This window comes from Cardiocondyla obscurior, linkage group LG03, assembly GCF_019399895.1.
Source record: "Cardiocondyla obscurior isolate alpha-2009 linkage group LG03, Cobs3.1, whole genome shotgun sequence".
Classification (NCBI taxonomy): domain Eukaryota; kingdom Metazoa; phylum Arthropoda; class Insecta; order Hymenoptera; family Formicidae; genus Cardiocondyla; species Cardiocondyla obscurior.
In genome coordinates, this window is record NC_091866.1 from 9,791,719 (window position 1) to 10,362,946 (window position 571,228).

General features: G+C 41.3%; 42 protein-coding genes and 1 long non-coding RNA gene across 103 annotated transcripts in view; 26 read left to right on the forward strand and 17 right to left on the reverse strand.

Annotated features, from left to right (window-relative positions):
- Window positions 1-4,788: 4,788 nt before the first annotated feature.
- LOC139101404 (beta-1,4-glucuronyltransferase 1) lies at window positions 4,789-34,617 on the reverse strand. The gene is made up of 4 exons (XM_070654527.1): window positions 34,307-34,617; window positions 19,661-20,631; window positions 19,068-19,248; window positions 4,789-7,044 (listed from the first exon to the last, which is right to left on the reverse strand). The coding sequence occupies exons 1-4, from the start codon at window positions 34,409-34,411 to the stop codon at window positions 6,838-6,840; spliced, it is 1,464 nt and encodes a 487-aa protein (XP_070510628.1). The 5' UTR covers window positions 34,412-34,617; the 3' UTR covers window positions 4,789-6,837.
- A 1,350-nt stretch (window positions 34,618-35,967) lies between these two features.
- Window positions 35,968-48,757, reverse strand: LOC139101312 (uncharacterized; the record flags this gene model as incomplete). Its single annotated transcript, XM_070654344.1, has 5 exons — window positions 35,968-37,068; window positions 37,193-37,261; window positions 41,027-41,116; window positions 46,297-46,685; window positions 48,322-48,757. Coding segments are annotated over 5 exons (1,308 nt in total), but the record flags the coding sequence as incomplete, so codon positions are not given.
- A 2,283-nt stretch (window positions 48,758-51,040) lies between these two features.
- LOC139101403 (dipeptidase 1) lies at window positions 51,041-56,762 on the forward strand. 3 transcript variants are annotated; one of them, XM_070654524.1, is made up of 11 exons: window positions 51,041-51,273; window positions 53,298-53,451; window positions 53,870-54,032; window positions 54,354-54,637; window positions 54,945-55,002; window positions 55,434-55,610; window positions 55,692-55,782; window positions 55,873-55,948; window positions 56,066-56,216; window positions 56,306-56,421; window positions 56,535-56,762. In XM_070654524.1, the coding sequence occupies exons 2-11, from the start codon at window positions 53,327-53,329 to the stop codon at window positions 56,632-56,634; spliced, it is 1,341 nt and encodes a 446-aa protein (XP_070510625.1). In that variant the 5' UTR covers window positions 51,041-51,273; window positions 53,298-53,326; the 3' UTR covers window positions 56,635-56,762. The 3 variants fall into 3 exon arrangements, with proteins under 3 accessions (XP_070510625.1, XP_070510624.1, XP_070510627.1); XM_070654523.1 differs by lacking the exon at window positions 51,041-51,273 and adding an exon at window positions 51,314-51,429; XM_070654526.1 differs by lacking the exon at window positions 51,041-51,273 and adding an exon at window positions 51,470-52,202.
- Window positions 56,763-58,291: 1,529 nt separating this feature from the next.
- On the forward strand, window positions 58,292-62,177 carry Pp2a-29b (Protein phosphatase PP2A regulatory subunit A). 2 transcript variants are annotated; one of them, XM_070654520.1, is made up of 10 exons: window positions 58,292-58,624; window positions 58,956-59,147; window positions 59,408-59,627; window positions 59,717-59,877; window positions 59,957-60,112; window positions 60,209-60,480; window positions 60,558-60,752; window positions 60,826-61,069; window positions 61,161-61,404; window positions 61,514-62,177. In XM_070654520.1, exons 1-10 carry the CDS (start codon window positions 58,541-58,543, stop codon window positions 61,516-61,518), a joined length of 1,773 nt encoding a protein of 590 aa, XP_070510621.1. In that variant the 5' UTR covers window positions 58,292-58,540; the 3' UTR covers window positions 61,519-62,177. The 2 variants fall into 2 exon arrangements, with proteins under 2 accessions (XP_070510621.1, XP_070510620.1); XM_070654519.1 differs by having other exon boundaries at window positions 58,293-58,624; window positions 61,519-62,177.
- LOC139101402 (uncharacterized) lies at window positions 61,955-67,870 on the reverse strand. 2 transcript variants are annotated; one of them, XM_070654521.1, is made up of 10 exons: window positions 67,534-67,870; window positions 66,837-67,025; window positions 66,534-66,773; window positions 66,213-66,452; window positions 65,994-66,089; window positions 65,668-65,918; window positions 65,497-65,595; window positions 64,628-64,898; window positions 64,300-64,544; window positions 61,955-64,224 (listed from the first exon to the last, which is right to left on the reverse strand). In XM_070654521.1, exons 2-10 carry the CDS (start codon window positions 66,975-66,977, stop codon window positions 64,134-64,136), a joined length of 1,674 nt encoding a protein of 557 aa, XP_070510622.1. In that variant the 5' UTR covers window positions 66,978-67,025; window positions 67,534-67,870; the 3' UTR covers window positions 61,955-64,133. The 2 variants fall into 2 exon arrangements, with proteins under 2 accessions (XP_070510622.1, XP_070510623.1); XM_070654522.1 differs by lacking the exon at window positions 67,534-67,870 and adding an exon at window positions 67,117-67,443.
- Window positions 67,871-68,006: 136 nt separating this feature from the next.
- Window positions 68,007-69,270, forward strand: Cype (cytochrome c oxidase subunit cyclope). The gene is made up of 3 exons (XM_070654528.1): window positions 68,007-68,329; window positions 68,825-68,982; window positions 69,088-69,270. The coding sequence occupies exons 2-3, from the start codon at window positions 68,825-68,827 to the stop codon at window positions 69,164-69,166; spliced, it is 237 nt and encodes a 78-aa protein (XP_070510629.1). The 5' UTR covers window positions 68,007-68,329; the 3' UTR covers window positions 69,167-69,270.
- A 560-nt stretch (window positions 69,271-69,830) lies between these two features.
- On the forward strand, window positions 69,831-85,642 carry LOC139101363 (serine-rich adhesin for platelets). Of its 5 annotated transcripts, none has more exons than XM_070654444.1 (11): window positions 69,831-70,043; window positions 71,824-71,962; window positions 72,474-72,602; window positions 72,712-72,878; window positions 72,993-73,209; window positions 73,295-76,078; window positions 76,373-76,753; window positions 76,957-79,512; window positions 80,280-80,400; window positions 80,579-81,003; window positions 81,334-85,642. In XM_070654444.1, the coding sequence occupies exons 3-11, from the start codon at window positions 72,476-72,478 to the stop codon at window positions 81,423-81,425; spliced, it is 6,870 nt and encodes a 2,289-aa protein (XP_070510545.1). In that variant the 5' UTR covers window positions 69,831-70,043; window positions 71,824-71,962; window positions 72,474-72,475; the 3' UTR covers window positions 81,426-85,642. The 5 variants fall into 5 exon arrangements, with proteins under 5 accessions (XP_070510545.1, XP_070510546.1, XP_070510547.1 ...); XM_070654445.1 differs by having other exon boundaries at window positions 81,353-85,642; XM_070654446.1 differs by having other exon boundaries at window positions 76,957-79,368.
- Window positions 85,643-86,171: 529 nt separating this feature from the next.
- Window positions 86,172-88,180, forward strand: L(1)g0004 (lethal (1) G0004). 2 transcript variants are annotated; one of them, XM_070654482.1, is made up of 4 exons: window positions 86,172-86,685; window positions 86,824-87,071; window positions 87,197-87,286; window positions 87,488-88,180. In XM_070654482.1, the coding sequence occupies exons 2-4, from the start codon at window positions 86,967-86,969 to the stop codon at window positions 88,016-88,018; spliced, it is 726 nt and encodes a 241-aa protein (XP_070510583.1). In that variant the 5' UTR covers window positions 86,172-86,685; window positions 86,824-86,966; the 3' UTR covers window positions 88,019-88,180. The 2 variants fall into 2 exon arrangements, with proteins under 2 accessions (XP_070510583.1, XP_070510584.1); XM_070654483.1 differs by having other exon boundaries at window positions 86,832-87,071.
- Window positions 88,181-88,200: 20 nt separating this feature from the next.
- On the reverse strand, window positions 88,201-90,235 carry LOC139101376 (EARP-interacting protein homolog). Its single transcript, XM_070654475.1, has 6 exons — window positions 89,764-90,235; window positions 89,463-89,688; window positions 89,130-89,347; window positions 88,795-88,976; window positions 88,432-88,728; window positions 88,201-88,363 (listed from the first exon to the last, which is right to left on the reverse strand). Exons 1-6 carry the CDS (start codon window positions 89,803-89,805, stop codon window positions 88,201-88,203), a joined length of 1,128 nt encoding a protein of 375 aa, XP_070510576.1. The 5' UTR covers window positions 89,806-90,235.
- A 303-nt stretch (window positions 90,236-90,538) lies between these two features.
- On the forward strand, window positions 90,539-94,010 carry LOC139101370 (uncharacterized). The gene is made up of 2 exons (XM_070654467.1): window positions 90,539-91,087; window positions 91,838-94,010. The coding sequence occupies exons 1-2, from the start codon at window positions 90,700-90,702 to the stop codon at window positions 93,235-93,237; spliced, it is 1,788 nt and encodes a 595-aa protein (XP_070510568.1). The 5' UTR covers window positions 90,539-90,699; the 3' UTR covers window positions 93,238-94,010.
- A 236-nt stretch (window positions 94,011-94,246) lies between these two features.
- On the forward strand, window positions 94,247-96,143 carry Eif3h (eukaryotic translation initiation factor 3 subunit h). The gene is made up of 2 exons (XM_070654480.1): window positions 94,247-94,623; window positions 95,319-96,143. The coding sequence occupies exons 1-2, from the start codon at window positions 94,361-94,363 to the stop codon at window positions 96,061-96,063; spliced, it is 1,008 nt and encodes a 335-aa protein (XP_070510581.1). The 5' UTR covers window positions 94,247-94,360; the 3' UTR covers window positions 96,064-96,143.
- A 96-nt stretch (window positions 96,144-96,239) lies between these two features.
- On the reverse strand, window positions 96,240-98,372 carry LOC139101377 (NAD-dependent protein deacylase Sirt4). Of its 2 annotated transcripts, none has more exons than XM_070654477.1 (4): window positions 98,137-98,372; window positions 97,099-97,369; window positions 96,735-97,017; window positions 96,240-96,647 (listed from the first exon to the last, which is right to left on the reverse strand). In XM_070654477.1, exons 1-4 carry the CDS (start codon window positions 98,360-98,362, stop codon window positions 96,306-96,308), a joined length of 1,122 nt encoding a protein of 373 aa, XP_070510578.1. In that variant the 5' UTR covers window positions 98,363-98,372; the 3' UTR covers window positions 96,240-96,305. The 2 variants fall into 2 exon arrangements, with proteins under 2 accessions (XP_070510578.1, XP_070510579.1); XM_070654478.1 differs by lacking the exon at window positions 98,137-98,372 and adding an exon at window positions 97,488-98,081.
- A 358-nt stretch (window positions 98,373-98,730) lies between these two features.
- Window positions 98,731-112,133, forward strand: LOC139101364 (eukaryotic translation initiation factor 4E transporter). 6 transcript variants are annotated; one of them, XM_070654450.1, is made up of 16 exons: window positions 98,731-99,486; window positions 101,135-101,232; window positions 101,515-101,588; window positions 101,673-101,940; window positions 102,076-102,984; window positions 103,097-103,445; window positions 103,530-103,666; window positions 103,753-103,833; window positions 103,908-104,081; window positions 104,177-104,416; window positions 104,507-104,690; window positions 104,786-104,860; window positions 105,052-105,312; window positions 106,821-106,997; window positions 107,141-107,554; window positions 108,001-112,133. In XM_070654450.1, exons 1-16 carry the CDS (start codon window positions 99,288-99,290, stop codon window positions 108,246-108,248), a joined length of 3,888 nt encoding a protein of 1,295 aa, XP_070510551.1. In that variant the 5' UTR covers window positions 98,731-99,287; the 3' UTR covers window positions 108,249-112,133. The 6 variants fall into 6 exon arrangements, with proteins under 6 accessions (XP_070510551.1, XP_070510554.1, XP_070510552.1 ...); XM_070654453.1 differs by having other exon boundaries at window positions 104,828-104,860; XM_070654451.1 differs by having other exon boundaries at window positions 103,533-103,666.
- A 454-nt stretch (window positions 112,134-112,587) lies between these two features.
- LOC139101361 (uncharacterized) lies at window positions 112,588-138,055 on the forward strand. 12 transcript variants are annotated; one of them, XM_070654431.1, is made up of 22 exons: window positions 113,088-113,424; window positions 113,514-113,599; window positions 114,897-115,128; window positions 117,805-118,007; window positions 120,759-120,954; window positions 121,223-121,289; window positions 121,617-121,687; window positions 121,886-128,832; window positions 128,952-129,073; window positions 129,159-129,312; window positions 129,389-129,846; window positions 129,924-130,041; window positions 130,128-130,258; window positions 130,342-130,485; window positions 130,757-131,935; window positions 132,034-132,455; window positions 132,585-132,818; window positions 133,147-134,028; window positions 134,146-134,275; window positions 134,587-134,878; window positions 134,967-136,050; window positions 136,125-138,055. In XM_070654431.1, exons 5-22 carry the CDS (start codon window positions 120,776-120,778, stop codon window positions 136,705-136,707), a joined length of 13,197 nt encoding a protein of 4,398 aa, XP_070510532.1. In that variant the 5' UTR covers window positions 113,088-113,424; window positions 113,514-113,599; window positions 114,897-115,128; window positions 117,805-118,007; window positions 120,759-120,775; the 3' UTR covers window positions 136,708-138,055. The 12 variants fall into 12 exon arrangements, with proteins under 12 accessions (XP_070510534.1, XP_070510541.1, XP_070510532.1 ...); XM_070654442.1 differs by having other exon boundaries at window positions 134,587-134,857; XM_070654443.1 differs by having other exon boundaries at window positions 113,089-113,424; window positions 130,922-131,935.
- A 150-nt stretch (window positions 138,056-138,205) lies between these two features.
- Window positions 138,206-141,107, reverse strand: Cct6 (chaperonin containing TCP1 subunit 6). The gene is made up of 7 exons (XM_070654468.1): window positions 140,863-141,107; window positions 139,746-140,337; window positions 139,330-139,665; window positions 139,181-139,246; window positions 138,893-139,115; window positions 138,647-138,815; window positions 138,206-138,572 (listed from the first exon to the last, which is right to left on the reverse strand). Exons 1-7 carry the CDS (start codon window positions 140,997-140,999, stop codon window positions 138,500-138,502), a joined length of 1,596 nt encoding a protein of 531 aa, XP_070510569.1. The 5' UTR covers window positions 141,000-141,107; the 3' UTR covers window positions 138,206-138,499.
- Window positions 141,108-141,234: 127 nt separating this feature from the next.
- Window positions 141,235-147,425, forward strand: Ninab (neither inactivation nor afterpotential B). Of its 3 annotated transcripts, none has more exons than XM_070654465.1 (11): window positions 141,235-141,556; window positions 141,632-141,815; window positions 142,940-143,181; window positions 143,347-143,493; window positions 143,775-143,919; window positions 143,990-144,140; window positions 144,335-144,564; window positions 144,642-144,824; window positions 144,905-145,333; window positions 145,480-145,578; window positions 145,649-147,425. In XM_070654465.1, the coding sequence occupies exons 3-11, from the start codon at window positions 143,015-143,017 to the stop codon at window positions 145,817-145,819; spliced, it is 1,722 nt and encodes a 573-aa protein (XP_070510566.1). In that variant the 5' UTR covers window positions 141,235-141,556; window positions 141,632-141,815; window positions 142,940-143,014; the 3' UTR covers window positions 145,820-147,425. The 3 variants fall into 3 exon arrangements, with proteins under 3 accessions (XP_070510566.1, XP_070510567.1, XP_070510565.1); XM_070654466.1 differs by having other exon boundaries at window positions 141,235-141,504; XM_070654464.1 differs by lacking the exons at window positions 141,235-141,556; window positions 141,632-141,815 and adding an exon at window positions 142,196-142,840.
- Clc-a (chloride channel protein 2) lies at window positions 146,957-175,056 on the reverse strand. Of its 3 annotated transcripts, XM_070654458.1 has the most exons (14): window positions 159,123-159,513; window positions 158,743-158,824; window positions 153,111-153,396; window positions 152,709-152,920; window positions 151,978-152,498; window positions 151,640-151,874; window positions 151,355-151,517; window positions 150,874-151,104; window positions 150,439-150,662; window positions 150,163-150,354; window positions 149,870-150,012; window positions 148,282-148,444; window positions 147,993-148,220; window positions 146,957-147,895 (listed from the first exon to the last, which is right to left on the reverse strand). In XM_070654458.1, the coding sequence occupies exons 1-14, from the start codon at window positions 159,269-159,271 to the stop codon at window positions 147,719-147,721; spliced, it is 3,006 nt and encodes a 1,001-aa protein (XP_070510559.1). In that variant the 5' UTR covers window positions 159,272-159,513; the 3' UTR covers window positions 146,957-147,718. The 3 variants fall into 3 exon arrangements, with proteins under 3 accessions (XP_070510559.1, XP_070510561.1, XP_070510560.1); XM_070654460.1 differs by lacking the exons at window positions 158,743-158,824; window positions 159,123-159,513 and adding an exon at window positions 173,212-175,056; XM_070654459.1 differs by lacking the exons at window positions 158,743-158,824; window positions 159,123-159,513 and adding an exon at window positions 154,535-156,167.
- LOC139101374 (uncharacterized oxidoreductase YjmC) lies at window positions 163,334-168,494 on the reverse strand. Its single transcript, XM_070654473.1, has 2 exons — window positions 166,523-168,494; window positions 163,334-165,414 (listed from the first exon to the last, which is right to left on the reverse strand). Exons 1-2 carry the CDS (start codon window positions 166,856-166,858, stop codon window positions 164,560-164,562), a joined length of 1,191 nt encoding a protein of 396 aa, XP_070510574.1. The 5' UTR covers window positions 166,859-168,494; the 3' UTR covers window positions 163,334-164,559.
- Window positions 169,027-198,565, forward strand: Nsyb (neuronal Synaptobrevin). 4 transcript variants are annotated; one of them, XM_070654487.1, is made up of 6 exons: window positions 169,037-170,256; window positions 185,381-185,592; window positions 186,477-186,556; window positions 186,654-186,705; window positions 187,618-187,676; window positions 190,572-194,600. In XM_070654487.1, exons 1-5 carry the CDS (start codon window positions 170,243-170,245, stop codon window positions 187,629-187,631), a joined length of 372 nt encoding a protein of 123 aa, XP_070510588.1. In that variant the 5' UTR covers window positions 169,037-170,242; the 3' UTR covers window positions 187,632-187,676; window positions 190,572-194,600. The 4 variants fall into 4 exon arrangements, with proteins under 4 accessions (XP_070510585.1, XP_070510587.1, XP_070510588.1 ...); XM_070654484.1 differs by lacking the exons at window positions 187,618-187,676; window positions 190,572-194,600 and adding an exon at window positions 196,284-198,565 and having other exon boundaries at window positions 169,027-170,256; XM_070654486.1 differs by lacking the exon at window positions 187,618-187,676 and having other exon boundaries at window positions 169,029-170,256.
- Window positions 176,847-179,414, reverse strand: Syb (Vesicle-associated membrane protein synaptobrevin). Of its 2 annotated transcripts, none has more exons than XM_070654491.1 (3): window positions 179,076-179,414; window positions 177,365-177,681; window positions 176,847-177,268 (listed from the first exon to the last, which is right to left on the reverse strand). In XM_070654491.1, the coding sequence occupies exons 2-3, from the start codon at window positions 177,675-177,677 to the stop codon at window positions 177,222-177,224; spliced, it is 360 nt and encodes a 119-aa protein (XP_070510592.1). In that variant the 5' UTR covers window positions 177,678-177,681; window positions 179,076-179,414; the 3' UTR covers window positions 176,847-177,221. The 2 variants fall into 2 exon arrangements, with proteins under 2 accessions (XP_070510592.1, XP_070510591.1); XM_070654490.1 differs by lacking the exon at window positions 179,076-179,414 and adding an exon at window positions 178,055-178,387.
- A 168-nt stretch (window positions 198,566-198,733) lies between the features above and the next one.
- On the forward strand, window positions 198,734-199,963 carry LOC139101384 (large ribosomal subunit protein eL22). Its single transcript, XM_070654489.1, has 4 exons — window positions 198,734-198,840; window positions 199,099-199,233; window positions 199,476-199,597; window positions 199,749-199,963. The coding sequence occupies exons 1-4, from the start codon at window positions 198,832-198,834 to the stop codon at window positions 199,894-199,896; spliced, it is 414 nt and encodes a 137-aa protein (XP_070510590.1). The 5' UTR covers window positions 198,734-198,831; the 3' UTR covers window positions 199,897-199,963.
- Window positions 199,964-200,477: 514 nt separating this feature from the next.
- Window positions 200,478-203,103, forward strand: Atg8a (Autophagy-related 8a). The gene is made up of 3 exons (XM_070654492.1): window positions 200,478-200,827; window positions 202,091-202,288; window positions 202,375-203,103. The coding sequence occupies exons 1-3, from the start codon at window positions 200,738-200,740 to the stop codon at window positions 202,438-202,440; spliced, it is 354 nt and encodes a 117-aa protein (XP_070510593.1). The 5' UTR covers window positions 200,478-200,737; the 3' UTR covers window positions 202,441-203,103.
- A 254-nt stretch (window positions 203,104-203,357) lies between these two features.
- On the forward strand, window positions 203,358-205,765 carry Amt (Ammonium transporter). Its single transcript, XM_070654493.1, has 11 exons — window positions 203,358-203,484; window positions 203,617-203,905; window positions 203,979-204,136; window positions 204,250-204,361; window positions 204,454-204,659; window positions 204,728-204,859; window positions 204,959-205,054; window positions 205,116-205,204; window positions 205,280-205,369; window positions 205,444-205,531; window positions 205,593-205,765. The coding sequence occupies exons 1-11, from the start codon at window positions 203,358-203,360 to the stop codon at window positions 205,763-205,765; spliced, it is 1,560 nt and encodes a 519-aa protein (XP_070510594.1).
- Orc4 (origin recognition complex subunit 4) lies at window positions 205,131-211,856 on the reverse strand. Of its 4 annotated transcripts, none has more exons than XM_070654472.1 (6): window positions 208,796-208,931; window positions 208,338-208,596; window positions 207,928-208,254; window positions 207,339-207,836; window positions 207,098-207,250; window positions 205,131-205,221 (listed from the first exon to the last, which is right to left on the reverse strand). In XM_070654472.1, exons 2-6 carry the CDS (start codon window positions 208,551-208,553, stop codon window positions 205,216-205,218), a joined length of 1,200 nt encoding a protein of 399 aa, XP_070510573.1. In that variant the 5' UTR covers window positions 208,554-208,596; window positions 208,796-208,931; the 3' UTR covers window positions 205,131-205,215. The 4 variants fall into 4 exon arrangements, with proteins under 4 accessions (XP_070510573.1, XP_070510572.1, XP_070510571.1 ...); XM_070654471.1 differs by lacking the exons at window positions 205,131-205,221; window positions 208,796-208,931 and adding exons at window positions 205,800-207,014; window positions 211,749-211,856; XM_070654470.1 differs by lacking the exons at window positions 205,131-205,221; window positions 208,796-208,931 and adding exons at window positions 205,800-207,014; window positions 211,637-211,773.
- Mdlc (RING finger protein mdlc) lies at window positions 208,862-210,772 on the forward strand. Its single transcript, XM_070654479.1, has 6 exons — window positions 208,862-209,090; window positions 209,218-209,291; window positions 209,398-209,604; window positions 209,706-209,922; window positions 210,011-210,203; window positions 210,281-210,772. The coding sequence occupies exons 1-6, from the start codon at window positions 208,862-208,864 to the stop codon at window positions 210,462-210,464; spliced, it is 1,104 nt and encodes a 367-aa protein (XP_070510580.1). The 3' UTR covers window positions 210,465-210,772.
- Window positions 211,857-215,334: 3,478 nt separating the features above from the next.
- LOC139101368 (synaptic vesicle glycoprotein 2B) lies at window positions 215,335-224,193 on the forward strand. Of its 2 annotated transcripts, none has more exons than XM_070654461.1 (11): window positions 215,335-215,604; window positions 216,550-216,697; window positions 217,182-217,362; window positions 217,495-217,816; window positions 217,899-218,057; window positions 218,139-218,227; window positions 218,309-218,473; window positions 218,572-218,691; window positions 218,763-218,983; window positions 219,071-219,233; window positions 219,320-224,193. In XM_070654461.1, the coding sequence occupies exons 1-11, from the start codon at window positions 215,335-215,337 to the stop codon at window positions 219,498-219,500; spliced, it is 2,019 nt and encodes a 672-aa protein (XP_070510562.1). In that variant the 3' UTR covers window positions 219,501-224,193. The 2 variants fall into 2 exon arrangements, with proteins under 2 accessions (XP_070510562.1, XP_070510563.1); XM_070654462.1 differs by lacking the exon at window positions 215,335-215,604 and adding an exon at window positions 215,606-216,249.
- A 594-nt stretch (window positions 224,194-224,787) lies between these two features.
- Window positions 224,788-226,604, forward strand: LOC139101313 (uncharacterized). Its single transcript, XM_070654346.1, has 6 exons — window positions 224,788-224,809; window positions 225,003-225,379; window positions 225,541-226,119; window positions 226,253-226,318; window positions 226,394-226,486; window positions 226,548-226,604. The coding sequence occupies exons 1-6, from the start codon at window positions 224,788-224,790 to the stop codon at window positions 226,587-226,589; spliced, it is 1,179 nt and encodes a 392-aa protein (XP_070510447.1). The 3' UTR covers window positions 226,590-226,604.
- Window positions 226,605-226,674: 70 nt separating this feature from the next.
- LOC139101380 (CD151 antigen) lies at window positions 226,675-231,384 on the reverse strand. The gene is made up of 6 exons (XM_070654481.1): window positions 230,981-231,384; window positions 230,681-230,899; window positions 229,903-230,085; window positions 229,461-229,673; window positions 228,694-228,901; window positions 226,675-228,565 (listed from the first exon to the last, which is right to left on the reverse strand). The coding sequence occupies exons 1-6, from the start codon at window positions 231,038-231,040 to the stop codon at window positions 228,507-228,509; spliced, it is 942 nt and encodes a 313-aa protein (XP_070510582.1). The 5' UTR covers window positions 231,041-231,384; the 3' UTR covers window positions 226,675-228,506.
- Window positions 231,385-231,391: 7 nt separating this feature from the next.
- Window positions 231,392-234,097, reverse strand: Elp4 (Elongator complex protein 4). Its single transcript, XM_070654474.1, has 7 exons — window positions 233,626-234,097; window positions 233,322-233,509; window positions 232,590-233,233; window positions 232,300-232,512; window positions 232,060-232,229; window positions 231,755-231,919; window positions 231,392-231,565 (listed from the first exon to the last, which is right to left on the reverse strand). The coding sequence occupies exons 2-5, from the start codon at window positions 233,497-233,499 to the stop codon at window positions 232,116-232,118; spliced, it is 1,149 nt and encodes a 382-aa protein (XP_070510575.1). The 5' UTR covers window positions 233,500-233,509; window positions 233,626-234,097; the 3' UTR covers window positions 231,392-231,565; window positions 231,755-231,919; window positions 232,060-232,115.
- A 107-nt stretch (window positions 234,098-234,204) lies between these two features.
- On the forward strand, window positions 234,205-364,343 carry Mam (neurogenic protein mastermind). 2 transcript variants are annotated; one of them, XM_070654456.1, is made up of 7 exons: window positions 234,205-236,757; window positions 324,010-325,776; window positions 356,085-356,432; window positions 358,084-358,264; window positions 359,873-360,184; window positions 360,483-360,737; window positions 360,932-364,343. In XM_070654456.1, exons 1-7 carry the CDS (start codon window positions 236,248-236,250, stop codon window positions 361,174-361,176), a joined length of 3,618 nt encoding a protein of 1,205 aa, XP_070510557.1. In that variant the 5' UTR covers window positions 234,205-236,247; the 3' UTR covers window positions 361,177-364,343. The 2 variants fall into 2 exon arrangements, with proteins under 2 accessions (XP_070510557.1, XP_070510558.1); XM_070654457.1 differs by lacking the exon at window positions 234,205-236,757 and adding an exon at window positions 302,431-306,558.
- A 6,239-nt stretch (window positions 364,344-370,582) lies between these two features.
- Pum (pumilio) lies at window positions 370,583-421,518 on the forward strand. 8 transcript variants are annotated; one of them, XM_070654507.1, is made up of 19 exons: window positions 370,583-371,118; window positions 371,821-372,042; window positions 372,307-372,441; window positions 372,578-372,712; window positions 378,601-378,745; window positions 379,259-379,370; window positions 379,450-379,549; window positions 379,644-379,774; window positions 380,945-381,299; window positions 411,439-411,828; window positions 412,692-412,932; window positions 413,765-413,929; window positions 415,310-415,429; window positions 416,088-416,159; window positions 416,562-416,856; window positions 417,099-417,339; window positions 417,595-417,985; window positions 418,132-418,300; window positions 418,418-421,518. In XM_070654507.1, exons 1-19 carry the CDS (start codon window positions 371,023-371,025, stop codon window positions 418,743-418,745), a joined length of 3,843 nt encoding a protein of 1,280 aa, XP_070510608.1. In that variant the 5' UTR covers window positions 370,583-371,022; the 3' UTR covers window positions 418,746-421,518. The 8 variants fall into 8 exon arrangements, with proteins under 8 accessions (XP_070510608.1, XP_070510609.1, XP_070510610.1 ...); XM_070654508.1 differs by lacking the exon at window positions 416,088-416,159; XM_070654509.1 differs by lacking the exon at window positions 415,310-415,429.
- A 7,094-nt stretch (window positions 421,519-428,612) lies between these two features.
- On the forward strand, window positions 428,613-430,909 carry LOC139101428 (ER membrane protein complex subunit 2). The gene is made up of 7 exons (XM_070654567.1): window positions 428,613-428,982; window positions 429,148-429,261; window positions 429,360-429,510; window positions 429,579-429,722; window positions 429,809-429,965; window positions 430,152-430,247; window positions 430,334-430,909. The coding sequence occupies exons 1-7, from the start codon at window positions 428,949-428,951 to the stop codon at window positions 430,505-430,507; spliced, it is 870 nt and encodes a 289-aa protein (XP_070510668.1). The 5' UTR covers window positions 428,613-428,948; the 3' UTR covers window positions 430,508-430,909.
- A 170-nt stretch (window positions 430,910-431,079) lies between these two features.
- Window positions 431,080-432,324, forward strand: Smb (small ribonucleoprotein particle protein SmB). The gene is made up of 3 exons (XM_070654568.1): window positions 431,080-431,228; window positions 431,395-431,929; window positions 432,025-432,324. The coding sequence occupies exons 1-3, from the start codon at window positions 431,226-431,228 to the stop codon at window positions 432,135-432,137; spliced, it is 651 nt and encodes a 216-aa protein (XP_070510669.1). The 5' UTR covers window positions 431,080-431,225; the 3' UTR covers window positions 432,138-432,324.
- A 31-nt stretch (window positions 432,325-432,355) lies between these two features.
- On the reverse strand, window positions 432,356-438,700 carry LOC139101427 (BRCA2-interacting transcriptional repressor EMSY). 3 transcript variants are annotated; one of them, XM_070654565.1, is made up of 13 exons: window positions 438,511-438,700; window positions 437,325-437,499; window positions 437,059-437,246; window positions 436,873-436,979; window positions 436,509-436,758; window positions 436,153-436,386; window positions 435,959-436,060; window positions 435,679-435,833; window positions 435,462-435,578; window positions 435,183-435,365; window positions 434,859-435,100; window positions 434,654-434,763; window positions 432,356-434,530 (listed from the first exon to the last, which is right to left on the reverse strand). In XM_070654565.1, the coding sequence occupies exons 1-13, from the start codon at window positions 438,569-438,571 to the stop codon at window positions 434,349-434,351; spliced, it is 2,106 nt and encodes a 701-aa protein (XP_070510666.1). In that variant the 5' UTR covers window positions 438,572-438,700; the 3' UTR covers window positions 432,356-434,348. The 3 variants fall into 3 exon arrangements, with proteins under 3 accessions (XP_070510666.1, XP_070510665.1, XP_070510667.1); XM_070654564.1 differs by having other exon boundaries at window positions 435,679-435,848; XM_070654566.1 differs by lacking the exon at window positions 438,511-438,700 and adding an exon at window positions 438,087-438,456 and having other exon boundaries at window positions 435,679-435,848.
- A 469-nt stretch (window positions 438,701-439,169) lies between these two features.
- On the forward strand, window positions 439,170-452,373 carry Pdzd8 (PDZ domain containing 8). 6 transcript variants are annotated; one of them, XM_070654377.1, is made up of 13 exons: window positions 439,178-439,553; window positions 439,937-440,649; window positions 440,739-440,931; window positions 441,002-441,264; window positions 441,404-442,469; window positions 442,550-442,809; window positions 443,435-443,635; window positions 445,072-445,221; window positions 446,231-446,413; window positions 446,620-450,697; window positions 451,514-451,642; window positions 451,730-452,078; window positions 452,287-452,373. In XM_070654377.1, exons 2-10 carry the CDS (start codon window positions 440,254-440,256, stop codon window positions 446,821-446,823), a joined length of 2,916 nt encoding a protein of 971 aa, XP_070510478.1. In that variant the 5' UTR covers window positions 439,178-439,553; window positions 439,937-440,253; the 3' UTR covers window positions 446,824-450,697; window positions 451,514-451,642; window positions 451,730-452,078; window positions 452,287-452,373. The 6 variants fall into 6 exon arrangements, with proteins under 6 accessions (XP_070510481.1, XP_070510482.1, XP_070510478.1 ...); XM_070654376.1 differs by having other exon boundaries at window positions 446,620-451,642; XM_070654378.1 differs by lacking the exon at window positions 439,178-439,553 and adding an exon at window positions 439,579-439,855 and having other exon boundaries at window positions 446,620-451,642.
- Window positions 452,374-452,434: 61 nt separating this feature from the next.
- Window positions 452,435-457,334, forward strand: Sclp (leucine rich repeat containing protein 20 sclp). Its single transcript, XM_070654391.1, has 4 exons — window positions 452,435-452,588; window positions 455,874-456,017; window positions 456,135-456,302; window positions 456,588-457,334. Exons 1-4 carry the CDS (start codon window positions 452,435-452,437, stop codon window positions 456,749-456,751), a joined length of 630 nt encoding a protein of 209 aa, XP_070510492.1. The 3' UTR covers window positions 456,752-457,334.
- Window positions 457,335-458,063: 729 nt separating this feature from the next.
- On the reverse strand, window positions 458,064-460,332 carry LOC139101337 (lysosome membrane protein 2). The gene is made up of 4 exons (XM_070654384.1): window positions 459,386-460,332; window positions 458,991-459,265; window positions 458,634-458,877; window positions 458,064-458,500 (listed from the first exon to the last, which is right to left on the reverse strand). Exons 1-4 carry the CDS (start codon window positions 460,049-460,051, stop codon window positions 458,156-458,158), a joined length of 1,530 nt encoding a protein of 509 aa, XP_070510485.1. The 5' UTR covers window positions 460,052-460,332; the 3' UTR covers window positions 458,064-458,155.
- Window positions 460,333-463,481: 3,149 nt separating this feature from the next.
- Window positions 463,482-466,516, reverse strand: Bor (ATPase family AAA domain containing bor). Its single transcript, XM_070654383.1, has 4 exons — window positions 466,061-466,516; window positions 465,037-465,511; window positions 463,935-464,958; window positions 463,482-463,824 (listed from the first exon to the last, which is right to left on the reverse strand). The coding sequence occupies exons 1-4, from the start codon at window positions 466,275-466,277 to the stop codon at window positions 463,696-463,698; spliced, it is 1,845 nt and encodes a 614-aa protein (XP_070510484.1). The 5' UTR covers window positions 466,278-466,516; the 3' UTR covers window positions 463,482-463,695.
- A 377-nt stretch (window positions 466,517-466,893) lies between these two features.
- Window positions 466,894-473,741, forward strand: LOC139101333 (uncharacterized). 2 transcript variants are annotated; one of them, XM_070654375.1, is made up of 6 exons: window positions 466,895-467,889; window positions 468,119-468,693; window positions 468,780-469,307; window positions 469,712-471,790; window positions 471,920-472,111; window positions 472,297-473,741. In XM_070654375.1, exons 1-6 carry the CDS (start codon window positions 467,051-467,053, stop codon window positions 472,458-472,460), a joined length of 4,377 nt encoding a protein of 1,458 aa, XP_070510476.1. In that variant the 5' UTR covers window positions 466,895-467,050; the 3' UTR covers window positions 472,461-473,741. The 2 variants fall into 2 exon arrangements, with proteins under 2 accessions (XP_070510475.1, XP_070510476.1); XM_070654374.1 differs by having other exon boundaries at window positions 466,894-467,889; window positions 469,712-472,111.
- Window positions 473,742-474,416: 675 nt separating this feature from the next.
- Window positions 474,417-485,493, forward strand: Yps (ypsilon schachtel). 4 transcript variants are annotated; one of them, XM_070654386.1, is made up of 7 exons: window positions 474,417-474,578; window positions 476,977-477,040; window positions 479,449-479,482; window positions 479,569-479,830; window positions 479,919-480,241; window positions 482,190-482,252; window positions 482,595-485,493. In XM_070654386.1, the coding sequence occupies exons 1-7, from the start codon at window positions 474,518-474,520 to the stop codon at window positions 482,637-482,639; spliced, it is 852 nt and encodes a 283-aa protein (XP_070510487.1). In that variant the 5' UTR covers window positions 474,417-474,517; the 3' UTR covers window positions 482,640-485,493. The 4 variants fall into 4 exon arrangements, with proteins under 4 accessions (XP_070510487.1, XP_070510488.1, XP_070510489.1 ...); XM_070654387.1 differs by having other exon boundaries at window positions 479,919-480,235; XM_070654388.1 differs by lacking the exon at window positions 482,190-482,252.
- A 2,188-nt stretch (window positions 485,494-487,681) lies between these two features.
- On the reverse strand, window positions 487,682-504,741 carry LOC139101338 (SET and MYND domain-containing protein 4). Its single transcript, XM_070654385.1, has 7 exons — window positions 504,612-504,741; window positions 493,641-493,762; window positions 492,703-493,140; window positions 492,173-492,374; window positions 490,609-490,824; window positions 489,151-489,524; window positions 487,682-487,977 (listed from the first exon to the last, which is right to left on the reverse strand). The coding sequence occupies exons 2-6, from the start codon at window positions 493,687-493,689 to the stop codon at window positions 489,185-489,187; spliced, it is 1,245 nt and encodes a 414-aa protein (XP_070510486.1). The 5' UTR covers window positions 493,690-493,762; window positions 504,612-504,741; the 3' UTR covers window positions 487,682-487,977; window positions 489,151-489,184.
- A 25,432-nt stretch (window positions 504,742-530,173) lies between these two features.
- The window catches only part of LOC139113585 (growth factor receptor-bound protein 14), a 232,492-nt gene continuing 191,437 nt past the window's right edge, over window positions 530,174-571,228 (forward strand). The window contains exons 1-2 of one of the 4 annotated variants that reach the window (XM_070674816.1): window positions 530,175-530,580; window positions 563,927-564,194. The gene's annotated coding sequence lies outside the window, so the exon portion shown is untranslated. Of the gene's footprint in view, window positions 530,581-563,275; window positions 564,195-571,228 lie in introns of those variants that run through there. The other 3 variants (XM_070674820.1, XM_070674817.1, XM_070674818.1) reach the window with 3 other exon arrangements.
- The window catches only part of LOC139113590 (uncharacterized), a 16,648-nt gene continuing 14,573 nt past the window's right edge, over window positions 569,154-571,228 (reverse strand). The window contains exon 2 of the long non-coding RNA XR_011547726.1: window positions 569,154-569,964. This is a non-coding gene — a long non-coding RNA (uncharacterized lncRNA). The remainder of the gene's footprint in view (window positions 569,965-571,228) is intronic.

Here is a 571,228-nt window from a genome sequence, read left to right on the forward strand (position 1 = left end):
GATAGATAAATGAACTTTTAATGGTACAACGCGGAAAGTTTCGCGAGAAGATTATATTTCACGCGCGAAAACAACTATCGCAAAAATGCGGCGCTTCCCGCGCGAGTTTTCGTCATTTCATTTAGAAATAGAGCGCGTGAAAAAAATAAAATAAAAATAAATAAATAAACGGCGGACTTTTAGAAGATCGTTAAATTTCACGTTATTCACGGTATTTTGTAAAAATCCGAGATTGATCGCGATGCCGAAGCGCGCCGCGAATCGAGGAAAAAAGTAGCAGCCGCGTTGTAACGTTAGCAATCAGGAGCAGTCGCTGGCACAAAAAACTTGCTCAAACAATGCGCCTAGTGTATGTCGAAACATCAACTTGACATTCCATTTCGATCTCGGCGGTTCCCGTTGCGAGAGGTACGTACAATTGATGAACGGCAATTTCCAAATGGACACAGCTTTTTCGCGGACTTCGCGCCATTCACGTCCATAGTTCCGACAGCGCGGCGGGCGAGAACAATGAAAATGCGCGGCGAAATTCTATTAAAGTGAGAGATTACGCGAGACCTCTCCGGCTGATCGGCGCTTAAAATTTAATCAAGGTAAGGTACGTGTCCGTAAGAAAGTTCACGCACGCGCGCATTGTAGAAAATCCTAATCCGGTTGCATAATCCAGCGATTATCTATGGGGATTGCTCCCACTGACAGATTCCCACCGGCATCCGTATCCGTAAACCTTCCTTCCGGACGAAGTTTCGGCAGACATCCGAACCCGGCGCCGGAGCTGCAAAAGGGTGGGAAGGGGGGAAGCTAAAAGGGGGGGGAGGGAGAAGAGGCGCCATCAGCAAAATGTTCCCTCTAATTGAAAACGGACCTATTCCACCGGCGCTCATACCCGGCACCGAAAGCTGCCGTTAGATTGCACGAGATTAGTTCAGATTATTCAAGATCAGACGGGATTAGAGTCGTCCCCGTATTAGGCGACGTTAGATAGGAACACCGGCTACCGGTGTTACCCGTTAGCGACCGCTCGCTTAACGTTATACGGCTATTTTGCTCGCGCCGTGTGTCGCCGGTCTTAATTACTTAAACGATAAGAAAAATAAAATTGGAACCGCGATTACAGATTCGCCGAGGTGACGCGAACGTGCTCTTCCGCGTCTCGATCATCCCGTCGAAGTTATTCCCGACATATTTTAAGCGCCCTGGAAAATTGCCGGCAAAGTAAACGCGGTGCAAACTGCTGTAACGAATTTTGAACTTCTCGAATAGAACTGGACGACTGGAATTTTATCTGCCAGCGAACGGGAATTTCCGCTTCTTCGAGATGGAACTTAGCGAATCGCGAGGAAGGTGCAATCTGCGCGTCCGGAACTTGTCCTCGGAGCCGGCAACGAAAAATTCGCGACAGTGCGGATAAGCGAATTTAACCAAGCGTCAAACATCTGACGGGGCGAAATAGAATTGAATCGCGAGAACGCTTCAAGACGAGTTCCGCTCTTTCGAGCGCGCGACGGTGTTCCGTATGTTCTCTTGGAGATTCTTTTCACTTATCTGTCATTTCCTTCGATTTCGATTTATTGCGTTTTTTCAAAGTTTATTTAATATTCGATAGGTCTACTGCTTATAACTAAAAATTAAGTAATTTTTCAAATAAAACCGTAGCACCTACGATTTCGAAATCAATTTCGTATTATCTGTTCGAGCAATAAAATCAATATTACTTATTACTTACTTAAATCAATATTACTTATATACTCGGCGTAGATGAATTGAACAGTTTTCTTTTTTTTTTTTTTTTTTTTTTTTTCTCTTTTCCTTTTTTTTTCAATGAATTAATCGGGCGTGACACAAGCAGCCAATGCGACGGAAAATCTATTTGCCCTACCACTTTGCCACCACGCCGCGAAACGGTTTAATCTCGAAACCGCTCGCCTTCTGAGCAGCAGGTCGACACGCGAATCGTTTCAAAACTCCATTTTAATATCTTCGGTAGCTTTTTCTCTCGCGCGGCGACGCATTTTGCGTACCTTTTCGAGCCGCTTTGAGGGGTCTAATAGAAAAATCCAGGCGAGGATAAGGGAAAAACGGCGGCTCGCTTCGTGGCGGAAGACGGGAAAGAAAAAAAAAAAAAAAAAAGTTACCACCCAAGTCGACTACGACAAGAAAAACGGGAGATGAGGAGTCAAGAGGGTGAATCTAATAATTTAGTCAGGTACAAGGGGTACGTAGATGTATCGCGTAATATCTTCCTACGACGTGCACCTACGTGGTATCTACGGGTACGCATACACGCCAGGATGCCGTTCCGCCTGCATCTTTCGTACCCTGCGGCGAATCTCTCGCGCGCGCATCATCCTATATCTCCTTTTTACCTCAGACTCGTGCAAACTGACGTAGAACTAGCTAAATAGCCGCCAACGTGTAGAAAATTAAGCCATTCTCGAAAACGAGTCGGCGGTATGAAAACCGTAAGGGGCTGTCGCTTCTTAAGTAAAACTATTATATAGTCTAACTAAGCTGTTATAATATAAAAAAAAAAAAAGAGAGAGAAAAAGAAACTAGCGGAGAAGAAAACATTTTAAATGCCAGACGCAAATTATTACGTAAAAATATGTACATTTATATACGTATCCACGTTAGGTTTGAAATAATAAAAAAAGTTCTCAACTTGGAGATGAAATAAACATTTGTCTCAAGACCGACATGTGTTAAGAAATTAAACAGTTCTCGAATGAAGTCGGCACCGTAAAAATTACAAGAGAATTGTCGTTGTAAATGAAACTATTATTACTCTGTTTAACTAAGCCGTTGTAGCGGACGAGGGTTCGGCCGTAAATATATAAAACAATTCTATTTAGACTAATTAAAAGTTTATTTGAATAAAATATACACGCGGGTATCGCCGTGTAGAATTAAAGTCTCGTTTCAGCAGCGTGATGCGAATAACGTAATCCAGGCGATACGCGGTATTTTCTCCTTTTTCCCGTTTCGTTTATTGCAACCGACGATATATCCCGTCTCCTCGTCAGCCGGGCTGAATATTCTCTTCAAATTCTAATCACCATGATCACCATTATGCAATTAGAGATGCGCTCCTATGTTCTTATGATTATTAATGAGCGTATACCCGTATATACGGTGTTGAATATACAACGAGAGCTTTAACATTTGCGCCGGAATATATTACACTTAAACCATAGTGCGCGACGCGTGCTCTTTCAAGAAATTCGTTCCAGGATTAACGATACACACAAGTGCCGAGGTATACGCCGGGGATATGTACGTTGATAGCGTGGCGCGTGTGGCGTAGTAGAATCTTCTTCCCTGCGTTCGACGCGCTGCGAAGTAAGTAAATCCGCAATTTTTTTTTTTCGCTTCCCTCGTTTTAAAGGACTTCCGCTCTCTCGCGCGCGCGTAATCCTTTGCAACGGCGAGAATAGCGCGTCCGTACGGTAGTCCAACAAGGAGCGATAACGACGATAACAGCGACGGCGACGACGACGTCTACGACTACGGCTATGGATTCTTCCGCGCATCCTTCCCGATCTTCCATAACGAGATACGATAGTCGTAAACAAACTTTACTAAACCAAAACGATCGTAGGGAGAGCCGGGAAAATGGTTTATACCTCGGGTTTAAACGTTAAGTTACGTCACCGAGTGCATAGACGTTTACAAGATTCACGACTACGAAACTCTTATCGTGTATTTTTTTTTTTTTTCTTTTACGCGTGGAAAAAAAAATTTCCGGGGAAAAAAAGATTTTGATACGTGATAGCTTTTCTCTCGTCAAAATAGTCTATGAATAGATTACAGAAATCGAGATAAGTTATTCTTTACAAATTTCAAATCATATGCATGTTTGTCCAAATCGGGACGTGAAAATAAATTCAGTAAGGTTTAAGTATTTATTTGCAAAAAAAAAAAAAAAAAGAAAAAACGGAGTTATAATTTTCAAGTTGAAAGATATCAGTAACGAAGAATTCTTAGAAAATAAAACTTTAACTTGCAGTGAATTTTAACTCAGGTATTTTCTCTCTCTCTCTCTTTTTTCTTCTCTTCCTTTAATATTAAAATTTTTAGAGAGACGCAATCAATATTGACTTTTCTTCGTATTTTTATTAAAAAAAGGAAAAAAAAAATCGACTCCAGATTCGAGGAATCGAAAAATCTATCCTGAAATAGATCCGCGCATTTTTACAGTTTCCTACGTATTCAATGCACGTGTTCTCGATATCTCTTCACGGCATACTCGAAAGTCTCGTGCACTCGAAGCCGACACCTATGACACGCGATGCAACCGCGGTAACACGATAAAACGTATCTACGCGCCGCAACCTGGCGCCATAGAGCCGCGTCGGAATGTGTCCTGAAACCACCGGATCGTTAGCATTTTCATCCAACACACTCGGTGAAGTTTCACCATATATAGATACTTTTTATTGTCGGCCATTGTATCCGCGATTCGAGTTAACTGCCGAACGTTCACGGGATTGTTCCAGATAACCGTGAAAAAAAAAAATAAAAAAATAAAAAAATACCGACACGCTCTAGCTCGCAAAGCGCAATAGCGCCATACTTAATCGGATTATTTGCGTAGCTCTCGGAATTTAGGGAATTGACGGGGTAGTCAAGTGTTATCTTATAGAGCAATACCGCATAATACGAGAGCGATACCATTATCTTCTGGCTATTATACATTGTTGCGTGACAAGCGAGATTTCGCATTTATCACTTTGCACGTTTTATTTTTTAATGAATCGTCCGTAAGCATTAAAAAAAAAGGAAACGATGTAGACTTTAATATTTTATTATTTTACAACACCACCTATAAGTTACATTTTATACATCTATCAGTAAAAACATTACAATATAAAGTTGACTCTGTGCCTTAAACTAAACGTTGACATTTCAACTTTTAACTGACATCGGTAGTAGTTTCATTTTGTGGTTTTTAAAATTTAGAATTAATTGAAAAAGTTTTATATTTTTAAGAACGTTATTTTATCTATATTTATATAAATTATACTTATACATGTATCCTCTTCATTACGTGTTTTTTTATTTTTCTTTCTTAAGTCTACATAATGAATTAAAATTGGATTCAAGTTCAATTAAGTTGTTATTAAAATAAATTTATATAATCGTCTAAAAGTTACGCCATGTCAGTTAAAAGAATGAATCGGTGCGTATTATCTAAGGGTCAATCGGGTGAAACGTTAACGGTGATATTTATTGAGCAATCGTTGTCGCTGTTGAGCTTACGCAACGCGCGAGCGAAAGAGAACCATCATTCGCGCATACGTGCCTGCAAATCTCGTGACGTCCCGTCCAACATAATTAATCTTGTAAGTTCGTAACGCAAAGCAAACGTTGGCGATATTAATGTAAAAACGTAACGCGCATTTGCCAAGCGAACTTGATTATATTGCTAAATGAAACGCACGCGTGTTACGCCTGAGGACTTCACGCGATTATCGTCAATGTTTTCGCTCGTAAGACGTGATCTTTTCGATGACGCAAAATTACTTTCCATTTACTCGTGCTCGCCACCCTCCACTCGATCAAACTCTATTTCGCGTTACTTATAAATTATTTAATTAGCGACTACGCGATACAACGATCACAAAAATACTTAATCTTAAATCGTATTTTAAATGAAAATTCGGTCGATGAAATTACCCTTTTAAATTTTTTATTGTCTATTTTTATCCTACCTTTTTTTTTTTTACTTTTAAGTTTTACTTATAAAGTTTTCTAAGTTGCAAAATGTCGCGAATAAAAAGACCGTTGGTGCCGTTTATTCGTTAAGAAAAAAAAGGAAAAAAAAAAAAAAAGTTAACCTGTTTATTAGTTGGACAGTTAAAGAATCCGTCGATTAAAGGAATTGCGACTCGAAGCACCTCGCGCATAAATTTCCATTCGCGTCCTCGATACAAAATCTGAGGCGATGTGCCACGGCGGCAGTTTATGCCATTTGTTTGTTTTACGTACGCCACGTCGTAGCAGCGTCAAACGGAGTATCGATTTTGGATTTAAACGCCACCCTCTTAAGCCCCCAGACAGCTAACGAGGTACGCTCACTTAAGATCCCCTGCCCTCGTTTTCCCGCTCGTCGTGCGCGAGTACGTGCCGCGAAACTCACGACGAGATATTTATTCCGCGATCCCGCATGGCGGGTCTCTGATGACTTTGGGTCGTGAGTGGAAGTAACAAGAGCTTTCGCGGTTGATTCCGACTAGCGGATTCGCTGAACCGGAAGGTTCGATAAGTAGCGCAAATCCGCCGATCGCGGTTACCCGATCTAGCATCTGTTCTCTCGAGCATACTGAAACGCCCCCGTCGTTGCACTTAATACGGTTTCGCTATTGTTCCCCGCTCCGAAAGATTAAGATCGATCATCCTTCGTCGAAGATTTCTGTCCGATCTGCGTGGACGTAGTTTTAGAATATACGAATGTATAAATATCTATCTTCACGCTGCACGCGAACGCGTAGAATATAATACGTGGTAAATATCAATGAATAAAAAAGCGCTTCCACAAGTCGGGTTTAATTAAAATTAAAGTTGAGTAAAAAAAATTATAAGAATCTATACGATTCATCTTGATTAAGAATATTAATAGGTAGATGGAGAAAAGGAAACACACGTTGTACGGGCGAATTCTTCGTTGACTCGTTCAATCATGCGAATTATTTCGATATCTATTAACTAAAATTACGCGGTGAGCACTGACGGTAGTCAGAGGCCTAATTCTAATTATGGTTTCTCGATGTTGAGCCTAAGGACGAACGTAGATGACGGAGAAGTCTCGAGTTAATGAGACCCTCGGTGAGCCTTTCGTCAGTTAGCATTTTTCATCATTTTTAACGGATCTCGCATGTAACGAGCGAACACTTCCTTTTTAAACGTCTCGAATTGCTTCCTGTTGGCACTGTTTTGACGCTCGCGCCACGCGGGCCTGGTCTTCCTGGTCTGCAGTCCCCAGTGGCCCGTAAATACCGGTGATAGCACCTTGAACTGATAACCCGTCACGTACATCTCGTAAACCTGAAAGAAAAACGAGCGGCTGGCGTTACACGAGACAAATTTACCGCCTGAAATAAAATTAACGTTGAAAATTGAAATATATCGTCCGGAACGCGGTTTAATCGATCATCCTCGTTCCCGCGTTTAAATATTAGTTGACTTAATTGAGCCACTGAGAACCAAAGTAGTAAAACTGAAATTTTTTTCCTTTTTCTCATTTGAAAAAAAAAAAGAATTATTTCCCGCTTGATTGAATGTAAAGCTTAAATTTTACAATAAACGAAAGTTTCGCTCGGTGAAATTTGCGAAAAGAAATATTAAAAAGATTCATGCTGGCTAAAGTAAACGACAGCGGGCACTTCGTACGATCCTAAGTTACACAAGCTTTGATTCACAGCGGTTTAATTTATCGGTCGTTCAGTTACAAAAGCGTCTCGGCCGAAAGCAACGTTCGGAAGCAAGAATTCGTCATGCGGCTGTAGAATTGCGAGGCGTTGCGGCGGCGGCGGTCGGGATTCGTTCGGCAATCCAGCTTCTCGCGGCACGGGAGACCCGCGCGCGTCCCGGGCGCAGCCACGCAACGCGGTGGAATTCTGCGTCGATCTGCGGTAACTGCGGGCGGACGAGACGAACGGCGGAAACGAGTGCGCCCCCGGATTCTTTACGAGCTACGCTTCGAGCTCCGGTGCCGAGGGTGTTTCTGGGGTTCGAAACTCCGACGGGCGGAGATTCCGCCGCATCGCGACGTAATAAACGCGAGCGTCTACGTAAGCCGCCGGTGCACCTGGCGCATCTGCGTGCAGCGTGCATGTGTGCGAAACGGGCGACATGCATGCCCGTCATTCCTGCGGAATACAGCCGGGTCTGAGGGAATGACGTTAGGTCGGCGCAAACGACAATCTTAATACGAGCACGTGTCGCAATGCGCCTCACCCGTGAATACGTGCGAGAATACCCGAGTGATATATCCGTATTGTCTTTTATAAGGGGTGCTCGATAATAGAAGCACGTCTGATGAACGAGGTATTATTACCTGTCAGAGACCGAGATGACTTTCCTTTATTCAAACTATCGATTCGCCGCGCGAGAAACGCAGTCGCGAATATATAAAATCGCTTTGTCTCGTGATTAAATTTACGCGAACTTAAATATCGTTCGTCGCGACTTTTGGAAAAGTCTACTATTAAAGGTTCATTAAAGTTTTCCAAAAATAAGAAAAAGATTGACGCGAGATATGTTATTAAAAGGAAATTATTTATTTCAATTATTTAATAAAGCAGTGATTTATACAATATAAAGATCGCACTGCGAATGCCGTGGCGCGCGTATAAAGTCGCAATAGAAACTTTAGCACTGGACGGATACGGTATGTCGAGACTTGTTTCGTCCAAATAGATCTTTACGACGTATCGGGCACCGGCGAACGTATTTCCGAATATGATGTCGCGAGATTTCCGGATGGGCTGCGAGCCTCGCGCCAACTTTCGTATGTGTGTCCCATTTCGGCGGAAGTGGCTTTCAGTGCCGTTGATATTCGTCCGGATGGTGACATCTTCGCGGGAAGCCCCCGTGTTTCCGACGGCATAAGCAACGCGACAGTAGAGAGAAAAGCAAACGGCGTCGTAATCTCGCCTCCTCGGTTTGCCATCCGGGACAAGCCAGACAGACCTAACGGACGAGATCCGGTCCGCCCGGTCTCCTCCGGTCTGAATGCGTCTTCTCGTGAATAATCGCACATATAACGGTGCACGGCGAACATGTCTGTGTTACGTATACGTCCGTGCGTGCGTTCGACTGAGATGCATCCTAGTCGGAAGCGATTGACCTCGTATCGAATGACCCTTCTCCGCCTCCCCATTTAACGCGCAACGACGCATCCCGCGATCGAAAGCTAGCCAAATAGGTATCACATAGCTCTTATAACGTACCTTCTTGTTTTACTTTGATATTACTACAAAGCAATAAATTGTAATTATTTAAAAAATTCTTTTTTACAAAATTTACTTTTTACTCAATAATTTTACAGTTTCTTTTTTTTTTCTTTTTTTTTTAACATATAAAGATAATGATAATAATAGAAGAAAAATATACGAAAACGTTGAACGTATCAGTCACTTATTACGAGCAAGACCATCGATCAAAATGTATCGCGTTCGAAGGGACAGAACGTAAACGCGGACTTAGCGCGTCAAATCTTCAACGCGGCGTTAACTAAATGATAGGTCAAAATTAGAACGCATCGAGCGAATGACAAATAATGATATTAATTATCGAATAAGGCGAGCGGGCGCATTGTTAGGTAATGCGACGAAGCAGTAACCCGTGTGGGAATAGCGATGCGCGCGGAATACATCGGTGGATGAAATTGATAGACAGAATCTAATCTGCCGCGTTCTAGATCTTGGGAGACGTGGCCCCGTGAATAATTATACGTAACGACGGCGCGACATGCGTGTGACAGGCGCCGCGACGCCCCGGGATTGTCTCTGCAGTACGTGTCGCAATGGATGCACACAATTCGTCACGTTGCTACAGTGCTGACACTGCCAAAACATATACGCCGCGATCGGTGGGACTACCGGGCTCTCATTTATAACCCGCATCGATTTCCTTCCTCGGGACGCGCAAGTCCGGTCCCGGGCACAATTGCCACGAGAGAACATCTGACATGATACAGCGCAAACCCGAGAAGGGTTGACCGGCCCATTCGTGTAGCGTAACGAAACCGCACGTAATGAAAATCGAAATTGTACCGTACGTAATTATCTGAAGCATTTCAAATGATTAACATTGAATGAGAAGTTTTTTATTTTTTTTTTTATTTCGACTATTACGCCGATTAATTTTTTTTATAGTTATAACGTACATGATTAAAATAACGTTTCTTTTTTTTTTTTTAAAGTAGTGCGTTTAAAGGTGGAAATATCGCCGAGATAGTATAATAATAGCGGGACGAAAGGTGTCGAATAAAAACGTAATTACGCCGTCGCGTATTAAAAACACGCGATCCGAATGAGAAATGATATAAGTCTGATCCGTGATGGTTTCAACGCGACGTGCATAACATTCCCGCATGAATTATACGACTAACAAGCTAGCGCAGCGAGCGCGGCACGGACACCGCTGCATAATTATCCGTCTTAATTGGACAGATAATAAATTCCTTTCAGTTTCGCGCGCAGATCACATTCTTGCGGAGGCGGCTAAAGTGCACATCTCGGGCGCAAGCTCGAGAGTTGCGGAGAGAGGACGGCCAACTGTTTGTCGAGGGTTTCCTGGGGAACAGATTGCATTAAACAACACGGGCGGGCTGACGTATCTTCTTAATTAACAAACCCCGCGGCCTCACATTCGTTACAGAGTCGCAGGCGTAATGATGTTTGCTGAACTTATGCGCGCGGCCCTGATACCACTCGCGAATGCACACCGCAGCGCGCCGTTGCGCGCGTTCCGCACCTTGTTTGCACGCGAAACTTTCGTCATCGCGACGATTATTGGATAATGCATGTGTACAACGGCCACCGCGCGGCATTAACGGCCGACAGTGCGCGATGCGCGACGACGTTAGCCACAATGCGAATAGCGGAGGAAACGCGTGTCCGACGTGCATTCCCGTGAAACTTGCTCTCTCCTGGAATTTCGCGAGGCCCTCCGCGCGCGCGGCATCGACGTACCGCCGCCTCCCGGTAGCCGAGCGGAAAATATTCCGCGGCCGCGCGCGATAACGCATAATACACGTCAAAGCTTCCCGCGAGGATGCGAAAACTCGGCGCGGCTCAGGCGGCGCGGTCGAAACTTTTCCGCGGCGGAATGAACAATTTACGGAACTCGACGCACGATCTCTCTTCCGGCGCGGCTCAAAGGACTCAAAGGGCGGCCGCGATGGTACCGTATGTGCGTAAAAAATAAATAGCGAGAGTACACGGGAGGCAGGGAAGAAAGTATTACGCAAGAGGCACGGAAAATGTAATCTGCATAAATCTATCTTCTGCTTTGTACGTTGCGTAATAGCCCTTTTAACAAGAAGCGTTCAAGGCTTTCTTCCGAAATATTCATTAATAATTATAAAAAAAAAAAAAGAAATTTAACAATTACTTTTTTATTGCAGTTAAAGATAAATAAAAATTTCTAGGTTTATAATAATTTTCCTTGTTAATGTAAAAAAAAAAAAAAATAACGGTGTACGCGTACAAGAGAGGGAAAGGAAAACAAGAGCGAATAGCGCACGCGAATAATAAGCCGCCAAAAAGCTACTGCTAAATGTTTGCCGATGGCAAGCATGAAAATTTTAGAAAACGAGATACATGTTCTATAACAATGGTCACAAAATAAAAGCTGTTTGGTTTTTTCTCGTCTACATATATGTATAACGTTTTAACGATACGGAGAAATTTGTATTTTTAAGACCGGAGATACATCGTTCATTTATCGCTTTAATGGAAGATAAAGCAATCTCGTATGCAACTTCGAATGATAACACGGAATATTGCAGTGGGTCACTGACGCAGCGCGGTTTGTATTTGCGTTAATCACGAGTGTGCGTTTCCGCGTATGCATCTGCATAGCACGTCAGATAATCGGACCACATAGTTGTAAGTACGTGCGATTGCATACAGAGAACACATTACCGCTATTATATTTCACAATCGCGATGAATAAAATATGAACGCTCGCATCTAAATGACACGTATGTATTTTTGAGATATTCTTATTTTAGATACATAGAAACGTTCTCATTTCGCCAGAGGGGGGAAATTCCGCACCCGGCAGAAACGTCGTTAATAGTAATAGAACAGAAAACAAGGTAAAAATACCAAATGCCGCGAATCGGGTGGGAATATATTACACACTTAATCCTTGATACCACTATCGAAGAATTGTTTAGCGCAGTTTAATTAAAAAAACGAGCGAACAAAGCGTATAGTTCAAAATTGGCGGAAACGTGAGCGCGCGGCGGTACACCTCGTCCTCTCGCAAAAATGGAATTGCATGTCGCGCGGACGACAAGCTTACGGTTCCTGGTACCTAGGGGAAATGCGCTCGGGTTAATTTCACGCTTCGGTATCGAATGGACAGTGTCACTATCATCGCTACGGACCATTACGATCCTGACATCGCACTGACAGTTCGCGCTCTTTATTTCATTCCATCGTCACGGCAGCTCCTGTTCGATTTCGCTCGAAAGGGTCGCTGCCGGGTGACGTTCTACGCAGCGTTACGTGTGTAATATCCAACATATTTGATTACCGCTATTTCTCTCTTTCTCTCAAATTCGTTAATCGAAATAGATCGCCGATATTAGACAGTTTAGGCAAGCCTCATAAAGATTGAGGTCGAATTAAATTGCTTGGAAAAAAAAAAAAAAAAAATTAGTACTACACGTTTTCACCGCGCGACACTGGGTGTCATGTCTTTCCGCGATAAGAAAGTGACGGGAGCATGTCGTATTCCCGTTCCTGTATCTTCCACGCTTCATTAAGGTCTCGTTAAGACTTCCGGAAAATACGTGACTTGATATGTAAATGGTACGTGCTGTACGTAATTCGAATGGCTCTTCGGTACGATCAAAGTATTAAGTTTGGATTAGTTTGCCTGCGCATTGCCGCGCACAATGCATTACGTGTCACAACCTACGCAACGGAATGCATACCGCGTCATGCATCTCGCAAATTAGAAGTGACGTAATTACCGTTGTTGTTATTTGACTAAAATCAGCGCCAGCGCGCGCCGCGCGACTCAATCCTCATCGTTTGCGGAAGGATCTCGTGGCATCCCGATGCTCGAAATTCAAAGACAGAGTGTCCCTTTGATATTCAAGAACCCCCGCCATAGCTCGCTGCGAATTCCTTACGTACCGACGTGTTTCGGGTGGTTCAGCGAAATCATTGCGTACCAACGGTTTGCCTTTGTTGACGCAATCTCATCGGGGCAGGTTTCTCTAGTACGCGTAAACCGCAACAGCTCTCTTCAATTTAGTCATCCGTTTGTCCGCGAGATTCCGTTCCGCGGAACAATCTTCAGTATGCCGTTTTAAAATATCTAACTTCTAAGTCCACTTCAATTAACGTGATTCGGACAACGCGCGCTTTTATTGCATCCGCGTACGTGAAATTATTTTTAACGCCGTTGAATTTTTCGTATATTTTTTTTAATAATTTAATTCCCTAAAAATTATACCGCACCGCAAATATTGGCGAACGATCAGGGGGAAAAACCGTATTCAGCGATATAAATTTAAATCCACTCAAATGGCTTATTACAGTTAATCAGATATGCCACTGTTTAATTTATAATTATTACGCTTCTTCCATAAATTCCCTTTATCGAGTCCTCTCGCTCGATTTAGATGTGACGCCAATATAATACCATGGCAACTTCGACAGCTCGACAGTCGGATATCCCATATTTCTGCGACGGTACATCCGTAGCCGCGATTCGAAATGCTGAATAATATCCGTCGCAAAATGGTAAAGCCGCGAGTGGCACTTTTCGGATAACGTCGGATCTCTCTTCGCGCCCAGAAACGTGTGTGTTTCGTTCGGGTCGGGTCCGCCGCAAAGGAGTGACACGCATTAAAATGAAGACGTGCCGGTGCATGTCGGCATAAAGCAGAGGCGGGCGGCGAGTAAACAGGGTCGTATAATTTTTCCAAATGGCATCGCCGAGTAATATGCCGGCTACGCGGCAGTAAGCCGCGAGCTAAATCTGATAATTGAGTTTTATGCCATCGCACGTCGACGTAAATTCCCGCGAATACGGCGTGCCCCGTCGACGTCGCGCGGCGCCTCCACTTATCTTCTCAGCATTAAGGGGGTCGCCGCCGGTGTGCAGCCTCGGTATAGAATTAAAACGAGAAAGGAGGCGAAAGAAAACCGCGAGCGCACCTCGCCGTTTATTTCGACACTCGAGCGGAGTCGCGAATTGAAGGCTGGTTAGAATTGAGATAAATTCGGAGAATTTCACCGCTACTTTCCCACGATAATTGAAACTGAAAATATTTTCGCGGCGTGGAAGCGCGTTGTTAAAAAGGATTAGTTGAAAATTGCGCCGTCCATTTTCAGTTTGGTATCAGGAACAACTCTCCGGGTGCACGAAGTTCGCGCGATACGGTTAAACCCCCTCGATCGATCCTCGCGGACGAGGGAGAGAACTTGCATTATCCTGCGAGACACTTAAATTGCCGCTTGTTACACGGTGCCTGCGAGAGCCGCGAGCCATTGATCTTCCACGAGAGAATTAGCCGCTAAATTACGGACACCCCTTTGGATCGAATTGGATCGTTGACTACCGACGTGCCGCGCGGAATACCCGAACGGCCTAATTGAAAATCACTTTCACCCCAATTCAATTATGATAAAATGGTTAGCGGAAAAAGATCGCGCTGCGGAGATGCGTAGAAGTAATTAAACGCATAGAGGCATTAAAATAACAGCGGCGCAGACGCATTCATATATTCGGCGGCCGAGTAAGATTTTTGTTGCTCCATTATCGAATTTGCATTATGAAATGCAACCACCGCGCTATATGGCGTTTGATATATGCGCTGATAATTTGAATTCGCAGGTTAATTTGCCCGGCACTTTGCTGGAAAATGTAAATTTAAATACGCGTAATGTGAAATAAAATAAAATTTACTTATTCAGCATCGTTTAATCCCGTATTAAATATCTATTTACGAAATGCGGCCGGATCATATCTGACGCAAAAGAGCGTTACGTCAAAAATTAGCAGCGCGCGCCATCGGGCGAATTAAGCTGAAATAAATTATGTCGAAAGCCGGATCAAGCATTAACGAATCGCATGCAAAATAATTCGTCAACGCGCGTCACATAATTCTGTAAATACGCTGATCATTTTAATCAGCGGGAAAAATCAGGCAGCGCGAGCCGGCGCGCAGAGCCAGCCGGGCGCTTGAAATAATACTCGTTCCTCTCCGCGAATCCAATTCCGTTTTGCAAAAAAATTAGATCCGATTTCGTTTTATTCGCATTTTCTTTTTTTTTTTTTTTTTTTTTTTTTTGTATTTCCCTTATTCGCACTTTTACATTCGCAGCACGCGAGTTCCGACCTATCCCGCGGCCCGATTTCCGGCGGATCGCGAACTATCGCGAGAGAGTCGCCTCGTCCACTCGCAACTGGTTCAGGCAATCGTGGATCGTTCTATTCGTGCCGGTCCGCCTTTGATTTACGACCCTGCGCCGACGGAATCGCTCAATCACCGCGGAATGACTGCTACGTTGAAACGTCTAGAACGAACTATCTCGTTTCCGACTTGATCGTAGTGATCTGCGAGATGTTCGCGTGCGCCACTTCGATGTCGCTTCCCCCGCGACGGTGACACAGCTTATCACGCTCGTATCAACGTCCCCCGCGCTGGACGTATTGCTATTACTATAAATACATTATAAATTAAACCGCCGCGCAAATGCACGATAGATTGAGAAATAAAACGTCAAGTAACAAAAGAAAATTGATGCCATATTTTATTTATAGAACGAAATAATATTATTTCACAAAACCGCACTATACGCTGGAATATTTAATATTCTTTCCTAATATAAATTGACATTCTTTTTCCTTTCATTATATTAATAATTCGATATCAATGAATGTATCCTGTACTCGCGATATAGAATATTTATAATGTCAATATTCGATATTGTAATCGATATATTATTTTACGGATACCCTTCCATCTACGAAATTATTGTTGCCAATTTTTTTCCCCCCCTTCGAAATACTGATTTTACCGCGGTAGTAATTTTTCTTTTATACATGATTTTCGAGCAAATTAAAAAAATAAAAATAATAAAAATACAGCCTAATTAGACAGCCGGAATCGAAATTCCAAATGTACGACCGTTCGAAATGCATCGCGAAGCGCGCTCGCGTTTTCCGATGACTTTTATTTCTGTTCTCTACACTTCAACGCCTTCCACGCCAGGCTTATCTCGCTTATCGCGGTACGCCAGCCCCGGGTGCCGGAATCAATCCGATAACGGCGGTCTGATGAGATATCAAGCCGGGGCGGTTCGTGCCGGCGCGATCGGCGCGCACGATAAACACGACAATAAAGAATCCCGCCAGGTCCGACTACGTTGGCGTGTCGAATCGACGATGACAGAATCGATCGCCGATGTAGAGTCGCGAACGAATCGGGTGAGCAACGCGTGCCGTACATCGTCGGGGGCCAAATCCTTTATATTGGCCACGTCGACAATCGCCGGTGCATCGACGGGTAATTGAAGGTTGTACGAGGGGAAGGAACGGAGGGGTGCGTTAAGCCCGCTCGTGGTCGGACAAAGGCTACGCGGGGGCCGGCACGGAGAATTAACGAATCGATCGGCAATTAACATGCTCATTTTACCGGGCAATCGAGGCGAGTCGGGAAACCGGCGTAATTGCGTCGTAATTATGGCGCATACCGCATTGTCCTCGCGCATTGTATACGTAAATAGCCGAAGATTAATTAACGTAAAATAAAATCGGGTCGGCGACGACGAGATCTCACGAGCGCGCATCCGTACGGCCAAGTATAATGGGCAGGAAGAGGCATCGATTTCCAGATACGATATCAAATAGAATCTGGGAGAGTTAATCACATTTTGACGGCAGGAAATATAACATTCAGAAACCGAGCTTTTCATAGGTAAATTAAATACATTTTTTAAAATCTACCCGTGTAAAGACCCCTCTTGTGTTGAAAATGAAAGAGAATAGCGGGGAACAAGGAGAATTTTAAAAGCTCGACTGAAGAATGAGGTCAGGCGCTGCGTTCTTGAAAGAACGAGGGTAAATGAGCTTGAGCATTGCGTGCGGAATTAAATCTTCGACGAAGCACTAGCTAAAGGGATAGTTAAGAAAGAGTAAACGAGCGATACCATTTTTTTTTTTTTTTTTTTTTTGTAAATATACATATAATTATCGATCTGAACAGACTAAAAAAAAGTTAAAAAATATCCTTCGCGGCGAATGACGCTAACTATTTTATCCGGAAGAAGAAAAGAATCTGCGACTCTCGTGGATCATGAAATTTCCTTGCGAAATACAGTTGTGCCGATATCATATATACGTAGATTTTACGCCTGTTTTATTGCCGTCGCGTGTACTTCGCGTGTTCGTTTTACGAATTGCAGCTGTGCACGTTCGTCGCGCTCGGATTTTTGCCGCGCGATGGAATTTCGTTATATCCGCCGTAGAGTCGGAAGCAGTCCCGCCGTACTTTCTTGTCAAAACAATGCGGGATCCGCATGCCACGAAAGAACATTTATACGTTCAGAAAAATACAATGCTCCGTATATGGACTGGAAGCGGCAAGGTCCTCGTGTTCGTTTTGTGCTTTTCGACACAAATAACATTCTAAAGATCACTGCAATTTTTAGCCAATATTTTTTTCTCTTGCACCCGTTTAAATAATTCAACTGTTTAAATAAATGAGAGAAAAAAAACTTGTGATTTGAGAAAGAATATTTCTATTAATTCGGTGCAATAAATATAACGGCGTCTTAATGATAAAGTTAGTTAAAACTTTTCAGTTGCAGGCTGTAGAATCTAATTAATTTAGATACGTCAGTTTAGTGCTATTAACAGAAAAAAAAAAAACTGTATTTTGGAATTGATGTATAATTAATGCGCAATTTACAAAGTTAGAAAAAAAATTTTTTTTAGTTACAGATATATTATTGCTAGAGGGTGAAAACTTAGTCTGAGAAAAACAGCGTGCTTCTTTATTTAATTGACGCGTTAATTTTTTATTTCCACTTTTAAATTTTAGACTCGAGAAATTGATTTCACCCGCACCGAAATATCGAAGTTCTCGCGCGTAATTTGCCACGAGAGTTACATGATGAAATTTCCAAGTTCGGCATTATCGATCTAAGAAAATTTGCGAGTCTTCGTAATTCCCGCGAAAGATGACGCGCCTGAAAAGTGCATTAGCTAACCGAATTTGCGGTATGCGCGACGCCGTGACGATATGCGAGAACGTTCGATTACACCGGCCGGAGATGCATCGAGTTTAAATTGAATAATGTCCGTTCTACGAAACGAGCCTCCGTCGTCCGATAACGCCGCGGCAATGATAATATATAATTCAATTAATGTCCCGGCGCGGTGCGCCGCGCGACGGAATACATTCATTCTAGTTTGCTGCCCTCGATCCGTTTGATGCCCTTTTCAATTTTTCCTGACTCGCATCACGATCTCGCTAATACTCCCTCGCTGGCGCGCGCGCAACTTTATGGCCGCCCGCGTCTGCATCGATGAGTTTTCCCGCGGCACGGTTTGCCGCGTCGTCGGGCTAGCGAAATATCGTAATTCGACATACGTCCCTCCCTCTCATTTGGTGAAACGAAACGTGTGTACGCCGCTTTTACCGTTAATATCCCGAAATGTATCATCTTTTAGTGTAATTTATACCGACTATTTACAGAAGCGTAGAAACGTAGTAATGGCCGGTACATAGCTGCCGGATCCATTATCGCAATTTAGCCACTAATCTCATTAATTCCTCGAAAGGTATATTAATTTTCAATGTAATACTTTTCGTCTCTTCGAGCAAACCGGGCCGCGCGTTTGATAAAATACACGTTTGTATGCGATATACACGCAATTATTGTAGATATATTTGGATCTCAGTCATTTGCGTTCTTTATGAATCATTTTCACTTTTCCATAGGCAATATTGACGGCAATGTCGCCCTGTGGGAGTATATTTTTAATTCAAACAAATTCCGCGTTATTGCCGCTAATTGATTCGACATCTCATAAATAACAACCGTGAGCGTTGTTTTTCGAGCGGTGTGCGTTCATCGCGCTTATCTTTCGAGTATTTTCACGCATTAACGAAACGAATTGCGTTTGTGCGTCATCAACCCCATCGGGTAGAACGTAAACTTTCGTATTGTATCATTTTATGATACCTCGCGCTCGGTGGTGAAATTGCATTTTCGATTCCACACCACCGCTAACGTATTCGTCACGTGGATGGCGAGCGCAAGCTACTACTAGAAAGAAAAGCCACTATCTTAGGAAATATCGCATACCTGGGTATTCCTCGTATATCCGTATCCCATAAACCTCTCATCGTGAGGCGGTACGATATCCTTTGCCACGTAAAATGGCTCGTAAAGGAATTCGAAATTCGTCACGTCGTGACTAATGTAGACCTTACCCGTCCTTACATTTTCGTGATGTACATGGTTCGGTGATACATCTTGCAGCCACCTGAAAAAAAAAAAGAACCTTTAAACATTCAAACTTCATCGTTGAAACTATTTTATATTTTTACTTAACATTTTTGACGATATACATATACATATACATGATTTATTAAAAGAAATATACTTTACATACCGCAAAGTTGTCAAATTATTATTAACAAATTTGATTAAAATCGTATGAATAATACAATTTGTTATTAAAAAAAAAAAGAAAAAAAAAGAATTATAAATTTATGAAACGAATGTCATGTTGCCACTTAATCGATTTTAATCGGGTTAATTTTATTAAATTAATTTTAAACGACCAACGAGTGAATCAATTGATATCTCTAATTAGCACGAACATATAATTTCAAGATATTTGTAAAAAGTTAATGAGGCGTTAATTAACGTGCATAATACGAAGCGCGATTTACCTTGTAAAATTCGTGGCGAATTGATTATGTATGAATACTTTCTGGTGGAAGGGTCTGGCCAGGCCTTTCCTGGCGAGCCTGATCAGCTCGGTCTTGTTTTGAGGAAACCTGACGCGCGTGTCCAACTCGTACGTAGGTATTACGTAGGCGCACTTATCACAGTTGTCGTTTCTGAGGAACTCGTCGAGCACGGCCGTCAGATTGAAGCTCGGCACGATGTCGACGTCGGTTAGAAACACATAGTCCGTCTGACAGTTTTTACGCGCCAGGTTCCGCATGTGATTCTGCGGGTAGACGTTACGTATCCGCCAATTAGTTTGCTCGCTGGGCACGCGGGCCATGAGCTCGTTGAGGGTGGCCTCCGGTTTGGCACAATCGACTACGTCCGGCGGTTCGAAGGCTCGCGGCTGCTTCTTCGGCGTTCGCGCCTTCGGCGTCGCCAGGGAAAAGATCACCCTCTCTCTGATGGACTCGTAGCACTTTCTCAAGTACACCAGATAACGCTGCAATACCTCGAATTCTTCATCGCCGGCGGCGTAGAGCGCGACGGACATCGGTCCGGTCCAGTGCAGGGCGACCTGCACCAGCGAGTGCAGCTTTTCCACGGAGCTCTGAGTGGCCAGGCACACTCGATAAGTCTGCGAAAGCTCCGTAAATCTGCTGCCGACCAGCACCGAGTCGAACATCCGGAATATCCGGCGGGCGTCCCACCTACCGAGCTTAATGTCCAGCTTGAGACCGTTAGCGTCAGGTGACGCGGGCTGATAATCCTGTGTGATGCACTCCGACTGCTGTTCGTGCTTGACGAGGGTGCCAAGATTCCATTCGGTAACAGCGCTCACCTCCGCTTCCCGCGGGATCGCTTCCGGCGTGCAGGTCTCCGATTGCAGCAGCAAAAACGTCAGCAGCATGTTCGACAGCGCCAGGATGATCACGCTCGTCAAACTGAGATTCCATGGCCGGCATCCCAGCTAGAAGAAAGAAAAGGGGGAAAAACAAAGTGAACACGGGAGATTAAGTACCGTTCGTTTTGCGTCGCATATCAGGGTAAAGAGTTCGGATCTTAAATACAAAGTAATTTTTAATTAATAGTTAAACGGCGTGATAAATCAGTAATGTCGCATAGAAGAAAATTTAACTTTAAGGATACATTTTACGCTCTTTTCGCGTGTATTAATCGCATTAATTTCGATAATACAGCAATGGCATACATGAAGAATGAGTGGTAATATATGCGACGGGTAAGCTCTACTGCGAGAGACGTAAGCTATTGTCGAATTACCATTTTCGTGCTTCGAGAAAAAAAAAAAAAAAAAAAAAAAAAATAGGGACGAAGTCGCTGAAAACACGACACAGAAAATAATCGTGAGGCGAATATCGTGTGTCCTCGTCATAACGTGTTCGCGTTAAGACCGAGGAGTAGTTTCCTTCGCCGTGGCGCGTTTTATGTTCGTCATTTATTCTTCTAGAACCACGAGGCGCAATGTGTCGCCGACTAACGTGAATAATTTCATAGGGATACGTGAGCGGAATAAAACGGACCGTGGCGAGATCAGGCCGCTATATAACGACGAATCTTGCATTAATCCCCGACGGCGGACCAGCGTCACGAAAAAGATTTAAATAAAGCGAATCCCTCACGAAAACAGTTGGCGCGCATGTAAAATGAGTTATTTGTATTTATAGCAGATAATTTGCGTATGTAAAATATGTTTCTTCGCTCAAAGCAGGGCGGTACATTCTCGCGGAATAATTTAACTAAAAACTGACTTTACGAACCCTTTTAATTAGATACAAAATAAGAGGAAGAAGAAAAAAAAAGACAATTTTACATTTCGTTACATAGTTTTATTAGCTGCGACAAATTTAAATAAATAATTTTTATATAAATTAAACTGGTATACGAGGCTAAAGTAAACGGCAGGAAAGTACACCTGGCAAAATGCAGTCAAGCGTACGTGCATTGTTCTACACCATCTCTGAACATATCAAAACGTGTAATCGGATTATACCCTTCGCGCGTATTTGCGAGGGAAGTCAAGAAAGCCAAGCAAGGTGCGTTTAAACCGAGGATATTTCGCTCTCTTCTATAAATAGGGAGATTACTGTCGCACGCATTGGGGCAATTTCACTAAAACATGGCCGAAGTACAATTTCGGTTCAAAAATACAAGAGAAAATGTGCAATGTGCATTCGTGAAAATTTTTCTTTAATTTAAAAGCATTTCGAATCCAACGCAGGATAATGACAAGACCGTAAAGAACATACATGATTCGTTTTTATTTTCAAATGACAAATACATGGTAATACGAGCGTCGCTTCATAAGCGAAATTCCGGTAAAAACTATGGGAGCTTTTTGTTCGAAATACCTTATTGCGCGACGGATGTTTTAAGCGAAAAACTTACGATAACGTTGCAACGGGTGGCGTAGTTTTTAAACAAACTCATGGAAGTGGTACGGTCATCGGCGAAAGTGCCGAACTACCGAACAACTTACCGATAACAGTCTGTTGTGACTATCGAGTGCAGAGCGGGATCGCTTTATCGTCCTAATTATCGTGAATCTGCTATCTGACAGAACCCATTGCAAAAAAGTCGGTATCAGTTACAATATAACAAGATAACGGAGGCAACAACACAGAACGCTGAAAGCAATCAGAAAAAAATAATGGACGCGAGCGAAAAATATCTATATTTTTTTCTTTATTTTTTTTTTGTTTTAACAGAAGAGTAATCAAAATTATGAAACGATGAAGGTTCGAATTTTTATTTTTACAACACAATCGCACAACGGCAAACTGAATGTAACATCTTACCCAATCAGGTAGAAAAATGCAATCACCGTGTAACTCTCGTGGAACAGACTTCGACTTTTGCTTTTTCTCAGATCAGTGAAATCCCCAATATTTCGTTTTCAATTTGTCGCGGGTAATACAATACAAAAGAAAGTCCCGTCTTTTAAAATAATCTTAAAAGAACAATATAATTTTCTCCCTTAATATTATTTTAATATAAATTAATATAAACCGTTATTCGTATTTTTTTTTTTAATTCTACTTACAAATAATTTAAATACATTTTAACAAAACCTTGTTCCGCAACTAGTAAGGATTCCCGAAGTAAAGAGCGACGCTAAGACTTCGTGCGTATCAAGTTACTTGTCCCGGGGATGTCGAACGCTTAAGTACCGGCTACGTAAAAATCGCTAAACCGCGGGCAACCGCTCGACACGGGGAATTCACCCTTAATGCGCCTTGGGGGAACACTGTGTTGCATCGCGGGCGTAAACGTCGGTCGTAAGTCCCACCGCAGCAAGTTCCGAGGGTAAAGGCTTGGCCACGGTGGTACCTACTAACTGCGAGCCCCTACCGAAAATTATATACACACCGATAAGAAGTTCGCGTAGCAACCCTTCCTCGCGCTCCCTCCACCCAACGCTCGCCCACTTTCCATCTGGATGTTCAACCGGCGGAACTAACACCAGAGGTAAGATCTTCGCGCCCGAGGGATATAAATCATTCCCTTCACCTCCGTCCCCCTCCCTTTGCCCTTTTCCGGAACCCTTACCTTCCTGCATCGACCTGCGGCCTCGCCGACGGACAAACGTCGGGTATTTGGACGTGCGGTCGTCTTTCCGTAGAGCACCCGGGTGCGGGAGGTCTCGAGTGGAAATGCATCTTCTGGAGGAGCCTTGACCGACTTGGGGGGCGAAGCGGATATCGAATGCATTAGGGCGCGAAACGAGTCGCTCGCGTAATGCACTCTCTCGCGCGACGTTACGCTCGCTGTGAGCTGCAGCTTGTATGCGGAACGCATACCTATATATATACACGTATGACGCACGTATGCATACCGCAACGCATTACGTAGTTCCTCTCGCGGGACACGCTGTACTCGATGGATATAGCAAGCGCAAATGTTTGACGATTCGAAGGCGCATCCAGCGCGGTATGTCAACCCAACGCCGGCGGGAAACCAGCGGGAGCGACAACACTCCCGCGATATTCCGCGTGTTATCTCAGCGGGCAGGCGTAGAATTGCGAGTAAGAACGAAGTTCCGCCGTTTTCCCTCAGCCCTTTTACCTCGAGATTATAAGCTTATCTCGGCCGACACGTTTACACCTGACGTGGCAATTGAGTAAAATAGTTTCAATTTCCAGGCTCTCTCTCTCTCTCTCTCTCTCCTCCCCCCTCCCCTTTCCCGCTTATCGTTCTAATTTAAAATTACACACGCCGGTGAAATTAATCAGTTATAAACACCGCAATTGCAGAACTGAGAAAACAAAATGTTAGCACGAGAATTAATTGGTTAATGCCGTTGGCTCAATACCGGCGATCAGCTGCGTGTAGTTTTATTGTACTATCAAGCTTTCCGTTTGTAACGTGCCCACAAAGCAGAAACATACACAGTTGCGTTTGCTCAGCACCGTTTACCACGCGTTTTCACGAATGATGTTTGAAAGCGACAGCATTAGGTACACGCAACCCCTAGACGGCCCCATCGCTGCCGGGGTGGGAAAAAAAAAAAAAATATGAAAAAATGCTCGATGGAATTGTTCGGCAATGACGACGGCGGACCGAACCTCGCGATTCCAGCGTACCTACCATATTTTTCTTAGTGCGCGCCGAGAAAGACTGCCATTACACACCGCGGCGGTACGTAAACCAGCCAACTTCGTCATAACTATTTTCTTATAATTTGTTCGGCAAACGCGATTTTTCCACCATCATGTTTTCGTTCCATTTCGCCGCCTGTCGCGTCATTATAGCGAAAAAAAGTGCGAACGAGCACCTCAATGGCGCAATCATCTTTGTTTTGGCGTAAGGAAAAAACGTGAAGGCGAATGCTGCAACATGCGGGGGAAAAAACCTACGGAAATGCACAATGAAGTAAAAGTAAACTTGCGCTTTTGCCGGGACAACGTAATGCCGGTTAAATCCCTCGTTGAGACGTGTGTTTCAATCACCGTCACGTAAATTAATACACGAAGAAAAATACGGGACGATATATGGAATATCCCGAGTGTAAATTAAAATAGGATTTTTCATAAAAGTACCCTGTTTATAAAAGATTATTCTAATCTAGGAACAATTTATCTCACCGCGAAAGCCCTCCTCCCCCTCCCTCCCCCGTGTAAAGTTTAACAAAAACTAAATGCGGCGAGAAATAAGTAAACGCAAATTGAATACGTTGCCCGTCACGATTACCGCATTTTTTTCAATATTCACCGTACGAAGATAACTTTATCAAGACAGGCCACTGAAAACATTTTTCGCGCGCTGTCAGGGAACTTTTCCGGGGTATTCTTCCTCGTTGCGCGGACTCTTCGCTGCGAGCGTCGCTAACGTCCGCGAAAGGACGGAGAGCGTCGCCGTTGAGAAGAAACATCAGTTGCAGGTATTTTTACAACCCAGTGCGGAAACCCCCGAGTGCATCCGTGCACGCTGGTGTAAAACGCGAGAAAATTCCTGCCGTCGTCGACGTACGCCCGAGAGAACGGCCACCGTCCTGGCGTCCTCCGTGTCCACCGGGCGGATATATTAACTCGTCGTGACGTCGCGCGCGGCTTGCGGGTAAAGAGGGCCGGGAGACGTCCTACGTCGTGTTCACCTCCGCAAGGATGTTTGCATGCTATTACTGCCGGCAAATCCCTACGTCGCGCGCAGCGGACTCTCATTACAATTGCAAGAGAGGGCCGGCACTCTCGCGCTCGTCGCCGGGTAATATCAGAATGCATTGGGATGTGCATTCGGAAGTGTCTCGATTCCACGTTCTTCGAAAGAGGAACCGATTTCCTCGCCCCTCTGATCCCCTTTTATCTCGATGGTGCGCGGCCGCCGCATAAAGGGGGAGAAATTTAATATTTTCAAGCTCGGGGGAAGGAGCGATCTCTCTTCCTCTCGAAGTCCATTAAAGATGAACCGGCGTCGGTTGAAATCATGTACATAACCGGAGCGGTACGCGGTAGGTCTCTGCAGCGATTGATACTTAAAGATTGAGGCAGGAGTTTAATTAAGCCGGCAGAGTTTGCAGAAGAATATTTCGAATCAGCGTGAGATATTTATTACGCTTTGAGTTCGAGATACGATTTGGATAGTATATTTTCTTTTCTTGTTCGAGAGATTTGAAATTCTAAAATTTGTTGAGTTTGAGTACAGATGACCCTTCTCTCTCTCTCTTTCTCTCTGATCTCATCATGCTAGGTTACAGAATCCGGTCAGCGATTGACGTCGCACAGTGACATCAAACGTTCGTCAATCGAGTCCACCACAAAGTAGCATCGTTCTCCGATAAATGCCGCGCCTTGTACGGTAAGCTCGTGTGGACGTCGCTTGCAAATACGCGGCGATTGCGGCGGTAACGGCAACTATGATCCGCGTGAAGGAGATGAAAGAGAAAGATCGATAGGGTGGATCTGCGCTTTGCGTAACCGAAGCCGATCGACGTCGGTCGGACAACACAACTGTCGAGGGCGCGCGTAGTTAGTCGATATTCATTCTCGGGGGCCGTAAACAAAAAGAGCATCTACGCAAATGTACAACAGGCTCGGAAACACCAGCGTAACTAAAAAGCGTAAAAACAAAAAAAAATCAAGAAGGTAAAATTAGGAAAAAGATTTAAAAAAAAGAAAATAGTTCTCGATTTGCAAGAAAATATGCGATGTTCAATAGGAAGTACGACGGTAATATCGAGCCCGAGTTTGTAATCTTGATCGTTCATCTTTGACGATCGCTCACGTAGCCTCTCTGCGCTCTCGCGAAAGGTTGAATGTATATCGATTACGGCCAAATAGCCAAAAGCTACTAGGACGTACGGCCACCGATACGTCGTACGAAGTTCCAACGACCTATGGTAATTCGAACACGATGGAAACTCATGTGCGCGCCCACAAGGTAGCTGCTTGCCGATGCAAGCTCTACACTCCCTACATGGTACACGGGGTGTAGATAGTAGCATAGGTACGTGAAGTACTCTAACGGAGGCGCGGCGACAGTGTCGATGTGTACGGAAGGTGGAGTCACGGCATGATTGATTATGCGAACACGTTGTTATCACTGATTCAGTCTGCAGCCTGTAGCGCGCGTGTACCGGCCAGAACCGACCGTCGAATGTGTGCACATTACACAACTAACCCATTATCAAATTGTGTACTTGGGCTGCGGTTCCCTGCTCGCGTTCTCGAATCGCGGAGCGGCTGCATCGCTCCGGGCGTAGATAAAACCTCAGATCGAACCGCGCTGCGAAAATCTCGCGACCACTTTCAAAAATTAAACGTTGAAAAATTAATACTTCCCCCCCCTCCGGACGCGTTTAAACTCTTCGATATTTTAATAGCGATCTTGGCAACGCGTAGTTCTTTATTTTCTACGAAACGTTAAAAATGCTGGTATCGTGATCTCGGTTAAACATCAGAATCTTGTTATAAAACCACAATAAAGAGCAATAAAGTATATCTCGGAGGTATATCTTGGAGCGTAAAAGTACTGGAATTGTGATTTAAGCTAAATATTAAAATCCGTTATTAAAACCGTGATAGGGAACAATAAAGTGTATCTTGAAACCGAATCTCTTGAGAACCTGAAACTTTACGTTCTCGGTTCCGCGCGAGGCGATAATGATAACCACTCCGGTTGGCCGTCAAAAATCCGCACTTATGTGCTCAATAATGTTCTGTAATGCAGTAGACGACAGGAGATTACGAGATCGCCGATTGTTTGTTTTGTATTTCGTGGCGCGTGACGGCACGCAACCTTTCGCGTATCCATGCGAAATTATTTTTGTAACGCAGCTACACGCGCAACGCGAGATCGCATTTCCGCACGCCCGACCACCGCCAGAACATTCCGGACGACTCTCGTGAATTTGTTTTTTTTTTTTTTCCTCCTCATATCCCGACATCCAGATGGCATCCGGAGGGCTTCGATAACCGACGCATGTTCTATGCATGACACGGTCCGAAAACCGCGAGCTGACGCGCGATTTCGCAGTTCTCGATAGAGAGATCCGCGGCCCCGGTATGTTAGATTGACGAGAAAATCCGGATACAATTTCTCCCGTTGTTAAAATGAAATAAAGGAATTAAAAAATCAATATATCTCTCACGCGGATGAATATTTCTGTTTAACAAAAACTAATAACTGTGTTCCCTATTCGTTCTTTAGATTTTCTTTATTATGCAGCACAAAAATAAGTGAGCGTACGCTTTCAACGTGAAAAGAAAAAAATAACAGACAAAATAAGCTTATTATTACCTTAGCATAGATTTACGCTTCTGAGATTTTTATTCTTATTCACTATTTATTTTTATAAAATATAAAAACCTTGCAGGAAATTCACGTATTTATCGTTATTTATCAAATTTTGATTTATCTAGCTTGAACAGGTTTTTTTTTTTTTTTTTATTACATTGCTTTTTTTTCGCTAGATAGTTTTCATTCGCTCTGCCTGATATCAATCTTGATTCGTTATCACGTCGTACGCTAATTCACATTCTCCAACAATGATATACTTTTTTTTAACGCACCAGTTTTTATTTCGCATTTTGCATTTCGCCGTTCTAAAAACGATAAATTTTATTCTGTATCGGAATACGCCGCTGCGAAATGGCATGAAAGAAAGGCCAAAATGCCGACGTTATAACGGGGGAAAAAGAAAGGGAGAAAGAGAGAGTGCCGGCGTTTTCGCGTGCAGATAACGGATAAAGACTAAATTCCGCCTTTCAATTTCGCCGCAGTCCCATTTTACTTCTGGTTCAGTGCCTGGATGCAGCCGGGTGCGCGCCGCGTCCCGGTGCAACGTCGGCGCGCTGCAGCGTAACTTAGCTCGAGAATAAACTGAATACCATTCATTACGGTAACCCATCTCGTGCACGGGCGCGCCAACGTCGAAGGCGCCACTGAAAAGCTGAGAATTGGAAATTCTTTGAAACTCGTCCCTCTCCCCGCGCTCTATCTCGTTCCCTTACCGCCAACCATCGGATACAGCAACTGAAAAGGGCCATTCGAGAGAGAGATGCGGTCCGCGATAATAAACGAATCCCTCCGCACATTCCTCTCGGCGGAGACGATAGGCCAACGTGCGTATTATCGAAGCTCTCGAGGGCGATATCTGTCGAAAAGCAGCGCGTTTGATATTTTATTAAATCGTTTTGTGTCCAGCGGACGCTGATAAAAAAAAAAAAAAATCGACTCCATCACTACGGTCACTCTTTCGGCGCGTTCGTTCATTTGTCTCTCTTAAAGTCCGTCTCCAGCGCTTAAGACTTCCGTTCTTGCTCATGAAAATGTATGCTGGACTTCGTTATCTGCTAATAAATTTTTACTTCATCTTCCATCGGCGAGAAATAAGTGGATTAAAAGGAAAATCGATGAAAATTTACTCTGCAGAATGAATTTCTTATCTGTGATTTCTTAAGTTAAAATTTTTATCTTTTAATTTGCCCGACTATTTTATGTACCGACCAATCGGCATCAACGTGGAAAATGCAATACTTTAAGAGGAGATACTTAAAAAATAGTAAAGTAAAGGTTGCAGCCGTACTAAGCGCGATAAAGAATTTCTTTTTAATTTGTTGCGCGGTACTTAGGAAACCCATGCGAGAGCGCTGCGACAAAATATGAAGGAAACTTTTTAATCTGTCGTCTAGAAACGTTACTCGTGTAATTACCGACTGCATATGAGTGCAAACGCTAGTTAGTCGCTTTCGATGGTAGTGCCCGGGAAAGGAAATCTTACAAAGTCGCGCAGGGGCAAAAGTGTATCACCGTTGCGGGAAGTTCTGGACGAGAATCATCCCCGTCGAGAGGCGAAACCACTGCAATTAACCAACTACCTTTTCCGTCGCGTGCTCTTCTTCGTTTTTCTTCTTTCGTCCCCTCTTCTCTCCGTTTTGCTCATAAACCTATCTTTTTTTGTGTTTTTATGCGATAATTACCGCATCTTCAATTTTCCCGCCGTTGCACGTATTGCTTTACATAACTGCCGTGATAATTAAAGAAGCTGTGATTTTATAAGACATGCCACCAGCGGCTAGAACGACTCGAAGGACAACTTGAGAACGCGAAGACGCGACGGTCAGACTTACTTCGTCTTTGAGTTTCTCACTTCTCCGACAAGTAAATCACGTCGTTTGAATAATTGTCACATCTCTTGCGCGAAATGTATCACGAAGACCAACCGGGATTGATTAAATATCGATAGATGAATATTTTGAAATTATAAATTGCGCAAGTTGTAGATACGAATTTATTTTTTCAAACACACACAGGAACATATAAGTATTTAATTTCATCACGCGCTGCCTCGAGATGTAAAAATATATGAACAAGTTTGTAAACTGATTAAAAGCGATTTACCTTCTAAAATAATTTACTAAAAATTTCCGAATAAATGCGCCTTAATTAAACAGCAAAAAGGAAAAAAAAATTCACCAAACGTGCATTTAATAAAATAGTAAATTCTGCATACTCCTCCGGGAAAAATAAATTAAATAATGCCGAATGATTCGCCCGTATTACTTTAATTCATACTCTCTGGCGTATAACAATGCGTGTACGTAGGGGAAAAATATTTCGAGAATTTTTTTGAGCGTAAAATTAAATTACTTTCTCGCATAGCTCTTATTTCAGAGCTTGTAAATATTATATTCGATAACTGGAATGCAAAAATACACGAGTTCGTTCTTTAATAAGAGCCCTTTATCAAATCCCGCACAGTACGGCAGCGCGTATTCCAAGATCGCACTTCATCATGCAGACACGGTGTACCCTGTAAAAAAGAAAAAAAAAAACCCCAGTGGGGAGATCGCCCCTTTTCCCCTCAGTATAAGCGTGCAAAACGGAAGCGCGGATGTCGAAAAAATAAAATAAAATAAAATAAAAATAAATAAATAAACAAAAAAAAATATTCCGTTCAGCGCGCCGGGGGACTTCAGACGGACGGTGTCGGTATTCGGCGTCCAGTATAATGCAACGTTTTTCGATTCGCATATCCGGCACGCATCCCGAGCCCATTGAAAACAGCCGGAAACGATAAAACAATATACCTGGTCGCGTTCTCGCGAGCCTCGCATCGAAAACACTTGGAAAATGTATTGAAAACACTCGAAAATGATTGAAATCAAACAAGTTACGAGGTTGACGAGCGGGAGAGCGAGAGATTGGATGGATGAGAGGGTGAAAAAGAGGACTCCATCGGACATCCTCGCATCCCAAATACATGGAGGGGGGGTCGATAGTTCAGATCGAACCAACGATTTCGGACGCTGCTCGCTGGCAGGAGATACTATCAACGAGAGCAGTGGCACAGAAGGGTAACTCGACCGCGAATAAATTGGTCGTTTCGAGGTCGGTATATCGTCGAGTACTCTATATTTTCGCTTCGAGCTGGCCGATCAAGCATCCGGCGGATTATACGGACGCTGATTTTCGTCAGCTCATTCGACGGTGTGACGTAACGTCAACGAAAAATCCGTTACGAAATAGTCGCTATATTTCGAGGCGCACCTGGGCACCGCGGTTCTAAATCCATTTCGTTTCGCCGGTCGCGCACTAATGACCTGTATCATTTACAACATTATAATTTCAAAGTGGCAACGTTCTTAACAATTATAATCTAACAATGAAAAATTTACATTGCCCCTAACGAAATAATTAAAATGATAAAAAATCCACTGGCGTATCGCAAATATTGATAACCTATTTTCTATTTATTTTTAAAGTTATAATTATTGTACGCGCGCATTGCCTGTTGCAATAGTTATTTATCGTAGATATACGTAAAAAGTTCCGAGATAGCTAGAGTTTTTTATTTTATTTATTTTATTATTTTTCTTTTTTTTTTAACGTACATTGGACGCAAAATTATTGTGGGAATACATAAATCGAGCTGAATGAGAAGGTGAAAAGCAGTGAGGAAAACTGCACTACATATTTTTTTTTTTTTTTTGAAATATGAAATGCAAAACTTTTTTTTTAATTGCCAAGCGTGCATTTATAATTATACGCGGAACACTAATAAATTCCGTTAATCAACGCCAGAAATGATTACGTATCCAATGAATAATAATCTTCTTTAATATTCGTGAGCGTGGCAATTATTATTATTTAACATGGCAAACTCCTATTGTTACTGTTTGCGTAAAAATCATTAGCGTGAACCATTACGAACTCAACGACTAGCTGGCCAGTAAAAAGGGCCGCGATGTTCCCGCTACAGAATAATAAACGTCCCGCAATTAAAACATAAATAATAACAGTTTACATAAATAATCGTCGGCATCGATGCGGCCGTTAATGAAACGCAGTTAATTATTAGATTTATTCGTTAATAATTGCCAAGCGGAGTGATGAGCCGAGCCGATAATTAACGGGACAACGACGGCAGAGTGGACGAATTAACGCGCGATGAATCTGCAATTAGGAAAAAAAAAACCTCGCGCCGTCGATTCTGCAGGGAGCATTCATGTAATATACAGGCTTATGGAGGCGTAAAATATGGATAAAATCATCCTGCGTGCGTTTGGGAAACCGTTTACGCATTAGGTGGACAATAATTACGTCGTTAAAAATTATTTCGGTAGGGAGTCATTAAGTGACCTGCTACCACCGTGATCTGCTTTCATATCGCGAGCCATAACGCGCGCACTAATCTTTCTATCTCGCGACAAGTCGCTCAAATTTCTACTTAAAAATATGCATTGAGATAATAAAAGACGAAACGACACTCTTAAATCGTTCTGTCGACGACACTTCGTAACGTTATATGCTTAAATTACTCGTCTTGAAAGCGTCGCAAATAGTACAATCTATTAGTTATACAATTCGGAGCAACTCTCAATTACACGCGCGGTAAAGATATTAAATCGTCGCGGAACTTCTCGAGTAACTGATATTTATTGAGACGGAGCTTATAGGTACCTTGCATAGATAAGCGGCATAATACGGAGCGCTCGCTCGATATCAATTTCTTTTGATCTATTTACTTATAATATATTCATCATTTCGACGGAAATCGAGTCACCCCGTTTCTTTGCATAATCAATACCGGCCGGATTTTCCGTCGCGACGCGGCAACTGTATATGCGAGATGAACGCGAGAGGCGACCGTGCGTCATTCCTCGTCCGCCGTCAACTCATTAAGACGGCTTTTACAGGGCGGCCAGATAACCGGCATGATTATTGCCCCGCCTAAAGCGTCCCAATCAACGGAGCGTATTCTTGTATAGACGCGCGTGTCAAGGGATGGACGGGCATAAACGGATGCCGAGGGAGAAGAGCGAACGTAGAGAAATAGAAGATAATTCTCGTTGTTCCGCGCTGGACGCCCGCGAGGCGCCTACCACTTCAAAGCCCGTGCCGCGCGCGCCCATTTCGCCTCGCCCGCTCTCCTCCACCTCGCCCGCCACCCTCTATCGAATCGTAGTTCTCTCATCGAACCCGGTGTCTGGCAGTTAATGAACTGCCCTTCGGCAGTAGCTACGTACTCGCCGTCTAGGAACTCAGCCAACCGCTGTAGAACCATTATCCATTTACATAAAGGACCGCCGCAGAACCGGAACTGATTACACAGGATTTAAACCGCACATCTCGCTCCTTCCCTCTCCCTCCCCCTGCGATCGTCGCGGATTAATAGTTGCATTGAATGCGGGCGCGATTTATTATGCCTCTGGCGCGCTGTGTGATCGCAAGAAGCTAGATATTGTTATCGGAAACATTTACTACGAGGTGACTCGCGTGCGTTAATGCTCTTCGCGCCGATCCTTATTTTCTCCCCTTCGTCCGGCGCGCATACGATTTTTATTGCCGAAATTAAAGTGACTCGTCAGTTTAATGCTGCTCAGAATTTAATTTGGTATGCACGCGATTATATTATAGGCGCACGCGGATATAGATTTATTGAGCTTTTTATTCCGTTCTACATTTATTTAATTAAAAAGTCTATTTATATATCGGAATTTTCAAGTAAAATATAGATTTAATTTCAACGTACAATATGATGACGTTATTATCGTTTATCAATACACAATTTTCTACAGTTACAGTTAAATTCCTATAAAATATCGTACCTCGATATAAAAGTTCGTAAGTGTACCGATGAGTATTTTAACTACTATCGATGACAGCGATGTAAATAATTCGCAAGCACGCATTTCTATTACGGGACAAAGTATATCCGCGCGCGCAGCGAAAACGGTATATATGTACATACATATATATCAATGTCGTAAATTATGAATAAGGGAACAGCCTATCGTAACTGACCGCGTTATTGATTCCACGAACTTGTTACATCAATTAAAAATTAGCGCGATAGACGTTTCAACGACGCGCACAACTCGCAGCCTTACGCTGCGTGGGGTAGGAAAAGGGTTAAGTATACGGAAGGAGCAAGGGCAGCCGAGGCCACCACCACGTGAGGGTGGGTTTCGTCTCAAGTGGCGACATCTCTCCCGGCTCGCTCGGTGGTCGGGGCTACAGCTGATTTTCGCCAACACAACAAAGCGAGGAGCGTACCTCCGCGGAGGGGTCAGCTCGACGTAGGCGGTGGAACCGCGACTCGCGCCCTAACGTCACACTCACGCCGAGACGCCGGCGAATCGCGCATCCCCTAGTCTTTCGGCACCGGGGTTGCCTTCCGTACTTACCTGAACCATTGATGTGTGCTGGCACGCGAGGCAGAATTCCTCCCCTCTTGGTGGCGGCAGCCTGATGGCGTAGTCGGCCGGGCCAGATCGACGTTCAGCGTGCATCCGCCGTCGCCACCAACGGCACCATCGACGCGGCACGTTCGCACGACAACGGCCGACGACGACGCACACGCGAGCTGCTGACCGCACGCACCCACGCACCCCCGGGCGCGGCCACGCCTGCGCGTCTTTTCCGTCGCGCGCGACACGTCAGAGGTTCCCGTAAGAGGATAAAAAGGGACGAACTCTCGCGCGTTTATTTACGGATCCCCAGGCCTTGGCGAGTTATCGGTCGGCAATGGCTTTCTCGCTCTCTCGCTCTCTCTGCGGGGGATGCGTGCGACTCGCGGCGTGCCGGCGGGTTAATTCCGCGCATGCGACGAGCGCGCGCGCAACCGGTGGATCGATCAACCCTTCGCCGTTGGTAACGCGCGGCTCTCTCGTTATCCTGGTAGATAGGAGATTCACCGCCGCGATAGAGGTTGAATAGAGCAGGATGAACCGTGGAGAACCACCCCAGGTAAGAATTCGAACGGCTTCGATTTTCTATTGACAGGTCAACTCGATGTTGGGCCAAATAAATGTGGTAGCATTACGTTTGGAAATTGAAAATAGATTTAGGAAGAAAAATTGATTTTTAAAAGGAAAAAGAAAAATCTATTGGAGATAAATATTTTATTTGACCATTAATTAAATTATTAAAATATATTTTTTTAGATACTATTATTTTAATTTCAATTTAATTACGTTTGGATCTATACCGTAAGCAGTTATCTATCAAATTTCATAAATAGAAAATGCAGAAATCTAAAACGAGTAATGCGAAATAAGGACGCTTTAATAAAATATTTCAGCATACAATAAATTACGGAAAAAAAAAAAAAAAAAAAAAAAAAATAACGTACACGTTTCTATGTGAAATTTGCGAACGTAATTCGAATCGCCGGCAATGAATTGTTCGGAAACGACGCTTGATTATAGGAGCGTAATAACGTATTTAACAGTGATTGTAGCGGCGAAATCATCTTCCCGGATAACAGCAGCGCGTTTACATATTCAAGAGAACAACCACAACGCGAATAGGACGAACTTTACAGTCGCTGATTTTCCAGACCTTTAAGTTTAAGTCGAGTAAAATACCGTGGATCATGGCCGATAAAAATACTCTTTCGACGCTCGTCGGCCCCAGTCATCTCGCCATTTGGCAGCGAACGTTTTCTGCACGATCCTCCGCGCTTAGATAGACAGAACTTTGAATAATTTCAAAATCGTGAAGGCAAGTTTGTAATACAATTATCCACGCCGCACACATTTATTTTTATATAAAAACGTACGTGCATATTGCAGAAAATACTAAAAAAGACCTAAATATATAAGACGTGGTTAAAATAAGAAATATTTAGTTTCCAACGATAATTAATTAAATTATTTAAAATATTTTATTCCTAATTTTACGTTTTACTAGCGTGACAACTACTAAAATTTTAATTTTTAACGACAACGAATTAGAACAGTTTTCGCATTCAAGAATATTTCGCAGCAATCGTGTATGCATTTATTCACGTCCATGTATATTACTATCGTGACTCTCATCGCGGCATCAAGGGGGTAACGATATGGCAGACGTACGAATCGCCAGATAACATTAAGTGAATTATTTATTTGGATGGAATTAAGTTTAAATATTTTATCCTCAAACTAATCTCTTGGGTACAGGTGCAATTTATTTACGGATACCTCGTCGACCCGCCAACCAAGTCTCGACAATATAAACGTCCGTGCGACGAAGTGTGAGTGAGACATCTCTTAGTGGGATCTGTTACTGGGTCAACTTGCCGAAAAACCCCGGATATCGCGACACGATCGAAAATAAGAACTGTCCATTTGTGGAAACAAATAATTGATTTAACGCCATTCCGAAATACGATGATAAAATCATTTTTTTTTAACGGAGTAATTCATCAAAATTAATCGTAAGTATTTCTGTCCAGAAAAAAAAAATCTATTACCTTGCACGTAATACACATTTAAAAAATTTGCTAAAAAAAAGGCATTTTAATAATTGTAATAGATATTCTAATATTTTTTATGATAATAATACGAAAAGGTATTTAATAAAATATCTAAAATAAAAGATTGTACGAAGTATTAAACATTTTATTAATACATGAATCGTCACACGGACTTTGATACAAAGTGGGCGTAAACAAGGCGTATGTAGGTAACAAGCGAACAAATGATAGCACGATGGAAGGCAAACCGCGATAAAATATTGATTTGTAATAATAAAAATAGATAGTTAGACAGAATGGGTGGTATATATGTCACGAACAAAACATTCTAAAATTACATTTAAAGAAACTTTACGCTGCTTTTCTTACACAAAGCGATTTCGATTAAGAGTTCAATGTTTGTCGCATCAGACGATCCGCCAATTCTTTCTCCAGCATATGACGTTGCTGTGATGCCTCTAAGTACGAATCTTCATGAGAGGCGTATGAGATGAGAGACAAGCCGGAACTCGTCGTTTTCCCGAGTGTTTCACTTACTCGGGACGGCGACACTTCGTTCGCGGTGATCTCCTCGTCTTGGCATTTGACGAGACGTTTTGAGAGATTCTTTTGCGTCACGTTATTCGTCCCGGGCATCCTCGAGCTTTCATGGTTCTGCGATAAACGAGACGATGTTATCCATCGGCGATGATCTTCGAATCGCTGTTGCTCTCATGATCTCCTTCAGCCTCTCCGCTCCATTACGGAGATACGCGAATAATTGCGCAACGTCCTCCGGCGGGAAAGCCAGCCGGAGTACGAAAAGGCGAGGTCGCAAAAGGGCTCAATTTACCTTTGATGCGGCGGCGTTCCAATCCTTCAAAGGGGCCAAGAAACATTTTTGAGCGACGGCGCGTCTCGACTGCGAACACAAAGGGGATAAGTGCTCGCGGGACGAATGGGCGAGTTGCTTTGATCGGATAAATAGGAAGAAAAGACGGAAGAATCAAATGATATTCACGGTCCGTGATTCTACATTTTGTTCCGTCATCGATAACACTCCCAAGCCTTTTTCCAACGAAAATGACGTAGATCAAACACATTTTACTTCAGAAGGAATACATATCGCGACGACCCGAGGAACACGATATCAACACCGCGCAATAAAACGAAAGATAAAGTAATATAATGTTTAGATGTTTAAAAAAAAATTATTACCCGAGTTTAAAATTCATCTATTCTGATTTTGCAGCTAGTGACTAGATAGTTTAGATACTAGCTTTTCTAGCTTGTTATTAGCCCATTAAAATTGTTTAGTATCTATACGTTTTGAGCGTTATATTTCTGACTCATTGTCAGTGCTGAACAGTTTTGTTAGACAACCGAAAGATAAATCATGGATTGCTCATTAAATAACGCTTGAGCTCAATTTCCACTCGGATTTTTTTTTATTTAATCTGAATTAACTTTTAACTTTTTATTAAATTAAACTGCGAGAAGGAAAAAAAAATCGTATAATACTTAGAAATCAAGTATTTAAAAGTGCATTAAGAAAGGCCAAGTATAAATGAAGCAACGATTTGGGTCAACGGTAGTTTAATTTTTTTTTAACCTAAAATTAAGAATAGCAGGGCGTATATTAAATTGCGATTAAAGTTGGATGAGGCTGGGTCCGAGTGTCTAAATATTGTTGCGCTCTTTGTATCACGGATGGGAGACGAAAATCGATGGGAGACGATCGAGACGAAATGAGAGATGCGTATCGTATATACATGCATTCGTGTACAGGAAACAGACAACAAATGAAATTTCTGCCGTAGTATGTGAGTCATGAGGCTACTTCTCCTTGTGAGAGGCGTAGCATGGGTTCATCCGCGCGTCTAGTACCCGCCGCCCACCCATTTCCCTCCTCCGTTCGCTTTCCATACCCTCAATTTCTGCCTACGCTCGTGGTCGTTGCGGTTCGCAGTAGTAGCTTTGTACGTATAACTGAATTTACGTGCGGATAACGGTACTTTGGCGCGGGCCACTTCTACACGGGTTGCTCATCCGTTAGCTCCGACAGCGATTCTGTCTTATATTTCGTACGCGAACCTAATCGTCGAAACACCAGAGACTCGAACAATCCGTAGACAGTTCAGCACATAATTATGCGGTAATGAAACGTGTTACGCGGGCGCCGCATGCTGCGAAAATCGGACAATGTAATATGTAAAAACGGCGCGAGAAAATCGGTGAAAAAAAAATTTTTTGCATACCGAAAACACGCACGCTTGCTTTTTTTTTTTTTTTTTTCCACCGGCCCTCTTTCTAGTTGCGCATTTTTTTATTCCGCATAATAATTCGCTGATGTTTACGATTTTATGCAAATCGCATGTAAATGTTTGCCGCAAACCTGAAAATGTAATTGAACAATTCGAAATGTATTTGCAATCGGAATCGGATTAATTTAAATTTTTTTTTTTATTCATTCTCGTCAAATATTGTTTCTAATTTAGCGCGCGATTCATTAGAGCGCGAGAAACATTCTCGTGAACAAACGCTGCAGCGTTACGTTCGTTAAGGGAGCTTCCGATGTTAAAACAATATTGCAAATCGCTTCCGCGGCGTTGATCATGTTTCGGTATTTGCATGAGGAAATTGTACGGACTCGCTCAGCGCCTATTCGCGAATCGATGTACCGTAAAATTGGCATTGTTTTTGTAATATGCGAAATTAGAGAAGGTATCTTGAAGAAACGGGCGGCGCAAACGTTTTGCGTTATCTGTTTGCGAATCAATGCGACGTGAAGTCTTTATTGCTTTTATAATTTGCAAAGTTCAGGCAAAATAGATCCTTAATGTTACGGGGGCGACGTAATGCCGCGCTTCCTTCGTGTATACACAGCAGATTCTTCCGGCATCGGGTCGGCCAAGTGGAAGCATACGTAGCAGGAACCGGCGGTGCGGCGTTCCGCGCGAATAATCGTTAAGCTCGAACCTTTGTAATCTCGCGAGATCAGGTCGTGAGCGCGTTCCCGGTTGAAATGGAATAATTGAATACAAGTTGCCAAAGTGCAATTGACTTAGCCGCGGCCGATACGAAACTAAGTTATTCCCGGAATTGTATCCCGGGAGTGGAGCGTGAATGGAGGGATTCCCGAGACCCGGCAGAATTTCATTCTACCGTTATGAATATTTTGTCCCGACGAGACTCTCCGTGGCGCGCGTTCGCGATATCTTTCATCTCGCGAATCGCAACGCGTCTTCTAACGTACCGCCCCGTTCTCTCCTCTCGATGCATAATAAATTTCATATATCAGAGTGTAGTGCTGCCGGTGCTGTTGCTGTATGAATTGAAAATATCGAGCCGTAATATAGACGAGATTGGTAAACCGGTAGAAAAAACTTCTGCGTATAAATAAAACTATTGTCGAATATTTACCTTTTATATTGCGACAGATACGCGTTTAATTTGATGGGCGTTTTGTAAAAATTCAAGCACGGCAGACACTCGATGGCACGCCTCAATTAATGAACCGTGCGATAAGGGGCAAAAATTACTCTTATTTTTAATCTACGAGTGTATAAATTATAATGCCGTTTACCTCGTGACCCAACTCTGACCTGACAAATAAATAAAATAATAGCCGTTAATATTTAATTGTTAAAACGCTATCGCGAAATTAGATGAGGAATCGATGTGACAGTGAAAGCAAATGGATAATGATGGATGAAACAAGATACGCTACCTGCCGGTCGAAAGACAGGGTGGGCAACGAAATAGAAGATAAAAGAGGAGGAAAAAAGAGAGACAGATGAGCAGAGAGAGAAAGAGAAAAAAAAAATGCGATCCGGGCATTGTTAACGCGGAGGCGGTACGTACGTAATTAATTTCGTTTATAAATCTTGCGGCCGGTCATTACGAGGCTTGACTTTCACGAGTGTGCCGGGTAAAACGAGCCAGCACCCGTCAGCAATGCCTCTTTTGCGTCCTCTAATTGGCAATTAAATATCGACCGTAACGGGACCGAATGCCATCGATGCTAATTTATCAAACACGAGCAGGGGCTCTCGGCTCGTCTATTAATTTTTACGGCGTTATATTTCGCCGGGCGGCCACAGCAACTCGATCGTGATTAGCGAACACGTGGAAATAAGACAACGCGGACACGTAATTACAGGATTCTCAGACGCCCGCGATGCGTGACGCAACCCCTCAGATCCCGTAACCGAGATCAAATGCCTCTGCTAATGAGAAATGTATCGCGAGCGCGGGATAAATTCATTTCGAGGATAAGAAATAGTAAATAATATTTTCTAAAAATTTATTTCGGCACGCCGTAGAAAATTATGTACCTGCATCTCTCTTTGTATAGATTTGCCGTGTATAATTTATACGATCAATCGATAAAACTAAAAAAAAAAAAAAAATTCTTTTAATAAGAGACGCGAAAGAAAAATTCAAAGAGAATAGATAAAGGTAAAAAAAAAAAAAAAAAAAAAAAAAAGATGTTACAGTCTTGCTACGAACGTCCTCGCGTTGGAAAACACAGTGCGCGATCAGTTGTGCATAAGCGTGACGCAGATAACGATGCAGTTTGGCGAAGGAACGGCGTAACTATTGAAGCTATTGGATTCATAGCCCCTCATGCTAAGATAAACCGCGATCGGTAATCCATCGAAACGAGCGGATCGCGTCGTCGTACCTTGAATCTTCTCGTTCGCTGCAGTATCTGCTCGCGATTGCGAGCGCTAACCGAGTCCCCGTACGATCTCCGGCGCATCAGCCATTCTCTCTGCAACAACAAACAACCCCTGAAGCTACCGCTACCGCCTCCGCTGCCACTACTAGCTTACAGCGGCTACGACTACGCTATTACCAACATCGTCAGCCCGGTCTGGCGAAACTTTCAAGCTAAACACGCCGGCGTTACGTCTGACTAAAGGCTTTATTTACTTTTTGCGAGAAGTTCAACGGCAAGGGGGCGGCCGTCCCTTCGACTCGCGCGCATACGTTCCTCATGTATGCACGCGCGAGCATACCGGCGCCCGCAAATTTGCGGACAGATGTGACTGTAGATTGCTGTTTGCCGTGAAGAGGCATACGCTGACAAAAGTGCGAGTAAACACGACGTACGGGTAATATCTTTCGGCACATAACAAAGTTGGACGTGGTATTGATATACCGTACGATATACGTAATATTATTCATATGCTAATATATCCCTGCGGCGGTGTGAAGGAGCACGTCATTATTCGTAGCGTATTTTAACAGACCAACAATCGGGAAATAAATCACCGCCAAGTGTTTGATATAATTATTAATTATTAAGTATTGCCTAAGTTTATCAAATTATTAAAAAAAGAAATTTTTTTTCTTTACCAAACGCATCGAAATCTTCGACCAGCTCGTTGTTTCGATTGATAAAATTATATGATAGCATGTTAACGAAAGATACTTCAAATTTAGAAAGTCACTTTTAGTGCTGAATAGAGTAGTGTTTCTTATCTTGGTCGCAAACCATTGCACTCGGTCTTTGCAGACGCAACGAGATCGATCGAGCGGGTCGTACCGAAAATCGCCGGCTGCCAACTCGACCCGCTCGAATCCGATACAAAGTAGATTATGCAAATGCTCATCGAACGGGGTCGATGACGGAGAAACCGACGGGCACGTTCGGGGTGGGATAGCGGAAAGAAATACAGTACGGGATGGACCGAACGGCGAACGGTAGAAAAGATAAACGTGACGATCGCGCGAGACGGATAGAAGGGAAAGGAAAGGCAGGAAGAAATTGCGACTGACAGAGGGAACGGATCAGTCACGTCGAATCGAACGACACCACCCTTAAAAAATAGATAAGTCAAATGAATAACTTTTCGTTTTCTTTTTTTTTTTTATGAAAATACGACGGGAGCATACCGCGTCTGTCTTGCCCGGCATTTAGAATACCGATAAGTCATCGCTGAATTATTGATCTCTGATTCTACTTTTGTCACTGCGCAATAATAAAATAGTACGATTATATCATAATTATATAATGTGAATATAACAATATTTGCCTTTTCTATGTACACAAAATAATGTTATTACAATATATATAACCGTATAAATACAGTCAGTTACGTGCGCAGTAGTGTGAACTTGCATTTTACATACGTGCAATCTCGTAATAACGGTAACAATATAATCTAGCGTACAGCTTATAATTAAAATAATTGTATATAAATATTTGATAATTAGCTGGCCATTTGCAGGGCCTGATTTTAACATCGAGCGATATTCCTCGATCAAATATTCAGCGGTGACATCTCCACGACGTTAACGCCGAGAGCAATTAATGCCGTACGCAATTACCGGGCGCGATATTAACGTGAAGCTTTCGGGAGTCGCCATAATTATGGACATGCCGGTCTCGCACCTTAGCCGCCGCTGTCATCCGCGGACACCTCGTCCGGCTTTACTCGTCGGCGTTTCATTTAAACTACTCTCGACAGCGATGGCGATGGCGATGCCAGTGGCGGCTTCGTCGGGAACAAATTTGCTCCCGTATATTGCTGTACTTATCTGCTCTCGTACCCGGGCGGGCCCGGTAATCCCGGATAATAGCCTGCGAGTGTACAACGAGCGCCCGCGCTTATAAGAAACACCTGGATAAAAGTCCCGCCTGGTTTTCTTTTTCTTTTTCTTTTTTTTTTATATTTTTTTTTTCTCCTCTTTCTTTTCTCCTTCTCTCTTTGTCCCTCCTTTCCTTCTTCTTTCTTTACAATGTTCACTGGTAGGGCGGAAATTTCTGTTCGTCTGTACTTGGCCGTGGTATCGGCGAAGTTCGATTGCACAATTGAAGCTTTTTACGGCTTTACGTGTCGCGATTCTCTACAGCGTCTAATTGCGGACAACGTATTGGCGTGACGTCGCCCTTCCGCGATACCTTACGTAGAATGCACTTCCCTTCTTTCGTCTGATAAGATTCTTTGATCAAGTCGAGATCAAATTTTAATCAGCGACGGTTTAATTAAACTCTCGACTCTTAATTTTATAAAAAAATCTCCCTCTAATTAAAATACAAATTTAAAACCAGTCGAGTTCAGCCTATTTCAAGCTTTCCATTTTACGTTATACTGATCTAATACTCATTTAACTTATATAAATTATTTTTTAGAAAAATTTACATATAATTATTTATAATAATAATACTATCGAACTTTCAACACTTCGCGAAAACATAAAATATAATTTTCAGTTTTTTCTTTTAATGATTCAGCGGGGGTTTTTTTTTTTACAATTAACATCGAAGTATGCAATTTTATAAAAAGGTGTTTCAAGATAATTTATGTAGCGCAGCAAATATGCGTACCCAAACAAGTTTTATCAAGCGCGTTTCCCGGTTGCTCGCGGCGCTCGGAGAAGGAAGATGACACGTGGCATCTTTGTTCTTTTTCGTCCGCGGTAAAGGCGAATCACTTTGAAACTTTTTACCGCAAGCCCGGCCGGGCGCCTCCGCCCGTGGTTCACGAGGAACGGAAGCTGGGGGGTGGGTGCTCTCGTGACGCAACAACGAAGCACTTCCGCTTATCCCGTCTGCGCGCTTAAAGAGAAAAGGGTTCCCGACGTTTCGGGAAGGGCGCGATGGCTGGCTCTGCCGCCGCGGAACCGTGTGAAATTTTAATTTCCAATCTGCTAAAATTGTTTCCGCGGAAACGGCACGACAGGGGGCACGACGGCCCACTTGGAATTCCGCTTCCTTCCAGACACACGAGCGAGCAAACACATCGATCGGGGAGCAGCCGGCTGCCGGCGCGGCGCGTACAAGAAGAATTTTCGCCGTAAACCCGTTTACTGTGCGTTTCGTCGGCCCGCGTTGGAAGCGCTCTGAAAAATTTACAAAATGCCCGCCCTCGCGAGCCGAGCCGGGCTGAGACGCGCTCAAAGACCGCGGGAATTCACTGCCGTTCCCTCCAACCATGGGGGACGACAGGTATTTCCCCGCGTCACGAATCCACCGCCGCACGCGAAAGCCGCGGAATTCTGCGACGTTACTACTGCGAGAATTGAAAAAAACATCGTCTGAAAAATGATATTACGAAATATCATCCCGCGAATCCGCTCCGTCATTAAATAGCCAGAATTTTTTTTCTCATTTATTCTATATCCGATTCATAAAATTTACTTCAGTTTGTGGAGAAAAACTAGACAAGAAGCATCTTTTCCGCAAAATGTATATATATCCGAACAGAGTTCGGTGCGGCACGTAATACTTGTGGTTATTGACGGCTCGGAGCGGGGCCCTCCGAGTATAAAAAGCATATATTAAAGCAGTAGCATATGGGAAAGCTTTGAGAATAAAGAAGCACGCGAAGGTACGGAAGGCACTGGTATTAGGGTACAAATTACGCGTCTTGAAACATCAGAACTTACGTTTCCTACTTTCTACACGTCTCGCGAAATTGACGAAAAATTATATTTTATGGAGGGATGATACACGCGAGGTGCCCAAGGAATTTGTGAAAACTCTCACGAGGAATATTTTACATGCCTTTTCGAGAGGCAATTCGGAATTTCGTTGAAACTGCAACGGCTTACACCCGGGCGATCTCGCCGCCGCTGAGAGACAGGTGGGTGTAACGTGCTCTCGGCTTTTATATCGGAGAAGTGATTATCGCAATTAACGGATTAAAGTACTTCGTGAATTGAATTTTTCGCTCCGGCGACAAACTGCGACGCGCTTCTTGCGCGTCCGCGCGTGTTCCCCGGGCTAGACGGGCGGATCTCGTTGCCTGTCTGACGCTCATTGTCACGCGCGATTGTCACGGGCTGTAATTTGTCGTACGCAGCCTCTAATTTGATATTGTATATCCACGCCGAGAGGCACCGAAGGGGATTACAAGCGAGCGGAAATAGCCCGCTCGATCTCAGAAACGAGTTGCGTGCTTATTAGATTGAAGCTACGAAGCCGTGCGCGTCGTCGGCGCAACTTCGCGAGGGAGTGTTAGGTCTTCCAATGTGAAAGAGTTAACTTGCGCCGCCGGGTCCTCGCCGAGTGCGACTCGGCGGAGTTTCTTCCGTTTCCCTTTTCCGGCGAGGGAAGCCTTTCCCCGACCGTGGCAACTTATCGACAAGGCCACCCGGAGCGAAATAAAATTGCACGCGGTAAGAGTTTCCCATTCCGTGAATCGCGAATTTTCCTACTTCGTGCGAAAACGTTCTTTATACCCATATTTCCGTATTATTTCTCCCGATATCGTTCGATTTTTCTCTCTCCGCGTGCGGTGCGGGAAGTGGGTGGGGTGCTTTGTTCTCTATTTTATTGTAAACGTTGGTTAGCGATGTTGTTTTGCATGCGTTACGACTAAGACGGTTGCCTGCAACGAGCCGCATCGGTCGATGATGAGCATCGATGATGCCGAAGAAGTAATCAAATTATCGTATTAATCGAATCACGGCGTTACGTTCCTGCGCCGTAACAGTGTAACTTCGTCGGGCCAAGAGAACGTTGTTTATTAACGTACGTACTCTCGGTGCGATCCAGTCCGTAACGTAATTACCTCACATCGAGGACACCAACGGGGAAGACGCAGCAATAAACATCTAGCGAGATAAAAGGATAAGGATAAAAGAAACGGGGCGAAAGATAAATTCTCGCGATAAAAGCACAAGAGAACTCGGCACGCCAAGTTTTAATGACGTTCCCGAGTAATATAAAATACTTTTATACTCATTATCAAGAGAGAGAGGGAGAGAGAGAAAGCAATATAGAAAACGTGAATTATCGAAGCGAGGAAACTTTCCTTGTCCCGGAAACTTTGATCGAACACGCGGACGACAGATAAGTTTTCGGAAATGAGAATTGCGTACCGCACCTCTGAATTTTGCTCCGGCAAATCTGATCTTCCCGACGAGTACGTCAAAACTAACTAAAAATGTACAATAAAGTATTTAAAAAAAAAAAAAGAGAGAAGAAAAACGAAAATGCACCTTCGTCTGTACTTCAGCTGTATCAGGGTCCAAAGATCGATCAGGTATCGGCACTATTAAACTTCTGTATTCCTCGATAGTATACGGGCGATACGTCGGTTTCTTCAACTTACTCTCCGATACGCTACGTTCGCACTGCGCTTTCCGGGAGACGGTATTCGAGAGTGTTCCTCGACGAAATATCTCGCAGGATCGTTTTGTGCACGTCACATGAGCGGCGTGACCTTCGACAAAGCGACGATAGAAGCTAAGCTCACTGGTGTCGTCCCTAGAGGTGCCCGGAAGGGATGAGCGACCCTCATCCAGGCTGAGCTCCTCGAGCCGACTGTCGCCGCAAACCGACAGGGTGGAACCCTCCGGGGACTGGATACGCGGGTACCTCGGCATATCTGAAAATAGAAAAAAAAAAAAGATTGGGCACCCTAGCTCCCTAGTTGGTGATACGAAATTAACCCTAATGACTCTGACGAGGATGAACAATTGTCGCCTGTCAACACGCGGAAACCGTACATACTAGACGCCTTAATTAGTTTAACCGCGAACTAGCATTTGGCTGAGTCAAGGGAACGAATTCCGCGCGGAAAGGAAAAGTGACGTGAAAAGTGGCGGACAACGACGTGAAAAATGACGCTGTCGACTTCTCGAAGCAGGTGGTGGTTCTTCATTGAAGAGAATAGCGCTTGAAAAGTTCACGCGTCGTAGGATGACAGGATTTTCAGAAGCAAGGAGTACGTAACGCTTTCATATTTTTTTTTAGCTATTGTCTGGAAAACATTTTCTTCTAAAAAATTGCATCGGTAAATATTCATAAGTACGATGATAAATTATCGTTACAATTTTAGCCAACAAATATTCTAATTTTCTTTAGAAAAGAATTTTAAATAACATAATTATATTTAATTAATTTTTCTGAATATAATACGCTTTATAATTATTGCGTCCTTTTGCGCGTAAAAGTTTGTAGTAATCAGGAAGCAAATCTACGCATCGCAAAAAAAAAGAAAGAAAAAAAAAGCATGTACGTAACAGCTAGAACATGCCCAGTGAAAGTTTCAGACATTTTACACGAGGCAGATGCTTAATTCTCTTTTGCAAAAATAACTTTTTTTCATTGTACAACTTTATCGCGCCGTAATATGTTAAAATTGTGGCATCTGTGCCTGCATCACGCCGTGATAAAATCTCTCGCCGCGAGTATCTCACAAAATAAAATCTTATATCGTTTAATAGTATGCCTAAATAAAACTAAACATACGATTTAATATTTCTAATCCCCGTTGGTCGAACGTGACGTGCGGCGATATACTTGCGGGTAGTCGAAATTTATATGCACCAAAAAAAAAGCTTTCTAATAAATTTACGTAAGACCCCTGTGAATTACGTAAAAAAGCTCCCCTTTTCAAAGGGTAGAAAAAGTAAGGGAGAAAAAAAAAAAAGAAGGAGGCCTCATTCACATTTATAATTCAATGTCAATAGTTCCCTCTGAGCGGGAAATTAATTTAGTTAAAAAGCTTACTTTAATTTAAAAGTTCAAGAAGGAGAAACCGACCATTTCTTACATTGTATTTTAAATGATAATTTTTAACTTTTGTATTCATGAAAATTGTGGAATCTTAAATTGGTACGCTTGTCGCTTGCTTTCCTCATAAGGGATTAAAACGAAATACGTTATACGTACGGCCTAGAGTTCCCACTAGCCTCTCGTTTTCTCAATTTAAAAATCCTGCCGTTTTAGGAAACGAAACGACTACGTCAAGCTATCCAGCGAGATTCGTCCGTCGGATTGGGAATCTCATTGTCCTTTTAGTTCAATCTTTCTCTCTCGCACACACGACGCGGAACGCACCCCGCTTCTAATCACGAAGGAAAGTAAACGTCCTCGGGGAAAATTGCATCGCTTTGCCTGACCTTTTTTTTTATCAGGACCCTGTCGACGGTGACGGGGTGCGACGAAGACGGTGACGCGTTTCGGGTATTGTTCCGCGTATGTTCTGAAGGAGGAATCTGATCTCGTTAGAGACTAACTGAATCTGCGACGGTAAAGCTCCGAATACGAGGTAGTCTTGGCTGGTCCTTTCCGTCTCCACAGCGTGAGAACGTTGCTGAGTTTTTTGTCGGCTCTCATACCATCCCCGCTGTCGCGTAGACTGCATTTTGACGAAGAATTTTGCGCCTCCGGGGAACGTTGCTTCGTCTTCGTTTTCGTCGTCGTCGCCGTCGTCGGTCCCGACGTACGACGACAACGACGGCGACTTGCGTCGCTTTCTCGCTGTTCCCCAACGTCGTTCCTCTTTCTTATGCAAAGCCACGGCTCTTCTCGAGTCGCACGGCATTCCTGTTGTCGTCGGGCGAATCCTCTTCCGCTCGTAATTATCGAATTCCTGCACCCGGTTGCGCTCCCGCACCTGTCCTCACGTACGGTGCGCTCGCCCTCCGCCGTATTGTCTAAAAAGATTGTCGACGGAATGCGTGATTAGAATGCGCCCCTTTCCGAGCCGTATTTGCATAAAAATTAAATAAGCCTCACATGACCGCGACACAGATGCTTTACCCGAACACTTTACAATCGGCGTAACGCATACCGTACGTAATTTCCGAATTAACGCGCAATTTGTGCGCGCGCTTTGCCCGAAATTCTGCGTTTACTCGTACGACTAGTCCGTGTAATTTCCGTATTTTTTAATAACCCCCCCCCCTTTTTTTCTCTCGAAGATTCTTAATTCGCTTAACATTTCCAGCATATTTTTATTCAAAACATAATACAATTTTCTCATTCCACCTTTCCCGGCTTTCTCGCTAGAATCAATAGCAGCCAAGCCCTCCTTCCCCTTTGCCATTGACGTTATCGCCCGCGCTATTTTTCCACCTAACTTTGCCCGCGTTGCTTTAATTATCCCGTAGAGTTTGCCCGCGAATAAGCTGCGGGGAATCGGTCACAGATATTACATTTTATATTACATAATTGCTGCTATCGCTAACGAGGCTAATCGATCGCCTTCGATTCTACGTTCGTTTCGCAAGTACTCGGGACTACCGTCGAACTTTCAATCGACTTCCCGACGGCCGCCGCCGCCACGTCGACGGTACTATACGCCGATCATTAATTAATTAGCGCGCGTTATCCGCCCGTTCGTCGGCGAAAGCCGCGACTTTCCGGATTACGGAGAATCGAATCGCATTACGCGGATCGTCTCCCGATGTCTTTTTATTGTTTACGTGCTACGTATGCGCGCGCTCGCGCGCAATTATCTTCCGCTAACGAGAGAAGAGAAACGAGAGCCATTTCCAATACAACGTGATATAGGAACACAGGATTTTAATCCTCCGGTATTACCTTCAATATCTTAAAAAGGTATTTATTTCAACCAAATCACACATTTTTTAATGAATATCAACTGAACAAAAGCCTCTTACCTCTGGCGGCTGTCTCTTTATTAACACACGAGATATAATTAATCTAGTAAATCTAGTTTGTTAATTATGAGGTTATCTCGTCTCGAAAATATATTAAATATTTTAATGCAAATATTTTATTGCACATTGCAATTATTATTTAATTGTTTTCTTTTAAATTTAATTTTTTTTTATTTAAGATGAAGTTAAATAATCTTTCGTATCTTTAACTGGATGTATTAATGCAGAATTCAGTTGTGCGTGAAATGAACTGTTCTTGATAGGTCTGTCAATGGATTTTAGTATTATTGGGTTAACGTTCACGTTGTTCGAAACATATTTCTTTGAGGAATCGTTTTCGGTGCTTTCCAAAGAATCTAAAGAATAATCCGACATCGCTAGGAAATCTTCATTTGGTGCAAAAGTTAATAAACATGCCATACAGCGTGTAAGGTAGCGACATTAATTTTGATGGATTTTCAGCTCTCGTGCGGCGAACTTCGCGCTTTTTTCTATCTATATTAGTTGACCCCAAAAAAATGCATAAATCGTGTGCAAAATTTGTATCAATTTCGAAAGAAACTTTTACACAGAGTATATTAAAGTGCCGAAGATCCTAATCTTCACTAATTTTATTTTTACTTTAAGTCCGAACCAAACCACTCTTTAAGAAAATTTCGAGGAATACTTATTTTACCTAATTATTGTCGTATAATCAACTCGACATTTTTTTTTTTTTTAGTAGGCTTGAAGTATATAAGTGAATAAGTGAAATCAACTGCGATTTATTAATCAAACTGAATAAAAAATTGTCTTTTAGCTCGTCAGAGGGTAGCATCTTTTAACCAACACGCTTGGTGACATCTCTAGGTTTCGTACAGAAACAAAATATCATTTAACGATAAAGTGGATAGCTTATCATACTGTTACATAATTTATAAACGTTCAGACGTCTACATTTATTTAAAGAAAAAAATCGCCGATGTCCTAACGCTAGCTAGCTTCTAATTAATTATTATATTTTTCTCTTTCGGTACACTTACACGGTACATTTTTTATTAACAAGTTACAGATCGTAATAACAAAACTGAATTTATTATAAAATTATTTTATTTACAAATAATAAGTTGAATGACAGATAAAATTAGAAATCAGTAAAAATTTCTCGACAAACATCCCGGCTTCTAGACACTGAATGCAAATAACTTTCTTATCTTATATAGTTAATAATAACGTTGCCATGACGCATCACTTTGATAGAAAAAAAACTATACATCCTGCCGAAGATTATTTCTTATCTAAAATGACCAAAGAATGACCGCAGGTTAAAGAGACGACTGCATCAGACGTCGTACATTCAGAAACGTCTGTAGACGGTCGATAGAACGCGAAGTACGCGCTCATTCTCCGCGTGTTATATAATTAGAAAATTTCAGTTTTACTGTTATCTAATAGCGTGTATCGAGAGATCATAGTGAGACGAACAAAGATAGAAAAGTAATGTGAGAGAGGGAGCTTGCCGTTTTACTGCACAAGCGACAAACGAGCTTTATCGCTCTTAGAGCGAGACATCAAACGCAGCAGGTACCTGTTATGAGCTAATGTATTATGTACCATCGTGTAGATATGTATATATGTTAGAAACACGCGTTAAACGCGTTTCAAGGCGATGCCATCTCGCAACAGTGCACAGCTTGATCTCATCACCGTCGGGGGAATTCTTCGCTACGTTCGCCATGGGTGAATCCAGTAAATCTAGTACTTATCCACATTGATCGGTAGTGTCCGATAAAACATATTTTAACAGATATAAAAATTTGGGACACGTGATAACGCTTGAAACTCCGTAAAGAACGATTTTCGCGTCATTAAAAGTTTGCCGCGTCATTGTAACTTAGCAGTTTTAATCTTGATGTAATAAAGCGATTAATTTTAATAAAATTATTATATAGATTATTATTTAGATTTGTAATCTTGGACTGTATATAACTTTTCACGTTGAAAGAAGGAATGAGGTTCGAGAGTCCCGCTTCGTCAGCGATGTTATTTCGGCTTGTTCAGTTACTTAATTAATGCGGCCGTTAAATGATCCTGCCTCTTTCATTGAAATAAAAAAAGTGTGAAAACGCGCAATGGAAATTTCTGATGCTGCAGTGTGACGAACTGACGATATGACTGATTACACCAGTATTTGTAAACTTCCTTATCTCACATTTCACTGTCAAATCGACGTATCGAAAACTCAATTAATTCACACGATTAATTTTTCACACGATTGGAGCGACGAGACTTCATTACGATACCTTCCAAATACATAAGTTTCCAAATACGTTTAATTATGATACGTTTGTTCCGACACGCTTAATTACTGATTGATAATCTAATCAATGAGTAACTAAAATGATGTATATATATATGTATATATATATAAAGTCTTAGCAGGCTTCGATTTGTCTCTCCAGTTGGACAACGTGATAACATCAGAAATACTGGAAAATTTATTTTCTTACATTGTAAGTATTTTTGCTGCAGGACATGTTTAAATTTACATATATAATGATAACGCGCGAATAATAAAAATTAATCAAATTTCTTATTAGACTTTCATTCATTATATTTTAATTGTATTGTGAAAATAATTTTTTCTTTTAATTAGTAATTTTCTTTAAATTAATTTTCTTTTAAAAAAAAATTAAATGACGATGATAAGATACATTATGATAAATAAACATCACTGATTTTGCTAAGCAATCTGTCGCAATGTTCTTATCAGTTGTATCAAAAATCACGACACGAGTGCTTCAGCAAATAATTATTAAAGTTTTGATAATTAATTTTGTTACAATGCATTCGTAATTTTTCTTTTCAATTTATATTTCCGGTATTATTTATGCCAATACACAATAATTAATTATTTATTCTTTCGTTACGTACTCTGCTGACATATTTTATAATTATCTTGTACGTAACGACTCGAGGAAATACGTAATAAACTCATATACAGCAATTAAATTATATAATCTAACGTTATCTCGAGCAATCAAAGTTACTTTTTGAATTTATATTGTTACATCAGTAATTACGAAGTGTTTTATTCTGACATATTTCAAACGATACATGTGCTTTCTCATGCATTATCAATAACATCAATAACCAACACGTATTCAACATAAGTGCTTTAAACGAGTTAAAAGCGTTTATCATTCACCCGTCGAGTGAATACCCCTACGAAGAATTATGATTGAAGATAAACTCGTCGTTATTGAAACGTATGTGTGCGCAGCTTTGAAAAGATTTTGTTACCTTTGTTTCTAATCAGTTTATCACTTAATACAAATTAAGAAAAAATTTCGGAGATTTCGCCGAGATTTCTTTGTAAGATAAAAAGCACTAGGCGCATTATTGTTATCACAAATATTTTTCGACTTATTTTTCGTCTCCCTTAATAATGTGTTATCGAGCGCATTATCGAAACTGATTCTTCTTACGAATCTCCGATTTATATTTCACATATATCAGTTATGTATTTATATCTAACGATTAATCCCTTTCGCTACTGCGAGTTTCAACGGAATTCTAACTTTTTTTTTTTTTTGCTTTTTTTTCAGGCAACATTTATAAATATTGCACGGGAAAAATGGTGTACATTAACGTCGCCGTTTGCCTGTCAGTTCTTCTGCTTGTGATCGGATTATCCGTGGGACTAAGCGTGAACACCTTTAGAGGACGAGATGCTCTCGACTCGGCGCCTCTTATCGATGGGTAATTTAATTGTATAATCGGAGAAGCGTGCCGATAAGAAAACAAATGACTTGGACGCATCTGCGTCCGAGCGATATCGTTTTGTGTTTAACATAGCGATCGATTAATTCGAATAATTCCAAAATAATTTGGATAATAATTATGCCAATCAAAAATTAAAGACTGAATTAGATAGGTCAATTTTTTACTAACGTTTAAAATGCTTCTTTTTTTCAACCTGTTTTCTTTTTCACATATTTTGTGATCTTTGTACAGTTAAGTAACGTTGACATATCGCGTTAATGTCTAAAAATAATTATTTTTCATAAAATGAGGTATTATCATGTGCAACATGGCCTCTTATCTTATTCGTACATTATGTTATTTTTTTTTTTTCTCCTCCATTCAGCTAATTTATCTGCAATCGTTATATTTACAGCCACAACGATTTGCCATACAATCTCTATGGGAAATTAAACAACCACTTATCGGATTTTAATTTTGAGAGTGATCTAAGCAACGATAGTGTCTGGGGGAAAAAAGCCTGCGACTCGTGCTTCACCGATCTGCCTCGTCTACTGAAGGGAAAAGTGGGTGGACAGGTGAGTCACGAGATCTCGCATGAGGAGCCATACGAGATTATCTAAGAACAACGCAATCTGTTTGCTGCACAATTGATAGACTAACCATTTTATCTCGAGCTGTTTTTTTTTATTTTTTATTTTTTTTCCTCTCTTCCAACATATTCCACTTTCACTGCCTTTTATTTCCCGCGCCTGTCTGCCACTTTATTTTTTCTCGCGTGCTTGCAAGAAAATCATTATCTTACCTCCGTGAAGAAGCCCCTATCACGACTTCCTGCCGAAGTGCTAATCCTATCTGCTGATTGCTGGAGATAACGTGTAGCTCACGCGATTTTTCAGTTCTGGGTGGCGTACGTATCATGCTCGTCGCAATACAAGGATTCCCTCCAACTGACAATGCGTCAGATCGACGTAATTCGGCGATTTATTCAGAAATATCCGAACAACTTGCAACTGGTCACCGAAGCGGGGGACATCGAGACCACGTGGAGAAGCGGCAAAATAGCTTCCATGATAGGCGTCGAGGGTGGTCACTCTCTCGACTCGAGCCTGGCAGTTCTGAGACTCTACTACGACCTCGGGGTTCGTTATGTTACCCTGACTCACACCTGCAACACACCGTGGTAGGTCGCACAGGTGCGACACGCAACAAACGCACAGCATCCTCTCACTTTTTACAATAATTAAATGCATTAACGGCTCGTTTTATTTAAGCGCGCGTCTTCAAAGATGTAAGTTGTGTAATTGGAAAGTCAAGCTTTATAATTTTTTTTATCTTCCCTCAAATAAATTATATATATATTTTTTTTTTTATGTAATCTACTAGCGCAGCTGTAAGCGTTTTCACGTCAGAAACATATTTTATCTCTCGTTTATTCTGAATTAAATTAAACTTTAAACTTGCGATAATATTTTTGTTCATGTCAACAGGGCCGATGCGTCAACAGTGGATGATGGATATGTGTACAACTTGACGGAATTCGGACAGGTGTGTGAGGGCTTTTTGTATTAAGTTTCGAGGCTAACACTTTGAGTCTAATTTCAACCCCGTTTAATTTTAATTAAATTCCGAAACATTTCGAATTATTACGAGTGCGCGGCGTATCTGGATAATTAACGAGATGTCGACGGTTTATTGATACGAAACGGCGTTTCAGTAGCCGCGAAGCATTTGACACGTCATCGAGATCGACGAGATACATTTAAATCCGATTAGATGGAAAACGTCAACGTTTGATTAAATAAAAATCAAATGGACATTCAAAGCTCCTTGCGTTATATAACTGCAGTTTTCGAGCAGCTGTGCAATGTTTTTTTCTTTTTTTTCTTTTCGCCTATTAACCGCGCGTCGTGTCAAAACGAATGTCCCAGTTATTGAAAATTTTAACGTCAGTAACGATGGTACTTTACGGATTGTAGGCGATGGTTTACGAGATGAATCGAATTGGAATGCTGGTTGATCTGTCTCACGTCTCTCACAACGTCATGCGGGAAGTGCTCGCGATAACAAAGGCACCCGTCATATTCTCGCATTCGTCGGCTTTCAGCGTATGCAACCACTACAGAAACGTCCCCGACGATGTCCTGCACTTAGTCGTGAGTACTGTTGACATTTTGCAAAAATTTTTTTTCCTCGAAAGAATCGCGTAAATTACAAGCGTACACGTTCCCTTTCAGAAAAAGAACAACGGTGTCGTGATGGTGAACTTCTACAGCGAGTTTGTGAACTGCAACGCCTCGAGGAACGCGACGATGGAGGATGTCATAAGTATATTGTCTTTCTAACTTTTTTATTTGCAGCAATCTTCCATGTAATATCTCCAGCTTTGATTAATCACGCATGTCGATATATTTCCAGAGCATATAAATCACATTCGAAGACTTATCGGACCGGATCACATCGGTATCGGTGGAGACTACGATGGCGTAAGCTCGTAAGTAATTTACATTTCTAAAAATGTGATTTAACAATATGATTATCGCTTGACGAGCGAAAAGAAAGAAAGAAAAAAATTAAATGCGGGCGGAATATATTTGATGAAATTAATCAGAATGCCGGTGGGATTGGAAGATGTCTCCAAGTACCCCGATCTGTTCGACCGTTTATATGAAAGCCGAGAGGGTGAACCAAGGTGGACCAAAGAGGATTTAGAAAAATTGGCCGGAAGAAATCTCATTCGAGTTTTCCAAGCCACAGAAGCGGTAGGTACAAAACTTTAATTTAAAAATATGCAAGCTTAATAATATTTTATGCTTCGATTTTATTATATATTTTTTTTTTTTTACGAAAGGTGCGTGACTCGTTGTCTTCCGAATTGCCTTATGAAGAGACTATAACAGGAAACGAATTATATATCGCACAAAGGAGAGAAGGATTCAATCCAGGCTCATGCCAAAGCGCAATTGAGTAAGCATTATCTTATTTAAACAATTATTTTATTAATTTTGTTTGTTGTATAAAAAAATACAGTTCTTTTTATAACATATAATGTTAAATTTTTTTTTTTTTTATTGTTTCAGATGGGACAACATAAATGTATCAGAAATTGAGCAGTCTAATAGCTTCAGCCATTTTACAACTAGAGCGGCATACCAAAGACTCGAGGTGAATGGTTGTTAAAACAGGAGAGACTATATAAAAACATGTGTGAAGTAATACGTGTATAAAAAAAATATTAATGAATTAATACGAACGTCGCAGTGAATTGAAGAAGCAGTGAAAAAGCTATACTATGTAAAAAAAAATAACAGTAATTTTCCCAACTTTTTAATTTAATTTTAAAAAATAATTATTTAAGGAAAAAAGTTTTACGTGAAAAATAATAATTAAGTCAAACTTGAAAACGTTTAAGCGCGAAGAGTTCTCGGACAAGTCTCGTGGAAGTTTTAACGTTTGAAATAATGAAAACTACGATTGCGGTTAAGGGGCGCAATGATTTACCTCGGACGCGCAGTCAAAACCAGTATTTAAAGCTGCCAATATCTTGATTACATTCGGATCAGGATTGCATTTAACCGCTAAAATCAATTTAGAGGAAGGTGAAAAAAGCTCAAAGTCTTCCAGGCGCGAATTTAAATCAGGCCTTCATACACGCTTTTAAAGCTGACGTATCGTAGCATGGAACGATCCTCGGGATTTTAAATATTCACTCGCGGCGTTTGTTAATAAATTCGCCAATGCCCACGATGTACAAAGCGTTTTACTGACTTCTCGTATCGATGATGGTTTTAATTACGGCTGCCCGGTGAAGCGTAATTGACTACTTATAAGCGCGCCAAGATATTGCGATAAAGATTCCTTGAATACGATCGCTGTCCACTTTGCGTTTGCTCAACGATAAGACTCATGGTAAAATATTGTTCACGATGACGTAAATTATTGTGACGTAAATTATTGTGTGATTCCTACTCGACGATCCACTGTCGTGCGAGGGAAAAATGTGTGATTGCACATGTAATGTCATACACACGTGTGCGCGTTGAAATTTTAACGGGGATAGATTTACGTTTGAGCATGGAAGCAAGAGATGCTGTTCTAGGACGAAAATGGAAAAATCCTCTACGATGGTTGTATCTCATCTTCTCGGAAACTCAATGCGTCTTCCTTTCGTCATAAAGAACGTATCTGTTTCAGCTGTTCGTTTTGTCTTTGCTTGCCAACATCTCTTACACTTTTACCGACTTTTCTCCGCTTATCCAATACGTGCGCACGATGTAATTAGTACACCAGCGAGCATAATTAACGCGTGCATTGAAATGTACGGTCTGTAGAATCGTGAGCGTTTGAATTTGAAATGCGCACTCTAATTACTAAGTCAAAGAAAATGGTACTACATGGAAATCGATTCTGAAAGTTAAATAAATTGACAAAATAATAATGGCACATAACCTATTTAATTTATTATTTAATTTAGCAATTGGAAATATTTCCAAGAGATCTTTGGTTACATCTCGAGTAATTCTACCTCGAATCAATGCAAATTTTTAGAAGCAGAATGTGATCATAAAAATTTATAATCAAAGTCACTTTATTATTACTTTGTCGGTAAGAAAAAAAACCGCGATAACGTTAAAATGGTAAGTCCGATAATATCGGAAAAGAGATAATGAATTATTGAAGCATCATTTGACGAACATTCATAATGCAATGTCCAACTAATGTTCGTCGCTTGTCCGTATGAAAATGACAGGACAAATTGCACAATGCCAGTGCGCAGCTGTTTACGCGACGCAGGCGGCCGAGAAGCGCAGGGAGTCGCCATCTGACAGCAGCGCGAGTTAATACCGCCGCCAGTGATTCATGGAGTCGCATGGAGTTTTGAGGTGAATTTCACGAGCAAGCTTATAATCACCAAATCGGCGTCCCGCAATTATGCTGTAGCTACGCGCGCGCGTGCCCGAAGAACGGTGATCCCGACACGCATCCCCGAAAACGACGACGAGCAGCATCTCCGTGAACGGATCCAACGCGGCGCAAGGGACCTCCACGCATTTACCGAATCGCCGAGTGGGTGTCCGGCAGCAAAATGGCAGCAAGCGACTGCAACACAGACGAGAGCCTCTATCCGATCGCGGTTCTGATCGACGAGCTGAAAAACGAGGACGTTCAGGTAATTCGTCACGACGACGATCGCGTCGGAACGTATCCTCCCCTGCCCTCCTTCGAAGTCCTTCCCCTCTTCTATCGTCGCCTGAGCTCTGAACACCGAGGTAGCGGTACCCGTTCAAAGTGCTTTTTTTTGTTAAATTCAAAGGAACAATTAAGATATTAATACGCATGGTAGTGTGAATTAAGAGTTAGAATATAATCGTGAGACAAAGAAGCTGGCGTTGAAGCTGCGATTCTATATTCGACGTATGTGGGATGGCACCTCTAACTTGCTATTTTTACTGTCATCGACTTATATTATAGATCGTCACATGTTATTCTTTTCTTTACAGCTACGTCTCAATTCCATCAAGAAATTATCAACGATCGCGCTTGCGCTCGGCGTTGAACGAACGAGGAGTGAGCTGATACCGTTTTTAACAGAGACAATTTATGATGAAGACGAAGTCCTTCTCGCGCTGGCCGAGCAGCTCGGAACATTTACTCCTCTCGTTGGCGGACCAGAATTCGTGCATTGTCTATTGGTAATAAAACATATTTTTAATAATAAATTAATTTATAATAAAAATTAATTTGTATGTCAAAGATTATATTTAAGATGAGATCAAGCTATGAATATTAAGAGGCACGGTAGTGCCTCGCGCCAAGTATAGGCGCAGCGCACTACCGTGCCTCTTATACGCGAGACGCCGTCTTAAAAAAATTCGTAGTGTTCGGATTGATTTTACATCAATATTCTTTGGTCTGTATAAGGAAAATAGTAATAGAAATTTTTTTTTAATAGCCACCATTGGAATCTTTGGCTACTGTGGAAGAAACTGTGGTCCGTGACAAAGCTGTGGAGTCCTTGAGGAATATTGCAAGCCAGCACAGTCCTGCAGATTTGGAGGAGCACTTTGTTCCTTTGGTACAACGCTTGGCTTCAGGCGATTGGTTCACGTCAAGAACATCGGCATGTGGTTTATTCAGCGTTTGTTATCCTAGGGTGAGCCCGGCCATTAAAGGTAATTACGTAATTTGTATTGTATTTTTCTTTTGTAATTTTTATAATTGTAATTAAAAATGTAAAATTTATTAAACTTGAATATTACAGTGGAACTGCGAAATCACTTTCGTAGCTTGTGCCAAGATGATACGCCCATGGCACGACGATCAGCGGCTTCTAAATTAGGTGAATTCGCAAAAGTTGTAGAAATCGAGTACCTTAAATCTGATTTAATACCCATGTTTGTTATACTCGCTCAGGACGAACAAGTTAGTACATTAAAACTGTAAAATTTTATTAAATACTTTATTTTGTCAGCCAAATTATCATTAATTTATAATTTTACAGGACTCAGTTCGTCTTTTAGCTGTTGAAGCTTGCGTCAGTATTGCAGCGTTGTTACAACAAGAAGATGTCGAACAATTGGTTATGCCTACGCTTCGACAATGTGCCAGTGACCAGTCTTGGCGCGTTCGTTACATGGTGGCAGATAAGTTTACAGATGTACGCATATTGTTTAAGAATTTAATAGATTACATATAAAGGTTTACCTTTTTTCCCCTTTATGTATTAATACTATTTAAACATTTTTTCTCACAGCTCCAAAAGGCTGTTGGTCCAGAAATAACGAAAACAGATCTTGTCCCCGCATTTCAAGTATTATTAAAAGATATCGAAGCAGAAGTGCGGGCTGCGGCAGCTGATAAAGTTCGCGATTTCTGCCAAAATCTTGATCAGTTTAATCAAGAGTCTATAATAATGACAAATATATTACCCATTGTTAAGGAACTTGTAGCAGATCCTAATCAACATGTCAAATCAGCTTTAGCAAGCGTAATCATGGGATTAAGTCCTATTCTCGGGAAACATAAGTAAGAAAAAAAAAAAATTTTTATATAATATTACAAAGAACAATAGTTCAATTAATAATTGTTTAATATTTTTACAGTACAATCGAGCATCTGTTACCTTTATTCCTGTCCCAGCTTAGAGATGAATGCCCTGAAGTGCGACTAAATATCATTAGTAATCTAGAATGTGTTAATGAAGTTATTGGCATACAACAGCTTTCACAATCCCTTTTACCTGCCATCGTAGAGTTAGCAGAAGACTCTAAATGGCGTGTGCGACTAGCTATTATTGAGTAATTATATTTTCTTATGTCTTTAAATTAAATTTTGAAAATCGTACACTTGTACTAATGATTTAATTTTCAGGTATATGCCATTACTAGCCGGACAGCTTGGTGTGGAATTTTTTGATGAGAAATTAAATTCTTTATGTATGACTTGGTTGGTAGATCATGTTTTCGCAATTCGGGAAGCAGCCACCTTAAACTTGAAAAAATTGGTAGAGAAGTTTGGGCCTGATTGGGCACAAAATACAGTAATACCTAAAGTTTTGGCGATGTCCAGGGATCAGAATTACCTTCATAGAATGACGTGCTTGTTTTGCATCAATGTAAGTTACATTATTATGCTTTTTAGCTTTACGAAAGAAATAGTAATAATATGTATCTCAATATATAATTTTATACAATCGTTACTTATAGGTTTTGGCTGAAGTATGTGGTCCCGAAATAACAACAAAGGTGATGCTTCCAACTGTATTGACAATGGCCACTGATAACGTTGCAAATGTAAGATTTAATGTTGCCAAGACTTTACAGCGAATTGGACCTTTCCTGGAACCTTCTGCAGTTCAGACACAAGTAAAACCTATCCTTGATAAACTTAACACTGACAGCGACGTAGATGTGAAATATTTTGCTTCAGAGGCAATTGCTGGTATTGCAGGTAAACATATCGCTATATTACTTTTTATATTTCTATCTATTATATTTCAGTATTTATAATACATTAACTTTTTTTAATTTGCTTAGTTTTAATTATGATAACGTTTCAGCGTAGGTTGAACAACTCAGTGCATTTATCACTTATCCAATAATATAAAACTTAAATTTGAAAAAAAAAGAAGTAACATGCCACAATATTTCACTTCTAAACACTTGGCAACAGGTAATATTATGCACAGTCAAGATAAGTTTTGGCGATGAGACAAAAATTCTAATTAGTAGATTATATTAAACCGTATTTTAAGTTACGTTGTATTTGTATACCTATATTTACAGTAACAAGTACAATATTCACTTTAATTGGTACCATGTATTTCTCATATTTAAGTAATTGTCTTAAAAAATAATATAACAATAATAAAAAAAAGTCTCTATTATTTCCATGAATAAAATATCCAGCTTTGAACTACCCAACCAATTTTCCAATCTTGCAATTAACCAAATAATTCACATTTAGTTGGATATATTCGTATATAGGAAATAAGGGTCAATTTTATATTATTACTTTATTAATAGCCATTCATATATGAACATTTTACATAATATTATCACAGCTTACTATTACTGTTTAATAAGATATATGTTTCGATATATATTTATTAAACTTAATACTCATTTATATACCAATATTATGAAGACATTCATGATGTAGATATTTCTACGTTTTATATGTATATATAATAACCGTATGTTATTTCTACATTACTGAATGAATTAAACAAAGCAATTATACTTATTAAATTAAGAAAATTATTTTGTTTTTTCACTTCCAATACAAAATTAAATTTAATCATACGCAAAAAATAATTGCATAAAATATTAATTTTTAAAAAATGTAATTAAATATAGTATGATAAATTAATTGTGCTGTTACGAAGTATGTAATAATACAAATTTTGTTCGTTTACTTATTGCATTAGATAAACATACTATTGCTAGATAATTGTTATAATATAGAGATATAGCTGTTACATGTATATCTACTTCTTGAGCTTTAATAAATTTTATTTTATAGTACGGTTATTATTTTCAGATGTAATTAAGATATATTGATTCATTTTTTAATAACAAAAAACTGTAATATATATGGAATCTAATTATTGGTTTACGAATACTCCCATACTTTCTAAAATCGAAAATTTGTTAAGACATTAAAGTAACTATCATGTACATACATGACATATCATGATGATTTTAGATTTATATAATATTATAATGCGTCAATATATTATTGTGTATTAATAATACATAATGTAAATTATTTTATATAAACCTAAAGAAAATAATCCTTATGACATGAAAAACTTTATAATTATATATATATATATATATATATATATATATATATATATATATATATATATATAAAAAGCGTAAAATATTTACTATTTTAAAGATACTTTTAGCAATAATATAAAATTTAACGTTCAGTAAAAAGATATACTTATCTAATTCCTATGCACTTTTATCAACTAAATTATTATAATTGTTTGAAGTATAATTTACATAATGTTATCATAGTGCCTTTTTAACTAATTTTTTTTACGATATAATTACGATAAATACGATATATTTTCTTAATACGGTAACGTTTAATATCATATTTCATTTAATTAATTATCTTCTATAATAACAAAATCTTTGTTATTATGAATTTATCAAGAAATATACAAATTTATTTCATTTACTTTTTAAAATAAAAAACATGAAAATAATAAAGTAATTAGTTAAGCAATTTGAAAAAAAAATCTTTTTCTCACTGATATTTACTGAAAAATTTATATTTTATATATATACTTATTACTAGTAAATTATCAAATTAAATTATTATAAATATTAATGGATAAGTTGCATTGCAATAAAATTATCTTACGATTATATCTATATTCAAAAACTATATGTATTTTTTATATTAACGAATTCTTATACTTACTACTGATATACTTTTCACGATCCAATTTTGATAGCAAATTTAAAATATTTGATATCCAAATTCTTACTGTTTGTACATGAATGTAAAATACAATGTATAATCAACGAAACATTTTCAACAAAATGAGATAACTAAAATTATATTATATTTCGTTTACATTTTATATTTTCTACATAAATTATATATATATATTTTTTTATATATGCAATTTTATATAAGGTACGAATATATAACGAATATAATATGAATATAATGAAAACATGAATACATGAAAACATAAATGTCATATAATGAAAATCAGTTGAAGTAAAATATGGAAGTTTGGCAACTGTTCTATAAGTCTATCGTGAAAATTTTAACACAGTATATCTCTTTTCAGTTTTTTTGTACGCGTTTTCTAAAACAACAGTATTATTATTGTTGTTTTACAAGAAGCATAAAAAATTTGACTAGAAACATACTGTATCTTAATTATCGTCGCTTTGTACATTATTGTTACATACGCTTACAAAGCGTACACATCCACATTACTTTATTACACTTATCCTATAACTTGAAAAAGTATCTCTATTTCTAAATCGTAAATATTTTATACTTTATATATATAAAATTATGAAATTTTGAATGTCGTGAGGATTATTTTCTTTAGGTTTATATAAAATAGTATGTTTTATGTATTATTAATACAGAACTACTGTATTATTACAGTACTGTATTATTAATACAATACTGTACTATTAATACAGTAAAACAGTACTACTGTTAACAATATTTAAAGATGAAATTTTGGCCCGTTGATATGCTACAACAGTATTCAAACTCAAGAATCTAGAACAAACAATTTTAATTATATAAACTGAACATACTAATATTAATTATTCTAAAACGTTAATATTTACGTACCTTATGCAGACATACATAATTAGTAATGCAGTTCCGGCAGCGAACATTCTAACGATGGGTCCTTCTACAAGTTGAATAACTATCCAAGCAGCAGCAGAAGATCCACACATAGTTGTAACAATAGCAATAGTTTGTAGACAATGGCGTGGAGTCAAACTATTTTGCCAATCCAGTCGACTAGCGTGTTCAACATTATATTTTGTATTGCAAACTTTGCAAACAAGACTGTCAGCATTTACAGAACTCTGAAAGAAGAAAGAAAAAATAATTAGGACGAAATTCGCAAGATACATTAAACTAATAATAATTGCAATAAATTTTAACTAACCTCAACTAGCCAGCGACGCAAACAATCATGATGTACAGCACTTACATCACCTCTACAATGGCATGGTTGAATCAATGGACCAGCATCTTGTCTCTCGCTATCATAACAAATCCAACAGTCTTTGCTATTAATCGAAGCTGCATCTCCAAGAAATGCTGCATCTTGAGACGCGCCTTTTTCTTGTAGCTCAATTTCCTTTATATGTTTTCCTTGATCCAAATCCAATCTTTTTAATATACGCTTTGGATTTAAAATCCATAATTGCTCTGGACTGCAAATAAAAATAATGATATAATATTAAAAAAGAATTCTATCTTAAAAAAAGACATATGAGATCAGTTGGTAGGATCATTAATGAAAATTATTAAATATAAAGCAATTTCCTTTAACGTAGACAAAGCAAAAGTATGTATTAATTTCGAGTACCGAAACTCCGAAAACGTACTTGAAGTAACCGAAGCTTAGAATGAGCAAGAAGGTAATTGAAGTCAGGGCATCGCTCCCGCCCACTGACAGCTCCATTCTTGCTCACTATGCACTTGTTATTTTTCGAACGTTTTAACCCGAGTCTCACCACTGACATTCTTTGTAGCTCAAGTGGTTTCACGTTTTCTCATTTGACTCATTTAATTTCGCAAAATAACTTGAAAAATGAATATAATTTATATCCGAATAAATATATATATTTAAATTATATTTAAAGAAACGAGAAGTGCTGAAGTGCCGTGTAAGATAAACACATCTATAATTTACTGCCGAAAATTAGTAACGTAAAACAGTTTTCTTTACGAAAAAATAAATTGTAAATAACACGCGCGCTTTATAGTATAGCGTAATTATAAAACAAAATTTATAAAACACATATATACCTCATACAGTTCCATAAAACACAAGGAAACCACAGTGCTACGCCAACTTCTATGACACGAAATACAACGTCATGCCAATTTCTGCTGTACAATGGCACTCTAGAATAAGAGTGCATTAGAAAACCCATTGTTATAATTTACAATAACTACTATTTGTTCTCGTTTCCTTACTTTGTTTTCCAAAATTCACTGAGAGTTTCACTAAATAGAAACCCAACTACTATAAACAGCATAAATGCTTGCGATAGTAATCCAAATCTTGACTGATGTAATTGAGATGTATTCACTTGCTGCATGTGCACAGGCTCCGCTGTAGATGTAGATGGGCCTGGATCGAATAACTTTGCTGTTACTTGATCAGCTACACGTTTATTTGTTGCAATCGAAGTAACATGATATTCATTCAAGAATCCACCGCGGACCTAATAAGAAAAAAATTATTTATAATTTGTATAAATGCTATAACAAAAAATATTATAATGTAAAAAAAATCATACTTTAAAAAATACTTCCACTCCGTATATCAAAAAGAAGATCACTACAATGAATAGAAGCACCGCGTAACAGCCGTTGAATACATGTGTATAAAAGCTCTAGAAAAAAAAGAATATTCTCATAAATTATTTTTTATCAAGATACATATACACGTGCACGAGTAAATTAGTAAAATATTATTTTAAAATATTATTTGATTATATATTTATCTCATCGTTTACTTGATCTACTTGTGAATAAGTCCGAGCTGTGATAAATTCCGCCAGTAGGAGAGAATATGTTATTATGTTGAAGACAACGAAAGCCAGAAAAGATTTCGACAAAAACTGTGGCTTGTCCCACCGAATGTCTCTTAGATGAACTACTTCGGCCCAGTAACAAACGATCAATGACGAGCCGCTTAAGAGCAATGGATAATACGCCGAGAGCAAACTCCTGGACCAACCCTCCTTGAAAGCAGTCTACAAAAAATTAAGAGCGTATAATTAAAACCGTAACAAATAAAAAATGTTTTTAAAGTGAATACTGGCACGTTTATTTACCGGTGAAGTGAAGTATGCTCCTCGGATGATCGACGCGAGAAAAACTACGAAGTACAACACTTTTTGATTAGTGACACGGCACGCTCTCAGAAAAGACGGTGCCTTCATTCGCTGCCACTCGGCAACGATGCACATGACGAGCTGTATCAAGCACACAAAGGCAAGTAAGAAAAAAATCGACGAAAAAGCGATATAATAACTCAGATTTGGGATATGGCATTCCGGTCCATCAAATTGGATCTGAAACGTGATAAATGAGTGTCATCGTTTTAAAATTATTTCGCTGATAAGTGAAATAATTACCTCACACAGACAAGTTCCATTATGGCATTCTCCATGGCCGGAGCAGTTATCGTTCCCGCAGCTGTTGTTCCAAGCCATCATACCGAATTTAACCAATAAGGACAACGGATTTTGTGTACTCAGTGCGATCACCTGTTCCATGATCGCCAGGTACAGAGCAATCGCTCCAGTACAGCCCTCTAGAGAACTCTGTTTTGAAATGCAAATATCTTATCAGTCAGGTATTCTTCACACCACACACTTGATTAATATGTAAATGACGTACAAAAGTTCCTAACACCTTTAATATTACGTAAACGTATGTAAGCCAGGCGGGAGAGACTTTTCGAATTCATAAATAAAAGAATGCCGAAGAGGCAATTGTTAAAATTTCAGATATAAAGCGAGAGTATAATGTACTGCGTCTGTGCGACTTAGCAATTGCCTCGGCAATTACTCATGCATAGAACAATTTAACCTGATTAAGATAATCACACTGAAAAACGGTCGCGGGTATTTCGCGTGTGCGGGGACGTGATTAGAAGAGCAAATGCTCCAGTTCCGAATTCGCGCGAGAGAACGATATCGATTCCCAGATAATCGTGTGTCTAGATTTAGCTCGGGCGAGCGACGCGCAGCCCGACAAAGGGCAATCGACTTAGCCGCGACATTTTTCAGCGAGATCACCGTCTAAAAAGATAAAGACCCGTCGACTGACCGTTTGTGAGAGCCAGTGCGTCTACGTGAGTAATGTAGGGCTCGCAGGTGCAAAGTGAGTACAGATGTACGCGAGGACGCGGGGACGCAAATTCCCGGACCGTCACATCAGTCAGCTGTCACTGTTTCACTCTTCTGCGCAACGCGACGCGACGACGCTACGCCGCCGTCGCACCGCGAGAGTACGCGTTGACCTCGATCGTCTAGGAGAACAACGAGATCCGTCCCGAGCCGCTCGCGAGAAATTATCGGCACGGCCGCATTGAGCACAACGAAGGACGTCCTCCCCTCGCTATCTCGTCGAAGAACCCTCGATGACAAATTCCCGAGAATTCCGAAACGACGTCCGATGACGCAACGCGTCGCCGCGATTCCGACGCGTCATTCTATCTGTCCGGACTCCACCAATGACGAATCAGCTGTGGTTCTCTCTTTCTTCTCGATTAAAACTTGCTTTCCAGTTGCGTCAAAGCTTGATACGTACCGCTGGAAACGTTCCTCCGTCTGTCATCGGAATTTATTAAATTAAAATTAAATTATTAAAATTAATAGTTATTAAACGCTATCCAAGCGACAAAGATAGAACGACGTGCATGAAGGAAAGCAGCGGTGGATTTAGTCGCGCTTTAAAAACGGACTTGAGGCGGAACACTTGACGTTGTTTTATCTGCATGGTATTGTGGCCGATGGTCGATATATCCGTACTCAATTTACTGTAATTTACGCAATATTCCTTGGACACGGCTGCGTGACTGCGTTTAACTCTGACAGCGTAGGCACGAACGAGATCATTCAAGGCAAGATATATCCTCTCGACAAAACTGTCTCTAGCTTGTGACCCGTAAGAAATTTCCCTCGCGAAAAACACGTCGTTAAATATAATATACTAACGAAACGTTATATAATTTATGTCTTTCTTACATCTCGAATCTCACATCGATTAAATGCTGTGAACCTGTATATTTCTGTCGCAAATTTATGACTGATACTTTATGCTTCTACGAATCTCGAAGATATTTTTATTGTTCTCAAGAATAGAGTATCGTTCCTTGCGTGTTTATATGTAAAAAAAAACGAAAGAAACGAAAAGTTTACTCGAGTAACCTATGCCGGATAATTTAATAGCAAGCTATTTCGAACAGTTTTATTGGATTTTCAGATACATTTGTTGAATTAGTTTTAGAAGAAAATAGTCAACTCAATTATTGTTTTATTTTAAAATTAAAATATAAAGATCAAAGTCAAGGAAATGTGTTGTTTCTGTATTGTAACAAAAGCTTTGTATATTTCAGATGTCTGCTCCAATAGAAAAACCACAGCTTCGTAACCTCCTTAGAACTCAAGTAAAAAAAAACATGGTTGGGATGATACTAATTAGCGTCGGCATAGCTTACGCTTTCAAAGTATTTGTTGCCGATAAGAGGAAACAAAGATATGTAGAATTTTACAGGTATATTTCAGAAATAATTAATAAATTTTGTTTTAATTCTATTGTAGCTTTATTCATTTTGATACAATTATTAAATTTTACATTTTTAACTTTGTTATTTTACAGAACGTATGATGCAGAAAAGCAGTTAAAGATAATGAACGAAGCTGGTCTCATGCAGTCCTTTGTTCCTCCACAGAAGTAGATTTAAATGTATAGAGAGGCTTAAAGAAATGTGGATAGTCTTTAGGATTGAAAATTTCATCTTTATGTATAATAAATAAATTCAAAATAATATTATTACATGTATGCTAGGTGTTGCACATTAATCTCGTTACAATCGTTAATTTTATATAATGTTATAAAGCAAGTGGCATGTACTTTTTTTTTTTTAAAGATTATCCATTATACAATTAGTGTTATATGTTGTAATTAATGAGTAATAGCGAGATTTTTGTTGTATTTTTTTTTAATATTTTTTTTCTAATTAAACAGGCGGCTTGTAGCGATACATATTCAGTATTCAAATACATCATTCAATTTAAATTGCAACTTCTCAGCAACCTTGACGGTTCAGGCATTTGTAAGCTGTGAAGAGAATGTATCGCGTGATCGACATCGCAGTTACGCGTACAAAAAGGATAATATATAGCTAAGGGCTAGGGCATCGACGACGCCTCGTGTCTTCGAAAGTGTACGAGACTTCGGGCGTCGTTATTGGGACGCGGCGTAATTCGAGGTTAGGGAAACGTGAACGCATCGTCTGGCGTAAAACGATCGGGGGAGGGCAAGATGGCGCCCTGTGTCCGGCGATTACCCAGTGTGCTTTGCGCGATTGATTTGCGCATGCCAGTTGATCGCATTGCAAATGGCGGCACCTTGTTATTGTTCATGGCGTTTTATGACTTGTCTCTTTATATTAGCGATTATGTCGAGTTTTTTCGCGATCCCTGCCGCGCGCTGTGTGCCGAGAGTGAAGTAGAGCCCGCGCGGTGTGCTTTAGGTTAAGACCAGTGCCCGGGCGGTGTGCCACCGTGCTGCGCGGACGCGTGAAATCCCGGACAGTGTCGGAAAGAAATGGGGTAACGTTGAAATTTTCCTGCGTTCATACGGGTGCTCGGGTCGGTGCTGCGCGACGGCCCGTGCGAGGCCCGCTGGCGGCGGTCGCGTCGTCGCCTCGTCGCGAGACACCCGCGGCCTACGTCGATGGACGTGGGGCCGCGCAGACCGCGTCCGACGTCCACGTCGGCCTCGTGCGGGGGGAGAGGAGGGGAAGGAACAGCGGCGGGCAGCGGGCGCGGGAGGGCGGACGGCGGGGGGCGCCCGCGCGAAGAAAAAAATAATTCCCGACTTTTGACGGTCTATCTTGAGCATGCCTCGAGCCCACTTCACGTACACCTCCCCCGACGGACAAAATGGTGGTCCTTCTCTGCGACATCCGCGACAGCCCTGGGGAGGATTCGCCCGTATCGCGGCGAAAATCATTACGGGGCGCGTCGGGACGCGCGTCCCGCGCCGCGTAGCCGCCGGATTCCCCGTCGACGCGCCCGTCCGCGCGCGTTTACGCGCCCGGTCGTAAAAAAAAATGCGCTCTATAACCTATTTCCCGACGTCGCCGCGGGCACGGTGCCCCCCCTCCCCACCCCTCACGCGGCCGCGCTCCCGTGCACCCGGGGGGATCCCGATCGCCCCCGTTGTCCTCGCGGTCGACCGCGACGACGGCACGTCCGTTCGTTCCTCTCTCCCCCCTTCTCCCCTCTTCCTCCTACCCCCGCCGCGGAGGGGGACCGTTCCCCGCGTACGCTCGCGTACGCCCGCCGCGGACGGCGGCGGCGGAGGGCCCGCCGACGCGAAGTTGACTCCCCGCGATCGGGTCTCCCGTACCTCCCGGAAATCGTAGAAATCGCACACCAATTATAACCTAGTAACGCCTGGCGGGCCTCACTTTTTGTTTATGCGCCCTCCTCGTGTACATGTGTGTGCGCGCGGCCCATATGCGTGTGTGCGCGCGTGTACGTTACGTCTCGTGCTGTGCCGTGTGTGTTTTTGTCATTTTCTCGCCGTTCTCGCGCGACCAGCCTTCTATCGATTGTACGGCGAATAACGCGGTTTTTTTTTTCCTATCGACAGCACTCTCTCGCCCCTCGTTGTCATTAAATAATGATCTCCGCGCGATCCTCGCCCGAACGGCTTTTTTTTCTTCTCGCGCGTCCGGTTCCTCGCGCGTGGCTGCAGTCGAAATACCATCAACTGCACCATTAAAAACCGTCGCGCGAACGAGCGTGTGGGTATATGTGTATGTGATGTACACACCCGCACGGGTTAGCGTACGCGATTTGCCAAGGAATATCGTGGATAACTTTTTTCCCTCTTTTCACTTCACTTCGTTGTCATTGGTATCACATGTACCGCAGTACTGATACACAGAGATTTAAAGAAATGAAACTGGAGGGGTTTCAAGTCGTTTTGAATTTACCATCCATTTTGTACTTGATCTGTATTTATTTCTATAATTTCGTTATTTCTATAATTTCTTTATTTCTGTAATTTTTCGAGACACAGGAGCGATTCTGTCACGTCTGCCTAACTGTCGATACATGTGTACTTCAATATGATATGCATATACATATATGTTGTTAGGGGGTTACTTGTCACTGTGAGACTTTCAAATATACCTTGTATACAAATTATTGCGGTACATGTTATCAATAGCGTTTTATTTAATATGCATGCATACTGTGGAAGTAATGTAAAATACTATTAACTTATATATATACCTAACTACTGTTAAGTGACTGTTAATTTAATGACATTTGCCTACTGTGCATGGTTTAATTATCCAATCTCTAATTTGTTTGACAGTAAACAAGATTAGTGGTACTGGTGTGATTTGGGGCTGTCGGTGTACAACTGACACGCGACATCTCGTCATCACACACATATTGGAGCAATACCCCGAGGCGTTCCTACACTCTCTGGGTAGTTATGTGATTTGTGGTTGGTATGTATTTTTTATTTATATAAATAAAAATATAAATGCTTGTTTAAAATCTTAAATTTCCAAAAGTTCTTCAATTTTGACACAACAATGCATTTGAATACGCGTGTGTTTTAATATACCTATTATATAGATGTCACACCTAGAGCCACGTGTGGCGGAGTGTACTGCTCGGAGTTTACAGCTAGTATTATATAAATATTGCATTTTTTAAACTTATGATTATTCTCTCTGATATTACATTAAGATAATTATCAGGATTAAATTGAGTCTTATTTTATTGAATAATTATAAAATGCATGAATGTGTGTATATTAAATGTTCAATAGTTGTCTCTGAAATATTCGAGAATGTATTTTTTTTTGTTTTTTTAATAAGATTTTTATCAGGTTCTTACTGTTATTAAAAAATTTTAACAGTTTTTTCTTTTATATAATTCTGTTTTTAGGCTTATTAAAATTAAATTTTTTGTTACTGTTAATTTATATAATAATGTTAATAATGAATTTTACAGTCATGGCGGCAGATAGTGATGGTGATCTGATCGAGACGGTGGTAACCTGTGAGGGTGACCTCGGAGATCCAGAATTTCCTCGAAAGTTTGAAATTATCGTTGACCATCTCAATACTTTGCTTTGCAAAGGTAAAACGAGTGAATTTTTTTTTACATAATATTACTTATGGTATTAAATATTTTTGTATAAATATATAATAAAATAATTTTTAATAATCAAATAATTCATAATCTACAGAAAAAGGAGATGGTCTGAGGGTAAATAAGATAGAACCATGGAATTCTGTCAGAGTAACATTTTCGATACCCAGAGAAGCTGCTTTGCGGCTTCGAGAGTTAGCAGCTCAGGGTTCTCCAACACTTACACAACTTGGCATACTCTCAGTACAAGTCGAAGGAGATCAGGTAATTTATTATCTAAATTTTTACAGACACATTATTATCTCGATAATATTATCTTTAAAAAAAATTTTGTGGAAAATAAAATAATAATGATAACATTGTTTTTTTTTTTTAAAGGTAATATCTTTGAGGATAGCCAGTCGCTTCGGTGGAGACGCGCAAGAAATTGTGCTGCATTCTGGAACTACGCAAGATGGCGGAGCAAAATCACAAGGAGATGCTACTAGTAATACAGCTACTGTCGACAGCAATCCTTCGACAGCTTTGCCTGGTCCCAGTAATGCGACCAGCATTTCGTCGACGCTACATAATGTTGCTCAGATGATAGCAGCTGGTAAGTTTCTATGGATTATAAAAAGAATTTGTTGAAATAAAAAATAACGAATTAAATTATTATATCGATTTTTCTATTGTTTTAGGAGCATCGTCAGAGAAAGCTCCTCAGTTTCGTTCTCCGAATGTAGTCGCTCCCACCGACTGTGATCCTATTCCACCGTTTCTCGCGAAATCGGCACAGTCCACGTCAGCGGGGAATGCTGGCGTTTCTGGAAATCAACAAGTAATTAATCCCAGTGCATCGCCCAGGAACAACTACAATGGTCCTTTCCCATTTGCCAGTATGACGCACGCTGCCCAAGCAATACATAGTCGCGAATCGCAATCTACAACAATCAAGAATACAATGCAGTTTAAGCACCATGCGCAACCGCCGCCACCATATCCGTCTCAAGAAAATTTGGCGACAGTTACAGCACTGACGACCGGTCACACTACAACGCAACCGGTTGTTACCGTTGGACAATTAGCAAATCAGTACAAGCCCACGACGATTGCTACAACATCTAGTCTGTCACCAAACAACAGTACTAATTTGGCAGGGAGTTCAAACAGTAGCGGAAATCAAGTCGCTCTGTCCAGTCCGTTGCTTGTAAATCTTTTACAAAACGATGCCGGTTCGCACGCGAATAACGTTATACCTGGTCAGAAGATGTTACCGCCAGCTGTTATCGATAATCCTGGACTTACAAATCGAATGAGATCTACTAAGAAACCTACGGTTAGAAGGAAAGATCTCCCGTCGCCCAGCGAATCGCCACCAAATTTAGATACCTTGAGAAACGAAGACGTGGCTGCAGGAACAGCGACAACGTCAGTTATTTCTGACTTGCCGCAGACTTCTACGCCTTCGGCGTTTGCGACTGTCAACGTTAATCAACCGTCTACACTTCCACCACAGCAACATAGCGTGGTTAATGTGACCGGTGCTGGTGCTGGGCAAAATATAATGCCATCACAAGCAGTGCCTCAAGTGCCGGCTGGTAGTCAGATTCAATCGCAACAAGCGACAGTTTTACACAACCAAGTACAAACGCAGCAAAAGTTTCCCGTTAGGCAAGATTTGGCTCATAGAACCTCACAAGTTCAATTGCAGAATCAACTCTCCGCCAGGCATCCAGTGAATGGACAGCAAATTAGAACGACGATACAACAACGGCAATTATTAATGCAACAACAACTTCTTACGCAGCCGCAACAAATAAATCAACAACAAATTGTTTCGCAAGTCCCGATGGCGCAATCGACTCTGCTCCAACAGCAAAATACTAACTCACCTTTGCAAACTGGGTCCATTGTCAATCAGTCGTTATTGCAGCAACAACAAATTCAACAACAATTGATACAATATCCGACGGTAGGCTTAAATGTCCCGCAACAACGGCTAGGTTACTTAAACAGTCAACGTCAGCAAACTCCGCCGCCTTATCCACGACAACCCGTACCGCAGCAGACGCATTTAAGTCAGCAGAATCAGTCTCTCAATGTACAACAACAGCTTCATCATAATCAGGTGAAAAATATTAATGCAGACACCAACGCGACTACTGATTTTCGTTACGGGCAAAGTCAGAATATTCTTAGCAGAAATTATCAGTCTCCTGCAACGAGCAATGCTAATGGGACCACGTGGAACGCACAAAGCAATTCTATTCCACAAGGTGCTCAAGTTAACACCACACGTCTGACAGTCTCGAATCAGGTTTCAGGTGCCTTTCCTCAATGTGGCTCTCGTATAAATAATTCTACTACTAGCATTGCTCCGTCTGTCAACAAGACGGAGACCTCCGAGTCTCCGAAACTGGAAGAGGAAGCCCCGGAGCCGGAACCGGAACCAGAATACACCTCGACCGGGAAGATACGACAGTTTCTCATAAATCCTTTGACAGGACACTTAGAGCCAATGCCCAGTGAAAGTTCAGATTCAGAGCCCGAGAGTGCAGTGGATAATCAGGACGATTTCTTTTCCTTTCCGTCTCCGTCGAACGATAGATCGAACTCGATATTCTCCGATGACGACGCGGACAGCAATTTTTCAAGAAGAAACGATACGACGACGAACACGGATCAGTCCGATTCCGAGACAACAGCGAAATCAACGGCAAGCGAAGGAAGTTTAAAACACAGCAGAATAAAGTCCAGTAGGGAAGCCGCGCATAGCCCGATGCCGGGAGAGAAAATCAAACTAAGATTGAAATTGGAAAAATCGGAGCCGGTTACACCGGCTTATAAAGTTGACGTTTCTTTCGTGAATACGCCGCCCATGCGGAAAGCCGATAAGTCCGTGAATAAAATGTTTGCTGGTGGTGTTCCAAGTACGGGAACCGGTGACGAACCGCTGCGAGTGCCTCCGTTACACATTTCTTTAAGAGGACGTAACGCTTCAGTAGTACAAAGAGAAAAAGTTAAGAAGTCTCTAAAAGAGAGCGAGGGTGATGCAATTAAGAGAAGAGGTAAATTGAAAAAGATGAAGGAATGCATCGATGGAAACAAGTTGCTGCAGAAAAAATCATTGAATATGATTATAGGCACTTCGTCTGCATCGAAATTACCTTTATCTACTTCCACAATAAATGCCATTTGTAAAGTCGGTAATAACATATTACAAACCGCTACAGCCAAATCTAATGCCTTAAAACAAGAACTACCGGTGGATGCTGTACGATTACAATCTGGTACCACTACTAAGCCAAGTTCGAGTAAAAACAGCGACATGGACGATATGCCGTTGAATAGTAGAATACCGTCTCCTTCGAAGCATAAAACTGCGATCGCGAATCAATCTTTAAATACTCCACAACCTTTAACGAAGACTCAAGTGGATCTCGATGCACAGAACCATATGCAAGAACATAAAATAGGAGGAGGTAAAATATTCTGTTTAATTTATTTAATAAATTACACAATTATTATATTTATACACGGTGTCTAAAATTAAATGTAAAATCTTAAAACCGTGAGTACGGAATTAAATCCACAGTTTTACGATTTAACATTTTATTTCGGATACCCTGTATATTAATATTTATACAGGGTGTCCAAAATAAAATGTCAAATCGTAAAATCGTGAGTACGGAATTAAATCCACAGTTTTACGATTTAACATTTTATTTCGGATACTCTATATATTAATATATTAATATATAATTATATTATTATAGGTAAAACAAAAAGAAGGGATTCTAAGAAAAAAACAGAATCGGGAGATGGTTTACATCGGGAACAAAATCTGCTATCGGGAGGTCGAATTTTAGATAATCAAGCGAAATGGAGAAAGCTTGGTTACAAGGGCGATATAACTCACACAATAAGAAAACCGGATTCACTTTTAACCGGAGGTGACTTTAGTACAATCAAGAAAGTAGGCGAGATACGAAGAACAAGCGATAGCGACATTAACAAATCGGCTATTGAAAAAAGTAATTCATTGAGCAGTGTTGCCTCCAAATTAACGGAACTTAATGGCGTGAAGAAAGATTTGATAACTCAAGAAAAGAGACGACGGTTAAGCTTGATGGATGAAAAAGATCTGCATTTAGGAGGTAAATATTAATTCTTATAATTTTATTACATTCAGATATTTATTTTAAATTATGTGTGATTAAATTTGATATCTTTAAGTAATTTTATAATACACATATACGTGAAAAAAATTGTAATAACTTTTATATTAATATTTTAATAATGTTAATTTAATTATTTTTGTAAAATCACATTCTAAAAAATTATTTTTTATTTATTACAGAATCTCCAAATACAGAAGTTACACATTTTAATAGTCAAAAGGCTTCTGAAAGTTCTGCAAATACGGTACCAAGTATAAAAGCAAACGCCAGTCTACCCTTCGAGAGTGATTCTGGATTAAAATCGACAAATTCATCGGTGCAACAGGGCGACACTCGGAATCCATCAAACAATCCTGAGACTAAAATACCTGTGCATGTGGAGACTACGACGAAAAATTCTCAGCCACCCATGGCCAGGATACTCTCTGTGAAAAGCAAATCCGATATGGAGAACTATATTGCCACTGTCAAAAGTCAAAATATAAGTCAGAAGCTAAAAAATCATATGATTGCTAAGACTGAGGCAAATTCCATTATAAACAGGCACAACAAGACAGTCGAGCAGTTGAATTTTACTCACAAGAAGATTATTCAAAATCATGTCAAGCAAGTCGACAAGCCAGTGGTGGAGAACAAACTCGACAACGCGTCGCAAAGGATCAGCCTGTTGAAAACTACGCCGAGTTCGGTAATCAGCAACTCAGTAGATCAAGTCCCCAGATCGCAGAATATTGACGTACCTGCGAACAAGCCGACCTTGCCCGTTGGCGAGATAAACGTGACCGAGGCAAAGGTTAAGCAAAAGTTGCTTGAAAATACAGCAGTGCCGATTGGGATAGGCGTCGACGCGAATATCGAGAGAGTCGGTAGCGGTGGTGGTGGCGAGGATTCGGGCATCGAGTCGATGGACGCGCTTTCGGAAAAATCACCAAACCAGGGGGAGTCTCCTTTACACAGGCCAGCATCGGCAACCGAATCAGTGACGCAAAGCGGCGCTAAGAATGTAATACAGGGGGAACCCTCTTTATCAACCACCAATAAGAACGTGCCTTCCTCAACTAGTAGTAGTGATATGTGTTCAAATTCCCATTCGGAACTTCTTAAGTCCAGTGGCCCACAAAGATTAAGTCCTGTGTCTGTAACGAATTATTTTGAGAATCAGTTAAATCGCAATATATCAAACTCCAGTGAACATGACGCGAAGAATGTGTCTAACGAGAAATCGTCGACAGTTCCAAGAACTGGTGGTGGACATAGTGATTTGATTGGTAGTTTAGACACAGCGAATAATGACAAAAATATGCCGAGTCCTTTAGTGACGGGCACAGTGACTGTTGTGACAGCGTCTATAACCAGCAGTATAAATAGTGATAATAACTTATTACAATGTGCACATCAGCAGGCAAAAGACTTCTCTGATAAAGACAGTTCTAGCATTAAATTAGAGAGTACTGTTAACCAAAATGATCAGGGTAAGACAAACTCTAAGCACGAGGAGTCGAAAGCTGTGGAAAGCGTATCCGAGGACACCACGAAAGCGGTTGTAGAAAGTAACAGTGCAATTAGATTAAGCGATGAACCTCACGGACAGAATAATAATATTAACAATAATAATAATAATAATGGTGTGCCTATAATACAAAATCACGTTGCTTATAATAAAGTTGAAACTGTAAAGCTCGATAGTGCGGTCGCGAACAATGCTAATACGGCGACAGATAATTCTTGCTCGAACGGTGAGAGTTGCAATTCAGAAATCAAAGTAGAATCTAAAATTAACGTAAAAGTGGACGATACGAGGCAAATAGATCGATTTGAAGTTTCAAAAAACAGTAATGTTCCACTCAACACAACGTCGGTTAAAGTAGAAACGTGCACTGAACAGAACCAGAAGTATAATGTACAAAGCCACCAGCCGATTATGCTCAAAGAGCCCTCTGTAAATCTTCAAAAAGTGACGGACGAGTTGGTTAAAAAAATGGTTAACGATACGAGCGATCTGAATGCGGGTATCCAGTCACCCATTGGCGAAGATCCGCAACCCGTGAGAACGACGCCAGCCTTGTACACGTATTCCAATACCGTGCTGCAGCGAGACGAAACTCCGAGTCCGGCGGCGCAGAATCCTGAAGTGGACTCCAGTGACGTAGAGCATCTAAAGCGTAAACGCAGAAGAAAGCAGGAGCTCGAGGGTCGACAAGACGTCATATGTATAGAAGATAACGACGACGGACACTTTGTGGAGAGACTTAACTCCAACAGCTCGGAAGAGTATGTTAAAAGGCCGCCGAAATCGTTGCTGGAGCAGCTGTTGATCGATATCCCGAACGACAACAACGAGAAAAGATCGCTGAGAACGAGATCGCAGAAGTTGAACAGTCCGGATATCTCCAAGACACCGAAGAGCAGCCCTCACGGTCCTAACAAGTTAGAGGAACGCCGTAGTATATCGCCCTACGCAAAAGCAAGTCCAAAACTGACAGTGTCAAAGCTGTCTCCTAATGCGACAATAAAAATAGGGAAACGGAAAAGGCAAGAGAGTGAGAGTTCCGTTGCATCGAGCACAGCCGACGATCCACAGCCGAGACCAGGTAAACGGAAATGCTCAGAGAATGCTGCAGAACTTATTAAAGCTTGCATGGGTGTAGAAGAGACTGGTTCTATAAAGAAACAAGTACCTGGCAAGGAAGATCAATCAAAGAAGGGGTTCAACATATTGGCAAAAGCTAAGAAAGGTGTTTATTTCATGCTATAATATTTCTCTGTGTGTAGTTGAGTCTTTTTTTTTTTACATTTTATATTTAATATATTTCTTTTTTATTTAATATTTTATTCTACGTATACAGGCTGTTTAGCTATTTAGCGCATCAAATATTAATAGCAGATTTTTTTTTTTTTTTTTTTTATAAATTTTAAATTGCATGAAAATTCTTTTTATAGCCAAAATTTTATGAATGACTTAATTTTCTGAAATTTTAAATATTATAACTATCTTTTTATATGTGTGTATGCATCGTATATGTGTGTGTTCTCCGATCAAAAAATATAAATGTATATCGTAATATAATTATTGTAAAGAACGATAGTCCTTCATCAAATTTTGCTAAGGAAATGCCGAAATCATTAAGGAAATTCTCATTATCAGCTAATGCGGTAGGTGGACATCCTGTATATATTATAGATTTTGTATTGTAGCAAATTTAAAAGACTGCCAAAAACAGAGCTGTAAATTACGGGACACCGAAGATTTTTTATTATCAAGAATCAATCGTAATTGCAAAAATACAAGCTTATTATAATAGCCGTTCACTGTGGAAATGTAGCAATTTAAATTACTAAAATTGCCGAAAAATAATGTAAATACTCGAATACTCACACAGGTATCTCTCAATCTCACTCTAGCGTGCCTCTAACTCTAAATTCACCTGTCTCTCACAGATTCATCTGATTTACGATATCTGAGCCAGACTTATATATGACATAAGCGTTTTTATATTTTTAGGTCCCATTGTGGTAGAAGTAGATTCGTCTGATGACGAACCATTGATTGAGTCTGTAGGAAAAGCAAGAGTACGATTGTCAGATGAAACATCCGCTGCTTCCCCAAAGCCCAAAGATCAAAAGTAAGCAACACAGAACGCATTCTTTTAACGGTGGCCAGAAAAATAAAAAGAAAAACTAATCTCAGAGATTTGAGAGTTCCGCTACGTAAGATAAGCTTTTGTTTTAAAAGTGAATTTTAAGCACAGCTGTTTCTGGCAGTCAAATTAATTCCAGTAATATATCAAATTTCAATGCCAGTAATAGAGTGCAAAGAGAGAGCCGTTTGTTAACCACCAAGCAACCGAATACGGCAACTGTGATGACATCGACGACGACGGTGACCACGACGGCGATGACGACGACTGCGACAGTAACGGCAACGGTCACGACGACGTCCACGGTAACGACGATGACAACGTTGACGACGGTGACAACAGTCACTACCGCGACGACGACCCCGGCGCCGGTGGCAACGATGGCATCTACAGCGGCGGCAGTTACTGTTGGGAAGGAGAGATTAAGAGGCACTTCCGTATCCAGCAACGAGTCTGTGGGCGAAGTAACAACAAGAAGGTCTGTACGGCAGAATACAGCTTCACCTCTAGCTACACCGGCAGGCAACACTAGGGGCGCATCCAAATCCTCGGACGACATAAACAGAAGGAAAACTCGTAGTGGTGCTGGTACGTAATTAACTTACTCTTTAGAATGCTTCGTCTAAAGGGTATACGACTGCACTTAATTTTTAAACTTACAACTATGAACTTTATTGTCGATAAGCATGTTGATTACTTCTAGTATTATTGTTAATACGTAAGGTATGTTTTTTACTCAAACTTGCAATTTCTATTCTATTGCGCCACTTTTTGTTTCTTTTTTTTTTTTTTTTTTTCCAAGTTTTTGGGCATGCCATGTCAATTATAGTGAAAGTCCACATAAGTATTAACGAGAGACATAGATGTTTTAGTGTTGTATGTTTTACATACTATTTTAATTGAGAACACCTCGTACAGCGGGAAAACATTGTTTTAGTAACGGCGGAGACGGCGGAGCAAGCGAAACGGAGGCGAATATCCCGAGAAAACAAATGACCTTCGGGAAGTGACCTTGACAGTGATTAGCTACCGCTCGTCAAGGCCTACCTGTCTGATTGTAGATCCGACATAAACGGGTATTTGATCGCCGTGTGGCTGGATCCCACCTGGTGAAACTGTATGCGTCAAACTAGCGCACAACGTTGCTGTATATGTATCGGGAGTATTGTACTAAAAAGAAGTGCTGGACGGTGCGAAAATATGTCGTGCTGTAAAATATTTGTTGGTCGATATTAAATTAGTCGTGTATAAAAAGTTATATATCCGCGGGTTTCTGTTTATTCTGTTTTTTTTTTTTTCTCTCTATCATTTGTTTTTATTTCGTCAAAGTATAGACTATTATGAGTTATATTGTTGCAAGTTTAGAAAAAAGTATCGTTCGATAAAAATTTCGTGCACCAAGTTCCATCCATTATTTGTTACAAATATCTTAAATGTTTAAAAGTCGCGTGTGTAAAAAAAAAAAAAAAAGTGAAAGCAATCTGCTTAAGCCACCTTATTCACCGTCTAGCGTTCTCATTTTATGCTGTACTCCTGTAAACAGCAAAGTTTAGTTACTCAGATATGATTTGCTCAAATGCATCGCACTACGATCTAAGTAACTGAACTATTCAAAACTGCCGAGATATTGTATGTAACTTTCTTTTACCAGTCAAATGTTCATTCTATCGACAAGTACTAAATTTCATTCTTCGATGTGCAATTTTCTAACGTTATTAGATGTAAAAAGAAAGGAAAGCTAGCTTTATAGAAATTTAAGAACGTTTATGGAAGCCCAAATTATATTTATGTTTCGGAGATCATCTTCTTTCATACAATTTCTTTCGTTCATTGTATCAGTACAAAGTAATAACGGTAAAAGAAAGTCCAAATTTTTAAGGCATTAAAAACATGAATCCGATTGTACTGCCGTAAGTAAAATACATATTTACCGTGGACAAATTTATTAACTGGTGGAGCTTAGAATGCTACTCGGACGACTTTGCTGATAGACTCTGTTTAGACAATGTCTCTGTGTATACTTGTTTATTTATTGTGTGTCATCTCTATTTGTTATAAAAGTTTTTTGTACATACATATAGGCAAAGTGCACAGTAATGGTATATGAATTTTTCGCACGAATTAGTTTTTGCCATATACTGTAAGCTCCACGCTAAGACACAAAGCAGTAACGCTTTCGTACTTATCTACGCGAAAAATGAAATGTTTTTTAGACGTTGGTCTGATACTCTGATAATTATGCCGCAATTACATCTTAAATATTGAAAATAATAAATTTATATAATAATGTATAAGAATAATGACAAAAACGTGAAAGCTGCTTTTTTCACATTTGTAATTGTATTACAGAGATGAATGTATACTTTAATCAATAATTTAGTGATTAAGTTCATAATTACATTATTGTAATAGTTTTGTTTCTCAATCTTAGCAAACATAGTCTTTCAGTAAGTGGTTCGTCTTGAGTTATATATATTGCAAAAGCCGGGATGTAGAACTTTTGAGAAAAAAAAAAAGAAAAAAAATGGGGAAAATTTATTTTATTTATAAAACATAAATACAGTGAACGTTGGAAGACATACATGAATATGTGAAGATGATAAGAATAATTATTATAAGAAAACTAATTAATACAAAAAAAATGTTAATTTGATATAGGTAATATATGAATGAATATATTTTGTAAATAATTTCTTGTAAAGATGGACAAAAGCACTACTCGTTGTACATATAGGAACTGTTTAAATTTTTATTAACTTAGTAATAATTCAAACGTGCAAGAAGTCGTAATTGTCATTATTATTAATTATTCTCTCGCGTTTATGTAATTAAGATACTAACTCTTCTTATACAAATTTAAAACCACATTGAATTATATGTGCATACGTATATACAAATGTAAATCTATGTATGTGATTTATATCGATTATTGTTTTCGTGAACAGATAATCTAGTTTTATATTGTATAAATATAACTTATATACACAGTTGAGAATCTTTAAAGTTCTCTCTTTCTCTCTCTCTCTCTTTCTCTCTCTCTAGCTAAGCCTGCAGTAGTCATCACGTAGCACCGTTCAATTTTTCATAAAAACGTGCATTTCTTATCCAGAGTATCGATAGCAAACATCTTTTTCACACGACAAATCAAATTTAGGATATCATTTAGCAAATAATATTTCATAAATTTTAAACAATTATATATACGTTAATAATTTGTCAATAATCCATTATTTATCTTAGCTATGTTCCTATAAATGTCTTAATTTTTCGCAGATGTTATATGTATGTTAAATGCTCTATAGACAACTTTCTGTGACACATCAATATAATTAAGTTTTTAGGAGATTTGTCTGTAATTGTGAATTATAATGTGTATAGACCGTTAAAAAATGTGTATTAAAATATAATTCATAATCTTGTTTTTAAACATAGATGATTTTGTATAAATCTCCGAATTCTCGTCACAGACCAAGTAAACATTTATTACACGATACAAGAAAGATTGTCGTAACGATTGTTACAAGTATAGAATGTACAAAGTACGATAAGCGCGATATGCTCAACTACATAGAGTGTGCATAACAAGAAATTTTTCCAATACATTTCCCAAAGGCTCGATGGCTACCAGGCGACTCTTTAATAGAAATGCTTTTCTCAATGCTAAGATTAGATACTGAATTTAATAATATTTAAAATAGGAAAGAATTTCACCGATCTATACCCAAATCATTAAGAGAGACAGAGACTGCTTCTTGGGTTGTAGCTTCGTTGGATTTGTTCCTATTTTCAATATCGATTTAAATTATTTAGTTAGAATATTGCTTGTTTATTAGAATTTATTTCTACTGTATTAGAAACAGAAAACATATACATGTATACACTGGGTCATATATTGTATATAATGCTTATTTTACTCGGATGGGAAATTATACAACCTGATTGTACATATAAAAATATGAAAAAAAAAAAAAATGGGTACAGGAATCGCGCGTTTGATTTCATCCGTGTCCTATGATACAAATAGGAACGAGTGTAATATACATATTAATTTAATTGCAAAATATGCAAAAATATAATTAAAGGATTGTAATTTCGATGTAAAATATATTCACTTTCGCATTAGATAGATAGGCTAGGCATTATTATGTTACAATTTTATCATTGAATATTACATTTATATATGATTGTATAGAATATAAACGAGAATAAGTCCTTTTGTGTAAATACAAATACCTTAAGTATATAAGCGGACATTTTAGCGCGCTCGCATAATTAAGGAGCTTCTAAAGTATCTCTGCCGTGTAATCGCATATGTATGCGTGTAATGTAAAATGGGAGCTGGTAAATAATGCGCCAAAGATCGAATGCCGGAGTATAACGGCGGCAAAGCAAACTGTCGGCAACAGCCGTCGACAATTTGCAAGATGCGGGTGTACATGTGAGAAGCTCAATAAATAATCGGTGTTGATATTTCTGTGGTTCGTATAAATGGTGTAAAGTCTACATTGCTACCATCACTTCACGCGCAATCTACAATAATTATTCTGATAACAAATGATCTTTATAATAATATTTATAGTCACACGCCTGGCGAGCTCCTTAATTTTGTAGGCACAACCGCAAAAAAAAAAAAAAAATTATTATATTATGTATATGGACGTGAGTTTTAAGACCATCAGATTGGGCATGTGGTTTGATGACTTTAAAACAGCTGCTATATGCAAAACATTTGTATTTTTAGTATTTGGTTATACGACATATAAATAGCAGTAAAGAAGAAGAAGTAAACGATTGATGATAATCCAAGTACATATATATATATATTATATATATACGTGAATATATATATATATATATTAACATAATATATACATTTCTCATGTATATATATATATATATATATATATATATATATATATATATATATATATGCATATATATATTATATATATACATGAAATAAAAAATTAGATACCATATTATATTTGTAGAAACGATTGAGCACGTGAGAGATATCGCGCTATGATTATATGGAGAAAATATTACAATTATATTATTACCTATTATTACACAAAGTGAATATACAACATAGTAATTTGCTAATTGTATCTTTTAATAATTATTGTAGACACATTGATGAAAAAGGTTTTTTTCTTGTTATTAATTATTAATTACCATAGACTTATAAGACAATGAAAAATGTGTTATAAAAAAAAAACACGATGCATTTGCTTGTTTTGTATTACATTTTACCCATTTTCATCGTGCGTCACATCGTATTTTAATAGTTTGATGCGAATAGAGAATTCACGTGTGATTTCACGTTTATTATTTTTATCTTACCAAGCGCATCAGATTTCTTAATGCAGCTATTTGTTTCATTGACATTTCCAGGAAAGTTCCATCGCAAGACATTTTTGTTCTTTTTTTTTGTATAAAAAATTATCGGCACAATCACGATCCACCGCTACCTTTTGCATCGTTATTTATCGTTTGTTAAAATTATATATTAATCGATATAATATAGTACAAGGACTACATGTTTACTTTTGCAACATATAAAAAAATATGTATGGATGATATAATCTTGTTCTCTAAACTTTTTCTAGACTTTTGTAACTGCGTCTCGTGTGTATTTTTTTTTTTTAATATTTTTTTTACGATTAAACAATCGAAATAGAACAATTAAGCCTGTAGACTTCCAGACAAGCCTCGTGAAAATTATTTACGCTGATGACGAACATGCAAATTCGTTGACCCTTTGGATCAGAGATTATCGAGAATCAATGAACTCAATTTCCATTTTGCAAGTCGATTAAAACGGGCAATTATTCGCATAATGCATCTATCGGCTTGGTCAAATCTGGAAGTTAGGTAACACGCGTGTTTCAAAAGTGACGATCGGAAGAAGAGAAGCTCTTCTTACGTGAATAAGTGTTACAATTAGCTCTGTTATTATTGCGTATTATTATCGATTATTGTACGACTCTACAACGAAAGTTCGTTCCTGCTGGAACTTTCAAGCATGTCAGCTGAGCGAAGATGACTTGTTTTTTTTTATAGCGGCGTAAAATGCGGACGCAATAAAACCGCGTTGCGAGGCGAGTTTTTTTAAAGAGAATAAAGCTGAAAGGGGAAAGAATAAAAGGACACCGCGTGATAACGAGGTTGTGCTATAGCTTTTATAGCTCTTATCTCGTTATCTTGTGAAAATATGCTCGATTGCGATTGGCCGATATACTTACGTTGCGGTAATTAGTTTGTGTTAATGTAAGTATATTTAAATTCGAGGCAACTTGTTTGTTATATTTCTTTTTAGTTTCAAAAGCTACAAAAAGATAATAGATAAGTTGAACTGGGATTGGAATAATCGCAGCTAAACACTTGTTCATATGCACTAACCTTTAGTATTTCAGGTTAGGAGCAGGTCAGACGAAAAAAAAAAGCCATCTCGTTGTGATTATTCGTCCACGTGTGAGCCACGAGCTTAGAAAGGACAGGTATTTCTCGTGAAATATTGTGGTATTAAAAAGAAAAAAAGGAAGTGATTAATGCAAAAAATGAGCACCGCAGATCGAGAACAGCCTCAACGGAAAAATGAAAATGAAAAAACGTCTAGTAAACGTTCAAGAGATGCCGATGACGATCGCATGGAGGTATTACCAGTGTTCTAAAACGGAATAATTGAAAAATAATTATATTTTGTAGAAGAAATCCAGTGTCTTTCATAATTTACTTTTTTATTTATTATACGAGAACTAATAAAGGTTTCCTTCTTTAGGTGGAAACAATCAATGGAATTCAGGGAAAAGTAAAGCAGCATGTAGCTAAAAAGAAAGTTAAGAATGTACAAGGTGGAGAACAAAGGAAGGTAATAACACATGGAATAATATGATATAAAAATATATGTAAACTTTTATTTAATATTTTATATTTAGTTAATTTAATTATATTTAATTATATTTAATTGTTAATAATTATTAATAAATTATTAATAAATAAAAATAATATTTAATTATATTTAATTAAATAACATATTTAATATTTTAAACGCGAATGATTTTTGTTGTAGATATCGGTGCCAGCGCATAGATATTCACCTTTAAAAGAAAATTGGTTAAAAATATTTACGCCGATTACCGAGCATTTAAAACTACAAATACGTTTTAATCTGAAGAGCCGAAATGTTGAAATTAGAACGGCACCGGAGACACCGGATATTTCGTATCTTCAAAAAGCAGCAGATTTCGTGAAGGCGTTTATTTGTGGATTCGAGATAGAAGACGCTTTGGCGCTGTTACGTCTGGACGATCTGTTTGTGGAATCTTTCGAGATACAAGACGTCAGACAGCAGATAAAAGGGGACCATCAGTCTCGGGCAATTGGAAGACTAGCAGGCAAGGGTGGAAGGACGAAATTCACTATTGAGAACGTAACGAAAACCAGAATTGTACTTGCCGACAGCAAGATACACATACTCGGCTCTTTTCAGAATATACAATTAGCTCGCAGAGCGATATGCAACTTAATTTTAGGCAGTCCGCCTTCTAAGGTTTATGGACAATTGAGGAACATAGCTAGTAAAATTACAGAACAGTTTTAACATGCAATAATTTTATTTATATCATATACACGTGTAAATATACATTCTCCCGTGAGTTACAACAGTTACTTTATACTTGGTAATATGTACACTTATGTACAATGTACGTTTTTATTGTACATAATATTTCGCGTAGGTATAAAATTAAATTTATAATGTCTTATTTCTTACCTAATATATATTTACAGAAGAATTTGATATTTATATTTACGCGGCACTTTATTCAAAACTAATCTTCCGTCGTAACTGAGAGACGCGAATGTCCAAGGATCGGCAGACGACCATTCGACTGCATAGACACTGTCTTCGTGTTCTTCATACCTTCCGACCAAACCATCCTCCAATCTAAAAAATTGTAATTGCAATTTCCTGTTTTATGTTAATTGTTTCAAACTTTTACTTGACGTACTTACTTTTTTTTCCCACAAGATTCTTCATTCTGTGAAGTCTCGTCTTCGGCTGATACCATATGTCCGAATGGTTCAGACGATATGGACGCTATACTGCATAATATTACTCTGGAATCGCTGCTGGAAGTTAAAACAAGCTGATCGTGAAAACGATTAATTCTTATGTTCCACACCCAATGTGAATGTTCCATACGCGACAACACGGGTTCTGTTGGGTGTCTAATATCCCAGAATTTCATGTATCCATCGTCACCACAAGTAGATAAAAAGTACTGACGATTTGCATTGAAATCTAAATCCCTGAGAAATAAATTACGCGAAGTGATGAATTTAACTCCATTAAAAATTAATTTATATTATTTCTACCTGATGATCTGCGAATGGGCAGGTGATATAGACCAAGCAGCATTAGTTGGATTTCTAAAATCCCACCCGCGAACGTTGTTATCATTCAAAGTAACAAATTGATTGGCACCGTTGTGCGGATTCCATTTGCCGTTCGTAAATCGTGGCTGACCTTTACCTGCTAAAGTGCCCGAAACTACAACCTGAATAGTATTAAAAAAAAAAAGAAAATTATTGAAAAGTCTTAAAAATTAAATCTTAAAAATAAAAATAAAATTAAAAAAATAAAAATTATTTAATCACAATATTCTTTAATGAAGAATTCTTGATTATACATAATACCTGAAGAATAATACCTGTGGACTTTCAGTCAGATCCCATAAAACAAAATTGTTATCAACTACTGACACAACTTTTTTGCTGTCCATGGGGTGATAGGCAATAGTTTTAAGATCCATGCCATATGGAGTTGTATCAATTTCAGCTAATTTATTGAGTTGCAAGATATCATTAGTATACTCTTTTATTTCGGGAAATCTCCAGACAGCTCCTTTCATTTGACAGGTACCTTCATCTAAAAAAATTAAGATTTCTTTGAACTATTACAGAATATTTCTTGTGCCACATAAGTATTGATAAAAACTAATAAATTTAAGATATAAAAAGAAATGTACAACAGACTTATTTACCGCTTAAGCTGTTATAACACGTGATAAATATATTAGGTTCAGTCGGCGAAGCTTGTAAGGACCAAATTTCTCCTACTGGATGTTGAAACACCTGTGTTTTTAAATTTCCAATTTCCTCATTAAGCTCCACTAAGTGCACCTGGTTATTGTTAAATTTTAAGGACTGCGTTCCTACTAAAAATCTCACGATATCTGTTTCGGCTGTTTGAGCCGACAGTGCTCTCGTCTAGAATACAAAGTAGCATTACATTAAATTTCTTAATTAATTAAAAATTAACTTATAATAGATCAAGGCTCGTACTTGAAACTCGAGTCCATATATGAGAGGAATATCATTTTCCATTTTTCAGCTTTTACCAAAAACGTATAATATTTATCAAAGCTTGCCGCAAAGTACGATTGTCAGATATAATTAAATACACGATTGTCAAAAGTGCATGGTAAACAATAGGATTGACAGCTTGATAACAGGAACGATATTCGTGCTCACGTTGAAGTTGGCGACCACACGACATGTGTTCGAATATAACATAGAAAGGAAACTACTAATAAAACCGGTATTCATGGATGCCGACCTAAGTTTCGCTCCTTTTTCTAAATAAAATTTTGTTTAATTTTTAGCAAAATTGTGATCCGACAAATGTGATTCCGCATCGATTAAAATTAATTAAAAATAAAAATTTCACTTTTCCAGCTATCTCGACGGTCAAATTTATTTGCATAAAAAGTACTGTTTAACAAATGTTGTAATTAATCTAACAACAAATGATTATGAAGTTGTCCGGCTAACTTTATTGAGGTAGCGCTGAGTGGAAGTGCGAGACATATCGCAAGATGGAACTTGGCGCTCATCGGCGACGGTCGATCGAGCTTGAAGATAAAAGGATTTATTATCCAAATGGCGATTAATTTTTTAGATGCGCGCGCACGAGATGATCCACCATCTTGGGTAGCTCACGCGTACTCGTGTGTGCGCGTATTTTGGCGGTTTACCAGTTGCACGCGGCACGCGTACCACGCGCGCGGTGGAGGCGGTGGTGGTAAAGAGGTCGCGCGTGTCAGATAGCGAGGGCGGTAGGTAGTAGTAGGTTGCCGCGAGCGACCGCATCGCGCTTCAACAGCGACGGTTACGAGAAAGTGCGCCGATTGTGTGAGAGAATCGTAGCGACTGGGGACGACTGGCGGGCGAACGGGGCGGCGAGGGTGGCCAGCACGAACGAGGGTGGCGACGCCGAGGATGGAGCTTCACACGCCGAAACGGGAGCCACGGCCGTCCGCGGAGTCACAGGTCGACCGTAGTCCGTCGATGTGCGACACGACGCTCTACCCGTGGAACTGGGGCGAGGAAGCGCGTAACGTGAATCTAAGCCCGGGGAGCTCGTGCTCGTCGCCGGAATACCGGGAGCAGCATGGTGCGGGCCTGGACACGAGTGGCGGCGGCGCGGGTGGCAGATGCTCCGGCGGCAACGGCTCCGAGAGCCACCGGCGGGGCCGACCACGCGCCGACGCTCTCTCGAATCTCATGCAGCAGGGCAGCACGTCGCCGAGCAGCATCAAGTGCACCTTTTGCAGCCGGGTGTTCCCGCGCGAGAAGAGCCTTCAGGCGCACCTGCGCACTCACACCGGTAAACAAGCCGTTTCTCTCCCGCGCTGCCGACGAGCCCACGCGACTTTTATTCATACCGTCGCGCGAGATCCTCGTGCGGAGAGGTGATCGCGCGCGAGCGCGCTTGCTCGCGTGTCGCGTGCGTCCCGCCAATCGGCCATCATGCCGCGCTTTAAATACTTAAATGGCTTGCTCCGCGTGAGCCGGCGCTACGCGTGGACTCGCCGGCACAGCCGTGTCTCGATTGCGCGCGAAATTTACGGCGACACGTGTAACGAGCGTCGAAGCGCGCCGAGTTACCGAGTGGGAATTTTAATCGTTTAGAATGGGGGGAAAGGGATGGGGTAGAAGGGCCAAACGTGTTGTGCACGCGTTCTCGGTCGGTCCGTTACGGCTCCGAAATTGCGCGGTCTTTGTTCGTGGACAACAAAAAGGACGGACGCGACAGCTTTTCGATCTTTGTGATGGGCCAGGAAAACAGAATTTATCGTAAAACTTCATGAAATAATGTTAAATTCTTTTTATTTTCAAACTAAGTAAATACAGACACTAATATTGTAATGACAGATATTTAAATGCCACGTACATAATAACGGAAAAATTAGCTGGAAATTAGTTATATCTAAATTTTTTAACAGTGACGTTTTAATACCTTTAATATAAATTATAAAACATTGGAAATAAAAGTGAGGTATTTAATAATTAATTTTTATATGTAATCGCTAATTTAATCGATGAAATATAACATATATTTGTGTTGTAATTACAGGAGAACGTCCATATCCATGTGATTATCCCGGATGCACAAAGGCTTTTACACAATCGGGACAACTAAAGACTCATCAACGATTGCATACAGGAGAGAAACCATTTTTATGTACTGAACCAGGTTGTGAAACGAGATTCACCCATGCCAACAGACATTGTCCTGATCATCCGTACGCTAATCTTACAAGATCAGATGACTTTGTACTAAAGCCAGTGTCTGAGAACACAGAATTGCCATATGATGTAAGTCGATGGTTGGAGCGTTACAAAATGTCGAGGGAACGAGAAGATCGAACACCAACTGGAAAGAACGAACGAAAAAAGAAGACGTGGAAGAGCACTGAGAATCATAAAAGGATAAAATCCAGAAAAGGCCTTATGATGGATATAGCAGGAGAGCAAGAAAATCTGGATCGTAATCCCTCGCAACGGTTGCACTGTGGAGAGAATCAAGACAGCCAGGAAGAGAGCCAGGACGAAGATCCAGCGGAAACGTGTTGCGCGATATTGCAAACTTCCGAGGATGAAGAAGCATCAAATGCCAAGCTGGCAATTTCCTCACTGAGAAGACCTTTGGACAGACTACAACCAAAGAAACGATGGCTACGATATGCTTGCCTAGAACAACAACTAGACCTAAACGAAGATGTTAGATCTAACAATGTAACAACCGCACGCAAGATAGACGAGAAACAAACTTTGAGCGGATCTGCAGAATTATCGGAAATTCAGTGGTATGCGACATTTTTGGACAATACTGTCGCAGATAATAACACATCCATAACGAATTTGGATAACAAGCTGGAAACTCAAAGTACGCAATCTCCATATACCACCTCTCAAATGTGTTGCATGATGAATTACAACGAATCCCCCAAAATATCAGAGGAAAATGTATATGTGCCTCCTCTGAATCACTCACAGTGGAATTCGCTAAGTAGCTTATCCAATAATCAGAGTATTTTTGAAACTAGTATTAACGAATCTGCTGTAAAAACTCAAAGTTCTGAATCTGCATGTTTGCATTTTGATTATATGGAACAGATCCATAGAGAAACAACGAATCAAGATATGCTAGTTACCTCTCGTATTAGCGAAAACGAAACTAGACCAACAGTTCTGATGTTGGCTGGTAGTTGCAGCAGCGGCAAAGAAATGATTCCAAAACCACCTATTATAATAGACCCTGTGAAGACGGAGACAAAAATAATTGGCGACGTTAGCGTTCAACAGGAAGACTTAAGCGTAGCTAAGTTACCGGTACAGGAAGACAATAAGAAATGGCAGGGTGCTTTAGCATTGATGGAGTTGGCTAAGACGCAAGAAGAGGCGAGGATTTTAGCACATTTTAAGCATGATGTAAGGGACGAATGTTCCGCGGCTTCAGAATTACCGTTATAGCCACATACAGACTGTGATTACAGGTTACTATAACTTTATTATTTTTATATGCAAGAAGGAAAGAAGCAAATAAAATCTCTGTTCATGTAACACAGTCCATTTATCAGCATACAAACGTAAAAGCAGTTTTGCTGTGAAACACATCTGTTTTCTTTCTTTTATTATACTTGCTGTAACTTTTATTATTTTTATGATGGATTGTAATGATATGTTTGTTTTAATTATAATGGTTTTCTGAATTTTTTTAATTTCATGTTAAATAATACTTAACAGAAGCAGGGTTTAAAAAAACTGTTTTACCGTTATAATCGGTATTCTTCCATATGGTTAAAAAAAAAGCAAATGTGTCTCATAGGATTAAAAGCGAATCTTATTACTTATGTTTATCGCATAAACGATTTTTTCACACATTAAATCGGTTTAAAAGAGTATTGTAATTAAGTTTGTTTTGTTTTGTTAGCGCAAAACCGCGGAATTGTATAACAGCATGTAAGCACGTATTTACATGTTTATTTTTTGCTCCACAGTTTATTGTTATTATATTGTAGTAGAGACTTGTGTGATACTTATTTTAAGAATAATAAATATGAGAATAAAATAAACGTGTCAACAATATTAAATTCAGTTTATAAAATATTTAAACGGAACAAAATTATAATGATTATTTATTAAGTGTAATAAAAAGTAAATTTAAATCATAAATTTAATTTCTATCTGTTTTTAACAAGTATGTAAAACTTGCAGCCTTCTGTTACATGTAATGTCTTAAGATTCATTCTTGATTATACATAAAATCTAATTTTTATTAAAAGTGATCCATTTTATCAACTATTTTTTATCCAGAACTAATCTTTTGCATTTGCAACATCACTATCTCGATAGTCTTTATTTGCTAACAAATTTAAATATTTTTGTAGTTCTAAAAAATTTCCAAAACGCGGCACTACTATCGCCGCCAGCAAACTCGATTGGTTGATAGAATTGGAGAGAGAAGGGCGTATTGTGTCGTTACGTGTAGCGTGGCGTGCCGTGCCGTGCCGTCTTTCCCGATTAACCTTCGTTGACGTTAGTTGGCCGAGTGGCTGCATGTAGATTTTTTACGAAAAGATTAAATCGGTTAAAAATGGTTTCGAGGGCGACGTCGAGAAGAATTCCCGAAGCGGAGCCGCGTATAGACTACGTGCAATGCGACGGTCTGGTAGTAATGAAAATGGTCAAGCACTGCCATGAAGAATCCAACAGTAATATGGAGGTCGCCCAGGGTGCTCTCCTGGGTTTGGTCGTACAGAACCGCTTGGAGATTACCAATTGTTTCCCGTTTCCTAAAAACGATGAAATTATGGATGAGGAGGAGTACCAGCTTGCCATGATGCGAAGGTTGAGATGGTACGTATTGGTGCAGATATTGTAGAGCAGAGCTCGGAATTAGCAGCCCAATTCGGCCGATTTTTTATCGTCTCTGCCTTTTATCCCCTTTTACGCTCGAAGCTCGACGACCGGCTGTCGATCGCCCGCGAGACGCTTTAACTTAGGAGCATTCCTATTTATATTCACGTTAGAATTATACACTGTATTAAATAATTAATAAAATTATTTTTCTTAATAATTTATATAATTACATATTACTAATTTCTTATTATTAACATTTTTATTATTTTAATAATTATTTTACTGCGTAGCCGAGTTTTAAACATATAAAATTATATATATTAAAATTCATTTTTATATGTTTGAAACTCGGCCACACAGTAATTTAATAAAAATAATAAAAATAATAAAAATAATAATAAAAAAATTAGTAATATGTACGTAATTATATGAGTTATTAATTAAGAAAAAAAATTTATTAATTATTTATTAAAATGTATAATTCCAGCGTGAATATACATAGGAACGCTTCCGAGTTAAAGCGTCTCGCGAGCGATCGGCAGCCGGCCGTCGAGTTTCGAGCGATAGTGGGGGCCGAACGCGGAGACAATCAGAAATCGGCCGAACTGGGCTTTTAATTCCGAGCGCTGTTGTTGAGTACCATAACTATGCTTTAATTCAAACATAATAATATTTTATTTTACAATACATAGGGTGAACGTAGATCATTTCCACGTCGGTTGGTATCAAAGCGCGGACGTCGGCAATTTCTTGAATTTGTCACTGTTAGAATCGCAATACCACTATCAGACTTCTATCGAAGAATCCGTTGTACTTATTTACGATACAGCAAAGTCTGCCAGAGGTTTTTTAACACTTAAAGCATACCGACTCACTCCCCAAGCAATACAGATGTATAAAGAAAATGAATTTACACCAGAAGCTTTGCGCACTTTAAAGATTGGATATGAGAGTCTCTTTGTTGAGATCCCTGTAGTCATAAAAAATAGTAATCTGACAAATATCATGATGTCAGAATTAGATGAGATGATTCCTGAAGAGCAAGGTACAAAGTACCTGGATCTTGGAACAGCTACAGTATTAGAAAATCAGCTGAGATGTTTAATGGATCGCGTAGATGAATTGAATCAGGAAGCAATGAAGTTTAACAGATATCAACAGCTGGTGGTTCGACAACAGCAAGATAAGAACAGGCTCTTGGCCAAGAGAGCTCAAGAAAATGCTGCCAGAGCTGCAAAGGATGAGCCACCATTACCTGATGATGACATTAATAAGATAAGACCTTTACCAGTTCCACCGCGATTAAATCCAATGATTGTTGCTGGACAAATTAATACATACAGTGAACACATCTCGCAATTCTGCGCTCAGAGTTTAGCAAAATTGTATATCACTCAAAGTTTACAAAACGCAAAGGAGGCAAAATCTTCCCATTGATAAAATTACTGTATTATGAATATTTACACTAATCGAAGAAATAATGACGCAAATAAAAAATAATTACAATTTTTCAAAAATTTTCACTTAATTATTTATTGCACTTTTATTTTAACTGTTATCTAATAAAAAAAAAAAACTACGATACATTATAATACATACGGTACACTATACAGATTTTTTAAATAATATTTAATACGTAAATAAATTAATTATGTGAAAATTTAAAACCCATTTTATTACTAGTTTATAAAATTATTCGATGCATTCAGCTGCCAAATCTTTGACAATACATCTCCACATCTTCCTTTAATTTTTAAATCTACCTCTTTATCAGCTCTAGTTTCGCCAATATTTACTATTGCTATTGCTTTCGCGGCATCGATTGCTTGCAATACAATTCTATATGCAGAAAAAGTACTGAGAGTCGTTCCTAGAATTAGCAAGGCATCTAAATTTTCTACATTAGCTTTCACGTTTTGCACTTTATCATGTGGTACATTGTCACCGAAAAAAACGATATCCGGTTTCAAAATCCCACCACAATTATTGCAGGCAGGAACGTTAAAGCCTTCCACTTGTTCCTGATAAATATATTTTTATTAAAATGATATATATAATGTTTAAAAACATCGCAAATACATATATATAAATGCAACTATCATATATACTTGCGATAATTCTACATCACCGTCAGGCCTTATCATCTGAGCTGTGGCAATCATAGATGGATTAAGTTTTTGAAACACTTCTTGAAGCTTATGTCTAAATATTTTGTGATCACAATGAAGACACATAACTTTAAATGCTGTTCCATGCAACTCGATCACTTTCTTGCTTCCTGCTTTCGAATGTAAATTATCTACATTCTGTGTAACAATACATCCTACTTTTCCAATATCTTCTAAGTATTTAAGTATATTGTGTGTAATATTTGGCTTAAGAGAGAAAAACCTATAAATGAAGATAATTATACAAGTGAGAATTATTTCTATTACTTTTCTTAACAATATATCAATTGCAAGAGAATGAAACCTTGGCCATCCAACATAGTTTCTAGCCCAATATCGTCTTCTGATTGCCTCACTGCTACAAAATTCTTTATAAAGAACAGGTCTGTGATTGCTCCGGGCATAAAGACCGACCTCGGCTGATCTGTAATCAGGAATACCACTTTCCGTGGATATTCCCGCTCCGGTTAACACGCACAAACGTTCGTGCTTATCAATGAATTCTTTCAATTTCATCACATCCTCTGTTGATGCTGGATTACATTTTGGAACAAATGCAAGAGTGGACAGGTATGCTACAAAATAGAATGAATGTAAAAAGGTGTTGTTTCTAATACATGAAGTTAATTACTATATTAAATTAAACTCGAAACAAATAATTCAGTTGTTTAAACGAGTATAACTAAAGCATACATTTATGATATAATCCTAGTGATGGAAGTTTTGTGTTGTAACAAATACACCTCACAATCATAATGAAATATTTTTTATTATCTCGTCATAAATATTTTTTTTTAATTTTTTAATCTGTTATTTTTAATAGAGTTTTTAATGCCAAATCATATCAATTTCTTATAAATATCTTTTTTTGGTTATGTCACTCGTGATTTGAGCAACGAGTTGGACTTCAATTCTACCTTTGCACCAGATAAACTTTTCGAAGTATCTAATGCAAAAGATTATTCTATACCGTCTCATCTCATTTAATTAATTTTTTTTTCTTGAAATCAAGTATATTCATCTGTAATTAATTTCGCCAAAAGTGCAAAAATGCACGTCACACGTGCATTTTATTTCCCTACGCTTCGCGTCATTGGTCGCGTTCGAAAGGACGCACAATTTTCAATTGGCAGAAATGACCGTCAGATATCGAAGCGCCGGAGATCGTACGTATCAAATCAATATCACGCGAATTTTCATGCGTGTCCGCGATTGGCCGATCGCGTGCCTCGCGTCGCTCCGGTCGCGCTTATGAATGGCCCGTAATCGTCGACGAATGCTAGTGGCCGTCGAACTCAGCGGTGTCGACGACAGCGCCTTTTACACATCGCCCGTCCCTTACCACCGTGGTTCCGGGAACTTCTGCTGTAAACTCCATCTTCCTGTTTCCGATCCCCCTCGGTCAGAAACGTACGGCGAGCGGTGGTTACGAGGGATTGCGCAGGCAGGAAAAACGAAAGGCCGTAGCGACGAAAAGGAAGGCGACAGCGAAGCGGTCGGTCAAGGCTCGAAGAAGAAACATCGACGGCAGAAGCGACAGGGGAAGGGGGGGAAATCGCGCCAGCCATTTTCTATTTTTGCATAGCACCGCCGTAGCCGTGAGCAGTGCGTGCGCGCGCGTGTGTATACGCAGGGCCGTTTATTTTGTTGTGTGCGCGGATACGGGATCGATGGACTGAACGGCGAGCGAAGGGCCGATGCGCTACGCGTGACACGAAATGACCGTACGGCGACACGCGACCGAAAGCGCCCGCGATCAGAAAGTGCCGCACGTTAAATCATCGGGAGTCGTTTCGCTCGCGCAGCCTCGCGCGTAAACTCTCACTCTCCGTCTCTCCCTCTCTCGTGCAATCTCGCCATCCGGTAAACACTTTCCTCTTCGTTTCTCTTTCACGCCGTTCGTCTTTATTTTTCCCCTCCTGCCCGCCGTCAAAACGCTCGGAAAAAGGTACACATCGTCCCCTCGTCGAGGCTTCGCCGATCGCCAATCGAGCCGCGACGCAACATAGAAAAAAACCAGTCTGTGATACTAAACAGTACTAAGCAATATATATATATATATATGCACATATTACATACACATATATATATATATATATAAATATATAAACATATATTTAGGAGTGTAAACTAACACGTAAAAAAGTGCGCACGCTTCCGTGTAAATTTGTGCGTGCGTGCGCGTGTAGGCGTGCGAGATAGCCGAAGCGATCGTGCGCGCGTCCCGCGTGTGCGTGTGTTCGTCCGTGCACTCGCGGCGTGAAAGCGCGCGCGCACGCGAGCAAGCGAGCGAACAAGACAGAGAAAGAGCGAGCGTGCGTATTTGTGTGTGTGGGTGTGTTACGTGCCACCGCTCGTGTATGGTGTGCAAGGGACACAGATAGAGATCGCATCTCGGAGACGATAGCACGAGTTGCAGCAAGGAGGCCCGGCATCCGTAGAAGACACCCATCTTATCTCCGAACGACGAAGACCGACGCGATCAGCGGCGCGATGTCCGTCGAGTCGGTGACAAGTGACAAGCAGCAGCCACCGCCACCGCCACCGCCGACGGCGACGACAACATCGGCGACGACCGCGGTGGCGTCGACGACGACGATAACAGCGGGGGCGACAACGGCAACGACGACGACAACGGCGACGTCAACCGCAACGACAGCAACGGCGACAACGGCGGTGAAAAAAGAAGAAGGTACATCGTCAGCTTGGTTTTCCGCTTCTTGTTTCTTAAGCGAGGGTAGACGAAAATCATCTGGAGTATCCCGGTTACCATTGACATCGATAGTGCTAGGAGATAACCTCATGACTTCACTTATTACAGGAGTAGACCTGCAATTCTTTCTTTCTCTCTCTTTTTTTTTTTTCTTTTTTTGTCGAATATCACATTCTTCACTGAGAACAGGGGATAATTGAAAATGAGAGAACAGAAAGCAAAACGAAACCAATCCCCCACGTCTATTTGTCGAGATATCGTTTAAATATATTTAATTCGCATATTGGTTATACTTTACAGAGCATCCTGAGACTTGTGGATAATTTACTGAGCCTGCAAATTGTCATAAACATGTAAATTGGAACTCGTAGGTTTAATAAGTAGACTCATTATCTGCTCATTCCACATTTGTCGTCGATTGTTTAGGTATTATACAAAATTCTTTTTTATATATACGTGAATGTCTAATAATTCCATGGGGTCTGTTTATATCATATACATGACTTTGTACTTTTGTATAGGAAATAATTTCTAGAAACGTCTTTGGATAAGGATCAGTTACACTTAAATTGTTTCCCTGTAGCCAATCAAGCGCTCACGTATCAAAGGCCTGATTGGCTTGTGAGAGGGATACCTTATCTGAAGGCGATTCGAGTCAGTCAGTCTGCATTATACTCTGCTTTCACAACGGTTTACATATATCCTGTATCGAGTTGTGCGAGTGATATATTGGCGGATACCTAGAAAGCTGATTATTTCTAACGTCGAATAATTATTCCAATAACAGAAATACGCGATTCTAAGGTTTGATATGTTTAAAAAGTCGAAAATTTAACATTTTTCTGTTTGCCAAGAGATACGAAAGAAATTGGAGTTCGTATTTTTCTTTGAGGCTGCTTCGCGCTAAAGGACAAGAAGGCAAATTGTTTCCATTGCTTTCAAGGCCAAGGGAGAAAAAAAAAAAGAGAGAGATATAGAGAAAAAGATTCCGTGATAATTAGACTTAGCTGGAATTTTTTTTGCATCGATTCTTAAAGGCCGAGAACTTTTAGGGACGAGTTTTTTTTTTTTTTTGTGGAAGAATTTTATTTTCTAATGACCTATTGAACAACGTATACGTGACGAGACCAGAGAGACTTTATTTCGGGAATTTATTGACTGTTTGCCCTTCACCTGTTTGTTTATATCGCCGAGAACGGTTGTGCGAGAAAATACGATCGGTTAGACGAGACAGAGCGCTTATTCGAGGCGAGACAAACAAGCATTACAATGAGACTTATCACTGTCGATCGGTTCGTCGGCAGCAATTGGTATCGCCGACCGCGAAAGCGACCACTAGTTGGTCCAACCGGGTCTCCTTTCTTGGACGTCCTGGTCATGCAAACTAGGGCTTGCCGGTGGTTTCGGAAAAACAAAACTGTCAATTCTATAAAGCAAGTGATCTTTCGTAAGTATAGCAGCGTTGCGCCTAAGACTTTTCAAAAACTGAACTGTTGTGAATTGTGAGAATGTGCAATTTGAACTGTTTAAATTTCCCCGTCGTCGTTTCAATGAGATTTGATTGCCCGAAAGTAACGTGCATTGTTCGTACATTGCAATTTATCTTTTTTGTTTTCTTTATTTGCAGGAGATGAAGCTATTATATCAATGTCAGTGGCTGGTGAGGTGACTGATGCTTCGATCATGGAAGTAGGCCGTTCTAGACCACAGTTTCAATATTCTCGGGTAAATATTTTACAATTATTTTATACAATATATAAATTGAAAAGAAGTATAATTGAAAATCTTGTTTCAAATGTACCACGTAGAATGCCATTATCATTTTCGTAATTATATAAAGTTTTTAATATTCAATGAAACACGATCTTTTATTTTTTAACATGAGAAAAAAAATTAAGGTGTACAGTATCACTTCGCGCGCACACTTGACGTGAGACGCTATCGTGTCTCTTGATTTAAGGTATTTAATTTATATGTATGTATATATATTTTTTATTTCTTTTTCAGGAGGATCTAATGCTCATAAAAAATTTGCCATTATCTAAACGTAGACCTACATTCCTAGATATCGCTTATAATAAGTAAGTTACAAGAATTCTTACTTTTTTATATTATCGAAATATCGATGTATTTGTCTAATCGTAAATACATTGTTTCTTTTACAGCTCGCGAGGTGTTTGGGATCCTGAACGCTGGCATTGTGATAGAAAACGTAGTGATACACCTCCTAAAGAAGAAAGAACAGGACGTGGTGATCAGATCTCTGAGAATCACAATAAGCGACGTAATAATGGCGATCCACGAGACCGGATACGTAAAGAGCAAGACGGTATTGTTTTGAGCCCTCAACGAAGAAGTTTTAATTCGGGATGTTTCGTTAACGTGAATCAGCCACCAAGTCGTCGTCCAGAGAGTCCGATTGGCAAAACAGAGGTATTCAATTAATCCACAATCAATTTTTTATTTCTAGGATATGTGCATTTCTGTTTTATCGTATTTAATTTATAAATAATGTGCATTTCTGTTTTATCATATTTAATTTATAAATAATTATAAAATATTTTATAGGTCAGTCACCGTGAGCCTGTCCGTCGAATCGGTAGTGGCAGGATTTTAACACGAGATATATGGGATTTTAGAACTGAAAATGAAAAGATCGAGTCTGAGCGTACAGATTATGGTTTTAGATCAGGCACGACTGCCGGTGGCTCTCTACGTGATCGTGATAACAGAGATAGTCGTGATGGAAAAGAACGAGACAGGGATCGCGATATGCGAGAAAGGGAACGCGATCGCGATCGCGATGGCTTGCGCGAACGGGATGACAGGTTTGAACGAAGATCATTCGGCCGTGATTATGGAGATCGTGGTGAAAGAGAGCGCGATCGTGGCGATAGAGGAGGAGGGGAGCGAAATGACCGAAGCAATCATCAGGTGGATCGTGACAAAGATCGCGGACGCGAGAAGAGATTTAGTAATGATCGTCGACGGACTTACAGTGATACTCGCGATTCGGACGAGCCAGAGTGGTTTAGCTCAGGTCCTACGTCTCAACATGATACGATTGAACTCAGAGGCTTTGAGGATATTCCGGAGGAGAAGGCTATAAACAGCAGTAATGCCAAGAGTAAGAAGCAAACTCCTGCGCAAAAGAAACGAGGTAAAAGGAATACCACGGAAAAGGATGATAAACCGAGCGAGAACTCGGCAGGTCCTAAAGGACGCAGCACTCCAACTGTTATGGATCAACCTGTAAACGCTGCGATAGTCCCACATTCTCCAATTTCTGAACAAGCTGAGCAATCTATCACTCAGAAGAAAGAAAAAAATGTCAATGAGAATACGGCTACTGAGCCGACGTCCGAATCGAGAGAGAACTCCAGTGCGAATCAAAATCAAGAAGACTCGCATCCTGATTTTAATTTGGATGAATTTCTGAAATCTGATACATTCCCTGGCGTTTCTGGACTGTTGACGGTAAGTTATGTTTAATTTGTCGTAATATTTAATACTTAAATATTTGAAATCGTCAAATTTCTTTACGATACTTAATAAATTTCTTTTTCATGTATTCATGTATATCGTGTAGAATGGTGTTGGATCGAATAGTGGTACCGGCTCGCGATTTAGTCAATGGTTTAAAAGAGAAAGTCCAGTTCAGACGGATAGTCGTAGAGCTTCCATACAAGATGAATTGCTGAATAATTTGTTGAATGATATTACTGAGCCAAATATTCAAATACCATCGGTAACGGAATCGAACACCTACTTCGCTCCAATTTCTCCGGCCAATACGACTAATAATGCTAATACGACCACAAACGGTGTAAAATTACTCGAGATGTTACATCGTGGTAATAAGCCGAATCAAAATGGTCAAGGCGATGCGAGTAATGCGGCTATACCTATGATGAAAAATTGTTCTATTAAAGATCTGGGTAAGATGGACATTATTTTGTTAAATATTACCGTTAAGTATACAAATTGCAACGAAATACGATAGGCATATATTTTTTTTCTAGAAGTTGGTGGTAAAGTTGTGCACAGTTTGGAAGAATTAGAAGCACGTATGCGGGGTGGTGCGCCTCCACCTGCAACTTCGACTGATGCTCCCCGTGTAAATAAGACTGAAGAAGATCTCTCTGCTTTTAAGAAATTGGTAATTAAAATCGATATATAATAATTTAACTTTAATTTTTCACTAATATTAAAATTTCACTAATATTAAAATAAATTTTTTTTTAGCTTGCTCAAGTAACTGGAGGACAAGCTGTGCCTGCAGCTAACGGACCTATCACGCAAAAACAACCTGTAACTTTAATGCAAGTAAGTTACGTTCAATCTTTCTTACTATATTAAAGCGCATGTACTTTACACTTACATATTTTTTTATCTTTTAGTTACTTAATTCTACTCAACTAAAAACTCAACCGTCGTCGATGCCACATCAACAGCCGCCCGTAGAACCAATTCATCCTACGACATTTAATCACGTCGGTCCTCTTGGTCCTACTCAACATCCGCATCAAGCCCAAATGCAACACGAGAATCTAATGAAAGTTCTGCAAATACAAGTACGACATATATTAATCTTTATTATTTACACATTACATTTATTATTTACAGTTAATGTACGCTGATATAACGAATTTATTATTAATATTAATAGCAACAGCAGCAACAACAACAAAAGCAGCAGCAGCAACAACAGCGACATTCCGATATGCTATCCATGATGATGGGTAATCAACGGATGTTAGGTGTTAGTCCAGTACCAACGGAAATGCAAATGATGATAAATAATGTCCCGTCAAGTCAAGAGCTTTTGCAACGACCGGAAGCTCAAGCAATTATTCAAGGTTTGCAGCAAGGAGAGATTACTAGGCAACATCTCATGCAGCAATTGCAGGTTAGTTATTTTTTATTATTTGTAATAGACTACACATATTTATTACAGAATATAATAAAGATTTTTTTAAATTAATTTCTTTATTAATAGAATCCTGCAATGCAACATCGTCATCGAGAAGTGCTGGTGAATATTTTGAAAATATATGGTGGCACCACACCTCGCACTATAAGTCCGCATCCTCACCCTGCTGCTCCTATTCCTCAGGATCATATACTTCAACAGATGCTATATCAGCAACAACAGCAAAGAATTCCATCTCCTATGAATAACGGTAAGTCGTATTTTTTATTTTGTCGTCAATATTGTAAATGTAAAATCTTCAATTTTTATGAAATTGAATGATTTTCTACTGTATTTGGAATGCAGCTTATTGCCCACCTCCAATAATACCATCACCTAATTTAACAGCTAGCCCTAGTACTTTAGCAGTTCAGCATCCAGGTAATGCAACAAATTCAATATGATAAACTCGGTTTTGTAATTTTTATATATAAAAATATTTTTTATTAAAATTACATGAAAAAAGCTATACATATACATAATATCACTTAATAAATTATTATTTTAAACGTGATATTAATAAAATTAAACAAAATACATTATGTGAATTATTTTTATTATTATTATAACAGTGATACCACATAGAGTACCGTCGCCAAGAGAGATCGTTATGCATACTCAGTCTATAATGCAAAGTGCTTTAATCAAGAAAAAATTGGAGGAACAACGTGAGAATTTCCGTAAACGGCAGGATCAACAACAGCAGCAGCAGCAGGTTCAGCAACAGCGCACGTCAAGCCCTGTTAATTCACCAGCTAAGCAAACGGCGAGTCCGCTCGCTTTCACTCCAACCTCCGTTTTACGCAAAATGACTGCTGATAAGGAACCTGACGGTGCGAATCAATTAACCCAAGTAGAAATAAATTCTTCTATCACTTCTGGCATTAATAAAAATGTTAATTCTCGCATGTCTAAAAACAGTCAAATGCATACTGCGGCTTCTAGTATTAATCTATCTAAATTTTCTGATTCTGTCAATCGGGTGCAAAATGAGACTCTTAAATTGATTTTCATACATTCTGCTATAACTAATCCTGCAAATAACAAAATTTTTGATACCGAAGAATCGGCATTAAAGACGAAATATTTGTATTTATCAGAGCAAAAAAAAGATATAGAAAATAATTCGAAAATTAGTACCTCAAAGGAAAATATTTTTCTTGATATTAATAAAGATGCAAACGACGGCGACGCTAAAACAATTACATTTGATGTAATAGATGTTAATACCACTGATAACGATACCAATAATAATGATAGTGTTTTAATTAATGAGACAGTAAGTGAACCATCTGAGTCAGAAACGTTGGTAGAAAAAAACATAATGGCATCTACGTCATCAGATGAAACAAATAACGTTGATTTGCAAAATATTACTTTAGTTGCAATTAGTGAAAACAATTAATTGTGTGCTGTTACATGGATGAGGAGTTTGATAAAGTGCACATTAATATATCAGAGGATAGTGAATTCTTAATTGTTATTCAAAGATATGTTTTTCTTTCTGTTATTATGTGTTACAATAAAAAGCAGCTAATTTGTTTCTTCTTTAATGTCAACGGTATGAGGCTTTAGAAGTTGAAAATATGTCTCGTTAATGTGACAGAAAATTTGAAACATTATTTTTATTTTATATGTGATTAAAGAAGCACTTTATAAAATAAACTCTTCATTTCTTAACATAGATTTATCACATTTTTGAATAGTGTGTTAAAAGTGTTTTTTTTTTTTTTAATAATAAAAGGCTTTATCCTATCTCTTTTGCTTTAACTTTCCTTTTTTTTTATTGGTCTGTACATATTCTCCTATGTTTAATGTTGCATTTTTTCATCTATGTAAAAAACTTCTTTTTTTTATTTTTCTGTATGCTGCGTTTCTGCTTGGTCTTTATGCTTGCTGAAATTGCATGCGTTATGCTTTACAAGAAATGAATGTAATCTAAATAAATATGTGACTAATAGCTACATTTATTATTACTCTTATGAAATTTGTACAGTTACAACCAATGATGACATATTTATAATATTATTATATTTATAATAATAATATAACAATGATCAAAAATTTGTCGATAAAAAACGAAAAAGATAAAAAAGAAAGAAATCGAAAACATTGATAAATATTTTATTTAATTGAACTACACATGCATGCATATAACAAATTATATAAATTTTGTTTTTAAATTTAATAAAAGTATTAAATTGTTGCATTGGTAGATATTAAATTTTTTTAATTAAAAAAAGGAAAGTATCGATATTTATAATTATATTATAAATGTTTAGCTTTAAAGTTATATATTGGTTTATTATTATAAAATCGTTATGTATCTAAATATATATAGGAAGCAGCAATGAGCCACCCAAATTATCTACACAAACTCAGGCTTCTCAAATGCAACAACAAATGCAGTCGACTGCAGTTCAATTACTTTCACAAGGGGCTCTTTCAAGACACACCCCATTGCGGTCACAACCTGTTCAATCGACATGGTCAAATCCGTCACTTAAACAACATCCAGGTTTTTGTCTTTTTCAATTTTTTATCAAGATTACGATTTTATAGATAATAAGATAGTAAAATTAAATTTTTTTTTAATATTCGAAAGATTTATTTGCAAATTAGCAATACAGTGTTTTAATATCGCAAAACCTTTAATTTCAGGTCGACCTATAGTAAAAGGCGGTAATAATACCAATGCGAGCGGTAATCAGTTCCAATATAATGCTGGAAATCCTACGGAGTTTCAACAGCAGCAACACAGAACGGTCCCGAATGTTTACGGCAATCCGGCACGATCTAAGCACACAATGGCAACTCCTTTGCCGCATCATAATGTTCCACAATATAATGTAACGCAAAACTCGATTATGAATCAAAGATCAAATCCTATGAATGCTCAGATAAATGTGAAAGTGCAGCAAGTTCCAACACATCTCGCTAATATGCAACAACAACAACCACCACCACCACCGCCGCCGCATGGAACCGTCAATATGCAACAACAACCGCCACAGAGGGCTGTGAATACGCCGATGCAACTTGTTATGAGCCAAAACTACAATTCTAATCGCACAGGTAATAATCCGATGAAGATCGTACGATAAATAATGTAAAATTATTTCTAATAAGTTAAACAATTTATGACTTCTACCTTTAAATGTTTTAGTTTAAAAGATTTTCTACTTATTTTATTTACATTGATTTTCAGATCCTTGTCCTCTTCTAAATCAGATTGAATGCAATGGTGTTCAGAAACCGAAAAAATAACAAGCCATTCTTAGCTCTCCTTTATTTAATCCTGTTTTGACATCATTTATTCTCCCTTGGATTAAATTAAGTAAATTAAATTAAAATGTGTTATATTAGATAATTTTGTAATAATTATATCTCGATTTGTAAAAATTTCGAGATATATATATATATATATATATATATCTCGAAAAACAATTATTGTTTTTAGTATTTTATGTAATTAATCTGCACATTTAATAATATTTGATGGGGCATTGACTTATACGCAGATGGACGAGCGATGCGATCGCAGCAATTGAACATGGCAGTCGGCCGTCAACCTTCACCGGGGCTTGGATTTGTGGGCAGTAACGGAGGTGATCTTTCGCCAACATCTAATCAACTTGCGCGATGGTTTAGCCCAGAACTTCTCGCTCAAGCTCGAGCAGGTAAGCTCCCGGAGCTTGCACAAACGAACGTCCTATCGTTGGAGGAGCTCGAGAGACTTCAACATGCATCAACTATAGTGCACAACTAAAGTGACATTGTATTCGAATTACATTTCAATTTCACAAGCACGAAATTGTATTGGTAACGCTACTACTGACCGAAGAATCGGTACTCTTCGTACATTTCCCTTTACGTCCGAAGCACCTGTAACACAATTTACGTGGATGCTGGATTCATGTCGCTAAATTACAAAATGGTGCTCGCCTACGTAGATCTTTTTATCAAGTCTTTGTATTGACAAGAGTTTTAGAGAAAAAATGCCATGAATTTTAAGAGGAGTAGAATTGAATAATCGGTTAAACAATACTTTTCTTTTGACCAATCTTTTTTCGTCAAAGAAGATTGCTGACATCGTTTGTAAAGCCATTTCCAAGTTTTGCGGAATGTTATTTAAAAACTACAAATGTACAGATTAGTTATATGATATTAAGAACGAAGCGTTAGAACGAGGAAAAGGACAGCTTTCTACAAAAAACGACGTATTGTTTATAAGACTGAAAAGTGTGAAAATTCTTATTGTTGATTATACAAGCTGTTAGCTTCATATACGTACTTTCTAAATTACAACACACGATAAGATCTATTTGCCTAAGATAGGACTGCAAGTTTCTTGTGTACTTTTGTCTCGTTAGTTAGAAAGAATTAAAAAATTATATAATTTAAACAATTAATTTCAATACGTTTTTAAAAAGTACATTTATACCAATTTCTCGAATTTTTTCTTTGGTGATTAACATATATTACAATGTACTGTGTCTATATTTTACAATAATTTTCATTTATAAGTACAAAAATATGCTTATTGTATTCCTTAAATTCGGAACAAAGTAAAGCGATATTTTTACTGCTGGTATAAGATGTACAGCAGGTATAAAGATATAGAGAGTCTATACTACGTAGGCTACACGTATACGTAGTCTACACATATATGTCTAACGTAAAAACTTAACATTATTCGAATCACTCGGCAGGAATAAGAATTAGATAGTCGATATGTTTAATCTAGTATTATTTATAGAGTACGTCACGCTTGCTTATTTATAATGGGACTTGCATAAACCCTTAGGCAAATAATACGCGGACTCCTTGAACTTGTAAATTTGCAAGCTAGCACTTGATTACAATTACTTACACAGAGTGATGGTGTTGTATTTAATATTCTATTCGTATTAATACAGACATTGCGATCTTATTAACAAGAAAAACGTACGAATTAAAACGATGAATAAGTGACATCAAGTCGTATATATACTACGAAAACAAATATATAATATATACTTTTCGTGTAGAGATCGCGTGAGAGTGCGGTGTCATTATCTTGATTGAAAGTGATATATAGACCGAATTGTATCTTAATTAAAAGAAACTTTAAAGATATATAGAAAAATCGTTCGCAGAATCAATTAGAGAAAATGAGAACATTCCACCAGCCAATAAAGGATTAAAATGAGATATCTTTGAGAATTTCGACATCAATGCTATTACTGACACGCGTTTGTTTTCAACTTAGTTGTCTAACTAAAGATTGTAATTTTTATGTAATTACACAACAAAGATATATTGAGCCCGCTTTAAAACGATAATTTTTGTTAAAAATTAATTTTACCTTGCGAAAATAGATAATGTATTGTTTAACTGTACATTAGAGTCTCATATGCAAACAATTGCATTTTTCTTCTTTCATAATTTATTACACATGCAATTATATTTTCACATTTTTAAACAAATTACAACTGAAAAAAAAAGGGAAATAATTTGTGCAGTATTTTGCATAAAAAAGAAAAAAAAAAATTAGTATTTTATTACTTAAAATATAAAATGAATTTTCTTTTACTAATTGCTTCGCCCTTATATAAAAGAGTTACCTAGTCTAATTTTTAAACACTAATTACATTTATACTTTACTTTATTGCGTGTATTAATCTATAATCGCGTACAATTATAAGAAAGTGTTTTATAAGGCACATGACGTAAATTTATATGTTTGAAATCTTAAGGGGAAAATAACGTAAAGTTACTTTTCGTTATTATTTTTTGTTTAAAGATTAAATTATAAACTCAGGTTTGTGTAATGCACACGATTGCAAAAAAATGCCCTAATAGTATTATTTTTGATACGTCATAAAAATATTTTTTGTTAGATGCAGCGTACATTATTTGCATCAGTGCCACATTAATTTATATTTATGCACATTTAATCTCATTATTGGATTTGGTTGTCTAAGCATGTTTTTACGCAAATGCAAGAGATGAATGATCTTTTGCATGCTTTGTTATCCACGTAAAAAAAATGTTCTTTTTAATGTGGTAATATTTTATACGATACAGCTGATCTTCAAAATGTGCGCGTATATTTTATTCGTAAAAAACACTTACTTACGTTCAACAATCTACTAGATTCTTAACTGATACGTTGATATGTTGAGTTATATATATGTTTTATATACTACGCACACTATACGCATATAGAAATGTATATGAAGATTTAATATAATGTAATTTAATATCATGTTTATATATAAAATATGTAAGCAACACTCACATATTTTATATATACGCTGTACTGATATAATACGAAAGAAAAAAGAATATCGAAAGTAATTTGCATGTAGACGACGAACATAATACACGTGAGCTATTTCACAATGAAACAAATTTTCGAAAAATGCAAGACAGCTTATGGGACTTTAACGTTATGCTAAGAGTGCTTGTTGCGTTTGTATGATCAATAGAAATATATAATACGAACGATATTTGTGCGTGTATGGCAAAAAGGCAGGAAGAAAATGGTCTTGTTTTGTAACATTTTCATTAATTTCTTTACTGGCGAACGTTTTAAGGGTAATATTTTAGATTGTATCTCGGACCGATTTACCTCAAGCGTCCATGAGTATATAAAGCGCATTAGAACGAAAAGTAAAGGGAATTTAAATCATTCAATCATAATATCTAAATAAAAGTATCGTCGAAAAGAAAGTGATCGAACTCTCCGATTGCTATGCTAACGTTATTTTACTACACGTAAAAAGAATCGCGAGGCGTCGAGTACATTATAAAGAAAAAAAAAAAAAAAATGTGTGTATTATGTATAAAAATTGGTTTCTCAATAGAAATACGAAGCGAGTTGAGAAAACAATTTTTAACGAGGTTTATTTACTGTTAAACGTTTTAACGTTAGAATGACCGATAACAAGACAATCGTTTCATCAAGTTTGATTAATTGATTAATATGGTATGATTCTATAATTTTAGATCACGGTCTAGACGAGTTTTTTTGTTTTATGTTCGCTTCGATTTGCAGTTTTATTTCTGTTATTTCAAAGGTGTTTCGCATTTATCTTTAAATCGTTTGAGGATAATTAAGAGACGTGTTGAAAATCGGCTATTCTAACGTTGAAATGAAAATTTGGAAAGCTTTCTCCGAAACCCCGCGTTTCTCATATAATGTTTGTCGGTTTGGTGGTAGCGATTTCTATTCTCTTGAGACAAAGAGCTGCTTTCGGATTGCTGCGTATCGCATTTATATTTCACTTGACGTCTTTTGGACGACGGCGAAGCTCGTTTACCAATATTTGGTGAAAAAAAAAAATAAATAAAAAAAATAAATAAATACAAAAGCAAAGCGAAAATCGAGATGGAACATTTGATCTTTTTATAAGACGCAGTCGCGGCGATTAAACTTCTGCTTTCATTAAATGGAAAATATTTGCGAGCGAAACACACGTCCGATACATTTGCGGACTTAAAGATTGTTCCGTGACTCGAAGACACACATTTTTTGTAAATAAATCGATTCCCGAGCAAAACGCTAAGACGTACGTTTAGTCTGTGCACTGCGGGTCGATGACTTGTAAATAAAGTTACTGAATATTATATTACGTCGAAGTCGAGAAAGAAAAATGTCACAAATAAATACAGGGATTATTATTATCCTCGTCACGTCATTTGCTTTGTCGAAGTTATCGATCGTTTTTAAATCTTTATTTAATATGCACTTGTAAGATCGATTTATTTAATTGTTAATGACAGCTTTTTTATTTGGTAACAATTTAAAATCTATTTTTTGACATTTAATGAATATAAGGCGAGAATAGAACTTTACCTGGTGTCGATTTAAATCATGTCACTAAATGAAAATTGTTTATATTTTCTAAATTTTTTTACGTCTTCTGGAATACTCTTACTATATCAAAGCGTTACAACCAGAGCGTTACAACTTCTCTCTGATTATAACTCTGTTGCATTCAAATTTTGCGGGATGCGATCTTTCTACATCGAATGTAAACCCAGCCTAATACAATTCAGCCAATCGCAGCAGTGTGACGAGTCACTTGGCTAACGCTTGATGTCGCTGCATACGCAAAAATCAGTAACCGTTCACGTCAGATAAAACCGTTGAAGCTTTTCACTTCGTAATATTTTCGTTTTTCACTCGTGATTGTGTCAGTGCGCGAACGAAATCCAATCGGTCATAAGGTTCTACAATACGTGCCCTGCGAAAAAGGTCAACTTATAACTAAAGCCGTGCTGCAAAAATTAGTCCAAAGGTTCAAATTAGTAAGTAGTCTCGTATACGTCATTCTTTTAAAAGTTTCTTGGACGGCTTATTTATTTACGAAGCCTAGAATGTTATAAAAAACCGTATCTAAAAGGGAAAGCAGATCAATGCAGCGGGACTTAAATGCGTGAGCTGCTTTAAGAAAATCATTGAAGTGACAAGTCGACGAGATCAGATATTCTATAAAGCTCAACTTTCTGGCGCATGCTATGTCTGCGAACGCGTTTATGCACGCCAGATGGCACGAGCCACCGGTGGAAGGAAATATGGCGAATCTCCTTGTCGAAGGTGCGGCTCGTCCGCACTTGATATGTCTTAATTTCTCTGCACCTGGCTGGTCCACGCCGAATTTCATCTTCACGAGATCTTTATTGACCCGAGCAAGCCCTCCCCACGCGCGAATTCACTCTGAATGTGCGGATTGTGCCGAGTTGCGTCTAAAGTGCAAAGCGACGTGTGCGTAAGACCAATTATTTCTAGCGAATGTCGGAATTGAGACGCCGGATGATCTCTTCGTCGGAACGTTCGAGGAGGCACAGATTTCGAGACCCGAACTCGCCGTTTTCTACGTTCGACGAGATCGTGCACCCGCGGAATCGAGAGATAAATGATCTTGAAGTGTGAGACGTATGACGTATTTTTACAGGCAGGTTTATTTCTACTTAAATTCACCGTGATTTCAAGTGTCCATCCTTATTCTCACGTCACCTTTCCTTTCTTTTTCATGCTATCCAGGCTATGCCATGCGTCCAAGCTATACAGTCACGTTACTCTTGAAGATTACAGAAGTTGTTTGCATAGTAATCGGAACGCAGTCCACGGTACGTGTCCTAGACGTTTGTGATGTTTCGGAATCGGTAACGTAATTCTGTTCATTTAACAATTCGCATACGAGCCAGCCGAGTCCCTTTACCGTCTTTTTCTAAGGATCAGGCGGCTGTTTTTGCCAACCAGTCTTGAGAAAAAAAAAAAATACACGTCTGCGCGCACGCTTGCAGTTTCTTGAATTATAAGTAGAATCAAATCGTGATGATTCACGTAAGTTTGTTATACTCGGGAGAGAGGGAAGAGGAAACAAACGTCGAAAACGAGCTAGCACGAAAGCAGGCGGGCGGGCAGGCCGTTCGTGTAATTAGAAAATCGATCGGTATCGTCGTGCGTTAAGAAAATTTGTGACGCGGCGTACGAGCGAGAGGTTCCTAGGCAAGATAAGAGACGGAATTTTTCCCACGACGCTATTTACGTAGACGACAACCATTGCGTCATGTCGCCCGTCCTTTGCATTTGTTACAATTAGATTGCGCACGAACGACGACTAGCGGTCACGATTATCGGCGAGCGACGTACAAAGGGAGAAAAGAGAAGCGAGGAAAAACAGACATTTTCGGGAACAGTCGCCGTGACTTGATTAGAGACAACCGGGACTTATTTGCGATCGTATCAACGCGGAGACGGGAAGAAAGGGAGATCACTTTCCGTGCGTTACATTTTTTTTTTTTTCTTTTTTTATACCGCCCGTATATACGTACAAACGCGTATGTATATGTAATAATGATGGATCGTTGACGGCACGTTTCAGTGCTCCATGCAATAGCGCTACCGGTCCTCGGTGTCGTGGCGCCTCTCTCACGCCGAAAGTGCCTATCGTAAAGTAATCATACGCGAGATAGACGCAAGGGGAACCTTCGGCGGGATCCGGGCTGGATTTCACAGGCTCGACGTGAGGCTCGAGCTCGGCGAATACCGCGACTGTCCTCGGTAGGGCAGTCCTGGTGACGTAATTCACGAATTTTCGAGAAAACGCTGTACGCGTTGCGCGTCGCAGTCGTCGCGTTAGAGAATCGCAAACCGATTAGCCTTTATACCGAACCATTTTTCTTCCGGTCCGTGGACGCGACGAGCCTCGATCGAGAATAACGCTGCGGCAAGTGAGGTGGAGCGTCGTTCGCGTTAACCCGATTCGTCCCGATTCCTTTTGCGCCCGGCATCACCGGGAGTCCGAACGCCGCGAATCGATGTCGCCTGGAACATGACGCGGACGAACGACGTGGAACAATCGCAGGCAGTGATTGTTCCAACATGGTAGTTGTCGCGCTAACTCGAACGTAACGGTCGTAGGTGAGGTGATCGAATGCTGCCGCCGTCCGAGATCGGTAGACCGAGTTCGAGGCTGCTGCGAACGATCGTACCGTGACTCATGCGGCCGCCAAGCCCCAAGGCTGCGTCAGCGATCCTCAAGATTCCACCTAGCCCGAAACGAGAGGTTACCGTCGGCGTTCCTGTAATTGTTACCTGGCAAGTTGAGGGATTATAGACTGCAAGTGATTTCTGCACTGCGATACATGTCACGGTAAATAGACACAATATTTTGTTGGGCAAAAGTGCCTGAAGCTTGACGATGCTCGTCAATTGTTTGGTAATCACGTAATCGATTGATTATCGCTGCAACAATAGTAACGTTAAAGGGGGATATTAAGCATAATTTTATCTCTTTATTTTTTTTTTTTTTTGCGAGGCTCACGATGGAATGCCAAAAATATCACTCTTGGTCATACGTGCGTATACGTATGCGTGTAACGCGCCCGCGCGCTACGTACGCGAAGCGAGCGTGTATGTACGTACATGCGTGTGCATGTGCACTTGATTTTGCGACGATCAAATACGAGAAACGGCAATATTGTTAAAGTGTCGGCGATATCGAGCGGTTAAAATAGCGAGAAAGAGTAGAGGTATTAGAATTTCGTTAGATGTGAGCAGGGACAACATTCGCAGCAATCGTTACATCAACTTCGTGATGCGAATCAATAAGAATCTACGTCGCATATGTTACTCCACTTCCGAGTTTTCTATCGTTTCTCGCCTAGGGATAAAATTAGTTGCGAACTTCGTATACGTGAGTTTGACATAAAAAAATAGGGGGAAAAAAATTCTTTATTTTCGTAAGGAGACGAGGGCACGCGAATCTTTTTTTTTTTTTCTCCCCTTGACAAGAAAAAATTACGATTCCCCTTTACGAAAGTACGCTCGGAAGAAACCCGTTTACAAAATCACACACGCGTGACCCTTTGCTTAACGGGATAGATCTATAGGATAGTAACGTGGATAGAAAGGACGATGATGCTCCTCTATACTGCAGGAATACGGGGTCTCGGTTCTTTGTCCAAAATCGTGAAGCACATGCACAAATTGCTAGATCGATTTACACCGACGGCCCGAGGTGCTCCGGCGCTAGATTAGCAACTGGACCCGTCGCTTCTCGCCTGCGACAACGCTGGAGGAACATTCGGCCACGACTGCGTAACAGCGAGATTCCGACGGGCCGCGACGAGTGCCTCTGGGCGTTGGCACGAAACGAGCTGGCGAAAACGCTGTTGCTCGTCTTCGTCGATGATCTAGTTCCACGCACCGGCGTTGCAAACGGCTAGAGAGCGCTGCGAGAAACGACGAAAGAAGGAAATTGCTTTCGCAGACCGGGAATGCCGGGAACAGTGCCGACATTGTGCGTGATGTAGCTTTTGTGTCGTTGGCACGACGCGAAGGGGGAACGCGTCGATGAAACGTTGCACGGTCCTCGCGGGGGCAGAGAGAGAGAAAGAGGGCTGGAACGCTTTGACGCAGGATCGTATCGAGAAGTAGGAGATGATCGTCGTACTATCAGCTGCCGGCCTTCCAAGGTAATGATTTATCGGGTGCGCCAAAAAAAAAAAGGGAAAAAAAATATATGAGCTGACCCCTAGTTAATTTTCTTTCGTGGCTTATCCTTTTCTTTTTCTTGTAAGTAAAGTGATCGTTGCATTTGGCATTCCGTCTCGTTCTTTCGCTTCGATTGTCGTCAGTTTATGTGCAAAGGACTCCCCTTATCTATAAATTGTACGTGATAATTTGCATAGGTGTCCATAGGTCATCGTTCCTATTGTAATCGAATTTTGTCATTTTAATGATTCTCGGACAGATTTCAGTACTATTGAATCAAAGTGTCTCTGTACGAAACGTATTTTTACGGTTTTATCTTGCATTTTCATCGGTTGATTTACGGTATCGAGATCCTCGTGTGGCGATGCGCGGTACAAATAAATGTTTCGCCATTGTTCGTTTGTAGAGTAGAAATTCTCAAATGCAGCCGCCATTGTGTCACACGACTATGACTCGTAGTTTCAACGCGAAAGGCTTATGGCGTAGCGTTCTTGTTGTAGGGAACCACGTTATCTTTTACTTGCGCTCTGTGCTTCGTGCTTTATTGTGCATCGTTGAGAAGTTTTATGTCACGTAGAAAGAAATGAAGGAGAAGTGATATTTAATTATATATGTAAAGATTTTATTAATGTTTCGCTATTGACGTGGTTTACGTAACGACTGACGTGTTGTCGACCATATAATTTTTATAATCGTAGGAAATTTCGCGATGCCGCGATAAGTATTAAAACTTAGGCTCAACGTTAAATAAACTTTGCATCTTTTTGTTAAATATTTTCTACAACGAACTGATTTGAGCAGTGAAAGGAAGAATCTGTTTTATCAACCACTATTAAACCGATGGATGAAGTTACCGGAATGACCAATAGGAAATCAGTTTCATGTGAAATAAGCTCTCTTGTTGGAGCTCCCATTAAATCGTAGCTCTCGGTAAAATAAAGCTTGGATAAATTCTCAGAAAGTAGCGAAGGAATTGAGCAGTCATAAATTAATTATTTCACTCATGATTTAAGACTAATTAATAGCGATTAGTGATTTTCTCCTTGCTTAAATCTTCCTGCTCTTCGTTAACGATACTCTTGTTCGGCGCATTTTAGATGATATCTCAGTTCGTTTGCCATTTTTGATTGTGGAATATAATTTCGTAGTGCTTGTCGTAAAATATTTTACAAGTTATTGCTATTCGAGTCGAGTTTTCGCGAATATTTTTATAATTTCGACATTTTGATATATCTACTTGAGTTAAAAAAAATTTTTAATTTATGGAGGTTACTCTGAACTTTCGGTTGCTCGGAAAATTATAATTTTTTTTAATCAAGTGGCGCCTCTATAGATATCTACCGTACGCCATCTACTGGTAGCGTTGGTCAGAAGGACTACATACGTTTGGCTTCGGCGTAGCTGCTTCGTCAAGGCGTAACACTGAGCAGTAAAGTACATAAAATCGGCCGTTGTAACTTGATAGATCTTTCACAGTGCCCACGATCAATTGGCGACGCTGATTTATATCCATAAGGATCGTAGTTCGAAATATTGGTACGTATGTGATATTTTACTTGAATAACGGGTCCGAACAAAGCGTGAACGAACACTTCGCTATTTACGCGGATCTAGTTGATATAATTCTTAACTTTTGTGGCTCGAAGATGTGTTTCAATGATCGAGACCGTTTCGATGACTAGGTTTGTCGTTTATTTTCGATCTAAATGAAAATCTATCGTCCACAATTGTTTCAATCTTTGTCAACTGTTCATAGTGTTTCCGACATCAAACATGGCGTCCGACACGATCGTTTCGTCTTGACACACGAAGCCCAGGCTTCGTGCACGCGTGTGTATCGTGCGTTGAATAGTTTTTGAGAGCAATTATCATGATTTTACGACGATTAAAAGGTTCGTGAGTTATAATGAAACTTATTATTATCTGTATGACATTAATTTTGTTAAAATTTAACTTAATAATTATTACAGATTTATTTTAAATTTGTAATAATACATTGCAATATATTTTTTATATATTAATAAATTCATGTGTTGGGTAATGTGAATTAAAAGTAAAGTGACGTGTACTTATTACAGAAGAATGTGTAAAATGATGAAAATTGTGAGTTAAACAAAATAGTGAATAAGTTAAGTTGATGAAAATATGGCATATATAACATTATTTTGTGTAATTTTCTGAATTTTAAAATTTATTTAGCAATTTTACCAGTGTGTAGTTACAATGTTACATTAAAAATTCGCTAAAGATAAAAAAAATAGAAATTTATATTTTCAAACATGTGTTTCTAGATATATATAATTTATTTCAAGCGGCATATATATTGTTAAGAAGGTCAAATAACAACGTTTTGTAAAATGGCATCGGCTATGAATACATTTGAAAAAGTTTAAATTAAAAAAAAAAGGCGTTTAGTAGTCAAATAAAAAATTGAAAATGTTGCACTTGTATAACAAAGAGACTCCAGTATTGCATGGGAAAGGGGTTGATTGAATCAATATCCATCTTCTTACACCTCTTGCACAACCATGATTAGTAGTTATAACTTTGGTGGAAACGTTTTTACCTGTATTTGAGCAAAAGCTAGGGATATCACTTATATGCTTACGTTTATTGCGACTGCGTTTGATGTTATACACGGTGTTCTCAGTATCATTGTATAATAAAATAATTTGTACAGACAATAATATTTTCTGAATATTGTATGATAAACTTTGAATCTGTAGTCGTGTAAAATGACAATGTCATACTTTGATGATAATGAAGTCAATTTCAACTTATATTTAATCGCAAAATTATGTAAAAACAATTGTTCTAAATACAACCTCGTAGTCGCCAGTCTTAAGCTTAAAATAACTTTCTAAACTGTTGCAGCGAATCGAGCTCTCGAAGAGAAAATTGTTTTTAAGAAACACGATTTGAATTTTTTAGATTTTCCTTAAAATTGTATGCAGTCGCATCATGATTCACCCTATATGCAACACGAACAACGATGGTGACAGCGTGTAGAATCGGCGGAAAATAATCGATCGACAGCGAAGTGTACGCGTGTAGTCGAAGTGTGGCATTGTCATTCGGTCCCCTTACCGAAGATTGAACGCTTGCTCGGGAACGTTTCTAGCATTTCAACTTTGTGCAAACATTGGACAGTCAAAGAAAATTTTGTTAAAGTGTAAAACGGACGTGTGTAAAAAGTGTGAAAAAACCTGGATTGCTTGGGACAAAGAACGACATTGTATCTTGCTATATCAGACGGCGACTATTTGTTATACCGCTTTAGGAAAAAGGACAGATTAAAAAAAAATAAAAGAAAGAAATACATGGAATATGAAATGTTAACGATCAGGTAACATCACGCAACATATCGTTTCAACGATGTCTACATGTCAGTCCTACGGATCTCACTATCGAAGAATGTAATCTAAGAATGTATAAGCGATAACGCATCTCCACGACATGTGCCCATCGATCGCATCTCCGGTGCGCTGATTTAATTTAAAGGCATGGTTCGCCTCTCAGAAAATGGAAATAGAATCGCGAACTGTGCTTCTCACCGTTTCAACGACGATTGTGATTGAATCGCAATTTTTCTTAATCAACCGAAAGAACGAGGCTCGTGTTTTCGTGTGCGTATTGTAGACTGAAATATTCATCGGCTCCCTGAAGAATCAGTGTAAAGAAAACGCAGAGTTTAAAATTGCTTATGAAGCATCTTTTGAAAGGAAGACTACGCAAGACGACGATTAGAGACCGTATAAAATTATGGACGAAAATATGTTATAATAAGCGTTTTCGAAAGTTTGTTAACGAAACAACGAAAGTTTTTGTGCTTAACCATGTCGCGTTATAATCGAGCTGCGGTAATCAAAATTTCGCGTGCCATTGTAACTGTAGTTGTGTCTACGTGAGTGAATTTATTAAAATTTATAGCTCACAAAAAAAATACGAAATTTATTATGAACTTTCACCCGTCGATTGAAAATTATGCACACTTACGAAAACTAATTGTTCATGCGGAATATTAGAGATAGGATAGCTGTTTTGTAACATTAATATATTTTTTCAGGACTTTTATCTTTGCATGCATATTATACTGCATTTTCAGAATATTTAAAAGTTTCTTTTGACGTGTATTTTTTTCAAATAATAGCAAAACTGATATAAAGCAAGCGATTGATTAATTTTTTATAATATACAGATTGATTAAATAAATATAATACACAGATTAATTAAAAAATATATAACTGTGAATGTTTTTAATAAGTTGCGTTTTCTGTCTGACTGCAGGTTGTTCGAGCACAGGAATGAGCAGAATGGACGAATACGAAAAGAAATTTTCAGAGATGCAAAAGTACATTCCATTTTTGGAAGCGATGATCGAGAGACTGCAAAACGTTAAAGGCAGCAAGGAAAAGGACAACCGAGAAATTCAATTGCAAAAAATGCAGAGCTTACACGGCGTTTTGTCAAATAGCAAGCGAAAGTACGTTGGGTGCAAAATCTGATTATACAGTAATTACAGGAGAAATGACGCATCGGGAGTTTTTTTTTAAATATTATAATTAAATTATTTTTAAAATATAATTAAAAAAGACATTATTTTAACTCTTATTTTTTGATCCTATTAAAATTCGATGATTTTACAAATAGTGCCATTATTTTCCAGAATTATTATATATAGAATATAAATTGATGTATTAAAGATACAATATTGTAATTGTTCGATTACTAATTATAATATAATGAAACAGGTTGAAGATCGAGACGCTACAACGATGCGAGGATGTCTTGCAAAAACTGTACAATAGAGTAGAAAAGGTAAAAATTAACAACGATCAACATCAAGAAATTGATTTGATTTATTTATCGTTTGCTGACTTATCTTTTAAACTACAATATCCTAAAAATTTTTAACTAAATTTTGCTAAATGTGTGTGTTTATATCTGACATATTATATTATACACATGTATGAGATAAACGTTTTTTTTTTTATTTTTTAAACAGTAGTCGTTTATTCAATCCTTTGTTCTTCACCCTCGTATTGCCTATCTTTTTTTCTGCTTCTTTATACTTTAGTTCATATTTTCAGGCTTTTGTAATGCATGCTTGATTGTTATATTTTAATTATTCTAATTCTACACGAGTTTCAGGGAAATACATCCAGTTTACACTCGCCGTTTAGAGATAATGACGATGTCACGTTACTACCTTCAACGTAAGTACTACATTGGTATTTTAAATTAGAATAAAATAAATTAATGAAAATATAATTGCAATATACGTATATCAAGATTAATTTTATTTGCACTATTCTTTTGTACATAAAATTAATTCGTAAGCACTAGATTTTCGAAATCTATTAGTAGATTTTTAAAACTTGTTAAGCGAAAACATAAGCGTTTATAATTTTTAGTTCATCGGAGAAATCGAAGTCAAATCAATGCAATGCATTACAACATACGAAAAAAGATAAAAGAACCGAGGAAACGCCACAGAGTCCGGATACTGTCAGATCTTCCAGTCCTGAATGCGAAATTTTACCTATAATAATTCCTACGGAGCGCAGCACGGAATTCAATAAAAGGAGACAAAAACAACGTCAAGAAAAAATACCCCTTATTACGCTTACAGATAGTGAAAAACCTGAAACTATCTCGTCTTCGACAGATTCTACTTCTGATGATGTTACGGTCGCTGAAACGTGGAATCTGTTAGAACAATCAGAAAGATATGGTTCAAGAAGAAACAGAAAAAATCGACAACTTTCAATGGGCGCTACTAGTAATGATGTAGCCACTGCTGCAAAAAAAGTTAGTAACAGTTTACCGCAAAGAGTTAGCGACAATAGAAATTATTCGTTGAATCCAGAAGATATACCAACTGTTCCGGTGCCTTCTCTCGGTGGTTCAAGACGATTATCTTCGGTTTTACAGAAAAGTAGGTTGAATTTAAACATAGCAGCCAACAATTCTTCTAGGATGGAATCACCTGTAAATATTTCTGAAGTGAGACTCGGTTCTCCTGGTCCGGAAATATTATTTACGAATTCTGTGGCATCGCCGCCCAGGTCAACGGACAGCCATAGCACAAGGATACCTTCGAAACCGTTGTCGGCACCGCTTTTGTTTTCTCCGCCTTTGCCGCATGAAAATCCATTGTCTATGGAAGATTTGGCAGAACTGTTAAATGACCAAACCGACAACGACAAACGCGATAAGGCTAACGAAAATGCAAAAAACAAGAAAGATGAAACAGATAAAACATCAAAAAATGTTTTATCATCAGAAAGAGAGAAACTTACTGTTAAAAAAAATTTGTTAAATACACCACGAGTTTCGTCCACAAAATCAAACGAGATTAAGGGGCCACCTCATCAATCGAACGATTCTCAGCGATCACAGACATCTTTTTTAGGTTCCAAGTTCCAAGAGCCACGTTACGCGGATAATTATGAAAGGCATCCGCGTCAACGTGATGCTCACGCTCATGAAACTGCAAAAGATAACACTGCGGCTAAATCGACTGAAAAAAATCCATTGTATCAGAGACGCCCTAGCGTAACGCCGGAAGCACGAAATATGACGGAAGATGTTCTGCCTTCTAGAGAAGACGAATTTGTAATAAATAACTCTGATTATTATAATATGCACGCCAATCAGATGCATTGGGGCTCTTCTACGGGTACTGGTGATAATCAGTTTGGCAATAATCAATGGGCATCTACTTATATACCACCGGTACCACCAGCGGTAATGGCAAATCCATCTCTACAACCTAATCAGCTTTCATTTCCAATTGCTCCGATGGACACACAGTTTATGCAGAATCAATTTCCGTCGACTCTGCCTGCTGGCTCTATGACGTTAATTAATCCTGCAGTGCGACCGCAGGAAATGAGTCATATGGTGAGACCAGAAAGCGTTATAGAAAATGTAACTCCTGTAATTTCTCCTGGTTTTCCACAACAAGCACCACCTTTTCCACAACAAGCACCAACTTTTCCACAACAAGCACCGACTTTTCCATCGCAATTTAGAAATTTTCAAATGGGTCAAGGATCTTACGATCCAGCTTTTTCCGTCGCTAGACTAACGGAGTATCCACTCGTGGGATCAACGTGGGATGGTTGTGGAATTCAAGTGGAAAATAATGCCACAGGAATTTCATATCCGCGACCCAATACACCTTGTCCTTGGGGCACGCGCGACAGAGGAAACAGAAATCCGGGAAGAGAAGGATATTATGATAGAAATAATAGATCGGATGTAAGGCCCGGTTTTAACCGTGATAAACGTCGAACCGATTGGCCACGAGATGGTCACACTGATCGAGAAAATCCGAATCGTTTTTCAAATCGTGATCCACGAGTTCGTACGGAACACAGCACAAGTGTAAGTCCAACCAAAGAAACCGGCACTTCTTCTGTCAGGGATCCGCGCCTTGCCAAAGATAAAAACGTGTCACCTATTAAAAGTAAGGACACTGTACACAACGAGAGGGATTCCAAGAAATGGCCGGTAACGTCTAATACGACTAAAGAAAAATCGAATTTACAGAAATCACCTGAAAAAGAGAAGTTAGAATTGCCGAAAGATAGAATGCAATCACCATTAGAAAGCCTTTACGGCGCTATTGATACGAAAGCCAGTCAAAAATCTGGTTTACAGAAGTTCAAAATTCCTAAAATTAAACGACCGGAAGTGCCGCAGTCAAACCGCGTCAGTAATGAGACGAAAAAAGCTGGAAGCGCTTCGTTAAAATCATCGCGTATAAAAAATAGCAATAATAGTAGCGGTAAAAATATTAATAAATCGAATTCCAAAAATAAGAGTAAGGACGTTGCAAGTGCTGAAGTAAGCAGTAGTAGTGACAGTAATCGTGCAACTGAGAAAAGTTCGGCTCAGCAATACAAAGGAAAAAATACAAAGGGAAAAAAGAGCAATTTGTCTCTTGAAAACTCTAAGAACGAGATAAATATCAGCGAAGCAGATTCGGTGACGAACTGCAAATACAACGACGTCGCGAAAAAAGGTAAGAAAGCTGAGACAGAAGATGACGGATCGAAATCTAAAGGAGAGATAACACAGGAATGGATTGAGGAATTCATTAAAAAGACAATAGAATCCGGTGAAAGCAGTAAAAAATTAGCCAAAGGAGCGAAAATAGTAGATCGGTTCGAAAAGCTACTAAAAGTGAAGCAGTTACAAAAGATCTTGGACTCTGACTGTGAGAGCAGCAGTTCGAACGAGGATGAAACAGTCAAAACGAAAAAGACTCAAATCAAGAAAAAGAGGCTAGCAATAGTGTCAGACAGCTCAGACGATGAATCTCTTGCAGAAAGGCTCAACAGCTTAACTACCACTAACACGAATATTGAAATAGAATCGTCAGCTCAAGATTCTACAATCTCAACACATCTTGAAAAAGAGGTAACTAAAAATATTAATGCGAAAGAAAAGAATTATTTATTAGAAACTGATGACGAGGAACACATTGAAAGAGATGATAAAGATGTGCGAAGAGAAGAAAATGATAGTACGAATGATCGATTAGGCGATAATAATAAAAATATTCAATCAGAAAACGGAAAGCAGATTAGTAATAGCAAATTAAAAGATAATAAAAAAGAAATACAAACTGTAGATAAGAACGATCAATGTATTATACAGAAATTACAGGATAATGCAGAAAATATAGAAAGTTTGGAGCAAAGTGGTATAGAAAGTTCGGATCAGGATAAAAATCAGACATTGAATTCTGTTTCTGATATTACAAATAGCCAAGAACTTTTGTGTGATAAACCAAAGGCAAAAACGAAGAGAAGAAATTCTCTAGAAATGTTGCAAGAGGATATCAGAGAAATGTTTATTAGCGAAGGTGTAGTAACAGCGACAGGTTATCGAATGTGTCGACTAAAAGAAAGTCAATCGCCCGCAACAATAAGCTCGAGCATAAATTCGACAAATTCGAAGAAGGATGAAATATTGAATACTACAGAGTTGAATAATACTGATACGAATGAATCTGTAGCGAGCAGCACCAAGCCGACAAAGAAATTAAGGTCTCGTACTATTGAAAAGTCAAATAAATCAAAAATTAAAAATAAAAAGAACACTAAACATGCTCGTAATTTACGCTTTAAAAAAACAAATATAAGTTCCGACAGTGAAGAGGATCAACCGTTGGCTCTGCGAACAGAGAAATTACAAACCAGTGCTGACAATATTAATCAAGAAGTGGATTACAATGAAGAAAGCAACGATATATTTCGAAGGTCTAAACGCTCTTTAAATAAAGATATTATGGAACCATTTGTGACTGTGGAAAGAACGGATATTGCGAAGATAGACACGTCTAAAGTAATGTTCGATAGCTCGTCTGATGAGAGTTTTAGTATAGATGTGTCTGTGTTAACTGCGGCGGTGGACAATTCTCTTCGACGGGATAAGCAATCCGATCAGGATTCGGTAGACACGGTGAGTTCGAAGCAGAAAGGCACGAAAGGCGCTAACAAACGGACTTCCAAATCAAAGAAATTTCCCGATAACAAAAGCGAAGATGGAATATCATTCACAGATGAGGAAAGCGTGATATCAAATATGTCTATGTCGAGCAGCGTAACTATTCCATTAGGATCTGGCGCAGCTAGGACGACCGCTAGAGAAGAATTATTAAGCAACATCTTAATGGGCATTGTACCAGAAAAAAATACGTTGATTGATAAAGGTGACGAAGCGGACTTTGAAGAAGATGCGAACGATCCGTTAGCTATCGAGCCAAACGTAAAAAAATCAGTAAAAAAGAAAAAAAAGAAATCTAATTGGAAAATGGGGATAGTAACTACTAAAAGGAAAAAGAAAAAAATTACTTCAGGAGCTTCCTCGAAAACAGCTCCAACAAATACCGAAGAAACGACTATTTTACCGGAAGCCGTAGAAGCTGATCAATTAATATTAAAAAATAAAGAATTTATAAAGGAGGAGAAAACCGATTATGAAAAAAATTCTGGGGATTATGATTATGACGAGGCAAATGATTCTATGGTAAATTCTATAGTAGATTCTATAGTGAAATACGAGGATATTAAACCTTTTGTTAAAATGGAGGACTTTAATTTAAGCAGTTTTAATTTATCACAGTCCACAAATATACCAGCTAAAGAAACGCTTAATGATTCGTTTGCTATTCCGGAATGTAAACCAACAATAAAAATGGAAGTAGAAGAGCCTGCAAGTACGAGCGATCCTGATCCTACTGCGGCAAATGTCGTCACTGAAAATACATTTTTCAAAGAGCCGCCGAAAATCGTTTACGATCAGGTAATGACGGAGCTTTCTCAGAGGATAGATAATAAATATTTGATGGATTATGCATGGGGCGGTCAGGACAAATACAAATGTTTGATATGCTTTTTCACTGGCAAGAACATTGTTCACCATTATAAGACGAGTCACGCCGGAAAAGAAGTACTTATTTCGCGTCTCAAATATACGGACGCTCAGGATGCGATTATGGACGTCGAACGCGCTACATCATCATCGACGACAGAGACAAGTCAGATGTGCACGTTTCGCTGCAGATTCTGTCATTCTGCTTTTCTTACAGAAGACGCGACCGATGTCGCACTCGAGGCGTTCTACGAACACTGTACGACGCACACAGGTGAATACAGATTTCACTGCAACAATTGTTCTTACCAGACAGTAGCTAAAGCATCTATGAGAACACATTATTACAAAATGTGTCGTAAAGAAAACAAAACGTTCAACGATTCTGCGTCTGAGGACATCGTACCGAGGGAAAGTGGCATCTATGGCTATCTATGTAGCAGTTGTAATTACGTACAATTAAAGCGACAAAATGTGGAGACTCACGTTACGTTCTGGCATCGAGAACAGCCGGATACCGAAATTATAAAGATTAATATGTCTGTTGCAACACCTCAACAACCTAAAAGTAACGAGCAAGTGCAGGAATCTGCTAAAACCGACGAATCTTTCGCCGTAGAAACAAAGCCGCAGGTTTCCGAAATCGCCGTTACAGATATCGCGGAACTGACAGAATCTAACGATAACATTGATAACGCCAATGAAAGTATTCCTCGCGAACCAGAAGTAGAGAAAAATGTTCAGATTAAGCAAGAAGAAAACGAAGAGAGACCGAAATTATCTCAAGGGGAACCAGAAGGATCGGTGAGCACCGGTAATCTAAGCGCATTCGTTTGCCCGCCTGAATTGGAAAATAAAGAGATCGAGATACAGCGAGAGCGACAGAAAACGATGCAAGAAATCGCTAATGACATTGGTATTTTATTAAAAAATTCTAAATCGGATTTTTCTATAATAGACAAATTGCAAGACAAGATGCGCACGGAAGTGGCTGTCAGCTCGTCTTCTGACTGTAACGATTCAATAAATGTTGCGGAAACGACAGAAAAATCTTCATTATCTTTTGCGGAATCGTCTGAAAAATGTCTGAATACTGAGGAGTTAATTATTAAAGAGCCTTCTTCAAGTCAGTCGAGCAGTCAAGAGAATCATACTTTTACGGAAGAAATGTTAGCTGATAAAGAGATAATAAATAGTGAAAATAACAAAGATAATAAGGATGATGAAAAAAATAAAGATGATAAAAATAATAAAGATGATGAAAATAATAAAGATGATAATGACGACAAGGATGACAAAAAGAACAAGCTAGACAAGGTGGACGTAAAGATTCGGGATCCTCTTGCGACCATGGATCCATGTAATGATAACGAAAGCGACGGTGAAATTAACAACGAATGTGCGGCTCCAATTTTCGACTCGGATTCTAGCAGCGAGCAATCGGACTCGGAGCAAACCGACGTCAATATGATTCTTAAAGAGACGTCGAACATAGACGCGTCTTCTTCACGGGATCCAATACTGACGACTATACAAAGGCTAGCCGCACAGCTTCAGAACGTCAAACCATTGGAACCGGTGCCTGAGCCGATGTCCGACTTGATGTCCGACCCGTTGTCCGACCCGCTGTCCGACCCGATGCTCGATCCGACGCCTGATCCGACGCTCGATCCGACGCCCGATCCGACGCTCGATCCGACGCCCGATCCGATGCTCGATATAAAAAAGGAGATAAAGACAGAGCCTGAATCATTTATTCCAAAACCACCGGATGTCGTACCGATATCCAACGTTAAGCATTTGCTAACGAAACAGCAAACCGTTAAATCTTCGGAAAAGGAAACATCATCAACGTCATGCAAAAATGCCGATTCGTCTGCAAGTTTTATCAGATTCAGGCGATTAAGCGGTGACATGCTGTCTACGTTACAGTTTGAGGATACTGGAGAAGGTCTACAAGAATGTAATACAGGTCGGTAATTAATTAATTACTTATTAATTACTAATTAATTACATGAGACTTATTAATTAATATATTTGACAAAGATATACATACTTATTATTTATTATATTAATAAGTAAAATTTGTAGATGGGGCTCAGTCGATTAGTGCGATAAACGCACGAACTGATGCAGAAGAAGAATGTTCATTTTTAAAGATTGAAAACGTCGTTAGTCTTGCACCAACATTCGATCAGAAAGAAGGCGTTACTGTACGTAATTGTATTCTAATTTTTTTTTAATTATCGGCATTTGGTTTAATCTGTTATAATTACTATTTATTTTTTTTATTTTCAGGCGAGTTCAGTTTCAGACATTAAGATAACAGAGGTAGAAGGCTCGTCTGCAAAGTTTAAAGAGATACCTCCTCTTATTCTGAGAAAACCTATTCAACCTTTAATCTTGAAAAAAAATATATCACTGTCGTTATTGACAAGTACGAATGTGCAAGGTATGCCTAAATTTGCTAATACTTATCTCAGGAAAATCCTTCGACACGCGTTTAATATTAATTTTCTTGACTATAGTTCTAAAGACGCAACCTGTGGCCACTTCGTCGAAAAACTCATCGCCGATAAGCCTATTAAATTACAGAAGAAAAAAAGTAATACATTCGACTGTTCCGATCAATTCGAAAGACGTATCACTTTCGACTGCCGCGAGCAAATTAAAATCCGCGGAAGCGTATGCGGCAATGTTAACGGAGCCAAAGCTAGTTCACTTTTTCAAATGTATGGGGCACAATTGCTCTTACACAACCGATTCTCATAAATTATACGCCCAACATTACGCTCAACACGCAAGCAGTGTCAAACAAAAAAGTACGGAACCGCATGATTACCAAAAATGCGCTTATTGCTACACATCTCTGAACGATTTTGTTAGCATGAAAGCTCACTTGTGGGAGAAACATAGTCATTGTCAGTATCAATGCGGTTACTGCTTTTATCGAGCCATTGTGCCGTCTTATGTACAACAGCATCAAGTAATAATTTTTACTTCTTGTGAAACTATGTTATTAAAAAAAAAAATAATAATGGAATAATTAATTATATTTTTTAGACGATTTATCATCCCGGCACTGTATTTTACTATCTAAAGGGCGATACGCAAAAACAACCCCAGAAAGAAGAAAACATTAATCGTAGTGCTTTTATAATACCTTTCGTTTGCAAACATGGTGTGTAATTCTAATAATTCTAATTATAATGTTTGATAATAATGATCATAATTATTAAGATAATTTTTAACATTAATTGTTTTCAGATTGTGACAGAATCTTTTACACGCGTGAAGCATTTGTTTCACATTTAAGGAATAACCATTCAGCTTTTCAACAAATGTACATATGTCATGCCTGCACCAGTACACACAGAACGATTGAAGCTCTTCTATCGGTACGTATTTTGTAATTATTGACGCTAGTACGAAAAGGAAAATTAATATTATAAATATTGTTTAACTATTTAAATGTTTACAGCATTATAAATCGCACGGATTTTGTAAATATCAATGCTCATACTGTGTACATGGTGAAGAAAATCTAAATGAGATGCACCAGCATTTGAGTGCCTTTCACTATGATCGACTGCCTCATGTTTTAGAACGTTCGCTTCCTCCAGAGGTAGTATATTTTTTTTAATCAATTAAAACAAATTGTATATTGTATTGATAATATTAAAATTATTTTTAAGCTAACGTTTAACAACTTTGAATATATTTTTGCTTATTAGCAATCATAGGATTGATCATTGGATGTTCATGTAAACTTTGTCATCCAACTTGTATAGTTAGCACAATTTTCAAAGTTTTAGACACGTTATTAAATGAGATAACTGTTTCAAAGTTAGGATGTAATAATTTGTTTAACATATCATGCAATCGCGTAATTTCAGCCATCATATGAAGTGGAAATTATACATCAGCTTATTTTGCGAACTCTCGACTATGATTTAAATACTGAAAATAAAAATAATACAGTTATAAAAGACACAACTGACGAACAAATTTCTACGGCTTCGTTAGATATTGAAAATTCTTTAAATGAAATTCTGTCTAAGGCAAGGGAAGGCGATTCCGTCGGGGGAGTCAAGAGTGATCTAAAGAAAACGAAAGCTAATCCATCCCGTATTGCAATAAAACTGTTCAAAACTGTGTGCAAGCCTGCAACTGTGTCACCTGCCAGTACCAATGAAAAAATGAGTAGCATTCTCATTAAGAAACAGCCTGTACAGAATAAATTATTATTGCTGTCAGAAACAGAAAAAGTAAACGACTATACCACAAACCAAATTCTTCAGGAACCGAAAATGGAGTTGTCAATGTCAATGAGCGATTCCGATGCAGTCGATCCGCTAGAATGCTCAAGTGAATTCAATTGCAACGACGAGTTCGTAAACACCAATCTTCTTGATAATGCCGAACTGTTAAAGAATTTCGTACCAGATGCGAGTACGTTCTTCAAATCCGTCGATAAAATTGAAGACAGTGACGTCGAAATCTTGGAGAGCGAAGATAAATTTATTTCGTGCAAAGATGTTGAGGGTGACGCAAAAAAAAAGACAGAGCCATTATTTGTCGAGGTGAAAATTATGAATAAAGAACAGGTTTCATCTAACAATGTCGGAATAAAATCCACGTCTGAAGAATCGTCATCTGATGTAACTTCTAATGCGACTGCTCAATCCGACAAACTTTTAACCTTGGATGATATTAAAGACACTGGTCTTACCAAAAACGAGTTATATAAGTGCGGTTACATAAATTGCAATTTTACGGCATCACACGCAATATTGTTAAAAACACACATCAAAGGTTGCACTTATGAAAATTTTTCGAAAGTCTTAATCTGTCCGCACTGTAAAAAACGACTTAGTAAAATTTATATGTACTTCGAACATTTAAAGCTTCATGGATTAAAGCGTTTTGGATGTTCGAAATGTAAAATGAGATATACAGTTCCGTTTCAAGCTAAAGCTCATATGAAATCGAAACATAAATGTAATAACACAAAAATAGTACCTGCCGATCCAACAAATCCATCACAGGATGGTCTGTTTATCATACAAGAAGTTGTAAGTATTTTATTAATATTTAATAGAAAAAGTTTAACAAATAATTTTTATTTCAAAAAGAATGTTACATAATTTCTGTATATGTATTTTATATATAGGCTTTTGGAGCTGGCGAACGAAAAACTAAGAAGCGTAAAGGTGCTAAGTCAGGAGTAGAACAGGAAAATGACAAAACTGCTAATAATGAAAAATTATTGTTTGGTCCCGATGAGATAGAACAATTACCACGTCAAGCAATTTACAATCGGGAAGTTCAATGTGCCGTGTGTCCATACAAAACTAAAGTTCGAACAAACATTGTTCGGCATTTGCAATTACACGCGAAAGACGAGACTGTGCCTGAGAGCGGTCCAGTCAATCCTGTTCCCTGTTTAGATAAGAAGGAAAAAATGTTTGATAAGATGGTGAATTTAGCAAGTAGCTCTCATCAAAATGGTCGTATGGGTGCGAAACCAAAAGAATCTGTTAAAGAAAGCGAGGAAATTGATGGTCTACCGAAATTTGTACCAGAAAGTGAAAGGTATATTATATTTTATTATAAATTTTTATAATATTAATAATAATTAATAATAATTATAAATTTGAGGTTATAACAAATGAAAAATAAGAGAAAAATATTGTTTTAACAATTATATCTTTTCTGCGATAGATATGTGTGTGGTGTAGCAGAATGTAATTACTTATCAATGGACGAAGCGATGTTAAGATATCACTTGAAAGCTTTACACTCAGAAGAGCCGTATTTCCATTGCCCACATTGTCCTCCGCCGCAAGCGGGTCAAGAAAGTCAAAATATAGCGATTGACAAAATGGGGATTCATTTGAAAATGCACGATGCAAGACTTTATAAATGTTCCCATTGTAATCATCATCATTATCATAGGTTTGTACACATATTAATATAATAATTTTAATTATATATACATAAGATTATGCCATTTTTATATTTTTTGATAAAATTTTATAAAAATTCTAATCTTGTATATAAATTTAATACATATTTCAAACATGTGACAAGTATAACTATTGGACTTGATTACCATAATGATCATTAATAGCAGTAATCAAGTAAAATAAAACTACTATTTTGATACAGAATATAGTGTACGTAAAAGAATGCTAAAATATCTTACTTGTCAGATGTTTTAAAATTTCTTTACTAGCAAAAGTACATCTTCTATGCTTTCTGATAGTATTAAAATGTCATCTAGGCATGTTGTGGAACGGCATCTTTCTGACAAGCATCCGGAAAAATTCACTTTCGTGAAAATTGTAAGAGAAATCGAGAATACGGAAAACGTTCAGCAGTCGTCGGTTCAAGAAGAGACCGAAGAGGAAGTACCCGATCCGGATGGCAATCATTGGAAATGTAATATTTGTGATTTTAAGTGTGTTTTAAAAGCCGATGTAGTCAATCACACCGACACAGTTCACGGCGAGAACTGCCAATACAAGTGCACTCTATGCACGTTCAAAACGAGCGGAAAAGCACCTCTTGAGCAGCATATAAATAACAAACACGCAGGTGATTCTAATGCCGATTACACCGTGATATACCAGAGGATAAAAGGCATTAATAAACGGAACACAGAAACCATAACTCAAGGCGGGCAGGACGAGCCTTTCGATACGACGCCACTTTGGCAAAGAAACATGCCACGAGTTCGGCATATCCGCGGAATTCTTTTTGAGGAGGAAATTGAAACACCCTCGACAAGCGACACATCGTCTGCATCTTCGAAACTATCTTTAAACAAACGTAAAAGTGAGACGGACATTGTGACGAAGCCGGCTAAAATTAAATGTACCGGAAAATCATCGTCTCTTGATGAAAATAACCGACAGTCTAAAGAGAAATCGAAACGATCTCTCTCGTGCGACAAGTTATCGGGAGAAGCAGATGACGAAGAGAGTGACATCTCGAAAACTGATTTATACGAACTGAATGATGTAAACGATTCTGACACAGGAAGATTTGGACCGTATGGTAAACCAGAAGAAAATATGTACGTCTGTACGCTGTGTAGTCACTTTAGAACGAAATACAAACACGATATAAGAGATCACCTTTATAGAGAATTAAAGTATCCAAGGTAATAATATATTTTATTAAAACTTATTTGCAAATGTAAAGTAGGCATTTACTTTCGTAACACAACGTAAGTTTAGGAAAAAAAAAAAAAATTAAGAAAATTCATATATCTGTTTAGATGGCATTGTAAAACTTGCGGATATTTATCGATAAATCGGAAGACATTGTTACAACATCTTTCAAAACGTCACAGCGGAGAATGTGCAGAATACGAGCCACTTTCGCCGGATAATGCGATCGAAGATTGGGTGCGTATTTATTAAAACTTGTTACCTTTCATCGTACTTTTTACTATGGAGGTAAAAATACCGGGAGGTTGCCCGGCGACTATCTTGATTATTCTCCATAATTTGTGGACTTCATTCTCCTTGCCCTTTTGACTTCACCCTCGCAACATTACGCTCCCTCCTAATATTCTAACCTCCATGCTTTTTATCGTTTAAAAAGAACAAAACTCTATAACATTATTAATAGTATTAAAATAAATATAAAGATATTTTTTTTACTGCTTTTAACTTTTGAGCTATTCTTATAAATAAATGTTATATGTAATTTGTAGGTGGAAACTTTATTGAAAAAGCAAACGAACATGATAAAAATGTTCAATAATAGCGTGAATGCTAACAAAACTTTTGCACAACCTGTTAGCTCAGATGTTAGTCCCGTAATTTCGCCTGAAAAAAAAACTGTGAATCTTGCATATACGATATCGAATCTACAAAACATTCTTGAAGACACTAATAAGAGCAGTATAGACACTGATGATGACAGTCGGGACGAGGATCTTATAATTGATATGAAGGAAGACGAGATCGATAAAATCAACGAAAGTAAGTCTGCAAATGATAAACGTAAGTACAGAACTGTCACGCTCGAAGCCATTATATTTATATGATCGATAAAACATATTGTATAATTTTTTAATGATTTTTCGCGTAGGTGATAACGAAGATCTGAAAGATCAATTGGTTTGCAAGCACTGTCAATTGACGTTCCCGCGTAAAATAGGATTCAAGAGGCACGTTCAATTTTCGCATTTAAAACGGTTTGGCTTTCTATGTCCTTATTGCGATCGCAGCACAAACTCGGAGGCAATGATGCGCACACACATCCGCTCGAAGCATCCGAACAATCCGGAAAAGATTATACACAATCCAAATGCGTGGGGAAAAGTGAGATTGACCGATGAGTTTTGGGAGAAAGAATATGGTCTCGTCAATCCAAGAAAGAACAAAAGACGAAAGTTGAACGCGGAGCACAGTGTTAGTAACAACGTGACTCCTACGACTGTTGCCTCTGCCACTGCTACTTCCACTTCCACAAATACAACCCCGTCTCCCGAAAGTCGCTTTCAGAAATGCGAATTGTGTAACTTTACAGCTGCAAACTACGCTGGTCTAAGAAGTCATATGAGAACACACACCGCTCCAAAAACTAATTTCATGTGCTTCTACTGCAAATACACCAGTTCTTCGAAAATAGAAATGGTGGAGCATTTGAAAATAAATCATTCTACAATGCAATTGAAATTCAAAGAACTAGCATTGGTAGTCAGCCCATCTTCCAACGAGACGAGCAAGTTGTCGCCTCAAAAACGAAATATTGACGCCTCAAAAAGCACAGAGAAACTCGAGGCATCGATAATTTACGGTTGTGTTTATTGTAATCTTCGCAGTATTTCGATGTCATCTCTTAAACAGCACTGGAATCTTATGCATAAAGAATTAAAGGGTTCAGAAAATACTCTCGACACGAAGTTTCCGTTTAAATTTAAAAAGATAGCTGTACCAAAATTGACATCTGTAAATTCTCCGAAGAAAGAAATCAATGAGCATAATAAACCAAAGCAGACGGAAAACCCGACGCCTGTCAATAAACGATCTGGATGGATCTGTCAATGGTGTCGTGAACTCTGTGAGACGAACAGCGATAGGATAAGGCATCAGAATATGTTCCATTCGCATCTACAACACAAATGGGAGCCGCAGCAACAAGAAATAAAAGAACCAGATTTATCGCAAGGGTAAGTCCTTTTTATTTCACATTATTGTTTCTCTCGAAAGATATCTAATCAAGCATGTGAAATAAATATTTCAGAGCATCACTGCTACTGCCCGCAAGCAATGCCGAAAATCCCACAAGCCTCGCGACGAATTCGAAATACGTTCCAGACGTTGATTTGAGAATTGATTCGATTGTGGAGAACTTGATCGTGAAGCATGTTAACCAGACCAATCTTGGTGACATAAAAATCGAGAATGACCAAAACGTCACGAGCTCGGTATTAGAACAAGAATGCGATTATGTTAATCAAGTTGCGAAAAAGTCCACCGCGAAATCGACCGTTTCGAAACCAGGCCCACGTATATTCAAAGCTGTCGCACGCAAGTCCACGAATCCGAGACCGTCTTTGTCTTTTTTAACGCGTATGTCATCGGAGCACACTATAAATATAGAAACCGAGGAGAATGAAACAAAGCACGAACCATTCTCGTATTACGGAATACCGAGTAGTCCAGTTAATCTGGCCAAATTAAACACATATATGGTGGTCGGAGGTCACAATATGAGAGTGAACTGTCGTACTCTCGCAACATTGATTAATATTGAGCCAAAAGTATTACTGGAAGACATCAGTAAAAATCCTAAATACGCTGCGAATTTTTCGAACTTGAATTAATAATCATAATAATTATTCTTTGTATTATACATAGATAAATATCATTTCCATGTCATATCAAGATTTTTTTTTTTTTTTTTTTTTTTGAGAAATGATAAGTCACTTGAGCGCAGAAGTCCCGGTCTGTTTTTCAGACTATTATGTTAACAAATTAACAAATTGTGGATTGTTTATTAATTATTTATAATTTTTATTTGAAATTTATATGTAAAAAAGGAAATTTATGCAAACGTTCAATGTATAATGTAAGTACTATACAGATTTGTATTAAAATGTGATTAAATTTCATAAAATGGATATTACTAACGATAGTATATAATAAAAAGTTATATATAATGATGATAAATAAGAGTAATGGTCTCAAAAAAAGATCGGCATAACTGTGTTCAGAGTTTTCTTTAATTATACTGTAAAAAGTACTTTTCAAGTGGAACGGCTACAAAAACCCCACTTACAATTAATTTGCAATACTTTATAGTAAAAAGAAGGCATTTTTATTAATTAGAAAATTACCATGTTAATATTTATTTTTTTTCCTATCTTGATTTTATGTCGTACATTGAGAGGTACATATGGCACTTGCCGCGGCGACGGCGGTTAGCATATGACACTCGTGATGTGCGTCGATCTTCACACAAAACCCATAATATACCGCGAAGCGCTGACCGCTAAAAACCACCGAGAACTGAGGAAGAGAACACTCACTACTTCCTTCGTCTTCTTGATCATAACCCTTTAGGCTCGACCCAAGGGAGCGGAATTTCGTGTAAGAATCGACGCACATCACGATAGTGTCATGCGCTAATCGCCGTCGCCGCGGCAAGTGCAATATCTGCTTCTCAGTGTACATGTGTATATAAATGTATTAAAAGTTACAAAGTATGATTAATCAGTCATATATTAGAAAAGAAATTCAAAAAGACTAGTAAAATATAAAGGCATATTTTAAAATGTATCGATTCAAGTATATGTTTGGTGTGACTTTTATATATCAAAAAGTTGTCTGTTAAATTCTTAAACTATTGTTAAACTTACTTTACGTCACAAATTTATTATTAACGTCGTAAGCTGCTAAGCAGTTAAGTAAAGCTATTTTTAATAATCTTTCATAAAATTCATAGATTTATTGATTTACGTGAAACAATATATAATAATTATGTTGTCGAGGATAATAGATCAAGTAATATTTATTATTTAAAAAAACGCAAAATTCAATAGAAAATAGCAAGATATTTTTTCTGTGAAAATACAAGACTGACGAGCGTCCTACTGTTACAATGTAGCTTTTAAAATGATGTAAATACATGTACTATACCATAAATAAATATTTTTGATTTTTATAAATCGACCAGTACATAAGTAATTATTTTATTTTAAACAACTTTTAAAGTTACTACTTTCCAATAGAAAAAAAAAGATGAATATATTTAATTATAATACTAAAGTATTCTTTGCATTAGCATTTTCTGCTTGAAAATGACTTTTAGCATTCACAATATTTATACACCTAAGATTTTTTTTATTTGTTCAAAAATATTTTGTACATACATTCTTCAGCTTTATTTTAGTGACATTTAAAAACTGTAAATAAATGAAATATTTTTTACGAAAACATTTTATTAAGTTTAATATGAAAATTTTCATATTATTATTAAATATTTATGTTAAAAAAAAGTCAAGCGACATGTTTAATTAACAAAGATCATGCAAAGTAAATGAGTTAATTTGATTTCGTACAAAACTGTATAATAATCCTTAAACTTTTAATTCCACAAAAGTTGCATGTTACAATTTAACCTTTCAGCGAAGATAATCCTGCTCTCATTATTTCGTCAACCAGAAGAAGGTTACTGGCGATTATTGTGCTGAAAATAAATAATTTATCCATATGAATTCTTACGAAGCATTCTAGTTTGCTAAAGATTTATCAATGTCTTACCAAGAATTGATAATTTGTTTTTTCACGTTATAATTGTCATAAACACCAGCATCTGCGGGTTTTAGAGCATCCCCTGTAGATAAATCCAACCCTACTGGTTCTCCTAACGCAGTATTTTCTTCAAATAACTTAACAATTGTGTCTTGTGCATCAAATCCACTATTAACAGCTAAAATTAAGATAAAAAATATGTTAAATACTATTATGTTACAAAATAATAAAATAAGAAATTATTATCATATTTACCGAGAATCTTCGGAATGATAAGTAAAGCCTCTGCGTACGCCTGTACTCCCAAACGTTGCTTTCCTTTTACTTGCTCTTTGTATCGTTGTAAAGCTTGGCTAGCCGCAACCTCAAAGGCTCCGGCTCCAGGAATGACCGCACGATCGTCAATAGCATTCTTTATTGCCCTAAGTCCATCACGCACAGCATCTTTGAGTTGCTCTAATGTGAATTTATTAGGTCCCTGGAATATTAATGTATTTGTAAGAATATTCGTACAGCATTTGCATAAATAATTATTTGCATTACCTTCAATAATATAGTCACAGAATTTGGCTGTTTGCATTCTTCTATGAACGTATATTTTGTTTCACCCTAAAAATAAATTAAGTTCTAATTAATATTATTTTGAATTAATTTTATTAATTATTTTGTTAATTAAAAATGTCGAAATTTACCAGAACATGTTCATACACAAGTCCAGCCCATCCCAAATGCTCTTCTTTTAGATCATCTACAGAATTCATGGCTATACCACCACACGCGAGCGCTAAACGTTCCATATTTCTGCGCTTCGCTCTGCGCAAAGCAATAATGTTCTCCTTTGCGAGCATATCGAGAGATGACGGATCAATTCCTTTCTGATTTATCACAACGAACGATTTATCTGTGTTATCACACAACTTTTTCTTCAGTTCGACAATCTTTTTCACACGATTATCAATAAATACCCGTTCGGCAGCAACTAATTTTTCACGTTCTTCCGCAGATTTGTAAAAGAATCCACTATTTACCTAGAAAACAAAAATCCATAGAACTGTATAATTTTATTAATTAAATTATACTTTTTATGTAATCTACCATTATTACATACCTCACTTTTTTCATACTCCAGGCTTACATTACAGATCAAAATATATGCATTCTCTAATCTTTTGGGCATGTCTGGATGTCTGGCTCCATGATCAGTGACTATACCACGAATCAGAGTTGTATCATCTGCTGTTCTGTGCTGCATTTCCATTAATTCAACCATATGCAAATCAATTTCTTTATCTTGCTGTCTAATTGCTAGCACAGCATCTACACAAATTTCAGTTAATTTGTCAGCCACAGTATGGTGAACTTTTGTTCTGAGGGAAGTTCTTGCAACATCTAACAGGCTCTGCTTAACAGGTTCAATTGGAATTTTCATTGAATCTAGAATTTCCAATGCCTTTGCACGAGCTAAATCAAAACCATCTGTAAGCATTCTGGGATGTAGCCCTTCTGTTATATACAAATCAGCTTGTTTCAAGAGCTCTCCAATGACCAATACAGTGCTTGTTGTACCATCCCCAGTCATATCATCCTGAGCAGTGGACGCTCTTGCTATTAGAGATGCAGTAGGGTGTTGAATTTGCATTTCATGGAGAAGCACATTGCCATCCTTGGTAATCTTTATATCTCCTGATCCCGAAACCAGCCTGATAATTCAAATAATTTGTATGTTATTTGTTATAAATGCATAAAAAAAAAAATTAATTAATAAATTTCTTAAAAAAAAAACATTAATTAATCCTTTGAGTCCTGAATACTCGCGGCCTATGCGGTTCGTACGGACGGCGCGCGGCTGGCGCCGAGCGCGAATTTGCGTCCAGTCTATTATATCGATAGATTTCGCTGAACGCATATATGCGCCCATAGCACTCAAAGAATTAAAGAAACTGACGAAATTTGCACGGCGAATAAGAAAAGAACAAAGAAAATGACATTCACGAAATATCGATGTCTTTTCTCGCCGGCAATCTACAAGACATTTCCTAATAAGGAGAATAACGCAACGCCGAAATGTCGCATTGTCCCACGACCGCGTCACGTTATCTGAAAGAATCTCAAAATGTATTCGTAGGTGAATAGAGTCGAGATCTGTGTAAGAAATTGCGAACGACGGTGACGAGTCTCGACAAAGCGACGAAATAGTCGCGGCACGTGAATGCGTGGATACATACATCTTCATGGTTCCCTTGGGCCCCAGGTTGGTCTTCATCACATCCTGGATTCCCTTCGCGGCGGAGATGTTCACCGCCAAAGCCTGCGCCGCCCGGGCAAACTCAGCCTTCGGATTCAACAAGCTAATCGCAGCCATTCTTGAAAATTATTCGAAATTGTTCTCGTTTCCTGAGAATAAACCACGCTGAGCACACCTTCGACGTTCTCGTGAATTGGGAACGTGAGTTCTATCCAGTCCGATCTCCACATGCGCGACGCATCGTGCGGGCTTGCCTTTAATACCAACTTAACGTGTGGTTGCCAATACAAGAAACGAAGGCGGGAAAATAGAAAGAGAATCGAGCGTGTGATAACGCGAATCGGGAACGATCATTTTCTGTACTCTTACGTCATTCTATTCATCGTTCTGTTTTGTTTTATTACTCGAAAAAGTGCTTCGGACGAGATAGGTTACGTCGCAGGCGGAGCGCAGGGAGCGTCCGATCTGAAATGCGCCACGTCCGGTATTTCCGACCCGTTTCACTCGCCATCTTCTTCAGCGGCATACAAGAGATTCCGGCAATCGCCATTGTCAGGATGTGGGATCAGCACCTCGTCTGTCTTCTTCGTCGCAGCTGAGATTCTCATCCCGTCTCGAACAAGTAATTTTTGAAGCACTTTTCATATTGCGACCCGTCTCATTCGTAACTTTATGTAAGTTTTTGGCGTCGTTTATTCCGCTGATAAGAATTAATAAAAAAATTAAATTGACTTTGCTTTGGATCGTAGCCAGTTTCTTCTATTGAGATCAAAAACGATTCCAGTAAAGACCCGGTGGAAATAAACGCTATGAATGTCGAAAGTGCAAATTATACTATAAATGATCGTCGCAGAAAGAAGGAAGGACGGAAGAAACGGAAGGAACGGAAAGATGGCAAAGTAACTTAATCTAACCTAAGCGGAAGATATAAACGTAAGTAAATTTTCGTCTGTAAATAACTTAATTGTAATTATTAATGGGAAGCTAAACTATATACGGCGAACTATATATATATAAATTAAGATTAAATTTTGCAATAAATTTAAGTAATTATGTAAGCAAAAACGCGAATACATCAACGCTAATTAAACATTTTGAAGAACAAATTAAATTAATGATTTATATATTTTATATAATACCGCAAATATGATTGTTACTGATTAGAACGTTTATAATGCTGCAATATTGAATTTTACAAAGTGAATAAATTAAAGTTTAATTTTTTTAAAATGTATTTTTATAAAAATGGCCATCCAACTAAATTTTCTTAAACTTAAATTTAATTTACGAGTTTTCGGAAATGCACGAGACGTAATGAGACAGTAAAAAAATAATTGGAACGACCCTAATATTTTCACGTGACTTCCACAAGCCAGGCGAATGTCGTCATGTGTAAGCAGTCGATCAAAGGCTTCAATAAACTGGTGTTGTTCATTAAATTGGATTAAATCTATATCGCAATGTCGTATTTAAAGTTAGCAGAACTGCGCATCGCGACATTATTTGTTGCCCGGAGGTCCGCCGCGAATAATGGATTTCACTCACGTTAAGGTGCACGAGATACTTTCTTCGATTTTGAAATTGTTCATGTCGGCGATCAAAGATAAAAATATTATTTCGTGCTGACGCTCGATATTCTATTTAACGTTAGAAAATTACGTGACTTAATCTAAATTATCACAGCTGTAATAAAAAGAGTTTTGAAATCAAAAAGTCGATGTTAGTGAGTATTGTAAAAATTATAAAACTGGTATTCGTTAATAATAAATATCAAGAACAGTTAATTCAGTCTAATCAGATATTAGAAAAATTAAGAAATTAAATTCTCAAAAAAAAAATACAAAATGGAATATATTAATTATTTGATAACGTCGTTGAGCGACTTATTAGGTCGGTCATCAAATGTACTAGATAATTTCGAGGACAAAAAATATGGAAAATTGAAATCTGAATTTTATGTAAGTTTTTTATGCGATTGTAGACAATAATATATTTAATATTTTACGATATAAAAAGTAATTTATTTAAAGTTAAATTGTGTTAATATTATTTTACAGGTTGATACGAATAAAAATGAAATATTGAGTGACGAAAAAAAAAATTATTATGCCAATTGTGATGCCTCAGTATGGATGAGAAGCTGCGAGAATGAAGTGATCGATCCTTTACAATCAACCGAAATAATCGGCACCATCCCCAAATGGCTAAAAGGTACTCTCTTACGGAACGGTCCGGGCAGTTTAAAAGTGGGCGAATATCGCTATCAGCATCTCTTCGATAGTTCTGCTTTATTGCACAGGTATATGTTAAAATAAATAAGCTGAATAGTGGACCGAAGTAGAATAACTCAAAAAATAAAACATACACTGTACATTGTTACACTGAAAAGCAGATATGCTTTTCATGCATAAGAAAGCATAAATTGTGAAAATTTCTTTACTGCATAAACTTTAAATTTGTGCAGATTCGGCATTGCAGATGGTGAGGTCACTTATCAGCGACGATTTGTCCGAACCGACGTATATAAAAGAAATATAGCAGCCCAGAGAATAGTTTATAATGAGTTTGGGACAAATGCGACGCCAGATCCTTGTCAAACTATATTTTATAGGTAAGCGATAATAAAAAAAAGATTAAAGCCTGACACGAAAAACATTGATTCACGTTTGATACACAATTGATACACGTACCTTCCCGGGCCTGCTCCTCTTCTCAGGTGGAACGTGTCGAGTCATCTTTCCGCGCACAAGTCACTCGCGAACACCCCAACCGTGAATTTACAATCGCGAAGACCGTCTTTGCCTGGATATATTAATTAAATATTAAAATAAAATTAAACCTCAAAATCGCCGACTTGACAGCTTCTTAATTTATTTTTCAATTATTTTTCAGAGTAGCCGCAATGTTTCAACCAAACAAAACGCTATCAGACAATTCCATGATCTCAGTGTATCCGTTTGGTGACCAGTATTATACATTCACAGAAACGCCAGTGATGCACAGAATTGATCCGAAAAGTTTAGAGACAACGGGCAAAGTAAATATTCTTTTATTTAAAACTATAAGAATTTATAATTGCAGAAATTTCTTTTATTTGTCTTTTATAGGTAAACGTGTCGAAGTATGTTAACATTGTAAATCACACTGCACATCCTCATGTTATGGCTGACGGTACGATGTATAACGTTGGATTGAGCATAACGTCAATGGGACCTCGATATAACATTGTACGCTTCTGTCCCAGTAACGTGATTGATGGTAAGATTTTTTTTACAACACAGTCGACGTGAAAATTATTTAAAAAAACAAATTTATTGCCTCGTGTCTTTACAAGTTTGAAGGTATTAAACCGGTATTTTAAATTATACAAAAAGAATTTATTGCAATTTAAAAATATCAATAAATTTATATTTAAAATAAATGAATGATAAATTCATATGTAATTATCTTAGATAATTCTGGAGAAAAAGCAGAACTTTCCATGTTCGATCAAGCAACGATCGTGGCCAGTGTGCCGAGTAGGTGGATGTTGAATCCATCATACATGCATTCCTTTGGCATCACCGACAATTTCTTTATCATAGTGGAACAACCGCTGTCAATCTCTTTTGTCAAGATGACGATGAATCACTTCAAACAAGAACCGATGATAAACTCTTTTAAATGGCATGACAACGAAAGCGTACGTATTTATTGGAAGAACTACATTTCTTAGTTAAATTATTCTTCGTCAATTATGATCGTTATTTTCATTATTAGACCCTCATCCACGTGCTCTCGAGGAAAACGGGCCAAGTGGTGAACACGTTTGTAGCGGAAACATTTTTCTACCTGCACATTATTAATCAGTTCGAGATTCGTGACGGAGATTATGTCGTGCTAGATGTATGCTGTTATCGTAATCCGAAGATGTTGGAATACATGTACATCGACGCAATGAAAGTAAGATATTGGTATGACTAGAGTGATCTTTATCAATGTGCCAACAATTAATTAATTGATGTTAATTTATATTAACGCAGAATATGCACAACAATCCTGATTTTTCGAAGTTGTTCCGCGCTAGGCCGCTTCGTTTTATACTTCCGATGAAAACACCAAACCTGAACACGCCACCGGAACGCAATCTCATCGCAATCGAAACAGTATATCATAATACGAAGGTGCCACGAAGTGTCTACGGCAAATCTGTTGGTCGAGACATTAACGGTAATACGAACGACAACGAATACGATAGTACAGTCGAGTATTGGCAAAACGAGCATAAAAGTGCTCTGCAAAAGAAGCCAACTGCTCACCGTTGTCTCGACGGTAGAATTTTTGTTAGGCCGGAGCTTCTCTGCGATACCGGTTGCGAGACTCCGCAAATAAACGGGGACCACTATCTCGGCAAAGAGTACCGGTATTTCTATGCAATTTCCTGCGATATGGATTTAAACAATCCCGGAACGGTCAGTATATTTTACGAATTTCTAAAATATACCGCGTGTATTTGATAAGGGATTACTAATTTGTGCTTTTATCATATAACTTACTGCGACAAAAGCTGAATACACCCACATATTACTCAGTATAAATAATTGAATTTTATTTGCAGCTTATCAAAGTTGACATTGCCCAAAAGACTAAGAAAATATGGCAGGAAAATGGCGTTTACCCGAGCGAACCAATTTTTGTACCAGATCCCAACGGAAAGGTATATTAATCTGTTTAATTAAAAAAAGTAAAAGAAAAATTATACTAATTTTTTTTGTTCTTTTTTCTAGAACGAAGATGACGGAGTAATTGTAAGCTCAATTGTTTGGGCGGAAAGAGAAACTCGAGTCGGTCTGTTAATTTTAGACGCTGTGACGTTTACAGAAATCGCGAGGGCTATCTTCGATACACCAGGACCAGTGCCTAAATGTTTGCATGGTTGGTTTAGCCTGGAAAAGTAACCGAATACATCGATTCTGTATTTTGGGTTTAATATAATGGAAGTAAGTATGAATATAAGTTGGAGGTTCAGTTATTTTTATGTTTTTATGATTGAATAGTTTTTTGAAAAGTTTTTTGTAATTTAAATTTGTATCCCTTAGAGGGTTAAAAAAAATACTACTACTACTATTATTTAAGAGAGTGCTAAGTTTTGATAGCAAATTCTGAGTTATAAATCGTGAAAATAATCGAACAGTCTGTTTAAGTTGATTTTTTCATTTTCTATAGTCTTTTGTTCTTATAATTGTGATAATAAATATTGCATTATCAAAGGAATATAATAAATTATTTAATGTCTTTACATGACGCGTAATGTATTTACAATTGGCGTCACCAAATAATACGCGACGTAATAAATATACAATTTAATGAGATGAGAATCTAGTCAAGTGGAATGTAAAATCTTAATGTCGTCAGAAATTTTTGCGTTCTTTTGAATAGCGGAATATTAAAATGATATGGAAACCATTCTCTAAATTACAGCGATAACAAAATAATACAAAATTCGTTATAGATAATATCGTCTCAATTGCGTTATGAGAACCTGTTGGAATAGAACTGCGATATAGTTATAATCCTACGTTTCCAGTATCCTAATTATTCACATCTAGTAGTAAATTATAAGGAAATACTTTGTAATTTTGTTACATTCGCAATGCGACTTTTGTTAGGATAATTATTCTCGCAATGAACTTTTGTCAACGGGAACTTTTAATAATAGTGAAAGTCGCACTTGATTTTCAAATAGAACTTCTAAACATATTCTATCTACATGAAAATAATCATAAGCTACAAAATAATCTTAAAAGAAACCCAATAAGCATTCGAGGCGTTCTTCTCGGCCTGCTTCTAAATTAAATATTGTGTAGAGAATTAAGTATCGTGTAGAAAATAGAAGAGAATTGTTCTTTTTTTTTGTTTTTTTTTTTTCATTTTCTTGCTAAGTTTAATCTATAACGTGACGATCTTTTGCGTACTTGAGTTAACAATAATTAACAACTATATTAATAAATAATAGTCTGGCACAACCATGGTCAGATATTTTACTAGCTAGAGGTGCGTCGACGCAGGAGTCACGAATGATCTCGTACGTAAAATTATCATTTGAATCATTTTATCACGGGATAATGCAGCGTCGCTGCTTTTGGCACTACAAATCACTTTCGCTCTGTCGAGAAATCCGTTCAGTTTCTTTTCAAAAGAATTTACCTTGTCGTTTGCAATAGTGACAATAAACTCATAATGTATTTCATAAACGCATAATCTCGGCTCGGCCAAGATTTAAAATTTATAGTCTGATCCCAGTTCAGACTTCTCTCTCGCGTGCGTTTATGCATCATGCAAACGTATTACGAAAACACATGCGTTGCTAAAACATATTTGAAAGAAGCATGCGCTTGCTTCTCGATGTTTTCCGATGAAACAATTCCTATGTATGTACAATATTTCTCGATGTGCAAATCTATTTTAGCTATCTATCTATCCAGTAAAAATAGTTCGCACGCGAACGTGACACTTAATATTGTACATTATACGTTAGAACGGAATAGAACATTTTGGAAAAGAGTTATTTTCAAGAACTTAATACTAACTTTGCACATTGGTGTCTTTTCCCAAGACTTGTTATTTCACTTAGACTTAAGTACGAGAGAAGTGTGAGAGAGAGAAAGAGAGAGAGAGAAAAGAGAGGAAGAGTTCCATTGATTTTTCAATCACGCGAATGATTAGGAAGGTAAAGGAAAAGGAGAGCAAAATTAGATAAAACACGACTCTCTCGCATTATTCGGGCTGTGTCGCGCGATAATGGCGACGCGGCTATCACAATATAAGCTTTTGGTCGTCTCGACACGGCGCTGATTTTATATTTTATCTATTTTCTCGCAGTCCACGGAGCCTATAGAGTTTATCGCGTTGATATTCTTATTGCTTTCTGTGTCGGTCTCACTTCTCGCCAGGCTCGAAATGGATTCGGCGATGTGAGAATCAGCATGCATTGGCAGGATACCAGCGTTTGCATCTTCGATGGCTTTTCTCAACTGCAAAATAAGATCGTGTTTATTCTTCGTCGAGGCATTTATGCACTGATTCTTATGAGATCTTGATTAAAGGACATAATAATATCGTGAGTCGTACTTCTTTCAACGCGACGACTCCGACTAGCCTGCCGATGGCTGTTACGTAAGCGTGATTTACGCCAACCATACTGAAGAGGCTGTGAACTTTCAGCAAGGACGTTCTCTCAACTAACTGAAAAGGAGCCGGATCGATGTGACATCTTGAGAAATCCACTTCGAGTGCCATCTCGCTCTCTTCCCACCGTTTCTGATCTTCGGGAGCCATGTCGATCACTCTCTCCCGGGGCTAATTAACACGTACCAACGTTTATACAATGTATTTACAGAAAATGACAATGTTTGCTTACCAATTGTACTTTTTTCGATACCGCCGGACTCGGGGCAAGCATAGGAGTATGGGACTGCGCGTTGATAGCGTCCTGGCTACCTCTGGTACCCAGCTCCGGATCGGGATCCACGTCCTGCAGCGTGGCGGACTTGCGGAAAATCGCCTCAAATGCCAAGCGAATCCTGTAATAAAAACATTTGTTACAATTGTAATACGTGTTATCCTCCTGTATAAAAAAAAAATTGATCTTAATAAATCTAAATCGCTTTTATTTGGATTATTATATTATTTTTGAGACCTGCCTGAATAGAAATATTATAACGACGATTTTGAAAGCTCGAAAGTGACGATTAATCTCGCGAAAAAACGCCTCGTTTTTCTGATTTGAGAGAAGACGCCTCGAGCTCGCCGAGTGCATCAAAGAAATGGAAACGGATCAACTCCGTGCAAGAAGGACAACGGTAAATTCACGATTGAACCTATTGCTGTCTCACTCTTTTTACGCGGTCGTCTCTTTCTATCCAAGGGCCGAAATCTCTAACGGTCACTTCAGTCTAGTTGCGGAGGCTCGGGCGTGAGGACGTTTCGCAATCGCTCTGCAACTACGCGTATTTTCGACCGCGGATAGGAAAGTATCGCGTACGAATAAGTGTCGACGTCGTCGACTCGGCAACGAACGATTATTCTCTGTACTTTTCTGTTATTCCACTCGACGTTCTGCGCTTCGTTTCGCGCGTCGAAGAAGCGCTTCGGTAAGGTTATGAGCGTGCGATCTGCACCTCGCTCGTCTTCTTCGTCGCGGCCGGGATTCTCAACACGTCTCGAGCAAGTGAGTCTTGGGGACTCGAGGAAGATAAAGTGCGCGGTAAACATTTCATCCGGGACGTGGTGCTCGACATATCGCGGCCGGTTTCGTTCGCCGCTTGGCACAAATTTTTGACATTGTTTCCGCCATCAATTCCGTCGACGAGAATTGATCGACGAAGCGCAAGGTGGCTCTTGCACCTCGCTTCACGCCTTGGCCACTTGTGTCGAGATCGAGGACAAGAAAATCATTAACTCTACCGAATATCGCGAGTGTAAATTTATACAACCAATGATCGTTCGTCGCGCTTCTTAATTTAAATCGTGAAAAATCGCCGGGATAACCCACCGTCATTTTTTCGGGCGTTCGTCTCTCGAGTGATAGTGTTAGTGATTATAAAACAAAAGCAGAGCAGTGTGATATAGTGTCAAGTGATTTAAAGTGTCTCAACACGTCCAGATAATCCAGAATCTGCCACTGAAGGAAGGATGGAAGGAAAGAAGGAAAGAAGGAAGGAAGGAAGGAAGGACGGACAGACAGAAGGATAGAAAATAACCTGCCCTAACCTAACCGAAAGCTACAAATGTAAGTAAACCGGCAATACGCCGTCGACTGTAAATTACTCATTTGTAATTGTTAATGTAATTAACAAATTTCCAATTCTATCGACGAGCGCGAATAGAGAACCCTTGAAAAAAAACGCCGCGCGCGTATCGTACGCACGGTTTCTTCTAGTTTATCTATTAAAAGTAATACGAATGTTCTTAAACACTCGAAAAAAGTTAAAAATACAGCGACTCGCCTGCTCTCCGCGCCTGTTACCGTCGTATAAGGCGTCACCGCCGGGCTAATTGACGGGCTGAATCCCTTAAGAGTAAACGAATTAGTCTTCTTCAGGATTGACTTCTTTGGTTGCGACCCAAAGATCGGCGAGTGATACGTGTGCTGAAACGTATAAAAATAGCGTATTAATCCAAGAATACTACATCGAATAATACATCGTAACAAGTAATATACATAAGCGGGGAATAACGCATAGAAGAACAGTCGCGATTGACGTCAAAGTCAACCGAGCGAACGCGTGCGCGAACTCACATGATCGGGACCGCTGCCGCTGTTTGGCGACATCGTTAGATCATTAACACTTTGCCGCTGCATCTTGAGAATGTCCGGTGCCGGGATGACCTCGAATCTCGAAGGCCTCCTCGCCCTCTCTTGTTCCCGTAGTTGCCGTTCTATTTCTTCCCGTGCTCTCTCCTCCGCCTCCTTGTGCCATTTTTGCGCCACCTAAAACACCCGACGATTAAAGCATACGTAACGACATAAAAAAATGAAGCCCACGAGCTTCCGAAACGTTGAACGTCTCCCTACCTGCAACCTTCGCTCGCGCCCAATGTGCTTCTCGATGAGCTTGATTAACGCAAGTCGCTGAATCGACCCGAGCAGAATCATAGAGTCCGGATTGTCCACCAACGGAAACCCGCGCAGCTTGCGATTCTCCTTTAGTATATCTTTCAGCTTTTGGTAGCTGATACCGTGCCATATGTACCTTACATCGTGTACCATGAAATCCTCCACATAAATATTATACATTCCTGCACAGTAAAGTAATACTCTTTCACCATACTTTAAACAAACGCGTGAAATCAAATGAATCTCAAAAATTGCAAGCACAAAATTACCTTTCTATTTAATTCCAGAAGAGATTCTTTGTAAAGCAATAAAAAAATTCAAACCGGCGATATAATATTTAATTCTAGTTTAGTTAAGTAGAAGGAGAATGAATAGTGTTAAGGAAGGAATTACCTGAACTAGATGGTAGCAAATCGGGCAAGTAAGGTAGCTTCTTGATGAGAATGATGCTGTCGTATATACTGGGTTGTAGAAGAGCGGCGATGGCGTTGCTGATCAGGACTGCTATCATTATAGGCACGATGTGTGTAATCTGACCGGTCATCTCAAAGATGATGACACTGACGGATATCGTGTGCGTCACCGCACCGGAGAACGCGGCCGCGCCTACCGTAGCATATCCGCCTACACGAGACAGGTCCACCAGATAAATCTGAATCTTTTTTGTTAATTTTCTTGCTTCTTTCAAGCCCGATCAAAGTCACAATGCAAAGCATTATATCGCGAATTTTATTAATTATTTTTTTTACACGTAATTTTCATCGTCCGGCACGTTTTCCGAAATATGAAAAATACTTTGTTCAATTAATTCGCAGGATAAGTTATCTTATTTTCTCGACGTAGCGTAATGTTTAGAAATAGTGATTAAAGGTACCTGGTATTATAGGCGTCATTATTCCGCCATAACGCACTCCGCTAGGAAACCAAAGAGCCATACCTTCGCCAACTGCTCTACCCAGCGCAGCGCCGATTTTAAATACAGGAATAAAAATTCCTGAAGGCACCGGCACCGTCGAACTGATGATAGAAAAGATGAACTGAAACCGAAGACCGTTTTTTTTATATTTTATTTTTTTTTATATTTTTTTTTTATTAAAAGTGTGACGATATATTAAAAAATAATTATAGTCGAGCAGTTATGCGAATATAATTTTCTTACGGTAACTAATACGAAACTAAGGAGTCCGCTAAAGACATCGGTGTATGTCGTTGACCAATGCTTCACGATATTCATTTCCTCGACACTGAGATTCTTCTTCGTCCAAGTAAAGTTTGTGAAGAGCCCGAAGACCTGATCGTGCGTGTTTAAATCGCCTGCCATGAATTGACCGAGTCCGAGGGGAAACGATACTGACGAGACCATCAAGGAAACGATGCCGGGATAGAGAAAACGACTGAAATTAACGGCAGCCTTCTCACAATCACAATTCCAAGGGAGAAATTTGCATCGAGACAATTTATCAAAAGACAATTTTGATACAGTTTCAAACGACTTACTTCTTTTGCAAAAAGCTGTTCATGCTCTTATTTTTCCGCATGAAGATGACGTATTGTCGGTGCAACCAGACGTAGAAGGCGCCGAGGAGTCCGCTGCCAACGCCGATCAGGGCGAAGACGAGGAGTTCCTGCGGATCGAAAGGAAACTCCATAGTGAAGCTGGTGGCGAACATCGCCGTGATGGTCTCCTCGCGCTGGAACCAAATCGCGAGCAGGCGAAACATCGTGGCGCCGCAAACCGCGGCGAAAAATCCGCGCCAGTAGTTCCTGACCGCGAAGTACACCGTGGTAACCTCGATGCTGAAGAGGACGCCGCCGATCGGTGCCGCGAAGCAGGAAGCGACGCCCACCGCGCAGGCCGCGGCCAGCATTTCGCAGTTCCTACTCTCGTTCTCGTAAATCCCTTGGAAGCTCGTCACCAATTTGGAAAGTAGGGTCGCGACGATGCTGGCGATGTGCACAAACGGACCTTCCTTGCCGAGCGGCAGCCCCGAGCCCAAGGTCGCCGTTAAGCCGATTACCTTTGGCATAACACGATCTTTATTGTCACCGTCTCCCCTTTCTCCCCTTTTTTTTCCGTTTCGCGACAATTCGACGTGTTTAAAAAAAAATTTTTCTCTCTCAAGTTTCGATTCAACTTTGGACTGGCGCACGCAGACGTCCCATTTTAAAATTAATTTTCTCAATCTTTTAACGAGTGGATCAAGTTGCCCCGAGTGCGATTAGCTAACCTTGGCAATTAAGGTACGGAAGGTCAAGTATTCCTTCAACGCCACACCGCGTAAAATGGTTTTCATTTCTGGAATGCCGGAGCCTATACTTTGCGGTGCTACGATATGCACAAACCCGGCGCTGAAGAGGATGAGGCACACCGGCATGGACACCCAGGCCAGATACTTGAAGGCCGGATGCGTCGTAAGATCCTGATAAAGCCATATCCTGGCTGATAAAATGAGATTATCGTTAATATGTCGTATTAAAGACTTATTAAAATATCAATAAAGCAAAAAAAGAAAAAAAAAAGAAAAGAAAAAAAAGGAAAAAAAGAAAAAAAACTCATGGCTTAAAGTTTCGTGCGCAAGAACCGAACAACAGCACAGACACATTTATTTCCGAAAGTAAAGCAAACTGACCGTTGTTGCACATGGAAATGCCACGATCCATAGCGTAACTGATGAGTGCCATAATGATGCCGAGAAGGGCAAGGAAAATCCAATCTTCTCCCAGTCGGGCACCAGTGTGTTTCCAGGTGAAGGCCAACAGAGCAAGTAGTTTCCGGCACAGTGGGCCCCGCCTGGACTTCCGCAGGTCCTCAGCCCTCGTCTTGTCATACTTCCGCCTCGCTTTCTCGTGATATTTAAGCTTACGTGCCTCTTCCTTCGCGTACTCACCCAAGTCCTTCGTATAGCGACCATACATCTGAAGCCCAGCCAAATCCATGTCATTTCGTACCCCCGGTACTAATTAATTCATTTACGCACAAACGAGAGACGACAAATTTGCTCGTTAAAATTTTAAAATTATTTTTAATCATATTATTCACGATTGAATAGATGCCAAATAGATGCCAAGACCGACAAACGTCGGTTAAATCGGGCGCGTGATACTTTCAAATAATTTCAATCTCTTTGAAAAATGAAAGAAATAATTCAACGTTCTTCTCACAGTTTAATTAATTAATATCGTTTGATTTCGAATGCTTCTTACAACGTGAAACCTGGTTTATCGATTAAATACGACTCGCGTTTTATGTACGTACCTATTGTTAATTAGCGATCTGACAAGAATATTCGGTTTTGTTAAAGCTGTTGTTAATTTGTTTGCAATTAGAAATAACCGATCGATTAAAGTACTTTCATACACTGCTAATTAATGAGAAAAAAAAAAAAAATTACAGACACGAAAGAGCGAACTCGCACTCTATTTATAATTAAAACACTAGAACGTCCGTTTCTAAACTGGACATCGTGTTTCGTAAGATACGATGTGAATATTGCTGTTTTCATCAAAATAAATTTTTATCTAATCCAAATCCGGTCGTATTTTATATCTTAACCGATTAATATTATATGATAAAATGATAAAACAATTAAGGCAGATAAAAAAAAAGAAAAAAAAAATTAAAACAATGCGACGGTTTGAAAAACGAAGTGGGTTGTGAGGATAATTTGGGAGGGTGAGTTTACAATTAACCGATTTACATTATTGTCTTTCAAACACTGTCACACTCCGTTCATTAGTCGATTTAATATAAATGTTACGTGAAAAGAGGAAAGGGTCGATGTACGTAAAAAAATTAATTATGTCGCTACATAAATATTAGTTTCATTGGACGCACGTTACAATTGTCTACGCGTTGACATTATTGTCTCCACGCGAACAGCAATAGATAACGAGCTATCAACGGCAGCTCATAAGAAACAATTGTACGAAATTGCTCATAATAGCCGCAACGCCGAGAAAACTGTACGCCCTCGCGTCGGGAACGTCTTAGCAAAGGAATAACCTACTCTGTTACGGGAAAACGGTGGGAATAAAAATGCAAGTATTCACTTACAAGGTACTCGTCGTTACAAACAAAGTAAGCCCTGTTTAAGACCAAGGCTGGCAAAGAAAACTGGGCGAGAAGCCTTACAGACTGCATCGAGGACTCGTCACTCGAATTGATCGGCTTGCGAAAGTTCGAATTCAAACTTAGAGAATCTGTTCTCGATATCTTCTCCATTTTTTCGTAAATCACAACACAGTCACATATATCTTAAAATTCCGCTGCAGTCACACATGGGTGAATCCTGTTTCTTTTCTTATTTTTTTTTCTCTCGAAAAATTAATGCCAGCTTGTAATTCATTTCCACTAAAAAGTATTTTTTTTCGACTTTTTTTATGTCATCTCATTAAGTTTATAAGTCATTAAAGAATTTATTAAAAGTTTTATATTTAGAACATTTTTAAAACTTGATGGTTTTTTTATTATACATATATATAGGTTTAATTTTTCGTTTCTTGCGCATCTTTACGCAATGGTCACTTTGGCGAGTAATACATAATTAAATAAAAATAATAAATAAGTAATTTACTAAAACGAAATAGCAGAAGAACATTGAAACTTGTTACATTTTCTTGTAATATTACTTTTCCTTGATTCGTGTAATAACTTCCCAGTATTGACGAATTTTTAAATTGTCGCCTAAGGCTTTTATAAATTTTTTAATATGTATAAAAATCTCCATTGTTTTTTCCACACCAACAAACTCTTAGATCTTCCACCACTGTACGAATCTCGTTCACGTTCTTTGTAACATTATCCAAGAAAACTTTCCACCGCTCGGTAGTCCGCTGGCAACAAATTTTTTAACTCACGTACTTTGTTTATAATTTTTCTTACGTTTCCCATGTAATACTGTTTGCATTCGTCACATTTTTTATTCATCTTGCAGTGGCTTGTAACAAACCTTGCGGTGACGTTTGAGCGAGTTTTTTTTAAAGAGTTCCTTTTATATTAAAAAGAAATTAAAAAATAATAATATTCCTGTGCATCTGTACGTGCGTGTACACGAGCGCAAACTAAACAGCACCGTCTCGTAGATGTCTGCTTTACACCTCAGTGGGGAATATTTGTTGAAGTTTGGCAACAGTCAAAATCCTTATTTTTAGTAACACCCAGCCACCGTCGGCAGGGCGAAATCCTATTGTTTATTGCCGGGTGAACTGCGACGTTTCACCTGATGCCGCGTAAATTCACCCGAGGACAATTTGGTTGTCGAAACGCACGATCCTTCATTACAAGCCCACGTTCGTACAACGTGTAACACCTCTTTCAAGAAACGAAATTTTTTTAATCTAAAGTTTTTTTTTTTATATTTTATATCGCGTCGCACGCGCACGAATACAATCGTCGAATTTATTTTGTTATACAGCGCGCGTCCCGAGATCCCGTTCGAAAATATACTTGGCACGAAATGGTATCGTCTGTTACTGGCTCTCCACCGGTTATGTGACGTTTTCACTTTTTTGGTAGATACAGCATTTCCGAAATCATTTTTATATTCGGTATATCTCGACCTTATTTACCTACTTGAAATTTATATTGTTCTCTAATCTACCGCTCACAACAATCAGTCACGCGCGTTATCGTGCAAATCCCTTTAAAGCGGAAAATAATATTGCGACGAGTACGAGCATCGATAAATACCAGCGAATTTCTTTTTTTTTTATCGCGACAGTTTCGCGAATTATTATTTTTTTTTTTTTACACGAAGAAAGAAAAAGGGAATGCGCGTAGCGTTATCTCAGAGATTACCTTGCAAGCGAGATCTAGCATTGACTCAGTTTCCCTCGCAACGTCAATGATCTCGACCGATATCGTGATTTTGGCAACATCATTGGGACTCGCTGGCATAAATATGCGTGTGACAAATGCATCACACGTCGCACGGTTTTATCGGGCGATTATACAGCGACTATTTCACGACAATTGTGCAATAAATAACAGAGCTCGGGGCAAAGTATCATTCACTTATTCGATTTAATCACGGGTTAGAAATTAATTTCGCTGTTAAATTAATTTTAATTCTCGGCATACGCCGAGCTAAAATAAGGGGGGTAAAAAAAAAAAAAAGATAATGCCGAAGAGTACGTTGAAATAAATATTATGAAAGAGAAATTATTAAAAAATTGCCTACATTATTATTATTAAATTGTGATTTTTTTTTCAAGCGCTCAATTTTCTTTTTTACCAATCTTTTGTAACCAATCGAACGTTTATTAATTATACCGCTAATAATTCTTCCAAATTACTGGCAACACCGACAAACGTTAACGCTAGTCGAAAGAGCTAAGCCAAGCGGAGCATGGATGCATCCGGAAATTGCATGATCACGAAAGTGAGATTCAACCTGCGCTACAACATGTGTGCGCGTGTTGGTGACACGAGGCTCTCTTTATGCTCGTCACGCGTGCTCGATAAGCATAACGAGTTCTTAAGGCTCATTCGCGCATAAAAGCGTTGCTTAGAAAGGCGTCGCTGCTAAGACCGCGCGTACTCCTTTGAATTTATCAAGCTCACCGCGAATTGATGCGCGGAGGTGCATACGATTATGCAAGCTCTTAATGTTTCCTGAAATTCACCTCGAACGCTTTGCATCAGTGACACATGTACACGTTAAAGTCCACCGCTAAAAGATTTATATGGGAATTAAGGTACTTAAGTGTTTGAAAAGTTGCGTAAAACTTGGGTGGTATTTGTGGCAATTCGCTCTTTTATCGATTTGATTTTAATTCAATTACGCGCGCGAGTCTCGCACTGCACGGACTTACACACGTCGCTAAAATTCTGCATCTGCACCACCGCGAGGTGCGAAATAGCCGCGATAATCGTTCGCGATTTCTTGGCAACTGATCAACCAGTTAATTGCGGTGACTAATCGAAAAAGTTACTGTGCGCAGTTAAGATGTGCTTGTCGAACGTGCATTCACGAATTATTGTACATTGTTTCGCAAAAATAACGGTAAGCTCGTTTGTCGTAATTTTCAATTTGCTGCGAGATACTGGAAAAAATAAAAGACGCCTGACGCTCGTTAACATTTCGCGGATTACCGCGATCATTTAATATTGCAGCGTTATTGTACAGAAATTGCCGATAAATCGCAAATGTCCCGTCTGTTTTAAATCTGCAGCAAATCGTAAAGTGTGATTTTTTCATTGTTTCACACAAGTGTAGATTTTTCTTTTTTTTTTTCTTTCTTTTAGAGCCTGGCGTGGAAATTAAGTTGATATTCTATAACGTAATTCCCAATAACTCGAGGTTTAATATAGTACGTACATATTTCTCATATATATTCCTCGTACAGATAATTTTTTATAATATAAATTTATGTATAGAATTTATTAGCACTAATAAGCTGATAATGCGAAATATTAAAAATATTCAAGACTTGAATATTCATATTACAGATATCTAAAAATTATATTACAATTTTCCAGAATTATTAATGAATAAAAAAAGGAAAATATACTCGTTTTCTTAATGCAGTTGTGTTTGACAACGATCTCGGTGAAGTCGTTTATTTGAAATGCACTCTCGCCCACTTGGCAATTGCCCAAAGGTCGCGCTATTAGGTTCAGTGTTGCAGGATAGTTTACGAGCCGTAGAAAATCTCGGACAAATCGTTGACTAATATAGCGGCATTGCAAATCAAAGCTAGACCAAATGAGTAATTTGATTACGAGATATTAATTTTTGGCAAGAAATGTGAAACGCATTCATAAGACATCGTAAAAGCAACTTAATATGTTTGCAGCGAATACTTTTACGGGAATCCACGGCGTTTATTGCATGCAATTTTGTGTGTAATAATAATAAAATACTTTTTTAACTTGTTAAAAAGATATCGCTGGAAACAAAAATTTTTCTCAAACGACACGCGCAATAAATGTTGACCGACCATAGATTTCTATAACAGTCAGAGTCGAATTAAAAATTGCTTCAGCAGCCATTAACGTTATTAAAAACTGAACTGGTCGCGCAATATACGATCGTAAATGTCTTTGAAACTCGGCTATAAATTTAGAAATTATCATCAACGAGATAAAACGTGCGGCTTGGAAACGTTGGAGAAAAAGAAAAAAAAAAATCTAGCAATAAAGCATCGAGTGCAACTAATAATAACTTTTAAGCTGCATGCTTACACAAGCAGCGTACTTTGCGGTTGCTTTGGAGGAGAGAAACGAAGAAACCAATTCATTATCAAAAGAAAATTGCTTACAAACGTGTTAATATAGTCGAAGGGGTCGAATTCTTGCTCGTCCGCGTTTGGCGGAGGACATGGGTAGAAAGCTTGCGACGGTCTAAAAGAAATTCCAAGTTTGAACTTTGTTACATTAAAAGTTTGATTTTTCTATTTTAGAATCAGTCATTTGCAACGTTAGAAAAAAAATAAATTATTATTTTTAATTAATTTCTATGTCTTTATTCAATTATTGCTTTTCATTTCTCTTTCTTTGAACATTTTTCTTATCACATCTAAATATAATGGACTGCCTTTTTTTTTAAATATTTTTTGTACCTCTCTGCTTTCCGTTACTGAAATAAAAAAAAATAAAAAAAAAAGAGAGAGAAGGAAAAATACGATCCGCGCAAATGTACCTGTGTGGCCGATTCCGCCGGTTTTCCTTTAATTTCGCCATTAATCTCGTGAACTCCTCCCATTCTTTATCCACTTCTTCCTCGCTACCTTCCGGATGGTGATGTAGAGTCTCCTCTAAAAGTTCTTTCTTCCCCGTTTGGCTTGCCATTTTTGCTCCGGTTGACCGAGTCAATTTCACGGATTATCCACCCGCGCGCGTATAGTCGTTCAATATTTCCTCGTGATGCATCAATGCTTTACCTCCTTTTTTTTTCTTTGCATGTTAAATATACAGCCTCATGTTCCGCAAAGAGAACGGAGGAATAGATTGACAAGTATCTCGCTTCGCCGTACCCAAAAGCGTTTTTGCGTTGAGCCGACCTTCTCGCGATACATTGAAATCGTACAATTCCCCCCTCTTGTTGGCTTCTTTCGTAAAACTCGAACCGATTCAGTGCCTGTTCCTGTTAGGCAAACTGGGAGGAATGGGATCGATGGGCACTGTGACACTGACCCCAGATACAGGGAGGAACGTTAAAAGTTCGAGATTCGCGAGCGACAACTCGTCGCACACGAAGCCAGTGAGTCACACTGACAGCGAGATGAGACGAGAGAGCCGGCGGTGCAATTCTCAGATAGAAGGCCCTATAGCCTGGTCCAATTTACGAACTCATTAGGCCGCACTGCCGTCGACGTTTTACACGCGCACACACGCACGATTTTCCCCCCACAGTCGGTCAAATTGCCCATTGTCAGCGGACACCTCGCGTACGTCGCAGTGCTGGAAGAAATGGCCACCCTCTCTTCCCCCGGTCAAACTCGACGTTTTAATTCAATTCGTCAAAGTCCAGCGGTATACAATTTTGCCGGCGAAAACGCACGTGTCTGTATTTCACACCCTTGTTTTACGTACATTTTCCTTTCACGATAATCAGAGCTTTTTAAAAGTTATTACTTAAAAAAAAATGCTGATGGTCACTGATTAATTCATAAATTATAAAATATATTTATAGCCAGTTACCGATTTGTGTTGCAAAAAAAAAAAAAAAGAAAAGAAAAGGAATTAAGAAGAATTATGAACTTGCACACAATTTGATTAGATGTATGTACGTATGTGAGAATGACAATAATTTTTTACGGATAGTAGAGCTTTGTAAAAAGTGCGCGTCACAAGTACGCGTTGCAAATGCAACTGATTTTATCGCAGCATTATCGAGAGAGGGATTTTTATTGTGTTATCGCGGCATTTCTAGTAGCGACTGTACGAAAGCTGTACACGGCAATTGGCCACTTCCCTCGACGAGAGCTCGTAGGAAGCTGCCTTCAAAGTCATGAGTTATCATTGACCAAAATTACCACGTAATTTGATGGATGGTCGTCTTAACCAGCGCCGGCTGGCCAGCTCCGATCGATGACATCTCCCGGTGTTATTTAAATAATGGATTTCTAATTTTCTGACGCGCTAAATGTCGCCTGCACTTAGACACTGATTTCGTTTACGTTTGCTTGCAACTTTACGGTACAACGACGAAATAATTTGAAATTAACGCAGCTCTAGTCACTGAGAATGTAAAATTCGGCCGATCTCGCATCGTTTAAGATTGAATTGTTATTACCTATAGGTATTTTTCATTTAGCGACGTAAGCGTAATCTTATTTATTTATTTATTTCTTTTTTTTTTTTAACAGTAAGATAATGAAGATAGAACGCTCGCGTCAACCTGTGTCGTTAAATGAAAAGCACCTGTTGGAGACGAAATATCGTTACGTACCTCATTCCACGATAGTCGAATGTCGAGTGATTTTCGAAAGCAAGGCGTGGATTATTAAACAAGTAATCCGCGCGCTTGCGTATGGAGAGAGATCTTTAATTGTTGACCGATCGGGCTGTAAAAAATCGTTTGTTTAATTCATCGTCTTATTTCTACATCGGACACCGCGGTGCAAAGAAGATAATGCCGTGTGCACGTGATGCGCTCAAAAGCACCGCCGAGCGCGCAAATTTGCACCGGCATATTAACGTTACGCGATAATGTGACTTCCGATACGCCGTTTTCGTCACGGCTTAAGAGAACCAGCCCGCGAAATGCCCCGCCTTTCTTATGCTAAAATGCGGCTGGAAATTCAAAAACCGTCACGCAAAATTTCAAGAAAAGAATCCGCAACGGATGACATTCGCGTAAGCGCATCGATTACGTTCGAACGGAGTATCGTTGCGTGTTGCGAATCACGAAGAAATCATGGAGATCGAACGTATAGACCGCATTCTTGCTGATCAAAGTCGCTGATAACGAATACCGAGCAGGAGCACTTGACAACCGCGATAATTAATCGCGACGACGATCCCTGAAAAATTTGCTCGATGCAAACTCGAGATAAACTCTGTCCGAGGACAAACTGACCTCACACTAATTTCCGAATGATTAACGCGCGTTTTGCATTCCTGAGAGAAGAAAAAAAAATTAAAAATAAATAAAAAAGAAAAACTTATCGCGAGCATCTTTGTACGGCAAACAGATAGATTAGAAACGGCTGCACGGTTTGATATCGCACATTGAAACGGTCATGGGAATGCAAGTCCCTGAACGCCACGGATGTCCCATGGGTTCCATGACCCTCTGACAATGTGTTAGATCGCAGTGAATTAGTTAATGCGAGGCACATGGAGCGGCGATGAATTATCGTGCCTGGGATGCGTCAACACTGCAGACAACTGCATTTTGGACAAGATCGTTTTGTCCAATTATTGAACCTTCCTTCCTGTTTAGCCGCGACGAAGAGATGAATCACACCGTAGCTCAGCAATCCCTGTCGCGTTTTTCCTCTTCGCTTAACAGATTACAAACGCACGCGTTTTTCAAATCACGTGGAAACGTGAAAATTTTATTTCGCCATACGAGCACAACGTGAAAGTCATTATTAAACGCAACGCAATAATTAATTTGCAGCTTAATAAGTTAATGACGTGAATTTAAATTATTTATGTGACCGCTATTTCGAGAATTACATATGCACAATACGCGCAAGTTCTAGGAAACTTTAACTATTCTTGCAAGTATTTTTATAAGATCTTTATATTGAGATTTTAATTTTTTCGAAGAATTAGATCTAAGATATATCGGTGAAGAAATATATGCTGTGATTATCGGGCATTTCGATGGAGATTCAACTAAAGAGATAAGTCTAATTAACGACTACGATGCCGACGGCGTTTTTAGTGAGTCACATAGTTCTCTCCGAGCATATATCTTACTTAGTAATCCGTCAATCGTCTGTCTAAGTCGCAGGATCATCTATACAAATTTTTCAAGAACTCAGTTATATTCTAGTCTTCGATCTTATCGCATATAATAATAATTTACATAACGATTTCGCGCAGTATATTTTTTATGTTCATTTTGTGAGCGTTCCAAATGTTTTCACTTCTTAGATCGTGCGACAAACCGCGTTATCGCGTAAAAAAAAAGTAAGATGGGAATAGCGTGTCGTTCCTGTCTTCTCGATAATGCAATGACAAACAAAGCGCGTCGATAAACCTTATGAACCTCCCGTGAATCAACTGATTTTAAGCTGAAAAATATGCAGAGCCGGGTCGGTCGTTTATCTCGCGTGGAGCAGAATATGAGTACATTCGTTTTAAAAAATTAATGTAAATTTTTGTAAAAAGGAAAATTCCGTCGCGTAGCGTCGCAGTAGACTTGAGCAGCTACAAAGAACAACATGTCTTTGAGATTCACGCTCGTGAACAATTGATTAGCGTCTGCTTCTAAAATTGCCAGTCTTCCGTAAAATCGTTTTTCATAATACCGATTCTTTTCTTCGTGCACAATCACCTACGTAGACTCCCTTTTCAGAATAAAGTCAATGGTGACAGCGTGGCCTTCGACGCGAGAAGCTCTAATTGCATCTCGCGCAGCAGGCGTTGAAGTTTAGATCTATTCACAATTATTTCATTGCCATCGCAAATTATTTTGTAAGTAAATAATACGGCAAATAACATGAATATAAAATCATATGTAAAATAAAATAATATTAAATTGTGTATATAGATTTTTAAAATTTATCTGCACGCCGGCGGAGAAAATGCAGCGTAGCGATTTTTAATTCTCACCTCGAACGCGACATACATTCGCGCCGAGGTAATCTTTTCAATCGTTCGACAGGACGGAATACCAATTTTGTCAATGAGCTCTCGAAACGAAATCTATCTTTGTAATAAATATAGCATTGATAAAATACAAGTATTTTATTAATGTTTAAAAGACTTACATATATCAGAAAATTATTAGAGAACAAACTATTAAAATTCTCGGGATCAATTAATTTATTTGCTTCGTTTGTTTCATAAACTAGCTTTTGACTCCGAGACATTAACAGCGAACATTATATCTCGTTCTCTTTTGGCAAAGACTGATAACGCGAGCTTAAATCAGACGCCGTGTCTACGCGAGTCGTTTGATAACCCTGTTTACCGCTCTCGAGCGAAAAAAGTGAGTAAAATATGAAAAGAGTTTCTTCAAATAAATCTTTTTTAAGTTCTAGACTGATTAATTACGTATATATATACATATATATGGAAATTTTTTAATTTTACATAAATGTTTCATTAAAAAAATGTACATACAATTTAAATTTTGTATAGAATATCATTAAAAAATGTATATTTGTATATAATATACATTATGTAAGTATTAAAATATATCGTTGCGCTCAGGCTCGATTACAATTGTATTAAATATATTCAATACAATTGTAATCGAGCCTGAGATATAATTCTTAATGAAAAAATGATACATTCACATTTTATGTACATTTACGAATGCAAGAAATTTCTTTAAAAACATCCTCGGTGTGCGGACCAAAAAAATTTAAATAATGCGATACTTATAAAACAATGCTCTTACATGGTTGCGTGTTTTACGATATATTTATTTCCGATAATTTGCCAAGTACGACATTATCGGTGGTACCCACTCGCAAAGACGTAACAACGGTAATCGAGAACGAGCGAGCAAGTCCAAGGTCGTCATCATCATCGACCACTGATCAAACCGCAACACTAGTTATGTCATCGTGGCGAACATTATGTGTGCTCGAATCATCGAAGCACACGTGAACGGATTCGCTTCGGCATAAACATTATCCGTACAATGTCTGAGACTGATATAATCGATCCATTAGCTTTTATCTTGCAAGTCTCACACCGATATATTGATCTTGTTAAATCTCTAGAATTCTAGACATTTGAAGAAAGCCCCGTTTTGTTTCATACAGCACACGATTATTTTAAACAAAATGCAAATTAAATTTAAAAAGAAAAGATTACATAATTGATATTTATAAATTAGTATTAAAAAAGATATATTTATCGTTAAAAGAATTAGTGCACGGTTAGTTAATAGAAATCAACACTTAATTAATTTTTAATTACTCTAGGTATTCTATATTAAAATTTATCTAAAAATTAGTGGATTTAGAAACAAGTTTCATCGGTTGCACGCCCATATGTTTGGCGAATTCTTCCGAGGCCTTCAGCTGGTTAGGATGATACGTAATCCCGCCCTCCGTGTCGACCTTTTTCATGTGCTGCCTTTCGGGATCACCGGCGACTAGAACCGGCTTTTCCCCGGATGTCGGCAAATCTCTCAGCTGTTTCAGCAAGATCGTCAATCTCTCTTTCGATCCGCTCGCGAAGGCCTCTGGATTAATAGCCATGAAGCATTGCCCGAGATTGGCGATCCTGTCGGAGGTTTTCCACGCTCGTATGTTCGGCCCAAAATTACTTCCGGTCAGAATACCACAGAGGGTCTCGACCATTAGAGCCAAACCGTAGCCCTTGTACCCGGAACTGTGTTCCGAGCCGCCGAGAGGCATTAATAAGGAAGCTTTGAATGCCTCCTCGGCGTCGCGGGTAACTTCTCCGTTAGATCCCAGTGCCCAGCCCTCGGGGATGCTCTCGTTTTTCCGAATAGCCAGCTCGATTTTGCCCAAGGCGACGGCGGTGGTCGCCATATCGAGAACGAATCCATCGTTGTCGGAGGCAGCCATGCCCATGGACAGGGGATTCGTCCCTAGGCCGGCCTTCATGCTACGCGTCGGTGCCATCAGCGGGCTCGTATTAGTGCAGGTGAAACCGATCAGCCCTTGCTCCATCGCCATCATTGTGTAATAGCCGCAGATACCGTAATGATTGGAGCCGCGCGCCGCCACCATGCCGATGCCAAATCTCTTTGCCTTTTCCATGGCAAGTTCCATGCAATACTTGCCGACCACCTGGCCTAACATATTCTTCCCGTCCACGAGGGCTATCGCCTGAAAGTCGCGATGCAAAAATCGTTCTACATGTGCGGTTAAACAATTTCCTAGGTCTGCAAGTCTGGTGGAACTTGTAATTAATTTTCTTGCGAGCTTTCCTCGCTTAAATTCCTTTTCTCGTTGAGAATAAAAATTTTCTACGTGCGAGCCCGAATGATACCGAGATTGCGTTTAATTCATTATGCATCACGTTCGACGCACTCGAGCGAAGCAGTTATTTATCATACACGCGAGCGCGGATGTTTCCGACGATCCGCACAATTGTCGCGACTAAAGATACCGCTTCGAAAAGTAATTAGAGCCGTGCTAATTAGCGCTCGCACGTTTATTACCGATCGCCAAATTACCGGCGTGTCTATTCCGATAAATTACCGCGCACGTGCTTTTGGCCATGCCAGTAATTCTCGCGATGCTGTTCTAAAAAGTAATTACAACGGTGATAATTAGCACTCGCGTTTTCCTGGCGATCGTTAAATTGTCAACTGCATTCGAAAAAAAAAAAAAAGACGCCCGTTCTATCGGCACAAATAATTCCGCATACATGGCGAATATGTTCAGTAAGTCGAGCGGCATAAAAATAAAGCGAACCGACTGACGAAACGGTTCCATTACCACGTAATTATGACCGTTTAATAATTACAGCCGATCCTAAACGCGATAAAGAAAATATACGTAAAGTACACGTGAATCGGCGACAAATGCCTTTGCAGTCGGAGAAGAAAGCAAATCCTATTAATCAGAGGAACGCGTATCTTATCGGGTCATCAGTCGTTAAGACGATACGAAGGCCGGCACGACAAGGGGAAACTTTCGGAGGAGGAGAGAAAAAGTATCATTACCGTAAAGTGCAAATACCATTTTTTTTATGGCATCATGTGTGTGTGTACAGCCTCCGCTAATTGGCTCGGCGTTCAAAAAGCATTTACGTCATTGACGATGACACTCGCGCCGCGGTCAACTGATAACGCACGCACGATTACGAAAGTTATACGAAACGAGCACGTGACGAACGAATTATACGCAACATGTATATCGAAAGGCTCGCCTTGCAAAATTTTTAAATTCCACCAGCGCCCGAGAGAAGTGTAAAAGGATCCAATCGAACCTGAAAATCGGTGAGGATTTCCGGCCGGGCGACCGGATCGGTGATTTTGACTTCGATATCCTTCACGTACATTTGCATACGGTTCATCCCGTGGCTGAAGTGGCCTCTGTAGTCCGCTGTCATTAGATGATGGCCAACGATCCGCGCGTCTTCCGGTGTGGTGCCGGCCTTACACATACACTCCTCGATGAACCTGACAACCTCATCCTTAGGGACGACTTGATCTCTGCACTCGACGGATGTCATTCTGATACCGGTGCGCGCGTGCGATAACGTGCTACTTGGCAAAAGTTCCAAGAACCGATTAAACGTTGCTCTTCGAATGAGAGTCAACATCTCGTATTGATTTTTCTTCCTCTCTTTCCCTTCCTCTCGACGGCACAATCTCGCTTTATCACTCAATTCACTTTATCAAACAAGCGTTTTATCAAATTAAATTAAATCTTGCTTATACGTTTCGTTCCACTCGCAGTTTATTTTATTTTATTCACTTACGAATCGCGGCGGGATTTGTAGAGTTTGATTTTAATTTATAAGCGTCGGTAAGCAGTCGTAAGCAGTGCCTTGAAAATCCGCAAAATATCCACGTAACTTTAGTTCTTTCTTCACACAGTGTTAACTCTCTATTTCTTATTTCCTCCGATTCCTTGTACTGTCAATCTTCTCCTTTACTTCGTTCAAATTAAGCGCCAGATTTAATCAGGAGTCACGTGCTTAGCGCTATGTGTGCCACGTTTGCGTATCGTCGATTACAGAACCAACCCAGTGAGAAATGTAATATCAAATTTATGTCAGTTTAATTCTTAAAAAAAAGTAAAAAAAAAAAAAAGACATACAGTGCACGAATAGTGGAGAAATAAATACACATTAAATCCGTAAAAAAAAAAAAAAAAAAACTATTAAAAGAATTTCTTTATATACATATGTTATATATAAAATTACGTTATTAAAAAAAAAGTTCTCATAAGCAACAGTGAAAACACTTTTGCTATTAAAATCTATTCTAATCAATTTATTAAAGCCATTTAGAATTTCTGGTCGACTCAGCCGTTGAATGAGATCCGACAATTTTATCTGCCGTCAACTCAGCGATTCGCGTCAAGAGACACGGCTGATCTCGCTTCTACACTTGATGCGAGACGTGTCTCTTGATATGCCTCTTATCACTGGGAAGCGGATTGATACTCTCCACTGACAACGATTGCCTTCCACGCACAAGTCGCACTTAGTGGATGAAAGAATCGCGAGCAACGGCAACGTCTTTTACTTCGTTAAAAAAAATAATCTTGAAAAAAAAACGTCTGTATACTTTAAAACATTATCGTCACGACGTGTACGTATCGTGTTAGTTCAGACCATCGGCATTTTAGATATAGTTCACCAGCTCAACGTGGGCTCAAAGTCGACGAAACTGCCTCTGCTGGCGGCAGCTTTGAACGTCGAGTCCATCGCGACTGATAGTATACGAAATAATATATTTTAATTCGGCAGCTGCTGCGAGCACAATTCGATTTGCAATTGTACTTGTCATTAAATTAAAATTTATTGCCAGACTTACTGCTGGAGCATTAGACTCTCGCGACAAGAAAAAAAAAAAAGAAAAAAAATTAAAAAAAAAAAAGTAATAATAATAAAATAAAGCAGAGCGATGTTACATAAACGAAGACACGTATTCTTCTCGAGATGCATGCGAGATCGACACGCTCCACTCATGTCGATCGCACACGCGGTCCGATTACGCGCAGGATCGTTTTTATGCAATCGTCTCGACAACCGGACGTAAAGAAAAGAATAAGTTCGACCGGGCCCGTCACGCGAAGACTTTGCAATCGGTTCGACGCGTTCATCTCCGCTATTCCCGGTTATCTATCTGCTAACATTCGTAGAATCCGGCTAGAAGGAAAATCCTTGAATGTGCGTATAATGCGTGTATTCACATTGAAAAGAACGTCGCTGCGTCAAGTGACGTCAATTGGAAACCGTTATACTTCGAGCGCGTCTAATTCCTCAAGAAGTCTACATCTAGATCGTTTGTGTCGTTGCGAACGCGATCGTAAGAACTAATGCCGTTTCATCGACCTTCGATGAAATCTCGGCCTTTTGCCGTTTTGTAAAATTTCACGCGCATTATTGTAAAAGGACTGCAAGCCGCAACCTTCTGAAAGATTTGCTTCAGCTTATGTTTTATTTTATTTTTATTATTTTTTCTTTTTTTTTTTTTTTTAAGAAAAATTTCACAGCTGGTTTGATTTAAAATTGATAAAAAGTTACGCGTTTCGATAATGTAGAAGTTATTTTCACACAATAGCAGTTAATCTGTATTTTTTTAAGAGCTTCTCAGGAAAATTTACATTAGAATTTTCTAATATAATTGACTCATTATTATTTTTCCGTACCCGGCTGCTTTTCATTTACGAAAACAAGACGTTACGAGAGAATATTAAAATGTGCGATCGTAGATAGTTAGTGAATTAATCCGTTGTTATGTGATCCTATCTATTAAAAAAAAATTGATGTTACACGTGAATTAGATGTTAATTATTGCCGCTTTTCCGCGATGCTGATTGATTCTCTCGCTTGGTTTGTTTCATGCCGAGCGAGAGTGAATTTCAGCTGTCAATGTTATTACGTGCGATTTTTTAAGAAATAAATTTCTATAATTATTAGATTACTTTTGGGGCTTGATCGAACGCGAGTTTTTAACTGCGACAATTTGGTAGCTCGAAAGTGAGGGTTTGGCTTGGAATAGTAAAAAAAAAAACCATGCTCGAGCGTTGAACTTGGTCAGTTTTTCTGTTTCGGTGGACGACGCCTCGAGCTCGGCAAGCGCGTAAAAAAAACGTAAACAAACCAGCTCGGCGTTGAGCTCGGTGCTTCCGAGAATTCCGTGCGAGAAGGACAACGGTCAGCTGACGATCGAACCCATCGACTGTCTCAAGTCTGTTAGTCTTTTTTTTTTTTTTTTTTTTTGCGGTTGTCTCTTTGTCGAAGGGCCGAAATTTCAGTCTAGTTGCGGAGATTCGTGCGCGAGGACGTTTTTCTAATCGCTCCGCAATTTCGCGTATTTTCGACCGCGGATAGGAAAGTATCGCACACGAATGAGTGTCGACGTCGTCGAGTCTGAAACGAACGATCAATCTCTGTACTTTTCTGTTATTCCACTCGACGGTCTGCGCTTCGTTTCGTGCGTCGAAAAAGTGCTGCGGTACGGTAAGGCTATGTAGCGGGTGGAGCGCAGGAAGCGTCCGACCTGAATTACGCCGCGCGATCGGTGTTACCAACCCGCGTCACTCGTCATCTTCAGCGACATTCAGCGGGTTCCGGCAACCGCCATTGTCGGAGCGTGGGATCGGCACCTCGCCCGTCTTCTTCGTCGCGGCCGATACCCTCATCCCGCGAGCAAGTGACTTAGAAACTTGCGGAAGATAAAGTACGCGGAGAAACATTTTACATCGCGTCCCATTACAAATGATCGTTCGTCGCGCATCTTAATTTTAATCGTAAAAAATCGCCGCGATAATCCACCGTCATTCTTTCGGTCGTTCGTCTCTCGAATGAGTGTTAGTGATTATAATAAAAAACAGAACAATGGAATATAGTGCTGAGTGATTTAAAGTGCTACAATACTTTAGGATAATCCAGAATTCGGCCACGAAAGGAAGGAAGGAAGGAAGGAAGGAAGGACGGACGGACGGGAAATAATCTACCCTAACCTAACCGATGAAGACACAAATGTAAGTAATCGGCAACACGCCGTTGGTTGTAGATAACTCAATTGTAATTATTAAAATTAATTATCTAATATCCGAATCCAATGACACGCTCGCAATGCGCGCACTGTAATTTCTAGTATTAGTAAATTGAAGCACAAAAAGGAGAGGATAGATTTTCAATACCGGGATTTTAATTAGAGATCTAATCTTAAACGATTAGATTAGTTAACGTATCAATAGTGCAACTCCTAATAATTGCGCAATTAGAGTATCATGTAATTGTGCGTCATATAATTCGTCACAAATATTGGAATAATATATTATTGAGTGAATTAATTATCAATTATCGAATTTTATTGATGCGTCGATGCGAAGAACTTAAGTGCGATTTGCATTTTCTGCGAGTGAATATCTGGAGCAGTCGGTCGTGCATCAATATTTCTCGTCAAAATCAAATCGAAGTTTCCCGGTGATTCATAAATACGCGCACCGTACATTTGCGATATTACATCATAAATATCTAATTTCACAAATGTGATTACTTACAAGTTTTTTTTTTTTTTTTTTTTTTATTGAACAGCAGCAATATAAATTGGCTCGGGTGAAACATTTCTTTATGACAGCTATTCGGAAAATTGACTTAAAAAAAAAATAGGACGAAAAAAAAGTCATAAAATCGTATATCTTTTTCAATTATTAAGAAATTATTTATCGGAAAATATTTTGCAAATTAATGCATTGTCAATCAATGGATAAATTCTACGAGTGAGAATAAATGTTTTGAGCTTAAGGATGCGCAAAAAAGATTTATAGCGCATTTTAATCGCCGATACATCCCAGTCTTCTCCGATGACGTTTTATTATAAACACACGTTTATACTTTACGATTATCGAGCTCGTTCACGTGAGTTATGAATTATAGATACCGAATTTTAATCAAATAACTTTTAATTATTCAAGTGTTGATCACGTGCAAGATAGCGTGATGGAACCACATGATTCAGAGAATATATGTTGCTCGGCAGAGTATATTAATAGTAGGCTTTTTTTTTTCTATTCCTAATTTACACAATTCAATCTTCTTTAAAGATGCAGGTTTAATATAATCTTTGCGCTAAAAAAATTTTATTTCTTGCTTTAACTGAATTCTAAATTAATATTATCTCTTGTTATTCGCGTTGATTGTCGTAATACAATTTTTTTTTAATTTATTTGTTTAACAGAGGAAATGAGAGCTAGATGTTAGAAGCGATTTACACGTTTTGAGCCTCGTACCGATAAATATATTTTAAAAATTATACCCAACGTTAGTCCGTTTCTATAAGTTAATTTTTAGGCTGGATTTAGTTAGACCGTCGATTTAATTTGTTCGATTATTCTGATTGTAATTAAAGTATTATATCACATAAACGGGGAAGCTTTTCACAGCAGTTTTAAGTCATTCGGTAGGAGAATCGCAATACTAAACTATATGCGACTATTAGCGGCACTTCATCCAAAAATAGATATAGCCTTGCGGCACGTCATTTTTGGCAGAGAGGATTACCAATCTTTTTTTCTCATCTTCTTTTTTAACAATGAAAATATTGCAACATATTTCGAGTTAATTCAGAAATAATAATGACAAGTTAGGCTTTAGCAAAAAAGAAAAAAAAATTTACTTGATTCAATTTGCGAAAGTTTATCAGTCAGAAAAGTATTCTAAACATCCTAATGGCAAGTCAAATCACAATTTTTTTTACTCTGAATATTGATTTTTCTTATCGATATTTATTTTTCGCGAAGATGAATCGTTTGGTCATAAAAAATCGAACTTTGTTGCGGTCGATAACAATAATTTACGAGCATTCAGAGATCAGAGAAACGAGTTAACGGCCGTGCTAAAAACTATGCTGGCGCTCGCAATTTCTGCAACAGTCCGAGGAGACCGTGTCCAAGATTTACGTTTTTCTTACGCATTAGCGTTATTAGAAAGCAGCAAAAAAATAAAGTAAATTAAAGAGGAAATAGAAAGAACGAGAAATGTATTTTTAAAAAGAGAGAAACAATATTCGTTGCTCTTCTCAATAACTATTTAATATTTATGTTTTTAAAAATTATACGCTTAGAGAATAAGCGTTTACCTTCGATAAATTTATTCAATTCGTAGATCGCGTAAGACGTCTCGCGATGATAACGTGTAATTCGAAATATTTAACATTTATAAAGGAAAAAAAAAACGGATCTTTGTAACGTTTCTTAGAGATTATAATGTTGAGTTATAAAGTGGACATTTTTGTAATTATTTATGATGTTTACGACGTAAACAGACTGTCTGGAGAAGTCACGTGAATTACGATTTTTATCTAAACATTATGAAACGTATTGCTTGCCTGACCAAGCCAACCAGGAAACAAAGAGATTCCAGTATTAAACTACAAAATATTAATCTATAAATAATTTATAATTATTTTCTGAAAGTAATTTTGTAATTTCTAAATCGTCTCTCGTTCGGTTCGTCTACGCATAAATATATATCATCAATATTTCATAATTTAGACTTGTTACAATGTAAAGAGACTTAATAATCACATCCGTTCTTAGAAAGAAATCTGCCTTCAATTTACTGAATCACGAGACAATGTAATTTTTATTACTTTATGTAATAAAATTATGCAACAATTAAAATTTTATTACTTCTCTTTTGCTAATCAGGTTATTATCAAGAGTCTATCAAGCGCGCAAAAATAATCCATCTTAATATTGACGTATTTAAAATTAATTACTCAGATATGCTATAAAGTTTGTTTCGCCTTTTAGTAAGAAATTTTTTTCTTTAAATTTTATTGAGTAATAAAAAAAAAATCCTTAGTGTCTTTTCGTGATTATTAAATAAAATTGTACATAAAGAATTTATTAGTAATATTTTTTCGTAACAATTTTGTAATGATCTACAAATCAATTCGCACAATTGTAAAATTTAAACGGAGTACTTACCAAAGTGTTCTGATATCCCAGTCCGTATTCTTCATCCTCACTTCGATTGGAAGATGCCATTTTGTCTTCTTATTTTACGCGTCAGAAATTAATAATTACTATTTCAAATAATTATTTGAATTATCGTGGAAAGTCTAATTTTAAGGAGAGTCGAAAAAAGTAAGAAAAAAAAAAAAATGAGTGCGGAAAAAAGAATCACAAATAAATCTTGCGTTTCCTTTTTTTTCTATCGTACACTCTTAAAGGATAGAAAAAAAAAAAAAAAAAAAAGGTGAAGCAAACTTGGTCAACGATTAACTGTTTGTCACAAATACTGGATCTTCTTTTTTTTCCTCGTTCTTTCCCTTTGATAGTAAGATCATATCGTCGACGACACTTTTCATCTCAAACGCAGGACGATCAAAGTCATTAATCGCTCAAACTCTCTCTCAAAAATATCGGCACTCCGAAAGTTTTCAGCGGAACGCCACGGTTCTTTTTTAAACGTGACGACGAAACGTACAGGAATCGAACGACGGGGTCAACGCTAAAAGCTTTTTCTTTTTATTAAAGCAAATATCAAACATAGTAAAAAGTCAAGTACCAATCAATAAAAACTGCGAAATCACCGATTGCCACGGCAATTCGTTTATACGCGTATATTTTTAATTTTCATAGGTCGCGATCTATACCATTAACTTTGCGAGTTATTTCGAGTTTATCACGCTGATAAGACGGCACTCCAGAAACGACCTTGTCACTTGCGAATATTCGTTATTAAAAAACCACGAGCACCGTCAGCGCCGAAATTCTTCGGATCCTTAACCCGTCGCACGTCAGAGTTAAGCAAAAGTCTGAATCTCGCGGAGGATTAAAATCGCGAAGGCAAGACGAGACGAGCTTTCGAAGAAAAGGCGCGAAAATCGGACACATAGACGTCGATAGCTTTCGCAACGCAAAAGCAGCCGCGAGCGAAAGATAAAGAAAAGCTGAAAATACCGTCCAGTCACTGCGCAAACACCGACCCGTACATCGCGATCGAACGTTGAATAAAAGCGGCGATAAAAAAAGAAATAGGAAGAAGAAAAAAAAAAGGAAAAAAAAACCATCAAACTTCACGATCAGATTAGCGTCTCTCGCGGGCGCCCGAAACGTTATCGTCTTCGTAACACACGAGCCGGACTTTCGAACTAATAAATATTGACGCCGAGGACGCTTTGCGAGCCAAATGCGCTCGTCACGATAGCGGCACGCGAATAACGCAACTCGGTAGCGCTGTCGGTTCCGTCGTTAGACCCGATTGACGGCGCGAAACGAGTCAGAGTTTCATAATTCAATTTCGAAGTGCCGCGAATTGTGACAAACAAAAATCGCGAGAAGGATGACACTTTTAAGCGTTGCGTGTCTTGTACGTATATCGCGAGCCGTCGAAAGAAAGTAACACTCGGAGAACGTGCTCCGGTTTGATCGAACGGGGCACACTTGGAAAAGATCCGATTAGCCGGAGGAGAGAAAAATCGTGAGATTATCTAGCGTAACGTCGGCCCGGGCGGTTTCGGACGGATCGGTATGGAAATGACGGTGTCGCGTGGCTCGGTGCGGGATGATTTGCCTTACGGGATCGGGACTTTTCAGTGAAGAATTGTGAAGAATCGCCAGAATCGTCCCGGCGCGAAATCGCTCGTGACGGCGGAACGCGACGAGCACGCGCGCTTCGCGAGCGCCTCTGACTGCCCGGCTGGACGGTCGTCAGTCGACTGATAGGTGTATGAATGAAGCGGCCGAGATTTCGCTCGCACTCCGGGTTTGTAAGAAATTCAAATTCCCACGTCGGCGACGGCGGCGGCGGCGGCGGCTGCGACGATAGTGAGGGTCGCCGCTTCTCGCGATCGATTCCTCGGATTTGCGCGATTCCCGCTGACGTAAAATCGCAAACACCCGCCGCCGCGTGACTCTTCGCCTTCTTTTCAAGCCAAACCTCGTCGCGGCTTCGCGATTTTGCGGCAAGCGCCTACGTGAGCGCACGTGTTCGCGTCGCGGATTTACTCTCGACTCCCGTCCCTCGTCGGCGAGGCACCTTCGATCAGGAAAAGAAACCTTATCTCATTTGAAATCGATACGATTGGATTGCAACATCGACTTCACTCCGTTTGCCCTTCCTTGCGGTCTCTAATATGAGAAATAATAACTCGGGAACAAAGTTACGCGAGCTATGTAAATTATTCGCATCACAAATACAGTTCCGTATTGTCGAACGTTTTTCTTTCTTTCTTCTTTTTTTTTTTTTTTTCTTTTTGATAATACGATCGACAATGTCAGCGAAAGCTAATCGAGCTTCATGACGATAAGAGTAAGCATCGACTTGATAGCAGGAAAACAAAAGGGTTGACATTTCGTAATGTAAATTCGGCGAAAGGCTCGATCTCGCATGAAATGTCACACGATAGTTTTCGATGAACCTATAAATCACGCTATAGACGAAGATCTTTTTCTTTTCTACGCGCTATCATCGTATCGCCTGCGACTTACGGCCACGTTCGTTACGCGCGAAATGATCGTAATTAACCTTGATCGTCGCAAACCTGTAGAATAATTCGCAAACGTATGTTGATCGACGAGAAAATAGTGCTAATTGATCATCAAAGAGATACGATAATTTCGTTTATTAAGTCTTTAATCGTATGAGATTGCCAACAGCTCGGTGCGAGCTTAGCTCGCAATCGGACGATCAAGATAAATAGCAAAACAATATAAATGTCCGATAATAATCGACTGCATCCTGTTTCTCTCGTCACGAAATAGTGTACTTACCTAAATTAATAAGTTCAAATTAATTATTCAATGTTAATTAAAATATGAGATTTCTCGTTGAACCGCGTGATACCATGTAAAATTAAAAAAAAAAAAGAACCGTCAAGTCTTTCCCATTTTAACGCGACGATAAACGAATTATCAATTACGTTACTAATATATTATGTACAATTTTGCATAATTTGCACTGCGATAGCAAAAATAACCGTGCGCTTCCTCGTATTCTTGCGAACTGTGCTACTTTACAATTTGTTCTTCACCGATTTTCCCTGTTGTTCCGTAGGCATGCTCGTCGTGCACCGTGTAATTTTTCTTCTCTAATTTACGATGCGACAAACGGTGTTGCATTTGATTAAACAGCTCTATAATTTTTTTCTTTTGCCAGCGCGGGAGTCTCTCTTTTTAATTAATATCGCGCAAGTGACTTTCGAACTAAATGAAATCGGCACTGATTTGAGCGCGGAGCGGAAAACCATCGAGGCATAAATATTTATGAGCGACCGACATTTTCTAGGCATGCAATATGACGTAGAGCCCGAAGGGGCACCCGCGCTTAGACGCTGTAAAAGTACGCCGGTTTACGAATCGCCGTTTCGCGGCAGCGCCTGTTTTTACGACGTTGATAGATGAGAAGTGACTCATATAACATTCTTAACGGCTCGAATACAACTCAACGTGGCACTGCTGATGAGGAAAATTATGACAATTGAATATTACACGGTGCAATTATTTTGTAAAAAAAAAAAGAAAAGATTCGCAGTTTTGTTCGGTTCACTTTCAATCACACAATATAGACAGAGGTTGAAAGAATATTAATCAAAATAATTAAAAAATTTGACCAGAAAGAGTGTACAAACATTATATATTATACATAATTTATAATAATCGTTGCTGTAACAAGATTAACATTGTAAGAATACCCCACTATTTACTTTGCTTCTTTAAAAAAAAAAAATGGAAGGCCACTCGCATTAGTACTGGCTGTTAATCTAGCAATTGTGTGCGCTTCGATATAATAATAAGTCTCAAAAATATATATATTCGTTGCTCCCAATTTTTCTGTAGACCACGTAACAGATAGACATGTAATTCCTATTTACGTTTCGCTTGGACTCGTTGCGGTACCCCTTGTACGTACTTCACCAAATGTGTGACTTAGCCTAAGAGTGAGAGGATGGTCGATCGGTGCAATACCGTGTCTTACCTTTGGTACAACGCTATCATTTAGGGTTATCAGAGTCTGAAGACGAACTTGGCACGACCGAGGCTACCATAAAAATAAAGAGAGAGAAAAGTTAGCGTAACCAAAAAATCAGAAGCAATGGCAATTGCCAGAGTTTGTAAGTTCACATTGCCCACTCACCGATAATGATGATTAAGATAATGACACATATGATACCCAAGATGAGCATCATTTTGAGATTTTTCCACCAATATTTTCGCTTCAGCTTGCCGGCGTGTTGTTCGAACTGCGTTGCGCCTTGCTGGAGAGCGTCCGCACGGTTTTCAAGCTCTGAAAGCTTTTGATCTCGCTCCAGCACCTTCTCCACGTTAACCTTCATTATGCCCACGACCTCGTTCACCGTAGCCTGCGTTTGCTGCAGCTTTTTGCTGGCACCCGCTTGCTGTGCATTGTGCGGACCGCCCGTCTCTCCCCCTGCGCTTCCACCTTCCATAATCCTGAAACGACGCAAGGTTTTCTGTTCGACTAATCTGTTTCGTGATGTGATCCGTTGGCTGCTAACGTGTTACACGCTCCTTTACGTTACATGCAACAGGTACACGCCCTTAACCTCCAAAGTCGCGCATATGCTTCCCAAACAAATTCTAACCGCTCGTCAGCCTACGAAATAATTATCCCACCGTTCTCGTCGATGAGTCAAAGAATAAAAAAAGATTTGCGAGCACGACGGGCGGTAGGAGAAGACGAAAATGTTAATAAGAGATCGATCGTGAGAGACGGCAATAGGACAAAAAATGTAACGAGAACAAGCATTGATTTTTGCATTCGAAGCAGCGATAACGATGATGGTAAACGTATTTTTTTGCTCACCTGTTAGAATGTCAAATGTACGGAATAGGTCGAAATCAATTTGTGAAATCTGCGAGGCGAGATGATATCTCGCGAATAATTTGCGATGACGGGAACCAGTTTATGACAACAGTGAATGACACGAGTCGAAGATGGCGATGATCATGACGTCATGGATATTATAAATTCAAAAGAAAAAAAAAGAAGGGAAAGAAAGAAGAGAATAGTAAAGTGCACTCGACAATTTATTCGACGGTTGTTTTTGTTATCGACTTTATATAACGCGCGTGAATAATATAATTTATTAATCGACTATAAAATCACGTGGCCCGCTGTAATTAAATGATGACAGCTTATCAAAACAAATGCCTGCCTACGCCATCTAAACGCGGTGATTGGGATTTTATCGGCTTTGCCGATAAAAACGGTAATTCACTACGTTTGCCCTATAAAACGCAAAACGCGATAGAAAAATAACGCACAGCACTCGCGTTTAGCAATCAATAATAATTAATGACGTGATAATAATAGGTACAATTATAAGAAATAAATCAATTAATTAATTGAACCACTTCCGTTGTATTTATAACGTCTAACAAAGTTAAATTAATTACAATTGATTTTCTAAAGAATGATACAAAAACTGAATGCACAATTACTACCGACGTATTTATAAAAAAAAAAAGAAATTAAATATAAAAAATATACTAAGAAATCGTATGAGAACAATAAAATATTTTTTATATTATAATTAAAAAAATCGTATAATAAATTGCAAAAAAAAAACAGAATAAACTGACCAAAATCAATAAATTAAAATACAAGAGTAATATTTAAAAAAATACATTTGAAATCAAGTTTGAAACTTTGTAGATCACAGACGTGTCTCGACAACTAATTTACGGAACAAAGTATTCGATGTCGAATATAGAATAAGAAAAAAAATGAAGAAGATAAAAAAACATTTTATGATGACCCTGACGTATTCGTATTTCGATGAAGAAGCCGAAAGATCTCGTTACTAAAACGCGTGATTACTTACCGCTACGAGCTGCCATAATCGGGCGTACGAGCAATAACGTAGAAGCATCTTCGACGCCGCACTGTCGCACACTCTGACACCGACCTGATGAATATTACGACAACGGCGTAAATAAAACATTCCGCGGACTCTGGTGCGCGTATTCGCACCGCGTCGCTGCAGGAACGTAATGCGAGGACACGAGGAAGTCACCGCGAACCGCCACCTTTAACCCCCGCATGGCACATTGTCTTGACCACTCGTTCTGCTCATATTTTTTTTTTTTTGCGACTCGTAACGCACCAGCTTTCAAGCAACCGTTGAAATTGATATTAATTAATAATTACACGAATGCAATTTTATATTATACGAGCATCAGCCCGTCTAATTGCAATGCACTCGAGCGTATTAGATCGGCAGAAAAGCACAGAATTCTCCTCGCGAATTTATCCAACGACGCACTGCGATTGTAGTCGATTCTTGAATTAATTAACGCGTAAACGGCGCGCGAGGAAGCATTGACATTTATCTTTCCATGTGAAAGAAAAAAGAAAAAATATATATGTATAATAATGATGATACACCGTGGCAATTATTCCGTGCTACGAATGCGGATTTTAATTAGTCTCGTCTCGATTGATACTTGCACGCGAAATGGAAACGAGCAAGGATCGGACCGTCAAGCGGGCAAGTTCACGTCTGTATTGGCGCGTAGAACGATTCCGGGTCCGTTTACCGGTATGACGGATGAAATATCGAAATTTGCGGAAACGCGCGTGGCACCCAATGCTCGCGGAAACATTCCTGGCCGCCGTGTAGGGTGTGTTCGCGCATGAGGATTGCAAGGCGACATCGCTACCCTTTATCGACCAAAGTAAAGCGCCAGGCGTGCGCAATCGGCAGGGTTTGCGCTCGTCCATCGACCCTACAACCTCGAGGTATCGGCATTCAATGTATCGATAACGCTTTCGAAAGCGCGTTCGCCGCACTGGCGGTTTTACGGAGTCCTCCGTAATATCCGTGATAAATCCGCCGGTTACGCGTTCCGGGGGCTGCTTCCGCGAGCGATCGCGACGTTCAGAGGCCGAATAACGCGTCGCGGCGAACGTGAGGGGTAAAAAAATGAAAACGCGATGATGGATTATCGAGATATATCGCTGGGTGGCACGCGTGCGCGCCTCCACCGACGATATCGCACGGCGGCGTGCCGCCTGGAAATTTTATCAATACCGCGGCGGCCATCTAGTCTCGTAGGCAGTCGCTCGCGAAAAGTTACGCGACAAGCCCCGAACGTCCGACCGGGAGTGCCACCGAGCGAGCTAATCGACAAATCGACGAGGATTGCCGGAACAGAAAGAGCCCGAGGCGATCGACTGCGAGCACCATGTGAGTACACGTGGTGATATAATGCGGGCTTTACGCGATCGCGGTCCGATCGAGGTGCCCGGTGGAAAAGTTCGAAGGTTCCTCGCGGTGATAAAGTCACCACCCGACCCGTGATGTCGATCGTGAAGATCTTGAGACGTCGAGGCGCAGCGAGCGAGGCTTCTTCGTGGCAGGTCCGAGATAGGGTGTCTGAAAGACGACCGCGAGATTTTATTAAACGGAATAGTCGAGGTGATGCGTATTAATTTCGCGCTGCGATCCACCGAGAGTAATTTCCGGATACGCGTTCTCGATTTATAGAGTTAACAAGTCGGGACGGCGATATACCTCCAATTTCCACATCGCGCACGGATACAAATGGCGATTATTTCGCGGGGAGGGCCGCATCGAAAGTGAATTCCTCAGGGTTCCGCCGAGTAGTCGATGGTACCGAACGTTACGTAGCTGTCTTTTCGAGCGAGCCTTTACACGGGGAACTGTGACGCATAACTAGATCAATGAGCGATTAGAGTAGAGCCGCGACTACACTCCGCGTCTGGTCGCGATTTACCCCGAGGAACGGTTTCGCCGAGGAGGTGCGGCGATCGATGAATTTTGCGGGTATGAATGCACAGAGCTGAGGAAAAATCGCGTAAGTCCGCGGTGACTTTGGCTAGGCGAACGAGAATCGCCGCGGCACGTTAGTAAGATGCGTTTTAAGACGCAATTGCCGAGGCTTGTCGTCGCCAATCGATCCTCCTCGCACGACCCGTTCGTCCGCAGCACACGGACAGAATTTCCGATAGAGTGCAACGGAGCACCGAAGCCCGGCACGTACTCGCTTTTAAGAGAAATTCATCGAAATGCGACTCGCAACATCAGGATCCCCCGAGCCATCCAAGGGATACGTGCACCATAATGCACCGACCGTATTAAACGCGAAAATTTTTTATTCGAAGGGTAAAGTGAATCGACCGTAAAATAAAAGTTCGACAAAAAAGAAAGAAAGAAAAAGAAAAAAAGAACAGGCGCGCTGTGTGAGAATCTTGTTCACCTCCGTCGATTAAGTCGATTAATTCAGAATCGTGATTAATTTTTTGCATTAACTATTTGTACAATTTGATAATTTATTTATACTTACTCATTTATTAATAGTAGCGAGACAAAATTGCACGGATGCAGTAATCGGATCGCGACGCGGCACAGTTACATTAATTAATCTCACTTACGAGTTACCGTAGCTTTTTCATTTTTTTATTTTAGAATCTTCTCGTTACAACCTTCCGCGGGCGGTTTCTGGCCCACCCAAATTACGGCGCGTTACATTTACCGTGCTGATTCAGACGACGTATTCGTAATACCGTCGTTATCCGCTCGCATGTTCCGCGATCGTGGACGATCTCGATGGAGGGATGATTCAAGTAGAACGAGCCAAACGTCATCCGTCGTTGAAACCGCCTACGCGTCGGTGGCGAATCACTCGTCGGGCTCGATCTTTCCGAAGGACGCATGATAATTCCGAGTTACTTTGCAATCGCGGAAGATTACGGGAGAGATTAAAAAAAAAAAACGATATTGGCCGCGTTATCGATCCCCCCTCCACATTCGGTAAACTCGTTTCTTCTTTGTCCGTGAGTGATCGCGATTAAAGTAATCGTGATCGGCACGCTCGTTACGCGTTCTTTGCACACTCTACGCAGCCGGCGTGGTCATCGAGAGCCTAATTGCGATCGTATACACCCTCACGCACACGCACACATATGTGCCCCAGGATCAATCGCACGAAACACGCCGCTCTGCTACTACATGTCGGCTCGCAGTTTCTATATTTAGATAATCAATGATGAGCACATTTACGGCAATGTTCTACGGAGCTTTGCTAGACGGAAAGGTGCGCGTTCGTACGTAACTGACACAGTGCACGCATTGCGACCCGACCGGCGAACAATGAACCGTTCGCTGGATTGTTCCTGCGTTCGATGAAAAACGAGAAAAGCCGCCGGTGAACCGCGATACATCATTGCACTCGATTCTTAAGAACCGTCTCTGTTGCACAGTTTCGTGGGTTTGCGCCTTTTCGTGACGAGATTTGAGAATTATCAGAAAGCTACTTCACCACCGGCTTAAAAAATTCGATGCCAAGTTAGTATGTCACGCAATTTCGTATTAGGTATGTAGATCGAGTGATTAACGTTATTTATCTTGCACCGTATTATTATTACCTACTTTGTATTAGTTGTGAAAGTAAATTTAATCTTAAACGACGCCAAATATTTTTTTTTTTTTTTAATTAACGTTAATTACTATGAATAAAAAAAAATCGGTATAAAAATACCTTTTAAGAATATTACTGTTCTAGAAGATAGTATGAAAATCTTGTAAGTATCTTATTATTCAGCGCGAGTTATACTAATCTAATAACAAGAAAGAAAAAAGGAACAGCATCCGCGATCGATGAATTAATCCCATTGCATATACGTATATCTATTTTACGTCACGGCTCGAATACTTGTATGTATTGCGATAAAAAATAGACGTTTTTATATACACTATAAAAAAGCAGCTTTTAAAATAAATAGAAAAATAGATTTGCGTCTTTGAAAACAAATTCTTTTATCCGTCGTGATGTATAAGTAACATTGAAGCAGTTACGTAACAATAAAAAAAATTTTCGATCCGCGTTGAAGATCGAATAAATTACAACATCGCGATCGAAATATTGAAAACATTCCAATGGCATAATTATGTGGCTAATTTTGTTCTAAATGCATCTGCTGTAATTGCGTCGAAATTTTTTTTCTGCGGCAAATGCCGGTGACGACAGCCGAATATTCCCGGCCGCGCCATCTCAATGAAAACGAGGTGGAGAGGCACGTATAATATAATTCTCTCTGTTTAACTATTCCCACCGACGGTATTCGAATAGTCGATCGATCGGCTGTTGCCACTCGGTCGTTCGATCGTCGTCCAAAAATAAAATCCTCAGCCCGTCGCCGACCGCTTTTTAATCTGCCGTCGCGCGTAGCGCCGACATTTTTCCGAATCGCTAACTACGAACACGTACCACTCGTAATCTTTGCGATTTACGTCACGTGTCGCCTTGTCTCTCCCTTACGATGCGACATTTATACATATAGATAGCCGGAAAGATTTTTTTTCCCCGTGGCGAGAATTAATATTCCCCGCAATACAGATCAATCGGTTTCGCCGATGTAATCGCGTCATTTTTTTTTTCTGGTCTCTAATTTTAATCGGCTAATTAATCAATACATTACGGCAATATATAGCTGTTATTCTTATCGATCATGCGGTCGACGTAAATTGCAGCTCTCGTCGGCGATCGCTTAATCGACGTAAAGAAATATATTTAATAACGAACACGAAGATTTTAGGGGTGAACCGCTGTGGGTATTACAACGTACAAACTCACGGCATTACTTGAGCATTGGCGGGCATTAGTTGGGTATTAATGGACATTGGTGTACATGATTTTAGTCAGCGATTTACCCCTAGTGGAGATTTTATGACGGAGGTTATAATGTTGTCTCGGAAAAGGAATAGGTGATCTAATTAACCCGGTATATAAGTTGTTGAGTAATTAAATCGACATCCCCCGCAGTAATACCGCGAAAGGTCTCTCTCTTCCTCTCTTTACAAAAGGTCATGCAGCTTACTGACAACCCCCTAGACAACGAATCCACTGAATGGCACTGCATATCCGGAACCTACCCAAGACATTTCTGCGTACAGTAGGTGGAGCAGATGAAAAATGGTCTCGCCATCTAATCCCGCTTAAAACAGTTTTGCACAACGAGAGATATTGCTGTACAAAAACATTTTTTTCTTTTTTTTTTTGCTACATAAATTTAAAATAAACGATGTACGAGGAAAAAGATATGTGTACCGTCTTAATCATTTAAATACGCTCCAGCACGATTAAGTAAAAGTGTCATTAATATTTCACGATAAGCAGAAAATATCCTAAGTATTTTACACAACGGTAATAATTCCTTTTCTTTTTAACTACACTTAGTATTTAAATATTTCCTAGCATCTCAGTGGCAGGCTTAGAAAACCATTGAAAGACCTCATTGAGCGATCGCGGTCATTTTTTAACTTCGAATATCCGCGTGCACGTTCACGCGTGCTTTTAATCATAATTTCCTGGGAAAAACGAGTAGCCGACATTATCAACGATCTTTTTTTTTCCGCTTATATTTATTTGTCTTTACCGTCTCGTCCTTTAACCGCGAATGCGTGGCGGCGTGAGATAAAGTGCTCGCATTGCCGTTGCATCATCGACGTTATCGTTTTAAGATGCAAGTATAGGAGAGAAGAAAAAAGAAAAAAAAAAGAAAAAAGAAAAGACTTGGCAAAGTAGTACGCGTTAAGTTTTTGCCATTAAACGGTGCGAATGGCGAAATCGTGTCACGAACTTTGCCCTTTCGCGGTGGTTTTCCCACTCCCGGCTCGATATGGGGAAAGCCTCACGCAGCATTCAGCACCATGGGGGCAACGGCGATACTACAATTCTCGGCTTCGCGCGTCCCGGGATGAGCGACACCCACCTGCTTGTTTATTTTACTTTTTAGTGCCGTCGAGTAGAGACGCGGGCGCGTAGCGAGATGCATAAATAAATCCCACGCGAGCGCGTCGCGAGATAAATGGCAAGTGTGTCGATAATAAATACGTGTATTTGATGAATATGCATTTCGACGTGGTATTGCGCGACAGATTGAGAAAGATATTCCACATGTCGACGCTTGTTCACGCTCGGCTTTCGAAAACGTATCGACACTCGAAGTACTAAGAACTTTGTCCCGTTTCACTGCGCTGGATTATTCTCCAAGGCTGATAATGACAACGATGTTGTACATTTCGTTAAGACTCGCGGAAATTGGTTCGTTTTGTGAGACGCCCACGTTTGTTGACCTACCTTTAAAATTCACGGGCTTTTTCAGGGCTACGGAGGGTGGTTTAGCGCCAGATGCAGCTGCAGGTGCAGGCACCGATGGCATCGTCGGCGGTCCCAGAACGCCCCAGCAAATTGCCTCGCAGAAACGGCTGCAGGCGACGCAAGCACAAGTCGACGAGGTCGTTGACATCATGAAGACGAATGTCGAGAAGGTCCTCGAGCGTGATCAGAAGCTCTCCGAGCTGGACGATCGAGCAGGTGAGATCGATCCCTTGAACGAAAAGATGTTTCGTGTTATAAAAAATAAAAAAAAAGACCGATAGCAATTACTTTAATCAGAATTAAAAGAAAAAAAAGAACGTGTTAATGATTTAATAATTAAAATCTGAATTAAATTCCATTCTATTAAATTATGTGTAATTTATTTTTAATTATGCATATCGCTGCGAATAAGTATCCACAGCCATATTACACTAATATATTCATTAATTATTGTACACGTCACTCCATTGTTCGCTACTTCTACGTCAGGTGCTTACTTATTCATGCCGAATATTTGTTGTACGTCAAGAGATTAATTAATGCCTTGGAAGAGCGAAAATGTATGCCGCGGCTTCTTGGTATAAGAGAATATGCAAAAACTTTTAAGAAGATATAATTGTAACATGAATTTATGTCAGAAATTATATCGCACGCCTCACGACGCAATGTTATTATTCACGGCGGTACACCGCGGTGCAAAATAAAGCGGCTGAACAGAAAATGCGAACGTGAAAAAAAAACCTCCATTCATGATATCATGGGCTGTAGAGCAGTTCGACCCTGCGCGTCTGACTACACGTTGATATCGATTACTGTGACACGCTCGAATCGATACCATATATGTTATGTAGCTGGTGAACGTCGATCTTTTCTCACGCAATTCACATATATTACTATTATTTGGTGCAAATATATATTTTTTTCTTTAATAAATTACGTTATGTTTTTATTAAACTTGTCGCAAAAATATTTTTTAAAACAATGTAACATTGCTTCCTCGATTAATTTACATTAGGCAATTTTTATTTAAAGAAATTTTTTTATGTTAAAAATATCGATAATAAATTCAATTAAACTTGCGCATAATTTGTCTTTCGCAGATGCACTCCAGCAAGGTGCATCACAGTTTGAACAACAGGCAGGAAAATTGAAGAGAAAGTTTTGGCTACAAAATCTAAAGGTGAGCGTTAAACAGCGAGCAAGTAAATGATTTCAGCAATAATTAATCGTTCTTTTTTCGGTGTGTAATAATAGTTTTGTGCTTTTTCTTTTACCAGATGATGATCATCATGGGTGTTATCGCACTTATCGTATTGGCCATCATTGTCGGTAAGTGTTTCACTGACTCATTGATGTTTAACAGCTGTCAACACTGCCAATATAATTGTTTAAATGTTTAGTGCCATATCGTTGATGTACATTTGGTCCCGATTTCGAGCGACTAATTCAGGATTACTTTTTTATTCTAACGCACGTCCATTTGGACACGGTGAAAGTATCGATTGTTTATTTAAAATAAATTTTAAAAAAAAATTAATTTCTTAAGGACTTAATGAAAAAAAAAAACGTGAATTTGTAAATTCCCATGTACAGTTCACCGGTTGGGGGGAAAAAAAAAAACATATTCGTTTGTCTTACATCTGAATCAGTCGTTCCTGTCTAATGTCTCTCTGTCGATCTATACCCTTTGTGCTAAGGAAACGTCAACGTACAGACGATTGTGTTTGCACGATGTGAAAAACGTCGCGATGTGACGAGCAAAATGTTGCCCGCGGATTTGCATAGCTTTCGAGAAAGTCTTTCGGAGAGATATCTCGAGGCTTCTCGAAGAAATGTGCCGAAACAAACTGTTAATCGTGCTTTGCCTGAAAATTACATCGACTACTTGGCCTCGATCCATCTTCACGAAATTTTGCTGAAAATATATTCGCGAGCATCTCTTTTCTCTTTTATTTTTGAAATAAGTTGGGAAGGGCGGGAAGGGTTTCTTTTTTTAATTTAATGAAGATTCTATTCTAGAAATATATTAATCTTATCGCATTACGTGAACGAAATAAGAATATATTCTTTTCTTTGCTAGAACACGTATTTATCGCGCAGGATAATGAAGTGCGCGAGAAAGTCGCCGCTATGCAGCGTAATCCGTCTAAAAAAAAAAAAAAATAGCGTCACTCTGTCTCCCCTTTGTTCATTCATCATTTAACACGTGTGAAATGTATGTATTTCTCTTTTCCCATCTAGCGAACTTCATGTAGGCGCGCTGATTGGTGGAAGAGATTTGTGTGTGAGTGAGTCTGAAGGTAGAAAGCAAACAATTGTGACATTGCGTATCGTTGTTGTTTCTCACCCTGTTTCTCTTTTTTACTTGTAGAAAATGTATATCTAAACCCATACATTTCTCCGATTACGTTCTCGTTGTTTAACGTCCGACACACAGAAAAACCTCCTCGCATTAATATTTTAAAAATTGCCTTTAATCTTAATGATGTCGTGTATCAAGCGCGTTGTCAGTTTTATAAAGAATTTTATTGCCGGGCTTTATTTTATTAGATTTAAAAATGACAAGAATTGATTTGTACGCGCGTGTACAAAGTTGTAGCTTGACAATAGCTTGCAGGTCATTAAACGCATTTTTGACAAATTACGATTAGTAATTATTACGCGATAATTGCGATTTTATTAATTATCACGTAATTTTTACAAGGGACACGCAAGTGGATCCGCGCATTTATAAAACTGACATATTTAGTCGGTGTCTGCCTGTGATAGGTACTTGCTGTATCTGTTGCTACATGTATTCTCTACATAAGATCTCTTCACCAGTGTCGTTGCACATTTATGAAACACCAGTTTAATTGGGAAGCATACCAATTAAGAATCGCCACGGCGATAACCCGCGAGCCTTCATAAATCTTCGACGACATTTGCCCTCCCCTAGTTTTTTCTTACCCACACACAGCGTGCAAGTCAACGTCAAGTGTAAACCAGACGTAAAAGCTGCCGTCGTATATCTTTCCCACTAGAAATTTTCTCAGCATATTGTCCGACATTCCACGCGTCTCTTTAAAGTCCACAAGACGGAAAAAAAGTGACGCAATAAATGGAAAACGCCTTTATAATAACTTTAACAATTTCAAGACTACATCACGATATATCTATCACAAACACGATATTGACCAAAGTTTTACTTCAGACAATTAATAATTCGTGAGATTTCTGGAAAGAAATTTATTATCTCATTAGATGCATCTATTTTATTTTTGCATTTAAGAAAAAAAAAAATCGTATAAAAAAAAAATGAAAAGATAATTCCATCTTGAAGTTCGATACGAATTACAGATCGTGTGAAGTAAACTTTGTACATACTGCGTGAGTTAATTTTGATAAACTATCGGTTTCTTTTTTTTTTTGAACGAAAACCGATGAACTTTTTCGATGAAGAATATTTTTTGAGACACGATCATACCTCACCCTTTGTGTGTGTTACAACTGTAATCGTTGTTATGTGTCTGTCTATACTTTCGGTGGTATTCTCTTTCTGAAGTTGGTCCCAGGCAGTGATTTTCTATTTTCTGGTGGTCAATTAACAAAGAAAACGAAATACAGTGTGTAAGCGCGTGAAACAGGCTGAATACACAGCTTCAAACATTGTGAATTTACATATTCTGCGGTGGCAATAAAGAAACGATACAAATTACCACCAAGAAATGAAAACATTACAACGACATCTACAACAAGCACAATATCGACAACAGTAAGAATTACTAAAAAAAAATACTACAACTACAACAAAGTTTCTGTTTAATCCTATTCTACTCTTCAGTACGGTAAGCTATGATTTTATTGCTGCATCCAATATGACTTTTCTATCTTTTTCTCTCTTTTTATGCCAAAAATGCAATTTAAATCTTCTTCAAGCACTCAGTCTCCTACATTTCTTTTATTTATTTATCATTATTTATTTTTTACGTATGGGAAAAGTTCCGCACAATCTACATTACGTTTCGTAAAACATATGTTCATTTCTTAATTATACGTAAAAATTATACATTACGTTGACACGTATATTATACCTATAATTTAAATTTTACATTTTTTATAATTGATTTAATTTATAACTTTGCACGTTATATATACGTATATGTACGAGATATTAACGTTACGATTTTTCTTTTTTTTTTTATATTAATTTTAAAAATAAACTCGTGCATATTACATCCTGCATGTCTCTCTCTTTCTCTCTCTTTCTCTTTCTCTTTCCTTACTGATTATTTTCTTTTCTCTTAAATAACATTCTTAGTACAGTGCAAAACTTATACACCGCATATATTCTCAAGATATCCATATTTTAATAATGTGCATTACTTACAATATATTAATAAAGACGAATCAAGCAAGCAAACGTTTCTGGGACGATCTTCGCGCATCGTGCTTGACCTCTAATTACGGAGCATGACCCATCGATTTAATTATTTCTTCCTTGATTGAATACCGATATTGACATAGCGTGCATGACTTAGTTATATGAAATGCGTCGCTTCTAAAGCAAGCAGCCTGCTTTTTCGAGCCGAGAATTCGATCAGAATTTCTTACCAGCTGCAACGAATGTTCGTCAAGTGATGCGTATAACGTGAGAAAAAGTAACAAGACGCACACAGGACGGAACTTCTGGGAGCGTACGCCAGCTTATCCGGCCACTAATTATTTTCGCAGGAAAAAGTTTTCTATGTCGTGTGCATCGAGTGGCTTCTGTGTACGTGCATTTACGCTTTTGTACCCTCGCATGCAACTCTCCCTTCTCCTTATGGCTAACGGATTGTTACATAGTTTTAAACCGTAAACGCCAATAATTATAGCTTCGAGCTGCCTCGTCGTGGATGTAACAAGTGTTAATGAACGAGCTATTCGTCACACTCAAAAAGTATCTTGAAACTATTGAAATAAATATAAACTTGCGTTCTTAATAGTTACAATCTTGATAAAATAAATTTGAACACTTGTCCACGACGAGCGCGATTCACCATGAGTTTTCGCATGCGAAGGATAGCGAAATAGAGATAAAAAAAAAGCGAGTAGAAAAGAAAAAAAAAGCACAGATTAGAATTTGAAAAGATGGAAAGACTAAGAGCAATACGGGGCGGATTATCGTCTCCGTCTTATCCATGGAGAAGAACAAATGTTATTATTGTTTTCAGCGAGCGTCACCGGCGGCAGCAATACGCAAAATTGAGCGTAAGAACTAAAAGTAATATAACAACTACAACAGCGTAAAGAGAGGTAGAGGGAGACGAAGAGAGAAGAAAAGGAAGAAGAGACAACGACTGAAAAGAGAGTGATTCACGAAGGGGAAAGGTTTTTATGGAAAGAGAAATAAATTTCAGCCGATGGATATATTGTGATGAGCCGTTGACGAGCTCTACCCAAGTTCTTCGCGAACGTCAGATCAATCGCGCCTGAAGATTGATCGATCGATCGGTTGATCGTCGGCCTTGGCATTAATTGTGGGAGAAGAAGGATCGCGACGAATAATCGGAAGCGGGAAGACGTTGATTTGGAACGGGAACAAGGAAGAGAGCCGTCGCGACGACCACGGAACTTTCCTGTTGCCCTACGTAGCCTGGTTTTTTTTTTCTTTTCTTTCCTTTTTTTTTCTTTTTTTTTTATCGAGAAGAGGAAGTCGAGAAGTCCACATGAGCCAACTCGGTCTTCATATCTTGCATGGACGAAGGTCGCGCACGACTCGTGTGTAAATTTTATTATTTATATTATTATTTTTAAATATCTATGTCACTTAATATAATTCATATAATTTTATTACTATCGCGATCGCTTTGTGGCGCGTTGCCGTGGAAAAATGTTAATTTATCTGCTGCGTTTCGATGGACGCGAGATAATGTTGAAAATACGCAGGTCTTGGTAGATTCAAACTTCTTAGCAGACAAACGCTGAAGCATTACATCTGATTCCATTACTATCTCATGACTGATTGATAAGAGATACGTGCATCGCGCTTTCCTTCGTCCATCTTCGTTAATTAAGATTGTCCGAAAGAAGTTAGAAAAATTGAAAAATAGAGAAACAGATGGTTATTGTAAACAAAGAAGCGAAATGTTCACGAAAAAAAAAAAAAGAATTACTGTAGCAGCGACATATAATACTTAAATATATGAGAGGTCATACATATATAGTACATATGTATATGTATGTATGTATGTATGTCAGTGCGCTTGTATGTATGTATGTACGTACGTATGCGTGTGTGCATGTGCGTGTGTATAGAAAAAAAAGAGAGATAAAAAAAACAAACAGGATGTCCGTAAAATCCACCGTGTAAAACCTCTCCGACGAAGGCAGTTAGGTATATATACTATAGTATACGTTCAACGCGAATGCATTCGCGGTGATATGTATCGAGACATTTATTTTATAGATGTAAATCATGCAAACTGTAAATAATATATCATTTGATCCGCGTGCCATTTGTCGGATTCAATCCGCTTCGATTATATCGGGAAAAGTTACACATACACACACACATGCACGCACGCACACATATACACTTTGCTCCCTTGTCTTGCATCTTGCTTTTCGCTTTTCGCGAATTTTAGATGAAAAGCAAACCAACGGATAAAGAGACGGAAGACGAGGGAAAGGAAAAAAAGATAACTAAATAGGAAACGAAAAAGATATCGGCAGTTTCCTGCCTTCGTCGAAGATAGCGACAACATTTTCGAGCAGCCTGTGTACAGAGAATATATGAAATAATAAAAAAAAGAAATAATAATAATTAAAAAGAAGAGAAAGTGAGGGGAAGTGAAAAGAAAAAGAGAGAAAAGACGAAGAAAGTTTAAAAAAAAAAAAAGGGAAAATAAAAAAAAAAAAGAAACGCCTTGTTATAGAGAGGCGCAGCAGCTACAAGTAATGTTTTAAGATTTAAAGATAAATTATCTACAAGGTGTTATGTATACATGTTAATAATAATAATGATTATAATGATGATGATAATAAGGGTAATATTAATGACAATTATAATAAATGACGACGGAAGGGGTTGATTTTACCGCTTCGCAAATGCGATCGCGGCGATAGAGAGGAATACTGTCATTTCGATTCGAGAATACCCGAGTTCAGGAAGGCTGTATCCTCGGTCGTCCTCTTATCGGTCATTCGCGAGATAAGACACAATTGACAAAAAAATACATCGCACCTGATACGCCGATTGTTCGTCGACGAGTCCGACGTTCTCACCCGGTCCTCTTCCTTCTTCCGTTCGGCCCTTATTGATTTCGATGCTGCTGCTGCTGCTGATTCAGCAATAATCTCGAGAGACGAAATGATCGTCCTTGCGACCGCGATTATTCCTCTTTTCGATCCCGTCCCGACGCGCGATATTTGTGGATATGCTTGCAGGCACCATTTCGACGCGACTTTCGGACGCGATTAAATTTATCGGAAAAAAAAAAAAAGAAAGAAAGAGAAAAAAGAACTTTTCACCGTATCGATCGGCAGAATATTCGATCGACTTTGCTTTTACTTGTATTGGATTTTATTATAGAAAAAAAATTTAGGAAGCAAGACTTGCAATTGTATAACGATGTAATTACATATTTCATTTTTTGCGATTATTAAATTTTTCTCAATTTGTTTCTGATAAAATTATTTGAATTATTCTGCAGCATTGTTCAAAGTAAATGTCGACGATTATTGCGGAACTATGTCGGGGACCACGCATTTATTAATGCGATGCGCTTTGTTGAATCTGCGAAAATCGCAGGATTGGAAAAAAAAAATAAAGTAAAGAGCCGATCGACGAATGAGAAATTCTACGAGATTGTCGCGCGAAATGGTTGCACACCTGAGTTATGATGTTTAAAAATTATCAGTCTATGTTTAAAAACTTATGAACACATAGCTATACGTCATATCTTAACCGTGTCGACGTATCTTTAATTATAAATGATGAATATGATCATGATGCTGCGCTTTAAACAATTGTACAGTATCGAATAAAAAATACACTGCGTAGTTGAACTGAAGTTATGAAGAATCAACGAAGAAAAAACTTGATTACAATTTTTTTTTTTAATTATTTCTAAGCTAAATCGCGCTTCTGCTTAGATGATATAAAACTCTTACATGTTGCCTTCTGTAAAAGCCTCAACGCTGTTAAAAATTTCGTCACTACGAACTTGAAAACTACACTTTTCAGTTCTTTTTTTTTTAATTCTTTTATTTTTAATTAAAAAAAAAATTCTTTTTGTTAGTACCCGAGCGGAAATTAATTCTCATCGTTACCTAATAATTAGCTGGCAAATTCATGGTTCATCTCGTCTAGCAAAACTGTCCAGCGCTGAACCAAAAATGTAACGCTCATTATTACACTAGATATCTAAACGTTTTTCGCCGCGTGCTAGTCTACTGTCGCGTTCTGACCTTACGCAAGGCTCGACTGCCAAATCCACCGGGCTAATCGGTTCCTGCCGCCCGCCGCGGTAGTGCGAGTACGTGCGTGTGTTGACATCTGCCCGGCACCTTGCGCTCGAAATTCGCGAAGGTGGAGGACGCGCGGGCAACGGCGAGCAAGAACCGGTTTGTCCGGCGAATTCGGCAGTCGACCGCCGCGGTAATGTTAGTACACCGAACGGCAGATATATCATTTTCTGCGGCGACAGCGGCTAGCGTACGTAATCTTAGGCGGCAGAGGCAGCGGATGAGAGGAGAACGGGGAGAAATCAGTCATCGGCAATCCGGCCGGCGCGGTATATAATACATGCGGCACATGTGAAACTCGACGCACACGACTTTGAAGTCACGTTCGCTAGCTGCCGTCGCTATATTTGCCTTTCATCTATTCAGATACGTGGTCCACGCTGGACAGGGACTTGACGACGATAGTCACATAATAAATACTTTCTTATAATTTATGGCTAGAACCAAGCTGGTCACCGAGCTAGTTAAGAAATAAATTTAATCTGCGCGATCAAACCATCAGCTGCACACTTGGATTAGCTAAATTAATTTCCACTCGGGTAACGCATGTAAAAAAAAATTAAAAGACAAACGTTATTTGATTTTGGATGGAAAAAAATTTACGGGGAAATAATTTTTAAACACCTATGGACAATCGAATATGCATTCAATGCACCTTCCAGGAAGAGGATCATTATTAGCCTAATATCTGTTAATTCCAAATTGGAGGTAAGAACAATAAAGTTGCTATTGTATGCCGATGTGTACATTTCTTACATTAAACTATTTTTTTTTTTTATTTTTATAAATTTTAATTTCTTGTGTTGTGTTCTTAATGCCTTGTAATTTCTATACAGCTCTTTTAACTAACAATTATATGATTTTAAACAGTATATTTAATATTTTACAACAATTATACTTAAATATTAAATATTCCTTTAAGAGTATACATTTAAAAAATATTTTTATATTTAACGTGATTATTTCTCCCATTTATTATTTTTCGAAGCTGGAAATTTACGGTCGATATTTTTTAATCTCTATCGATTAATAGTGCAGCAAAAAAAAAATGTTATAATATTTAACACGTCTTTCTATCTTTGAATTGCAATTTCTACGTTTCGGTTGTCTCTTATGAATTTCTTTTTCTTTTATAGTATGTGACAGTTACATCAAATATGTGCTTCCATCATTGTGTATTCTATCAGTCGATTTAATATTTCATCATTAGGGAGTTTACCATTAGGGTTTCTACCGTTAGACAGTATCGTGTATATGAATATCGCTGTGTTAATTACATAAATTATACAATAAATTTACGTTTCTTATGATCGTGATCAAACTAAAAGACACGTCAGTGTCAGATATATGTGTGTATCCAATTATAGTCACTTCGTAATTATTTCATTCGCTATCTATTCGTGCAACTGTTCCAATTTATCATTAATGTATAAATGGTAACTAGATGCGCGTGCACATATGTCGAGATTTAAATTAAAACCCGACAATACCACGTTTAAGAGAGAGAGAGAGAAAGAGAGAGAGAGAGAATGAAAGAATGAAAGAAAGTTTAGAAGAAAAAAAAATAGTATTATTGTGTGCGTATTTTTTCATTTGTTCAAATCATATGTTTCTATGTGTTAATCGTCATAAAAAGTGTGAGAATAAAAAAATATAAAATACGACATTATTTTTATGTCGTAGATAAAAAAAAAGATTCTGTAATTAGATACAGAGTATGGTTGAAAAATTACTTTATTGTTAATTTATTCTCCTATTAATAATTAAATCTTATTACTTTATATCCTTTTTTATAAAAAAGAAAAAGAAACGTTTAATTAAAACTTTACAATTTTTACAACAGGCATCTATACGATCAAACATTTCTTAAATATACTATGACTTTTTATTTTTATTTCTAAAATAAGTTTTTAAAATATACTTTTAGAATATTTTAATGAGACTTAATCCTTTTTCATGTGTATATACAATAGTAGCAGATAAATTAATTACCAAGTCAATTATACCGTTGAATATTAATGTAACAAGAAAAAAACAATTTTTTTAATTAAAAAGAGATCACTTTCGTCCGAGCTCAAGCGAATAAGCGTGAATAATTTCTTTCAACAAGTGAGAATTGTATGTTGAATTGGTTTGCATTCGTTCGCTTGGAAGTTTAAAAATACATCCTTTCGATTTAATATATAAAATTTTAATTCTCTTCTTAAAGATGTAAAACTAATATTGTTTGTCGAAAAAAAAAAAAAAAAAACTACCACGTTAAATTTAATGCGTCAATATTTCAAGTCAATGCGTCATGTTTCATGCAGACCTCCGTTATAGTTTTACGTTCTTGTTTTACATGTAAATTAAACACGCTTATACATTACCTAATTAGATATACTAATATTAATATAATGTTTATTTGAACGTTTCAGCGAAATTCTATCCGGAAACTGCGCCAGCTCCGCCCGCGTATAACTATCCACCAAACGTGATGCCGCAGATTCCAGTTCAATCAGCACCCGGTGGACCATCCGGTAATTCAGGGGCAGCGGGTCCTGCAGGGGGTGGCTCGCCGCAGGCCGCCACGTTTATCGGCAACTTGAACGCCGACAAACACAGCATCGCATAAACGGCTCCACGTGCTAGCGAGATTTCGGATGAAAGAGGGAACGAAGGGGACCGATCTTGACAACGACATTTTTATCTACGAAAATAACTAGTCGACATATTTGCTTTGGTGCTGATTCCTTCCGAATCGTCGTCCACGTTGGAACACGTTCGGATTAATAATTATGCAAGATTTGTTGAAAATTCGAGCCCCAAAAGTGACGAACTTGGTTCCTTACCACCAAACTCGCGCATCCGATTTATTCTTATTATGTCAATTATTTTACTTATTGATGTCATAGGCTTACTTTAGCATAGTTTGTTATAACAACTAGTCAGTTTTATTAGCAAATATTATGTACAGTGCAACTTTCTTCAAGCTACTTTTATGTATTTTTTTTTTATTCACCAATTTTTATTTGACTTAAATTTTCACACTTCTTTGGCCTCGTAGTTATACTTTAAATTGTTTAAGTACAAGCGATATATCGACTGGTTTTTTTCATCGTTCAAGAAGGAAAAAACGATCTTACCACATTTTAGACCGCTCCAAGAAACCAACGGATGATTTATTTTCAACGCAATTATGCGAAAGATCCTATAAATCTAACGCCCTTCTCAACTAATCGATACAGCTAATATACATATGCAACAAGCGAAGTGTTGTTGACGAATAAAATACACGGATATGCGTATCGATATGTGTACGTACATGTATATGTACATACATTATTCACGGAATATCACAATGTAAAATTAAAATCTATGTACATATATATAAATACATAAATTATTCATATGTTAAATACCGAATCAAAATATGAGAGAGATGATAATAGAAAAAAAAAAATAAAAAATTCAAATATGATAATTGGAAGGATCGATGCAGGTATATTTCGAGTCCACTTTCGACCGAGGAAAATGTAAAAATGTCAGGTGTGCACATCGTATAAGATGTCTCGTGTAAGTGATGATTTTTTATGCTTGGCTGTACATTTGTCCAAAAACTATTTTCGACAATAGGTTCTTTTGCGGCACACATAAAACGAATTTATTTCACTTATCCGCCAAATTATTTTAATCTCCTCACAATTAATGTAATTGCGATGCAGTTATGTATACTGAGCATTGTGATTGCAAAAGTTACTTATTGTAAAATGCAAAATTTAATGTAAACCTGCAGAAACGACTCTTCAAATACACCCATTGCACGATTTAATTTATTGTCAATTTTACGTTATACTATATCTCGATATAGTTGAATTAATTACTTATAAAGCAATGTTTATATTATATACTATATATATATTTCTAAATATTACCTAAGGACATTTCATATAGATTTATGAAAAAAAAAAAAAAGACAGAAATTATTCCTTTAAAACAGGCGAGAAAGTTAGCTTGTAAATGTATCATAGAAAGTAATCAATAGGATTATTGATTCCTACATTTTCAAGCATTAACACATAGTGATTGATAATAAATTTTATGTGATAAACTCAAATTTCCAAAGTTAAAAATCTCCGAAAAGATATTAGCATGTAATTTAGCATTGTTAAATATGTTAATATAATAAATGATATTATACTGTTTAAATGAAGGAAACGAGAAAGAAATTGCTGCATTTAAAATGCATGATACCATTTACTATTTTATCGTTGAAATATTCTTTATTATTCTATCATATTTTTGCTTACTTTTCAGCTAATAAATTTCCCATGTACTTAACAGAATTCAAACTAGCTGTCATTAAAAAAAAGTAAAAAAGAAAAAAAAAGGGGGATTAATACACTGGTCGTATTCTCTGTATGAAATGACACACTATGTTATTATAATTTTCAATTAATAATTACTTCAAACTCGACAAATTAAACATCGATAGTAATTAAACTGAACACTAGATTTGTAAGACTAGCTATTATAAAACGCTTTGACACTTAGGCTATTGATACGTTATTGATTACGAATATCGGAATTAAATTGCAATATTCCTTCAGCTGTATATGTCACCGAAAAGATGAGAACAGATCTATATATATTATACAATAGAAATACTATACCAAAAATATTGTATGCTAGGCTTAAATAAATAATATTGTGAGATGCAGTTTATGTGCTTTTTTAAAATGTCTTTCTTAATGTAATGCCAAAAGCATATAACATTACACTTTTATATCAAACTAGAACAGACCATGTGCACACAAGTAAAAAAAATAAGAAAGAGAAAAATTTCTCAGGTAGTATTATAGGCATTATAAGGATAAGGACTACGAGTAGCATTCAATCTTTGTAGCGCCATATAGCGGTTAGTTTTCCAAGCTCTCTCGTGAGCCTCGTGTTCTTTGCTCTTTCGTACGTCGCATACACGTGAAAATGGTTCTGGTAAGCTTGTGCTCCGGCAAAGATACAATTGTTACTCGTAATCATAGTAAAGTCTCACGAAAATAACATCATACACGGAAATAATACGCTTTACTTGTCAATCGCGACGTGTTAACTTCTTATTTTGTCTCAAGATCGCATTATTTAAGATCGATTTTTATACCACTTTAATCCCGCCTTGGACGATTTTCCACATGTTCCGCGATACAGTGAGAGTGTATCGTTAAAAATGAAATTGTTTGTCACGAATTGTTTTAGCCGGCGAAGAAAACCAAGGCCCCGATTAAGAAGCAAGTCCTTCGGGGCAAGGGACAGAAGAAAAAAGTGTCTCTGAGGTTCACGATCGACTGTACGCATCCTGTGGAGGATAATATCATGGATGTTACTAATTTTGTAAGTTATGTGAAATTATTTTAACCTGTACTCTTAAGTTTTCCCTTTTCTGGCTGTGAGAATTTCGTTTATTCGACATCTATAGTTACTCTTGATATCTTAAGCATAATGAAACTCTAACCTAATTCTCGCTGATTTTTAATTTCTACATAAAGAGGAAAGATTTATCTAAGTTTATCTAAAGTCTGTGGCGGTACTTGTTGAAATTTTAAAGACTATTTTAAGATATTGATTCTTTTCAGGAAAAATATTTACAAGAAAAAATCAAAGTCAATGGTAAAACTAACAATTTTGGTAACAATGTTGTCCTAGAACGTAACAAGATGAAGCTCTCCATCAACAGTGATGTAGATTTCTCAAAGCGGTGAGTAATGTCGTGTACCTTTTAATTATATATAATTAGGAAAAAAATATCTTGCCGATATTGAACAATACTTCGATTTATTCCTGGTTTACTATTATAACCTAAAAAAAGAGCGATATTTGCACTGATTTGGAAACATTTTTTGTCATAGGTATCTCAAGTACTTGACGAAGAAGTACTTGAAAAAGAATAAGTTGCGTGATTGGCTGCGAGTAGTTTCGAAAGACAAGGAAACGTACGAATTACGTTACTTCCAAATTAATAGCCAGGAAGATGAAGATGAAGAAGATGCAGAATAATTCTTTTTATTCTATTAAATACGCGTCTGTATACCTTTCTTTTAATAAAGAATAATAAAATGCGAAATTTTAAATTAAATTAAATTAAAAAAAATATTTTTTTAATATAAATATAAATACTATTAAAAATTATAACTTAATATTGATTCATAACGTTTTTATTATTCTTGTAAATTCATAATTAGCAATTTTTTTTTAAATTGATTTTTTTTTTTACGTTACGAGGCCACGAAACATTCGCTTTTATTCGCAAATACAATTCTGAAATATTCGTTGCATTTTCTTAGGAGACGCAAATAGAGCAGTCATTTCTGTGTCGTGATCTTACCTCGTAACGACTCCATTGAGTGCATCCAGAAACGCAATCGCTCAGTGAACTTACATCTGATTGGTAGAATAAAATTTTCAGATTTTAAAGAATGTTCCAATTAGATTACGGTTGCGCTCCTGGATGCACCCAATGGCGTCATTTATTCCATTCGGTTGAAATAGCGGACGCGGTTAAATTCCCTATCTATATCTAACATCACTAAACGCAGTGACGCAGCGCCGTCACGACGTGACGTGATCAACACAATATCGCGACTGGCCGCCGAGGGTCGTGACTTTCGACAGTCTTCAGCACTTTCAGCAGCTGAGTTTCGGCAGTTTAGCTTCTCGACAACGGTCGCGGAGAGTGATTTCAATCAAGCCTGGTAAGAAGTAGTAAACGCGCGTGCGTGAGGCTGTAAACGAAAGAGCAAGCTGAGGAAAGCCAAGTGAAGGGCCTGGAAGAGTGTCGTGATCGTCGTCGTCGTCGCACCGCGTGGTGTGCCCACCGGATAGACGAGGGACAGATATAATGAAGTTCCAGTACAAGGAGGAGCACCCTTTCGAGAAGAGGAAGGCCGAGGGCGAGAAGATCCGACGGAAATATCCGGATCGAGTGCCCGTGAGTATCCCCTTGACAGATCCCACCTTGTCTGACGGATTCGCCTCGGACGGTAGCTTCTGCTCCCCGCAGCAGGAGGGGGAGGGAGTGAGGACGTGACGGACCCCCCTGGAGTCGCGCTTTGAGCAACGCTGTCCCCTTCGGAGTGAGACCCAAGGTCGTCCTCGCGTTCTGCGTCGCACATATCGCTCCTCTACTCGCCTCGGACGAAGGCGCCTCTCTCCTTTTTTGCGCATTTACGCAGCGAAATCGCCCTGCTCCTCGCGTACGTTACGTCCTCCCTCGCACGCGTATTGATCTGTCACGCGACGTGTAATCGACGAAGGTTTCGCTCGGCGTCTTTCGAGTTTATTTACACCGACTCGCGTCGCCTCCATCTCGCCCCTGGCTGGGTAGACGGCACGTTCTCGCCGTGAGAAATCGCTCTTTGTCCCGTTAAAGCGCGAATGATACGCAGGAATTCCATCGCCAGATCAAATCCGTACCCACTTCGGACGCGAGGCGCGCTATTTATCGAGCGTCGTTTTATTTTTAAACACTTCTGTTCGATATTATGAATTTCTGTAACCCCCCCGTCCGTCTGTGGAGTCGAAATCAAATCAGTCGCGATCATTTTAATCGCGAAGTGGAAAAGAGCACCGCGCTGAAACGTTTCGTTTTTTTGCAGACTCAGCAAATGACAGCAAATGAGTCTGCAGCAAATATTTCACTAACTTACGACGTTGATTTCGAGTTACTTTATTTTCGCGTATTAATCAATTGCCGATGAATTAATTAGTCCTTTTTCTCCGGTTATTAATAAAAATATAATTTATTCCCGAGCGTGCCATAGCTCGTGACGAATCTCGGATTATTCTCACGGTCGTAATTGTAATCGTTAAAAAGAACAAAAAAAAAAGTTGCGTTTATCTTTGCCGCGCATGAATCATCGATCATATGACGGTGGTTGCACGAAGAAATATCGGTACCTCAAAATTACTTCCCGTTGAACGATATACGCGGTGCTTGCCAGGACTTGCATACGAGTCCTGTTATTCAACGATTGGACGCGTTTCAAATTCTTTAATTGAAACATTAAGTGTGCTTTTAAAATTTATTTTTCATCCAAAAGCGATAAGGCCAAAGATCGAGATTAATTTTTTTTTTCTTTGGCGGTGAATAATTAGAATATCTTTCTAAGATTTTTACTGGCATTACATTTTTGCATTTTTGTATATTTAAAAATGTGTTTGAGAAAGAAAAACACAATGAATGTTGTTATAGGTAATAGTTGAGAAGGCGCCTAAGGCAAAAATCAGTGACTTGGACAAGCAAAAGTACTTGGTACCTTCTGATTTGACCGTCGGTCAATTTTACTTTTTAATTCGTAAGAGAATTCACTTACGTCCCGAAGATGCCCTGTTCTTCTTTGTTAACAACATCATTCCGCCAACAAGCGCCACCATGGGTTCTCTTTATGCGGTAATTGAGATAAAGTTCTATTTTTATTTCTAATATTATGCAAGTAGCTTTGTTGCCCTTTATAATCTTATCCGATTTCTCAACAGGAACATCATGAAGAGGATTTCTTCCTATATATAGCATATAGCGATGAAAACGTATACGGCCACTAAACGCAGGATGAGAAAACAACAAGAAAGTCAGCAACAAAATCTATCATCTACCAACGTAGTCTTCATAGACGCTTTCGAAAAACCGAGCATACAAAATTGCATCTATCTATATACGTTGTGTAAAAGTTTATGTCTTAATGCTGTGCACTTGCTTTTTCTCTCTTCTTCCCTAAAAAAAAAAAAAACTACAGTTATATCATTGGATGATTAGACCGTTTCTTTATTTATCATTTGAAGGGAATTTTGTTTATCATGATGTAAGAATAATTAGTTTTTTACAAAATTATGTGATCGTATAATGACTAGTTTTATGTTAACTCAACAAAAAAAGAAACAAAAGAGAAAAAAAAAACAAAAAAAGTCTTTGTATTGTTAATCATTGCTAATATTTTCACACTACGTTAATGCACATTACAATCATAACAGTTTCCGAGAATAGAAACTACCGTATTACCATTATAAATTCGACGTGTGGTATAGATGGACAGAATTCTATACGTGATATCATTTTCAGCATAGATTAATGTTGTATTATACATAACTTTGACGTTATTTAATTAATTAATTAAAAAAAAAAAAAAAAAAACGCGAAATTGTTAAATATAAGAACGAAAAATTTTTCTGTATTATCTAAGATCAATAAAAAAAAAAGATAAAACATGATATGTGAGTGTAAGATAATGAATAATTTTATATTTCTTTCTTAAATATTATTTTCTTATAGTTTATTGTTAGCTCTACGAAAAGACTGCTTGATTGGTACTGACAGAAGTCGTGACGTTGCTATCAATATCGGTGCCTGTTTTGTCCGTACATTCTAAATTTTTTATTTGTTTGTTCCGACCACACTCGATGCATGTGAACGAAGACATTAGTAGTCAAACTCTTTCTATCGACGAGCCAGTAGTTTGTACATCATGGAACTGGTGAAAAATGATACAAATGTTACTATTGATAGGTATATTAGTTCATTGTACAATCTTACGCAAGAAGATAGCAACTGGATCGTTACGAGCTCCTTTATGATTTTTACAATGCAGACAGGTAACACAAAGAGTAATAATTCCTCTGAAAAATGTGAAAGTGATTCTCGTTACAGATTAAAATATAAATTATTCTTATTTTCGCGGTAAGCACATTATTATGCTCGTAATCAACGTCTCTTACAAATTATAGGTTTCGGAATGTTAGAGTCTGGCTGTGTATCTGTAAAAAACGAAGTCAATATCATGATGAAAAATGTAGTCGATATAGTTCTTGGAGGTCTAACTTATTGGATGTTCGGATTTGGATTTAGTTTTGGTTTAGACAAACAACCCAACAATCCTTTACTCGGTATGGGAGGTATATTTGTCGATCCTCCCGTCGATGATGAATATATGGGTGCCATTTGCGCTGCGTTTTTATTTCAATTGAGCTTTGCTACCACTTCTACGACTATCGTTAGTGGTGCTATGGCAGAACGGTATTTATTTTCACTTGTGCGATATATCGGTCGTAAAATTTAATTAATTATAGAATTATATTTTTATTTTTAGTTGTAACTTTAAGGCGTATTGTTTGTTCTCGTTTCTGAACACTATCGTGTACTGCGTGCCAGCCGGGTGGGTATGGGGTGACCATGGTTTTCTGAATCACATGGGGGCCGTTGATATTGCCGGCTCAGGCGTGGTGCATCTTGTTGGCGGTGTTTCAGGTGTTTTAATTTTCGCAAACACGATTAATCACGGATAAATAATCAACGATAAGTTGATGAATCTTGCGTAATAAACGTGTGATATTAATTTGCCTCTTGTTTTTTTTATACAGCTTTAGCTTGCGCTATCATGCTCGGTCCCAGAGTAGGTAGATACGACAACGGCATCGAACCTTTACCTCTTGGATGTCCAGTCAATGCTATTATGGGACTGTTTGTACTATGGTAAAAAAAATCGCAGACAACTATGATAATTAATGCAATATGTGTCGTATAGAAAGAATTAAATAGAATAGAAAGAATACTGTTAATCGTAGGTGGGGCTGGTTAGCATTTAACAGTGGTAGTACTTACGGAGTAACCGGTGATCAGTGGAAGTACGCCGCTCGAGCAGCTGTTGCTACGATGATAGCCAGTATGGGCGGAGGTCTGGTCGGCTTAGGATTCAGCTTAACTAATCCGAATGGAATTGATATTCTTAGTCAAATAAACGGTGTTCTTGGGGCACTGGTAGCAGTTACTGGTACATGCTTAATTAATAGCAAATGTAAAAAAAATTAAACCAGTTCTCAAGCGTTAATATTGCGTTAGGTGGATGTTTCCTCTATAGAGGATGGGAATCGATGATTGTCGGAATGGTAGGTGGTTTTATCACGTGTGCGGCAATGCCAGCATTAGACAAAATTCACATAGATGATCCTGTTGGAGCAGCTGCCACTCACGGTATTTTTATATTAATTTCATCGACAATCACATTTTTATTTATTTTCTTTTATCATGCCTTCCCATCGTAATAATAATCTCGTTTCCTTTGAGATATAGGCGCAAGTGGTATTTGGGGAATTGTTGCCATCGGCTTATTTGCCGATAATCCATACCCGCTTGATACTACAAGTGGCAGGAAAGGTCTATTTAAAGGTCCGTATAATGGTTTTGTGTATTCTTCCATTTTCTAAGTTATATGTTTGAATTTTTGCAGGAGGCGGCTGGTACTTGTTAGGAGTGCAAAGTTTGACTGCACTTTGTTTAACGGCTTGGAGTTTTATTAGTTCTGTTATACTGTTATGGGTATTATGACTTCATTCCTGAAAAAAAAAAAAATTATATTATATAATGTATAACTAATATATGTTTTCTTTGTAGATAATAAATAAAATAATACCTATTAGAATGTCAGTCTACGAAGAAATACTTGGAGCAGATCTTGTGGAGCATAGAATACGCCATTCACAAGTGCATATCTCGATAATTTTTTAAATATTTTTAAGCTTTTAACAGTATATTTAGCAAACTTTGTTTGTTTGCAGATAGGTGTAAGTCGTGCCATGTCAGCGCTTCGGCCGTTTTCTATGGAAAAGCAACTGAGAAACGTACCTCCCGTAGGAATGAATCCAGGCAAGATATAATTGTTTAACATATGTATTGAAATTCATATTAATGCACGTATTCGATACAGGTCACGATTCATATATTGCTCAGCATAAAAAGAAGAAAGTGGCAACTTTAACAAAAGGCGAGAAACGTCAATCATCAAAAATGCTGGTGGCGAAAAATTCTCAAATCAGAACGATCGCAGACTCTTCGGCAATGACTACGGAAGCAAAACCGCAATTTGCTTGGATAAATTAAATGTAGAAAATTAATCCAGTAAGATTTGTGCCGATATTTCGTCAGATATAAATTTATTACAAATGTATCAACATAAACACGTGCACATTCTAATTTCATCGTATTCTAATGTGTCAGAACAATGTATTTATGAGTGTGCGAAGAAACACATTTTTTTTAATAAATACTTAAAATTTAACGCATTCATACATACAGATATTGATCGCAAACATACACATACACGCACACATCATAGAGATAAATCGACATGATGATGAATGGATCACAGATAAACTGAATTTTAACGTGATACTTAGCCAGTGGCACGAATATAATTTCAGTCGAATAATTTATCTAATCATCCATGACATTCGATAAGATAATGCTTGTTATTATAGGAAATAAATTACTTCGATAAATATGCATCTTCCTTATTATGATTTATATATCGAAGATATATAATATATGTCAGACCTACTTTTCTACTTCGTTTGTATATTGGCAGGAACTGTTCCTGAAGAAGATTATGTATTTAGTATATATTCACAAAATATTCCCTTTTTTTCAAACATTGTACTGATATATGTTGAATATATTTACAATTTTATTGGTTTTTCATGATATTTCTTTCAAATTTTTGTTTTAAAAAAATGATAAATATTTGGAGAAAAAAATTTACTAAATTAAAAAAATTTAATTACGTATACATATATACGTATGAATAGCAATATTTTAGAAATGTAGGACTAGAGTATCACACGTTTTTGGAGGGCATAATATGTAGATGTAATGTCATGTGCTCTCTTTGTAATTTTCTTCATATAATATTTCGTTTTTATGGCAATAATTAAGTAAGAGTATAGAGATGAGCTCAACAATAATATTCAATATAAAAACGGACCTGAAAGAGATTAGCATATTATCGATTTCTACATTACTAAATCTATTTTTCTATTAAAGTGATATAAATGATTATATCTAAATTTTTCTATAAATACGTCGTTATTTTCTATAAATACGTTATGTGGAGGAAAACTTATTAATTATATGTAACGTGTAATTTGTAATATGGAACACAATAGGTTTAATACTTGAAACTATATTGTTATTATATGCTGCTTAACGCCCACTGCGATACTTCTGTAGGAAGACCAGAATAATTTTTCACAGCCTCAGTAACTTGCTGCGGTGTTAATGTAAATTTATAATACTGATATTCTTTTTCAAATTTTGTATTCGTGTTGCCAACTGGCAATAAGATTTCTAAATTCTACAAAACACACATATGTTATCAGTTTTTTCTTTTCTGAAAATTGAATAAAAAAATAATTTTGATGTTGAAGCATTTCTTACCTTGATATGCTCAAAAGCTTTCATGATAACCGGCTTCTGCACAGATTGAAGAGAAGAATTCTGATTTGCGAACTTCATGTAGCGATTGTATATCGCCTCAAAATTCAATGGCTCGCCATCGTAAATTTCCGTTTCATGTTTCATTGCTATTATCTGTAATACAATATCGAAATATATTTCCTTTATTAAAAAAAAGAAAAAATTAACGTTATTTTATGAGATAGTTATAAAAAAAACGTACCAAACACATCTCTAAAATGGATAATCCTTCGAGTATTAACAATTTATCATCTTCCGAAAATATTTTACTTGCTTCCACAAAATCGTTTACTTCTAATTTCTGATGTTTCTCCGATAACGTTGAAACAGCTACTGCGAGAAAATTTCTAAAGCTCCTCTCGCTCACATCAATATGATACATTCTCTTGAGTAAATTCACCATTGTGACATTCGAAATTAAACTCTTAATGTAATCATTCCACATAGAACCAAATTGCGGATCTATTGTGCAATCGTCGTATTGCTGTTCCACTTTATTTACATTCTCATCGTCGGGTAAGCTGAGAAGATCTCGAAAGAGTTCCAAGCGATCGTCAAATGCGGACATAGGCTGTTCTGAGGATGATGTATCGCCAGGAAATAAAAATATTTGACGATGAGAGAATCTCGACTTGACCCTCTTCTCGAGCAATTCCATGACGTCTAATCTACAGCTTATACCTAGCACACATATCGGCACCTGCAAAATTCCGAAAAAAATTATCGTATTACCTAAAAGCTTATATAATCTTTTTAAGCTGCTCTTCGTCTTGATACACTTAAACATTTACCTGTGCTGATTGAGCAACATCAAAAAGATTGTACAACAACGTCTGATTATGATGTCCGCAAAACAAATCAAATTCGTCAAGCACGAAAATAACTGGCTTGGAGTGGTTTTTATCACCAGATTTCAGGCAATCTAAAAGAAAAGTTAAATTTTCCGCAAAGGTACCAAATACCTTGTCGCCGACAACGTTTTCTAACTGCATCTGACGAGTTAAGTCTTTCAGCGCCAAACGATCATCAGTATGTACTAATCCATGAAGATTCACTATTAATGCATTATCCTTAAAACTTTTTAAAGCAGATAACTCCTTTAAAACACTATTCACAAGCTAAAATTACATAATTATAATTAAGTACGTATTACTAATTAAAATATAAAACGTATCGGTATTTTGTAAAAAAATGATTATACCGTTGATTTTCCGCTGCCTCTTGGTCCGACTAATAAGACAGAATTGCTCTCGCCTATTTCAATGGTACGTTTCACTAAATCCAGCACATGCAGACGTTCGTTAACGTGATGCCTGAACTTTGTTTCGGGGCACATTATTTTACGCTTCAAGTACTTTCGGGTGAGCAGTATCATGTTATCTTGGAAATCAATTGCCATGTTTTTCTTTTTACTCATCGTTATTATTGCTTTTTAAACAACTCGAGAAAAATTGGAAGACCTATAACAAGGGTATAGTTATAGTTATAGTTATAGAACAATATCGAATTAAATTCTAATAATGCCGTACTTAAAATGCTGCTCTTTATCTCTAAAACTCGATTGTTAAAAATACAGCGCATATATGACACAATCAGAAAACATAACCCGGGCGTCGCTGTACGATAAACGTGAAAAATGTATTTCTTGTATTAACTCACGCTAGTCGTTGATAGATTACTGGCCGACCTTCCGACCGCGTATCTCGACGAGAGAAACGACGATGAATGAAGGAAAAGCCAGCCCAGTTGAACGAGAATGTCGGAGAAATGGGGTTTACGCGTGTTCGGCTCCGCTTGCGTTTACGAGTGTCAGTGATGTCAGTGTTTACGCTTCGAACAAACATGGATGACGCGGTTCAGGAGCCAGAAAAGAAAAACTGCACCTTTCTATTTAAAAGACGTAAAGCACGGAGTAATGCCACGAGAAAGCGAAAGGAAGCCGACGACAGCGATGGTGAGTCGTTGTTAATAAATAAATTTACACGTATGCTATATTTACCTGTGATAAGTCTATCTTAACCGAAGTTTTAGGTTATAATAAAAAGACGCGCAGATAAATGTTTGTATTAATTCCTCTGTAGATAGCAGCGAGGACGAAACTATGGTTATTAAAAAGGAGAAAAAGCGAAATGATCACAATCCCATGATACAAAGCGTGAGTTTATCATCTCTCCTGTTAGAATTTAAATCGCGCAGTTGCGTCACAAATAATTATATTCTGAATATGTGCGAGAAATTACAAATTATTTGTCTATTTGTAGACAAGCATCAAGAAGCCTCGAGAGAAAGTTAATTATGGCCAAGGTGATAGTAGCGAGGACGATAGCGTGACCGTGTCGTATAAGAGCAATAGAACTGCTTTACCAGCTGGTCCGAGTGACCAAGGAGCAACAGCTATTCTTGAGACAGAAACAGAGAAAGATAGAGATGCACAGGCACTTTTTGAGAAAGCTCAAAAAATAAACGAGGTATATTTCCTGCAAAGAACCTGCCGAGTACATTACTGAGCTTGAGATTTTTTTTATTTAAGAAGACAAAATTAATGACACCTTTTTATCACAATTTTCAGGAATTGGAAGGGAAAGAAGATGATAAGATTTATCGCGGCTTGAATAATTACGCTCAATATTATAAAAAGAAAGATACCGCGGCGGGAAATGCATCTAGTGGAATGGTACGAAAGGGACCAATTCGAGCTCCATCTAATCTTAGAGCAACAGTGAGATGGGATTATCAACCAGACATATGCAAGGATTATAAAGAAACCGGTTTTTGCGGTTTCGGAGGTATGTGACATCGTTTTAAATAATTTTCTCGAATAAACTTATGCTGTAATCGTCTTACAATCGTAATATAAACTCTTCTATTGTACAGATAGCTGTAAATTTTTACACGATCGATCGGATTATAAGTTGGGATGGCAATTAGAAAGAGAAGCTGCTACTGGCGAATACAACAATAGTGGAGACGAAGACGATAAAAAATACGAGATCGACAGCGATGAGGATAACCTGCCGTTTAAATGTTTTATTTGCAGAGACAGCTTTACAGATCCAGTTGTTACTAAGTATGATTATTAATGTATTTTTAAACTTGTTCCACGCATTTATATATTTAATGACCATACTACGATATTCTTTTCAGATGCAAACATTATTTTTGTGAAAAATGTGCGTTGGAGCAATATAAAAAAAGCACCCGATGTTATATCTGCAATGTTCAAACTAATGGCACCTTTAATCCAGCAAAAGAACTTATAGCACGAACTAAAATGGAAGATAAGAAAGAAGATGCAGATGTAACAAACAAAGATTCTGATGAAGATTAATGAAATTAGTTTGCGAAATTATTTCTGTTTCTAAAAATTTTGTAAGAAATAATATATGAACGATTTTAATGACTTGTAAATGTTATTAATTATCATTGATAAAATATGTGGAATTTTTAGCGTAATTAGTGGTGAGTAAACAATTCAACTTTTTAAGTTGTATGTTTTTTTACACGCTCAATTTACCACATAATAAAAACATTTTTTAAATGCATTTTGTGACGAAATCAACAAATAAAAACTTTCAGTGTATATATATATGTATATGTTAAGTATATTATTAAGCAAATAAAATTTTGAGAGCATTATACCTTATTTTTAACATTTTATAGTATTATATACATAAAATATACATATATATAGAATATTTAAATTTGGCAGGTCTCTTAAAATACAGGAATCATCTCCCTAGTAATTATCGAGCTAATGATTCGCGGGGGAAACTAGTGGTTGGGGCGAAGGCGCTACCAACGATTCGTGTCGGGCGTCGCGGCGTAAATCGATACACGGCGCAGGCGGCGTGTCGACGGCAGTGTTTGCGGCAGCAGTATTGTTTCTTTCGTACTGTGAAAATGTTACCGGATCGTCCGTTTTTCTCGGGCCGCCACCGAGAACGACCAATACGTCCGCCATGCCCGCGACGCGCTATCGCGACGTAAGGATTGCGCGAGATAATTTCGCGCTTCCGACAGCAGGGTATTGCAGTTTCTTTCATTTGGGAAGGTGCGCTGCGTCCGATAACCGCGTTTTGCACGGCGCCGCCTCCCGTTCCACCGAGAATCGATCCCTGACGAAAGGACACGGCGCGCGAAACGCGATAGAACGCGGGTTCGGCATTAGTGGTCCTGGTGGTGCATCGCATCCTCCGGCAAAGAGAAACGTAAACAGGAGGATTTTCATCATATCTATACATTGCATATCTTTATAACGGGGAGATATGCGTTCGAGTGTGACGGCGATGCTCGCCTTGCGGAAGATTTAACATGGTACTAAAGATCGTAGCGGTCGCTCATTGAGGTAGGTCGAAGCTGCAACTACGAGGAGAGATACCACCATGTATTGAGAGACAGAGAGATGTAATCACTCTTCAAGGTATTCGCGGTGCTCATTTAATACCTACATATTCTTAAATGTCTGCATTATTCGTTATGTAAATATTAAAATTAAATTACTTCTCAAGAGACGGCGAAGTCGCATGGACGGATCTCATCCGTCCGTCCGCATACGGAATCACCGCTGGTATCATCGTTATGTAAAGTTATTTGCGTTCGATTGTATTCGTACTTGCGCTGCCGATGTATGCTGACGTGTTGTAAGGACGTGAGTGCAATCGACTCTCTGCGACGAACAATCGACGACGTGGTGCTAACGAAAAGATGTTCCTTGTTGCGCATCAGTGAATTAAACAGTTGGTCTCTCATTATCTTATCATCGTGACTCGGACTCCAAGTGCCAGTAACTTTTCTCGTTACATCGGTAGTAATATTCCCGATCAACGACTTTGGCGATTCAGAAAAGTTAATCGACGAGAGCTGGTGCGTCCAATTTTCTCCATCTCGGTAAATCTACAAACAACAGAAACGTTATCATTGGGAAGGTGCAGTATTTTACGGCGACTTCATATCAACCAGGTGGGTGATACATGCGATAAGAACGCCGTGATAAGCGACTCTAATGATATTAATTCACGCCTGACTGCGATGATGACATGCATGTGCGTCTATTTCTCTCAACTACGCTTTCTGTATCTCTGTCCTCTTGTTTTTATCTATCTACAAAGTCTAAATCTTAAACAAACGACGTGGTGTGCGAAGAGATATATTCTTTCGATGAGAATTAATGAGAAAATTAATAAATAATTTAATATTTATCTATTTAATTAAGAATTAATGTTACTTTATCGCTATTTAATGAAGACTTTTGTTTGCCTTAATATCGAATTTAAATCGTATAAAAAACAGTTAAATGTAAAAGCCTCGGTTAACTAATTTTTTTTTTATTCTGATCTGATTTCTTGTTTGTAAAATCGTTAATTTTAGACGAATAAAACGAATTATTAGTAACGAAATAGATATACTTTCGACAACCGGTTTCGTACGATAATCATATCCAAGAATAAACTTTTATAAATTACATATCGCACTTCTCTCCGCTCTACACGTCATTATTTGGCTCGTGTTCATCGGTTACACTTATCTATGCATATCGCGTTGGCCCCACGTGTGGCGCATATGTGTTGACAGTATTACGACCAAATACGGTCATAATGTGCATGCAATCGTACAATTCCAGACGATTGCGTCGCTGACATATACCGTGGCATCTTATATTAATTAACTATCGATATATTATCTCGCCACGCTGACATTAAAATAAATTAAGTTGTCTCAAGTATAAATTGACATGTCATTTCTTAGTGCGACAATCTCGAAATAAAAATTGCAATTTGAATATTTTCAAGGCAAACATCTACGAAAGGTGCATTCATATAATGAGTTGATAAATTATTGTCATTCGTGTATACATGTATAATTACATTTGTTCCAAACGAATTTCTGGCAAGCAAACTTGGAACCAATTTCTCCTTAACGAAAACACAGGATGACGTTCATCATTCATTGAAACTTGATCAATTTCCAATGTTGAATGTCTCAGGAAATAGATGAATCGAACAAAATTTCAGCCCGTCGCACTTAAACGTGTAGAAAAGTTAAATCAAATATCGAGCTTTGTTATTTACGCGTGTAAACTTGGTTGAAAATTTAAATGCCAAAGGAAGTATATCGCTCCGAAGCGTATTTCTCTATTTTTCACATAGTTGGTGTATGTAAAATACACTTCTGAATAAAACATATATCTCATACAAAAGGTGTTTTCTCAAGTGTAAAGCGAGTAAAGACAAAACTCTAATGTCTGTCGATGACGGCTGCCGCTGTATAGTCGCGTTTCAAAAATAACTAACGGTGAGAAAATAGAGGACTGCGAAAACGCGAGTTGTCGCGCGGCCGTGACTGTCGGCGACATTGGCGGTCGCGAGGTTGACACGTGTATATACATGCACACGGGCGATCATACACTTAACTAAGTGTACGCCTGTGTTCATGCGCTTGTATCTCTGTGTTCGGAAAATGTATACACTGGTCTACGCGCGCTACGCGACCGTATAATCGGTTTCGGATCGATAAATCATGTACGTATGCGGTCGCGCCCGCAACAAAGCGCCGACGCGTTTTGCAAAATGTAATTAATTATAAGCTACGTTTTGCAAAGATTCCTGGAAGTTATAAATCGCTGCAACGTTAAAATGTACGTGTGCGTTCGGAAGAGCCGATGTCGCCGTAGAAACGGAGAGGTACAATTTTAGCTCTTTTTTTGCAACTTTTATTGACGTAGCAGTGCATCTTTTTGTTCCTCGCAACTGGCAACCGTTGACGTAATATTGCATCTTTTCACGAGACAGATAAAAGTGATAAAACTGATAAGAATGGACATTCGTCGTTCTGCAGCTAGCAAAATGTAAACGATTTTAATTTTCCTACTGAAAACTGTATAAAGTTTAATGTAGATCGATGAAGAAGTATGTAAGGACACACGAAAGAGAGAACTTGCATGCGTTACTAACGTAGGACTTATATCAATTATGAGAATAATACTTAGCCTTGGTAGGACACACGACCTCCGCGTGTTTCAATGCGAGTTTCACAAACGTTAAATTATACCCACGAAAGTAAATGCACGCGAAACCTGTGCCTTGGCTAATTTGCGATGGCCATGCAAGAATCATCAACAGTAAAGAAAAAAAAATTATACAAGTTACCTGTGAAAAAAAAAAAAATATATTGCATAAAATTGTTTGCAAAATATATAAAATCTTTGTACAAATCGAATAGCGTCGATACGTTACCTTACACAGCCACGATTACTTTTGTCGCGATATGTAAATGCAACGGTGAGTTTCTCTTCCGCAGCTTTAAATATGTAAACGCTCATTTATCGCCGTTCTGCGACCGCGAGTATGAAGTAAAGTTAAATGTTGAATATTTCACATGTCACTATGACGAATATCGTGCACAATGAACCTTGGTCAGTGAACCGTGCTTATAGACAGAGACGTGACGCATGCCTCTTCAAGCACGTGCGCCACACGATAAACCTTATAGCTGCAATGCACAATACAAAGTATTATTGAGACATCATCTACATTCGGTGTTATAGACTTTTAACGAAGCTTGATCTAATAAGATGCTACAATTGTAATTATTATATATATTTTCCGAGGATCTCTACCATTCTTTATGCTCCATCGCTACGCAAAGTATCGTTTAATATTGTATCGATAGTGCCAGTTAAACGAAGTGTTGCGAATGCAAATAAAAAGCGGCCGCGAAAGTTCCAACGGCGCGCGATGCATATAAAATAAGCTCTCTATACCTTTGTCGAGGGAAATTAGTTCATTCCTGCAAACTGCTGGCTGCTTCTCATTTCGTTCCTCGACTCGATTTCCGGCTTTGTCTTTTTAACATCAATATTGACTCGACGTTCCCAGTTTTATCTCAGTTCGCATTTTATCTTATCTGCGTTAATATAGAGCGCACCATAACGGCAGACAACCTATCTTTCTACCATCATTGTAGACATTGCGATTTCAAGTTCAGTTCATCGAAAGTATCTAGAATTGAGGCAGAAGCATACATTACAAGAGCACAGCGGTAATCATTTGCTCGGCGACGCGAGATATAGGCGGTGCAATTATCGCGAATACCGGTAGGATACGTCAGAGGATGAGATTAACAGGGCGCGTTACCGTTTAGCCTCCCGGACTATTGTCTCATTATCCATTAATCTGGCTTCCAGATGGTTTCTGGCAGTGATGCCCTCATCGGAGGAGGAAAGCCAGTGGCTCGTTGGCAGCGGGGGCGGCCTCGCACCCTCCAGCGGCAACGCCATGAAAACGGCCGCCGGAGAACGCGGCGCGAACACTAGGTCCGGCCTTTACACCGAGGAGATGACGACGCAGCCGGCGAACGTCGCCACGGCCGGCGTCAACGCGGCCTCAGCCGATTCCGCGGAGCACGACCTCATCGACTCCACCGCGGACGCGACCCTCCTGGCGCAGTTTCACGAGGACGCCATCAAGCAGGTGACGCAGTCTATCGATTGCAAAAAAAAAATTCTTGAATAGATCCGGGTCTTTCGTTCCTAATCTGATGAGTCCTATCTACTCATCGAAACACGATTAGATTTGATCAGTTTATTATTATCGCGTCGAAGACATAACTGTCCGTCAAATTGATGAAAGACAAAGTTATTGGTTGGACTACCTACCTAATTTGTGCTCTCTTTTTACGACGACGGTTCATCTTCTCTCTCCTCGATATAATTTTACGAATGCTGATATTCGTCGTTCCCGTTTACCATGGCGGCCATGAATAATTTTGAACGCGATAGATATCAACCGTGAAATCGTCGTCGATAATTCTCGCAAATTACGCCAATGACGACCCCGGCCGGGGAAATTTTAAACTCGTGAATCGTCATTCGATCGGTCGGTCGACACGTCAAACGCGGGGTATAAAAATATGCGGGATGCTGGGCGGAACGAAAACATAACCTGGATAAAATGGCGTCGTTCCATCGCGAGACGTTCGCTCGAGGTGAATGATTCAGATTTTGCTGGCCGCTAACTTCTTCTCCCCGAAGAAAAATGGACCATGTCCTGGACGACTCGATCGTCAAGGCAAAATATATCCCACGCCAAGTACCGGGTTATTTGAAGGATTTTCCAGTAAATATTCTTTACTTGACACATCTCACGATTACATCTTGCTATAGAAAAAAAAAACAAATACACATCTTAAACAATAATTATTTAAATTACATGTGTTTATGATATCAAATTTTACATATTTTTTAATTTTTTGTATAGATATATGTATACATTTATATTTTAATCTGCTTCTCGTTTATTTGGATGTCAAAGTAGTAAAAGGAGTGCCCTATTTAATTATATATTGTGTTTATTGCAACACATAAGATTTCCACGGTGTAAAAATGGTATGTATTGACAAACGATATGATGTTGTAGGCTGGTGTTGGTTATTTCCAAATATTTGCTGCTTTCTGCACGGGTTTGAGTCTAGCAGCTGACACTGTTGAAATTTTTGTTGTACCTTATATACTGCCGAGTGCAGAGGTTGAGCTTTGCATCGAAGACAATGAGAAGGGATGGCTTGGTGAGTTACTTACTTGGGTAAAGTAATATTATAACGCCCCCACTTTAAATTTTCTTCAAATTTACAAAAATCTGTTTGTTTTAATGTCTTTTAACTTTCCTGAGAAGGAAAATCGTCGCTCAATTCTTTTTTTTTTTTTTTTAATTTTTTAACGTCGGTAAATAAAAAAAAATGACAAATTTATGACTTTAAAAATATCGCGCGTGCATTATTCTCTGCTATATGTATAAAGCAGAAAATCGTTATTTACAATAGGAAATAATAGAATAATAACGTTTCCCTACTTTATACATACACATAAAAAAATTTTTAATAAAAAAGAAGAATTGAGCGACGATTTTCCTTCTCAGGAAAGTTAAAAGACATCGAAATAAATATATTTTTCAAATTCGAAGAAAATTTAAGGTGGGGGCGTTATAATATATATTTACCTTTGCTTGTGTGCAAATGTTATTTTGTTGTACTAAATGATATAATTTTTAAGGAAACATTACTTTTGTCGGCCTTGCATTGGGTGGATTATTCTGGGGTGGTCTTGGTGACAGATTAGGAAGACGCCGGTCTCTCCTGTCAGCCATGTCAGTGCACGCTCTGTTCAGTGGAGTTGCAACATTCATGCCTACTTATGGCACTTTTATGACAGCTAGATTTTGCTCAGCTATCGGGTAATTTCTTTTACTTATTTGTTAATATTGATATGTATATTTTAGTGTACTTTTTTAAAGTAGAAAAAAAAACTAAAGCAATTGTTTAAACATTATTATAAACAATTTACGATTTATATTATTGTATTACAGAGTGGGAGGAGCTTTACCACTAGCATTCGTCTATCTCGCAGAATGTTGCCCACAGTTGAGCCGAGGTCGCTGGATAGGTATTCTCGTGGCAGCGTGTGCACTCGGCGGTGTTTACGCAGCACTCTTGGCTTGGGCAGTAGTACCTACAACAGGCGAAATGGTTGTTCTGGAGAATAAAGAACATTTCAGCGCTTGGCACCGTTTCTTGTTGTTATGTTGTCTACCGGCGTTGTGCTCTACAATCGGTCTTATCTTTCTCCCAGAAAGCCCAAGGTATCTCATAGAAGCTGGTCGGGATGTGGAAGCAATGATGGTTTATCAGGTAAAAATGTGTAATATATACGATAATTAAATTTAAATCTTAATATCTAATGTCTACATTTCTCGATAATTTTATGTTTTAGAGGATATATAAGAAAAATAATGCTCGGAAAGGTGCAACAGGTACCCAGTATCAGCTCTCTGAACTTGAACTTCCGAGTAAAAGACCTCGTGGTTTGGCACCACCGTCTCCTAGCAATCATACTAGTGTTTTGGCGGACATAATATATTCGATCGAAATGGTACGTAATTTAGAAATATATTACTATACAGATGTATTTTAATTGTTGAAATATAAAAGCTAATCTATTTTTTAATTGTAGTTCTGGAATTCCTTTTTGGAATTATTTGCAATGCCTCATTTACGTGTAACTTTGATACTGTTGGTTATCTGGACCGCTGCTTCATTTAGGTAAATTTCAAATTATTTTTTAGGTAGTTACTATTAATTAAGAATTTTATAAACTTATTCTGTTTTTTTCTACATATTCAGTCTTTACGGTCTTATGATATGGTGTCCTGAATATTTAAAACTTTTGCGAGCAATGGAATACGAAGCTCATACTAAATGTTATGATAAAGAAGAATACAATGGTACAACATTTACTGGTTCTTGGGAAAATCGACAGTACAAAAATTCTACATTTTTGAACTGCAAGTATGTTATTTTGAGATAAATTATTGAAAAAAATTAAATATTTACGTATTTTTATATAGATAATATATAATATATATATCTTTTTTTAATATTTACAGATTTACTAAAATGGTATTCAGCCACGTCGATTTTGACAATTGTACCTTTCAAGCGGTAGAATTCAGTAGCATTAAATCTAGTAAAACCCACTTTAGAGACAGTATTATTGTATATTCGAAGTATGTAACGTTGTTTGTACGATCTTAAACATTTTAATATTCATCAATATAATCGGACATACCTTTTTTAGATTTGTTGACACAGACTTATCTGCACAAGTTTTCACCAGATGTAAATTGGAGAATAATACGGAGTTAAGTTTAAGTGGATCTTGTCCAACTCTCGATCTCGATTATAACATTTATATTGAAGAAGCGTTGCATGCTCATCTTGTTGCTCAATTGGCTTTCGTGCCTGCTGCTGCGTTGACAGGTTTAGCACTTACTGTTCTCCAACGGCCAAAATTAATTGGTAAGTTAATAATGTAAAAAATTTATTACAAATAGCAAAAATATTTTAAATATAACTTTATCTAATTGAAATTTATTCTTTTATCAGGTCTCTCACTTTTTCTTTCTTCCGTTGCCGCGTTATGTTTGATATTGATTCGTCAAAACAGTTCGGCAGTTCTTGGTTTTGACGGTGGTTTTACAGCTGTTTTCGCCGTTGGATGGACATCATTAACTTTGGTGACAGTAGAGAGCTTCCCCACACACTTAAGGTAAGTGAATAAAAATGTACAAAATATTACAGGAACCAAAATTAAAAGCATTAAAAAAAACATTATGTTATTAATTAAATTTATAGGTGTACTGGTTTTGGACTCGTAACAGCAGCTATGAGAATAGCGGGTCTGTTAGGAACCACGACATATCAGACATTAGTGGGTACGCCTTTAATCGCGCCCGCATTACTGACTGCGCTGGCACTATTAATCGCTAGCATTATAACTTTTAAATTACCTCATACTCATACCGTCTTCTTGTAAATTTTTCATCGGTAGAAAAAAATATCAGCAAAGTAGATATCTAAATCTAAAATTTTAAGTTGTTGCATATAAAGCAAACTTATATAGTGCTTTATCGTCTTATAAATCAATTTTTAGAAAGAATAATCTTTAGAAAGACTAATGCCTCAAAGACACGGAGGCTGTTCTTTACTCTTTATTCTTAATAATTATTCGAAAAAACGATGTTCAAATCATGTCAATAATTTATCGATCAAAAGAAAAAAATTTTTTAGAAAATGAGACTTTGTACAAAGTGACATATCCTAAGTAATAATGAAGCACTGTTGTCTCTTTGATGGCACTTGCTATTTCAAGCGCACAGAGAACATTTACAGCAACTTTGCAAGTTAGCTTGCTAATACAGAATAATTTGGAGTTGGATAAAAGCACTCTTATATATTACTTACGGAATGTGTTAAATAATACTACATGTGATGAATGATGCTAACGTTTGACAGAGATCAAATTCAAGGAGAGAAATTTTCAATATTTCAAGCTGATACAAACACAGTTTCCGTGCGCAAGATAGTCACTCTAAAACAAACATGATCACTCCGCTGTTCTACTTTTGACGATATGAAAACATTGTGCATATATTGAGCAAAGGACACACACACACATATACTATTTTAATAAGGCTTATGCCATAAAAGTGTCAATTTTGATAGAGGATGCACCGTCATCCATAATATATATATATATCTATATTAAGAAACATTAATTAGAAAGGTATATTGGCAACGCATTTGATATCTTCATTATTATATTATTCCAGACATGCAACGCTTACAGACTTATATAGCTGTTCTTACTTTCGATTTATAGATTGAATAATATCGATGCATGATGCAGAACTTGGATATATTCCGGTATAATTTACGGAAAGTACCTATATTTGCTCAGAACATACGAGATTCTGCGTGGAATACTCACTGCAAATAGATCGATTATTATCGATATTGATACAAATAATTTTATATGTTTCTGTGCAAAGAGAAAAATGATCATTTTACTTAATGCACAAAAAAAACATACCTATAAAGGGAAAGTAATCGAGCAATATGTTCAGTACTTCCGCTTTTTACCGATTTATTAGTATGCATTAAATCTACTATTTAGATGCTAGAATCCTGCTAATTCGATAAATGAGAAAGAAAGACAAAGGTAAAAGGATATGATTCGTGTAATATAAACGCTGCCGTATAAAATCTCAATTCTTAGAAAAAGGTTTTTGAACGAGAAAAAAAAAAATAGAGAAGATTCAGCTTCGTAGCGTAAAAGCCCACGAGGTTATCATTTTTAACGTTAATCGTCTTACAATATGATCAATTATATATATATAAACATGTGTGTTTGACTTTTTAGTAACATATCTATTAAAACGTAGAACATTGTTTTCTACAAGAAACAGGATCGCAAATCTTGACGTAATTATATATGAAATGTAATATCTGTGTAGTTTACATGAAGAAACTTTGCTAAAGTTTTATCACGTCACTAACGATAGACAAGTTGGATGACATTGGCAAACTGAAAAGAATGTCAAAAAAGTTCCTTAAAAAACCGAGGCAACTTATGTTTAGGCAATAAGGATGTAAAGAAAAAAAAGAAAAAAAAAAAGAAAAAAAAACCGGGGATTGCAATGACGTCTCGCCTATCAGAATTCAGAAGATATACTTTGTGTAGTCTCCAAAGTTCATCAAGACGAGCAGAAGATTTGTTAAGATAAATGCTTACGTCCCACCATGGTTAGTGAATTTTTTCATATGAGACTGCTTACGATCGAGAGAGATTATTATTCGGATCAAGGTTTACAAATGTCTCGTCAGGAAAAACAGGAGAAGATATTGAAGATCAATGTCATTACACATTCCACTGATTGTCCTGAGGACTTCGTCTTTTTCGACGGAAATTCTAACGAAACTTGCAATTCGTCGTAAACTTGGTCGTGAAGCGAGTTGTGTCGGTGCCGAAATTGTGTCTACACAGCTTTATGTGATATTGAATTATGAGGATTACAATACATATGGGCAAGAAATTTCCATTGGACCACAAAATTTGAACATACAAAACTTATCGTCGGGACCATCGACGTTTTCATTTGCTTCGCTTCATAATTGAAAGTTAATTGAACGATGCTGACGCCGGCACATACACAACTCCACGTAATTAATTCTGCTATGATAACATGCAAGTATATCATCACACCCGTAGATATATGTATCTACTTTTCTAATTTTACTCGACATATCATATTTATGAGCAAGCACTCTAGATTTGTAGGCCTTAGTCGGATTGTTGACTAAAAACACATAAAGGGAAAAATAAGTAAAGACGGTCTCGTACGAGATGACTCTCGAATTAAGTAGACTGACCGAGTTAGAGGATCTGCCGGGGCACTATTTTCACGTTTCTTTAATTACATTCACCCGATGTATAGTATGTACATTTTTGTTTTACACGATGAGATTATCAACTGATTAAGACGCAGCAGATACAATACTCGTACGATCTGGTCAAACGTACATTGTACTAACACTAAATATGATTACTTGATTGTACTAATATTAAATGTAATTATTATTTATTGTCATCATCGAGAATATATTGTAGACATATCGCGCTTATTCGTACTGAAATTGACGATCAGTTGGTAATCATTGTGTCACAGAGAGACTGCTTTTTATTGTTAAAATTTAAAAACATTAAATTAGTTAAGACCTTTTACATATGGATTAATGACCCAAGGAACATTGTAATATATCATTTTTACTTTAGAGCATACGCTTTCGATCACACATTCGACTGATCGCATAGTTTTTAATCCTTACGATACAGGGATAGAAGCGATAATTCAAGGCGAGATTTTTACGCGAGATAAGTGATAGATGTCTTAAAAACTGTTATGAAATTCTTACATCTATTGAAATTAATTACAAAAGTTATAGAATTATTTTTAACAACCACGAAATTATACTGCAATATTTATTGTATATTACTGTGCGTCGAGGAATTATGTTAGAAACATTGCATAAGGTACATTTTATTATCGATATATTATCATTGTTTCATGTATCAATACTTCGCATAGGAATATATTAGAGAATCAATTTTGCACTTTTTTTTTTCTCTTGAAATTAAGAAAAAGAATTTATATAGTTAATTAAAATTTATTAAATTTTTTACCGTACTGCTAGAGTGTGATTGGTGGACGAATATATTTTCTAAAATCACATGGCACAAAACGAATTTTATGTAGTTGAAATTATCGTTATGTCTTTTCTGGCTTGCTATGTCGATATTGGTTTTTCAACCGAGCTGTTAAAAATGCTACAAAATATTTTATCACGATAATTAAGACATTAGAATTTTTTTAACGTTAAATAACTTTATGTTTCGAAAAATATTCAAATTTATTCTTAGGATATCTTGAAGAGAAAGAAAAATGATACAGCGCTCGACATTATGTAGGGAGACATTTAATTTATTTATATTGCTAGAGAAAGCTCGTCTTCAATGCGAGTTCTAATTACGATTATTCATTTGTACATAGTCGTTATAGCAATCGCTCTAGTATAATTTTAATGCCGATCGAATGGTATTCAGCCACTGCTAAAATGACGTGTCATTTAACGTTATTATTTTGCGCGGCGTATTCGTAAGGTCGAGCGAGAATGTGAGATTACAATAATTCTCTTCAATTAATAATTTCATTAGCGAGTCTAGCGCTCGATGACTTTTTACAAATTGTATAACTCATTCTTCTCTGAGAAAATAGACACTCTGTGCAACACTTCGAACGAGAACAATGTCGAGCACTTTGATGTATATTGTATGTCAAATATTATATTAATATGTTATATGAATTTATATATATGTATTATATATAATATTGATATATATTATATACATTAATATATATTATATATAATATTATATAATATATCAATGACGAGAGGGAGGTAGTAACGGTGCGCTTTGCTCACGATGTACACTTACCGTCAGGAATGGCGTTCGCGGTGCTGCGACAACGGCTGGCGTACGTGATCTTGGCGTGGGGTGCGTCAAAACTCACACGAAGCACGTGCGTAGATGTGTTGCGGAGCACCGGTCACAGAGGACTGAGAGGGAACGCGGCCTACTACACCTCCCCGCACTCGGCGGCCGAGAGTGGGGGAAGTCACGTACGCCAGCCGCCGTCGCCGCTCGTCGCGGCAAATGCCATATCTGCTTTTCGGTGTACATCGTGACGTACTTTTGCCGCACACATTTTTACGCTCTTAGAATCAAGTCACGTATACACGATAGTGATTATTTTGTGAATCCTGTTCTTTCAAGATCGTTCGACGGCAAGGTATCGAAAGTGAGGTAGAGGAAAGTTAGGGAAAAACGTCTTCGGAAAAGTCGGAGTTTTTTTGCAAGCGCACTTCGATGTAAAGAATAACGCAAATGAATTGTGTATCGCGTACTTGCAAACAAGTTTCGATTTTTTTTGAAGCCGAAATGACTGCGGCATCGGGCGTGGCGAACAATTTCAGAAAACCATTTGCGCATTGATCTCGTATAATTTTCGTACGGTAAAAAGTCGCATGTTAAGCGACAGTATTTAGTAATAAGACTCAGCTGCGAAAAATGTACGAATGACATTAATGAGAATTTTATTGAATCGAAAGATATGTTCTGTATCTTCCCATGCTCCGAGTAATCCTTTGCTTTAAATTCTATTCTATATTATTACAGTATACTATAATATACATATATATATTATTTTTTTTTAATGTGGCAGAATTATTAAATTAATATCACTGATTGAGAAATTAATTTTATAAAATAAATAATTGTAACATTTTTACTGATTTGTTCACCCTGGATTATTTTCAGGTGATTGCGTCAATAATTATTAATTTTATAATAATAGTATAATTTTTCTTTTTTTTGCTAAATTATTCGTTGTATCTAATTAAATATATGTAAATTGTTTCCATAACAAAGACATAGCGACACTTGTGACAAATGCATGAATGTGGATAACATATTTAATGATTCCTCTGCAATATAATAACCGATGAACTGATACTATCTCGTTGACATAGATTTCGCACAAGCTTGATGCATGTTCGTGTAATAAAATCATGATTTTTTATTGAGTTTGTCGAGCTTCATACGAGCGTCGCGTGATTCGATGTGGAATAGAAACCGTAACACGCGACACATGTTCTTTAGATAAATCACAAATGTTATATTTTGTCATATTTTATTAGCTGACATGCCGCAAATGGATGTGCATTGTACGCGCGATACATTATACGATTCGGCGATCAACGTTAACAGGATTGTGTCGGTGCTTTGTCACACTTTTAATCTCAGTTTTTTATCAGTCCGATTGCATCGAAAGGTACGCATGTGTATAACGGTGTAAAACAATTTGATGGGAAAAAGGATTAAGAAGGAAATAAAAATTGAAGTCTACGTAAAATTCAGTCGTGTTACGCGATGACGATCGTTACCTCACCAGGAACCGAAATTTCTTTTTTATCGTAATAACATCGAAATCACTGTTGAAAATGCCTTACCGAAATATTAAGTTCTTATTAACAATATACAAAGTATTGGGTTTGGTTCCGTTCAGATTAACGAATTATCAATTAAAATCAAAGAGTTATTTCAACCGCTGTTTCTGTACGACGTGGATCTTGGTCCATTGCTTTTGCGGGAGTTTAGACGTCTTGTACCTCATACTGTTTAGTGATTCTTCTGCAAAGGATCGTGAACTTTCCATCGTGCGATCTAATGCGTATTTTATCTCCTTAATACCGTTCAATTTTGTGGCAGCTTTTCACAGTGAAAGTTTCGTTAAGGTAAACGCGTCTTTGATTTTGCATATTGTTAAATGTGTATGATTACAACTTTTATTACAGTATATATAAATCAATAATTAAAAGAAAATAGTAATGCGAAAGTTGGTAAAATTTTTTAATAATGTGTAAGTTAATAAGAAACGTTCTCGCAATTATTTTAGTTGTCCTACCAACTTCTTACATACGACCAACAGGCAATAGCATTGGGCCACCAAAGAAAGGATAAACATACATTTATATATTTGTACTTTTTGTACACGTTTATAACGTTAATTTGGAAGTGTTATTACCCCATCAGAGACAATATATCGAAGGGATTGTTGGTCGAATTAATGTTGTTTCTAACAGTAGTGATTCCTTCTATCATTGGTACCTATTGCGTCTTCGTAATATGCGTGCTTCTCGATCTAGTACGCCAACGTTTTCGCCACCTAAACGAGAAAATAATCCCTCAAGTCGTACAATTATCGACAACGGGATCGAAGGGCGAGATCACGGTTTACGACGTGCGCTATTTGCACAATATACTTCTCAATTATGCCTACTCGATTAACTCGATATACGGAGTAGGCGTTTTGCTCACCTTCATATCTATATTGATGGAACTTATTTGGCATACATATTCACTTATAAAAGATTTCCAGCAGGACAATCTTGTAATAGACGATTTTGTAGAAATACTGGACTTACTGTTTCAAACCATTTATTTGTTCTCAATGTATCATTTCACGGCTTACGAGGTAAAAACTGAGAACTGTACTGCAATGTTATTTGAGAACTTTTCGCGTTCGATTATTTAATTTTTTTCTGTAAATATGTGAATAAGCACATCTAATCTAACTGTTCTCTCATGTCACATTACTATTATTCTAGGTAAATCGTGTTGAGAATCTCGTGGTAAAACACGGCTTATCTTTCTCGAATCCAAAATGCCGTATGGTAAGTTTCTCACGTATGGCACGTTTTCTTAAGCCAAATTTAAGTGTTTATTTAATAAAGGACGTTGATTTTTAGGATAAAATTGAGATGATGTTATATTTTTATCATAGGAGATATTGTTTTACAGCCGCGGAATTCTTTCCGCTGGATATGACAATATTCCTTCCGGTAAGATGATAAGTATATCGTGTATACTATTATTAAGAAGTAAATTCTCATTATGTTTCAGATTTCTACCACGGTACTTACGTACATAACTTTAATAATATAAGTCGCGTAATAAAGAAAAGTAATGTAAAAATAAAATATATAAGATAAGTTAGATTACAACAAATACCATATTATATAATGTTGGCTTAGTGAGGGCAGCAAAAAAAATTCGTTTATTATAAAACTTTAAATACAAAATCTAATATTGATAATAGATTAGAATATATATTTACACAAGTCAAACGACATAATTAATTCTTTCCTATATACGAAAAATGGAAGCATATAAGAGATAATTGATGGAAATATTAATAAACGACAAGTTTGTTCCCTTAAAAAAGACAAATGGTACTTATAATGGTTGTTAATTTAACTTTTTTATCTTAAATCTTAATAAACGATAATTGTATTAATTGGAGAACAAACAGATAATTTCTTTTAAAATTTACCACATTATGTCTGTTTCTGGATTAGCACGCGCCAAAGGATTTAAGCATAAGCTCTTGAGAACTTGTACTGGCTCCTCGCCGTCATCTTTCGCGTATAGAGTCGTTCGTTTTGCGCTTTCTCCTTTAATTGATTTCCTACCAAAAGTGTCCACCAACGAACTGACTTTAATTCCACATCTTTTAGGCATTCTCTTAAATGAATTTTTCGAGGACAGCGATCCCATTTTTGTCGTGGTAAATGACGAGCGACGTTGCTTCCTTCTAGATCTGCCGCTGCTATTAATAGCGTCCAAATACCCCGTCGATTTAATCGTCGATTTTTTGACACCGTGATTGACTTCTCTCGAATGATTAATCTCATGATTCGGCTGCGGTGCTTTCCTCTTAGGTTGCGTTCGACGTCGCACGTTTGAGATCGTTCGAGGGCCCTTGTAAATTGATCCTGCAGTTCCCGCGATTCTGCGACTGATTCGCAAAGAGTCTAAAAGTTCGTGATCGTGCCAGGAAGCCACAACAGGTAAGCCGCAAGCATTGTGCATACCCACCAACGGTACGCCGATGGTACGGTGTCCTTTTACCTCGAAGAGCGATCGATACTTGGGACTGGAAGCGCGCAAGCTACGTTGAGCGTTCTGTTCGTAAGCTGATATTTTTTGACCAACGTGACCTTCCGTTAATTGCAACGCCTCTTCTTCCTCTCCTTTAGCTTTTTTTGTATTACTCGCTGATCTTGGTTTTCCCGAAGATTCACGCGTGCATCTCGAAGTTCGATGATCGTTCGAACTAAATCTTCCGCGTGAACTCTTACGAAAATATTCATCTATGTCGGAACCATCTTGCGATCGATGGTCTTCCGTTTTGTTATAATATTGAATGTCTTTCACATACTTATTCGAATCGTTAACGCAGTAAAAACCTCGAGGATCATGCTGACTGTCGCAAAAGCAGCAAGATTTTCTTTGAGCATTATCAGCTTCCGCGGCTTGCGCGGTGACGCACGTGGTCTGTGATGCGGATCGATGATGCGAATTATAGTTGCAAGTTATAGGAATTCTTTTTCTTAACGGGACATGAACGCTTTTCTCGGGTTCAGAAACTAGAGACTCGAACTGCGACTGAGGTGCCGCGGATCGTCTTAACGTGCCAATGTTGTGCGCGATCGACGCCTGATAATCTTTGATAGGGATGCTTCTAACCGTCCCACCACCTTGCGGTCTTTTAATTTTAATCAATTTATCATCGTTGGTATTTTTACTCGTGTCGTTATGAATTATCTTTGGCACCAATGCGCACTGTCTCTTAGCAAGATTCGGAAGACAGTTATCGTTCGCAACGTCGACCGCTCGTTCCTCGTACACTTGATCACATCGCAGCAAATCTTCGGAGTACTTGGGAGGATTTCGCCATTCCTCGATGATGCTCTTCCCGCTAGTTGCTAACACGTTATGCTTAGAATTGTCGCACGTATCTCGTCTATTTGTATCCTTGACATCGCTTGCTGTCCGTTCTTCGCTGCCCTCCAGCCATCTTCATGATTTGGCACCGAACGTCGTACTGGCCGTATGCATTCTGTTCTCGATTCCTATACCTATAATTGAGGTAAATTAAAGGTAAGATTAAATAACGGATAATAATTTCGAGAATACTCAAGCTGTGACAGAATATTCTTTTCAAAGTAAGGTCAAGCATACAGAATAAGAGAAATTTAATTCTTACTGAAGTCGTGATCATTCTCAGTGAATGGGCTTAAAGTCTGAGTGGAGGTGAAAGTAGACGCTTGCGATTTGCTTCTCCTCTTTCCTCGAGAGCAAGTGAGAAGTATGCTGAGGAGCGCCATAACTTCGACGAACATGATTGCTAACACAATAGCTAACAAGATCAAAGCTTGATCTTGAATCCACTTTTCGATATATTCAAGGCAACCCTAAATATAAAACAAATATATATTGTATAAATTTTTATATGTAATATTTTTATTATTTTTCGATTAATTTATTAAAAATACAACCCCAACGTATTATTGCCAACCGCCCGCATTCTGATAAATTGCTCTCACAGTCTTGTTATGAAAGTTTCCATCGAGACAAGTCATTAATTGACGCGTGATATGTCCATCCTAGTCTTCATATACGAGGTCATGCTGGTTTTATCATAAACTTTCAAACAAAACGCGAAAATTCTAAGTGCTAAATACTGCAGAGCGCAATTGACAATTTTAAAACTAGAGTTGCATTAATTTTTTTTTAATTTTACTGTTATATGTATTAATAATTTTAATTGTATTAAATTAAAAAATTTTTCATAAAGAAAATTTATTTCTATAAAATAAAAATAGCGTCATAAAGCTTCATGTTTAAAGACGCGTTTGTTTGCATTTAACATACAGATTTCCGCATTTGTCTTTGATACGAGCCGAAAGTTTGTCTCGCACGGCACAGTACGACACGATAAAGGGATAATAACTTCCTGATTATTGCGCATACCGTAGTGTGTCGGACGTATTGATGTTCGGCTGGGTTCAGAGCTTTGCAAAGAGTGAGATTGGCAGGTTCGGGGTTGAGGAAGGAGTCCGTCTCATTGGCGTTATTCAGGGTGCAACAACTGAGAGGTACTACTAATTCTCTGCGGCTGACTTCCTGATTCCGCCACCACGACGTACCGTAATTGCTACTTCCGTTTATGCCGCAACAGGCGAACTGTAAATGGTCAGAAAAACATGCGTACATTTTCTCCTTTGGTTTTATTATATAAGATAATTGCATATATTATTCACAGGGCGTTTTTGCATCTTTTTCTTTCTTTTCCTATTTTTACTTTGCACATTTTTAAATAATAAATTATTCTTGAATACATAAATATAATTCAAAAAGTGTATATTAATATTAGTTGTGCTTTTAACTTCGATAAATATAAGTTTAAACTTACTATTGTTTGTGCGAGATCGAGGGCAGCTGTAAATTGCTCGCGTCCAGGCACAGCATAGCTGCGTTTCAAAGCGCGTATCAGACGCGCCGGTCTTACGTCGATTCCCAGTATGTGAGGCCAAAACACAGCGATAATGCACACAGTGCACTCACCGAAGAGCAACAATATTATTGTTAAGAGGTACTGGAAAGCAGAAAATTGGAAGATTGATCTCAGGATAAGTTACTCACAATTTTGCGCGTTATAACATATTTCCATTTACTATCAAAAAATTATGTGTTGCATGCAAAATTTAATAATTTTATAAACGTTTAATCATAAATACTTTGTTTTTTTATAAAAAAGATAATTAAAACTCGATATTGGTTTGCAACTGGCATTTAAATAGTGTTAAGAGTGGATAAAATGGTAGCGTTTATTTCCTTCTCAACGAACTAATTTTCATTCGTTCGAGCCAGAAGGAGATAATTAGTGTTTTTACGCGGCGCTCGAACGCGCCCTCCTTTTATTTACGCGCGTGTCTGCATACAAGCAGATCCGTTTCCGGGCAACGATGCATGACCGAACTGGAAGTAGGAAATCTGCTGTTTCAAATAAACTCGTACAGGCACTGTGAATTCACGAGAAAATATTGCCCGCGGGAACACGCGTTCAAACACATTTTGTATTCGTAATATACAATAAATATTTAAAAATAAATCTTTAAAATCTTGATAATAATAAAAAGTAAATAATTTAATAATTTTTTGATTAAAGAATAAAAAAAAGAAAAACTTACGGAGACCGTAATGCAACGATTAAAAAGGCAGGCTGCCCAGCATCCGAGAAGTCCGGTAATAGCAATGAGAAAACCTAATGCAACTATAGCAAAAGCCAAATAATAAAACAGTGGTTGTTCGGGGTGAATGTCACCAGGTCCTAACAGACGCGATAATAAAATACGTTCATTGTCGGCTAATAATAATCCTCCCAACGACATCAGCACAAAACCTGACATCTGAAAAAAATAAAAACCCAATAAATACTAAAATTCTACAAGTTTCATCGATTTGCTAAATAGATTACAATCATGGCTTACCAAGAAAATTATATTCGAGCAACAAACAAAAGCGTGCGATATATCTAATCTACTCCCCATCGTTGTGCACGAAGTTCTCGCTTTTTAATAAATAATTAACAACTTGTAGGTAAATTTCAGTCACGTAAAATTTCGACGATCGCACTTGACGCACCGCATAATAATTCGACCGGCGCGATTAAACCATTTGTCGAGTTACACCGTGTGTTACAATTCAGTATTCGAGGCGAACTCGATCGCGTATGTTCATGGACTGAAAACCCCCCGTATGCGGTGGCTGGATTTCACAACAGCATCGGGGGTCTGTAAGCGCGCTTGCGTGCCCTCATGCGCGACCGACCGGACGGAACCGGAAGGAAATAGAAAGGTGTGGATCGAAAAAGATCGGAAGGGGAAAAAGTTATACACACTTATGGACGTTTGTATCGTCGATTGGTTTGTGTAGAATTCGAGTTGGCAAAGGTTCGGCTCATCAAACGACAAAGGGAACTTCCTAATGGCTGACGACCACTGTGTCGCTCGGATTTTCGTATTACAATTTTCACTCAATTTCGTTATTAACAATCTCTCCGTGATATTGATTATCTGTAATATAAAGCTGAATTATGAAGTACGAAATAATTTATAATTATGCAAAAATACTTTTAATTTATAAAGAAATGTTATAACTAAATTATTAAATTTTAGTTTTCCTCTCACAGGTATTAATCGTGTAGTAAATGGTTATTCTAGACATTCATTACACGAATCTCACGTAAAAAATTGTATTCTTACGGTGCGAATGAACTTGTAGATAGGCAGTGAGCTTATATCCAACGTAACATAGCAAAAAGATACTTTATGTGCATTATTGTGAGTGTTCACGAAGCCTATCTCCTCTTCTCTACATTAATTCAACCGCCACACCGCGCACTTCCCGTTAAATGGGATAGGCGTGACCTAAACATACGTAAAAATTCTGTTTTATCACTTGTTTGTTAAAAGGCGAACTTGGCACAGGTGTATCTTGCATTAATGAATTATATAAGAATTTAATTTAAAATAAAAAAACTACTTTAATAGAATAAAAATTTAATTACCCCAATATAAAGTATATTGTAATTATCATATTAAATTTTGTAGAAAATTCATGAATTTAAAAGTCGAGCGCACTTTTATGAGATCCACTCATACACCCAATGCTAGATGTTATCGATTCATCTTGCTCTCGTTGCGTCGTGTCATCAAATTCAGGCGGTAAATGTAAAACCTAAAAATAAATAAATAGTGTAAAATTATATATTATTAGCAATTTAACAAAAACATTAAAATCTACTAACTTCTATAAGAAATTTTTTACGGCGTAATTTAAATACTAAATCCCTGTATTGCAAACTGCCGTGTGATAGACCGTTTAATGCACACAATTTTTTTATATGTAAAAGACCATGATAATCCTTAAATAATGGATTGATCTCCTTTGAAGATCCTGCAAATGATTCTAATCTGATTGCTATATCCGACAAATGTTCCAGTCTTTCAATAACATTATCCTAAAAAACATAATAGAAAATATAATAGATTGTAAGAAGCCTATTGTTAATAATAAGAATAAGTTCAAAATACCTACAGTATTATCGAAATTAGTAACTGGTACAGTTACCACACCAACTGCATACGATTGCCTTAAAAGTGCTCTAAAGCAGTAGAAGAACTTTACCAAATCACAATTGGAATCTTTCTCTGTGTCACTGAGCCATAATCTTGATCCTAGAGAATGAATTGCAATTCTTAAAATCTTTGTTTCTTTATCACGTGCTTCAGATATATAATGCTTTCCATCATCTAAACTTTTTGCTATGGTGCATAATAAATCAGAGTATGCAGCATTTTTAAATTTATTATTCTTATTTAACATTGTTTCTTCATTATTTTCCCACTGTTTTATATTAGCATTTTTTAAGAGATCTTGTGGCATTTGTTTTGTAAGATCATAGTAATGACCAAATGTTTGACCTCCAGTAGGGGTTGGATCCACTATTTTCAGATTTTGGTATCTCCAAGCTATTTTCATTGGTTCATCTGTATTAGTTTTAGTATATTCATTAGATTTTATACATTCTTGTGAATCATCTATAACTGCTGGTAGTCCTGACACAAGTTGAGATGGTAGAACATCTTGAGATGCAATCAATACTGGCTGAGACACTACTATTCCCTCGGCCATATAATATTTCAGTACAATTTTAGCATTAAAGCCATACTTGTCTTCTTCTGCAAGCAAGATTTAATATATAAATATATGTATATTATTTTAGAATATTATTTTAGAAACACATTTAAATAATGCATATAAACGCACCAATTAAAAATATTGAACCAATAGGTAAACCACCACCTATCGTGCTGTCTAAGGAAGGTATTCCTGTCGAAATAAGTAACTGTGAATTTCTTAGAGAAGGCCTCGTGCCTGATATTGTTGGCAATTTAGTTTTGGGTTTTGACCCACTTAAAATGGTTGTTTTTGCATCTGAAGCCATTTAATATTACCTAAAACATAATTTTCAACTAGTATTTGAAGAGTATAATATTGCAGTTTGGAACTATCCATAAAACCGTATTTTACATTGCTATATTTTATACATGGTTTAAGCTGTTTTACTTACGTAATTGTGAAAAAACAAATTAAAAATGTATGTAAAACTTCTGTAACGTGCGTATAATGACAATAAGCAAATCCATGCGACACGATTCCGCCATTGGTTACGTCGCATCAATGCTTATGGTACCGGCAGTGAGGGGTAAGAGACGGAATTTTCACGCATGCGCTAATTTTTGCGCATGTGCTTATGGTATCGGTAGTCACTGCATGGTGGAGACACGTGCAACGTAGCCGATCGTCATTTAAGAGTTTGTTGCGCCGCCACCGGAGTGCGGTCGCGTCGCGGCGGCAGTAATTACAGTTCGCTTCGTTTGAACGGGATGCACGTTCCCGTCGTTCCACCCTTCGCGCAGTTTCTGTTAATGGCACCGCACGCTTGCTAGAGGTGACACTCGAAGGTCGCTCGGCTGTGTTCTCTCGTCGCCGGATGCGATCGCGCGCGAGCATCCACGTTACGGACGAAATCAGCGGCAGAAAGGTGAAGAGGAGAGGACTCGTCGGCCCTCGCGACGCCGCAGGAGCGGACGGGGACGCGCGAGTGCGCGCGCGCGCGCGCGCGTATGTCGCAGGCGACGGTGAAAAGTGAGGTTATGCAATTGTTTGGTCGTGCGAGATCGCGGTCGCGCGCACGACGTCGACCCTCGGCGACACGTGATTCATCGCGGTTGTGCGGGATCGGGTCGTGCTCCGGAGTGTCGCCGCAGTGAATCGTCATCCGCGCGCGGATTCGCAGTTGCGCCGTCGGCCCGGCGCGGATCGCGCGTCTCAACGGTTGTTTTCACCGCGCGATCAGATGAACCGCCGAGTGTTTCTTGCGGACGTGCGCGTTCGCGGCGATTGTCGCTCCGAAGCGTTGAGAATCGGACCGTTTACGAGCGCAAGATAGTGACGCGCTCTCAGCTTTGAAGAGATTGACGCGACGCATGGGAGGAACGACCCGGCGATGGAGTGCGGAGACGCACGAGAGAGAGAAAACGGTAGAAAAGGAGAGAAGCGAACGACGGAAGAAAAAAGTAGGTGCAAATTCGTATCGTGTGTCGCGCGCGCGAGCGCGCGAGTAAGCGTTGAACTCGAGGCTGCGGATCGCGGCGAATGCGCGCAGAAGGAACTCGAACGGAGTCGAACGTTGAAGCGACTCTTCCCCCTTCTCCCACTCTAGCAGAATCTCCTTCTCGGTCTGACGGCCGTCCTCTCTCCTTGGCTCGCGCGCGCGCCTTGTGCCCCCGTGCCCCGTTCCGTTGGACGCGCGGCGTCTCCCTTCCGCGCGGCGGTGCCGTTTCACGACCTCTCGCTCCCACCCGCTCTTTTCTTATCTTTCTCCAGACGCGAGCGGCAGCACGCTGCCCTCGCTCAACTACCTGTTGTGACGTCCAGCGCGCTCGACGCACCGGGCAAATCCGCCGTAAATACCCAGCGTCGCGTCGGCGTTTACTCAGTGCGCTCCCTCCGACCAGCCGGCGATCATTCGGCCTGAAACGCGATCGATCGCTGAGACGTTACGTCGAACGCGCGATTCCCCGTCTGTCAGCTCTCGCTTCTTTTTGTCGCCGCCGAAGGGGATCCGCGGCTGAAGATCGTAGCCAGTCCCGATTGTGAAACCGCGAAAGTCTCGTGTGTCGGTCCTCCCCTCCATCCGCCCAGGCCGGGACACCGCGAGACGAACGAGAAGGAGGACAGCACGCGTCCGTAAGATGGAGAAAGAGGGAGCGCGCGAGAGAAAGGATTCGAGCGGGTTCTTATCGTCAAGTTAGTCGCGCGCGGCGAACCTTCCGTCCCACCGTCGTCGTATCTTCCGTTGCGCGCGCTGACCAAGAAGTGACAGTCGCGAACCTCGTGACCTGTGGCCAGTACTTAGAGCTTCGACGCGACACTCGTCGCTCATTGCGTATCGGGACTGAAGTGATACGTTCTCGCGTATGCAAATATCGAATTTACCGCGGACTCGCGCCGCGGAACGTAGGCGTCTGCAACAATGAATGTGACCGTTGACCATGCGGCGGCGAGCGGAGCCGCGAGTGCATTATTTTGAAAGATACGCGGGGAAAGAGTGAAAGCTCGGTGAGAGGAAGAGACAACGGTGAGAGAGGCTGCGCGACGACGCGCGCATTATCGCGCGCTCGGTCACGTGGATCGTGAAACAAAAGGCTGAGGGCAACAGCGTTCATTGACGAGTCGGTCGCGTCGATGCCGCGTGCGTCGGTGGCATCGCGTTACGTTATGCCTAAAATTGGCGCGCTTCGACGTGTGTACAAGTGCGCGGGATCGCCGTAAGTGCCCGCGAACAAGCGAGGGAAGAAAGACATCGGGTGAGGACTGGGGGCGTCTGATTCTCAAGAGGAACGTCTCGAGTAGTCGACAAACGGCGGCGTCGATCTTGACCGTGGTCAAGCCCAGTCGGCGGGCCCCCCGCGAGAGCGTTTACACGCGCGGCCAGATGCTCCCCCGCGGTCGGAAATCAGAAACGAGCGTCGACACGGCAGCGGGGTGGACGCGGAGGATGCGCGTCACGCAGACAACGGTGCAGCCGGTGGTAGTGGACGCGCGGTCGGCATCGCGCCTAACAATCGACCACCTCGGTGGCAATCATTGAGAACTGGCTTATCCTGCGGTGGATTTAGGGGGCTGTATGGAGGCCGGGGGGCTCCTGCCCCGTCAGCCCCCGCAAGGCCCCCCCGGCACGATATCCGTGTGCACGGGCCAGGGCCCGAACGGGCACGCCGGCAACGTCCTTAGCCAATCCGCGATCCACGAGTTAAACGCCGGTCAGCTGGGTTTAACCAGCCAGCAACAGTTGCACCTGCAGCAGCAGCAGCAGCAACAGCAGCAACAACAACAGCAGCAGCATCAACAGCAGCAGCAGCAGCAGCAAATGGGCCAAGCACCAGGCATGGGTGAGGTGCTTCCGCCGAAGAGGCAGGCGGTCGTTGACCGCCTGCGACGAAGAATCGAGAGCTATCGGCGCAGACAGACTGACTGCATCCCCAGGTTCGATCAGAGTTTCAACGGGTTGTGCGAGCAGAACATACAGGACACCATAGCACTGAAGCAGCGCTACCTCGAGAGCAAGGCGAAACGGCAGACCAAGAAGACGGACAAGAAGCAGAGCGATCCGATCGGCCTCTCCAACGTTCACATGGTAAGTCTTTTTTCTCTCTTTTGCTCATGCTGCCTTTCTCGTCGTCTTCTTCTTTTTTCCTCTTCTGGTTCTTCTCTTTCGCCTCCTCTTTCCACTCAGTTTCGTTGCGCCGAGCAGGCGTAGGTGTGCCTACGCCGTTGTGAGAATTCGTATTTGTTACAAAGTCGGCGTCTCTTCTTCCTTCCTTTACCGCTTGCTTTTTCCGCCCTAAAGACGGAACGACACTTCTCTCATTTTGCGGCGAATAAACGTGTCCGATGTACACGTGGTGTACTATCTACGTCCGGAAAGAATCTCATTCTCGTCCAAAATTTCGCGGCTTACTTGAACTTGCAGGCTCGACAATTAGCAAGCTCACGATACTTGCGCGATTTTATATATATATATATTTTTTTTTTTTTTTTTTTTTTCAATAAAAAAATTTGCCAGACTCGCTCGACACTTACGAAATTAAATGTGAAAAACTAAACGCGCGTGTTATCTTTTATCTTTTTGAAAGACTCACGTCATTCGAACGTGATAACGCTACGTCATCGTGTACCTGCCTCGTAAAATTGTATAGAAAAAGTTTTGATAGTATTTCCTCTTCCTGACTTTAAAAGTAAATTTAATGTTTCTCTGGCTAAATCTTCGGAAGATGCAAATCGCGACGTAATCCCAAACATATTGGAAATTGTAAGCGAATAAATTCGGCTGCCACGTCGCGAAAATAAAGTTTGATCGTACCTTTGGGAGAGGTTTTTTTTTTTCCCGTGATAAAGTCATTTTCGAAGAGTTTCATATGCGCTGTATATGTATAATTAAACAGAAACAAGTAATTAAATTAACAGCTATCGCTTGTATCAATCGACATTTAAATGGATTAGATAATATTTGTATCGATATAATCAAATAATCGATTTTTTTTTTTTTTTTTTTTATGGAATATCTGAATACTTGAGATCTCGACCGCTAAATCCCGAAGCGTCAGTCGTTTTGGTAGCAAATGATATGCTTATCAGTCGATCGGTTACAGATAAGCAGTTGTGGTTGTCTTTTTACTGCCACGTATTAATCTAAAGATCTTGTAAGGCAGTTTTTTCGCTGAAAATTGGAGAACAATTAAATTTATTTTATAGAAAATTCATAGATGTAGGATTCTCCACGTTACGCTCTAAATGTGTGCGCTATTAAAAAAAAATATGAACGTTTCTAGACATAACTTTATTTCTCTTCTTCTTTTTTTTTTATTTTTCTTTTAAACGAGACGATTGCCGTTTGGTTGTGCGAGGATAATTAAAGTTAAAAAGGGCTTGTTTATGCTTAACTAAGAATCGAATAAAAGAGGGGAGTCTTTTTACTTGATCGCGCTAATTAATTGCGCTTCTATTACGTTTCTCGAGTAAAGCGGCGAGTTTAACGGCGGCTGAAATTGAGACGGAACAGGTGGACGCGCGGATCGTTAAGGTCGTAGGTCGTGCCCGTGCTAGTTCTCCGTAGGCGTTCGATTCGAGACGTCCCTGCGTTAACCTTGGTTTTACGTCAATGCAGGGGCGTTCTTACGATCCTCGCGCGCTACGCGTAACGTCATTGTCACGAACGTCCCGCGCAAAACGTTTACGTAGAGACCTTTTGCATATCGTGCGCCCTACGCGAGTATATCTCGTTCCCTCGAATCAAATAGGATCCGCGAAATAAAATATTTCAGTCGTCCCACGTGCTGCATTGACGCACATCTCTGCGATATTACGTAATTGGCCGCAGTGCATTAATATTTCTGGAAACGCAACGGAAATCTTGTTATAATAATTTTATTTTTAATATATATATATATTTTTTTTTTATAAGTAAGATCAAAGCTAAATAAAATAATGAAACAGAACATTTAAAATAAGCGTCATTAATAATAACTATTGTTCAGGAGGAAACATTATTTTTATAATATATATAAATCAAATATTAATACGTTATATCGGTGCGCGAGGTTATCGAGAACGCGAGCGATGTGTTTACGTGATTAATTCATACGCGGCACGAATCGGCGCGCGGGATTTATTAATTTCTGACGACGCGCTGCTGCAGCTCGCCGAATCGATCACTGACAACTGGGATCGCCGTGGTCTCGCTTGATATAATTTTGCTGAAGGCAAACTACGCGTACGCGCGACGAAACGGCGCGGTTTAGCCCGCGATAATTATTACGTCGTCGGCGCGTACAGGGCGCGGGATATTAAGTAATACGTAAACGTAGAACGTCACCGGGGGCGAACTTTATAAATGTCGCATGCGGCGAAAAGATGAACGATAACAACTTCCCCGCAGCGGATGACGTCGGGTCATCGGTGTTGCCGTACGTGTGCGTGACGTATGCGCGCCCGTCCTACGAATCGCCATCAGCCATAAAGGTGATAGGTAACACACTCGCGTCACTCGAAACTGTTATCAAGTTGTTATAATTAACTCGCACGCTTAAAGAAAGGATTCGTCGTGATGTAAGAAGCGCGGACATTCGTCAACGGGCCGAATTTGATTTGAGAACTCTGAAATGCGTTCGGCGTACAATTCTTTTTTTTTTTTTTTCTTTATTTTAATAATTTAATTAGTAAAGGGAGACGATTCTGGCATCGGAGAAAAAGATCGATACTTTCGATAGAGATGTGTCTCGCTCGCATTTAGCGTTTATCTTTCTTATTGTTCTTGAAACTTTCGTAATTCTATTTTAATCAATATATTCGAGATTAATCAATGCAACGTCATCTCTTCAAGGCACACGGCCGCGCAGTCGCGCCACGCTTTCGGTACTCCGCTCGCTCTCGCGATATCATTCGATTGATAACCACGTTATCACGAATGCGAAACGGAGGGGGTGGGTGGGCACGGGATGGAGGGGAACCGACAGGAAACACTACTCGACACGATGTAATAGAATCGCCGATAATCACGCGTACTTGCGCGGGCTGCACCTTTCCGATTCCCTTCTCTCTCTTTCTCTCTTCGGTTCATTCGAGCTACCTCGCGTACGCGCACGTGTCCAGGTCGCGATGCGTGTAGCAGCATACCCCGCGTTCCGCTCATTCATAATCGCAGTGTCGGCGCGCTGCGAACAATGGGGCGCGTGAACGCCGGTCCACCGCGAACGGCGGGGGAAAGCTGTGGGAATCGCGATTTCCGCCGAGAAGCTAACCGCGCAATGAACCAGATCCCGAACGCGGCGCCGTTCCTTTCGGCAAGCCGGCTCGATCCGCGTGCTCCCGATTTGCTTTATCTATTCTTGTACAACTACTTACGCGACGTAGAGATCTCAATTATCAAGATTTCTCTTACAGGTCTAATAATAATCTGAGTTTGAGATAATATGACGGTAAAGAATAAGAAAATTTCCTTCGTTTCGAGCTAAGTAGAAAAAAAAAAAATTGCTCTTTGTTTTATAATCAAATCTGTCAAGTTTTAATATTTTTTTGTAGAATGTTGCATAAAGAAATTTATATGTAGCGTATGTTTTTTTTTATTTTTTTTTTTTGTTAATTGCTGAGTATATTACGGAAACTCGAGATATTGCTTGGACATTGGTAGGTATTACCATTTTACCCCTAGGCCTTATACGTATCTCAAACATTTGAAGTAAAATTTAATTACTTGTACAACAAACGTGCAAATTTGCACAAAATTGTTTTATCGGTCGTTCGCGTTGCTTCTTTACTTAAAAGCCGCAAACGACACGTGTCGGACATTAGAATTGCGATTCACGACAAGGATATCACTCCGGCTAGATCGTCAGTGGTGCTCAATTGGCAATGAGGTCGTATGGGGATACGATCGCGCGACCGAGTTGCATGAGAGAAACTCGAGGTTATTTGTTCGCGTTCATTCTTATCCTACCTCGAGAGTGAGTCACTTGCCGAGAGGCGAACGAGACCGACGAGATCAGTTGCAGTGGCACTCATTTTAGCGAACGAGACACCGGTTGTTTTGATCGAGCGACTTTTACCTCGTAGGTGCTCTCAATTTCAGCAATTGATTTTACAAGAAATCGTAGTAATTTTATATCCCGGAATATCATACTTTAGTTCACAGAATTTATTAAAACGAATTATAAAATTTAATTTTTAATTTCGATTTTATGAAATTAATTTTATCCCCTTTGAGCTTAATTAAACTATATTGTAATTAGTGCAGTTTGATACAAAATAATTGAAAAAAAAAAAATAATACCGGGGGGGATGTACCCATCGTCCTTCGGGCTGTTCGATACCTCCAGTCTCGACTGAGACCAAGACTAGACACTCTTTTCAAGGGCTGGGGCGTGAATCACTTTGCCAAGCCATTCGTCGTATTCGTCGAATTTAATTATTATCGAATAAAAGAAACAGCAAAAGATGACGAAGATTGCGGTATTTTAGTTATACCTTACGGTCAGACGGGACGACCGCAAGCAGTCGGATCTCGTGCGTCTAATACTGCGCGAAATGGTCGCGAAAGATCTTACCGGCCAAGTGGATAGCAATTTCTTAGGACCAAAGAATTTTTGTTGGTTCTTGATGCACGCGCGCGAGCGCGCATCCCTTTTCCATCGAGTGTTTCCCTTTCGAGCCGATCGAGCGAATTCAACATTCGTTTCAGCGTGGTCATTATGCTGGCCCGACAACTCTCATTACGACCCATTAGTCGAACGCCCACCAACAATTTAGGACACCGTATAGGTCTGAGATATTAGACGTCTCGGTTACTCGTCCCCGTGGTGTCGGCTCGTACGAATCGAATTTGTTGCACGGCGTTTCGCCGTTTTCGCTGGGACCCCGGTACGACTGCTAAAAGCTAGGCGGGTCCAACCTTTTTAGACCCGTGTTTATCGTCGCGTTTCTGCCGAAGAAATTGGCCAGGGCTAATTTCCAGACGTGATACGGTTTAATAAATGGATCTCGAGGCTCGGTCTAATAACTTCGCATTTACAATCACGTTTCAATCGAGATACTCGGATAAAATCTCCCGTGAGAACAAATATAAGTTTGATTCTTGTTTTATCAAGGATGGATTCTTGAAGGATGATCGTTCATCTACATATTATATATTATTTTATAGTGTTAATTATTTCTTTATTTTTTTTTTCTTATTTTTTTTTTTTTTTTTTTTTGCGTCTTTTAGAGAAACGTAGTCACGACAGGATGGCTGTCGAACTGGTATTTAAATGACAATATTTTCATTCACTTCTTGATCAAGTAAAACGTTATCTCGAACAATGCTATCGAGCCAGTCACAATACAAAACGCGTGAGGCACGATAGTTGAATCAATTCACTGCAATCGGTTTGAGACAAATGCAATGGAATATTCAGAGAATATTCATGTTAAAATGTTAAATAGTTCGGCTTTGCTGCCTTTACTTTTTAAACGTCATCACTGGCAAGCTCGATGAACCCTTTTTTTTTTTCTGATATGGCGAGACGAAAATTGAAGTATTCTCACCGATACAAGTTTAGACTCGTGCGTGTTCACGGCGCCATCCACGCTCATTGAAGCAAATCCGTTCATTCGTGCTCGTTCACGCTGTTTGCTTGATCCGGATCCGGCTTTGAGCTAGCGATGACGAACGAAATTTCGTGGAATGCCATTCATGATCAGGCACAAGCACCGATAACGATCGAGTGTTATCGTAACGGTCTTGGAACTCGTTCGCCGTTGCATTCCGGTGTTTGATTTTCGTATGCATGTATCATACAAGAATCTCAACGTAATCACGTTCTCCCTTTCTATTCTCTCTTTCTTTCTCTCGTTCTTTTTCACTCTCTCTTTCCCTTCGATATTATACAATAAAAGAAATTCGTGATTTTTTTTTTTTTTTTTTTTTTTATTGAAAATATTTAGGCAATTTATTAAATAATATAAAAAGTCTTCAGAATAATTGAACAAAGTAATTATATTTATGAAATTAGTCTTTATGCATTTACGAAGTAAAAAAATATTTTATTGCATTTTAATACAGTTAAATTTATGAATTATTTATGAATTACTTACGATAAACGTAGCAAATGTTACTCTTTTCTTTTTTTTTCCGTCTTTTATCACTCACTGTTGTGCAGTATCCTTAAGCATCGCAAAAATTGTACGGAGTCATTTTCGCGCAATAAATAAGTTTCATTGATAGGCGCGATAACGGGTTTCGCTCTGTAAAGTTCGATAAAATTACAACGCCATCACCAACTCGCTGAAGCGTTATCTTTGTGAAATGCAGATTGCCTTGTGTTCGATTCGCAGAATTTCAAGGCTACATCGGCCAACGTCGATGTTTTGCGCGATAATCGGAATTGTATATGCGCGCGGGGTTGTCAATAATGCTCGAGGAAGCGCTTCCAGAAGACAAAAATTATTATTGGATACACATACGCGTAAACGGGCGCAAAAAGTCTGTTTTGTCGAAGAAAGTGGTTGAAAGAAAAAAAATAAAAGAAAAAAAAACAAGTTGCCACACGCCGACAAATAAAACCGCGTTAAAGTGGCAGTACTTTGAAGCGTTATCAGTGTCATTATCGGCGTCGCGTCGAAAATACTCGGTATAAAAACGCACGTCCGCAATGTCGGCGAAATCTTGCAAATGCTTTAAAAAGTGTGTAAATACCCTTAAATCGTAATTTGCCGATAATGGCCGCTTCAATAGCTATAATGACGCAGCTGTTATTGTGTTTAAACGCTTCATATTGCTAGGGGGACAGATACCGATCCACATTTCAAATATTACTACACCGTGGATTGAAATATAATGCGCGACAAGCTCGTCGTCACGATCCGCTCATTGTCGTACTCGGTCGAAAGAGATAACGCTATCGCGACAATTAATAAGGTATTGTTGCGGTAATTTTTTTTTTTTTGCTACGCGTACATATTAAATCCTTGTATTTCGACAGTTTCTGTTAAAAGAAAAAAGAAAAAAAACGAAAAGAGAAATATTTGTAGATCAAACAGCTATTCCGAATCAAACGTTCTAAAGTGAATTGAATCAGCGTGCGAAATGGAGATGAGATTCTCAGGGTGGATGTTTCCACGATCTTCTTTGTTATTTCCTGCTTAAGAGCGGCAAAGGTGTTTCCAAGTTCATCTCGGTGCAATCCCGCGGGATTTGGGATATGCCGATGCTGCGTTACGCGGCGAGATATGTAACGGGCTTTCTTGGAACGTCGGGGGCTGGAATTCGTGGCCGTGTTCCGACCACCCAAGCGGTTCCGCCGGACATGCCGAGCGCGCCTCTCGGAACGAGTCGAACGGCGGTTTCGCCTCGGCTTGATTAAGTTTATGAGCGAATCGCGAGCACGGTCATAATCACGTACGCCGCGCGGCCGATCTTGCGAGCACATCGATTTTTTTAGGACGTGCGCTCGGCCGGCTATCTGCATGACGCGAGGGGAGGGAAAAAAAATACGTGACGAATTATTAATTATAATTACTATAAAATGAACAACGAGAGGGACAGTCTTCGAGACGATTTCGCTGGTCCGCCGTTACCCGTGGGCGTAATGCACCATAAAAAGTCTCGAAACGCGCTCGTTCCGAGAAATTCGTTCGTCTCGGAATATCCAGAATCGGACATTCGTAGATCATTGGGCGGAATCTCGAAAACGTGCGTTCGTTTAGCGCGCGCGTGCGTGGGTTTGGGTCCCACTCGTATGTATGAGTCGCGACGTCTGGGGACGAGTTCGTTCTCTCTGTCTTTCGGCTAGGTGGCCTTTCCGGCACGTAATAAACACGGGAGCAAACCTCCGGCGACGGGGCGCGGACCGGGGGAACCATAAAACGTGCCTAGGTCTCTCTCTCGGCGCTCTAAACACGGCCAGACACGCGTCGACTCGCTCGATCTCCGGCGGCACGCTGGAGCGTCGCGTCGACCGCTCGAAACCATAATGCCTTGGCTAAGACGTTTGCCCCTTTACGGCTGCACTCTGACAAGATGTAGGGTGTTACATTCCGGACGTATGACGCATACCGCCGAACGGGCTCCGGGCGATCCCTTTCTTCGCGTCCTTGAGACTTTCTAGATCTCGAGATGCCGTCTCTTCGGACATGGCTCGATTTTTGCGCCGTTCGACGCTTAACGGTTCGCTTGCGACACGCGACTTTGTTATGACGCCGTTTGCGGTATCGTTGCGTTACGTACCAGCGGTTTCTCCTATCGCCCGCGCGCCGCGAGGCGTCCTATATGTTACAAAGCGCTCTATAATATGGGGACTGCATTCGGAATGAGATTATTTTCTTTTCTACGACTTTGCGCGAGAATTTGTACGTGAACTCTGCGGTCTTCGCATACGTATTTCACCGGTATCTCTCGCGCTGGCCTCTACGAGAGCGCGTGTAATGAGCAACAGGCTTAATCTGGCCGGTCACGTACAAGTTAGATGGTCCCGCGTGCCCATGAATGCGGTATCTCTCCGGGAAAGAGCGCGAGGCTCGGTTTCTCTTACAAAATGTGATTGGCGGGCTCGCTTTATCATCGCTTCGCTTTGTCGTTCGGACTTAATCCCGATGTTCGAGGCACCGTCCGCGATTGCTCAGGAAAAGCGGATCTTTTTTTCGCGTGCACAAAATTACAATTCGCGCGAGGTTCGCTCGCTGGGAATCGTGCATGAAGAAAATAAATGCCCCGCAATAAAGGGATCTTCGCCGTGCCGCGCGCTATCGCCGCCGACGTGTAACGATTTACCGCGTCAGGTGCGCCGTGTTCTATCGCCGCGACTTTCATTATCCGCGACGTGCATTTCAGCGGCAGGGAGGGGAAAAAAAAAGCAGCGGGAGATGACGAAACGCGTTACGCGTCCAGATGAAGTTACGGATACCGGCGGTAATGCAGCGGCGTTGATGACCGCGCCGGCGTATGCGTCGCGCGAACATTTAACTCTAATTGGAAACCACCGGCTCCTCTCGACAATCGCGAAACCGGATTCGGACAGAAATACACGGGAACGTTGGTTATCCGCCGCGAATCCTTTCCTGAAAATTTGAAATGCTCGGTGCTCGAGCGCTTAGATAGGCGGATATAAAAATTTGACGGCCGACTCGAAATAAATAGAATAGATTTTCTTACTTGACACGTGTGTGCTAAAGAAAGCTCGGATTGAAAGAAGAGAGGTATCGGATGAGAGAAATGACGGAACGCATATGGGCTGCCTTATACATATGTAATGTAATCTAGTTTGGAAAGAATCACGGTCGTTGACCACAACGATTCATCCCGCAGTTTAGAAGCTATTGGTCAGGATTTCTCGACGTAACAACGTCTATTCTGCGTTGGGGAAAAAAAAAAGTCGGGCTCGCCGTTGTAGACAATGCAGCTTCAAATTCAGGTTGCTCAGCATGAGTTCTTTGTTACGCGTGTCCGTACTGGGATTCTGACGGAATCAAAAAGAGGAAGGAAGAGTATCGTCATTATAGTGGATACCATCGGAATAGTAATGCAATTGTCGTCCTGAATTTTGAATATATGCCTCACAAGCTTTCATCATTTATCGTGCCGGGTCTCACATGTGTAACTTTTGTAATGAAAATAAGAACGCGCGAGGAGCACACTTTTTTTTTTTTTTTTTCTGTATTTAATTTTCGAACTATTACAAATCGTGGGATTATTGTATTCTTATAATTATAAAATTATACTAGACGCATGTATATATATATATCTATATAATTATGAAGCGCGATGAAATATTCAATAATCATGAGAATTTAATTCGAGTTAAAATCATACGAAGTGAAAATTGTTGGTTCGTACACGAACATGATTCGCGTTTACTCGCGGCCACTCGTCAGCGATGCTAATAATTTCGTATGCAGATTGAGAAACGGGGGCTGAGCACTATGAATTACAAAGTTATCGTTTGAATGATAAATAAGGCTTACTATTTCGCGCACCGGTAACGCCCGGGTTAATTCGCAGAATATTTAGTGCATTTCGGATCGCTGTATGGATTCGTTCCTCTTATAAATTAGTCCATTAGATCGCCGGTGACGGTCGCCGGCCCTTTTTGAAAGGAAAAAAGAATCGAGGTCGCGTGTGCGAACAATGAGGGAAAAAAAAAAAAAAAAAAAATATGCACATGTCGGATAATTCGTGGCGATCCCCGTATGCGAGCTCTCGCCCGCGCACACGTGTAGGTACACACCCCCTATTGTTGTACAGAATCGAAACCAGGTTACTCGGCATAAAATTGTTATGCTTATTACTACAGCACGAAAAGTCGCCGGTTTAATAAGCGATCCCCCTATTTCGGCGCGCAGCGCGCAATTCATAATCACGGCCCCCGCGATTTCCTTTCCTTTTATAATCGGGGACTTCGGTAAAACGGATATTGCGCAACGTTTCTACGTTGCACATCCGTCGTCTTCAGCGATTCCCCCGCGTTTTTGCGTGACTCGCACGGGAAACTTTCTCCGCTCCTCTGCGGACGAACGGCGTAATAAGAATCCGTGCGCGAGAGACGCGCCGATGCAACTTTAATATTAAACTTCGTGCGCTCGTTATGAAAATATTAAAACGCCTAATCCGACCGCGCGTAGATGCGAGATCGCCATGTCGATAGTGATTCGTGATTGATAAGAAATTAAATTGAATACCAGCACGGAGAGTACGGTACGTTGTTGAAACTTTAAGGTATACGTGTTTTTTTTTTTCATAAATTATCGACGGCGATATGGAGGTGGAGTCCGGAATGTCCGAGCGATTAGATATTGCTAGGGCTCTTTGGAACAATGTGTCGATAAGAAGGAATAGCAAAGATTTTTGTAGTCGAGCCGAGATTCAGAGACTCTTCGTCGCTTCATTTCGGCTTCCTGATGCCAAGTTCTTTTTTTTTTTTTTTTTTTCTATCAAGTAAGAAAAGTCGTGCGATCCAGCCAGATGCACGACTTCGTACGCGTTCGCCAGGGACAGTTTACCAATTGCTACAGAATCGCGCATAGAGTTGTACGCGGAGGAGGGAGACTCGATTCAGCAGTGGGATACTCGTGCGTGTGCATGTCGTGCGATGCATTTCGCGCGATACGCCGATTCTCTCTCTTATTCTGTCATACTCGCTTGTTCGTTGCCTTCCCCTCTGGTTTCCTCTTGTTCTCGCGGGCAGTCTAGCGTCTTCCCTTTCTTTCTTTCCTTCCCGCGCCCCCTTCTCGCCCCGCCTAGAATATGAATATACGAATGCACGCTTGCGCGCGTGTATCTCCGTCTCTTTCTCTCGATGCGTTCGCTCTTCTCGTACTCTCTTTCTTTGTCCTTGCTCTTCCCTCCGCTTCGCTCGCTCGCTCGCTCGCTCGTTCGTTCGCTCGTTCGTTCGTTCGCTCGCGTGCGCGTGGAAGCGATGCCACCCGTCCGTCGAGCTCTGTTGCTATCGCTTCGTCCCTCTTCTCCTCAGCGAGTACCTTCAGAGCTCCAGCTGAGTGTTCAGCAGCGGTTTTCAACTGCGTCTTACGCGACAACTGCGACGAATGGAACGAAAGTTGAATATAGGCGCCGTTCCCGATGTTTTTCAGGCGCGTCGTGAAAGGGCAGAGGTTTGCCTATTTGTCGACGAGTTCTTTTTAATTGAAAGCAACGGCATCAAAAATCCATTTATTTCTAGACTTTGTAAAAAAAAAAAAAATTGCTAGTACGAGAAAAGTACGTCTCACACGGTAATAATACAGCAACACGAACGACGTAAGCACGTATCGGTGCTTTAATTAAAAATTGGCATCCTTCATTTGGTATCGGCTTGTCTACCGAATTTTTTAATTGAATGATAAATGCAGCACGTATCTAATCATTTGTCCAACTATTTCTTTTTTCGCAACGACGCGATTTTATTTTCTAAACCGATGTTTATTAAAAAAAAAAAAAAATAGATAACGTCAAACGTGAGGTTGGTTTAATTCGCGCGCAGTTACGCCGCGCTAATGTGATTGTCAGAATTTTCATTTCTTTCCGAGCCGAGCTTATCTCGAGAGCGCTGATTATTTATTCTCCGCTCGCCCGTTCTCCCCTCCCCCCTCCCCGTCGCGATTACGTCGATTGTCTACTTTCCAAGTTCTGCTCGTACAGGAACTCGGATTCAAATAAGAATCGGACACTCGCGATTTCTCATCTACATCGGCGCTTTTGCGTTACGTGCGGTTTCGTCAAACTCTCCCTCGCGGCTTCATCCACTTACTCAATTGCATAAGTCCACTCCGTTTGTCTTACGCGATCGGTGTGAGAAAACTGTCGAATAAATAATGCAGAGCGTTAAACGGAAGCTCCGCGCGCACGTTGAAGAAAACCGTCCGCGTGGCACTCGTCGCTGACACGTAACGAAAATACCTTTATTTACGATACGATAAAAAGAAAAGGAAAAAAAAGAAAAAAAAAAAACCTCGCTTATTCCAGCTAAGTGTATCATCGCGTCGGTAGCCTAAATATTTTTCCTCGCCCGCGTCTAATATTTCAAGACACGCGTATATCCCGCGATGATATTTGCGTACGTTGCGTTATGTAAAAATACGCGATTACATAATATCGATAATCTCCGTGTTGCGATATACGCGGAACTGTTACTAGGTACACCATCATGTATCACAGCTTGAAAATTATCGTTGACCCAGTTTTTCGTTTTTACGTCCCCGCCCGGGCGACGTCTCCCCCATGATAGGCGGTCTTAAAGCTGGCGAAATGAGGTTAAACCACCATACGAAAGCCGCGCTCATAACCATATGGTGTCTGCGGTAGTGTTTTACGCTCAGGTAAAGTCGGACGGCGTGTAGTTTACATGGTAGCGAATACCGCCGTCGATTTCGTGGCATCCTGCCGGTGGATAAAGTAGCGAGCGAAGGGGATGATAGAAGAAAGGAAGCGGGGCTACGCAATACCGAGAGGGGTTGCTAGCTTAGAACAGTGGTCCTCAAATCGCCGGGGTCGCTCTTTCACGGAAACGGTCACCCGATAACTTAATTCCGAAACGTACGCCGTGCACTTTGAAATATTTTATTCAGCTAATAGCAGACGCGCGGACTCGTCACACGCGAGATTATCCTACAAAGTAATGGCGCGATTGCAGCGAAACGGAAAAGAGCTGCGTACAAACGTTGATATACATACACACGCGACTTCTTGTTAGGCGATAAAAAAAAAGCCAGATTTGTTACGTAATACGATCTTTGCGTAATTAAGAAACTTGTCTATCGATTACGAGTGCTTCCTAATGCATCGCCGATGTCATAAAAAGCCTGGCGGTTTCGATTTATATGTATGTGACCACTCGATGTCGCGTCGCGAGAGTAATGCGCCACGATTGCTTAAGATAATTCGTCCACGAGGCGATTTTAACAAGGCGCAGTCGTGGCAGGGTGCAACTTTGAGAACGTGTTTATCGGAGGCCTTTATCGCGCACAGTTTTAAAATTTGATAATGACAGATGTGTCGGCCGTTTTGTTGCCTCTCGAGTTACGTTTTTTTTTTGACTGCCGTTTATTCAACAATTTGCAGAAGTGCGTAGACACTTTTCCGATACACTGCCGGTTTAAAGGTTAAGCGGTTACTGTATCGTTAGGTACTTTCGAGAGCTCGATAGCCCCCTCGAGTGTCCCAACGTGACCGGGCAGGTATTTATTGATTCGATGATAGCAGCTATAGCTGGGTTTGATGTATCTCTAGAATAGAATATAAGAACCAGGACTGTTGCCATCGTGCTAGAAACAAGGGTGATTGAGACACGAGTGTTGTCTGTTAAAAAAAATATATATATATATAAATAATCATACTTTATTTATTTTAATTAAACGTTCGTATTTTCTTATCATGACTGTCGAGTCGTGAATTGACAGTCTAAAAATAAGAAACACCAATTTTGGTATAATATTTTTATCTTCGTTTAATAGTTTGAGTATTTCCTGTACTTTTACGGAGATAATTCTTTATTTTATTTTATTTTTTTTTTAAATTTTAAAATGTGAACATTTAGGTAAACATAGAACCTGTGTTAAAGTAAAAACGCGCACAGTTGTTCGAATAATACGATTATACATCTCGTTCCGAACTATTATCAACGCGGATAAGAAAACCAAATGTTTTTACGCTTCGTGTACTTTTACGATTTTACCTCGTTACGTAATTTCTGCAATATCGCGTACGTGTAATAAATTATTGAACAAACCACTGGAGGGCATCCTGTTTTAATGGTCGCCTATGCGCGCGCTAAATCGGACTCATCGCACGTTCATTCGTGTCATATCGAGACGGAAGCAGTGAACGAAATAATCTTAGCTATTAGAAACGTTTGACAGGCGAAGCACGGAGTGACACATATTTTTCATGCCGGGTGTCACAGGCGCGAGCTTCACAAGCCTATTCTTAAGTTCCGTCAAAATCAGAAAGAAAAAAAAAAAAAACGTGTGTAATAATAAGAGGTAATTATTTTCGTTCTGTGGCTTCTTGCAAAAAAAAAAAAAAAAAAAAATAATATATACATATATTTGCATATATGCAACATGTCGTATGTACATTTCCATAACGTGTCATGTGGTATTAACGTGCGATGATTAGTGGCGTGACATTGTTCATTGATCATCGAATAAAGTCTATCTATAATGAGGGGATTTACGACTTGGACGTTGAACATGATCAGAATGCATGTTTTACAGCACCTACGCGCACTCGATGTTAATTTCAAGTGCATGTATAGCGTAACAATGTAGATTAATTGTCACGAACAATATCGTAGGCGCTTATCAATCGCCGTTTGTACTTTGACACGTGTTACGAAATTCTATTGCGTAATCCGTCGCGTCGCACCGAGATGAAATATTTGAGACGAAAACGGGAATATTTAATATCCAATCATATCGCGATACTGTCATGAGAAGTGGACACGATTGCGTGAACGGCGTTTCCTCCTTTCTATAAATACCATCTCTTAAACATTTGTCTGCTTTTTTGGCGTTTTCTAACATCGGTCAGGGGAGAGAAAACCTGTTCACGAAAGGGAGAAAACCAGGGATCCTTCGACGCGCCAGAGTCGTCCAGGGGGAATTGGATTTACTAGTTTAATTTTGTTCTCCAAGCATGCGTAATTCCAGTGCCAAATTAACTTTAGCTCGATTCGTCTGTCGAGATGGACTTCCTAAACTTGCGATTTTTTTACCCTCAGATATTAAGGCATTGCAAACTTTAATTTTTTTACTTTATTTTCCACGTATCTCGATGCATCGATATCTTATATTTTGATGTTGAACTGTCGAACAGGCGCAAATCGTTTTGAATCTATGTGACGGAAATCATATTCGCTTAATCAACTAGTTTGCATGTGACTATTTTACGGAAATCCCGTTCTAATTCGTAAACGTCTGTCGCATAATTGATTGAATTGAGCAATATATAAATACAATAGAGGTTTTACATCGGTAATGCGTTTTTTTTTGTATTGATCTAATATGTTATATGAAAATCGAGAAAGATATTTAAATAGCTGCTAAATTATTATTGGCTCGCTGAATAATTAACATGGTGGTCTTATATCGTGCGAAATTCCGTGACATGCGGACACTCGCAATGGCTTACTATCAAAACAAATTCACGCTACTTAGTCACGTAAGTGGGACATCATGATAAAGGATATTGGTAATCGTGGGTTGTCGCGAAGTGGCAAGAGGACGAAGAGAGAGATAGAAAAAGAAAGAGAGAGAAGAGGGAAGAGGAAGGGAGTCGCAAGAAGAGCGAGGAGTGCGAAAGAATACTTGTTAGAATGAGTAGATTCTATATCATACGTCTACATATTTTTTTTTTTTTTCTTCTGTACTCTTCTTTTTTACTTTTCGTATCTTTCATGACTCACACTCCTTATCTTCTGCTCGCTAGCAATAGTTTGAATACTTTTTCATTCAATAGATTTTCATAAAATTTAACAAGCTCGATGATGTACATATGTATTTTATTTTATAATTATATATGTATTTTATAATTACACTAATTACAAGATTATAAACGTTACATTTTTGTTGTATATTTCTGTTTCAGGTGAGTACTCACAATCAAATTTTACTAAGGGACACTGTTCAGCAACAGTTGGTTTTGGAAAAGGTATTTTACGAATGTATATTCTTGTATAGATTTTCTCGTTAAAGTTTTAAAATGCCCTTATTTTTAAAAAATAATCTTTTTATTTGAATCGCTTTTCTTTGTCGAAAAATGTAAATTCGATAATATTTTAATGATAATTTTTGACATACTAAGGGAAGATACTCCATAGAAAAACAAATTTTTATTTGTTTCAATGCACGTAGAAAAAAATCGGGAAAAGTTGAAATCGGTAAAACACAAACATATGGTTTTTTTTTTTTTTAAGAAAACGAGAATAATAACCTTGGAAATTGCATGGTTCTATTCAGAACAAAGATATATTTGTCTTCTCTTTGTAAACGAGCAATCTTTGTCCGGAACATTTTCATTGACGTAGGTCTCCGAGATGTTACGATATATCGTTTAAAAAGAGACATTCAGTACGTGAGATAAAACGAGGATGTGGAAAATCGTATTGCGTGATTATCGATTTGCGTTTCCTGAGCGAACAGGCGAACGTTGCAATTGTTCGAAGAATAAGCGAGACATAGGGAAAAAAAAAAAGAATTTTATAACACGCGGCTAAATACCGTTCGTAAACTTACACGTAAAAAATCAATTACTGGTTACAGGCGATGTTAGTTACATAAAAATATCCGATATTCTTTACATAAGAAGTTACATTATATAAATCTGACACAGCGAGGAAACAATTTAATTTACTTAACAAAAACGTTTCGGTTGGAGTTGAATTAATTAATACGCTGTTAAAAGTCGTGTCCAGTTCCCTCGCCGATACCACGAGACTCAGGGTTAACTCAACTCTGTTTAATATCGATTCACGTGGAGGATGAGCAATGTCGTTTATTCGTAACGATTCGAGCGTGATGCAATGTTACGCAACGCCGTCTGTCAAGAATCGCGAAACGTAGTGGAATCGAGTAGGCATTTACGCGACGAGAAGTAACGAGCGCCGAACGAAACTGACAATCGCGTGATTTGCGACAAATCTGGTTGACAACCACTGACAGGCAAGAGGCAGCTGAGCGGACAAAGAGCGAACGGTTATTGCAGGACGACAGTGCAGACTCGAAGCCGGCACACCGGCGAGCCTCTCTCTTCGTTTTTCGTTCCACTCTCCGTCTTGCTTCTCATGTCATGTATCCCTTGCATCTAAGCCTAGCTACCTGCACCTACGCCTTCCAATGTTCGACAGGATTTTTTTCCGAATTTTCGAAATACTTTCTCGGTCATCCAACTATTAGCACCCCTTCACGTAATAATTTTGCAGGCTGTTTTCTAATGATTCCTTACGGTTGCATTGTAACGGAACAAGCGAGATAACTATGCGATTTCTTTGTTCGCTGTATTTTGTATGGCATTATGAAAAAAGTTTATAAATGAGAGATATACACATGGTGAAGACGTTTTCGGTCTGAAGATAGATAAAACCCTTTTTTTTTCTTTTTTTTTCTTTTCTTAATCTTTAGCAGATCAATGCAATTTATTGTTTTACATAATAGCTATCTTTTTCTTTCTTTCACTTCTCCTTTTGCCTTTTTTTATTATTAACAATTCATGTTTGGAATTTATGGGTTTTTTCCTAAGTAGTTATTTTTTTTACTGTAGGCCATTGTAACGGCGTTTACGCTATATATATGAAAAGAAATTCATACAATGGTTAGTAAAATTTATATTTTGTACAGATGGGATTATCTTTGTCTATTTCTAAAGACGCTAATAAATTTTACCAGTAAATTTTAAAATGTGACGATTTTGGATATTTTTTTTTTTTTACTGTCGCGTTACCGAAATCGAGCGCACGTGACAAACTAATTTTTCGTATAGAGTGAAAGTAAAGGTACAAGACGAACTCAATTTCTTCGAGAGATCACGAGTAACAGAGGTTACTTTACTCCCCGACTGTTATCACCACGATCGACCCCGCTTTCTCACATGACACGATGCTTGGAAGAAAACGAAAGAAAGAAACAAGTAGAAAATTTTTTTGATACGACAGAAATTTTCAAAATTTAATATGGTTGAATCACAGATAATAACGCCAAAAAAACGTTAGTTATGTTGTATTTTATATTTTATTCTGAGAAGGTAAGAAAGAAAGTCAAGTAGAACTTGGAAAGTATTCGAGAACAGAGAAATCGCTGACACTTTTATTTTATTTCTTTTGCGATTTGTTACGACGCTTAAAAATACAATCGAATTATACATTATATTAAATAACAAGAAATTTTTTTAAATTTAATTTTTATATTCAAAATTTACCAGAATGAGGGAAATGTAACGAGATCCAACTGTAATTCTAGCCCTGCAAAATTATTTTAATTCCTCCCATTTTCTGATTTACTTTCGATTTTTTCCTCTTCTTTTTCCATCATTTTTTTTCTCGTGACTGACTAGCTGGTCTTTCTAACAATAAGACACTTAATTCAAGGTGATAGGCGATCGATAAAGACACTACTGTGTACTCGAGGTTGGGTCAAATTAGACGTTTGTCAATATTTCTTTTCTCCAACGCTTTGCAGTTTTTGCTGTAAACGTCTGTATCCTCTCGTTCATTTTTTTTTCCTTTTTTTTTTAATTTATTTTTAAAACACTGATGAGTGTTTAGTGTGCTTAAATAGAATCGATTTCATTATTAATTCTTGTGGGCGATGTATTTTGATGTTTGCGCGTAGGGTACCTGATAGAATGAGTGTGCTAACTGAGAAATGCTTTACCTGAACTCGTGCAGCGAACACCCCGAGGCAGTTCGCCGAGTGCGCGGGAGATAGCACGCACTCGACGGTGAACGCAGATAAGCCGGGCGCATTAAACTCGCAGTGGTCCGTAATAATAGATTGCACCCAACCGGAGAACGGGTTCCTAGGGCTTCTGCATAGAAATATACTTCCGATTATCGCGATCGTCGAGCGGATTTCGCGACTTTATCGCCACGGGAATTTGGAACGCGAGTCGCCGCGTTCGATCGTGACCGATATCAAATCTGAGACTCGAAGGGAACGCTCACCTTTTTGGTTGCTTCTGGTCCTGGAGCAAAACTTTTCTTCAACAAGTCGAACATATTTTTTTTTTATTTTTATTTCTTTTCCGAGAACGTTTTCAAAATGTTTGTCAAACAATGGACACCGCGTGCATAAAAGGCCTCGTTGATATTCTTAGGTAGTAACACCGATGGGAAAAGAAAGCGAAGAAAAATTCAGTATCTTTCTTTTTTTTTCTTTTTACTCTGACGAAATTTCGGGGTAGAACTAATGCGACTTTTCGTAGAAGCAGGGAAGCAACTCGACTTTTTTTTTTTTTTTATTAATTACTGTGATAGTGACATAGATCGGGCAAACGAGTTTTCCTGGCTGCCTTAATCGAAAGGGAACGTTCGCCGCTTCGTTTAATCGGCTCCCCACTTGTTACTCTTCGCGATCGGGAAGCTCGCGTGCGGTGCATTGTGATTTCAGTTCTTGTTAAGATCTAAACTTATCATTGCGTTTGCATGCAAGTAATCTCGAAAAAAAATACAATAAAAAAAAAATAAAAAAAAGAGTTAGATTACACCGTGAAAATATATCTTGTTTCCGAAAAAGAAATACATTTAAATTAACGAGCGCTTCTTCCCTCAGCGCTTGCCGCTTTAGAATTACAACGCTATCTATAAACAGTTGTAAATTTCATTGGTTTCCGTAACGGTGACTTTTTTTTTCTTCTCCGCATATAAGCTTCTCGCCGCGTCTCGATTTCGTATTCTCCCTGGATACGTGATGCTCGAACGACGAATCGCTCGCCGTTTGATGATCGGGACGCGCCCCCAGGTCGATTTTCCCGTCTTAGCTCGCGTTACCGTGGCTAACGCAATTAGATCGAGCGCAAGATTAGGCATTGCGAGCAATTAACTTAAGTGAGCTCGAATTATATTGATTGAATTATACGGGGCCGATCGAGCGAACCGCGGGTTTAATTGCGCGTGTCATGTCCCGGAGTCAAAGGTTCGCCAGGGCGTCGAAACCGAGCGTGTGTCGATCCCGTTCTAGCGCGGTAATGCCAGGCCAATTGGACGATACGCGCCGATCTCGCGACGGTGGCATCCGCGACCGCGGGCTTATCGTTGACGGCCGACGTAACATGTTTCGCGCGCCCGGCGTGGCGGCATTAATTAGCCGATCGGAGCGAAGACAACTGGCCGGCAAGGTCGCGCCGCTTTGCTCGCTCGCTCGCTCGCTCGCCGGTACACTCTGGACCCTCTTCGACGACAGCTGACAGCCGACGTGCGCGGTCCGGGTAGTACACACCTTGGTATTAATCGCATCACAAACGTTTCCTGTGCGCAGCGGTGCTCAAATCACGGCGACGCGAATCCGAAAGTCCGCTCGGTCGGATTTAATCTCGGCCGGCGAGAGACCACTCGCGGTAAAAGGAAGCGCGGAGGGAACGTATGGGATTTGTTGACAAATTTTTTTTCTTTCTTTCTTTTTTTTTTTAACCTGGAAAAATCGACCTCTTTCCCGTATCTGCATCTCGATCGACGTTTCTTTCCAACCGCGAGCCCTCGATTGTACACGAAAAGCCGCCTAGAAAGCTCGCCGTACAGTCGGAGATTAGAAACTGGCATTTTCTACTCTGCGGAGTGTGTAACAAGTAATTAACTCTTGCGTCGAGTACTCGCGAGGAAGGGGGGGAGGATATTTAAGATGCGATGAGTGGTAGGAAGAGAAGAGCGGTGAGAAGAGAACGTTATTAAGCAAATTACACGTTGGGCAGATAACATTGCATCCTATCGCAAGTGTGAACTCGCGCATTTCGATATCCGCGTGTAACGCAGTGGTCGGTTTGTCTTTCGAAACGGAAAAGCTCCGGGAAAATTTAGAAAAAGAACGGACGTTTATCGAGGAGCTAAGACGTTGTTAAACGCATTAGTAAGATTCTGTAACGAATTATTCAGAAAAAAAAAGAAACAAGAGAAAATTTTATTCGAAAGAATTAACGAAACTCTTGTTGGTGCTTTTTAAAAGCTAATATTTTTTTCAGACGTGAGGACTAAATACTAGATTAATTTTTTTTATTAATGTCTAGCATGTTAATGTTCATTTAAATTTTTTAAAATGTGTAATTTTTATTGCATTTTAATCAAAGTACAATCGAAGAGCAGTATTATTCATGACTATATTTTTTGATAGAGGCGTTCGACAGTAGTTGATAAGTCAATGATAATTTGTTGCACACTTGTTCGTAACGCGATTAGATCTCGTGCGCGGAGAAGTATTTATCAAATGAAAACGGGCTATCACGGTGAAATAATTCTCCGCGTCAATTAGTTAATTAACTTTTTGTTACGGTGTCACAGCTGTGTGTGACGGAATAGGATTAATACGACGAAAGTAACTCCCGATGTAGAGGTTGGAATTATATAACTACAGCGTAAACTGGGTCAGCTTCCAAAAGTTCTTGGCAAAACGTGTTATGCGGTTTACGCATTGAAATTACGTACGTTAAATATAATTTCATTCGCGATTTTTCTGCTCGGCCGTCGGATCTTTCTCCGGGAGGACGCGAGCGAAATCAATCGCGCGGGCCATTGATTTTCGTCGAGCAAGATGAGAAGTGGTAACTAGTCACGAAACGGGGAACGTTTCTAGCGGACGTGCTTACGTCGTAAGTTCGAGTCGTGTAGGCCTCGTAGCCCTGCGTTCTTCCTGTTTGAGAAGGGGCACGCAGGATTTGCGTCCACGAGCGGGAAGGGTCGATGCGCTACGGGATGGCGCGGAAGGGGACAGGCCGATGCAAGGGATGAGAGCCAGCAGGCCGGCCGAGAGAAAAAGATACGAAACAGCTGTGCTAGTTCTATGGAGACAAGTCGTAGTATGCCGAACCCATACAGACACGCCGTCTAACACCGTGCCGAGTTATGCACCCTTCCCGAGCAGAGATGCTCAGCCCGCTACGAATTCGAAACGAGTCGCCTGTTTTCTCTGGCGTTATCAATTCTGATTTTCTGATTTCAATCCTACAAATTCTGTATTAGTATATTGTCCGTGAATTCATATTTTATTCTCGATACGGAAAATCGGCAGCGAGTCAAAAGAAAAGAGACAAGGATCGCAAGGAAATCGAAGATATTCCACGGCGACGTGCTTCGTTGAAGCCACGCTTCTTAATTTACCGAAGTTGATCGTCTTCTCACTTTAGATACTTGAGCATCCGTGATTCGGAGAAAGTGCACACGACTTCGGACGCGCCTTTCTATCCGTCTGTTTCATTTGACATTATGTAATTTTATTTCAAGAATTTTTACCGCGTGATCGAATATATTCTTGAAGCTAAGCCGGCTATTCTTGAAGAGCTATTTTTTAGCGCTTTTCTCGCGGTGCACGCGTATTCGAGAATTACGGCGATTTCTTTATAGCTTCGTTCGCAACAGGGCTGACTTTCGCGGTGACCATTGCCGTTCTAATATTAGTCCGTGAATAATACCCTAGTTTAGCCGCCTATGCGAGCAGTCCTACGAAGAAGTACGAAAGAGGGACGTGAGGGGACAACCAGTGTGCTCGTGCGCCATATAAGTTCATCGCTCCCTATTTCGGGAACGATAATACGGCGGAAAAACATCGACTTCGAATCTCGCCTCCATGACGATATATCCTCGCGTTTATCACGGCCCGGTCGTACTTCGCCGTCGTTCCTTAGGCGTACTTCTCGCACGAAGTCGCTGAAGAATTGGAACGTATGTTAATAATCATTTACCGTTAGTTGAAACGACCGCGGAAATGGAGCGAAACCAGCTCGTCCATTTATTCGAGATTTCTTTGAATCTGCGCGGCAGCTCACCTTTAACTTGGTTTCCCTGCTTTCGTATACCTGTATTCTGCGTTTTCTTTCTTTTTTTTCTTTTTCTTTGTCGTACGTTGAAAATAAATAAATTTTAAGGTATGCTCTAATTAAAATATAATGCTTTAAAACTTTACTTTTAAATAAAAGAAAAAAAAGAATTTAGATTTTTATTACATTTTCGATAGGCTCGATCGATCGCTCCCGATCGTTTATGTATTTAATATGAGAAAGTCACGCTCGACGTTGAAGCAGTAAAAATTAAACGGCCACAAAAAAAAAAAAAAGAAAAAAAGAAAACAGTGCCCATAGTAAAATAAAAAAATTAATTTTTCGCCCGCTGTATTACACGCTCGTCGCCGGTGCATCAATCTCGCGCGACTGTAATTGGACGGTGCAAATTGCGGGTGTTTCGTAGATACTTAGTTACGCGGGCCGCGCGCGTTACCGCCCTCGGGATTAACGCGGATACGTAAACGGGGGAGTTCGGCGAACGATCGCGAGAATACGGCCGCGAGAATGCCGGTAAGCACCGTTCGCTCGTCCGTGCGAGGAGGCCTCCTTGTCGTCTTCTCGCACGCGTGATTTCTGTTCCGGGTGTGGCCGATAACTAGGATTCAGCGACGGGGCCCCTCTTGGTCCTCGCTCGGTGGCATTAACCTTGCCGATCTTCGCTCCACGAATATCCGCGCTGCCGCGAGTTAACACTGGCAGGTACTCGGCAATCACCGCGATAATAGTCGAAGCTCCACGCGACCGTTAGGTATGGCGAACTAGGCAGGATGGATACACGCGCTCGATACAGCAGCATCGCGCTGCACCTAGTTGCGCGAAGGAGACGTACGTGTTTTCCGAGTCCGCCGAGCGATTTTGACGAACTTCGGACATGTTGCAAGATAGTGCAGAAGCTACGACAGGGTTAGAAGTTTCTAAGTACCGTTACGAGCGCCGTTACGAGCAGTTGAAACACTTATACTCTGCTTTCTCCGGTGTGCGAGTATTAAAAATAAAAAAAATAATAATAATAAAAAATGCAAAACTTCTTCGCAGCCGATGAAATTATAATTAATTAAACCTCCAGTGTTTCGCGAATCGTTCACGACTTTCGATATAAAAATGCACCGTTTTATATGAATTCGTGCGGGTTATTTATTTCGAATATGATTTGACGAGTATAAAGTTTATTTTTACCCAGTACATTAAGAATAATTTAACAAGATAATTAATCGTAATAATTTTTTTCGAATACGTGGGATTAATTTCAAATGAAATTTCTTTCCGCTTGCTAAATTCTTCTTAAGTTGTAGTTAGCCGGTGGTCAGTGGTAGCGAGGGCGCGTATAGATTTGCTGTTGCCGGCGTGGCTCATTGGTTTTGCCGCGGGAGAGAATCGCACCGCAGGTTGTTGATCCTTTCTTCTCGCTCCTCGTTCGTTCTTCTTTTCTTTTTCGGCTCCTCCTTCTCTGCCGGAGTATCGTCCTTCTCCCTCTGGCCCGTAACCCATCCGCGGGGTGCGCAGCTTTACAAGATTATTACTCACAGATGACAGGTAAAAGGCGCGATCTGGTACGAGTACCGAGACCGAGAAGGTGTGGTGGCCTTGCGTTGGCGCGGAGATGATTTTATTTCGCAATCGTCGCTGATTGCGCGGACGCGAGAGGAGGATCGCGTCCTTCTCTTCCCGTGCGTGTGTCTATCTCGGCCGATGGTAGTCATCGTTTGTTTAAAATAATATAATTAAATCCTCCTGTCGATACATGTAATTAAAAAATCCAAGTACAATACTTGCTTTATTGGAATTAAAATGTTAATACTTTTTTTTTTTTTTTTAATACCGCGTTGATCTTGCGACTGAACACGACCGTAATTTTTCTTATTAAAATTAACGCGATTTGATATCGTAGTATAATCTCGTAACGCAATACGTTCTACGGCATGATTATTTGTAATGGTCGCAATTGATACGTGAGTATCATCCTCGGAATCGGCGAGAAGATCACGCCGGCCGGTCGAAGCACCAAGGTCGTGGACTTGGAAGGTTGAAGACGAACTTGAAAGGTGATGCTCTCCCGAGGGATAGGGCGCGAGAAAAGAACGATCCGAGAAAGAAAAGAGAGAGAGCGTCAAGTCTAAGATATTCTTTCACTTCCTTTCTTGCAGTCGGGCAGGACGATAATTGCGCTTTGCACTCGTTTCTATAATTGATCTCGAACGACAGTGACAATGGCGGCGGTGATATTCTCATTCCTTCGATTTGCGAAAGTTTCCTTCGCCTTGAATCGATATTGGATCTCGTAGATGCATAATTGCTGACTGTATAACGTTAACAGCGTGGACCGGTCGATAAACGTGTTTCGACTGTGCGAATCCATTTCGTGACGATACAGATTGGACTTTGCTGTTTAAAAGAGAATTGTAAGATTAATTCTATGTAAATTTAAAATAACGCTTCATTTAGTGCAAAAACATCGGTAACTTTAACACAGAATTTTATCACGGCTCACAAATTTTATCTTGACCAGACTAACGAATAATAAGCGGTAAATAACGCGACTTTACTCAATGGTATCGCATTATTCTCGTTATTAATGTATTCTACGGGAGTTAAATGAGGATAGTGGACGCTTATCGATGAGTAATATGACGCGAGCCTCACCGGATTACTCGCGCAAACGTTTAGCTATAACTGGACGCGATAATGCGTTCAGGAAACAAATAGCGCGAAGGAAAATTACTGCAGATAATCATACCGAGAGAAAAAGAACCCCTTTGTCTCGATGAATTATAATAGATAACGCTTAATGCAAGTGTCGCGCGAGTTATTACATAATTTTAACAAGACGATACGTGTATACAGTCTCTCACATTTTCACTCTTTCTCCAATCTCTTCTTTTCTTCGGCGTACATGCGTATAAAACATACCTACGTTAAACGTACAAAAAAAAAAAAGCATACGATAATTGGACACGTACGAAAACGCATTTGTCAGACTTTCCGGAAGAGTAACATTTGGTGTTGTCGTAAATTAAGAATTATACGATCGTATTCGGCGTCAGAGTGCAAATACGGGTCAAAGTGTCACGTTGCGCCGTGCGGCCGGAGGGACGCGAGACACACGGACGTTCTCGATCTTTTTGCAGTGGACAAAGAAAGCGACTGTGGGCGGGAACGGAGGTAGGGGGAAGGGGGGGAGAAAAAAAGCGCCGAGGTAAAACGACAAACTGGAGAGAAGCGCGCATAACGATGCCGATCGTAACGGTGGCTCTGACATAGAGCTGTCAGTGGCGCCCGACCGAGAGTAGGAATAATGATAATGGTAATCCGCGGTAAGGAGTAAGTGCGGCAACCTCTCGCCGCCGCTCCTCGCGCGCCGATCGTCCCTACCAGTCGCGGGGGCCACCCCCCCACCGTCGGTTGCCCCTTCGTGTTGTGATTTTCCCCTATCCCCCTCGGACTGAATCACTATTGCTCTCCCTCCACCCTTGGGCTCGGTCAGCGTGATGCCTCGCGCGCGCGATTCAACCTGTTTCCTCCCCGCCGCGTCGTACCCCACGGCGGAGCACTTCCGCCCCTCTTGTCGTCGTCTTGGCCTCCCCGCGCGGCACGGTTTCCGGACCCCACTGTCAGGATGCGGTTCCGCGCATGCGTGAGCCGCGTGCGTGACTGCATACATGCGTGAGTAAGTGCGTGCGTGCGTGCGTGCGTCCGTGCCTGCGAGCGAGCAAGCGAGCGTACGTACGTCCGTGTGCGCGCGCGTTCGTGTAATAATAATAAGAAGAGAGCAACTCTATGAGGAACCAACGGCCTCCGACCCGTTCACCCTATGCTAGGTGGAGCCAGCCTGATACTGTACCCTCGACGGTTCTCAACTCGCGGCGCACGACAGGCCTCTTACGGCTAATAAAGTAGAGTCGAGACGCGTAGCGTTACTTCACCGCGTTTTCTTGTTCCGTTAATAATATTGCATTAGCAGAATAGCAACGTATTCTGTCGGTCTACTATATTTTTTATATACAAGACACTTTTTTTTTTTCATGAAAGGTGCGGTATTTGTTGCAGGGAAGATATAGAAAATATGACTAATGATACGATCGTCTTGGTTCATTGCCCATCTGTGAAATTAATTACATTAATTATTATATTAATGATTAGGTATCTCGCGATAAAAGATTTGAAAAATATTTGACAGTGTTTTCAGAAAAGTTGGTTAGAATATTCTTCGAGCGATTAAATCGTAACGATTTGAGCCGGTGTATTATATTTTTACTATCGAGGTCAATCTGCGCGCGAGCTCCCCCCCTTTCTCCCTGTCTCGCGCCGTCATTTCTTGATCCGAGCGAAGGAATCTCTCCCGACCCTAAGCAACGTTAAGTCCGAAGACGTCTCGAGGTTGAGCTTTACTGCGGGTGTGACCGTGAACGAAGAGGCAGGAAAGCAAGACAAGCGTTGTGGAGCAGTATCTCTGTCCTCGGTCTCCTCTCGCGTCGCGACGTGCTTCCCTTCCTCCAGAGTAAGCCCCACCTCGGTGATCCCTCAGCGTGAGGTGAAGTGGACACTCGTCGGGACCGGTGGTGGGAAGCGCGATGCCTGGCATGTCGAGGGGGCGGGTTGGGAGGGAGGGGTGGGTGGTGAAGAGGGCCGGGTAAGGGAAGTTCGGGGAACGATAGCACTGTCGCACGCGCGCGCACGCGGGAGAGAAAGAACGGAGGGAACGAAGGGGAGGATGGAGTTACTCCGAGGTTAGGCTGGTTTAGGTTCGGGTTAGAGACGTGCCTCTGTGGAAGAGGAGTGGAACTCGTTCGCGGCCGTTGTAGGGGGGAACCTGTAGAGACAGGTCACTCCGGAGATTGCCGAGAGATGACACCACCGCGCCCACACGGTGCAATGTAAAGGCGGTTGCGCTTGTGCAGGTGTAACGCACCGCGCTGCATGCCGCTATCGAGGCCGCCGGCACCCCGCGCCGTTGATCCCGTGCCTCTCCCTTCGACGTCGACTCGCAGCCTCCTCTCCCTCTCCATCGCGGCTCGTTCGCCAGTCGTCCTCCATCCCGCCTCGACTATTACCTCGGTCACCAAGCTTCGCGGAGATCCCGCGCGCGGGTTTCCTACTCGTTCGGCGTATCCTACGTGTACGCGAAATGCGTTCGCGATTACGCGACATGGTCCCCCGTCGCTGCCGTTGCGCTTGCGATAACGTCGCAGGTCCTTTCTCCGAGTCTTCCTCACTCGCTCCACATGTTTTTTTTATTTGTTATTAACCCGCAATTAGCTGACCGCTATCAATTCGCACAGTGATATCGCACTGTAACGAATAATCTGCTGTCACGGTACGAGATCGGAATCTTGCTTTGGTTGAGATCGCTCAATTTTCTCTAGGTTGATTAATGCTCTTAGATGTCGCGGAATTAATAAGCGTAACATGTGGCTTAATTAAATCCATGCTCTTTTTCTTTTTTTTTTTTTTTTATATGTTGATCTACCTTTATCATCTATCTACCCATCTATTTATCTGTTTCTATTCGACATCATATTATTTTCAAAATTTGTACTTGCGTTCATCAAGAATTATACCACGTTGATTTCGAAAACGATGTACGCTTCCGTTTCACAATTAATTCGGATATTTCCATACAACCAAAATGGAAAACGCTCTATCCATCGAAGCGAGTCAAAGATCAAGAATCCGCTCGGAATTTTTTAACATTTAAATCGCGCCGCAAAAGAAAGAAAACGGCATACACAACGCATGTATAAGTATTATGATTTTATCTATCCGCTTCTAACGCCATTACCATATTCATGTTATCTTTCCCTGCTCGGCTTCGAACTGTAGATATGTAACTATAAATTTCGGTAGATCAACGACATATCTCAAACGTACATCACGAATATTTTCTCGTTTCCCCGCAGCAAGTTAAACTCGTACAAAAATTTTTCCTTCGTAATAAATATTTATAATTCATTATTCTCGTCTTATCTTCCGAGTTCTCTTCTTTCATTGCTGCGTAGGATAACATGGGCGTATTTGATAAATCTCTTTCTTTTTTCTTTTTTTTAAATCTCCCTCGAGTTTCTTTCGCAAATATCACGAATGTATGTGATATGGAGAAGGAAGGGCGGTCGCGAGGAGACGCGTTCGTCGCGCGCAAAAATGTGAATATTTTTTTTTCTTTTTTTTTTTTTTTCGAAACTCGTATGCATGATTGACGCGTCGACGCACCGTTTCCGGAGGGAGTCCTTTCTCTCCTACCGGCGGATTTCCAATATCGAGCACGACCGTATCGCGCGCCGCGACGTTACGGTATCGTCGGTTGCCGGCTTTCGCAGTCGCCCACCTCTCGCGGCTTGATATTACGGCCTGTAACGCTTTAGCATATACAAACACACGAGGACCAGCAACTGGCAGGGCGAACCGACGCGCGGGAATGAGAAGAGAGAAACGAGCCACCGTGTCGCGAAATTAGGAGGCTGAGCGCGCACCGGCGGCTGCGAGAGCCAATTGAATTTCTCTCCGTAACAATAGGACACCGGCGTGTATTTTCCTACCTCGATTTCGCCCTCCCCCTCCTCCCCAGATCATTATCGCGCGCCGATAAATGCACGTCTTTTTATCCGTGGTTCGTGAAAAACAATGAGCGGTGCCGAATGACGACGAGTAGTAAGAGCCGGACGAGACGGGCGAACGCCGCAGCTGGGAAATAAGATCCGGCTACCGAGGGATTTCACGAAGCGGCATTTTTACGACGAGGGCGACTCGTATCGATCTTGCTTCCGCAACCTCGGCGAAGTTTGATTTTACTCGGCGACGCGATGTTCCCGCGCTCTCGGGGAAAGCAAAGGGATTTTTTTTCCGGCGGAAGGTGACGTCGGAAAGATTTCGATTCGCCGCGTTTGGACGGCGGGGGTGTAACTCGACGGTGGACTCCCGGGGATATCGCGCCGGGCGAAATTAAACCGGATTTCACGGGGGATTAAATGGTATTTGACGGGCCGCGAGGACGCGCGCAGCGGCTTGCTGGACCGCGGGGCGAAGGGCGGGCCGGGGGGACACTCGCCACCCTCCGTATTTTGAATTTGGGCGTGAATGTGACAGTCAGTTTATACGATTTTCGGATTGATGGGCTCGTCGCGCGGAATGCCAGGAAATTACGAAAATAATTATTATCCGCGCGCGGGAGACACACACGCGTGCACGGTCGTCGGGCGAGCGAGGGTTGACGCGCGCGCGCGTCGATCGCGGATATTAACCGAGCATGGAATCATCGTCTCTTGGCCACCACGACCCCGCGTTGCCCGTATGATCCGGCAGAACCTGAAATCGCGTTGCAATCGATTTGCTAAACGAAAATGCTCGCCACCCGAGGCCGGCTGAGCACTCGATTTTGCGCCCGTCGTCTCGCTAACCGTCGCTTTCTCTCACGGTTTACTTTTATGGAATATAAACCGAGAATCCGGTGCACCGAGCGCTACGTCGGAATATGACTCCGTTGGGCGATGTCTTCATTTATCGAAAACCGATTAATTAAATAGAAGAAGGTTTCGAAATTTTCGCAGCTAAATTTTTTAGTATCACGGATTTGATCGCTGATCACAGAATCTTCGTTAATAACACCCTTTTTTTTTTCATCAATGCGCTGGTAATCGTTTAGAGGAGTGAAAATCCGATTGATATTTTGTTTATAGAGGTAAACACGCGCACGCGATGTGCACAAAGGTGCATATGGATGTCCGAGCGCGTTTATAGCAATACAATACCGAGGAAGCAAGAGAGAGTGAGGAAGAGAAGAAGGGAAGCAGGAAACAACAATATCGCGGCGCCGCGCCGCGTCGTACGGGTGTGCATCGCCGTGGGCAATGCATCAGCCTCGGCTGACCAATCCCGATAATTTACGATTATCGATCCGGCCGTGGTGCTCAAATTTGCTAATTACGCAATAATTATACGGGACTGGCATTAGATACCCGACCACCGCACTCCCAGCTCTCCGGGAAAACTATCGACCGCGGTAGCGCGGCGTCGTGCCGTTTCGGGCGGGCCAATAATAAGCCCTCGCTATGCGTGTCAATAGTTCATAGCCCCGTTGGAGCGCGTATGTATTGACCCAGCTCGCGGCCGTTGCAGCGAGAGAATCGGCCGTATCCGGCGCGCCTATAATTTCGCGACTCGCCGGCGAATTCTGTGCGCCGCGCGCGGAAAGTGCGCCTCTCGCCGCGTTCTCCATGCGATAGAGCACTCACCGAGAGAAAGAGAGAGAGAGAGAGAAAGAGAGGAGGGGTAACTATATCGAATCTTGGCGTAAGGTACATTATGTACGCTCTCAGGAGTCTAGGCGGGTAATAACCTTGTTATGACGGCACGGCTTTACTCAGCCTGGTTTCCGTTTACGGTGCGCGATCGCGCGAGATTTTTTTTTTTTTTTTCCCAACGAAAATTGCGTTTCGTTAACGAAATAAAGTCCGTAATGACTCATATATTAATAATAGAATTAATTAACGCGGGTGGCGATAATACGCGGAAAATGGACCGAGCCGGGCGGGTTCTGGCTTCCTGTATTTCTATCGTACGTTTTCAAGGATGGCCTCGATGGTAGCCGTACGTGCGTACGGTACCTTGCAGCATGGACGGTCGTTTCCTCGTTCTTCCCAGCCTCTTCCTCCGTCGTTCGTCTAGCGGCGGCCGTTTTTCGTCTAACGCGACGCGACGCGACGCGGCGTCTCGACGGCGCAGAGCCCGACGGTGCACGGAGAACGGAACGAAAGACGAAGAAGCGGCCGGCGAAGAGGTGAACTAACAGGATCGCAACAAGTGACCGCCTCGCCCTCCTTCTATTATTTGCTCTCCCTCTCGCGTTCTAGCGGATACCCTCTGTCGTTCCCGCCGCCGCTCGTCCATCGCGCTTATCTGGCTTCTTCCATCTTTCACAATCCTTCCGTTCGATTCTCGTATATATATATATATATATATTTTCGTCTCGCTTGGATCGCGCTGCAAGTCGGACGACGGCTTGTTTGTCCGACGAGCGGCTAAAAGGTCGCTCTTCCCGCCCGTCAACAGTATATACCGATGCATCCAGGAGTAGCTCGTAGAATTATATGCTTTCGACATTCCTCAGGAGGAACGCGTCGGATCGCACCGAGATCTCACTCGCGAGTCGAGCCCGTCCGCTTTTGCGGATCACGATCGAAGTGATATTATCACCAGTCTGTTTAAAATCATTTAAATTGAGACTCGTAGTAAAATTCAACAGATTTTTATTTAAATAACAAAGTATACGTTTTATATTTTTTTAAAAGACAAAGAGAGAGAGAAAGAGAGAGACCAGACCGTATTATCAATCATGTACTGAATGCTACCTGAAATTTTTTTTTTTTAATACCACGCGGCAATTAATCAACAAACGTGATGTAAACGCCGGGTATAAAAAAGTCTTTTTTACAAACATTGTCACAGACCTTGCGGGATATCGGGCTGCAATTTCGTAAAATGAATTTATGCGTGTGCGTTCGAAGACGCGAATCATATGACCGCGCAGAGACCAAGTCGTTACGTAACGGTGTCACGTAATAACGAACGAATCCACCTTCTCTTCCTTCGATAGGCCGATAACCACTTTGCGAAGAGAGCTCCCGGTAAGCAATTACTTTGTAGAAAGCACGAGAGCGTACCTCGAGACAATAACGCCGCGGACGTAGGTGCGTTTAAACCTCCAAGTGGGACATCTTTCCTAATATTTCCTAATGTTTACGTTACAAAGTTTGCTGCAACTGTCGCGTTCCAATTATAGATCGGTGGTGGGATACGAAGACAATCTTCGTTAAGGGCAGTATTGAGCAGTCTCTATATGGAAACCGTAGATATTAATAGCAGACGTGTTGCAATGGATATTAATAACAAACATCATAGTGAGATATTAATAACGAGCGCATCGTACAAAGCGGGCTAAAGCGCAACAAGGCCGTTTGCGTAACGACGTAGGCCGTTTCAATGTTACAACTCCACGAAATAGAGAATATATCTCTCAACGCGGTTCTAAAATGTTTTACGTGTTAATTCAACAGTTGGATGGCTCGATATTGACGGTAAGAACTTGCAGCGTGAACAAATCTTTCTTTACATTTTCAACGACAGAGTTAGAAATGTTATTATATAATTTTTTTTTCTTTTTTTTTCTGGAAAGATTATCTTTTTCGTAATTCGTATAATACTGCAATTCGTCCGTTTCGCGTGTAAAATACTAGCTGGTTTTGAAAGGAGCAAAGAAAAATCACTTTTTCTGTTTTTTAATTTTAATTAGTATCGTATAGACAGTCGAGATGACGCGAATGCAAAGACCAAGACCATACACCGGCGATTGAAACCGCGGTAGATTACGTACGTAGATACGCCCCGATGGTTTTTGTCTAGGATAGTACCGAAGTGTTTTCTCGGAGAGTAGCTCCGTGCAATAAGCGACGGTAAAGAGCGACAGGCACAGCAGCACTCTCTCAGGGCGAGACACGGGGGCCGGCAGGCAAATCGACGTGGACTGTACTCGCGGAGAAAGGATACGCGGAAAGATAGCGGTCGGCGCGTTCGAGTCCTCCGCTCCCTCGCCGCCTGGGCGCGAGGAGATCCTTCTTCCTCCTTCGCGTTCCCGCGTCTTCGCGTGAACGTACCTACGAGTTTATAGACGACGAGCCGATGTTGTTCACCGCAGGTGAGAGACGCCCGAAAGAGGGACGACGCACGGGTAGGTAGCGAGGATGACGGAGGAGTTGGGAGGACGGGGTGGCGGGCAACCTGGTGGGGGGGGGGCTGGGTGAGCTTCAGTGGGGCGCGTGGAGGGATCCGCGTAGCTTCGCGTCGGGCTGGTAGGGACACCGTGGTGCACAGGCGTTCTCGGAGGGGAAGCCGAGAACGTGTAAATGCGTGCGTAATGCCTCCGGAACGTATGTATCCTTGCGTACATGCGGCCACGCACACGCGTGCAAGCGAACGGGAGAGTCGGCTTCCTGTATCGCGAGTCGACGCGCCGCGGCGTTTCGTGCATATTGATATTTTCGGTGCGTAGCGAGAAATCAGCAAGAGGGCAGCGATCATTCTACCCGGGCATCTTCCGAACGTAACGTCTTTCATAAATCTTCCGCGGAATTTGATCAACTGTTATCGCGAAATCTACGCTGAGAGCCGTTACGACATGATATACTCGGGCGGATAGTCTATATGGTTGTAAAAGATTGAAATATCGTCGGGTGAAGATCAAATTTAGATGTCTCGTATATGAGTTGCTTCTTCTTTCTTTTTTTACCGTTGATTATTTTGTATAATATTTTAAGGAAAGTATTAAAAAAAAAAAATTTAATAATATATGAATAAATAAAAACGAAAGCTATAAATATTTTTAAAATAATGGCACCAACACTTTTTGAAATATTTCACCGAGGCTAGTCCTCGAAAATGTTTGCTTGTATCAGGAAAGAGCGTGCTTGAAAAAAAATGGCCAATGTATGAATTTAACGCAAATATCAAGCGGCGGAATATCTGGTGCGTGAAATGCGGCATGAGAATCGAGCGGCGAAGGGCGACGCGCTTTAAATCGCGCATCACTTAACAGGCTGCGCATTTCGCGTTTTATCTGACAAAAATAACATCGGGCGTGAAAAAACGAAAATAGGAAATCCGTGCGTGCGGGCGCGACGTCGTTCGAAAATCAAATTAGGATTGCACTTTACGGTAGCCGGGCCGGGTCGGTGCTCGTCCAGCCGGTATGCGGATTTCCGCGTGGCTTCGCCGCGCCGTCCCCGGCATTGAATTAATTTTCGCACAAAGAATAGAGCTTAATTATAGTTCAGTAGTCGGATATTGGGAGCGTGCCCGATAACGTTGTTTCATTGGCGCCGGATAGCGCCAATGGGCCAAAATTACGCTTTGCCAATTTTGCAAACTGTCACTTTCATATCGTTCCCGCCTATAACGCCGTGCATGATACCGCGCATTGTTTCCCCGCCATATAATATCGAATGATCGGGTTATTAATTGCGATCGGTGGTGTTTATCCGCTTTTTTGGGTTATCGACGGCGGCGGCGAGAAAAGGCAGCCGAGAAAAAGGAATCCGTACAACTGACACAAGATTATATTCCAACGAAGCGAAATATTCTTCGCTTTTAGTTTTTCTGCCGTTTCGTAACTATGGTTTCTCTCATTTCGCACGCGATACCGCATCGGAGAGCTTACGCCGCTTCGCTACGAATACGAGTGTGACGGTAGCGCGCAGCCACGAGCTGGGCAGAAATAAAAGCTACGAAAAGCGCGCTCGTCACTCTTTCCGGCTACTCTCGTCCTCCAGTCTCGCCTCGTCGTCGACCTCGCAGCCGTTATCTCTCTTTCTCTCTCTCTCTCTCTCTTTTCCTCCCGTTCTCGCTTCCTCGAACCCTGGAGGAATCGGGATTGAGTTACACGTTCCGCTTCTCGTTCAGCGTAGCACGCAGCAACCAAGATTTCCTCCGCGCTGTTGTAAAATACCGATCCTTTTCAACTTAATGGGAATAGAATATTAAGCGTAATGTCTGTCGCGTAAACGATAAGAAATCGCGATTTCTGACCGTAGGGTATTTTTTTTTTTTTTTTACGGTGGCATCGGGTCAGATGGCAAATCGTATCGAGCCCGAAGACCGAGTCGAGTCGAGTGGCAAAATATATGCGCGAGATCGCGCGCACGCTTTCGAGAACGATGTAGCAGCGATCTCGACGGCCTTGGGATCGGCCACGATTAACAGTACTCCCGCCGCGACGGCCCGTGCATACGTCGACCTTTCCACTTAACGCGGACGTTGTCGTAGGTCCTGACGGTTTTTCGTGCGATCGATAAATCATGGCTCGTCTGGGTTCGCACGCTGCGAAACGCGGCTCAAAAAACGCCAACGTCAATATAGATCGTAAGGCGGCGAACGTGGGGAATTACATCATCTCCACTGATAACGATACGTGACGTTCTATCAATTGTTCTAATAACACGTGCCAAGAGCGCCGCGGAGATTTATAATTCTACACATGTATATTTATTTTATTCGAAATAACTCGCGCCGCTTTTACGCTCCGAGCCGGAACAATTGGATTTGTTATCTTTAGAAAAGTGCAAAATCGCTTTAAAATAGCTCGGCCGCGGCATGGGTTTGTACCATTTGAAGTGCAAATACTGAGTATTCCGGAAATATAAATGTATCTAACCAAGTTTTTCGGCCAGAAAATGTTGAAAATAAAGCGAAACTCCCGTTACGTTGCACCGTTTAAAGTCGCAAGCTACGGACCCGATCCTCTTTTCGTGGCGCAGATGATATGGCCGGCAGAACCGCGCAACGTATTACGCCATTTCGCCTTCCAGACTATCTAGGTCACGAATTTCTTGCTCGCGCATACATATGTATTCGCATGTGCGCGCGCGCGCCATCATCACGGCTGCTGCATCCGACAAATATTTCCCGAGAGTGCGCGATGATGGTTTGGCAGATGGCCTGCCATTTTTCCTCGCCGATCCAGCTTGTTATCTTCGTTTTCCGAAAATGCCACGGAACTCTCAGGTTGCCGGGGAAAATTTATGGCGGCCGCCAGTCAAAGATTGCGGCTGGGTGTACCGCGACGATTAAGTACTAGGAATATTGGCTTCTGACCGGTATCGAAATAAACACGCTGGCCGCGTAGAATTTCTTCTTGGTTCTTGACAAGTCCAATATATCGTGTGATATTGTCGTACCATAGACGCGCGCGATTTAAAACAAAAGATATACTTTTTGTTTAAGAAAAAAAAAAATTAAAAAAAAATATAAAATACGAAACTGCAACTCAGATAGCGTAAGTTGAGCGTTAACGTCCGATGGTATTTTTCGCGTTTTAGCGAAAGTATTGACGAATATTCCCCGGTGTCTGCGCAATAGTGCACATTTTATAGCGGGTCGTAAGCCACCGCATCATCCACGAAATATAAGACTTGAAGGATGCATTTTCATAATGTGATCTCCGCGGCAATACACCGGAGATGCACCATCGGGTGGATATTTTATGAAGTCACTTGCGGTTTTTCAGCATCTTATTGCAAACGCTAGATCCTCGGCCGTCCCTTTAATTTGTAGGAAAAAAAAAAAAAGAAAGAAAAGAAAAAAAGAACATCTTACCGAAAATGGACGGTCTCGCTTTTCCTTCGTTGCCGTATTTTTCTACATTTCGCATGTGCATTCCAATTAGGATGGACTGAAAAACAACTTTATTTTTAACATCCGTTCGAACTAGAATTTGAATAGGTCGATTTAATTCGGTTGAATCCCTCTCGCATTTTTGAGGAAACATTTTTCACGTCATCTCTGCGAGTTCGCGCCCGAGGTGAACAGCGCGCCGTGGCTAGCGCACGAAAATACGCGTGACGAGATGTAAATTTTGCTACTTTATCTCGCGCGCGGCTGGTACTTTCGTCGCTTCTTCGATCTCGTCGCGAAAATAAATGTGACTCGGCGACTCGAGCGCGGCGACAGTTTCGGCTAGTAAATATGATTTATCCGGAGCACTCTGCGCGCAGAGGCGAGCTGCGCATAAACTGCTCGTAAAGTGCAGCGCGATCCCCGGGCAGCTGCGCGAGTAATCTGATAATGCAGGTGCTACGAACCGACGACGTGAGTGACGGTATTAACATGCTGAAATTACGGTTAACGTCGCGTATTACCGTTGATCTTAGCGCCGCTCGATATTCCGCGTTCCTCTATCGGCGCCTCTTTTCCTCCCCGAAAAGTAATCCCGAGCTGAACCTCCCGGGAAACGATTTATATTGCCGATTTCTATTTACATCTGTGTCGTTACGTGCTCACTTTTTATTATTCCACCGCCGTAATCTCCGGAAGTGGTTTGCGGTTCGAAAACACCGTCGAAACCTCGAGGTCAGGGTTCAAACATACAGAACGATACGTTGCGACGGGCTCACCTGCCGATGCACCTTAATTGCATCATTAGAACTTCTCGTTAGTACCAGCGAGAAGCCGATTTAATGTTTTAACGAACGACGCAGTTTACGATGACGATTTCACAGGGCGATCGTCCGTTCTCCCTCCGGTCATTCGGTTGATTTTTGTTCGCATTATCGCTGAAGATCCTTAACTGTATCTCGATATTTTACGTACGGGGATTTGATACGCGCGATACGATCGATGCATTGTTAAAAAAAGAAAGGGGTTCTTCCTACGGGCGTATTTACGGTATGCGAATGTCTTCGTAGAAATAAATTCCGAAATTCGAACGAGAGCCGACCGTTCCTCGCGATTCCGCAGTTTGATACGCGCGGAAGAACGACGGCGGCGAGGACGACACCGAAAATAAAAATGTTAAAGCTCGCCCAATTTCGATGCCGAATCGTTACGGAGTTCTACTGTTTGCCTCGCCAGCTCGCTGTAGCCCCACCCTCTTTCAATTTTCATTATCGCAGTTTGTTTTCGGATTTGATCTGTTGTCCAGTCAGAAGCACGTACGTCCGCGAGCTTTATTGTCCGGCGCGGAATTAATTTCTTTCTACGATTTCTGCATACTGTCGAAATTGAAATGCAGAGTCTTCCGCGAGACTCGCACTAAAGTTCCAGAGAATCAACGATATTTTCCGAACTACAGAGCTAGAACCCTTTCGATTAATTTAATCGGTGATGTAATTAAAAAATCGTACAGTCAAAAAAAAAAAAATACTTAATAAATTTTAAATAGTTTTATTATACATGATTAAGTTCGATGTCTTGGTCTTAGCGAATCGTAGTCTTTCTGCCGATTCTGTTAGTTCGATGTAGATTATTTGAAGTATCAGTTGATTGATTAATATCGAAACAACGGATGAGGATATAAACGGATCCTGTTACATCACGCCGCACTATTTTCCGCAGGACCTTCAATTTTCAATGTAGGACAGTGAAAGAACCGCTGGCACGGTATATGCTCGGCTTATATAGATCGCGCCTATGTATCTGCCGTGGCTGCAGGCGCGACGCCAACTTGAGAAGAGTAGAGGCTACGCTTATGTACATCCACTGCGTAGCGAGGTAAATGGATGGTCTTTCTCGTGTATGTAGGTGCCTACATAGTTGCAGATCGATATATACGTAGGTATATGCATCTGCCTTCTAACCTACCTACCTTCGTGAGGCCGCCGATATATAGAGCGAAAATCGTTTCGTCGAGCAAGAAAAGCCAAAAGCCAGGCTACCGCTCGCAGGATCCGCGAGAGCGTTGCGAGGCGCGCGCGCGTTTCCTTTACGCCATTACTTTATATGAAAATTTATAAGAACTGCGTCTCTAATATTTTCTCGCTCGCTCGCCCGACTCTCCTCCGCCCCGATCGCGTTTTCACGGGGATTGCTCTCACGTTACGTGAATAACGATCTTGCGCGGATCATCCACGTGGCCGAGTCCGTCGCGCCTAATTGCGAGACACGAATCGAATCGCCTTCGGGGTGAACTATCGGACTCTCGGTCAAGTTCTCCGTACCGGTAGGATCCGGCGCGCGTGTGCGCTCCTATCTCGTGCATGTGTTACCTCGGCCCAAAATGCGGATCCGGTGCGCACGTCACCTGCAATTAGGCGAGTCGTCGCCGTACCACACGCGCCACCACACGAGGCATCCACCCTGTGTTTCAGCCGCGCGCGGTTGCTTAGCTCAGCTCGGCTCGGCTCGGCCGATGGGCAATTTCGGCCTTTGTCATGGTAATTTCTCGCTTGACTAAAATAACACGACGACGATGACGATCACGGGGGATAACGATAGCGAGTATGAAATTTCTGGGCACGACCGATCCAATTTCTTTGCGGCCCCTTTGCGGTCTTCCGAAAAGGTCGATAAGAAAAATCACGGTGCTTTACGAGACGGTGTCCGCCTATGTATACTTAGCGCTTTTCGGTTTGAAAAAAAAATTTAAAATAGTACCGTCTGCGCGCCCGATGCCTGGTTGTAATAAATATTTCAAGTCCTCCGGTCCCGAACGCGAATTAATCGAATCCCGGGTCGCTCGCTCGCGCCTTCTACTAAACCGAAAGAATGGGATACCGGCAATTTTTCAGTTCGAATTCGTTCTTAAATTGTGTTTGCGTCATCGCATGTCGAAATCCGCACGTACGCGGCTCATTGTTCGTCCGTTCGATCGACGCTCCCGGATGGTATAGGTATCGAGCGAAATGCAAAATAGTGCCATCGCCGGTAGTCTCGCGCGCACGTGAGAGCGCAATGGCGGATCCGTTCCTCCTTTTTTCGCCGTGTTCGTGTTATATACCTGTATGTATCGCGCTGCGCGCGGGCCTCGCCTCGATAACACCTGGCGCGAAAATGTATTCGGCGCGGTGGCCGTCGACGTCGTTCGAAGCCTCGGCTCGATAGGATCGATAGACGCTACTAGAAACCAGAGAGAGAGAAAGAGAGAAGGACGGAAAAGGTAGAGAGACAGAGAGAGAGAGAGAACAGAGTCGACCGGCTGGCCTTTCCGCGTCCGCGCCGGGGTCGCCCGGAAACTGCCTCTGCGATTCCGCCTCTGCGAGACCGTCCCGCACACACGCACGTACACACGCCTGTACGTGCTGCTGCTAGTAGTGCATGGCAAAAGGGTAAAACGAAATTTATCCTCCGCACCGACTCCGAGCTCGCTGGATTTCCTTCCGTGCATGCGCGCAGCTTCCTCGCTTCCCCTCGCAACGCGATTTTCGAATTCCTCACAATTTTCCCTTCCTCGAAGAATTCTGAACTTGATGACGTCAAAATGATACAGCTTCAATATTTTTTATTTCTACAATTTACATTTCGTTGGATTTTTCGTAGCTTGCCTATTGCAAATTTTTACTCGTTTTTCCCCCTTTATCCTCTTTCTCATCTCCCTCCTCGATTCTTGAATAAATCATCGGACAAAAATGGAATATTTTCGACCGATTAATGTTGTAATGCCAATCACGGGGTTACCGTAATCACCCTCGGAACATTACGGTGCCTTTCAACCGGTCTATTCCAGAAATGTAATCGTCCCAGGCGATTCTACGCCTACTCGCTGTATTTCACAGAGGTACGCAACCGCGATTTGGAAACCCGAAAGGAGGTGCCGGTCCACCGTCCATGCCGGTTCGGTAATGTAATCGTTTAATCGATGCTAAGTAAGTAGGTAGAGTGGTAGAGCCGAAGAAGGAAGCTGACGAAACTCATGGAAATGAGAGACTCACCTACTTTTGGAGCAAACAATACGGTTGGTTCGCTGGCATTTACCGCAACCAAATGCCAAAAAATAAGGCCATTACCCTGCGCGTTTGTTACATACGTGGCAGTTCGAATATAAGTACGCGTACGTGAAAATAATAATTTTTTTTTAAATATAAAATATCGATAACGTAGACACATTGATTTTTATAAAATATTTGACTGCTTTGAATTATAATTGCATTATAAAAATATATGATAGCATTTTCGCGAAGCCATATTCACATTTAGCGTTTCCGAAAAAGTTACAACCTAAAATTACGACTTAAAAGGACCTTTAAATTTAGGCAAATCGAGAAGCGTTGGCATTTTTCTCTTATCAGCGCGTTTTCGGCGGCGTTTGCAGTGAATCTGCACTTTTAAAAAAAGATTCGTGGCGTAACCGGGGGGACACCGGCAGAGTCCGATTGCATGAAACACTCTGCTCACCTTTTACGTTACGTTACGTTACGTTATGTTACATTGCGTTACGTTACATTACGGTGAGCGGTAGACGGATCACGTTGCAACGGTGCTACGGGACCTCGAAGAGCGACCGCCGGTGCAACGGTGACACGTAGCGAGACCCGCGTACCACCGCTACGACGAGATCAAAAGGTGCGTACAACGGCACACGCCTCTCACTATTGCGAAAGCCGCGCGTCGCGCTGCGGCTGTTACTCCGCTGCGACTCGAACGCGACGTAGAACATGCGACTCAATAAAAAAAAAAAAATAAAAAAAAATTAAAAAAAAAGACCGCTCTCATCCCGATCCTCGAGTTAGTCACGCGAGCGCATCTCTGCATTCCCGCGATGGTTTTACGTTCACTCGCGAGCTTCGTCTCGATTAATATCTGAATTTTCATGCACTTACTTATTTTTTAACTGTTAATTTTAGAAAAAATTATATAGGATAAAATTAACATGCAAGTGTGTACGCGGAGTGTACCGAACAATATGTTCTTGAAAGGTACTGGCAGGAAATTCGAATCTCATGCTTTCAGTATTGACTCAGAAGAACACCGCGATTAATAGAACAATTACACGCCGTCGGTCTTGTTGCTTCACCGCGCGTTTACTACACTTTCACCCTCTCACCTCTCGATGCGGGTCAATGATATATTCCGCGGTTTCTTTTTTGCGTCACTTGAGGATCGACAAGTTTTTCGCTTTGCATCTCGTCGAAATGCAGGCACACTCGTAAAAATTATTCCGGTGAAAACAGTCTCGCCGAGTGTACCACGATACTTTTCGCTCCGACGTCGGGATTACGATTAGTATAATCTTCTTAGAACGCGAACGTAGCTTTCGCTAATAACTCGGTATTGAGAATAGCGCGCGGGGTTCAAAGCGAAGAGAAAAGAATGACTTTCCGCGCTCGTCCCGGGCCGCATCGTCCACGATCTTTCACTTCCGCTGCGCCGTGGAAAGAAAGCGAATATACATATAGGCACGCATTGACGTGACCGTTGTCAAAATAAGAGAACAAACAAAATAATTCTCACGAGCAGCTGCACATTATAACGCCATTTTATAGAAAATACACAAATTATTTTACTTCTTTGGTCTTCGGGAGACCACTTTGAGGTACTTTACTTAATATTTGCTGTTTAAAAAAAATAATTGAAAATGAAATCTATTTCGTATTTCCTATATCTAACTTCCGTTCGTCACTCGGTGCAACGCAGCCTTTCATTTCGCTTTCTTCCCTCGCCATAGATCCCATTCGAGCACAGCCTGCGAGAACGGTCGCGTGTTTGCCTCCACAATGCCAGACTCGCGGAGACGAGCGTGGCCGATAAGCACTTTCCAGCTCTTAAATTTAAACCGGGAAAGTCGCGCCAATATCGCCGCACACAATCGACGACGTGTAAACGAACAGGCACGCGGACTCGTTCGTTTGCCGAGACGGATGTGACGGATTACTTATGGAGGCGTCGCTGACTAGTCGCGAAGGAATTCGAGATTGGAACTTATGGTCTCGCTTCGGTGACGAAGGTGAATATCGACGTTTGTATCAGTAGCTGCACTTAATACAGTGATTTGTACCTTAGGAATTTATTGATAAACGTAAACGGTAGACATATGACTAAAATAATGGCGTGCGTTTTAATTAAAAAATGAATAATGTCGGAAAAATTAATTTTTTTAAATTTTTTTTTTATTATGTTACTCGTCGTTATAAAATCAATAAGCGTGAAAGTATGATTATTTAAGAAGTAAATAAGAGAGAAAAAGAGAGAGAGATTGATCTAGTTGCCGATTCACGAACTCGACTTGGCGTGTTCACGTGCGATCAAGTCCGCACCCTCGTGCCGTGGAATTCCACCTGGAATTCGTCCTTCTCTTATCCCGGAGAAAGTGAAACGCCCGCTCGCCACGAGACGAAATAAGAAGGCGAAAGATGCCGGCAATGACAATGGGCACTTCGTACCACTTCGTGCCAGACACGCTGCTTAAAGAGGAAGAGCGCTGGATAAATACGGACATTGCGGATCGTAGCACGGGAGAATAGTATACGAAGTGTACAAGTTATCACTTTGCACGTGTGTCCACGTGAAAGCTCTCAATCTTTTTTTTTTTAAATTTTTTTTTATTATTATTATTTCTTTTGACTTTTTTTTTTCAATATAAAATTTAAAAGTTTAATGTAAACGTGCAAATATAATGCTCTGCTTATAAAATTATCTGTCACGCCAGACTAAGTTTTGCGTAAATACTGGCAAAAGATTATAATCCCCGAGTGTTACTCGACTCGCGTAAGACTAGGTTGCGATAGATCGATCGCTGGCTATCTAAAATATTCACAGGTATATACTCACATATATAAGTATCGCGCGTGTCGCGGCAAACTCATCGCTATGATATCTGCTGCGAGATCTTTTAGTAATTTTCGCGATTGCGCGCTTCCGAGCGTTGCCTCGCGACTTATCACGTGCGCGTAAATGGTAATTATTAAACAAATCCAGCGCATAAAAAAAAAAGAAAAATTCTGCAAGTTATTCGTTTGATCAGCGATCATTTCGCAACTGCGGGACTGAACGAATCGAACGGAATTTCACGGCTCGAATTAAAGTTCGCGTGTATGCACGGCCCTTGGATTACTTACTTGCGACGTTGTGTCATGACTTTTGCACAACGTATGCGCCGATTGCGCGTGTCGCGCGCGATACACGCTCGGCAAAATTATACGTGGCATGTCCCCGTTGATTCGATAAACGCGCGCCGCGCGACTAGCATTATCAGCTATTAAACTGACCGATTGTAATCGCGTTAAGTCGCGTCTACACTTCAACTAAAATCGGTCCCTGATATATACTCGAAACGATCACGTCTACATACTATATATGTACAGATATAAGACCTGACATCGCTCTTCGCTTGATGAACGCACTTCTAACGCGACCTGAACATTTAAGTCTCGAGAGCTTATTTCTACGACGGATTGTCGGCAGATTTGCAGCCTGTTAAAAAACAATTTTTTTTTACAATAAATCTCGCGAAAGAAAGTATTCTATTTCCAACATTTACGCGAGTCGTACGCGCGCTAATGAGACTCACCCTATAGATTTTCGCCACGTCGTTGACGCAACGGTGACTGGCAGCGCGAGATATAAGCGATTTACGCAATGACAGCCGGTCAGGAGAGCGCGGATTTCAGCGCCAGGTCGACCGGGTTGTTGGCTGAGATCGCCGCTACCGAGCACCGTTGGTATAAATTACGAATCTGATCGCCATTCATGAGGAAAGACGCTTAGTAGCGTCTAACACTTGATCAACACGGAGCGACGCAGGTCGGTTTACCTGTCATTAGCTGAGATCGTGTCGTCGCGTAGGCAATGCGACAAGTCGAGATTGCGTAACAAGAGCAAGACGCTTAAGCATTCGTAAAAAAAAAAGAAAGAAAAAAAACGAGCGTCGCGGATTAGCATATGTTAAGAATGTCAGTTACACCGCGATCGCGCAAAGTGGTCGATCATTTGCGAAATAATCGTTTCCCCGGTAAAGCAAAACGTATACTTGACGCTTATTAATGTCCCGACGAGCCTGCGAGGGTCCATTAAGCGGTACAAATTATTAAAACCGTTTTTCGTGAAACAATCGCCGACTCTCCCGGTCGTATAAGGTCCGATAATTATCGAATTATTATATGAACACGACCGTCGCCCACGAGGTGCTCGAATGTAATGAGACGTTCGTCCTACGCGTGCATCCGGTATTCCGTAAACGATTATTATAAATTTGTTTTATACATGGCTCGAAACTGTCCGCACCTAATTAAACGAGTCGGCAGTAATGTTCCGAACGCAGCCATTAACTCGGGCTTCCTTGCACCGAGATATATCTATTTAATTTAAAATCTTTTCGGCGTTCATATGCGAATTTTATTGTGCGCGATGTGAAATCGGCGACGCTGCTGTCTCTCCGAGCGTTATAGCGCTTGTGCACTATGCACTCGCGATAAATAGACCGCGACATTCTAATTACTGATCTCCGATTCCCTGCACGTTATATTTTTATCGAGGCCTAAGCGCCGGGAAAGGCTCTCGCTCGAGATCTACGGCTTCATGTAAAGTCGTTATCTTCCCGAAGTTGCGCGGTGAACTCCGTTCCACTTTGTACATACATGACTAAAGTACAGGAGTGCATCTAATTCGAATTTACGTCGCGCAGTTATTAGTTGGCGGAACGGATATCTCGCGCGTAATTGTGTAGGAAAAGTACGTGAGAGGCGTGCAAAATTACTCGTGCAGTCCGTGTCGCGAGCCATTCCACCGGGGTAGACGATTCAAGTTTCGCGAGGACCTCGCGCGCCGGAAAACGATCGTTCGCCGATGCATTTCGGCGCTTTGTATGCGCGTCGCGCGCCGAAAGGGAAAGCAGCGTTATTTTCAGATGATCGGCCCCTGGTCCTCATCTGCGAAAGTTGGCGACGGGAGCCTTAAGAGACGGTCCCCTCGTAATGTTTTGTGCTTTCTCCATTCTTTCGCCCGTCTTACGTTCTTACGTCCTACTCATAAAGGCGCGCGCTTTTACAACCACTGTTTAACGTTTCGGTTTTATAGCCGCCCGGCATTTTGCGGGGCGTCACTTTATGAAGAGGAGGATTTTACGAGAAAAGAAAGAGCGAACGTTGAACGCGAAACGAAGGAAAATTAATGCCGCCGTTTAACGGAGTGTTAATCACCGGTCGCGTTAACGCGGCGGGTGTCGGTGTATTTAAATCATAAAGCTGGCAGTGGTGTTATGGTATCTCTACATTGTTAAAGTCACGGGAGGCTTCAAAAGGACACGTTATTTGGCGAGAGAGAGAGAGAGAGAAAGGGAGTTCTGTGAAACTTATAAAATTATTCGTCGATACATCTTTGTAAGGCCCAACCAAATTTTTCGGCGTGACTCCGGTAACACAATGGCGTATTGCGTATTCATGGCACGGGTACCGTACCGTTTCCAAGACGTTGTAACAAAAGGCGATGCCGATGACAATCGTGGTGTTATTGTGCATATGGATTTGGTGAATCATTTTCTTTTTTTTTTTTTTTTCGGGCCTTTCTTTTGGGCGCACAGGCGACCTCTTTGTCCCTTGCGGTACCGATGACGCGTCACCAAGGTTGACCGCGATTTCTCTTCGATTAACGTTGAAAATACTTACAATATGCGTGTACGCACGCGCCTGCAACGGCGCCGAGCGTATTTGTCGAAACATATCTGCTCGGGATTCGATTATATTCGCAAGACCGACGAATCATTTCTATCGCCGCGACGCACCGCTAAAAAGCGTCGCTTTACATCGCACGATTTCGTAAACGCGTTAATTCGCGGCGCCGAAAAAAGGTTTCACGCAGTGGAAACAAACGATTTTCAGAAGCAACCGTCTCTCGTGCGATCCCATTTGTTTGTTCGCCGTTATCGTTATTGTTAATCTCCTCTCTCAGGTTCGCAAATAAAAACGCGTGAAATTAGAGGAACGCGTAACTTCTCCAGTTCTATCCGTAGTTAAATTAAATTGGCAAGCGCTTACTTCTTTTTGGGGGATGTTTATTTTTTCCTTTTTTTTTTAATATTTTAATCGCGGTGGATATGACGATACCGGAAACCCTCGGGGAGAGATCCCTGTTGAAATAAGCCTCGCGAGAAATGAGGAGACTTTAGGATATCTCAAGTCGTTTTGCTTCACGATGTACGGCGACAGATCGGGCGATGGCACACACGCGGGTAGTGCTCGCTTGTTACGCATAATTGGACGAATATACGGACGGACGCGTAGCAGAAGTTGTAAACGCGCGGCACGGTCATGACTCGCGGACTCGTTCGCGCAAAAATACGACCGGCATTTGAGAGCGCGGTAATAGCCGCGGTAATATACAGCTCCGGTTGCAACGCGAAAGTGTCTGTGATTCGCGAAGGCCTTTTCGTGGCGGTGTCGAGTCTCGCGGACGACCCGCGGTATAAATCGACAGCGCACGCTGCGCGCAGCTCGATACGCGCGCCCAGATATGATTTACGACGCTCCGCAATCCGCGCGTCGCGCGGACGTTACCCGCGAAATGTTTTTTTCGCGACAATGCGCATCTGCCTCTCACGTGGGGGAGATCCCTCGCGCGAGGATAAGCAGTTCGTAATTACACTTTCAGATAACGCGAAGGTAAAAATATGATTTATATGGATTTATGCATTATCTGGAGGAACGATTGACTCGCGAATTGCATCGCGTCGCTCTTCACCGTTCCTTTCACTTAATGAATTTTAAGTTGATCTTTTTTTTCAGGGAGAGTTATTCGTATTTTTTACGTATCGGTACGTTTTATTATTATTATTTTTTTTTTTTTCTTTACAATATTTTTTTTATTAATTTTATCTTCTTTTTAATTTCGATTTTGTCTTTTTCTAACATAATTTTATATATCTAGTCTATATTTGAAGCTTTAAAATCTTCGTTCGGAGGAGCGCGATAATTAAATCTCCTCTCGGTTTTATGACTATTAATATTTCGCTGGGGGTTTGGGCTTCGTATTCCAAAGCAATCGGCAAATCGTAGGGAGAGCGATAGGTGGGTGATGTGATCTCTCATCAGCGAGGCAAAGCTAACAAAGCCAGCTCGAACCCTCGGTATTAGACAACGTCGTGAGAGTCGAAACGTTGGCCTGGCCCTCTCTGGCTCCTTTGCCAACGCGCGCTGCTTTTACTTCTATCAAAGCGAGAGAGCGATTCGGGGCGTCGCTTTGAGCCGTCTCGATTTCAAACTGATATACCCCCGAAGATCATTTTGCATTGACGGAACTCGCTCGTAATGAACGTTCCGCGTCACGCCGACGCATAGCGCGAATGTTTGTTCTGCGGATTGACACGGTTGTTTTCTTAGCCCTCGAGTTGCACAGTGACACGAATTTCTGTGTACTCTGGCCGTATTATATTAGTTTTAGTAGGATGTAATTAATGTGGTCGCGGTAAAGAAAACAGTAAAATTTATTTACGTATATTACTTTATACATATTGTATCCATCACAATTTTTTTTTTTTTTCCTTTTTTTTTCATCGCTGTCTCCTTATACAGCGAGCCAGTTGTCGCGCCCTTTTACTTCCGGAAAAATAAACTGAAAGTGGCAAAATACCGAAAGGAACGAGAGATTGTTGTTCTCTCGGCTGGTAATTGCATCGGCGCAACCGGCGTCGTTCTTCATTAACTGCGTAACGTCTTGGCGCGTTTGTAAATTTCCCGAGCAGAGCGGGTGGCGCGCGAATTCAATTCGATCATCTCGTCGAAGCGGATGACTCTTCGCCGTTTTCCTCCCGCGGCCCGGCCCCCTCCGCTCCGGCTCTCCGGTTTATCGCCGATCCCGCGATCCTTTAATAACGGCGGCTGTGATTTATCGACAGGAGCATATCAAGCGAGGGCGAAAGAGGATGAAAGGGAGGAAAAGAGAGTCCGATGCGGCTTCAGACTCCGCGGGCAGGTGGACCCGCCCGGAATAGGTACATACATATATACATACATACATAAGGGTGCACCGAACTATCGATTCGCCGCATTTTTCAGGCCCCTCTTTGCACGTTCGCCAGTTTCACATGTCCTTTTTCCGCTTTTCCTTTTTCTCTCCTTTTTTTTCCTTTTTTTTTTTTATTTATTTTCGTCGGTCGTTCGACGAAATCTGCCGCGTTCTGAACGCGCCCGTTTGTTACCGGGAGAATTCCTGCGCGCGAGCACGCCCGTAGGATTTTTCGATAGGCTGCAGCCTGCGTTTCATCCGCGAAAAATAGAACGCGCCCGCGTCGTACTATCGCGCAAATAGGGCGTGTACGTTGTTTCGATTACTCGATTACTCAAAATCTGTCTGTCGAATTCAAATTCTCGAACGTGGGGCCGAAGCGCACTTTCTGTTTTACAGCGGTAGGAACTAGGAGGGGAAATTCCAATATCCGCGTATTCTTCTTCTCATCTCTTTTGATTCGTTGTCACTCTTCCTTAATGTCGCGGCTCTCGGGAAAAGTGCTACCTCGTCAATAATACCGCAGTGAATATCGTTCTGAAAATGCACTCGTCGTCGGATCTATATGTCCGCCCCGCGTGTTACTGACTGCGAATATAAGATATAAAATATAATCCGTACTGCACGTTTTAAATTTTATCTATAAAAAAGAAGAAGAATATAATGCTACGCGTAAAAAATATTCGGATTATAAGATTATTTTTGGGGCTTGCTCGAACAGAGTTTAAATATCGACGGCGATCTGGAAGCTTGAAAGTTAGACAGTCTCGAAATTGCGAAAAACAAAACATGCTCGAGCGTCGAGCATTACGCCTTTTATTTTGAGAGAAGACGCCTCGAGCTCGTCGAGCGCACGAGAAAAAAACGTAAACAAACCCGGCGTCGAGCTCGGCATCGAGCTCGGCGATAAAATTCGACAATTCCACGCGGACTCTCCTTCGCGAGGACATTGTTCAATTGACGATCGAACCTTATTCATCGTCTCGCTTTCTTCGAGGTTATGTCTTTTTCGCGAAGGATCGGAGTCTCTAACGGTCACTTTAGTCTAATTGCGGAGGCTCGGGCGCGAGGACGTGTTGTCAATCGCTCCGCAATTTCGCGTATTTTCGACCGCGAATAGAATAGTCCCGCGTACGAATGAGTGTCGACGTCGTCGAGTCTGAAACGAACGATCATTTTCCGTACTCCTCTGTCATTCCACTCATCGTTCTGTGCTTCGTTTCTCGGCTCGAAAAAGTGCTTCGGAACGGTAAGGTTACGTATCGGGTGGAGCGCACGGAGCGTCGGACGTGAATTGCGCTGCGTGTTCGGCGTTACCAACTGCTTCATACGTCATCTCCTTCAGCGGCATTCAGTCAGTTCCGGCGATTGCCATTACCAGTGCGTGAGGTTTCGACAAACGGCGATTGCATCTCGCTCATCTCTTGCGTCGCGGATAAAATCGTCATCCCGTTTCGCATCAGTGATTTTTGAAGAACTTGAGGAAAATGAAGTGCGCGAGGAACATCCGAAACGTGGTGCTCAACATATCGTAGCCTGTCTCATTCGCTGCTTGGTGCCAATTCTTGACGTTCATTCTGCCGATGAGAATCGATTGAAGAATCAAAGGTGGCTCCTGGACCTCGCCTTACATCGCAGTTTCTTGTTTCGAGACCGAGGACGACTGGAGTGAGGAGAAGACCCGATGGAAGCAAGAAACGTAACGAAAATTGAAAGTGCTAATTTATCGACAGATGATCGTTCGTCGCGCTTCTTAATTTTAACCGTAAAATCGTCGCGATAATCAATCGTCATTCTCTCGGTCGTTCGTCTCTCGAGTGATAGTGATAGTGATTATAAAAAAAGCAGAGTATTGTGTTAACTGATTTGAAGTGCTTCAAAATAATTCGGAGTACTACCACAGAAGGAAGCAAGGAAGGACGGACGGACGAACGGACAGAAAGAAGGAAGGAAGGAAGGAAGGATGAAAAATAACCTAACCTAACTTAATTTCACCGAAAGATACAAAGGTAAGTGAACTGGCAATACGCCATCGATTATAAATCATTAAATTGTAATTACCCTAATCAAATTAATATAATCTCGCGTACTCTAATTTCTAATACCAATAAAATGTCAAAAAAAATAAATAAATAAAAAATAAAAAAATTGCGTTGGATAAATCTTCTCAAAACAAAAGGATTCTTTTTCTTATTAAAAAAAAACAATATTGAATGAAAAATTAATTCTATTCACGCGTACCTAAATAAAAAAAAAGTCGATGCGTGTTGAACTTTGTCGTCGCGGACAACTCTGCTATTATTATCCTCTTCATACCTATGACGTGATAACTTAAAAAACCGAAGGAAAGGAAGTGGGTGCTCGCGCGTAAGGAGATTCCTCGTGCCGACTGCGTAAGATACTTTAAGGAATAAGAAGGAATTCCTTTTCTCCTTCACCCGGAAACCGGTCGAGACCGCGGGATCGGTGCGAGCTTCTTATATCGGCGATCTCCGTGAGGAATTCTCGTTTGTCAGCCATCAGCCATGTACTCGTTTGACCGTGACGATCGCATGATGCACCCACGAAGGTAACGACCCATTGGAAATCCAAGCGTTTTGTACCCGGACTGGCTAGGAACGAGCTTATCTGTCCCTATTAATCCGCCTTGCTCTTACGCGGCGATAATAATCGCACCGCATTACCGTTATTCGCGATTTACACCGTCGATCGCAAGTTAAATTTATCACCGAAGGCCTCTGTCTTCCCCTTACTCCTCCCTCCCCTCCTTGTCTCTTCGTCCTTGGTCCTCGCGTGAGATCTTCTCTTTCGAGACGAGTTCCTTATTGCCTCATACGATGCCGCCGCACTTAGAAAGCATTCGTGAGATGGATAGCGATTAATCTATTATTTAGAGGATTCAGTTATAGCAGTGGCGCGGTGAATCGTCATAGAGTCATCCGTTTTAATATAGCGTGGGATAATAATCTCCGAGATAGACGACGTGCACGTTCGAAGGGAATCTTTCGAAAGGAACTGCGGGTTGGGCTTGCGTAAATAAAATAGATATTTAATAAATATAAATTCCTATAGCGAAAGTATTAATAAATTATTAATATTATTACTAAGGCGATGTCTAGAAATATTCGCGGCCTGACGAAGTAATTATTTTTTTTTTTTTTTTCTTTTAATTTAATCCGTCGAATTTGATCGTATTTCCGTCGGTAGGAAGAATTCCAAAAGCGTGCCGCGCGTAGAGTATCGACTCTGCGCGTGAGAGGAAGAGAGATAACCGCTCTCGTGCGTAAGTTATTCGTGCATGATGCACCCGCAGCGATCACTTCGGGCTGCGTAGGACGTAACGTAGTGCAGATTGATAATACCCGCGACGTAAACCACGTCCGATATCCACCGGTCAGCGCGCGAAGAGTAGAAAGGAAGAGAGAGAAAGACACCTCCGCTTCGTCTTAGAAGCGCGTCGCGCCGTGTACATACGGAGGTACATATTTTCATGTGGATTCCGCCGGTAGTCGATGTAGCAAGGTAGGCGATGGTGGCAAGGTAATAAGAGACGGCTTAGCCGACAGATTGCCTCCTCAGAATCTCGCTCGCGCACGTCGCGCGTAATAGCGCGGCTCCTTTTCCTAACCCGGCCTCTCGACGGCTCTCCCTTCGTGCTCCTTTCCCTTCGTAGGATCAGCCGCGACGTACGTTTCCCTTTCTTGACCTCCACTTGTCACGGATTATCTCGCGTAACCGCCAGTGGAACGGTCCTTATTTTTTTTCTCCCCTCCGTGGATCGTCCGTTAAACAATTTATAACGCGAGTCATCGTTTTACCACCGCGAGTGTTGAATTTTTTTTTTTTTTTACCCTCCCGGTTTCGATTTTATGGTCAATTTACGAATGGGCCGGTCTTGGGTCGTTTCTTCGTCGCTGTATGTATGTATGTGTGTATGTATATACGTGCGCGCGTGCTCCGCCATTCATGAAGCTCGCGATATTGTTTACTCGGTAATTTGGACAAAAGTAAGACGCGACGAGTAGACGGCTTTACCGCGAAGACTATTTCTCGTTTAATTTAAGATACAGAGATTATGCAGCACGAAAAATATTCGGAACATCTACAGAAGAGATTTCCTCTTTCCCTCTCTGTTCGGTTCCGCGTCAACACGAGGGCGGTCGCTGTCAGGACCAGAAAATGTACGGAAAATGAGATAAGTGGAAAACGCTGCCGCGACTAACGCAATGTCCGACTCCGCCGTATTTAATTCGCACGAACGGTTTCGTAATTGCGAAACAGCTACCGGCGTTGAAAACAAAAATATAAAAAAAAATAAAAAAATTAAAAAAAAAAAAGAAAGAAAGGTTACGGGTAACCACTTTGCGTCGTTACTTTATTACAATGTTTCGATTACAATGTTACGGGAGCGAAGGTGTATCGTTCCATTCAACCAGATGCAGTTCGAATCTGTAATACACGGTCATCATCCACCGTGCTGGCGGAGGGATCGATCGTAAAGTAACCGCATCGTTTGCGTCGCGGAGGTGCAAGGCGGATCACGCGCTTGCTGGCACGGACAGCTCGGGAAGGGAGGGGGGAGGGAGATGTACATCCGATGTACTCCCAGCGAATAACCGAGTCTGGGATTGCTCAAGGCAGTCCTCTCGCAACGGTTGCAAAAATTTCAAAACGAACTCGACCCGTTCTCTCGTTTCGCCTGTCCGTTGTAATCCCTGTCGCCTTGATTCCGCGCTATCTCGTCGCTCTCTCGTCTTTTGCGCGAAGAATACAGTCTATTTTATCGTAAGATATTTCTTTTTCTTTTTTTTTTCTCTTCTTCAAAAATTGTTCACAAGGCGCAGGCAAATAAATTTCCACGTTTGGTAATTTTAGAATTTATTTGAAACTTATACGTACATCGAAATCAACGGTACATTTCTCAATTGCAGTTCTACGTATAGAATTTATCGGCGGAAACGAAATATTCTCACAGAAGTAAGTGTCGATTGTTCGATGCAGTCCTCGCGTACAACAGAGACGAGTCATCGCGCACGCACGCTTTCTTATTGTTACGAAACGCAGCTGTGCGTCGTCAGGGCGGAAAGGGGGAAGGGGAGGGGGGGAAAAAGTCAGCGGGACGCTGACGTACGTGTGCGCCTACGTGGGTGTGCGCTCTCGCGTCTCTTTAATGTGTATCACAGTGATATATGCGGGTGTACATGCATAATAAATGCCCTCGCGCATCTCGCGGTCCGCCGTTGCAGTCACTGCGGCATCACGTGATCGCGCGCGGCGACGGCTCTCTCGCGCGTTGCAACGTTAGCGAAACGGCTCCTCTTCTCCCCCGTCTTTTCCTGCCTGCACGCTTCGCGGATGACACCGAGCGGCGAGATAACGGTTGAGTAGCAATCCGACGCGATTGGCGCACCGAGACGTCCGACCGGCGTTGCATTTTCAGCTCGAGCCTCGATTCGATCTCTCCTCGGCAGAAATTTCATCAGACCACTCCGCACTTTATCTCGCGAATCGAAATTCCGATAAGATCTAACAAGCACGCTTTATCCGCTCGCGTTTCCGAAGCTAAATTTACAAGAGGCTTTTTCCCTCTCTCGCTCGCTGTGATCGAAAAATTATTATTATTATTTATTTAATCTATTTTTATTATTTTTTTTTTTTTTTTTTCCAAAACTGGAAATGATGATTCAACAGCGTATTCAATTATTTACGGCGTATAAAAAACCATTTCGCAATTAATTCGCGCTTCCGACAAATTGCTCAGTCGACGCAATCTTCCGCGTAAAATAACCCGTTTGGATTTTCGACAGCAATCGGTGCAAATCGAAGGTCAAAAAGATTGAATTCGCGATAGAGCGCGTGTTTAACATGTCGCGGGACACGTGTACTCGCGTTCGCACGCATCGTTACACGCGAGCTCCCGCTAGATATGTGTGCTCGCGTATTTCACCGTTTCGGCGCTATCGCGAAATTCCGCTTCTTAACTTTTTTTGGGGGATTTTTGCAGTTATTATATTTTTCACGGCTTATTCATATCTTAAGAAGATCGTGATAACAAGATATAAGTTCTAAATTGATTCAACGTGATCTTTAATTATTCCAGAAATACATTTAACAAGCGTATCTTTCGGGATAAGTAGGGTTATCTATCGAACAGGAAGAAAAAGAGGAGTACGTCCGGTGGCGGTATCCTGTAATGATTAGTCGGGATGAAAATTACTTTTGAATTCGCATCGTTGATATTGCGCGCGATTTACGCGACCGGAGATTACTTCGAGCGGGGGGGAAAGGCCGTCCAAGTTGGCGGCTCGATAAATTCCACCATCGAATGGAATCGAAAGTGGGACGGCATAATCCAACCCGAAATCCATTCGTGGCAAGATTCATTCTTCAACCCTCTTGGCACAACAATGGCCGCTGCCGGTTCCGTTCCGTACACGATCCACTCCACTTCGCCGATCGTCTCGATAAAATGGCTGTAGAGAGATCTTTCTCGTTTTGAAGCGATTAATGACTGTGCCGTATAATACCTCGAGCTCACGCATGATCCTAGAAAATTTGGCCGGTCAGACGTAACGTCGTCGTTTCCCTACGAAATTTTAAATCGTATTAAAAAACACGCGAGAATATTGTTGTCAGTTTTTATTATATTATTCACGAAGGTTTGACACGCCACCTCTGTTTTATTAATAAATCAAACTTTATATCGAAATAGAAATCTGTTTTAAAATTGAAGAATTCTTCAAAGTGCGAACGCTGTTAACGTTTTGGCCGATCAAGTTCGACTTTGACCGTCGGCCGAGCTGAGATAAACGATCTCGCGGTATTCGACGCCCGTCGCGATTTTCGTAGGGTCGTTTCGCTCGTGCCGAAACGTATCTTCAATTAAAGGCGGGTGCTACTCAGTCGAAGTCAATTTACCTGAGTGCCGGCCGAGTCCGAGGATACGGAGGCGGTGTCGGAATCGTGCTGTATCAACACTAGAGTCGGTTGCCAACCGCCCGCGGCCGAAACCCACCGCGTGCCGATCTCTCTCTTTCTCGCCCCCTCGTACCCTCGCGCCCTCTCGCTCTCTAGGGTCGGGTGGCTCTGGGTTGCGGGTTCTTACGCCACTGGGATCGATATCCCGGGAGGCCAAACAGTAAACAGCCGGTTGGTCAGGACGGAGTCGGTGGTGGGGCTGCATAACATGGTGGTACCTCTCTTCCATCCACCTCCGGCCACCCACCCACCCATCCGCGCCACCGACAAGCAACGCGCGAGGGTACGAAAGAAGGACGCTACCGCCAGGCAGGAGGGTAAAGTTCCTGTAAAGTAGTCGCGACGTTCTGGGATTAACGAACGAACGAAGATGCGCGCCGATGCCACCCCGAGGGAGTTGTGGGGAGTGGATGCCGCGCGATGTCCCAGTTTAACTTCAGGGCAATGGAACATTTTCGGGAATACGGTTTTCAGCGGGGAAAGTACGTGCGCTAAGAAGCTCGCGTTGATTAAATGCCATTTAGACCAGACGCTACGCGATACGAACCCTCCTTCGATCGGAATATTATCGTATTGTTCCAAAATTTTTTATTTTATTTTATTTTATAATATTTTATTAGCGACTTTGTGTAAAAAAATAATTAAAAGTTTCGGCCGACTCGGCCGATATCGCGAATATACTTGAGAACGTTGAAGTAAAACGTTTACGTATATTAAATATTTTATTAAATAATTATAACTGGTAACCCCCTTTTTGTGATTATCGATTTAAGATTATCGTCTTATGGTTACGCGTCTTTACGTAGCGCGGTAGTAAGTTGGAGTAACGGAAATGCAAGTTCGTAAAACCGTTGGCGATAACTTTTAGACGACTGAATATATCGCTAGATGCTCGCGGCAAGGAAAGTAGGAAAGAAAGTATTAATCGGCGTTATACGATCGCTATGAAATTTTCGCGCAAATGAAAGGCGACTAATTTTCAGTGCAGTCACCTCAATTCCACAGTCTAATTTGACTACTTTAATCACATTTTACTTACGTCGAAAAAAAAAAAAAAAAAATTGTAAATTCGTAACTTTTATTTGAGTAATATCCAATTAATTAAACTTATCAATAATTTGTGTTACTTTTTTAATCAACATTTTGTTTAACTAGCATACGTTTGATAAAAAAAAAAAATTTTTTGAATAAAAATGAGCGGATTAATTAATGTAAATTATTTATTACGTAAATTAAGAACAGCTGTTAGGTAGGTAGGTACGCTGTAATAAATTAGGAGAACGTCTTTTCGATGGGAGCACCCAGTATTTGTAGATTTCTTGCGAAGGGAAAGACTGACGGCGATAGCTTCTCTGAAACATATTTCTTTCTTCTCCCCCGCCAGCAAGAAACAAAACCCCGCGCGAGAGGTTGACAAAGGGTTGTAGAGTATTGGTCGTTGAGTACCTCATGGCAGATCGTCGAGGGTGGTTGGCGCTCGCGAGAAAATCGACTTGACGGATGATGATAACCGGCGATAACACGCGGGGATTTAAAAAGTCGGCGTGTAAATTATTCGCGCATATAATCGCACGTTTATCACGCTTTTTTTTTTTTAATTTTTTTTTTAACGCACGAGCCAGTCTTAAATTTGAGGCTGATTGTGTTACTTAAATATTTACAGCAGGGAAATTGTTTTACATCGTAATGGCGCGACGACGAAATGGCGTAAATCTGTACGACGACGTGTAGACGCAGTCCGTGCTTTTCATGGCGCACTAAAAGCGACAAGATTTACGTTCTTAATAGACGTTGTCGATTCTGCCGGTACGTTGATACCGCAAGCGGTTACGCCATTGGCTGCATAAAGGGGAAACGCAGCACCTCGGTTGCCAGCGGTTCTCAGTCCTTTCTTCGGCGATCGTTCCCGCGCTCGATTCGCGTCGACGTTTCTGAAAATCTAAATGAGCTCCACGAGTAATTGCGCTTGTGAAATTCGCGAGCGGCCTCGCCGCCGGTGGTCATTGATGATCAAACCAAAAAAAGAGGCGCGAAATCGGGGATGCTGCTCCCGTGAACCGCGCGTTTCCGCGTATATAACTATCTAGAACGAAGTTTCTCTAATCTGCCTCGTTTTGCTGCGTCGATTTTGCGTGTAAACCATGCAGAAAAGTGTATTGCTAAGTAGACCGTACACAGCGATCGACGTCAGCGCGCCGTCCGATGTCGTTAACTTCCGGCTCAATTGCATCGGCGCGATTATATTTGTGGGGAAACGCTCGCTTATTCGGACACTGCGGATATCGTGCTCGGGGGGAAAATAAAAATCAAAATTTCCATTTGTCCCTTTCATTAAAAATGATCGCGGAGAAAAAACTGTCGTGTTGCCTCCCTTCTTATCCTCTCTCCCCCGTCTTCTTTAAAACAATTTCGTTTCTTTTCCGCGGAAAGCAGAGTGATGTAGGGTACCTACGTATCGCGTCCTTTCAGTGTAGTTTAGATAAAACATTTCGACAAGCGAGTCAAACATCTCGCTCGAACATCAGATTTCAATCTGGAGATGGAACGTATGAATTATGTTCGAGACCGCGTCGAGTGCACCTTGCCGAATCCCAGCGGCGGTTGATATCGGTAGATTACACGACGATCACCCTGGTAATCTCCTCTTTTCTCCTTCGTCCTCCCAGCCTCTCCTTTTTTTGCCGTAAGTTTTTATTACGTCTGTTCCACATTTTCTGTCGCCCTCCTTGTCCCTCCGCCTCGTCACGCCCTCGCTCTTTCGCGTATTTTTTTTCCCTTTCTTTTTTCCAGTCACCGACCTTTCTCTTCCTCTGTCTCTCTCACTCTCTCCACCATCGGTCCCTTTCTCCGCAACATTCGCCGTCTCTCTTCCGCCTCTCCGCTTTCCTCTCATCTCTCTCGCCTCTCTTTCTGCCTTTCTCCGTCCTCCCCCTCCTTCCCCTCTCTCTCTCTCTCTTTCTCTCTCTCTCTCTCCGTGCTCCACACCTCTTCGCTTAATAATACACACCAGCGAGAGCCACCCGCTACTACAACGACACACTGGCGGCACCGACAGTATGGCACACCACTTTATTGATCTTCTTTCCCCGCTTTCACAGGTTTCAACCCGAATTTTCCACCGCTTTATGCAAGCGTCACCCGCCCCGCTCGTTTACGCGCCCCTGCACCCGGATTCATCCCTTCGCCGATAAATCGAACCGGCCTCCGGGCTATCCGAGAAGATCTCTCACCGTCCGGGTGAGATACCGTCGATCTCTCGGTACCTCGCGGCATTTCGATTCCGTTTTGCGGGATAATTCGATTTTGACCTCTTCGAGCAACTGATCGCTTTTTCGACACGTTCCTCGGGTTTAAAATGTTTCGATATCCTCCCCATTATGAAACAAAATTTCCAGCACATACGAAAGTACTCGTACGATCGCCCCGGCGGTGGGCAAATACGAATTACACTCGATAAAATTTCACCAGCGTACCTTCGGACCGTTGAATCCGCAGAATGACGGTCGGGGTACGGTTCATTCGTGCATCCGTCGTGCTTTGTTTCCTCGGCACGCGTAGCCCGGCCTCTTCGTAAGATCATTTTTCTCATTCGGACCCGTAAAGGCGAGCGATCTCCGCGGGCGTAACGAAGGCACGTACGGCGCGCTCCTGTTTAGAAAAGAAAAGCGAATGCGTTGTAAGGGCGACTTATCGCACTTCGCCGAGGGAGAGAACGGGCGTGCGATAAGCGCGGACGACGTACGTGTCAGCGCGGCGGAAGGAAAAGGACCGAGGAAGCGAGATATAATTCACGGTCTGGTTTCTGGGATCACGGATGGCGTTCGCCAACCGTCGAGAGTAAACACTAGAGGCTGTTGCTCGTCTCGAATCACCCGGTTCCTCCGACTCGGTTTTCTTCTCCCTCGACTTCTCAGCGGCTTCCCCTCACTTTTGACCACTCGTGGCAATGATTCACGCGAGGCAATGAGTCGCGCTCTCCCGCCTCCGATGTATCTCGGACTTGGAGCCGTGCGAGCCGCCGCGAGAGTATATCGATCGCGATGCATTCCTAGCGTAACGCGGGCTTATCGCCTGCTGCACTCCCAGAACGCGTCAGCTCTCCAATACCAGAACGTGGGATCGGTAATTAGCTATAATTAAACGCTTCGTCAGATCGGAGACGGCGACTTATATACCGGACTGCTGGGCGGGTAAATATCGAATTATTTTTTTTTTTTCCTTTCTTAATTACGCTCGAACAATTGCGTTTGCGAAGTCTATTGTAAAGTTACATGGTTACATCATCGCTTACGGTCGTTGCGAACAGTGTTACCGTCGCAATAATGTAAATGGAGATGTTACGAGCCGCAATTTTTCACAAGATTTTAACTGATAGCATAGCGGACCCTTTGGTCGTTAAAAAAAAAAAAAAAAGAGAAAATAATAAAAAGAACAAAGTTATTGCCAGATGCTGCTTGACGCAGAAATCGCACGGACATTATCGCGAGTGATAATACGCTGGTAGATAATAAGCGCGCGGAAGACAATGACGAGCGAAATCGTTTCGCGGATTATTGTCGTGACATACTAGGAAAACGACGGTGGTTTGCGACACGCGTATATCCGACTTGCGTATCCCCGTAATTTGGTTTGCGCATACACGCAAGTAATGCACGTGGGACATTTAATACCGATATACGAGAGGGAGTATATCAGTCAAATTTTCGGCGCTTTAATAACCTGGCGTCGTTCAATTTTATTCATTTACGCTGCAAATGCGGGATGGTACCGAAGGTATCCTTTAATTACGTTACGGACTATACATTTAATAATATATGCGCGCAACTGAATTAATGTATTCTTCCGTGTTATTAATTGTGGCCTTTTTAATTTTTGTTTCAGGTAAGTCGCCGCCCGATAAATCGCGTATGTTATCCGTCTGTCTGTCGGTCCGTAATCTGCCACGCAAACGTAAGTAAGAAATTAAATTGGCTCGTGAATATTTTGTGACGTTGGCGCCGATAAGTTCTTGCGTTCCCGATCTTCTCGGTACCATCGCTTTACCGAGAACCGGAACGAGTTAGTTGATGACGACTGCGTGATCCGGTTACATAGACTCTTGTCGATAGCATGAGTCTCTAGCGCTGCAGTAATACAAACAGTTCGTCGTTCACATACGCTCGTAAGTGTCTAAATGAAAACAAGTAGGTAGTGGCCATTCCTGAGCAGCGGCTCTCATTAGCATTTGTTCCCCCACCCACCCACCCTAAGTGCGGTTAGCCTAGTAACATATTAATTTCTAACGCTAAATATAGCGCTAATTAAGTATTTAATTAAGGCTGCGCTGTTATAAATGCCGGCGCGAATTAACTCAAGGAACGATGAACTTGGGAATTTATATTTTTGTCCTACAACGAATTATATACTCGATATACTTTTCAATTTTTACTTCTCGTTATTCTATTCGTTAGGGATATAATTTTCATATTACGGTAGCTCGAAATTAAGTGGCAATAACAAGAGCCAAGAGAATCCGTTCGCTTCGCATCGCGCTGCAGACGTGTACTTTTATTTTCGACTCGTTTCCTCTCGGCCGACCTTCTTTTTCGCGCTCCGTCCTCTTCTAGTCACCATCGCGACTCTTTGTTTGCCGGAGGAATTCGCTGACGGCAGGTTTCGCTGAAATCGCGCGATTACCGCGCGCACACCTCGAGATAAATCCAGAGAGTAACGACGGGAGGTAGTGAGATGAGAGAGAAGCACTCAACACATTCGTACAGCGTGATCATGCTCGTTGTCTCGTTCGAAATAAAAAAAAAAAAAAAAAAAAAAAAAAGGAAAATTTTTTTCTCCCGCGACTTGCACTTTGTACATTTCGATTATTTGTAATAAATTCACTCAAGTCTTTGTTTTTCTTCTCGCAATATTGGAATATGTAAAATACCTATGAAAAAGTATGTTGTATTTTATAAATAGTCGTAGACTCTTCTCTCTCGGCGATCTCAGATAATGTGACTATTTATAGGCGGGCACGTGCCGCATAAAGTGCGCATAGGTAACGTGGCGGTGACGAATATAGATCATTTGTGCCGTGTTTTATCGAGCCGACGTTTTAAAGACGCGGGGACACCGAAAGATTTTTCCACCCAGGCACGTGCAACGCAAAGGCTTCGTGGGCTCGCTTACGTTCTCGGATGTGCGCGTCGCGGATCTGTCGTGCGCAGTATGCGACGTTATGCATGCAAAATTGGAATTGTTTCCTGCGATTAAATTACATGAGGCGCTGTAACGACTTAACTCGTAGTTTCTTAAACGTCACACATGACGCTCGCGTCGCAGCCGACCTATCGCGGATCACTCCGTGAAATGTATACGATATTTCCACGAGATAATCATCCCCGAGATATCCCGAATTTTAATTAACCGAACGGGAGATAAAATTACAACGTAGTATAGGACGTATATGCACATTAGTCGATCTTATATTTGGAGCTACTTATTACAATCTTGAATTTATTTGTCTTTACGGGAGAAGATTACGTTATCCAGTGTGTCGAAATTAAGAATTAAAAATATTATTCGTGCATATAAAATTGAGATAGGTCAAACATTCAGTTTTGCGATTAAGAAAAAAAAAAAAAAAAAAACCCGACAAATACGGAGAGGGAAAATCAGCGAAAAGAAGGTGGAGAGTAGAACCGGGACGAGTGAAAAGCGATCTCACAAATCAGCGAGAGGGTGGCATCGATCTCAGCCACCCACCGTCATCATTTCCTCTCTTACCCGCGACCTGTTTCTACCTTCTTCACTTCTCCAACGTGCTTTTTTTCCTCACCGTATCGCGCGAGGCAAAATGGAAGCAGAGCAAAGAGTATTTGGAGGCAAACCGGGAGACCAGCATTCTCTCCAGCTCTGTCTCTTTTTTTTTTCCCCCGGGTTTGTTGTTTTCGACCGTTGATTTCGTTGGCCGGCACCGATAGAAGGCTTTCTGCGAAAACACGCTCGATGGAGCTCACGCTGACCGGAAGTAACGCGGAGTTTGGCGCGCTATGAAAATTACATTTGTATCCCGCGGACGTTTCATCCCGCCGGCGACCGAGGCAAAAATCCAAGCCGAACTTTTGATAACGCGCTGACAGCTTTCGAAGAGAGAGAGCTCGTCGTCGGACACGAAGGAACGTGATCCAATCAACTCTTTGACGTTTTCCATTGACTTTTCCGTAGGCAAAACTGTAAAAGGGTAAACGCCGCCAGCGCGTTGCTGTTTTCATCGCAACATCACCAATGGCACTTTACCATATAAATTGCATGAGGAGCCGAGTCCGTCGTGTTTTCAGTTTGCGCCGTTGAATTTCGAGCATCCGATCGCGAGTAATTATCGTTTCGCATCGACGAATAGTTTTAGCTTCCTTCGCGCTCGCAATCTGTTTAAACGTTCTAGATCTAGACGCACCGTTTCTTCCGCGCTTTCTCAAAGAATCGTTGATCTTCTCCCGATCATCGCGTATCGCTTTCCAACTCGTGTCCATGCATATTTATTTTTTTTTTTTTTTTTTTTTTTTTACTTATCTTTATCGCAGCCGCGAATCGGTTCGTATTTTTACAGTTGGCCTTCAGCCGTTCGCGGCTCGTATATCTGTAACGTAAACGTCGATAGCCGGAGCCGCGGCGTCGTCATAAATGTTTACAATCGACCTTCGATCGTATACCTCCACGGCTCGTTTGTTTCGCTGCCGCTGTTCGGCACGTACGGAGTGCTTCGAGGAAGAAACCTCTCGGGCCAGCGTGTGGCAGTAATGGTAGATAATCGTCCCGATGCAGACTCCCGTCCGGGCATCCCCGCCTTGTCCTCGAGAATCTCGGGCGCCTTGAGATTCAACGAAAACCGATGCGACGTCATCTTTTTTTTATCACGCGAGATCATCTTACGTTAACGGGGATTGCATTACGTCGACACGCATATTCGTTCTCAGTTCGCGAGTGCGTGGAACATGATTTTTGGCGCTCGACGACGGAATTAAACAAATTGCACACGGAAATGCATTAGCTTCGACGGCTACCTGGTGAAATTCCAAAGTATTACAAGTTTTTTTTTTTTTCTTTTTTTCTTTTTGTTTCGCCGAACTTTATCGAGTATAACAGTCATCATTGCCCAATGGTTTTGATAATTGAACACATCTCGCGGTGCGTCCTTCGAATAAGGAATGAAAATGTAGAAAATTGCGTTGCCCGAACGAAATTGCGTGTCAACGCGGGATAAACGGTGGAGAATGGCCAGCGTAGGTGGCATCGTTTGTCGCGGGAGATCGCCTTCGTGGCGCCGCGTTAGACTTTTAATTAAAAGCCTAGTTCTCCGCCGCCTCGGTATTATCGTCGCGTTCCTGCGTCCATCTACCAATTTTACTTCTCATTTACGGAGTGCACCGCAGGCAGGCAGCGCTCGTAATCACGAGTAATATCCGCGTCGCAATTACCCGGTGGTCGCTCGGCGTCTCGCGTCCCGTGGCACATCTCGTCGTCTAATTATCCATCGGCGAATAATCACCGGCCCTGTCAATCGTCATTAGCGCGAAACCGCGGCGGGTGCCAGTGATCGGGCGCGCGCGTTTCCGCGATTAGATTTTTTTCCGCGGCGGTGAGGCCCGCCTCTTTTTGCGCGAGCTCTTCTCGCGCGAGCTTTTCTCGCGTCCCTTTGGAATTTTTCAAATCGCATTCTCGTCGGGCGGCACGCTGGACCCGAGCGGTGCCACGACGGCGTGGGAGAACCACTGACTAATTCACTGGCTGGCAAGCCGGCGCGGCGCGACGGTGCGTCGCGTCGCCGCTCGATCGCGTCAACGCCGGGTGATCGGATGAGCGCCACTGGGACGGATTTGTAGTAAGTGTAAGCAGAGCGGTACAGATGCGTCCGTCTCGCCGCGCCGCTCGCTCGCGCTGGCGCGCGCGCGCGCGATCTCTTCTCCCTCCCCTCCCCCCGCCCGAATCCCGGCGCACCGCGAAACCGTGATGACGCAACGGTCGAAGTGGAGGAGGTTGGATGTGTACGAGCACGACGTGTCGTGCGAATGCGCCTGTGTAAAGACTCCGGCCAGCTGCACGGGAGGCCGCCTTTAAGTCGCTCTTGCGACTACGTTTCTTCTCGCGCGCCGTTACACTTTTCCTTTTTCTTTTTCTTTTTTTTTTTTCTTTTCTTTTTTTTTTTTCTTAGACTGGCAATGCAGTTTAAAGACTTCTTAAAGATGATGTGTTAACGTCGATCCAGCGCGGTTCCTTCTCCTCTTAACATCGGTTTACCGCGATCCAGGTTTTGATAAGTAAAACGTACGTTGCTTTAGTTCGACGGGAGCAAAGAGAAACGTCGATAAAATAATTCGGTAAGTCAAACGTTGATTTTCGATTGCGCGAGATCGCGATCCGAGGGACCTTGCCCATTAGCCGTCAAAATCTCCAGAGCCGCGTAAACATCGTTGCAATTAGGTACGCGCGTGGGGAATGCTAGGAACGCTCGCGACGATAATTCGAGCGATTAAAATAGCGTTCCTGGTACACCGACTGTTTCGCAGCGTGTACTATCAGTGCAATATACACCGGTCGTACGCAATTACGGTACACCCACGGCGGTTGGGGCGGGCGGGTGGGCGGGCGGCGGGACGGTAGGTAAGGTTCGTTCTAGAAGTCGCGGAGTCGGGTGGCATCGGGCAGACGGCCGGCGGGCGCGGAGCGCGGCCTCGGGTGCAGATCGGAGCGAGCGAGGCGCGCCGGCGGAGTCGCGGTTGCGCCGGCCAAGTGCCCGAGGAGAGCGAACGGTGTCGAGTCCGGCCGAACGCAGCCGACACCGTCTACGTCGTCGGCGCGCGTGCCTCCCCGCGAGAGGAGCCGCTACTCCACCAGGCCGCCCAGAGCCACCGCGACGCACGTAGTCAGTGGCTGGCGACTTCTCGAAGCGTCAGGTTCTCCGTATCGGGGGGATGTGCCGTCGCACCGCGTCTCCTGGTGAGCCACGTGCGCAGCGGTGACAGCTCCGTGCCGCGCGACGTACCGACGCCGAGGGTCGTCCCCTTCGGTCCTCCGCGCGGAAAAGCCGCGTCGCGAGCGGGCCGTGCACCACGCGCGCGAAAACAAACGAAAAAGAAAAAAAAAAAATATTCATATGACACCTCCGCACCCGCGGCTGGGCGTCGCTTCTCTCGCTTCCGAACTAGATTCACAGTGAAATTCACGAGCGATGTCGATTTAAACGAACGATTCAGTGATCTGACTACGAATTGACCGAACTGGAGCTTCCTTGAAATTGCCTCGTGCAGTCGCGCCAATGCATCCGTCGGAATTTTGACCGTATTCTCAATCGAGAGCACGAGATACCCATCGAACACCCAACGGCCGAAGAGCTTCGCGAAGTGGTCGTCTTCTCCGAATGATCGGCGAACGCCGTACGAAGTGAGCTCTATGTTAGAGTTAGTCGACGTCACGACGTCACTGTAAATTACTTGTAATAACTCGGCTAACGCTTATCGTTTCCGAGACTTTCGTTGGCAACCGTTATCGGGCTGCTAGAATATCCTAACCGTGCGGCGTAAACATTATGCACGCCGAGATCTCCCAATCGAGCGAATCGATTTCGTATTATCATGCCGGCGCGTCGTGGTCATCTCGACGCGTCGCTGTAATCGCGTGACGCGGCACGAGCGAGACGCGCGCGGAAAACTACGAAACAATCTCCGTGCATCGCTGCGGAGTCTTCGTGAAATTAAATGTGACGGAAGTTTGCGATTTCAAGAATGAAAAGGCACGTCGGACGCGAGCTGTCCTTTCGAGAACGTCAAGAGATAAGGGACGACGTCGCTTGAGGGAGAAGAAAGCGCACGTTGGAGACGCGGAAAATCCGGAAAGCCCGCAAAACGTGAGAGCGAACGAAGACGGCGGGACCGGCGGGCAGGGGTGAAGAAAAAGGGGTGAAAAAGACGGGAAGAAAGAGTTGGCGGCGAATCGTGGATAGAGAACGGAAACGCGACGGGGGAGAAATAGAGATTTCTGGGCACGCGCACTTCACCTGCTAGCGTGTAGTGGCACGCGCCATACTCACCGCCTCCTTCCCCTCCGCCTCCACCCTCATCGTCACTCACGTCGGGCCCCCGCATCCCATCCTTCATTCTCTCCTCGTTTCTCCTTGTTCACCCCCGACTCTTTCTCTTTCGCTCTATCTTTCTCTCTCTTTCTCGCGTGCCCTCCCGGCCCTACCGCGGTATCCGTCGCCGCTGCTTCTCCTCCACCTCCTCCCTCCTCCTGTGGGAATCCCCTCCCGTGGTCCTCTCTCACGCGTGCCGCGGCTACGAAGAGATCGGGACGCGCGGGAGTCCATCGTTCGCGTTCTTCGACAGGACGAACAACCGAGCGTCTCTGCGCTTCTCACCTTTTTCCTTTTTTTTTTATCTATCCTTTTCTTCGGCGCGTTTAACCTTTTGGAAAATTCGCCAGGTCTCTGTCTCTCGATCTGTCAGACGTAACTCGGCAAGCGGACGTTTTCACTTCCTCATATTCGTACAAGGTTCCTCGTTACGATTTCGCACGTGCACCCTCCTCCCACTCTCCTCCCAGGCTGGCTAAGATAATCGAGAGAGACGAGAGATAGCGAACGACGACGTTATTCAGCCTTCGCCCCGCACGAGCCGCAAGTGGACGAGTGCGCGAGTGGTTTTGGTTTAAAGGGGCGCAGCTACTACCTGCTCGCTCGTGGGCGTCGGACGGCCAAGACGCCGCACGACGAGAGTCCGTCAGCCGATGTTTGCGTATGAAAGAACCCGGTCGCCTTCCTCCGTCTCATCCTCCTTCTGCTGCGCGTCCACTGCGTGGGGGGAGGCACGCGCGATCCCTGTACTGTAAGCCGAGCGAGCAACGGGGCAACGGGGAGGAGGACGACGAAGAGGACAACAATATCAAGATTCGTGAGCGCGACGCGCGACGACCACGAGGGTAACGCGGGCGAGACGAACGTCAGGCGCACCGAGAAGACTGCAGGAAGCGCAGAAAAAGCAGGGTTCGACCGAGTGGGAAAGAGCCGGCGCGTGCTTAAACCCGCCGTTTCTGTCATCCCGGGAACGAAAATAGTCTTTCGCGAACGCGATCGAGACATCGTCAGCGGCGGAAGGGAAGGGCGCGCGAGAAGAGCGTCTCTGATATAACAGTACGCGAAGTTTCGCGCGGCGCAGCAGGAGTGCCGACAGCTTCTGCTCCGGGGTCTGTCAGCGAAGGGGGAAAACTCCGAGGAGGCGCGATCAGTCAACCACGCGATATCGCGGTATCGCGGCCTCTAGCCTCCCGTCGCCCCCGCCGAGAGGGAGCCAAGTCTGCGATCAGCTGTTCGCCGAAGGGACACGCCGCGGAGTCGCGGCTAACTCGCCGACGACGATCGTCGCCGCGCGCGGAAATCGCGTAATCCGCGCCGCGTGCGTTCCGTGCGTTCGTTGTTTGGAAAACCACCTGTTGACGATTTACGAGGGAAAATCGAAGCGCCACTTCCCGCCGCCAGCCGTTGCGATTTTCTTCGCACGTCCGTATCCGTTCCCACGCACGACAAGCCGGGGAGGGGGAGGACCACGGGAGCCGGATCGTTTTCTGGAACGAAAGCAACGTCATGCCCGAGATCCGCGATACGAGGCGATAGCGCGAGCCGTCAATAAAGAAAACGTGCACGCGCGCGCAAGCGCGCGCTTCCTCGACGAGGCGTTTTCAAGACCGCTTCGGAGCACGAAAAAACAGCATCGCTCTTGTCGAGACCCGTCTCTGCGAAAAGTGCTTCCCGTGAACGTTGAATTTTGCGGAAAGTGGTTAATATATGTTTCTGGTAGAGCGGCGAACGTTTTCGGAACTGCGTTACCGAGACGCGTAGAGTCGCGCCGTCCCGCGATTGTTTTTCACGGCCGTAATAGCTTATCATTGATACGCATCTCTCGTCGGTTTCGTCGCTTATCGTCGCCGGCTGTGAGAACTTGGCGAGTTCAAAGGTCAGGGAATCGCTAGCGGGCAAGGCCACGTCCAAGTGCCGCGCGCTCTCTTTCCCCGAGTAAGAGAATCGGCGACTCGAGCGAGGAAGCGATAAGGCCGAAGAGGCGAGAAAGATTTTTCGACGTCGAGGCGCATCGGTCATCGACGACAACTAGTCAAATTGTTAAGATGGGCATTACATTTCACGAACGATCGATAAGAGGAAATCGACGGCGCCGCACGCCGCTACGAAATCGCGAACGAAAAGATTGAGTGACATTTAGCGCCGTCGAGAAGTGCGAATAAATTAACTAAAGACTCTCCAGTGTAGCTTTTCGCAGTCGAGAGTGGTTGGTGTTTAGTCGTAATTTGATTCCGTCGGGCGTGACGGGTGCAATTTGACGAGTATATCGAACGTTCGCGCGCATCATTTCCGGAAACGTTAAGAAACCGAGAAGCTGAACGATCGCTGCTGAAATTATACGCAAATGTAAATTAGTTTCTAGCGGGAAAGACGTGGGGGGAAAGAAAAAAAAAAGTGAGCGAGAGAATTCGAGACGGAACGTTGACGCGTTCGAACGAGCAGAGACAAAATGACATTCAAGTTCCGTTGATATTTGCAATCGTGAAAAGTGTATCGACGAGCGTGACGAAGGCGAAATCCGTCGCATTGACATAAAGACGCAACAGAACCGAAGGAACTGGAGGGGCATGGTGGGCCCCCCTTTGCCAGGGTCCCAGGCCCGGGTGGCCTCTCTGTGAAAAGAAATCTTTCTTCTGTCACGTCGTTCCTGCGACATTAGACTGCCTGGAATGATGGTACGTTTTTCATTTGCAATAATTACTTTATTTACAATTAAAAAAAAAAATTGACAGAAATGCATCTTCTCTCCGCGGCGTAAAAAAAACGGCGAAACCCTCGAATAAAAAGGTAATCGCGCGAGTTCGTTATCGCGGCTCTGCTTTAGAGTAACGTAAATTAGCTCGACGAAAGTCACGTCAGACATTTCGACTCGGGACTCAAACGTGTTGGACAAGAAACTTGCAATGAGGGAATAAAAGACCTTCGAAGATCTCGCGGTAACTTGGCCAGCTTATGGTACCCGTTTCCTGTCCGTTTCGTCTTCCTCTCGGCGGTACAAAGAAACCGGAAACTACCGGCCGTTGTAACTGTATTACGCGTCATACAAGCCCCCGCTGTTTGTATTGAAATCGCGCCTTATGTGTCTCGGAGTATAACACACAGGTGTATTCGTACCGTAAGTTTTCGTTGCAACACCGGCACGCTACTCCCTCGTGCTGAATAGTATTAAAGAAAGAAACAGAAAGACGTTTATTCGTTTACGGGACTAGGAAATTTTGCTTGAGGACTTCTGGTCGGCTGTCTTTTTTTCTTTCTTTTTTTTTTTTTATAACGCGTCGTTGCACTCAATCGCTTTTCATCGTCTCGCGTCTCCGTAATCGATGCGTAATAGCGGACAAGTGCGATATCGAGGCGAGCGAATTGGATTAAATTGGAAAATTCGCCAAGTTAGAGAAAGCGCGGACGACCGGGCGTGTGAGATCAGCCGGCGCTTCTTCGAGACGATCGAGAGAGTTGGCCGGAGTAAGTTGAAGCGAGCGGAAGTGATTCACCCTTTCAATTCCATTCACCCGCGGTTACTATAAACGCAGGCTTTATTTCTGTCGCTTCGCGCTTAGAGGGATTACTCGCGGGGGTGCGGAATAAACGTTTTCTCGATCTGCTTTTCTTCTCGACAATCGATCCCTCCTTATCAAAACGTGTCGGCTAAATTTAATCTTCTTTTGCCTCTTAACGCGCCGCGCGTAAGTCGCCGTGTCCCGTTCGCGATTTCCTACGCGGCGGGTTCGAAGACGGGACGCGATGCTCCCGCAGTCGATGCACGGAAGAATTTGGCAAATCCACGATGACGATAAATCGTATCGCGATAAATTCGTGCGAAGATGCTGAAACGTACGACGTGGCGAAAGCGACGGTGCACCGGGGCGGTGAGTTAGAGATTTTCCTCGTAGAACGCGAGCTAATTCTGTCGCCCGGTTAAACTCCCGCCTCGCTTCGCATCGCGCTCGCCTCGCGGGAACACGCCCGCGGAGCCTCGGAGCTGCATGCGCGCACGTAGGACAATAGATTGACCGCCGGTGCGTCTAACGGCATTCTGGCGGCCGAGCGACTGATAATAGGGGCATCCATCGCGCTCTCCGCGCCGGCTCGCGGACATTCCGCCGCGCTCTCTCTGTCCCTGATGCACCGGTTCCGTTGCACTAATGACCGGTTCGCGATCCGGGGCGTTAGTCAGCGGAATCGGCCACTTGCGCACGCCCGTACCGTACCGTTTTCCGCTATTTTTCGAAGTCGCCTCGCCGTAGGAAACGCCGATGTTGAATACCGGGCCCGAACATCGTTTTGTCAAAGTTGGATACTCAAGACGCGTAATATGGCCCGAGCTTACTAGATATCCAGCATGGTGTAGAAGTTTCATTGAAATTATAGGGTTTGATAAATTGCAATGCTCGAAATTAACGTTCGCTCAACGGAAAGGTTGGAATAATCTTTCGAAAATTTCTTTCGTTATTAAAATATATATAATAATATACGTATATGACGTTATTAATGCGCGGCATTGTTATAAGTTCGCTTAGCCAAGTTCGATGTGCTTCGAGCGCAAAAACGCGACGTGAAAATCTCCGGCGCGTACCGTTATCTTCAGCGTTTCACCGACGAGTCAAAATTAGTCTAGCGATATTAACGTAACTGTGCTTTCAGCGTGGCTTGCTGGGTTCTAGTTCATAGCTATTATCTGTATAAAGCTAGCTCTCTTAGTAGCCAATCTATACTGTGGCGCTCGCCGAGAGAGAGAGAGCGCCGACTTGCACCATTCCTTTAAATACCGTTTGCAATTTAGCCGAATTAAACTCGTGCGTCAAGTCGCGGCGCGTTAATTTCTCGCGCAATAACATCGCACCTACTTCTGCCACTTATGCGACTGAATTAGCGTTAATTTCGAAAATGTCTCGGAACCCTGTTCCGCGACGGAAAAAAAAAAAAAAAAGATAACGCGCGGCAATCCGGTTTGAAATTTATCGCGGGGTCTGATCGGAGTAGCGAGTCTAGTTTGGAGGATCTCTGAATTGCGGGCGCGAGTTTCCAGTTTAGTGACGCGTGCCGTGGCGCACCCCGATTTCTGGCGTGTCATAACAAGGGATTAAGCCGGTCATGCGGGCGGCGAACGGGTGGACGGAAGGACGGCGGGGCTCATGGCTGCGCGTCGGAATTATTTATACCACTTGATTACGCGCCGCGTGGCGTCAAGCCGCACCGGACCGACCAGCGGAAACGAACGACTCTCTCGGTGATGAAATGAGAAGCCGAGACGCGGCTACGTCGACGACGGTCCGGAGGTAGGCGGCCGCCTCTTCCTATCCCGTTCCTCGTCGTATCCGCGCGCGCGGATCTCGCGCTATTGGCGATCGATGCCGACGCCTGCGACCGTCGGCGTGTGCACGTATACGTATACGCCCGGCCGTTATCGGCGACGTCAGGAGCGCGATAACGAGGACAATTCGCGTCCAACGTGGAGTGACATTGAGGAAAGTCGGCGCAAATCTCTCTCTTTCTTAGTAAGAACTCTCTCTCTCTCTCTCTCTTTGATTCTTTCTCTCCTTGGACCGACTCGTCGAGTACTATTCGACGTGGAATTTTGGCTCGTCCTTGAATGTCTTCTTTTAACACCGCAGAAAACGTGAGGCACGGTATTCACGTTAAAGGCATACGTCGCGTCGATTAATAAAAATTGATACTTCGTGTGCTCGTATTTTTGGTTTATCTTCCGAGTTATCTGATAGCGATTTTTGTCGCATTATTTAAAATGTAGCGATAAATCACGGCGGTGTTCGCGGCTTGATTAAATTTCTCCGCTTAATTAGTCTGTAACTGCTGGTCGTAATAATGATATTTCGAATCGAAGGAGAGCGGTATTGGCCGTCGTTACTTTAAAGCGAAAATAGAGCATGTTGCCATACAAAACGACGGATCCGCCGGTTCACCGCGATAAATTTACTTCGGAGACGAGTAGGCGCTTCGTTGAGACCACCGAGATAGATCGCTGCGCTATCGACATTATTACGTTCACAGCGCACAGAATCACGGAAAATGATATCGCGCTGACTAAGAAAGATTACGCGTTTTTACGAATTGTCTTGTGTCGAGGCCGATTATGACATCCAATCTTTCTTTCCACCGTTTAACCGATAAGATTTCACGTCGCGATTCGTCTCGTGATTTTGAGTTCGTGCGCACGTTTTTAAGAAATAAAAAAAAAATAATAAAAAAAAAGAGAAAGAAGAAGAAGCGCAAATCGTGATTTTAGGCTACGAAAATATCTGCCCGATGACCTTGGGCGGGTTATTGGGATACACTTTAAACGGGAATCCTACGTCTCGCTCTCCGTGGCTCAGTCGATAGTCCCCCGTGTGTCCGTAAAGGATATATTTAGCCTGCACATCGTTGAAAACGGAGATGCAGCGACCGGAGAGAGAGAGAAAGAGGAGCACGGTGGAGGAGGGACAATGAGGAGACAGAAAGTCGTCCGAAATAATCGGGATTCGTGACTTGCGCGTATCAATGCTCGTCCCATACGCGGTGATACTCACGGTCGGCGTCATTCACGGGCTGCGTTTTCCTTCATCCATAACCACGAGATAGCTCGTTTTTTTTTTCCTTTTTTTTTTCTTTCGGCCTTTTCCCGTCTAGCTTTGATTTCTATAGGGGTGTTCTGTTTTTCCGTATATTATGTACTTTCCCAACGTGCACGTTTGCGTCATTATCTTTTTCTCGTTTGCCAGTGTCAATATTCGGTTTCGGGTTATGGAGCGCGCAAACTTTGACGTACAGCCACTATTTATCCGGATTTCGAACAGACGTCGCTCTTTTACTCCTCTCGTTTCCTCGTCTAGGAAACGGCAGGAGAGGAACCATTGCGCGCAATTCGCTACGCCAAAGCGCTCGCGCGCGGTTTACGATGCGATAAACCGCCGCGTTTCTCAACTAATTTCCAGCGTGACGAAAAGTCGTTCCGGCCATGAATTCTCGCGCGCCCATATCCAGAAATATCGCACGGGCGCGCGCGCGCGCGAAAGAGAGAGAATTTCTGGTTTCAGTTTTCTGGACTTTAGCCATGCCGTCCGATCTCGCTCTCGTCCGGTAACGAAGATATTTCGAGAGAAGGAACGAGAGAGGAGGTATGTAGTAGAAGGAGATGAAGTCGCGCGCCTCCTTGACGGATCTCGCGATAGCTCCCACTTTCACGAAGATCGACCGAATTCATTATTCGCGTACCGTCTCCCGCCCACCTCGCCCATACATCATCGCTGCACGCTTATTTATACAAAGCGCCACGAAATTATCGCTCCTCTGCTTTGAATTTCGGACTCTTTGACAGTGGCGGAGATTACTCTTCAACGAAAATATAATCGTACAATTGAGCGTAAGTGGAACTTTGGAAAGGCAAAAAAGGAAAATAAAAAAGGAATACGTTTTGTCAAAATCACAAAAAGGCACGATTCAAATTTAAAGAAAAATTTTCAATTTTTATTTTGATCAAATGTAGACAGTGGTCGTTAAATTGGCAATTGTTACATAATTTATTCGTTGACTTTTGATCGACTGGTAAGGTTAGACCCGCTGGTGCGCTGCCGGGTCTTATCATGAAAATAAAAACGATATTTTTGCGTGGTGGGTCGATCTTACGAAGCCGTCGGGCGGTATCTCGGTTTACGCGCGGGACGCTAAAGCGGCAGCTCGTCTTTAAATCAAATCGAGAACGGCCGCGGTGCGGTGCGCATAGCTGGCGTGGCGGTGTTGCGAAAGCGCGGAGTCGTAAAGACGCATTATTGGCTCTCTTTCTCTCCGCGCCGCTTCGTCTCTCTCTCCTCTCCCCCCCCCTTCCCCCGTCGCGAGTCCGTAGGTGACGAGGGGTGCGATAGAAACGGGTTGCGAGGGTGCGGGCTTGCGAGTACCGAGGTGGAAGAGGAGACGGAGGAGTTGCTGGCAGAGAAAGAGGAGGAGGAGGTGGACGAGAAACTCGTTCTCATGGCGAGGGTCTCGGCAGGCAGGTTCGCCTTTCCTTCTCGCCAGGACTTGGGCACCAAGAGAGAGAGAGGGTTATACGGCTGAAGAGCAAGGGGTAGAGGAGGGGAGAGAGAGAGTCAGACAGAGCGAGGGCGGGAAGAGAGGGTCGTCGAGCTTACGGAGGGTGGAGGACGCGTAAAACCTCCGGCCGCAGATCGATAGGAAGGTCGGAGGTGTGTCGTGTCTGTTAGACTTTGGCCTGAACTCGCTCGCGCGCGCTTGGCTACGTATATTGAGCCCACCGAGGCCGCATCCCGTATCGCAATGGACACACGTTGTACACTTCGCGTGGATCCACTTGACACGGCCACGACCGAGAATGGCCCCGCGACGAGTTTACGAATTCGCGGCTCCTTCCTCGAGCCATCGGTCAATTCCATACGTTTTAATAATCACGATGCGATCACCTTCGATAGATCAAGATCTCAACGATCTCCTTTATCGTGCTAATTTTATTGTTTGATTTTTAAAAAATTCTATTTCGAATAAAAATTTAAATAGCTTAATTGTTGTAAAAAGAAAAAAAAAAAATACTGCGATAAATTATTACAAATGTAGTACCTACAGATACTACGTGAACAATGGTATAGCTTCTATAGATAGAAACGATCGCAGAGAAGGAGAATGCGTTTGCGACCGCGTGTCATTTAGTGCAAGGAACGACGGATTTTAGGTTGGATAATCGAGCCTCAGACTCGGATTGTTTGCGTCATCGTAAGACAATAATAATTACGAATGCATATATAGTGCTGCTGGTCGAATTACATCCTTAGTACGGCTTCCATAATACTTAATCGATAATATCGTATCGTCAGCAATACCTTTGTATTTCTTTCTCAACTATCGCGATATGCCTTAAACGATATTCCGGACATTTCCCAACAATAAAACGAGAAGGGAGGGAAAGAGGGTGGAATTTATTCTATTTTATTTTTTTTACAAGATATTTATTTTATCAGTCGTGGCTTTATTAGCTCTCCGATGACGCAATTTTATCAGCAGTGGCACGAACTTTTCTCAAGATAACGTTTAATGATTCACGTACACAATATATGCACTGCTTTACACCGAAGTGTCAAGATTTCAATTTTACAGAAGTTTGTATAAACATACGTCGCTCAATAGTTTTTATATCCGACGCTTATTTCTTAAGATGTATCCTTCGGTAAGTCCCAAACCGTGCGAACTCGCGAGAAACGCTATTAAGGCTATAAATATCTTCGCGACGATACTTTCTGCAGCACTTTCACTCCAAACAGTGCATTGTTACGCCGTTTAAGTCTGGCCGACTGGACGAAGCCGGGAACGGAATCTTCGTGGAAAGTAATTTAATTGAAATCGCAAAGGAGACGGCCTTTGATTTTCAATCGAGGATCGCACGTGTAATCTCGTCGAGCTCAGACACGGCGCGCTGCAAACGGGAATACGAAGGATTCGTAATGAGTCGTATCGCGAACGATCGTCGGTAACGAAACGGCTGTAAATCATCCGCCGCCGTCCGTAATCTTTTGCAATTAAATCGCAGCTCGCGCGCGCTTATTTCGAACGAGGTGAAACGTATCACCCGCGAGAGAAGGCAGTTGTAAATCACGCGGAGTTAATAAAGCCCCGGGCGCTTCCTCGTTTCGCAGGGGCATCTTCTACGGTGAGCGAAGAAATTTTGACGCGAACGAATCGTGAATCATTGATCGGGACCGTCGGGATCGAAACGACGGCACGAGCGTCGTTATTCTCGGCCGTTATCTTAAAGAAATTATATAATTCGTTAAATAATACACACCCTCGGCGGCGGTTTATTTCATAGAAATTTTTAACGAAAAAAAAAATATATATATATCGTCCGCGGCCTCGTATAACGCCGATAATTGCGCTATAGGCATTCGCATGAATTTTACATGAACTAATCGGGAGAGCATCGGTTTATCATATCAGAATCATTTCGCATCAATACGCAATGTGCGTTGATATCGCGCACATTTTGCCATTTCGCTAATAACTGCAACCATCGATACCGCGACGTATCGACGCGGCGCTGGAGATAAACGCGTCGGAACCGATTAGTCCCCGCGGAGAAACGTGCGGCGGTCGATCTGCCGAGTTTCCCGGTGCATCAACCGTCTCGAAAAACTTTTTCTCCGTCGCGCGACAGAGGCCTAAAGGCAACAACTTTCTCGCCGGAAGTTGATTCTTGCGGGCGAAGTTCAACGCGGGATTGGACCGCTATGATTTTGTCTTTGTTCTTCCGAGTTCCTTCCCCTTATTTAGCGCCTGTTCTTCGCGCGTATCTTGGCAATTTTCGTGCACGGACTAACACTTGAGAAGTTGCGAATGCGAAGTCGTGGGGGAAGTTGAAGGAGGTCGAAGGGATCGATAATGTTACGGTAACGCGTGCCGAAAAGTCGATGCCCTATACTCGTTTAACTCTTTGCTCGGCATTTCGCGCGCCGGCGAATAAAGCGCAGCGAAGTTGGTGTCACAACGAATGCAGGCGGGAACGCCTTTGATTCCTCACCGTTCCGGGAAAGCGACTGACCGGCAAGGCAAAGTGTACTGAAACAAAACTATGTCATATGACACGTAAGTGATGTAAGCGACCTGTCGTTGAATTAAACATCGGCAAACTTCCGGAAAGATAGTTGGTATTTGCATGAATGTTGATAATATTGAGTCGCGAATGAGAATATCGTGCGGAATCGCGTTGGCTAAGTAGCGAGGCTTCTCCTTACCGATGTTTTAAATTAAAAAAAAAAAAAAAAATATTTACTTCGCGACGTTATATTTTACTCGCTGCGTTTCAAAGCCAGACACAAATCGGTTGAGCAGTTATAGAAGGAAATTATTGTCAAATTATTTATAACGATAACACAATTAATATTTGAATGTGCGTACGTGGTTGTGAGGCAAGTTTACTGCTTCTCTTCACCAAGAGTTTCGTAGGAAATGCCCGTCGCCGACACTGTTTTTAATCAAGCGCCTCCGCTTCGGCACGAGATAGCAAGTATGAATAAAGAATCGCCGTGAATAATTAAGCGCCCTTCTTGCCTCGCGGGTGCACGCTTATAACGCGAATCAAACGCCCCCGATGAAAAGTTTAACACTGAAAGAAAACGCTCGCCGACGAATTATCGATGAAACGGACGGCGGAAAGTTCGCGCTGACACTCGATCGGTGTTTCCAAGCGGAGAAACGATGCGCCCGGCAACGCTTCTAATATTTCGAAATAATTAGTTCGAGCGAGATATACATATATACATATATTTTTTTAACTTTTTTTTTATATCATTAACTTCATGATGCCGGTATTACATTTGCTAAGCTCTCGCATTACAATAATAACACATTGCAAATTTAACATCAAACCTCGATTAAGCTCGCTTCTTTCGCTAATAAATAACACGACGTTTGCATAGATCAATAGTTTTCTTCCGCGCATAATCTACGATTTCGGTGTCGTCGGTCTTTATAGTTTTACCGTGACTTAATCAGTTCTGAGGACAAAACGTATTGGATGCAAACGAGAACAATATAAAAGAACAATATCTCGGTCACGTTGTGTGTGATTAAGCAGTTATGATCGTCATGCATATTGCAGTTCTTTCCAAGAACGATCACGAACGTAAGTCGTTGTATCGCGCTGTTTGTTCGATAGCCAATTCGACGCCCTGGCGAGTCGCGCTAATCGGGGTGCTGGAATATTTTCCACGAACGGCGTGCGGTAGCAAAGGCGACGGCCCCCGCATATGTCGGCGCACATGAAGCTTGTACGCTTCAGAATTTATCGCTACGGTGAAAAGCGCCACGCGTTACAACCTCGAACGACGGGTTGCAGCTCCGCGATCGATCTGCTCGCTCTTCCTCTTTAGCGATTCGCCGAAAAATCGTCGCCCCGCGCCGTTCTCCACTGCGATTCACCACGGGGATTCAGAACGGGGCTAGGAGGGAGGGGGAGGAGGGTTATTTAATTAACGGTAGACAGGGCTCTAAACTTATTGTCGCGAGGCGAAATTAATCCATAGGAAGATCGGAAAGACATCTGAATGTAATTTATTTCTAAACTTTCCGTAACTCTGTATTACATTTTAAATTAAACTTTGAATTTCTGCAAACGAGAAGCGAGTTGCAAACGCGGCTTGTATGCTACGACTGGCCGAGGGCGTTAACAGCGCGGAGGTTGAAGTAAGTAATTTTCGGTGAGGTTTCTTTCCTTTTTTTTTTTTTTAATTTTTTTTAAACTTTCGATCGGCGAGCAGCGCGCGGTCGTTACGTAGGGCGCGACGGTATCGAGCGATTTTGTAAAGGGCGCCCGTATTATTCCGCTAGCATTGCAGCACCGTATCCGAGACACCGAGATAAGCAACAGCGGGGTATATTCTGAGCGTTTAATACTGTAATGTGCACGCAATGCGCCACGTGAATTACATGTAAAACTTGTAGCGTGCGTGTGGCCGAGCGTCGCAAGTGGGCACCTCCCACGCACGTGGTGAATAATTTCGCGAATTTCTCCGGCATTACGCGCATACATCGTCTGACGGCTACCATGTGCCATGTTGCACATGACGTGCACGTATGGGGGCTCCTGGTAAAATCGCGGAATAATCGGGGCGAGTAGTAGATTAAAAATAATATATATATATTTTATATATATAACACAAAGAATAGATAAAAAAAAATGTATTTCTCTCGGGGAATCGCGCGAGAAATATTTATTCTACACCTTTCGTTGATTCTATTCACGAATAGCTTGTCTTTTCGCCGGTTGTTGACAGAACGTCGTCAGCAAACGTAGTCGCGAACGTAACTTGGAGAGAAAAAGAGAGAAGCCAACACGCGCGACAGCGCAATAAATAAGCAATTACCGACAAGTACGACGACAAGATTGCGTAACGCTTCCTCTCCCTCTTTTTGTCTCTTTATCTTTGCCACCGTTTCCCCGATCATTGGCGCAGTCTTCTCGGAAGTGATACGTACGTCGACAATGCAGGCCGGTTAATACGGATGTAGAACATTCTCCGCGAAATACACGGGCTTGTCACCTTTCCCGCGTTACGTACGAAATCGACGCGGCACGTTAAAGCGAGAAGGTCGTATCTTATCTCCTCGTATTGCACGATAATAATGTCCACAAATGCACGTCTACCAAGTCGATCTGTCGGCCGACGACGGAATGTATAATCGAGTCGAACGTTTGTTGATTCAATTTACATGTGCCGCGCGTTATAATATGTCGTAAGAATCGGCAAAACGTGCCGAGGTTCCCTCGGTTGGATTAACCGGCCCCCTCGGAGGGAGTCTTCGAGCGCGGAACGAAATACTGTACGATACCGAGACGCAAATCATGATAAGATCGAGTCGACCCGAGCCAGTGGTTTCGCGTATCGCGTTTATGACACTTAGGCGCGTTACGATCACGTGATTCCGGTGTGTCTGGGTCCGTGAGATTTGTAATTATAATTACGCAAATTTACATGTCAAGGGACACGGCGTCGATGGGTACGTGCGCCATATCGTAGCGACACAACACCGCGTACGCTCGTGCCTTAACAAATCCGTCTGTAAATATTCTTTTGTCACTAACACATCTTTCAACTTGATATTTTTTTTTTTAATTTTTTTCTTTCTTTAATGAGATTTAAAAGCATTCCTTTCGAGGAAAGATACCTCGCGGCAGATACGGATATCCGAACGTAAATCGTTAGATCGCAAAAAAGTACAAAATTTTTGAAAGCATTTTAAACTTAATTGTTTCCGGATCAGTTCTGTTCGCGTTACGGAAAAAAGTATGTACAAAATTGGAAGATTATCCCCTCGGGTGTGACTGGATTATTTTTTATTTCGACTTATGGTATAGGGCTATTTATTCGGAAAAAGACTGGCAAAAGACTTTCTGTTACCGAGTCCGCTCGCCCATATTCGCGGGCGTCATTCAGCCCGTCCAAAAGTAACCGGCGCGCGCGATCGAAGCTAAATATGGCTTTGCGCGAACCGGAGAGGAGCCCTTACGCGTGCGATTGCCAGCCGAGGATCTTATCTCAATTTCGCACGGAGAAAACGCCGAAAACTCGCGCCGTACGTGATCGCTTTTCTCAGGGGAAGCCTTTCGCGCTGAATTCCCGGTGCTTTTGCAGGCCGCGCAATAAACTCCTCGCCCGAGGACGTGGCTGCGGAAAAAAGAATTAGGTCAAGAAGTTTTCTTCGACGTTTCTCGCGCGCGACGGCCTGCGGCCTTCTTTACCCTCGTTTCCGCCGTTACTCCTTCTCGGATCTCGTCGAATTCGACTACGTCCGATTTCGTTTACTTCAGCCACTGTAGTTTACGTGGTCCGGTAGCTTTTTCTCCGAGTCGAGCAACTGCAACTTAAAAACATTTTTTATTATTATTATTTTTTTTATTGCAACGATCTCCTAATTTTTTTTTTTCTTTTTAAATTATACGTTCAGTTTCTTTTTCATAGAAGCACGGAGCATCGTTCGGTGAAGAATATTATTAACGTTTGCACTTCGTCGTACAGTGTACACGTAACATTTAACAATAATCGTAATCAGGAAGAGCGGGCGGCCTCGCGGTTGGCGCGATGCACGTTCTCGCTCGCGTGGTGGATGAGCGGCTGTCTGTCGTTGGTCGGTTACATGGACGGGGCAGCTCTCGTTCGGTCGAGGCTCGGAGGATGCCCGGCGTGACAACGTATTGTCGTCTTGCCGCTCTCGCGTTGTGTAACCACGTTGCACATATTTGTGCGCAACGCGGTGCAAACATTATTGCTCTATTCCGCGCGCGCTCGGTGCCTCGCCTATACACTTTATAGAGTAGGTCGCGTCATTCTGATAATTTCGCTCCCGGCGCTACCAGCGTAAATTAATGCGTTCCAACCCGGACTCCAAGAAGATATACGTCACCGCTTTTACTCGAGGAAAAAAAAAACTTGGAGCGCGACGGAATCGAGCGGCCGCGGAATATTTTTTCGCGGTTTATCCCGTTGGATTTTCGAACCGAACACCCGCGCTGAAATGTCGACGTTCCTCTGATTCGGCTCTTCGCGCGATTGTCCCCTCCCCAGCGCAATTTATTTCCGCCCGTCAGCGCGAATATATTTTTCAAGCGGTTTCAGGCGCGATTCTACAATCCACGTTAAATTGCGCCTGATTATCGGAATGCGTGAACCGGTGGCGCGAGAATGCCGCGTAAAGTGGCTCTCGACGCCGACGCGGACCGTGATTCTTTAAAACAAGCGTGACAGTTTGAAGCCGCGCTCGCTCGGTTAACGCGCGCGCAACGGGTTGCGGCAATAACGATTATTCAAAAGCGGGCCGCGACGAGGGGGGTGGTCTCCCATTTTTCGTTCGAAAGCCGATGCGTCGAATCCTGCGCATCCGTGACCGGTAGCCACGCATTTACATTTGCACGGCCGAATATCGTAATTGCATCTGCAATCGTGTACGCGCCTCCCCTCTGTCGCGACTGTCTCTCTTTTCCCGTCTCTCGTTGGCGTTCGATAGGGGGAAAAAAAAAAAAATTGCTCTTTGCATCGACGCTGAAATATTACCGCGCCATTATACCGCGGAGTCACTTTTTGCCGCGCGAGTTTTCGGTTCGAAATTAAATCATTTCGCGAAGCGCGAGAGAGGCGCGGCTGATTAACGGCAGGTGGACGACGCGCAAAAACCAATCGGGCGCCCGAAATTTGTTACAAACATCCGTCAAAGCGTGTATGCGTCAGGGTTCTTTACGTTGTTTTTCGCTTGAGGATGCCCCGAGTTTAATCGTGAAGTCTTACGGCAGTGTCGTAAACGAGAAGACGCCGCGGTTCGTTTTTCAAGCCGGAAGTAAACGATCGCGTTGATCGCGAGACGAAAGGTGCGAATATGTCGGGACGGCAAAAACGAGGCGAGAGGGCCGCGATAAACTTCCGTCTGGAATATCTGCGTGGACAACGAAGTGGAAACGATACGCGATCGCGATTTCGCGCAAGGTGAAGAGGAGACCGAGGGGAAATGTGATCTGAATAAATTCCGCGCGATAGCTTATCCTGGAAACGGCGATTACGTAAACGCGCCGTTGCACAAGAAGCAGTAAGTGCCTATCAACCGGCAGATTACGATTCTTACGCGCCGATTCCGTTTGGTGGGACTGTAAGACGTGTATAATTCGGGACCTCACCGAAGAGGAGGAAACGTCGAGGCATTTGGAATACAAATTGTCGATTCTTTTTTTTCTTTTTTTTTTTGCAAGCTGTCACTTTTTATTATCGTAATACCTAGCGCCGTTAAGTTTCACGTTAATTAACGCCGCAGACAGCACGTGGCTCTCTTCCAGTCGAGCGTAGATAAAACGAAAAAACCGCGATATGACGCCAGGTCCAGCGGAGCCTTTCGTTATCTGCGACGGTGGATAACGTAAGGACCCGCGGCAGGCTTATCGAGGATGAAACCGCGGAAGCGATAAGACGCGTCTCGTACGCGAATAGCAGACCGTCCATGTGTCACGAAATGTCGTCGTTCTCGCCGGCTGATATTTAGGTCGTGTTAACAGTCATGTCGCGACTGGCGGGAGCGTTGTTAACGAAATGTAACGCTCAATAGACCGGTGTATCCGCCCACACTCACGTTTACTAGCGCGCACGCACGCACGTTCGTGACGCGCTTCTTATCTGAAGGCACCACCGCCGTATCGGCTTGCCAAGATTCGCCACTCGAGATGTCCGATTCGTCACCTCTGATGACGTTCTCGTGTCACGAAACAGAAAATTGAAAACAATTGCTTGTCACGTGTTATTAATTTATTCTAATTTAATAGGGAGTAAAATAAAATGAGGAACTCGCGCTCTAAATTATGTGCCTCGGGATTAGGCTCGATCTGAACGATTAATAAATCGGAAGAAGATGAAATAATCCGGAAAGAAATCGCGGAATACAATGACAATAACGTGACACGAATTTAAGACGCCAATTCCAGACGTCTGACTCATTCGCAACTTAATCAGTGGCGCAACATGCTTGCTTATTATCGTACGAAACGAATAACAGACGTTAAAAGGGGGACCTCGTCTTCCGTTTTGGATGCTGTAAACGCCGGTTTCGTGAATTAAGATGGCCTTCGCATGCCCTACGATGATTCTAGTTGTTGCGACTTATAGTAATGCGAGCATTGATCCCTCGAAAGAAAATATTCCAGAGATCACGATAGCTCGGCTACTCACGAGCTTACTTGGAGCTCGGCGGGAGGAGGGTGTACAGGAGTTAATGAGCTATCCAAGCTGCTCTTTTCGCAGAAATTTATTCGCAGCCTCAATCCCACGGTATTAGCGCAAACATGCGTCCGTGCGGCACTCCAGACGTGCGGCGGTACGGTAGATCTCGACGAGGGTTTTCTGACCCAAGCCGTTTGTCTTTCGAATTTAGAGCCGCGCGACCAATTGCGCCGCTTAGAAAACGGATTCCGTAGAACCGATCGCATCTCGCCGGGTTTAATGAGCGGTGCGGCGGATTACGACGTGGCAGCGCAAACCGTTCCGGTTCTAACGGCACAAGAGCGATTCTCCGTATCCAGGCAACGCACGAATTTGCGCACGCTGCGGATTATTGCTTCCAAACGAAGTGGCATAACTCGGGAGAGGGTGGCGACCGAGCTCGAGCGACTTGCATTCGGGCGATGTAGTCTGGTCGATTTCGCGGAGAGAAAGAGAGAGAGAGAGAGAAAGAGAGAAGTGATAAACGGTAGGGTGGATAAAATCAGTTTGCGAGGCACACGCGTCGCGGCTCGGGCAACCGTGACGCCACATGCGAAGTGCCTTCCACCCCCTTTTTCGAAAAAGTTTGTTTTCTCGCTTGAGAATTTCATGTCCCTCGATTCCCAATGATGATATTATTTCCGAAATATTCAATGAAAAAGTTTACGATGATCGGAGATATGGTAGATATTATTCAAATAATTAAAAGCAAAGTTGTTATTTTATTTTTTTTTATTTTATTTTTTTTTAATGAATCTTGGGGAGATTGTAGAATTTAAAAAGCGATTAATCCCCTGGGGGTTAGTTTTTTAATTGTATGTAGAAACAGATCTGTGTTTTTGAGATGCGTAGTTCTTTTTATTTCAACACTCATTATCTCACACGGATACAGATAAGATATATCGAGCCGTAAGATAAGACAGTTCGCGGACGCACATTATTCGCACTTGACGACCGAAGGCTTGCACCGATTAAATCTGATCAACATATACTAGATAACAAAATGAAAAGGAATAATATAATATACTGAATAATATAAATTTTTATATTACACGACGAATTTTGCGTCTCGACAGCGTCGCCAATTACGATGTGCAGAATTTATTTCACGTAATATACTTAGCGGGATGCGAAAGAGAAGACGACTCCAGTTGTCGAAAAAAAAAAAAAAAGAAAAAACCTGTATCTTTACAGTAATCGTCCTGATCGCTGGTCCTGCGATTGGCGGGAGGATGCTAGGCAGAGAGGAATGACGGAATATCGTATTACATCTGCGAAAGACGCAAGATTATTCGTGCTCTCGGATCAGGTGGGACAAGGGTGGGCGGGCGGGCGGGTAAAACTCGCGTGGAGCGCCCGATTCTCTATTAGAGGGTAATACGTATTATCGATTTTGGGATGAAACCGGGAGGGTTATCCCAGTTCAAATCATGACAAATGTATAGATACACCGACACGCGCATAACCAAGCGCTTGTGCGTCGGTGTGCGTCTGTATATGTGCGCGTTTCCAGTGGAAGCGTTTCTCGCGACCGCACCCTGGAAAAAGTTTTTCCAATCTCTCTGTCCTCCTCCTCCTCCCTCTCCCTCTTTTGCTTCTCTCAACGCCGGTGCCGTGAATTTGTTTGCCCGGTCGAAAACAGGGTCGTCGACTTGGAGATCTCGCGGAAATCCCCGCCGAGACGTGGCTCGTGGCTTCTAAGCGGATTCGTCTTTGAAATCCTACGATAATTGGTTTGAATTTTCTACCGCATGTCGATTATTCGAGAGAATCAATTGCGGTATCGAAATTTATCGACAATTTATCAGACCAATATTGCCTGCTAAATCTCGTTAATAATTTCGCGGGAAAGTATATTTATCCATTTTAATTATGAATTATTGTATAAATCAAAATTTTACCTGAATTATTAAAATGTTGTGACAATAATTGATTATTGAATGGTAATTAATGATTGAAATAACCATGCCTAAATCTTGTTATCGATAATTTTCGAAACCTTTTGTTACAAAATTATTACATTTCGATTATAATCGGTTTGATGAATTAATGTACGTTAACGTATTGAAATAACATTAATAAAGACAACGTATAATCTTTCATGTTGCGCGACTGTTATTTACTAATCAGTCTTACGGTGATGTTTACATGATTAATGAATACTTCAATTATGTCTTACTTTAGTAATTAGATATGAAAAGTATCCGTTCAACATTAATGTAATCAAATCTGAGGAGTTCTAAGTGTAGTTACGTAGTAAGCCAATATGAGGGAACGATATTTGCATGTTCGACGGTGTTAAAACGTCATTGCTTAGCGTGTGGTCGCGTGCCATCAATCTTTTTGATTCGGTAGATGATTCGCTCGGCGAGATTTACGACCCACGGCATCAGGGCTTTACGTTCCGCGCAACAAAACGGCCCTCCGCGGGCGGCCGTCGCCCGTATAAAGAGAGCGGATGAAAAAACCTCGCGAGTATTGACAAGTACGGTGAGAAACTGCCCGAGTTAATCGCAGAAAAAGCCGTGGAACCAAACTCGACGACACCAAGCGACGAGCTAAATACCTCGCGTTGCTCGGTCGACGAGCAGCAGAGCAGGAAAAAGCGGTACTCTTTTAAAACACCACTACGATTCGAGCTTGACGAACTCGAATGACGATTGATACTATTGACCGAAGTTGTATGATAAAAAAAAAAGAGAAAAAAAAAATTAAAGTACAATAAAATAAATTGATAGAATTGATAAAAAAAAATTTTTTTTTTTTTTTTTTTGTAGAGTCAAAAAACAAATGTAGTTTTTCTAAAAATTGTTTAGCCTCGGCAGATTAATTTTTATTGCTATTCTTTTCGTTTTGGTCCATTGACAATTGACAAACCTATCCTCGTTTTCGTTTCAGCAACCGAAATTCCTCAAGAGGACGACCGAGGAGTTGGAGCCAGCAGGTGGTGCCAGCGGCGATGGCGGGTTCGGGGAGCCGCCGGTTAAGCTGCAGTGCACACAAGGGCAGCATCAGCATCAGCAGGGTCCGGGTGGCGGTGGCGGCGGCGGGCCTCATCACGGCCACGGCCAGCATCAGCCAGGAAACGGCACGAACTCGACAGGCCCGGCACCCGGGGGCGGTGGTGGCGGTGGCGGTAATGATGGCAACGAGTGTCTCGCTAAGTTCCAAGTACAGATCGTACAGCAGCTGGAATTCACGACCTCGGCGGCGAATAACTCTCAAGCTCAAGCGATATCGACGAACGTTACGGTGAAAGCGCTGACGAACGCCTCGGTGAAGAGCGATCTTTTAAACGCGTCCTCATCGCCGAAGCCCGGTCCAGATGCGTCTGCATCCGCCGCGTCTAGACCGCAGCCCGGCAATGGGAACGGTCCCGGGGGTCCTAGCGCGCCCGGCGCAGGTGGTGGTGGCGCCGGTGGTCCCGCCAATAGTGGCGGAATTGGTTGCGTCGACATCGGTAACCTGGTCGAATGCAAACAAGAACCCGACAACGAATTCGTGGATCTGGAACAGTGCGCCGCGGCACTGGAAAAGGATGCCGCGGCGAACGGCACCGGTTTTCCCGGCTTCACCGAGTTCATGGGCGAGGACACCGGCGACGAGATCATTACGTCGGACGCGTTTAAGGACCTCATTTCTGAGATATCGGACTTCCATCCGGAGTTTATGAAGGACTTCGACTTTGAGGACAAGAGCGTTGACACGTTGGCGAACAACGCCGCGGCAGCGGCCGCGGCTGTGGCTGCCGCCGCCGCTGTTAATAACAATAATAACGGTGGTAATAATAATAATGGGATGCCGACAACGAATAACGGGCAGATTAAGATCGAAGATGATAAGGATGCGATCCATCAGCAGCAGCAGCAGCAGCAGCAGCAGCACGCCAACGGCACGAACAACGGCGTCAATAGTAACGTCAGCGGTAATAACGGCAACACGATGCCAGCTAATTCGAGTCCGGGCGCTCTCGGCTCTTCGCAATATTCGCCTGCCCGGCTGCCTTACTCCGGTCTGGATTTCAAATCGGAAATGAGCCCGGCGGCACAGACGCTCAAGCAGATGGCCGAGCAACATCAGCACAAGAGCCAGCAACTAGGTCTAGGTGGATTCAACCCCGCGGCGGCCGCGGCGGCCGCCGCAGCGCGAGGTCCGACGGCGAGATCTCCTTACGCCGAGTTCTCGCAATTCGGTGGCGCTTCCGATTACCTCGGCAGTCCCGGCAGCACCGGTCCGACCGGTGGCCAGAACCAAGCCACGACCGGGGGGACCGGCTCGTACCACAAGAACAATGGCACCCCGACCTTCCAGAATCAGCAGACCAACGATATGTTTGTCAGCTCGCAAACTCAATTCGCCGCGAGCCTTACGGACATGAAGAGGCCTCAGCCGACCGCGACGGGCGGCAAGCCCGGCATGCTGGGACCTAGCGGCGGTTACAAACAGCAATACTCGCCGTACGGTAGTCCGGGCTCGATGCCGAATCACGGTAGTCCGGGATATCCGCTACCGCCGAGAGGGTCGCAGGGAGGTGGACCTAATCCGGCCGGTTCGCAAGGACCCTTCAACACGACTTCCACGCCACCGAGACCTCCTTCGGGATCAGGCACCTCAACCTTGCAGATCAATCAGGCACAACAGCTTCACATCGGCAATCAGATTCAGGTAAGATTCTTATTCAAATCGTGCTTGTGCTTAATTAATATCATCGCATTCATTTTTTTAATTTTTAATTTGTTACTCTAACCTGATAAAACGACTACGCGCGAAATCTATATCATTCGTGCTTTATTCGGGCTGCATTATCCCTACGGTTTTCAATGAATAAAATTTAATAAATAGATAAACAAAAATTTAAAAAAAAAAAAAGAAAAAAAAATTATATATGTATATATTATACACATCTCGCATCTTTAGTTCATCTAGTCCAAGTAATCAAAGTCGATTTAGTACGGAATTCTCGACAACGTATGTTCTGTATCGAATTAAGTTTTAACGCGGCGACTTTTCTCAGCCGTGTGACGGGTCGCTTTGCCAATCGGTGTTATCGCGATCGAAGCGAGCGATGGAGCAGCCGAGAGAGAGCTACTCGAGGCCTCAGCCGAGTGATATCTGTTGCGCCGCGACGACGCGTCTATTTTTGTCGTCGGCATCGCGAGGCATCACTGGCGACGGCGGGTGGCGGCGGTGTCGGTCGTCGATGAAACGCGGCGGTGATACAGGGGATAGAAAGGGAGCACCGCGGCGTCACGGGGGCGCCGTGACGCGCAACAAGTAGTCTCGTACCTCCCAGTGGCGGCAGTCCTCTTTGTAAATTTTCCCTCTCGCCAGAGTCCACCACCCCCCGTTTTCGCGTCCTCCCTCTCACGTCTCTCTGCACCTCTCTCGCTCTCTCTGTCTCTTCGTCTCTCCGCGCCGACGCTTCCGAACGGGGGGGAGGGGGGGTTGGGGATGGTGGACAGCCGAGGGGTTGCGCGGTCGCGCACAGCCGGCGTCGCGACGCCACCACCGCCGTCTGCTCGATTTAACCTGCGCCTGCAATCCGCGTCAATACGCTCCGCGACGATAGTCGCGGGGCTGCGCTCGTGACAATATGCACGTGACGCCGGCGTCGCGTCGTCGATGAGGCACCCTATACGTCTGCTCGTTATACAAAAGATTTCACCTGGACGAATTGAAAAGGATTTTGCCGCACTCGTCGATACGCTTGCCGTCGCGTTGAATCGCGTACATAAGAGCGCCGATTCAATTTGCAACGTTGTCGATGAAGGGAGCTCTCTGAATAAAACTGTCAACGGAGAGATGTCCACGCGAACGTATCTCCCTGTAAACAATGACAGCCAATCGTTAGGAAAGCTGACGTGATAATCGAGCCCCGACGCTTCTCCTTTTTTCTCTTCTCCTTTTTTCTCTTCTTCTTTTTTTCCTTCTCTATTTTTTTTTTTTCGTCATTTCTCTTTACGTTACATTTATCACATTTATAATTAATGCCAGCTGACAATGCGAGTTAATTAACTTGAGGCTTATTTTTACTGTCGATTCAACGAAAACGTAGGAACGTTAATCTCACAGAATCCGCGAGAGATTCAGAGTAAACCGCAATTCGCGAATCTCCATCAGGTCACGGAAACTTGCAGGATCAGCCGCGGCCCTTTTATGTCAATCCCGCGGGGAACTTGCTGACCGAGAGAAAACGGTGGCCCTCCGGCGCCGCGTGCGAATACCTGCCGCTATAAAATCCCCTGGTCCATTGTGGCGGGTGCTCGGACAGATCTTATCTGCTCGAACGGATTTTGACTCGGAAGCGCCTCGTAGTCGCACGCTCGAGCACGCTCCTTCCTCGTAAATCACGTTAGGCGGCGCGTATTTGCATCTCAATGCGTCGAGGAGGCGAATGACGCCTCTCTCCTCTTTAGTCTGATCCGCTCGTTCTCCTTCGATCCCATCCGCAAGCATCTTCCGCTCCTCTACCCGCTCGATTCCGTCCCGGATTTTCATTCTCGCCCGGAGCTGCGGCGATTTTTCGTTTCCACTCGAGTCGACCCTCACAATCTCATTTCTGCAAATATCCCCGGATGGCACAACCGCGCGTCACCGACATCACTTTGACGTCAGTGCGATACGGAATTCCCGCGATCTGCAGAGATTTATTACGATAGTGGGATCAACGCGCGCGATATCGCGCGATTATAATTAATCATTCCGAGAGGCTTGTGCTAATAAATTTGATTATACCTTTCTTTACGCCTTTATTAACGTCAATCTTTCTATATTTCTTCGCTGATAATTTTTCACGCACACACACATACACGTCGACATGTTATTTACGCGACGGTAGCGCGGAACCGAATCGGGCTTGAGAATCCAGTGTCGTGCGATCGATTTACATACCTCGATATAACTCTCCCACGTTCTTTTCGTAAGAACCTCTTGTCGTCGGACCCTCCGAATTGACATTGTTATCAGGCCGGAAGTCCATCGAGACGGACTTCGTGTCGCTCGCTTATCGCAAACCTTCGAAATTGTCGCTCGATATCAGGTACACCTCCGAGTCACAATCGCGTCGACAAATTTCTTGGTCGTGTATTTAACATAGGCAAGTAAAACGGTAAAAAAAAAAATAAAAAAATAAAAAAAAGAATGAAAAAAAGAAGGGTGAAACTTAATTAAGAGTTCAAACTATTTTCTGCCACTTAACGGAGTTCCGTTGTATAAAGCTGTAATATCGCTCGTTTAGCGACTAATGAAATAATTTTTTATTTATGCAACGCGTCGGATACGCAACGTACAAATTCATCCGGCTACGGTGAAAAGCGACGCGAGTATCATCGACGAGTGGGTGAGGAGAATTCAAGTATCAAAATGCCGTGCAATTCAAACGTGCCGCGATGTAATTCGTAAAACTCGTACGGTAAATACAGCGCGATCGATACGATTTGCGAAGCATAACCCTTTCCCTCCTCTTTTACTCCTCATAGCCTCTCGCTCGCTTAGCCAAAGGGCTGCGCCTGTGTTTATGGACGTTAAGCGGGTTTTCGAAACATTCAACCGCGTTCGCGGCGCTCGGGACGAATATTAATTTACCGCTAATTACGAGAATCGAGAAATGGTAAACGTTGCGAACAAACGCGCGATTGCTCGGTAAGAATTTAGTGCTGCAGCTTGTTACTGATGTGTAAATCAATGACGCATTTTGATGCGCTTGTCGCTCGATTCGACAGAGCGGGAGAGAGAGAGAGAAAAGGGAAAACCGTGAACGTCGATCGTTGCCAAAGTTGCCTTTCCTGCAGAGGGAAGAATAACGCGTGGAATGGATTTTGCGGAATCTTCTTCGTATCGCGAGCAATGTCGGGAATTTCACGCAGATGAAAACGCTTCCAGTGGCGTAACTGGCGAGGGTGCGGTGCTTCGTTCGCCGTCCTCCCTCCTCTCAGTGTGCCGTGCAAGTTTGTGATGAGGTAAAAGTTGATCAAAATGTTAGCGGAAACTACTAATTAAGTAACTCTTCATTTAACTCGTATCATCTAATTTCTGTATTTCTATCTCGTGAATTCCGGAGCGGTTCCTTCGTTATCGCGTGTTACACCGTCGCAGGATTAATTCTCCGATTTGAGGACCGACAAGTTCGATCGGCATCGCGACAAATAGCGGATTGCCGCCGATGATGCTGTCGAAATAAAGCGGGTCGATTGCATGCGGTTAATAACCCCGTCCTCACCTATGTAAAACAGCGTCCGCGGCTTAATTGACGGAATATTCAAATTACCCGATTTCGAGTCGTGTTTCGGGGTGCCAAAGAGCAGTCGTGCCGTGCATTCAAATGATAATCGTTGCACGCACGCGAGTAGCGCGCCCATCTTCTCCTCTTTTTCTTTCCTATTGTCACCGCTTTCCTAACGCTGACCATTCTTCGTCCATAAAACGGCGAGGTACGCGCGATCGGCCGGGCTTTCCGACAGAAAGGGTTACCGATGCCAGCGACGTAAATCTGCATACCGTAATGAGCTCAAGAAGGATGTCGTTTCCTTCTCACGCGACCCTTTATCTTGACCCTGTACAAAGTCCGCGCTCCTGTCATAATTACCGCACAATCGACATTGTAAGTCGCCGTTTTATTAAACCTTATTTTTGCCGAGTAAAACACTTTAATCGCCGGCGGGACTTGGCTTCTGCCGCGCAAGTCGATCGGTGAAACACTTGCAGTATTCTTGTTGATTATAAAAAAAAAAAAAATAATAATAATAATAAATAAAAAATAAAATAAAAATAAAAGAAAAAACGTTGCGCCACGTATCTGATACGTATCCCTCGTATTTTCCCAGCTCGCGGGTGTATATACATACGTATATTTGTACACCGCGTGCACCAACGCGACTATAAAACGTGTGATGCTGTAAACGCGTCGCTCGACGAGCGTGTAACGTTGTTCTCAATTTGTTTCTACACCGCGCGCGTACCACTTGAAACGTGATTCGATAATGAAACAGTACTCGTCCGTCGCCGAGCCGATTTTCGCGCGTCGGAATACCTCATATTATTCGACGCACAAACGCGAAAGCGGGGCGATAGTGCCCACCCCGCTGTTAATTTGACGAAGCAGCGTGCGATTGATTTTTAAACGGGCCCGCGAGGTTTCGCCACGGCTCTTAAGCCGTCGGCTCGTTTCTGCGCGTCGTCCGCCTCTAATCGTCCCGATTAATCAGCGGTGCGCGCACCTATATCCGCGTAAACGTGTATAAACGGCGGCAGATATCGGCGGCTCGACGGAAAATCGTTTGCTGCGCGGCAACAAGCGGTTACGATAAATCGCGCGCGGCGTACATAAATTAACACCGCGCTCTTATCGAAGAAGGACGCGACGCGACGCGACGTACACCGGTCGCGTAATCGCTGCGTCGTTGCAAATTGTGACCGGCGCGTTCTCGTCACCTCGCGCAAGCTGCGCAATTCCTATCGCGCTAAACGCTTCCACAGCCGTAATCGACGAGCGCGCGTTTTTCTGCAGTGAATGGACGCGTCACACATGCGTCAAGGTACACCGTCCGGCCGTCACGATAACGCTCAAAAGACCCGCGCGATCTTACGACTGTTATCGGGTGTAATTGGAGAGAAAGAACGGACGCGTATGTTCTTTTTTTTTATTGATTTATTGCTATTAACATTATAATATTCCGAGCAAATGTCTATATTCGCAGGCGATGTCTATACTCGCCAAGCGCGAATTATTTATACCCGCTTTGGGGCCTCGGCCCCGCGAAATTACACTTCTCCACCGATTATGGTTGATACACTTTGCACGTACGTCACGTACGCGGCCTATAACGTCGCTGCGAGCAGCTTGTGATTTTGCAGACGCGCTTGTCGATTCCGCGCCTCGCGGTGCAAGCGACGGTGCAGCCGCACACCACTGCGATCTGGCATAATGTACGAGGCACATTCCACAATGCTCGTACATACCGCGTTGAAATCGATATCCACGTTCTCTGCGTTTGCAACCTACATCGCGCCGGTCCCGCACTGCGTGGTCGTGCTCGACATTTTCGTTTTAAGCGGTCGGTGATAACGCAAACAAACAGTGCGACGCAAAATGTACATTCGCAAATGACGTAGCCGTAATTTCGACGCGACACCCTGGTAGTCTCGCGAACGAAAAGTAGTTCTACGTGTTGTTTTTCTTTCTATCTTTTTTGTTTTTTTTTGTTTTTTTTTTTTCCTGAAATTGCCTCATCGATATCGATACGTTAGCTCGAACGCCGCATCGGAAATGACCGAAAATATTGTTGGAGATTCATTATTTTTATGCCATGTATATTAAAAAAAAAAAAAAAAGAATTAATCTTTGTTTTCGAATACGGTTCAATTTTGCGCGAGAAATGAAATTCGATGATAACCCCCCTCCCTCCCCCGCGGGGCATACCCCGCATTAACGAGGCGCAAATAACGTGATGCCCCAACCTCTCTTGTGTTACGATTGCATAATAATCTCGGTGCATCATTCGGTCGGATTCGCGAGCAATTTGCAGCGTGAAAAAAAAAAATAATATTGAAAATTAGCGACGTTGCGCGTAACAGTCGTATCCAAGAGTCGCGCGTCATAGAATTTATGCATTACGACTATTCGAGCAATAAATTCGAATAATAAAAGTGCACGAACGTCTCGCGAAACAAACGTTTAACGTAAAAAAAAAAAAAAAAAATTTCCGGAGCTATTACTTTTTAAATTATTCTTATTTCGCAACTCGGTCCAGTGACGGAGACGCGGCTCGTCATCCGCGGATTGACGTAACGGAAGTTTATCATCGTCGGTGGGATGGATGCTCGCAGCCCGCGGCAAGGACGAGAAAACCGCCGCGGCGTGCACACGGGACGCGGGCGCGAGTGCGATCGCCGTCATTGTTTCACCCGTTTAAGCTGGCACTCGTACGCCGAGGCGCCTCCACGCCTCTCTCGTCGCGCGACGCGCGAATCCGGTTGACTTGCTAATTTTAACTCGACCGTGACACCGCGCAAGTGCAACTATACGGCGCGATTCCGCGCGCGATTGTCTCGCGCGAGCGAACGAGTCCCCGAGGAACTAGCGATCCCGCATGCAGGAACGTGGCGTACGGCGAGCGACGTTTTTCCTTTTCTAATATCCTGTCGGGGAAACCAAGGAAGCGGCCTACCTCGCCCGCAGGATTATCGATAATTACAGGGAGATACACCTATCGAATACGGCGTGACTTGCGTGTACACGGGCACGTTTATGTATGTTAATCCGCGCACGATGACGAACTATGACTCGTGGAAATGCCGAGGATGTCAGTACGCTGTTTAGTGTACAAACGGGTGCACGTGTTCCTTGGCCAACGTTTCGCGAATGACACCGTTGTCCTATGTACCGTGTAATTTCAGGAGGATTAATCCCTCGTGCGCACGCTACCGTACGTGTGTAGCATATGAAGAGTCCGCGAATTATCCTTAAAGTTCGCGGTTTAAAAAAACAATTTTGTCGGAAGCGATTTTCTCATCTTTAATTTATTACCTCTGTAAAATTAGTTTCGATAAAAAAGATAAAGAAAAAAAAAAAAAATATCAAATCTGCCACGCGCGTAAACATATGCACATAGATCATCTTCGTATAACATCATTTTTGTTGGTTCTTTTATCGAAACTGCGAAGCGTCAGCGAGTATTTTCGTCCGGCGCGATTCCGACGTGCGGCGATATTCTGAAGTACACATCGCTCTCATATGTAACAAGGCTAACAAAGTCCGCAAGACAAACGATGTAGCCAAGCCTGCACGTGTCCAGTGGCGTCGGACGTTTGCTTCCGCTCCGAATATCTTGCGCGAGAATGATCTCTTAGCTCGCGACGCGCACTGCGCTTCGTTTACATCTGCAGCAAACCGCGTGGTTCCGCGGTATTGTACACCCAGCCCTCGTATAACGATGTTTCTCACCACGCTTTCTCACAAAGTACGGCATTCTTAATTCTGAATTTAATTTCTGGACGTAAATCTTGCGCTTTATCGTCAAGTTTTTTTTTTTTTTCCGTCATCGTTGTCGTACGACATTGGACGGGTCTCGCCACGAGGATATCGACGCCATCGCTATCCCCGGTCGTCGCTCAACTCTGGCACGTCGCCGAAGATATCGCGGCAACCGAACGAATGCGCCGACAAGTAGCTCGACCGCAGGCACGCGTATTTTTGGTGCGGCGTTCCGCGGAGCGACGGCGGCGGCGGCGGCGGCGATGGCCAATAGTGACCTCTTCGGGGAAATATCGAGTGCCTTCTGGAACTCATAACTATATATTTGATTCAGGTCAGATAAACATCTTTCAAAAATAGTAAAGCCGCTTGGCGTACAGCGATGAGGCTCATCAGTTGCGTTTCACCTTCTTCCAGAAGGTCCGTCCATCCCTATTTCGGCCCGCGCATCTTTTCGTCAAAGTCGAATTTTTCTTTTCCGCGCACATGCGGGATCGTTAACGCAACTCCCGCGCGCCCAGCGTACGCTTCGATCGCGCCGTGTCTCTTCTTTCCTCGCGCGGACCGAGATTAGCTTGCCTCTAAAGATAGGCCGCTACGTATTAATGTCGCTTGTTGCCTTTAAACGCGCGCGAGCGCGCCTTCGCAGCCTCGAGGAGCTTTGATTCACTAAATATAAGACAATCACACTTCATTGCAGCTTCCTCGCCCGTCTCCGAATACGGAGTTGTATGACCCGGATGATATCAAACTCGGCGTACTCGTTCCTAGATGTGTAACAGGACCTTTTGACAAACTTCGAGTCGACGATCGTTCAGTTAAGACGATAAGGTTTCCCGTCGGATGCTCGCCGGCTATCTCATTCGCCGATGGTTCTGGTTCCCGTCGTCTTTCGCGCAAAAAGAGGCCACGATCTCGGTGCAATCGCAACTGACTGCAAATAACTCAGACCCCGACTAACATGGAATGCCGCGCTTGTAAACGCGTTCTTTCGATCGAGCAGGCGCCTCTGCAACGGCGCACTCTCCGACGCATAAATCTACCCATAAGAATGGATAATGGAGATGCTTTTATTTCGGTTTAAATTCTCCGCGAGCGTTTCATTGATTCGTACAATAGATTTTCACGGATTCACACCGGACTGACGTTTCCCGTTGCGGATCATTTTATAGACGGGCAAAATGTGAACGTGCTATTTTTGATTTTTAATATTTTCGGCTAGCTGGAGAATGAAAAATCTCCCGATCGTGGAAACGTAAAGGTTTAAATTTTTTTTTTTTTCCATGCACTTGCGTGTTTTGTCGCAAAGTTAGTCAAAGTAACGTGTCGATGGTATACAATGCGGTCGTCAATACTCGCGTCGACGTAGAGGAGATTTCGCTATTTGGAGCCTTCTTCTCCGCGACATGGCTTCCGAGCTAGCCAGCTGTCCACGTAACCGTAACGACGATAAAATTCGTTTACGAGTCCATTAGACGCGGGAGCCACGGCTTTGTGCGATAGTCGCTTCCGTTCCACTTGTAAACCAAGAATTTAGCTCGACGTCGCTCTCCTCATTCTTCTCGGCCCGAGAGAATTATTTCGCCGCGGCACCGTGCTATTTTTAATGCGCCGCTAATGTGCGGTGGCCACTAATTTCTTCTCGATCAACTCCCACGTGTTCGACCACGTTCTGTCTCGCGATTTCGGTTCAAATAGACGTAGCGCCTTTCGGATGCGTACACACGCGCTCTCGATGCGCAACACACGCAGATATGATAATTAGGCGTGGCGAACGGCGACGAGATGCTCCCGATGATACCAGAGACTATCTTCCCGTATGGAGCATGACGTAAGCTCGATTCGATGTTGATCTCTTTGGTGGCTATCCTTGCGTGTTGTAATATTCCGTCAAATTCGCTGCGATTTCGTGAAACGGCAGTATCTTACGATTATCATTTATTTAGGTCATTCTCAGAGTGTTGAAAACGAGAAGTCTCGAAGTGATAAGATAATAAAAAAATTAAAAAAAAAATTGTTACCACCTTGATCGATCATTATTCGTAGTTTTAATGAAAAGTGCGATGATTCACGTTTGTTTCCGCCGTCATTTATCGGAATTGAGTCAAGGTAATTTCTATGTAAAGTAGAACGAATCCTCGTAGATCCGTGAGGACGCGAGGAGAGTAGAAGGGAGGGAAAAGATCATTTAAACGCGCAGGCATATGGTCCAGCGGCGGCAATAGTATACTTTTTTATCGCGGCTATTAAGACGGTATTGGTCATAATTCACTGTCACTTTGATGTTCGCGTACTGCGTCCTTGATGTTGTCGCTCACAGTTCTGCCGGCTCGTTGCAACGGTATATTAACTCATTTTTCAATTTCTGCTCTGCGTGAGACCTGCATCGCGGATTCATTTTAACGCGTTCAGACCAGTCGCGCGACGTAAAACCGTGCTCGCGATCCCCTTCGTTTTACACGAATGTTTCTTTTTTTTTTTTCTCTCCTTTAATTTTTTTTTTTAATGCGGCGACGATAAACTTTCGACGTGTGACGCGCATACGCTCGCGAGCCGCGCAAATGTGCGCGCGGGAAAACAAGACGCTCTGCGCGTTACGCGGGAGAGTTTACAGCCGATTCAATGAAGCATAAAGCGAGCCGCGGCTCTTATTCAATGTTAATTTCATTCGCGACAGACATGTGCGGACCGTCCCGTTGTGTCTCGCGCCGACGACGACGGAAATCGCGTTCCGGGCCTCGACGTGGCGCACAAGCGGGCGTGCGCGATACGTCGAAAGCAGATTAAAAATGTGTATGCCAAGAGTGTACGCCGGTGAATGCTTTTAATCGAGTAAATATGTTGGCGAGACGCGGACCGCGATAAATCGATCGACAGCGACGGTAACGTTGACCCGGTATTGGTTGTAAAATCCGGCGGGTTGGTATTTTTGGAGCTCGCCGCGAACTCCCAATCCGCGGTAGCGGCGATATTACGTCAGCACAATTATAACGAAAATAGTAATTATTCCCGTCTACGCAGAAATGTTTGAGCGGATGATTTTTTTTAATCCTTGCGCGCAACGTACGTGAAGTATACACGCTGAAAATATTTTCCTGTACCATCGTACATCGATACGTGCGTCGATCATGCGTTCTTAAATTTCCGTCTCTTGTCATCGCGCACTTATATACTTGGAAAATTTTTTTTTCGTCCCAAATATACGCCGTTTTACATTTATTCCGTTTTTCGTTTGACCGTACGATGGCTGTACTACTTGCGCTTAAGGGAGCACGTCTCGTAAATGATCTACGATACGCCGTTAAATAGTCACCGTGTGCGAGCAGGAGTAATTAAAAATTTTTGAAATGCATATTAAAATAATATTACTCGTGTTATATGAAAGCGTCTACGAAGAGTCACATACGCGCGGCTGTACTGATATATACATATACATATATATTTTTTTTTTCTTTATCATTTTTTGTGGTCGATATTTTTATTATTCACATTAAATCGCCCGATCTCTGCGGCGCTGCGATAAAATTAATTTCAATCGTAATAAATATCCCGGAAAAATGTACGCCGCTGCCGGTATGCCGTTTGCCGGGCGGCATTAGAAAGAAGGTTATTAAACCGAAAGCGGTAAAATACTACGTTCCCCTCGAATGCCTCCGCAGACTTGTGGGGACGGACGGGGATGCGACGGGGTGAATTTACCGAGGACAGTGCCGTAGCGAGTCAGAGGCAAAGCTCGGCCGAGCGAGATCGATGCGTCGCTCGGCTCATCACTTATTTACGCCTTCATTACTGTAAACAATGCATCTCCCTTTACGTCCGGTCTCTCCTGCCGTTCGTTCTCTCATGCCTGCCTACCTATCTACCCGACGCCCGTCTATCTCGTCCCGTCGTTCATCTCGCAGTCATATACTCCGCGAGAGCTATTCCATCGCGCGCAAAGCTCTTCGTTCCTCTGAAAAGCAACGCCGTCTCTCAGATGTATTTTAAAACGACTCGCCGCTCATATCCCTCCTCCGCTGTGTCTGCTCGCCCCTCGCCGTATCCCCCGGACCATTGCCCCTCCTTTGTTTTAACAAATATTTAAGTATCTAACAAAAATTTAATGTGTAATTAGCGATATGACTTTTCGTCGTGCTTATGAAAAGCGTAAATTTCTACGTCACATTTATGGGACTCGAGTGGAAAAGATAGGTAATACTCGAAGGGCAAGCGACAATAATGAATTGCAGCATAACAAAAATATATTTTATTGATCTTATTCCCGCAACTTTTCATCCGCGAGTCTTCTATACTTGTCTTCGCGTACGTCAAAAGTCACGTTTTGCAATAAAAATTTTGCGGTCGACGCTGCGGCAATCGCGGGGGAGGGTACTATAAGTCTCGCAACTTTATGAAAAGAGGCCGATGTCAACGGCTGAACAACAGCGCATAATGGCTGCGCGATAATTAAAGTCATAAGTTAGGCTTAGTCGGTGCAGCTTTCATTTCGCTAATGGCAATAGTACTGCTACGTAGGAGGTATCGTTCGATAAGTTGGCGATCGTCCCGAGGGTCGTGTGGCAAGGTTTCCGCGCCACGCGCCGACTGAGCCTCGCTTTAAGTCCTTGTAAAACAGCCTCGTGCCTCTCATTTATACGCCGCGTTTATTTCAAAAACTGTGCAATAATTAAACAACGGCGTGACGCTTTAATTCACAACATTTTATTGCTTCGCTTAAAGCTTTCTAACGCTTTTACCGATGATGCCCGTGACGATTTTGTTTTTCTTCAAACGCGTCTTTAAACGCGAGTTTTTTTTTTTTCCTAGAAAAAAAGAAAAAAGTAGGCTCAAAGTGCGAGTATCCAATAGCAGATGTAATTATGAAATCGCAATATGGCCTTGCCGTAGTATCAAACTATACTATAATGAGCCACGCGGGAAATCATGCGATGTGTAATGCCAGTCTTTTAAACATTATTAATTCTTTAAACACGATGGCATCCTTTGTTGCATTTTCGCATAATTCATCGGTTCAGCCGGAATTGAATTTATTTCCTCGGCATTTCATCCTGCACGTTTCTGCGTCTCCATATTTCATTCCGTATACGTAATTAATTGTACATCGCTTTATTACGATCTCGCGCTTGAAAGAATAGGCGTAAAATTGCCGCAAACTTGGAAGTTGTGCCAATACGAAACATTGACATAAGCTTATAAAAAGATAAACAACAGAAATGCTTGTCGCGTGAAAACAGAAAATTCTCAGTTTACTTAATAAAAGAAGGAAAAAAAAAAAAGAAAAAAGAAAAACGTATATGAAGTTCTGAAGGTATGTAAAAAGTTCAGCTTAACATTATGCAAACAGATACGGTTGAAACTTGTCGAAAATTTGCGCAAAACTGTAAATTGCGTTCTTGAGAAAGTTAAAGGAACTTTTGTGGCGACGAAACGAACCTTCGATTTCGTTCTCCAAGTCACATATTTTTATAACGTTGCGTTGCGCGAATCTTTATGTAACTCGTGTCGTAACTTCATCAGTATAGGTTTAATATTTTATCTATTTTAATCGCGAGGACCACATTGGCAAAATAAAATCGTCCCAATAAATACATTGCCAGGTAATAACGCCTTGACGCAGCGCGAAAATATTTCTGCATAATCACACGTTGAACTTGATTTATTATTAATCAAATGTGCGATGTGACCGACTCGCTAAGGTAACTGTGAGGGTACCCGGTACAAACGAGCTTTTCTTGGCAGATGCTCAAATATGCCGTTAACCAAATTTTATTTACGCCATCCCTCGAACACATGCGATACGAATCGAGAATTCGAGCGGATCGCCGAGGCTCGATAAAGCTGCCATTGTCTACCGCAATTCAGTAAATATAATTACACAAGATTTTCTGGACTGTGCGCGTCCACGAACAGCATCACACGTGCTACTTAATTTATTTTCACTCTCGCGCTTTTTCTCGTATCTTGGTTTTTTTTTTTTCTTTTTTCTTTTAACGAGTTTGACAGTTTATATCGTATTAAAAGGTACATTTTGATCGAGATATATTTGCCTAATAAAATTCCGTCTGAAAATAGAAACTATGATTTCGCGGGATTACATTGTTTCGCAAAACGAGTACGTCGCAGTTGTCATAACGTTTTAATACGTCACGGCAATTGCATATAATAGATCATGTCTTCGCGTTTGTACCAAGCGGTGGTACCAAGCGAATCTCGGAGATATTTATCGGTCGGTCGGCGTGCATTGAACTCGACATCCTTTCGTCGCCGTTCACGCACCGCTGTATCCCGAAATACTCGCACCGCGCGTATTTTCGGACATTTAATTAGGAGTTCTTACGACCTACTTGCTCGAAATATTTCGCTGTTGACGGTGGACTCCTGCATGTCGTAGCGCCGACGATGACGCCCGTCGTCTTATACCTCGTTTGTATTGCTCCACGATTTTAGTAGGTGACGATGACTCTTCCCGTAGTTAGCATAACGTAGCTAAGTAAGCTCTCTTATACAGCGGAGATTTTACGATGGCTGAAACAAATTACATCGGTATCTTGTTATAGCGCCGTATTTATTATACGCGGGGTGCTCGAAATCAAAACTGCAATTAAATTTTTCAACTATTCGAATCATAACGTGGCTCCATTTCAATCGTTTGTGATTGTGTTTGGAGAAACCCGAGAGCCCGTCGTGTATTCTGAAGGTACCGGCCATTAACAGCTTTCCCGAAAGCCACCCTGACGCGATTGCATGGCTCGCTCGTGCGATTGTTCCATATAAACCACCTCGAAGAGTTGGCACCCGAGGCACGTAGCGCTATTCTTTACTCTCTCTATCTCCCTCTCTCTTTCGTCCACTGCCATCTTCTCCATGGATGTACGATTCCCCGGATTCCAATAGCCGCCACCATAAGCAACACCGTCCTTTCACGGTAGTCTCGGCCCTCTTCGCTTATTCGAATGTAGTCACCCTTCCCGTAACCCGAGCACGATCGGTCGAGCAAACATTTATCCACGATTTGAAATTAATGTTTTGCCACTGCATCCCAAACGTTTCACCTCTCGAACGCGCGCCGAAGTAGAAGATGCAAATTTAGAAATTATTCGCGTTCGTCAAAGATTCTCGCTCTTAAAAAAAAAAAAAAAAAAGAAAGTAATTTTTTCTTTTACTCCTGTCTTTCATGAGGCTCATAGCGAATAAAAATAATACTGATTTAACAATAAATAAGTCTTATTTGTCACATTAACAAATTTTTATGTTGCAAAAAAAATATATTGATTAAATAAAAATCGAGCGAGTTTTCTCCCAAGCGAGCAGCCATTCCGCGGCGAGTCTATCATGCTGCATCAGTCTTCAGAGCGAGCTGGCAAAGAGGGATTACAAAGTAAGGAAGCGAAGAGAGAGAGAAAAAGAGAGAGTAGGGATAAAACGCGTCGAAAACTTGGAAATATCCCGGCATACCTCGCTAACATGACCTGACTCGATGCGAAAGACTCGTAGGGGATGAAAAAGACGAGCAGCCGCCGTCGCATGTCTCGCCAATCAGGAGCCGCCTAGGGAGACGCGCCGGTTATAATAGAACTGGCTGCGGCAACGTGCATAATTTTGAATATCGCATCGGTTTAATATACCCCGCGTCGTTCCCCGCCCGCGCCGGCGAAGTGGTGTCTCTAATCTAGGTCAAAGGTGATTTGCCACGAGCGTACCGTGCGCGCAATGGCCCTTCTTCGTTGCCGTACGCTGGCTGATGTAACGGCGATCAAAGTGTGCATGGCGCAGCCGCGACCCAAGTATCCGATTCCCATTACGCGGCTACTCCGCGCGATGTATAGCGGATCGCGTATCAGGTGCTGCGCGACGATTTGGAATCAAGGAAGCGTACGCGTCTCGAGTCGCGAATTAGAAAATCCCAGGAGATCGTCTCGCGGATCGTCGAAAAAAAATCGACGTGAACTTTTCTTAAATTTCTCCACCAAAATGTTTTTTGAAACTGAGCCAATCGTTCGAAATGTGTAATTTATATAATATAAAGAGTGATTACGATATATTAATAATGCATCGACTTGAAATATGAGGGATTGATTAATTTTACAGCGACCTAAGCACTTGATATTTTACCACTTTAATTAAATATTCCCGCGGGATTGGGTACGTGAATATGTAAAATGTAATTACGATAATAAGTTACAATTATTCGAAGGCATAAATTAGACACGATTACGCACGATTGTTTTAATTTTCGAATTAAGTCTCTTAATCTCAGACACGCGAAATTCTCAGCGGTGCCAATCAAAATGTGACTATAGTATATTCAGTTTCATATACCAGTTTAATAAATATTATAAAAGTAGAGTTAATTATATAATTAAAAAAAAATGCTTTAGTGAGAGGGCAATAATAAAATATTAATATTTTATTTATCGTGATCAAATTCCATAAAATCTCCGTAAAACGTCATGGATAAAACATCGATCGAAGTTATCTTCGATAACTTTTGCGGCAGAATATCTCTCCGCAATCTGAATTTCTGGCGGGCGCGAAAGCGGGATAGGAAAAAGCAGATGGCAGTTGAAAGAGCGAGGCGGAAAAGTAGGCACTCCGAAGGTGCGATCTTGGCTGAAGGTATTGACTTTCCCGAGGGTTCGTCCTCGTTCTCGCTCGGCGGTAGCGCGATGATGAGATCTCTCGGGGCGAGGACTCTGCCTACAAGCGTCATCTGCCCCCGCGCCCGTCCGCAATCCCCCGTGTGAGCGCCTCGCTATTCCTCTCCTCACGAGGGCGGGCGCGTAGGTGCGAACGGGGTGGCTGAGCGGCGTTTCAGGATGTGTGCGGAGGATGCCTTCTCCTGTGTAGGTGGACGCTCGTAGATGTAGGCACTGAAACCGGGTGGTGGTTCGACGCCGAGCCCTAGATACCACCATGCCGCTCTGGCTGACACAAATCTCCGCGGGAAAAAAATTGTCACCCCTGCCGGTTGCTACTTCCGTTCCATTCCCTTTCTCTGTGAAATTCACTGGATTAATTTTTGTGTTTTTTTCGGAGACCCTGATAAATCGATGAATTAATCAAGATTTTATTGACTTTCGAATACTTGGCGGATACGTATTTTTTTTATCCTCGACGCGGGAAGGTGCAACGTTTTATTCATTTTATTGTATCGCAGACGACGAATCGCAAAGTTACTATAAATATCTTCGAGGTGTAACCGTTCCTGAAACGACTTCTTCGGACTCGAAATAGCTAAAGTCGCTCTTGTACGAATACCGTGTAATTCGCGCAGCTCGTCGTTCACCTTCGGGCTCACTTCATCGACATGCTCTTTGCCGTCAAGTATTACGCCTTGCATGCGACGTTTCTCGTGTCGCGTGATGCCTACATACGGCCGTTTTACTTGTCAATATGAGCGAGCAGTCTGGTGCAGTCAGTGGAAGAGTCCTTCAAGACGAGTGGTTTCGCGATGATGACGACGACGATGGCGTCGGCGACGCCAACAGTGGCGGGTATCGCGCACTTTGCCATTAGCGGCGGCTGCACCGACGGTTAATGGAGACGGCGTAGAAAACGGTGTCGAAGAGGAGTACGCGAGAAAGAGACGAAGAGAGAGAGAGAGAGAGAAAGAGAATAAGGATGGACTCTTGCAGGCAATGATGGCGTGTTGGTGTATAGGGCGCAGCGCGGTGCAAAGTAACGGCGTGATCAATGCCGCAACGCTAATTAATTAACATTCCCTCGCGGAGCTCTCCGGCAGACACACCTATACACACGAGAAGCTTTCCTTTACCACCCTCACCGCACGCGTTTTCCCTCTTCAACCCCTCGCCGAGTTTCACCGTCTCTTCCTGTTTCTCTTACCTCGTCAGTTTTACTCGCGCGCGCGTCTCTCTCTCTCTCTCCTCTCCTCTTTTCTCTGTTCCGCTTCGCTCTTCCTCTCTCCCTCTTTCGTGACTTTAACGTCGACGATCGTTACCGTACCGCGATAACGACGGCGGCGATGGCGACGACTAATACCCGGCAGGAATATTCCTGAGAGGATTATTCCTCGTCGGTTAGCGAGTAGTCGAAAGTTTCGCCGCTGGTGGCAAACGCGACGGCGGAGGAAAGCTCGATCGAAAAGTCGAAAATCTCGAGATGCTTCCAGCTTCTCATCCGACGGAATCGCTGGGCGAAGCTACGGTGTCCTTAAGATTTCTTCCCGCCGACAGCCAAACGATTTCTCGACGATGATAAGTGTACTCGGGTGGGGGATTCTCTTTTGCCTCGCGCAAAGGTTTATTACTCGCGACATGACTTCTCGACCGTCCGAAGAAATTTATAGAACGTCGGATCTCCGCGCGTAGCACGTATTTCGGATCACGCAAATCTGACGGTGGGTGTCACCTCGGCATTAATATTGACCGAGCGTCGTTCGTCTTTCCTACTTTATGTTTAATTCACTCGGTACTTTCTTTCCTCCGATCGTAAGACTCGATTTACTTCTTCGGTAAAGGGACTCTCACGCTCTCCCGCAACGCTTGACTATTTTACGAGACAATTCCCTTTTCACGTGAGATGATAGAAGCGAGAACTCTTGACGGTCCAACTTTATCCTTCCTTTATCGCTCGACTCTCTTTCACTCTCTCTCTCTCTTTCTCTCTCTCTCTCTATCGCTCTCAAACTTGCCCTTTTTACTCCCGGAGGATTAAATCGCGCCTCATCCTTTGGTCGGTCGATACCCGGCCAGCGGACGTAGGAACGTTGACCAGGAGAAGCAGACGAAACTTCGCAAGGACACGGTTATCCACATGCCTGTGGTATGCGCGCGCACACACGTACATATTCACACAGGTTCGTGCGAAGTAGGACAACGTCGGATGACACCCTGTAAGCAAGGGTGCAGCATCCCGCCTTATCTCGCACGGTAAGGCGGCTTTGTCTTTATCTTCCGTACAAGTGTCGTATTACGCGAATAGATATAGAACGTAAAAAAAAAAAAAAAAGAAAAAGAAAACGATTAATTCAAGGAGGGATGTTTTAATCGCGCAAAGTTGTAACATTATTTAAAATATTACGCGACACAATTGACAAAATTAATGACGCGACGTTCGGGTTTTTTTTTTTTTTTCCCTTCCTCTTCTGTCTTTCCCTCGCACTCGAGAGAAGTTTCAAAGAATCGATCGATACACGCGTACCGTCGTGCATTGTTCCGCAAAACGGCTCAAAGCAAGACCAACGGCACGGGCTGGTTTTACTAATTGGTGCCGAACATCGATTACCGTTTCCGCCCTGTCCTTTCCTCTCGGCTTTTATCAACGCGAGTCTCGCTTAAAGCGCTCCGATACGCTTTTCGCCCAAGTAACTTGTAAATTATTTTCGATTACTGCGTTTATTTGTTATCTGCGCGGAAAAAGAGTTCGGTTTGAAAGTGCTTCGGTTGGAAAGCCACTCGATTAATTTCGCGATACCGCCGGCGGAACTTTTATACACGTCTCGATCCGAGGACACGGTGGTTCGCACGCTCGCGAGTCTGTTTCATTGTTGCGTCGCCGAGAACCGGCGGAAAGTTGAAAACTGGGACAAGTTTACTCAGCCTCAGTCGTAGAATATTCGTAAGTACGGTGTACAGCCATAACGAAGCATGGTGAGAGAGCAAACAAGGGTTGGAGGAGCCGATACTTCCGTAGCTATAATCATCAGCGTTCCGCTGGCAAGAGGGGAACGATATTACCCTTTCTCCTCGCAGCGTTGCGGAGTGCGCCGATTGGCGATTAGACGAGTGTATCGATCGGCGATTAAGTGCACAACAGCGTCGACATCGCGGAGATTTTCGCTTGTTAAACGAGGGAGGATAACCCGCGAACGAACGTCGCGGTGGCCAGAATATCGGTGGGGTAAACAAAGGCCAACCGCGAGCAATAATTAATACGCGCCTTCCTTTCAGTGCACGTGAGGGAACGGGCAAGGTCTTCTCTTCGAAGCAGAGGTTTTGATTAATGAGGAGTTTACTGGCACCTTCGCTATTGTGCGGGCTAATTACACCCCGGCCGCACGACCGCCGTGGTGAGAGCATCTTTCAATCCACGAGAAGGCAAATCCCTTCCGTGTAAATCGAGCCGCGCCCCGCCACTCCGCGATCCCTATGGATTACAAATCGAACATTTATTCTCGTTTATCAAGAAACTGAGACTGCTGTGAACCGTAGAAAGTCGGAAAAATTGAGAGAGAAAAAAAGAGAGAGAAAGAGAGAGATAATAAAAACGTAAAATTTGATTTTTGATCTCAATTTTTAATAAAAAATAATTATACGAGTTACGTTGAAATTACGATCAGAGGAATAAGAAAACTTACTCGGTTAAAACGGGAATATTCGTGTCCATCGCATATTATTTATAGAATTCGATATGGCACACCGTTAGTGCACTCGAATAATAACACATTGCGCTTCATAAAGGCACGGAAGCGACGAGATTCCATTACGACGTTTAATTGCAATTGCCGGCGGTCTTTATCATCTTGTTCTCGCTACATATATATATATATTTTTTTTTTTTTTTTTTAATTAATACCCATAAATCCCGCGAACGAATTTTGACGATTAATAATTGATCTTAATCATAATCTTAATAAAAATATTTCAGCGTATAAAATCAACTGCATAAATTCAAATAATTTTCAAAATTTTTCTCTTTTGTTATCGCTTATTTAATTTCTTATTTTATTTTTTTACCTCTGTATATATAATTTCAAACATAGCAGAAAAGTTCTCGTTCCAAGTTTATTTTATTAATTTATTTTTTTTAATTTACGCTACACAATTACCAAGTCTTCATCACCACCGTCAGTACCTTCAATCTCTCTTCGAGGTCTCTAATTGCTACGCGAAAGGGTCATTCGCCTCCGAGGTTCATCGGGAACGCATCGGCCGTTCCCTTTGCGTCACCTTGTATGCCGCTTGACTGCAATTTGCAGCGTCCGCGGCCTCTCGCCTCTCCTTCCTATCCTCCCTCGCTACCCCTCCCCCTCCTTTCCCTCGGTTCTCCGGTGCCTACCGCGTATCACGGTGTCGTGCCCATCATGGATACGTATATGCCCTGGTATCAGACACGTATGGGGACCAGACAGAATATACAGAGCACTAAATGCCGCCTATCGGAAATCGATATCGGGGAGCCACAGCCAGCAGCAGCTACTCTTCATATCTCTCTCTCTCTCTCTCTCTCTATCTCTCTCTATCTATCTCTCTCTCGTTTTCTCTTTCTCACTCTCACATTGGAAGTTTTGTTTTTCTTTCGTTCTATCCATTGATCCAAATTCTCTCCCATACTCGCTTCCTTTTACCTTATTTCTATTAGTCGTATTTTTCTCACATCTCTTTATCCCCCATATCTCAGTTTGTCAGTTTTCCCCTCCTCCTCCCTCCAATCCACCCTTACGAAGAATTTTTCAAAGGGCCAACTCCGCTCTAAAAACCGCTGCTAAATTTTTTCGCGCCGTTTTGACTCTTTCTTCTTTCGTTCAGCCGTCCGCTCCCCTTTGCGTGTCAGACAAAGCTGTCTAAAGTCTCCTCGCAACGACCTTATCGATCGGTCCTTTGATAACGACCAACGTTATCGCCGGGATTGCCGGAGAGCGCCAGCTGAGAATTGTACTTTTTAAGCATTTGTAATTGACGGTATTGTACGCGATGAGATGAGTTCATTTTTCGTTACGACAATCTCCCAAATTCATATCAAAATCGTTTAAACGTCGAGCAATGAAATTATCTAAACGTGTCTTAAAAAATAAGATAATACTTAATAATTATTATCGAGAAACAAATATAGCAGTAGAGAGGACTATTTTTGCGCAACAAAATTAACAATCTGCACAGAATTATTTATTAACATAAAGTTTTATTTTAGTGGTTAAAAGCCAACTTATTACCAGAGTATATTACGATCATTATTTCATGCACGAATTCCACCTGTTCTTTTCCTGTCGACAAATCAATCGCGCGTGGATTCAACTCTTTCCATCGGCTCTTGTCCTCTGGTTTTTCCGCTAATGCTCGATTGTATTTCCATCTGGAAGAGGCGCCGGACATCTTTCGCCAGCGTATCCGTTCCGGTTAGGTACATACGGGACTCGATTTGATCGGCTAATATCATTTCAAAGCTCACCGATTAAACTGCGCCCGACGACGGGATGATCTGCGATCCGTCTGGAATGAGTGCCCGATGCCCGCCCATCATTGCCGCTTCAATTATCGAGGTTGAAGTTTACATTTCTATCTATTAGACCTACTTTGTACCTTATCCTCGATCACCGAGCTGAAATAGATCGCCGGTTCCAGCTCGATGCTGCGGCAGTTAATTAAGGATGACGTACTTTAAAGAAATTAAGTACAAGAGCGACAGCAGAGTATTCGAAATGCTTTAACGTTTACATTTTAACATTTTATATAATTCAGCGTAGAAAAAATTGCGCGTAATACCTGTTACCGCGATTATTAAATCACAGTGATTTCAGATCTGGCCGAGATGTTCATTGCTCGGTAAACTTATGCGCGTGCACGCAGAGGCGAGCTAATGAAAATTAATCCCTTTCGCCGTCGTCGTTGACGCGCGTGCGATGAGCGCGATCACAATCCGGCAATTTCGCGCTTTGGGATCCCGCGATGATAACGGCACGTCGGCGCGCACAGACTTGTAAACGAGTCCAGTTCGGTGCGACCGATCTCTTCTTAGATACCATTTACGAGCTACGAAATTATTGTTGCCGGCGAATACACGCGTTAGTTTGTCAACGTTCGGCCGTTAGCTTACTAGATTTTCGGATACGGTACAGCGTGGGGCAAGGTGCAATAAAATAAAAACATGTCAAAAGGATAATTTTTTTTAATGGAAAAGTTGAAAGAGTTACAAAGCTTATTAGTAATATATTAGTAACAAATAATTCACGCGATACATGTTTCTTCTTTTTACGAGGATGATTCGCTTTATTGATTTGTAACTTCGACGTCGCGAGCCCAAGGAACAACGTGCGAAATAGCGCGTTTTGTCTTCGATATGGAACCCCGCGGTTCTATCTTGGTAAATCTTCAGAATAGAAATTCTGAATTAGTAATTTCGGAGGGTAAAGAGTATATATATATACGCGACAGGCGTGCACTACGGTAATATCGATCAGCAGAAGTCCCGTGCGCCGGCACACACGTGCACACGCATGTGTACATCGAGAGGTCGACGGTGCAAAATACACAGCCGGGCTCCTCCACACAAGAATATCAACGCCTGTCGACCCCCGCCTCTGTATGTTGTTGGCTGCACGCCCCGCTTAAACCGTATTCAAGCGTTTCCCTTTCACGGCGTAACCCGACCTCTCCGCTTCGCTACTTTCTTGTCCACCCTTCCAACGAGTCATTAAGCGAGCGCGTTAACTTGCACGTGGCTTCGAATCGCCGCCGTTGCCACATACGAAAATCCCATTCGTACGAACCTCGTTCAAGGCTAATCCCGCTAAAGTAATCCGTCTCTTTTGGTCCATAATAGGCCTATATTAAGGTCTTCGTAACCCCACGGATTTCGTTACAACATCGTACGGCAGGTTTGTAACGGATATCTTCATTCCGTTATTTCAGCTTATTTTCTTTTTCTTTTAAAACAACGCGTTGTTTTATTTTATTTTTTTTTTTTTAGAATATTTTTTCAGCTTTTTTTTAAGAATTTTACTTCTTTATTAATTTGTCTCTTGTAGCAAAATTAAATTTTATCTAATAAGGCTTTTTTTTCTGTTTGATTATGCGCGATAATTAGCCGGTTACTACGTGTACATTTCTTAAGAAATAATGGCGCTGTGCATGTAAAATTCTCCACAAATTTGCCCATTGTTCCTCTTTCGATACGTGAAACAGACGATGTCACGATAAGTCATCGGTGTCTCGTCGAAAGATTGAAATTGCGAAATTAAGTTCTTTTTTTTTTCACCGTTTGATAACAGTAACTGCATGGAAAAACCTACATTCGCCGGCAGCAAAATATCGTTATTTTGTAAATATTATTCGACGTAAATCCAGTTTTCTCGCTGGTCGAGTAACAGCAATTAAAGTTGCTGCAACAATAAACGCAATCGTCGTACGTCAGTGCGTGTATACTCCAGTTTTGTAGAAATATCACAAGTTTGCGCCGTGAAAAATGTGCGTTGGAAAATTCTCAAGTAAAGTTCGACATTATCGCATCGTTATGTTTTTCCCGTGCGATTAACGTTGCAGATGATATCGATCCCCTCAGCACAAACTACGAATTTTCTGAATAAATCTTCTTAAATACACGTCTGCGTGGTTATCACGCGCAAGGGACATTAAAAATTAATTAAAAAATAAAATTTTATTACCAATGAAATAGGAATTGCGATATGTTTTTATAAAACAGCGGGAGAGAGGAAAAAATCATGGAATTATACAACGGAGATGTTAGCTGGTGGCGGCGACGGTAGCGGCGGTCGCGTGCGGCCTTCAAATCCTTCACGGAAAACTCTGTCTTTCAACCCTCCTCCCTTTGCGGGCTCGTCATAGTCACGTGACCGTCGCACCCTCGCACCGCGTGGATACCTAGAGAGTATCCAGTTTTTAGAGTCCAGGTGGCTGGAATACCCACGAGGCGCTCATTATCGATCCAGGCTCCGTTTCAGAATTAACTCGGCGATGTTGTTAGGGCAGTCACCCTTCGTTTAATACCGTCTCGCGCTTTTCGGTTTTATACCCGCAGATAAGAAAAGAAATAGTAATAAGCTTTGTTTGACGTAACCGTTCTATACGCTGGGCGTTACTTGAGCGCATTTTATTAACACTTTAGACGTCGACGCGACATTAGTTTCTATAGCAAGTAAAAAAAAAAAATTAAAATAAAAAAAAATTTTTTTTTAAACTCCATTAATTACGAGAATCAACAATTTCGATAGAATATACCGTTTAAAGGGAGGTTGTCATGTCCGACGATTGTGACGGTTGTACTACTGATTCTCCGTTGCGTGAGGGTCTTCGTCGTATCAGAAGAATTTGATAGGCGAGCTATTCGCGAATTGAACCGTGACAAACGGAGCTGCGAGGGGTCGATGGGAAAAAAGAGAGGCAAAGATTGCGATAAAGATTGAGAATCCTTTGAAGAAGGGTTGCGGGACTTAATACGGAGCAAACAGACGTTACTCGGGTGTATAAATGCAAATAGCGTATTCAGCACCCTCGAAAAATTCCGCCGATGTTATCGCTGTTTTTTCAATGAAAGCGAGTTCGTTTGATAGTCGCGTCATCCGGCGATCAAGAAGTCAATTTTGCGCCGCATCGCCACGAAGCTTTCTGATTTCATAGTGGAGGATTACTTGAGATTGTGGAAAAAAAAAAAAAAAAAAAAATGTAGTGGAGCGATTGACCTCCTCGATCACATTCGACTGCGTGCTGCACGAAACTTCAAAGATAATCAAAGCGGATAATCGTCACGAGTTATCGCAAGCGACGCGTAACCAATATATTGCTAGATGAACGTAGTCGATTTTAGAGAACGGATATCACTTGTCAAATAAATAAAAAAAAAGAAAAAAGAAAAAAAACGTCAAAAGCATTCTCGCGTAACGTTACGCTATTTGCAGAAAATCGATATACTTTTAAGATGTAACGGCTGTTCCATCGCGATAAAATTTCAATTGTTTATCGGCTGGCTATTCGTGGCGGATTGTAATTTTCATGAGTTTGGGATATAATGGGAATTGATCTGCGAAAGTAATTTCGCCGCGCAACGCTCTTTTCGAGACGCGACCAGAGAATAACGGGTGGAGTCGATTTTTCATGTACTCGCAACGGTGTCTTCATTATATCAATCGCGCGTTTACTCTTGCTCGCGCGCTCGCCTAATTTGAGATGAAGCGGCTAATTCCTGTTCCCGGCAGGCCGAGCGTGAAACGAAGGGGTCGATCGCATCCCCTATCTGTTCGCACAGGTCAGGTCGACCGGCTGCGCCCACGAGCAGTCGTCGATTGATGGGTGGAGTGGCGATATCTGCGCGTCACCAAGGATGAGGAGACGCTCAGGGGTTACGATGGGTCGCCCGCTCACTCGCACCGGGAGGTGATGGAAAACGCCGGCGTTGTCACTGCCTGGTGGCGGTGGCGATGGTGACGATGGCGCGGGTGGCGTTTAGCACACACGTCGCACATGTGTACGGGAAATGCGAGGCGGTGAAGGTGAGGCAGGAGGGGGCAGAGGTCACCGGCCGCGGAGACTCGTGTGACTCGCTCCCGTGGAGCCGGTCTCCTTCTCTCCTCCTCGTTCTCTTTCTCTTTCTCCTCGCCTCTCGCCTTTCCTGCCGTTTCTTCATCGCCTCCTTCCTCCTCCCCCCTCTCTCTTCACGTTTCGTTGCCGGTGCACAATTGCATATACTCCTCTCGCTACGCAATTGCGTACCGTTCCGCGAACTAGCGGCCATCGTAATCCGCTGGATAAGTCGCGTATATACCTAAGGCATACGCTATAGAGGCCCCTGGTCTCCCCTTTCATCGCGAGAAGCGAGACCTCTCTGCTCGTCGTGAGGTGTCCATCTCAAGGTCACTCGTCAGAATGCCATTCCCGCACTGCCGTCGCCGCAACGCGGTACTCGCGAACCTCGGTGCGTTGCACCCGGTAAAACCTATCAGTGGTTCTCCAAGCTGTTACAGTTGACGTGCCCGCACTACCTCCCGTCTTTCTTTTCGTCTCCCGGTTTTTTTTTTTTTTTTCTCCGGGCTGGACTGTGAGTACGATTTATTTTACAATTAATAATAAATTAAATTTAAGAAATAAAATAAAATAAAAACATTACGGTGCTGTTCTTCAAATACTCGGCGGTATAAAATTCTAAACGATTTTACGTAATCGTATCACGTTTTCCGCTCTAGACGGCGCATTCCAGCCCGCGGCACGAAACTGCTTGACAAGTGATTTCTCCGCGCGCGCAATTTCGTTGTGCCAGAAATGAGCATCTCGGACGCGTGGGCTATGATTAGCGATTACAGCATCGCGATATTAGCCACAATGCGTAATTCGTTCTACCGTGTGTGCATCGCGACGCGACACTACGTGGACCACGTCGTCGCTAGCGATGAGCGATATATCGGCTGTTGTGACAATATGTTAATGAGAACACATGGAAAAAGAATTCTCAAACGTCTCTTTACATTTCTCGCTTCACGTTTCTTGCGCGCAAAGCACTCTGTAATCTGTTCGATCACCTTTTACGTGCGCCTTATTAATTATTGTGATCCAAAGCTATTTTAGCAATGATATAAATACTATTCTTAGCGCTGGATATCAGTTAAAATTTAATTTAACTCTAAATAGAGTCGTTAAATGTCCCAGACGGACGGCAGTATAGATACAGTTCTCTCGTTTCATGCGTGTGGAGGATGAATATTTGATTACAGGTATAACCAGTTCGCGAGATAAGCGTCTCGTGTAAAGCTTTTTTTTTTTTTTTAATGTCGAGTAACGATTGGAGCGAGAGATTCCGCCGATAAGAATAATCACACGCTCTGTCGGAAGTGCGAGACGCGAGGGAGTTAATGGATATTAATCAAGCCGCGTAAACGCGTAGACAGGCGTTGCACAATGCCGCGAAATTATCCAATTATTTGTTTAATTTGATATTACATTTAACTTGTCATAAATATGTATGTATCGTTTAAGTTCACCTGTACCGTGGCGCAGGTGAGTCATCACGGGATTAAATCAGTTCAGTGACCGTAACTAATCGATTAATAATAATTGCGTAATTGCGTATTTATTTAAAGATTTATATATTAGAAAATATTATATATTAGAAGAAAAAAATACGCAACGTATACGATGAGAAATTCATCGGATAGAGTAGAGCTCGATTTATAAGTTTCGATTTATTTGAAATTAGAAATAAGGTGACCAAGAACAAATCGATTTTATTCCCCTCTTCTTTTTTTTTTTCTTGATCACTTTACCACTGATGAAACAAAACTTAGGTTAAATAATCGGAAAATGATTGGAAAGGCTACGACGTAAAAATATTTTGTGCGAAAATAAGATTCAGAGAGAATCTAACGAAAATTATAATCCAGGGGAATGGTTATAAATGCTTAGAATTATCTCTGTGCGTACGATGGAAGAGCTGCATGTCCGTGTAATAAATCGATCGAGCCTAATCGTAAGTATTCTAGTTTATGGGCGCCTTCGGTTTATTGGTTTCCGCGAATTACTCGTTAATAGCGGTCGCGTCATTAACCGAGAGTTTAATTGCGAGGGCTCGGCAGTATCGACTGCTCCGAAAAACCACGGTGTAATTTATCGATCTTTTTAAAACGACTCGTCACATTTGCCGCGTCTCGCGCGGGTGCTTATCGGCATTCGCATTCACGCGCGATTTTGCCTCCCCGAGTTGAATCCCGGCACCGGAAGAATCCTAAACCGGAACCCACGGTCGAATACTAATCGAAAGGGAAGTCATTCTTTATCGCGAGACTTCCTCCCTGTTTGAGACTCGAGCTCCACGTCCGATTCTCCGACTCCGATATCGCGCTTTTCGCAATTTCGATCGATGAAACGCGGCGCAGGTGACAGGTCACCGTTTTATTAGAGCAAAGTCTTTAGTTTCCAAGTGTCGGCGTTCCATTAGTATGCTCGGCGAGTCGCGCTTTCGTGCCCTTCCTTCCTTCCTTCCTTCCTCCCTCCCTCCCTTCGCGACACCCATGGAGACGTGAGAGCACCTGCTAAACTGTCTCTCTCCGTGTCTTCGAGCCCTTGCGAGGTGTCGCAGACACGTGCTATGCAGATGTCGTGTCCACCCTCCTGACGGAACGCCGTGATTTAGGCTAATTACGCGAGACCAGCGGCTAGCAGGCTTCTTGCATCTTAATATCAACATATACCATCGGAGTAGCCGTATCTTTGTTTCACTACACGCTATCAAGCGCGATCGAATTCCACGATTATAAAATAAAATACTTTTTAATCGTCGATATTAAATATTTTAGCTCTTGAATCGCGAGTCAGAGTATCGACGAACAGATTGACCGGGCCTCTGAAACAGCTCGTATGTACATTGTATATTGTGCCGTACACGTAATACGGCTGTTTATCACGCGAAATACACGTGTATATGGATACGCATCGCGCGGATGCGGATAGACGTGATAATTCCCTCGTACATGCAAATGCAACCGTACATAGCGTACAACGTGCGTGCACGCGTATATATACATATGTATATACGGTATAGCGAAATTACGTCGGTTGTACTAAATACCGATCCTTGACTGCGCGTATAATTATCCTGACGTATCGGTGTGCGGCTAGCTCTTCGAAACATACAGCATCTGCGCGGGCTGCTCCAATGCCCGCGCATATACATATATGAATACGAGATTTCACGTTTGCTCGTCTCTTAATCTTAATTATTACTGCCTGTTTCCGTTTTATCTTAACTACACATATCCTATCCAAAACTGATATTTCGAATCTCCTCGCGACAGTATTAAAAAAAAAAAAAACAAAGAAAAAAAAATTATACGTCCGACGTATATATACGCCTGGACAATTTTAGCAGACCGGTTGGGTATCAGCGAGTCTACACCTGTACATTTGCATAAGTGTCTGTTATCATCAGTGTTCTACATCCTGTACTCAGAAACCGCGATTGTCCGGTGTGCCATCCTAACTTCGCGCTCAAGCGCTTCTCTTACGTTTTACAACTTGGCTGATTAACGTTGGTACGCGCAAATCTGTGAAAAAAAATCGTACAGGCTAACCTCGGTGCGACACGTAGTCTCCCGAGATTCGAATTTGTCCTAGTATCGGTATACAAAGTCGCAACTGCGTTACGGAGGTTCGAGAGTCGACGAGATCGGAGGGTCACCCACGGGACGAAGTTCGCACGCGGTAGCTTATATCCTTCGACGTTTCCTCCTTCACTTCTCTTTCACCGCGCGAAATGAAATATTGAGGAACGGCGAGCACTCTCGTATCATCGTCCTCGAGAACCGAGGGACGATAGTCACCGTTGTAGTCCGCTGTCAGCTGTCCCTTTTTTTTTTTTTTTTTTTTTTCAGAAATTCCTGCCCACCTGGGGCGATAACACCCTATCGCCTTTGAAAGGCACCTTTTTCATTATTGCGAGTCCCTTTGTGGTAGCAACGAGAACTAAAAATGCTTTAAATCCAGAGGCCTTTATTCGTCAACTTAATCTCCGAATTAAATTTCGCCCTGAAATTGGACTTTATATTCGGAAAAATCTCCGAGGAGAAGGATTTGAGAAGCTATACGTGCGTTTCGTTGCGGGAATACCGGCGGCGCGACGTAGAGAACATAAAAGAAAAAGGAGTATTGATAGCGAGATGATTACTGGGTGGCTGAGTGTGCAATTTCGTAGCGCTTTATGGCCCTCGTAACATTTTTGCCAAAGCCCGCGCGCGCGCAATTAGCGAGTTAGCTACTGTGTAATCACGCGTATCGTTAAATCGTCGAAAGAAGAAAACCGAGTTCGACATTGGCGTCAATTGTGTTCTGTTTGACAGACGAATATCATATTTAAAAGTTCCTTTAAACGGACAGCTTTTTATTAAATAACCGAGACGCGGCGCCGCGCCGTAAAAACAATCGCGCGCGAAAAACTCATCGTGTTAACCACCATTATTACATCTGCGCCGTTATGTTTGCCCGACTATACGCTCAGTATATGTATTAACCGCAATAAAATGCGCCCTGCGAGCTGCGGCGATGACGTACATTAATATCCATCTGTACCGAGTCCGTGCTCGCGGGGAACATCTCAATCCTTTAAAAGTTTTCTTTCCCGATGATCGATAGTTTCACGAGAACCGTGACGGGAAAACAAGCTGCAGCTAAATCAGCAATTGACTTTTCGTTAGTACGAGGGTGCTCGATATATCATCCCGTCGTTACTTCTGTAACTTCTAAAGCGTTTAAGTAGAATTTTTTTATCGCGCGTACCGCGGATGAACAACAATGCTAAATGTATTCCTTTTCTGGTTTCGTTGCAGGTGTCGGCGGGCCAGCACATGCAGCTTACGGGCGACCTGAAACCGGTCGTGTCTGTCGCGGCGCAGCAGGGCATGTACTTCAATCAGCAACAGACGCAGAATCAGGCTGGGCCGTCGGCTAATCAGACCGACACCTACTGCTCGGTCTCGCAGTCTCAAACCATCAATTTTACTCAGCAGAGCCTGAGGCAGCGGGCGGCGGCCGCGGCTGCTGGCGGAGTGCCGCAACCGGGTGCCGCCGGACCGGGAACGCGAGGCCATCCGCAGCAGGTGCCGCCGGGCCAGGTCGATCAGCATCAGCACGCGAAACTTCTTCAGCAACAGCAGCAATTGATGCGCGCGCAACAGGTAAGCGAACCCGATTGTCTTCGCGTCAACGACGAATTTTCCTTCGGCTGTTTTACTCACGCGGGTCTCGAGGTCGACGGAAATTCTCGTTTTTTTAACGATGAAAACGACGTGCGCCGAATGGAACGCGTGTGTCTCCGTTCGAATAATTTCGCATTGAACGCGAATGACTTTTATCCGCATTTTTATCGCGTGGAAACGGATACGTAGATTACGTTCAATTTTCGCTGACTTATTTTACGCTGTGACGATTAACATTTATCTTGATTGCGATTGTTATCGACTTTCATGTGAATTTGCACCTTGGCCGATATCGCGTTTAGGAAACTGCAATTCCGAGTCGTTACACCAATAAAAGACGTCCTGTGGAACGAAAGCTCGCGCGACGATTGTCTATGCAGGTAAGATGATCGCGAGATCGCGCGACGATGGCACATTATCCGAGACATTAAGCTCGTATCCGACAAGAGAAGAAGAGAAGGAGAAAGAGAGAGAACGTCCGTATGCAACAGGTACCGCTACTAGGTCTTTTGCAACTTCTGCCCCGTCGTGCTGAAAGAAGCGACACAAATAGGACAAATAGCGTGAGCGCGGAAGGGGACATCGGGCTTTCTCCGAGACAGAACAATAGACGAAAAAGTTCTTGCAACGCGCACCGTGGAGTTTCCTGAAGGCTTAATCCTACTACGAGTTGGAGAGTGTTGCAATTGGGGTTACGGTTACATATTGAAAATCAACCGGACAGAAGTAAAGCAGCTCTTCGATGAGATTGCAAGCTTAAATTTTTTTTTTATCGCTCAATTTGCCGGAGTTCGTAATAGTTAACAAAACTCTATTCGATCTCGCGTAATGCCATAAATGTGAATCGAGATCATACCTCGGTTTTTTTTTTTTTACTGTAGATTTATGAAATTTTCTCGTACAAGTATACAATCGTTGTCCGAAAAGAAATTAAAAAAAAAAATTGTTTTGCCTCTCGTTTAAATCTTTTAGACTCGCGAACTTTTCTCGAAGATTTACCCTCGTCTGCGAAAGCGTACTTTCTCCTTGCTTGATTAATACTCGTAATTGATGACCTATTGCACGCGGCGCATCGTTACGCGCGATTTGCCGACACCAGCGATCTCGTTGTGCAAAAGCATCCGGGATTGCGTTTCCCGCTTCCAGGTATTACGCGGCTGTGAGGAAAGTCCGCGCGCGAGGGAGACGCGCGACAATGCAGCCGATGCAGCCAAGGCGAACCCGCCCGTCGCTTTCCACGCCGCCGTCGGATACATTCACCCTTTCGCTCTCCCCTTCTCGCGGCGCTCTCTCCATCGTTCGCCTCCTCTCTCGTTCATCGTGCCGGCCGGCGTCTCTTTTCACTCTTGACCGAGCAACAACCTGCGATTAGGCGAGCAACGCCCTTCTGCTCTCTCGCTCCGCGAAAAAGCACGGGGCCGATTTTAAAGTCGCGCTAGGTACATCGAGACTTTCAACGCGATTCTCAATCTGTCGGAGACAGCCTTCGAGCTCTCGCCCAAAACGTAGCAAATAATTAAATATGTCTGGCTTTTTTTTTTTTTGACGATGCTCGGAACGTTACGCTAAGTTCTGTCACGTTATGCTCTTTTTTTTATTATTATTTTTTTAATTTTGTGCATTTCCACAGGTGATGCAGCAGCAACAGCATATGGCGGGAGGAATGGGAAGCGTAAGACCACCACCGCCCGAGTATAAGGCTGCGGCCCAAGCGCAGATGATGCACGCCAGCATCGGAATGGGTCAACAAGCTAGGTTCGCCAACGCTGGACCTATGCGTAGAGTTACGCAACAACCTATGCCGCCATCGGGTACGTTCGAAGAGAAAAATCTGTCCGCGCTTTTTCGTTTGCGTTTTAAAACTTAATATCCAAATTTCAACAAATCTCTTTTTAAACAAAAAGAAAAAAAAAACTTAGCCGATACAGCGATAAAATTTGTTCCTTGACTGTGAATCGATATTTCCCGTTCACCATTGTTTAAGATCCTTGAAGCTGGTGAACACGCTAAATATTACCGTGGAAATAATCCGACTGAGCGTAAAAGCGATGCTGACGGCTCCCGTTGGATTCGCTCCAGGTTAAAAGAAGCCGAGATAGTAAGGGGGTTAAAAAAAAGGGTAGAAAGTAAAAGAAAAAGTGTGGAAACTATCCTTATACGTGGAGGTTTTACGTTTACCCGTCTCTTGAATTTTTCGATTATCTTAATTATTCCGTTTTCTCTCAACAATTCCCTATTCAAAACAGGTCTTTCCAATCTCCTTGCGACAGTGTGAAAAAAAAAAAATTACGTCCTAGGTTACTCGGTTTCTATATATCCTGGACTCTACGAGACTCCTATCGATCGGGTCGACGCCGGTTTTCTCGAGATTCCATTCAGACCGAGGCTAGGTAAATCTGCAGACCCGCGCGCACTTTCCGCGAGAAAAAAGGAAAAAAAAAGAAAGTGTCACGTTCGCGAATTTGCAATTTAGTTTGAAGTTCCGCGTTTTCGCGCAAATTTAAATAATTCGAAAAAACTGCACGCGCTGTTACTTTCGAACATTAATTATAATAATTTCTTTATAATTATTACAATTGAATAACTTACAGCCGACGGTGTGTTGCCAGTTCACGTACATTTATATCTTCCGGTTAGGTTAGATTATTTTCCGTCCTTCCTTCCTTCCTTCCTTCCTTCCTTCCTTCCTTCCTTCTGCGGCAGTATTCTGGAATTTTGAATTATCCTGACGTGTTGTAGCACTTCAAATCACTTCACATTATATTACACTGCTCTGTTTCTTTTTTATAATCATAATTGCTATCACTAAACATTTTCAATCGTCGGAACCTTCTAAATGCCACTGAAAAAGGTAGTGAGGCACAATACGAAGCACGGAACGATGAATAGAATGACAACGAGTGCAGAAAATGATCGTTCGTTTCCTAGTTAACGATGTCGACGTTTATTTATATGCGACACTTCCTATCCGCGATCGAAAATACGCGAAATTGCGGAGTGATTAGCAACACGTCCTCGCGCCCGAGCCTCTGCAATTAGACTGAAGTGATCGTTAGAGATTTCGGCCGCGTGAGGAAAAGATACAACGCGATTCGGAGATCAACCGTTACTTTCGAGCTCCCAAATCGTCGTTGTTATAAAACTTCTTGGGGCAAGACTAAAAAATTATTTAATAATCCAAACATTTTTCTGTTTCGTAAGAATATATATTTCTTAATAAATTACGTACAGTGTCATCGGCAATTAACATTTACTCTCGCTTGGCATAAAGCAAGTCAAATAAGAGAATCAATCGGCACCGCGGAAAAGCGGCGATAATAAAAGCGATTTTATTTTTAACGCTATTTTTTTTTTTTTAAGATAAGATAGCAACGTTAAGGGACAACCCGCATTATGACGCGTGTGGATGTTTTTCGCAGGTCCGATGATGAGGCCGCAAATGGCGCAACAGCAGCAGCAGCAGGCGTTACACGCGGCCGGTGGTAATATGTACATGGGCGGCGGCGGGATGGCTGCCATCGGCGGTATGCATCAGATGCATCAGCGGCTAGGCTACCCGAGAACCAACAATCAACGACCGCCTAACGTTAGCGTCGGCCCTCCGGACGGTCTTGGGAACAGCATCGCGGGTCGCGGCGCCCAGCAGGAGTGGCGGCACGTTTTGATGCAGCAGCAGCAGCAAGGCTTTCCGGCGCAAATGCGCTCGCAATTCAACCAGCAGAGTCACCAAGGTGAGGGAGGGGGAAAAAAAAAAAAGAGTAACGTAGCAGATGGAATGAGATATTCATTGGAACGATCGCGAGTCGCTGATATCGGAACTTATTCGCGGGGCTCGTTCTCGCGAGCAAGGCTTCTGTTTCCGGGGAATTCGAACAGCCGCTTCGCACTGTTTGGATACAGGCGCATAAATGCAAATTACATTCATAGAGAGTTGAGCGCATCTCGCGAATGTCTCTGGCTATTATTCGTGAAAATTATTTGTGGAGAATTGACATGCGGAATTTTATCGGATAGCACGGTTTTTTGCAGGTACTTTCGGTATGGGCGGCACGGGTGGTGCGATGCAAATGACCGCGGCGCAGATGCAACATCAACAGTTAATCCGCTCGCAAAACGGCGGTATAGCCGGTACGGGGATGGCCAACAGCACGCAGATGCAGCAGCTGTTGACGCAGCAGCATCAACAACAGTCGCTAGCCATGCAACAGAACAACAATCAGATGTCGTTGCAGATGCAAATGTCACAGACGACGTCTGTTAATTCAGTCAACGTTACAGGGACCGGTGAGTAGTAACCCATGAGGTACCTAGAACATCTCGTCGGGAAACAAAGGCGTTTAGAGAGCGAACAACAATGATTGTGAAGATACACGTCGGACGGAATCTCTGAGATTATCTGTTTCACGTTTTATACCACTAGTATCTGTAGCAATGTTCAATTGGCACATTTAATTGGGTTTAATGAATTGTGTGTTTAGGCTCCCCCTTGCATCCGCATCAGCAGTACGGCACGGGTAGCCCGGGAGTGCGCAGTCTACCGCCACCGCAGCAGCACACTCAACCGCCACCACCGGCCACCACTACGGATCCGTCCGTGGCAACTCCTGACTTTACCCTCGAATTCCTAGAGAACCTTCCTACGGGAGACACGTCCAACTTCAGCGCCCAAGAGCTGCTTAATTCTCTCGACTCTACGGCCGGTTTTAATCTCGATATTCTGTAATGGGACCACGCCTGCCGTGTGGTCGGTTCAGATGTCGGTGTCTGGCAGTATGCCGGTTTTACTACAATGGCGGACGAGTGAGACCGACCGCCTTAAAGTATATACTTGGCGCGACGATACCGACGAGTTTTACTTCGTCCGTCCGCGTATCGACCTGCCTCTCGTCGTAGCTTCCCTCCTTGCACTACGCAGTCTCAGCATTTAAAAAAATTTTCTTTTTCGAAGAGAGCATCGACCGGAATACCTTTTTCTCGACACGAATCTTCAGTTCGCGAAATGCGGAAGAACATTGTCAATAAATGAAGCGTTTCACTCAATTAAATCTTAGAAGATTTAGAAAAGAGTAATTAACGAAAATAACAATATTGTAATAAAGAAGTTTGCTGGTTCTTTCGAAGTTAATGTTGAGGGAATAGATGCAGGTCGTATGCAGGTACTTTATTATATTTGAGGACAATTGTGAGTGACAGTTACCCACCGGTGCGACAACGTCCCACAGCCGGTCGTAGTGCATTCTCGGTCACCGCTTTCGCGGCCGCCGACTATTCTTCTAGGCAATCACACTTTAGTAAAATTTAATTTTGTAATAATAACCGCCGAAGTGCGAGAAAGTTTAACCCGTGGAGACGTGGTAGCGTGAGATATCAAGAGAAACGTGGAAAGTCGTTCTATCTCTCGTTTTCTTTGTCGGGCAACGATACCACGTTTTGAAAAAGAACAAGAAGAAAGGCGAAACGTCGAGCGAAGACCACGATTCCTATTTTCCTTTCAAGTTCGCCCACGACTGGCTAGACCGAGAACGATCGATAAAATTTCGAGTGCTCGCGTCGACGACTTCGACAAAACTGCGATGACTTCGACGGGCATTCCGCAAAACGATTCTCCTCTCTCTTGATTTTTCACGTCGAAATCCGCGCGAGTAGATAGAGATATTGATATGGAGGCCGTGATTAGAGTTTACTCGATTGAATCTATACGGCCACAAAAACTGGTTACCTTGCGCCAGCTCGTCACTGCAAAAACGTTCGAGATTTCTGGACGGGCGGGCTCGGCCAGGCGTTAATACTTTATAAGAATACTTTATAAGTATAATAATGTAACGATTATATTATTATATTATAATAACGTAATCATGAATCGTTATATTATTACATTATTATAGAAATAATAATGTAGTAAAGTAACGATTAAAAATTATCGTATTTAATTATGCCATTAACGGCGTATTTACAATTAACAGCAAGTCAATTATCAAACATTCAATTTTATGAGTTTGTGATGCGCAATGCGGATTTGCGCGCGCTAATCTGATCGGTCTGTATATCGGAGATTCTTATAATGAAAAAAAAAAAAAAGAACTTCCTCTTAAAGTACATTGTTAGCACTCATACAAGATAAAAGGATTCTTCATTGTAAATAGATATTAAAAACTAGAAGAAATTCGAAACATTAAGATCGCACAGTTTAGCCGATTATATAAGGAACCTAAAATATATAGATAAATATTATATAATGATAATAGCGATTAACGATGACGGTAATATGCAAGTGGAAACGCGTGCATGACGAAATTATGCGCGACTGAGAAGGAGTGTGTGATAAAAGACGTGAAAAACGAATGTATCGGTGACAGAGCACATTTGTTAATCGAATACATATATTTATTAAGTTTTAATACCGAATGTGCTGTGTCGCGCTATGTCGAAGCTGCACACAAATAATCACGGTGAGGTAGATTCCATTTTTCGATACCGCGGACTACTCGTATTTTCTAAGGGGGCAGTTACTCGGGAAATCGCGCGGAGTGTATCGTCGAAATAATCACCATTCTTTTCGTTTTTATGTTGATTTATTTTATTTTCTATTTTATCAAACGGTGATCTCTCGTGCTTTATTCCGAATCTTTAAGAAATGACTAATAACGAACAAAATCTCAAAGTTTTCACTTAATGTCGTTCGTATGTGAAAAAAATTATTAACGAAATACGATAAATTGCAATGTACTTCGATGCTACAAGGAAGGGAAAAGGGAGAGAAAGAAAGAAAAAGGAATCTGCGAATATTCTTCCAAATAGCGATACATTCCATAGATAACAAAAAAAGGATAGCGATCTGTGGTTCGTCTAATCAAAAGTACTGTTTTTAAAAAGAAAGATACACAACAGAAAGGAATATTAATGTTATAATATAAGAGAAGCAAATATTGAATCCCGCGCTTATATATACATTCGCAATGAGCACATCCTCGACCGTTCGCCGAAAGTGTGCACGAAGACTTCCGATCGGATTTTATTGTCGCTTGCCGCGACTTTTTGCTAGAAATTAGCGAGTCCCGCGCCAAGTGGATTAGGAGATAATAATACTAATAATAATCATTTTTTAAATTTCTCTCAATCGGGTGGGGTGACATTATCTTGTAAAATATTGGGGCCATAAAACATAATCTAAAAAAGAAAAAAAGAAAAAACAAGGACAGAGAGGAGGAGAAAGAGAAGAAGATCAGAGGTCTGATTCTCGCACGTCAATACCTTTGTAAAATCTTAGAAAATTGACGAAAAGTTTATTACGATATGATAAAAGTCTATTGGTTTGTCCGTTTTGTACGTTTCACGCGAGCGAGGGAGGGCAGGGAAGAGAGGAGAGCGAGGAGGCGGAATTGCGCATTGTTATAGGGAAGAGCATCAGGGACCAACCGAGAAAGCAAAGTGCGTGATGTCGATTGTCACAGTGGATCGTTGTCTCTCTTTTTTCGAACGAATTACAGAGAATAAAGTCAGTGCCTAACGTAACAGAAATTTGAGCCGTTTGTTGCCGATTTGTTAGAAAAATAGTGTCAATATTGTATGCTCGTAGTTAACGCAAGGGGAATCTATGCATAACATAAGCGTCTAGGTATCGCGATGCTGCGTCGTTGAGAACATTGACTTCTTCCTTTTTTTTTCTTTTTTTTTTTTTACACTGTCGACAGTCGATCGTGAAGAAGCACGATATAATCGAGGCAAAGGTTGTGACGTGTTAATTTCCCCGAGGATCGAGTTGGTTGGGACGCATATATGTCGTATTATTTATAAATATTTATAAAAGAAACATTATATAACACGGGCATTTCGTATATAGAATAAATTCCATGTTGAATTGTTATTAATAAAAGCGTTGAGTTCCTACAAGATATTCATCTCTTGACTAAAATTTTTCAACTTTTTCCAAAATCTCTGTCTCGCTGGTGACGAGCCGTCGTCGCGTTATCGGAAACCCGTGATTAGCCGTGATATCAATCCGAACCGTTTTCTGCTACGCGGAAAATCCCAGGGACGATACAAAACCATCGCCGGCTTATCGTGTATTGTATCGATCCGTCCGAAAATTAATGCGCGTTATCCGGTACGTTATCCAAGTCGGCAATAACGCAAACGTATTGCGATCGGCGGAGACTTTCCGCGCATCCCCCATTTATCTCTTTTCCGATATACCTCGTTACTGTCCCTCACGAAAATCTGTTTCAAGCCGGACATTTTTATTTGCATGTATCACATACGTCTCTTTGCGTCTTACCAGATAAAGGTGATGTCGAAGTTCCTTTTATTTTCTTTTCCCATATTCATCTCGCAGCAGTAACCGAGCGAAACAGAGATTTTGGTAGCCTCCGCGCGTTTTCATCCGCGATGCGATTCTACACTAGGTCGAATAGCGAGCCTAATGTTGCCGGTCGTGGGTGGGCCTCGTGGCAGGAGGATCAATATCACCGTGAGGGAGAGAAAACGAGCAGACTGAGAATGGGAGCAAGGGGGTAGGAGCCGCCGGCGCCGCCGCCGTCACCGCCGCTGCGATGAGGGATAAGGATTACAAGGGCGGCGGCAACGGTAACGGCGGGGAAAGGTGAAACGAAGGGTGGCGAGAACCGCGTATCGCCCCAAAAATGTCAATTCGCTGTTCCGGCTCTTCTTGAAATTAAAATCGCGATTAAGTAATTGATCCGTGCGTCGAATCTCCGCGACGTCGCGTTAAACGTGCTTCATCGTCGCAATTTTCGTCCACGCAATTATTAATCATGTTCACCTGTTCGCCCCTATTTTAATTTCGCTCTGTTAATCGCAGTTAATACACTTAAGGGAGGAATATCTCGATTCTCGATTATACTTTAACGACGCGCAAGCTGAAAAATTATCCTTCGGGGGATGTTCTCTCGGCGGAAGTCGCTTAATTCAGGCACGGCGTTCTTTAAAGAATCTCCGCGACCCGCTTCGTTTGCTCTGTTTTAAGAATCCACTGCGGGCATTTCGCACGAGCTACGTTTTCATCGATCCGCGGCGGAGCGCGAGCGGAACAACGATCCACTGGTCGACGTCGCGCTTCCACGTTTACTCGCGATAATGCTCCGAGACGATGACGGGCTTTCGCAGCCACCTGCGAAAATTCTATTACAAGAGGCGATATCAATTGCCACTGACCTTTCGCGACGTAACGGCCGCACGACCCAAAAAAAAAACGAAGGATGCCGTTTATCGGAAATGAAACATTCGAACAAACGCGTTAAATGCACGTCCCGCGATCAAAGTTCAATACTGCCGAACTGTCCGGCGGAATTGTTCGTCTTATTCTTAGAAACTCTTGTCCTCTCTCGCAATCCTCTTTACTTTTGTCGCGGGGAAATAAAGGAGAAAAAAAATCATCCTAAGACGAGAGAAGGCTGTCGCAAGACGGTCCATCGGAAAAAAAAGAAAGAAAAAATAAAAAAAAAAATAAAAAAGGAACTTAGATATCAATTAACCACCGCGAGGGACATTTAGTGGGATCAGTATTTCTACGCGAAATGGTTTTGATATACATATATATATAGAGCAAAAAGAAAGGGAGGAAGGGAACGAAACGAGTTTAGGCGGTTATCGATGAAGATACCACAACGGGTGACGCGCGACGGCTTCCGGTTTCTTTTCCCTCGTCCGCTGTAAATACGTAGACAGGCAGGAAGAGAAAGGAAAATAAATGAAACGCGTAATACGGAAGACAACGCGAAATGGACCAGCCGAACGGTTCCCTTTTCTCGGCGTCGCACTGCGACGGCCGCCGCGCGGGCTAATCTCGGATGCGTTTTTTGGGGGGCGGGAACGAAGAGGGTGGGATCGCTTTCGAAGGGCGAGACCGATCGCGGATGCATCGCACGCGCGGGGATCGAGGCACTCGCGAATGATGAAAATGACGTGTTTCGAATTCTAAAAAATTACCGTTTCCGCAAGATCCATAGCATATGTATGCACAGCTCAGAAAACCGCGAAAGACGGACGCCGATCTCGCGGGGACGCGCGACCGGAAGATCCTCTCCTTTCGCCGGGTCGCTTCCGCGGCGCGGGAGCGATGCCCCTGTTTGCGCGACGATTTGTGATACGTATATATTGTTAACGTTTGACGACAATTAAAAAAAAAAAAAATGTGAAGCACACACATCCTCGGGTAGGAGAAACATCGGTCGATTTTAACACTTTCCCGACCGCCGATCGGATCGGCCACTTTAAGTAAAGACTCGATTCCCGTTCATCGAGAACGGACAATGAGAGAAACGAACAGTTTCTCGCAATTTCCTCGGGAAAGTGTTAACAAGGTGATTCTGCGATTGCTATGCGCTCGCGATCGAGGGGGTGAATCGTCGATCGTCGAGCCAGATCCGCTTGCAGCGCGCAATTAAGCGAGGCAGCAATAAAAAGAAGAAACAAAAAAAAAAGAAAAAAAAAGAGCAGAAGAAAGAGAGAATAAAGTGAGATAGATAGAGTGCGTGCGAGCGAGCAAGAGAGAGAGAAAGAGAGAAAGCGAGTTTGTAAATAATAGTGTTACATTATTATTTATGTTGCTACCGTGAAGCGAGTAATAGTAAATTATCTTAACATACGTAATTTAAAGAAACAGATAAGAAGGAAGAGAGAAGCGGAGAGTGAGAGGATACACGCACGGAAAATATGTACATAAGTTATAAGTATATCTCTCTCCTGGTAAAGGATACTTTACGGATAGTTATTTTTATTACTATGATTATTAAGTAATATAATTATATTATTATAATATGATTATCATTATATATTATTAATTATTATTATTATTATCATTGTTATCCTTCGATCAATGATCTCAAAAGAAAATAGTAATTGCGTTCGTACGAGAATGCGGCTAAAAGTTTGCTGAGAAATTTGGAGCTTTATTTTATAAAATTTATTTCATAAAATGCGCACTAAATCGTTCGTTAACGAAAACAAGTCTACGAGTTTCAAAACTAAATTTTATTTCTGGCCTACGTACTCTCTGACGTGCTTCACGACAGAGTCGAGACATGCTCTCGGTGTTATGTTCTTATTTCTTTATTTAATTATTGAATAATTTACGCTTCTTGTGCAACGCATTCCAAAAAAAAAGGGGAAAAAAAAATTGATAAAACACGATGATTTTGTTTTTTAATTCATTGCATAAGAAATAAACGCGAGAAATTGATTTATTTTTGATCGCTGTAACATTGGATTTTTAATTTTGTTTCGAAGAAATCAATTTTTCTTAAATGTCGTTAATTCAGGCGGAGCGCAGAAGCGATGTTTCGTTTAATATTTATAACTATTACTTTAGTTATAAATATTAAATCAAACTACGCATTGCATTTGCCTGTGAGCGTATTCGAATTGTTTTTGAAATATTTATGAAGTGTATTTGTAAGACTCGCAGTCCAATGTTCTCGCTTTCAATTCGGCATCAGTTAATTAAACTGCAAATTGCAAACGACATATCGAATCGTTTTGTTTCCGGTGACAGCGATGCAACGCTAGACAATTATTCACGAACATGTTTTATCGAATGAGTCAAGACATTTTTTCATGTCTTTGTATATTTTTATGCAATGTTGTAGAATGATATTGTTTCAAATATATTATACAGATAATAATAAACAAATTTATATGCAATGTTTTAGTCAGTTTTTTATGTCTTATATGGAATTGAAATTCAAAGAAATTTAAATTTAATTTATCTATAATTTAAACGACAGAGCAAGGAATTATGTACATGATACACTCACCGTCAGGAATAGCGTTCGTGGTGCTGCGACGGCGGCTAGCGTACGTGATCCTGACGTGGTGTGCGTCGAATCTCACACGAAACGCGCTCGTAGATGTGTTGCGGAGTACCGGTCACAGAGGACTAAGAGGAAACGCAGCCTCCTACACCTCCCCGTATTCGGCGGCCGAGAGAAAAGGAAGTCACGTACGCCAGCCGCCGTCGCGGCTCGTCGCAGCAAATGCTATATCTGCTTTTCAGTGTACGTGCAAAAAAAAATCGGATGCTTACCTTGAAGCTCCTTCGTCGACGCATCACACCTTTCCGAGACATTCTTTTCCTCTTAAAATATTGAATTGGTTCATCTCACACGCAATTAATACTTGTGGAAATTGATAATCAAAATGGTGCGGTAGGTATCTTCGAAAGAAATTCACGAACCGGCTGCGGTTCGCGTATTAATGACACGCATGTTTGCTTCTTTTCAATCTAAAACAGAAAAGTTTTATTTAATTAAAATTATATTTAGCATCTTTGAAATATTCCCACTTACTCATCGCGACGAGATCGCGTCGGCTAACAATTTATAATCAGAAAGTGTAATCTTTTGGCGCGTATTAGTTCGGCAAACTGTATGCTCGATCATTGGGCATTGCAATCTGAGGTGGTACGCTCGCGTTGATCGTACCGTTAGCACCACCTGTGATCGACGGAGGAAAACTGGAGTTACAATGTAAATGGTAAAATAGAGATAAATACTATTAAAAAATACATATAGTATGTACAAGTACTGAATTGTACGAAAATTATTAAATGTATTAAATATAAAACAGTTTTCTTTTAAAAGAAAGAAATAGTATATAACGCAATGAGCTCTTTCATCTGATTGCTGCATTCTTTTAGATCTAATAATATTCACCAATCAGATGCAACAGCTCACTGAGCGATTACGCTACGGGATTTAATTATTGAGTTGTCATTAAGTATAACAATTAACATTACAACGTAACAAAGATAACTGTGTCTATGAATCAATTTTACTCTAACAAAAAATAATCTAAAATAATCCAGACCCGACTTACGGGCGCTTTCATGTAAACGTGGACGAAGAGGACGCATAGCGGTAGGTGGCGCCATATGGTGCGCCTTTGTCGCATTTCGGCATAAAAATTGAAAACTTTATTACGGCCACGCGGAAAGGGGACCTGAGCGCGCGACGCTATTTTATATGATTTATCTGATCGAGAACGATGCGTGGCGACGCGTCATCGGCGCGCAACAAACGGGACACTTGATCAAGGTAAACCGAGAGTAAAGGATTCTGAAGGGACTTCGCTTTAAAAGACCGAGAGGAGTAGGGGTGTAGAGGAGCTGGGAAATCGCGCACGATGCGCGATACGAGCACGCTATTGCGAGGTTAAAGTGAGATAGCATGACACATAGCCGCCCCATTCTTTTTTCTCGCCCTCCCCCGCCCCCGCGCTGCACCGTGTCGCCGTCTCCCACCACGGAAATCGCGCACGCAGCATCCTTGCGCGCGAAACACGCGTACGCCGGTGGACGCACGTCGCGTCGTGTGTCTGTGGCTCGCGTGGCTGTACATACCTGTGAATAGTGTATTTTAAGCCCTAGTTTTAACGGAATCGCGGAGGCGGGAGCGACCCACGAGGCGAAGAGCAACGTAAGTGCGACATCGGGACGAGAAAAGAGCGAGAAGGCAAGAGAGGAAAAGAGTGAGTGAGAGAGAGAGAGAGAAAGGGAGTGAAGGGGGAAAGGGTGGCCGCGGGCGGAGGAAAAAAAAAAAAAAGAAAGACGGTCGATCGTGGAATCGTTTATCGAAGGTGAGGGCGAACGTTCGTCGTGATCTCGAGCCTGTAAAGAAATTTTCGCCCCTTTTCCCTCCATCTTTTTATATTGCTCGCTCGCTTGTTCAGTTTCCTCAACCTTTTCTCGCGCACGGTCCGCCGTTTTCCCTCTCGCTCTCCCCCCGTCTCTTTTTTGCTGGCGTGCACACGCAGTTCTCGCTTGTTTCGTCCTTCTTTCCCCGGCCTCTCCGCGGGCATGTATCCGCTGTAGGTTGGTCGGTCAGTTAGTCGTTCGGTCGGTCACTTCGCGCGAATCGTGCACGCGCTCTCGCCGTTGCTTTAGCGAATAATCCCGCGGTCATCGGCGTTCGCGACGGTTTCCTTTGTGTTCTCTCTCTTTCTCTCTCTCTCTTTTACCTTCCCCCGACCCCCTCAGCCACCCACTCTTGCCCCTTTCCCCTCGCTACGTATCCGGCGCACAGCGGGCATTGCACAGTGTTGTCAAAAATCCGGCAGCAGCGCGCTGGAGCTGCACGCAGCTGCCATTGCTGTAACTGTCTGATTTTCGCCTGCAGCTCGGTAAATACGCATCTTCGGCCTCTCACGGGCTGACATCGGCACGCCGCCCCGTCGTCGCCGTCATCGTCGCCGCCAGCCGCCGCCGCCGTCGCTGCCGCAAGCAACAACGATCTCGGCCACCACCGCCGCCTTCGTCACCGTCACCGTCGCTGCCGTCGTCGTCATTGTCACCCTTCGTCGCAGTCGTCCTCGCTCTCTCGGGCCCTATCGTCGTCGTGGAAACAGTTGGTGAGAATGCGTCGGCGTTAACGACCGCACGGAACATGTTTGCGCGACGGCCGTAGCGAGTGGTACCCTCGACGGCACACCGCCAGACGCCGCCGGTTCCTCTCCGTGCGCGAGAAGCTAACCTTTGCAAGGGGTGCGTCCCTGGCACGTCCGGCCGTACCCGCGCGCTCGCCCGGGGGATAGCGGCGCGGCCTAGCAGCACGAGGACATGAAGTGGCTCGGCGCGAGCAGCGGGGGCGCCGGGGGCGAGCCGGCATCCTCCATGCAGCTTCATCACACCTCCGCCAACGGCCACATACCCACGGTACATACGCCGCGCCTTCGCTTCACCATTGCTTTTTTACTTCTGTTTTTCTATCTGCCTCTTTCCCGCGAGCAAATCGGCGTCTCTTAGCACGCCGACCGCGACGTTCGTGCGCGACCGCGACTATCGCGGCGCACGAGATGGGCCGCCATAACCTCCTCGACGGCCGAAAGTACGAGCGTTTGCAAATGTCAGCATGAGTGTCTAAGTGCGGTCGCTGGGGAACAACTTGAGTCTGTAAATCGCGCTAGAAGAATGTGCCGAGTACCTCGAGTACCGGGTGATCGTGTGAAAATGATGTACATGATATCGTCTTTGAAATCAAAGACACTAGAGGCAGGAGAAAAACTTTCAATTGTTTCAATATCCAGCGATTGAAAACTAGAGCAAGTTGTCGACCAATTAAGTAAATTAATTTGTCTCGGTAAAGGTACAAGTAGAAAGATAATTGGAATCTCATGTGGCTTCTACTTGAACTTAGATTTTACATGTTATCTAATATTCTAATAACAAATATTTAAAAAATTATATACGTACAAATTAACAAGATGTATAAAAGCATAAGAACAATTAAATCTTGTAGAAACAATCGCAGATATTGTAAACATAATGATATGAAATAGTATAGTCACATTTTGAGTAATTTATATATTCCATGAAATATTTTATAATATTATTAGTAATTGATGTATGGATTATTAGGATACTGAACAGTGCGGGCAAGTTATGGCTGGTGGTGATAACATTCGTATCCAGCCTGGTCAAACGCATCAGATGGGAGTGAGTAGAACTCAAGATGATGCCATGGTTGGTTATGTGTTTCAACGACCTACAGAACCAGAATTTAACACCCAATCGTCAACTTTCCAAGCTAAACAGGCTCCAAGAGCTTGGGCATTAGCGGATGACGTTATTGTTGATAACGTATGTATGACTATGCATGAAAACATTTTTTGTATATTAATATTTTCACTGCAATGACAAAGATTAAATATAAAAATATTTAGTTGTTTTATTACATTAATTAATTAAATTATTAGTGCAAGTAAATGAGATTAACAATCTATCCATTGTAAAAATAAGAAGAGTTATAAAATTAACACATTTTATAATTTTTTAGATGTAATAAAAAATATATGGCTCATGTATTGATAATAAATTAATCAATGGAAACAATTTGTTTTGTAGAATCAAGAAAAATGGAAATATTCTATGACTAAACTTGGTGTAGCTCAACAAAGTCAATCTCAACAACTGGGATTAACTATGAATAATGTACACTTGAGCAATGTACCATATGAGATACATCCTATGCAATTAAAAGTAAGTAATAAATTTTTATTTAAGTATTTTGCTTAAAATTAAATAGTATTACCTAATTTAAACTTTTAAAGAATTTTTCTTTTATATATTATATACCTCTATGCATATTAAAAATCTTTTATGTTTATCTTACAAGAGCGGTGCACCTGGGGCGGAACACTTAGTGTATCTAAATAATCAGATGACTGCCCAACAACAGGTTGCTCTCTTTCATCACCAACAGCAACAGCAGCAACAACAGCAGCAGCAGCAACAATTTAGAAATGGACAGGTAAGCTTTTCTACATAGTAAAAATTCATACTTTTTCGACATAAGACACGTATCTTGTTCGATAGAAAACAAATATAATTCGTTACTCGTACCAATATTCAATCAACTTTATTAGAAATAATACAACTTTGTAAATAGAAAGTTTAAAATATATTTGAAAAATTTTTTATTATTATTGACTTATAGAACAGCAAAATAAATAAATAAATGAAGTAAATTGAGATTTAAAGCAATTAATTTCTTATTTCGAGATTTGAGTAATATATATTTTTTTATAATAAACATCCATTTGTTTTTACTCGTGTCAAAAGAATAAATAGATTTTTAATCAACGATTTAATTTGATCCGTTAATGTTTAAGACGATTAATAAAAATGGAAAAATCTTTAGATAAATATCTTAAGAATGTTAAAAGTGATATTTATTTAAAAAATATATTGTTGCATTTATCTTGGTTAACCATAAAAGTAATCAGCATTGTGAACTCTAATGAGTTTTATATATAATTGAGATAATTATCTTTATGGTACAGTAATATTAAATCTTTCCATTAAAATTGGTTTTCTATCGAAATTCGTTCATAAGCGCATATATCGTTTTTATTTAATAGTATTATAAAAACAAGTCGGTTGACTTAAGAATAAATCCATTCCGACAATTTCTGTCACATGTTTTATACTTCATAACAAATTATATTTTTTATTCGATAAAATCTAAATTTACAGCGATAATAACATTATCATAAAAATGTCTGGAAGTTAAATGCAACTTAAAATGAAAAATAAAAGACATTGTCTTTTTACATTTCTACACATTTAGAAATTTCCGTGATTGAATTTAATGCAGTATAAAATAAATTAGTGATGGACTTTTATAGAATTTATATTGACAACAATATTTTAATGAAATATTAAAGTAATATCAGTCAATAATGATGCATGATTTCTTATGGGGATATAATATTATTTTAGAATTTTTATCAAGCGAAATTGTTTAGTTCTTAAATTTAAATTAAAATAATTTATACGCACATTATTTATTTGTGATTGAAATTTAAATTTGTTTATATATTAATGATACAATACCGCGTACATTGTAATAATAATAGCTATTATGCATTAATTAATTGTTCATCAGTGATTTATCTTTATAATTTTATTTCGTAATTTCAATGTAAAAGAAAAATAATTTAAAATGAAAGAGGAAAGTTTTAAAATTTTTTGCTGCATCTTTTTTAAACTCTGTATTTACGTTTTTTTTTTTTTTTTTTACTTTTTACAAGTGTACATACGAGAAACGTAAGCAACTTTTTTTTAACACTTTAATCTATAAATATGCTCTTGATTTACTTGAGGCGCAAGAATATATGAAACAATTCTCATTTTTATTTTTATCTTACTCGAATACACGTTGAATTTACGAGATTATAAAGAAATAAGAAATAGATTTTAAACGTTTATCCTTCATATTTTACATATGTATTTTAAAACACATACTTTATACATACGTGTATACGTGTATGTATGTGTTTTTTTTTTAACCCATTCTCAATAATCATTTTCGACCGAGACTATGCTGACTGTAACGAACGCCGCAAGCGGATCATATACATTTTGACATTTAATCGCGTGGCGATAGATAATTCGTATCTCACGTAAGATACGTCGTATTCTATCGGATTAACGTCGCCTCGTCGCGCGTTGTTTTATCCGCACCGCGGGGGGAAGAGTGCACGGTTTTGCACTCTCTGCTAGGCGAGACTGCGGCGCGTCCACCGGGGGGCGCTTCGCTCGGAAGCGTCGTTCTTTGTTTCGGTTTCGGAGCGCGCAGACCGCAGTATCCGTTCGACGGAGCGCAGGGCCCGATTGAGAATTCGCGGTGTGCGGCACAAGTCCGTGAGGAACGTAAGATTTAATCCGAAAAAAAAATTGCTCGTCGAGGATCCGCCCGGATGGATGGTACGTCCTGGAACTTCCGCACAGAAAGGAGCGCTCTCGGACGGACGACGCGACGGATTGTTTTGCCGCGAGAAAAATCGCGCTCGCTCCCTCTGTAAACAAGCACGGCGCGGCCGAGACGTTCTCGCGAGTGAGTGTGCAAAGTGCGCGAGGAACGGCGAAAGGAGAGAAGTTACGAGGGATCGTCGCTGGAGTGAAGAAAAAGGAAGTGTCGAAGTGACGAAGGGCAAGGCGCGCGTGGCACCAAGATTCCTGACACTTTTCCATCACGCTCCTTCGTCTTCGACTATCTATCATTGTTCGCTGCTGTCGCCCTTTCTAAGTGCATACGCGAGGTGCTACTGACTTTTTTTTCCTCTCTCTCTCTCTCTCTTTCTCTTTCCTTCTTTTTCCATTTCTCTCCCCCGGTGTCGCGCGCGTTTGCCCCGCAATCCCGCATTGTTTGCCCGCCGGTGGTGTAACGTTGCTCGCACGCGTGGCTCTGGTCTGTCGCGCGACGAGGACACGAAGGAAAAGAGAAAGAGAGAGAGAGAAATAAAAGAGAAACGGAAAGAATCAAGGCGGAAAGAAAAACAGAAAGGAAAGGATCAGTGACGACCGCGCGGAGGATCGAAGCGACGAGACGAGAACGCGAGACACTTCGGGGAAGGAGTGGGGTGGCCGTGCCGCCGACGTCGTCGTCCTTGTGTCCGTGCAAGCCGCTCGTCCGTGTGGCCGCTGTCGGTCGCCGCCACCGCCTCTGCCTCCTCCTTCGGCGCTGAGCGCGCCGCGACGGGGGTTGCCGACGCCGCCGTCGTATCACCATCGATTGCCGGCCGCCGATCCGCCGGGCACAACAGCATCGTGCGCGTAGCGACGACGACGTCAAGCACCGCGGCGGGGCGGTGGAGGAGGAGGAAGTGCCGCCGCGTGTCGTCCGCAAGTTTGGCTCTGTACCACGCGCCGCCGTCTGTGCTCTACCACGGGGCTAACAGCGAATCTCTCGGAGGTGACACAGCGCGCCGACGACGCCGCCGCCATCACTACCACTACCATCACCATCACCACTACCGACGCTGCCGCTATCACCACTACCGCGACCTTGGAGACGGTGGAGAGTTTTGGAGTCGGTTACGGTCAAGGAGCGGACGAGAGCATAAGCAACTGGATGAAACCGCCGGGGAATCTGTTTCTCTACCCCACGCTAGACATGAAGGACTTGACGGGATCCGTGGAGGACATGGTATTCATAACCGTTTTTTTTTTTGTGATCGCCTTGTCTTCGTTCGTTCGCGTTACGTTGTCGTATCGCGGAGCAATACCTGCGACCTGACACTTGGAAACCGCACCCGGGGCGTCGCGACGCGTCGCAGGCTTGACCTAACCTAGGCTCTGGAGTCTAGCTTAGTTCATTTTAGTTTCATTTAGTCTAGTCTGTCTCATCTTAGCTTAGTGTAACTTAGTCGAGTTTAAAAAATTTTTTTTAATTTATATTTTTTTAACCGTTTCGAGTCTCGTCGCCTACCGTTAACGTTTTTAGGTTATGTTCGTGCGATTTTCAGACTTGTATCCGCTCCTATTTTTCGCTTTTATTTTTTTTATTCCTTTCCGTTAGTTTTCCATCGATACGCATTGCGTTATTGCGGTATGTTTGATAATTATTTGCTCGTAAAAGAATATTAACTGCTTTCCGTTTATAAAATTTAGATAATTCTCACGACGCCGATCTGTCTTTCCTTAATAAACGTTGGGGAGAGACAAACTGACGTTGCAAGTGAGATTTATCCAAGTTCCAATGTAAATGGAAAGCAGCTAATATTGTGCTGATCGCGCGCGTTGATATGAATGGCAATCGGTGAGAGTATCGGCCTTCCTTTTTTCCTTTCGCGTTACACTCGGGACGTAGACTCGGTTTGGCTCTAGTTATTTATAATCGGGCGTCTATCGTCGTGCATTAAAGGCTAAATGTCAAATTTATTATTGATAACGTCTAATCAATGAATCATATGGGATGAATCACCAGAAACCGAATACTCAATTGTTCATATACACGTTTCTTTTTAGATCCTTAGAAGTACATCGAAGAAGCAGTAAATAATTTCGCGAAAAAAAAAAGAAAAAAAAAAGAAAAGCGAATAAAACATAAGCTTAATTTTTTTTACATTTGTCCTTTTTTTTAATTTTAATTTTTTAATTACCGCCATTAATATATATCAAAATTTTTAGCGCCTTCTATTTTAAGTACTTTTTAGTCTTTTATGTTGCTGATAAAAATTGTATGTATCGTAATGTAAATGTAATTAATGCTGAATGCCCTGCGTCTGCATTTTAAATCAGGCAGCTAAATTTTGATATCCCTGTCGGAGATTAAAGAGAAAATAAATCCGCGGACGAATATGAAATTAGTTAAAAGTTACAAGGAGAGATGAATGTATTTAAAGACGAACTTTCCTTGTGACGTAGCCGCTTGTTACTGACGGAGGTTGAATAGACAGTCGTTACTGATAGTTACGCAGTCAGCTGTTACGTCGCGCAAAAAGAGAAACTTGTGACTGATAAGCATTACACAAGATCAGTATTACTCCCCGATTACGTTGTTTTACAATCATTTCCTCGTTTTATCTGGAATAGTAAGCCGAGAGGAATCGTGAGTCATCGTGATTTAACGTTTACATTTCGGGTAGATAGAATTCGAACTGTGGAACGTAAGGCAGTTTACACTAATTTTTTATTTTTTCTAATCGCAAATTTTTATACAATTTATACGGTGTACCAAGATCGCTTCCGTGTGTACTTTGCGCGAAAATGTTCGTGGAATAGACGCGTGTCATTGAACTTTATGCGTAACAGTATCGGTAATCGATAGTTGGTTGTGTCGAGTGTTGGAGTCGCGAAGTTCGGCGGCAAGAGAGATGAGTCCACGTACTCATTATCAGCACGAATTCAATGCTCATAGATCTTTTTATTGACTGGCATGGACGGTAGAAAGTTCGGCGTTTCTTTATCCATAGGCAAATGACGCGTCCGGTTTATTTTCGTCGATCGAATTGCACAACTTGTATATTCTCACAATAGACATTTTTTTATCTCGACGTCGTGAGACTGGATGTTATTTTTATACGGTCTTTAGAAGCACGCTTTCAAGTCCTGAATCCTTACTGATGTCTTCCTCTCTATTGATTTAGAATGTTTCGATTGAATTTAATGTGATTAGGTATCATTGAAAGGTGCGCGCTTTCGCAGAAAAAAATTTTTGCAAATGTAACGAGACTACGCATATTTTTTGTGACGAACGGTCGATCCTGTGCGTATTGACCCATAGAACGCGAAACTTGTTCTCCAGTCGTGCGACGGATTCCCCGCGGATAGACTAGAGGACAGTGGCCGTGACCCGCGGTCGAGGGTACTGGGGAGAGGGGTCGGTGGCCCCGTGGCAGTTTAACGACGTCCACGGCGCGTCGAGGAGAACGTGGGAGTACGGCGAGGAGGAGCCCGAAGGGACTGCGGGCTGAGGGGTCGGTGAGGGCGAGGACGGCCGCGCCGGTGCGAGCTGCGGCGGGACCAACACCGGCGTAAATCCGTCTGCTCGCTGGCTAGATCGAGAGAGAAGCAGACTTCTAATACGCTGATTGTCTGGCACTCTCCTGCGTGTTTCGAAAATTGAAAGCTCCACACGTGGCCACCTTGCGAATTAACTCTTTAGCCGGCGCAATAAAATTTAAAACGTCAAATGCAGCAAAGTACTTTATTTAATCAATAGAGATACGGTTTAATATAATGTAATATTACATTGTTTGAATCAAACAAATAAATTCTAAACAGAGAAAATATTTTTTAAAAATTGTTTTCTTTGTAATGTTAATGGAATGCGATACTAATTAAACACCTAAACTTTATTTTGTGATTACGGACTTTTAAAAATTTACAACTTATTTTTGTTTCGTATTTCAGATCGCTCCCTCGACAAAAAAGCTCTGGGGTGTCGACGAAGGCGGATCCAAGGACGAAGGTGGTGTAAAAGGTGGTGGGACCCTGCTTCACCTGGGCGACCACCCGACTACCATGTGGCGAGATTCTACCTGGAGCACAACATCAGGTACGATCTGAGTGCAACAAAATATCTAATAAAAATTAATTTGTCGTTTGTTTCATAATGTCGCTGAAAATTTTATCGTCATTTTGTAGCAGGTTGAACTGGGTTAAATGAACATGTTAATTGATTATAGATCCGTGTTACTGTTGTAAAAAAAAAAGACAATACATTCGTTAAGAAACATAGGATATGAAGCAATGCCGTGTATTTTACGTCGCGCACATTTATTGATTGATGCGGCAGTAAAAGAACAACATGTAGGTACACATACGCAGTTCGCTGGCTGCTACTATCACCTTCCGTTGAAGGATGGATTAGAAGGAAGGGGAGAGAGAAAAACTGAGCTTTTTAAAAGCATATTTAATCGATTAAACAACGTCGGCCAAATTAAGAATTAATTTTTTAAGCTTGTCTCGTATAATTTTTATTTTCTTGAAAAGAAAACAGTTTGCGTTGATCGCACAATCAAGTAAAATCTGTAAACTTTATTATGTAACATACATTTATTCTTTACAGATCATGCAGTATCACAGCCAATTTCAATGGGTACGGGCAGACGTGTGGGAGTTGGAACAGGATATCATCATCAAGCATCAGAAGTTGGGACAGTGCTTAGTCCTAGAAGCAGGTTTGTATTTTTATTAATTTTTATTTTGTTATTTTGATAGCCAAAAACATAATATACTTATATACTTTTTTTCTTACAGCGAAACAGGTGGTTTGGGAGTTAAAATGGTTGAATACGTTCTTGGATCAAGTCCCACTACACCAAAAGATTTGGAACCACGAATGGTTTCTCTCAGATTGGTGAGTACTATGTAATAGCGTTGACTCTTAATAGTTAAGTTTTTGTGGTTATATGCATTTACATTGTTATTTATTTTGATTTTTTAATATATAGAATACCGATGCAGACAAAAAAGAAAAAGAGAAAGGTTCAGCAAGTCCTTTTGATAGCACAAAAGATGATGCTGGACCGCAGGGTAATGGATTAGCATCTCAAAATGGATTAGATGACGATAAAGGATTTAAGTAAGTTTTACTTTTGGCTAATTAAACTATTTAAAACTGTTCAATATTAAGTATGAATTTAGATGTTACGTATTTTTCTTTAAACGTGAACGTGGAGTTTTATCTTTTGATTCTTAGTTTAATATTGCGCCATTAATAGTACGTCGAAAGGCAGATAAGGTGTTTGATGCGGCGACGGCGTCTAACGTACGTGACTCTTCTCTCAGATTTCTTTAGGCGATCGGCGCTCCGCGGTACACTACGCCCTTCGTGTGAGATTTAACGCACATCACACTAGGGTTACATACGTTAGCCACCGAACAGCAAACAGCATATCTGCTTTTCAATTTATGCAGATAGAAGTGCAATCGAAATTGACGTGTTATAATCTATACCACACTTTGCATTTATTTATTTACACCTATATATATATATATATATATATTTTTTTTTTTTTAATTAAATTAGTTTAATTCAAATGTTAATAAATTAAAAGTTAAAAAATTTGAAGAATTTGAGGATAATTTCAAATTTTACTACTCTAAATTATAGTTATAAAAAGAAATGAAAGAGGAATTTAAGATAGTTTTTGACGATAATTTTGTTTTTGTTTTATAAAAAGGCAGAAATATTTCGTATTTAAATAAAAATTTAATTAAATTAAGTAATATATTTTATATAGGTATTTTTTTTGTACTAAAAAAAAATATGATGAACAATACGAATATTACTATGCGTGTATCTATGTGATAATTACATTAGCTTACTGTTAAAGACTATCATTGACGTTTATTAAGTGTTATACTTTCTTTTCTCATGGGATGAGTAAAACTTGCTTAATCATTTAACGTGCGGATTGCATTTTGTTACGTGCATCGTATTATGCAAAACACATTGTTACATGACATGATAAGTAATTGCATATACATTAAATTTTAAGTTTAGTTTTTTTTTTCTCTTAAATGTTCGTGAATTTATTGCAGCAGTTTTCAATTCTTAATAAAAAAAAAGATGTAAAATTAACTCTTAGAGTTATAATTTTTAAGACATGTTTCGACTGGCTTCGACATGCTATGATTAGATTTATTACAGTTGAGACGGATGTACGAAGCTATTGTTTAATCACATTTTTATATACATTTTAATTTAAGCTACGCCATATTCTTTATTTAATAAATATTTCTATTGCAGCCGTACACCTGGAAGCCGTCAGCCGTCACCAGGCGAAGAAGAATTTCAGAAGAATGCCGCCGCTACTCTAGCCGTGAGCGCCGGAGGTGGCGGCGTTGTATTGCTAAAACCTGGAATTGACGTTGTCGGTAGCGAGGAACATTTCATGGCTGCGTTCGCGCCAGCAGCACCTCACCATTTGCAGCATCACCAAGCACCACCAACTCATCATCTACAACATCCGCACTCACATGCAGCACAACTCTTCGGGACGCAAGCCCCGCCGCCACCGCAGGGTCCACCGCAACAACAACAACAGCAGCAGCAACAAGGACCCCCGCAGCCGCAAGACGCTACTACACATTTCGACGTCCAGGTAAGTCTCGTCTTATTTTTTTTACTTTTTATTTCTTTTTAGGCGCTATTAAACGGAGAGAGACTTATGCGTCCGTTGTCGCGCAAAATAAAACGCAAATAAATGTTGCCGATATTATTTGAAAGAAAATATGAGAAAGGAGTATGTTAAACAGTCGATTTTTTTTTCTGCTTTCTTCCCGTCGATGCGTAAAATTCACACGGTGTGTTTTTTACTTAGAATTACGCGCTAACATTTACTTGCTATTGAAATATGGGAAAAATATTTAGGAATTTAAAATGTTCATTAAACTATACTTGCGATTTTATTAGGTGATCAAAATACACTTTTTAATATGAATCTATAAAGTGACATTTTGGTACTCGCTCAAATATATTTTAGAAAGTCTAGATTTGTAAATGTTAAACACATCTAATGCCACGAGTGAAGACTGATTATTGGCATAGTTTATTTAATTTAATTTTTTTTTAACTATGCGATTCTTGACTCACTATTTTTATAATGTGTTGAATGTTATATGTATAAATATGTTAAACGCGTGTTGAATTCAAAGCACTTAACATATTCTAAGAGACACGCGTTGAGAATCGAAAACTGAAATTAGTTATTATTACCAGCTAATTTTTCTGCATAATTTAAAAGTAAAGTGAATGCGAAGTAAAGAGATTACCTCACAAATTTCAATTGTCAGACCGTGCGCTTCGGACCTTGAATTATACCGCTCGATAAAAAAAAAAAGAAAGAAAAAGGAGACCTTCGCGTCTTCCTGCGTCGAGATTTTCGCGACGCGCCGTCGCATGTTTTGCGTGTGCCGTGCATATAAAAATAGGACGCGTTCACACTGGGACAGAAACTGCGTTTTGACAAACGGTTCTAATGCGCCCGTCCGTGTCTTTCTTTCTAATACTGGCGTGTACGACGTAAGGGAGAATCATACGTGTCGGCGCACGAAAAGTGCACGCGTGAGCTGGTGCTCGCCCGCCTTCTGATCGTGTTATTACGCGAGCGCTCGTGCTCCTCGATGCATGAAGCGATTCCCAGACCGTCTCTTGCACCCTCGTCTCCTCTGTCGCTCCTGTTCCCTCCTCTTTTTATTCTTCTCTCTTTTCCGTTTCTCTGTCGCGTTTTTCCTCTTCCTCTTGGTGAGAGAACGAGAGGCAGGAGGAAAGAAGGGACCGTAAAGATGTGGTGTAAACGCATACGTGAACATATAGAACGAGCGAAAGAGAGGGAAGATAGAACGGGTTGTTGACTCGTTGCCCATTCAGCATAAAGTGCAATGACTTTTCTTACCAATGAAAATTCGTATCGTCGCCCGAAGGTTACAATCTTCCGGGCACATCATTTCTCCGGCATTTCCCGTCCGGGAACGGGAATTCGAAAATTCTATCTCGAAGCGTTGAACGCATCCTCCGTGGTTTCTTTCGTCGATCGTAGATTTCCCGCGTGACCCTCTTCTCGCATGTCATTTGCTCGGTGCTCGCCAATTTTTATTTGTCGCTTTGCAGTCCGTTTATTCTTTTTTTGTTTTTTTTTTTTTTTATATTCAGTATTTTAGTCTGTTCTTCAGGGAGCTCTTCAGAGAACGCATAATTCCGGTCACATCAATAAATGATTGGTTTAATTATCTATATATTTTTTAAGATTTATGAAAAAATTTATTAATGTTCAATTCTACCGCAAACAGAATAATCACGTTCTTGTTGAAACGAATTTTCATTCTGTAAGTTATCCATTTATACAATCGGTTCGGATAGAGAAATATCGTCACTTTTGCGGTAATAGTCTAGTGCGTTTTGAATTGTCTAACAACGAATACAGCCGAATAGGCCAAGTGCTTGTCACTCATCCGGCGATATTTTTGGCGTTCTTACATAACATAACTGGCTATACTTCGACTACGATCAAACTAGCTGGTTTCCTTTCCCTCGTGCCTTCGTCGTCTTTTCGCCGTTTTTCACGGTGAGTGATTCACTCTGACATAGAGTTCGCGAAGGAGAGGCACCGAGAAACGCCATCATTTCCTCATACCGTTTTCGATTGATTTATCAGCGAGTCGATATTTAATTTTCTCTCGCGAGAGAAATTGCACGCTATTCGATAGTTTTTTTTAAATATTTTTTTTAAAGTTGTAACGCAGGTGCAATTTTTAGAACGTTCTTATAATTTACTTAAACCTTTTATTATTTTTTTAATACGTAAAATGTATTAGTCTTTAAAATTAATTTATATTAATTATTATTTTAATGTTGCGCGAACACCAAATCTCTTTTCGCATTTTTTCTTTACTTATATAGAGTGCTTAGAGTAGTGTTTGTTTTTTGGCTTGCATTGACACATTCAAGAATTTCTGTCGTTGATGGATTGCATTCCTTGAGTTGTGCGCAGTAATTTTTGCTAAGTCAGACAGGCGCGTTTCTTCATTTTTCCAACATCTGCTTCGATGCGTCAGGGTCGCGGCACTTCGTCGCCGGCTTGAAAACTTACGCGTAAGTTCGCCAACGAAAGTCGACCGTGAGGTAGAACGGCCGGGTTGAAGGTCTGATTGTGAAAAGAACCTGTACGTTGCTTTTAAGATGACTCGAAAGAGATTACCTTCATGACAATTAAACGCAAAACCTTTATATCTATTCCTTTGCATTTCGTAACTCATTGTAATTTTTAATCACAATTTTCTATGAAATTTTGTTTCAATGTGTTTTTTGGATTGCTAATTACAAATTTAAAATCAGATTAAACAATTTTTTTAATGACAAACTCAGTATGACTGCTATGGAATAATAAATAAAACAAAAAGTACATAGAACTTGAAAACTTTTCAAAATCACATCAAATAGAATAGAAAAATAAAAGTGGGCAAAGAGTTACATGCAAGTTGGAAAGTGGTGGTGTAATTTTTTTTTTCCTTTCGCGAACTTTTCTATTAATAATCAAACGGGACTAGCAAACTGTATAGGCTTTATTGTGATGGTCTTTGTTGACTATATTGAGCCTCGCTACGCTTCGCAGAGGGAGACCGTTGGAGGAAACTTGGATGTTCTTGACATATGCTATTTTAGCTGCGCGCGCCATTTACTTTTTGATAATGTGTGTGCACGTATCTAAGTAAATATGTCTACATGTATTTCACAGAGCGTATGGGCGTGCAAAATCTTAGCCCTGTCATTCCTGATTTATAACAGTTTCTCATTTATAAAATAGTCCCGACATTCTTGTATCAGGACTCTCGTTTTGAAATGTCCCAAGCAATTTGTTATTAAGTAGATTCCCGGTGGTTTTAAATCACTGCATATATACTTTGTTTCATTTATAATATATCATTCGAGGAGTCTTTAAAAATGTTACTGTATATAATATAATTTTTTTTTTAAAGATACTTAAATATGTATGAGTAATAGACGATGATCGGAACGTGTTTTATAACGACGACGATTTAAGAGCTCGCGAGTGACGATTGATATCGGAATCGGGAAAAAACGCTTTTTTGGGGGGGGAAGGGATGGGTGCAAGGGGGAGACACCTCGAGCTCCGTTGAAGGCATAAAAAAGACGTAAACAAATCAACTCAGCTCGGCGTCGAGCTCGGCGCTTCCGAGAACTCCATACGAAAAGAACAACAGTCAATTGATGATCGAACCTATCGACTGTCTCACTTACTTACGCGGTTGTCTCTTTTCCTCCAAGAGCCGAAATCTTTAACTGCCATTTTAGTCTAGTTGCGGAGTCGCGGGCGCGCTGACGTGTTGTTAATCGCTCCGCAATTTCGCGCATTTTTGACCGCGGATAGGAAAGTATCGCGTACGAATGAGTGTCGACGTCCTCGACTCGGGTAGGAACGATCATTTTCGGTACTCTGTATTCCACTTATCGTTCTGTGGTTCGTTTCGTGCGTCGAAAAAGTTTTTCGAAACGGCTAGGTTACGTAGCCGGCGGAGCGCAGGGAGCGTCCGACCTGAATTGCGCCGCGCGGTCGGTGTTACCAACCCCGCGTCACTCGTCATCTTCAGCGACATTCAGCGGGTTCCGGTAACCGCCATTGTCGGAGCGTGAGATCGACACCTCGCCCGTCTTCTTCGTCGCGGCCGGTATTCTCGTTCCGTTTCGAGCCAGGGATTTTTTAGGAACTTGCGGAAGATAAAGTGCGCGGAAAACATTTTACATCGCGTCTCATTCGCCGCTCGACAATTTACAAATTTTCGGCATCGTTCAATCTACCGACGCGAACCGATCGAAATATCAAAAGTGACTTCTAGTTTCTCGTGTCGAGATCGAGGACGACTCGAGTGAAAACCCGGATAAAGTCGGCAACGCTACGAAAATCGAGAGTGCAAATTTATATAACACATGATCGTTCGTCGCGCTTTTTAATTTTAATCGTGATAAAATCGCCGCGATAATCCATCGTCATTCTTTCGATCGTTTATCTCTCGAGTAATAGTAACGGTGATGGTAATTATTAAAATGGAGCAGAGTAATATAGTGTCAAGTGATTTAAAATGCTACAACGCGTCAGGATAATCCAGAGTACTCCGCGGAAGAAAGGAAGGATGTCGAACTCCATCAGCCGTAGATCATTCAATTGTAACTATCTCAAAAAAATTAATATTATTATCTAACGTCCGAATCTAATGACGCGCCCGCTCTGTAATCTCTAGTCTAAAATAAAATGAGCAAACATTTTTATATAATATGTTAAACGGGCCGTTTTTTAAATAATTATTCGGGAATATAATCACGCTGTAAAACGTGTTCGGTGGTTCCCCGTGTCCTCATGATAGACGAAACTAACGGTTAAAGGTCAAGGTTGAATCTCATTGAAATTTATCACCTCGCTGCGGTGCCTTTTGCGCGAAAGAAAATCGACCGATGACTCATCTATTCGAATCGTTGTACACAGTTAAAAATGGGTGGTCTCCCTTGCGCATATTATTAGCCCAAGAAAATATAAGAATTAATATTATATTCCGGCACAAAGTGCTCTGTATATTTTATCAGTAAAGTTTAATTAGCGTCTCTATTCGAGACATATTTCGGGAAGCGACAGTGAAACGTTAGCGAGCGTGATAACAACTTCATTATCGTTACGCAACTCGTCATAGATCCGAGAACGTCAGCTTTCGCGCGAGTTATTAATCAAACGGGAAGGAAGTGCCATTAGTCTCGAAGGAACATAGACAACTGCGTGCGCCTGTCCCACGGTCGGATCCTAATTAAAACCTCAAATCAGCCGCGGAGTCAGATCTAGGCTGCAGACCAACTCGAGCGGTGACACTTGAGCCCTTCCTCAGTCGCGACCCCTTTTGTCCCGCCTTCGGCGGTGAGAGATGAAGAACCCGAGAATCGTGATCAAGTATCGTCGCTACTTCTTTCTCCTTTCGACACGCTGCAAAATTTCAGGCTCGCGAAGGCGCATAGCGCATACGTTATTGACTTTGCGAGCTAATCCTTCGACAGCTTCGTCGAAAATTAAAATAAAAAGCACGCGGAGTACATACAAATTAAACCTCGTTATTTACATGGTAACCAATGTTCGAATTATTATTTTTTTTTAATATTACTCATTGCTGCGCGTGTCTTAGAAAGCACAAACCAATCGGATCTTTCGTTTTAACGCTTTCTCTATAAAATAATATTAATAAAAATCTACGTATAGCTTGTCTGACGATTAGAAAACTGTCTTCCTCCTTAAAATATTTCAGTTTACGGCCTCGATGTTTGTCGTATACGGTGAAATTTGTACACGCTGTTGATACAAACGCCGTCAATGAACGAGAAAAGGGGAAAGCGACGGGCGAATATCGGTCGACTATTTTATGGCGGTCCCTTTTTCCCGAGCGCGATTAAAACTCCCGCTGCGTGTACCAGCTAAGAATGTTTATTACGCCAACGCCACGGGTGCATGTGCACAGGTAGCTAGGGTAGGTAGGTAGGTAGATAGGTGGGTAGGTAGGTAGGTGCAGTCGGGCACTTTAAGTTAAGCGCGATCGCCAAGTATATTTATATACGCGAGCCGCGCTCACGTGGAAATTTTTTATTATAATAAGCGACTCCGGAGGGTGGAGGCAATGGCGGCTGCGGGCCGTGTTTCACGCGAGGGTTGGAAGCGATATAACCGAGAGAAAGAATGTGAAAGGGAGAGGTCGACCGAGAGCTAGGGGAACGAAAGAGGGAAAAAGAGACATCTCGGGAACACGAGGGAGGGACGAGGAGCGCTCGTTTCGCTATATAACATGCGAACTAGCGTGTTGATCATCCCTTGGAACGCGGAGGTTCTCAACTCACGACGTCGCCGTTTATTCCGCTGGAATAGCTCGTCATCCATCGGCAGAAAAGACCACGATGGTTTTTCCGTTTTGAAATTCGTTTCCGAGGGAAAGCACGGACGTGTCTCGCCGCTCGATCGAAGGACTTGTCGCGAAATCGTAGTTCCACGGAGTTTAGATGTAATAAACATGCGGAGTAGTCTCGCGTCATAAATTCAAAGTAGATATTATATAAAAAAAAAAAAAAGTAATGAAGTGCAGGCTTATAGTTTTTGTTAAATAGAATTCGGTAGGTCGGCGGTGCATTTTTATCTTGCAGTCGCGTGTGCGAGCATCGGGGATAGTTTAGAATTAATGGACGCACCTCGGTCTCGAGTCCGACAAGTGCGTATTGGATGGCCGTCGTATCTCCGATGCCGCGAATGCCTTGCTTTTCAGAAATCATGAATTTAATGCTCCGTGTACGTCAGTCCCGCGCCTCTTATACGCGGCGCGCGTTTGCGATGTATTCTCGCGGGTGAACGTATTTATACGTTAATGTACCTCGTCGACAGCGCACATCGCCACAAAGTTGCCGACGTGTAAATAATACGGTATGGAGTAGTTGCGACCGATAGGGACCAGCCGCGGCGTCCCGTTTTGCTCGTCCCTTTTCTCCCTTCCTGATTTCCGTGCATCTCGCTCTCCTTTCTCATTACGTTTCATCTCGTCTCATCCCTTCGTAGTCTCTCTCTTTTTTTTTTCTTCTTCCTGCTGGCGCAGCAACGCAATACACGCTAACGATACCCCGAGTTCTTTATCGGAGTTTCCGCGAGAAAATCGGCGAGAGTTGGGGAAATTGAAAACACCGCGAAGAAAGCAGCGGGAAATTGCAAAAAAACTTCTGGAATTCCTCCCACCGAGGATATACCATTCGCCATTAAGGGCTGTTTAATATAAATAACTGTAGAAAAATGAAGTAGGCTTTCTTTGTGTCTACGTGTATCACTTTGATGTGTATTTAAATCCCTCACGTTTTTCCTTTTGGGCGGTTTAATTTTTAATAATTACGACTTTAATTAATGATGCAGGGATTTTATAGTAAAGAAATATATACAGAGAAAGTTCATTATATTTATTTATTATATACAATACAATTATATACAAATATTTTCTAACTTTACATATGTAAAACTAAAGTTTTTTCTTAATTACTTTTACAATTTCTTCTGTATTAAGACACAATTTTTTACTGTTTTGTTTCCGTTACGTTTCATTTTGCGCGTTTTTTTTTCTTTTATTTATTTCCATTTTTTTTTAGAGCACGTAGTTTTTAAAGTTTTCCATCCACCGTCTGTGAGAATCCTTTGCTTCTCTCTCATAACGTCATAGCTCTTGCCCGCTTATGGCGGCTCTGTCCACCACCTTGCAACTATATCGCTATATTAATGTATATGAGGCCGCGCGCACAAGGGAAAGGGGAGGATTTCTCCAGAGACAATAGGCCGTTGCGTATGGCTGACAAGATATATCGACAAGAGAGAGAGAGAGAGAGAGAAAGGGGTGAGGAGGTGGATGAGACCGTGCCATTACATCTCTCTCTTTTCTGCGCCCTACTGTCATTTTACATCTCTTTGTTCTTTAGGATTCTGCAAGTTTGTTACGATCGATACGTGGCATTATTGAAATTATGACCGACGAGAGAACCGTAAAATTTATGTGAGAACTTTAAAAAAAAAAAAACATGAATTTACCGTCCGTTTGATTTTGTTGATAATCCGAGGAGAAAAACCTTTCGCGAGCTAAATTTCTCTTCCATCTCGAACGATTTTTTTACAAAGTGCAAATGTTCAAGATCGCATTATGTCGTTTCTGCACGTAGCTGAAACGAGAATCGCGAAATCGCCGTTGAAGATAGAAAAGTGGAAGAGAGACGATGGTTGTAGTCGAAGGATGATCGATCGTCTTCCGTCGATTTTTTCCACGATGATGTTCGGGAATCGTTTTCACACGCGGGAAAATTATTGATTTTTTAGCGCAAAAATTACTTGCCGATATCTCCGTTACGGCGACACGAACTCCGGCGCGGAGAATGAGAAGGGGCGAGGAAAGGGTTAGCAGACTTCTTTTGAATTTTGCGAAACTCTCGCGGGTACGCGCCCCTTTGTTTTACCCTCGTAAATACAGATAGCCAGGGTGAAGCACGTACGTTTCTCAAAGGTACTTTAGGGAGGTGGTAGTTGTAAGCAGCCAAAAGAAAATGAGAACGCGTCTCGATGAAGAAGGCGAGAGAAAGGCCCCGAGGTGTCTCGAGATACGTCTATCAATATTGAAAATTACGCGGAGACGCGATACGGAACGGCACTCTCTGGAATTTTAATTATTTAGCGTAATCATGCGATGAATTTTGCTAATTAAAGGACGATGCTTCTCCACTCTTTTCGATCATTTTAAATTATTTATACTAGGGCAATTACATAGAATTATCAATTGAAGATGTATCAAGGAAAAGTATATCGTTTTCCATACTTGTACGCGAGATACGATTCGCGTTCGCGATTATTGCGGCGGCTTTGTAAGAGTGCCGAGTGCTATAATTACTCGATTGTCCTCCAACTCGTTAGCTCTCGTTGTTCATCGTTGTTCATTTTGTAGAAATATCCAATGGCACATCAATAGCGAAAATAAATTGTAGCTGTTAAGTGTTAATTAATAGATAATATTAATCATGCAAATTATCTGGTTTATATTAACATTTGCAAACACATTAGCGTCGTCTGAAATCAAAATTATAATAAATGTTCGCCAGCACTTGGATTTTTCAATCGGCGTTCTAAAAATTTTTTTTTAATATCTTTAAAAAAAATTAGTGTCTTAGGCAAGAGAAATATTTTCTAATTTAGCATTTCTTGTAAATTAATTTTATATTGAATGTATTTAAACGCGAGGAAATCGGGAGATAAAGAAAGAAATGAATGGAGAACGAAAACGTAATGGAAGATAAATACTTACAAAATTACGAGTTTCTCTTTTATATTACTTTGTCGAGAAACGGTATATCATAAATGTGCAGTTGGCAAGTAAATAGGGATCGAGGACTTTTTTTTTTTTATAATCGTTTAGACATCTTTAATGTCTAAATTTTTAATAAATTTAATTAAATGTAAAGAAGTGTATCTCTATCTCTCTGGAGACACAGCTCTTCAAAACTCAAGGTAAATTGAGTATGAATAATCTTGGTTAGGTCACGAAAAGAGGAGTCGAGAATTTGTTCTTTTTTTTTTCTTTTTCTTTTTTTTCTTTTTTCTTCTTTTTTTTTTTTATCTTCCTCCATCCTCGGTACCCTTGAAACGCGAGTTCAGGCGACATGAAAGAGCAAGAAAGCTAGCAAAATCGGACATTAGACAATGGAAGCTCTAGGCTTTGTCGTAACTGCTTGTTGAAGAGTATAGAAGTCCCAGAAGGGCAGGGGTGGCGGGAGGGGGCGTCGAGGGTGAAGAAGCTGAGACCGACAGGTTCGTACTCTCGGCGAGTTGCGCGACGAATAGTCCGTGCCTTGCGGTGTGCATACACACGAATGTACGTGCATGTGTAAACGACATATATACCATGATGCAAAGTAAGGAGGAACGGTGATGCGCGCCGGAAAACGGGACAGAGATAGCTGATGACGAGACAATAGTCTGAGTGCGTGCGAGAAAGAGGGAGGGAAAGCGGAGCGCCTGAGAAAGAGAGAGAGCGTGTACGTGTACGCGAGAGGGAAGGGGGAAAGATTGCAGAGAGGGGGCGAATAGAAGTGAGAGACTAGAGTGGAGGGAAGGCGGTGGAGTGTCAGATCGCACGCGAGAGAAAAAGAGAGAGAGGAGAGAGAGAGAGAGAGGGATGCACGCGTCACATACCGGCGTCGCGTCGCCTCGCCTCGCCTCGCGTCGTCTCGCGTCACTCAAAGCTCAGACCGCGGTAGCGAGGAAGGAGGGCCGTTGGTGGAGGCTCGTTGAGAGTGGAGGCAGTCAGTTCTCAGCTGCCTTTCTACGCGGTAACCGTTGCAAGCGCGCGCGGTCTTCACCCCGGCTCTACGTCGTCTGCTTTTTCCGCTGTCTCTCTCTCTCTCCTCCGCTCTCCCCTCCCCCTCTCTCTCTCCAGAGCGAGTGACCGGGTCGCGCCGTGCTGACCGAACACAGTGATTCGCGCGACGGGATAAGAGAGATCGCGGCGGACGACGGCTCGCGAAGGTATAACCCCGTTCGATATTATCTTCGGCTTAGCCACTCCGCTCGGATTGATGACGAGAACCGCGAAGAATTTCTGAAAGTGCCAGTGCAACGTACAGCTGCATTGGTCGCACGGGGAGGGAGACATCTTGAAAACACGTGGGGCCATTGATGTGTCAGGTTAGGACACCCCGCGAACCCTCGTCAATTATTTTCGGCGAAAGTGCGATTTTTTTTGTTCCCTCTCGATCGGAGGAGAAGTGATGGTGATAGGTGCGATTTGTAACGAGGCGCGCGACCGCGGGCAGGTTCGCGTATAGTGCGCGTTAGTTCCCGGAAGGAATCATGCGGGACGCCTAACGGTACGGCGTCGTGGATCGTGCGACACGACTTATGTGCACGAGAATACGACGAGAGAATTGTGTCGCGTGCGCAACAAATGTCAATGCACCGCGGGACGGCCGTCGTGACCGGCTGATCGGCTCCAGAGGGAGGAGGGAAATTGGGTGGCCAGGGGCGAAGATATGGTGGTGCTCGAGTTGGAGGCAGTCTATGCCCAAGCAGCCCCGCACACGAAACTGCTCAACAAGCGTTTCGTCGGGGCCCACCACTGGCTGGGACCGCTCAAAGAGGCCCTGGTTGCGCGACTCGCCGCCGACAAGGTACGATTGAACTCGCGACTCGATTTTTTCGCAACGGTACTTCACACGGACGTAGAAATAAAAATTGCCTGCTCCTTTCTTACGATATCATCTGGGTTGCTTTCGCGACATGGATTAAAATAATTCGAGACTAGCTGAACAAAGAAAGATTATATGCCTCGCTTTTATTGGTTCTCGAAGAATCAATTTTCTCTATAAATTTTTTTTTTTTTTATTAATTTTTGGTTTATAATTAGCGACTCGAGGAAACACTAAATTATTAAGTATCTCAAAAATTACGTTAGGTAGAAAAAAAAAATATCCCACGCAAAAAATTAATATTAATTTTCTTTCGGCTTAAGTGAACGCTTATCGTATTGTTAAATATTAATCGAACAGCCCGTTTAGTGCGAGCTGCTCTCTCGTGCTATTAATAATAATAGCAATGATTAATTTGTTTTAACGTACGTCAGTATCCCAACTTAGCAAGCCGCGAAGCCGAAAACAGTCGGTACTTGAACGACATAGCTGTGCTGTCGGAACAAAATATAAATAAATTATATTAAATTAATAATCGACCGAGAAGTTTATTAAAAAATTCAGAAAATAAAAAAGAAATTAAACTCTGTTTTCTCCCGGTCTTGTTCCGGAACTTTAAGCAATGATATTCTCATAAAGTGACGACATTTCCAACTGGACAATATAAAAACACGTTTTTATGAACGGTTTAACATTTTTTTTACTCCAGGCGTCCTTAACCGTACGATCGATCATTGGGCAAAAGAATTATATAACGTTACACGCATTTGGGATACAATTAGGAATACATTTAGTTTATCTTCTTGCTTCGTTGAAAAATCTTGGTCTCCGAGGTCAACGTGATGTCGGAAATGAACTAGATATTTTCTATTTAAGAAAACGTCGTCTATCAAGTTTTACATGTATAAAAATCAAGCTATCTTCGCTGTTCATATCTTTCGCCCTCAATATAAACGCATTGACACATAATTGACAAGATTTCCATATAAATTACAGTGCTAGTAGCGCGTAAAAGGTAGAGAATAGATTTGGCGATTAATTAATATTTAATGAAGTTTTGGAAATTATATAAAGCTTATTCTTGTTGTGTTTTTTTTTTCTTTTTCTTATACGATAATAACTTTTAGTGTTTAACCGCGATATAAAAAATATGGCGAGACAAGCGTTTCCTTTCTTTTTAAAAATTATGTATTAATTTGTTTGTTTGTTTGTTTTTTAATTAATTGTACGTATATACTCTCATACGATGAAAACGAAATATTTCTGTGTCAACCGACCAATTTAGCAGACGTTTTATTTGCAACTGTGAATCGTCGACAATCGCCTCACGATTCACGAATCAACGTATACCCGTAAATTGATACTTTGTCCTGTCGAATTTTTTTTTTTTATTTTTTTTTTTTGACAGATTTTTGCTTTGCCCATCAAAGAGAAATCGACTAGAGCGCCCAATTGTTTTTTTTTTTTTTATTTTTGTACGATAGCGCCTGATTTCCCCGAGTGGACCGTTATTAATTGAGCACGATGGATCGATGAAACTCGCGAGGATCCGAAACCGGGAGCAATGGGGTCGATTAAAACGTTTTAACCGAACGCGCAATAAAAACTTCTGTACTTTTGTATAAATATCAAAACTTATTTAGTGCTGACCAGCCGTTTGCTTACGTTCTTGCGTGTATCGTTCACATTTAGTCCAAAATGCCGCTTGTGCTTTTTCGTTACACCACGATGTAGATACGATCGACGGCAACTTTCCCGAATTTATTCCCGGGTAACTCGTGTTCTGATTTCGATAACGGTATGCAAATCAGCCCTTTTTTAAATCAGAGAAGGGTGCGTGGTCGGGCGTTTATTTCTCAACCTATCTTTGTTTCATATACAAGGATAAAAATTTGACTGCCCGATATATACATATACATATTCATTTTTTTTTTTACGCAACATTCTTAATTATCACGCGTTTCTATTTCTTGGGAGTACACGGTCGCTTAGTGCTGTTGCGCAGGGTTCTTTTTCTCGAATTTTCCCGTTTACTTGTTTTCAAAAGCGTATCTTTTGCGCGTATCAACGTGAATGCATTATATCCTTCGGTAAAATTCTACGAAATCACATTGAAATTCCCTCATAATCGCAATTCGACGATAACGTCGGTCGAGAATAAATATCGCGGCGGGGAACTGAACGATGGAGATTGAAAAGGTGCACGAACACGTATTCATGAGTATACGCGAAACTCGACCCAATGCTGGCTGCGAGAAACTTGGCACCCAGAACGGAACTTTTGTTTATCCTCTATATACTATTCACTCTTTTAAATTTGTCTTTTCAAGGGATTTAATAAGCGGGAACAGCCGTATATCATTATGTGGCAATAAATTAATTTTTGCTTTTTTTTTTTTTAGGTAATTTATCTTTATTTTAGCGAACAAGTTAAATTAGATTTTGATACACGTGTCATCGTTGTAGAGCACATTTTTATTTCAAATATGCATCACTTACATTATACAGTTTACTCTTTGCCTTGCGTACTTACAGAACAACTTTTAAGCAGTATAAAGTTTATTCCGACGTAGCTCTCTGTAAATGAAGAAATTACTGTAAGCGACGTCTATTTCTTCACTTTATTTTTTATTCGTTCCAATCAACATTTTTAAAAGCTGTGCCGATTTTCGTAGCCTTAAGGGCCAATCTTCGCGCTATCGATCAAAGGAAGCGAGCGTGCTACTTGTATTTACCCTTGAAAAGAAGATTGTCTATCGGATATCCGCGGACGTCTTAGTCCTCCTCCTTCTTCACCTTCCGTGAGAAGCGAGACATGAAGAAAGCGCAGACGTTGCAAGCCCCGCTAGGGAAGATCCGTGAGATTCTCGATAATTAAGCGAGAAAATGACGGAGAAAAACGAGAACACCGCGATGCGATGCGAATGTGATACACTCGTACAATAATGTCTTAAATAGAACGTAATCCCGGTTATTCAGCTCGCCAGTCGACGAAAAGAATGGCAGGTTCCTTAATAATCTTGTTACCAAGTGACCTTGCGTATCAGACTGAAAGAACTTTTTTTTTTTTTTTTTTAATAATAGCGCAACTCGATTCTTTTAGATCTTGAATATTAATCGCATTAAGAAACTACCAACCCATCTATCTCAGCTCGTGTTTGCGTTCTAGACATAGCTTAAAAAGGTCTTACGTCGCAGAAATTCGGCCCGTTGAAAAACGAGAACGCAAATAGCCGTCAAATATCACCGCGCTAATTTTTTTTTTTTTTTTTTCTCCCCCAACTTTGCATTTTTCGCGCGATATGTTGGCAGAAATTTCACGAAACGATCGACTCCTCCCATTTGCAAAATAAATATTTGATCTCTCAATTTCATATACGGCCGCTTTTATATAAGATATCGTGTTTCGCGATATAGATTTCTAGTTAAACCAACGATATCTGGTTTTAAATAAATCGCTGACAATTTAAAAGGGTAAATATAATTTTTTAGATTGATGCAGAAAATTTAGAACAACCTAACCTTTGGCGTTCTTGTTATACATCTTTTACAAATAGAATAGCAATTATTAATTGTAACTTCATTGCATGGGTTTCTCCGATGTATAAACGGACCGTTCTAATTTGACTCTAAGAGCAAGATGTACCCGATAAAATGTTGGTAATTTTCCGAGTTGACAAACTGGAGCTCAATTTGGCCAATGTCCTCTATTCCAGTGTACTGATTGCGCTTCTTTTTCCCTCTTTCTCTCACGCAATAAGATTACTATTTTACAAATACGTTTTCTTTCCTCCATGACCCAGACTATCGGCCGCCTTATTTTTCATAAGCTCACCGCGGAAGAAGCTGAGTTTATTGCCATAATAAAATTTTAAGACGCTCCGCGCGTGCGAATTATTTGGCACAGCGTGGCCCTTCGGGTCTATCTGGTCGTCCAACAGGCTCGGCCCGGCGAGCAAAACATATTCCATTAAGGCGTAAATGTTTAAGTACCCGTAGAGGTTGCACCTATTATTTATTGAGATTGCCACGCTCACACGTGCGTTCATCTTGTACCTGTTTCTTCGTCGTAACTGCATGCCGAGATGCTTACAACCGCGCCGTCGTTCTCCCGCTTTATACATATTACAATACATATTTATATATATATTTTTTTTTATAATACTTTATATGCGTATATGTTGAAACGTACGTATTATTTTTTCGCTCACGCCTTTACACAATCTTTTCTCCTCGTTTTCTCAGTACGTAGAATCTTTCGTGTACGACGTCAATTTCAATTTCCACTTTCCACGCAGAAAAATAAAGAAGCTCTAATTACGCGGACCAAAGAGTATCAAAACGTAATTAAACGTATTGGCGATGATAGCAGTTCCCTGTAAAAACTATCCGAGAAGGACAAAGGTATTATTTAATTAGAAAAATTAGCGAATTTCACTTGGAATTTATTTACGTGCGACAAGAAAATTAATGGCAAAATTATTTTGTCGTTGTCCCCGCTTCGTTTTTGTACAATTCCGATTTTGCGTCGTTTCGCTCCGAAAAGTTGCGCCGCGGAGTAATTAGAAAACTAATAATTACGCCGGTGGAGGTTACGCGTGCAGCTTCTATAGCGCGACTTTAGGCTCAGGAATTTTCAAACGCTTTGCATCTTTCGCGTAGCGAACGCGGTGAAAGGACTTGATATTAAATTTAATACGTTAAATTTATTCAGCTGAATTATTTAACTTTGTTATCTCGTTTTGAGTTAACGGCGTATCGAGTGGGAGCAGCGTCACCTTAGAAAGTGTTAAAAATAGTCGAACGAATTTAGCGAGCGTAATATTTTTAAGCAGTTTACATAAAAATTATTTCGGTTTATAGCCCAGGTTAGTGTGCTCGCACGCAAGCGAGTTTACTTGGCCGTTTAACGCACTTCGCGTTTCGTCAGCCGACTTGCACGTAAGTTCGACACACGTGAGCTTTCGCGGAACGTTCTTTCGATTTTTTTTTTTTTTTTTTCCCATGGGTATCGCGGTCGCGACGTTTCATCGTTTTTTCTACGTTGGTGAAAATTTAATTATCGCGTCAACCGAGCTTGGCCGCTCACGCGCGCACGGAGTCGACCGTGAATCGCTTGGTTTCACCAAGGATTTCTCGCTAGAGCACCGCTCGTTATTTCCATATTATGCCGACGAATGTGCCTTAAAAATAAAAGGGGGTATTACAGAGAGAAGATATATTTGTGAAGGATATTCCGAGTCCGTCTGATTTTTATTTACGCGGAACTCCTGTGAGAGTTACGTAATTGACAATTAAAAGTCCATATATATACCTTCAAGCCCATGGAGTTACAATTTCGAGTTGTCCGCGGAAGTTTGGGATACTTAGCAACGTCAATAACGCGTCGTGATGCCGGCGGTAATGCGATTCTATCATCTTTTCTCGTTGGCGATCTCTTGCGCCAGGGCAATGCCGGTTTCGCTCGGCGGTTAGGCGAGCTACTAATCGTGATTCTCGATGGAATGTTGAGAACGGTGTGAGGTTTCTCCATACCCTCTCTCGTGTACCACGATGCCGCGATACCGTTGCACCAGCTATCGCTACGCTACAATGCCGCAGATGCTTAAAATGAGAATTCGGCTGTCTGGAAACTTGGCGTCTAATTTTTTTTTAAATTAACGCGGTAACCATTCGCGTGCAATCTCTCCAACGTAAATGAGTGTCCTATTTATGCATAACCGTGGATATAAATGCAGCGACTGCCAATATCGACGCGCTCGATTGTCATGCAGGCACTTGTTGGATATACATACGGAGCCCGCCACAATTGATGCTGATACCTAGAGAAAACAAGCCGATAAAAGTGGCGGCTCGAGGCTATCGACGACAGCAATTCTCGGCGTAGTCGAGCGTCTTTTGACGTTCGACTGAAATCCGTTTCATTAAACTCACGCGTAAGATCTGGATCTTGAAAATCAAACTTGGCAACTTTCTTATAAATAAATTTTTAATTCCTTCCATTGCTAGTTAAAATGTGAAGCCGTGAAAATATTTTCTCAGTTGACAATGGCACGTAAGATTTTTCAGCGTGTGAGATATCACTTTTGACGTCGCAATGCGACACATCTCGTCGGATCAGGTGCCTTAACTTTTTATCCTTTTCCCTTGATGTTTCCAAATTCTGTCAATTTCAATATTGCAATCTGAATTTAACCCTTTGCGTGGCACATTTGCTTAATGTTAAAGCTGATGTTGGAAGAGAAAATGTAACTGAACAGTACCGCACAAAGGGTTAAAATGCGGTGAAGATTGTTCCGCTCGATGCTTCCCGTGCAGCATCTTTCCATCCTGAAAATTCTCACGGCTCGTACTTCTTCCGACGAAAGTAAAGCTCCACGTCTTCTGCATTTTGTTTGCGCGCAACAATATTAATATATGACCATTTCGTCCATAATTTACACGTCGAGCTTGCAGTCCCGCGCGACATTTCGTTGTTTAGAAGATGACGAGAGACGTCGTCGTTCACGTGGGTGAGCTTTTCTCGTGACAAACGCGCGAGACAGATTTCGTGTACAGCGTTCTCGTCGTGTGTTCAATATTATCGTCCGGCATTTCTTGTCTCGGGTTCATCAATTGATTTCTATGGCTCATTGTCGACACCGACACGCGCGGAAAATCAGCTTCAGTACGTTCCATGTTCTCTCGTCTCCCCTTGACACGTCCTTATCGCACTTTAGAGAAGACTAGTATTTAGAGCGAATTACGTGATATAAATGAGTTAAAAAGATTCAAAACTTTTAGCACTAAGACGACGTCTTTATTAATTTTATTACTTTTACACAGATTTTAAATATTCTTTCGACCATGCATGATTAATCTGACGTTTAATATATGCGTAAAATTATAGTTTATCGTTAAACTACTTTTTACAAACCAAGTAAGCATAATTCTTGCCTTCAATTTAATTTTAATTGATCGAAAAACAATTAGCTTATCATTTCAAGACGTCGCGGAAACTCTAAAAATGAAAAATACTTGTTGCGTAACATTTTTTGAACGCTTCACGAGTTTTCAACGGTCGAAAGGCAGCCACGTTCTTTTTCTCTCCGTAATTTTATGTATCTCGGTTAAATTAATTCTCGCATATTTTAATTATACAATTTACGAAAAGTACAAAAGCTGCCGTCGGAAAATTCCTAGTTGAACATAGACGAACGAAATAAGTGTGCAAACCGTGCTTTTCTATTAATGCTTTACGAAACAGCGAAATGTGCGCGGCACATTCTTTGGATATTCCGCGAGATTTTCGTCGGGGAAATTCAGGACTTCCCTCCGTCTCGGTTGATAGTAATTCACAATTCGCGCAGCAGGCCTGGCGAAGGGAGGAATCTCAATCGTTGCATTTTAACAATTTAACGTAAAGTGGAAACTGCCGCAGGAATGTCCCGGAATATACTGTTGCTCGTGTGCAATTAACGGAGTCCGTGAATAAGTTGGCGTCATCTCGGTGCCACTCTTTGTCACCAAGTTCGGATACTCTGGTCTACATTGCGACCCGATGAGCTTTGATCACGAAGCGCATCACCGTCGCGGATTCGGGAAACTCCACGGGGAGGCAAACTGGAGACGCCAACTTTTCGCTTTTCCGACACGCTGCAAAGTCAGTCGTGCCCTCGATAAATATGTCATCGTGCGCACGTAAACGTGTACCAGTTTCGCGATTTATTTCATCGCGTTTCATTTTACGTCCTCCCGCGCCTTACGTTTTTAAATTTTCCACGCGTTTACTGCAGGATTTAATTGGCAAAAGGGTTGATAGCTCCCGTTCGTGCAGCGGCCGTGTCGTTTTTTTTTTTTTCTAGGGGGATGTACTGGACGGCTAGCTGCCTTTCGCGGATTCTATTTTCGCGTGGTCGCGTCTCGCAACGTGCGGGAATGTAATAATTACCGAGACGTCTCTTATTACGCTAGAGATCTCACATTACCGCTGAGTAGTCGGTGCACAGCTATGAGATAGCACGAGCCCTCTCGTGCTGATCTCTCTTGCCTCGTATCAGCTTTTGCTCTACGCGTGGGGATGCACGGAGCGAGGGGTACGTTATCAGACACGCTTAGTTAGTCATTTAACGCATAGTCGCATGCGACGATTCTCTCTGTTGTCATATGAACGATTCGCAAATCTTGGAGAACCATCGCAGTCTAAATCATATATGTCTCGTGTAACGTAATGTTAACTAGCTGTATGAAATTAGCAGATATGAAACGTATTATTGGAAGATATCTGGAAGACTTGGTCTTTCTTTTCTCACCTTAGTGACTTTCCGATTTAATGACAATGCTTTCTGTTTTTATAATAAATTTAATTTTCTTCATACTTTGAAATAAGAAAATTAAAATTTTTTTTAAGTAAAATGATATTCTCCGCGCATTTTTTTAAATATTTTTAATAGTAGAAAAAAAAAATTGGTGAGCTAATTTTTTTTTTTTTTTTCAACACCTTCTATTTCTGCGTTAGTTTCTCAAGGACAAGACAGGTCGTTAAAATCTGCATGAAAAATTTGAGAGCCGTTATGCTGTTGTGAGCACGCGATCGAGGGTACAAGTGGATGTTAATTAACAGGAGAGCTTTCTAAATAAATGACATCCGAAACGAAATATTGGCGAAAAGACCGGGTGCAAGCAGATTTATAATCCGCTCGGACGCAACGTCGCGCTAATAGGCGAGATATATTACGCAGAAATGAGAATTAATTTAAAAAAAAAATGTATTAAGACAACTTTAAATATGGATTAAAAAGTGGGCGATAAACCACGATAAGGTTTGCTATTTAATTATACATTCGTATACACGCAGGATTATAATTCGCTATTAGTATAACGCGAAGGCTCTCCGTAATTGCTACTTCTAGCACGTGAAATTGCAAATGGAATTTTATGCCGAATTGCGCACGTCATATCTGTGCCGGGGTTTTAAATATTATTTAGCCACGCGAAGCGCGACGTGCTTCTTCGCCACGCTATAACGCGACTCCACGATTATACTTATCATGACGAATTTCCGTCCCCCCTCCCTCCCCTCGACTACCGACTTCTCTTTTTCTCCGGAAACCGCCTCTTCCGCCACTTTACGGAGAGAAGAGAGCGGAGGAGCCGAGTTGATCGCACCGACGAGCTTTTTCTTCGGGCAAGAGCTACGGTGTGCACGACAAGCGCGACTTGCATAAATAATAAATGCCAATAGCACGGCGGGGCCACGCGACCGTACGTCGCACATGACGATAAACGACAGGGCGTAAAACGGACGGAGCCTAGGGAGGAGATTGTCGAGCTGGCGCGATACCGCGTCGCATCGCAACGATTATTCATAACGATCGGCCCGAGCGAGCTCACGCGCGAACTGCAACGATAATCGCGATGTCGATGGTCGGGATTGCGGTCAAGATTCAGCGCGATTCTCTAACGGTAGTCGGAAGTGCTTTCGGAGCGAAGAGACGATTTCAATTGTACAATTCGGATAAGGAGATCACGTGAAATGATGTAAAGTAACTGTTAACGTATCAGAAAAATGGGAAGACCGCGTATATATTTTTTTTTAAATGGTCCATCGTAAAAGCAAAGGATTTTTTTACGATAAAGGACTGGACAGTACCGCGCAAAGGGTTAAGGTAGCCGCTGATCGCCACTCGCGATTTCGATGCAGCAAAATAGCGTTAACTGCCCGTTGCACGTGAAATTCGATCGCTTTTCCTGGTGTGCGTGACATCGCCGCGCACCGCACCACGCTGCTCCACATTTTGCTCAACGTCATTCTCGCGCGCGCGTTATTGTGTCAGGTAATAAGTACCAAGAGCAAGGTTCCATAATGACACAAGGTAACCACGCTCGGGATTTCATCGTTTGGACCACGCTGCTAATCTACGGACTCGTATCACTTTAATAAATAATGAGCATTTCATGTCGTATAGATTAAATGATACTTGAAGAGAAACGATTACGGCTTGAACTGAACCCTTGCGCTATTAATAACAATAATTACTATTTTAACGCACCGCGGAAAGAAAAAAATATAGTTTTAATTTTTTATAATATTTTTAATGATAATTGTAGCTGCGCTGGTGGGGGGAAAAGCTACCGGTGTTTGAAATACCGCTATGTTACATTATTATATAACATATTACATATTATATAATTAGAAAATCTCCCAAAGTCTCGGTGAGCTATTCTGGACACAGGTATCTTGGTTCGAAGGCACGGTTGCGTAGAAAATAAAAAAAGAATCGTCTCGGCGCGACGTAGAGGAGACGAGAAAAGAGCCGACTTAACGGTCGGCTAACATTTATGACTAACAAAGTACCGTTGCTTGGTGATCATCGGGTCGACATGTTCTCGGTTTGCCGCGTGCATTGCCGGATCATTTCACGCGCGATGATACAAGTCGCGTATAAGCTTACGCGCTACTGGACCTTGGTCGCAACGTAAATCGCACGAACCTTTTAAATAGTAATTAATTTCTCGCATTATGCGTATCTTCTATTACGATCGAAATTACCAACCTGTAGAATAAATTAATCCTGAAAATACATCGTTTATTTACCCCTTTTGAATCGTCTACAATATTATCTTACCTCGGGTATCTCGTAGCCGTCGATGCACTCGGGGGGGTTGAACCAGGGCTAAAATTGATCTATATCGGTGGAAACGGATGCCAGGTTGTATTTGCGGTGCAATCGAATCCGAGTCCCTTCCTCCCCCTCGCGCTAAGTTCCAAATGAATGGCAATTTCCAACCGAGGTTGGCTTCTCACGGCGGCGGCGCGTAAACTTACGTAAACGTATGTAAACGGCTAGGCTCACATTTTCATCGATCGACGGCGGTTCTCCGACAATTTGTGCCGCATCCAGCAACATGGTGGACTTAACGTCAGTGATTGTGGAACGAGTGTACATCGGGGGTTGGCACGAAAACTCCTCTCCCGCATACACGCACGCGCGCGTGTAACACATACACGCGAACACTCTTCTTCCTTCTCCCCGCGATGTGTACCGACGCCTCGAGCATGATATATGTGCGCTAGATATACAGGGTGTATCGAAAGGTAACATCAATCGCTGCGGAAAAGTGATACGGGACAAGGTGGAAAATGTAAACGATGCTTATGCGTGCTATGTAGATTCCCGTTAACGTTTCTCTTTATGTCGGCGCGCAAAGGGAAAAATGTAGTCTCGCAGTGAAAACTATAGATTCCTGAAGACACCGAATTTTTCTTTTTCTAAACGAACGACTGTATCGAGCTACGTGATAATTTCGTTTAAGAAGTAGTAAGGAATTAAAAAAAAAAAAGTTTATCTTTTAACTTATCTTGTAAAAAGAAAGTCTTCCTTTCGTTTGCGGATACTGGTAATAACTCTCATTGCTCAGGGTAATATGCCGATGTAGCTGAAAAAACAATAGCCCGTATACCGTTACGGGGGCTTACTTGGTCGACATAGCGGATACGCCAAAGTACGATTAGAATACGTTTTGCGAACGTGCCGCGATGCATTCATGTACACGTACGGTTCGTGAAGAAGTGCAATCAGGATCTACAAAGGTTGTAGCATTTTATAAAGGTCACATCCACCACGGCTCGTTCTGTCCTTTCGTAGGGAAAAGGGTATTAAAATCAACCCTCAACAGCCGCATTTAGCGCATATCGCGCCGGCTTTTTCTTTTCGTCTCTATTTCCTGGCATCAATACCTTCCGTTTATATGCATAACGGTTCATATCTCTTTCTCTTTGCTGTCGTGTCTATATTTTTATATATTTTGTGACGCGTATATAAAACTTTATTTCTTCGAGCATAAATTGGCGGATCGCGATAGGAATTCATATCAGGTGCCGCGTTAATCAATCGAACGCTGACACGTATCTGGTGCTTTTTACTTAACTAGAAATTATTTTAAAATTTGAAAACATGGAATTGTGTTCCGTTTAACTTGAAAAAAAAAAAAATTAAGGTATCATTATTTTAAGAGACTTTAAAAGGAAAGAAAAGAAAAATTTTTTTACAAGAAAAAAAAATAGATAAAAGCGAATCTTTCGCTAAACGTCTTTGTAGGTATTGATTGTAGGCAGATGTACGTGCGAATACCAACTATTTTGACCTTGTCCTTATCCATCCATCTACTGGCTAGCCATCTACATATTTCCTACCTATCGATATGCCCTTGCCGAATCGGATGATAAATCTCATATCGCCACGCGAAACAATTTCGGTATCCCCGTCGCAAAAATCGAATAACATCGCTTGGAGAACGTAGTGTGAACGGTGGCGAACAAAGAGTTTAACATCTAGATAATTAATTCTGAAGTACACAAGTGTACACTAATTTTTTTTTTTTTTTTTTTAATAGTTTCGTTTTTAATACGGGATATTAACGTGTTGTTAAGAAAATAAGATATTTCTTTCAAGAGTATTATGTGCGTAATCAATTTTTTCGTTGGTAGTTTGCTCAAGATACACCTTGTGTACATGTAGTAAAAGTTCGCAAGGACGGTATCGATTGTCTTTCCGTGCGATGAAGTGGCGATGAGGATCGTGACGGCGAACGCGAGAACGTTTGTCGTTGTACGGGTAACGGCCTAATAAAATCGACGTCATGTCGCGAAGAACGTACTCGTATAACATAACCCCATGCCATGACCCTCTCTTTCTCTTTCATTTTCTTTAATAAAATTAATTGAGCTGTTCTCCGCCTTTGCGTGTCGCTTGCGATAGCTAACTTGTTCGACGAGAATTCGGAAGAAAACGTTTTTCTTATAAAAATTCAGCACGACTCTAAAGCGCATCGTTTATTAAACTTTTCGTGATCTTTTGCGCATTCTTTTTTTTTTTTTTTTTTATTGCTAAACTTAAAAATTATAAAAATATACAATAAACTTAATAAAATAATACATTACTTTTCAGATTTATGGTTTTATAGACAGCGAAAAGTGTCCAGTGCGAATTGCACGCTTTCTCTATAGCAGTTACTATTCTTTCCTTTTTTACATTTTCTTTATTACTTAATTTCGTTCGTTGTGTTTGAAAGATTTGAACTTTCCAATTTCTTCATTTATCAATTGAATCGAAAATCGTCGGCGTTTTACAAATGAAACGCCCGACGCTGCATTTGCGCGCCGACACGCTTTCTTGCGCAATTTTCTACGCGTTTATTTTCGTTAAATGGATCCGATGAAAAGGATCTTCGGAGCGTGTTGCGCCGCTATGAGAACTTTGGGAAATTCATCGAATGTTCTCCCTCCCCCAATCCGATGGATTCTCACGAGAGTGGTCTTAATCGCCGTTTTTACGCAGCGAAATGCATTGCGCGCGTTAAGATATTTTCGTAAGAGTAATATGCCTCGGGAGTGCAATTACGGCATAAGTTTTAATATACCACGGATCGCGATGTAATCGCAATTTCCGACGCATGCAAATATAATCTCTTTTTCGACGGTTATTAGCGCGAAATATACTTATATATTTTTTAAATATTGCAATTATAATATTTAAAAGAACATTTTTTTAGCCTTATATAGAAATTCTTAATTATTAATACGCTTAAGTATAATTCGTACGGTAACGACAAATAGAGAATTTTTTTTTTTTAATGATATTAAAAATAAATTTGTCTACTCATAAATATTCAAAATTTTTTATCTCTAACTTAAAAAAAAAAAAAAAGTACTCGAGATTAATCTCAACTCTAAAATTTGCATCATTAACCTAGCTTCAAATATCTTTACAATCAATTCTAGATCGTCGACGCTGGTTAGTTGATGAATCGGTTTAATGGACTCGCGTGTACGGAGCTTTTGTCAGGTAAAGGCAGAAGAGGAGGGGACGTAGAAAGGGTGAGGCCGGGTAGCGACATGCGGAGGCGCATTAATACCAGGGGGATGACTGTATTAACTCGGCCGCACCTCTGTAAGGGCACCATCCAATAATAAAATCCGCGTCATTTGGCTAAAAGCTACCGCGAAGAAGGGTATCTAGTATCAAGGTGTGGCAGGGCGACCCTTATCACGCGACCTGCACCCACCCTTTGCGGACCACGCTTCCTAGCTATCTCTTTCTCCCTTCTTTCTCCCCTTTCCGCTACGAGATAGTGGCTGCATGCGCACGCGAGGACGGTCAGTTTATTATAATTGAATTTCGCAAACTAGGCTAGCATCTCCGTAGAACGAGGATGGTTGCGTCGATGATATAAAACAACGACAATAGCTATTGTTCTCGAAATCCCGATGTGCTCGTCACAGGGGTTGACTCGTTAAAGGAAATGTAAACGATCAGAATACCGAAAATTATGTACTGTTTAAATTTTATTTGCGAGCGAACGAATAAGCGTGCATAATTTTTTTTAATTTTTTTTGTTCATTGTTTAGCGCTTTCTTACAAAATTTTAGTAAGTGTTAAGTTAACACTGTTAACTATCGTGTCTGCTCCTGTTTGCCGATAAGCTTTCAGAGTAGTTTGTTATCAGCTGTCGATTTTTTATTACTGCTGTTCGTTAAACTTACCACCATTGAAGGTTTTTCCGGAGCGATCTGGAGTCCGGTAGAACGGTACAACTACCGTCGACCGATAGGGAGGGGGCGAGAGGGATGTTTGTGCATCGACCGTGTGCTCGGGTCAAATCGATCGGTTCGCACCGCCAAGGGAACCGGTTTTTGCCTTGGAAGCATTACCAGTTAACAGCGGTTCTCCGCCTATTGGCCGTGTGCTAACGACCGGTATTCGCGGGAAAGAAACGAGATCGGTGCAACCTGCGGTGATCTCGTCGCAACCTGTGCACTTAGAAAGTTGCCGCCGTCCCGTTGCCGCGACACGTAATCTGGAACGCGCGGTGATAGACGTTTCGCAAACCGCTCTCTGAACCGCCGCTTTTCACGGCGATATTCCCGGCATTCCGTGAAAATGACTTGTCCCTTGGGGAGCCGGTTCGCTTCGCGATAGCTTAACTTTATATAGGCTGTTCCCCTTTCGAAAGACACCAAGTCATACACAGGGGTATAGCACGTTATATTCGCAAAGACCGAGAGAAAGACGAGAGGGAAAACGAAATTGCTCGACATTAACCTGTTGCTTATGGGACTTACAATCCGACCTGACAGTCTATCATTTGCCGAGGCGAAGGTCAATGCCACGTAAAGATGACTCGCGATAGAGAGAACTGGACTGAGGCCGCGTTCCACGTGAATCAGCACTATCGACACTTAGTACCCATCAAAGAAGAAAGATATCATCGTGCCGAGTGAATGAACCCTTCAGTCGGCGCGTTAAAATTTAAAACACTCTATATTATACTGCAAGCAATAATTTAATAATTTGCTTATATTAATCATCGTTGCACGAAACTCCGAATGCGTGAATAAATCAATTTTTAACGTTAAAAAATTTTGGTTTATCTTAAAATGCGTTTGAAGGCCTCGGTCTATCACAGGGGGTGTAAAAGATACCCCCCAGCGCTCACTAAAGGGTTGACGACCTTTCCCTAACTGTTTTGGAATGACAACGGCACGACGCAAATTGCGCGACGTACAAATACGCGTTGTTGTTAAGCGGAAAAAGCGGATCTCGTACGACGAACCGTGGACCTCTTTCCTTGGCACAACACTCTGTGTATTCCGTACACGCGGCCAGGTGAGCTAACGGTGCTCCGGAGCGGTGAAGTAACGGACTCCGCCGCGGGTTTGTCGTCGCCGTACTTTTATTTTATGCGGTTACCCTAACATTTTGTAAGAATGTATAACATACCTCTCGGTCCGTTTCTCATGTGACCGAGCGATTGCCTTGGATTTATTTTCTTTTTTAACCCTTTGTTTTAACGCTGCCCGTTAATACTTTTTTTTTTTTTCTTCTCAAGTTTAACGTTTCGTAATAGCCCTTTTTTTGGAATATTGTTCGTAGATGAAATTTTTCTCGGAGTTACGAGCTCTCTTTGTAAGTCTCGCTGCGATTTTCACTGCTTGTGGAATATCCGTATTATTATTATTTTTGCGATTGTAACAATGTGACGCGATAAGACGCGCTGACGGATGCGAGATCGGCAATGATACCTATATGCACGCTGATGACCTAATTTCCGAGTGACTACGACACTTTATTATACAGAGCATAGATAAATTAATTTTCCGAATAAAATACTTTGGCATTCCCCGAAATATAAATGCGTCGCGACAGAGATGGATATTAACACGTAGTTATGAAAGGTAAACGAGAAAAAGATGGAGCGAAGAAAGGTCATCGAACTTTCGTCACTCTGAAACTCGTTTCCGCGGATGACTGGCAAGGAATTCAGCAACGGAGTATCTGTTATCTAATCGTTCTTATATCATTTGTTACAGTACGTTTTTTTTTCGCAAATCTATAAATTAACAACCGTTCGTCAACCACGTCGGTTTAACACCTCTCACGAAAAATCTTTCTTGCGTTTTACATAAACAACATTATAATAATTCTAGTGGTCAGCACTTGTGACAAGTAAAAAAAAAAAAAGGAACAAATTTAATGATAAAACCAATAAATTTTTTTCAGCGTTCTGAAGTTTATAAATATCCAATTTGCGAGATAGTATTTTAGATCGATGAACGAAAGTGTTCGATTGCCGAGCGATAATAAAACCGTCACGGAAATACGGCGTATTGCTGGATATAATGCGATTCCTTACGCTCGCCGAAAGAGAGTGAAAATAATTAAACAAAGACAATAAGTAGGCTATCGCAGATCAGTGAAAGTTTATTCGGATGCTGATGAACGTAGGAGAAAAGTCGGCACTCTATTCATTACTGCGGGACAACAATACCTTGATAAGAACAGAATTTGCCCCCCACACATTTATACTCTCGAAAAAAAAAAAAAGAGAATCGTGTAGGTGTTTTTTGTGTCACTTTTCCGCAATACCGATTGATTATCTCACCTTGCCTTTGCTTTGTACTGCGGGTAGCAAGTGTCGTGAAATTGAGACTTGATAGTTTACAATCGGCAGATTATCGTAATTAATTTTCGTTACTTCAGTGCATGATTCACTTTGATGCACGTTGGTGCACACGTATTTTTGAAATTCGGCAAAACTGTGAAATAAAAAAAGTTTCTTGTAGCATCCTCTTTATTAAAATTAATAATGCTTGCGCATTAATATTCGATGAGAGCTTTGCAACGACCGTTCGATATGTTAATCGCATTAGCCAGCTCACCGCCCGATCAATGATAAGATAATGATTTTATTAAACAAATAAAGGTGAGATTAACACAAACTTGCCACGAGATAGGATATACTATTAGCGACTTAATGAAACCGTTTCTTTTGACATCGCACAGCAGTCGAGACTTGATCAAGACCTCTCTTTGATTAACGGCTCTGCGTTCGAAAAGAATTCTTTTAAACACTGACCTCAATAAGCCGTTCGCCTCTCACACGTGTGCGCTCTACAACAATAATGTTCTTTATAATATTACTTTTTCCTTTAAAATAAAATTTATCGATATATCTAAAAAAGACAAATAAAAATCGTGCTATTAAAACGTTTTGTGTAAAATAAATAAACGTTGGATAAGCTGGAATATACCGTGTGTTGAATTTACACTTTTTTTTTTATTCTAATAAATTTAATTAAATGTAAATAAGTATTTTTCTTCGTGTAGGATATATTAATAAATTAATAACTTAATTAATTATTGTGCGATGTCCAACGAAAAGTAGATTTCTGCCGTGCAAGAAGCGGTGGTCAGGTAAAGTGGCCTTGAGTCAAGCTCGAGCCATTTCCGGAAGAGGTTAATACCCGAAACGCATCGTTGCCTCTTAGAACTCGAGCGTGTTGTAAATGGTTTAAGTTTTCTACGCTTCGTGCAAGAAATCAGCCGTTCGGTCGATGTTCCTATTCATTTCCGAGTTCTCCTTACTTCGAAGGTCGCAGGAACTCGAACCTGTGGATAATGTTATTAAATTTATCGATCGTTTGCGAACGCAAGCTCTCAGGACTCGTTTCGTAATATGGCACGAATGACTGATAGCATCGAGGGAAAAAAAAAAAAGGTTTATCCGATTATTTCTATTAGTTTATTAGTTCCAACTATAGGAGTTGCGGCGTTTTAATTTTATACTAATTTTGTTTTTCTTTTTCGGTAGAAAAAAAATGAAACTTGAAACGGTTTAATGAACGCGGACGAAGTTATAAAGAACGTCTTATTAAAAATATTTCTTGGGATTTTTTTTTAAGATTACGCGAAGAAGTGAATAGGAAAAACCTGCATGAACGATTTTATTAAGTCTGTTACTTGGCCTTGGTATTAATTATGTTCTACCTGGGTAAAGTAACAACCTTACAAGAGATGTAACAAATAGTTCACGAAGCCCTCCCAAAAATACTTTACCGGAAGAGAGAATTTATCGAATTCTGTTTGCGTTGTACTTTTGGCATTCCGCTGTACGTAATTTCGTCGCTACTCTACGTCGGTCAATTAAAAAAATCCACGATCTCATTGGTCTGGGGAACAACACAGTAGAAGAAGCGAACGCACGTCGGTGAACGTCCGCGGGGGGTCGTCGACCCAGGCCGACGATTAACTGGAGAAGGAGAAGGCGAAGGAGAAGGTGGTGGTCTCGGTCGTCTTCCACGGCTCCAACACCGACTTGTCTTTGCATCGCTTCCAGGTGGCAGCGACGATGATACCGCCTGTCCCCGTTTTTTGATTGTTGAACTAAAATTCCTAGCGGCACGATAATACGATACCGAATTCGTGGTCAAAAAGACTCGTCTCGACTGCTGACGCAATTTGCACGCTGCATGGTTCTTTTTTAACGGAACCTGTCCAATAAGAACACCTGATATTTCGTTAAACTAATTATGTAAAAAATTAATCTTTGTACAGATACTTTGCAAGGTTTTATTCGATGCAACATTTATATTTAATTGTGATAAATATTTCACATTTTTTTATATTTAGATATAAAATAAAAAAAAAATTATTTTTCTTGCGCTTAAGTTTAATTTTTTCTTTCAGCAATTGTTTCGTAGCCAGCCGCAAGGTGCGACTCCGCAGCAGCTGCAACTTCTGCAGCAGCAGCAACAACAGCAGCAACAGCAGCAGTACCTAGCGGCGTCTCAAGCGCAACAACAGCAACAACAGCAGCAGCAACAGAATTTTCCTACGGCCCCTTATACCGTAATTAGCGGGCAAGAGCCTTACGTAGGAGCGCTAATAGCTGGTGCACCACCTCCTGTGGTACCGCAGTACTATGGCGTCGGGCCCTGGGTCTATCCGGCCGGATTACTGCCACAAGCACCACCCCAAGCGGCTGCACCACCGCCACCCCGACGACCGCTTACTCCTTCCTCTGCAGCGGCCGCGGCCGCTGTTGCCCAGGACACTGCCAACAATTTGGCACAAACGGTGAGTCAACTACCAATAAATCTGATAGATTAAAATAAACAGTAAAATAAAACAAATAAATGACAACTGATTGGAAAAGCGGGCCGAAAGTGGAACCTAATCTAACATAATCTAATCGTTTTTTTTTTTTTTTTTAAGAATTTGGAAGGTAGGCGCGCGCCAATGTCGCACGAAATAAATCGTGCGCGTACAGTGCAAGCTATCACGGTGATGCATAGCCATTAAACAAAGGAACTAAATTTAAACTCGATGACTGGATAGATAGAGAATTCACGAATTAGCGCGAATTAGACGCGTTTCTAATTCCGTAAAAGCTATTTTCTCGCTCGCTCGTTTCGCGAGTGGGGCCGATGTCTGTTTTTGCTCGGCATAAGATGAGGAGCTGCGTTTGTTGTACCAATTAGAGATTGCCTCATTGTTCTCTTAGATATTTTACTAGATATTTTACTGTGACAAGTGGAGAAGAGAGACGAGGTAGAGGCGCGCGACAGTGTGATACTTTTGGCTTATAAAATTAGATATTCAATTGGAACGAGTTAAGCTTATTGCATTTATGTGCACCGATACTAAAGAACGCGACGGACTTAATTTTGATGATTTACAGAGCTCACATAAATAAATAATTTTACACTTAATTTATGTCATATATAATATTTCTTGAAAATGAAAGTCTTAATATTTGAAACAGCTCTCTTCGTACATTTTTTTCGAGACTGCAAGAAATTTATTAGAAATTTAATCTTTAATTTGAATTTCTTAGGTTATCAATTTTGTTATCGATTGACTTTTAGTGGTCGATCAGTGATATTTTTAGTATTGTACATTTATTAATGTATCGGACTTACAAAATTTTTTTTTTGCAGGTACAGGGTCAATATCAGGTGATACCAGCTTATTATGATCAGAACGGTTCCATCGTTATGGGAGGTGTACGTGGACTAAGTTCAGCGGCGACTCCAATGAGATTAGTCAGTCCTGCACCAGTTCTTGTGAACAGAGCTCCGTCTCAACCACCACCTGGTCCACCAGCACCACCGCCGCCAAACCTATATTCTCAACCGACTCCGACATCGCACAGCAACGCTACTCCCGGCGAATGTCTAGGTAAGTTAAACGGAAACCAGCTTTGCAACATTACCGTCTTTTTGTGAACATATTTGTCTTGTAAAGTTATATTTGTGTAACAATCTTGTAAAGATTTGTCCCTAGTTCTTCCTCTTATCCTATCGTGTAATACGTACATAATGCATGTCTATGTGCTACGAAACGAGATTATATGATAATCGTCTGATTATGATACGTAAATATGTGTCATCGTTAATGTCCAATGATAATATCACTTTGCCGTTCACGGGCGATTCCCGGCTGTTCCTTGTAAATACGCGTTAAATCACACCCGACCCAATATAATATAATAACATTACTCTGAAGAGAAATAAACGAAAGACAGATACCATTGACGATTGCGCGTATCGCGGGTAAGGTATACGTGACGATACGATAACGAAGGAACACGGTGCCTGCAGATTTATCAGTGCGAATACTATAAATAACAGAGAAAAGATTCGTTTTCATTACTAGTTTATCGTATTTCAGAAATCAGAATCGAAGAATCAAGTGTAATAAGTATACGTATTAAAAACAGTATTTTTTTTTTATATCAAGTTTTTCTATAATCAAAATTATTTTAAATGCTACATGACGTTTAATCAATTTAAAAATATGACGAACATCACGATCGAGACTGTTTTGCGTGTATACATTTTTTGAATATCGGCTCGTAAAACAATCACGATACGGCACGGAGTTATCGCTTTCGCTTCGATTTGCGCGACCGCGTATCTTCTCCGTAGACAATGCAAGGCTCGGTAGTGTACGCTAATCAACACTTGTGACGATTAAGAAAGCACGTGTCGGTTGCGGGCTTTTGGTGCAGGTCTGGCGGCGTGCAGCGCAGCGGCAGTGGTTGCGCAAGCCCAGGCAGTTGCGGTGCAACAGGCGCAGCAGCAAGGCTCTGGACTTGCTGCGGGTTTAGCGGCTCTAGGATACGGCGGTTCTCCGCTCGGGGCATTAGGTTCACCTGCCCAACTGCAGAACACAGGTATAACAACCGCGATCGCATTCATTCACTCTCCTCCTTCATCCCCTTTTTCTCTTTCCGGACGTCTCGTTCTCTCTATTCTCCAGGCCCTAAGTCTAAGAATCTAAGGAGATGATGCTTTCTCGATTTTTCTAATCCGAGAATTTATTTATCTCTTTTGAACAAAATAATCAATTTTATCCACGTCTTTGAAAACCCAAACGAAGCTTTACAAAGCCTTTCAGAAATTTACAATATTTATATGTATATATATGTATAACGCTCAGACTTTAAAGACTTAAGAAATGAGCCCTTCAATTTCTCTAGTTATATATATTTTATATCTTGTACATACAATCGACTTAACAACGACATAACTTTCGAAGAAAGTAAAGTAATATATTAATTGATCGAGTTAAACGTAATAGCAGGGAAGGGGGAGGGTAGATTGTTGCATTATAATTACATAATACGGTAGAAAAATACAGGCTAATTTTGTTAAATACTTTTTATTATTGTATACTACTTGTTACATACTATTTGTATATTTTATTCTTACAAAAAAAAGAAATATTCTCTGAATTGAGCTTATTGATTCGCGTGCTTTATTCCCAAAATCAGAGAAATTTCCTTTGGTTTTTTTTTATATTGGTGGTGTGTATAAATTTTCATATACAAAGTGAAAAGTTAACATAAAATATTTGCATGCTTCATACGATTCATGAAGTATAGGATACTGGATGCTTCTCAATAAAAAGACAAAGCACCAAGTATCCAGGAGGCTCGATCTTCATTTTGAAAATGTGACCAAAACTGAACTTGGTAGCTAATTCAAAATACGTACACTGACGATTTCTACGATTAAAACTTGATTTCTTGTAAATTATTTGTACATGCGATCACGAATCTACTAACACACATATTATGTATGTGAAATAGGAAATAGATACTCTGCAATGAGAGACTGGGTCACGAGGAGGCCACTCTTTGGCCAACAACAGTGATTATAATACTTTTTTTTTTTTTTCGTAGAATTGAGATTAAACATAACGGAGCAGAGTCGTGACTGATAATCATTGACCACCGTCTCTCATTGTAATGTCTCTTTAAAGTATTTTGAATTAGCAGCGAGAACCATTTTTATGTTACTTAACGCATTTTCTATGAGATTTAAACCTCCTGGGTTCTATACTTGATGACGCGATCTCATTGACTTTGTATTTTCATGTTAAATACAGCCAACTCTCTTTCAACAACGTACCTATCTCAGTAGAGCGTTTGTGTCGATTTGTTGGTAATTGCAATTTGCTTAATGTCGTGACGTTTCTTGTGTGTATATGCTCGATACCGGCTACTCTCGAGCACCTCGTGTTAAGATGACGGTATCCGTCTTGTGTGCAGGTTTAGGTCTCGGTGCGTCTTCAACCGGCAGACGAGATTCCTTTGATAGAAATACTTCAGCCTTCAGTCCAAGCTTGGAATATAGCCGGGCAAAGTGGCCTCAGAGTTACGGCGCCCTCGGTAAGGACCGTTTTGTGTAAAATATACTTCGACGTACGGAATACGGGACGTCTGAGACAGCACTTTCTTATTCGAGTATCCTAACGTTACATGGAAAACGTACGGAGAGACGCGAACAATGACAGTTGAAAAAGAAAGAACCGTTCCTTTCTTTTTATTCCTTTAATTTTTCCATACGTTCAACGTGTGTGTGATAAGGATACTCTTGAAGATGCGAATGTACCGTTTCAGACGCCTGTACACGACGGCTGTGAGGCATCTCGGAATCGCCATAGACGCTCGATTATCTATGTTGTACATTGTGTCTTAATAACATATACCGTAATCCATTTGTTCACACGCCTTTTGTACACATAACTCAGCTATGATAACATTATCACCCTTCTCTCTAAACTGATCCCGATACATAAATGATGTAGCGTCCTGATGCTTGTAAACGTTTTAATTAAGAGTAAGCGTCTGCAAAGATGCTGGTTTAGAGAGCGGTGCACACTGTGGTACACCACTGTAATCTGTAGTAATTTTAACATAATACACTTCATGTAATACGGGATTATAGATTTAACTTCTATGCAGTGTGTTTATTACTTTTGTACAAAAATTGTATAGCGCATTATTCACGATCAACGAGATAAGAAGTACTCTTTTCTCTTACCAGATACAGGTACCTGGGACAGAGTGTATTTAGCTACAAATGCAGGTACTCCCTGCAAAGAATATACAGACACAGGTACAGATACAAATCGAGCATAACTAGATACGAGTGCTTATCTTATTCTTCATGTAATTTCAGGAAATTTTAAAGTTAATCTTATTTTTTTTCTTTCTTTTTTTTTTAATAAATATGCCCGAAATCAGTGGCATTTTGCTAATTAATGCTACCTAGAGTAATTAATGACAGATTTATTCGTTGAAAGTTTTCTAAGTTTTTCTCAATAGTCAAAACGATAAATCTTTTTATTTGATTTAAAATAGATATTGTTGTAGCAAAATTTTAATTTTATTTGTAAAGATATGTGCGATATTTGAGATCGGTGGTCGTCGCGAACGATAACGATCTTTGATATCGACGACGAATTAATTAAAGATTAATCGAGGAACTTGTTATTAAGTCTTTTGATTTGTTATGCAGGTACAGTTACTGCGTCACCGAGTCCCTTGGGCCTGTCATTAACACCACCGCCGACTTTAGGGGGTTCTTTAGGTGGTCTTGTCGGAGGAGCCAGTCGAGTATCAGCAGCCCCCGGCGCCGAAGCAAAATTCCGCGCTAGTGCAGTACCCACTCTAACAGCTAACGGAGTGTTCGGCTCTAGTAGTTCTCTGTTTCCGAATCTTGTAGGCAAGCCCGGCCGCGGAGGTGCAACTAATATTAGCGACAAAAATTCTGGTGGACGATCCCGCTTATTGGAAGATTTTCGAAATAATCGGTAAAATTAATAGCATCTCTTATTTCTTATTTAAATTAAATTATAATGTTGTTTTTCAGTTTTATTTCACATAAAATAAATTTATAAAATAATATTTTAGATTAAGAAAATTAATTACATTATGAGAATAAATAAATTACATAAGATCTCTTTTCTTATATTCTTTGTACATCAAAATTAGTATTTATTACAATCCATCAAATGACGCGTTCATTAAAGTATATGTGGTTTTCTTTTCTCAGTTTCCCCAGTCTTCAATTGCGCGATTTGGCTAATCATATAGTTGAGTTCAGTCAAGATCAGCATGGTTCACGATTTATTCAGCAAAAATTGGAACGAGCCTCGGCTAATGAGAAACAGCTTGTGTTCCAAGAAATACTTTCCTCTGCATATTCTCTCATGACAGATGTCTTCGGCAACTACGTCATTCAGAAATTCTTTGAATATGGCACACAGGAACAGAAATCGACTCTCGCTCAAAAGGTAAAATCCCAGTTATTAATAAAAAAAATTTTTTCCTAACGGAATTGATTAAAACTATAACTAAATAACTTTTGACAGTTTAATTATTATTGACTTTTGCTGTATTATTATAAATATGACGAAAACTTTTGCGTGTCATCTGACTTAATCACTGTGATTGTACATAAAATAATCTGAAAATTTGTTAAACAATTACAGTAAAGTTATCTTTACATTTAAGTGCTTCTTAATTATTAATTTTTTTACTTATGCCAGGTTCGTGGACATGTTTTACCACTTGCACTGCAAATGTATGGCTGCAGAGTTATACAGAAGGCTCTCGAGTCAATCGGGCCGGAACAGCAGCAGGAAATCGTACGAGAACTGGATGGACACGTATTAAAGTGCGTTAAGGATCAAAATGGAAACCACGTTGTGCAAAAGTGCATCGAATGCGTTGAACCGCGAGCATTACAATTCGTGATAGGAGCTTTTACGGGACAAGTATATTCTCTGAGTACTCATCCATATGGCTGCCGAGTGATCCAACGTATCCTCGAGCATTGCACTCCCGAACAAACTCAAGGAATCCTGCAAGAGTTGCACGCTGCCACTGACCAACTAATTCAGGATCAATATGGCAATTATGTTATTCAACATGTGCTCGGTAAATATATATTTTATAATTATCCATCTACAAGCTATTACAATTAATTAAAAAATGTATATTATAAGTACACCATTAATTTATAATTGATGATAAACTGATGATAATGTTTTATTATCTTTATCTTTTACTCTACTTTTTATTAGAACACGGAAAGCCAGAAGATAAAGCACAATTAATCAGCAGCGTTAGAGGCAAAGTACTCGCTCTTTCTCAGCACAAGTTTGCGAGCAATGTTGTTGAAAAATGTGTAACTCATGCTACAAGACAGGAACGTGCTGTACTGATTGAAGAAGTTTGCGGTTTTAATGACAAGTGAGTGAAAATTTTGAATTAGATGTGTGAATTTAAAGAAAATTTAAATTAAATATCTTTAAAAAGTTAATGATTATCACGGTTAATTTTTACTTTGTTTTGTCTCTTATCGCACAGTGCGCTGAATGTAATGATGAAAGATCAGTATGCCAATTATGTCGTTCAAAAAATGATTGACGTGGCTGAGCCAGCACAACGTAAAGTTCTGATGCATAAGATACGACCGCATTTGGGAAGCTTGCGCAAGTACACCTATGGCAAACACATCATCGTTAAATTGGAAAAGTTTTTTATGAAAACCGCTTCGGCGATGGGAGTAGGAGCGACACCCGCTAGTACATCATCGAACAGCGGAGGTAGTGATCTCGGTCCGATCGGACCGCCCGCATCCGCAGCGTCTGGTTCAGTCTCGACATCGAGCCAGCAATCAACGCAGGTTTTATAAACGTCGTGCGTGCACAGAATCGTCTCCCGCTGCAGAGAGAAGAAAAATCCGTAGAAAAAAAAAGGCAAGAACTGCAACATCTATATATCACGTTGAGTATTATACTATCTTTTACCTTAACGAGATCTATTTTTAATTGCGGGGAAATGATGAATTTTAACGACTTTCCCACGATTGTTTCTTTTCTCGTTTCGTTCTGTGTCCTACGGAAAAAAAAAAGTAGCGAAAAAGAAAAACTTCTCGGATGATTGTTTCTCGTGAGAAATTTGCTAACGTAATGATTTTTTTTTATATATTTGCAATCGAGAAGTTTACAATATTTGTACACTAATCAGTTTCTTTGGGACCGGACAACGAGAGATCACGTTATGGCAAAATCAGTTCTAACGAGAACTCTGAAAACCCTCCTCTCCCCCTCCAAAAAAAAAACAAACAAAAAAAGCAGTTTATATAAATGAGAATTCGTTGTTGAATAGTGCACTTTTCTATCGTTTTGCAATACGTATCTCTGGGGAGAGCGTAGAAATATTCATATTATCGAATATATTGAGTAGAAGTTGCACTATGATTTCTAATTTGGAAACGATATTTCTTATGATCGACTGGACGAGTTTCAGGTACATTTTATGATCAATCGGCGTATGCCGAACTAAACAATTGGTTGGTCTTGTACCGTATAAAATTAAAAATTACAGATTGAGGATTGCTCGATTATTAAATTATCGCGCAAAATGATTACACGGAATTTATTAGATGCGTTACGTCCTCTCGATTCAACACACTAAAAGAGAAAGACGGGCTCCGTTCACCGGTGAGAGTGAACAAAATAGAGCATCGTGGATGTGTAGAGCACGACGTTCTCATACGATAATTAGATATATTCTTGACGAGAACATTAACAACAAGCTTTCTACGAGGGCGACGAAACAGTCACAGACAGTTTTAGAGACAGTTAGGTCTTAGTGCTGCATGCATTTATATCGAATTGTATGAGGGTTGTAACACATATAACATGTACATTACACTTACACTTACACACATACACAGACAAATTAGACGTAACATCCCGCGCGTAATGTGTGATGTTCCCGATCCTGCGTATACCGTGCCGCTTCCTCTCTTTTACACGCAATCGCTGCTTTAGTATTATTTTCAAACGTGCGGTATACGTTCGATCGACGCAGTCAGATGAGAGAGTAAGGTTTAAACTTGAGAAGTAGAAGTTTTAGGAGTTATAGATATGTTGTTTAAATGTAGTATAGAATTTGACATGGGAATGCAAAATCAGACCATAACATCTTTAAAACTGAACCTTTAATTTGATCATATTTCTGTCTCTTTGAGACTATTTGAAACATTCACAGAAAACTATTATTTCGTTATTTGCTTTTCTTTTTTTTTTTTTTTTTTTCTCTATTTTTTACGTCAAAATAGTTAAAAAATGTTTAAATAAAAAATGTTTAATTTTTTATACGTTATTTTAATTCTTGTTCGTATGGATTTCCTACGATTGTGCGATATACACAGAACAAAAGGAAGATACAATAAAGTTAATAAAGTGAAAAGATAACAAGGTAAAATTTTCACACTACCATGTTTTCTTTGTTCACTTATCATATTTTTTCGGAGTAAAGAACATGTCTTTTCTTCACTATTTTTTTTTTCTTTCTCATTTTTGCCATTCGTATTTCTTTATCCCTTGAACCCTCTTGAGATCCTCGAATTTTGTAAATTGTGATATAAATAAGTAACAAATGTGTATAGGTACGAATATCCGAAATATGCGAGGACCGATAAATTCAGTAAATATTTTATTTTTCACGTGAATATTTCCTCTTATTTTTGACGGAATCTGTGAATATTATGTATTATATAATAGTAATTACTGATTATATATTAAATTTATAATTTACATTTTAAACGCTGCTGTTCTAATCATAACTTTTTCTTCTCCCTCTTTCTCAAACTTTTTCAGTTTTACATTTTCTTGAAGTATTGAAAAATATAAACATATTTCATGAACTTGTACTAACAAATTAGAATTTTACACATACACAGACACACACACACATACACGTGCGCTTGCAACAGAGAAAGAGAGAGAAAGAAAGAGAGAGAGAGAGAGATCCCCTTTTGCCCCTTTAATAATTTGCAGCTACCATTTTTGAAATTAAAAGCTGACGAGCATTGTACATTGTATAAATGATAAACGCGTTCGAGAAATAAAAATATCAGGTGATCATGCACAACGCATATGTAACTATAACCCGTTCGCGTCATTTCCTCCCCATTACGTATTTGGATATACATATGTATACATTCAAACACACATCAACTACACTTCATACATTTCAATTGTATTATAGACCATTGGAGGATTAAAAGCGCACTCAGCTATTTTCATTGGGATCGCACGCGTAATTACTATACTACCAATGTAAGAAACTGTATCATCTTAGATACATTTTTACATATATTTTTCTTTTCTTTCGATTATTAGTTGCCTTCCCGTGTACAATGTGTGATATAGTTTGTTTCGAAATAGATGTTAAATATGTAGAAATTGAAGAAGAAAACAAAGTATGACAGACTCACGAAACTCCAACAACAAATTAGATTAAATGTTTTATTCTGTAAAAAAGAAAAGAGAAGAATGTAGCAACTTTCTTTGTAAGATATTGTAAATAACGAATTAATAACGAAATTGACAAGTTTTTAAGTTTATTTCTCTCTCTCTCTCTCTCTCTCTCTCTCTCTCTCTCTCTTCTCTCTCTCTCTCTCTCTCTCTCTCTCTCTCTTTCTCTCTTCCTAAGCAAAGATTACTTTAATTTGACCATCGTTAAGAAGATAGATAACGGATAAATATGTGATGAAAGTAAATAAGTATTTTACCGTTACATGTTACTTATGATACATACATTTTACGAAACTTTTAACTCGCTCATTTGCAACGAGCGACCCTTCCGAAAATTGCTGAGGCTGCACGTTTGCTCTCGATATATTACACAAATATACATATACATATACAGAGTGATACATGCACACGCATTTGAAATGCTACAAAAATGTGAAAAATATGGTTGATAAACCTCTGAATATAGATAGACATTCCAACCACCGTTTCATGTTCAGTCGACAGGACGTTTTAAAAAAACCGTTTTAAAAGCAGGAAGAAAAAGAAACTTATTATGTAAATGCGAGAGACGTGTAAAACTTGATTATAAAGTTTAAGAAAACTGTGACAAAACATAGCTCTTCATGCATAATCACGATCACGCACTTATCTGTAAATTAAAAGTTGTAAAAAAGAAGCAGGAAGTACGCCTCTCATCTGTAATAGATTCACCGATCATATTTGACGAAATTGCGCGTAAAAGAAGCAAGAAAGAAACAAATTAAGCAAAAAGAAATATTATGAGAAAGAAAAACGAAGCGTAAATTGAACGCAAAGTATCTCATGTCTTATCAACTAACGTAAGATTATTGATTTATCTATCGTATTTTTAATACTATTATCATTATATTATGATATTGTATTATTATTATTATTATTATTATTACGATTATTACTATTACTACTGCTATTACACTATTGGATATTGTTTGATTAATGGTCTCCCTTTTTCCTCAATTTCATTACTCATTTCTGCTATTGCTAATTGCGCCAGGCATATGTAAATATATGTATGTGCATATATTATAAATTCGCACGATTATACATATATATACGTATGTTTTCCCGCATATATACATATATATATATATACATATACGCATGTATAAGCTCGGCACACGTAACACATATTTATAAATATGATATAATATGTTCTAAGTATATTTCTCATTAATCTATCACATTTATCCTTTATTACATAATTCTCTCTCTCTCTCTCTCTCTCTCTCTCTCTCTCTCTCTCTCTCTCTCTCTCTCTCTCTCTCTCTCTCTCTCTCTCATATTCACTCTTTCCTCTCTTCCTCTTCTTTTTCTATCCTTTTTACTATAAAATATCTCAAAAAATTTGGTATAAATATTTAGGAATAGAAATCGCATTTATCTAGCGGTCTATCATATTTCTATTTAAAACTTCTCCGTTGTATCAGACAAAAAAGGTAAAGAACTCTTATCGATTTTTAATTATAAATAGTGTAAATTTTTTATAGGGTAAAAAAATGCGATACCATTAATGAGACGCTGCCCGAGTACATTTATTGTGTGTAAAGAAATGACGTATAAAAAAAAGAAAGGAATAATGACCGAAATTATGCAATTTTTATTTCATCTATATTTCTTATCAATTGTATAAATTCTTTTGAAAGCGACGTTAACGAATTACGTTGATTCAGACAATTTTAAAATACGGTCAACACTTCATACAAATTGCGTTTCCTTTCTTTTTTTTTTTTTCAGCGAGCGTGTAAATTGATAAAACATATTGTTATTTGTTGCTTTCAACTGCGGTCTCGAACATCGTGATCTGTAAACTCAACGTAACCCTCATTTACGAAAGAGAAGCAAAGGAAGAAATAGTTGATTGATTTATATTTGATTTATCCGTGTTACAGACATTAATACTGGTGGAACAGCTTTGCTGCTCTTTTAATATGATGGTATGCAAATATTTTTGCGAATTGAGAGCCTTTTTAGAAGCGTGCGTTTCCTTACTTGAGAGCAAAGGCGTATTTGAGCTCAAATATAAAATAAAAGGTATCCGTGAAATGACGTCGTATATAAAGAATCTTCAGTTCATGTTCATTAGTATTAAAAACTGATGATGAAAAGAGAAATTACAGAAAAATAAGTTTTACGAGTTCTACGTTTACATATTTTATCAAGCTTCGATTTAAAAGTACAAAAAATTAGTACTAAACTATTTTTTAATTTCCTGATCAAATAATGAAAATCTATTTAAAGTTGTTATACTTCTAGATGTTAAAAAGCATTCCGAGTCTTGTGATTCTTGGCTTTTTGACAATGCAGCTCTTTTTTTTTTTCGTTTTTTTCAATGAAATGTTAAATCTGTTTTATATATGACGATATCTCACAGAAACTGCAGCGTTATTACGACAAAACAAATGCAAAATTACTGTGTTTCTTTCTAGAATATTTATATGGTAGACTAAATCTTCCTTTCTCCGTCGTCTCCCTTTCATTCTCCTCCATTTTTCACTCCTCTGAATCTTCTGTTCACCCAGCTCCTTCAAAGATCAACTCGCAAAACGATCGACCCTTTTTCTCATTGGGACATTTAAAACATTAAAATATAAGCAGATATAAGCAACCCTATAAATATTGATTATACATATATATAAATATATGTATGCATATATATATATCTGTATATGTATATCTAAGCCTTATCGGTATGATATATATATGTAATAAGTACTATTTAAATATTGTAACAATTGTATATGATTTTAATACTACACGCTAATTGTATCATATATATATGAAAGATCTGCGACCTCCCACCTTGCAGCATATACGAACAGAACATTGCAAGTACATAAACGGAAAGCGCGTTTGCGCTCTCTCACACATACACACACACACACACACTTAGGGCACGTCATATCCAGCTACACATACAGATTATTAACACCTACATATGCACACACATGCACATTTATGTATACGGTACTATACACGCGCATACTTGCAAAAACCGATTGTGCAATTTTCAACATCCGAAAAACAAGTCTACACGCGACATCCTTCGATCGCGCATACATATTCACCTCATATCCACCGGATTTAACTGCCACGGCGCTGGTATATGAATAGTTGTATGCTTGAAGGATCAGAAGGGTCCTCTCTCGAATATCGTCGATCTTAATCGAAAGCTCGTCGGTACGTTAAAATAAAATTCTAATGAAACATTACACCAGTTGATACAATCGTCACTTCTAACGACTTTCTTGTACAATATAAATTACCGGTAAAAGAAAAAGGGGGATAACATGCTATTTAAATTGACAAAAGTCTTATTTAATTTCTTCAATTACGCATAGCGAATTGCGAAGAGGGATGTAATGAGACGACGTCTCTTCTTTTGCCCCTAATTAATCGTTCTAGCGGAAGGGAAAGATTAGCGCGCCTTTCAAGCTTTTGCCTTAAGATCGACGATACGTAAAACCGCAAAGAAGGATAAGCAAGTGAACATCAACGGGAATGGTGCGCCCTGATATTAAGACTGATGTACAGTAGCGCGCTATTCTCATCATTTCACGAGTCACGTTCTCCACCGCTCCTCTCCCACGTAAAACGCTTCACACACTCGCGAATAACACGTACACAACAATACGGAATCGCAGGGCTAAACCAAGTATATATATATATTTCGTATATATACCAGAAAACGCGTATATATTAAATATATATATAAATATCTCGTATATATTTGTCTGATATATGTCATATATGTAACGCGTAATACTGTTCGTATCGATCATCGGCTCTTATAAAAGTGCGGCCTGTAAAACGTTATGGGAAAAAATTTAAAAGAAAAAAAAAAGGGGGGAAGATGCACGGGAAACACTTTGAAAAGTTAACGATATCTGGGAATTTTATGTAATCCCGCTATTTGGATCAAATTCGCATCGCAAATTCGCGTACATGTTTTATTCGACGTCGTCAAAGGGATTTTTTTCGAGAGGTTCGGAAGGTACACCTCTCGTGCCCTTATACGACGGTATATATAAATATATATATATGTATATGAGCCGGTGATACTGTCTGAGACACACTGATAAACGCAGAGGGAAATAAAAGAAAAATTTTAAACAGCCGCAAGAAGTGTATTCCATGTTAGCAGATAATTAGATAAGTCCGACAGACAGGCATACGGATTTAAGAGAGAAAAAAAAAAAACGCAAGATCATATAACTTGTATATTAGTGTATAGAACGCGTAGGGACGAAATAGCCATTGAAGAATAAAAAAAAATCATTTTCGACAATGTTTTTTACAAACAATGCATGTAGATTAAAGCAAAAGAAAATATAAAAAAAAAAAAAAAAGGAGAGAAAAATGTCATTGTACCATTATAAATGAGAAAAGAAAGAAGAAAGGAACACGCGAGAGAGAGCGTTCTTTGGAGACAATCTTGTTGGATGCGAGTGCTTAAAAAAATCTCTGTTATCTCGTTATTTTAACGGAAGGTGCGAAGGGCAATATTACATGCACTAAAGCATAGATTTGTCCGTGCAAACACCCGGCGTCAGGGCTCACGATTACACGAAAATTTCCGTAAGTCATTATCAAATAAAATGTTTATCGAGCCGCGACAAACTTGTTATTTGAAACTGACGTCAAATTAAACGCTGCCGTCTCGCTATCGAATTTCCGCTCGAGAAATCCTTCGGTTTTATCTCGTTCCGCTATTGTTTGATTAATACTTAATTTCGATACGAAGTTACTAATTATTTTCACCGCAACTGACTCGCGACTGCGACACTCACTTGTCACGTTTTATTAAAAGGAAAGATTAACTTTTATAATGATCAGCTGCGAATTTACCACGCGCGAAATTCATGATCCGATGAACATTGATATTCGTCTAGTTACGTTCTTTTTATTAATATTTATCGAGCTTAACGTGCTTTATTTTCATTAATAATTGCCTGCAGTAAAAAATTTTTCCCGTCTGACGGTTTCCGATTTTCATTTATTTATTTCTTTCTCTCTCTCTCTCTCGCCTAACTTTTTCGATTAAAACAGATCGATGTAACAAACACACACAGACATACACACGGAGATCTATCGAATTATTGTCTTAGAATCGTGTCAACAGCGACATTGAAATAATGAAATAAAGTTCTAATTAATTAATTAATTAGTTAAGGCTCCTGATCACTCATCACTGCTATCCCGGTTGTGATGTCAAAGGCGAGAAAATGCACGGGAAAATTTCTTACGAAATATATTTATATGCCAGTGTTTCTCGATAAAGCAACATTTGCAATTGATAGAATAAACTTATAAAAATAACCCGGAAACTGTCTGTTTATTTCGGCGAGGAACTGAATCATATTTTTCTTCTATTATTAAACGTATCATAATCAAAAATGAAACAACCCTCGTTCCCAGCTGTGACAAAAGATTAAATTAATAATGCCAGAAGTAAATGGGTGGGATTTGATCTATCCCGGAAGGAAAAAGCTGATTCTCGGATAATTTTTTTAAAATTATTCTACAGATCTTAAATGTTGCTTTACTGAAAAGTATGTGCGCGAATAAATTTTGCAAGAAATTTCATTCTACATTCTCTTGCTTCTGCCGTCACATTCAGTAGTGGTAGCTGACCATAAGTCTTATACATACATATATATCTATATATATATATATATTTGATTATAACGATAAATGATATTTGTTTTTGTGCTACAAATGGCTAAACGTGTTACTATTAAGTAGATGCAGTAATTATTTGTACCTCTTAATCGTTTACGAATAATTACACACATGTATCGTTTTCGTCCCGCTTAAGTTTTGAGTCTCTTGTATTATGCAATAGAAAATGTTTCCTTACTTAAAAATTTGATTTATTGGCATATTTTTTTTTTTCAATCACTCTCTTTTGCTCTTAATATTTTGGACGTATATACGTATGCATAGATGCGAACGTGTAATTCGAATTCTTTCTGCGAATCCACTTTTTAGCGATCTACTTATAAGAGAGCCATGCCGGTAGTTTGCGTTTATATTAACGAATTTTCATATTAAAACATTTTTCACTTTCATTAAGTAGGTATATATATATATTTACATATATACACTCACATTTCTACACGTACGTACACGCACCCGAGGTACATAAGACACACCGAAAAAGAAAGGGAAGGAACTATATGACACTCTCTATATACACGTTTCACAAAACAAAAAGCGGATAATGGATTAACGGTATTCTAAATGTAATATGTATATGATGGCTGTACAAATGTAACATTTTTTTCCATTATGTATGATGATAATAATGATAACGATGAAAAAGAAAAAAAAGAGTGAAGATTTGATGCGAAAGGAAAATACAATTGAACAAAAAAAAAAAAAAGAAAAATAAAGGGACAAGAGAAAGCGAAACCGTGTGTGCGTGTCGATCGACGTGGATGCTGACACAATTGTCTCAAAAGCGATCAAGTCAATCCGTCGGCGCACCCGCGCGAGTAATTTACCAATAAAACCACTATTACTTTTAATTATTATAAAATACCAATTTCTGTAATAACATTATGATATAAAACCATACATTGAATGGCAAAAATGTGCGTGCATTATTTTATTTCATATTAACTTCTGTACGTGTTATACCGAGATCAGCATAATGCTAACAAGTTTAATAATGAGATTGCAATATATTTCGCTCACCTGCATTCTTAATAAGTTGTACATATGTGAACACAGCAGCTACTTTCCACTCAAACGGAATAAATAATAAAATAAAAGAAAACCGTAATCAGAAAATTTCGCGTTTTAAATGGCAATTAAAATTATATTAAATTATAAAATGTAAACAGTTTTTGTTAACATGCTGTAATGCCTCATGCTGTAATGTCTAATGTTATTTTAAAAAATTAATAAGCAATCAAATAATTAATATTCAATTCTCATTTACAATGAGAAGAAGACGATAATTTAATTATGCTTTTATATCAATAAACGAGAATTTAACAATTAAGATAAGAAAATCGCCAATTCGTGCGGACGAATGATTCGAATAAAACAAATCCATCGAGATTATAAAGATCAATATATTTGCGGCGACGGTAATACTCCGACTGCTCCGAGTCGCATGGTCAGTCAGATGACATCAATTTTAGTAGTTCCGAAAAAATCTACGACCATGCAACTCGAGACGCCACCGTCGCCGCAAGACCATTGATAGAGGTTAGAAAGATCGATGTGTATGTACGAGTCAACACGTCATCGGATATTAATTATTTATCGCAATTATTTTTTTCGCTGAAAAAATCGACGTGTTTGTTGCAGTTTGAAGAATTCGTGCCTCGCTTCTTTTCCTGTTACAAAGAGTTATACCTCTTTTTTTCTTCTTTTTTTTACTAATGCATTTGATGATGTTCACATTGCGTGTAATGGGCGTTGCATGCCACATCGCATAACTTTTAAAAAGCGGTGAGCAACGTTAATTCTGCCTCGTAATCCAAAGTTGTCCCTAAAAATTTTATCAGATTTATAAAAAGATGGCAGAACATTACGACAAACTATCCTGGACGGGTAAGTAGCCGTTTTCTTTTTTTTATTTTCTTTTTCTTTTACATTGTACTCTCCAAACATTAATTTGATAAATAAGAATATTATTTGATAATTTCTCACTCTCAATTTTATGGTAATTTAAAATTTCGTTAACCATTAAGCTCTTTTTATAATTTTGTTATACAGAAGTGCGGGATTTACTAAGAACGTGGAGAGAAGATTCTGAGCGGCGTAGCAGAGATGTAGTGGACTTTTGGGAAAATATATTAATGGGAAAAATCGACCGTTTGGGCAATGAAAGTATATAACATACATAGTACTATAATATACATGTATTTTTATTTTTTAAACTGTCAAAAAATATTGCAATTGTACAATATTTTATTTTTATCATTTAGAATACTTGGTTTTGGAGCAAGTGTGTGTTGCTGCATTAGACTGTTACCGATTACCATTAGCTGAATATTGCATTAAAATTTTAATGCGCGCTTTCCCTGGCAGTTTACGTGTTCACAAATACCATGCCATGCATTTAGAAGCATTAGAGATGTAAGTATAATCATATTTAACATATGTGTACATTAATATTTGTACTAACACGTTATTATTTTTTTCAGGTATGATGAAGCTATTGAAGTTTTGGATTCTATTATAAAAAGAGATGAGACGAATGCCGCGCCGAGAAAACGTCGTGTCGCGATTTTAAAAGCTCAAGGACGTACACCAGAAGCAATTAAAGAGCTTACAGAATACTTGAAAAGGTTTGGAAGAATATAAACTTTAATATACATATTTTTTAAATAAATTAAGTACATATTTTTAATTCTATAGTGAAATTATTTTTCAGATTTATGAGCGATCAAGAAGCATGGCACGAACTGTGTGACTTGTACCTACAAGAACAGGAATATTCTAAAGCAGCTTACTGTATGGAAGAACTTATACTGCATAATCCACACAGTCATTTAATTTATCAAAGATATGCGGAAATAAAATATTCTCAGGTAAATCTAGAATTTTACATTTTTGTTATAACAATAATTATATTAATCTGCATTAATTTTAAATTAGCAAAAAAATATAATTAGCTTATCGAAATAATAATTATGTATTTTAAATATTTTTAAACAGTTTAAAAATGTGGAATTAATATAAAAATGTATATAAATTATGTTTTATTAATTGTATAGGGCGGGTTTGATAACATGGAACTAGCAAAAGCATATTTCTGCCAAGCTGCAAAATTAAATCCAAATAATATTAGAGCTCTGTACGGCCTGTTATTAGTAAGTTTTATTGTTGCATTACGAATTAATACATAGCAATAGTAAAACGGTTTTAATTTTATATTCTTGCATATATCTATTTTCAGACCACAAATAATATTGCGACATCGCCTAAATGCCCTTCAGCCAAAAAAAAGGAAGCGATTAAGTTGAGCGAATGGGCTAGTAAACAAATTGAGAAACATTACGAAAATAAAGTTTCAAATGACGATATTAAAAATGTAGAACGTTTATTAGGACAATTGCAACTTGAAGCTTAGGTACTATGTCGTTAAAAAAATTTTTTAATTTTTTTAAAACCATACGTAAATGATATAGTTTACTTATCGAAGAAAGTACCGAATATGAAAAGCTTTAAATAATTTATTTACTTTGCGTAATTAAAAAGAGCCACAAAAATGTTAAAATATGTTTCTAATTTTTCTTATTTCAATCTTTGTTGTACGATATACGTATGTTACGCACTAGTAATTTTATCTTGTCCCACGTAATTTTGTCAATGCTCTTGATCATCGTACATGTTAATGTCTTAGTTAATTAATCTATTAGTATTGCCGGATCATAGGCAAACTGTATGTGTAATTATTTTCTGAATATACTATTATATTTCTGTATCTTAATGGTATTTGTTATGAAATAAATATTAAAATTATTAATTGTTATTTCTTTTGAGTCTCTAAAATTGGTTCAGTATTGTCGTTATTTTATTGTTTGTCACGTACGAATAATATTTGATTCTCAATTACAATTGAACAAAAAAGGTAATTTTATCATGCGCTCATATAGGTGATTGAAAAATCCAAGTGAACAAAATGTCCGTCATGGAGATATCATCGAGGCGCCACCGTCATCGACGCAAACCGCAAAACCATCACCGGGCCGGCAAATTCTATGCTACCGCATGTAAGCGGTGAATATTCTTCGGACGTTAGTCGTTACAAATTTTTGAAATCTGCATAAAAGAAACAATTAGTCAAGATGGTAAGCGACGAGACTAATTATAGATTAAATTATTTATGTCATAATCTTGTAAAATTTTTTTAATTTGTTGACTGCTTCATCAGTTTGTACTTCGAAACTTAACCTCATATTTCTAACTAAAACAAGAAAATTTATTTAAATCATAAATAATTTATTATTTTTCTAGACGATCGGCAAGAATAATAAAATGCTACAGCACATTAATTATAGAGTTCGAATAATACTACAAGACTCTAGAACGTTTATAGGTACGTTCAAAGCTTTCGACAAACATATGAATCTGATACTTGGCGATTGTGAGGAGTTTCGTAAAATTAAACCAAAGAACACGAAGCAACCGGAACGAGAAGAAAAGCGTGTTTTGGGTTTTGTGCTTCTACGCGGGGAAAACATTGTATCTTTGACCGTGGAGGGTCCACCACCTCCAGAAGAAGGGCTACCTAGAGTACCAATTCCAGGAGCAGCACCAGGGCCAGGAATGGCTCGTGCTGCTGGGAGAGGTATGCCAGCAAATGTTACTGGAGTGCCAGCTGGCTTGCAAGGACCAGTCAGAGGTGTTGGAGGTCCTTCTCAACAGATTATGACACCTGGCAGTAGAGGTCAAGTTTCAGCACCTCCTCAAATACATCCTGGTGGCCCACCACGTATGCCAGTAGGTGGACCTCCACCAGGAATGATGGGACCACCAGCTGGAATGATGGGTAATATATTTTTCCTTAATAATCATGTTTAGAAGATTAATTTTTTTTTTTTTATTTAAATAATTAAAAAATACATGTATTTCACTGTTTAACAGGTATGCCACCTGGAATGCCGCCAATAGGCCGGGGTGGCCCACCAATGGGACCACCTGGTATGAGAGGCCCACCTCCAGGTTTAATGCGCGGTGGTCCACCTCGTCCATATTAGAGACAGTATTTTTAAGAAACAATTCAACATAATTAACAATAAGGACTTCTTTCATAATATAACTGTAAGAATAATAATTAAATTTTTCAGTAATATTTGAAAATTTGTATTTTTCAGATTTTTCAGTTATTGTCAATTAAAAAATAATTTTTAATGTCATACAATAAATCTTCTACTTCTTCAACAAGTCTTCTATAATATATTTTTAGTCTAAATCTTCCTTATTGTTTTAAAATGTAATAAACAACCGTTTTATTCAGGTTTAAATATTTTTATTTTTTTGCAATCGGCTATAAATATCATATTCGTATATATACACAGTTTGCATTAGTATTATATATACAAAGCAAAAGTATGTCTGATTTATTGCATCAGTTTTATAAATTTTATTCCTGAATAAGAGTATTGCTATTGAATGTATACGTGCACATTATTTTCAATAATTTGTTAAATAATGTCTCAAATAACAAAGTTTTGCATCAAAATTAATAAAATAAAATTCACTCTAAATTGACAGAAAACTAATTTTGAGAAAATAATTAATTAAATTGTTTGTTTAAACATATCTTTAAAATCGCTTATTCAAAACTAGAGCGTACTATTAACATTTTATCATTTTAATAAAGAATACCTATTTATATAGTTACTATGTTTTTATACATATATAGCGCGAAACGGAATCACGTTTCTTAATATGAGAAATCTGTGACAGTACATGTTGAATACCTACTCAATAAGACGAAACGCAATTATTTTCATTTTTACATTTCTCATTTACATATTAATGAGGACTAATATGTATTAATTATTCTTATTACAAATTCTTTCGATAAGTAATTAGGCGAAAGCATTCTGCAACCTGGTGGAAAATACAATAAAAATCTGAATAATAGAGTAGAATATTGCAATTTGAAGGGCAGTGTTATTTTGCTTACAAAAAATATAATCTTTTTCTATTACATTTTCTTAAATAAGAATAGACTGTCGCCATGGCATGGAATTCGTTTACGTAGCAGTCAGTCACATTCAGTGCAGTTACTGCACTAGTTCAGAGGTTATCTTTCTTCTTGCACATTAAGAAAAAAAGATAAATTCTGAACTTTGTAAGTAGCGCGGTTACTGCGCTGACTGCTGTGTAACGAATGTACCTCATATGCAAACAAGTTTTATTTAAAAATAAGAAAAAAGTATCCCGCTATTGAATAATTAAGTTATCGTTGAATTTCTACTAATATTCGCATTTTATCAATAACGATAAGACGAAAGAATGTATTCACGCATCTTTTCTCACAATAATCAGAGAACGTCGACACATTTACAAGATATTTACAGCGTCGCTGTAACAATAATATGAGCAAGTGACAGATTCGCAAAATCAAAATTCTAATACTTACTTAACGTCATAATATCACATTTACAAAAATGTTTAGTCTTACACATTTACAAACAAAAGTATAAATTGATTTCAAAGTTTGCATGCAATTTGATACACGTAATTATATCTCCTTTTGTTATATAAAGTGCAAAATTTATAATGATATTTATTCAATAATTTTCGATAATCTTCTAAATAAATTATATTTGCTAATTATGTAGTGGAAACCCAAGTATTTAAATTAATGAACTGCATTTAACATTGAATATAACTATCTCATATTAGCGAGTTATTCCAAATATTAAAACCACAGAATAACAATCGATAGTGATACATTTAGCACCAAATGCAGTTAGTTTCAGCTTCTTTTTTTTCTACTAGAAAACAGTAGTGAAATTAAAAGCTGGAAGGAATAATTTCCATTACGGGATTACGAAAAATTAAATAAATAGACAAACGCGGATTGTTTCTTTACAAAAGTATAAATTAATGGCAAATTGTATAATTTGGCACTTATATACAATACTAATATCAATTAATGTGTTTAAATGTCAGAATTAATATTTTTACAATTAATTAAATGATTTTCACCCATACGAAATGACGAAAAATATTGGCATCTGTTATTTTCAATTCTTTTCGAGATCATGGAAATCTTTTGGAGAAAACAAACATACGTTTTTATAAATCTCGTTAAAATATACATATATAAATAGAAACATACGTTTGTATACTTATACAATGATAAATACATCAGTACACTTTCGAAATGAAAGTATCAGCCTTGCTATAGTATAATAATGATTACGACATGCGTAACGCAAGATCTTTAATTGTTACGAGTCATCATGTTCGTCCATCTTATTTCCAGTCCCTAATGATCTTGAAGATTGCTCCAAATCACAATTCTCGTTGTTGTCCATTAAGTTTTGCAAATTTTTATTTGTCGATTCTAACATCGTGTCAAATATATCCGTATCTTCAGATTTTTCGATTCGAATATCATGTTCAATATTATCTATAAAATAATGAAATTTAAATCTTTTATAATAAATTTTTAATTTATTAAAGAAAAATGTATCTTATCTCTCATTAAAATTTACGACATATTACATATTTTTTATACAATTACGCTACATACCGTGCACTTGTTTCGGCCTAATGAGAACTTCTTTGCTTTCCAACGGTTTTAAGGATTCTACCAGGCTCACAACCTGAGAATTCGTGCTCGCGTTAACATCGTTGTTTTTTCTGTAAAATAAAACATATGTATTTATTAAAAAATCTATAAAATATATTGAATTGAAATATCTGTCGATATTATTACTACTATTCTATGTACCAACCTATACTGTTTTTCCTCCGATGTAGAGATAGTCATGGATTCTATTTTCAAAGAAGACTCTCGATCGATTGTATTATTATCATTATTACATTCTTTTTTTGGCAAGTAATTTACATTCTGTATCACAGTTTTAGACTCAACGTTAAGAATGGCCGGTGAATCAAAAAGTGGTGAGAGAACTTTGTTTTCCGAAACGTCGTGCCGTAAACGCGTGACCACAGATACAACCGCTGCTTTTCCAGACTACAAAATATAATTACACATGTATATAAAACGTCAAACTAAATCAAATGGAACAATAATGATACAAAAGATATGAGATTACCTTCATATTTGTTTTAATATATTCTGCATTTTGTGACGAGTTTGAAGTCGGAAGCATAGTTTTTGTTTGATCTCCATTGTTTAAAGAAATATGATGGGGTTGAACATTAATCGAATTTGCGTTATGTTGACTCGTGACGCACAGATTCTTTCCTCCCATTATTAATGCTTTGCTGAGCGCTTCCTAAAATAATCGATAAAGCAATCAATGCAATAAAATCTTTATATATTTAACTTTTGCTCTTTAATTTTTTTTTATTCTTGACTATTATTAGAATACCTTGCCTGCGTGTGATAGTGTTACAGCTTTTGCCTTTTGAATGACGATCACGTTAGTTTTATTTGGTTTAATGTTAGTATAATGAGGCATATTTACAACTTTCTTGGGGAAAATACCCTAAAAAATGTATACATATGTATATTTAACACAATTTAATATAATATTCATATTTAATATAAAAAAAAAAATAAGCAGGAATAATTATAATTAAATTTACCGTTTTGGCAGTGGCTTGGTGATCAAAGGTTGTAATTTGTTCGGATGGCAGTTTCTTACACATTAATGTTATGGGAACTTTAACTTGAGGCGGTCCAGGGCCACTAGATACAGTGGTTCCAGGATACACAGACATTGACTGTGTTTGCCGAGAATCTAAAGATGTAACTCCTTTAATTTACAAAATTTATACGATATATAAAAAACTGTGTTATCGTTTCATGCATTTATTTCTACAATTTTACTAGTAATAATATAAATGATACGAAAATAATACTTACTTGACACTTTAGTACTTTGTATTGTAATTGGCGTCATAGAGCTTTTTATAGACGACGTATTCGAGTTAATACTATCAGACGTCTGAGTTTTTTGTGCACCACCTGCAACAATATAAAGACTGACGTGAAATCGATTGTATATCACAAAATTTTTGTAAAATTAAATTTGATTTAAATTGAATGTGAATGCGTACTTATGCTATCTTGAAATTGTGTGTCGCTGCTTGAATGTATTTTATTTATGCTCAATAAACAGCTCGTTATTGCCGGCACTACTTTCGTATTAATCCTATTTTGCTCAGTGCTTACTATCGTCTTAGAATTGCTGACGTTGCTAATACACGTAGATGTTGTAACTACATGTTTATTTGATGTAACTACAATGCACTCACTCGGATGTTTCGATACTGCTGTACTGTCTCCAGATTCTGAATTTATCACAAAAGTAATTGTTAAAAATTAATTAATATATAAAAATACATAAAATATATTAAATAATATAAAACTTTTTTGTAAAAAAATTATTTTTCGGAAGAAAAAAACCACCAACCTGTAATCTCGTTATCAGTAACCGTAATTAATGTTAAATTTTGACGCTTGGTTATTTGTGATGCTTGCTTATTTTCAGAAGTCTGCAAAATATGATTCGGTGCTTCAGATACTGCTAAAATTTTATTCGGTGGCGCCGCTGACAATGGAGAAGAACATTTGCGCTTTTGAGGGAACTCCTTGAGCTTTTCATTAGCTTTATTATGCATATCTTTATCATCTGTCTTCTCATTTTCGATTAAATTTAAATTCTACAAATTATAGGAACAACATGATTTATAAAACTAAAGATAGATAATATGTGAGGATAATACAATATCTGTATTGTAAGATAAATTAGGTAAATTTATTATATTTTTACTTACTTCTGCCGAAACTTTATTATCAACTTTAGTTTCAACATTATTTAGTCTCGTATCAATAGACAAGTCTTCTTCTATTTTTACATTAGGATGAGATTCAGTTTCAATAACTGTTAATAACAAAAACATATATTTAAAAAAAATAATATAATTTAAATAATTTATTATAACAATTATCATTAATCAAACCTGTCGAGATCTCAGATTGTCTAACAGTATTACTTCTATCAGGTTTCCTATCATTTGCAATTGCAGTTGTAAAGGACAAACTATTTGCTAATGTAGTAAATGCAGACCGTGCTTTCAATCTTGGTAAAAGAGGAATAGTTCGACGACCTTCGAGAGTCCAATCTATGCCAGTATTTGGACCATTAAGTCTAAATAGCAATAAGTTAATAATAAATATCAATTAAACAAATAAATTACACTGTTGTAGAATTGCATAGAATACATACTGTTCTGCAATTGTTGCAAGTTTCTCATCATTTACCGCTCTCCGTACTTCTGCACGGTGTCTTTCATTGGAGATATGTAACACTTTAGCAAGTTCTTGCAATAATTTCTGTTTTTCATTGGTAAAAGGGCCTTGAGCTCGTAGAACAGATACCATGCTTCCATAAGCATCTAATTCTGTAACATATAAAATATTATACATTAGAATATGTAAAAAAAATTAATAAGCTACTACTGAGCTCATAATTATATTCTTTTTATATAAATTTTTATAAACAAATTTTTTATTTAAATTCTAATCAAAGAAACATATTAAATTTTAATCAAATGCAGGGTACTTTAAACCAAGTTCTATTTCTAAAAAATGTAATTTTTGCAATAGTCTATGCAATATATATATCAAAATATAATTTTTGTGTTATATAATCATGCAGTTTCTACATGTATTAAAAAAATATTCTATATTTTTTTATATAAAATTCTTTAAAATAATGCATATTACAAGTAGATAAGTTAATAAATGTATCTTTAAATCTTGATTAATATTTAAAGCATGTATATAAATTATCCATATTATTATAATACTTTAAGAGACATTTTTTATTTACTCTTGAGAGTCTTATATACATGTAGAGCATAGATACAGAAATAAAACCTAAGTACTTTTACTATAAATTTCCCACTAAACTGTCTATTGCAAGTGATATCTAGAATCAAGATAATACAAAGGTCGTTTTCTAATATTAACATAAAATAATAGTCACAGCATTTGAGTTCTAAAGCACTGCCAGAAGAGTTATAGACATCAAATTCATATTTTCCAACATCGTGTTTCGTATTAAATACAGCTATCTGGCGCCCATCCGATAGAAAGATCAGTGTTAACTGCTGTTTAATAATTAAATACAAAGCGAGGAAGCCTCCATGTCAAGCCATAGTCGCTACCGTGTTGTTGGATCCTCAGAATTTTTTTTAACTCTCGCTCGTCGAGAGACGCGCGACGTGGAGGCCGCGATTTCACCGACGACGTCATCGTCGTGCGTGGGAAACACGGCGAAAAGGGCGTCTGGCGTCCCGGGCTGATTTTTTATGTACGTGACACGGAGTACAGCCGATAGGCAGCACGTCGACGAGGCTCGCTCGTCCGCTTGCTAAACGAGGCTATCAATTCAGCTCACATAACCTTACCAAGACATCGTAGGCACTTCCTGCACTCGTCGCGAGTCATCTCTGGCCGCACCGGCCACATGATTCCGCGACTCTCCCGCAGGCCGGGTCCCGAATCACACGCACAGGACAACGAAATCGGCGCGCGTTTCCCAGCGCATTTTCGAAACCCTCCGTTGACAGTCGTGCGAGCCGTGCGACGTGAGTTGCCGAGCTAGTACTATTTCGTTAGTAGCGATTATTGGAACCCTTGCGGCCTGTTCAGTTGATCGTCGCCAGGTTGGCAGCCGCGGTTGCGCGGCCGACCAGTGCATCCAGGAGTGCAACCGCTCAGTGAGCTCTTACATATGATTAGAACATTCTTTAAGATCTGACGATACCCACCAATCTGATGCAAGAATTCACTGAGCGCTCTCTGAGCGGTTGCACTTCTGCACCCGTTGGGTATCGTGAATCGATCGCGTCTTCGCTCTCCAATCACATAGCGGAGTAAACTATTCTTCTTTACTACTTTTTTTTTACCATTCAAAAGAGAAAAATTAACTTCAAAACAGCACGGTCAATTTAAAAATAAGAAGACACTCATGAAATGGATTGTGAAATCTAACGTAGCTGATTCGATTGAGTTCAATCTTTTATTTAAAATAATTCTCTCTTCTTTTAATTCAAATTGGTTTTTAATTTATGTAGTAAACCTTGATATTTTTTCAACGCCCAGTATTATGAGTCGATTATTCCCGGACTGCCGGAGCATGACCGTAGGGAGAGATCAATAGCGCGTATAGGATTGAATTCGTCCCGTGCACTCCGTGCAGCCGTAACTCCTCGTCCGTGAACCTGTCCCATCCCTTGGACGCGGAAAGGCTTCGCTTTCCATACATGCGCGCGTGTGCGCGAGCGCGCGGTTCGTTCAGCTGATCCGCGGTCGACGAGTGAAAGTGCTCTGGATATCTGCCGAGCCGTAAAAACCGGAGCGGGACCTGACCGTTCCCGTGTGCAACGCGATGCACCGTTGGGATGCGAGGTGGTGACGTGCCGACCGAAAGTTCCTAATGCAACCTCAGGTAGTTAGCGGGACGATAGAACGCCGCGAGCAACCGCGAGCCGGAGGTTGATTTCTCTGAGAACAATTACAAGGCTCTTTCCGCCCAGTTCTCTTTCTCACACTCGTTTTTGTGACTCATAACGTCGCGACAAGCAAGTCGTACGCAGCTTTTATTTTTTTTTCAGTCGAAATAACGCTACAGAATTTTTCCGAAAAAGTGAATTGCTCTTCTCGCAATTGCAATTAATACGATTTTAAATAATTTTGTTTTATAACGTAAAAAATAGAGAATACTAAATTTTTTTACGTATATAAAAATCCGTACGTTTTAACAATATTTAAATTAGTTTTGTAATTTTTTTTTATTTTAATGTGTATTAATTAGCTTAATTTTTTTTGCAGCTTGTTTGCTTATGCTGATACTCATGGAGAAGAGATTGGATTTTCGATAGCCATGGCTCTAACATGCATATTTGGACCATTTTTTTGCATTGTGTACATGTAGTGTGATAATATGCAAAAGCATTTCAATTTATTATTGACATTTGTTGGAGAGAAATTGCTTTTGATAACTGCACTTTCAGCATGGACATTGGAAACTTTCATGCGTGTACAATGAAGTATTAATTATTATTAACCAAAGTCAAGTTTGCATTATTATTGGATTACTACATTTTATAATTGAGGGAGAAACTGCATCTTCTAGTTGTGAATTTAATATGGACAGTTTGCAACTGGTTCTGGTGGCTATCATTACATTTATCTGTGGTGTAATATGTACCCTGGCATTACAGTTTTACCTGTTCAAGAAGTATTTGGATTCAGGACCTCAAGTAGATCCACCACAGAGACAGCTGCAGCATGGCAAGGCTCAGTTACCTAAAGAACTGCTGGAGCAAATACAGGAGGAAAGGACAAATTCTAACAGCAGTATGTCCCGTCAGGCAATGTCCCAGGGTAACGAGAATCTAGCCATAAATCTTACGCTGCAGTTTCTTTTTAATGAACTGAGAAATGCGGAGCGAGTTCGTTTATGGCTTTATAGAAAATTAAATAATGAGTTTAAGGAGCTTCTGACGCAATCAACTACCGCTAAATTGTTAGACAGTGTGAAAGTAAGATTTAACAATTAAGACGATTTTAAAATAATATACGTTAATGCGTTTGTTATAAATCGTAATAAATCCCCTGTAATTTTTTGCAGTTGAGAGACTTGAATCTCGGTACGCAATTTCCAACAATAAAGGGTCTAGAAGTTGCCGATTCGAAAATCGATGCCGACACAGGATTGCTGGAGTCTCTGGACTTGGCCTTAGATTTACATTACTCAGGAAACTTTCAATTGTCTATAGATGTTAAGATGGTGCTTGGTAAAACAGCTTACATGGCGTTGCAAGGTAATAAATAATTGCATGTAATTAAAAAAAAAAAAAAGAAAAATATATTATATTGCATCTATTTTTATAGTAAAACGTATTAGCGGTAAAGCTAGACTACAGTTCACTCGTGTACCATACACACATTGGTCGTTGAGCTTTTATTCAGATCCGATCTTGGAATTAGAAGTCCAGTCGCAGTTCCAAGGCCGTCAATTACAGCCGCAAATAATCTCGATTATCACCAGTCAAATTAGACGAGCGGTGAAGCGAAAACATACTCTACCTCGTTACAAGATGCGTTACAAGCCGTTTTTCCGAAGATTGAATGACGAAGCTGTGGATCTTTTAGAGGTAAAATGTGCTCCGTTTAATTTAAATATTTAGTCTTATGTATTTCGATCGTGCATTTGTGGAAATTATAATTCAAGAAATAAACCTTTTTTTCGTAACTACTTCGTAATTTCAACTTTGATTAATTTTTGTACAATAGGTTGCCAGTACTCAGCTCACTCCAGGATACTTGGAAGTCGTATTATTGGATATTAGTAGATTAAATCTGGTACCTATTATCTTCAATAATGGAGAGGACATTTCACAAGTGGAAGTGTACTGCACCATGAGCATAGATTCTACACCATGGATTTACTTAACGCAGTACAGTGGCGTTCCGTACATGGTGCTAGATTTAATCATCAGTAAGACGGGTTCCCAGCAGTTGGGCGTGGTGTTTAAACAAGAAGTCGTGCCAGAGATCGGTCAGATGTGCGTGCTAGTCGAAACCATAGTGTCCGGCAGTCCAGCAGCAATCGCCGAAATGAGAAAAGGCGATATTCTAGTGGCGGTGGACGGCAAAAAAGTGTCAAATATGAATCAAGCAGCAAAATTTATCAAGTCCGCTGTACAGCGGCGTTTTATTATCAAGGTAGAAAGACGATATTCGAAAACGGATTCGAATGAAAAAGGACAAAAATCGGATAATGAAAAATTATTCTTTGAAAGAAAAGCGTCGAAAAGCGATTCTGTGGGCCGACTGGACAGTCCGAGCGTTGAAGACGCTGGCAAAATTAAATTTGAGACACAAATTAAATACTCCGATTTAAAAGATTCTGACAACGACCTCACGGAAACCCGATCAGAAAGCGGTAAGCTATTTAAGAGAAGAAAAAGCAGCATCCAGACAGAAGAAGCCGCTCAGACGCCTGACACTACACCATCTCGACGAATTTCAATAGTCTCCACATCGTCGGCGTCATCTAGCAATGTTCAATTTTATCTTCCGGATGACAGTAGCACTACCAGCATCTCTGATTTGTATTATAATACGAAAGATAAACCATATGCCTCTCTGATCACCTTTGAGGAAACCAAGAGCTTCCGTATCGATTCTGAATCGCAATTCTTAAACGTAGGCGTATGGGGTCGTGTGAAAGGCGGTGAAACGCCACCGAAACTGTTGGGCTACATAAATGCGCCTGTGAAATTAATCTTGGCGCAATGTTGCACTTCCACGACTGGCCATTACTTGAAATGTCATGCTTTATTACCTCCAGACAGTGGTAAGTTAAAAAAAAAAGATTTTTAAGAAAAATTAAATAAATAAACTTAAATTAATATTTGTATATAATTTTTTTTAAAGCTTCTTTAGCGACGTCATACGTAAGACTGCAAGGATACTCAGGATTCGATCCGACGCTCTGTTACGGTGATATTCTGTTATCGTACATATGGGAATCTTGTCAACCGAGTGACAATATCGGTGATTTCGGGAAGAAAGAGAACGCAGAAACTGCCAAAATTCAACCAATTCCAAATGAGGAAATCGCCGATAAGAAAATTCACGATTTCATCAGGACGCACTTTCACAGAGCGACGCACTGCGATTTCTGTACGAAAAAGGTATGACATTATAAATTAACAATTTACTTAGTTTGCCGAACTGTTTATGCGTGTAAGTTTTTAATATTATTTTATTAGTTACTACAAAGCGAGCGCTTTGCGTGACTTACTATTAATTTTTTCTTTAAAAAAGAAATCTAATCATTTACCTATATAAGGGGCTAAGAAATTTAAAATAAATAAAATAATAAATCTGTTAATTCCGAGGTTTCTCGGTGCCGAGGCTCCGAAAATGCTTGAAAAGTAACAGAAATTTAGAATGAATAAGTCGGTAACCGAAGTCAGGACGCCGCTCGGTTTTACCATTTCTTTTACCATTGGGTAACATGCAATTCAAACTTTAGCGCTTTTAGTTGTTAATTATAAAATGGCGACTTTCGACTTATTGACTCCACTCTTCTTTTACGCACTCTACGTTCTGGCGCCTAAACTTCGGTCATCAACTTATTCTAAGCTTCTGTTACTTCTCGAACATTTTCAAAGTTTCTAAAAGCACCAAGAAATCTCGGAATTAATAATTTTTTCCTCACCGACGGCAAATCGAGATCGCGAAATCGTAATGGGAATCAACTTGTGGGACTTTATCTCTTATTTTATTGTATCGGGAGATTGAACTTCTGTGCAGATTTGGTTAAAGGATGCGGTACAATGTCGAGATTGTGGAATGGTGTGCCACAAAAAGTGCGAGACGCGTTGTCAAGCGTCCGGTACTTGCAGCGCGGAGAGTCTAGCAACTTTGGCGATGGAAGCTGACGAGATCGAGCCAAATGTCGGTGATATCTCTAGCCCAGAGATCTCTCTGACAGGATGCGAAGATAACGTACAGGTACTCAAGACGTAGTTAGGGCGTTCTGTTACCCGCAAACGTAATCGTGTCGAATTTTGCATTGCGATATATATGATGCTTCCATATCCAACAGCAAATTCGGACCAAAAGGAAACGAAAAAAATTTTTTACCTTTGATATTAGCAGCTAGGAAACATCTATTTATTCTTTTAAAAATAATTCTTCTCATCAGTATTTTTTTAATATTAAAAGATATACTGTTTTTTACCTTCTAGTCCGATGCTGTGAATTTTAATGATAATAATTAGTATCATTAACATTATTTTGTATGTTTGTATTATAATTTAAATACCGCAATGTGTTTTTTCACACAATACATTTACATTTACACAAATGTGCAATTTATAATTGCATTGCGATGTTGAATCATCAACTGATGTGCAAATGCTCTACAACTTATCATTTTTTAGAGATTTTTTTTTTGTTTGTAATATTATAATTTAAATATTGCCTAATATTTATATTTTCTCATGTAAATAACAAATATGTAAAAATAATATAAAAATATTACGTGTGTATTACATAATATTATTTGTATAATAATCTTGTACAGTAATATTATGTAATACTTTAGGAATCTCTAAAAATGATATATTTTACATATTTTTAGATATAACCATATGGACTTAGGTCCGCATTTTAAATATGTTCAGTTTATCTAACTTTCTTATTTATTTATTTATTACTTTTTACAAAGTTATATGACAAATTTATTAATTTGTTATGTACTATTTATTTATACTATTTATTTTATCGACATATTTTAAGCACTGACCACGTGGACAATGATCATTATTACATATCGATGAAATATAGGAGCGCTTAATGACATGTCACATGGTTAAAGGACTGTATAATGTTTGAGAAACTCACGTGTGTCTTTAAATGCATTTATCTTAATATTTTATATATAGAAAGCAAAGATTGTTATGCGTAACTTGCATTCTGTTGTTGCCAATAAAATGAACTGAACATATGCATGGGGAGGTGAAGGTTCTTTGTAAAGCTTGCACCTTGACCTTGCCTTTGTTCTCATTGAATTACATACAAGTAGAGCAATAAGTTTAATTCTTTTTTTCATGAAACCAATGTTTTTTTTTTTACAAATTATCGATAAAGTATATAATCTGTACGTTTTATTATAAAATTAATTTTTTTTCGATATACATTTTTGTGACATGTACAGCATCTATTTTAATTTTATTTCGATTTAATATTTCAGATTTTTACTAGCAAACATATATTACTTAACAATTTTGTAGACTCTATACTTTATGGATGAAACAACACACACTTTAAGACGAAAATTAATGCAATCAGTTTTGCACTTTATGATTTATTATTTTATAAATAGCTTGTTATTGTAAATGGTGAAAAGTATTAATATATTTCAAATCCATTGATCAATTAATCAGGGACCAAGTATGATGGCCGTGAAGGCTAGTATAGCTAACACTCTGTTGGGCCTGAAGAAGGCCGGAAGTACCAGTTGCTTGGCTCCACCGGCTTCCGGTATTGGTCTGGCATCTCGAAGTCTCCCCCCAAGTCCCTGTGCATCCCGCAAGGTAGAATAATAATGCACATTTGTTTGCCCGAAGCGGAGAAGGATCGCACGTTCAATTACAAAGAAAGAGAAATATATAACTAAAAAATTTTAACAGACTTTATTCGTTAGTGTTGCAATATTAGTGGGCAGAAAACACGAACAATTAAAGTTAGTAATATTACAATTTGGGTATAATTATAAATAATATTTTTTAAATAATTAATAAAGGTTTTGTGTTTAAATATGTTAAAAAATATAGTACTTTGAATAAAACGTTTTTTTTGGTAGTAAACTATAATAAAATTTCACACTTGATCATTATATGATCATTATAATTTTCTTATTAGAATCGTATTAAACCTTCTCCGCTTCAATTTTTTCCACTCACCTTTTCAAATTGAAAGAAGAAAAATAATACGCTCTTTGGAAGATTTTTGATATCTTGCAGTTTTCATGCTTGTATGTTCATTCATTTCAATCATCATTCCTTCATCAATCATGCGTTATAATTGCAATCGAAGACATTTATTAACTCGCACGCAAGAATACAAAATAAAGAGATTAATAACTACATACTAATGATGAATCAGAATTTTAGACAATTTTAATCCAATTAATTATATTAATTCTTTTTTTTCTTTTTATAGATTGTCTATTTACAAATATTATTTGATCCCTCAATATTCAGTGATTGTTCTGTCATCTAGAAATTATTATTTCTATCATAAGATGTTGTTTCTGTCGCTTGCTCGAAACTGCTGCAAGTTATCTCGTTGATGAGGATTTTCAGCAACACGATGAGCGCTGATCACGGCACTGATTGCATTGCAATTGCACCTTAACACTGGAGGCAAAGCTTGCATACGGTAATCATATAGATGTAGGAAGATCAATGCGACTCACACGCACGATCGGTTCGACCGCTTGATTATGTTTCACTTTCCGAATCTACATAACATCGAACAAGGATGCTTCTCATAGAGATTGCGCTGAATTAATCAATCTGATCGAACTGTTAAAACGTTTAGAGTTCATTGGCTGGAGGTCTGGGAATAAGTCCTGACCTCTTGGAGGGTGCTGAGCCAAGTGTTGCAGCTCCACTTATGGCCGGCGACTTGGACGACGGTCTTATGTCTAGAGCTAGAGACACCGGCAAGTTCTTATACAAGTACTTGGAACCACAAGAACGCGTCGATAAGATCAATACCATGGTACGCAAGTATTTTTTATATGGAATAATAAAAAAAAATGACTTGAGAGGTTTATTCCACGCTTATGGATTTAAAATTGGTAGACTCGAGATATTTAGAAAATTGAATTTTTTTTTATTAATAGTCCAATCTAAAAGTCTTCGGACTTTGAATTCTTTTAAAATATAATGAGAATACGTTTACTAAATTAATATTTTCTTCTGTAGATGGGAAAATTGAAGAACGCGCTAGACGCCGAAACTACCTCAAGATTGGAGCTGTCTCATAACGGGGATGCAGACAGCATGAAGCTAATCGCGCAGAGTGACCTACGAGTGCAGGCGTTAAGTGTGCTGCTTTTACATTATTGCGCCGGGTTACAACACGCGCAGGAGGTGGTGGACCGACCACAAACCAGTAAGGAATCTTAACAGAAGTGCATCCAGTAAATACGGTAGCTTTTTCGCATTTTTTTTTTCTATCTTTCTCTCTGTAAGCAGTAAACGTGGAAATAGTAGCGATATTTGATAATAGAATAATAATAGTTTACTTTTATCATTTATTTCATAATGAGCAACGACTGGATAGCACTAATGCAACGTTACATCAATTTTATGATGATATTACCATTTTTTAAATATTAACAGATTGGTTATAAAAATTGTAACGTTACACCAGGCTGTATAAAATGTATAGAGATATTTATATTACTATGCACAGAGATAAATAGAGGAGCAAATATCTAACAGTATTTATAATCACATTCCATTGGTGCAGATATTAATTATATATTATATGTATGTAATAATTTTTTTTTATTGTTTCTACTATATTTAAAATACTATTTTACATTATTTACGTAGCCTTACTATAACGTTACATAATTATGTATTTATCAAAGTTAACGTTGATGTAACGTTATAAATATTATATATGTATATGTGTATGTTAGAATATTACAGAGAGAAAGTGAGAAAGAAAGAGAGAATATGTGCGTTTGTTTGATTTTGAATGCATATATATATATGTATACATATACATATGTATAATGACATAGCTGTTCCAAAGCCTGTTCTACATTAGTCAATTGATTGAATTTTAACACCATTCCCTCGAGTGTTAATAAAAAAAAATAATAATGATAAAATATACGTAATAATTTATTAGTTGAAATTTTAACTTTATAATAGCAAATTTTTAATGATAAATATTTAACAATTATATTTTTCTCTTCTTTCGAAAAGTTCTAAATGCACGTAAATAATACAATTTCGTGTATTTAACAATAATTTATATACATCGCTGTGTAATACTCAGTGACAGAATGTCGTTCACCAAGACAGAACACCAAACTCATTAAAAGTAGTATTATTAAATTGTTATAATAATGATTGCGTAAAAAAAGTGTGTAAAAAGGTGTATGAATTCACACAGAAAGGAGGCTTTTATTTTGTGAAACAGTGCGCGTTATTTAAAAGAAGTTAAAAACTTTTGGTAAAACAGTACAATTTTCTAAATGCCTAATAAATATATTTTGTCCGATAACAATTTTATGCGATACTAAATTCATTAATGTAATGTGTGATGAATATGTTATATTATAACGTACGAATTTATAAAACTATTTATAGATTGAGATGATCTGGATAGGTGTTGAATACAGTTGTGCACAGTTGTGCATTGCGCCAAAATATGTGTGATAAAGGATACCTTGCACGGTTCTCGTAACATTTTCAGACCTCACGTCTCTTTTGACAAAGTTGTTCAAACCACTTTGCGATTTTAATGGATCATTTTTAAAATAATTGACAGAAGTAACTTTAATATCTATACTGCTTTCTATCTCTTAAATTACATTTTACTTCTAATTAAATAATTCACTTTCGAATTATAATCGTACAAAAGAAATGAAAACAGATGCCATGACCTTTTTCAGTGTCTTACTTAAGAATCGCAGATGGTGCCAAATAACTTAAACCTCAACACAGAACATATCTATAACTGGAACAATTATACCGAGTGGCATTAAAATATATATTCGTACTATAAAGCTGAAGAGAATGTACGTTAATAAGAAAGTTAAAAGTAGGAGAGTTGGCGTTATATTTAGCATTAGACATAATTCTGCGATTCCGATCTCTATTTACGTAAAATTTGCATTTGGCTTATGCCTGCTGATGGCAATTGAATAGTCAAGTGTAACGCTAAATGCGCTGAATGAACATACAGATAATTTTGACTGTTGAATCTATAATCAAAGAATATTACTGCTTTTGGCCTAAATCAATAATTATATTGCTGTGACGACAGGTAAAGAAGCCTACTTGCAAAATTTTGACTGTATTTCACTTAATTGTTCACGGTGCATTTAATAGATATACGACGCAGCTTCGTATTAGCGAAATCCATCCATAAGCATTTCTGTGTGACCGTATTTTAAGGTGTTGCGCGTCTCACGTTTACAAATCGATGTATTATCGCTCATTGTTATTATATATAAAGTGAATATAAAGCTGAATATAGATTAATTGTTGATCATGATAAACCTCGCATGGTTTGTACGCCCTGCGCGCTATCTAATTGCGAGGTCTTGATTGATAATGCAAATCCGTGATACATAAAACGTCGATTCCGGAATCGAATTAAATTCTTGTCTATGAATTAATTACAACCAGTGCTGTTATATAAAATTGACTTTATCGTATATTTCTACTGTTACGTTTTGCAAACTTAAATTAATTTGTAAGCTGAGTATAATAGTGATTTTTTGCAAAGCTCGGTAATGCCAGAAAGAAGCAAATATCTTTTGCTCTTTAATTTATCCTCGTATAAAGGCGCACGTGTTTCAAGAGTTCGCGCTGTAAAAGATACACAGAAGGCGCAATAAAAGCCACCGAGATGGGGCGGACCGTGTCGTCGAATCGCGTTGTTCGCGTCGGGGAAATTCCACGATGAAAAATAGACATCCGCGAAAATCGAGGTCGCGTGAACGCACGTCACTTCTGTCGACATTTCTGTCTTGCGCGTCCTTGCTAAAACTTTTCGTGATCAACTGATCTTGCAGTAGTTATATTTATTTGTACACGTTTATCCAAACTCTTTATCTAAGTATTAAGAAGACTTATTTGACTTTTGTCCCGCAACTTCATAGAAAAAAATAATTTGATTAATTCTTACAAAAAGCTTTTATTTCAGATAGTGACTACAATTAAAAAAAAAAAAAAATTATTAAACATAAAGAAGCATGATGAGAATAGTAAAGACGTCAAGAAAATACGTACACGTCCAGCTGTTTTTGTGAAATCATCGCCGCTCACGCAGACAGTTTTCCAATAAACAACGAAAACTGAAAAGCACAAGGAGAACAGGCGGCTGCACATTACAAAGAATGGACGTTGACAACGACGATGCCGCAGGGCCAATGTACGCTGATTTCGAGCCAATGTGTTTTCCTCTGACAATGTTCCGCTGGCGTTTTTTCTTCGTTAAAAAAGAAAAAATATAAGAGCGGAAGTCAGCCCGCCAACGCAAAAGCTGCGAAGGCATTTACAAGTTAAGGAAGATAATCTAAATAATTAAAAATGTGAGACCAAAATAGATTAGGTTTGGAAAACAAAGATCTTGAAGGACCATGCATTTAAATGGAATCCAAGAGTTTGACTCTTTCGATTCTTAATTACATGTACATATTTAATAATAATTATACATTTTTTAGGAGTTCAAGAATCCGGATATCTAAGAATACAGGAGATTCAAAATTACATTCAAGGATTCGAGAATGTCGCAGCGACTACCGGAACCACGCGTCTTCGGCTTTCCTCCCCTGGTCTTCGTCATTTACACGTCCTACGTCGCACGAAGAAGCGAGAAAACAACGAAGAAGTCATGGGGGATTTTCGTCTGCGGCTGGCTATTTTTGTCGGCAAAATGTACGCGCAGTATCTCCTGGCCATAAGCCAATTATACCGTGGACCCGTATAAACATTTTGCCCCTGTTGAGCATTGGGCTTCACGGTGAATGGAGAGCAAAGTCCTCGTAGACGGAGGAAGATGAAGCGCCCGAGTGGGGTTGCAGACGATGGCAAAATTCATTTCACCGGTTAATCTTTGTCGCTTTTCATTCTTTTTAAAAGATATAGGCGATTTCAATTACGAATGGAACAATTTGAATGCGAACCGAGATGCTAAAAGATATAGGCGACTTCAATTACGAATGGGACAATTTAAATGCGAACCGAGATGCTAAAAGATATAGGCGACTTCAATTACGAATGGGACAATTTAAATGCGGACCGAGGCGCGAAGGTATGATCAAATAAAATCAAGCTAAATTGTTTTTGACTGATAAGAAATAAGAATGTGTTTTCGCGAACATCGCCCGTCTTTCTTAAATTAGAAGAAAAAAAAAATTACTTTGGAGTCGTGAAAAAGATCTAAAGACGGTCGATTTCTCGCGATCTCCGCCAAAATTAAACGTGCCTGTATATCTCGCGTTGCTTTATGCGGCGAAAGACGGTCACGCTTTTGGCAATTTTGCAAGTTCCTCTGGACATTCGCATGATAATTCACTGTTACAACGAAACAGTGACGCACGTCTCTACGGCGATTTTCCAAATGTTACACTGAATTGCGCATAGTAAAATGACGAGCACGTGATAGAAGTAGTAAACATTTATTGCTGTTTTAAAGATATTTTTCTGCGAGTCAGTTTTTCGGTGAAATAATGATACTGGTAGAGGAACATAATAAAAATGCGATAAAATATAAAATACTATTTTGATACATTGATAATAAAATCCAGAGTGACGCAGTAGGCAGTTTGTCTCGAGAGTAGTATTTTATATATATATATAAATAGAAAGTAATATCTTTAAAGATATCGTTAATGATAGGAAGATGTCTAAGCGAAGTAATAATTGATATGTTGCAAAATTCCTTTGTTTAAAAATACTGCGCAATCAAAAGCTTGATGCGTCAACATTGCCACTAGAGCTTTTTTGTTTTAATGTGCGATCTCGATTTTCTAAATATAAGATTTCATTATTCAGTCTTAGAACTAGAATTCAATTTCTAAATTTACAGATTTTTTTATATAAAGGTTATAAATTATTTTTATTACAGATATCAAAAAAAAAAAATTTATTTTAACGTGGAAAATATTCAGCTGAAGAAGTCGCACGATTTTAAAACATTAATTGTTATATGCAATTGACAATTTGTCTCCCGGCTTTGTGAAACAAATGAAACCCGGTAAGACACCGAGAAACCTTTGAAATCGCAGGTAAACCTTGAATAAACTTGAATCTAATGCGGAAATCCCGACGTCGAATTTGACAGCTTGCATGTCGCGCAGTGCATCTGGCTGCGTTTGTTTTCAAACAAAGAGGGAGAGTGGAGTGCACGCACACATACAAAGTAGTCAGCTGTTCAAGACGCTTCCTCGACGGAGGGAGAAGTGGAGAAGGCTTAAATAGCACCGCGAACATTTGTGCAATCAGTGTTGGACAGAGACGGGCCTCAGTAGCCGTGATTCTTCAAGTATTTTTGAAGGACCGAGGATCCAAAGTTCTGCAACGTTGCGCAGGAAGTCGGCCGGACCTACGTTCTGCTGAAGTTCACTTGCGAAAACGACAGACCCTTCAAAAGTCACTCTTGACTTCGTCCCGGGATATCATCTTCAGATCGTGTGAGTTCTGAAAAACGTGTGCTTCGGTGAAAAAAAAAAATCGGAAATACTTCCTTTAAGAACTCTCTGGTTTTATATTTAAATTAAATTAAATTCTTTGATATAATTTGTGTCGGTTTACATCCTAGCAGAATTTTTGAAGGAAAAATCAACTAAACCAAATTTAAAAGACTAAATTCTTAACCGAAGTTATTTTTCAATACCGCAGACTTGCAGGACTATAGTTTGGATGTTTTTTTCTAACAATTTGTTCGAATGTGCGAAGATTGCTGCTGAATTTTCAACACGACGAGCTCGAAGAATTCACGCACCTTTGTAGTCAAGTTGTAATTCCTTGTAACGAAGTGTGAGGAAATATGAGGCCGCCGTACAATGAAGAAGAAGTGCAACAGATCTCGCAGGAGCAAGGCGAGAGAAATGTCGCGATGGCAGTTTGCGTGCAGCTGGCTGGCCGAGCAATCATCAGGGTGGTTTCACGATGCGAAGAGGCGCAGGATAATTGCAACTTAGGTAAGAAACAATTTAAATCCTAAAGATTCCTTTCTTTTTAATTAAAAAAAAAGGGTCTTTTCTTTTTTATTAAAATTTAACATTTTAAATTTACAAATTTATTTCACGAAGCCTTGTGAACGCCACATGTGCGCACGATCAGCATCAATGATACTTCCTGATTCGAGATAACTTCCACCCTTACCTTATCTGTGACGCCGTTTGCGCATACCGTGGCCTTGGTCAGAAATAATTAATGCTTTTGCAGTCTTTAATGTACCGGTGCATGTGACTCACCATCTTTCATAAAACGTACTCGATAGAGAATTGACTAAGCCTGATTTATAACGCTAAAGATTCACGAGATATTTGTTAATCACAACGACAGCAAAGGTTCGTTAAAAGTCTAACGTCATTAATCCGATTTGCAGAACTTGTGAAAGTTCTGCAAATCCTTAGGAAGAAAAAAAAACGCAGTTTCTACGACATAAACATAAAGATACACAGTGCAAATCACTTATCGAATCGCGATAAAAGTAGTATAAGTGGCAATCGGTAGATCGGTACGACGCATTGTCGCGGTAATCTCTTTTTATCTAATACATTATCGGTGACTCAGTTTGTTTTATACGGCTAACGAACTCTCCTACTTTCTTCGAGATACGCGATATTCTTTTTCTCACGCGTAACACCGCAATTATGCAGCAGGGGGGAAAAAAAAAAAAGAGGAAGCGAGGAATGGCTAATAAAAATTGATCTACGATCGTCGGGACGCAACGTATTGGCGATTTCCTGTTGCGGCTCGGTAAAAACCTTATAACATAGTTCCGTAGAAAGTATGGATCACACCAATAACGTGCCCATCGTGTAAAAGCAATCACACAGTGCGTGAAGAACATTTCCGTTCCACTTTGCAATTTCAGTATTAATTTCATTGAAGGTAAAGAGATACATTTATGTCATAATGAGCGACGTGAAAAAAATCTATTGCAAATGATACAGAATTAAGACATTCTTTTTTTCTTGATTATTTAATTTCTTTTTTTTTTTTTTTTTTTAGGACGTACCTCTTATGAAACGGATTACGGTGATGCAACTGTAAAGTATAAAAAGTTAAAGTTATGCAAAGAGAATAGGTTTAAATTGTTTCTTCGTTGAAAGGGATATTTGCGATATTTACGTACAAAGCTGTTCGCGTACGAACGATTAATATTAATTTTATATTACAAAAATTATGATACGATTAAAAGCTGTACGAGGCTCTCAGTCGTGGAGAAGTACCGCGGGACTGGATAAATAAACGGGTGGCGTTTCTCGAGCATCGGCTCGGATGAAAGTGAAATGCCCGCTTCGCAACTCCAGCATAGATAATTGACTGAATAAATATTGCGTTATACAATGCGCGTATCCGGTCTTTGTCTTTCTTTTTCGCGATGCGAAATTCGCAGAACAGCTGTGATTCACCGGAGACACCGAAATCTTCTAGTATTCGACTGGTTGCATGTATCCTCGGTGCACCAGATGCACGAACGAAAGGTCGATCTCGGAATAGTAAAGCGGAATCTTGGCAGTGCTGATCTACGTGCTTGGAATGTCGTTAGGAAGCTATTTCTCTTTTGAATTTATTTTTATTGCGCTTTTTAATCGATCTAAGCATTCCAAGTCTTTTGATAGTAATCAGGAAAGATAGTTGCACGAGTTCAATTTCTCCGATAAAAGTAATGTGAATCATGAAAATAAATTTCATCGAAATTAGGCGCAAAGCCAAGTAATTTAGAGCTGGAAATAGCGTCGTGACAAACGAATATCAATCAGACAGTTAGTTCCCGACTGTCATCTTGCTGTAAAATTGTAAATAGGTTAAAAAAAATTGTCTTAAATTCATTAGTCAATCGCGCCCGAGCGTTTTGCAAGGCACAGGCGTTCTAAATTTCACTGACTTCCGGTATTCGCGCGAGACGCGAGTAAGTCAATGCTTATTTTTTCCCCGCCGTCGTGGAATAGTCTTCCGACTCATTGCCACACAGCCGAAATGTCCGAGAATGAGCTGTGATGAGTGCCACAGCCGGTGCGGTGGGATTTATTTCGGCGTGCACGCACGGAAATAAATGCTTCGAACGCAGTCACGATCTGTGCGCGACGACAAAAGTTGGAATGGCGAACGCCGTGACGAGAGTTGTTCTTCGCTGCGAAGAGGCGCAGGAGAACGAGAGCCTCGGTAAATCGCGAGATCTTCAGTGAAATCGCGTCTTTAAATCGCACCTAAATTTCGGTAAAAATATTTATTAATCCGCGACGGATTTCCATTGCGGCATCTTTTGTAATTGCGACTCGCATTGGTGCGCGACCGGTTAACACTGGCAGAAATTGCGAAAACGCGTAACGCGCAATCCGAAGAAATTTTTCATTGCGTAATTGCGCAGTGTTCTCCGCCCGGCGGATTTGGAGAACTTCGATACTCGCGTCCAGATTTGCGGAAGACTAATTTTAAGACAATGCGATTTTTTTTTTTTTTTTTTTTCACGGGGAAACCGCGCGATAGCTAGGTCGTAAAACGAAAAAGAGAAAGATATCGGACGTCGCTCAATTATCAGAACTTGATTGAGGAATCAATTTAGTTTTTGTTCGATTTCGCGGACCGTTCGACAAGCCCACGTGCTCATTTAAATTGAATAACTTTGCGGTTTGTTATCTGTCCGGAACTTCAAGCTCTAATGTTACAACGATCGCGATGATTGATAAATATATAATACGACTTGCACGTTTATTCCGTAACTCGGCTCCCGCGTTCGAGTTAGCTCTGGTGGTCTTCCGTGCTGGAAACCACGCTGGAGAAAGCGTGAAACGCGCTGCTCTGACGTTAAGTGCACTTTCAGCAGTTATGATGCGCCTGGATTGCAGTTTTCTCAATTTTTTTTATTTATTTATTTAGTCTTTTTTTTTTTTAGTGGCGGATCGCTTTTACATCTCATTATTACGAATCAAATAGCGTTGCCGATATCTAAACGTAAAATATCCAACGAAATAAAGGAAAAGGATTAATTTTATTTTAATGCAAGAGAGCTACTTATTTCTACTAGTTATTTGGAGAAAGGCATTTATATAATGGGTGTATGTCGACAGATGAAGTTTGCAATAAATAACATCCTTCACTTTCATTATTATAATCGAAAATATAATTGTTAATTTATTCTTAAAACTCAATGTTCGTTTCGCAAACTTTATTTTTAAAATTATAACGTTTTTGTTTTATTTTTTTTTTATTTTTTTTCAGGAAACAATACATTTTTTCGTTTTGCTTTTTAGACTTATCGGAGTGCCAGCTGATGCAAATCCCAGACGCGGTCTATCATCTGATGCGGCACACAGAACTTAAGAGATGCGACCTCTCTGGAAACGTGATTACAAAAATTCCGGCCAAGTTTGCCGTGAAATTCTCGTTAATCACAGGTAAATAATTAAATACAAAATAGTTAAAAATTATTGTCTTTAACTTTTCATGTTATAATTTATAAAGAGATCTCGTTAAAAAGTTTCACGTTAGTCAACAAAACGTGTTGTCTGCAGAGTTGAACTTAAGCCACAATCAGATGAGCAAGTTGCCCGAGGAGTTAGCCGAACTGCAAGCTTTGGAAAGACTCGATATTTCACACAACACTTTCATCGCTCTACCATCTGTAGCCTGGAGAATACCGCAGCTGAAACGACTTCTCGCCAACAACAATTTTATCATTGGTCAGTATCGATCAACTGGCCGTTATGTAAGATTTCTGTCGAGCATTATCGACTCGGACAATTAACGGGTCGCTCAATGCATACATTTGCCTTACAATTAGAAGATATCTGAAACGCAATGAAAATATTAATGTCAAATAATTGATGTAACTTTAATATTTAATTTCTTGCCCTAAATTAAAAGAGGCAAGTTATTGCATTCTTTAAATAATAATTTATAAAAAAAAGTAATTTTGATTGGATTAATAGATTTTCTTTAAATAACACGCTCGTTTCTTTTTGTAGATATTGACGTTGAAAGGCTTAGACATGCGCCCGCTCTGGAATTTATTGACCTTCAAGCAAATCCATTACCGCCAAGATTGCACGATCTTCTGCGTACTCTAACCAGGATCACGATCGAGATTACTCCTCGGCAGATCGAGGATTGGGAAGACCTGAACGTTTAAATCGCCTCCCAAGTGAGAGCAGCCCATTTCGCGACGCAACACTACGGAAAGACGCTTTCCGTCCTCCGTGTTTTCTCGACGAAAATTGCTCAAGACTTCGTGAACTAGAAGTAGATATTTTGTACAGTGATAACGCAAACTGTGTGATAACGGGCGCCGCGGATCGTCAACACGTTTCGCTTGTATCTTTTGTAAACGTCACTAGTGATTTGTACTAAATCACTGCGGATCTGTTACTGATCTCGTGAAAATTGACAGTCATTCATTTTCTCTTTTATACCGCGTAAACTTTTTAGACTTTATCACGATACTAGTTGTGAACAATTTATTGCTATGGACTGCCGATATACACGTCATTAAGTGCAACTTTTTAAAATATTTAACATTTTGCACTCGAGTATTATGTATGCGAAAGTATAAGATAATGTGTTACAATTTTATACGAATTAATATTATTGTACACCTCGTAAGATTGAAGAGAAGCTGCATGTTCTGCTGAACGCAGCCATTGTAGCAAATAACACAGAAAAAAAATAAAAAATAAGATAACGGCGCGTGCCGTATAATTCTTTTTTTTTTTTTTACACATATGTACAATGACAAATCATACACGTATATTAATTTCGACAGGTATTCTCTTCACTTTCATGAACTAATACCCGGAGATAAAACTTACATTTTACATTAAAGCAACCTATATCGATTCCCGCCGTCTAGACAACGAGCTCGTTAATTGAACAATCGTATGTAATACGTACTGCCGTCGCGTGTGTGTCATTTCTTAATTAAGTACAGGTCGTTTATTACGGCATAAACGCACCGTCGCGATCGGCGACACCGCTAGGTAATACGACCAGGTAATAATACGACGAGATGCGAATGCTGCAACCACCGCCAGCGTGATTACACGTTATTTTCGATGCGCACTAAGTTCTCAATCACAGCTTCAGCCGCGTTGCAGACGTGTTTCTCCGTCTCTTTCTCACAATGCAACACAAAGGAATGTTAATTGAACGCGATACTAATAGCCCATCGACGTTCCAGCGTTTCGCGATTTAAAATAATAGCACGATAAATCTCACACGCATCTAAATGTTTAACACGTTTTACTAGTAACATATATGATTCTAATTGCACAACAGTCATTCGTAACACTATAAAACCCTGTTTGCCCGATACAAACTCATTCTTCTTTTAATTTTCAGGAAGTTGACGAATTTGTATCTTCTGCCTCGAATCGAATATCGACTCGAGCATCTCAAGAAGCACATATATACAGTTCAAAATGTCTAAAAAATTAGACCTTCTGATATGTCTTTTAAACATCCGCATTACCTCGGAATTTTATTTCTTTTGTCTCTTTCGGAATGGATTTACACCCATTTTTTCTCCCAAGCTCTCCGATCAGAGCGTCTGAAGATTTTGATTCTGACCGAATAAGCTTTTTTTCGGAATCAAATCTTGCTTCGCGCGAGATTTCCAAAAACAGACAATTGTAGCACTTAAGGAGAGTATCATTGTTATCAGACTGCCCCATTGGAAGGCCATCTCCACGTTGCCCGCAGTGAAATACGCCCTGTGAATGATGTTCAATATCTGCTCAGGAAGCTCGTCCGTTCCAATGTCCATCCAAATGAGCGGAAGGATCGTACCGTCCTTTAGACGTCCGAGAAACGGCACGCCGACTGCTTTTCGCACTTCCAGATTTACTTGCAGCCTCGTCCAGCCGGCGATGGCAATCGCTAAGCGCTGAAAACATACAAATTACAATATCTGATGTATAAATTCTTTTGTAACGCGTTCGACTGAGTAAAATTAATTCTTAAAGTGTAAAGGTAAAGTTAGAATAAAATTATCTAATAATAATAAAGATTTAACGTACTGGATGTATGTCTGCGTAACTCTCGTGGTCTTTCTTCCGGGGATTTAAGCCGTCTATCTGTTCCAGCATGGACTTGTCGGCGCCGTAAAAATGGGGAAACGACGAGAGCAAGGGTGAGTTGTAGCTGCATACAGACATATTGAGAAATCCCGTAGGTGGACAGACTCTCGTCCCGTGTACCATGGGGCAGAAGCATTCGTTTTGTTTGTACGAAAAATTGTAGACGTCGGGCTTCAATTTGTATCTGAAACGAAAAAAGTGTTAGAAATAATCGTTAATTTTTTTTTCCGACAGAAAATTTCGATTTTTAAGCCGGATAAAATATTTTCGTAGTTATTTTTTTATTAAAATATTTACCTTAGCGCAGGTATGTCGTAGGTGGTCACTTGCTCGGTAAAATGGAACGGTATCTTTCTACAAAAGTCTTTAAAATACACGTACAAGGGTCTGCTCGTGTCTTCTATCGAAATCGGAGAGAATATGTTGCTTTCGGCTCCCTCAATTTTGTCGCACCGCTCGTCATCCCAAACGTTACGATTATTCATTCCGTTCAATCGATCGATCATGCCGAGAGTTTCTTTGCCTTGCGTTCCTGTGTGCATCGTGATACGATCTTCGTCAACACCATTTTTCTGTAAAAAAAAAAAATGCGTTTCCCTGTAAATACTTGTCGCTATAAAATAAATAAAATTCGTAAGAAAAATTAATTTATCTCCAATTTATTCGCGACAAAGTTCGATTAAATAACGTACCATAGCCATGAGACCGAACTTGTCGGGTATCTTTCGCTGGAACATTATAAACGGCTTGGCCATCTCGAAGAGCTCCGTATCGTATCCCCAAAGAAAGCCGTCGGCGGGTACGGTAATAAACGGCTTTTCTTTCAGAGTGGATAGCACCGTGTTGATTACAAATCGCATTCCAAAATTCAGATCTCGGACGTAGGCAGTGGTGAACATCAGCGGCACGTTCGGCACGATGATGGTGTCGTTCCCAGGTCGGCCGCTTATCCACTTGTAAGATCTCTCGCTTTGAAAGCTGACCGTGCCGTTATCGTACAGCACCACGTTGTTGCGAGTCAACGTCTCGCGGTACACGTAAGGACCGAGCTCCTGGACGCGCAGCTTACTCGCCGTACCCGCCTCGAACTCGTCCACGTTCGTGTAATTGAAGATATAGATTTTGTATTTCATTCTCGTGACCGGCCGCTGCCACAGGTCGAAGGTGTTAGTGCCATTTCGCAATTCCATCTGCGACGTTACGTAGTTGTTGAACATGTCCGTGTACCAGAACACGTAGAAGACGGCGGAGCTTACGAGGAAGACACCGATGTAGATCCAGGCGATCCAGAAGCGAAAGCGACGGCTACCCCATATCGTCTTCTTCTCCATGTTCAGGTCGGTCATCGAAATCGTCATGCTGACCGCCAGCGTAATCGACGCGAGGTGCGACTGTCGATATTAATCGTTATGATCTTAATCCTTGTCGAGAATTAGAAAAGGTATTGAATCTCGACTGGCGGTTGAATCCGATATTAAGTATCTGGTAAAAGCTGTCTTCGAAACGAAAGTCGTCGGCCTCCGCGCAGATGATAAACTGCTGGAATCTTGAACGCGTTTGAATGGGAATCTCAATCAGGCAGATAAGTCGACGGAGGAGCGTCACCATCGACATACAACGTTTCCGATCAACTGGCCAGTTAAATCACGCGGGCCGCGTACAAAAATCTCCCCGCCTTTTTAAAAATCGAATGATAACCTTGCGGCGATGGCCTTTGATGGCTACACCTCCGATATGCGGTACAAAGAATTCAAAATGTTCGCGCGTTCTTAAGGCCCTTTAATCGTTATTGTTGTAACCTAATCTATGTCCTAACTATAATTAAATTAATATTACCAAATAAGAAATTCGGTATAAGGCGTTTACAACATTATAAAACTGATGCAGCGGCCTTGCTTTATTAGCTACTCTTCAGGTATTCATAAGTTAAACTATCAGATAATTTAACCCACTTGTTTGAATTAATAATTAAAACAGAAACACGTCTTTTCTAAATGCTTTTCGAAGACAATCCCTTTCCAAGCGTATTTCACTCTGCTTTCTTTCTTCGAAGAGATATTAGAGAGTTAAACTTTGGTTTTAGATCGATCGGTGGACGGCGCGATTTCATAAGAGCCTAAAAGTAAAGCTTACCCTTTTGAACGATAAGTAACCGATTTTTTAAACGAAAGAAAGACAGGAAAGAATAAAAAGTCAAAATCAAAAGAAAAACTGATTACTGTCAAGGTCGTCGATGACCCTGAATATCACGGTTTCTTTTATGTTTTATCCTCCATCCGCGGTATCTAGAATCGCGAGCACGAGACAGAAACAAAAAAGGAAACAAAGAAAAGGAAGAGAAGGGAAGATAAATTATTTTCGCATTTGCAAATGTGCACGTAGCGCGTGTCATCCGATTCGTTATCACGCGATTAAAATTGACTACGACAGCTGGGGGGGATCATACGACACATTTTATCGCCACCAGACGAGAAAAAACATGATTCGAGATATCCTCCCGTTCGAGAAAGCATCGAGAAGATGAGTTCGAGGCTCAAGGCACATGATAGAAGGAAAGTAAAATAGACGAAAAATCCTCAAAGACACAACACAAACGTTTTATGATTATGCGCTGAGATAATCTTTCGGTTGATCGAGTTTTTTTTTAATTTATCTCATGACCTTGCCGAGGCAATACGAAGTAATTATTCGTACTGTATCAAAAAGTTCATGTTTTCAGTGATACAAGATTCTTAATAATACCAATCGTATGTCGGTTAGCTAAGTATATAAAAATTAAAAAAAAAAAATTGATTTCTTTACAATCGGATTATAATTTGTTTCATGTTATAATGTCTAATTAGTAGCAGTTTTATAATAAGCAGTATGACTTCTCATAAAACGTCGATCTAATTTTATGTAAATAGCTTGTTTTGTTTGCTTTTAAAATCATGCGATAGACGCGTGCGTGAAAGAATCATTTCGAAAGGGTATGACGATTTCATGAAGACGTCTCAAAGATGTCAGAGTTGAACAAATTTTGCTTGATAATATAGTATTGCAAAAAAACCTTAGAGAACTGTTATAATTAAAATATAATAATTTTCTGGTACAATTTTATCTAAATAACAGTCAGCAAGTGCAAAATAGAACGTATTTTATAACATAGATAAATCTTAGTGGACTTAATTGTGACTTTTCACGTAAAAATTGTCGATACTTTATAAGAAACGTATCTTTTTAATGTTTGCAGCTTGCTCAATTATACATATTTGAATACAACGGCGCTAATAATTTTCAACATTTCTTATGAGAGTAAATAGCAATTAAATAACAATTACTCAAATATGAACATGACTGTAATGTTAATATTTTAATAGTTCAGAATTTTTTTTTTTAATTTTATTTTAGCCTAGCAAACACAGAATATTACAGCAATATTACGATAATATTGCTGTAACATTCTACAAAACAATATCTCGACAAAGTAAAAAACTTACACTTATGCATTTTCCTGAGTATCTCAGTTTTTCTTCGCGATATCTTTTTCAAAATCGCGAACATCTTCCTCGAATAGAATTTTTCTTTTTACACTTATTTTTTAAGATTTCTTTCGCCGACAAATAATATAGTAATCTCGTATATTGTAGTGTATTATACGTATGTACATATGTACACGATATACGAAGAATTTTTTCTGACGCGTGCTAATTGCTCGACACGCGATTAATATTAACCGCGTCTATTCATTTTCTGTCGGCAAGTTTTGTTATGTTATGACTGTCGAATGGCCCCTTCACCCATGTCACCCTCCCCCCCTACGCCGCGTAATACCCTCTTACGTAGTTCTTAACAGGGCGCCGAGCCTCGTACGATGATAAGTAGCCGCTTTAATCTAGTCGCATGCACGCGCGGATTACGCAAGGGTGGCAAGATCTCGGCCGAGACCGGCCAGGCCCCTGCTAACGTTCGACAAAACGTGCGTTCGTACATAAAATAAAAAAGTAAAACGATCATTATTTATGATAACGCTGGACGTCAATCGTGTCGAGAAATTCGACAACTTTAAGAATTAATCGAGTGTCGTAACGTCGGTCATAATGATAAGGAACAACGATAATAAAGACGTAAGGATTTACGATAGACCAGGATAGGGCAGCGATTTTTTTAATGACACACTGCATTCTGCATATTTGTCAAAATATCTTGGTAATATTTTCCTCGAGATAAGAGAGGCACTGAGAAAATCGACAGAGGAGGCATTTGCGCACTGACTTTTTTGCAAACTCGTCGAAATCTTTGCTTTATTTTTCGCAGAATATGAAGATAATCGCCACCAAGATTGCACTCTTGCAACATTTCCTATATTCTGCCTTGTCGTTTTTCCTTCCTCCCTCTTCCTAGAAAATAGCTTTTTCCAAACAAAATAATTAATAGCTTGAAAAAAGCATCGAGTAAACCGAACAACATTTATAAGATTCGTTTTATTACGTACAAAATATTACTGAAATGTTTTTAAATGCACTTTTAAATAATCTAAATGTTGTAGATAAGAATTCATTAAAATTTTGAAAATTTAAGCTTGGGTCAAAGATAGATTTGACCATTTATATTATCAATCTTTATTAAAACGGCAAAAATTCCGATATTTGCGTTAAGTATCATCCTGCTTTTTTCCATAATACTATACATTAACGATTTTGTCTTTTCGTCGTTTCAAAAATATTATCCATATAATTTACGATCAATCGTTGCACTTCTGGCAATTGCCACGAGGGAAAAATGTGAATTATGAAGCATAATGAAAGATCGTAGTAGAATTACAATTTAATTATCCTACGTAAATATACATTTGTAACAAGTGACATATGCGACTCGTCGAACCTGGCGAATCTTTGATAAATACCATAATTACCAGAATAATCCTTTTCCGAGTGACATTTGTACTGTTCCTCGTTCAACGTTCAATAACTTCGCCATTAGCCCGATTTTTAAAGATTAACAATGACGCTTTTTCAATAATCTAGGCTGGAGCTATCGTGTTTCCAGCACATGAATCTATCGTCGCAGTTTTCGAACGAACGACTGCTTCGTCCTCTGTGGCATATATCGATTTCGATTCCTGCTTCTCTTGTTCGCTTTGCCACTGTACCTGTAACGCAAAAAAGACGCAATATATATTTTGTAGATATCATAAAAAATAACATCTTAAAAAATTTATTTTATATAGATTTGTGCTTTCAATATTAAATATCAAAGTACCTTCTGTTTGTGTTGTTTGATGGCTTCAAGGCACCTGTCCATGACCATTTTTTCCGTTAACACGCCGTCCTCCGAAGCATAAGCCGCTGCTTGCCAAGTGACTCCGAGTTTCGCCAACTCTCGGCCGGACATTCCCTCCGTTAGATCGGCCATTTTACTACACAACGAACTATAATCAAACTGGGCGATTTTCAATCTCTTATTACCCTCAATTGCCGGTTGGAGTACAAATTTGTCAAAGTAGAGACGCACTAAGCGCTCACGTTCTTCACGACCTGGGAGACGAAATTCCACCATCTCATCTAATCGGTCGTTCACTGCCCAGTCAAACTGTTCGGGCGTATTTGACGCAAGTACTAACATGAATTTATTACTTTGCTCGCCTGTTCTATATAAAAATGCATTTAGCATCGCCCGAAGATCTTCAGAAATGTGCTCGCTCGAACGTTTTCTTAGGAAGGCATCTGCTTCGTCAATGAACAACAAAAGTCCTTTACGAGACGTTAATGCCCAATCGAACACTTTATGAATGGAGGTGACACCATCTCTGCCTAACGGAGCCAAATCACCGCCCGTCACAATTGCATAGTCCATGTTCGAGTGTTCTGCTAACTTCTTTGCAAACATGGTTTTGCCAGTACCCGGTGGACCATGCATTAAAATGTTCCTGTACATTCCGCGATTGTACTTGGTATTTTTTGTGGCAATCGCAATGTCGCGCAGTCTTTCCTCAAGCTTTGGGGCCAAAATCACACCGGATAGTGCGTCGGTCTGCTTAGTTTTTAATTTCTTGACTGCTTGAATGGGATGTTGAATAGTATCGAGGAACGTAAATCTTGACGTCTCGCGCACCAATGACGGTTTCCCTAAACGAGACTCGATATAGCGTGTCGCTACACTGGTCGAGCCCTTGGCAGTGTATATACCGAAAGCTACGAGAGATAAACCGCCCGCTGCCGCAAGAATTTTATCCCAATCTTCTAACATAGCTTTGGCACCGGAGCCCAATACTGAGCCAGCTGTTCTGAAAAATATAATTATAAATTTGAATTTATAATTAATAAAATATACAAAGACACATAATAACGTAACAGCTACGTACTTTATCGATTCTAAAACTGTAATCCTCTTTTCTGAGGCCTTTAATCTGATCTGTTCCAGATTAAGATCCTGATTTTCTCTGTCAATTTTTGCTTTGGCTTTCAATTCTGCTTCTAATTTTCTCATTTCATTTTTATGCCTCAGGTCCATCTCGTGTTCTATCGTAGCTTTTCTCATGGCTTCTTGTTTAGCTACAGATTCCTCTTGTCGCCTTAGATTCTCATCATTCATCTTTTGTTGCTGCATCAATTGATCATCATAACGCTTTCTAGCTAATTGATCTTGATACTGTGCTCTCATTTGATGCTGCTTTGTCTCTTCCTGAATGGTTTTTCTTCTTTCCTCACCCTCCACTCGTTTTTGCTCCGCTTTTAATTGTTCAATACTGGCCTCATATTTTTTCAATTCAGTCTGGAATTCTACTTGCTTTGTGCTTTCTTGCAACTTAGATAAATCCAAGGCTTCTTTTGCATGTTCTATAATAAAATAAAATTAGTTATGAATCAACAGATCAAATGTGTATTGGTATTTAATATAAGCAATAAAGAAAATTATATGTTAAAATTATAATTATTATAATAATATTCTTATCTTATTAAATTAATTAATTATACTCATATATCTCCTTTATAAAATATCAAAGACAAGTATAATAAATTTTTTACAGTAACGTTCTTATATAAGTTTAAAAATAAAAATAACAATGCCAAAAAAAAAAAAAAAACCCTTTAATGAATAACCATGAATGACAAAATTTGACAATCGATCATTAATATACAGCGGACTGTCATCGATCATACAATATTGCTCGCAAGAGCTCGTATCTCCGGTATTTCGCAGGAGCCTCCACTCGCCGGGTCGACGAATTTTCCGCGGAAAATTGCATCATCACTTTAGAGCATTGCCTCTTTCTTGCACGCATGGGTTTTAACCTCCAAAGCCGCCCGCTTACGTAATTGTGCGCGTGCGACGTCGACGCGTTTTCGCGATAAGTGCGTAAGATCATCGTGAGAAAAGCACCGTACTAGATCGCTCGAGCTCCTTGGCAGCCGCGGCGGCCCGTTCCAGCGCGCTCGAGTCGAATCTGTATGCCTCCATGGAACCGCCAACCCTCGGTGGCGGACCGCCGCCGCTGCCGCTACCGCTGCCGCCCCCGGTGTCGCCCGTCGGTGGTGGCGGCTGCACAAATTGCATAAAATCCTGCGGCGGCTGCGAGTTGCGATATCCAAATAACCACGACATTCTTCCTGAGAACGGCCGGCGTACCCTGTATCAAAGGTTAACACTTGACGTGCCTCGACACGCGTGCTCCCGGAGCGTGTCTTATCACGTGTACGTACAGTACCACTCGGCACTACTCGGTGACTACAGTTGCCAGATTCTTAGCGATAAAGAGCGCCAGCAGAGGGAGCTAAAAAAGCAGAGGAAGACGCAATGATTCCAGCTATATGGTATGGCAACCCTACGCCTCGGACAAGTCACACACCTCAATAAAGTTAGATGAATAACTTCGACTTTTTTAACTTTTTTTTTACGAATTATTTGTTAGTCGTTTGCTGATTGTTAGATTAATTAAAACGTTTGTTAGGCAATACTTTCTACGGTAATAAAAAAAAATAAAAAATAAATGTAAAAATTAAAATAGCCGGAAGAGTAAAATTTTTGTTGTAAAATATGCTTAATAACAGACTTTCTACATATATTTATGAGCAACCAAGATAGTCACCGGGCGATTTTACCTTACTTTTCTGGCTTCATACCCTTCGTCGTCGAGTACAGTTTACGCTTCTTTCTGGTATTTTTACCTCCATGGCTCTTTCCTACGGAAGGAGAGCCTCGGGAATATTTTCGAAGTATCTTCGTCGTCTTAGTCCAACCAATCGCGACGCGCCGTTTCTTCGCAGCCGCCATTATCGATACATATCGATGATCTGGCCGTTCGCGGCAACATTACGACCGTCGCGGTGAGTGTGCTCTTTTCAAACATGTGGAGGTTATCCGCTTGAGGCAGTACTATGTGGGATCTCGGTAGCCGCGGCACCGTGGTGTTGATTAGTGTCACGTGCGGGTGCATACTAGTCTACAACGCCTGGGGCGCTGTTCTCGCACTAGCGTTCACATTACTCCTGGTTGTGTACGCGTGCTACTCCTTGCTCACCAACGACAGTCTCGTGTCACCGCCGCACGCATATCGCGTTATCGGGTATCTGCGAGAAGCGGCCGACGAGTTCGGCACGGCGTTCCGCTTCTTCCACGGGTACGGCATTAGCTACGCGTACCGATTCTGGGACACTATCAGCCGTTACTTCCGCGAGCGTCTATCTACGTACAGGATGGACAGGCGACGCGCGAGCAGTTACCAGCTCAGCAGCGACTCATACGCTGCCGCTACCAAGCGTGGAGAGACATCGTCATCCTCGATATTCAACTTGATCGATCAACTTACCCCGATTCCATGTGTTCCTTATCGTTCACGCATCAAAGACTCCCTAGGAATGGAGAGCAGATTGTATCACACCGGCGATTTCGACTCGACGTCACAGCGACAGCAGCCCTTATACAGCAAGCATACTTCGACGCCGATCACGAATACCAGTGGTAGAGAGGAGAATTCTCGAAACGGCGATATTAATTTAATTCCGCAGTCACGGGGAGTATCCTCGAAGAAGATTCCGCCTGTACAGAATTATATGCCGTATAGTCACGGTGAGAATTTCACTCAGTTTAGTCCTGAAGGTTCTCCGTGGGGCATGAGTATTAGTCCTAAAATGCGCCCTAGACCAGCTGGAGTAAAGACAGTTCAGACAGTTGCTGGACCATTACTAGCATCAACAAAATACAATATCGATCCTAAGTAAGTACATATTTCTGAAAGCATTACACAAATATGTTAAATGTATTCCTTTTTTATTACACTTTAAATTTCAAGCATATTATTTTAATTTTTAATATTCATGATTTTGGATGCTTTTATAAATACTTAAAAAATTATTAATAATTTTGTATGTATTTTTATCTATTAATTATATATTAATTGTATTTTTTAGCATTATTATACAATCTATTAACTTTTTCAAATACAGAGTATACACAGATGTATCATCGCCAGGTCTTACCACTAGATTGACCAAGTATGCTACAGAAGCAAATAATAAATTAACTCATCAAGCTCAATACAGTACTGGACAGTTTCCAAAAGTTAATCTTCATGCAAATCCACTCCCTATGTTGAATGCAAAATTGAGAAAAATGAGAATACCTGTAACAGTCAGAGTTGCACCACCAGATGTAACAAAATATTCTCCACCTGAGAGGCAAAAAGTTCTATCTAATGTTTGCCATACAGAAAACAGATCTCCCGCAAGCGTCGTTCAAGTCTTACGAGAGATATCACTGAAACGACACGCATCAACAGAGGATGTTACCTTTGATGTCGCTAAAAAGCAGAGAACAGAATTTTTCAACGAGGAAAGAGAAATGATTTTGGAAGAAAACAAGCAGAAACGAAGTAGAGATGAGTCTAAATCAGACGAAGATATTTCTCTCCAAAATAAATCTCTCAGACCTGCAAAACGTACAAAAACGCGATCTTGTTATGATATTATAAATTCTTTAAGTTCCAGCGTCTATGTTGCTAGCGGAGTTAAAAGAAAAGCAGGTACGTATATATTTTTATATAATTATATATTCAATTATATTATTCAATGCATATCGATTTTTATAAATGTTAATATGTTTGTACAGTGGATTTCTCGCGCAGTGGTACACCCGACTTCGAAAAGCATTTCAAATCTTTAGAAAGTGCACAATCCAGTAATTCATCTGCTATACCACAAATCCAGAATGCAGATATAGATGATGGCAACCCTGAAATTAAAGAATTATATACAAAGAAACCTCAAGTTCTTAGCTCTAAAAAAACAGAACAAGCTTCTGTGGTAAAAGGAATATTAAAATCAACTAATAAGGAATCGAAAGCTTACGAGGATAAAACGGGACCTGTAATTCAGAAGAATGTAACAAGTACCAGTCAAATTCATACTATCAAATCTGTTGTACCGAAACCTGTTAAATTGATAGATAAACTGTTTATGAGAGCTGAACCTGAAAGAAATGAACAGTTAAAGTCACTCGTGGAAGAGCCAAGTAATATAAGAGTCAAGTTTGCAACAGACAATGTGGAAGAAATAAAGAAAGAAGACATACGAAATATGAGGCAAACCAGTATGAAAGCTAGGCTCCAAAGTATGTTTGATGCAATATCGGGTAAAGGTGAGTAAAGTAATTTTTAACATTAAATATTAAATAACATATATTATAGGAAACATTTATATTTATAATTTATAATAATTAGTTTTTACAGTGTATTTTTAATTAACAAACTATTTTTATTAAACAGTTTAAAGAAATACAAAATAAATTTTATGTGTTAATATTATTAGACGAAAAGAGTAAGCCTTAAGTATAGGCTTACTTCTATCTACTTGGTTTAACCACATATCGATCAATATATCATTTTTAATTATATATTGATTAATTATATTTAATTATAATTATATATAATTAATTATATATTAATTATATATTTTATTATATTTAATTTTTAAACACATTTTATTTTTCTTCGTTTCTTTTGTCTGTTTTATTTAATAATTAATTTTATTAACATTTTACAGCAGAGAACAAAATCAATCCGGATGTCGTAATTCAAGCGGACGACATTAATATTGCTACACCGCTCGTTTCACAACCGGTCAGTTGTGCGACTCTCAATTCTTCGACAACTACAACAAACATAAATACCACGCCATTGTCTACTGCAGCTATTGTACCAAGTGGTTTCTCGTCACCAAGACCTAGTGCAAAAATTGAAACAAAATCGGACACAGCTTTAGTAAAAACCACATCACCGATCCAATTGAATGTGTCGGCTACAAATTCTTTCAAGATAAAAGAAACGAATTTATCGACTAAAATACCTGAAACTACGGAACAAACAAAAGCTGTATTAATCGTGCCTGCAGTTACAAGCATGGAATCCTTAGAAAAAGTCGTGTCTGCAACTTCAAGTGTAGCAGTATCAACTTTCACTTTCGGCAAATCTAGTGGGATACCAACTGTGACGTCAAATAGTACTTTGTCAAACTTTGTCACTGGGAACACATTTCACAGCAATACTTTGACATCACCTTCGTCAAAGTCTACTAATTTCTTGATTGATAAAGTGGCAACGAGTTCATCATTCGCACCGATTACTCCCAACACAACAGCTCAAGATAAGATTGAGACGAATAAAATTACTACAAGTACCGTCATTAGTTCACCGAACATTCGGAATACTCAAACTACTCCGGCTATTACTGGCAACGCTATTACGTTTGCTTTTGGTAACAACAAATCTGTTTTATCTCCCGTGAAGCCCACTCAAGTTATTGTACCAAGCTCGCTATCGCAGCCTTCTAAAACAACATTGTTACCGATTAATACAACGACTACAGCCAGCATCGCCGATTTTAATAACGTTACAAACAGCAGCACATTGAATAATACGACATCTACGATTACGCCATTATTCAATTTCGGAAATAACAGCAGCGCTTTGCAAGCTTCGAAATCGGATAATTTTATGTTCAGTCAGCCGCGTAATAACATTCAAGTAAATGCATTTGAAAGCTCTACAAACATCGGAGCAACATCATTGTCGCAAGGCACAACTAAATCTTTTAATTTTACGCCCAATAATTCGATAACGACAGTCGCAAATAATTCATTTACTGCGAATACCACGACTACTACGGCATCGACATTCGGGTTACCGAATGCGGCGTCTACATTCTCGTTGAGTACGACATCTGCTACTTCCTCAATATCTACTTTATCAACGAATAAGTCTTTATTTGTTTTTGGCCCTTCCAATACTTCAAGCACGACGCCTATAGCTTTACCTGCTCCAACAGCTAAAAATACGAGCGATTTGAGTGCAATAAGTAATAACACGATTGCCACATTTGGAACATCTACGACTACCACCGTTCCGCAATTCAGCACGCTTACAGCCACGACTACAGTTTCACAATTCGGACCATCTACAACAACCGTTCCACAATTCGGCACTTCTACCACGTCCATCTTCGCCACTACTGCAATTACAACGACAAACACGAATATGTTTGGAACAACTAACAACAGCCAAGCACTTTTCGGAGGTACCCCAGGATCCGGAACAACGGTAGAAGTTGCTGGGATGTTTAATACTTCAACAACTACCGTACCTTCGATTTTTGTCTCGACAAGTAACGTTGTGTCGACGTCAGGCAGCACGCCTAGTTCGAGTTTATTTTCTAATGCTAACGTCAATTCGACTCCGACTACTACGGCGCCTTCAGTATTTGGTAGCGGTACTCCGGTTTTTGGCCAAACGAAGCCTTCAACGTCTTTTGGAACGACGAACATGTTTGGCAATGCGACGACACCGTTTGGTGCAGCCACTCAAACCGGCAGCACTCCTCCTGCGTTTGGCCTTGCCGGTAATGTTTCCACCAGTGCAATTGCTTCTGGCTTCAACACAACGAACAATACAACGCCCGCGTTTGGAACACCTAACGTAGGGACGGTAACGAACGTGCAGGCAACGCCAGCTTTCGGTGGTACAACGGGAATATTCGGTTCGACCGATAATAACACGGTAATATTCGGAGGAAGCACTACTCCAGCTACTGAAACATTTGGCATCTCTTCGGCAGCAAGCACTTTTGGTACGCAAAATCCTCCGAGTCTCGCGTTTGGTGCCACGAGTAGTGGTGCATTCGGTGATAACAAATCGTTATTCGGAGCAACGCCTGCAACTACCACAAGTTTTGGCACGTCTAGTTCATCTGTTTCAGCCTTTGGAGCAAGTAACGCTAATAACGCAAATCCTAGCACAAATAATATGTTTGTCTTCGGAAATGACCAGAAAGACGGACAACAGAGCACGACGTTTCCCTTTGGTTCTAATTTCAATGCTGCGGAAGGCACTAATACCGCTGCTGCATCACCTGCTCCATTTCAGTTTGGCGGCTCATCCTCCAAATCAGGTAAATTACCAGTTGTTTTAATATTAATGTAAATCTAATTGATTTAATTTGCGTTGCAAGTATCAAATTTTAAATAATATTAAATAAAAAATTAAATGTCTAAAATATTATCTTGTGCTTGTGTAATATATGTATTTTATTTGGACGCTAAATTAATTATACTAATTGCGTTTTCATGATTTTAGCAACCACGGGATTTAATTTTGCAACGCCATCGGCGAATTCTACTCTCAATTTCGGAACCACGGCAGCACCGACCTTCAATCCCTCGACGCCCGGTATGTTCAGCATCGGAAGCGGATCTACCGCGCCGCGATCTAGAACAATTCGCACGCGCAAACCGAGATGATGGAGAATGTAAATATCACTTATCCGAGTGCATATTTCTGTTCTAATATATATTCAGAGTGTTTATTTTATTATGTTCTTTTATATATATACAAAGTGTCTCATGTGTAAAAGACATACGTTTGGAATATGTCGTATTTCGATATTTAATCTAATTTGGTAAATAAATTGTATGGCAAATTGCACATATTGTGAAGAGATAATCTTGTGGAATACTAGATGGTTCGCGACAACTTTTTTTAAATGCGTTCAGTGACAGGTTGCTAAGTATATCTACTTTGTATATACCTTATATTACATAGCACTGTCTTAACTAACTTTTTTTATTACTTCTGCGATATATTTGTTACTCTAATAGTATGGAAAAATTAATAACGAAAAGGTTTTTTTGATATCGAGGACAAACGTATTAAACGGTTAGATAAATCTTATATACAGAACAGTCTATTGAAGTGTTTGTCATACTCTCCCATTATATTATATACTAAAGGAGAACTAGCATAAACCTTACAAAAAGTATATTCGAACTCGATGCAACTTGCAAAGACAATGGTTGTCGTCCACAGTTTCCGTTGCGCAATAAAATGCAACACGTGATTCCGAAATCTAACAAAGTGTAAGCTTTTCTATCTGTATATTTGTAACTAACATGCGTTGATTTAAAGTTAGAATGCTAACTGCGGATTTATCTTCATGCCTGTACTTGTATCCGTTTATGTCTCGAGATATACCGATAAAAAATGTAAATTGCATACTGTTCTCGATTTATGTACGCTAACGATGTCCCGGTAATGATGTTCGTCGATTTGTTATTTTCGTCAGATTCGCTCCGTTTTTTTTTAACAAAATATGCCTTATTGGAGACGAATGCGGGTTGAAATACAAATTGTGCTCCAATAAAAATGTCTTTGTTATAAGTGACATGTAAATCTCTCCTATATTTTCATTATGTTATTCTAACAAACGTCTCGAAAAAAAAAACCACGTATTTATGTGTGTGAAATAATTAACATGATAATATTCAAAGCAGGGTATGTATGCGATGTACGAATGCATGTGTGTATTTTATACGGCAAAAGACATTTGTTAGGAAAAGTTGACACGAAATACGAGTCGTTCAATTGTCGGCTTGACAAGAGACGACACATTTTCCGTTTAAGTTGCGTATTCACCTTTCCCGCTATGCGTTAATATATACAGACATTAGTCATGTGCATTGCAAAAGGAAAGAAGCCGTATTCTCTCTCGTATCGTTGCAATAAACGAGCGTATTGAATTTAAATCGTTAGTGAAATTACTATCGAACGTCTCTTCCAGTTTCTACGGAAAATACCGATCCTGTATTTATTCGAAATTTTTTTTGTACCGCGTGTTGACACGCCAACGTCTCTACTTTCGTATTTTCAAGTTGAACGTCCTCTCCTTTTTCGCTTCTTCTTTATCTCTTAGTCTTTTGTTCATCCGTATTCGCTGCTTTTACAAAAATTATATACGATGACTTGTGACTTTTAGAAATGTTCGTTTTGCTATTCTCTAACTTTATTTCTTTCAAAGTACATATATATTTCTAAAGTCAAGGCAAACTTTTCTCTTGCAGTTCTTACCGTTGTATTTTTCGTACAAGAGGAAAGAAAAATGTCATTAAGTTTCATATTTTTTTTTTATCTTCCGTTGCCCCGACAAAGCGTCAATAAAGAGACTTAGAGGTACATACAACAAATTAGATACGATGATATTAGAAATACGTTAAATTCGGTCTCGAGGGTACGATGGTTGGTGGGTTGGTTGAAAGGGGCAACGCATGCGCTCGGTGAAGCTTGGCACAGCTCGGCCGGCGATCATGCATACACGAGAAGAATCGGCGTGCACGATTGGCGCCGTACCGGCGGACTGACAGGGGCCGGCCAATCGGGGAGCGTGTTACACAGCCGAGAGGTATGGTGTTTGTCCGGTCGCCTGGACGCACGTCCATTGCGAACATCAGCAGATAGGAGTTAACATCGTAGTGAGACAGAAGGTACCATCCTGGTTTGCTTGTCTCTACACCACCTTACCATCATGGGTGAGACGGAGAAGCAGCCCGAACAACCCAAGGCTGTCCAGCAGAAGATGGTCATCGGTGAGTTGCATAAACGGAGCCCGCACGCGGTAGCGAACGGCGTTTACGTTCCCCCGCGTTCCCTGATCTACGCCGCGGTGGACGGAGGACCTCTCCTTCGTCGCCGCGACCGTGTTCCTGCGCCCATAATGGCGCCCACGCGCAAGAGCGGGCCGGTCAGCTCCGAAAGACACGCGGCGGGCCGGCGGAGATCCCGCGGATCGTGCTGGCGCGTGCCGGGCGTCGCGCGCGGCCCTCCATTTTCCTATCAGCTGATGCTCTCCCGTCGCCGAACGGAGTTTCTCTTCGCCGGAGACCTTCGCGTCCGGTCCATCGATTTTCACCGACGCCGCGTCGTGCCGCATAACCTGCAAAATCCGGCGATGGCGCGCGCGTGAAAACCGCGATTCACGAAGGCCGTGCTTTCTCTCGCCCGGGCCGTAACGATCAACCCCTTTCTTTTCTCCGGCGCCGAAGCATCTTTCGCGCGCGCATCGGTCCGAAATGCATTCGCTTGTCCGCGCGCGCTCCACGTTTTTCGTTACGTAAGCGCGTCGGCAGCGTGCTCCACGCGGCCGCCTCGTCTCGTCCCGTCTCCTCTCGCCTCGTCCGGCACTCACGCCTTCAGCCTACCCACACTTCCGCCACGTGAAAACGCGTTATTTCGAAAACTCAAGGGAATTTATTCTCAAAACTGCATGAAGAGGCCTACTTTGTAATTCTGTGCTCCGAGGTAAAATAGATCGGTAATCTGACTTCGTCCTTGGAAGGCCTATTATCAAATTTTCTTCAAAGCCACGCTTTACCCGGACAGACGAAGGAAATGAGCTTTAAATGAATTTTCGTTTTTTTTTTTTTTTTCGAGGGCTCGACGAGTGAGCTCGACACGGAGCAGTAAATATTGATCTTTAGAAACGTATTTTAAAGAAAAAAAAAAAAGAACAGCGGAATGGAAAATTTTAAGAATAAACTCTAAGTTTTGTAGAATTTTCTAAAGTCTCTTTCTGTAGCAATTGTAATTGCTATGTCATTAATTTACATAGACACCTTTTATTAATGTCGCGCGATTCAATAGAATGCTATTCGATGTCATATATTTGATTCAATAAAACATATTCGATCGTTCTAATTTTTTTCCACTTAACTGCTGGAAATCGCTGAAAGAAAAAAGGCACGAATTAAATTCAACTGCGGAACTGTCCAATTCTTTGAAAAGCATTTCTACAATTATGATTCAGTCATACGTATCTTATTAATATGATAAAATGGTCGTGCTAACATTCGCTCAACTTTGAAGAATCAAATTCGATTGAATAAAAAGCTACTCAAAGAGCCTGCTGGTCGTTTTGAGAATTTTATAATTTAAACACATCTTTTGGAAATGCTCGGAAGCTTATTTTATGGAAGTACGCCGTTAATTTACGTATCAGTTTATTTCTCGTTAAAATTCATAAACGTTCAGAAACGTATTTATGCCCTCGTTAATTAACGTCTAATTAAGTCGTTATAAACCTTGGAAATCGTCGAGATACGAAAGGCGATACCGATATTAATTCCACGAACTTTATTCGCCCGATTGATCGCCGCTAGGGAAATATTACATGAATTTTCAGAACGCGAGGAATTTCTATGGCCCGATCGATCCGATTGTTGTTGATACTTAATTTCGACCTTTCTTTGGGTTACACCGTGCGACAAGGCTGCGTGTAACTGTTATGAAGATAGTCTTATCATATTTTCGTTTGCAGACCGCGGGAATTATACATGTATAACATATGCTGCGCTCGAAGCTCACATATTTCCTTGCGAACTTAGAACTTGAATTATATTCGTGTAAGAAGCTAGGAAATTAAATTAGATGATATTAATTGGCGAGAAGTCCAGACGTATCTGTTTATTCAAACAGATTAAAAATAAAATTTAAAAAACCGCTCGTAGATTATCGTTCGTTTTATTGCATTACTTTACCGTTGATCTTAGCTTCCGCCTAGATTTTCTTCGAATTCTAACGCACTCTTCTTGGAAATATTCGTCTTCTAAAATCGCTGACCGTAATATTTCATCTTCGAACGCGCTTACGTGCTCATAAACACGTGATAATAATACGTACCTGCGGTTTAGCACGTTATTTTCCCTCCCTTGAAGGTCGCTTTCGCAGTATAATATAAATAAGTAATGTACTACATTTTTCTAACTCATTACTCGTACACGCGACTTGAATATTTCAGACGGTTTTATATTAAATTATTTTTCTCACTTTTTTTTTTTTTATTTAAATAATTACATTACGTTTTAAGGCATCTGACGAGAACTACGAGTTGATTTAACCACCCCGTAATTTAATTCTGAATTTATACAATTGCATGCGCGCCACATTCTATCACACATATATCATGAAACCTTTTTTTTTTTATTTCAGCTAACAAAGTGACCGGAACTGTGAAATGGTTCAATGTCAAGAGTGGCTACGGTTTCATTAATAGGTCAGTAATTATTATTTTGCAGCTACCTCGCGCTCTGTCTCTTTTTTTTTGTGTCTCCTTTTTCTTTTCCTTTAAAATTTTCGACGCTTGTAACCTTGCGTGTATCGCCAGAACAAGAAAGATCGTGTGCATTTTTATTCACTTGCATGCCTGTAAACGGACGTAAGGGTTACTCGTGCATTATTAATTTAAACGTTCGTTTTGCGACGCAACCGCGCGGGCGTCGTGCACATTAATTAGTTGGATCTCTTCTGTAAAAGTTTTCCCGCGTACACGCGTTGCGAGATGTCTAATTATTTTTTTCTGCCACCTCGCTTTTTTTTTATCCATGTGCTGCGTTTAAAATCGTGCTTGCACACCTTCCGCCTGCATCGCCAAATAAATTTCCGCGGTTTCCGTCGCCCGCTTAATTATTCAACAAGAATGTTAATTGGCTGACGCACGCGACCGTTCTCGTGAAAATTTCAGTTCTCACGTTAACTCTGACAGAATTATTTATATATAATGAGTCTGGAATGAGTCACGACGAATCTGTCCATAACTTTCTGCTGTCTCATTTGAAAGCAATTAAATAAAATATCCATTTTACAGAATTAAATTTGTTAATGTATTGAAACGTATCTAACTTTGTTAATTTTTTCTAATTTTAATATCTCGAATCGGAACAAACTGATCGGCGTAGATTACTGGACCAATGTAAGGCTGTTATTTCGCTTTGCGCCTCGAAAATTTTGATTTTAATTTAGGACGCTAGACCTAGAGTAATTGATAACGATTCAGCGCGATAGTCGCTAATATTAGGAAAATCGTCTCCGCCGCAGGTTCGATCCGCAACCTCGACCTGGCACCACGCCGCACGGAAAATAGACGCTTCATTCGGCACGTGGTCAAGCCGTATAGGAACGTAGAGTCGGTCCCTCGCTATTTCGAGGCCTCTATTTACCTGGCGGATCGCCAGGAGGTTTTCGCGCGCGCGCGAACAGTAGGCTCCTCCAAATGCTTCACGACGAGGACGGAACCGCGTTTCGGAAGAGGAATTCGTACGTGCGCGTACGATTTCTCGCTCGTCTTGAGGTTCTTTCCTACTTGCGTGGGGACGTAAGATAGTTTCGCACCAATTTTATTAGACGTCTACTTGCCTGCTCTCGCGGTAGATCTCGAATACACTTTCACCGACACGAAATAGCACTCGACGTGTCGCAAAGCATTAAAAATGACTTAGAATGCAGCTGTTTGTTGACGCACAACACTTTCTTCGACTTGCTCCAAACCGATCGTCGCGTGCCGGATATTAGATTTTTTTTTAAATCTCTTTAAAATAAAAAATGCAATAGTTACATTTCTTGTTTTAATAACGGTATCTTATCTTCTTAAAAGGCGGTAGCGTTAAAAATATATACATATAGATGGTACACCCATATGCACAAATTAAAAAGTTTGTTTTAATTTCAGTTAGAATTATTCAGGTGCTTCTGGGACAAATTTGTGTGTGTAACTCTGCAAAATACTGCTTAATGAATAAATGTAGTCAGGAAATTTGTTCTTAAAATCAGATGTTGCGTTGGAACTCAATAGTTTTTTTAATCGAGAATATTGAATTCATTGTTCATTCGTCGTGTACGTTGTCCGAATTCGGCGAACTTGATTATACCGCAGTGGTAGAGCAACGTTTCGCTTCGATACCCATTGGATCGTGTCTATTAATTATTCGGTATCGATCCACGTTCCGAGGCAAACAGTGAAATTTCTCTACAGTAAATTTCTATTTGTGCAGTTGATATATTAAAGTAAACGGAAGGACAGATTCAGTACGGTTTAAATTACTATTTGAGTTAATAAAATTACAACAATTCTTCGCGATTCTACGCTTTATGAAACATACTTTTATTATGCTTTTCATGAAAATAATGAGAACTATGATCGCCGAGGCCGGTAATTCAATTCTAATTTTTTTGATTCGAATGTTGTATACGACTTACTTTTTATCATCTGGCTGTGACGATAGGAGTCGTTGTTCTAGCTCTGACAGCTAGCGTTTGTGTAAGAGTTGTATTTCTCTGCTAACTGTGTGCATCGCGAAGTTGAACGACCTCTCTACTCCGTGCTTTGCTCCGCAGCTTCATGGATTCCGATTACGTTCGTACGTTCGCGATTCATGCGTAGGACAGATGTAAATATATATTGTTACGCGCGATATCGTATGTACGTGGCACAACTTTGTAGAGAATTTATGCGGATCTAGTGTTAATGCGTTTATGTCAAATTTCATGAGCAGATAGTTTCTGTTCTCAAGCAATCCTCAAATTAAATGAACCCAGTGTTACATTAATGTAACACTTGAATTGAAAAATGTACCTTAAGATATAAGTATCGATTTTTAACATTATTTTTTATGCTGTTTGTTCCAGAAATGATACCAAGGAGGATGTATTCGTCCATCAAGTAAGTGTTTCTCATATTTAAAGCGCTAAGTAGCATTATTTTAAAAATGAAATTTCGCTACATGTTAATGTGATTTTTGATTCTAGTCGGCTATCATTAAGAACAACCCGAGAAAGGCCGTGCGTAGTGTGGGAGATGGCGAGGTCGTTGAGTTCGATGTCGTTATCGGTGAAAAAGGTCACGAGGCCGCCAATGTCACTGGCCCGGCAGGTGAAGCGGTAAAAGGTTCACCTTACGCCGCGGATAAACGTCGCGGGTATCGTAATATCCACTGGGTGTATCCAAGACGTGGCAATGGCCGACCGCAGAATCGTAGACCACGCGAAGGCCAAGAGGGTTACGAGCAAGGTGTGCTGATTGCATGTGGTTTAAATCTCAATTAATTAGTTCCTTTAAACGCGAGAGATAAATTTATTGTCTGACGATTATATTGCAGGCGAAGGAAAGGCCGGCGATGACGCAAATGCCGAAGGAGGCGGTCAGCCACAGCAGCAACAGCGTCGCTACAGGCTGCGTCGTCATTATGACGGTTATTACCGTGGAGGACGGCGCTCCGGGCCCAATCAAGCGCAGCAGCAAGGAGATAATGCTGGCGAAGGTGGTGAGCAAGCGGAAGGAACCGGTGAGGGTGGCATTCCGCCGCGCGGTGGTGGTCGTGGACGCGGTGGTCCATCACGACGTTACTTCCGCCGCAATTTCCGCGGAGGAAGAGGTGGTGGTCCGCCACGACGCCCTCGTAGCCAGGATGGCCAGGTAAGGGTTAGTATCTAACCCTAGCCAAGTTAGCATTTCTTAATATCGTAACAGCGATTAGTAGACACAGGTGTCAAACTAAACGCGTGATTTACGAATCGGCATGTATCCTAAGTCTTATACGCGCTGTTTCATCCAGAGTTCCGAGATACATTTTTTTTTTAATAACATTGAATTGTATCATATTGAGAAAACGCTCGACATTTATCGAAGGAAAATCATATAAAGAGTATGTAATTATCAAGAGTAAAATATTTCAATTCTAAATTACTCTTTGAAAATAATTTAATAAATTATTATCATATTTATTTAAAGCGATTAGAAACGTTTTAAAAACGTATAAAAACGATTTGATAACAATTTAAAAGTTATATTAGAAAAGTATTTTAGCGTATTGAAATATGATATTCTTATTATAAAACTTTATATCATGTTTTCTCTTCGTCAGATAATGTATTTCAAAATACATAACTTGGAACTGTAGGTGAAATACCTTGTATTATCTGCAAGCAGTTTAAAACACTTTTGTTCTGCAACATATTAATTTCTATTACGTCAAACAAAGTTCACAAAAATTTACTTCCGTTGCTTGCACCTACATGGTGTATATTATATTTTTTTCTTTTTACGACAATATTGCATAGCGATATTCCATAGCAATTAACGAACTCTGCACATTGTAAAAATTTATTTCGATTTAGCATTCTTCCAAGTGATAAATCGTGTTTCAAGTCTTAACTAACTGTTTAAATCTGCACGGTAGTTATTGCGATAAAAAGAAAAAAATTTAGTAGCATTATATAGAGTTATAAAAATGTTTTAGATGCATTTTCCTAGAAATTATACTCATATTTTCAGCAAGATTCTATAATTCCTTCTTATACTAATGCATTATTCGCACACGGAGTATGTGTTCTGCGCTGTTTTGTGAACAATCTTTTCTTTTTTTTTTTTCATTTTTTATTTTTTTTTTATTACACTTTGTAAAACAATAAAGAATTTCACACGAATATCTTAACGAATTTTCTGCAACCGGAAAGGCACCTGCATACTGAGATTAGGTATATTGCAAAATTAGGTAACCGACGACGAGGTTGTTCGCGATAACGCACAGTTCGGTGATTCGCGGAGAAATCCACGGCCGCGTTATAAACGACGATTAGTAAGACTACCTCGTGCGACGAGCCAACAGACAAACGTGGACGAGAATTTATCATCTACGGACGTAAAACGCAAATCCTCCGATCCTGCTTCCGCTCTCGCTCCTTCTCCCGTCACCTCTCCGCAAGCACAAGTCCTTCCCGAGTTCTGCGATAAATCCTCTAAGGTATTATTGGCTTTACTCTTTCTTACTCTTTCTCATACAAACACATGCTATCTTAGATATTCTTTACCGACAATTAACGGACGACTTAACAAATTTGTCTTTATAATACATCTTTATATTTACGCAAACATATATACTTATACGATTTACAAGTGTTCACAAAATGAAAGTCAACATTGTCGCAATCACTTTCAATTTCACTTCTCTTGCATTTTCTATACTTACTTCTTCGCCAACGGATTGTACTTTTCAACGTCTAATTTTTTTTTTTCCCCTCTCGTACGCGTTGTAGTCAAAAGTTAATGTATATGAGCTTTTTGGAAGTCGTGTTAAATCAGCCACTTTTTATACCTTTGCTAATTTTAATATCAAAAAATGCATTAAATTTGCAGCTTCGATTCTCTCTACTTATCGTTTCGAGAGGTTGATACGATTTGATGTTCCAAGAGGCTCGTATGTATTTTTCGACGTATAGAGTATCAAACAGTAGACGTGGGATTTTGCAATTTGAAACGTACCGGAGAAAGCTTTTGATTAGAAGACTGCGAATGCGTGATCCGTCGACAAATACTGAGCGGTAGCGCTTAGCACACACTGTTTGCACGTGTCTCTTTGTACTCTTTTCAGTCGGAGCAGAAGTCTGATGCACCTAAAGATTCGGATGCACCTGCCGCTGCCCCTGCTCCACAGGTAATGTCGCTTTGTTTTTTTCCCCCCGCCTTCTCCCTACCCCTTTTTGATCTCGCAGAAGCTCATCTCGGTTGCTGCAGTTTTCACTCACACTTCCGGCATTAGGTGCGATCAGCGAAGCAGATCTTCCGATTTACTTTTGTGATCTTGATCGCTCTTTCCTCCTTTTCATTTTCCGTTTTCTACAAGGAATTGCATTTTCTACACATTGCTCTCACACAGATGTATAGACAATTATAGTAAAGATATTTTAACTACGCGTCGCATAATTGCTACTTTCGTGATATCGCTCTTGTAATTTTCACGCAGCGAGTAACGTTTGTCGTTTCTGTATGCTTGCAGGAGAGCCAGCCGGTGCAGAACACCACCACCGAAAGCACCGCCTAACCGAGACAGAGCTAACGCGCTACTACCGCAAGACACTCCTTTTTAACATGTAACACCAACACCCGTTATACACTGCAGCATCAACAACAGCTATAAAACAATTGCAAAAAAAAAAAAAATCTTAAAAAAAGAAAAAATATAACAAAAAAAAAAAAATATCAACAAACACTACTCCACACTCTCTCCACGGAAGCAAATTAAAATTAAAATACGTATAAAAATCGAGATGCCCACAGTTGTGCCTGGCGCATTCTTTTTACGAGATAATTAATAGTTTCATTCCTGATTCTAGACTTGATTTTAATCACTTTTCTGAAAGAATTCGTTTAAGAATGACTGTGCGCTTCTCGTGTCGGGAATTTGGACAGAAGAGTAAAGCAATTACGGAGTACAGAGCGATGAATTCGAGCGCGACAAGAATAAGGTTTATCTGTAATTTTTCTTTATGTTTTTATTTTTGTATTTCTCGTTTCGTGCATTAATTGTAATTTTTCTCCGGTAAGACGCATTTATAAATCGTTTCATATATACGATATTTGAGTTTATTGCTACATTTCCGTGAGATTTCTTTACTTTCGGAGACTTTTTTCATCAAAAAAAAAACGCAGTGAAAACCGATACGTAGATATTGCTGATAAGCAAGTCCCACTCGAATGTCTGCCTGTCTCGAAGTCAATCAGTTCTTTATTTGTGTTTTAAAATTGGTGAACCCTACCGTTGTTGCTTTCACTCTTTCAGTAAGAAAAGTTGGAGTCGGTGTATCATTATCCTTGAGTATTTTAAAATTGCAGTATTTATTGCTAAGTGACTAATGAATAAGCATTAAATAAATAACAACGTTTTTGGTATTCAAGGATAACGATGCGGCCGTGGTTTCCAATTTTCTTATATTACTGGCGATCACAACCTGAAACGATTATTGTAATAGCATTTATCTCGGCCATATTTTTACAATTGTTAATATTGGCCCCTGGTGGGTTTCCGGCGGTATATTATTAATTAGTAATTATTGTTTTGACTTTATGCATTATTGGTTAGTTATGGAATTGGGCGCGAAAGCTCGTGAGGTGTCACGTCGTGTCTTCTCGAGCTGTGAGCGACGTACGAAGTATACCAAAATTTCGTTTTTTCTTTTTTTTTTTTTCTATTTTGTGACAATGTAATGAGTATATCGTATCATCACGTGTGTTGTAGAATCTAAAGGCGTCTCAGATCAGTCGCAAATAGAGAAGACGACTTCTTACCGTGAAACCTCACTAATTTCCGCACGTGTGTAAATCGTCCGGTTAAGTTTTTGGAATTGACATCGATCGCCTATGCATCGAGCACGGCGTATTTTCTTTTTTTTTTTTTGTATTTAAAAATTGCAAACCACTTACATGCGGCAATCGACTCGATTTGACCTTTCGGAACAAGAACCGGGCGTATCACATACATCGACTCGACTGACAAATACGAATATCGTAGACTGTCACGAGAGTGTGAAAGAAAATGCGAACAAAAATGTGTGTGAGAGAGAAAGAAAACAACAAACTTTATATAATTTTGCATGGAACTAATTTTTAAAATTTTAGTTTGTAGTATCGTCGACGGATAATAAAATATATGTCTAATTTTCTTATAAAAAAAAAAGAAAAAAAAAAAAAAAAAAAAAACAAAATCAAGCATAATTGAAACGTTTCTACATTTGGCGAAATTCGATTAATTTTTTTCATTTCCATCTATATCCAGGCGACACAAAAGGTCCGCGAGATCGTTGCAACACGAAGGTTCATTAGAGAAAGGCATTCTAATCTTTTACACGTCCTCGTGTCGTTTGGGTGTAGGAGCTACCGATGTTACATGTTGTTTCCGTCGTCGTGTAGTTTTGTGCTCGTCGATCAGTGATGCGCAAAATGTATTCGCGAATGAGAAGCGAATATTAGATAGCGCGCGTGCAAGTGCACCGGCGTATACGAAATACGTACGGAAATACATATTTTCGCGAGAGAGAGAGGGAGAGAGAGACGGTCGTGGATTTTATGCACGCCGTTCGCGCCGACAAATATGCATATTCAAAACGGTTTGCTCGCGAATACAGTTTGTCCCAGCTTGTCACCACTGACAACACGCGGTAGTCGTACCCTCTGTCTGGGTGCCGGCAGAACATTTCCGCCCAAAATATTATCTCGTATATATTACCAGGATGATCGTCTTTAATTATGTCTCACTGTCTTATCAACGTCCCGTTTGTGAAATAGCGTTTGTCACGCCATTATACCCAAGTGTGTCGAGTCTTCGTAAAATCGCATAATACTTTTTTGTTTTTGTAAAGGAAAGACCGATAAGTTCTGGTACCTCAAGGTATGAAAGCACTCGATTGGTCAGATTAGCAGTTTAAGGGAATAGTAAGAAGAAGAAGATGAAGATGAAGAGAGAGTGTGTGCGTGAGTGTGGTGCCAAGTGGAGAGAGATAAACACGCGGTTACGTTACGGCGGACGAGCGTTTATATATTTGCAACTATTTTTTCAACTAAGTGACAAAATGAAAGTTAAATAAGCGAAAGGCGATTGAACGCCGATCCTATTCCGAGGTCGCTGCAATATTTTTCTTTTTTTTTTTTTTTTTTCTTTTTTCTATTCGATTCCGCGAAGGAAAACTCAGCGGACGCGAGATGCTATCGATCGGCGCGTTACCCGCGTTTTCCGCTTTTCTAACACACCGCAATCCGCGTCCGTTGGGACAAAAGCCCGTGGCGACTCTTCGAACCGCGTTGTTTAACGTAATCACTCTCCGTTGTCTAACGTAACCGCGCGTTCCCACGAAAAAACACGGTAGACAGAAATATTAAAAAAAAAAAAAAAAAAAAAGAAATCCAAGAGAGACGGCCTCTCGAGACGGCGGAAGGGAGAGAGGCGCGGAACAAGCAAACATTTTCAAGCGAGCGCGCCGAGCAGGCGTGCGATTTGTAACTGCAAAAAAAGAACAATGCATGTGTTAATAGTGAATATCAGTGTTAAAACAAAAACAAAAACGCCGAGACGGGCAAAACCGAAAGAAAACGAATCACGGGCGAATCCAGCAGCTAAACTTCACACGCAATTAATAAAAAAAAAAGAAAAAACAAAAAAAAAACAAAAATCGGGGCGTGGTAATCGAGAAAATAAAGTTTGGGTACTTGATCGTGCGAATTTATCGTCGTCGTCATCGTAATCGGAGGATCCCTATGTGGTCCCGTCGTCAATCGTAATCGCGTACGCGCTCGTAGCGAAAAAGTTGAAAGACGGTGCACGATCGGGCGACGCGGAACGTTCGCGGGGAGGAGACGAGATCTGCGGCACGCAAGGCACGCGCGGTCCATTAGCCCCGCCGAACATTCAGCGGGAAGTTGACGGGAAGGCGGAAGAGAAGCCGGTGCTTCGTATGTTAAATACCCATCCCGATCGGGAGGCGAACTCCCATCCCGTCGAGATTCTTTAACATACGAAGCATCCGATCGCGCGTGTTGCATGCTCGAGGATCTCGCGTTCTCTCCGCGAACGGCAGACTTAACGGTCGGTGCTGCGTTTGCAAGATTTTGCGATTTGTCATCGGTTGTTTTTCGGCCAGTGGAGGAGACCGAGGCTCGAGTTGTCGTCGGAGGGAACGGGATCTTTCTTTCGGGAAAGTAAGACCGAGTCCGCGATCGCGCGCGCGATTCTATCTGCTCGAAATTTCCGTCGTGCGTACGCGTGGTGCGTCCGCCGGGCAAAATAGCTCCCGTAAAAAGAGATATCGCGTCGCGACAGTCAATTAGATCCGGTTTGAGTTTCGCGCGAGTTAAGGCGATAACTCGAGTCGCGTGTCGTGGAAGAGACGAGGACGGCGACGTGGGCGAGAAGCGCAGAACAGGAAAGAAAGGAGCGAGACCCCGATCGAGGAGACGTTTTTAACTCTTTCGAGAGACAAGGAAAAAGAATAAATAAGAGAAAATCCATCAAAAGACCTCGACGGACGCCGGACGCGACGTCGTCTCGTCGACGTCGATGTCCGTGCGTATCCCCGAGAATGCAGTCGCCCATCGACTGAATTCCCCTACCCTCCCCTTCCCTCCCCCAATGAATTTTGTACCGAAACGTGAAACTCTAAATGCTAATTTCATACACGGAATTTAATTTTTTCACGAGAAACATGTGCATTATAAAAAATAAATCCAACAAAAAAATCGCAAAAATTATAAATTCAACATGTATTCTGGCTCATTCGATCCCTGTCGTTTATCCCGATATCCCTCATTGCTTCGAATAAACGGTACGTAAGTAAATCGCTAAAGTATCGACGAGAAAAAGAAAAACGCGCGGTATAGTCGCAAGGGTAATTATGACCGGGTCGAGTGACGCAAGAATGCCGGCGGGAATAAAATTTCAAGTCGTATTAACAGGCGAAGCCATGCGCGTTGATAAATTTTATTCAATTATCCGTATCAATTTATCCTACGTGGAATCTTGAGATTTATGACGCACTTGAAATAAAACGGCGCGATCTACGGCCGTGAAATTGCAGGCGGAAATATCGCGAGGCTCGCCATTGAATATGAATCGAATATTTAATCTTTAATTCCGCCGCGGAGGAATTTCTGAGGTAATGCAATTGACGAGTCCCCGGCGAAATTATACGTACGCATTTCACATATGTGTAATTTCACGCAGCGATGTTGATCGGAGTCCGGGAGAAGTTATAGGTATAATGCATTCCCGTCATGGAGAATTTCCAATAATACCGGCATTACGGCAGCACTTAATCACCTTTCGCAAGGTATATAAATTAATTTTCCGTCCCCGGCGTTAATCTCGTATAGCAACGATCAGCAGTAACCGTACCCGTTGCCGTAATTGACACTACGGATGCGATATGCAATATTACATATTCGTCATTATGAATTATAAATTGCACGATTTGCGATCTGCATTGAGCAGCGCGCGTGTAAGCTTAACAATTGCGCTGACATTTCTATCTGCAGGGTAAAATGTATTGTCTATAATATCTTATTTTTTGAGCGATAAAGAGAGCATTTTTTTTTTTCTTTTTTTTATTTTCTTTTTTTTAATTGTGTTTTTTAGGTTTTGCAAATATATATCTCCAAGACGACAAGTTAACATATCGTTGTGTAAAGCAACCAACGATTGTCACGAACAGAAAAGAAAGGTAGACACGTTGCGTCGTGGACGTGAATCCTTTAATCCGATATATAATATATACGATACGTGAGCACGCAACCGCTACACATATCTTTAGTCTGTACATATTTTTTGGCGCATACGATGATAAATGCACGATCTATCGCGCAAAAGAATGTCGTTCGTGTAACATAGCGGATAGCTGAAAGAAAAAAATATTTTACAATACTCTAAACCGTTTTAAAATATTAAAAAAAGAGAGAAAAATTGAACTGAATAGAAAGAAGGTTAAGAGGGATGTTAAAATATATACTTCAATTACCACAGATTTAAAGAGCAGACTGGAGAACGAAAAGCTACTTTGTTATTTTGCTGTAAATATTTCTTAGCGTTATCTGGCGGTCTATCGTAAATACTTGTACGACGTGGTTGTTAAACGAGACGAAGAGATTTCTTAACGTTAAGATTGGCAGAATTCCATGGTTCTCGCGATCGACGGGATGAGAGGAAGACGCAAGAGCAAAAAAAGTCAGCCCAGGACGACTTATCAGAGCTTCCCCGACCGTATGTTTTCGCAGATAGAGATACGTCGTGCAAACGTGCGCACACATACGCGCCGCGTACACAGATATATATACACAACGAGGGCAATCAGGAGAGATCTGGGATGAGCCAATTGATTGCCCGCGCTCTGTGTGCAGGCGAAATTAAAAAAGTTGGCTTCCAGGTCGACGCCTCGGTAAACGCCTCGGCCGCTAATTTCCCGATACTGAACATCTACTCGCGCAGCCGTTTCACGCTCGCAATATCAATTATCGCTATCTGTATCCGTTCGTGTGCCGATAATCGTCGCGGATACAGGAGACCGAAGTGCCGCGCGTATGTGTGGCCGAGTAATAACGCGTGCAAATTTGTACGACGTTATGCGGGCGACGTGACGTCGTTCGCGCGGACGGCCGGAATCCTTTCATTTTACATACCCCGCCTAAAGAGGTTTTTATTACATCGCTTGGAGATTTTATAAAGGCAATAAAGATAACGTTCCTCTTTCGCGCCAAGTTCGATCCGAATCGCTGTAATTTCGGTAAAAAAAAAAAATTGCACAAAGCTACCATCGCGACGTTACTCGAATCAAAAGAGGTGAAGTTATTAAATTTTATTAATTTATACTGTCAGCATTGTTTTTATTTTAGTCACAATCGTCGTGATAATTAAGGAAGTTAATTTTAGAAAAGGTTTCTAATAGTGAAGAATATTTTCGTACGTTTGAACGTCGCATAGAATATTGGTTTCGACGTGTCCGCGGGGTGTGTCGGAGTTGATCGAATCAACTCGGACCCAACCAACGATCGCTTTTATTTGAAAGGTATCTTACATCTTGGCCGCGATCGGAATCCGTTCAAGTTAGCTTATTTCTCCAGGCGTGCGATCTTCAAAACGCCTGCCGGTCGCCAAGTATTTCCGTAGTCAGCCAGACAGGAGCTTAAAGCAATTTCGGCCAGGTGTGTGGCCCGATGCGGCGGGCAGGCGACTTCGTGAAATCTCTTCAGGGCGTCGCAGAATGTCCTAATCGCCTCGTCGACCCTCTCGTTCTCCATGTCGGCTAGTCCACATTCGTAGAGAGCCTCGCACTCTCGTAGGCATGCTAGTCGATCCTCCAAGCAGATTTTCTTTTGACAGTCCGGGCATTTTATCGGCTTACTTACCCGGACTCGCGAGTGTAGTCCGCTGCATCCCGCCGTAGGACACCTCAAGCAGAAGCAAAAAAAAAAAAGAAAAACGTGAAAAAGAAACTTGGTGGATTCTGCTCGACGCCAACATTTTACTGCAGTGTCATCGGTAAACGTTATATCGTTACTAAAATCGAATTATAATTTTTGTCTAACGAACGTATCTTCCATTTCGAAATTAATCGAAATAAAATTCAAGATGCTCTCAAGTCGATATCGAATCATTTCTCCTAAAAAAAAAAACCCTCTGAAATGTCAGCGCGGACACGTACTTAAAAGAAATTGCATTTGTGTTAGCGCACTGATGAAATAATTACTTGTAATTGAACTTTTGTCCGACGCTCTCGAAAGGGAACCAGCCGCAGTTTATTTTTCTAAGAAAAACACTGTCCCTATGGCTGCACTCCGTTGTTGACGTAAAAGACGCAACGTAACGAGTAGTGGTGCTACTACCTAGAAAATTACTGCGAAACTGATAAAAGCACCTGGCTGTGTCGTTGAAGTTGGTATAAGAATCTTTCAACGACTAACAGAAGTACCTTTGACGGCAAGAGCATCCTTACGATACGAACGCTTCTTGCCTTTGAGGAACTCGCTTCATTAGGACTTGCGGTTTTTAACGATCTTGAAAAACATCTGTTAACTTACTTCCTCCCTCCCTCCCTACCTATTTTCCTCTCTCTCTCTCTTTCTCTCTCTCTCCCAATCTCTTTCTCTCTTTTTTTCTCATTCACTCTCTTTCCCTCTTTCGGCAGTTTATTATTCCTCTCACGTGATATTCCTGCGCTTTTACTCGTTACCGTGGTTTACCAGCATCTTTCGATTCTTTTCAGGACATTCAAGCCGAGGATTTCCGGTTAACGACCGCGAAAGAAAGCACCAAGTGTCTTAATTAAAACGTGCGTCGCGTACGTTGCCAGACGTTCATTGCGCCAATGAGTAACTTTTTGCATTACTTCCGATAGATATTACTTCGCTAATCTGTCGACGTGAAAACGTTTCGGGAGGGAAAACTTAAGCGACGCCCCGATACGATCGTTCGTTTAATTAAATTAAATTACTTAGCTAATGAGCTTGATCTCGGAGAATTTAAATGAACTTACCTCAACCTAACAGAATCGTTTGTCAGATTCTCAAAGCACGGCCAATCTTCCTGACAGGTTTTGCAAGTACAGCGAAACCAATATCTTGCAGCCAGTGCCCTTTGACGTTCGGCCAAGGTTTTTTTCGTAAATATCGGCCCGTAATTTTCGGCAATAACGTCACCGGGTCGCAAGCTGCGAATCGCTTTTATAACGATATGCCGGCCGACAAAGTATCTGAAATTCAACAAGAAATTCAACATGGATTTTTAATTGAATATAAAATCTGCTCAGTCGGATAAAAAATGAATTTGCTTTCGATTAACTGTTAGGTAAAAATTAAAAGAATTAAATGGCAAATTTAATACATTTTTTACCACGAGTTAACATTATATTTAATTAACTTAACATTATATATTTTTTATTCAATATATATTTTATATTTTTCCACAAAAAAAACATATAACGCAGGTTTTTCCCGGTTTTTTATTAGGATATTTTGTCTCAATCAAGTGCACGGTGGTAAATGCGCTCGCATATTGCATTAAAGGTTGTTAACTGGTCCCTATCCGAAATAGAAGTTATTGCCAAGTGTACGAGTTAATAAATCGAAAAATGGGGAAGAGCGACGCAATCACTTTGCAATGAAATAATAATCGTAATCATGACAATAGCCCCGGCGACGTTAATAACGTGAACAGTAACAATTTCCGCTCACGCAGAGTAGCGCAGACGGGCTTGTGACATTACGAAATAATGAGCGCGTTGGTGTAATTTCGCGTATAATGGCCGCGACCCACTAAGTCATCACAGACGCGTTTTAGTGCTACCCGAAAATCCACGTGCTTAATTAGCACTAATAGATTAGCGTGGCAAAAGCGTTAACGTATTCTCCGAGAGAAGGCACACCTTACCGATTTCCTCTTTAAATTTATTTTTCAACACGTTAAGTAAATTGTATCGAAGCGAGCAGTCGTCTCGAGTATCGTTTAAATTATTTTTATTTACTCGTCAAAAAGATTCAGATTCGCGATTATTTTATTTCTCGCCGTCGGTTCCGTCGGTTTTCCAAGAGCCCGCGGATTCATGTAAATTCGACGGGAGCAAGGGAATTTGTTTTGGCGTCGGGACAAAGGAGTTTCCCGGCGACAAAACGCGGAAAGTTGTTGGAGAGCCTCGGGGGAAACTTCTCTTAACAGACTGTGGACGGTCGCGGGTCGATTAATAATTCGCGCGCGATGACACGGCCAATTGTGTACCATCTGGTTATACTAATTAGCTCTTATGCTGGCCTACATCGCTGGTCTATTCTTTAAAGCAGTCACGTAATTAATATGCAAATCAGCACGAGTATCGTCGCGATGTCAAGTTTGACGAAATCGCGAGCTTTGCATCTTAAAAAAAAAAAGAAAAGAAAAAAAAAGAAAGAAAAAACAAAGAGAGCGAAAGCAAGCGCAACATTATGTCTGATCACGAAAGACTAATTATATAATTAATTATTCGTCAAGTGTTTATTTTTGTTTGCAAAAATAATTTTTGATCAAATAATTCAATCCTTAGAGAACCCTCTTGCCTTCTCGTTTACCTCGTCACCGCGGGATAGCAGTCGTGATTGAAACGGGCGACTCCGGGGTAAATCGCCACGCCAAGATAGACAGGTCGGCTGCCACGAAATCGATGTTCCGCGTCTGTCCGCGTTTCGAAGAACTCATGAGCGTTGAATTGGAGCAGCTGTAGGTTTCTTAGCAGCAGGGCGGCTACGGTGATCTCCTCGACGCCCGGAACTTCTGCGAACTCGCCAAAGTTTCCGATATTAGTGTAGCTGGCCGCGTTCTGCGCATTCCTCTATTCTCCCTCGCTTTATTCTTAGCTTCCCGGCAAAAAGTTTTCGCGACCCTTTCCGTTGAACGCTGTTAAAATTACGATCCTACGGCGCGCAGCGCGCCCGGAGAATCTATCGAATCGGAGAGCTTGCGCGGACAAGCACGTTCTTTTTAGCCTCCCCTCCTCCGTCTGGTGCTCCGCGATTTTGGTAAATTATCTCGAAAGTAAATACAGCCTTCCCTCGCGAGCAGAGATATACGCGACGGGCGCTAAGTGCCCGATGACGAGTACCGTTGTCTGGCGTGGGACACGCGAAGAAACCAACTCTCTGCAGGCACTTGAGCAGGAAGGCAGCCATCAACGATCTCTCCAGGAAGTCTTTGCTCGCCCGTCTGTCGGCATGCGTCACCAAGTTGTACGGCGTGGTGTCGACGTCCTCGTCGTCACCCCCGCGGGGCTCCTTTGTACCCTTCTCCTCCGTCGTCTCGGCAATTTCCTCACCCCGTAGTGATTCCCTGAGTTTCCTCCGTCTGATTCTTCTCCTGGCCGACTTGCTGCTTGCCGACGATTTCACGTCACGTGTAGCGCTCGCCGTCGCTGTGGTGGTAGACGCGGCCGCCAAAGGCGCCGCGGCCCTCTCTAACCCCTCGTAGATCTTCAAACACTTCCGCGGGCCCTCCTGCGTCACCATCCGCAGACCGACCATGCTGAGCACGCTCATGCCGGAGCCTAAGGGATGGAATTTAAGAGCGGCTCGTAATTACCTCGCAAGAGCGCTCGAGGTAATGCCACGTCGCGCGTGCATAAAGTTCACCTTTTATTTACCGGGCAAGCACCTCGACGAGCAAGTATATTATTCTACTAATTATCGAATCGCGAGTTTTTATTTTACGTTAAAATGCACGCGACACACACGTCGTTCCGTAAAAAAGAAAAAGAAAAAAAAAAGAAACTTAACTTTGTTAAGTAAAGTCCCGAATATTCATTAAAATATTATTAATATTTTGCAATCGTCGGATTAAAAGAAAAAAAATCTGACGTCTTTCCAACAGATTTGATCTTTATAGAACATTTTTTTTAAATAACGAGTACTGATTTTAAAACTTTAAACAACGTAAGAATCAATCGTACAAGTTCAATCTGTTGAAGATCAGGCAAAAAGAAACTGTGTCTGCTATCGCTGTATATGTATATTAATTATATTAATAATCGGGTGCCCGTGTTCTTACCTATCAGCAACGCGAGGATTTTGCATTCGTACTTGTGATACGTTGCCATCGCGGCGTCCCGGCACTTCTTCCCACAAAAGGCTACGCAGCTGCAGCTTGGACACCCAACCGGCGCTCTTAATCTATAAATTTTCGGAATATTCCTAAATTGCTTGACAAGATCATACGGGATATTGATCGAGAGAAAATGAATTATGCGATTTAACGAATGAATGTCTACGCTATTCACTTTGAACGCACCGAAGCCAGGTTATTCACTCACGCTTGCGTTTGATTTGAATCTGGCTTTGGACGTCGCCTTTAATCGCGTATGTGTCGTTCTGAAAAAAAAATTTTTCGCGGCTTTCGATTAGCGTACGCAGCTTTTATCTTCGCGTAATAACGAGTTTTTCCTCCCGTTCGCGCACGCTGCTCGTCGCGCGCCTTGTTCGGGTGTCGCCCGGGTTAATGAAATCCATTTTCTCTCTTTCGCCATCGCGGGGTTTATCCGTAAAAAGCTGCGAATAACGGGGTGGATGGGGCTTCCCGCACACGCAGACAAAGCAGAAGCTACACACGGTGGATTACGCGTTGCCTAAGGCTCGTGTCCATTAAATCCGGGAGGAAAAGAGAGAAGGGCTCGGGCTTGGGGCTCGGGGAGGGAAAATGGCGTGAGAGAAACCGACGGCAATTTTCTCCTCACCTCGCATAACAATGCTGACAATGGGTGCCGTAGAACTCGGGCAGGAGACAGCCCGCCAGCGGCGGCTCAACTAACAGAATATCACCCGGATGTATTTCCGCGGTTGCAACGGCGTGTTTACCCGCCGTCGTGGTCTCGCGGATTTCCAGAGCGCCGGACGACCAACGGAGCTCAGAATTAACGGCGCCGTTTAACGACGTGACCCCTTCGTCGCCGCCTGCGAAGACGCAGCACAATATTTCATTACAGTTGAGTTCCTTTTCGCTCCGATCGAGTTACAAGGAACGGCAGGTATTGCCGAGACATGCGAATTTCTCGACGATTAGTTTTAATTCTATTACGAACGCGGATGAATTTAATTTTTTAACAAACGCAAGAGGCCTGAGAAGAGTTAATTACTCTTCGCGATACGTCGCGGACGCGTGCATGTAAAATTTAATCCGCTGTGTATTTAGCTTTGTCGAATATACGCGCAGCGGCGCAGAGCGACATGTCGAAACTGCCGATGGGGGATGCGCGGCTTCTCGCTCCATCTCGTCTTTTATTTTCCGCGAATTTTTCGATACGAGAGCAAAACGAGAAAATAACTCTCCTCCAGTTCGCTCTTTCGCCTCCGAGCGTTTTGAATATCGTTCGACAGCGGCTCGTGTGCGCGCGTGCAATGAGAGAGAAAAAGTGAGAGATTTCTCTTCGCAGTCATCGTGCGTGTACGCGCGCTTATCTCGAGGATACTCGACGAGATAGACGTCGAAACGTAGCGCTCTTTGTCCCCGCGCTTTCGCGTCGATTTCCACCGGCGGGGGTGGGTTGGGTGTTAGCGGCGCGAAAAGTTCCGGCCACGCTCCGCCGTTCATGAATGAACCTCCCGGGAGAGAGAGCGAGAAAGGAGATCGTGTACTACGGCCTACTACGGGTTGTAGTACGCGCGCGGTTCGTCGTGTCAACGAAATGCGACGTTACAAGAAAGGATAAAAGAATTCGAAAATTTCAAGAAGCAAAAGTGAGGAGATTATCGCAGCTTCACCTCCGGCGATCTTATTCTCGGCCATTCGGCGCTTAAAAAAAACGACGATAATAATTCCACACAGAAAAATTTCGAGTAAATTGCTGGCCGGCGCGCAAAGTTAAGAAATACAGAATTACAAAATCAGCTGCAGAATTCTGCTGCTGCGCATCAGTTCATGAGTCGCATATATTTTTTTTTTACGACGCGTAACGTGCGTGTCTTCTATAATAGAACTTAATAAAGCTACGCCGTCTTCGTTTTACCGTTAATCTAATTTACACGCGCAAATTCCGCCGTGAATTAAGATTCCCGCAAGGGATCGCCGGGTTAACGAGAATGTGTAAACAAGCTGCAATCCCGCGCGAAACGCCATTTCCGGTTATCTAGGCTACGACGCTCGCGTGTGGCATGGTGCCCACTGTGGGGTGTTCTAATGAATGGAAGAAATTGCTACGGTCCGAAGGGGGATGTAGACACACGACGAATCGATTAATGGTCCGTCTGGAAACAACGATATCGTGCGAAATTCTACCTTTGCTTGATAAACGCGCTTTAATTTTGTGGTTTGTCGAATAGCATAAATAGAATAAAAAATAAAAAACAAATTAATTAAATTCACCAATGAAAAATAATCAAGCATAACTTTAATTTTGTAAAAATTACCGTAATAATAAATTCTCGATAGTGTATTAATCAATTTCGAGAAGACGATATGGTCTCTTATCACATCCATTTCGATATTATAAAAGTTGATACTTTTACGCTTTCCCTTATATTTCATTCGTCATTTGCGAACATTTCGTCTTGTCGCGGGCATCGTGAAACGTCACGAAATAATCACCAACGAGCGCGTGTCACATCCGCTCGAATTTCATCCCCGCGTAACTTCGAATTTTTTTTTTTTTTTTCGTGTTTGTATAGTTAACGAAATGTCGCGCCTGTCGCCGGGTAAAAAAAAAGCGTATACGAAGAGAATAATGCCCGCAGTCGGGTATGAAGCGCGCGTTAAAATTGCAGGATCCATTTACTAATTTACGATCCCGCAGACCGATTACCGTGAAGAACGTACAGCGCACGATGAATGGAGAAAATATTCATTCGCGCGCGCACGCAAAATTGCCACGAGGATAACAAATTCATATTGACTTATATTTACGAAGAGTTCCCAGTTTGAAATTTTTAAATAACTTGACGCGAGATTCTTTACGCGATCATTATCTCTTTATTGTTTTCAAACGAAATGTTAACAACACCGTTTCCTCATTTGTTTAATTTGTGGATTAATCACTTAAAAATATATCCTGCGTGTCCTCAACATTTTATAAAATAATTTCCGGCTTGTGTAATGTCGTTCTCTTTTTTTTTTAAGTTCCTACAAAAAATTTCGAAATTAAAATTAAAGTTTTCGATCCCTTTTCTGTTCGTTAATTCTAAAACTTTCCCATTCCGAATCAGCTTTATTTTGAACGATAAAAAGTTCACGTTATGAGCTAAAGATTAATCGGGAGCAACTTAGTTGAGATAACAAAGGTGTGAGTCGCGAGATGATTGAGTAAATAACAACCATTATTAGTTTTTTTTTCCGGACGGAAGAGTATTTAATTAGTTACGAAAAATATTATAACTAACGAGAATAAACTTAAAAAGATTTTTTTTAATACAAACGTTTTATTTAAACGATTAATTCGCTATGAATTATGAACTTGATCGCAGAGTGTTGAAAGTAATTTGTGAACCGAGTTAATTAGATATTATATATGTAGTTTCAAAATACGTTTGCTTATTCGATTAAAAAAAATTTTACGAGTTCTTTCGCGACAACAATGCGGATACTTTGAACGATCTTCTAATTTGATCGGGCAATAGTCAGACTCGTGAGTGGTTACAGATCGAGGGCGGGAAGAGCTGAAGTAAATGAAGTTTAGCTACGAACGGTCGCACCTGCACTGGCAACCCTCGAATCGCGCGTTTCCGGCTTAAGCCACGAGCCCTCGAGGGGCGTTTTGCGGTGCTAGAATTCGACGTTCGAAAACAAAGAAGCGCTTGTCTCTGTTTGAACGCGTGAAACGGTCCGGGCTGGTTCAGCCGAAGGGATGCTCTTAACGATCAATTAATCGGGCGTAGCCTCGGTTCGTATTCAGGTTTTAGACAAGCGGGAAATAATACCTTTATTTTATCGGAACGAATTACTTGAGGTCGTCAAATATCTCCTATATATTTATCAGACCGGCGGTTTCCTTAAATTCTATTACGAGGGCCACCACTTAAAAAGTTCCCAGCTTCATGGACTAAATTACTGTAGAAAAAAAATTCGAAATAAAAACAAACGCATATAAAAATTCATAAGTTCAGGCTTAAGTTTTTGTTAACTTCTCGGATATTTTTAATTTTAAATACACGGAGGGGATCTAATCCTTCGATCATCCCCGAGATTTTGTCGAACGAAAAGGACCGAAATTTAAGTGCTCCGTCATTAAAATTAAGGACGCCGGGAGTATTCCTATGTGCCGTGTACGTGCAGCGAATAAGAAAGACGGACGTAACTGCTAGAGAATTTATTAATTAATATAAAGCTAATTACTGAAGTTGATGCACGCAAAGTTACCGTTCCGAGACGGAACTTTTCCCCGGTCGAGAAAAGACTTTCAATTTATTCTCGCCGCTTAGCGCTAACGGCTCGACGAATCGGGAAGATTTTCTAAAAAGTTTAGAGAAATAAATGAATTCAATCTGATGAGTATTAAAAGAGAGCCGTGAAAGAGCGAGGGAAAAAAAAAGGGGGAGACCTAATGTATCGCCGCGACTGGACGGCCGACAGATGCCTTACGCCACAACGCGTCTTTTAATTTAATTCTTGGTCCGCGAAGGAAACAAAGTTTTGCTCCTTGGTTGAGAAATTCCAGGCATCTCATCTTCGCGAGCCGTTCTTTATTCGTTCACCTGGTGTACGTAAGAGAAAAAGAAAGAGTGAAAGAGGGCCACCGCCACCTCGAAACGCGTAGTTAATTGGAAATATCGCGCGTCGCTATTATTGCAAAAATAAAATTGGAAAACAGTCATTTTATTTTTTTACTTTTTGCCTATCAACGCTTTCAAAGCGCTCGTCAGTGACGCATAAACGGCATTTATATACGAATAAAATATGCAGTCGAGAGCGCGCGCAATCAATCCTGCGAACCGGTCCATCATCTCCGTTCTCCGCGATGATCGGCGTTACTCGCCATTAATCACAGTTATCGGCAGAGATCAAAATTTCATATTTTTTAATTCCGATCGATTGATCGCTAATTGCCGACCCAGCGATACGGCCACTCGCGTAAATAAATCGGGCCGGGCCGTTTCCGATGCTGAATACAGTACCATCGCTAAATATTCGCGTAGTTATTTTATTACCCTCCGATAAAGCGGTCGAATAAAAATCTAATTAAACTCGGTGCGCACGGAGCGCTTTTATCCGGAGTTCGATAATCGTATCTCTCGCATCATAAAACGTTCGCGAAATAACGGCGAATATGCTCCGTGCCTTTGGATACGTTACACAGCGAAATCGTAAATCGGCATACAAACGATCCGAGGGTGAATCTAGATCAACGTTGTCAGACACGGATATGTCTTCTCATACAACAGTTAAAATTAGGTGGACGAATAAGGATTTTCAATAATACTAAAATTGTAACGTGCAGTGAAATACGATTAACCTACATTGAAACATCGATCTCTCTTTCTCTGCTCTTTTTTTTTTTCTTTTTTTTTTTCTTTTTTTTTTTTTCATAGATAACATTTACGTAACAAACGTATAGTCGCTGTTATTTATACATCTGTTTTGTATTATAATTGTCGCTCCATCCAGCAACAGTAATATAAGTTTAATTTCAACGCCATTCGAATAAACTATAAATAATTAATAATATTAGAAATTTATATAATTATAACATATAATTATAAATTTATTATAGCAGCATGTTTATTTGCCATACGACAACTTTACTGTTAGAAAACTTTTTGCATCAAACAAATGCGTAATTTATTATTTTAATTACAGACAACATTACGTTTAATTATATTAATTCGTGAATAACGCAAGAAAATTATGAAACAAAATATTCAACTGATTTTATTATAACAAACAAATATTCCAGAGCGGCGCACTCAGACATTACAGGCAACATGGATTGTTTGTCCCAAATTGTTTTCTCGTCAAAATTATTCATGAAATTTCGCAATGTTATCTCGTATAATATAGGCGCGGACCGATAGGGACGTCGACCGTGCGGATTCTAACGACAGTATTCTCAAACGGGCGGCGACCCTCGGACAAGTAAAGCGGACAGATCGAGAGACGGTCCTCGATCAACAATGATTCGATCCGGTCGCAAGCACGAAACATCGATGAAATAATATCATTTTCGTGTATACACCTCCGTTCGCAAACGCTCACGAATGCATGGAATTGCTGGACGGCCTGTCGTCTGCTTTTTTTCCTCACTCTCTCATTTTTCCATGTGGACAGCATGCCCCGTTTACGCGGAAAGTCCGATATTTTTCGACACGGTATTTGGCGCTCAAATGATGCGCACGCCAAGTTATCGACGTCGATTCGTCTCTTTGTACCTAACCGGCCGTCAGCTACACCGACTGCGGGGATCGTAGCCTTCGGTGTAATTGGAAAGTGTCCCTTTTTTTTTTTCTTTCCTTCGATTTATCTCCCTACTTCCCCTCCGCCCTCTCTCGCTTCACCTAGCTCAAAGTTTTTGGCCCACCTAGGTACCTATATACGTCGTCCTTTCCCTTTCGCGTTGCACGAGCTGTCGAGGTGTCGCTAAATACCATCAGCGCGTTTTCTACGTGGAACGAATCCGAAAAAGCCGAGAAGAGTTTCGCACTGATTTATCGTGCCCGCTCCCCGTGATTGCACATTCACGTTAAAAGCACCGTTCAAACGAACCAGAGTCGAAGGGAACCGTTTCAATATAACCGGTGCACTAACGTACGATAAATTCGCTACAAGAACTATCCGCGGCAAGCATCTAAAAATTTTGATTAAAATTGTTATGATTGTTTCTCGCAAATCTTCCTGTACTCGATCACGATCGATGGGATTCTAAAGGGAGGGAAGGAGAAAAAAAAATAGAAAAAAAAGGTATTTTGTTACTTATATCGATATTCTGGAAACGCAATCAACGAAATTTTGGTACGAATAAATTTACTTTTTACAATGCAAGAGAGAGCAATTATATTCCACGAGTGATCTTCGATGAAGGATTAAATCGCGTGATGTAGAAAGTTTGTAAGATGCGCGGATGTGAGAGAAGGATCAATAGAAAAAGCCCAATAGAGTTATTCACGTCCAGACGAATTACATTATGAGTTAAATGAGTGAGCAGAGTGTCTAGAGTCGATCGGTCGGCGATCTTTCGTGTACTAAAAATCATGTTACCGCATACGATACGTTTTAGAATACGACGATACGGCCGAGGCGTGCATTCTAACACACGAGGGCGCCGTGACGTTTCTTTTATCAAGAGATGTAGATTTGCGCGGTCCATCGTCCATCGTCGGCGTCGTTTAAGCGGTGCACATTATATATATATATATATATATATATATATATATATATATATATATATATGCGGCCTGTCTTCCAAAGGAATATTGAATTAAGCGTTTCCCGGGAAAATCGACTGTGTGGGTTACCATGGAAACCATAGCCGGCCCCATGTTTCGCTTCTCAACACGCGCGCGCGGCCGCATTCTCGCATGGATTCGACGTTGCTCGGATCGAAACCGGATCGCCGACGTTTCATCAAACATTCCGATATACGAATTCGTGGATTTTTTGAACCGGTGTCCGCGCGCTTTGCCGAGCGCGACCCTCGCGAAAACGCGGATCGAAATCTAGTATAGGCATCGAACTCGAAGCCGATCGGCACTTTGACACACGCACAAAAAAAAAAAAGAACAACTTTGATTTACTCTCGTGATTATCTCTCATTTTACCGCTTCACAGCGCGCCTTGGAAAAGCGGTAATAAAAAAAAAGGGAGCGAAGCTTTAAAATATTATATTCATCTCGCTTATACATTTCGTTTCAGGCGCAAGATTTCTGTTTCTTTCTTTTTTTTTTTTATTACACCTAATGTATCAGACACTAATACCTACAGCAACAAGAAACGCAGGATCGATAGGCGGCAGAATGACTTGCTAGATTAAGCTCGTTACTCGGTATCGCGAATTATATTCTTGTTGGGCGCTTGCAAACTATCAAGGATCAATATCGCTGGTGCGCATAGTTCAATCCTAATGCAACTTGCCAGAAGTTTCCGGGAGAATCAAACATAAAGCCCGTACATCGATATCACGGAGAGAGAAACAGAGACTGGATGAGAAAGGATGGGGAGGGAGGGAGACAAAAAGGGAGAGAGAAACAAGGGAGGTGAGCGAGAGAGGGCGGACGCGCGGCGTTAATCCGACCATAGAAACTCAAATCTGCCACTCGGTATGGAATAAAGCGCGCGCTTTTGTTTCCCGCTTCTCGGCATCATTCGTATAAATGTCGCGTCGTTTTGAAACTCGACGTCAACAATCGGTTACCTGTCTACCGCCCATCATACGGGCGAGGAACGATATTTCGCCGTAACGAAAGGATCTATTACAGTTTTCGCATGTTTGAAGCATTCTAAACCGTTCGAGGCGTTGAATTTTTCGCGCCTCTTCGCGATACCGCGGTCTTCGCGTACAAGAGTAAAGTTGTGAATCGGCGGTCGGGAAAAACCCACTGGATTCACTTCCGCCGATCGTTCCTTGCTCACCGGAAACCGGAAAGCCACGAGAGGAAGAAGTTTCTCTTTCCGAAGGGAAGGAACAGGGTAGGTTTACCGAGCTCGCGAGTACCCGAGAGACTCGAAAGTGCGAGGAAAGGAGGGAAAAAGAGGAAGCGAAAAGAACGGAAGAGAGTCGATTTTCACGAAATTCGCAGAGCGATCGCGAGTCCGGGCACGCGTGGATTCGCGCGGTGCGGCGCATTGCCAATAAAGTTTCGTGGGTTAACGCGGCGCAGGTACGCTCGATCTACTAAGGCCGATAACTCGATTCCCCATCGATCTCGGAGGAGGAGAGGTCGAGAAAAGGAGAAGAGCGAAAGCGGCGGCAAGGGGAAGAGAACGAGTATAGGGAGACACGGTGTCGTTTTCCGCAGAGGGAACCTGGGCTTCGTCGAGACATGCTTCCGCGAGATTCAATTTGCCATTCTCCCTGGGATCCTTCGGCGTTCTCTCGGCACGCCTTCTCCTTCGCGACGCGGCTTCTTCAGGAAAGAACGACGCGAACGTGGCTACATGGATCGGTTAGAGCGCGAGCTCGATAAATAGCGCGGCAGTAGCATTATCGAGAGGAACAGACCCGTCGCCCCCCCCCTGCGAAATGGAGCCGATCGAGTTCGCCACGGAGTTTTTGCGCGAATAGAATTACAAGGCGCGCGACGAACGTGACCGTCGACACGGGAATATCGAAGAAGCGGCCGCGAGCGTTCCGTCGAAGCGGAAGCGAATCGCCCTGGTCAAAGTGAACGTTCGAGCCGACCGTTCCGCGTCGTTAATTATCGCTTGTTCGAAGCAATACGCGCGAAATTATTCCTCCGACGCATAAGGAGGCTATTGCTAATAAGTGGCTTTGATAAATTATCGCCGATCTCCGCGTGTTTTCAATCTTGGCGCGCATCCAAGACAAACGAGTGTTTGCAAAGAACGAAGAACGTGACGTTGTTCTCGCCCGGGCTCTTAGGCGCGTTCGATCAGGAGAGAGGAGAACCTGTCGTTTATAAATGCTCGCAGGGAACGCGAAGCGTCGTTAAGTCCATCCGGAGGGCGGCAAGCCGCGATGGATGGTGAGAATGCAAGTTTACGTGACACCGCCACGGGGTTCCGGCATGGAGATCTTAAGCCGGGCGCTTTGCGAATCATATATTTTGCGAGGAGACGGCGGGGAAAAGGGGGTGGCAACGGTTGGCTTTTGTGCGAGGCAGAATCGCGCTTGCCGCCGCCGGCGTTGAATAGGATTTTCGTCGACAATGCCGCGACGACTACGAGACGGGGAGGGGGGAGGGTGAAACTCGATATCGCTCGCGAAGTCACCGCGACAGAATTTTCGCGAAGAATACGTAGTGCCTGGATCGCTCAAGCTGGGTTTTCCTTCTCTTTTTCTGTTTTGCGCCGCCACAAGCACGTGTGTTTACGACGCGCGATCGAATTGAACGCGAGACCAAGTGTGCGCTGGGTTCGCCCTGGGCGCGCAGGTGTTTTCCGCAAACGCGCGCAATTAGCTGCGAGCGAAAGCCGCACGGTTCAACGATGGAATATTCGAGCGTTCAACTTCCGCGGAGTATTCGTTCGATTTATCTCGCTGCTCGTTTCTTCCGCGTACATACGCGCGCGCTGACGTTCTTTCCGTGCGATTTACTTCCCGTCATTCGCCTCTTCTAATCCCCGTTTTCGCGCGGATCCACGGGCAATAGTAGCGTCGGAATCCAAGCCGATGGTTTAATTCTTATTGACGCTCGGAGAGACGTCGCGCTTCCTCCTTATTTCACTCGGCGAGACCGAAAATGACGTATTCGAATATACTGTCTCTACTCAGCCGCGGTTCTAAAGCATTCAATAGACGTAAGACAATACTGAGAAGCGCATAATCTGGGAATGGCTCCTGCATTTTGACGCCGACTACACGTAGGAGAGGAGGAAGACGACGAGATCGCGCGACATTATTACACCCGCCTTTATTGCGGACCACCCTTCTACTCTCCCCCTTTCTCTCTCTCTCTCTCTTTCTCTTTCGGCTTCCCTCTTGCATGGCGCGCGCCCCAGTAACGATATTGACGCCAATCTTGCTTCGCTAACCTCCTTGTTATCCCCACAGATTACACTTAGAACTGCCTCCGTGATAACGTTACGCGCCCACGTATTGCGCTACTCGCTGAACGCGATATACAATTCCCCGAGTTGCCAGTAATGCGTCAGCATACGGCGCCGTAATATCTTATCATTCGGAGATAATCAGCGGCTTATTACCGAGCCGGAGCAATCCGCATTCTGCGAACCGTATTCCGGAGATCCGAGTTTCTCGCCCCGTTTCACGTTGATCGCGAGGGGAGAAGGGTAGGAGACGTCGTCCGCGTCCCGCGCGGTATCCCTCGCGGCGTATAACTTCGCTTGTAATAAATCTAAATCGCGCTTACTCTACTGAATTAAGTGAAAAAGATACTTAGCGTGGCGCCTGAGAAGACAACGTACATCTCTCCTTGCTCGAACTCAACCGAGACATCTCGCTGACGCGACGGTCGACAGGCACCAGTGACTCCTCGTTGCTTTTCAAAAATACCTCGCACTCCTTCATTTTTCGCTGCAGCTCCCGCCTGTTGTAACAGTTAAAAAACGGAGCAGATAAATACATACATGTATGTAGAAGATCACTTCAAAGCGGTTATTTCACAGTACGCCTCCCGTTGTTTTATTTCGACTCGCTTGTTAGCCGAGCTTATGCGAGCTCTCCACCCGATTCTATTGTAATTAGCGAAACATTTGCAAGTCATTTACAGGGGTGGGAAGGACGGCGGAGGGTCGCGCGAAAGCGTTATGAATATTCCATGTGTGTGGAACGGCCGCGCGCGTCGCGGGTTGCGCGATATGTACTTCCGGAATAAACACTCGCGAGGCCCTCGACGAGAGCTTCGAATTACTATCTTCTCGAGTTTCACGAAGTAGGCGCAAATACTACGGAGTTTCGCGACTGTCGAATGTACTACTTCGGTGTGTGTATACGCACACAGGCTCGGTGCACCGAGTAGTAACCCATAGGATAGAATGTTTGATGTAACGTACCGCTATTGATACAAAGATCGAGCATATATACGCATATATTAGTAAAGATCGATATAGAAAGACAAAGACAGCCAGAGAGAGAGAGAGGGAGAGCGACAGAGAGAAATGCGTAGGTATTTATAATTGAAAAACTTCGTGAAGAATTTATCGGATCGGTTTTACCAGAAGAACACCGCTACGTAGCTCGAAGTATGATTTAAAATACATTTGATACGTACAAAACGACGAGATGTAAACGACACGTAATAGCGAAGTTAAAAAAATTCGTGTTACCCGCAAGGAAGGTGCGATGGGAAAATTTTATATTAAATTTTTAATCGAGCGACTAGTTAAGCGTGAGTTTCAAACGGGTGCAAATAATTATTGAAAAAATTCGCATCGGTGGAAAAGAGACGATAGGTGCAGAAAATTGTTTTGTTGAGCATTAGGCGCGAGTTTCGACGGATGAAAATTATCGTCGGAGGAGAGCCGGGTGTGCGCCCTTGTCGCTGCGGTTCGCGGGACTGTAACTTGTCGCTACGCAGCACGTAAATTTCTCGCAAGCCGAAGGAAGCAACGGCATAAATCGTGGCGGAAGTGCGGTTTCGCAGCAGAAACAAAAGGAAAAGAGGATGGGGGAGGAAAAAAAAAAATAGAAGAGGTGCCGGGCACGATGGAGAGAAAGTCGGTTGGAAATTACAGTATTCATTTCGATAAAAGGGAACGCCACGATCGTATATGCTAGTCTCTGCATCCAAAGGTAATTTGTTATCTCGATACCGAGAGAATTATCTCGCTTTTACGCCGCTGACTCTTTTACTGCGGACAACACGTCCGGCTGCAATAAATACTGCCGTGACAACGCGCGACGCAAAATATACGTCAATGATTCACTTAATTAAGATCCGCCATTATCGGTAATTAGCAAAATCGTTATTTCGCTGGTAATTTGATTTGGGAAACCCACGAATAATATCAGTGGGGAACCGCCTACAGTGATATAAAGTCAAGCGGAGTAATCGCAATCGTTACGTAAATCAAACTCCGTAATTCTCGGTAATGAAATTAACAGCTATTGTAACATCATTAAAGAGTAAATATTCACGTAATATTTCCTCGCCGTGTGTGAAATTGAAAAAACTGCCAATTTTAGTATTGGAAATCCATTATGGCGCTCCACTTCTTGTCCTCATTAAAAGGTCCTCTTTTTCTTGAAAAATTGGCTCTTCGAAAAATTTATTTCTCGTTCGTATAAAAAAAAATTTCTGTTTTCAAAGATTTATACTTTAAACGCCAAAATTAACGTAAATGTTTTAAATGCGTAGGATACAACGATATGTTCAGATGCGTGATATACACGCGTATAAATAAAAATGTATCACCGAGCGAAATTTAACATCCGAGAAACGCGATTTAACCGGTCCTGAAGGGGTTATTATTTTGGAGTTTTGTTATGAAACTGTTTTACGAGACGAGTTGATATCGAATCGCACTGACGAACGAGCACTGGTGGGGTGACCGCCCTCGAGCGGATCTGGGTATCAAATATTATCCATTATTAAACACTACAGAGCCTGGCGCGTGTAGCAGCGTGCGTTCGTCAATTTTTCAATATTTTTCTGGCTTCGAGCGCCAGAGTGAACGAGCTCACCCCCGCAACAATATATCGGTATAAATTCGCGCGTTACCTTTGATACACAACGCGACGCGATACCGTTTATCCGCGCGTATTTCTCTACCGTTACAGCGCGCCGGTTTCTAAGAATATCGCTTTCAGAAAATAATTACGAATGGAATATCGATAATATTTCAACCTTATGATACATTTCTGCGAGCATACTCGAATATAATTAAAATAAAATTGTATCTAAAAAAAAAAAAAAAAATAAAGGAAGAAAGAAAGAAATCAAGGTCTCTTGCTATTTATTTCTGTACGTATATACCCTCCTAAAATCTGATTTTCTCCTGAAAATCTTCGGGTTTTCGAACAACCTGAGTTCGAAACCCCTTACCTCTTCGCATATCTCAAGCTGCAATCGCCTTACGGAAAATTGTCGGAAAGGCAAAAAGGACGTACTAACCTCCCGATCTCCTTGGGCTCGTTTTAGCGCGCAGCCAAGTAATACGCCGATATTTCGGCATACCTATCTCAGCGAAGAGACGCGAGGGTGGATTTTTCCGAATCGGGGGCCGCGTGAAAGAAAAGGACAACGTGAATATTTTGTGCTTCATGCGACCACTACAAAATTGATCGTCGACGATCGAACTCTGCGATAGAGGAAACGTGTACCTCTGTTTTTCCTACAAATTGAATTCGGGCCACGTTAAATATTATCGGTTATTAAAAGTGACATCGTATGCGTGCACGTATATGCACGTGTGCGATCTGTCGATATTTTTCTGTTTCATGAACATTCTCTTCGGAAATTTCTCTCTTTTTCTCTCTATCCTTGTTCCACCCTCTCTTCCTCTCTCCTTCTCTCTCAGCCTCTCTGGGTCTCTCTATCGTCTCCCGCCATCCTGTCCCCGTCCTGCTTTGCCTGAGTTAATTCCGCGAATTACTCGGTAGGGAAGGTCGGCAGTGTCGGTTTCCAGATCATAGCCACGCAATATATAGATCCGGAGCGACATATCGATCGACGTGGACGAGAGCGGAATAATAATTTGCACTGTTATTGCGAACCCATTCGGCAAAATCAAACCGAGCCGGCGCATTCGCCCTCTTGTTCCGTCTTTCCCTGTATTTCTATATCCTGACGTTCACCCGCACATTCGCGCACACACGTACGCACACTTTCTCTCTCTCTCTCAATCTCTTCAGTTCTTCTTGTTCATTATCTCCGCTCTGTTCCGTCTCTCTCTTCCTTCCATCCATTCTTTTGAAGGTAGAGTAAATGCTTTTATTGATTTCCTCCGCTCTTTTCCCTTCCCCTTTTTTGCACTGGCCTCTATACGTGCACGCGTTAGGTACACGCTTTGTTCAGTGGATGAGTGGAACAGCGACGAATATGCGAATGACAAGTGGCAATCGATTGGAACTCATCGTCTCCTCGGTGGCGCCCGGCTCGCCGGCGCTCCCGAAGACGTTTCGCGTCAATAGAAAAATACTCCTCGGCATGCACTTGCCTCGCCGTAATGGCTTCATCGTCGTAAACGTAATGGCATTCTCGAGACAGTGGCAAGTGAGAGACAATCCCGCGTAATCTCGCGTGACGTATTTCATTTCTCTTCACGTCTCACATCAGTCGCCCCTCCTCCCCCCTTCCTCCCCTTCTGCAAGCTTCACATATTTGATGAATAACAAATGGTGAACTTTAGAAAACGTTCTTTCCCAGTCTCGTTTCCTTCTGCACGTTCGTCATTACGCAATTTTCATTTGCGACAACGTCTATCGCGCGATTTACATTTTTTGCCATTCGTAGAAACGATTTTCGTTTCGCTTGGATAAAGAGTCGATTGATAAATTGATAAATCTTACAAGTAACTCCGCATGTAACTCAGGCGTTACTCATTTTTGCAAGACTCGCAGGAGAAACGAGAAATTGTTCGGGAGGGAGGAGGGGAGGGCTGTAAATGAGGTGAACAATTCTGGCCGACGTCGAGGAGGCACGAGAAAAGTGTCGTTTACTTGAAAAAAACTTTTCGCCAATATCGTAACCAGCGGGCACTTTAAATAATCCTGCACGCGGATATTAAATTTCTTACTCGCGGTGAGCGTGGCCGGGTGCTGTGGCAGTACGTTTAAGCAGCTCACTTTGTCGGCACGACCGAATCGCTATGATATTTACATGTACGCACAAGTACGTATGTATCTTGTAATGCCGCGGCCATTGCAAATTTTATTCTCCAGTTTGGTAAGAAACCCCTGAGGCCAATTGAGACAACTTTTTCAACGGAGGCGTTATTATACATTCCGAAAGTTTCGACTCTCGAGCCAGTCGATCGCGTTTGAGATCAGCTCGGTCTTTCGAGAAAGGAAAGCAGGAGAACAGAGGACGTAACAGGTTATACAATGTTGCACGGGAAAGGAAGCGAAAGGGGGAGTTTTTTTATCAAAAACTCACGTATGACAGTACAAAGATGAAAATTCGTTTGATTAAAACTAAATGACCGACGACCAGCGCGGGTCTGTTTGATTTTTCGATTGGTCCCTTTTCACGCAAGTTTTGTCATTAGCGAATTCACGGGGCGTTCTCGAGAGGCACTAGGCGCGGAATGTATTGAACATTAACGGACGTTCTCGTAAAAATTCTTAGAGTTGACCAAGTGGTTTCGCGCTGTCGTTTGTCGGTCGGAGTTGGAGTGCGAGCGAGATGCTAGGAAAGTCCGCCGCTTGCAAATACATAACAGAGCTTTGAATTTTAATACCCCGGCAGCGACGTCGCGACATCAAGCGTAATTCTGAAGCCTGTTTTCGCAAGATTAGCCATAATATAACGACTACTTCGACGCTTTAGTTTCCCTTTCTCTCTCGTAAAATTAAATGCCAATAAAGAAAAAAATTACTCGCTCGAATATTTAATTTCTTGCGCTCAATGTTGAAATAATTAATCGCTATTAATCTAAATTAAAGTTATCTTTTTTACGTTTACATCTATGTAAGGACAAATGAAAGATATTTGTTACTCAGTCGGACTGTCAAAGGTCCAAGCGGTTAAGCAGAAATTAATTAATAAAATATAAGTACTTAATTTCTAAAAGTATTCTCATTTGCACGAAGTGCACAACAGCAGTTGCGCGAGAACGCCAAGCATGAACGCGAGGGAAGTGATCTCTCATGAAAAAAATATGAGACACAAAATTGTGGAATAAAATATTTCCATAAGAGGTCGCGTCTCCAAGGAAAACCGGTTTCAAGCTGTCATGTATACGTTCATTTAGGTAAGTGAGATACGCCAGTCGTGTCGCAGCGACTAGGGAGATCAAACCGTCTTTCTGAAAATATCCGTAACTATACGGGTAATGCGCGCGCGGGACCAGCATTGTAATTTTGAGGTCGGAGAGGAACGTTGCAAATGTACCGTGCACATTTGGCGCTTCATGTGGGCGTTTGATTGCAAACGGTATTTATCTGATAGACGGAATACATTCATCCTGAATGATAAGATGGAAATACACCACTTGTGCAATGGAAACGCACGTCCGCTGTTTATATTCTTGAAATATAAAGATGTTCCTTGTTATCCTTTCTCCACTCCAAACTTCTTTAAATAAAACCGACGAATAAGGACTGACAATAAAATAATAAAAATAGCTGTAAATATATTTCTATTAACTCACAGATTTAACAAAAAACGTGTGAGATCGAGTCTGCGATTCTAACTTGAATCGAGTACGTTGATTTTTCTTCTTTTTTACCTTATTTTTCTTTAACGTTTTAAAAATATATATCACTGCCTGGCAGCAGATTTCCGGTTTTTCCGGAACACCCTGTACACCTGCTGAATCGGTACAACTCGCTCTTTGAGAGGACCCTCAGAGAAAATTATTTGCGTCGAATCGCTCGACGTTCCCCCTCCTCCCCTTGGTATCGATGTCGAAACGCAGCCCGCAAAAATAATCCAGCCTGAGGCAGGTAGCGTTTATACGAGCGCGACGTTTCTCTGTCCAGCGTTACGCTCGGACAGAAATATGGTCGATCACGGCCAGCTATTTTCTCTGCGGTCCGGCTGCAGCCGGCAGCCTCCGCGAGGTTTTCTCCCGCTCTTTGCGATCGCCGAACGTGCCGATGCGGTACCGAAGACCTTCGAAATGCAGCCGGGCGCGCGCCATTAATTACGGCGTATCCAATTATTCTTCGTTACGCGGATGATATATCGGCCAACCGATCCCCATTTTGTTGTATCGCGCGTCGAAGTCCGACGCGCGCATCCACTGCACGCGATACACGTTACACTACGGGAATATAATCCCTCCTCCATAACAATTATATAACAATGCTAATGCCGTAACAATGGGTGCGATAACGAGGAACAGCTTCGCGCGGAATATCGCTCGGCGCGTTCTCGCGTACATGGGGGTGTCATGTGCTGCGCGAGAAGATTCATCAAATAGACTTGAAACGTTGATACAGTAGCTACTATTGATGAAACGAAACAGAAGCTTTTTAAACTCTTTTTTTTTTTTTTATCTCGCAATGACTTTTTTTAAACGTCTCTCTCTCTCTCTCTCTTTTTTCTTTCTCTCTTTGTTTCTACCTTTCTTCTTCTTTTCTCGCTCCGATGCGATTCCATAAAGAGAGAGCTTTTTAGACGGCTTTGCGCTGCGTTACTATACGCAGTTATTACATTTCTACGTGCCATGTACAGACGCTAATCGAACCGGCGTCGTTACGAACTTGTTAATTGCGGACTACCGTCTGATCAACGGACGGCATAATGCCGAGTCATTGGGATGCGGCGAAGGTTCTGTACGGTAGTCTACTCGCGTAGACGACATCGAAACAAGACCACTTCACAGCCGTGACTAAGCAGAGTCGAGAGGCCAAGGCGGGATTACGTCGATTACTTCATTAATTAGCTTGGCCGAAGGATTTCTCTCCCCTTCTCTTTATCCGTCGCTCGCTTTATCTTTCTCTACGCTCATCGACGGTTAATCCACTTCTGAGGGATTACACCGACACTCACGTCGTTTCAACCTTTTGCCAAAAAACGCAACGCGACGTCTTACTTGCCGCACGGGGATCTTCTTATTGGAACAGCCGTTCGAGAAATATTTTGCAATGTTTCTTAGACACTCGTATCGCAAAAAAGCGGTAACAATCGGGGAACATTGCAATCACTAGATTTCTTTTCTAAATGAGAATGAGATGCAGCGCTTCCTTCATGTTCAAAAAAATATTCGATATTCAATATTTAATAAATGTTTGCGAATAAAAAATTCACCGCCTCATTCTTAATTGCAAAGTTGATCTCTTAGACGGATAAAGATCGCTATTGTCGACTGATCTCTCCGTAATACGGATCGCGATTCGCAAGTTTCGAGACATTCGACGGATTTAAAGCTTTTGTGGCGGGATTAAAGGTTACCCACGGGTTAAGGGTCGAACGGTGGAGCCGAGTGCTACCCTCGTTGCATTAATTCAACACGACTATCTCGAATACAGAACGACTTCGCTGGTGACGACGCCGTGTATGAGCGTTATTTTATTTCGCAAAATTCTCAGACAGTAAATCTAAAATTGTTTTTTTTTTACGCTTTAACTATCTCGTTTAATAAATTATCCTCATAACGACGACGAGAGAAAATCTTTCCATCATTTTAAGCACGAAAGCATTTCCCTGAGCTTCTTTTCGCTCCCTCCTACCCGTTCTTTATTTCGATAATTAAATCTCTTCTGCATTGTTTACGATCAAAGCTCTCGGCTTGTTTTATCTGTTGAACGAATAATTAAATCGGAGCACTTTTAATTTATGTAATTTATAAAAAATTAAAAATAAGACGTTAAGTCTGTTAATAGAATTGTCCATTGGAGTAAGCGATTCGTCGTTTAAAAAATATTACTAAAATATTGCATCGATTCCTGGAGATATTTCCAGCCATTGATTTCTTTGCCCATCAAAAATAGATATCCAGATATGAAAATAACTTTAAGCTCGTTTTTTTCTGCAATTTCTTTCCACATTGAAAAATTGGCAAGACATAAAAAAAAATTCATAAATATACGTATAGGTACAAAAATATTAGACGTTATCATTTTCCAAAGATTCCGTTAAAATATGAAATAAAATTACGCGATAATAAATTACGTCGCGTTTAACTCGGTAGACAAAATTTATCGCTCGCGCCGTCATATATATGTACGTACAATAATATATATCTCATGTGAAACATTGCTCCAGGTTTCTCCGCGCGCATGTTTATCCCAATAATCGCGTCGCCTCGCGCCGTGTCACCCCACGTCGCTTATCCCTTCGAAAGCTACCGCAATCTGGATCAAAGCCGTTGCTGGTACGTGCGGGCCGGCACGAGGAGCAATCCTTCTTACCAAACTGACGGGTGAACGTACGAGATTTTCTCGCCTAGCTGTTCCTCTATCCCGATCGTGTTCAACATCCATCTCTTTTCTTTCTCTGGAAACGAAAACACGGTCCGGTCAGGATTCGAGAGGAAAGGGGGGGAAATAAAAAAAAAAAAGAGAGCGGAAAAAAAATCCCCGGGTTCATTGCGACCGGTGGTATCCACGATTTATCCAGTCGCGGATTGCCTCCGCGGAAATCGGGGCCGATCTAATTTCGCGCGCGCGACCTCGACGAGCAAGCTCTATCTCCAGTTGATGGCTCGATCCCGTATATCTGGCCAATCTCTATCCTTCTCCCCCTGGTTCCAAGCGCGAATTCCAGCCAGCACATTTCTCGGTCGTTAAGTGTCGGAAAACAGAATTACGAGGTCTGGGAATATTTTTCAAGTACTAGCAACAATGCTCTCTCGACGACTCTATCTCCCCGGGCGACCGTGTTAAATTACCGCGCCCCATTAATTTGACTTCCCTTAGAATTTATCGTTTATTCGATATTTTAACATCGAATAATTGCAGCCATAACAATGACGCGGATGTCAGGCAAGGACTGGCACGAGGAACGCTTTCTTTTTCATTAAGAATCGTTTTGAGAAGTTCTTGCCCGGCGCAAGGAATGCTCCGCCGAGCGTTTGTATCTCTTCGGCGGAGAAAGATGAATTGTCTTATGCATCACTTTGCTCGATTTAAATTCATCGCGGTGCATTCCATTCGTGAGAAGCTCTCTTTTTTTTTCGCTTTAACTTTGGCTCTTCTTCCCGTTATTCTTAACTGTGACGTTCGGATAAATACGCGAACACTAAAATCGCTATAAAATGGAATTTGATACGGAACCGCCGGAATCCAGGCTTCTTTTTCCTATCGCCTTTGTTTCGCGCGAAATAGCCTTTACATCGGCGCAAAATGCGTTGACTATTATTTCGTGATAAAGCAAACGTGTTTTTGCGAGTGTCATTCTGTAAACATTATTTCGCGGCGCAGCTTTCTTTTCGCTCCCGTAAAATATCATTTCTTTTGTTTACGACGGTATTCGTAAAAATCTGTGTAACTCACGTAGGAGAGTAAGAAGGAGAGAAACAAAGAAAGAAAAAAAGATTTTAAAAAAAGACAGAATAGTACCGTTTGAAATCAAATTCAACGAGAAAATTGATAACATTTTTTTCTTTCCGGGTCCGTGTGATTTGCGCGCATTTTTAAGACCGTCCGCGAAACACGTTATCGCCGAAAATGATAATATCCACCGGCGCGCTCGTTACGCCGAGCTTTCTAATGACTCGCCCGCGTTTGACAATTTCGCGTGACGCTCATCGATAATTGTAGCAATTATAATTAGAACGTGTGCTCCCTTGCCCCCCTCCTCCCTCCGGCCTCGAGCGATCTCTCCCTCGGAATATAACACCGTTTGCGGCGCGGGCCGGATAAAATCCATTTTGCGTAATCCGTCATGTCCGCATTTATCCGTCATTAATTCAGCTGCGATTTTAATTGACAGAGCAGCTACTACGCCTCGCCCGCGGCTCGCACAGTGTTTATATTATCGATTTTGCAGTACGTCCGCCAACCGCCGGCCGGGCGATGAGCGCGGCTCACTCGCGTCTACTCGCGATTGATGCAATGATAACTATGTCTGCCCGCGCCGATAAACCGGAGAATGCGGATCGTTAAAGCGAGGGAAGCGAGATTGTACATGAAATTTCCGAAAATTTCGCCCGGCATCAGATTGTAATATAATCGCGCCGAAACAATGCCCGTTCGAAATTTTATTTAACATTTAGGTGCGTGATATAATTCTTTTTTTTTTTTTTTTTTCGTCCTACGGAAATCTCTCTTTCGCTAATATTCGCCGGAAATATTCGGTTTCTCAATTTTTTTTTTAATTCATTGTTTTAACATAAATTTCATAATTCTTTGTATTACGCACGCTTGATGTAAAGTTTTTTTAATATTTAACAAATTCTTGTAATGACTACACATTACAGAGTGCGTCATTTACTCTTGATTTTTTTACGTTACAAAAACCTGTAATGTGAATATTTAATATATTTCAACAATAAACCGCGGATGTAAACGCAACTTAAAAATACATACAAATGTTAAATATATTCATTTGTTTAGTCATCGATTACGTAAACTATAAATAATTAATTTAATCGACAAGTACCGCAACGTATCCACCGCATAAAAATTCGCGATACATTGAAATCAATACCCGATATAATATTTGACGTAACATTCAATGTATACTCTTTTTTTTTACCACATGTTGAATTGCGTAGAGGCGAGTGAAAAGCAATCAGCGGAAAAGCGGAAACAATCAGTCAACAATGAAATCCCTACATCTCGTTTTTAAATAGAGATACCGAACGCGTTATCCACTCCTGTTTCTTCTACGTGAAAGAAAATGGTTTTACATTTAATAATTTTCAACAACAAAACTATGGCCAGAGAATCTCCGCGACGAGGCCGCGTACGTGTTTGTCCATCGCGTAATCGCTGCGCAGCGGGCGAGCAACAAGCAGAAGCCAACGGCGCGGGTGGCGTTGTAACTCGCGCGCGCGTTGTTCGCATCGTCGTTCACATTTACAAACGTGATGCCCGGCTCACAGATAACCAGCCATGCAACGACCTACGACAATCGCGGGACCTACGGTAATCTCGGCGGCGTACGTGGCTCGCGCGCGCGGTGTTCGGTCATTGCCTCGCGCGAGATTATCGCGCGCAGCGGATCTCTATACGCACGTGATCGAAAAGTAAGTCGCGTGGGGATGAGAAGCGCGGAGTGAGCCAAGCGTGAGGACAAATTAGCATCGCGGAAAAACAATAAATTTGATTCGATCTAGCACGGCTTTTTTTTCGAAATAGAATTAGAGGTAAATGTCGCTGATCCTGTTGATCGCCGCTGAACGCACGAGTTATCATTATTATATCGCCGCGGGGGATTATATATATTTTTCTCTGGTACATAATCAATGTAATGGGTGATTTAATCAGCAGTATCGCGCATGTGTCACGTATAGAGCGATTTGGACATTTAATGCGAAACAATCGATCAGCCGCCGTGCGTTCTTTTCGATTCGGAAAATATTATCACGGCGACGAGTTGGAAGATTGCCCGTGCCTGTTACGCGGGGTATGCATTTCTCAAATTCGGCCCCGTTTCGCCAAATAAACGGCGGATCACACGATTCATTAGGCACCCTCTTTCCCCTTCGTCTTTGTCGAGGATTCGAAGAGGTCTTTTGGCAAAAGTGCAATGTCCCGTGCGTAATGCAAGTCTCATGTTTACGATAACCATCCTTTTGCGTTAGGCGAATTCGTGCTCGCGGAGTGCGAAACCGACAGTTAAAATATTGAATATCAGTGATAATAATTTTTGAATCCATTTGGCGCAATCTCCGCGCGCTCATCCCGATCGGTCCAACTTTCCAAACTTCCAGGAGATTGTCGACCGTGTCGAAATCTCCCTCCCCTCCTTTTCGCTCTCTCTCTTTCCTCCGCTCGGTTAAAATCAACCGGTGCAAGTTTATATCTATAAACGCGCTTTTCGCATTAAAGTTGACGGCGTTAAAAAATTTAAGGTTTATTCGCCGCGCACTTAATCTATCTTATTGGTCGGCGAGCCGGAGGGTTAATGCCGCTCTCAAAAGCGCCACATTAAATGTTTATTGTCTGTCCACTCAAAGACCGCTTCTCCTAGTCGTACGGCTAGTTTCACGAGGTTAACCTAGCGGGAAGCCAACGGCGGCACCGCAGAGAGGGTAGGCTAAAACCGGAGTCTAGTCTCGTTCGCCAGCGGCCGCTGGCCGGTCCCGGCAAGTGCCCGTCCCTTCTGAATATTTTAGGAAGTACACGCGCGTGTATCCCACCTCACTTCTACCCGCCACATTATATTGAGCTCGAAACCTCCGGTGAACCCAGACGAGCGTGTACATCCCGGGATACAGATACGCCCGCGATTAAATTCGTATGCGCGTCTGGGCAAGCTGCAGGGAACTCGGGAAGTAGCTGGTAAACGCGCGGGCCGCGAAGGAAAAGGGATGCGCGAGATGCTCGTGACGACCGTCACAAAAAAAAAAATTCACCGAGAATACGAATCTTCGTCGCAAAAGCTGCTCTTCAATTAGCGAGATCTTGGAAAAGGGTACGTCTCGCATTTCGCGATCGTCGTTTCGAGAAATCGCGATCCTACGAATTGAGATGAAAAAAACTTACATCGACTTGTCCGGCAAATCGTCCTCGGCAGCCAGTCGTAGATCTTCCAGCGCGAAGTGGTATTCTTTGAGGGTCATAAAGATCTCTGCTCTTCCCAGCAGCGCCAGCGGCAACGACAGGCCTTGATCAATCGTCTTGTTTCTACCTGATACAGATATTGTCGATACCGTATGATTTGAGAACATTTCTCGGCTCGAGCATCGCGATTCGTTCGCCGATCACCGCTACCGGCGCAAACAACTTATCGACGCGAAAGAAAATGAAGCCGTAAAAGCGCGCTAGTCTTTCGAGCAATTGACATATGTTGCTGGAATGCGGTGGGACTTAAGTATTTATTCCACTTGTTGTACGGATTTGGCGCGACGCCAGGGCATACGCGATCAACTCGTCGAGATATATCTTAGATCTATGCCGCGCGTATTAGGATTCATGGAAATATTAAAATATTCATTTGACACGAGAAAGAATCGACCTGCGTACGTAATATAGATATACCAACAAACAGCTTTAAAATTTCTCCGTAAAAGCCCTATCGCTTTAACATAAATCTAAATTAATTAGCAATTAATAATTAAAGTAAATTAATATCAATTATATTATATTTATAGGAAATAATAGTAGTGAATGAATTAATTATACATCGATAGTATCGCGTTCTAATTATCGAAAAATAAGTGTATCATTTTACATTGGCACAAGAAACTAATAATAAAAGCGTAAATTTTTTAAACACGATTGTTAAACGTTTATTAAACGACCTGTCGTAACAATCGTATCTGCTAATTCATTTAAGCCGATTTATCGCATACAAATATGCAATTATTCACATAAACGAGACAGTAATGCATCTGTTGTTTATTTAAACTTTTTCCATTTAAAAAAATGTAATAATAAACGACACGTTAAAGACAGCGCAAACAATGCAATAAACAAGACACGAGCAACAACGTGCGGGTTGAAATAAATAAAAAAATAAATGTTTCCGCTTGGAATAATAACCGTTCTGTCGTATTTCTACTAACCTGGCTGAGGTGCACGCAATACAGCCTGGCTGAATAGCAAAAGGGCCTTGTCGTGCTCGCCGACGGCGGCGAGCTGGTACCCTTCGAGTCGCCTGCGCTTGGAAATCTCCGCATCCTTGTCCCTGAAAAGGGGCTTCACCCTCGCGAGCGTGTCGGCCACGGCGTCTTTCACCTTCGCGTCGGTGAAGATCGCTCTCACCCGCCCCGCGTCGTCATCGATCCGGCCGAATATCTTAGACGTCCAGGTATCGCCTGCGGTTTGCATCACGTACTCGCTGAAATCGTGGAAGAATCCCTTCTTGCCGGAGCGCAACGTCTCCGACGAGCAGAGGGTCCTGTAAAATCCATCCTGATCCTGCATTCTTGCGCACGGAAGGACGTCGGGGCGTGCCGCGTTTCGTGAAAGTCCTTTGTGCCGCGTTCTTCCCTGCCTCTTTTCGACTTCCCCCCGTGGCCCGCTAACGAGATCCCGAGTACGCGATCGAATCGCCTTTAGACGGACGGCCCGTCCGTTTTTATATCGCGGATTAGTGCGCCCACTTAGTTCGTCACGATCGCGTCGCTTACACAAGTCGACTTCTCTCTTCCTTTCTATTCTGGTCCATTTTATTTTCAAACTGCAGCTTGATATATATCCTGCTATTTATTGCTTTATTTCGCTTTATTTCGCCGGCTTTGGCGCGCGCGCGCGAATAAATACCTCGGTCCTTTAAGATTTTTATTTTAATTTACCTCTCGGTTACGTTATTTTTTGGCATTTCAGTTTCCTTAATACTTTAAGCTAATTATGTTTCGATTAAATCTTTTTGTGTAATTTTGCTCTCGCGAAAGATGAATTTCCCTTTGAAATATAGTCGGTTCTCTTCTCGGGCTTTCCGCTTCTTTATGCACTGCAATTGTCGATGTACCAACTAGAAGTCCGTCTGTTACTTTCCACGTTGTATCGTTCTCCCCGGCCGATCCTTTTGAATATTGCAGAAGCTAGGTGGTTCAGTATTTTGTATCTGCCGTCGAACACGGCCGCGACTCGGTTTTCACCTACTCTCGGGACTAAGAGAAAGCAGTTACATAACGCAATTTACGGCAGTAACGATCGGAGTTAACACAAGGAGCCCAAGTATAGGCGTTGAGTCGACAAAAATCCCATTAGACTCGCGCGTGATAATTACACAAGTTGATTTTTTCGACGCAAAAGAAGCGCCAGAAGCGTGGATCCGAAAAAAGTCATTCCGCCGTACTGAATCATAAAAAGCCGAGGACCGGACGCGCAAGCAGATCCCTATTCTCTCGTCTCGAGTCCGTGGAATTAAACGACTCTATTCGTCCGTGAGAAATAGGCACTCGGGGATTCTCTATCAAGAAGCAGCGAGACCCGAATTTAAAAGGACTTCCTCCGCCGGGCGAGTCCTCCTTCGCAAATTAGCTAGCTGCTAGAATATCGGATGAACATCGTATTATTTTCGGTTCTTTCGATTTTTCCCAGTTCACGGTTTCTTTCGTCCGACAAATAAAAATGAACAACGCGTCTAGGGCTGAATTGCAAATCGATATTCGTGCATACATCCGCGTTAGTTGCAACACGTTTTTTCGCGTCTGTAACGCAACTGAGAATCTGCTCCTCGAAATCGCGTTGGTTTTAATTCTCGCTTTAGGTACGTACCGTTCACTGCCGAAACGCTAAACTCAAGTCTACCTGAACGGCTCGTTTCGCTGTCTTTTACGGCAACTTTTCACTTCGCCTCTTCAGCCATTCTAAAACTGCATCCTGATTTCTTTCCGGCTCTCTTTTCGCCAATTCGCAGTTTCGAAGCACAACGACCGCGGGCGAGGGACGCCCGAGCGCATACGGAATGACTGAAACGGATTACCGGCGGCCCGCCACCTTCCTCTTCCGCCACTCGGCGAGTAAAACTTTAAAGATCCTCGACCACTCTCATTCACCGCGGAAACCGCAGCGCCCAGGGATTCCTCACGTCTCTCGCGCGGGCTCGATGCTTTATGAGGGGTTTACTTTATAGACACGAACGAGGTATTAGGACGGAAGACCGGTATTAGACTGAAGACGCCGCTAGAATGCGGATGAAAGGGAGGGACAAATATATGTGCGTATATATCGCGAAAGAGACGAGGACAGAGCGCGAGTTAACGAGAGAGAAACTACCATTCCACCTTTCCTCTCTCTTTCTTCGTGTCTAGAACAGCTAAGGAAATAATTTTAGGCACGTTCTATTTCGATCGTAAACGACTCGCGAGGCGTTTTCGCTCTTCATCGCAGAGTCCTCTGGCTTCGTTCGTTCGCAAGTGTTGTCGAGTAATCGCGAGACGCCACGAAGAATTTCTCGTCGATAACGACATTCTCGATCCCGACATCGTCCGATCCCTCCCCCTTCCCACCCCCTGCCTTCATCTCGCCTCTTTTTTTGCACCGTCGTTCCGTGCGATCTTACCCCGGCGCCGTTTCTCGAGTCGACGCAGAAATCCCACCCCGATATCCGCCCCCGTCACTGTCCGCTCCACCACCATAGAGCCCCATTATAGCCCAAGAAAATTTATCGTCGAACGTCCTTGATCTCCCTGCACTCCCCGTCGGCTTCACCTGGCCGCGGTGGAAAATACCTGGATTCGAGTAACTCGTAAATCGAACTGGCTGTGTAATAAAGTCGCGCCGTGACGTTCCTCGCTCTTTCGGAGTTTCCACACCTTGTGACTTTTTGCTATTGTGCGACGAGCGAAATCTTCGAGCTCCCGTACGAGACTTTCTTACGTGACTTTTTCCTCGGCCACTTAATGGCGAGTCTAGATCCTAGACGCGGTCTCGGTGGTAAATCTTTACTTTCTTCAATTTCCGCGTCAACTGTACAATCACACGAATAATTAATATGACCAAGTACCTCGTTTCTTTGAATTGGATTTTTAGTCTCGCACTGTTTGTTTTAAATTACGATTTAATATCACATTTACTTGAGTTTAATTTTAGAGCGCCGACATATAAGAAAATGCAAAACTTTACCCGAGTGAAAATTTATTTAGCTTATCTGATTTTGCAGCTAGTGGTTAGATCGCGCTGATTAAATATATTTCTTAACTAGTGACCAGCTTAATAGTAACCATAAATTATAAGAAAGTATTTATTATTTAATAACTATCATCAAAAAATAAAGTTGCCTGTTAAAAAAAAAAAAAATTTGTCTAGTTTCGGTCGTCCAGCGCGGACCGTGTATCTAAACAAGTACGCGGCGAAAAACGTTCAGATATCTAGCTTTTCTAGCTCGTTATTAGCTAATAATAATTATCTGGTACCTAATACGTTTCGAGTGTTACATTTTTGGCTCAGTGCTGGACAGTTTTGCTAGACAGCCACGAGATGACCCACGAATTGGCTAGCTAATTATTAGATAACGGTGGGAATCAATTTCCACTCGGGTGTCTTATCGATTTTTTAAACCAACACGTTACTTTCTTAACGTATAAACTTTAAAATCACAGGACTTTAATATTGGAAAATTAAACAACTCACGACACGTTCGCTAAATTAAAGCTGAGGAAACTCTATTTCGGAAAAAAGAAAAAACAAAAAAAGAAAAATCCGTGATTAGAAAATAAGACTGGATTTGTAAAGAGATCCCTACATAATTTCTCAATTATTCTTTTTCTTCAAGACTTCTCGCTGCGCCTTGCTTGAAATATTTCAGGCACGTTTTAAAACGAAGTTCGCAGAGCCCGGTTCGGGTCATCCGACCTGAGAGAATTTGTACACGCCGCACCGTCGTTCGCCATCCTCGAAAACGTAAAGTATCCGACGCTGGTCTTCTGATGAAATATCGACACTTGACTTCTTCGAGTAAATGGAACCTTTCGCGCAGTAACGCCGTATAAAATTCCCGAAGGGCCGTCGGCAGTTGTATCGATTTAACGTCCGACCACGTATGCCCCGTTGTTAGTTGTCATATATGCGTGTCAGGTGCTCGCCTTATCTATTCGCAATCCCGCTCATATTCTTCTTCGGGACGTATGAATTTTTCAGCGTTGTCGTCGCAAGATTTTCACCTTCTATCTTCCCGTCTACCGTTATAAGAGCGTGGTAAAGATTTTCCGCGAGGCGGGACGTCTCTCCGGCGCGCATGAAACTATTACACCCGAGATTTTCCCGCCTCTGCTCGCGTTACTTCGTAATCGCGAGTTCTTCGATCAAGTTTGCGCATTCGCGTCCTACCGTGGAATGCGACCGACTTACGTTCCTTTTTTGGAGACCGATTTCCCGGGGCAACAAACGGAGGGAACGGGGGTGAATGGCGATGCCGATGCTAACGCATTCAATTGTCGACGTAATTGGTTTAATGAGTTAAAAAAAAAATACTCTCGTTTATATTACGATTTCTTTAATCTCTTTCCTTCATTCGACCATTAGATAACGAAAGCTCCTTCCACCGGGGGATTCAGGCGAGCCGCGATGGTATTAAATTCTGTGGGCAATCACTTTTTTTTCTTCTTCTTTTTTGAAACACCGATTCTCTCGTGCGGCGCGGTCGTTTCTCGCGCATGGACTTTTTTTTCTTCCGGTAGGAAACGTTCGCTGACGGCATATCTTGCCGAGGGTTCGCGATAATCGGGTCGATTTATGAGCCAAGATGGGAAGTTATCGCGGCACGGGCAAAGCAAAACGTTGGCAGCTTTATCGGTCTCGAATTCTCTCTCGTGAACTTCGGGAAGAACGCACGATAGATTTATTCCTTCGCCTGGCGTCGCTAATAATTGATACATCTGCAAACTTGCGCGCCATATTTAACTGCGAGATAACAACGATATCGAGGTAGCGCGTTAAACAGAACGTTCGCGTGCGATGAACGCGCCGAACGAAGCCCCACCGTAATTTCTACTCCTGGCGGCTGTTTAATTCGTACGGACGCTAAATGGCGTTCTTTTTTTTTTTTTTGTTGCCGGGTAAGGCAAGCCATTTCGCGTGTCGGGGCAGAAAGACGCGGCTGATTCGCGTAATTCGAGCAAATTGCACAATAATGCGGGCGGAATATTCGCCGAGGGATCTTAATCGTATTTTTATCGACTTTGCTTCTAACGCCGCGCAGCGACCGCCTTCGTGCGGTTGTCTGAAAAAAGTAAAAGGGACAAGAAAAAGAAAAAAAAAAAGGAAAAAAAAAAAACCAAAAATGTCGTAGGGTCTGCCGCGAAGAGAAGATACTTTTCTCCCTTCGCCTTTCGTGCGCATTACGAGGTGCATATGTATGTATATATATTTTTTTTCTAATAATCTCCGGCGGTTCTTACGTTAATTATTCAAATGAATTTTCCCTATGTATGCACTCGCTTCTTTTAATCGCGGCCGTAAGGGCACGAAATTACCATCGCACCCTCTTCGGCCAAACAACACCTCGTCCCGTCGCCGTACAACCTACCCCCCTTACTCCGCACCGCTGACTGCTGTCATTAAATGCAAATTTAGCGCGGTCGGCAGGGTAACTGGCGGCGCTGAAGTTTAAACCGTATTTAGTGAAGCGTTCTTACTGATTAGCAGCGGAACAGGTGTACTTCTGAAGGTAGTGACATGTGATTGCCGCAATGAGTACCGAAATTCATCGCCCCCAACATCGCCCGCGCGTCTCAATCCGCGCCGTGCGTCACAGTTTATCCTGCTTTTCGTGTCTGTCTGTGCCAGCCATGGATTATTGAGTGAGAGACACGGCGGACGTAAAACACTCGCTCGTCGGACCGTCACGTCGATGGGTGGTTAACGAATTTATCGGTATCTTAACAAGCTGAATCAGTTTAATCGACCCTATTTTTATACGAGCTTGATCAATTTTCATTGGTGTAAATTTTTCACCTTTAATCGCTTCTACGTGTGGCGTTATCGAATCGATTCTCGCTTACGTTGTCGTATTACACATTAGCGTTTTTTTTTTTTTTTTTGCGAATCGCAATCTGATCTTTAAACACACGACACCAAGCAAAACGTGCTGTACCGTTCCATAAGCGGTTAGATGTCACAAATGCCATAATATTGCAAGATAAACACAAAAAAGAATAAAAGAAAAAAAAAAAACTTGTAAGTTTGTCTTAGCGTATCGCTCGGCGCGATGGAAGAAGCGGGCGCGTTATCTCGACATAACATAGTTAACAAGAAATTGCCAGAGTGGTCTTATTCGTTTTATTCGGTAATAAGAATTCTTATATCGTAAGCATAATTATTTCAAGATATCGGGACGTATGAGACCGGCGTTATCAATAACTTTTACGTAACCTCTCTTCTCGCATTTAATAAGATGAAGGCGCTCTAATGATATTCAGCACTTTTTTATCGCACGCAAAGAGCACTCGCTCGCGTCTCTTTCGCAATCCCTTTTTATCAATTTACCGTCCGTCACACAGGGACGATCCGATATCATATTCGCCGGTGCTACATTAGCTCACACGACCTCTTCAACCGAACGTGACCGGAGCGTTGCGCGTAATGGGGCGCCCGCTTTTATAAAACTCGACGTGCGCACGCGGATTCTTTTTTCGCGGCTGCGGCGGCTTCTTAGGGGCCGCGAATTTTTGTTCTTTGTGTCTCTCGATAAGCCGCGGATTCTTTCACCGAGAAGTTTCAAGTGCGTCAGCACGCAGTCATCAATCTCATCGCGAGCTAAACCGGGAGCTCCGTCGCGCTTCTTTCGCAACGTTCGACGATAAGTCAACGAGCTCGAAAAATGCGATAAAGTACGCCGCAATGTGCAAAAAAAAAAAAAAAAACTGCTAGCGTGCATCCACTTCTTTTCACCAATTCCAATTCACATTCAATCTCAAATGATATTTGCATACGTCCGTATGTAACATCCCGGGATTTTCATTACTATGAGATTTTTATAGTCAAAGTTACGACGTACGTAAATGAAAAAGATTTTTAAAATATCGATAAAGGCTTATATTTTATGCATAAATTAATTATTATGTGAATAAATTAGTCGTAAAATTAATTAATAGCATTTAACAAATTACGATCGTTAAGTTTTTAATATATTAAAAGAAACCATACGCGCGTTACGCGCGCGCTACTTTTTAAAGAACCCCAATTACAAATTACGAAAAATAAATCATGCGACTTACCAATCTGCATGAGCTTCAGCGGAGTTGTTAAGTTCTGTCGGTGACTGTAACATAAAAAAAAAAAATATTAATGTAGACATACCAGTTAGTTAATAAGATTAATATTAATTAAGATTAATAGTAATTGTCTTATTACACATATTTTATGTATATTTATATTTTTTTATATATATTTGTACTAATATATATTTCTTTCAGTGAAATGATGTAAAGTGCATTAAAAATTTTTAACCACACCGGTTGTATTTAAAAAAAATACTCAAAGTATATACAACCGACAGTCCGCAGTCTGTTTAAGTGGGACGGAAAATTTTTACTGCATTGCATATAAAAAATTTACATTATATTATTTATTCTATCTTAAAAAATTGATGAGTGACGCACACTCAACCAATCTCACACGCTTTTTTAGATAGAATAGAATTTTAGAAGAGCATTTGAAATTAAATGTAAAATATGCGAATATTAAAGTTATGAAAATCTCACGTAAAAGAATTGAAAACTGTAAAATTTCATTCGAATTGTGTCTATCTGTGGTTTACCGAAGTAAGGTTTTTGGGTACGTTTCCAGACGCCCAGATCTTGCAGCCGTTTGTAATCCGGGTTATCCGTGGGCAGTTCCGTACTGAAACCGTCGCGTCTCCGCAAACTAGTTTATGCCGAGAACCGCGCAATAAATTATCGTGAACGGCCCTTTCGGGATCGCTTTTCGCGATGTATAATGCGCTGGATACGCTCGCGGAAAGCACTTTACGCAAATGAGAAGAAAACGCGCCTTTTAGCCCGTTTCCTCAAAGATAAAAATCGATTTTTGAGATGCAGACGAACGCTGATCGTCTCTCTTTCCTTTTGTTTCCTTTCATTATCAATCTTGTGTTTGTGATATATCGCGCGAATGTTTTATCTCCGCATAAATCTGTGACAGAGGGTAGGGTAGAATAGATAAATAGATAGATAGATCGACAGATAAAGTGCGAAAAAAAGAGAGAGAGAGAAGAGAGAAAAATGAGTTACTCGAATCTGATTTATATTTTTCATTGCTAGACTTAGAGGAATTTAATTCTCGAAGCAGAGAAAATTTCGCTGTTTCTTTTTCTTTCTTTCTTTATTTCTTTCTCAATCTGCCTATTGATTGCTTGGCTCACCCTTCACGCGCTCAACATATTTATTCGCAGCGTTTAATGGAAATACGATGCATTATGCCAGCGATTTTTCATCCTACTCTCCTCCCTTACGCCGCGCCGCTTCGTATACAGTAGCGAGAGTAAAGTATGGCCGCAGCCGCGGAATGCAATCGTCCATGACGCGATTACCCGCAGAAATCTTGCCGAATCATCAGGTGGTTCACCGGGCGACCGCGCCAGGGACTGCGCAGTTTGCGCGCGTGTTTGTCGCCATAAGCCTAATTGTAAGCCGGTTAATTACGGCGTTTATTTGCGTCCACCCGTCTGGCCGTTCGTTCGTTCGTTCGTTCGTTCATCTGTCCGTTTGTCCGCCCGTTCAGGTCCACCCGCGCGTTTTGCAGAAGATCGGTAATCGTTTATCACGTTTCGTGCCGGAACTTCATTACACGAGGCCAGCCGATAATGACATTGAATGTACGATGGACCGTCATCAATTGTCGGCGCAAGCTGTAAAGTACATTTCTCTCTCTCTCTCTCTCTGTCTCTCTGTCTCTCTCTTCGTTTCACAATTTCTCCTTTCACTCACGTTCTCTCTACCACGTACTACTTCTCTCTCGCTCCGCGATCGGTTGCGTTAACGAAGTCAATTAGGCGGGATGGGTTCCGACTACATTTCGTGACGTAGAAATCTTCGGCTAGAGGCACGCATATCAGTTCTCTCTGCTCGCAGATTTAGCGAGATAATTCGATCGATCGATTTTCCCTCCGCTGGAACGACCGTCCCGACAGCGTCCGCATTGCATTTTCCTTTTTCCTCCTCCCCTCTGCCCCCCCCCGCGCGCCCGCTTCTTGCCCGCGTTTTCCCTTTTGCTTGCAAAGCGTACGCCGGGCAATCTCATAAAGATGAAAGCGATTTCTCGATGTTAGCATTTTAATTTAATCCTCTTACGCGCGGAAAACGGCGAGTAAAAATGTTTTGCGGAATGTCTTCCGATTCCACCGTTTGGCTCTCTTTATCAAAAGATTGTAGATACGAATAGTTGAACGCACGTTCTTCTCTCTCTCTCTCTCTCTGTGCACTTTTCATTGAAATAATTGTTAATTAAAAGTTATGATACGAAAGGTTCGTGAACCATTACCCGCGAAAAAAAGTAGAATTTTTCATTACAGGTCCTTCGATGGCTTAATCAATTTAATATATTTACCCAGTGTTAATTAATAAAAAAAAAAAAAAATAAAAAAAAAATTACACAAACTTTATACGTAAATGAAATATGATTTCAATTAGAACGGTGGCGTTGAAAAGTGACATTGGTCGACTTAACACTTTGCGAGGTCTCGCGAGCACGGTGCAAAAGCGAGCGAATCGTTTCGGGGCTCAACGGGGTTTCTTCAGCTCCCTTATTCAGAGTTAATGACGGTTAAAATAATATTCCGAGTAAGACGTTACGTATTGGCCGTTTATCTCGAGCCGAACTTGATTCCATCCGCCAATGAAGTTACGGAAGTTCACCTCGGTTAAAGTAGCGTAGCGAAACTTGAGCGAAGCTGCCGCGCTGCGAGAGACTCTTATTCGAGTCAAGCGACATAAGAAGCCGCGGCGTTATCTACCACGCGAAATCGATAATCCGTTTCGCTCGCGAGACATACAGACTCCGGCTCCCACGCAATTCGTGTAATTAGCCGGCGAACATATGCTTTGTGCGACTGCGGTTAGTCCGACGATCGGAAACGCGCGCACGTCGCCCACATTCTCGCAACGCGCGAGCAAACAACGCCCGACATTTTGCACGACGCGAATTTCAAACCGTAAATATTTAATTTTCAACAATCAAGAATCGGTCTTGAATTATCGAGCCGACAAGTCTATTGAAACAGTGAGCAACGAAAGAAAAAAAAAAAAAAAATTTGTAAAAGTTTACGCCGCTTACTCTCTCTCTCCCTGTTGCCGAAAGCGCGCTGTTCGTTTATTATTCATTCATCTCTGATAAATTTAACTTAATAGCTCATAGATTCGACGTATTTATTCCCGGAGCCCACGGGGAATACTCGATATGAAATAGTGTTATTTGAACAGGAAATAAAGACGCTGCTTTCATGCGGCGCGGGTGAGTGATTTTTATAGAGTCGCGGACTTGTCTAATTTCGCAGAGCGATCAATTCACGTAAATTTTCTTTCCTTTATACCCCTGTAGGGCTCTGAATACGTATACGGTACAGATTTGATCATCGTTAATATTTAAAGCTCGCCCTCACAATTACCTTAACGGCACGTTAAGACGGTCTTTACTCGCATCTTTCTCTTTGTTCTTCCGCTTTTAAAAAGAAAGCCGCATATTCCCCGTGGTAATAGCGGGGATACGTATAAATGTTTCACGACGTCGCCCCCGGATGTCCCAGTCGCCGCGAAATTTGATTAACGAATCCCCTGAAATTTTCTCTAGCGGGAACATCGCTATATCCGAAGTTTCGTATGACGGTCCTACGGTGAATAATTAATAACGCCGTGGAGTTGCTAGTGTTTCGCGCGATTCTCTGACGGCTGCCCGCAACGAGATTCGTTCGTCGACTCGCAACGCATCTGCATATTTCGTTTGTTTCGCTCCACGGAGACCGTCAAAGGCGAGGGAGAGAGAAGAATCGAGAAAGAGAAAGAGAGAAAAAGAGAGAGAGAGAGAGAGAGAAAAAGAGAGAGAACACGCGTGTCGTTTCGCGTCGATTATAATTCCATCGATGTACGCACGAAAATAAAATTACGAGCCACGCGCGGCGCATTCCGAGGCGCGCGCTATCGATCGGGATACGTTGCAACTGCGGTGCTAATTGCAATTGACGATTAATAATTAACGGCCACGTCCATAATCCGCCGCGAAATAATGTATCGTTCGTCGCACTTTGTCGTGCGCGTGACGGCCGATGCGGCAAAAAAATGATATAGCGCGATATGACCGTTGCGTCATTTCGGAGATTCGTGCATATCATTAAAAACCAGTACCCGATATATTTATACATTTTTTTTTTTCCTTCTCTTTTTTCCTCCTTTTTTTTTTCCGAACGACCAACTTCTAACGTGACCAAGAATGTAAATCGCGCTTCACATAAATATTATTACATATTTATCGTTTACGGATGATATTTATCTTCTATATGTATAGACGCGTTTGTTGCGCTTGCCCGCTTTTATCGCTATACGTTTAATCGTTCGCGTTGTGTTGCGTAATGAAAATAGCCGAAATAAAATACCGATCGATTTTTCCGATTGCACATGCAAAAGCCGAAAGATTCTCTCTTACGACAATCGCCAATTGTCTCTCTCTCTCTCTCTCTTTCTCTCCCTCTCGGTCCGTGCGCCTCCGTGAAATGCGCCGGCGAAAGATGGAGATCGCGCGCGCATCCCGACCGATTCTTGCGTGGGCGTCGCGACGTCACGCAGCACGCCGGCTCGGGCGTATACGGATGGTGGCGGGCGGCTGCGAGACGCTTCGCGCCGCCGTCTCGCAGTAGGCGACGCGACCTCGGCCCGTCAGGATCGTGCGGTTGGTTTACGCGGAGGTAGCGGGAGATGACGCCGGTTTCCGCGCGCACGGCGGCCTCGGCTGCTTGAGAGAACGAGAAGACGGCGGGTTCGCAGCGCGCCACGTGTGCCACGCCACCGAGTGGTCCCGCGTGCCGCTTTTCCCTTAGTTTGGCTAATACGACCGGAAGTGCGCGAAAGATGACACAGTCCCGCGACGAGGAGAGACGCGCGTCGCACAATAGCAATCACCAGCGTGACGGCCCGAGTGCGGATTGATTGATACGCATAAGGAGAATGAATTAAGTGAGTGAAGTGACCGGAAGCGATTCCATTGAAATCGTCGCCGAGAAGTAGCGGTGCATCTCGATCCCTTCCCTACGTGGCAGGAGAGAAAGCGCAGAAAGGACGAGTGAGTGTGTCACGTAATACAAATCGATCTCGTGATAAACGTGCACTTCGCACAGTGACGTAACCGCCGAGCGTGAGGCTGCCCGACGCGCGATATTCGCGTGCATCGCACGGGACGGTCGGAATCTAAATGAGAAAAAGGAGGAAAGACGAAGGGAAGAGGAGAAAAACGGAGAGTTGACGCGAACGCGATTATATTCCAATCCTGCGGAAAGCGAGCCGAGTAGTTACGACCCGGTGGGAAGGCGCCGCGGGTTCGCCCCCGCCGCCCGTCTGACTCTGCCCGACCTTTTCTACTTTCGACTATCTCCCCGGACTACGCGCGGGGCATTCTTCCACGTTGATATACGCGAGCCTGCCATATATCTCGGTGGTTAGCGGCGGTTTTCAGGTCGTTAGTGGCGCGAATAGGACGGCGGGCAGAACGCGACAGTGGGTAGGGCGGAAAACGCGCGAGATTCCCCGGCGAAACTTTCCGGGAAGCAGTTTCACCCGCGAGTGGAGGACGGTACGGCAATCAGCCGCGACCTCGCTTCTTCTCCTTGCCCGCGGTTCGTGTCAACACGGCGATAAGTTAAATTCTCGAGGAGAGTTTAAGCTTCGCCCGTCACCTCGACGGAATTGCAGTCGCGCCGGCCTCGTTCAGCTCGATTAGGATTGTCGTAAACTAACGGCCGCCGATCCGTTTGAGTCGCGGGGGTTGTTTGCCGGAAAGCTTACCGACGCGACGCCGGGAGCTCTCGAGCGTGCCAGAGATTTGCATCTTCGAATGTAGGTCCGCGCTATTTTCGTATGCTCCGAATCTCCTTTAAAGTCGAATCTCTTTCCTCGCTTCCCGTCTTATTCTTTTTTTTTTTTCTTTTTTTTTATGCCGCACATTCGCTCAATAGCTTCCCTGGCAGCTGAAATCGCAAGTCATAGCCGGCTATTAGAACGTTCGTGTGATTTAAGAAAGATCGATTGGCGCGCAGTCTCCCGAGATCGTCTCGAGAGAAGAAACTGCAGGTCGCCGCCGTCGCCGTCGCCGTCACCGTCACCGTCGCCGTCGCACTGTTTGTAAACAGCATCGATCGACGGTTGCTCGGTTTAATCGGATCACCAGCTAATCCGACCGTCGGCGCTCGCTAAACGTTACTTCAATTTTTTAGCTTGCCGCTTAAATGCCGCCCCGCAAATCGTCCATCAATCGCGCGATTGCCCTTTTTTTTTTTTTTTTATCTCCCTTCCCACCCGCCGCGCCGACCGCAATTTATTTGCCCATCCGTTTATCCAGAGTTGTTTCACTTGGGCGGGCCCGAGTTCTTCTCACGCAATTTCGGTGCATTTCAGTCATCGAGCGTGCCTTCGAAATCTATATTGCGCAATAAATTTAGTTCTGAACAACGGCGCGTTTATCTCAAATCACGCACGTCGATGTTTATTAATTGTAAAAAAAAAAAAAGATAGTTGAATAATCTTAATAAACGATACATTTCTCCCGATTGTTTCGTTCAAAAATTTTATAAACTTTTTATATGCGATCAATTTTATCGTACTTTACTTGTGCTACGTAAGCACGAAACTCTAGAATCTTTGCACCATCACGGACGCGGGAGATCACGAGGCTAAGCTGGTCGACAGTTCGCTAAGAGTTTGGGCCATCGATCGTCGAAAGTTTCTCGCGAGATCGGCCGAAAATCAGAGAAGCTTTTAACCCTTTCGATCTATAGGAACGACGGTGCGAATATGCCGCAGGCCGATGTGCCGATCCACCGATGCGCCAAGAATGATCGAAGGACTTTGCGGAAGCAAGTTTCATCGTAACACGTCGCAATCGGTTCGCGGAGTGCGTTATCATCGGAAAATTTATAGTCGATGCAACGTTATTGAGATTAAGCGTCCAATGCGAAATAGATCTTAAGCAGAATTAAGCAAGTACATTTAACGAGAAAGTGCCTTTAAAAACAATCATAACTTTACAACATTATCCGTTTTTTTGTGTCATTTACCGGTTCGTATTTAAATCTATAAATATATAATAAAAGAATAGAGAACGAAATTAATTTTCGACAAAGTTCTAATTAAAAATTAATACTTCGAAAAAAAAGATTAATAGCCGCGGAATCCTCAGGACCACAACCACAATTCCGCTTTGAAATGGACCGTTTTTCCTCTGCGCGAACTTGTATTCGTAAACTTGATTTGATCCATCCGGCCGTCTCCCCTTCATCCTTCGGGTATCAAGGGTCGGGATTTCGCGGACACAAAGCCTCGAGCGCTCGCCGGACGGCAGCGGACACTTATCTCGCGGGGGACGATTTCCGGCGTGGATATTATACGTGTGAATTCTCCGCGGCGCGAATATTGTTCATCGATCCTGCCCGGTGCTAATTTGCCAAATTACTCCTCGCCCTCGAGAAAGGCGCGCTCGTTAGCAACTTGGGCGTAAATGGACGCGCTCCTGCGCGCTCATGGCGTACGCGTGTCACGGAAGACGACGCGATTAAATTAGGGCCATAACTCGTCGGGATTAATTTTCGCCGATGCAAACACGCCGCGGCGGCGGATTTTCACGAGAGAGAAAGCGCGGTCTGCCACGCGTTAATTTCTCTCACGGCCCGAGATTTTTACAAGGGACCGGCTAACTCTATTCCCAGTGGTGCGAGACGCAAAGAACGAAACGTTTCTTTCCGCGATTTTGACAAGTACACCTGCGGGTTGAGATACTGTGACCGCACGTGCCGCACATTTAGCTCTCTTTTTTTCTCTCTCTTTCTCTTTCTTTTCCTACATCGTCTTGCTTTTATAAATATATTTGATTACATTATTAAAAATATTAATTGGAGGTACGTTATAGAATCATTCACGTTTCTTGATTAGAGATTTCATACGCAACTAAAAGATCGTATTTTATACTTGCTATTATATCGTATTATTTTTAAAAGTTTCAGTAAACTCAGTGAACTCTGCTGAAAAGTATTTACATTTATCGAATTAATTTTTTCACTTTTGACTTGAAAGCATATACTATTTACGAATATTTTCCTACACACGCGGAATTTCGCGAAATCGCGGCTGTTTTGCGATTTGGCTGACGATACGGATTCAGAGCGCGGGCGTTTTAATTCCAAATGTACGGAGAAATTGTAACGCTTGAATAGATAAGTCAGCGCGCAGCGGACCATGAATGTCGACAAGAAAACAGCGAGATAATCAAGGATACAAAGGATTGTTAGGAAGCGCACGCCGCTAATGCATTTTCTGATGTTTCCGCTACAAAACTCTCGGCGGGCTTTGCGTGCGCTCAAGTAACTTTGTGATAATAATCTGTCGGATTCGTGAAGCTCCTGTAATAATGGCCGCTCGTTTCTCATTTTCCCGTCATCGAATCCGTTCTTATCGAGTTTTCACTGTCCGACGAATTCCCCTTTCGCGGGGTAGAGGAGGATGCTACCCCCAAATTATATCACTGCGCGCCTCGTTTATCTCATATACCTCAAGCATTTCTTTCCGCCGCCAGCTTTAATTTTCTTTGCGCGAGCTGTACGTAGGATGAAAAATAAGCGAAAGGACTTTCTCGACTGCCGGGAAGATATACGAAGCGCGGGATGTGATGTAGTACCGGACGTTATTGATTTATGCGCTTGTACAAAACGCATTACTGTTTTAGACAAAAAAAAAAAAATCCCACAAATTGTCACTGGCATATTTCTCTTTCGTTAGAGAAATAATTAGAAGATGAAGAAAACAATAAAAAAAAATAAAAAAAAACGGAAACAATTATTTGTTTGCGTAGAAAAATAATTATTGGTATTTTCATTGAATCGTGCGATTCTGTACGCGCCGAGCTTTCCGGCCTTTCCGACGTCTTAACGTATCTGGAATTTAAATAGAGAGTGCGAGATTCACCGACACCGAACGCCCGCTTTGTCTACTTTAATCTGCGTTAATCTGGCTTTGTGTACCACGATTCGCGTAAAAGCGGTATCAAGCGTGCAATCAAAAGCGTCGGGAGGACAAACGCGTTTTGCGAGAGGAAAGACGGAGGAGTTGCGGCGACGGATGACTGGAAATGTCTGGCGAATTTGTATGACTTGTTGTCTACCCGGCTAGGAGTTTTGAGTAATCGCCTTCGCTCTCCTTCGTATACCGTAGCTCCGAACCCTACGTTCGGTCGTCACTCTCGCGCGCGCAAGACCTACCCGGGGGCACTCTTTACTCTCCTATCAACGGCGCCCAACGTCGTCGTGGTCGACCGTTGTCCTAAGATTGTCCTCAGAATCGAGGCGTGCATGCAGGCACTCTCGGAATCTCGTTTGTACATTTATTTTACCCCCTTGTTCTTTCCCTCGCCTCCCATCTCTCTCTCTTTCTCTCTTTCACTCATTTTTTTCTCGCTCCTTTTCCCGACCCTTCGACTCGCTGTCGCAGTCGGAGTGGCACGGAACGGTGGGAAATAAATGGCCCCTAATGGATTTCTTAGACGTGCGCGCGGACGCGGACGCGGCGGAACTCAGGTGCAGTCAGGAGTGCCTCGGCTCTCGAAAGTACGGCGGAACTCTAAATTACAGGAATCGCTGCTTCTCATCTCGTCTCCTTCCCTAGCTATCTCGCGCTCTCTTTCGCTCCTCGCCCTTTTTCCCCTGTTCCTCCTCGACTGTTCGGCAGATCACAGCTGCGCGACCTTATCGATGCCGATGAAAACTTTTCACCGTCGTGCCACTATGGTCGTGTGCGAACTTTTCGCCTTCGCCAATAATCTCGGCGACATCGCGGTGACCTCGACCGCACACACACGGTCTCTCGCTTTTCTTCGCCTTCTCTCGCTCTGGCTCTTGGCTCCGCGCGCTCTCGCGTTCGCGGTGATTTTTCAACCTGTCCCGCGCGACTCGGCGAATTGCCGACCGGCACAAAGCGTAATTTTATTTGTCAGATTTATTCCGGGTCTTTTTCAACGTTTACCAGTCATCGTCCCGGAGAGGTAGCAGGTAGAAACGTCAGAACATGCGTCGTGTATCTTCACCGCATAAAGATAGACGTTTAATTTTGCGGGTTGCGTCACGCTCGCGTCTCGAATTTTATATGCGACTTTATATGCGCGTTTTGCATGACATTAATACGGGAAAGAGCGGACCGCATCAGCCGTCTTATATTTAGAGTCTTTACGACTTTACGAAATAAAAAGAAAAAACGGTAAAAGTCACGTCTCGAGGACGCTTTCCAACTCGGAAATTGTCAAGAAACCGTCGCGCCGGTTTTTATATCCATTATGACAACTTATTTTCGTCAATTTGAGACGAGCCGAGCACCGGCATAACTTGACTGTCGTAATGGCGCGGAAATAAAAGGTCTGGTTTGGCGGGGGTGTGATAAAACTGAAAATCGTAGGGATTTTCCTGGATAATCGCGCCCCGGAGCCCGTCCTTCTTTTTGCAGGCACGAAAAGTTTTCCTTCTTTGTCAATAATCTCGATGGATTTCGACCGACACCCGAGAATCTCTTATTTCCCCGCCATTGAAGCTTTCCTCCCGGTTAGCAGCCGCCTTTGGCGGAGCACGCGTCTCGCACTCGTACATACAAATTCGCTTGTAAATTTTATCTCTGTCCTTTTTCCATTTTGGCATTTTCCTCCGCGCAACGGCGTTCCGTTTACTCCATTTGAGCGGCGGAACGTTGGCGATGAATAATTCTTGGCGAAAACGTTATCGGTGCATCGCGTGAGATCGCGAAGGATAAATTACGAACGAGGCCGAATGGGCTATTTTAACACCGACTGATTAAACGAAACAGAACGCACGTGCGTTACGTTACCGTTTATCTAACGCCCACGCTAGTTACCAAAAATAATTATCGAACCCGTGCAATTAAAGAAAGATTTTTAACGTCGAGAATTACCTTCCGAGTCGATTGTAGAAGCGAGTTATTTTCAGCTTAATTCAGCCACTGATTGACGTTGAAAGTTATTACCCGTACTATAGGAAGAGCATATATTTGCTCATGCAAGATCTCCCCGTCGTAGACTCGATTTTCCTCTGTGCGAAATTCCGCGTTGCAAATAATTGCGAGGGCGTGGATGGTACACCAAGGTGCACGACTAAGAATCCTTCCCTGGAACACTATCACGCTCTCGCAATTGCTCTAATCCCTATACGGGGGCGATACATTTAATGACCGTTTCGTGGATTCTCCCGTTCGACGGAAGCCCCGGCGACGAGACGACGGAATTTCCGTCGTGCCGAGCGCTATAATTGAGAGAACCGGGCGCCACGGCGATGCTAATTCCGCGAGTTGCTAACAAAACAATTTAACGCGATTCATACATAAATCACCGCCGGTGAATAAAAGTTTTCCTCGCCACAGCCGGGCGGGAAGAGGGGGTGGGAGGGGGGGGAGAAGCTCACCACGGACGGACAGCGACAGACGAGCTTGAAAGGACCCGTCGCCGTCCTTCGATGTACTTCGCCGTCATTTTCGCTCGGCGGAGAAGTGAGAGTCGAAGCTTTCCCAGGCGCGCACAGCCGGTTTCCTTCAGCCCCTTGCTGACACTCTAAATCTCGTTTGGAAATCTCGCTTCTTCGATAATCCATTCCCGGGCGTTTGCCCCCCCCCTCTCCCTCCCCCGTCTTCTCCCGGGCCGCCGCTTCGGTCTGAATCGCGCGCTCCTTGCAGCGCGGCGTTTTCCTCCGGCTGCACAGGGAATAATAAATGCGTCTTAATGACGCAAAGCCGAGACCAATGAGACGCGTCGGTATAAGATATAAATCTCGGATATAGAGGAAATTGTTAGTTAAAATAGAACGGCGTTAAAATAGAACGCCGGCGAGCGTCGCGATGCATTCAGTGATCCATGAAGCTTTTCCTACATTACGGACGATTAGAGAATTGCTCGAACGACGGGGAAGCGCTCCTTCGAATTAAAGTTTAAAATTTATCGCTTTATTAAACTGTCTTCCGTTAAATTGGTATTGATTGGCGTTAAACTTCCACGTCCTCCCAGCGTCTCGAATAAATATATTTAATTCTCCGCACTGAAGAAAAGATAATTAAGGAAATTGCGAATGTTTGTTCGGTTTACTTAACGCAGATAACCCGTCCGTAAGACGAGCAAACTTCTTTTTTTCTTCTCTTTTTTTTCTTCGCCGTTAATTAAATCGTTTAAAAAGAGAGAAACAGACGGAAGTTTTGTACGTTGTACGAAGAGACAAATATGGGTATCGACAATTTAGAGATTTACCGCATATATGAGAAAGGTAACGCAACATTGTTGAATTGCATTTACGGTTTAGAAATTATTAAAATTATCACGACTCCTCTTAAGTAACGGCTGTTTTTCGCTCGAGAAAGACGGGGGGGAAGGCGCAGAAAAAGTGAAAAGAAACTATAGCCCGACGTATTCCCTGCTCCGGAAATATCCGGATCGCTGGACGTGCGTTAGTGCATTTGACAAGCCCAGTCCCCTGGTAGTCTTAGCGCTGTGAAAACTCGACCTTCGTTGGCGCCGTCACGAATGACGAAAGTTTCCGCCGCTACGTGACGAGTACGTCGCCCTTTTCCACCCCGCGCCGCTGTTGTCGCCGTCGTCATCCTCTCGCCTGCCAACGAACGACGTTGAAATAACGTAAAAAAAAAAAAAAAAAAGAAGCAGGAAAAACTGTAAACTGAAGTAACTCCCTGGAAGTCGTCCGATCGATCGCATTGTGTCTCTCACCGCATGATCGCCTCCCCCCTCAGGGGTACACTCGAAAGTTTCTTCGTCGAGGTTTCGCGATGGGGTAGTTTCTGATACAGCACCGTCATTTCCTCTCTCTCTCTCTCTCTCTCTTTCTTTCTGTTCCTCATTTTCCCTCGCCACTTGTTTCGGTTCTCTCGCCCCCCGACCCTCCCCCTTCAAGCGTCCACCTTCTCATCCCGCTACCATGGTTGCACTAATGTTATTCGGGCTGTGTTCTCGGCATAAAGTGTTACCCTCTTGGGTTCCTCGTTTCATCCTTGCCTCTCTCGTGGTTTTATATAATTTTTTTATTGGCCGTATGCTTCGCCGACCGAAACATGCGCCGGAAAATTCGTACGAGAATATTCGAGGATGTCGCTTTAATTTACATCCCTACTACAAGGTACGTACACGACGGACACGAGAGCGCCGGAATATAATATTACACTTGCGCCGGAAGAAATTCCAGGGTGACAACAGCGCGCGATGCCGGATTGCGAGAGGATTTTGCGCCGCGGGCGCGAAATGGAGGCTAATGAAACAAAAGGTAAAACCCACGTCGCCCGCGGATTGAATAACACACGTCCAACCGGAGTCCTTTCCCCCGCTGCGGTTCGATTGTCGGCCGCACCGCTCTATCAATGGTATCAATAGCGCTATTATTCGCTTGACCATTTCGGTTCCGCTACAGTGATCTCTGTCGTTTACCTCGCGCGGTCGCGTCGCGACGCTTCTTTGTGCGCGCCGCGGAGACTGCGAGGTGACATTTGCGAATTTTGTTTTCGCAACCCCGACCCTTCCGGGGCGTCCGGTCCCTTTCTTCCACCGTTATCGCCGCGCTCCTTCCTTTGTTCGACTGCCGCGGGGAAAACGTGGAAGCGAGAGACGGGTTTCATCGCGACACGATGATGAATGCCGCAATGTCCGCCTCGAGGCGAGGAAACAGCACGGCCTCGTATGCTAGTGTTCGCGTGCGTCTGGTATAGACCGCATGCCGGGATTGCCCAAAAGCACAGGGGGGGGGTTTACGAGATTTCACGTCTACGCCGTTTCTCCCTCTCGCGTTCCCGCGGCCGATGCTTTCGCGAACGCGCTGGATTTATTCGTGCTCCATTTCGCGCGATTTTCTTCCCGTAAATCCGCGTCCGCTTCGCCAACGCGACGGCTCGCGCCGTGCAACGCGCCGCGCCGCGCCGCGCCCGCCTTCCTTTCGGCGTGGCGGGCAAAAATTTGCATGCGTTTCAACGGGAAAGCGAGGCATGCCGCGACGGCAGCGGCGCTGGTAATTCGTCGGAAAAATCCGTCGCTCTCTCGCGAGAGCTTTGCAGCGTCGGTTAACGCCCCTCTCGCGTCCGCTTCTGCATATATTCTACAATGTGCGTTATCAAGTTATATCCTCGCTCCGTCTGTCGAAAGTAATGTCAGGGGAGCAAAGGAGCGATAATTCGAAAAATTTCCGCGCTAATATCGCCGCTTCTTTCCGCCCCCTTCGCGCGCAGGTCGTAAATCTTCCTATTATTCCTTTCCATCGATGGCGCGCTGAGGGATCTATCGTATCGTTCAAGATTAAAATGAAAAATAACGCGCCGTGCTCCGCGCGCGGATAACGCCGGGTAATGGGATATTTATACGAGCCGACGTTACGTATAATATTTCCCCGTCGCGTCGCGGGCGCGCGTCACTGTTTACCTGCGGATACCTGCTCCGTCGTCCATCCCGAGCGCTCCTTCGCTTTTGGAGCGCTATCTCACCCTCGCGCATCCCGCAGGCCTGGACCGAGACCGACGGGGAAAAAAAAACCGCGCGGCCGAGAACGAGCCAATAACGCTGCCGCTACGTTCTCGGTTAGTAACTTTCGCCCTGCAATATAATATACTCTTTCCTCTCTATCGCGTTCAGACGGCGCACGAGGGATTCTCCAGGCAATAACGGCCAGAAACAAAGCGTGTGGCGCATGCGATCTCTGTTTTTCCTCGGTACGAATTTCGATCTCGCTGATCCCGACCGTTGAAATTCAGAGCCCGCCGTGGTGAATCTATTAATTTCATTTTCTTCAGTTTTCCCCGCTTCAATGAGGCCGCGCCTCGTTCGTTTTGCGCCGCTTTAGCGAGGCGTAAATCTCGCGGCGAGGTTGACAGAGAAGAATGGGAGGCGACCTCTCTCACCCGGGCGCGCTCCAATTTTGGCGGTGTCCCGATGCCACGACGAACGCCGACGATTCTTTAAAACGATATGCCCCGGCGGGACGCGGAATTTACGATAACGCACGGAAGAATCGGGAGATCTAACGTTAAGCGACCCAGCCGGCGAAGGCACTTTATCGCGTCGCGCGCGCGAGTGATAATTTTTCCCGCGACGTCTTAATCCTCCTTCGGCGACGCAGACTCGTGACAGAACTCGTCGCGATTCTTATTTCCATGCCTTTGTCACGTTTCGACGTCAAAAGCGCACGATTTCATTCACGGCGCGAGTCGTAAAGTCGTTAAAATCCTTTTCTCCTGAGGAGGAGCGAGATACTTTTTGTTTGTACGTATACCGTTTATTGCAACGTTTTACTTACATAGAATGTCGCTTTCTCACGTTTCACGATCTTTGAGGGTTGAAAAGCTTGTTTGGTAAATTTGAAAAAAATGGAAGATGATTAATCATCATTATCTGTACATTATCGAACGGCAGAAATACAAACCGGGAGCGTATATCGTTCGCGATTTCGATGCCGCGGCGCCGCCTTCGGGTAAAAATACACGTGCAGACTTAATTGTTGCGCGTATTTATAAATCGCTTTCTTCGCTAGAGCTTCTTTGCTAAACAACGAGTGCATTAGCTCTCGACCTTATTCATGTGACCCCGGTATCCAGTTCGCGTCCCAGAAAAACATGTCGGCGCGGTACGGTCGCAATTTCCTTGAAATGCTTTTTCTTTTAATATTAAATATCGAGATGGGACGTGCACACCGAGTGCGTGTGTCGGCTGGTCTCGTGTTGAATTTGACGGGCGCGCGCGAGGGATGGAATGGCGATTTACAGTAAAGCAGCCGCGTTGCATTTCAATGGTCTCCCGGTCTGAGAGCGAAACTCAATTCGTGGCAAGGTGCGGCGCGAGTGAGCGGTGAGTTAGTGACGCCCGGGCCGATACACGGACACCGGGCAGAAATATCCGAAATGGTAATGACATTTAAATGTCATTCATAAACGTCAGCGCGCTGCCGGCGCGGGCGGCAGAAATTTTCATTTCGACCGGCAAAACGAGGCGCAGCTGCGGCCGAGTGGATTTTGTTAGCATCGCTAAAACGGGAATGCCTCCCCTCCCCCCCTGCGATGCGCGCCCCGGCCCGTGGCAGATACAAATCCTCAATCGGGGCGAGATCCTTTGAAGAACATTGAAATTTCATTACGGGGCGCGATTAACGCGGGATCGCTGCATTATTCGCGAGACATCTCCAACGCTCCGCAGTCGTCGATTGCGCCCGGGGAAATACGTTAATTTATTCGTTTCTTATAAGCCATGACTTAAATACGCGCGTTATTTCGTAAACCCCGATCGCGTGCTTCGGGAGCGAATTGTAGCGATCGCGGGGACGCGAGATTGTTATGGGAAAAAAAAATGTGGATCACGTATGGCTCGTATTAATGACGTATCATCGCGCCGGGGACGTAATTATTACTGCCCCGACCAAACGCGAAGAGCGCGGGCCCTCGAGGGTGCCGCGAATGTATAATGCATCTAACCAGGGATGCATCCGTCGCCCCGGCTGTCGAGGGAGCTGAATACTTAACTACACGGGCGCATTTGAATACTTAACTGACACGTTCGAGAGGTGCGACGTGAAAAAGCGAACGGCGTCGTAAACGTCGCCCGGCATAACGGACGGCACGAATGCTCATTACGATTTTATCCCACCGAGTGCGGGCCGCGATTTCCGGATTCCCCGCGTCCGTCCACGACGTGTCTTGGCTGCGTATAGATACGAAGAAGAGCCAAGCTTTAGGTATGCATGCCCTCTTGCGCTATTGACGAATAATTCAGCCTCCGCGTCTCCTATTTGTCCGTCTGTGTTTCCCGACTCCTTCTGCGACTTCTCTCACCTCGGATCGCGATTGTCTCATACATTATCAATGTATTATCGATCTTAATCATCGATTTGTCAATTTATCTTCGTTTTGTGGAATTAAATTTAAAAAAAAACGTATATTTTTTTGTGATAATTAATGAAGTGGGAAGATAGTTATCACCCTGCGTAAGTTTGCGGAGGATCTAATTGCTTAACTATCGTGAACTTTGTAGTACGTATTTTTTGGTTTCTTTCTTTATAAGTGCGAATTTTTTCTATAAATTATGGACTTGGTACATCACATAAATTCTATTCTGTATCGCATAATAAAACACCAAATTGCGTCGATAAATAATGGGATATAATGAACCGGATTTTACGAGCGATCTGTATACATTCTCGTACATATAATAAATTGGCAGGATTATTGCGCATACTTTACGATTAAATATGATTAATTCTAATCTATCTTACTTTTATTCTATTTTGTAACAGCACGTCTATGAGGCGCATTAATATTAATTAAGAATTAATAATTATGAATTATTTTCGCTCGATGCGCGCTGTGTAGCGTCGAAATTATAATTGCAGTATCGTGGACTGTAATTTTTCAAATGTGAATGGAAGGTACAAATTATAGTAGTGCCTGAAAGAATTAATATTTCAACGGATAGTTGCACGCGTCAAAATAATCTCGAAGGAGATAAAGTATTAAATAATAAATAACCCGCCTCTGCATTGCTTCATCGATATTTGACGCCGTCTCGCTAAAGTCTCTTTTTCTTTTTCTTACTTCTCTGTCTGATGTTCTCTTTAGTTGGCCCTTTACAACACCGATATGACGTTCACTCGCGAAAATACTGATTAATCACCGGCACGCGTCACAATAAAGAATTGAACGATCGCGTGACACTTGGTACGGTATTCCCGACGTTGATTACGATGCACGATATGTTCTTTATTATATTGCGACAGGCAAATTAAGGTATCCTTGTATCACGAAGGTGTTCGTTTATCGCACGTCAGTTTGGCGTTTATTAAATTTATTATTTTAATAACAATTAGGAATTAGTATTATTATTTTATATTACTATTTTTACAGAGAAGACTTCTTTTAACGAGGGTTTTTACGCTCGGATTTTTTCAGAGTCGACGCTTTTATTTGATATCCATATTTTTTTATAGAAGATTTTCTTTTTTTTATACGGTAATAAATTTTATACGGTAATAAATTACTTTGAGCGGTAGATAAATTATACGAAGTGCTCGATCGTTATAATATTCAGGCTTAACCGAGTCGTTAATCGCAAATGTTAATTATCTAATGATAAATGTAATAGTTGAGAGTACTCGGGAGAAATAGAGAATAATCGTGTTTCGGGAGATAACACACGGAGCGGCTATTTTACTCCGCTACCTGTCCGCTCTAGTCTCGAGGCACGAGTGATAGCAGTGGTGACCTTGCGTAAACACACCACGCTGTACGTAACCGAAACAAACTCCAAGACCGTGCATCAGCTAAATTCCCCGGAACGTCTAAAGCGTAAGTAACTACACCGACAGAATATTCTGTCCCTCGTGTTTCAGACCAATTACTAACGGGCGATCGACTTTTCGCACGCACTTTTGCCAACGAACCAATTTCGTTTCCGGCGACTCGCGCGTTATTCTCGTTTACAATTAAAATATTTAAGATACATTATTTTACATTAGTTCAAGACTCTATGGTTCATCTTTCACGAAAATATATTGAAAAAAGTTAATTATGTCCCTCTTGTGTTAGGTATTAAAAAAAAAAAAAAACAAAGGAAAAAAAATTATGACGTAATGATTTGTGATTTTCGTTTCCGATTTGTTTCAATTTTCATTTTGACTCGCGTCGGCGCAAGCGGCGTTCCAAATCGCGAGTAAAATCGCAAAGCGATTGCTTCGAAAGTGTTCTTGAAATAACGGTTTGATATACTTATGGATTGCTGTTGGTAACGTAACGCAGTTAATTATTTGAGCTAATTGGAAGAACCGTGGGGAAGGATCGCGTTTCGAGGGGTAATGCGACGACACACGGGGCGGCTCACGTCGCTGTCTGTCTACTCGAAGCTTGTCGCGCGAATGACAGCGAGAGGTACACGACAATACACTGTATGGTGCAGATAACCAACTCCGGGCGTACCAGCCAATTTATCGCCGCTACACAAAATACTTGACGTTGCTCTGATAAATAAATGCACCGGAAATTATTCCGTCGCCGGTGTTTCGTGCCATTAATAATTTCAATGACCCGGCTGTTATTCGTACCGTTACGCTTTTTCTTGTGACGTTCCGCGGTGTTCGAGACAACGACATAAATCGCATCTCGGGCGAGCATGCCGAAAGCCTAACGAAAATATTGTCCCTCGCTTGAGTTCGGCGGGTATATAGCGACTTTAACGGAAACGGATTTTGACTATTAAATGGCTTTGTCGGACGTCCGCGGTCGGACATAATTAAAATTCATCCGGTGGACGAACGTAAATCTGCAAATTTACAGTGCGGCCGTGTGTGGGGAACGTCCGAACGTGTCCTCGGGTCCTCCATATTCCCGCAATTTCGCGCTTAATGACGTAATTCCGTACTCGCTGCCACGGAGGTGACGTTAAAAAGTATCCTCGTAATCGCGGAAAAGAGCACGGTCCGCCTGCATTTGCGCGTATTACGAACGTATTCGCGATGTTAATTTCAATCCTTTAGAATGTTAAGAGCAACGACTGCGGGCAAGCATCGCGAAAATTATTCCTGCGACGCCGCCTTCGTGTCTTCGAGGCGGTCTTTATCGCGAAAATATTGGCCTTCGTCTCCGTGCGTCAAGAGAGGTATCAATGGATTCCGCGTGAATTGAAAAACGGATGGAGACGGAGATCCGTTCTTGGTCCGGAGTGGTTTTAAATTTTAAACGGTCTTTACTTAAGCGGAGAATCTTAATGCCGGTTTTGCCGAGACGTGGAAATGTCATTGATCGTTGACAAAATTACGAAGGGAAGGGATCCGCGAACTCGTGCAACTCGACCTCGGATTACACGAAGGACCTTATTAGCGCGAGACGCGGAAGCGAATTTCCGGGACACCGCGTATGTCCCGGATACGTAAGCTTCCCGGTCGGAAAATCGCGACTTAATCCTCGAGCGGAGCGATACGTACCGCATGCACGAGCGATCGACTTTCAACGTTAAACCGGGCTTAATTCTTTCGCATGGACGTGAATTCCGGATGCGCCCCGGCTCTCTTTATCCCCCTCTTTCCCCGACGGCAAGTTTTTTTTTTTTTTTTTATTTCGGCAGAAATAATCTTCATTGCGTATGCTTTTTTCCCTCCCGGCTCACCAGAGGAATCTCCTACGCACGCGATATTCCTTTCGCCGCCTACGAAAACACGGCGGTTCCGCTTGCTGAGCTACTTCCTAACGACCTTTGAATACACCTTGCGCTCTTTCCGCCTTTCAGCATTTTCTTGCTCCCCTCGCCCTTCGCGCCCTCCGCCTACGGAAAACTTTCGCCGATCCCACCTTCGCTTTAGCGTGTAAAAACCTTTGAGATGCAGATCGAAGTTTAACCCGCTCGGAATGCAAAGTACACTATTGCCGGCGGCGCAAACGTGATTTCGGTATTGCAAAACCGGAATTTTGCGCGGATCCGGCGTACACTTCTCGCGATAGAAGGCGAATGCCAGAACCGGGCACGATATTTTGCTTTAATTAAAAATAACGGGTCTTCTCGCGATTGTGTTCGTCGCGTACTATTACGAGTCCCGAGTCCGAGGGTCAACGAGAGTTGGCGGAGTACTCTGGCGCGCGGAGAACGGCAACTTAATGTCGTCGACGACGAAATCGTCGTTCCGCCGAATCGGCTTAATTAGAACCTTATCCAACTCGCGCCTCGAGCCAAACGACTCCTTAATGTTTAACAATAATACAAAATGGTATCCGAGTTTCCAACAGTTCCGGCAAAGCGCGGCGAGTCACCCTCGCATTTTCGTAAAGCTCGCCGTGTTGAGAACGTCGCCGGGGCACGCGTTTAATAATTAGAACTCAGAGGGAAGAATGGAACACGTCGGCAAGGTACGAAGGGGTTAAAAGCGCGAACGGTATAATATTTCGATTAACAGGCTTGTAACCCTAAAACGCCGAAAGTGTTTTTTTTTGTCGGCGCGACTATCAATTTGCGGCATTCGTCAACAGTTTTTTCTCGTTCAAAGAGCCAATTGATACGTTGAGGAATTAATTAAGATTACTACGAGCGTTGCGCAACTGCTGTTAAAATTGCAAAAATTAAAATGCACAGAATAGAATAAATAGAGACGGGGAATCGTCCATGGGTTCTTTCGTGTCATACATTCACTTTACACGTTATTGCAACGAATGAAAAATGAAAGGGGAAACGAAAACGCACGGTTGAAAAATGATAGAGGTCCACAATCGCGGTCTCCGTCGAGAAAATCTATCATTCCCTGGGAACACCAGGCGGAACTTACTTTAGTTTTTAATGGAACACGTGCTGCTATCCAGCCGTATGAATTATGCGAGCTGCTTGAACGTCGATAGAAGAAATAAAGCACGTTCGATCGCGTTTATCTGTAAAACTGGCCAAGAGAGGAAAGGAGAAAAACCCCCCACACACCCTCGTACGTCGTAGAAGCGGCAAGCTCTGAGATTTCTGAATCCTAACGGTACAAACGAACATCGAGGATCACCGGGGAAAATGGGATACGATCACGGTACGAGATACGGGAGAATTAAGCGGACGTTGTTTTGCCGTTTAGGGCTGTCGAGGGAATTTAATGGATCCCATCGGATGCAACATGTGCTTGAGAATAGCATGTATTATGCAGCCTGATGCTCAGACTGATCGAGAGTAACGGACAACATCCCTCTCTCAGTTTCGATTGCCGTATTCGCGATCGACTCACGGTGCTTCTCGAAGATCCTAGGCGCTAAGATTCGTTGCGCGTTTTTGTTCTTTAAATTTCTTTCTTATTTTTCGCGCACGCGATAACGTTGCAGCGGGCATCATCGGCACGGTCAACGTTTACGTCGACTGCCGCTCGGTGTCTCGGCACACCGACGAATCCATTCGTTCGCTGCGACGAAGCAACCGACAAATATTTGAGGACGACGGGCAATTATGTGAAACGGTATTGTAGCGCGTTAACAAGTGTCGCGGAGCGGCGACGATTTAAGATATGTACTTTTCTCTGGTACCTTCGTTTCTCGGCAGACATTTCCCGCGAGTCGATGGAGCGAGCGGGCGCTATGTACTACTCTACGTCAGCGGTTCTCAGAATCTCTTACGTTCTGGAAATCTCGAAAAGTCGTTAAACGCATCTGCTTGGACAATGTTGAACTTTTTCATTGACAAATTAACGTTTTTAATAAGTATTACAATCCTCTCTCTTTGCATATTTGCACGAATCATGAGCAGAAAAGGAATCCTTTTTAGTTATTTCTGTGTTAACTCGTGAATCTCTGAGGGTTCGCCGCGCGTGTCGAAATAAAACGTGCTAATTTTAATAAATGGAAGATCTCGGAGAATAAAAGGTAGAATTCGAGGAATGTAAAACGTAAGCGTGCCGGAGCGCTTTAGAACCGCTGCGTCGTTACCGTAATCCGCGAATATAAGTACATACGTGAATACGCGCGAGCGAAAGATAAGAAATTCAATGTAAATAACGCGCGCAGCGCGGCGGGAATGACTCGGAAGGGGGTGCGCCAACGTGACGTGAGCGAAAATTCTTCTCTCAAGTCGAGTTACGTAACACGCGCGGTTGCGTGGAAATAGCTCGGAAGTATGTGAGGAAAGGGGCAGAATGGCATGACGGTTAGTCTAGCGCGATACGATGGATAAACCTCTTCGCGTCGGTTTTTCCACGGTTTTTCCCCCGTGACGTCCTATTTTACGCTGGTCGATATTAATTTGCGGGCGCGGAACGCGGGGATCTAACTGTCAGTCGTACATTTCACCGTTTAAATTCCGCGAGAGCGCGAGGGAGCATCGATGCAGCTGCCGCCGTCATCTTTTCACACCGCGTTTCGTTGCCGATACCTTTCAATCAAGATCGAAGCGGAAGCATCGCGGGCTCGCACGGGAACGTTATCCGATTTTTCACAGTAATAGGCACTCGCACGTTTCGATTGGGTTTGAGAATCCTCACGGCGCGCGGCGGCGCGTTTCCGCAAAGACTTCTAATTCTATCGGCCGAAGCTAAACGTGCGTAATAAATCTGTCTCGATGCTCCCCCCGGTAGATTTATCTGCGCCGTTCTCGCGACCGCAACACGCAGCGTAAACAAGATCGATTGAGCGTAGTCCGTAAAGTTTTCCGGATGATTTAATATATCCTGGTTAGTTGCGCAAGAAAGTAATTTCGACACGCGGCAACATTTAATGAGGCGGCGCGAGGGACGATAATTAACACAATCCGCGGAAATTTTTAAGCCCGCCAGGTTGCGGCGCGCTATAAAATTATCATCGAACATTAATTCCTGCGTAATTTAAAAGGGGCGCCGAGTAATTATCTGGCAGCCGTCGTCGCGTCGATGTCCCGCAAGATCTCGCGACGATTACCTGCGTTACACGCGCGCGTTGGCGAGGATGAAATTAACGAGGCCCGATCGTCGATGCATACCCCGAACGACTGATTTAACGCAGTTCCCAGTTTCCTTTACCTCCCCGTGCAACCATCTTAAAACTTTCACCGAGCGAGCAGAATCTAATAGTCCGCCTCTCGTTAAAACAATCACCACGTATTTCCATCTTATTTGCGCAAACGTTCTACGACCGACGTCTCGTATAAATTTTCGTCGAGTTGCCGATACGTCCCAATGATTCGGTCGCGCGAAACACCAAATGCACGATAAAACTGTCGCAACCCACCCGAACGAATTAAATTAATTAGGTTAACGATTTGTGTATGATTAAGACTCGAATTTTACGCACTAATTATTTCATGTTAAATTTATATAATTGATAATTTCCTGGCGTAATTCGCTCTTCGTGAATTTTTACACAGAGGGAGAAAGAGAAACAATTTAGGGGCAATGAATAAATTCCGAGCAATCGTATATAAATCAACATCGTCGTGTAAGAGACTCGTTACGTCAGATCGTCATTGCTTGCTTCGACGATGGGAAGGGTTAATCCGTTCATTTCCGGCTCTCGGAATGTTTTGGATTTTGGGATTGGGTCAACCGAGCAGAGTATCATCGGCGTGTTTACGCGTTGTTCGTTACGCCCGGCAATTTTTCAAAGAGCCGAGAACGTTTTCGAGACAAACGGCCTGGTGCAATGCCAAAAGGAAGTCAAAACTTTGCGCCCGTCTCCGTGCGTTTCTCCCTATCCGTCGCTTTCCCCGTTCTCCTGGTTCGCTATTCGTGTCACGCGCGCGGTCGCCTCGCCTCGCGCGGGTATCGAGTTGACGAGCCGAGGAATTAATTGGTACCGACAGCCCGCGATTAAATACGCCGACTCCAGCCTACGCGTATAACGTCCAGGCTCATCCGCCCGAAACGTACACGTGTCGGAATGTCGCCGCTCGTTCTCTCGTCACACAGACGCCCGATATAACGCAGCGTATCGATAACCACCACGAGATCACACACTCCACCCGGACTGTCAACTGGCTGATTTCGATGAAACGCGAGGCCGCGTGGAGATATTCCGCGATTCGAATGGGAAGCTGCGCGAAAGCGGCCGAAAGAATTTCCCATCGGGGGACTCGACGGAAAGGGTGGATCGTAAAACGATTTAACGTACGAATAAACGTGATAATAATTGCACGGCCGCGGCAGTTCGATTATCGTTCAAATTGTATCGGCTTGGCGATCTCGGCTTTAATCATAAATGCATAAAATGTCACCGAGCAGGTGAGTCCTCCCCCGTGTTATTTATTCGTGAAAACGACGTTATCTTCGGTTCATTTTATCCTCCCGACTCCTCTCTGCTTTTCTGCGCTTCGTCGTTTATAAATTATCACTCGTGGATTAAGCGACTTCCGCTCTTTAATCGCGAATGCACAAAGCGTCGCGCGGAGCAAACTCGCGGCTTGGCCACCCCTGTCGCGCCGTCCCTTTGTCCTCGTGAGGATTCTTTCGGCCATGATTGCTCGGCATCCACAGCGCATTAATTGATCCCGCCTTACGCTCGCAATTAATTTGGCTCGTGTCAGGCGGACGAGCAGCAATGTCCGCGCGCATGCGTTACAGCGCGGTGCAACGTTGTTGTCGCCGTTCTTGTTGATTGCAGGCTGTCGTCGATGATATCCGCCCCCGAGGTTTTGGTGCGGCCGCACATCGGAATGTCGGTCGTTGACCGAACCGGCAGAGCTTACGGTTTTCCGTATGTTGGGTCGGTCACGAACGCGCGCGAATTTCGTCTGGGGCGCTCGATTCGGCCGCCGCCGTCGTTAGGGATGGGATCAAGCCGATATATTCACGGTTCATTCAATTCCATTTCATGAACCTCTATCAATTTAATTTAATCGGACAGCTTTGATGTATTATTTTCTACATTTTTTTTTTTTAATAAAAACAGATACAAACTTAAATAAAAATGGAATATAATTAGATGCTTTAAATTTGGAAATAATTAAAATAACGAACTACTAAATTCAGAATAAATTGCGGTCAAAGTTTTACTTCCGTTATTTTTAAAGATTTTTTTGCGTTTAAGATTTTTGCGTTAATCCAGATAATTAAAATAAACAGATCGAAATATATAATAAAACAATAATATATAAATCTCATTAGGTGACGAAGCAATCAAGGGTATTTGATATTTACAGCTTATCGTTATCATTGCACGCGAAGAAATGGTTACACCTCTTGATGTCGAATACCAACAATCATCTCGGATATAATAGAGATTAAGGCGCGACGGTAAAGCGCCTCTTCACTTTCCGATCACGCACAAAAACTCGGCGGAAATAACACCTTTCGACAGCAGAGATTGTTTCGATCGCGCGGGGGATAAAACGGGCCGACGAAACTTTTCACGCAACGTCGCGAAGAATTCCGGTAAGCCTCCTTCGTGGTAAAACAACAGCCCAATACCGATGTTACGTAAGAAAGCGTTTGGCATGCGTGTCCGCCCGCGCGGTTTTTACGAGTGAAAATGTGTAACGCGCGAAGGGGTTCTCCCATCTTTCGATCGATTCTCGGTGACAAGCCAGCTTTGAAAGCGATCGGCGGTGAAACGCGAGACGAGCTTTCACCGAGACGTGCCATTAGCGACAAGAAACGGACAAATCCCTCGCGACAAAAAGAAAAAGAGAAAACGAAAAGCTCAAATACAGTCTGAATATATGTGTGCGAGCGAAGGGCGGTTAAAGTGGAAAAATTGACGAAAAAAGAATATTATTTAATATACCTATGCGTGTAATGGAGGTCCACGCTTATCACGGACTGAGAAGCTCTTTGAGAGCTTTTTACTGAAACTCGCTCTGCGGAGTTCTCGTGTGGCACATCGCGCGCTTCTTTCTCTCGACCCCTCCACGCTAGCTTATATAATAAAATGCGAGCACGTGGAAACATTGAGGGGCACAAAACGCGAGTCACGACCAGCTATATGGAGTCGGACTAAGGCTCTTTCCTTCTTTCTCCCTCTGCGAACGTGGATCGCCAGCGCCGACCGTTTAAATGGCGCTCGTAAAATAGACAGCGAGAATTGGACGATAAGAAGCCAATTTTGGATCGAGTATCCTCTTGGATTAATGGCGTGGCGCGACTCTCTCGCGTCGCGGGTCCTAAAATTCTGAAAAGTGGCACGGCTGCTCCGCTACGAGAGCTTTCGTCCTTTCGCTCGCTCTCTCGCGATTTGCCCCGATACTTCGAGTACCACCGAGGTTCGATAAGACGACGGGCATCGATGGCATCGCGTATATATCCAGGATTGGGCGACAGGCGTAAATCCAAAGCCAGTTTTTCCCAGTCGCTCGCCTTCCGGTTAAGCCTGCAATCTCCCAGCCGTATATTCGGCGGCGCGATACTTTATCCCACCGCATCGACAGCTTCGTCCTCGACGACGAGGATGATGAGCGGAGAAACGACGGCTTCGTAAGACGTCGTGCCAATTAACGAAGATACGTCTGATCGATTGCTCGACGAGTCGAGTGCAGGTAGATTTATACAGTCGTCTCGAATATACGGCAGCGAGTTACGTCACCGTATCAATAAAATAAAATTGCCGAACGCGTCTTAATCCTTAATTAGATTCTCGAAATTTCACGCTACTTTAAGTATGTAATAAAAGTCTCTTTTTGTTATTATGACAAATAACCAGATCGTATTCTATCTAATAAGTTATCGCGCAAACGTGAAATCGCTTTCAAAATAATTCTTATCAGGCGTTTATTCTCGGATTATTGATATAGTTTTACAACGCGCATATGTTCCGCTGACGCGCTTGAATTCATTTACTCGCCCGCTTTCCAATTCCGTTACGGTCCGACGCATATTACTTTTGTGCGAAAAAGGAGACGGCGGAGGAGCTACGATGTGCAATTAAAATCACCGCTCCTTCCGCCAGTCTCCTTTCTTCCGTTCCGTTGTCATCCTTAGGGGCGCGGGCAAAGCAATTTACATGAGTAAACAGCTTCCTGCAATTATGCTTCCGTCCTGTTTCAACCGCGATGGTCGCCGTTTATCAACTCGGTATTGATATCGTGCAGTTTCGTGTAATATATATATATATATGTATATGTAATAAAAAAAAAACTAATAAAGCTTAAATTTTCAAAGAAAAAGATAATGAATTGGTGTTTGTTAAAAATATCCCGCGATACGATAAATTACGTCTTGACGAGTCTCGAAAAAGAAAAATTTGATTCCTCGAGGAGGAATTTGTCAAATGCGAGTGGAGTCGCCGGTTCCGCGACACCCCATATGGAAAATTAAAACGCGGGCGAGACAGGTCGTCAATCCATGATCGCCTGTCGTCGTCATCGGGATTGCCTCACTCATCGCTTCCCAGCGCATATTTTTTCCCCGCGAACACATTTTCGTAACATATTTTCCGAGTTTCGAACATCGATCATCTCGATTAAATGCGACGAAACGCGTCATTGTCATATCGACGGCCACGGTAGATTATTACGCGCAGGAGATCGAAAGATACGTTTCTCGCCGATGCGATAACGGCTGCCAGTTTTGCGCAACGAAATCGCGCTCGGATTCGGACGCGGTGCAACGGCTCTGGAAGGGAAAAGGGCCAACTCAAATTCCACCGAGGGTAAATTAAACGGTCCCCTTATTGCGCCTATTTATCCGATATCGCAGGCATGCTGCCATAAATATTTGGTCTACACTCATTGACCAGAGTTGAATGCGTGATCATTTATTTATCGCTACGTCGACCATTATTTCGCGCTTTCCCGAGGCAACCCGGCCATCCGCGTTCGGAATTCTAAAACCGCGCGAATGGCGTAATATTTTACCATAGATTAATCCGCGTCCGGCGTGGTCGATATGCGACGAATAAAAATCCACTTTAATCCGTCCACCCTACCTCTATCTTCGTCCCGACACCTTTCTCGCTCGCACCCATTACTCTAGATTCCGGATAAGAACCGCAGAAATCCACTAAAAACAAGGCGAATGACCGTGTTCAGTATTCAAGAGACTGCACCGCAAACCCAATGCAATATACGACGGGATTTAATTGATACGGATTTCTGGGGATGCGCCAGGTCGGAATTTTTTCCGAGTTCATCGCGATATTACAGATAACGGCCTTATTTAGCGTTTCCTTTTTTTTTCTTTTTCTTCTTAACGTCGACCGTACGTTCGACAGTAATCATAATCAAATCATATCGCGAGCTCTTTCTCGTTACGCATGCGGTACGAGTCCGGATTTATGCGGAAGAAAAAAATGAGAAGGAGAGAGAATGTCTCGAAACACTTCTCCGTTTCTGTTCCTCTTTCGATTTCGCTCGTATTCGCGCGTAGCGCGCGACATTATTACGAAAATTTCAAACAAATCACGTAGCTCGTGTCCCTTCGCGTCGACACAAATCCCTCGGCAACTTTATCGCCGCGATTCAGTTCTCGTTCGGCGCGAAATTTATTCCACGTCTGGTAAAATCATATTGCCGCGACAACGAAATTAAAGTCTTCCGGATGAGCGCGCCTCGCTGCGTGGCGAAGAGCGAAGAGCCGCGGACGTTGCTGTCGATCGGCGAATCATTTAAATTCTTTTCAGAGGAGAAAAATAGCGCGTGTTTCTGCATCGATAAAGTTGCGTGTTAGATGCTTGCCGCGTAAAATTGATAGACTACGAAAGACGAGGGAAAAAACATGCCCTATTGCCCGCGCCTCAGCTTTCCGTGAGCTAAATTGCACAGTGACTTGAAATAAAATCAACAAGTATTTTTCTCTGCTTCCTGATTTTATATTTAATTATCCTCCGCGTGTTACGTTTTTAAAATCCTATTCTTACGAATTAACGTAAGACTGCGCTGTCGAAATGGAAGGTGAAAGCGAAGCAGCTTGCGGAATACCGCTCACCTGACGGAACAGTCTAATCGCTCTTCAACCGACGCGGGCCACGGGCCGGTCAGTGAGTCGAGCAAGACAGTGATAGAGAGAGTGAGAGAGAGAGAGAAGAGCTTTTAATTAATTTCATAATCTTTCCCGATTACTCTCGCGTCTCACGCGATTCGATTATCGACGATTGCACGCAACGGTGTTGGACGCTTGACGCCTCGTTGCTTTGAGGGGAATTTTAGTAACGTCATCACAGCCGCGTGGTCGCGCCCTACCAGTCGGGTGGTAGTTTCGGCGTACAAAGTACTTTCGACGTTGAGCTCGTTTCGACGGGGCGGAGTCGCCGACGCGATATGAATGGGGGCTGCAATATCGAGAATGCGTTCGACAATCAAATTCGCATTACGCGAAGCGTGACAGGTAGAGTGGCGAAATGTTGGGACGACGGTCAGGGAGAGGTAACGGTAAGGGGGAGGATGGGGTGCTCTCGGTGAGAGAAGGGTGGATCGCGGCTGTTAATAAAGAACCTCTCACGGGCGGAGGGGATCTCGTGAATTATAACCAGCCGTCACTGCTAACCGACGTGTAAGTGACACGGAACCACAATCAGGCATCTGTTGCGGCTTGCCGGCTGCTATTGAGTATACATATTGGAACGCGAGACGATTGATACATATCGGAATATCGGTGGCCGGTGAATTGATTTCGGTATTGTTCGCCTGTTACCGACGTGGAGATATTTCCTCGAGTATTCGCCAATACCGTCAACGATCGATCCTTTCCTTCTAATTTACTAGAACAGGTTTCTTACGCGCGTCCACGACGAAGCAAATCTCCTTCCTTTTTTTTTTTTTCATACAAATTTTCAAATCTCTATCAAAAACGAAATCTGAATATTTCAGTTCTATATGTATTCGTCTTTCGAAACTCTCCGATAATTTTTAACTTTTGAATATTACAACGCTCCATTATTAACTTTGTTTCCCCATGGGAATAGCCTGAAACTTGTTTCTGATGTCGACTATATCGTTCAGTATATTACATCGCCGCGCCACGTTCACGGCAATATTGCGTTGTCGGTCAATGCTGGAAAATTTTTGCAGACCATACTTGAGACGACACGAACGAAAGCGTGGAGGCACTTATAACGCTCGCCCGTTCATTCCCGATTCCATTTTTAACCGCGCACAATGCCCAGAGATCACGATGAATGAGGGCCGGGAATATTTACCGAGATGTGACGATCGTACTCCCCCCGTAATACTTTTCTATTGCGCGCGAAGGACCATTACCGGCGGTGAGAACTTTTCGAAAAAGAGAAAAGGAGCGTGAAAACGTCTCCCCCGATAGAAGAAAGAATGGAGTCAAGCATACGGAGTATCTCGAGCGATCTTCCCAACGGCGCGACGCGAGAGACGCGAAAATATGGCTACGCCCCGACAACTATTTATACGTTTATCAAAATTTACGAGCCGCTAATGTACCCTATCCACGACGGAGGTCTACCTTCCCTCGACCCGTATTTATTCACATGAGCCTCGGCAGCTCTTGGAAAAGTTTCGGGAGAGGGAAGGGACGAAGAGATAGAGATGGCAGACCGAAGGATGGACCGGGCTGAAAATCTCCGCGAAACAGCAAGAAAATTTAACGACGATGTTTAGAGAGAAGTTTCGACGATTAGCGCGATACAACAATACGCCCCATTGTTGTTCTCTCGGCTACGTGGAACGGCCGAAACTCGAAGCGATGCTGGGCGCCCAGAGAGGAGGACAGAGAGAATTTCCCATGATTCCAAAAGCGAATAGAATCCGAGCAATTTGCGCGCCTCTGCACGAATATATACCGTGTATCAAGCTGACAGGTGCCGGGGGCACCCTTTAACTAAAACCGAAAGCGCCAAAACAAATCTCGCGCGAGACCCTTGGCATTAATCCGGTAAAGTACGAGCCATTAGCTTCAAAGGGGCTTTAAAATTTTTGCCGGCACGGTATATGCAGTTTTCCGTTCCCACCGGTATTTTACCGCACGGTCGACCGTATATTTTTTTTGTTATTACCGCCTTCACCCAATTTCTCTCTCTCTCCTTCTCTCTCAACGACATATTCGGAGCTTATTACTTTTCGAGAGCGACGAGAACATAACGTGTCTCGTTCCTCGTCTATCGATTCACCACATGTTTAACATGACTTTAATTAAACCCCGAAGATCAAACTGTTGACAGTGTCTCGTTAAATCGGTCAATTCTTTGAAGAGCGCGTTTTCCATCGTGCGGAATTTTCATGAGAAATTCTTCTCGCCGACACTTTCGATCATTGAGCGGGTATTTAAGGCTCGTAACTCGACTCGAAATTGTTTATTACAGCGGATCAATAGCTATTTGAATGTTCCATTGTTAATACAATTATAAATTTTGAAACGCTAGAAGAAACCAGGCGCGTACTATTTTTTACGAGACCCCAATTACAAAGAACGAAGAAAAAATGAAGCGACTTACCAATCTGCATGACGGCGGAGTTGTTGAATTCAGGCGGTGGCTGTAACATAAAGAAAAATATTAATGTAGATATAAAATTTAGTTCATTAAATTAATAAAAAAAAAAGGGCAAAAGTTTTTATTTAATATTTTATTTTTAAAAATGTATATTCACCTAAGAGTTGCTCCGCCGATGCAGGATGCCCGTCCCGGGCCTGCTCCTCCTCTCAGATGGGACGTGACGAGCCATCCTTCCGCGCACAGGAAACTCGCGAACACCCCGACCGTGAATTTATAACCGCGAATATTACTGAGTGATCACTCGCGCGCGTTCCATGCTCGGCAATCGCGATTAGAAGAAAGTCGAATGTCGGAAAACTACGCCCGAATACTCAGCGGAACTCGCGGGACGACCGACGAACCGGCCGCGGTTCGTATATATCTTAATATCGACGCTGACGACACTCGTTGACGACAGCGGACAGCGGACAGCAACTGCGCCGATCTGTAACATAAAGAAATATCAAGTGGTTAATCGTGGTTATCGTGCCGGAAGGGTTTTCGTTAAACGGAAGTGCGAATTACTTTCGGTACGGAGACATGTGCTCGCTGCGCAGGGTGTAGTACGTGTGTGCTCGCGCGACCGCTGGAGAAGGACAAAGCGAGAGTGGGAGTAGTGGGGGAATATACCTAGCGCGCGGCACGTACGCTCGCGCTCGCTCTCACCTCGTCCGCCCCCCCGCCACCCCGCGCCTTCCCTACGCCTATCTATTCGTTACTCTCGTTATCTTTAATTGTAATATTTAATTAATATGTCCAGACAAAGACGGTACTTCCACCAAGTCGTCCTCGATTTCGAAAATCGCGGAGACCGTCTTTGCCTGGACATATTAATTAAATATTAAAATTAAATTGAACCACAAAATCGCCGACTTAGCCGACGTTGACTCTCGCTTGGCGCGAAGCAAGCCTAATCAGCGTCGGTTTTAAGCGGTAACAATTAACAGCTAATTTACGCGTCACATCAATTTTTTAAGATAGGAATAGAAAGTAGGCACGGTACAATCTCGCGAAATTTTGCACAATAAGAGAACAATCGGTCAGCTATCTGTCAGGCAAAACTCTTCTCTACCTTTCTCTTTTTAGAATGATCGATATCTCGCGACTGAAAGCACAGCTGTACCGAGCGGTGCCTTTTCGTTTCTTCGCTAATGCCGTCTCCTTGAATTTTCGATCGGTGTTAATTCTAGGCGAAGAGTCGCGAATGAAAAATTAAACGGGATCTCGCCGAAGCTGGCGCTGCCGTTTCACCGTTTGCATTTTTTAATGGCATCGCGTTCCCCTTTTGACACGGACGACGAGACAAAAAGAGAATGGGCACCGCGGAGTTTTCACGTTTCGCGAGTTCGAATCTCCGCTATCTCCTTTCGTTCCGGGTGGAATTGGAAATGTCGAGCCCGCGCGCACTGTCGGACTTCGCCCGCCAACGTCTTTCGGCGACAATCGACTCACTGAGCCGGTAGAAATGTTATATTCACACTTAAATAGCGCCTCAATCTTGGACCGTATATACGTATATAGCTGGCGGCGCGCTTATTTTGTTCGCTTGAGTTAAGTTTCTTTTGCTCGGCACGCCGCCATCCGCCACCGCGCCGCGGGTGAAGTCGCGCGGACAAAAGTTATCTAACTTGAAGGCTTTTCCGGAGATACGTTCTGGAAGATACGCGAATTCACGTTCCACTAAGTGGAGGATTTTCGACGGTATGCAGGCGGGACAATGGCGCATGTACGAGCTGACTAGCAGCCAGCCCGGAGCGCGACGAACATCCCGGAGATGCATCGCGGGGAAATGGCATGAACACATTACGCGCATTGTTATTACGAATAAATTTTACATGCGGCGAAATAACCGATTGTTCCGCGGATTGAAAATGATAACTGTTGAACTTGCGTATCCCGACGGCATGGATTCCACGCGATAAACGCGGGATTAAAGCTTGAGATCTTGTAATAAAATCCAGAGCGATAACGCAATTAGTCCTTAATTTATTTCAAGTTCGCTCGCTGATCGAAAGATGAGCTTTCCTCTTTAATTAAAACGTCAAATGTCACCATGTGCAGGGGCCACAGTTTTGCTTCCGCCACTCAGAATCGTCGAATTGCCCTTCAACTTTTTTATTTAGTAATTGTTTGCCGGCGCTTTTGTCCCGCGTGACTGTCGCGAAATTTTCCCTCTCATCGACGAGTCGCGCTCGGTGGTGAAAGCGGATTCGCCGCCAGGGAAATAACCGGAACGCGCGCGGGAACCGCGTAATGAATTTCAATTACACTCGGGCGCAATAATTTGCTTATGTGGAGCACAGTAATTTCGTCTATGCCCGAACGCGACTTCTCCAAAGTCGCGACATTTGTACGCCGTTGCGCGTCGCCGTTTGTTCTACGTGACTGCACGCGTAAATGCGCATTTATGCTCGGGGATGCCCTCGCAGCTGTACAAGCCCGCGTGTAAACCGATCGCAACGTCAATCGCTGAACCGAGTTAACCCCGATTAGCCTTCTTCTCCCCCGTCGAGTCGTACCAATAAAACTCCTTTCTCGACAAATCGTTCGTCGAAGTACCTCAATTACGGCGAGAAACAACTTTTCGTTTTTTTATGCGCGCGCGAGGCATTAAACCGTGACGTCAATAAAGTGGAATGGATGAATCATGCATGAGGCGAGGAAATAGATTCCTGGATGTTCCTTCCGCTTCGTGCGCGAACGTGGCAACGCACGCGCGCATTAATATTCGCGTTGCGCGAATTCTCAGAAGACCTCAGAGCCGTGCAGGGCCGCCGATGCCGTAAAGGGACCGAAACCGGTATAATGCTCGATGCCACCTACGCGAAGGGAAACCATGGCTCGAGCGAGCGCGGAGGAAATAAAAATTCGGCGTGTTAATTATCGCGTGTCTCATTCGACAGCACTCGGCAGCTTCGAGCGGGCGTGGAATTTTAAAGAACGGCCCGCAGAACTCGTGGGGTAGTTCTCCGCGCCGTTAAACAGCCCGATGATAAATCGATTCCTGATCGCTTCTACTTAAGGTTCCCGCGGAAAATAATTTGAGTTATCGATACGCCCGGGCGAGTCCGAGTAATACCGCGACGCGCGCAAAAAGAGCCCCGAGATTACCGCATACGAAGATTAAGCTTGCCGGCCGACAAAAACGCGAGTTTTCCATCAAACTCGCGAAAAGCGTAAAGTGAGTTACGAGCGGCAGCGGGAGATATCGAAAATACATTGCGAAGTATAAAGCTTGCGGGGCCCGGCTGTAGCCCGCCGCGCGTTGGGGGCTTATGAATACTTTATAAGCATCGCTCTTATTCGCCATCGCACGGCGCTCTGACGCCGGTTTTCTTGATCCCCAGCAGCCGGCAAGCCGGCAGCCGTGCCGGGCAATTTCTGCGCGAACCGTTATGCCGTGCAGCATAATGCCAAGCGGCGACCTTCGCGGTTCTCGCGCGACAAGTGGCGGCGAGATGCAAATCATATGAAGACGCGACGGGACCCGGTCCTCCGAGGCGTCGCGTCGCTGACGCCGCGCGCGAGAGGCCACGAGAGAGAGAAGAGGAACCGTTCGATCTCGCCTCCGTCGCCAGTGCACGACGGCGGCGAGAAGACGGGAGGAAGGTTGACGTTATTGAGGCTTTAAGCCGCCAGGTACTCCATTAGCGGCGACGCGCCAAGGAGTAGTTTGTCAAAGCGCGATGCATTTACATAATTGCCGCGCGCGCCGAATAATTATGCGCGTATCCATTAGGTAATAAAGTCGATGCTAAACTTTGAAGCGACAACAATTCCCACCTGCGTGACAAACGCGAACCGCCAAGTACCGTTTTAATTTCTCTTTCCCTTCCCTCGGTCTTTCTCTTCTTGCACGAGATACATTATTTGTACGGTATCAGCTAATACAATTCATCAAGTATTAAATCCGTAATCTTGTTTATGCGCGACGCTCAAGCTCACCACGCCCATATTTTCATTTCGTCGTAAATGTTCGTAACATAGACGTAAGTCAATAATTTGCCACGTACGGTGCCGCCGTTTGTCAAGACGCTGCTCATTTGCATACTAATCATGTTCTCGCGCTGCAGGAGTATATATCGCGAGAGTATTCCGGAAGTTGGCAATAAATCTTCGACTGTTCTCCAACTCGAGGATGCAACAGATTTCATATTTCGTACCTACGCGCGCGGATTCCTATTAATCTTTCTGCAAATCGCGCTCACGATCTTTCTCCGAGATTTCACAACACACACACACACACACACGCAGAATACGCGCGCTCGTCCGCGAAAGACAAACACTTTAATTGAAATTAAATTGACACGATTGATTAATTCCAATTTGATTCACGATAAATCCAACGAGTTCTCCAACGTGAAAAAAATTTACCTTGCACGTTTCAAATGTCGTAAAATCGAGGTATCGATGTGAAATACGATCGGTAAGTTCTTCGTCAGATACGTGGGTGCCAATTTCTCTTTTGCAAAATTATACTCCACGTTCATTTATCACTTTTCATCGGGCTTTTTTTAATTCTGTCCGTAAAATATTTACTACTTTCTTTTTATTTGCGCTCGCGAAAGTTTGCTCTATAAATTTCAAACTATTGCGTATCGCGAAATTAGTATGCTGTTTCCCGCAATAAAACGATAATTAAAATGCGTCAATAAATGTTATATCGCTATAATGAGTTTTAAGTATGCGAGTGTGATAGACGTGTGCGCTTTCTTGCGTGAACAATCAATCTTGTCTATATATAGTAGTTCCGCGAAAACGTCGTTAATTACATTAATACACTTTAATCATTAGAACGCAATGATTGCGCGACTTTTCCACGCGACTAGTGTTTTTAATTTCAGTCGTTTGTAATTCCACGATATACGCAATATATTGTGTAAACAATTTATATCGTTTGTTCTTTTTTTTTCCAATATTTACAGTTGGCGAATTAGATTACTTTGCGTTTTTAATTTGCAAACGATAGGCAATCGGCGAAGAGTTGAAAGAGTAATACGAGACACCCTCGAATTCAAGTATCGTTAAAAGACTACTCGTCGATCGTGAATATCATGAAATAATTTGCAACTTTTCTTATTTCAATAGATATAAAACGTCACGCGAAATACTTGCTTCGATAAATAACGGTCGTATGTAATGGTTTATAAGCGTAAAATAATAAATGATATGAGCTAATCAATACTAATTGCAAAAGCCTGGCAATGATCGTGTTTTACGTCTCTCAACGTTGACGCGATCGCATTTCGAAGGGTAATGCGATGACGTGCCGAATGAGGTATGCGTGCCATTCAAATATAGCGCAGCGGTTGTGAAACGCCACGTTTTACGAGCGTTCAATAATGCGTTAGTGAATTATCGCGTTTTATCACTTGCCGCTTTTCTTCTTTTGTTCAATAAAAATCAATGTCAGGTAGGATTGAAAGGCCAACGGTTCTAAAGCGACGCCATTGGTTTTCGCTAAATGCGTTTGTTCTAGAGTTTAACAAACGCGCCGAATGATTTTTCACGACGCGCAAAAGCTCGGTGTGTCGGGGGCTGCTTCGTCAGCGCCGGCGACCTGTCGAGATGCAGTTTGTCAAAGTCCAATGTATTTGCATAATTCAACGAGCTGCCGGTCTACACTTACGAGAGCGTACGTCGGATAACGCGAGGGCTCAATTTATGATCATTTTTGCCGCGCCGAGGACGTCGATATCGGTCGGAGTGGAAGGAAGGTAACTTCTCGACTTCATCTCGGCGGAAAAGTTCGTTACGGGAAGACCACCGCGGCGGAAGTCGAAGATCGACCCCCGTTCGAAAGAAACCAAGACCGGAGGAGCGGGGGGAACGGGATCGTGTTTCCGCGAGGCGCATGATGCGTTTGCATAATTTACCAGCTGATGGACGCAGCTGGAGCGTAAACTTTGCGCAACAATCTCGAAATTAAATTTTCAGCGACTTTTAGCACAGGGCGCGGCACGTCGGTGTCCAGGAAGATTCGTTACAATTTTAAACGGCGTTTAAGAAATTCGCCGAGTGTTCGCCCGGTGGGCTGTCGCAATAATGTAGGAGTTGTCTCGATGACAAGGCTACTCGGCGCGCAAATATTTGATGACGCAAACGTTGTATGGACATCTTGAAAGCCTTCGATAATAACAGGTACAAATAAGAAGCTCAAGTTAGATTATTGTTTTTAGTACAAACCAGGACGGAAAATAAGTATATTACATACTTTTCAATTAACAAGTTTTAAAACGTACGGGCCTATTCGCGCGGGCAGATTGCAAATACTTGAGGAGATTAAAGATTGTCAACATTGACCGCGATGACTGACGGTGGAACTTTTCGCCGCCGTTATTAATCGTAAGTTCGATTAAGTTTCGCTCGACTTGGCGAGAAACTCCAAGTGGATTAATACCTTAAGGCGCCTCGTAAGGTACGAAGAAACAACAAGAGGCGAAGAATTTGCATGCTGACGCCGGGCGGGCATTTAACTTCTCGGGATCCGCGCATTAGATAAACAGTAGTCTGTCCGCAACGTGCTCGGCCTGGGGCTGTCTTGACGCGTGGCTAATTGCATTTTCCAGGTGCGGACTCTGGGACTTCGGAAAACCGACTGTTATCTCTCTCTCTCTCTCTCTCTCTTCCTCCTCCTATTTCTCTCTTTCTCTCTCTCTCTTCGTCTCCCATCTCTCTCTCGCTCTCTCTCTTTCTTTCTTTCTTTTTTTCTTTCTTTCTTTCTCTCTCGCTCTCTTGCTTTTTCTTTCCCGAGTACGGACGAGGAGCGGCGCAAGAACAACGGACGCTTCGCCTGAGAGACGATCCCGTGTGCAATGCCAAGTCATGCTACTTAGCGTGAGTAATATGAACGTCATTTCCCAACTAACTTCGGTCGCGTAGCAACCGCAAGCGGCGGGAACAACGCGATGACGTCGCACGCGGTATGAAGAATTTCTAAAGACCCCGCGGAAACGTGGAAGACATCGAAGACGCGTTAATGAAAGGAACGAAGATCGGGAGCGTTGTGTTCGAGAGGACCAGCACTAAATTTCATTTGCATTCCAAAGATTAATACCGGCTGCACCTGCCGGCGGTGTGCGGTGCGCGCGTGGAACGATCGATTATTTCGGGCTCGTAAATTCCGACCTTAAGCAGAACGCGCGCGAGGGAGGCAACGCAGTTAATTTTACGAATAGATTGCGCCAGTATACTCCGTAAATCCCGCACTTACTTCCCAGCATCTGCGTCAGATTACGCGCCGGAATATTAAAGCGTCTCGCTGGCTCGCCGTCGGTTCGCCTAAGTCGACCTGACCGGTAAACCCTGACACGGAAATCGGTAACGAGACGGAGAAGGGGGATAAGTGCGAGGGGAGGGCAAAAGGATGCGGCGTGAGGCACGTTAACGATGACGAGAAACGACGGCCCGAATTCTCGGCAGAGTTGGACGGCGATGGCCCTTTCGCGTTTCGTAAACATCGTAAACTGCGAATCATTGGAAGTGACAGGCAGACGGTCTGACTGTTCACGAAGAACTCCGACGCCGCGACGTTGATAGCCCTTAACTTTGCGCATGCTAATGCGACATCCAGCGGGGTGGCCGGAGAGCGGAGAGACGTAGAGAGAAGCTCCGGCCACCCTGACAACGCCGTAGCTACTTCCGTCGCTCTTGCGGACGGAACAATGAGTATCCGGGGAAACAATGGCACGGGGAAGCTCGCACAACAGGCGAAATCGTACCTTGTTAAGGAAATTTTAGGCAGACGATGATATCATATCGCTCCGTCGTTGTTCCCCCTATCAAATCGACATCGTCGGTGCAATAAGTTTTATCTTACAATGACGTAATGCGTTCGCGCTACTCCGAAATTTTTCCTCGACTCGATTTTTTTCCCCCCGAGATAACTCTAATTTATATTTCATTTTTCTCGCAACTTTCAAATATACTTTTCGCTTAAATAATGCTTCAGCGTGACAGTTTAATTTTAGATCTGAAACCTCATCGCGTTATATATACTTAACACAAGTTCTTACGATATAAAAAACATTATTTCTTAATTCATTAATAAACCCCAAGGCATATTTAGAGTCGCGTTTGTAGCTCGTCGTAAAGTTAATAATTAAATAAAAATTGTTGGAAACATATTTTACCGTAGCGCCTACTGCAGTTTCAAAGCTACGACGGCATATACGGACGAGCTTTTTGAAGCTCGACATTCGTAATTATTCGCATGTCCGTCAAAGCCCGTTTGTCGCAAAATGTTACGTTAGGCGTGTATCTATTCTGTACCGCGATATCGGAGACGGCGCACGTATCGTCTACGTCCGTATTGTTTATGACTGGTGGCAGCGGCTAGATGTCCGCGTGCACGGAAAAATAATGTTGACCATTTCCATAAAGTTCATCGCTGCACCGCGCCGCGCCACTCGCCCGTCGGAGAAGACGATACCGCCTGCCATCACGGAACGGCTATCTGAGTACGAACTCAAACTACGGGGTAGCGGAGGGAGAGCGGCCGGGTCTGAAATAACAGTCGAGCGTACTCGACGATGTAGCGCACGGACCGTGGAGAAACGCGCGCTATCGTTTTTCCCACGTTACCTGCCAAAAGTTTATCTCGAGTTACGGCGTCGCCGAAGAAAACTCATTGGGGAAGGAGCGGAATCAAATGTCCCTTTCTCCCTTTCCTTTTTCTCCGCGCATCCCGCCCTAACTTTTCCCGCGCTTTAATCTCGTTCGCCCTTTTATTCTCCCGATCGTTTTAATTTTTCTCATTACGGCGCGATAGCATTCAAACGAATCGACTCGGGGATGATCGGGACTTGTTCGTCCGATAGTTTTGATTGCGCGCGAGGAGACCTCAATCGTGCCCGATGGCCTCTCGCCTTTTTTTTTTTTTTTTTTCTTTTTAGCGAAAGATATAAAAAAATCTGAAAGCGGTTAGAGAAATTAAGAAAGAAGAGTCGAGCGTTGCTTTTAAATGATGCAATGGCATGCTGATTTCCTTACATTTCAATTTTTTATTATTTACGTATAAATTATATTTGTTTCTTTTTATTCTAGTTGACGGACGAGTTCTGCGGATGTCGTATAAATTTGTAACAGAGCCAAGAAAAAAAAAAAGCCATTTACGACGACGCTTGAACTCACTCGATAACAGGAGAGATGCTGTTGCCGTTCTTTTCGCCAAACTAAATTCGAACCGCGAACAATGCTCGCCGGATGTTGCGAGCCGAAGCATAATTGGCTAAATAAGCGCGTAAGCCCGCGGCTTAACTTACACTCAAGAACTCGTTTCGCATTTACGCGCTTCGGTTGCTGGAGTCTGGGTCTCGCCCGAGGAGGGATCGGGAATTTCGAAATTGCGGCGTACGCCCGGTGTACAAGGTGTCCCGTACTTCCCTTTATCTACGAATCAATTTGAAGCTGATTTCCCTTTAACGATAATTTGATCGGGCATTGCCTTCCGCGGCGAGCTCTCTCCAATTAAGACCCTCGGTTTAAAACATTATCTCCTATCAAAGTAACGTTATTCTTTCTTTTAACACTTGTACGCGATCGAATTTATCTACTTAAATTTTTTCAGGTAAATTCGCGCGCGATTTTTTCCGGCTCTTTAATCGTTATTTATATTCCGGATTTAAGAACCAGACGGTTTTATTTTGTTTTATTCACGACAGAGATCAGGAACTTGTACGAGATACGCAGTGCGGAACCACCTTGGACACCCTATCGATACTGCGATCCTTGAGACTGCAGTCGCGGCGAGGTTTCGTGCATTCGCGTGCATACATCTGAAATTGGCGAAATTGACGCGCTCGGCACTTGGGGGCAGTGTAAATATTATGCATATCGCAGTACAAGCGAGGGGAAGGGCCATCGGTAAGGGCAAGGGGGAAATGCGCGCCGGATGGATATCGACCGCCCACCCTCGTTTCGACGACACGAGGGACCGAAGTTCTCCGTCGGCACTTAAGTGCGCTAATAACCGGAGTGCTCTCGCGTTCCATTTGGGAATGCCGCTATTCCGCTCGACAAATAGTATCCGTCCTTTCTTCTTCCCGCACTCTATTTTTCTAGCCGCTTTTTCTTCAGCGTAACCGGGCGGGTGAGAACGTGCGACGATATCGTCGCCTCAGTGCGCGAAACGATCACCACGAAGCGGCGTTTTTCAACCGCCGCCTCCTCGACTTCCAACCGCCGCCGGTTTACTACCGCGGAGCATTTTTCAATGAGCACTCGGGATGCCGCGAGATTTTCGTTCCAAGAGCCAGAGGCGGCTGTGTGTATTGCTTTGATGTCTCAATTTGATCAATAAATAGATAAAAAGAAAGAGAGAGGGAGAAAGAAAGAGAGAGAGAGAGAGAAATGCGACGAGTATAAGAAGTTACGAGTAAATATCACCATCGATATTTTTCGATTTGCTCTTTTGTGCTTTTGCACGCGTTGTCTCATCTCGGCGCAGGATAAATTACAGTGATGGTAGATTGCGGAACGTGCCGTTCGAAACTACTTATTCTTGGAGCGCGTGTACCGCACGCGCGAGCGGAATTAGTTGGCGAGTTTCATATACGTGTGGAATACGACTATGATATTACCTGACCTGGGAACCCACCTGATCTCCCGTCGAAAGCTCAATCTCCCCAATTTCGGGGGAAGCACGTACTCGAAATGTACAGGTAACGGCGCGATTTCTGGTAGGAAATATCTGGTCCCGTCCTCCGTTTCCACGAATTGACGACGGAGACTGCCGTAAACGCCTTTACCCTTAATTACCACGCGGCGTAACAGTAAAGTGAACCATACAGTATAATGAACGCGGTAAGTGTAGTAAACTGTTTTAGAAACTCACAAACAAACGTACGCGCTCGAGGAACGTACAATCGCCAAAAAATATTCACTTCGTCTAAAGACAAAATTGCGTTCGCATCGAAATACGAAGCGGTATAATGTTATTTATTCGAATAATTGTGCGATAAAAACGAAAATTAACGTTAGACCAATCAAAGGTACAAAGCAGCTATTAATTCCATTATTTGCGTAATTTCTTGAACAGTTATTGCGTTTGACGAAGGTTCGTGATACAAACATCTAACACAGTCTTGGGTAAATCGACTTGGCATTAACTATGAGCGCGTCATAACCATAGCATGAGAAAATGAAATTCGCTCGTTAATAAGTGTCGTACGTGGTAATTAAAGTCACGCCGGCGTGGCGGCGTGACACGAATATATTACGAACGCTCACGAGAGAGTGATCTAGACACCCCGCTGATATCGTAAAATATATTATAAAATTGGACGTACCTCGCCATACAAATTAATTGAACGATCGCGATTGTCTTTCGTGCACGGACTGTCGCGGACGTCATTCCCCGGCCCCAGGAGGGATAATGCTTCGCCTCAGATTACGTCACGTGTTCACGTAAAAATCAGGACAACGAGCAATTCGATTCCAGCCTTTTCGCTCGGTCACGAGAAGTTGCGCGGCGTTATCTCGGTACAGAAATTTATTTCCTGATTCAACGCTCTATAACTCGATATTCATAGAAAGGAAGGCAAGAAAGCTCCTCGCAACTATTCGATTTCGACGTCGGGTATGACTTTCGCGTTTTCTAAGTGTATTTTTCAACACAACTTCTTTTTTAATTTTTTTTTTAATGCACGTTAATGACGGGAAATCGTTTCAACAATATTATTGGGATTTTTAAACCGAGGGGAAAAAAAAAAGAAATTTAATCGAGAAATTTAATACGAATTTTATGTGAATCACCGACACCGTTCTCGAGGATTTTTATTTTTTTCTTTATTTTAATATTAAAATCAGAGTTGGTGACGTTCACAAGCTACAATTTACAGGCTACAAAAATCGTCCTTGCGTTGAAGTGACCATCGGCGCAGTTCACTTTATTTCCGCTGCGACATTGAGAACATCTACGAGCTGCCCGAAACGCAAGATAAATCTGCTTCGAGAACGAATGTCATCGATATTGGACGGGTTAGCCGCGTTACTTTGTCGCCGTTCAAAATATGACACGGTTACGCTATTTGGCACGCGGTATGCTATTTGGCCGGATTCCTAAAAGTTATCAGCATATATATGCGTGGACAGAACCGAGACACGTACGTATATCCTAGTCCGATGCGCATCATTACAATGTGATATAAAATACACGAGATAAAATAACAAAACTTCAAGTTAAAAAAAATTTGAGATTGGTGATTAATGCGTAATAAAATGCGTAATAAAATAATAATGTGTGATAAAAAAGCTATTTACAAAACTACTATTTTAAAATACAAGCATGTTCAACTTGTGACAGCGTGCAAATAATTTAAAGCTTAAACAAATTATTATTATTACGCACGTTATGAAAAAATTATCGTTTAGCGAGGTAAAAGAAAGAGATAATTCTTCATCACGATTAAAATAAATAAACGATACAATCTAAACTATAACGGTATTTAATAAATAAAAACATATTGCAAGCAATAAAAAGTATGTAGGTAAAAAATTACTTACTTTACTGTTGCTCCGTCGAGGCCTGACGTCTCTCTTAGACTTCCTCCTCCTTTCAGAACATCTGTGGCGCCAGGTTGCATTCTTTTTCCGTACGAGACACTCACTGAAAACACAGATAATAAATTACAATCGCTATATTAGTTGCAGGTCGTTTATTTAATAATATTCGCGTCGAGGAAAATTTTTATCCAAACGAGACTTTTAGAGGAGGTCTGCTTGGATAAGATCTTCGAAATTAAAAAAAAAAAAAAAGGGGGGAAGAGTAATATCTTAATTTAATTTTATTTCGTGTTCAACGGATGCCAAAGATTCTGGCAGCAGCATTGTATCGCGACTATCACCGTAGTTGTAGCGCTTTCAAGGAGAAAAGTGGTATCAGTGCCAAGGTCAGAATACCAGGGCTAACGCGACAACGGAATTCGCAGGACACGCGTCTGGCATTGCGCTAAGTTAGGCACAAGCCCTTCGGATTTTATTACTTGAATGCTTTTCTGCGAGACGCACACGCGGGACGTTTTCCACGTCAGACACGGCGGCGCCGGTAAATTGTCCCTCGCTCCGAAAACCCTGGCCTAAGGGTTAATATACGGGCCGCTGCGAGGAAGCGGGTTCGAGTGATTCACGGTGCGATACGGCCGATGAAACGCGCGATTATTTTAGTCGCGGAAGAGCCGAGACGAATTAATGTTCCGAGGAGGGCGCGCGATATATTCGCGAATCCCGCGGGATCCATCCGTATGGAGTTGTCTGTCGGCGAAACGTGGCATTCTTTGAAAGGGATGAAGGCGACCCTCGTAGTCGCGAAAGGAAGACGCAGACGGTTGTTATCGAGAATGACGGCATGTGGATGCCTTCGCGAAGCGCGCTACCCGATCTCGCAGCCGTTTGGATTGGCAGCTTCGGCACCGATATTGTGTACCCGAGGAAATTGACTGCAGGATCGCGTGGAAAAGAGAAAGAGAGAGAGAGAGAACAAGGCTGTTTGCCAAGAGACATCTTTCACGACGCGATCGATCGACTGCGCGTTACGCTGCAATTATTCGCGATGGGAGAGTGATGCATCGTCCTAGAAGCGGCCGAGCGAGGTTTGCACCTACAATTAAGTAAATAACACGGTCTCGCCACACGAAAAACGACTTATAGTCTTTCAACAATTAAACGTTATTGCCTAGTCGGATCGTTTGGCGCGCGTCGAAAATTGCAACTATACGAAAAGCGAAAACGCCTTGCAAAGAGAGAGTGAGAGAGAGAGAAAAAGAAAAGCGCTCGCAGGTTACGCGAGGGTGAGTTAGAAGAGGCAAACATTCGATATGTTTTCCGCGCAATCACGAGAATCCGGTGTTTGCGCGTATGACCATTTGTCACCT

Excerpts from the sequence above, each read along its gene's own strand:
- LOC139101404 (XM_070654527.1), bottom strand. The coding sequence starts at position 34,411 with ATGCACGCTGAACGTCGATCTGGCCCGGCCGACTACGCCATCAGGCTG. Across the intron at positions 19,249-19,660 it reads TTCGCCACGAATTTTACAAG|GTGGCTGCAAGATGTATCAC; the intron begins GTAAATCGCGCT and ends TTTTTTTTTCAG. Across the intron at positions 7,045-19,067 it reads GATATACGAGGAATACCCAG|GTTTACGAGATGTACGTGAC; the intron begins GTATGCGATATT and ends TTTTTCTTTCAG.
- LOC139101403 (XM_070654523.1), top strand. The coding sequence starts at position 51,324 with ATGTTAGAAACACGCGTTAAACGCGTTTCAAGGCGATGCCATCTCGCA. Across the intron at positions 54,638-54,944 it reads CACACCTGCAACACACCGTG|GGCCGATGCGTCAACAGTGG; the intron begins GTAGGTCGCACA and ends TCATGTCAACAG. Across the intron at positions 55,003-55,433 it reads ACTTGACGGAATTCGGACAG|GCGATGGTTTACGAGATGAA; the intron begins GTGTGTGAGGGC and ends TACGGATTGTAG.
- Pp2a-29b (XM_070654520.1), top strand. The coding sequence starts at position 58,541 with ATGGCAGCAAGCGACTGCAACACAGACGAGAGCCTCTATCCGATCGCG. Across the intron at positions 60,113-60,208 it reads TGGCAGATAAGTTTACAGAT|CTCCAAAAGGCTGTTGGTCC; the intron begins GTACGCATATTG and ends TTTTTCTCACAG. Across the intron at positions 61,070-61,160 it reads CGTGCTTGTTTTGCATCAAT|GTTTTGGCTGAAGTATGTGG; the intron begins GTAAGTTACATT and ends CGTTACTTATAG.
- LOC139101402 (XM_070654521.1), bottom strand. The coding sequence starts at position 66,977 with ATGGAACAGGTGATCGCACTGAGTACACAAAATCCGTTGTCCTTATTG. Across the intron at positions 64,899-65,496 it reads GTTTTATGGAACTGTATGAG|TCCAGAGCAATTATGGATTT; the intron begins GTATATATGTGT and ends TTTTATTTGCAG. Across the intron at positions 64,545-64,627 it reads TGCGTCGCTGGCTAGTTGAG|AGTTCTGTAAATGCTGACAG; the intron begins GTTAGTTAAAAT and ends TTCTTCTTTCAG.
- Cype (XM_070654528.1), top strand. The coding sequence starts at position 68,825 with ATGTCTGCTCCAATAGAAAAACCACAGCTTCGTAACCTCCTTAGAACT. Across the intron at positions 68,983-69,087 it reads AGATATGTAGAATTTTACAG|AACGTATGATGCAGAAAAGC; the intron begins GTATATTTCAGA and ends GTTATTTTACAG.
- LOC139101363 (XM_070654444.1), top strand. The coding sequence starts at position 72,476 with ATGGCGGCAGATAGTGATGGTGATCTGATCGAGACGGTGGTAACCTGT. Across the intron at positions 72,879-72,992 it reads TACAAGTCGAAGGAGATCAG|GTAATATCTTTGAGGATAGC; the intron begins GTAATTTATTAT and ends TTTTTTTTAAAG. Across the intron at positions 76,754-76,956 it reads AAAAGATCTGCATTTAGGAG|AATCTCCAAATACAGAAGTT; the intron begins GTAAATATTAAT and ends TATTTATTACAG.
- LOC139101376 (XM_070654475.1), bottom strand. The coding sequence starts at position 89,805 with ATGGAAAATGATATTCCTCTCATATATGGACTCGAGTTTCAA. Across the intron at positions 89,689-89,763 it reads TATATGGACTCGAGTTTCAA|ACGAGAGCACTGTCGGCTCA; the intron begins GTACGAGCCTTG and ends TTTGTATTCTAG. Across the intron at positions 88,364-88,431 it reads GAATCTTGTGGGAAAAAAAA|ATTGGAGGATGGTTTGGTCG; the intron begins GTAAGTACGTCA and ends ACAATTTTTTAG.
- LOC139101370 (XM_070654467.1), top strand. The coding sequence starts at position 90,700 with ATGGAGCTTCACACGCCGAAACGGGAGCCACGGCCGTCCGCGGAGTCA. Across the intron at positions 91,088-91,837 it reads GCACCTGCGCACTCACACCG|GAGAACGTCCATATCCATGT; the intron begins GTAAACAAGCCG and ends TTGTAATTACAG.
- Eif3h (XM_070654480.1), top strand. The coding sequence starts at position 94,361 with ATGGTTTCGAGGGCGACGTCGAGAAGAATTCCCGAAGCGGAGCCGCGT. Across the intron at positions 94,624-95,318 it reads ATGATGCGAAGGTTGAGATG|GGTGAACGTAGATCATTTCC; the intron begins GTACGTATTGGT and ends TACAATACATAG.
- LOC139101377 (XM_070654477.1), bottom strand. The coding sequence starts at position 98,362 with ATGGCTGGCGCGATTTCCCCCCCTTCCCCTGTCGCTTCTGCCGTCGAT. Across the intron at positions 97,370-98,136 it reads AAGTTCCCGGAACCACGGTG|CATACCTGTCCACTCTTGCA; the intron begins GTAAGGGACGGG and ends TCTATTTTGTAG. Across the intron at positions 96,648-96,734 it reads GTGATGTAGAATTATCGCAA|GAACAAGTGGAAGGCTTTAA; the intron begins GTATATATGATA and ends TATATTTATCAG.
- LOC139101364 (XM_070654450.1), top strand. The coding sequence starts at position 99,288 with ATGTCCGTCGAGTCGGTGACAAGTGACAAGCAGCAGCCACCGCCACCG. Across the intron at positions 104,082-104,176 it reads TGAAAGTTCTGCAAATACAA|CAACAGCAGCAACAACAACA; the intron begins GTACGACATATA and ends TAATATTAATAG. Across the intron at positions 107,555-108,000 it reads CTACAATTCTAATCGCACAG|ATGGACGAGCGATGCGATCG; the intron begins GTAATAATCCGA and ends ACTTATACGCAG.
- LOC139101361 (XM_070654433.1), top strand. The coding sequence starts at position 120,776 with ATGAGCAGAATGGACGAATACGAAAAGAAATTTTCAGAGATGCAAAAG. Across the intron at positions 129,847-129,923 it reads CTTATGTACAACAGCATCAA|ACGATTTATCATCCCGGCAC; the intron begins GTAATAATTTTT and ends TATATTTTTTAG. Across the intron at positions 130,042-130,127 it reads ACCTTTCGTTTGCAAACATG|ATTGTGACAGAATCTTTTAC; the intron begins GTGTGTAATTCT and ends AATTGTTTTCAG.
- Cct6 (XM_070654468.1), bottom strand. The coding sequence starts at position 140,999 with ATGGCTGCGATTAGCTTGTTGAATCCGAAGGCTGAGTTTGCCCGGGCG. Across the intron at positions 139,666-139,745 it reads TGGAGTATGAAAAAAGTGAG|GTAAATAGTGGATTCTTTTA; the intron begins GTATGTAATAAT and ends TTTGTTTTCTAG. Across the intron at positions 139,247-139,329 it reads TTGTGTATGAACATGTTCTG|GGTGAAACAAAATATACGTT; the intron begins GTAAATTTCGAC and ends ATTTATTTTTAG.
- Ninab (XM_070654464.1), top strand. The coding sequence starts at position 142,727 with ATGGAATATATTAATTATTTGATAACGTCGTTGAGCGACTTATTAGGT. Across the intron at positions 143,182-143,346 it reads AGTTCTGCTTTATTGCACAG|ATTCGGCATTGCAGATGGTG; the intron begins GTATATGTTAAA and ends AAATTTGTGCAG. Across the intron at positions 143,494-143,774 it reads TGTCAAACTATATTTTATAG|AGTAGCCGCAATGTTTCAAC; the intron begins GTAAGCGATAAT and ends ATTATTTTTCAG.
- Clc-a (XM_070654458.1), bottom strand. The coding sequence starts at position 159,271 with ATGGCAAGCCAAACGGGGAAGAAAGAACTTTTAGAGGAGACTCTACAT. Across the intron at positions 153,397-158,742 it reads TCGACTATATTAACACGTTT|ATGTATGGTCGCTATACGAA; the intron begins GTAAGCAATTTT and ends GCTGGGCTTCAG. Across the intron at positions 152,499-152,708 it reads TCCGTACCTTAATTGCCAAG|GTAATCGGCTTAACGGCGAC; the intron begins GTTAGCTAATCG and ends GTTATGCCAAAG.
- LOC139101374 (XM_070654473.1), bottom strand. The coding sequence starts at position 166,858 with ATGTTGACTCTCATTCGAAGAGCAACGTTTAATCGGTTCTTGGAACTT. Across the intron at positions 165,415-166,522 it reads AAATCCTCACCGATTTTCAG|GCGATAGCCCTCGTGGACGG; the intron begins GTTCGATTGGAT and ends CGCGACTTTCAG.
- Nsyb (XM_070654484.1), top strand. Across the intron at positions 186,557-186,653 it reads TTTGGCTACAAAATCTAAAG|ATGATGATCATCATGGGTGT; the intron begins GTGAGCGTTAAA and ends TTCTTTTACCAG. Across the intron at positions 186,706-196,283 it reads CGTATTGGCCATCATTGTCG|CGAAATTCTATCCGGAAACT; the intron begins GTAAGTGTTTCA and ends TGAACGTTTCAG.
- Syb (XM_070654491.1), bottom strand. The coding sequence starts at position 177,677 with ATGGAAGGTGGAAGCGCAGGGGGAGAGACGGGCGGTCCGCACAATGCA. Across the intron at positions 177,269-177,364 it reads TATCTTAATCATCATTATCG|CCTCGGTCGTGCCAAGTTCG; the intron begins GTGAGTGGGCAA and ends TTTTTATGGTAG.
- LOC139101384 (XM_070654489.1), top strand. Across the intron at positions 199,234-199,475 it reads TCATGGATGTTACTAATTTT|GAAAAATATTTACAAGAAAA; the intron begins GTAAGTTATGTG and ends GATTCTTTTCAG. Across the intron at positions 199,598-199,748 it reads GATGTAGATTTCTCAAAGCG|GTATCTCAAGTACTTGACGA; the intron begins GTGAGTAATGTC and ends TTTTTGTCATAG.
- Atg8a (XM_070654492.1), top strand. The coding sequence starts at position 200,738 with ATGAAGTTCCAGTACAAGGAGGAGCACCCTTTCGAGAAGAGGAAGGCC. Across the intron at positions 200,828-202,090 it reads AATATCCGGATCGAGTGCCC|GTAATAGTTGAGAAGGCGCC; the intron begins GTGAGTATCCCC and ends ATGTTGTTATAG. Across the intron at positions 202,289-202,374 it reads CCATGGGTTCTCTTTATGCG|GAACATCATGAAGAGGATTT; the intron begins GTAATTGAGATA and ends ATTTCTCAACAG.
- Amt (XM_070654493.1), top strand. The coding sequence starts at position 203,358 with ATGGAACTGGTGAAAAATGATACAAATGTTACTATTGATAGGTATATT. Across the intron at positions 204,362-204,453 it reads ATGGGACTGTTTGTACTATG|GTGGGGCTGGTTAGCATTTA; the intron begins GTAAAAAAAATC and ends TGTTAATCGTAG. Across the intron at positions 204,660-204,727 it reads GGCACTGGTAGCAGTTACTG|GTGGATGTTTCCTCTATAGA; the intron begins GTACATGCTTAA and ends ATATTGCGTTAG.
- Orc4 (XM_070654471.1), bottom strand. The coding sequence starts at position 208,553 with ATGAGTAAAAAGAAAAACATGGCAATTGATTTCCAAGATAACATGATA. Across the intron at positions 207,251-207,338 it reads CCATTTTAGAGATGTGTTTG|ATAATAGCAATGAAACATGA; the intron begins GTACGTTTTTTT and ends ATTGTATTACAG. Across the intron at positions 207,015-207,097 it reads AAGCTTTTGAGCATATCAAG|AATTTAGAAATCTTATTGCC; the intron begins GTAAGAAATGCT and ends TGTGTTTTGTAG.
- Mdlc (XM_070654479.1), top strand. The coding sequence starts at position 208,862 with ATGAAGGAAAAGCCAGCCCAGTTGAACGAGAATGTCGGAGAAATGGGG. Across the intron at positions 209,605-209,705 it reads AAGCTCAAAAAATAAACGAG|GAATTGGAAGGGAAAGAAGA; the intron begins GTATATTTCCTG and ends CACAATTTTCAG. Across the intron at positions 210,204-210,280 it reads ACAGATCCAGTTGTTACTAA|ATGCAAACATTATTTTTGTG; the intron begins GTATGATTATTA and ends TATTCTTTTCAG.
- LOC139101368 (XM_070654461.1), top strand. The coding sequence starts at position 215,335 with ATGCCCTCATCGGAGGAGGAAAGCCAGTGGCTCGTTGGCAGCGGGGGC. Across the intron at positions 218,984-219,070 it reads CCAACGGCCAAAATTAATTG|GTCTCTCACTTTTTCTTTCT; the intron begins GTAAGTTAATAA and ends TTCTTTTATCAG. Across the intron at positions 219,234-219,319 it reads AGCTTCCCCACACACTTAAG|GTGTACTGGTTTTGGACTCG; the intron begins GTAAGTGAATAA and ends TTAAATTTATAG.
- LOC139101313 (XM_070654346.1), top strand. The coding sequence starts at position 224,788 with ATGCCGCAAATGGATGTGCATT. Across the intron at positions 226,120-226,252 it reads ATCATTTCACGGCTTACGAG|GTAAATCGTGTTGAGAATCT; the intron begins GTAAAAACTGAG and ends CTATTATTCTAG. Across the intron at positions 226,319-226,393 it reads CGAATCCAAAATGCCGTATG|GATAAAATTGAGATGATGTT; the intron begins GTAAGTTTCTCA and ends GTTGATTTTTAG.
- LOC139101380 (XM_070654481.1), bottom strand. The coding sequence starts at position 231,040 with ATGGGGAGTAGATTAGATATATCGCACGCTTTTGTTTGTTGCTCGAAT. Across the intron at positions 230,086-230,680 it reads ATCGTTGCATTACGGTCTCC|TACCTCTTAACAATAATATT; the intron begins GTAAGTTTTTCT and ends TCTGCTTTCCAG. Across the intron at positions 228,566-228,693 it reads TGAGAATGATCACGACTTCA|GTATAGGAATCGAGAACAGA; the intron begins GTAAGAATTAAA and ends CCTCAATTATAG.
- Elp4 (XM_070654474.1), bottom strand. The coding sequence starts at position 233,499 with ATGGCTTCAGATGCAAAAACAACCATTTTAAGTGGGTCAAAACCCAAA. Across the intron at positions 233,234-233,321 it reads TGGTTCAATATTTTTAATTG|AAGAAGACAAGTATGGCTTT; the intron begins GTGCGTTTATAT and ends TCTTGCTTGCAG. Across the intron at positions 232,513-232,589 it reads TTACTAATTTCGATAATACT|GATAATGTTATTGAAAGACT; the intron begins GTAGGTATTTTG and ends TATGTTTTTTAG.
- Mam (XM_070654456.1), top strand. The coding sequence starts at position 236,248 with ATGGAGGCCGGGGGGCTCCTGCCCCGTCAGCCCCCGCAAGGCCCCCCC. Across the intron at positions 236,758-324,009 it reads GCCTCTCCAACGTTCACATG|CAACCGAAATTCCTCAAGAG; the intron begins GTAAGTCTTTTT and ends TTTTCGTTTCAG. Across the intron at positions 360,738-360,931 it reads AGTCAACGTTACAGGGACCG|GCTCCCCCTTGCATCCGCAT; the intron begins GTGAGTAGTAAC and ends TTGTGTGTTTAG.
- Pum (XM_070654507.1), top strand. The coding sequence starts at position 371,023 with ATGAAGTGGCTCGGCGCGAGCAGCGGGGGCGCCGGGGGCGAGCCGGCA. Across the intron at positions 371,119-371,820 it reads CCAACGGCCACATACCCACG|GATACTGAACAGTGCGGGCA; the intron begins GTACATACGCCG and ends ATGGATTATTAG. Across the intron at positions 416,160-416,561 it reads CAAAGAATATACAGACACAG|GTACAGTTACTGCGTCACCG; the intron begins GTACAGATACAA and ends TTTGTTATGCAG.
- LOC139101428 (XM_070654567.1), top strand. The coding sequence starts at position 428,949 with ATGGCAGAACATTACGACAAACTATCCTGGACGG. Across the intron at positions 429,723-429,808 it reads CTTACAGAATACTTGAAAAG|ATTTATGAGCGATCAAGAAG; the intron begins GTTTGGAAGAAT and ends ATTATTTTTCAG. Across the intron at positions 430,248-430,333 it reads CTCTGTACGGCCTGTTATTA|ACCACAAATAATATTGCGAC; the intron begins GTAAGTTTTATT and ends ATCTATTTTCAG.
- Smb (XM_070654568.1), top strand. Across the intron at positions 431,930-432,024 it reads ACCACCAGCTGGAATGATGG|GTATGCCACCTGGAATGCCG; the intron begins GTAATATATTTT and ends ACTGTTTAACAG.
- LOC139101427 (XM_070654564.1), bottom strand. The coding sequence starts at position 438,571 with ATGTGGCCGGTGCGGCCAGAGATGACTCGCGACGAGTGCAGGAAGTGC. Across the intron at positions 437,247-437,324 it reads CTTGCAACAATTGCAGAACA|ACTTAATGGTCCAAATACTG; the intron begins GTATGTATTCTA and ends ATTGCTATTTAG. Across the intron at positions 436,061-436,152 it reads ACAATTTCAAGATAGCATAA|GTGGTGCACAAAAAACTCAG; the intron begins GTACGCATTCAC and ends ATATTGTTGCAG.
- Pdzd8 (XM_070654376.1), top strand. The coding sequence starts at position 440,254 with ATGGACAGTTTGCAACTGGTTCTGGTGGCTATCATTACATTTATCTGT. Across the intron at positions 440,650-440,738 it reads AATTGTTAGACAGTGTGAAA|TTGAGAGACTTGAATCTCGG; the intron begins GTAAGATTTAAC and ends AATTTTTTGCAG. Across the intron at positions 442,810-443,434 it reads GCGATTTCTGTACGAAAAAG|ATTTGGTTAAAGGATGCGGT; the intron begins GTATGACATTAT and ends ACTTCTGTGCAG.
- Sclp (XM_070654391.1), top strand. The coding sequence starts at position 452,435 with ATGAGGCCGCCGTACAATGAAGAAGAAGTGCAACAGATCTCGCAGGAG. Across the intron at positions 452,589-455,873 it reads GCAGGATAATTGCAACTTAG|ACTTATCGGAGTGCCAGCTG; the intron begins GTAAGAAACAAT and ends TTTGCTTTTTAG. Across the intron at positions 456,303-456,587 it reads CAACAACAATTTTATCATTG|ATATTGACGTTGAAAGGCTT; the intron begins GTCAGTATCGAT and ends TTCTTTTTGTAG.
- LOC139101337 (XM_070654384.1), bottom strand. The coding sequence starts at position 460,051 with ATGACGATTTCGATGACCGACCTGAACATGGAGAAGAAGACGATATGG. Across the intron at positions 459,266-459,385 it reads AGTTCGGTCTCATGGCTATG|AAAAATGGTGTTGACGAAGA; the intron begins GTACGTTATTTA and ends TTTTTTTTACAG. Across the intron at positions 458,501-458,633 it reads GTTACGCAGACATACATCCA|CGCTTAGCGATTGCCATCGC; the intron begins GTACGTTAAATC and ends GTATGTTTTCAG.
- Bor (XM_070654383.1), bottom strand. The coding sequence starts at position 466,277 with ATGTCGTGGTTATTTGGATATCGCAACTCGCAGCCGCCGCAGGATTTT. Across the intron at positions 464,959-465,036 it reads ACAGTTTTAGAATCGATAAA|AACAGCTGGCTCAGTATTGG; the intron begins GTACGTAGCTGT and ends TATATTTTTCAG. Across the intron at positions 463,825-463,934 it reads TCAAACAACACAAACAGAAG|GTACAGTGGCAAAGCGAACA; the intron begins GTACTTTGATAT and ends TTTGCGTTACAG.
- LOC139101333 (XM_070654374.1), top strand. The coding sequence starts at position 467,051 with ATGTGGGATCTCGGTAGCCGCGGCACCGTGGTGTTGATTAGTGTCACG. Across the intron at positions 468,694-468,779 it reads CGGAGTTAAAAGAAAAGCAG|TGGATTTCTCGCGCAGTGGT; the intron begins GTACGTATATAT and ends ATGTTTGTACAG. Across the intron at positions 472,112-472,296 it reads CGGCTCATCCTCCAAATCAG|CAACCACGGGATTTAATTTT; the intron begins GTAAATTACCAG and ends TCATGATTTTAG.
- Yps (XM_070654386.1), top strand. The coding sequence starts at position 474,518 with ATGGGTGAGACGGAGAAGCAGCCCGAACAACCCAAGGCTGTCCAGCAG. Across the intron at positions 474,579-476,976 it reads CCAGCAGAAGATGGTCATCG|CTAACAAAGTGACCGGAACT; the intron begins GTGAGTTGCATA and ends TTTTTATTTCAG. Across the intron at positions 479,483-479,568 it reads AGGATGTATTCGTCCATCAA|TCGGCTATCATTAAGAACAA; the intron begins GTAAGTGTTTCT and ends TTTTGATTCTAG.
- LOC139101338 (XM_070654385.1), bottom strand. The coding sequence starts at position 493,689 with ATGGCAACGTATCACAAGTACGAATGCAAAATCCTCGCGTTGCTGATA. Across the intron at positions 493,141-493,640 it reads AATCCTCGCGTTGCTGATAG|GCTCCGGCATGAGCGTGCTC; the intron begins GTAAGAACACGG and ends TCCATCCCTTAG. Across the intron at positions 490,825-492,172 it reads TGCTATCCCGCGGTGACGAG|ATACTTTGTCGGCCGGCATA; the intron begins GTAAACGAGAAG and ends GTTGAATTTCAG.